This window comes from Bubalus bubalis, chromosome 12, assembly GCF_019923935.1.
Source record: "Bubalus bubalis isolate 160015118507 breed Murrah chromosome 12, NDDB_SH_1, whole genome shotgun sequence".
NCBI lineage: Eukaryota > Metazoa > Chordata > Mammalia > Artiodactyla > Bovidae > Bubalus > Bubalus bubalis.
Genome location: NC_059168.1, coordinates 38,190,376 through 38,767,091, shown reverse-complemented (window position 1 = coordinate 38,767,091; position 576,716 = coordinate 38,190,376). Strand labels below are relative to the sequence as shown.

General features: G+C 39.9%; 1 protein-coding gene and 1 long non-coding RNA gene across 13 annotated transcripts; both read right to left on the bottom strand.

The window, feature by feature from the left end:
* Nucleotides 1-186,696: 186,696 nt before the first annotated feature.
* CCDC85A (coiled-coil domain containing 85A) lies at nt 186,697-413,472 on the bottom strand. 10 transcript variants are annotated; one of them, XM_006063679.4, is made up of 7 exons: nt 412,094-413,472; nt 403,331-404,291; nt 239,582-239,658; nt 199,699-199,833; nt 196,526-196,645; nt 192,924-193,022; nt 186,697-188,503 (listed from the first exon to the last, which is right to left on the bottom strand). In XM_006063679.4, exons 1-7 carry the CDS (start codon nt 412,349-412,351, stop codon nt 188,414-188,416), a joined length of 1,740 nt encoding a protein of 579 aa, XP_006063741.2. In that variant the 5' UTR covers nt 412,352-413,472; the 3' UTR covers nt 186,697-188,413. The 10 variants fall into 10 exon arrangements, 7 of the variants coding, with proteins under 7 accessions (XP_006063741.2, XP_006063742.2, XP_006063743.2 ...); XM_006063680.4 differs by lacking the exon at nt 192,924-193,022 and having other exon boundaries at nt 412,094-413,462; XM_006063681.4 differs by lacking the exon at nt 199,699-199,833 and having other exon boundaries at nt 412,094-413,461.
* A 74,165-nt stretch (nt 413,473-487,637) lies between these two features.
* LOC123328491 lies at nt 487,638-558,309 on the bottom strand. Of its 3 annotated transcripts, XR_006543351.2 has the most exons (5): nt 558,123-558,309; nt 556,156-556,415; nt 554,918-555,024; nt 520,058-520,183; nt 487,638-491,676 (listed from the first exon to the last, which is right to left on the bottom strand). It is a non-coding gene; the product is annotated as an uncharacterized LOC123328491 (long non-coding RNA). The 3 variants fall into 3 exon arrangements; XR_006543350.2 differs by lacking the exon at nt 520,058-520,183; XR_006543349.2 differs by lacking the exons at nt 487,638-491,676; nt 520,058-520,183 and adding an exon at nt 547,668-548,261.
* Nucleotides 558,310-576,716: the final 18,407 nt, after the last annotated feature.

Here is a 576,716-nt window from a genome sequence, read left to right as displayed (position 1 = left end):
GCTTACATATATGACTAGGAACATAAGGCAGATCTCCTCACCATTGCCAGGACCATAGAAGTGTTCATAGAAGGGTTCCTGGACCCAAGCGGACTGCAGGAAGTGAGACCTGGAAGTGCAGGGAGCCCATGTGGTGCTAACTTAGTTTAGGCTTAGGTGTCAATTATTAGAAAAGATTTGACAGAGAATAGTAATTTTGGACTAAGAGAAGACTGAAATGAAAGAAGACTACTCCTACACAGCACATACAGAGAACTTAATCCACTAGGACCTTCTGCATAACCTCAAAGAATGCATTTCAGAATCTTTTGCCCAAGAGACAGAAGAGCAGAGAATTTATCTGTATGGTTCAATCTATTGATCAAGTGCTGCCCCATGAGATGTTCACTCTCATGCATATCCAGGCCCTACCTTCATGAGAAGCCTGGTGGGTTTTCATGAAAACTTTAATCGTGTAGTCGAAGCAACCTCATGGCAGAAAGTAAGAGCTCCACAGTGTAACTGATTGGAGATGCTTCCAGGTACACCTGTGTGAAGCTAGTGCTATGGCCATGACTGGATAAAATGCTGGCCCAGAAGACAATGAGGTGATCTACAAGAGGAATCTGAATTCACTCTTACTCCTGATTCAGGTCTTACCATCATGAGAAGTTAGTCCTTTTGTTTCACTCTTTCGCTCCTCTTTCTCTTCCATATATAAGAGGAAAATATCCTCAAATTTTCTTTTGAAGAAAATTTGTGTGAACTTTGTATACTCCCTGTCTACAAATGGAGCTCAGGACCATGTTTGCACATCTAAGGCCCAGGCAGAACTTGGAAATAAACCCCACTAAATTCAGCTTTAAGCAAGATAACTCACTTCTTGGTTATTATTTGAGATGTGCAGCACAGATGTGTGAATAAATAGGGGTGATGGGTTTTTTTTTTATTTCTATGAAAATGAAATAAGAATACTGGCTATTATAAATAGTAATTATTTTTAAAATAATAAAATAAAATAAATATGAATACTGGAGGTTGGTAGAAGAATAGATCTGGGTGGGCACTTCTAGATATCTTGAAAGAAAGTATATCTTATTAGAAACATCAGATCAGATCAGATTAGATCAGTCATTCAGTCATGTCCGACTCTTTGCGACCCCATGAATCGCAGCATGCCAGGCCTCCCTGTCCATCACCAACCCCCGAAAACATAAGCACATTCAAAAGTTACCAGTCCTTCTGTCCTTCTGTTTTTGTTCAGTTGCTCAGTCATGTCCAGCTCTTTGCGACCCTGTGGACTGCAGCACACCAGGCTTCCCTATCCTTCATCATCTCCTGGAGCTTGCTCAAACTTATGTCCTTTGAATCAGTGATGCCATCCAACCATCTCCTCTTCTGTTGTCCCCTTCTCCTGCCTTCAATCTTTCCTAGCAACACAATCTGTTCCAATGAGTTGGCTCTTTGCATCAGGTGGCCAAAGAACTGACACTTCAGCTTCAGCATCAGTCCTTCCAATGAATATTCAGGACTGATTTCTTTCAGGATTGACTGGTATGATCACCTAGCAGTCCAAGGGAATCTCAAGAGTCTCCTCCAACAACACAGTTCAAAAGCATCAATTATTTGGTGCTTTCAGCCTTGTTTATGGTCCAACTCTCACATCCATATGTGACTACTGGAAAGACCATAGCTTTGACTATACTGAACTTTGTTGGCAAAGTAACGTCTCTGCTTTTTAGTATGTTGTCTAGGTTGGTCATAGCTTTTCTTTCAAGGAGCAAGCAGCTTTTAATTTCATGGCTGCAGTCATGATCTGCAGTGATTTTGGAGCACAAGAAAATGAAGTCTGTCACTGTTTCCATTGTTTCCCTATCTATTTGCCATGAAGTGATGGGACCAGATGCCATGATCTTGGTTTTTTGAATGTTGAGTTTTAAGCCAGCTTTTTCCACTCTCTCTTTCACCTTCATCAAGAGACTCTTTAGTTAGTCTCTCTTCATTTTTTGCCATAAGGGTGATGTCATTTGCATATTTGAGGTTACTGATATTTCTCCGGGCAATCTGAATTCCTGCTTGTGCTTCATCCAGCTTGACATTTTGCATGATGTACTATGCATGTAAGTTAAATAAACTGGTGTTGGAATGTTCTATCCCGAACTGTGACTCTTAAAAATATAAATAAACAGTATCTTCCTTTGTTTTATTTTGGTTGAAGAGAAGCTTGTGTCTTCATGGAAACTACGTGTGAATTCTGAGGGACAAAAGTGCGTATCCATTTCTCTTGCTGATATTCTATAGTTTTAAATAGTTTTCAGTAGTTAAAAAAGAAGGGAAGGAAAAACTAAATTACTGTCACTTACTACCTGCAAGGAACTTATTATTTTTTAAAAATCAACTCTATAATCTGAAATTTGCTTCATTTTTGGAAAAAATATTAAAATGACGCTAGAATTTTTTTTTATTTTAAATTTACCTTCTATGTGTCATGTTAATCATGGTTGACCTTTCGAGTCTATAAATGTATCGGTGACATTCCTGCAAACATTTTTCAAGAAAGGTCAGTACAGAATTCCTTTTTCTGCTCATTTTTGAATAGAAGGATAATAATTTCTAAGAACCACTATCAGAACTGTTATTTCTAGCAAGATGCATTAAGAATCACTCAGGTGTTTACATGAGTAAAAATGGCAACCCTCTCCAGTATTCTTGCCTGAGAAATCCCAAGGACAGGAGCCTGGCAGTCTGCAGTCCATGGGGTTGCAAAAGAGTTAGATGTGATTGAACATGCACAGTTCTTGTGTGTGTTCATTGAGCCTCATATCTGAATATTATATTAATCATAGTCTGTTATAGTCCTAGGATTAACTTTCACAATTTCAGACTATAATATTAGACATAAGACACTAGAGGGTAGGGAAAGTGGCTTATTCATTCCTCTGCCATAATATATGATAATTACCTGTTTGACATAAGTAAACTGAGGTGCCTTCGGCTATTTTTGAGGCATGAAGAATAAGCATGAAGTCATCAAACCTATTTTTAAAGCCTCCAAAAATAGAATATGGAAAAATAATAAAGCCAATTTTCACCACTGCCTGGAAGATCACTGTGTCTCAAATGAATAATGTCAGATTGATCTGTTTCCATTTTATGAAAAAGGAAAAAAGCTTTCTGTTTAATGAGGAAAAATACTTGTTGAAAGTTTATTATTATGGATGGAATTTTTTTCTAGATATTTGGGTTTTTAATGGAGGAGGGGGAGTGCAGCATATAAGGTGGGAGTAGTATTGATGGGTGTTATCTAAATGTTATTTTTAAATGGATCATTTTTTAATCGAAGGCTTTAATAATTTGATAGGGAACATACATATTCTTTATATTGATAACACCAAGTCAATAAGCCTAAGTTCTAAAGGGGAAAACATAAGGTATTTAATTGACACTAGCAGAAATATATTAAAAAGTTTATGTTTCAATAGAATAAAGCACAGGGGAGTGAGACTATTTGCCTAAGGAAAAGTAGACAAAAAAAAAAAAAAAACGAAAAATAATTTCTGCAACCTGGTACAGCAAGAATAGTTTCTATGGAAATAGAACAAAAGGTGAAATATCACAAACACAGAGCCTTGTGTGCCAAGAAAATAAAAGAGAAGGCAGAAGTCCATTCGACCTGGCATATTAAATACCTTTAAATATCCTTCTCCTCACAGCAGCCAGAGATATATTAAATCCTCTAATAAATGTCTATGGAACTTCCAACCTTCACATCACAGGCTGCCCTGCCAAGCCCTGCAGGATCTGGTCCTGCCATTGTCTCTCATCAACACCTTCACCTTCATTGCTTATACAGCTCCTGTTTCACCAGCCTCCTAGCTGTTTAGAAAACAAAATCTTTTCAACATAGGACTTTTCCTTTTTTTTTTTTAATTTGGAAAATAGGTTAATTTTAAACAGATGAAAGAGATAGTAATAAAACCCACAGATAATGTTTAAAGTCAGAAGGAAATTTTTTTCTTATTTGGTGATTGTTGTGATTTAACTTAATTTCTTAGTAGCTGATGAGGAATGGTAAATAACTGATGGCATTTTTAATTTTAGGTCAGTTCCAGGTAAAAGTCCTATCTGGAAGGGCTTGTTCTTTTGTTATTTCTTTTCCTTGGTGTGCTCTTTTTCTCCGTTTTTGCCTGTCTCTGTGTTCTGGTCTGCGTCTAAATGTTATCTTCTTAGAAGACCTTCCCTAACCACAGGAGGTGGCAAACCACTCCAGTATTCTTGCCTAGAGAATCCCATGGACAGAGGAGCCTAGTGGGCTCTGGTCCATGGGGTCACAAAGAGTCAGACACAACTGAGTGACTAATACTAACCAACAAACTAAACCTTTTTTTTAACCTCCCTATCCACTCCTATTCCAGCCCACCCCTAGCCTATTACCTGTTTCATTTTTTGCATGATGTGTATCAGTATCAAATGCTATATTAAGTGGTTTATGTGGCTGTTTATGGGATTGTTGTTTATTGGATTTCCCAATAAAATTTAAGCTCAATAAACATCAGGAACTTCACCCTCTTGTTCTCTTCTCTTTTCTATCGTTGGTGATGAGATTAGCCCCATCTTGGACAAAATATTTGTTGAAGGCATGACCATTTGTAAATTAGCTTTTTGGAGAAAAAGAAAACTCAAAACGAAGCTCCCTTCTTGCTGTGAAACTATCTGTATGGGTTCTAAAGTACTGAAATAACTTTGTGAGGGAAATTAAGGAAACATAATGAACACTGAGATAATTTAAGGTGGTTTATTAAATGTTGAAGTATAGATTAGGTGTACTCTATTTTCCCCACTCCAGCACTCTTGCCTGGAAAATCCCATGGACAGAGGAACCTGGTAGGCTGCAGTCCATGGGGTCGCTGAGTCGGACATGACTGAGCGACTTCACTTTCACTTTTCACTTTCATGCATTGAAGAAGGAAATAGCAACCCACTCCAGTGTTCTTGCCTGGAGAATCCCAGGGACGGGGGAGCCTGGTGGGCTGCCGTCTATGGGGGTCGCACAGAGTCGGACACGACTGACGTGACTTAGCAGCAGCAGCACTCTATTTTCTCCTTATGCTTATTTGTGTGTTTGTTTTCTCAGTAGCTAGCCATCCCCTCTCCTCCAAAGAAAAGCCCTCTATCTTTTTATTCTGAAAAGTGTCGAAGATTGTACATTTAAAGTGTCCAAGATTATAAAAAAAAAGAAAAAAAAAAAGAACTTGCTAAAACTTACATGGAATTATTTTGGAATAAAGCCTTAATGTTGAAGTTCTATGAGACATTTCAGTTTAATATTAGAAATTTTTATTTTAAAAGACACTCTTTAAATTTATCATGTTATGTATATTAAATGGTAAAAACACAGGAATATTATGAATGCAATTTCTGATGAAATACTGCATGAAGATCTTTTATTTTTAAGCCATTTTTCTAATGGGTTTTAAGGCACACATTGAAGAAATACAAACTTTTCAGTTAGTAAATTGGAAAGCTTCTTTTCAGTATCAGAATATCAAGAATTCTAGCTTTCTATGGATTGTACTATTTGTTGGGAAAAACGTTTCTGCGCACTGTTCTACTGTTGTGAATATGGATGTTCTTGCTACGCCAGAATTTGTTAAATCTAGTTGAGTTCAGACTGCATTCTCTTTGAGGTCAAGACTTCTATTAGTAGAATCTACATGAAACTTAGTAAATCTATTTTCTGATTTATTGATATAAGAATACATATTTCAAGATATTCGTGCTTAAAATTCTAATAAATGTTCCATCCATAAGTAGAATTTATATTCTGGGTTAAAGTAGCTATTACTTTCTGTTGCAGCCTCTACTACTAGTAAAAGTGGATATAAGTGACACACCAAGTTCATTTTAGTATGGTAGTGATTTACACTTCAGTTCTCAGTAAGCTTATACGTAACAACAACCAAGGACATTTAAAATAAGGAGAGATTCAGTGAAATCATATACTAAGAATTATTGAAGGGCCTGAAAAGCTTCCCATCCCATCAGTGATGCATAAAGGAGATGGTCGGCCTGCCTTTTACAGTTTCAAAGTGGAAGCTTTTAGCTAATGTTTCTTTCATCCTTTTAGGCCTTGCAACCTTCATGCATTTATTTTCTTAACTTTTATGTGAGCATAAACCATCTTTTCCATAATACATGGCTTTGATACCATTTGACTTCAGCTTAGTTTGTTCTTTCATTCTTCCTTTTATTTATTTATTTTTTTATTCTAATAGCAAAGGACCTTCGAAAGCAGAAAGCATCCCTTGATTATTTCCAGATAACCATGCAGATTTCTCTGGTCACACACTGAGAAAACCCCGTAATTACAGGATATTTACGACAGCAGCACCACTATTTCAGGGAACTGCATTATAGTTCATACTAAAAATAAAAGGGCAACGCGTTTTACATACTGGTAGCTGGTTTCCCTTGATAGATGCACTTGTTTTTTCTATAGACTTAAATTTATCCTTCACCATCTGCTCTTCAAGTATTCCAGAAAATACAATATTGCATCTGAATTCCCCTGAAAGCTAGTTATTCTTCCTCCCTACAGATTTCCTTTTTGGGTTCATAGTCTTACTGGTATACAAAATGCTCAGTATTTGAGAAGCTCTAGTAATTTTGTACTTCAGATTAGATAAAATTTGGGAGAGCATCCAGTCAATCACTTCTGTAATGTTTGGGTTTGATTGATGAGAAAATAGAGGAATTTTTTTTTAATTTTAATGTTTTCTTTTTTAAACAGTTATTGCTGAAGAAGCTATGAGGGTTTTGTTTGTTTTTCTTTGTTCATTTATGCATTCCTTCAACAAAATTTATTAAATAACTTTTCTTAAAACAACTTTGAAAAGAATTGTACTAATCCTATTTATACAGAATAAGCCAGAGTTGTGTGTTGCCATCATTTGTGGGAGCCTGAAAGGACACTTACACCCTCTCTACCTAATATAGTTTTCTAGTACAGCTGGTACAAACTAAAACTTCCGTTCTTTGGTATCTTCTGGAAGTATCCTGTAAGAAAAACCCAAATCTGCAAGTAGCCATGTTAATTATTTCTATGTGATTAATTTCTTAAACAATAGGGCCTTAGGGAAATCATCAGGTACTTGTCTTTGAAAAGAAGGAGAAAGGCAGAAGAATTAGGTTCTGAATACTGGGAGGACTTGGCTTTCTACGTTATTTGTAGTCAATAGGATATTTGTTGAATGAATATGAGCGAGGGCATAGAAAACTCTAAGTAAATCTTCCCTATTGTAAGATATTGCCCCGAGCCAGTCTATTATCTTGATACTAACAGCTTCCCAGAGGTCTCAAAGCATTATCATATCAATCTTGATGTGAAAACCAAGGAATTCCTTGAGTACAATTAATTAGTCCTAAAACACTCTCACTTTAAAAAACTTAACCAGAGGTGACTGAAAAGTTTGCAGCCACTTAGAAATGGTGCAATTGGTGGGTCACAAGTTGGTGAATGGCTAAGAAAGTGCAGGCATTTGTACGTGAACTGTTTATCTAGGGATCCGATGAACCTGCTAAACTTCCCTGATTGTTCATTTGTGAAACAGCAAGTTCAGGAATGATGTCGCTGGAGTCACCTTTCTCACACTGTGACTCTGATTGCAGCTCTCTTCTTCTCTGTGGGCATAGCACAGGCAAGTGTTAAGCACCAGAAGAGAGAATGGATGTAAAAGCTCCCCATGGTGACTTTCGACCTCAGCTTTTATGTGAGGGATTCCAACAAGTGACCCTGATGGTTGACCTCACTTCCTTAAAAGTACAGCACAGAGAATCTTACCTTGCCAAGGGCATTGTTTTAGTTGAGAACAATTGCCATATTTGGCGCTTAGTGTTTTTCTTTTGCTTGCGTTTTTTTCCCTAGCAAATTAGGAAAAAAGCACAATTTTATTTTCACATTATTTTTTAAAAGTATCTCTTGAGAATCATATAATTTTAAGACTGAAAGGACCTCAAAAGCAAGCTAGTCTTTTTCTAATGTGTAAATCCCTTTACATGATCCACTAAAATGATTTATCAGTTCAAGCACTTTAAATGACTTGGAACTTACTGCCTCATCAAACATCTCATTCCACTTTAGCAGCTTTGAGTGTAAGAAAGTTTTTTTCTTATATTGAGTTGAAATCTCTACCCCTCACCTTTCTGTAACCTGAACCCTAATTTTGCTTTCTAGAAGTATACAGAAAAAATAAGCTCTCATTTACTTTATAACCTCGCACATATTTTAATCTACTATTAATATATCCTCACAAGGTCCTATTAAAATAGTGAGTCACTCAAAGTTACTGCAACCAGTTTTTGAAAATTCAAAGATATGCCGGTTTTTAAGAAATGGAAGAAAGTTTAGAAATCATCTAGTCTACTTCTTTTTTCTATAAAGACATTGTCACAGAATGCTAATATTGGAGATAATAATAGTAAAACGTACACAGCAGTATCCTGAACTTTGGTCTCTTTATGTCTGCCATTCTTGAAGTTGGAACCCTTCTTCTGGAGTTATGTGAAGGAAGCCCCAGGGTAGTCTTACTTTCCCATAAAGATTTTTTTCAAAGAAGCCTCATTATTTGTATATTAGTAAGAAACATAGTAAGAATTTTAATGTCAATATGAGGTCTCAAATACTTCCAAATTTTCAAAGGGCAGCCACTATGAGCTGAATTATGTCCCCTTGAATTTATATATTGAGGCCCTAACACCCAGTGTGATAGTATTGGCATTTGAAGATGGGAACTTGGGAGGTAAGTAGGTTGAGATGAAGTCATGATAGTGGGCATCATGGTGGGATTATTTTCCTGATTGGAGGAAACAACAGAGAGCTTCCTTCCTCTCATATTCTCTTCCTCTCCCTCTCCTTGCTCTCTTTCTATCTCTCTTTCCACTATGTGAGAGCGACCAGAAACTGATCATGGTGGTGACCTGATCATCTAGGACTTCAGGCAAGCCTCCAGAACTATGAGAATATACATTTCTGTTGTCTAAGCCACCCACACTGTGGTATTTTTTATGGAAGCCTGAGAAGACTAAGATAGCAGCTTTGGTCTAGGCCAGTTGCTCTCAGTCAAAGGCAGTTTGGCAATATCTGACACGTTTTTGATTATCACAGTTTGGAAATGCAACTAGGATCTATTGGGAAGGGGCCATGGGTGCTGCTAAGTACTCTATATATAAGGCACTGGAGGAGGGGTACCCACAATAAAGAAGTATCTGGTCCAAAATGTTCGACTGGGGTTGAAAAACTCTGGACTTGATTACTGTAAGATATCATTGGGTAACTCATTGGAATCTTTGTTATGTATCACCATCTGTTATTCATCTTTTAAGTGAAGAATAGGAGACACTGTCAAAAGAGGAATGGTCTTTCTAAAGAAAGAAGGCTACATGATGTTTCTCTTTTCACCAACTCTGGACCAATCTGTAATGATCTCCAAACAGATTTCTTGTTCTTATTTCAACAGAATCTTTGTTGTCCTGTGAAGAAAGTTGATTACCTCATATCCCAAAAAACCTCAAATAACAGGGCTCTTCACATGGAGACTATTTCAGATATAGCTTGTATTAGTCAGGGTTTATCAGAAAAAGAAATAAACTTTGTGTGTGTGTTTATTTATACAAAAGAAAATAACTCACACAGTTATGGAGGCTGACAAGTCTAAAATTAATAGAGTAGGCTGGAGCTCCAGCAAGAGAAGGCATTGCAGTTCAAGTCCAAAGGCTATCAAGCTGCAGAATTCTTTCCTACAACAGGGAAGTCCAGTCTTTTATTCTCTTCAGGCCTTTAATTGGCCAACTACATTATGGAGAGCAGTCTGCTTTACTCAGAGCCTACCAATTTTAATGTACATTTTTATCCAAATCACTCTGACAGAATTATTCAGAATAATGTTCCAATAAATATCTGGGCACTGTGGCCCAGGCAAATTGACACAAAAAATTAACCTTCACCGTGCTTCTTTCCTGATCATGTTGTACTCATCCTATGCTTATTCTAGGCCTCTTTAAACGTGCATAGAATATTATTTTAAAGTTATCATATATAATAATGACAAAAAAGCAACTTTAAAACACATAAGAGAATTCTCTTGTTGTATTTATTTATGTGTTTTCCAGTTTAAGTCTACCTTATTATGAGCTTAATTTGGAGTGTTTGAAAACTGAAAACAATTCATTTGAGTAAATGTAAGAAGCACAGCCCAGAAGTAAAAATTGGACTTTCTTCTCTGCTTGGAACTGGGTGTCTTCCAAATCCAGCTTAGTAAAAACTGATTCATTCCCTGTGTAAATGGGAAAGAAAACAAAAGGTATCAAAACAGTTTCAGGAACCCACAGCACTGAAGACAGGCCATATCTAAGAGTTTAAAAATCATTTACCAGTACAAAAATTAGAAATCATATGCCAGAGTAACTTCTTTTTAAAAACTGGACTTCATCTTTTCTTAAACATCATTTTCTTAGCATCCAGTCTCAATGCTATGCAGTGTTTATTTTTCAAAGTTGCCAAAATTCTCAGGTATTTAAGTGGATTCTTGAGTTTTTAAAACAAATTTGCTTTTTCCCATATCACTTCTATATTTAAGAGAATTTCCAGCAGTTTATCTGGAGAAGTCGTAAGTTATTATTTATTACTCAGTATTAGAATTTTGTTTTTATTAATAACATTAGTGCATAAAGCACAATGGAAAACTAGAATTCTATGATATTTAATACTTATTGTATGTGTTATCAGTATTACAAAAACACTTTTTTACTACAAGACTTTTGATGTTAAGACATGACTTTTGCACTTGCACCCCCCTCCCCTTCTCCTTACCTCCCTCCCACATATTAGCCCAGAGGTCTTATTGCTCTCTACACTTCTCTGTGTTCAGGGTTTATATACATCATTTTCCTTTCATGGAATGTAATCTGCCCTGTAAATCACCACAAGACCTTCAGAATTAACAAACCTGAGAAACAAGTCTGTGCTGAAGATAGCCCTCTATGTGAAAATGATGACTCATCTGTTGATGCAATTCTCTTTTGATTGTCATAACTGGGAAAGTTCATATGACCTTTCATTCTATCTTCATGGAATAGAATAGGTTAATCAACCTGTGTTCCAGTTTCATTCAATGAGTCATGTCAGGAGACAGTTTCTGTTCTCACTAGCCATATAGAGAACTGCTTTTTCATGTTTCAAACTGAGAACCATCTCAAGGATATTTTTAAAATAGACAAAGCTGTCTTTAAGTGCTCTATAATTTGAATGAATTTTTAGAAACTAATGAATGGATTCTAATCTAGTGAAAACCAAGATAAATAATCCCTCAAATTCTCACATGGCATTTGCTATGATACTAGCTATTATGAGGAAATACAAGTGATTAAGACAAGAGGCTGGTCTCAAGAAACTTACATTCTAGATATCTAAAGGAGATAAGTTCAAAAATAATGAGAGTTTGAAGCAATATTTGAAACAGTAGGGACAAACTATATGAACAAAGAGAAGGTTGTGACCATTTTTAACTCACGTGGGTAGGTCTTGGAGGAACGATGAACATTTTAAGAAATAGTGTATGCTTGATTTAGAGGCAGTTGATAGAGACCATCTGTATTTTCAGGACCACAGCTGCCTACGGAGGCAATAACTTCCTGAAGCAGACCTTAAAAGATCTTCATTACCTTCATTGATACTGTAACTGTGAACAGTAGCAGTTTCAGAGCTACCTAACTCCCAACATTTTCTCCCCAAACTGCAAGAAAAAACAGATAGTGTTTTGATCTCATCATAAATCCTGTGTACTCAAATGTTCCTTAATTACATAGCAAATATCTGGTCGGACACACGTTGTAAACAATTGTGTTTCTTAGAACACACACACATACCACACCTGCAAAAGTACAAACTTTTTCTTTTTATGATTACTCAGATTCCTATTTCATGAGAAGAAAATGTTGGTATGTATATAAGAAGATAGTTCACTTCCTTTTAGTCCTTTGGGTTCTTGAAGTAAGACATGTATGGTGATCGGTACGCTGTTTTGACAGGCAGCACCCGTGTAACTTAAACTCTTATGAAGATAGAGCATTTCCATTGCCACAAAAAACAATCCCTAGTGCTTATGTACCATTGTACTGAATTTCACCATAGATTAGATTTGCCTGTTCTAGAATTTCATTAAAATGAAACCATACAATATATAATTTTGTCTGTCTGCTATTGCTCAGCATAAATTTGTTATTCATCTATGTTACTGCAAATAACACTAATTCTTTCCTTCATATTTTTGGATATTATTCTAAGAATGTAACTCAATTTTTCATATTCATTCTTCTTTTGATAGATTTTTGAGTTGTATCTATTCTGGGGCTATTACGAATAGTATTTAGACATTCCAATATAAGTTTTCTTGTTTGTCTTAATGGACACTTAATTTTTAATTTTCTTGGAAATGGTATTTTCAGGTCATATTGTACATGTATGTTTAAGATGACAACAAACTTCCAAACACCCTGCCCAACATGGTTTTACTTTATTTAAATTCTTGCCATCACTGTATCAGAGTTCCAATTGCTATACATTTTTCCAACATACATAATTGACAGTCGTTTTAAATTTAACTTTTCTTTCTGATGTGTAATGGTATCAAGCTGTAATTTACTTTGCGTTTCCCTGTAAACTAAAGAGATTACACATTTTTATGTGCCTTTGAATTGTCTGTTTAATTATTTGCCCATTTTTATGTTTGTTTTTAATTGTTCAGTTGTGGAGGTACTTTATATATTCTTGATTCAAGTTCTTTGTCAGATATATTTTTTCTTGATGTTTCCCCGCCCCCAGTTAGTGATTTACTCCTTTTTATTCTTTTTTTTTTTTCTCCTCTCGATTATGTTAAAAGCTCAGACTTATTTGGAATCATGTAACAGAACTCTACTTGAGCTCTCTGAAGCAAAAGAAGGTAAGTTTAGGGGATTTATTATAAGAATATAACAGTATTTCACAAGTTGAAAAAAGAGAGATACTATCAGACCTCAAGAAAGAATTAAACAATAGACTTCATGCCAAGTCGCAATTATTCTCCGTGTTTCCATCATCATGTTCTCTTTTTCTGCCTCCCTCTTCCACTTTTAAGAATCACTGTGATGACTTGGGCATATCCAGATATTATAGGATAACAAACATTTTTTACTTAAAGTTAGCTGGTTACATCTTTATTTCTATCTGCAACCTAATTCCCTTTTGCCTTTTAACATAACATATTCACGTGTTCCAAGAATTAAGATATGGACATCTTTGGAGGAAACATTAGTCTGTACACCATAAATGAATTTCTCTTCTCTAAGACCAGTGTGCTAATAATTAAATGCCTCAAAGTATGGAATTGACAGTAGTAATATTTTTATTCATTCTTAATGAATGTGTGTGTATATATATATGTTTATGAAAATAAAATAGATTCTGGAAGAATTTTGGTTGATCTTCATAACACTTTTGAAATATTATTCCCTGATAAGTTACAAGAGGCTACTAACAAGGACCTATTTCAAGTACAGTGCCTTGAGACACCTTTCACATGTGAACATGGACTTTTATCCTTTTTATATTTAACATTTTCATTGAATGAGTTGGACCACTAATGTATTTGTATGATCCAGGGTTCTTTAATTTGTGGGAAATGAGCAGAGCACAGAAGGAATATCAGGATTCATGTGGAAAAGACTGATTATGGTGATGACATTTCTAGCAGAGAAAATTCTACATGCTTCATATAAGGGTCATAAAAATAATTTTAATTGTATCCTTAAGTAAATGTGAGTCATTAAATAATTTTAAGCAAAAAATTATTTCACTAGGAAATGTATGTTAGATTGATCTATAAACTCTTTAATTGATAATATTTTTTCTCTTTTTTTCCTACACTGTGGTAGAAATTTTAAGATGTGGTTGGATAATAGGATATATCTAAGGGCTTCCCAGGTGACTCAGTGATAAAGAATCTGCTTGCCAGTACAGGAGATGCAAGATATGTGTGTTTGATCCCTGTATCAGGAAAATCCCCTGGAGTAGAAAATGGCAACCTATTCCAGTATTCTTGGAAAATTCCATAGTCAGGGGAGCATGGCAGGCTGCAGTCCTTGAGGTAAAAAAGAGTTAGACACTACTGAGCACATGCGTGTACACACACACACACACATATGCCACACACACAGGATATATCTAAGATGTAGCCAAATGCCTCTCTCAGTATCCTGAATGTGGTATGAGAGAAAAATGTCAATGATGAATCCATGGGTTTGCACCTGAGCAATTTAAATACTGGATTCAAAATTCACTAAGTCAAGATGAGAAAACATATGTGACACCTGGTATAACTAGAATATTACTTTTGGTCAGTTTATTAATGAATGCTTTTTAGGAAGAAATCTAAATGAAGATGATAAGTGAGAGCAGGATATAAGAATCTGGATTTCAAGGGAAAGGTCAAAAGTGGCATATAGAAATTCCTTAAAACCATGACACCAGACAAAGTGTTTAAGAAAATGAGTATAGATTATAAGGATGAGGCCCAGCTTTACTGTAACATTTAAGGGTTTTGTGGAGAGAATGAAGAACTAGTCAAGAAGAATGAAGAGAATACTCAGTGAAACAGGGGGAAAGCCAGGATAATATGATGCCTTGAAATCTAAATGGAAAAAGTGTTTCAAGAAGGAGAACAAGCCCCTGGAGTAGGAAATGGCAGCCCACTCCAGTATTCTTACTTGGAGAACTCCATGGATGGGGGAGCATGGCGGGCTACAGCCCATGGGGTCACAGAGAGTCAGACACGACTGAGCGACAACATCCAATTTCTCTTCAGAAACATTGCAAACAGGCAGAGAGCAGAATGAAATTAAAGCATTGTGAGAAGAAAACACCAACCTAGTATTCTGTGCCCTGTGAAACCATTCTTCAAAAGTGAAGGAGAAATAAAGACTTTCTCACAAACAAAAACTGATGGAATTTGTGGCCAGTAGATGTGCCTTACAAGAAACATTAAAGGAAGTTCTTTAGAGAGAAGAAAAATTGCATACATCAGAAAGTCAGATGTACATATAGAAATGAAAAGCATTGAAGAAGGAATTGGTGGTGGTAAATAAAAACTTACTGGTTATCTATGATCAGTGATCTTTGATATTACTATTGTAATTATTTAGGGTCACTGTGAACTATGCTTGCTTAAGATAATGACCTTAATTGATTAAAAAAAGAAGAACAAGATTAAATATGTCAAATCCTACAGGTAAGGAAAGTAAACTGAGATTTCAACTGACTGATAGAATTAGTAGGTGAATATCATTGATAACTTTTACAGGAGTCAATTTAATGGAGTAATATGGATGAAAACCTGTTTAGAGAGGGCTCAAGGCTAGGCATATTAGTGACAAACCAATTGGTATCGACCAATACTTAAAAGAATTTTATGTCAAAGGAGTGGTAGGTAGAAATGACCCTCAAAACATCTGAACGCATCACCTTCAGGGTACACGCTTTCCGTCATTTCTCCTTGAGTGCAGATGTAACTGCATATATGACGAGTTTCACCCTTGTTTAGTTTATATTATAAAGACAAGGAAACTTTTGCATTTGCAGTTAAGGCACCAAATCAGTTGACTTTTAGTTAATCAAAAAGGGAATTATTCAGGTGGCCCTAGCATAATCAAATGAAGTCTAAAAGGGACAAGGCCTCTCCTGAAATCAGAGATTCAATATGTGAGGTAAATTTGTCTCCTGGCCTTGAAGAAAAAGCAAACTACTATGTTCTCAGAGAGTCTGTGAGCTGGAGTCTTCTGGGAGATTACAGGGACCTACCTCCCACAAACAGCCAGCAAGAAAACATGGAACTCAGCCCTACAACTACACAGAAAAGAATTGTGACAGGAACTAGTGAGCTTAGAAGACAATCCCAATAAACCCCTCACTTGAAATCAGAGTCCCAGCTGACTTCTTGATTCAACCCACTGAGAGTCTGAGTACAAAACCCAACTAATTCATACTTGACTTCTGACCCACAGAAATTATGAGATTATTATGTTTTATTTATACCAATAAGTTTGTGATATTTTAATGGAAACTTTTAAAATAGACCATCATGTTTTTTAATTAATTTATTTTTTATTGAAAGATAATTATTTTATAGAATTTTGCTGTTTTCTGTCAAACCTCAACATGAATCAGTCATAGGTATACATATATTCACTCCCTTTTGAAGCTCCTTCTCATCTCCACCCCTCTAGGTTGATAGAGAGCCCCTGTTTGAGTTTCCTGAGCCATACAGCAAATTCCTATTGGCTATTTTACACATAGTAATGTAAGTTTCCATGTTACTCTTTCCATACATCTCACCCTCTCCTCCCCTCTCCCCACGTCCAAGAGTCTATTCTCCATGTCTGTTTCTCCACTGTTGCCCTGTAAGTAAATTCTTCAGTGCCATTTTTCTAGATTCCATATATATGTCTTCTGTTCAGTTCAGTTCAGTCACTCTGTCGTGTCTGACTCTTTGCGACCCCATGAATTGCAGCACGCCAGGCCTCCCTGTCCATCACCATCTCCCACTCAGACTCATGTCCATCGAGTCAGTGATGCCATCCAGCGATCTCATATATGGCTTAGAATACAGTATTTATCTTTCTCTTTCTGACTCACTTCACTGTGTATAATAGGTTCTAGGTTCATCCACCTCATTAGAACTGATCCAAATGTGTTCCTCTTTATGGCTGAGAAATATGCCATTGTGTATATACACCACAACTTCATTACCCATTCCTCTGTTGATGAACATCTAGGTTGCTTCCATGCTCTAGCCACTGTAAATAGTGCTGCAATAAACAATGGGATATATGTGTCTTTTTCAACCCTGGTTTCCTCAGGGTATATGCCTAGGACTGGGATTGCTGGGTCATATGGTGGTTTTATTCCTAGTTTTTTTAAGGAATCTCCATAACATCTTCTATAGTGGCTGCATCAATTTACCTTCCCACCAACAGTGCAAGAGCATTCCCTTTTCTCTACACCCTCTCCAGCATTTATTGTTTGTAGACTTTTTGATGAGGGCCATTCTGACCCGTGTGAGGTGATATCTCATTGTGGTTTTGATTTGCATTTCTCTAATAAGGAGCAATGCTGAGCATCTTTTCATGTGTTTGTTAGCCATCTGTATGTCTTCTTTGGAGAGAAGTCTGTTTAGGTCTTTTCCCCACTTTTTGATTGGGTTGTTTGTTTTTCTGGTGTTGAATTGTATGAGCTGCTTGTATATTTTGGAAATTAATCCTTTGTCACTTGTTTCATTGGCTTTATTTTTTTCTCCCATTCTGAGGGTTGTCTTTTCACCTTGCTTATAGTTTCCTTTGCTGTGCAAAAGCTTTTAAGTTTAATCAGATCCCACTTGTTTACTTTTGTTTTTATCTCCATTACTCTAAGAGGTGGGCCATAGAGGACCTTGATTTGATTTATGTCGAGTGTTCTGCCTATGTTTCCCTCTGAGAGTTTTATAGTTTCTGGTCTTATATTTAGGTCTTCAATCCATTTTGAGTTTATCTTTGTCTATGGTGTTAGGAAGTGTTCTAATTTCATTCTTTTACATTTAGCTGTCCAGCTTTCCCAGCACCATTTATTGAAGAGGCTGTCTTTGCCCCATTGTATATTCTTGCTTCCTTTGTCAAAAATAAGGTACCCATAGGTGCATGGGTTTATTTCTAGGCTTTCTATCTTGCTCCATTGGTCTGTATTTCTGTTTTTGTGCCAGTACCCTACTGTCTTCATGACTGTAGCTTTGTAGTATAACCTGAAGTCAGGAAGGTTGATTCCTCCAGCTCTGTTCTTTCTATAGCCTTCTTTGGCTATTCAGGATCTTTTGTGTTTCCATATGAATTGTGAAATTTTTTGTTCTAGTTCTATGAAAAATGCCATTGGTAATTTGATAGGGACTGCATTAAATCTGTAGATTGCATTTGGTAGTATAATCACTTTCACAATATTGATTCTTCCTTCCCAGGGACATGGAATGTCTCTCCATCTGTTTATGTCATCTTTGATTTCTTTCATCAGTGTCTTATAATTTTCTGTGTACAGTTCTTTTGTCTCCTTAGGTAAGTTTATTCCTAGATATTTAATTCTTTTTGTTGCAATGGTGAATGGGATTGATTCATTAATTTCACTTTCTGATTTTTCATTGTTAGTATAAAGAAATGCAAGTGATTTCTGTGTACTGATTTTGTATCCTGAAACTTTGCTAAATTCACTGATTAGCTCTAGTAATTTTCTGATACTATATTTAGGGTTTTCTATGTACAGTATCATGTCATCTGCAGTGAGAGCTTTACTTCTTTTCTGATCTGGATTCCATTTATTTCTTTTTCTTTTCTGATTGCTGTAGCTAGGACTTCTACAACTATGTTGAATAATAGTGGCAAAAGTGGACACCTTTGTCTTGTTCTTGATCTTAGGAGGAAATTCTTTCACTTTTTCACCATTGAGAATAATCTTTGCTGTAAGCTTATCATATATGGCCTTTACTATGTTGAGGTAGATTCCTTCTATGCCCGTAAAATAGACCATTATGTTTTAATAGACAAGTAACTCAAAAGGAGTTCAGAAAAATGAAGCATCAGCTAAAAGAGATGCAGAAGTCATGAGGGTTTTTCTTTTAAGATGTTTCTTTGCTGATGGGAAAAAAAATGATGGAGGAAAAAATAATCGGAAACAGTGGGGAAATGGATGGGTTGGCTCTACATAGACAACTTATACAATAGCAGAAGAGAAGGCAGGGTATATTGGAGAAGATAATTGTAAGTTAGTTGATATAATAAAATTATCTGCAGTTTTTATTATTTTCTCAGTGAAATAGGGGCTAAAATAATCAGCTGAGTATGAAAATAATGGGAATCATTGGAGGTTGGGGAGAGAGAATCAAGTGTGAAAATAAAAATATCCTTTAGGAGAATAAGTAATTAATTGGAACACAGAGAGAGGGCAAAATTGCTACTAATTGGTAAGAGAATCATAGTGCAAATTGCTAAGTGAACTTAAATTAACTAGTCAGCATAATTGTGTGTTTTCTCTCATCAGAATGAGTGGCCTTAGTGACCGGAGAGTAGAGGGAGAGTTGGGCTTTCATGGCTAAGTGCAATGGAGAGAGAGTCTGGCAAGGAACATGAAGCTGGATGAAAGGGAATTATTGTACTGATGGAACATTTTCCAGGTTGACATGTGTAGCTCAAGTTTATTTTTTAATTAGTGTATCATTCCATTTTTGAATATACCACTATTTCTCTTCAGGTAGACATTTACATTGCTATCAAATTTTTTATTATAACAAGTAATGCCACAGTAAGCATATTTGTGCATAATTTATTGTGCATATGTATAAATATACCTATAACATATGTATCTGGAAGAAAATTGTATGGGAAGTAGGTGACTTTTTGTTTCAGTAGTACTGTGACTTAGTCTCAGAAACAGAAGTAATTCACACATAATCCCACCTATGAAATAGCCTGTCCTGCCTTTGCTCATGCCCTGGTCAACTCTTGATAATGTAGGACATTTTAATCAGTATATTTGTACTTTCTGTTTAATTCACTGCTTTTACTTTAACATTTTTTCCTATTTTATTTCTATTTCTTAAAAATAATATTTTAAGGCATAGGTTTTCAATAATATAATCATATTGCACACTTAATGTGTAAGTCAAGCATCACAAATTTAAAATCTTCTACAGTGTGTCTCTTCCCAATTTTGTTCTCCAATGAGAACTGCTTACACCCCTTAGCATATAACTATCACCACTGGCTTCTTGTTTATCCTTCCAGGTAATTTTATTCATTTCAAACCAATGAAAATATATGTTTTTTTTTCTTTTCTGCATAACTGGTTACATATGCAGACTATTATTCACTGTTTTCACATAGCAATATATCATGAAATCTTTATGTCAGTTCATAAAAGACTTCTTATCTTTTACATCCACATAATATGCCATTGTCTAAATATAATTTCTTCACTGAATTCTTTTTTTCTTTCTCATTTAGATTTTTCCATTCTTTTGCTCTCTTAAGAATGTTATAGGAAATAAATTTGAACATAAATCTTTTCACATAGCATGGATATATCTGTAGAAAAATTTATTACAAGCAGAATAGCTGGATTAAAGATACATGAAAGTGTTTGCACACAAACTCTCCAATGGCCTTTAATTGTCACCAGATGTAAGAAATTTGCTCACTTGATAAACACAAAACATATAGTTTAATTGAATCTCTTATTTTATGGGTTAGATTAAAAATATTTTGTATGTTTAAAAGCCATTTCTGTTTCTCATTCATTGAAATGGGTGTTCATATTATTTGCCCATTTCTTTTTTTTTTTTTTTTTTTTGGCTGAGGATCTTTTTCTTTCAACTTAGACAAGTTAACTTTTTAAAAGATGAATTAAGGCAATTTTCTAATGTTTTAATTTATCATTATTAATTTTTTAGTTTTTTAGGTTTGAAGACATGATTTTGTTAGGATTTCTGAATTATGTGACAATTTAGAAAGATTGCCTCTGAGATTCTGAAAATACCACCCATGTTTTCATATAGGTTATTAAACAATATACTTTTTCTTTGTGTATTTTATCTATTAAAATTCTTGGCATATGGAAAAAGGTATAAATGAACAGGATTTTATTATTTTTATAATGTTTTTCCAGCTCCATTTACTGTCTAGTTTATTTTTCAACCACTGTTTAACTGTCCAACATTTTTTCCCTATTCCATTGATTTTTCATTTTTTTTCTCTATAGGCTTATAAGTTTTACAGTTTAATTCATTTTTTTTTCTCTTCTTGAGGAAAGCCCATTGTTGTGTCATACATTTTTTGCCACTTTATTTATTTTTTTAATTGAAGGATAATTGCTTTACAGAATTTTGTGATTTTCTGTCAAACATCAACAAGAATTAACCATAAGTACACCCATGTGACCTCCCTCCCAAACCTCCCTCCCATCTCCCACAGTTTAATTCTTAATATTTCTTCTTCCTCCTCTTCCTTCCTTCCCCTTTCTCTTCTTCTTTTCCTTTTTCTTCCTCCTCATCTTCTTGTTTGGGATTTCTTTAAATCGTTATTCACAAAGCGTCAACTTTTTTTTCAAACAAATACATGATGTAATTCTACCTTTATTTGGAATGAGACAAAATTTTTAGCATACTTATATTTTCCTCTGTACCATTTCATCTCTTACCTGGTATTATTGTCCCAATTTACTTATGTTATTAAACTACAATATTTAGTGTGTTCTAACCTTGTTTTATATTTTGTATATTTTGTATTTTTTAATCTCCTTACTCTGTGTTTGAGAAAGTTTTCACTGATTTTACAGCTATTATTTCATTTCTCAAGTCTCTCCAGTTGGCTCGGAAGTAAATCTATTCAAATATTTCTTATTTAATAGCCACCAACTTCTGTGTGATAACATTTTAATTCTTGTTTTGGTTGCTCTCACTTTTATTTTTCTGTAGAAAACATTAAATCAATTACTTTACAGTTCTTTTTCAGATTGCTATACTTTTCTCTATGTTCTCAGTAGTAACTATTTTTGTCAGTTGTGTTGGTTTTCCTTTAGTACTTTAAAATTCTTATTTGCAAGGTCATCTTTGGACAGATATTACTTTGTTACACATAGAAGGAATACATAACTGTCTTAAAGAGGCTTAATCTTGGCTTTCCATGACACAAGGTTCCCAAGACAGGCTTTGCATATTTCACCTATCATTGGATTCTGATCCAATGTAGTTAATTTATTTCTGGATTTATGTCATTAAATACATTAAAGAATTCTAGATTGGCTTCATGTATTAGAGATCCTGCTTCAGTTTTCAGTCAATAAAATGTATTCCTCTCCTTGCATTATATTTTCTGATTCTTTGCTATTATGCATGTTTTATGACGTGACGTGACATGAAGTCGCTCAGTCGTATCCAACTCTTTGCGACCCCATGGACTGTAGCCTACCAGTCCATGGGATTTTCCAGGCAATAGTACTGGAGTGGATTGCCACAAATAAAGCACAGATTCTGTTACATTGACCCTCCCCCTGGACCTTCAATATTTCTGACTTAGCCCAGAATGTTTAGTAACTGTATTACTTCATATCTAGTTTATGAAAAAAAATCTCATAATTATGGCAATTTTATTTGGCAATACTTGTTCTTTCGTTTATATATATCCAGATGACATTGTGGGAGGTTTGAGCAGTTGTGAACTTGCACTGTTTATCAGGAGTTCTTTTTCCTATCATTTTAGAGAGCTCTCTCCTTTCTGTATTTTAAAGTATAATCTGTTTCCTCCATTGCTCCCAGATTGTTAATTTCCTTCTGTCATCACTGTGACTAATTTTAGAGCTCCCTAATTCTGATTAATTTTAATTTGTTGATAATCATATAAGCTAGTTGGACTTTATAAAATCATTACTATAACAGAAAAACAAATAAGTGAAATGAAAGTTGCTCAGTCATGTCCAACTCTTTGTGACCCCATGGACTATACAGCCTACGGGATTCTCCAGGCCAGAATACTGGAGTGGGTAGCCTTTCCTTTCTCCAGGGGATCTTCCCAACCCAGGGATCAAACCCAGGTCTTCCACATTGCAGGCAGGAGCCACAATTATATATCAAATGCTTTCTTTGTGAATGGCCAAATCAAGTGTTTTGTTAAATCATCAAATCAAAAGATGTGCGAACATCTCTTTCTATTATCATGGGCTTTTCTTCAATATTACCAAGTTCTCATTGATATTCCAAATTTCTGAGTTGTACAGCAAGTGACCTTCAGAAAAATGACACGTTACTGCTTTATTTTCTCTTCACAGGACACTTGAGACATGATTAAGCCATGAATGAAAGGTCAGTGTATTTTCTACTGCAGAAAATAATACTAGCATCTTTCCACTTTAGTTTTATTCTATTTATATAAAATGAAGGTTATTTTCTATTCATTATACGTACTTATATTTTTACATAACGCACAGACAAAAACAGTTTATTTTATTTCAGGCACTGCATTGCAGACAAACTCATACAAAATCCAAGTTAACTGAAATTCTGAGCTAACTCAAATATTGGCTGAGATGATAATATGTCCTCATTTGTTCAGTACAAATTCAATCATAATGTGGCAACTTTGCCATTAAAAAGCTATTTGCAGAGGTATTCAATGACTGCAGGAATATTTAAGGACCAGCTCAAGCATTTTATTTTAGTCACCTTTGTACAGAATCGATCTCAAATGATGCAAAGACCTTGAGACCTGGTGATGAATGCTTAAGTGAGAACTGTTGGGTACATTTTGTCCTTAAACTGAGGAAACATTACTACTTAGTTACATGAGTTCAAATCAGTAAAGGAATAGAAATAAAGAAGGAATATTTTCTGCTTTCTTGCCATTTGTGAGCAATAATAATCAGCTATTATTGCATTATTTTGTGTTAAGTTGCTTGGGATCCTTTTATAGTCATAAGTTAATAGAAATTGGACAGTGGAAGCAAATAGCTGAACTGGAGTACAGAATGATACTCCAGTTGATATACCAGAGAAGAAGACAGGGGACTCTCCTGTGGGGAAAAGTAACTACTCAGTTGGTCTCCTTCATTCCTTTTCTCTTTGCGTAGTCTGTTAGTGTCCTAGGGCTGCGATAATAAATTACTACCAACTTGGTGGGTTATATAGCAACAGAAATCTACTCTCTCACAGTTCGTGAAGCCAGCGGTGTGAAATCAAGGATTCAACAAGGCTGCTTCCCTCTGTCATAATGTTATAATTTGGCCATTACATGCTTTTTGTCTTACCATCTCTTCGGGGAAAATTCCCCACGCCTCTCTCCTAGCTTCTGGCAGTTGCACAATATCCATAACATTCTTCAGCTTATAGACACATCATTAATCTCTGGTTCCATCTTCATATCACTTTCTTCTCTGTGTCTTTCTCCTTGTGTCTTTTTTGTTTCTTATAAAGAAGGATTCACTCATTGGGTTTTGACCTAAGCCTAATTAAGGATAATTTCTTTATCTTGTTCCTTACTATAATTACATTTACAAAGAACATATTTCCAAATAAGGTTACATTTTGAGGTTTCCAGTAGATACAGATTTTGAGTGACATCGTAAAACCCACTATACTTGAGATTCTTTTTATCATTGCTGTTATCATCAAAATCAGACTCACACTGTGTGTGTGTGTCTGTGTGTGTGTGTGTGTGTGTGAATATCACCAAGCTGTTTTAGTATAATTCTGCCTCCTTAACCACAACTGACTGACTGACTTTGAGAATCTAACTAGTTATTGAAAACTGAATATAGGAGCCCCAACTCTATTGTGAATGGAGTTATAAGTAAAACTTTGAATGATTGCTTTCTGCCATGTGGACTAAAATAGAGAAAACTTGACACACACAAAGAAGAATGAAGCCAAGAATTAGGAGAGAGTAAAACAAAGAAAAGGAAGACGTATGATTTTTTTGTGTAGTCTATTTTCTGATTCTTCCCCCATCCCTGAAGTCTCTAATATATTATTATATTTTTGATATCACCCCCTGAAGCCCACCCTCTTGTTATAGAGAGCTCAAGTGGAGTTCTCTTTTATGATCTTGAACTTTGATAACATCTTTGTATAGACATGGACAAATATTTTGCAAGGGAAACTTTTGCCTATAGCCACAGGTGGAGAAAATCAGAGTGAATGAAACTTAAAGAAAGGTGCAAACTGAGAACAGAGTCTTATTCACTCATTTAGACCTCTTCTTTGCTTGATGTGTGTATGATTCTGTCCTTTTACCACTCTTTGTAAAAAGGGAGTTCATTTTTTGAGACATATGTACAGGTAAGCCCATAGACAGCTAGTGGAACTCTGGGGAAATGAGTACTCATTGGTTTGATATAACATTTATGTTGAACATAACTTAAATACTTGTTAATATTTGTCCCCTCAAATTTGTCAAGTACCTCATATATGCCAAATGCTATACATGGTACAAAGCCTACAGGATATAGTAAAAATGAAACCAGGAATTTTAGGGAGCTTAGCAGTGACCAAGTTATAGAACACAAAAAGCTGTGATTCAAAAATAATCTTTAAGATTTAATGAACATTTAGTATGTGTCAGATACTATTGTATGAATTTGTGCTTTAATCATTAAGGCAAGCCTAAGAAAAAGGTTATAGTTTATTTGCATTTTACTGACAAGAAAACTAAGGCATAGAGAGGTTGGATGAATCATCAATATCACAAAATTGGGAAGTAGTGGGAAAGATGTTGCACCCCAGGCCGTATCTCCTCTAAACCTGAACATATAACTGCTGTAATGATCTCACGTGTCTGAGAAGTGGCACTAGAATGACTGCTAACTCTCATCATAGATGAGGGATAAGACTTCCCAGAGAAGGTAGCAGTCCAACTTAAGCTTTATTGAAGTGTAATTGATAAGCAAAACATAGTGCATGTGTAATGTATACAATTGGATGAGTTTGGACATACGCATACACCGTTCCTGAAACCATCCCAGCTTAGTCTTTAAGGAAGGAATTAATCCAGATTGAAAATTTGAGTAAGAACATTCTAAAAAGAGAAAACAGCAAATGCAAAGGTGCAGATGAGTGTAGAAAACGCTGGGATAGTTTTGAATAAGAAAAAAATGAGGAAGTATTTAAACCAGAAGTCAGGGAAGACTTTTTTTCATGTTTTTACAATTTTTTATGATTGGAATTATACACTATATATTCTTTTATGTGGTTTATTTTGTTCAAAATTATGTTTGAGAGATTAATCCATACTGTTGCTTATTGTATTGATCACTTTTAATTTATGGTTGCCCCTCATTTATCTCTTTTAGCAACTTAAACATATTTATTTTAAAATTTCTGTTAGGCTGTTACATAACATTCTTTATATCAGGAATGAGAATATAATTCTGTTATCAGTTTAGTTAAATTGCTTAACATTAGATTTCTTCATGTGTTTGAGAATTTTGTTTCATGGTTATTTTGAGAGAGAAATTTTCTAAGTTTATTCCTTTTTCCTCTTCTATTTAAAGATGAGTTGGGTGTAAGGAGTCCTTAACTTCCTCAGATCTTTAGGCCTCCAACTTGAATTTAAATGTCCAATAATGTTTTAGCATTCCTAGTCAATGGAGTGATGATGGTTTTGATTAGTTATTTTGATCTTACAAAAATAATTGGTCCCTAACTTTGCATAGGCGGCTTCATTGGTGACTCAGTGGTGGACAATCTGCCTGCCAAGCAGGAGACATGGCTTCGATCCCTGGATCAGGAAGCTCCCCTGGAGAAGGAAATGGCAACCCACTTCAGTATTCTTGCCTGGGAAATCTCATGGACATAAGAGCTTCATGGGCTATGTACAATCCATGATTTCTTAAAAGTCAGACACAACTTGGAAACTAAACAGTGACAACTTTGCAACTGAGCTTGTCGGTCACTGCGTGCTTTTGTTCTAAGACAGTGGCATTGTTTCCAAGTATGCAGTCATTTTATGAAACTAAGCAATAGTTCAGTCGCTCAGTCGTGTTCAACTCTTTGCAACCCCATGGACTGCAGCATGCCAGGCTTCCCTGTCCATCACCAACTCAATAGCCCCAAATAGATTTTGTAATCAAATAAAATTAAAACATAAATTATTTTTTTTCCAATTCTAATTCCTTGGTGCCATCTTGGTAAAGAGGATGAAGTAAATATTCCAAGTAAATAATACTTAGTGCTTCAAGTTATCTGTGTTATTTTAGTGGACAGGAAATACTTATCAGAAGAGCTAAAAAATGCAATTAGGGCAGAGTGCATCCCTGCCAAATTGATTTCTAATATAATAGAGCCAACAGTTTAAATATCAAGAGTACAGTGAACAGCTATTTGATCTATTGTCAGGTAAACCCAATCAATTTTATCCATTTCTGTGACTACAAATGATTATAACTCTAGGAATTTCTTTTTTTTCAATTTACAAAATACTCAAGGCTCTAAAGGGATAGCGTCTAGCTCAGCCCAGGGCAACTGATGCTCTTAACATTATAAGATCTGAACAAAAACACCTTAGGTGATATGCCATCTGGCTAGCAGAGCTTCTTTATTCAGTGGGCATCTGGAAGCAGATTTCTTCCAAAGGTTGAACATGAATCTTAGCAGAGTGGATCTGAAGTCAGAGGGCCCTGAATTATTATGGATCATTTGTTTGCTTGGAGCATTTTGAGGTAAGTGCTCCCCCATACCTTTCATGTCCATATTAGCAGTATTTTCATTGTTAAATGATTTTTGATGAATAGGAACCACAGTAAGATTTTCCTAAGGGTCTTGGATTTTTTAGTATTATTTACATTGTTCAGTTACTAAGTCATGTCCAACTCTTTGCAACCCCATGGACTGCAGCACAGTAGACTTCCCTGTCCTCACTATCTCCCAGAGATTTCCCAAGTTCATGTCCATTGAATTGGTTTGGTGATGCTATCCAACCATCTCATCCCCTGTCATCCCCTTCTCCTCCTGCCTTCAATTCTCCCAGAATCAGGGTCTTTTCTAATAAGTCGGCTCTTCTCATCAGGTGACCAAAGTATTGGAGCCTCAGCTTCAGCATCAATCCTTCCAGTGAATAGTCAGTGTTGATTTCCCTTTAGGAATGACTGGTTTGATCTCAGTCTTCCCCGGTGGCTCAGATGGTAAAACATCTGCCTACAACACGGGAGACCTGGGTTTGATCCCTGGGTTGGGAAGATCTCCTGGAGAAGGAAATGGCAACCCACCCATTCTTGCCTGGAAAATCCCATGGACGGAGGAACCTGGTAGGCTACAGTCCATGGGGTCGCAAAGATTCGGACACAACTGAGCAACATTTACTTTCTTGCTGTCCAAGGGACTCTCAAAAGTGTTCTCCAACATCACAGTTCAAAAGCATCCATTCTTTGGTGTTCAGCCTTCCTTTTGGTTCAACTCCAACATCCATACATGACTACTGGGAAGATCATAGCTTTGACTAAAATACATTATATAATATATATTATTTACATTATATCTCCAATAGAGAAGCTTCTTTCATAGTCAAACTTCTTATGAGAAACCAAATGATGTACTTGAAGATTTACACTTATAAAAGAGTTCTATGGGGCAGCAACTACCTCAGACATATAGGGTTCAATGCTCCAGTATTCTGAGTCCAGTGCCTAAAAGGATGCTTGTCAATGGCCATTCTGAAGGACAAATATAATTATGCAGTGGGCAATAGATGTGGAAATTAGAAAATTTTAAGACTGGACAATTTAGTGTACATTTTGAATATGATTATTTTTAGCATATGACAACATGATACCAAAACATTCTAGGCTTAAACATAAGAAGAAGTGTATAACAGAAGGAAAAATAGAAGTTAGCAAACATTCATGCAGTCATGATGTCACATGCATGCGTGCTAAGTTGTTTCAGTCATGCCCAACCCTATGACCCTATGGACCATAGCCCACCAGGTGCCTCTGTCCATGGGATTCTTTCTCCAGGCAAGAATACTGGAATGAGTTGTCATGCCCTCCTCCAGGGGATCTTCCTGACCCAGAGATCAAACCCGTGTCTCTTATGTCTCCTGCATTGGCAGGCAGGTTCTTTACCACTAGCGCCCCCTGTTTCCAGGGCAAGCCCCATTCATGTAGTCAGGTGTATCTATATAGCTATATAGCTATTCATGTAGTCAGATATATCTATATAGCTATCAGGTAAGCAATGCAGATACAACACATTAAAAATAATGATACTTTTCTTTTGTTTCAAATATGCTCCTCTCCTAGGTTTCCCATGTCCGATAAAAATCATCATAGTCAATTCACCAAGTGAAACAGGAAAGTGTTATTAGATATTTCTCTTTCTTTTACCTCATCTTAAACCAACTCCTGTCCACTATAATTTTGGAGGAGCCCTCAAACTCATTTCTTCCCCTCCATCTTCACAGCTGCTGTCTCAGATCAGAACTGAATCCTTTCAGGCAAGCAAGTGTCTCAGCCTCCACCTGGATTCCCTGTTCCTTCCTATTTGCGCCCATGCATCACCCACACGATCATCAGAAGTGTTTCTAAAGCCCACCTTGATCACATAAGCATTCAGTGGCTTTTCTTTGCCTCCAGAGTGTACAATCTTCTCAGAACATTTTTATCTTTCACAGCGAGACTGCATATTTCTCTTTCGACCACATTTCATACATTCCCCCAAAGCCTTCTATGTTGTTACACCAGATTAGTCTATAATTTCTTAAATTAGCCATAGTCTTTCATGTAAATTGATGCATCTTTTCTTTTCTTACATAGAACACCTTTTTTTAGCATCTCACAGATCAGTTCTTAATGTCCATTAAAACCTCCTACTATCTACCTTTTTTATATACCTCTATTATAATTATATACCTCTATTATATACCTCTGGTTATGTTATATTTAGTTGTATGTTTACTGTTCTCTTGCTCCCCTACTCGACTGTGAACTAGTTAAAGCAGCCTTTTTTCAAACTTTTATCTTCCCATTGTTCCCACCACCCAAGATTATAGCACAATCTCTGCTCAGTTTTATATGTTATTATATATTTAAACAAACAAAAAAATAGTGACTAAACTTAAACATAAGTTTAGTCTTATGTCTAAAAGATTAGTTTTTTTTGTTTTTGTTTTTCAAAGTAGAGGAATTTGAATATTTATTAAATCTCCAAATTGGGAAGGGTCTCATGTTTAATAGGAAAAGACAGGGGGGGAAAAAATCACACAGGAAAAGAACAATAGAAAGGGAAACAAAGCAAGGATGGGAAAAGAATTCATATTAATAGAATTTGAATGCTAATTGTGATGATTATTCAGCTGACTATTAAATAGTTAAGGAAAATAATTGTAGAATATTTGTGATTGCTTTTAATGTAAACATATTCCATATTTAAGACAACCCAAGGTAAATTAGTGCCACTCAATTGGTACCTTCATGGATATTCTTATCCTCTTTCCATATGTAGTTGGCAGATGAGTTTTTCCCATTTCCAACAGAGTGCAAAGGGACATTGAAATGTTACAGGACAGAACTGAATAAATTCAAGACACATCCATTTTTATACTTAACTCTACTTGTCTTGGTGGATAATTTCTTTTTTAAAAAAGCATTTATTTATATAATTGTTTGTTTGTGGTTGTGCTGGGTCTCCGTTGCTACATGGGCTTTTTCCTCCACAGCAGTCAGGGGCTACTCTCTGTCATGGTGTACTGGCTTCTCGTTGTAGAGGCTTCTCTTGCTGTGCAGCAGAGGCTCTAGGCAGATAATTTCCTAATTAAAACAGAGCAGGTGATAATGAAATGTAGAGGTGGCCTTGAGATAGAATGAATTCACTAAAACTTGAGGAATTCACTGAAAGCCAAAGAAAAATCTCCCCCATTATATTTTTCTAAAGTTAAAAGCAAGTTTTATGACTAAAGCAATGCTTGAGACTCAAATGATTTCAAAGTATTGCTTCTTGAATAAATTTTACAAATTTCCATTTCTAAAAGCAAGGCAATAATATTTGATAATTTAAAATTTCTAACTGTTCAGATTATATTGTGTACAACAAACTGACTTTGCTATTTCCTAACCTAATACTTAACTTTTCTTCATACTAACTTTTTTAATTTACCTTAACTTTTTCTTTTTACATTTTTATATTCCCACAATTGTTCTATCTTTTTGGAGCAGAGAAGTCTGACTAAATTTTTTTAAAACCTATTTTTTAACATTATTCTTAACGTTAACAGCTTTTAATATTATTCTTCCCTTTTCCTTTTCTCATCTGTATCTAAGCAAGCAGGCAAGAAAGCCAGGTGTATGCTGACCTCTGATACAGGCAACAAGTTCAAACAACTTGCAGCAACCTTCAGCTAGATATTATCCCCTAACCACCATAAAAACCCAAGCCATTTTCAGTTCAACTTGGGAAAGCTACACTGCTCTCCCCAGAAAAATCTCACTTGTGAGTAGTAAGTGTTTGTTACACACATTTAGTATGAGTATGACATCATCACTCCAATATCTGAACCAAATTTTGAAGGGTGTCAATTTGCTTCTTCAGGATAGCCATAAAATAATTAATCCATCACTTACTATCAGACATCTCTCATTGCTAGTTATGTAATAAATTATTACTAAATGGTAAAAGATGCTGTTTTTTTCTTATTCTGGAGCATATAATTTTGGCCTAGTGAGTTCAGAAATAAATTTACTTGTTTAATTAATTCACACTGAACACTTTAATGGAAAGAGAGATACTATACGTTTTCAGTCACACTGCCTTGATACTGAAAATTTTTTTGTAATTAAATTTATTCATTTTAATTGGATGCTAATTAATTTACAATATTGTATTGGTTTTGCCATACATCAACATGAATCCGCCACGGGTGTACACATATTCCCCATCCTGGACCCCCTTCCCACCTCCCTCCCCATACCATCCCTCTGGGTCATCCCAGTGCACCAGCCCCAAGCATCCTGTATCCTGCATCGAACCTGGACTGGTGATTCATTTCTTATATAATATTATACATGTTTCAATGCCATTCTCTCAAATCATCCCCCCCCACAGAGTCCAAAAGACTGTTCTATACATCTGTGTCTCTTTTGCTGTCTCGCAGTAGTCAACAATACTGCATTATGCACTTAAAAATGTGTTAAGAGGATATATCTCGTTAACTCTAAAATTTTTTTAAATGTTATTTATTGTAGTGAGAACACAACGAGATATATCCTCTTAACACATTTTTAAGTGCACAATGCAGTATTGTTGACTACATGTACAATATTTTACAGCAAATCACTAGAGATTATTTATTTTACTAATTCAAACTTTATGCCCACTGATTAGTAGCTCCCTGTTTCTCCCTCTTCTCATCTCCTGGCAACCAGCTTTCCACAATCTGACTCTATAAAATTTATTATTTGAATTATCTTACATAAGTGAAATCATATAGTCTGTGTCTTTCTGTTATTGACTTATTTCACTTAGGGTAATGTCTTCAAGGTTCATTGAGCTCGCTTATTTCAGAATGTTCTTCTTTTTAAAGGATGACTAGTATTCCATATGTATATACCACATTTTCTTTAACATTCCATCTCTCAGTGGATATTTAGGTTGTTTCCACATTTTGGCTGTTATATAGAGTGCTTCAGTGAACATCAGAGTTTTAATATCTCTTAGAGATCCCAATTTCAACTATTTTGGATAAGTCCCCAGAAGTGGAATTGTTGGCTCATATGGTGTTCTTTGAGAGAACAGGATACTCTTTTCTGTAGCAGCTGTACTATTTTGCATTCCCATCAGCTATGCAAGAGGGTTCTAATTTTTTCACACAGTCATTAACCTTTGTTATTTTCTGTACTTTAAATTGACCATCCTAACAGATAGGAGGTGATATCTCCTCATTTTGATTTGCATTTCCCTGATGATTAGTAGCGTTGAGAATCTCTTCCTATACCAGTTGACCATTTGTGGGTCTTCCTTATATATTTTGGGGACTAACCCCATATCAGACATATGATTTGCAAATAATTTCTTCCGTAAGTTCCCTTTTCATATGGTATTTCCTTAGGTCTACAGAAGCTTTTTCAGTTTGATGTAGTCCTACTTATTTATTTTTGGTTTTGTTGCCTGTGTTTTTTGGTGTCATATCTATGAAATCATTGCTAAGATCAATGTCATGAAGCTTTTCTCCTGTTTTCCTTTTAGAAGTTTTAGATGTTTTATCCACTCTGAGTTGATTTTTGTGTTTAGTGATTTTTGTGTATAATAAGTTTCCAATTTGTGTGTCGGTATCCACATTTCCCAGCCCCATTTTTTGAAGAGGGTATACTTTCCCCATTGTATATTCTTGGCAATGAACATGAATATTTATATACCTAGTTTTAGCTCTGGCTTTGAAAATATTTTGACTCTCAGCATTCTTGTCTGTCAAATGGAGATAATAACATCCCTCTCAAAGGTTCCTGGGAGGATTGAGTGGCCAAATGTAAGTAAGTCACCCAGAATAGAAGTTGAGCACACAGAAAACACAAATGTTGTTTTGCTACCCCACACTTTCCTTCTGGCTGCAAAGGATGTATAAAATATTGTACTTAAATTCTAGTTAAGAGACAACCTTTGCAATCATAAGATAAATATTGTAACAAGATTTAGGTATATACATATAACCAAAATGTGTTTAACCTTTATATGCACAGTGTTGGAGACAAGAACCAGACATGCATAAAATAAAGACAGAACTAACTCCTTTATCAAGTCAGCCAAACAGACCCTTCTCTTAATAGACCAAACCATTTATAGGCACATTTAATATACCAGACACTGGGTTAAGTGGTTTATATTACTTTTGTCATTTAATTATCACAGATTTGTGAAGTGAGGACAATGATCATAACGTTAATATCATTCACCAACATATGTGTGAAATGTTCAGGATACTTTCACATATTTGGTTGAATCTTCATGATTTTTCTGCAAAGTTGGTGATGTTACTCATCTTGCTTTTTGGTTGAGAAAACTGAGACAGACGCAAATTACTTTTGTAATAGCGTAGATAGTGATTGCCAAACAGGAGCGGGATTTGAGCCCAGGTTGGGTTCTCTCTTGGGCCCACAGATACAATTACTAGACGCTACTGCAGCAAGACAGTTCAGAGATTCATTTGGTTCATTTTCTGAATCACTTGAGAAATTAAAATTCCAGCAAGTGTTTAAATAAATTGAAGCTAGAAGTGAAAGACATATGTGAAAAAGAGGTGTAAATTGACCATCCTGTGACTTTGTGGGAAGAACTAGTCTTATGCAGTGGGGAAATACTGTGGCTGCTGCTGTTACATCTGCACTCTGCTAAGGTCTTCTACCCTTCAGATTTCTCCTATAAGAAGAAAAGTCCATGAGGATAAAGAAAGTTTAAAATGTAAACCCCCTCTGAAGGAGAAAATATCCATGTTCTAGAATAGAAATGCCTCTTCTAAACCTCTTCTGACAGCTATTGTGGAAAGCCTCAGGCAAGACGGGTTCTTGATTAGGAGCTGGAAGGAAATCCCTTAAGGTACCAAGGTGAGGACCTGTAAGGGCATTGAAACTCAAGGAAAACGTCACAGGTTTTACATTTTATGGTTGTTGTTGAATTTATGTATCTATTTTATCTAATGGATCATTTAAGATTTTATGCCTTTTTATAAAAATGGTAGAAGAGGAAGTGTACCTTTTCTTTAGAATGGATATAAACGATTTGATCATGTTTACTCAAAACAGTACTAAAATTCTTCAAGCTGTACCAGCCATTTCTTTTGAAACCTTTTATGGATTTCCTTCTGTGGTCCTCCTCATCCTCCCACCCTGAAAGAAACAGGATTATCTTCTACCTCAACCTTTTGCTGAAATGTACTATGTGTTTCTTTATCTTTTTCTTTCCCCTTCAATGGTATCAGGAAAAGTAGCTGTAATGTAATTTTTCTGAACTGATTATTTGGTGTGGTGGTACTAATCCACTGGAAATTGACACTTCTGCATCAAAATGATGTCACTAGTTTGAGGGGAGCCATCCTGGCCTTCTCCACCATATTCCTTGTCACTATCATTGCCACGTAAATACAACCGTTTGTCCCAAGTGCCCTTTGTCACTTCTGTGCCTACATTGGTGCCTACTTTCTTGAGTAAGGTCTCAATCTTCAGACAAAAAATGTTAAATAACAAAGGGTCCTGGTTGTTATATTGATTTTGTAAAACAGTTGTGCATATGGGTGTGCTAAGTCGCTTCAGTCGTGTCCAACTATGTGCGACCCCAGGGACTGCAGCCTGCCAGCCTCCTCTATCCATGGAATTCTCCAGGCAAAAATACTGGGGTGGGATGCCATTTCCTTCTCCAGGGGATCTTCCCAATACAGGGATCAAACCCGCATCTCTTATGTCTTCTGCATTAGAGGGTGGGTCTAACTGCAATTTTGAAAGTACCTTTGAGAGAGTCATTTCCTAGGCAGGTTGATAAGGAGTCGAGGGGTCCCCAAGGAGAGAGGGGTCTGGAATTCTCAAGGAGGAAGAAAGGACAAACTTTTTTTCCTTCTCTACATTCCTTAGGATTATATAACAATAATATATCCTGCCTGAGGACAGTCTCTGGATTAAACCTTCTGGCTAATTCTGTTATCTTAAAATGTAAATTATGGGAGTAGGTCTGATGAGGTCTTTACAACCTCCAGACATTCTTTGGATTCGTTGGAGAATATATAACTTCATTGTTAACAGTAGCAAGTGGGTATTCTTTCTGCTCCCTTCTGATGCCTATGTCAGAAGCTTTCTCTATCTCCTTTATACTTTAATAAAACTTTATTACACAAAAGCTCTGAGCGATCAAGCCTCGTCACTGGCCCCAGTTTGAATACTTCTCCTCCGGGGGCCAAGAATACCGGTGTCTTCGTGTGATTCAACAACAACCTTTCACCTTTAAAAATGATAACAAGCTGAATTATTGAAAATGTAGTTTTCATTCCAATCCCAAAGAAAGGTTATGCCAAAGAATGCTCAAACTACCACACAATTGCACTCATCTCACACGCTAGTAAAGTAATGCTCAAAATTCTCCAAGCCAGGCTTCAGCAATATGTGAATCGTGAACTTCCAGATGTTCAAGCTGGTTTTAGAAAAGGCAGAGGAACCAGAGATCAAACTGCCAACATCCGCTGGATCATCGAAAAAGCAGGAGAGTTCCAGTAAAACATCTATTTCTGCTTTATTGACTATGCCAAAGCCTTTGACTGTGGATCACAATAAACTGTGGAAAATTCTGAAAGAGATGGGAATACCAGCCCACCTGACCTGCCTCTTGAGAAACCTATATGCAGGTCAGGATGCAACAGTTAGAACTGGACATGGAACAACAGACTGGATACAAATAGGAAAAGGAGTACATCAAGGCTGTATATTGTCACCCTGATTATTTAACTTCTATGCAGAGTACATCATGAGAAATGCTGGGCTGGAAGAAACACAAGCTGGAATCAAGATTGCAGGGAGAAATATCAATAACCTCAGATATGCAGATGACACCACCCTTATGGCAGAAAGTGAAGAGGAACTCAAAAGTCTCTTGATGAAAGTGAAAGAGGAGAGTAAAAAAGTTGGCTTAAAGCTCAACATTCAGAAAGCAAAAATCATGGCATGAGGTCCCATCACTTCATGGGAAATAGATGGGGAAACAGTGGAAACAGTGTCAGACTTTATTTTTCTGGGCTCCAAAATCACTGCAGATGGTGACTGCAGCCATGAAATTAAGAGAGGCTTACTCCTTGGAAGGAAAGTTATGACCAACCTAGATAGCATATTGAAAAGTGAAAGTGAAGTTGCTCAGTCCTGTCCGACTCTTTGCAACCCCGGGGACTGTAGCCCTCCAGGCTCCTCCGTCCATGGGATTCTCCAGGCAAGAATACTGGAGTGGGTTGCCATTTCTTTCTCCAGGGTATCTTCCCGACCCAGGGATCGAACCCAGGTCTCCTGCATTGCAGGCAGACGCTTTAACCTCTGAGCCACCAGTTTTGCCAGAGCATATTGAAAAGCAGAGACATTATTTTGCCAACAAAGGTCCATCTAGTCAAGGCTATGGTTTTTCCAGTGGTCATGTACGGATGTGAGAGTTGGACTGTGAAGAAAGCTGAGTGCCAAAGAATTGATGCTTTTGAACTGTGATGTTGGAGAAGACCCAACCAATCCATTCTAAAGGAGATCAGCCCTGGGATTTCTTTGTAAAGAATGATGCTAAAGCTGAAACTCCAGTACTTTGGCCACCTCATGCGAAGAGTTGACTCATTGGAAAAGACTGATGCTGGGAGGGATTGGGGGCAAGAGGAGAAGAGGACGACAGAGGATGAGATGGCTGGCTGGTGTCACTGACTCGATGGACTTGACTCTGAGTGAACTCCGGGAGTTGGTGATGGACAGGGAGGCCTGGCATGCTGCGGTTCATGGGGTCTCAGGGAGTAGGACACGACTGAGCAACTGAACTGAACTGAAGCATTTCTACTAAATTATATTTAAATAATTTATTTTAGCCTTTTGTCTTAGAAATTGTAAATGGAGATGGCTAAGTCCTAAAATTTCATCACACAACAAATGAATGCTCCATTATGAATTTGGAAACCTTATCCTTTTGAAAAGTCTAAAGATTGAAATTCTCTAACCTAATGTGCCTAATGATATAAAAATCAAGTAATAATTCAAAATGTTATAATTTTTATTCTTATCCAAAAATTATACTCCTTGTGAAACAAGAATGTAAATGAGTTATAAAATCTAGTTTTCAGCAATCCGCTCTTTATTGAGACTTGTATTTACTATAGTTGATTTTCATACGGCAGATTTATATTAGCTCAATCTTTAAATGTGCACAACTCCAGATACAGTCTTTATAAAGAGTGACACTACAGTGTCATGTATCTTTTATTCACAGTTTCCTTATACTTAATTACAGTACATTCACTGTAATGTAAAGAAGTTTCTGCTTTTAAGCTTTTAGAAAAAATAAGACATACAGAAGGTATCTTCACTTTATTGCAGTTACTCATTACTACCATGTGTGCCTTCTGGGTCACTTTTAGTTCATGATACATTTTCCCACATGTAAGTTATTTTTATCTTTTTACATAACTGAGAAGAAAATACATAGATGTATGTGCATTCATAAAAATAATTCATAATGCACGGCTTATAAGAGCAGACATAATTGAAATTAAAATTCTTTACAAAATACAATTCTGACTTTTAGAATCCAATTTTGTGATAGATACTATTATAGTACATTTTAAATCATAAACTAGTATAAAATGCTGACTTATAGATGTAGTACTTAAGTAAATAATATTTGCAGACCATTTTCTTGTTTCAAAGACTTCTAAATGTCATGATTTACCATTAATTTTTGGCCACAATTCTTATATTTATTCTGATTACAACATATCTTTGAAGATAATAAAATAACTCCAGTTCAAAATACATAGAAGGTATTTTTGAAAATAGCAATCTTGATTAGAACAAAAAGGTATAACAGGAAAGTTCTAAGATGTGTTACTAATTTAGTTTATTTTGAATTTGGATAATTTGTCATTATTTATGGATGTTATAGACTGTCAGTGTTCAAAGGGAACCTCCAATAAATTTATTTCTTTTTAATTTAATTAATTATTTTTTTTAGTACCAAAAACATTTTGTATTGGGGTATAGCCAACTAACAATGTTGTGATAGTTTCAGATGAATAGTGAAGCGATTTGGCCATACTATCTTTGTATCTATTCTCTCCCAAACCGTCCTTCCATCCAGGCTGGCACATGGCACTGGGCAGAGTTCCATGTGCTATGCAATAGGTTTTGTTGGTTCTCCATTTTAAATATTGCAGTATGTATATGACCTTCCCAAAATCCTTAACTATCCCAAACCATGAGTTTGTTTTCTAAGTCATGAGTCTCCTTCTGTTTTGTAAGTAAGTTCATTTGTATTATTACTTTTTTAGATTCCACATATAAGGAATATCATATGATATTTCTCCTTCTCTCTCTGACTTACTATGCTCAGTATGATACTCTCTAGGTCCATTCATGTTGCTGCAAATGGCCTTAATTAAACTACATTTTTTTAATTTTATAAAATATCTTTATGTCTCAAATATATATATATATATATATATATATACACACCTGAGCTGAAACTAAGTGTAACAAAAATCATGTTAAAAGTAGCTTATTTCCAAAAAGTAAATAATGTTGCATTATAACTTTATTTGTGGACAGACAATAAAAAGGGAAAAATATGAAGCTCCAAGTAAGAAATAAATCTAAATTCAGTGAGTTCTTTTAATTATCTTGACTATATTTGACAGCTGTGTGTTTAGTCTGAGCAACTGAGCTCACACACACATTATATATGGGCTTCCCAGGAGGCACAGAGGTAAAGAATCTGCCTGCCAGTGCAAGAGACGTAAGCCACATGGGTTCGATCCCTGGGTTGGGAAGATCCCCTGGAGTAGGAAATGACAACCCACTCCAGTATTCTTGCCTGGAAAATTCCACAGATAGAGGAGCCTGGCAGGCTACAGTCCATGGGATCACAAAGAGTCAGACACGATTGAGCACAGAATAGAGATGCAGATTTCATTTTTAGGTGATGTCTAGGTATAGTAAAATATGTTAGCAAAAGTAAGATTATTCCAAGTTTCTTTTCTAGAGGCAGTTCTTTTTTTTTTTTTTTTTAATTTCATTCATTTATTTTTGGCTGTGCTGTGTCTTCATTGCTGCGCTGGCTGTCTCTACTTGTGGCAAGTGACGGCTACTCTCTTGGTATACAGGCATCGCACTGTGGTGGCTTCTCTTATCGTGGAGCACAGGCTCCATGTGGAGCACATGGACTTCAGTAGTTGCCGCACATTTGCTCACCAGTTGTGACACAGGGGCTTACTTGCTCCAAGGCATGCGATATCTTCCCAGGTCAGGGATCAAACAGTGTCTTCTGCATTGGCAGGTGGATTCTTATCTACTGAGCCACCAGGGAAGTCCCTAGAGGCAACTCTTGATAGTTTTTTTAAATTGTATTCTTGTCTTTTTTTTTTTTTTTTTAAATCTCCAAACTTTCCATTATTTAGCTGTTAAATAAGATCTCTGCTACTGAGTCAGCTCTACCATTTTCAAGATTAGATCTGATCAGTTTGCCATTTTCTATTTTGGGATCATAGTAGGAACTTCATATTTTAACCTTACTCTGATTTCTTCAGAGCTTGCTTTGAAAATTTGAGTAAAGACATTTTCACCGGATAATTCTGGGAACAGTGTTTCTGTGTGATGTTACTGTTTTAGAATATAAATTAGACTTCAGAGGACTCTCTTGGATGTTCAATAATTTGAATTTTCATTTTTTTTTCACAGAGATAGATAACCAACCACATCAATATCATAAATGATCTCAGAAACAATAACATTATTTAGCTGGCAGTGGCATTCTTTTTACATTTTACATATATTTTGCTTCTCATTAAGAGATAGGCAGGCTTTTAGTTGTAAGTGGTGGCAACCATCTTGTTTGTCTCCATGATATGTTAGGATTTAAAAAAAAATTGAGCTTTAAAGCAGACTGATAATCATTTTGATAAATGTACACAGATTAGAGACATCCATTGAGAACTATACATTTTGGATATAATGACAGGATTTGCCTTTTGCTAAGATAGATTATATTTCACAGAAAAGCCTAAACATTTTAATAAATTGATGTTTGAACCTCACTCTTAAATTTCTTGAGGAAAATTGAATTAAAATTTTAGTACCCAAGCAGGCAAATGCTGATGAGAGTCTCTCCTGCTCAAATAGGATTGTATGCTAATAAGGGTATAAGTTAACAGTTTTTGCTTCTGAGAGAATGACAGCATATTGCTGAGGGTGGCAAAAAACTCAGATGGTCACAAGCCAAACCCGTCTCCTTACTGAGAACGGGCAATGAGTACCCAGCAAAGACAGTTTGCTTTCAAAATCAAAACAGTAGTAAACAAACTTCTGGAGCAACCTTACTGGGAATCATTATCTACCAGGCATGAAGCTTTTCAAGCAGATTCCATCCTCATCTAAATCTGCCCTAGAGTCCCAGGAACAGTGACTTACAAGTTCCACAGGCTGCTAACCTAAATGTCTCTCGTGATCTTTATTGTCTTTCCAATTTCAGGCTTATATATTCATGTATATTAACTCTTTTACTTAGCAAGGAACACTTTTGGAAGAGAAGCATGAGAATCAAGTATATCTGTAAAGTACAAGACAGGCAAAAAACATTAGTACCAACTGTACAAGTGAGAAATCCAAGAATAGGGAAATTTAAAGAACTTGCTCAAAGTCACGGATTATGGAAATACGAACTATATTCAGTTGTATATATGAATATCATCAAGAAACAGATATTCCATACACACTAGCCTACCCAGAGAAACTTTATTGTGACCCTGAAAAAATCATAACCTGCTCAAATCTTCAGATTATGGCATTCAGAATGCAATTCTGTTACGTGATCAAGTCTCAGAAACATAAGGGCTAAAAGAGAAAGGCACTTTCATTTCACATTAAATCCCTATAATTTTCTATGAAGAAAAACAATGCTGTGTTACTGAGGGTAATCTAAGATTGTGAACAATAGATGATAGTAATGAAAATTGTGAATTCTTTGAAATCTCCCCTGCAACCCAATAGCAAGCCTAAATTCTACAGTGATCGAATAAAATTTTTTCAGAACATTCATATTTTAATAAAATATTATGAGGTTTTCATTGTGATTTATTCATAATATCAATTGACACAAGTGTGAAAAATAGCAAAATTTAATTAATTAAATATGTAATGAATGAGCTACTAAACTATTTCCAAAGACTCCCCCTTGAATGCATGACAACCTACAATATATATTCCCATTAGTGGTCATATTATTTCTGCTAGGTCAATCATTACTTTGTCTATGAAAATAACATTCATAAAGATTATGTTGCTGCTATGAAAGAATTCCAATATTTAAAGGGCTTTAGTAGTATTAAAATTGTCAGATTTTGTTCTCATGAACCAATGTATGTAATGCATTTTTGTTAGTGATGCTTACATTTAGTCCTGCTGAGAACTGACCTAAACTAATTGGGCAGTTTTATGTTTATCTGGAGAAGGCAATGGCACCCCACTCCAGTACTCTTGCCTGGAAAATCCCATGGACGGAGGAGACTGGTAGGCTGCAGTCCATGGGGTCGCACAGACACGACTGAGCAACTTCACTTTCAATTTTCACTTTTCACTTTCATGCATTGGAGAAGGAAATGGCAACCCACTCCAGTGTTCTTGCCTGGAGAATCCCAGGGACGGGGGAGCCTGGTGGGCTGCCGTCTTTGGGGTCGCACAGAGTCGGACATGACTGAAGCGACTTAGCAGCAGCATGTTTATCTAGTTCTTCTTTACACGTATTGGTAGCCTCTTACGATTTGAGATAGAACCCATTGTCCACAAAGTATAAATGAAATTATGTCTCAGGCTGAATTTTTTCATATATATAAATATTTACTAGCAAAAAGGAGCTAGTTTCTTGTAAGTTCTCTGAATTTTTGGAATGTCCTCTTATTTTCAACACATCTAATTTTCCAACAATAAAATGATTTTTATGAACCTCATGTAATCTGTGGTTAACTGTTTTCCCAAGGTATTAGTTGTTCTTCACAAGATAAAACACCTTTTATTTTAAAATGAGAAAAAGTTTTTGGTATCCTTTGTTTTCACATGTGAAGTTTCTGTTCTCCCAGCACGTTTTTCCAGGAGTTCTTTTGTCAATTCTTTCAGATTTTCTACAGAGACATTCATGTTTTCTACAATTGAAAGTAGTTTTATGTCTTCATTCCCAGTCTATAAACCTTTTCCTTTCTTTTCTTCTCTTTTCTTTTCATTCCTTTTCTTTTCTTTCCTATTCCACTATCAGGAACTTCTAGTACATATAGGAAAGAAGTGGTGAGAAGAGACATCCTTGTCTCATGATTGATCTTAGTGGGAAGACTTTGGGTTTCTCACCATGAAGTATGATATTAGTTGGAGGTAGTTTTATCAAGTTGAAGCAGTTCCTCTCTATTTCTAGTTTACTGAGAAGTTATATCATGAATAGGTGTTGGATTTTGTCAAATGTTTTTATCTGCATATTGATATGTTCATATGATTTTTTTTCTTTTTTGGTATTTTGATATAATGGGTTACATTAATTAATATTTGAGTATTGAATCAGCTTTGCATATCTGAGATAAATCCCACTTGGTCGTGGTGTATAATTGTCTCTTGTAATTTTTTGATTCAATTTTCTCATATTTTGTTAAGATTTTTTGCATTTATGTTCATGAGAGACTTCGGCCTATATTTTTATTGTAATGGCTGTGTCTGGTTTTAGCATTAGAGTGATGCTGTTTCATGGAATGAGTTTAAAAATATTCTCTCTCTGCTTCTATCTTTTGTAGAGATTATGGATAACTGACATTCAAACATTTGGTAGAACTCACCAAAGAACCTATCTGGGCCTGGTACTTTCTGTTTGGCAATTTCGTTCAGACTTTTAACTTTTTGTTAGAATGGAGACATCAGTTTATTTCTAGTGAATCTGGAAACTGGGAGTCATAAATTTGGTTTTAATGTCATCAGTTTTTTGAGGGGATTTGATTGACATTTGAATGACCATGAGAATAATTTACACTGGATATTATAACTTAATATTATGATTTGTCCTATTTCTGGACACAAGTCCTTTTCACTAAATTTCTAACAACTGATGCCTAGGTAGTAATTGCAAAGCGATTTACCTGTCCCTTGCTCTAAACTTATATATTTGTTAGGCTCCATAATTTGAATCAAGTTTTGTTTTTACTGAAAGAATAAATCAGCTCACTAAAGAATTAGTTTTGGACATTTTTTCTTCCCAACAGTTATAAAAATTTTGTATACTTCTATAAAACTAAGCAGCAGACATCCTTAGATAACTTCAGTTGGCTTAGATATACAGAATAATGAGAAAATATCTATATTGACCATATGATGAGAAGAACTTAAAATCACAGCATGCAAAATGACGCCCAATGAATGATTCTTCTGAACTTTATGCATGGATTTTTTTTCATTGAAAGAGATGTGGAAACATTATCTTTCACTGTCCATCCTGTTCTTTCTAACCCATTCAGCTTCTCCTTATTGTAAATCATCCATCCAGCTAGAAAACAAAAGTTCCCATGGGCTCACAACCATCCAAATCAAGGGGAATATAAAATCCCCAACTACCTTTTCACCTCTCCTGATGAAGCACTGAGAAATAAAAAGAGCCTTTAATGTATAATATCTATTTTAACTTTCATCTATCTAACAAAAGTTGTGTATGATTGAATGAAAAATATTAAATGGCCATGGAGTTCTTTGCCACAATCCTTTGTATCACTGATTAAACCCTTTGGGAATGGTGACCTTAACAGAGCTTTGTACTGCTTAATATTTAAGGCAGTAAGGTGAAAAATGACATTTGGTTTTCTAATGTTTTATAAAGTATTACCATAAGTTGCACTAGAAACAATTATTGCTTCTTCCTCACCCTAAAGGGACAAGTTACTGAATGTAATAAGTAGTTCAGTTTTCTGAGACACATTGTAAATTGGTACTTATGATTTTTTTAAATTATCATCAGTTGAAATTGTCTCAACAGCTGTCTTCAAAGATTTGGCTACTTCAAAGGCAATGATTCATGCTCAGTTATGAAACTCAAGCACAGCTCATTTACTACCTAAAATAATTCTTTGCCAAACAGAAGCTGATGTATTGAGCCAATTATCAGGGTAATAACAATCAAATTAAAAAATGAGTAAGGAATGGAAGAGTTCTGTTTGTTCGTGTGCTTTGACTCAAAAATTATTTAGCTTCTTTGTTTCTCATAGAGGAGCCCTTCTGCTGTCTTTACTTTGCGGTCATCTTTCCCAGGATTATCATAAAACAAATTCTGATATTGATTACAAGCTTCCTTTTTTGTTGGCATGCATTTGTCACAAAAATAAACCTTAATTTCATGTAGTACAGTCACTGAATTAATTAAAGCACTGATTAAGGATTCTGGGGAGGAATTCAAGTGTTATATTTTAGTAATGTATGTTACTATTCTTACTGCTCATGTTTATGTCAATGTTAGAAGCTGAAAAATACGTTAAACTTATTTTAGCAACAGACTCATATTAATTATAAATTGCTATTGCAAATAATAAATCACTTTAACTGCTTGCCTAACATAACGATATACAGCAATTTCATGGATTCACTTTATGAATGCAGACAGCCTTACAAATCAGTGTGATATGCTTTGGAACTCCATATATTCATCCAACAGGGGAGCTTACTTCTAATTCAATTACAAGCTTCTTATTTATACTCCTTGTCATCCTATAAAGTATTTTTAGATAAATTCATGGGTTAATTGATTAACACAGTGTTTATCTCATTTCTAATACACTGTTAGTTGTTTAGCTTAAGAAGCAATATTAAAGTAAACCCATAGAATTAACCATGACTTTACATCTAAACAAACTGAAGTGTGTTGTTATTCAGTCACTAAATCAAGTCTGACTCTATGCAATCCTATGGACTGTAGCATGCCAGGCTTCCCTGTCCTTCACTACCCCACAGTTTGCTTAGATTCATGTTCATTGACTCAGTGATGCTATCTAACCATCTCATCCTCTGCTACCCTCTTCTTTTGCCTTTAGTCTTTCCCAGCATCAAGATCTTTTCCAGTGAGTCATCTCTTCATATCACGTGGCCAAATATTGGAGCTACAGCCTCAGCACCAATCCCTCCAATGAATATTCAAGGTTGATTTCTTTTAGGATTGACTGGTTTGATCTCCCTGGGGTCCAAGAGAATAGTGTTAGATGAATTCAATTATGTAAATACCTACTGATGAGAACTCGGCTAAATTGTATGGGGGAAATCCAGAAAAGTGACACCTGTTCTTGGTAATTTGTTGGTTAATGAAGAGAGCAGAAATGCACCCAAATTATCTAAGAAACTGTGTGATAAGTTATAGAATATGGTGCCAAATGAGAAGAGATATTTAGCAGAACTGATCTCCAACTATTGTTGTAAAAATAACCTTTCTATAGACAAGGAAAGCACCACTTGTCATAAAGGTTTTAATTTTCAATTAACATCCCTCACCAGGCATGGCCAGAGATAACTTGGAGGTTATAAGTTTTTCACCTCTCTTCAGTCATTAAAAACCAACACACACAAATGCACACATAGCAATATATACAACACAGATAGGAAATGAACCACATGGTATAAAGAATTTGTTCACTAAGGTGATAGCTTAATAATAACTGGGCCAGCATAAGGCAGGTCAAAAGGGAATAGAAGAGAGAGAAGCTCATAAATATGGCTTTGTATCACATGCTCACTGCTAGCCAAACTTCTACTGGGGGGTGTATGCTCCCCAGACCCTCTACAGCATTTGTTTTTGTTGCCCAAAAACCTAGCAGTAACTGATTTTCACATGTCTTCAATCAAGAATTTCCTCTTCTGTTTCAGTGATTGTATCACACCTAACTTTTCACAGTATGATATTCTCTTTCCTGAGAATTCTGCTTCTAGTCCTTTAGTTAACAGATGTGCATATATCAATACTGTCTGTTGTTTGAATTGTATTATGTTATGTACATCAAACATTTGTGAAATATTTATGTATCAGGAAATACACAACAAATGGTGCTTTTATGATAGAAGGAACAAAATGAAAAATTCTAGGTTTTAGTATGTTACAATAGATATTTACTTAATGTGCTAGGTAAGCACCTAATTTCTAGCAGGGATAAGAACCAAAAGAGGAAATGTTGGAGCTGAATTCTAAAAAAATCAGTAGTTTATTAGGCAGAATTGAGGTGCTAGCCACTCTAGGTTGAGACATACAGTTCAGGATCAATGACTAAAACAGGAACTGGGGATATGGTATGAAATGAGGCTTCCTGTCATGATAAGTAGCCAGCTCTGTAACTCTTAGATAATGCAGAATCACTGAAATGTTTTATAAATGAGAGTGATGTGATAGATTTGTGTTTTGGTAAAATAGGTCTTGCCCTATTAAAATATGATTGAGAATGAGAAAATGCAGGGCATAATAAGGATCAGTGGATATTTGAGTTGAATAACAGCATCAGGTTGGAACAAGTTAACCTGATCCAGGTTGGTTGGATAAAAAAAATTTGGGTCTTTTTCATATTTTTATGTGGAGTTGAGGCATCACTGAAGAATTTAGAGCAGAAAACAGTATTAATACCTATATTAGTATTTAGAGAAAGATCTCTGGCAAATCTATATAGGCTTAATTGGAAAGTAGTTAGTTCAGTTCAGTTTCTCAGTCATGTCCAACTCTTTGCAACCCCATGAAGCACAGCATGCCAGGCCTCCCTGTCCATCACCAGCTCCCGGAGTTCACCCAAACTCATGTCCATCGAATCAATGATGCCATCCAGCCATCTCATCCTCTCTCGTCCCCTTCTCCTCCTGCCCCCAATCCCTCCCAGCATCAGAGTCTTTTCCAATGAATCAACTCTTAGTATGAGGTGGCCAAAGTATTGGAGTTTCAGCTTCAGCATCAGTCCTTCCAATGAACACCCAGGACTGGTCTCCTTTAGGATGGACTGGTTGGATCTCCATGCAATCCAAGGGATTCTCAAGAGTCTTCTCTAACACCACAGTTCAAAAGCATCAATTCTTCAGTGCTCAGCCTTCTTCACAGTCCAACTCTCACATCCATACATGACCAATGGAAAAACCATAGCCTTGACTAGACGGACCTTTGTTGGCAAAGTAATGTCTCCGCTTTTTAATATGCTATCTAGGTTGGTCATAACTATCCATCCAAGGAGTAAGCGTCTTTTAATTTCATGGCTGCAATCACCATCTGCAGTGATTTTGGAGCCCCCCAAAATAAAGTCTGAAACTGTTTCCACTGTTTCCCCATCTATTTCCCATGAAGTGATGGGACCGGATGCCATGATCTTAGTTTTCTGAATGTTGAGCTTTAAGCCAACTTTTTCACTCTCCTCTTTCACTTTCATCAAGAGGCTTTTTAGTTCCTCTTCACTTTCTGCCATAATGGGGAAGCTAATTAGGACCCATCAACAATAGATGGAATCAGGTGGCTAAAGTTGGGTAGAGTCAGTGCTTATGTAGAAAAGAAAATAACTCACAGATTTCCAACTCAAAGACTGTTTTCCTTCCTTATTTAGAATTTCCCACTTATAACTCACTTATGACTATAATATATACCATACAGATTAACTCATTTATCTTGCTTGCTGTGTCTCTCTAGAACTGGAATATTAGCAAAGACAATTTGTTTTATGCTCAGTTCTGAATCCTAAGAATAATAATGCAAATTTGTTACTTTGAGCACCTTGGCTGAAAGCCTGAGCTGGATGTCAAAACCATTCTTCCTTGATGGTCTCTGTGCTCCTACTTTAGTTTCCTCAGCTTCTGTGACATTGTCAGCATCTTTGTGTGTCAGCAATTTGGTTGAGACTACTAGTTTGGATTTGGTAAATACCTTAAGATATAATGTGGTATACAATATCAGTTTATTAATCCAAATTCCTCTTTTTTCTGAATTATTCACCCCTCAAATTCTCATTCTTTTGGTGATTTTCCAATGCCTTCATTTAGTTCATTATTAGTTTCTTTTATGTATACATTTTTTCTAATTGCTCTTTGCCAAAGTGTTCTCACAAAAGCTAAACTGCCACAACTTGAAATAGAAGTTTCTTCCAGTCCTTATTTATGATTTTGCCTGTTTATGACTCTCTTAATTCTATTTCATAGTGATCATATTCTCTGTGTTTTCAGAAAACATTAACAGGTTTAGCAAAAAGTTTTCCACTTGCTCTTGGGTAATTCATTTTTGACAAAGTATTCTTTTTTCAATTTGGGGGTCAATTCTATTTTCTTTATGCTACATTTTTATTTTGTTTAAGTGAGCTGAATTGTTTGTCATTTACAGTCTAAAACTTCATAACTCATGCATTTTTATTTTTTTACTGAACTCAGTTGTAAGACATGCTATCATCTCAAGTGACAACTGAGTGGTGAATGAAGAGTAGCTAGAGACCAGTGCATTAGGAAGGACTTTAGTAAAAAGTGTTCTTCTACTGCTGTCACTGGTAGACCAGATCTTTCTGTGAAGATATTAGGTAAGAGTTGTCCCCCCTTGCAAAGTACATATGTCTTTTCAGTTCAAATCACAAAGAAAGACAAATTACATATTTTCTTCTTATCCCACTTCAAAATTCCTGGAAAATAATCCAAACTTAGATCACATGCCTACTGCTAATTGAAGTCTTAGGAGAAGGTCTGAAAACTTACTTCACCTGGGCAAGACTGAGTATGCTTCAGACTTTCATAAATAGAATCATATTGGAAGACAACCATATCCATTTATTTAAGCATTGTCTACGGCCAGTATACACTGCCATGGCAGAGTTGAGTAGTAGCAACAGAAATTGTATGGCCCACAGAGCATAAAATATTTAGTAGCTGGCACCTTAATAAAGAGCAAGCTAAACCTTGGCTTAGGATTTCATAGAATAAACCAGGCAGCCCATCTACTGTGTGGAGTGGGGGAGGTTCTCAGAGTTAAACAATTAATCAATATCCCAAAAAGTACATCATATACCTGATCAGAGAGTTGGTTCTTTGTTGTTATAGCCAGCAGTCTGAATCAGTATCCAAAATATCATTAGAAAGTTGATGATTTCCTGAGAGGTTCAGTGAGGTAGAGGGTACTTGAGACACAGCAGAAACAATGTTTTACACCATGTTAATGTGAGAGTAATCATGGTAAAACAGTGTAGAGCCATGATTTTAGATGATCTTAAGAGTTTAGCCCTGGATTCTAGCTGATAACTGGAAATAAAAACAGAATCAAGATTTATGGGGAGTAATAATGAATTAGATTATGCCTAAATAATATTCCATTATACAGATACACCAGGGGGCTTCCCTGGTGGCTCAGATGGTATAGAATCTGCCTGCAATGCAGGAGAGCTGGGTTCAACCCCTGGGTCAGGTAGAACCCCTGGAGAAGGAAATGGCAACCCACTCCATTATTCTTGCCTGGAGAACTCCATGGACAGAGGAGCCTGGTGGGCTACAGTCTGTGGGGTCACAAAGAGTTGGACATGATTGAGCAACTAACACACACTAATGAATTAGAGTTATTCAGTAGGTCCCAGTGAAATGGTTGCAGTTCAGGACAAATGAAAGATCCTGGGACCTAAGATTAAAATAAAAAAACTAACACAAAAGCTCATCATATGGACTGGAAAAATATGTTGAAGGTTAACAAACAAAACAGCAAATCCTTGGGCACACAGACAACCAAAGGCCCATAGCAGACAGTTTGGGCAGCTGCCGTAGGGCAGCAAGATTGATTTGGGGCTGCCAGAAAATTGGGGCTATTTAAGTCTGAGTTCTTAGAAATAATTGTTCAGCTTTGAGCCAGGACTGTGCACAGCGACCCTGTAATGATTCCTCATCTCCACTGCTAAGCTTACTTTGGGAAGGAAAGGTTATATATTATGAAAAGGTAAGAACCAGTGAAAACAAAAGACAGATGATAGCGGGATTCAATGCACTGAAATAAAGTATCTGTATTTTTAGTACAGATTTTCTGAGTTGCTGAACCTAAAAATTAAATTTTTCACTTACTTGCCTGGTTAAAATCACAGATTTTGAATCCAGTGGGCAAGTCTCTGACTGGCTAAGAATTCAGAAAGATTAATAAGAGAACTGTCTGTCCATAACAAAGATGTCTATGTGGTTTCCTTAGGCAAGAAATGAGCACTTTGGGTTGGGTTCTAAAGGTTAAAGAGGCTGTTTGCAATTACTGAAGGAATATGGTATGAATGGAAACTTTCTAGGCAAATAGTTACAACTGCATAAAAAGGAGTGCTTTGAACCTATCTACAAAACAGGAACAGACTCATAGACATAGAGAACTAGCTTGTGGTTGCCAAGGAGGTGGGGAGCAGGGAGAGAGATGGACTGAGAGTTTGGGGTTGGTAGATGCAAACTGGTACATTTAGAATGGATAAACAAGATCTTAACGTATAGCGTATGGGGAACTATATTCAATATCCTATGATAAACCATGATGGAAAATATTTTTTTAAAAAACATTTGTGAAAATAAGGAGTGCTTGTGACATAAATAAATAAGAAGCCCTACAAATGCTGTAACAGTATAAAGCAAGAGAATAAAAAGGAGTGGAGGGGCTTACACAGAATCATTTTTCTAGGCATTGCTCCTTGTATGTTTGGTGTCTTCTCTATACTCCAAAATGCTGTCAAGCTGGGAAAGAAGAACTAATAGGTGAATTAGTGAAAAGACCTCATAATTTCAGCCACTCCTGTCTTTTATTTTACAGATGAAGAGACTGAAGCTACCAATATGGACTAACCTGATAAATGTCACAACCCCTACTTCCAAGTGCAGTATTGTTTTCACTGAAAAGTGTGATGCCACTGCCCCAATTACTCACAGGTTTATTCTCTAGGTTTTTTCACATTTCAAGCCATTTCTACAGGTTATGAAGAAAAAGTCATAGTGGCTGTTTGGTTTGGAAATCTCCATAACCAGTCTCACTCCTTCCTTAATCCACTGGTCTCCCTCATTATCAGTCTGTCTCTGGCTTTGTACCATGATTTTTGCTTTTCTATCCAAATCTGCTGCTGCCAGGTTTGGGGGTCATCATTAGGGACATGGTAGCTTAGTGTACTTGGCTCTTCTCTCAACTAGCCATTTAAATGTGGCAATTCAGAATTTTTTTTTTATTCCAACCCTGAGTACCCCTGTCTTTGTTACATATTTTTTGGATCATTTATGTTTAATGAGAGTCCTGTCCTCACATTGAATTTGAAAGATCCCAATGGCAAAGATCGATATTAACCAAAAATGACCTGTTCTCCTAAATTCTGTATCTAGTTTGCCTATTCTGTAAAACATTGCAGTGCTGATATGTTCTTTAAAGAGCTGTATGTGATTGATCAAAATGATCATTTAGTCTTAGTCTATGACTTTTCTTAGAGTACTTTAGAAATCTACTACATACAAATTGCTTGGTGTGAAGCAAGGTTTCCCAACCTCCACACTAGTGACATTTGGGGTCATACAATCCTCTGTTGTGGAATGATATCCTGTGTTTAGCAGCATCTCTGGCTTCTACCTGCTAGATGCCCATGGTATACCACCACGTCATGACAGAAACATGACTCCAGATGGTTTAATGACCCCTAGAGCAAAAATTGTAGCCAGTTGAGAGCCACTGGTGAAGACTGTGGCACATAGAAAGCAACTCAAGATAATTAGGTACAATTTTTATATACAGTGGTATGTAAAATACATCATGCACATTTTAAGAATATAATTTAAGAGATTTTTAATAAATTTATAACAATGTAACCAAACTCTTAAGACAAAAAGTTTCATCTCCACAGAAAGTGCCTTCATTCCCATTCCAGTCCACTTCTACCCTTCATAGGTAACCATTTTTCTTATTTCTATCACCAGAAAGATTTTTCCCTATTCTTGAGATTCATATAATTAGAAATTTTATATATAATATAATATAAATATATGTTATAAAATGCAGATTATTAGAGTCACATATATAAATATTTTCTTCCAAATCATAGCTATCATTTAAAATGTCTTAATTATTATTTGATGTAAAGACTTAAGTTTGAAGTTCATTTTATTTTTTTCTTTCATGATTAGTGCATTTTGTGTTCTCTAAGAAATATTTGTCTTCCCAAAGTCCCAGATATAGTCCCTTAAATGTTATTCTAGAAGATTTATAATTGTGACACTTAAGATTTGACCTATGAAGCATCTCTAATTAATCCTGTTATAATGTAAAGATAGAGGTTCACTTTCCCCCATATATTTGTTAAGTTTCTTCACCAACACATGATGAAAATTTATATTTACATTTACATTTATACCCCCCCCCCATTTAATTTGATGCCTTCGCAGGAAATTGACACTGTATGTCTGTCTGTCTCTAGCTGCTATTAAGCCCTTTAAATAAATTTACTTTTGCTTTCTTCTTTTTATCATTTTTAGTTCTCTGCTGACATTTTCCATCTCACCATTATGTCCATCTTCTCCTTCACATCTTTGAATATAATTACATAGGTTTTGATCACTGTCTATAATTCCAACATCTCAGTCATCTTGAGGTCTTTTTCTATTTCTGTTATCATTTTTTAAAATATGGGTTACATTTTTATCATTTCTCATATGTCTAGTACTTTCTATTGTTTGTTTGGCATTTTGGGGTGCCACATGGTAGGAATATAGGCTACACTTGTCTTCCTTTAAATGGTGCTGAGATTTATTCTGACAGACAGTTAAATTTTTGGTGATTCTGATTGGTTTTGAAAGGTTTGGTTTTAGGAGATGGTGTATTTTAGTTTTTTTCCATGGTTTTAGGGCATGGCACTTAACCTAGAGCATTATACTTAATCCTACAGGGTGTTTTTCTGGAATTTCGATCAGTTCTTCAAAGTGTTTAGTAATATTTCTCCAGTCTAAGCAGGCCAGAACTCCAAACTCTCAAAGAACTGCATCATTTCTAGTATCTTCTTTATCTCTCACAGCTATGACACTTTCTTCTTACAAAGCCTGTTGCGTAGCCCAGCCTTCCATGAAGACCTCAAGGAACCCCTATGCAGATTTTATATTAGCTAGTACAGGGATGTGCAAATTCCAGTCACTCCAGCAGCTCCCAAATCCAATCTCTGCCTCTTTAGCTTAGTGAGTTCATCCTGCTCTACTTGGGCTGAATATCCCACCTTCCAGTTTATAAAATATTCCAAAGCAGAATTCCAGAGGAAATGTGGGATTCAATTCCTATGTTCCTCTTAAGAATAGAAATCCTGTACTAGCTGTTGAACAATTCCTAAAAATATTTGCCTTATATATTTTATGGTGGTTTATGGCATAAAGATAAATAGCAGTTTATCTGTCCTGGGCAGAAATGGGAAGTTCCCTGATATTTTTTAAAAATATGTCTTACTCATTTTGAATGCAATAAAAATTTATTGTAGAATCATTAGAAGATATAAAAAATTGTTAAGTCTCTAATTTAAAAGATTTATAGAAACAGTACATAGAAAACAGCAGTTAATGTTTTGGTATCCAAAGGTTTTTCCCTTCTTCCTTCTTTTCTCTAAAAAAAGATTTTAAACTGTCTGGGTCCTTAAGGCATTTAGTCATAGAGATTGCTTCTTACTGCTTGCTGTCCAAGGTTCAAGGCAGTCCTCTTGACTTAAAGTAGAATTCATCCATTACTTTTGCCTGTACATCTTACATTCCTTCATTTTTAGTAACAGTATCTCAGTTCTTGTTTTGGCAATTATGATATCTTAATGAAAGTGTCACTTAACTAGTGTTGTATTCCCTTGATCAAGGAGTAAGCTTGTGGTCTGAGTTTCATCACTAAGCCTTATTCTCTTGGGAAGTGATAAATACAGAAAATGTTTGGCATAGATTTATCCAATTTCAGACTATAGGCTACTGATTATTGGTCCTGCCACCTGGATCCTGGAGTTGCTCCCTTTTGATGTATGTTGCAAAGTCAATGTTTTTCCTTTAATTTTTTTTAACTGCTACTTTTTAAAAATAATTTCTGGCTTATTTTGGCCCAGTTGTCATTGTCTGTATCTTGCAAATGAAGAATCCTAGATAATACAAAAATTGGTCTTACAGTGGGCCAGAAGTCTTCAAGAAAATGTTGAATTGATTCCTGGCCTGAGATGTGATAAAAGGCACCATCTCGAATTGTAAACTGTAAGAAAGATAGTAAGGTTGGATAGTAAGGAAGATAACAAGCAAGCTTTAAGTTTGCAATGGTGTAGAACAATGAGATGGAATGAGAGAACAGTAAACTAAAATCACATAAATCCTTTTGTCAAGATCTATAATGAAATTCACATGCATTTTGAGGGTTAATTTGAAAATACTGAAAGAATTACTTGGGTTTTCTAACCTTTTGCTAAGATAAGGAAACAATAATGACAACCAGAGAAACAAAATAACAAATGAAACTTTCAGAGAATTAGTTTTTGAGATGCAGAGTTGAAAATCATTTGAGTTTATCAGGGTTAACATGAAATCTAATCTGGAAAACAGCAGTGGCCACAGGACTGGAAACAGTCAGTTTGCATTACAATCCCAAAGAAGGTCTGTCAAACAATGTTCAAACTACGACACAATTGCACTTATTTCACATGCTAACAAAGTAATCCTCAAAATTCTCAAAGTTAGGCTTCAACAGTACATGAACCAAGAACTCCCAGATGTGCAAGCTGCATTTAGGAAAAGCAGAGGAACCAGAGATCAAATTGCCAACATCCATTGGATCATCGAAAAAGCAAGAGAATTCCAGAAAAACATCTACTTCTGCTTCTGACTACACTAAAACCTTGACTGTGTGCATTACAACAAACTGGAAAATTCTTCAAGAGATGAGAATACCAGACCCACCTTACCTGCCTCCTGAAAACCACTATGCAGGTCAAGAAGCAACAGTTAGAACTGGACATGGAACAATGGACTGTTTCCAAATCGGGAAAGGAGTACGTCAAGGCTGTACATTGTTTATTTAACTTTTATGCAGAGTACATCATATGAAATGCTGGGTTGGATGAAGCACAAGCTGGAATCAAGATTGCCGGGAGAAATGTCAATAACTTCAAATATGCAAATGACACCACACTTATGGCAGAAAGGGAAGAGGAACTAAGAGCCTCTTGATGAAAGTGAAAAAGGAAACTGAAAAAGCTGGCTTAAAGCTCAACATTCAGAAAACTAAGATCATAGCATCTAGTCCCATCACTTCATGGCAAGCAGATGGGGAAATAATGGAAACAGTGAGAGACTTCATTTTCTTGGGCTCCAAAATCACTGCAGATAGTGACTGCAGCCATGAAACTGAAACATGCTTGCTCCTTGGAAGAAAAGCTATGACAAACCTAGACAGCATATTAAAAGGCAGAGACATTAGTTTGCCAACAAAGGTCCATATAGTCAAAGCTGTGATTTTTCCATTAGTTATGTATGGACGTGACAGTTGGACCATGAAAAAGGCTGAATGCCAGAGAATTGATGCCTTTGACCTGTGGTGTGCCAGAAGGTTCTTGAGACACCCTTTGACTGCAAGGAGATCAAAGCATTCAATCCTAAAGGAATCAGTACTGAATATTCATTGGAAAGTTGATGCTGAAGCTCCAATACTTTGGCCACCTGATGCAAAGAGCTGACTCACTAGAAAAGACCCTGATGCTAAGAAAGATTGAAAGCAGGGGGAGAAGGAGATAACAGAGGATGAGTTGGTTGGATGGCATCACCAACTCAACGGACATGAGTTTGAGCAATCCCAGGAGATGGTGAAGGACAGGGAAGTTGGAGTGCTACAGTCCATGGGGTCACAAAGAGTCAGACATGACTAAGTGACTGAACAACAAAAATGACAACATGAAAGCTAGTATGTGTGCATGCTAAATTTCTTCTCTCATGTCCAGTTCTTTGCAACACAATAGACTGTACCCACCAGGCTCCTCTCTCCAGGAGATTCTCCAGGTAAGAATACCGGAGTGTGTTGCCATGCCCTCCTCCATCTTCCCAACCCAGGGATCAAACCCAGGTCTCCTGCATTAGCAGGCAGATTTTTTTACTGCTGTACCGCTGGGGAAGCCCTAAAGAAAGCTAGTGTATCAATCAGCAAAGAAGCAAATTCTAGCAATCAGACTGAGGGTTCTGGGAAGATGCATGCATTTGGATTATTTCAAACTTTCAGGAGAAAGCTGATGTGTTCTCTCTTACCCCTAATCTCACTATCAGATTCCAAGATCAACATGTTCTATATTTTATTTGTCATGTGAATCTGTCTCAATTATACCTTCACCACATTCCCCCAAGAGATCTCAGTTTTTCCCTTATAAAAGCTTTCAGTTCAGTTCAGTTCAGTAGCTCGGTCATATCTGACTCTTTGCGACCCCATGAATCGCAGCACGCCAGGCCTCACTGTGTATCACCAACTCCTGGAGTTCACCCAAACCCACATCCATCGAGTCAGTGATGCCATCCAGCCATCTCATCCTCTGTCGTCCCCTTCTCCTCCTGCCCCCAATCCCTCCCAGCATCAGAGTCTTTTCCAATGAGTCAACTCTTCGCATGAGGTGGCCAAAGTACTGGAGTTTCAGCTGATCTTCATCATTCCTTCAAAAGAAATCCCAGGGTTGATCTCCTTCAGAATGGACTGGTTGGATCTACTTGCAGTCCATGGGATTCTCAAGAGTCTTCTCCAACACCACAGTTCAAAAACATCAATTCTTTGGTGCTCAGCTTTCTTCACAGTCCAACTCTCACATCCATACATGACTACTGGAAAAACCATAGCCTTGGCTAGACAGACCTTTGTTGGCAAAGTATAAAGGCTTTAGGGGGCAGGTTAATTAGCAAAAGCACAGGATTATTTAAAAAGTAGGGTAAAATAATTTTTTTTTAAATGGCATTTCATTGGTTGTTATCTTTACCCTAAAAATATACTGGAGGGAGTTGAAATCTCAGTGGAGGTGGGAGGATCCCAGGTGGCTGATCTTAGGAAGTGAAAATAGTGGATGTGACTACAAGAATAGGCAACAGGACAAGAGGGATAGTAGAACTCTGTTGAACCAATAAAAATCTCTGCCCAGGTTAATGGTTCATGGGGTTCCTAAGAATGAAATCATTGTATCTCTAAGATCTTACTTAATTTACATACCCAAAACACTCCAGATGTGGCCAACTAAAGAATAGACCTGATATAGCAAACCCAAGAATTATGGACCCTCAACCATTATTAGATCTGAGGCAGTTCATCAACTGAGCCTTGTATGAGCCTTAACAATCTATTTTAGAAGATAGATCTCAATAAAGAGATGCATACAAATGCATATAGTGAATTTCTCCGTAGCCCTCCTCCAAGGAGCCCAGAGCCATTCTCCTGGGAAACTGGGCCCTTAGAAAGCTGTCCTTTGTTTTCTTCGAAAGTAAAATGAGGCAATTATTTTAACTGTCAAACAAGTTGCTTTGAGGAATAAGAAAAACATAATACCTATGAAGTACATAGAATAGTACCTGGTTCATAATAAGAGCTTGATGATGTTAATCATTATTAAAGTACAACTTTATAACCCTTGCTGTCCTCAGGAAATATTTCACATTTGTATTTCATGAAGTCTTTGCTGTTAGCTATAAAAAGAATTATTTTTTTTAGCTGAAATGTGTGTGTGCATGCTCAGTCATGTCTGATTCTTCTCCACCTCATGGACTGTAGCTCACCAGGCTCCTCTGTCCACGGAATTTTCTAGGCAAGAACACTGGAGTGGGTTGCCATTTCCTCCTCCAGGGGATTTTCATGACCTAGGAATCAAACCCACATTTCTTGCGCCTCCTGCATTGGCAGGTGGATTCTTTACCACTGTACCACCTGGGAAGCCCCAACAATGTGTACTTAAGACAATTTGAAGCACCAAACTGGGCCACAGTGAAAGTTGTTTCATGGACATTTTTAAAGTCCCTCAAATTGTCCGATGCTTTATTAGAAATCTGTTTTCCTAGAACTTGTGATTGGCCCTGTTGCTAAAGGTTTGTTTCACTCCTTGACTCCCAGAGAAGGTAATCTCCCTCCTCTAAAATCCAGTACAGTAGCACTTCTTTTATCTCTCTCCTTGCATTGTATTATTAGTTGCTTCTGTGTGTGTTTCCTCTAAAGATGAGCTCCTTAAGATCTAAGGGAAATCATTATAGTAGACTTGGTGGCAGGAAATCGAGACTAAACTCTGTACTCCTCCATTTAACAGCCTTTGTATTTTACTCCTGCAAGTACCATTTTCCTTATCTGCAAGTGCTAATAACAGTGTAAGCCTAATTCCTGTTCGTAGCCTCACATTGTTGTGTGGTGAAATGCTAAGAGCTCCTTCCCGACTTTGAATTTATCTCCACCACCATCACTAGCATTGTGACCTAGCTACACTCCTATCCATACTCCCAGTGTTTCTGCTTCCTCGATGCAGAGTTGAGATGGGGATTAAGAGGGCCGACTCATACAAAGCACTGAGAGCAATGCCTAGCAAGTAGTAATTACTCAATATATGTTAAATTACTATTGAAATAAATAATTTAATATACATGTAAATATTTCATAAACAGCTAATACAAATATTCATTACTAGGATGAATTGTTTTAAAATGTCAATAAACTGATGGGTTAATTAATGAACTTTTTAAACTATATGATATGCATTAATTTGTGAATATATTATTTTTTTAACCAGTGCAAATTGGTACATTTAAAGGTCAGATCTGTTTTCATAACTTTGGTTTTAAGACCAAAATAGTGAGCTCCAAATTCACATTTCGAAAAAATTAAAGATGATTACATCTAGCCTTAAAAACCTACTCCCTCAAGGTATCCTTGACTCAGAGAGTCAGGATCTATGTTTACAACTGGAGAGAACTGGTCCTCTCTTCACCGTATGCTCTCTTATCATAGTTCCATCTACGACTGCCCCTTCCCATAGTTCTGAGGTGGGAAACATGATCTCACTGTGTTTTTACACAGTTGAATGCAGTGGCTTTTCTTCCTTGAAAAATAACATTTGTTTAACATGCCTGATGTTTTGGAAACAAATTTAACACAATAATAAAACTGTCCTTACATGTTACTATTAATATTTTTAAAAATCACTCCTTTATAAAGCACTGCTTTTTTCTATTCTCAAAGACTGCGTGGTGTTTAAGTAATTTGCAGTATAACACTGAAGTGGTGTTTTATATGCAACTTAAATAACTTTTTATGTTTTAGTCCATGATTTTATATAGTGTCCTACTGACATTTGCTTTCCATATTTGAAATCTCATGTTTTGCTGGTTTCATAGATGGCAGCTATAAAATAGTATGCAAGATTGGACATTTACCACAAATCTCAAAAGGTGTAGGAGGAAATAGGCTCCAAAATGTAATTTTTTAAATGACAGTGAAGCAGGGATTTCAGTAAATTTCTTTTGTTCAAAAACTAGCTAAAATTGCCCACAATTTAAAATAACAAGTAGAACTAAACTTCTAATTAATAGCCAATTTTGAAATAATTCAGAGCACTGTTTTTTAATAAAGTCTTTTGAAATATAAATATATCTTATTCTAATAGAGTTTATGATTTTTTATCTAATTTAATTTTCTTGATTTTACTTATATTAAAACGTTCAGAAATATAATGAATTATCTCATCAATTAACAAGGACTTCCCTCATAGCTCAGTTGGTAAAGAATCTACCTGCAATGCAGGAGATCCAGATCTGATACCTGGGTTGGGGAGATCCCCTGGAGAAGGAAATGGCAATCCACTCAAGTATTCTTGCCTGGTAGGCTACAGTCCATGGGGTTGCAAGAGTCAAACATGACTTAGCAACTAAAGAGACAGAGAGAGAGGGAGATCAATTAACATAATGAAATCATGAGGCTGTATTATGTATCTATAATCTCTATCTCTCTTAAATGCTTTCTTAACAATACTTTTTGTCAGTCTACAGAAATATTCTTATGGGTCATACCAATAAAACCCAGAAAGATCTCTAAAAATTCCATAAAGTGCAACAAACTAAACTGAATTGACTTATTCTGAATCTTTCAGAAAGATGGTTTCCAGGTTTGCAATTGGACTTTCATTTATTGCAAACATTTATTTTTAATTTTAATGACCAAACCTTGCCTTTATATATATTTTTCTTTTTTTTTTTTTTTTTTCATTTTGGGAGACTTTAATACACTTTTTCCAGTTACTAACAGAACAAGAAGATTTTAAAAATCAATAAAGATACAGAAGACTAGCTACACAATAAAAAAAATTGACCTAATGGACATGTATAGAACACTAGCACCAAGAAGGGCAGAATTCACATTCTTTTCAAGTAAACATTGAATATTTACAAAAAGACTTCATGTTGAGCATGAAATAAGTCCCCAAAAATTTCAAAGAACTGTAATATGGAGCATGTTCTCTGACCACAGTACAATTAAGCTAGAAATCATTAACAAAAATAATAATTATATAACCACTGTATGTTTGGAAATCAGGAAATACACTTCCAAAGAACATCTGGAAAAAATCACAATGAAAATTAGAAAATATTTTGAACTAAATGATAAAGAGAACACTACATATTAAAATTTGTGGGATGGTGGCTAAAAAGCATGCTTATGGGGTCATTTATAGCCTTAAATACATGTATTAGAAAAGAAAAAAAAAAAGGCTGAAAAATCAATGAGTTAAGCTTCCAAGAAGTTAAGAATTTTCCACAGAAGTAAGGAAAATAACAGCAAAATAAGCCCAAAGAAATAATGAGAAAATAAACACAAAAGCAGAAACCAATGAAATAAAAAAAAAAATCAACATTTCATTCTCTGAAATGATTAATAATATTGATAAACCCTGGCAAGACTAAAAAGGTAAAAATAATTAGAGCAAGGAAAGGAAGGCACAAAACACCAATAATCAGGACTGAAAAAGAAAGTTATTACCCATGCAACAGACACTGCAAAAATCATAAGAGGAGACTATTAACAACTTTTTCCCAATAAATATGAAAATGTAGATGAAATGCACAAATTCACTGAAATACAATTTGTCAGAACTGACACAGTAAGAAATACTCAGAATGGTCTCATAACTGTTAAAGGAATTGAGTAGATAACTTTTCCTAAAAGAAAACTCTAAATGGCCTAACTGCAGAATTCTACCTAATATTTAAAGAAGAAATAATGTCAACCTTAAACAAACTTCTTTCAGAGAACAGAAAAAGAACGAATATTTTCCAGTTTATTTGTTGAGGGCAGAATAATCTGGATACCAAAACTTGACAAGAATGTTACTCCTACCACCCAAAAAAAGGAAAGAAAAAAAGAAATTATATAGCAGTCTCATTCATGACCACAGACGGAAAAACCTTAAACAAATTAGCAAATCAAGTCCTGCAATTCATGACCCAACCACCAAGTTGGTTTTTTTCTAGGAATACAGTTAGTTTAACATTTGAAAACCAAGCAATGTTTTTCACCAGATTAATGGAAAGAAAAAAATATCTATACAAAAAGAACATTTGATAAAATCCAATAACCACTTATAATAAAAACTCATAGAAACAGACTTACCCTGATAAAGGGTGGTTGTTGTTTAGTCACTAAGTCATGTCTGACACTTTATGAATCCATGGACTGTAGTCTGCCAGGCTCCTCTGTCCATGGAACTTCCCAGGCAAGAATATTGGAGTGGGTTGCCATTTCCTTCTCCATATATATTTTTCTTAATATACCGTTTTTTACAAAACAAATTCTCAGCCAGAATATTAACTTAAACAGAGGAATAAGACATCATCGAGCATAATAATACAAAGTTTGCTTTTTGAGATAAATATTGTGTCTGGAATTCTTTTTGGAGCAGGTAAAGTAAAAATAACTAAAGCATGCTGCATGCTAAGTTACTTCAGTTGTGTCCAACTCTATGTGATGACATGGACCATAGCCTGCCAGGCATCTCTGTCCATGGGATTCTCCAGGCAAGAATAGTGGAATGGGTTGCCATTTCCGCCTCCAGGGGATCTTCCCAACCCAAGAATCGAACCTGTGTCTCTTACACCTCCTACATTGACAGGTGGATTCTTTACCGCTAGCATCACCTGGGAAGCCCAACTAAAGCATGCTACTGCTAAGTCATGTCAGTCGTGTCCAACTGTGCAACGCCATAGATGGCAGCCCACCAGGCTCCCCCATCCCTGGGATTCTCCAGGCAAGAACACTGGAGTGAGTTGCCATTTACTTCTCCAATGCATGAAAGTGGAAAGTGAAAGGGAAGTCGCTCAGTCATGTCCGACTCCTAGCGACCCCATGGACTGCAGCCCACCAGGCTCCTCTGTCCATGGGAGTTTCCAGGCAAGAGTACTGGAGTGGGTCGCCAGTGCCTTCTCCAAACTAAAGCATGCTTTGTGTACAAAAATACACAGGTGCTATTTTAAACTAAATATGAGTCTTTATTTACTTGTTCTTACTTCCCCTCTGAATCTCATGAAAATTGATCATATTCAAAGTCCATTTCAATTTTAAAATAAGCATCACAATTAAAAGCAGCTTGCATCACAAACTATTTTAGTTAGACTACAGGGCTTGGTGGTATTAAAGATCTAATTTGACTTATATGTTAATCAGCTTCCACAATGGGCCCCAATGATTTGCACTTCTTAGTAGCCACATCTTTGTGTATCCACCTTGTATCAACTTTGGTCTGTGTGACCAACAGAGTACAGCAGACATGATGCTACATCACTTCTGAGGCTAAATTATTGAAGCATGGTGGCTTCTAGCTTGGGCAAGCTCTCTTATTTTCTCTCTTGGATCCCTCAGTCTAGAGAAAGTGAATTACCAGAGCATAAGTGATCCTTAGAAGAGGCCCATGTGGTGTAACTAAACTCTCTTGCCAAAGTCCTTGTAAGTGGATTTAGACACAAATCTTGTAGCCCTAACCAACTACAGCCCTAGCTGTTAGTTGTCTATTACTTCATGAGAGCTTTTAAGCCAGAAGCACTGACTTGAGCCATTCCTAGATTCCTGACCTTCAGAAAAATATGTGCAATGATATACTTTTTAAAGTGGCTGTGTTTGGGGTCATTTGTTATAGAGCAATAGGTAAGGAATACAACTCACAAAAGAAAAACAAGGCCCCAAATTTCACACCTTTCACAGTGAATCAGGATTAGTGAATTAGCCATAGATAATTAAATGGCTTGAGACCCACTGGCAAATCATTTTGGTCTAAAAGAATTTTCTCTTATGCATACAAAAGTAACTGAACTACACTATTAAGCTCATGCAACAACCCCCTAGGAAGGCTCTCTGAGGGGCTCCCAAGCTCTCCTGCAGTCCCTAACCCTTCTGTGTACACATTTATCTCTATTATATTAGAATTATTATTTGTTTATCTTCAGTTTTGGTGGAGATATCTTGAAGGTAGAGACTTTCTTTTTACTCATTGTAATTCCTTGTATATAGTAGTTACTTGATATACCTCAGCCAAATACATATCTAAATTACCATACTCTAGTTATCCTAAGATCCAAGCAAGTAAAAATTAATACTTTTAAAGTAAAAGGAAATTGTCATCATAAGCACAGTTTATATTAAAAGAAATCAGACAGTATTGAAGGATATTTTCCAGACTCCTGTCTGATAATAGTCTTAGCCCCCGGGTTCCATGCTGCCCTGTTCCAGACTGTCCTGAATGCATGCTGACAAAACTCACTTGTCTATTTCCTGCTTTTCTCTACCTACCACTCTTCTTCTCTTGATCGATTTCCTTAGCTCTAATCATGTGAATCAAGAATGCATTTAAAGGACTCCCCCTTATGCCAATCCACATTTTAAAAGAAAATATCTTAGAATATTGGAAATAAAAGCAAAAATAAACAAATGGGACCTAATTAAACTTAAAAGCTTCTGCACATCAAAGGAAACTATTAGCAAGGTGAAAAGACAGCCTTCAGAATGGGAGAAAATAATAGCAAGTGAAGCAACTGACAAACAACTAATCTCAAAAATATGTAAGCAACTCCTACAGCTCAACTCCAGAAAAATAAATGACCCAATCAAAAAATGGGCCAAAGAACTAAATAGACATTTCTCCAAAGAAGACATACAGATGGCTAACAAACACATGAAAAGATGCTCAACATCACTCATTATCAGAGAAATGCAAATCAAAACCACTATGAGGTACCATTTCACACCAGTCAGAATGGCTGCGATCCAAAAGTCTACAAGTAATAAATGCTGGAGAGGGTGTGGAGAAAAGGGAACCCTCTTACACTGTTGGTGGGAATGCAAACTCGTACAGCCACTATGGAGAAGAGTGTGGAGATTCCTTAAAAAACTGGAAATAGAACTGCCTTATGACCCAGCAATCCCACTGCTGGGCATACACACTGAGGAAACCAGAAGGGAAAGAGACACGTGTACCCCAATGTTCATCGCAGCACTGTTTATAATAGCCAGGACATGGAAGCAACCTAGATGTCTATCAGCAGATGAATGGATAAGAAAGCTGTGGTACATATACACAATGGAGTATTACTCAGCCATTAAAAAGAATACATTTGAGTCAGTTCTAATGAGGTGGATGAAACTGGAGCCTATTATACAGAGTGAAGTAAGCCAGAAAGAAAAACACCAATACTGTATACTAATGCATATATATGGAATTTAGAAAGATGGTAACAATAACCCTGTATACGAGACAGCAAAAGAGACACTGATGTATAGAACAGTCTTATGGACTCTGTGGGAGAGGGAGAGGGTGGGAAGATTTGGGAGAATGGCATTGAAACATGTAAAATATCATGTATGAAACGAGTTGCCAGTCCAGGTTCGATGCACGATATTGGATGCTTGGGGCTGGTGCACTGGGACGACCCAGAGGGATGGTATGGGGAGGGAGGAGGGTGGAGGGTTCAGGATGGGGAACACATGTATACCTGTGGCGGATTCATTTTGATATTTGGCAAAACTAATACAATTATGTAAAGTTTAAAAATAAAATAAAATAAAAAAGAAAATATCTTAGAAGCAGAACTACATATACACATCCCGAGCTGAGCTACCCAGCAGTGTTGGTGTGAACTTTTCACAAATCACTTTAGCTTCCCACCCTGGAACACCTGGATTGCACGTCTGTTACCGGTTACCTTGGTATATGCCACATTCAAAGCCACTGCCCCAGGAAACCGAACCATCCCAGTTACCCTCCACATCTGTCAAATAGGTAGCCAGACAAATCATCCATTTTATATTGGAAACTTCAATATAAATTGATATTTCATTTTATTTAGATAGAAATGGCATTTCCGATATTTTAAATTGGGTCATCATTGACTCTTTACAAGCCTGCGTCTTAATATCTATTTAATCTAATATCTAATTGATAAAATACTTGGGATTATAATTGTACCATCTTCTTTTCCTGAAGATTTGCAGATTTCCTAACCTAAACTGAGCAGATAGCATTTGTGTTTCAGTTAATGACCCATTTGTGTGTTAGATGCGAAGATTCTAGCAGTGACGTATTTCATTAATTCAGTCATCATTTCAGCAGCAATAACCTTCAGTCACAGGCAGCAATAATGATTTCTGAGAGAAGCTAATGTAGAGGCCTCTAGCCATGTTTGCAAATAAGTCCATGTATCATGGCATTCAAAGATTGATCCACAGAGGCACATTTGGTGATTTTTGCAGCATAGCTTGCAGACAGTTATTTTTCGGGAGCAGAATGATTGATTAAAGAGAAGAGAGACTAATCACAGTTTCCTCCAGTCTTTAAAAGACTATGAAAGATGAAGGTCTGCATACCATACAACTACAATTATCTGAAATTAGCTCATCTAAATCCAAAGTAGTAATATCAAGTATCAGGTATTATATTTATTTTATTTACCATGACATCTAAAATAAGTGTTGAAGAGTAGGTCACTCATTTGGAAAGAAAAATGGAAACCAGAACGTGACACAGAAATAATTTTCAAAATATTTCAGGCTCATTGGCCTGAAAATTCCTCTCCAATCGATTAACTGATAATGACACGGATAAGCATTTGGCTAAAGGTAAAATGGATGCCTTTTTAAAGAAAAATACAAATAAGCCTGCATTTTCCAGACTCTCCTTGCTTTAAATAATGACCAAAATGTGTTAGTACTTCTAAATTAAAAGTCACAATTTTTTTATTAATATCTCAATACTTATAAGCCTCCTTTAGTATTAATATTTTGAATGCTATGAAAATAAACACTTTTTCTCCTTAGTTTAATAACCAAGGCTTGTAGATTAAGGCAATGAAGGTCTGTTTCAATGGGGTTTTGAGATCAGCTTTGGTGTCTGAGCCCATTTTTGTGTTTGCTTATGTGTATGTTTTTATGCCCATAGTTTTTCATTTAAAAGTAGAAAACTGCTTCATATGAATACTTTTATAGCATTGAGAATAAATCTATTGAAAAAATGGTATCAAAAATGAGGTCATCTGGATGCTAATAACCTGCAAATTCATATTTGTTCTGAAACTGTTTTCTAAACTTCAAAAAGCAACTATCTATTCGACATTTCCACCTTGATGCTTAAAGTCATTTGAAACTCAACCTATCCAAAATAAAACACACATTCTCCCTGTCCACCTCATTCCTTCTCTAATCAAAGCTGCCAGACAACTATCACGACCTCTTAAGTATTCCTTCAGCATATACTCATGCTCTCTTCCAGTTCTACTCCATGCTGTTTGCATGCATGTGTGATCAACTGTGTCTGACTCTTTGTAACCAAATGGACTGTAACCCACCAGGCTCCTCTGTCCAGGCAAGAATACTGGAGTGGGTTGCCATTTCCTTCTCCAAGGGATCTTTCCTACACAGGGATATAAACTGTGTCTCTTGCTTCTCCTGCAATGGCTGGCAGATTCTTTACCTGGGAAGCCCAAAAGTGCAGGAACTACATGGGAACACTGAATTGTTCACCGCATGCATGCTGAGTTAAGTTCAGTCACTCAGTTGTGTCCAACTCTCTGAGACCCCATTGACTGCATCATGCCAGGCTTTCCTGTCCATCACCAACTCCTGGAGCTTACTCAAACTCCTGTCTGTCAAGTCGGTGATGCCATCCAACCATCTAATCCTCTGTCATCCCCTTCACCTCCCCCTTCAATCTTTCCAAGCATCAGGGTCTTTTCCAATGAGTCAGTTCTTTGCATCAGGTGGCCAAAGTATTGGAGTTTCAGCTTCATTATCAGTCCTTCGAATAAATATTCAGGGCTGATTTCTTTTGGGATTGACTGGTTGGACCTTCTTGCAGTCCAAGAGACTCTCAAGAGTCTTCTCCAGCACCACAGGTCAAAAGCATCAATTCTTTGGCACTCAGCTTTCTTTATGGCCCAACTCTCACATCCATACATGACTACTGGAAAAATTATAGCTTTCACTAGACAGACATTTGTTGGCAAAGAAATGTCTCTCCTTTGTAATATGTTATCTAGGTTGGTCATAACTTTTCTTCCCAAGGAGCAAGTGTCTTTTAATTTCAAGGCTGAAATCACCATCTGCAGTGATTTTGGAGCCCAAGAAAATAAAATCTGTCTCTGTTTGCAATGTTTCCACCTCTATTTGCAATGAAGTGATAGGACTGAATGCCATGATCTTAGTTTTCTGAATATTGAGTTTAAAGCCAACTTTTTCATTCTCCTCTTTCACTTTCATCAAGAGGCTCTTTAGTTCTTCTTCACTTTCTGCCATAAGGATGGTGTCATCTGCCTATCTGAGGTTATTGATATTTCTCCCAGCAATCTTGATTCCAGGTTGTGCCTCATCTACCCTGGAATTTCTTATATGCAAGCTCTGCAAATAAGTTAAATAAGCAGGGTGACAATATACAGCCTTGATATACTCCTCTCCCAATTTGGAACTAGTCTGTTTTTCCTTGTCCAGTTCTAACTGTTGCTTCTTAACCTGTGTACAGATTACTTAGGAGGTAGGTCAGGTGGTCTGGTGTTCCCATCTCTTTCAGAATTTTCCACAGTTTGTTGTAATCCACACAGCCAAAGGCTTTGGCATACTCAACAAAACAGAAGTAGATGTTTTTCTGGAACTCTCTTGCTTTTTCAATGATCCAACGGATGTTGACAATTTGATCTCTTGTTCCACTGCCTTTTCTCAATCCAGCTTGAACGGCTGGAAGTTCACGGTTCACAACTGTTGAAGCCTGGCTTGGAGAATTTTGAGCATCACTTTACTAGCATGTGAGATGAGTACAAGTGTGCAGTAGTTTGAACATTCTTTGGCATTGCCTTTCTTTGGGATTGGAATGAAAACTGACCTTTTCCAGTCCTGTGGCCACTGCTGAGTTTTCCAAATTTGCTAGCATATTGAGTGCAGCCCTTTCAGAATGCCATCTTTTGGATTTGAAATAGCTCTGCTTGAATTCCATCACCTCCACTAGCTTTGTTTGTAGTGAGTGACACTTCCTAAGGCCCACTTGACTTCGCATTTCAAGATATCTGGCTCTAAGTGAGTGATCACACCATTGTGGTTATCAGGGTGATGAAGATCTTTTTTTGTAAAGTTCTGTGCTCTTGCCACCTCTTCTTAATATTTTATGCCGTTAGATCCATATCATTTCTGTCCTTTATTATGTCCATCTTTGCATGAAATGTTCCCATGGTATCTCTAATTTTCTTGAAGAGATCTCTAGTCTACCCATTTTATTGTTTTCCTCTATTTCTTTGCATGATCACTGAGGAAGGCTTTCTTGTCTCTCCATGCTATTCTTTGGAACTTTGCATTCAAATGGGTATATCTTTGCTTTTCTCCTTTGCCTTTTGCTTCTCTTCTTTTCATAGCTATTTGTAAGGCCTCCTCAGACAACCATTTTGCTTTTTGCATTTCTTTTTCTTGGAGATGGTCATGATCACTGCCTCTTGTACAATGTCACGAACCCCCATCCACAGTTCTTCAGATGCTCTATCAGATCTATTCCCTTGTATCTATTTGTCACTTCCACTGTATAATCATAAGGGATTTGATTTAGGTCATACCTGAGTGGTCTAGTGGTTTTCCCTACTTTCTTCACTTTAAGTCTGAATTTGGCAATAAGGAGTTCATGATCTGAGCCACAGTCAGTTCCCAGTCTTCTTTTTGTTGACTGTTTAGAGCCTTTCCATCTCAGCATGAAAAGGCATGCATGCTCAGTCTTATCCAAATCTTTGTGATCTTTCTGACTCCCTGCTGTCTGAATCATCCTGTAAAGATGAAAATCTGATTATGCAGTTGGTTCTGAAAACTCAGTTATCTATTTCTTGATTGTTCTTAGATTTTTTTGCTTTTGATTGGTGCCTATGGATAAAAGACTCATATATGCACATTCAGAAAAGCAAGCATACTTAAAAAAATTTTTTTTTGCATTTTATTATTTTTTTATTGCACTGGGTCTTCAGTGCTGAGTGGACTTTCTCTAGTTATGGCAAGCAAGGACTACTCTTCCTTACAGTGCACAGACTTCTCACTGTGGTGTCATCTCTTGTTGTGGAGCACAGGCTCTAGGTACTCAGGCTTCAGTAGTTGCCTCACACAGGTTCAGCAGTTGCAGCACACGTGCTGAGTTGCTCCATGGCTTATGGAATCTTCCTGGACCAGGGATTGAACCTGTGTCCCCTTCATTGGCAGGTGGACTCTCAACCACTGTACTGCCAGGGAAGTCCACAAGCTTATCTTTCATTCTCTTTGTTTCTTCATTCTTTGGTTCATGAAGGAGAGTCAGTGATGGGTGGGAAGAGCATTGCTCTTAGATGAATGCAGACTGCACAGTCTCCCTCTCTAGCAGAGGCTAGTATATCTTAAGGAGGGTAAGAAAAATAAGAGCTAATCTCATAGTATGATAGTCCTCAAGACTTTGGCTCATCTTCCCTTCTCCTCCTGCCCCCAATCCCTCCCAGCATCAGAGTCTTTTCCAATGAGTCAACTCTTCGCATGAGGTGGCCAAAGGACTGGAGTTTCAGCTTTAGCATCATTCCTTCCAAAGAAATCCCAGGGCTGATCTCCTTCAGAATGGACTGGTTGGATCTCCTTGCAGTCCAAGGGACTCTCAAGAGTCTTCTCCAACACCACAGTTCAAAAGCATCAATTCTTCAGCGCTCAGCCTTCTTCACAGTCCAACTCTCACATCCATACATGACTACAGGAAAAACCATAGCCTGGACTAGATGGACCTTTGTTGGCAAAGTGATGTCTCTGCTTTTGAATATGCTATCTAGGTTGGTCATAACTTTCCTTACAAGGAGTAAGCGTCTTTTAATTTCATGGCTGCAGTCACCATCTGCAGTGATTTTGGAGCCCAGAAAAATAAAGTCTGACACTGTTTCCACTGTTTCCCCATCTATTTCCCATGAAGTGATGGGACCAGATGCCATGATCTTCGTTTTCTGAATGTTGAGCTTTAAGCCAACTTTTTCACTCTCCACTTTCACTTTCAAGAGGCTTTTGAGTTCCTCTTCACTTTCTGCCATAAGGGTGGTGTCATCTGCATATTTGAGGTTATTGATATTTCTCCCGGCAATCTTGATTCCAGCTTGTGCTTCTTCCAGCCCAGCGTTTCTCATGATGTACTCTGCATATAAGTTAAATAAACAGGGTGACAATATACAGCCTTGACGTACTCCTTTTCCTATTTGGAGTCTCCATAAATGAGGCACAGTTGTTCTCTGCATAAGAGGTAATCTGCTATAGCCAAAGTTCAAGAAATTTTTACTGAATATTCCCAACTTCTTGACTCTCATCTTCATTATGAGTAATTAGTACTAATTCTCACTTTCTCAATTTTATGCCCGAGACTCCTATTAATTAGTTAAAGCAATCTGGGTAAAAGTTTAAGAGGGTCTTTTTTCCTGATGTAAAAAACAGCCAGGCAAGCCAGTACTGGTATTTCCTCCACTAAACATTATTGTACTCAATATCTCAAATTGTCTTTAGGACAAAAAAAATCCTACCATGACTTATAATTCCCCTGTTTTTTCTTTTTCTTTTTTTTTAAGTTTCTAAACAGTTTTATGTTTCTTTTAATCTCAGATTTTGCAGATGTCACCGGCTATGCAGGAGAGAATTCCCTTTGCCTGAATCTAGTTAATACATTCTTTAGGTCTCAGGTTTAGTGTCATTTCCACCTGCAATGTGGGAGACCTGGGTTCAATCCCTGGGTTGGGAAGATCCCCTGGAAAAGGGAATGTCTATGCACTCCAGTATTCTGGCCTGAAGAATTCCATGGACTGTATAATCCATGAGGTCGCAAAGAGTCAGACACGACTGAGTGACTATCATTTTCACTTCCCTTACCAAAATGAGATCATATTTCCATATTGCCTGACAGTAAACTTTTCTGCTGCAAAACATTCACTTCTGTGTTTATACATGTGGTTATTTAATTAATGGCCATCTCTATTATTAGAAAGTTAGTTCCATGTGGCCATAGGCCACATGTACTATGTGCAGTGTCTTTTTTTTTTTTAATTTTATTTTATTTTTAGACTTTACATAACTGTATTAGTTTTGCCAAATATCAAAGTGAATCCACCACAGGTATACATGTGTTCCCCATCCTGAACCCTCCTCCCTCCTCCCTCCCCATTCCATCCCTCTGGGTCACCCCAGTGCACCAGCCCCAAGCATCCAATAGCGTGCATCAAACCTGGACTGGCAACTCATTTCATACATGATATTTTACATGTTTCAATGCCATTCTCCCAAATCTTCCCACCCTCTCCCTCTCCCACAGAGTCCATAAGACTGTTCTATACATCACTGTCTCTTTTGCTGTCTCGTACACAGGGTTATTGTTACCATCTTTCTAAATTCCATATATATGCGTTAGTATACTGTATTGGTGTTTTTCTTTCTGGCTTACTTCACTCTGTATAATAGGCTCCAGTTTCATCCACCTCATTAGAACTGATTCAAATGTATTCTTTTTAATGGCTGAATAATACTCCATTGTGTATATGTACCACAGCTTTCTTATCCATTCATCTGCTGATGGACATCTAGGTTGCTTCCATGTCCTGGCTATTATAAACAGTGCTGCGATGAACATTGGGGTACTCGTGTCTCTTTCCCTTCTGGTTTCCTCAGTGTGTATGCCCAGCAGTGGGATTGCTGGGTCATAAGGCAGTTCTATTTCCAGTTTTTTAAGGAATCTCCACACTGTTCTCCATAGTGGCTGTACTAGTTTGCATTCCCACCAACAGTGTAAGAGGGTTCCCTTTTCTCCACACCCTCTCCAGCATTTATTACTTGTAGACTTTTGGATCGCAGCCATTCTGACTGGTGTGAAATGGTACCTCATAGTGGTTTTGATTTGCATTTCTCTGATAATGAGTGATGTTGAGCATCTTTTCATGTGTTTGTTAGCCATCTGTATGTCTTCTTTGGAGAAATGTCTATTTAGTTCTTTGGCCCATTTTTTGATTGGGTCATTTATTTTTCTGGAATTGAGCTGTAGGAGTTGCTTGTATATTCTCGAGATTAGTTGTTTGTCAGTTGCTTCATTTGCTATTATCTTCTCCCATTCTGAAGGCTGTCTTTTCACCTTGCTAATAGTCTCCTTTGATGTGCAGAAGCTTTTAAGTTTAATTAGGTCCCATTTGTTTATTTTTGCTTTTATTTCCAATATTCTGGGAGGTGGGTCATAGGGGATCCTGCTGTGATGTATGTCAGAGAGTGTTTTGCCTATGTTCTCCTCTAGGAGTTTTATAGTTTCTGGTCTTACGTTGAGATCTTTAATCCATTTTGAGTTTATTTTTGTGTATGGTGTTAGAAAGTGTTCTAGTTTCATTCTTTTACAAGTGGTTGACCAGAGTTCCCAGCACCTCTTGTTAAAGAGATTGTCTTTAATCCATTGTATATTTTTGCCTCCTTTGTCAAAGATAAGGTGTCCATATGTGCGTGGATTTATCTCTGGGCTTTCTATTTTGTTCCATTGATCTATATTTCTGTCTTTGTGCCAGTACCATACTGTCTTGATAACTGTGGCTTTGTAGTAGAGCCTGAAGTCAGGTAGGTTGATTCCTCCAGTTACATTCTTCTTTCTCAAGATCGCTGTCTTATATAAAATGTATTCAATGAGCATTTGTTAAGTGGGTCAATTCATTTAAATATGAGAATAAAAAATAATTGGATCTTATAAAATCTTTAAACACATACAGCAAATGCAAGAATATAATTTCTACTCAGGTGTTGGTTTGGGCAGTTTTTGTTGTTGTTCAGTCACTCAGTCATGTCCAGCTCTTTGCGACCCCATGGACTGCAGCACACCAGGTTTCCCTGTCCTTCACCATCTCCCAGAGTTTGCTCAAACTCATGTCCGTTGAGTCTGTGATGACATCCATCTCATTCTCTGTCATCCCCTTCTTCTTCTACCTTCAGTCTTTCCCAGCATCAGGGTCTTTTCCAGTGAGTCAGCTCTTTGCACCAAGTGGCCAAAGTATTGGAGCTTCAGCATCAGTCCTTCCAATGAATATTCAGGATTGATTTCCTTTAGGATTGACTGGTTTAATCTCCTTGCAGTCCAAAGGACTCTCAACAGTCTTCTCCAACACCACAGTTTGAAAGCATCAGTTATGGAAAAATAAATGCCCTTGTTATATACCATTTAAAATATATAACAGTAGAATATGAGAGAAAGAAATATGAATTATCAGAATTGTGCAAATAATTACTCATGAACCCTAATATTAATTTTAAAATCTAGAGTTAATACTATTTTCATATCTAGAATTAAATGGAATAAAGCAAAATCACTGTTTTCAAAATATGTGTGATATCACTTTTCCATTACACAGCTTTCACCAGGAACTGGAGTGAGTGAAGGCATTTATGAAATTTCAAGTGTATTGATAGAGGACTCCAGTCAGGACTCATCTTCACATTAAAATACTGCTAAGAAAATGTTTTTTAAAGATGTATACATCCATATTAGAAGGGCCTATACTACTCACTATAAATAGTCCAGTTAAGGCACCAGTTAAAAGAAACAAAAACTAAGGGCTGCTCCCTTATGAAAGACAGTTTTGAACACTATTTCTCCTTTCCCTCCAATGAAAAACATAGTAAAGATAGAATTTTTTGGAAGCTAATCCATTTGCAACATACAATAGCTGAAGCCAAAAGAGATTTTGACAAATAGCATGGCTTTCCCTGCTTTTCTCTGCTGTGTTAAGAAGAATTTCTTTCACAACACAATTAAAGCCTATTTCACTACATAACCAGATGCTCAAATGGACTCTGAGAAAAAATTTAATGTCAGAGAAAGCCATTGTCCAGTGCAAAATCAATGACCTGGTCAAGTTAAAGACATATTTTAAAACCCGATTACATTGGATGGCAAGTCTAATGAGAACATTCAAACTGTTACTGTATTAGTCCTCAATTCAACCACTAGTGTCAAACATCATTAGTTTTGATTGCTTGGGGATTTGGAAATTCATATTTATGAAATATTTTTTTTGTGGAACACTGGGAAAGAGTTTTTCACTTCTTTCCCATAATTACCAAGAGGAAGAGGATAATACTGCTTTCATTGACTAGATTATAGAAAAAAATGTTAAAAATAGGGCACAAATATGCAAAGACATTAAACTCTAAAAGCATATAAAATGAGCTTGAAGAAATTGAGTGCTCTACTAGAGATGAATATGTTATTTGATGATCATATAATATGGAAGAAAATATTTAGATTCAAAAATACAACCTACATTAATAGATTTAAGATGACGCCTATCTTTTGTAAGGTGTTCAGTCATAAATAAATGAAATGAACATTTTAGGTGTTATACTATTTCTTTATTTTATGTTAAAATTGTATTAATTCTGCCTAGCCTATAGCAGAGTGTTTTTGTGTTTTACCAAGAAAATGATTCCTTACAATGTGATTTGTTATATCAATTTAGAATACTAACCAAAGTGCTTAAACCTGGTAATTTAGCCTGGTAATTTAAGGGTATTTAAGTTATGCTTTTTAATTTTATTATAAAGAATGAATGTTATTTATTTTGCATGTGATATACTTTGCCTATATAAAGATAGAAAACTGGATTTTTCATTTCTTACATTTTGAGTTTGCATAATATTCAGATCTATTGGTCTCTTTTCTCTCCCTCATTTCTATGTACTTTATTGGTAATAGCCTTCAATTTATTTTTAGAAAGAGCTATAAATTGTCTAACAATTCCTGCCCACCTCATTTTTGTTACTAAACTAGACCCTTTTTCACCTCAGCAGGGAAAGATATTGTGTTATGACAAAGTGGTGTATGAAACAAAATATATGGATATTGATTTCTAAACTCAAGATCCACTGTTTTAGAAAGGTAAAGAGGTTGACATCTGAGCACAATATATTCTCTCATTGCTGGTGACCATTACCTCCCATTACAAAATGAGGTTGTCCCGGGTTCTATCATAAATTTTATTTAGTGTTTGTAACTCAGCTATAAAACAATCTCTGAGACAGAAATTCAGCACATGAGGATTCAACTTGGGGTGCTTTATTTTTTAATTCAAGTTTAGTTTAAATTGGCTCAACTATTTCTAAACAATAAAATAGTAATAAAAAAAGCAAATATGGGAGTGCAGCATGTCTTTGAATTCCTGTAACATGGAAATTAATTTCTTTTCTAAAATACAGTTTGGGGATTGTTTGTTGGAGACATAATTTTATCAATTAAGAGAGAGATATTAAAAATTGTTGAATAGCAAGAAACTAACAATTCAGCACATTTAGATGAAAAATAATAATTAACATATCCATGTAGGCATTTGTTCCTTTATTTATTTTAAGATTAATAAGTCCCTCTATAGCCACTGTCAATTTCTCAGGTAGATAAATACTTTTTCTATTAAATAACTTTGCATAAAGTTGGTGACAGACCTAGAAGAAATGCAAGATGTTCATTTATATTAAGTTCCATTTAAAAAAAAATAATTTAAAGTCAATTCAGTACTGGCTAAGGTTATTCAAACTATGTGATCCTGCCTAATTTCAGTAAATAATTAACCAGAAAATGCTATATACGTAAGAATATTATATACTGATACATAATATAATGTTACATTTATAGATTTATTTCTCTCCAACTTTACATCTGTACTGGAGTTTGGAGAGAATAATTGCATAAATTATAAGAATAAAAATGCAAATTACAATAAAATTTCTCTTTAATCATGAGGTTGTATACTGACAGGTCATTAAATCTCTTCTAGACCCAAGCTTAGTAGGGGAACTACTTTATATTATTTATCCAGCAATTGGGAGCAGTTTAACTGTGCTATTCACTCTTTCTATCCTCTAGTTACTTGTGTCTAGTACTTTGTTACTAGTTACTTTGTTACTAGTTACTTTCTATCCTCTAGTTACTTGTGTCTAGTCCTGTTGGGTAAGATCATAATCACTGACTCTGGAACACAGAACAATTCAAGGACAACATGAGAATCAAACTCATAGGTTTCGACGCGAGACCCCTTAATTTGCTTGCTACGATCCCTGATAGCAACATAAAGCTCAAAATCCCTCAAGCTAGGCTTCAACAGTATGTGAACCAAGAACTTCCAGATGTTCAAGCTGGATTTAGAAAAGGCAGAGGAACCAGAGATCAAATTGCAAACATTTGTTGGATCAGAGAAAAAGCTAGAGAATTCCGGAAAAATGTCTACTTCTGCTTCGTGGACACTAAAGCCTTTCACTTTGTATATACAACAAACTGTGGAAAATTCTTAAAGAGATGGGAATATCAGACCGCCTTTCCTGCCTCCTGAGAAACCTATATGCAGGTCAAGAAGCAACAGTAAGAACAAGACATGGAACAACAGACTGCTTCAAAATTGGGAAAGGAGTATGTCAAGTGTGTATATTGTCACCCTGCTTATTTAACTTATATACAGAGTACATCATGTGAAATGCTGGGCTGGAAGAAGCACAAGCTGGAATCAAGATTTCTGGGAGAAATATCGATAACCTCAAATATGCAGATGACACCACCCTTATGGCAGAAAGCAAAGCAGAATTAAATAGACTCTTGATGAAGGTGAAAGAGGAGAGTGAAAAAGCTGGCTTAAAACTCAGCATTCAAAAAATGAAGATCATGGCATCTGTTCCCATCATCTCATGGCAAATAGATGAGGAAACAATGAAAACAGTGACAGACTTTATTTGCTTGGGCTCAAAATCACTGTGGAGGGTGTCTGAAACCGTGAAATTAAAAGATGCTTGGTCTTTGGAAAAAAAAGCAGTGACAAACCTACACAGTGTATTAAAAAGCAGAGACATTACTTTGTCTACAAAGGTCAGTCTAATCAAAGCTAGGGTTTTCCAGTAGTCATGTATGGACGTGAGAGCTGGACCATAAATAAAGAAGGCTGAGCACTGAAGAATTGATGCCTTCAAACTATGGTGCTGGAGAAGACTCTTGAGAGTCCCCTGGACAGAAAGGAGATCAAGCCAGTCAATCCTACAGGAAATCAGTCCTGAATATTCATTGGAATGACTGAAGCTGAAGCTGAAGCTCCAATACTTTGGCCACCTAATGTGAAGAGCCAACTCATTGGAAAAGACCCTGATGCTGGGAAAGATTGAAGGCAGGAAGAGAAGGGCATGACAGAGGGTGAGATGGTTGGATGTCATCACCGGCTCAATGGACATAAGTTTAAGCAATCTCTGGGAGGTGGTGAAGGACAGGGAAGCCTGGTGTGCTGCTGTCCATGGGGTCACAAATAGTCAGACATAACTGAGCAACTGAACAACAACAGCAGCAACCCCTGTAGACACCAACTTAATACCTTTTTAAATCTTTGGGTTGAAAGCCTATATGGCAGGAATGAAAGAAAATTCAGCCAAACAAAAATCCTAACACCTAGGGTTGACCTGGGTCTTTCTGGGCCCACACTTTTGCTGCCTCTGCTTTTTCTATACCAGTCTATATCTGATTTTCTGTCCCCCGCCCCTGATATTATACACAGCCTGCAATGTGTTTAATTTGACTTGGATAACCTCTGCTATTTGATCACTGCCTCTGATTCATTAGATATAATCTCTGCCCTTGGACTCTCAGTCTCTGGAGTATCTCCTCACTTTCTTTCTCCCTTTTCATTCTTTTTTTTCTTTGGTTCTGTAGAATTAGCATTCAAATATCAGTATAGCACCTGACCTAAACAGACTTCTGAAATTTCTCACCAAACATATTGTTGGGTCTACAGAGGTACTGATAGAAAGCAGAAGAAAAACACATTGGTGCTTCAGTTTTGGGGTGCAAAAGTAAAGTCCCGCACCTTTCCAAACCTTGAATAATGCTTTGTCAAGAGCCGTGTTGGGCATTACTGACAAAATGGAGGCACGGCCCCAGCCCCCTCTCCTCATTCCGCAGGCACGGACCCGGGATGAAGGAGTTAGGCCTTGTTTTTTCCTCTCCTCAGCTGAGTTGACTGAAAAGGAATATTAAGGTGCTTATTGTTCTTGAGAGGAGCATGAGAAGGCATGAAGCCTTCTACAGCTGTGCTCAGAGAATAATTCATAAAGTTAATCATTGACATTTCAAGGACTTTTACAAAAGAGTATTCCAGGATGAGCACATAGGCCATAGCTTAAGACCATGGGAGGGATTGCTATCTGAAGCCTATTTGTGAGGAAAATGTTTATGGCAAAGGTGTTTACTGAATTTAGGGCTTAGAAATAATTAAAATAGTTAGAAGTTAAAGATTTAAGAAATGTTGTAAGTTAACATATTTTACTATAGCTTATAGAGGTTAGGAATTTTAGAGATACTATAGCTAGAAGCCTTTTTAAGAGATAGTGAGCTCAGGATATTAGGGGCAAACAGGATTTAGAAAGATAAGAAATAAACAGGAATGTAGCATGAGTTACAATGTAATCACAAATTAACTATAGGACACATAAGAGGAAGTAGATAATAGATGGTAAAGCTGATTCCGAGAGAATTGCTAAAGGAGGAACTCTGTTTGAAGAACAACAATGATTTATGGAGATAATAAATCTGGGTGAGGCGGAACTGAAAATGTCAGACCTCTGGCCTAATGTTTTTGTAAAAGTATAAAAGAGAATCTTAAACTTGAAATAAGTAGGCAGTCCAAGAAAACTGAGAGGCTGTCTCATCACCGACACCGTCCATCTTTTCAGGTTGAATCCCTGGCTGCTGGAGCTGGACTCTGGCAATGCTTTATATGGCATTTTTCATCTATGCTTTTGACTGAAAATGACCTGTAATTATCCTTTTCCATAATCTCTTTGTCTTATTTTGTAAGCAAGATAAGAAAGTTGTAAGACAAGTCGTTGATTTTTCTTTCTATTCTCTTCAAAGAGTTTAAGTAAGATTGATATTTATTCAAAAACATTTGGTAAAACTTTTTTGTAAAATCATCTCCTTTGAAGTTTTCTTTGTGGAGAATTCTTTTTGTTTGTTTGATTGATTGGTTTCTTTGTTTTTATTAAGGATTTAATTTCCTTAATGGTTGGGAGAGAATTAGGATGTCCTACTTTTGTTGAATTTGTTAAATGTATTTTTGTTGGATTGATGGGAAAAAATTAACAAGGAGATTAATTAAATGGATTTTCTGTCAAGAAAATATTCCATTGTGAATCACAGTTTCAGCAGGCAAATGAGATCAGTTAAGTTGTGAGACACTATTCTCAGTGCCAACTAGAAATTTTTGTCCTAAATCAGTAATTTATGGTATTTAAAGATTTGTGTAAGCAAAAAGAAATGGTATGCATACATCTAAAACAACTATATAGAGGGAAGGCAGCTATGAAGAGGCAAGTTGGAGCTAGATTTTATGATTTTTTTACAGCCCATATATTTTTTAAGTTGTTTTTTTTTTTTTTACACCATTTTTATAAAGTCTTTGGTTGAATTTGTTACAATATTGCTCTGTTCTATATTTTGGTTTTTTAGCCCAGAGGCATGTGAGATCTTACCTCCCCTAACAGGGACTGAACCTACACCTCCCTCCATTAGAGAGCAAAGTTTTAACCACTGGACTGCCAGGGAAGTCACATAACCCATATATTTTAGGAATTATAGGTATTCTCTAAAAAATAAGATTTATAAACATTTAAAATTCTTTCAAATAAAAACTGTAAGTCAAAGGTTCTTATCCACAGATGACAGTAGGATCACCTATGGATACTTTATACAAATATTGATGCACATGCAGTCTGAATCAATTAAATGAGCAACTTACAAGTTGAGGCTTACCATCTGTGTTTTGTAGAAGTTCCAAATGATATTAAAATAAAGCCAAGTCTGAGAACTACTGATTTAGATGGATTGGTGATTGCTCTCAAGACAAAATGTGAGGGTTTGAAATATTATATTTTTCATTGGTGGGCTATGATACATTCACAGTAAAGTATGGGGCTGAAATATGATTTTCATGTTTCATTAATACTGTTCCTGAGCACTTTCTATTATTATAATTCAAGACATTCAGAACAAAGCAGTGAACGTTGTCTAGCTTCATGGTTTTATGGAGTATATTTTTGGGTTGTGCCAAAGGAGGAGTAACAAATAAAGGTCAGTTATTGATAAGTGCACTTATTTGGATGAAGGAGTAGAAATTGTAGGCGGACGATCAGGGGAGTCCTCTCTGGGAGTTATTAACTTACATTTAAGGAATGGGAAGGGGGATTCCTTGATGGCTCAGATAGTAAAGAATCTGCCTGCAATGAAGGAGACCCAGGTTTGATCCCTAGGTCAGAAAGATTCCCTGGAGAAGGGAATAGCAACCCACTCCAGTATTCTTGCCGAGAGAATCCCATGGACAGAGGAGCCTAGTGGGCTACAGTCCACGAGGTCACAAAGAGTTGGACATGACTGAGCAACTAAAGCTTTCACTTCACTTTTAAGCAACAGGAAAGAAAAGGCTGCAATGGGCTTGTAGCAAGAAGAGATGGCACAATAGTAGGTAGAAGTCACCTTATAGCAGGTTTTGTAGTTGAAACCAATGAGTTTGGTTTTCATTCAGAGCTTTTAACTCAGGGAAGTATATAGTCTGATTTACACTAAAAGAATGGGGCCATCCTGGGTATAATGTGAAGAATAAATTGAAGAAGAATCAGAGAGAAAGCAAGGATACTGAGAATAGGTTCTCATATAATGGATGAGGTTTTTTTTATTTTTTTTATTGGAGTATGGTTGATTTACAATGTTGTACCAGTCTCTGTTGCACAGCAAAGTGACTTGATTATACACAGATAGACATTCTTTTCCATTATATTTTATCACAGGACCTTGAATATAATTTCCTGCACTACACAGTAGAATCTTGCTGTTTATCCATCCTGTATATAACAGTTTGCATCTGCTAATCCTAGTATTTCCCTGTCCTCCAAGCCCCTCCCCTTTGGCGACCACAGGTTTGTTCTGTCTGTGATTCTGTTTCTCTTTTGTGAATAGGTTCATTTGTGCCCTAGTTTAGATTCCAAATATAAGTGATATCATTTGATATTTGTCTTTCTCTCTGACTCACTTAGTGTGATAATTTCTGTTTCTATCCATGTTACTGCAAATGGCATTATTTTGTTCTTTTTTATAGCTAATATTCCATTATATATATGTACCACATCATCTTTATCCATTCATTTGTCAATGGACATTTAGGTTTTTTCCATGTTTTGGCTATTGTCAATACTGCTGCTATGAATATAGGGTTGCATGTTTCTTTTTGAATTATAGTTTTGTCCAGGAATTAGGTGGTTTTGACTTGGGTTGAAGGGTGCAAGCATGAGATGAGGTGGGTGGATACAGAATATACTTTGTAGTTTGACCTGACAGGACTTGATAAGGAATGTCATACAGAAACTGAGAGAAAGAAGAGAATAAAGATGACTTCTAAATTTTTGGTTTCAGCAACACGATAGGCATTAAGATGGTAAAGACTGAAGGAGAGGAGAATTATGTGAAGAAAATGAAATCAGGAGTGGAATTTTCCAGTGTCAAGTTTGAGATTCCTAATAGAAATTCAAACAAAAATGTCCAATGGGTATTGGATATACAGTCTAGAATTCAAATCGCAGAGACAAGCCTGAAGTAGAAGTTCTGGAGTCAAATATATTATGATAATTGAGGGAAACTGCCTCTGAGTAAAACAATGAAAGTCATGGGAAAACTGAATCGCAGAGACTGTACAAGCAGGGTTTCTTCCCGGAGAATAAAAAGACAAGGGAAAACTGAGAGCGTTTGGGTTTGGCTTAGCCATCAACCAGTTCTTAGGAAGAGTTAGGGTACAAATAGAAGTCAGAAGTCAAGAAAAATTTGGAAAGAGTTGTCAAGAAGCAAAAAGATCAGGAAAAACACTGAGTCCTAACCCAGCAAACAGACTGAGGAAATCTCCATATAGTCTTAACAACGTTTATATTGGAGCTTCTTTCTTTCTGATGGAGCTGAAGTCAATTCTGGAAGTCCATGGCCCAAAACTGAAATAAGGAACCCGAACAAGTGGATTTCTGACTAAGTTAATGCAGGTGGAAATTAGGATAAAAAGATTAAAAAAGGAAATTAGGATAAAAGGATAGATAGTAACAAGATACTTAGGAACCTGAAAGATGTGTGCTAATCAGATATTCCAGTTAAATATTTAACTTTGCACTCCACAAAATTCTGTAGACTTGGTTAAATTCAGTAATATAGTTTATTTTACTGACCAGTTAAAAAAGTACTTTCTTTGCAGGAAAAGTATTCAATTTACTAAACTTGGAAATATACATATATGTATATCAGCAAATGTAGTAATCCTAGAAGTAGTAAACAATGCAATAAAAAAAACAAAAGAGCAGTTAAGTACAATTAAATTTTCTGTGCTATTTGAACTCATTGACATGTAAAGTCTACTGTATTTCCTCAAGCTGTGTTTTTTTATCATTAATGTGAACAAAAAAGATTATATTACAAAGTATGTTTGTGATAGTAAAGGGAGGAAAATGTTTTATAAAAATAAATATATAAGGGAAGTCCTTTGGATCTAAGATTTCATATTGTTTCTGGCATGATTTCTTTATATAACAAAGAAGCCATCTGTAGACATCTGTTTGGGTTCTACATTTTCCTTAACAAAATAAAATCTTAAAAACATTTTTTGCATATCTGCAGTGTTCTTATATTTCAGATTCAACTTGCAAATTGCATAGAATTTGTTGCATCACCAGAAAATATTCAAAGTAGGAAAAATCAGTGCTTTGCAAGTAGGTCATCTCTGTTTTTTTGTTTAATTTTTAGAAAAATACAATATAAATATTCAGTTGTTATTCATGTATTGCCTGTACAGATAAATAATGAAATTAATCTCTATGTCTCAGCATATGAAAGTAAAGTAAAGAATAAATGTTTATTCTGGTGTAACATAAAATTAGCTATTCAGAAGGTAAGATTGTCTATGTGGCCATAAGACTTCTCACCTCCTGCCTCCTGGTCATTAGGACTGCAATTACAGGCAAGGAAGAAGAAAATGAGATATGAAATTCATATTACTCAGTTTTCCTTCTAGCTCACAGTTACAGTAAAAGATCTAAGGGCCAAAAGAAAACTTGGTAAACAACTTCCCATCTGAAATTAGAGTTGTCTTAGACTTCTCTTTGCCTGTTTCATGACCCAGAATTTAAAACTCACATGTGATCTCTTGTATCCTATTACTATTATAATGTAAATATGACTCTATTGGCAAATGGAGAAGAAATAGCTACTTTCTCATCCTAGTCTGAGTGAGTTCCAAAGTCAAATGTAACTGTGGCAGCATCTGGTAAGAGACAGAGCTGCAAAGTAAGCAGTGTACTGAAATGAAAGATGGGTACCAGACAACCATATGCAGGTACTAGATAATCTAACTCAGGAATTGACTGAAGGCTTTGTACAAAGCTACTGGAGAACTGATCTGTGTGGGACATCCAACTTTTTTAAAAAGGAAAGAAAGAGAGAAGGGAAGAAAAAATGACTATTTCTAATGATTTCAATATTTTGGCTAGAATATCTCCAGATCTTTATGGATTGTATTGTTTCTTCAATAAGGACATTTGAGTTGTGTGTAGTAAACACTATTATTCACTTTCCCTTTAGCTGCTGTTCCATTACCTCCTTCTAACAGAACCTAATGTTAATGTGTCCCACACCAGGCAATGTAAAACAGTTGGGAAAAGACAGTCTCAGTGTTGCTGTAACCCTTGGACAGATAGTTTTCCAGACTCCCTTTCCGCTCTCACTGGCCATGTGAGCCATTCTCTCCCATGGGACGTTGCATGCTCTCCTGGGATAGGGCTTTTCTTTTCAGAAATGTTATGTTCCCAAGAAGGAGACAGGACAGATACCTTTTTTCAATTTCTTATTGTTTTGATTTTGAAAAAGATGCCTGTATATTCAGTAGCCATGCTGTACACACAAGGTAACAAATAGCAGATGAGTGGGTATGAACTAAGTCCAGTGAAACAGAAAAAAAAGAGCCATGAGAACCAAAGTAATGCTTACAGCATTTTACCTCCAGACTTTTATTGTAAGTGAAACATTGTGAGTTGAATATTCTGTTACTCTACCCAGTTGAATTCCTAACTTATATATTCTGGCCAAATTATTCTTAAGGATTATCTGTAGAGCTCTTTGACTCCAAAATTCTACCATTTCCTCTTGGGTAATGTTGAGAGAAAAAATGGTCATCCTATATCTCTATTTGATTTATTTTGATTCATAATACCCAGTGAAATCATGACATAGTCATCAGTTTCTCATCCTAGGATTATATCACGTTCAGTTTCATTAAATGTAATTGTTCTCTCTGCACTACAAACTAAAATCAAGAATTGGTCTACTTATTCACCAGTTGGCCTACTTATTTACTTTTATTTTTATCTTTTTTATTGAAAGTATAAAAAAGTATAACATTATAAAGTATAATAGTGTTTTTCTCTGAAAAATATCAAACATTACTTGTGTCATGTATTTCTTAAAAACAAAAGGCATTACTATTGTTAATACCAATATAAATATTGCTTTGAGTTTTAAAAATATATCAAAATTTTCTCAGAAGAGATAAAATCAGGAATGCACCCTGAAATTTTGACTAGCTTTATAGATAATAGAAAATTATCTGACTATCTCTGTCCTGAAACATCATAAAACAAAGAAATATACCTGTCTTTCAGCTCCATCCATTTTATCACAAATGGCAGGATTTCCCTCTTTTATAAGGTTAAATAGTATTTCATTTCATGTATATGTGTATCTATACATGCACATCTATATGTGTGTGTACCATCTACCACATTTCATCATTCATTCCTCCATGGATACTTAGATTGTTTCCACAATGTAAATATTATAAATAATGTGGCAATGAACATGTAAACACAAGAGAACAAATTTGGCTTTGAGATAATGACTTTATATCCTTTGGTTATATATCGGGAGGTGGGAGTGCTGGTTCATATGGTTCAGTTCAGTTCAGTTCAATCACTCAGTCATGTCCAACTCTTTGCGACCCCATGAATTGCAGCACGCCAGGCCTCTCTGTCCATCACCAATTCCCGGAGTTCACCCAAACTCATGTCCATCGAGTCGGTGATGGCATCCAGCCATCTCATCCTCTGTCGTCCCCTTCTCCTCCTACCCCCAATCCCTCTCAGCTTGAGTCTTTTCCAATGAGTCAACTCTTCACATGAGGTGGCCAAAGTATTGGAATTTCAGCTTTAGCATCAGTCCTTCCGAAGAACACCCAGGATTGATTTCCTTTAGGATGGACTGGTTGGATCTCCTTGCAGTCCAAGGGACTCTCAAGAGTCTTCTCCAACACCACAGTTCAAAATCATCAATTCTTCGACGCTCAGCTTTCTTTATAGTCCAACTATCACATCCATACATGACTACTGGAAAAACCATAGCCTTGACTAGATGGACCTTTGTTGGCAAAGTAATGTCTCTGCTTTTGAATATGCTATCTAGGTTGATCATAACTTTCCTTCCAAGGACTAAGTGTCTTTTAATTTTATGGCTGCAATCACCATCTGCAGTGAATTTGAGCCTCAAAAAATAAAGTCTGACACTGTTTCCCCATCTATTTCCCATGAAGTGATAGGACCAGATGCCATGATCTTAGTTTTCTGAATATAGTAGTTCTATTTTAAAATTCTTGAGGAACTCCCTGCTGCTGTTGCTAAGTCGCTTCAATCATGTCCAACTCTGTGCAACCCCATAGACGGCAGCCCACCAGGCTCCTCCATCCCTGGAATTCTGCAGGCAAGAATACTGGAGTGGGTTGCCATTTCCTTCTCCAATGCATGCATGCATGCTAAGTCACTTCAGTCGTGTCCGACTCTGTGCGACCTCACGGACAGTAACCCACCAGGCTCCCCTGTCCACAGGACTCCCCAGGCAAGAATACTGGAGTGGGTTGTCATTTCCTTCTCCCAAGGAACTCCCTACTCTTTCTTAAGGCTGCTATGCAAGTTTACACTCCCACCAACAGTGTACAAAATTCCTCTTTTCTCCAATCCTTGCCAGCATTTGACATCTCTTGTCTTTTTGATAATAGCTATTGTAACAGGTGTGGTTTTGATTTGCATTTTCCTGGTATTTAGTAAGGTTGAGCATCTTTTCATGTACCTCTTATCCATTTGTATGTCTTCTTTTGGATAATGTCTGTTTAGATCCTTTGCTCATTTTTAATCAGTGTATTTGTTGTTTTGCCAATTGAGTTTAATGCATTCTTTGTGTGTTTTGAATATTAACCCCTTTTGGATATATGGTATGCAAATATTTTCTCCCATTCAGTAGCTTGCCTTTCATTTTGTTGATGGTTTACCTTGCTAGTCACAGGTATTTTAGTTGGATATGGATTCAATTGTCTATTTTTGCTTTTGTTACCTTTGCTTTTGTCCTGGGTGTTCTTTGGAAGAAATGATGTTAAAGCTGAAACTCCAGTACTTTGGCCACCTCATGTGAAGAGTTCACTCATTGGAAAAGACTCTGATCCTAGGAGGAATTGGGGGCAGGAGAAAGGGACAACAGAGGATGAGATGGCTGGATGGCATCACCGACTCAATGGATGTGAGTTTGAGTGAACTCCGGGAGTTGGTGATGGACAGGGAGGCCTGGCGTGCTGCAATTCATGGGGTCGCAAAGAGTTGGACATGACTGAGTGACTGAACTGAACTGAACTGACTGAACTGACCTTTGCTTTTGGTGTCAAATTCAATACAATGTCAAGGATTTATATACCTATAGGGTTTTTTCTAGGAGTTTTATGGTTTCAAATCCTCATGAAGAAGCTGACACTTGGGGTTCCCTCCTAATAATTGTGGAGTGGAATTTATGACAAGAGTGTGTCTCAGCCTTTCCTATCTGTTTCAGTGTAGATATTTTTTTCACTTGCCCTGTTAAAAGATCAGCTAAAATATATATAAAATATTAAGAGTTTATTTGAGCAAACTGATTCAAATTAGCACCTAATGCGAAGTGGTTAGGAGTGCTCCACTGACAGGAGCTAGCAGCAAGAGTTTTATAGAGAAATGTGCTTAGTCGCTCAGTCGTGTCTGACTCTTTGTGACCCCATGGAATATAGTCTGCCAGGCTTCTCTGTCCATGTGGATTCTCCAGGTGAAAATACTGGAGCGGGTTGCCATGGCCTCCTCCAGGGGATCTTCCCAACCCAGGGATCAAACCCAGGTCTCCCACATTGCAGGCAGATTCTTTACCAACTGAATCACCAGGGAAGCCCAAGAATACTGGATTGGGTAGGATATCCCTTCTCCAGGACATCTTCCCAACCCAGAAATCAAACTGGGATCTCCTGCATTACAGGCAGATTCTTTACCAAACTCAGAAACAAAACAAAGCAATTGATTGGCTATATAGCTTAAGTGGTTATCTTTTTTTTGGGGTGGGGGGGCGGGTAAAGCCTAGTTGGCTGTTTGTGATTGGTTGTCAATTAAGTTTTAATTACTTAACCTGAGGCATTTATAGGCTTAGGTTGTTTCTGTGCTTAAATAGTGTGCTAAGGCATTGAGGCCACCTTGTTAATTAAACAATCTGGTGTGTAGGAGTGCCTCAGCTAGTTTCTGATCTCTTTCAGAAGATTGTGTGGCTGCATGTTCCATGTGTCTGTGGAGCAGGGGAACTCAGGAGCTTCTAGGTCACCCTTTTAGCTGAAGAATTTTGTTTCATGCAGGTTGCAGAACGTATTGGCATACAATTGTTCTTAGCACTCCTTCATCTTGTTGTTTAGTCTCTAAGTCATGTCTGACTCTTTGTGACTCCATGGACTGTAGCCCCAGGCAAGAATAATGAAGTGGGTTGCTATGCCCTGCTCCAGGATCTTCCTGACCAAGGGATCAAAAGCATATCGCCTGTCTCCTACACTGCAGGTATATTCTTTACTGCTGAGTCACCAGGGAAGCCTATTTATTTCTATAAAGTTGTTACTAACAAACCCTTCTTTATTTCTAATTCTAGTCATTGATGTCTCTTTCACTTTTTTATTGGTCAGTGTAGTAATTTGTTAAGTTTGTTGTATTTTCAAAGAGTCAGTTCTTTGTCTTGTTGATATATATTGCTTTTCTAGTCTCCATTTCCTTAATTTCTATTCTAATCTTTATTGTTTCTTTCTGCTTGCTTTATGTTTAGTTTTCTCTTCTTTTACCAATGTCTTAAGGAGATCCAACCAGTCAATCCTAAAGGAAGTTAGTCATGAATATTCATTGAAAATACTGATGCTAAAGCTGAAACTCCAGTATTTGGCTACCTAATGCAAAGAACTGATGCACTGGAAAAGACCCTGATGCTGGGAAAGATTGAAGGCAGGAGGACAAGGGGACGACAGAGGATGAGATGGTTGGATGGCATCACTGACGCAATGGACATAAGTTTGACTAGGCTCTGGGTGTTCGTGATGGACAGGGAAGCCTGGCGTGCTGCACTCCATGGGTCTCAAAGAGTTGGACACGACTGAGCGACTGATGTGGTCCACTGGAGAAGGGAATGGCAAACCACTTCAGTATTCTTTCTTGCCTTGAGAACCCCATGGACAGTATGAAAATGCAAAATGATAGGATACTGAAAGAGGAACTCCCCAGGTCAAGGTGCCCGATATGCTACTGGAGATCAGTGGAGAAATAACTCCAGAAAGAATGAAGGGATGGAGCCAAAGCAAAAAGAATACCCAGCTGTGGATGTGACTGGTGATAGAAGCAAGGTCCGATGCTGTAAAGAGCAATACTGCATAGGAACCTGGAATGTCGGGTCCATGAATCAAGGCAAATTGGAAGTGGTCAAACAAGAGATGGCAAGAGTGAATGTTGACATTCTAGGAATCAGTGAACTCAAATGGACTGGAATGGGTGAATTTAACTCAGATGACCATTATGTCTACTACTGCGGGCAGGAATCCCTCAGAAGAAACGGAGTAGCCATCATGGTCAACAAAAGAGTCTGAAATGCAGTACTTGAATGCAATCTCAAAAACGACAGAATGATATCTGTTCGTTTCCAAGGCAAACCATTCAATATCACAGTAATCCAAGTCTATGCCCCAACCAGTAACACTGAAGAAGCTGAAGTTTAACGGTTCTATGAAGACCTATAAGACCTTTTAGAACTAACACCCAAAAAAGATGTCCTTTTCATTATAGGGAATTGGAATGTAAAAGTAGGAAGTCAAGAAACACCTGGAGTAACAGGCAAATTTGGCCTTGAAATACGGAATGAAGCAGGGCAAAGACGAATAGAGTTTTGCCAAGAAAATGCACTGGTCATAGCAAACACCTTATTCCAACAACACAAGAGAAGACTCTACACAGGGACATCAACAGATGATTAGCACCAAAATCAGGTTGATTATATTCTTTGCAGCCAAAGATGGAGAAGCTCTATACAGTCAAAAAAACAAGACCAGGAGCTGACTGTAGCTCAGATCATGAACTCCTTATGGCCAAATTCAGACTGAAATTGAAGAAAGTAGGGAAAACCACTAGACCATTCAGGTATGACCTAAATCAAATGCTTATGATTATACAGTGGAAGTGAGAAATAGATGTAAGGGCCTAGATCTGATAGACAGAGTGCCTGATGAACTATGGAATGAGGTTCGTGACATTGTACAGGAGACAGGGATCAAAACCATCCCCATGGAAAAGAAATGCAAAAAAGCAGAATAGCTATCTGGGGAGGCCTTACAAATAGCTGTGAAAAGAAGAGAAGTGAAAACTAAAGGAGAAAAGGAAAGATATACCCATTTGAATGCAGAGTTCCAAAGAACTGCAGGGAGAGATAAGAAAGCCTTCCTTAGCAATCAATGCAAAGAAATAGAGGAAAACAACAGAATGGGAAACACTAGAGATATCTTCAAGAAAGTTAGAGATACGAAGGGAACATTTCATGCAAAGATGGGCTCAATAAAGGACAGAAATGGTATGACCTAACAGAAGCAGAAGACATCAAGAAGAGGTGGCAAGAATACACAGAAGAACTATACAAAAAAGATCTTCATGATCCAGATTATCAAGAAGGTGTGATCACTGACCTAGAGCCAGACATCCTGGAATGTGAAGTCAAGTGGGCCTTAGCAAGCATCACTACGAACAAAGCTAGTGGAGGTGATAGAATTCCAGTTGAGCTATTCCAAATCCTGAAAGATGATGCTGTGAAAGTACTGCACTCAATATGCCAGCAAATTTGGAAAACTCAGCAGTGGCCACAGGACTGGAAAAGGGCAGTTTTCATTCCAATCCCAAAGAAAGGCAATGCCAAAGAATGCTCAAACTACAGCACAATTGCACTCATCTCGCACGCTAGTAAAGTAATGCTCAAAATTCTCCAAGCCAGGCTTCAGCAATATGTGAACCGTGAACTTCTTGATGTTCAAGCTGGTTTTAGAAAAGGCAGAGAAACCAGAGATCAAATTGCCAACATCCACTGGGTCATCAAAAAAGCAAGAGAGTTCCAGAAAAACATCTATTTCTGCTTTATTGACTATGCCAAAGCCTTTGACTGTGTGGATCACAATCAACTGTGGAAAATTCTGAAAGAGATGGGAATACCAGACCACCTGACCTGCCTCTTGAGAAATCTGTATGCAGGTCAGGAAGCAACAGTTAGAACTTGACATGGAACAATAAACTGGTTCCAAATAGGAAAAGGAGTATGTCAAGGCTATATATTGTCACCCTGCTTATTTAACTTATATGCAGAGTACATCATGAGAAACGCTGGACTGGAAGAAACACAAGCTGGAATCAAGATTGCAGGGAGAAATATCAATAAATTCGGATGTGCGATGACACCACCCTTATGGCAGAAAGTGAAGAGGAACTAAAAAGCCTCTTGATGAAAGTGAAAGAGGAAAGTGAAAAAGTTGGCTTAAAGCGCAACATTCAGAAAACGAAGATCATGGCATCTGGTCCCATCACTTCATGGCAAATAGATGGGGAAACAGTGGAAACAGTGTCAGACTTTATTTTGGGGGCTCCAAAATCACTGCAGATGGTGATTGCAGCCATGAAATTAAAAGACGCTTACTCCTTGGAAGGAAAGTTATAACCAACCTAGATAGCATATTCAAAAGCAGAGACATCACTTTGCCAACAAAGGTCCGTCTAGTCAAGGCTATATGGTTTTTCCTGTAGTCATGTATAGATGTGAGAGTTGGACTGTGAAGAAGGCTGAGCGCCGAAGAATTGATGCTTTTGAACTGTGGTGTTGAAGAAGACTCTTGAGACTCCCTTGGACTGCAAGGAGATCCAACCAGTCCATTCTGAAGGAGATAAGCCCTGGGATTTCTTTGGAAGGAATGAATCTGAAGCTGAAACTCCAGTACTTTGGCCACCTCATGTGAAGAGTTGACTCATTGGAAAAGACTCATGCTGGGAGGGATTGGGGGCAGGAGGAAAAGGGAACGACAGAGGATGAGATGGCTGGATGGCATCACTGACTCGATGGACATGAGTCTGGGTGAACTCCAGGAGTTGGTGGACAGGGAGGCCTGGCGTGCTGCTATTCATAGGGTCGCAAAGAGTCGGACACGACTGAGCGAATGAACTGAACTGAACTGAGCGACTGAACTGAACTGAACTGAACTAAGATTAAGTTTCCCTCTAAGCACTGCCATAGCTATGTCTCATAAGTTTTTATATATTATGTTTTCATTTTCATTCCTCTCAAGGTATTTTTTATTTCTTTTTTGATTATTTTTAATAGATCATATCTTGGGTGTCAATCTTTGCCTAGATCTCAAGATTCTACTTTTAATGCTGAAATCAAGTTGATTTATTGCATATAGTTAGGCCATGTGTTTCAATTCATTCTGCCAATCTCTGTCATTTAATTGGTATATTCGACCATATACATTTTATTATATGTATTGATATCTTTGAACTTTTTCTGCTTTTTATTTTTTATGTTTGTTCTCTATATATTCCTTAATCTTTCTAATATTTCCTTGAATATTGTTTAGAATCCTATTCTTATCTTAATAATGTTTTTGAATGAATTTCTTTGTGTGGTTTTTCAGTGGGTCTAGAAATTTAACAATACACACATTATTCTTTACAGTGTACTGGTGACATAATTTTATGAGTTTGAGCAAAATACCTCCCTTTATAACTGTCTATCCTTTCTCACATATAACATAGTTATCGTTAACCATTTCCTCTACCTTTATTTAGAACCACATAAGACTGTTATATTTAAAACCCAATCTTAGATATGTGTGGGAAAAACCAAGCAAACAAGCAAATAAAACACAAAACGTAGGAAGCATACCTTTATACTGTCCTTCGGTCTTGAGGGCTTTAGCCTATTGGTCTTCTCCTCTCCACTTTGTCTTCTTAGAATTGTTTTATATATAATATCCACATTTCTTAGTTGTCTTAGCAGAGGAAATAAGGGAAAGTATCACTATTTTCACACAAGGAGAAGTCTCAGTTCATTTTTTTTTAATCATTGAGCAGTGCTCTATTATATGAACAGACTACCATTTGGTTAGTAGCTAGATGATTTTTTTTTTTGTTTCCAGTTTTTTGCATATATGAATAAGGCCATATTAAACATATAGTACAAGGGGGTTTTTTGTATGAACATAAGTTTTTATTCTATTTTGGTAAATACTGTGGAATAAAATTGCTGGGTTGGATGGTAAGTATATTTTTAACAAGAGACTACTGAACTGTTTTTATCAATACCTGTACCATTTTTTGCTTTCACCAACAATATATTTATCTCTGTATGTATATCTGTCAAACTGTTCATATTGTTTACCTTATGAATGAGTGCTAAGTGGCTTCAGTCATGTCCAACTCCTTGCAACGCTATGGACTGTAGCCTGGCAGTCTCCTCTGTCCATGGGATTCTCTAAGCAAGAATACTGGAATGAGTCAGCATGCCCTCCTCCAGTTGCTACTTACCCTTATTTTACCATTGCCTGCTTTCAATTTTATTAATAGAACTTACCATATTAGATGTGGCAAATTGTTTATCAAATATATTTTCACATACATATGCAACCTGGAAAGATTTTTGAAACTAGGTATTATTAATAATTACCCCTCCAAGATTACGATATGACTTTATATTTTTTTAGATCACATACTGTTATCTGTTTAGAGTACTACATTTTTCATTATAGGGACTCATAGTTTTTTTACACATTTATTTCTAAAAATTTTATATATTATTTATGACTGTGAGTGAAATATGTTTCCCACTTCAACTTACAGGAATTTATACTTAGAGTAGCATAGAACTATGTTTTATATCTATATCTATATCTCTTTTATTTAGCTATGTTAACTGGATTAGAATGTATATTATTAATTCTGATAGGTATATTTTATGAGATTCTCTTGAGTTTTATAAATTATATACATATTATAGCAAAAGACATCAAAAATGTTTTTGTTATGCCAATTTTTTTTCTTATTTCTTTTTCCAAAGTCTTCCAGTATATCTTTAATAATAAAGTAAGAGTAGACATCTCTATATGTCACTGATTTATATTTTAAAAATGTTGAGGATTAGAATAATACTGAATTTTGTCTATATGTACTTTATTTCTATTTTACTTGCACTTTTCAAAATCAACTTTATTAAAGTATAACTTGTGTATAATAAATTCTCCCCATATATAAGGTATTCAGGGCTTCCCTGGTGGCACTAATAATAAAGAACCCTCCTGCCAAAGCAGGAGACATAAGAGACACAATGTAAGGGAAACAGGTTGGATTCCTATATTGGGGAGAATCCCCTGGAGGAGGGCATAGCGACTATTCCAGTATTCTTGCTTGGAATCCCATGGACAGAGGAGCCTGGCAGGTTGACAGATATACAGACAGACATAAAACCACCACAGTCACTGTACAGAATTTTTCTGGGGTCCTTGAAAATGTCTTCATGCCTCTACAGGCAATCCTGCCCTTTGTGCAGCTCTCAGGCAATTATATATCTGACTTCTGCCACTTTAGATCACTCTGTATTTCCTAAAGACGTCCATTGAAATCACATATCCTCCTTTGGACCTAGCTTTTTTTCACTCCACAGGTGACCAATATGCTACTGGAAATCAGTGGAGAAATAACTCCAGAAAGAATGAAGGGATGGAACCAAAGCAAAAACAACACCCAGCTGTGGATGGGACTGATAATAGAAGCAATACTCGATGCTGTAAGAGCAATTTGCGTAGGAACCTGGAATGTTAGGTATACGAATCAAGGCAAATTGGAAGTGGTCAAACAGGAGATGGCAAGAGTGAACATCGACATTCCAGGAATCAGTAAACTAAGATGGACTGGAATGGGTGAATTTAACTCAGATGACCATTATACCTACTACTGTGGGCAGGAATCCCTTAGAAGATATGGAGTAGCCATCATAGTCAACAAAAGATTTTGAAATGCAGTACTTGGATGCATCTCAAAAACGACGGAACGATCTCTGTTCATTTCCAAGGCAAACCTTTCAATATCATGGTAATCCGAGTCTATGCCCTGACCAGCAATGCTGAAGAGGCTGAAGTTGAATGGTTCTATGAAAACATACAAGACCTTTTAGAACTAACACCCAAAAAAGATGTCCCTTTCGTTATAGGGGAATGGAATGCAAAAGTAGGAAGTCAAGAAACACCTGGAGTAACAGACAAATTTGGCCTTGGAATATGGAATGAAGCAGGGCAAAGGCTAATAGCGTTTTGACAAGAGAACACACTGTTCATAGCAAACACCCTCTTCCAACAACACAAGAGGAGACTCTACACATGGACATCACCAGATGGTCTACACTGAAATCAGATTGATTATATATTCTTTGCAGTCAAAGATGGAGAAGCTCTATAGAGTCAGCAAAAACAAGACCAGGAGCAGAATGTGGCTCAGAACATGAACTCCTTATTGCCAAATTCAGAATTAAATTGAAGAAAGTGGGGAAAACCACTAGGACCATTCAGGTATGAACTAAATCAAATCCCTTATGACTATACAATAGAAGTGAGAAATAGATTTAAGGGCCTAGATCTGATAGACAGAGTGCCTGATGAACTATGGTTGGAGGTTCACGACATTGTACAGGAGACAGGGATCAAGACCATCCCCAAGAAAAAGAAATGCAAAAAAGCAAAATGGATGTCTGAAGAGGCCTTACAAATAGCTATGAAAAGAAGAGAAGTGAAACCTAAAAGAGAAAAGGAAAGATATACCCATTTGAATGCAGAGTTCCAAAGAACAGCAGGGAGAGATAAGAAAGCCTTCCTTAGCAATCAATGCAAAGAAATAGAGGAAAACAACAGAATGGGAAACACTAGAGATATCTTCAAGAAAATTAGAGATACCAAGGGAACATTTCATGCAAAGATGGGCTCGATAAAGGACAGAAATGATATGGACCTAACAGAAGCAGAAGATATTAAGAAGAGGTGGCAAGAATACACAGAAGAACTGTACAAAAAAGATCTTCACGACCGAGATAATCAAGAAAGTGTGATCACTCCCACTTAACTAGAGCTGGATATTCTGGAATATGAAGTCAAGTGGGCCTTAGAAAATATAACTACAAACAAAGCTAGTGGAGGTGATGGAATTCCAGTTGAGCTATTTCAAATTCTAAAAGATGATGCTGTGAAAGTACTGCACTCAATATGTCAGCAAACCTGGAAAACTCAGCAGTGGCCACAGGACTGGAAAAGGTCAGTTTTCATTCCAATCCCAAAGAAAGGTAATGCCAAAGAATGCTCAAACTACCACACAGTTGCACTCATCTCACACACTAGTAAAGTAATGCTCAAAATTCTCCAAGCCAGGCTTCCACAATATGTGAACCATGAACTTCCAGATGTTCAAGCTGGTTTTGGAAAAGGTAGAGTAACCAGAGACCAAATTGCCAATATACGCTGGATCATCAAAAAAGCAAGAGAGTTCCAGAAAAACATCTATTTCTGCTTTATTGACTATGCCAAAGCCTTTGACTATGTGGATAACAATAAACTGTGGAAAATTCTGAAAGAGATGGGAATATCAGACCACCTGACCTGCCTCTTGAGAAACCTATATGCACGTCAGATTGCAACAGTTAGAACTGTACATGGAACAACAGACTGGTTCCAAATAGGAAAAGGAGTACGTCAAGGCTGTATATTGTCACCCTGCTTATTTAGCTGATATGCAGAATACATCATGAGAAAAGCTGGGCTGGAAGAAGCACAAGCTGGAATCAAGATTGCAGGGAGAAATATCAATAACCTCAGATATGCAGATGACACCACCCTTATGGCAGAAAGTGAAGGGGAACTAAAGAGCCTCTTGATGAAAGTGAAAGAGGAGAGTTTAAAAGTTGGCTTAAAGCTCAACATTCAGAAAACTAAGATCATGGCATCCGGTCCCATCACTTCATGGCAGATAGATGGGGAAACAGTGGAAACAGTGACTGACTTTATTTTTCTGGGCTCCAAAATCACTGTGGATGGTGACTGCAGCCATAAAATTAAAAGATGCTTACTCCTTTGGAGGAAAGTTATGACCAACCTAGATAGCATATTAAAAAGCAAGACATTACTTTGCCAACAAAGGTCCATCCAGTCAAGGCCATGGTTTTTCCAGTGGTCATGTATAGATGTGAGAGTTGGACTAAAAGAAAGCTGAGCGGGGAAGAATTGATGCTTTTGAACTGTGGTGTTGGAGAAAACTCTTGAGAGTCCCTTGGACTGCAAGGAGATCCAACCAGTCCATCCTAAAGATCAGTCCTGGGTGTTCATTGGAGGGACTGATGTTGAAGCTGAAACTCCAATACTTTTGTCCACCTGATGTGAAGAGCTGACTCATTTGAAAAGACCCTGATGCTGGGAAAGATTGAGGACAGGAGGAGAAGGGGATGACAGAGGATGAGATGGTTGGATGTCATTGCCGAGACAATGACATGGATTTGGGTAGATTCCGGGAGTTGGTGATGGACAGGGAGGCCTGGCATGTTGCAATTCATGGGGTTGCAAAGAGTTGGACACGACTGAGTGACTGAACTGAACTGAACTAGTATCAAGTGCATTATCCAGCAACCTGTTTATGAACCTTCATCTTGATTCCTATTTATGGCTATTACAAATAAAATCGCTGCAAATATTTGTATACAAGTCTTCTTGCACATATTTTGCTTCATGCATCCTTGAATATCAATATTTTATGTTTTTGAAGTTTTTAAAATAATGTAACTTTTTTTAAATCTTTTTTTTCTTCTTTTTAAATTGTATTGATTTTGTCTTACATTGACATGAATGTATGGTATGACATGCCATACATTGACATGAAAAAAAAAATAATGTAACTTTTATTTTGCAACTTTTTTGATAGTATGTGGAGATACATTCAGTTTTTGAAGAATAATTTTGAACATTTCTATTTTTTTCAACAAGCTTAACAATAGTTCTAGTAGTTTCTTTTTTTGTAGATTCCTTAACATTTTCAACTTAAGCAAACTTACAAACTTACTACTACAAGAAAATAAAAGAAAATTTAGTTCTTCTTTTCCAAATTGACATTTTACATATCTTTTACTTGCTCTTGTGTGTGTGTGTGTGTGTGTGCACGCCCCCGCGTGCTTTACTGCACTGTTTAGGATCCCTGCAACAATGTTGAACAGCAGTGGCAAGTGTTGACATCTTTACCTTGTTTAAGACATTGTATAGAATGCGTTCAATGTTTTACTATTAAAATGCTAATTTAGGGTTGTACTTAGATGGTCTTTTAAGTTTGAAGAAGTTTCTATTCTTGGTTTGCATAAATGAGTACTGAATTTTATAAAGTGTTTTTTGTACATAAAGGAAATAATTATCAATATATGTTCATTCACCTTGATTCAGTTTATATGGTGAAATGTTAAATAAATCTTTGATTCTCAGAATTGACCTCTCTTGGTCCAGAAGTAGTATAATTTTTATAAGATTTAATTTACTATCCAACAATATAAAAAGATACTGTATATACCAAGTGAGGTCTATCCTGAAAATCGAAGGTTTATTTAACATTTTTAAGGATACTTACATTTATGCTCTTGAGGGATATTTGTCTATACTGTTTTTTCTTATAGCTTCTAGTCTGGTGTCAGCTTGTTAGTGGTTCTAGAAAATAAATTGGGAAGTGTTTTCTCCTCTTTTAATTTATTTAGATTTTTAGTCAAGAATGGACTCTAGGTTTTACTTGTCCTTTTAACATGTTTCAATATCTTTTGTTTTTTCATTTGGCATAAATTATATGATTTTTTGGTGCCACTGTATTAATTCTTTCTTATATTACCAGAGACTATTTGCTAACAATTTATTTCAAATTGTTATCTCTGTATTTCTAATTAAGGTTATAAACGAGTGTCCTTTTGTAACCTTAATTTTTTCAGATTCTGATACTAAAGGTAATTTTGCTATGTAAGTTAACTGAAGGAATGTTTCCATTCTTTAGTAATTGAGATATTTAAACCTATAATTTTGTTATCTAAGTGTAATTTGCAACATATAGATTTAGTTACTGTATGTTCTCTCTTTTTTTTTAATCTTCTTATAGTTTTTAAGAGAAGGCAATGGCAACCCACTCCAGTGTTCTTGCCTGGCAGAGCCTGATGGGCTGCCGTCTCTGGGGTCGCACAGAGTTGGACACGACTGGAGCGACTTAGCAGCAGCAGCAGCAGCAGCAGTGACGATATATGGAGAAGGCAATGGCACCCCACTCCAGTACTCTTGCCTGTAAAATTCCATGGATAGAGGAGCCTGGTGGGCTGCAATCCATGGGGTTGCTAAGAGTCAGACACGACTTCACTTTCACTTTTCACTTTCATGCATTGGAGAAGGAAATGGCAAACCACTCCAGTGTTTTTGCCTGGAGAATCCCAGGGACAGCAGAGCCTGGTGGGCTGCCGTCTCTGGGGTCGCACAGGACTCATCTTCTTGAATTCATGTAATTATTTGATTTTCCAAAAACATTTTTAGCTTAAGAAAATCTGAAATACTGGGTCACTTAGTCATAAAGAGAATATGGTTTTTGTTTTATTCAACAATTGTAAAACAATTTTTATACATGGATGTTCTTCTAAGAGCTAAGGATAAAAATATAATAGGTAATGAAATGCATATAGATTTTGTCAGTGCCTAAAGGGAGGGGTTAACATACCACAGGACTTAAAATACTTAAATGGCAAAAAGAAACAATCCATGTAAAATCTTCAAAAATTTTGTGAAATTTGGCGTTTCATGATGAAATAACATAAAGTGCAAAAGCCCCTCGCAAATCCTCTAGGGGTCATTGGAAAGAAAAGTTTCCAGAGCATGCTCATACCACTATCTAAGGCTGTGATTACTGGAGTTTAATCTGGATATGTATTTTTTTCATATATGAATCTCCTCAGTGCTATCATTGGTCTATGTTTTTCTTCTTTAGTGCATGGGTTGGTTACTGAGAAATGTATTTATTCTGGGGAAAAAAAAAAAAACCAGCCTACAAAATTACCACTGCTTATGAAAGAGTAATTTACTTTTGCTTACTATTGGTTTTCTAAAGTCCTTTAAAAATAGTTTTATCTGCTCAATAACATGAAGAGATATTTGTTTAATTTTTCAGATATTATGATAGTTAAAACCTCACTGCACATAAACCCCTTGTCAAAGTGGTATTAAAGCACCTACTATAGGAGAAATATTATTCAAATAAACATCAAGACAAAAATAACAAAAATGACACACTGAGAACTCTATTATCACACAAATCACACCTGACATCAAAACTTTTCTTTAATTAGTTTATCTAATTCCACATGCAAAGAAGACTGAGCATTGAATTTAATATGAGTGAGTGAAAGTCGCTCAGTCATGTCCAGCTCTTTGCAATCCCATGGACTATACAATCCATGGAATTCTCCAGACCAGAATGCTGGAGTGGGTAGCCTATCCCTTCTTCAGGGGATCTTCCCAACCCAAGGATTGAACCCAGGTCTCCCGCATTGCAGGTGGATTCTTTACCAGCTGAGCTACCAGGGGAATTTAATATATATCCACTTATGTGAGCAATATGATATGACATAACAAAATCAGAGCCTCTAGTTATATAGTGGAAATCAATAATGCGGAATTAAAGATATTAAAAAATCTGATACAATTTCCCATCTCTTTAAAGAAAGACCTTCTTATTCCCCAGTGAGCCGTGAACAACACAGGCTAAGTCTACTGATACATTCTGACACACACGATAAAGAAGAGGCAAGTATCTGGAGCTCTTTTAAACAGAACAGATTGCCATCTATTCACACCATCCATTTTTACATTTTTATCACTTGGAGCTGAGTGAGCACTGTGAAGTTTTTGTCTAAAGATCTAGCTATAAAATCTTTCCTGCCCTTTCCCTGCCAACTATGTCCTGAATGTTACTGAGCACAGAAGAACTCCTGGATGATGTGTTCTTTTGATGGTTTAGGACCACCCTACATAAAACATTCAATATATATTTTAACAGACCAAATTATATAGATGATAAAATGAAATGGGAGTGTATAGCATTTGGCTTTGCTCTATTTCTGTGTGAAAATATAGAAGAATTTATCTTTACCTTTAGGCAATACATCACTTAATTTGGAAAATTTTAGAGTTAAAAGATCCTTGGGAATTATATACTCTCACCTACTCAAAATACTCAAAGTAGTCTCACCGATAAGAGAGTTCATCTATAGAGGATCTTCCAACTTATGCTTGATTACATCACAGAACAGGACATTTCTGTAAGAAGCAGCCCAAGTTTTAGATAAATCATTATTATAATCAACTGTAGTATTTGTTATTGGAACGTTTTTTAAATCACAGTTCTGTTCTCTTGATCAACAGAAAATAAATTTAGTGTAGTCCTTCTTCCTCATGGCATCCTTACAGGTCTTTGTAGATGGATATCAGTTCTTTCAAAGTTCATCTATATGATTCTTCTTCCTTCTCCTTTCAGTTAATCTCACTTGATGTTAATACTCCCTGTTCTGTTAACTTTATGTGAATGCAATCTATCACATGAAAGCCTCTCTTAAAATATTGCATCAGGAACTGAGCATATTATTATTCCATGTACAATTTAGTCAAAACAAATTATTTCCAGTTATTTGAACAATTTGCCATTTTAAATACAACTTATCATACTGTTTGCATTTTTAATATTTTTGCAATCACGGAAGACTTGGGGCTTGTAGTGACTGTGTGGTTTTTAATTCTTCCAGGTTCTTTGCACATGAAATGCTATTTAGAAAAACATCCTGACTTCTTTTTGGCTCAACTAAATAAATCCCTATTTACTATTGCCAATTTTTTTCTTGAGTCTGTTTATCATTTCAAGCCTATTGATGTTTCTTTTAATCTATGATCATATTATGTACTTTCCTTCTCTTAATTTCCATCTCCTTCCTATATCCTTCTTCCCCATTCACATTCTAAGTGGTTTGGCCGGGGCTGTCAGTCACAGGGTCCCACCTTTCTACCACAGAAGTCTTGGTCTCTTGAAATTCTGAGTCTTGAACTGAGATAAAAAGGCATGTAAAGCTGTCAGAGCTTTGTTATCTGGTGACAGCAATACATAAGCTTGTCTCAGAGCTCCATCTTCTGTGATCTCCTCTGCCTCCTGGTCGTGATTCTGCCTATTCAGCTGTTCTTGCAGTTCTGTGCGATAGCATGTATTCCCCAGTCATTTCATTCCAAGCTTAACTTACTCAATGCTGATCTACTTGCTCACAACCAAGTATTCTAATTATTTCATACAATCCTCAATTTTGCATCCACTGTAACTTTTATTATTAAAAGTAAAACTTTATTCTTAAAAAAAAAAGCAAAACTTTATTCTTAAAAAAATTAAGCTTTGCATTTATTATAGGTTAGAAGATATTTATTGATTGTTTATGTAAGCTATGTTTATCCTTTTTTCTGAGAACTGCCTAGTCATTTAGGAAAACAAAATTATTTACTTCCTGGAAATATAATTTAGAGGATAATGATTAGAAAACCTGCTTAGAAAATGTACAGACATTAAGAAATATATGCAAAGATATTTAAATAGATTTATTTTGTTGTTGTTGTTTAGTCTCCAAGTCTCGTCTGACTATGCAGCCCCACGGACTGCAGTGCACCATTCTTCCCTATTTTCACTATCTCCTGGAGTTTGCTCAAACTCATGTCCGCTGAGTCAGTGAGGTTATGCAAATATCTCATCCTCTGTCACCCCCTTCTCCTCCTGCGCTCAGTCTTTCCCAGCATTAGGACCTTTTCCAATGAGTCAGCTCTTCATATCAGGTGGCCAAAGTATTGGCACTTGAACATAGTCCTTCTAATGAATATTCAGGAGTGATTTCCTTTAAGATCTTTTTTAAGTGTAAGATTTATTATATTTACATTTTAAATTCTCAACATTTTAGAAGTACACATTTTAAAATCCAGTTGGTTCAAACACATTTGGCATGTGGGTATAGATGCACATATATGTGTATACCTGCATATATGTGTGTATACATATATTTTATTATACTATATATAAGTTACTTTGTATTCATCACTTCTTTTCTTTTAAGGACTTTTAGAAGATAATTTTCTATGCTTAATAACATGGATAAGTATTTGTTTAATGAATTGTTCAAAGATTATGACACTTAAAAGTTTTACTCAACATGAACTTCCTGTCAGAATTACATTAAAGCACATGCTATTAGAGCAAATATTATTAAAGAAAATGAAGATAAGAAATATGACAAAAATAACACATTTCAGAATGAGAATTTTCTACCAAAATTTTGGAGTGAGAGCAAATACTGTGTAAACTTTATAAAAAACATGTAGAAAATTTATTTCTATTGTGCTTATGTGTGCACCATTCATAAACGCATTTAAAAAATAATATATAATTATATCTTAAGTCTTGGGGGGAAAGTGAGCAATGAATGAATAAATGGATATGTAGAGAGCACATTTATCTTGTTCTTAAAACAGAAACTTGAAACTATCTTTCATTTTTATATGTAAAAGAGAATTTGCTCTATTCTACATCCCTATACAGAGACATTTTGAAAATATACAAGACCATGAACATTTAATTCACTTTTTAATAGTGAGTGCTAAAATTAAACAAATGGCAGCTAAGTTACAGATATTTGTAAAAATGTTAAAATAATTTCCAAACTGAAGCTACTGTGATTTGGAAGCTTAAAAATGTTGGAACAAATGCTCCAATACTACTTGTTGATATTAAGGTACATTGCAACTTAGTATCTAATGCTCTATACTGAGTCAAAATACAACATTTTTTTTTCTTTTAAAGTAATTTCTGAGTTCTTACAATATTAAAATATAAGGCATTTTAAATTATTTTTTCATAGTACTCCTGCTGCTGTTCAAGATAAAAAAGAACTTCAGTTCAGTCACTCAGTTGTGTCTGACTCTTTGCAACCCCTGAACCCCAGCACACCAGGCCTCCCTGCCCATCACCAACTGCCAGAGTCCACCCAAACCCATGTCCATTGAGTCGGTAATGCCATCCAACCATCTCATCCTCTGTCATCCCCTTCTCTTCCTGCCTTCAATCTTTCCCAGCATCAGGGTCTTTTCAAATGAGTCAGCTCTTCACATCAGGTGGCCAAAGTATTGGAGTTTCAGCTTCAGCATCAGTCCTACAAATGAAAACCCAGGACTGATCTCCTTTAGAATGGACTGGTTGGATCTCCTTGCAGTCCAAGGGACTCTCAAGAGTCTTCTCCAACATCACAGTTCAAAAGCGTCAATTTTTCGGCACTCAGCTTTCTTTATAGTCCAACTCTCACATCCATACATGACTACTGGAAAAACCATAGCCTTGACTAGACAGACCTTTGTTGGCAAAGCAATGTCTCTGCTTTTTAATATGCTGTCTAGGTTGGTCATAACTGTCCTTCCAAGGAGCAAACCTCTTTTAATTTCATGGCTGCAATCACCATCTGCAGTGATTTTGGAGCCCAAGAAAATAAAGTCAGCCACTGTTTCCACTGTTTCCCCATCTATTTGCCATGAAGTGATGGGACCAGATGCCATGATCTTCGTTTTGTGAATGTCGAGCTTTAAGCCAAACTTTTTCACTCTCTTCTTTCACTTTCATCAAGAGGCTCTTTAGCTCTTCTTCACTTTCTGCCGTAAGGGTGGTATCATCTGCATATCTGAGGTGATGGAATTTCAGTTGAGCTATTTCAAATCCTTAAAGATGATTCTGTGAAAGTGTTGCACTCAATATGCTAGCTAATTTGCAAAACTCAGTAGTGGCCATGAGACTGGAAAAGTTCAGTTTTTATAAATGTTTTTACATTTTATTATACTAAAAAATTATGTCTACTTTGGTAAGAAATTTTTATGAGTGACTATTAAGTTTTTTCAAATTATTTTCCTTTTTTGATTGAGATAGTTAAGTCGTATTTATATTGCATAAAGAGAGACCAAATATCAAGTCAAAGAAATTAGAATATATAACTGAGGTAAGGATGTAAAAATGCATTGTTTTGCAAAACCAGCATATCTATTTATAGTTTCTTTTTCATTTTTCACTTCAGTATCATGGCACTTAACATTAAATTTCATTTTTCACTATATTATAGCTCATTGGCTCCAGAATTCCTTTTTTTTTAATCATAGAGATTACATACCTATTTCCACAATGGATAATTTTATTAGGTATGGTTAATACAAATTTGAATTGTAATTTTGAGATTGCATATAAATACAAGAGGAATATTAGCTTATTAAAAGCAAATCTAATATCAATTGTTTCTTCCTTATAAGTCTAGGTATAGAATAGATTATTTTTTATGAAATTAATAAGCATTCAGTAAAATGACTGTGCATCCTGATGAAGTAGTAGTGACTTGTTCTGGTATGAAATAAGTTCAGATGAGAATTTTTACATAAGAATTTAAAATATCTTCCATCATATTAAGGTAACATATGGTTTTTTAGTTTACAACAGTTGGCGCAATTTATAGAGGAAATTGAAAGGGACAAGCAGATAGTATTAAAGTCACAAAGCATGTTATTCAATTAGAAGTAAATAACTATGCTTTAGAAAAATAGCTGCCTCAAAATTTAGAATAATGAAGTCTTATTTCAAACTGACTTATTGTAGCCTGATACACTGTGTAAATATTTAATAGATAAACAGTAGTATTTCTGAGATCTCTGAAATTATAGACTTAAGTATAAGTGTCTGTCACTATTTGATACATTTATTACTGCTATGGAATTTTTAAAGTTCATTTATCTATTCACATTATGCTTTATTTTATTTATTTTAGAGCCTTTAGTCTTAGTGAAGTTTATTTTCTGTGCATATGTATGTCAGCAACAAAATCTCTGTGATTTCTACTTAATTAAAATAGCAATCATTATTTAATTAGTGTAGTAGGCAGAATTCTAAAATGATCCCCATGATTTTTGTTTCTTCAAGTTAAGCCCCTGATTATGTTATAGTCCATGGCAAAGGGATCTTTCAGATATAATTAAAGTTTTTAATCAGTTGACTTTGAATTAATCAAAAGGGAGATAATCCAGACCAGCCTAACCTAATCACCTGAGCCCTTTATTTTTTTTTTTAATTTTATTTTATTTTTAAACTTTACATAATTGTATTAGTTTTGCCAAACATCAAAATGAATCCGCCACAGGTATACATGTGTGAGCCCTTTAAAAGTAGGATTTCTTTGGCTGTTTATAGGAATTGGACAAATAAAATGAGAGAGGTTCAGGGAAGGCTTTCCATTGTTCTGATGGAGCAGGGCCACAGGGCAAATGCAGAAAGTATCCAATTAGCTCTCTCTAGCTCTAAGCACAATTATCCATAATATGTCTCCTAAAGAGCTTTCGCTTCCTCCAAAGAAATGACCCTGATGGATTATTTTAGTTCCTGGATCCAAGCAGTGTCAGCACTGGGTTTCTGTGAAGACGAAGGAAGGAGGACAGGCTAGGGAGGGCTTCTCATCAGTACATGTTCTGACCGGTCCTGACTCTCCTCTCCTTCACCTTCTACACATACAGCAGCATTTAACTGAAGAAACTGCCTCGTCTGAAAGAATGAGAGGGAGTAGGAAGCAGCCTCTGTCAGGCCCTGAGCTGAGGTGTTCTGAGTCTAAATCTGGAATACAACCGAGGAGCTTTCAGCCCACCAGGGGCAGGACAAATGTGAGAAACAGACCATAGAAATATGCCTACAAAGTGGGTAGTTCTGGCTGAACTGTAGACTTCAGGACTTTTCTGCTAGGAGAGGCAGCCTATTCAAGGTAACTCTGAGGACAAAGTTCTATTGTCACTGCCCTGTGGAGGGCCAATTCTTGTCACACTTGTGAAATGGATTGTACTGGAACTTTCCGTGATAGAACCTCTATTCACTTTGGTTGGGCTAAAAGGGGAATTGGCTGACTCACGTTGGGAAGAACAAGGCAGGGGCAGCTACAGGCACAGAGGAATCCCCAGGTCTCTCCTTCTCTCTCTCTCTCCTCTTGAGTCCCACGTTTGTTGCCTTTTAAGGCATCCTCTCTCCCTGTGGTGACAGAGGGTTACCATCAACGTCAGGTTTTCACTGTCTTAGTATCAATCCCCAAAACGACTCTGATGGACCTTCCTTGAGTGAATTTGTACCTCCAGACCCCTCACTGCTTCACCAAGTCAGGAGCGGGGACAGGTCCACTCACACTATTCGAATTGGGAAGCCAGAAGAGGGAAAGGGCTCTGAGAAGGCAAAACAATGACATGTACTAGTCATTGGGGCAGCTTTATAGTTTCCCGCCTCCACCTGCCCTGTGAGGCATTTACTCTCCTTTCACTTCCCATCCACTGTCCATCAACCATCTCAGTGCTCTCTGTATCTGTAAGGACTGTTGTCCTAACCACTCTGTACTTTACAGCCTTCAAATTCCAGCCCCTGATAAGGATGGAATGCATAAATTTGGAGCTGCTGAAAGAAATATTCCTTCAACAGAGGAGCCTCCTCTGTTGATGGAGGAAGGTCAGAGCCCATCAGAGTACAGGGTGTAGGCAGTTGTCTTAGAAAGTCAAAAGGTGTTATTTCATTTATTTGAATTCATGTCAGAGCTTCAGGATCCTCTCTAACATACAAGAATAGCCTCCAAGTCTTAGAAAGCTTCTCGAGAAGGCTGGCATTTACCTTATCCATTCAAACAAGCCCAAGCTTAAAAATCTGTTACGAACGCAGCACTAGAGGTCTGAGCCTAGAAGCAGAGCTTGCTCCAGGTCTAGGGCTGCCAAAGTGGCCCCTCCTGGCCCTCACTTCAGAGAAATTCCTTTGAATCAGATCAACATTGCTGGGCTTGTTCTGTGCTCTAAGTTGGACCTGAGGATCAACGAACAGTGAAAAACCATACTGAACCCCCAAGGGGCCCTGACTCATCTTCCCTCACACTCAGAAAATGTCACCTTCCTTATATAACTCTCACAGCTTCCATAGATTATTTTTTGTTGTGTTGTGTGTTTTAATAGTAATTGGACCAGAAGGATTGTGAAAAATCCTCTCAAAATCAGAGATCTTAAAATTTAGAACAGTATGTTGGGCTTTACAGGCTAAAGTAGACTTTCCAACTTGTCTTGTTTTCTTGCTACCAAATAACAGCCTTGACCTCTATGGTTCCAGTCAGGGCCTAGATAAGGACTAGCACTGGAATGAGTACCAAATGCCTCTCTTCTGCATGTAGGGGGAGATCTGTATCGGCTGTGTCTAATAGTCATATGTGCATAAGAGGCCAGAAGAATCATCTCCTCTCTGATTTCTATATTATGTTGGCAAATACCAGAGATTCTCAACCATTATCACACACAGGATTGCCTGGGAAGCTTTCAAAATAGGCCTATGTCCTGACTTCATCCTCAGAAGCACTGAAATAATTAGTCTCAGGTGGAGCACAGACATTGCAACGTGTTAAAAACTTCCCAGGAGATTCTGCTGCTCAGTAAGGGTTCAGAACCTCTGGTATACACACAAAATTATATTTATTGAGGCCTTGCCATATGCTAAGGATTGCACTAAATTATTTAGAAGCATTATCTCATTCAAGTCTCAAAACAACTCTATGTGATAGTTGCCATTATTATACTCATTGTATAGAGGAAGCTACTGAATTTAGAGGGGTTATTTAAATAGCCATTAAGCATTTCTATGGTTAAAAGTCAGTTTCTTTGGGGAGGAAGAAAATTATGATGATGATAGGAACGACATGACAATAATGTAGAAATATTTAGTGCCCTCACTCTTCCTTTTAGGTACACAGAAAAGTTCATTAAAAGAAGATACACATCAACAAAGGAATGGAGAAAGAAGATGTGGTACATATGTACAATGGATATTTTTCAGCCATAAAAAGGAATGAGATTGGGTCATTTAATGAGGGGTGGATGGACCTAGGGACTGTCATACAGATGGAAGTAAGTCAGAAGGAAAAAAAAGTTGTATTTTAATGCATATATGCAGAATCTGAAAAACTGGTAGATATGGTCTGATTTGCAAAGCGGAAATGGAGACACAGAGGTAGAGAACCAACATGTGAATACCAGGAGGGAAGGGGGAGGAGTGGGAAGAATTGGAAGATATGGAATTACATACATACACTACTGTGTATAAAATAGATAATAAATAAGAACATAGCACAGGGAACTCTACTCAGTGTTCTGTGGTTACCTAAGCGGTAAGGAAATCACAAAAATCAAAGTGATTCACTTTGCTATACAGCAAACACTAATATAGCATTGTAAAGTAACTACACTCCAATAAAAATAAATTTGAAAAAACACACACGCACTTGCACATATGACAAAGGGTTTAAAAGAACCTTAAAATGATTTATACCAGCATTTAAATTTTACATATGAGAAAATTGGGAAATGAAAAGTGAAATGATTTGCTCAGTATCACACATATTTGAAAAACCTGATTGTAAGTCTCCTGACTCCTAGTTTGAGCCACTTTTCCATACTCAGTGACAGACAGCTCATCAAGAAGACAGATCAGTACCAGAAAATACACAACATACTAAAATTGCATTCCTCCAACTTATGGTCATGACGTTAAATTGCATTCCTCCAACTTATGGTCATGACGTTAAATTGCATTCCTCCAACTTACAGCCATGACATTACCAACCAAGTCACAGTCATGTGCTTATTCTGAGAATCTGAAAACAGTTTGCAGAGGGCTTCTTGGGAAAGTCTCAGGGCTGTGTCCTCCGTTATTTATACCTGAAAAACAAATGCGTTTTTTTCCAGAAAGGCTACCTAACCCATGTGAAATGAGTCCACCAAACACATATGCATTTAGGTTTTGCTTTTTCAGTGTTTTCCAAACTGGTTCTTCCCTGTCAGGTCAGAATTACTCAAGGTACTGATATCAAAATACATAATTGTGGGTCATGAAACATTAGTACCAATCAGAATTTCTGGAAATGAGGCCCATTTTGAAAAAGTACTCAGGTGATTCTTCTGCACATGAACACTTAAAAACCACTGACTTTAGGCAAGAGCCTTTCCTGCTACAGGTGTGTTCCCAGAAGAACCAGGATAAAATCAGCGACTTCATGACTAAAAATGCCTTTTGCTTTGTTAGTTCTGATTCTTATCTCATACTGAGAGCAATGATATCCCACTAGGAAATCTCTGAGAATCTCTATACAGACTCTAAGCCAGGCTGGAAGGCCTACGTAAAGAGCTGTGGTTCCTCTATCTTTTGATCTTGGGCACTGGAAACAGCAGAGCATGGCATCTTTGTTCACCAAGTCCTTGAGCCCCTCAGCTCCTTGATGCCTCGTGTGCTGCCAAGAGGACCATCAGAAGGGGCAGATGGCCAGCACTGGGACTCAGCTCCTGCCCTGCTCTGCAGTGCTTCCCTAACCAGTGGCTTTCCAGAGAGTGACACTCTGACCCTCCTCTGGTCACTTGCCATATTTATACCTTTTTATCATCTCTGGGGAATTCAGCCTTTCCATTTATGCTAGCAATGGAAGTACAAGTGGACCCCTCTGCTGATTCAAAAGTTCTTAGCTCTTCTTGTAATGTTTAACCTAAAAAAAAAAAAAATTTTATGAGGAACACTGGGTGCTTGCTCTCTGAAAGGAAGGCAACCCTCTATATAAAATATATCTATTTCTTTGTATTCTAAGACTTATTTTTCAAGGCATAGGTGTGCCTTCTGTGATATCATAGGATCATAGTATGAGACCTGTCTGATCAGAGATAGGAAGCATCCTGACAATTGGATGTTATATATCTGTGATGCAGGTAGAGGCCAAAGAACAAGGAGAGACAGAAGGGAGTTGCTTCTAACCATTTGTATGAAAAAAAAAACCCATCCAGCTATTTGAACTAAACTGAACCATGTAGTATTATCATGTTCCGTTATATGTTACCTTGTCAAAATCTTTAGTCAAACAGAATTAAACCCATATATAGTAGGTAAATTTACTAAAACAGAAGAAAACTAGAAAATCCTTATTCTCCAATCTCCTGAATAAACAAAATCTAGAGTTTAATCTGACTTACAGCCCTAGTGCAAATCCAGTCCTACATGCTCACAATGTATACAATGTAATATCAAAATATATTACAATAAACCTATTTTAGACAAAGTATTAAACTAGAATCCAATCATGAATCATGGCATTTGGTTCTAGAGGGAAACATGGTAACAAAGGTGGGAAATCTAAGCAAAAGTATGGCTCTGTGGAATAGTAACTCTGGGAGATAGTGAAGGACAGGGGAGCCTGATGTGGCCATGGGGTCTCAGAGTTGGACATGAACAACAACGGAACAGGCCCAGAGCCATACCCCTGTTCCCTGAAACTCTGCATCTGACTACTGTGGAGTCTCATGACTCAAGTGGTTAGGGCTAAGCCAAGTAGGACAGGGTTGATGTATTTCCCCTAAGTTAGGAACCAGGATTGAGCTCATTGGTGGGTTTGTCCTAAAGACAGCTAAGACAGACAAAGCCTTAGACTAGGAGAAGGCAATGGCACCCCACTCCAGTACTCTTGCCTGGAGAATCCCATGGACGGAGGAGCCTGGTAGGCTGCAGTCTATGGGGTCGCTAAGAGTCAGACACGACTAAAGCAACTTAGCAGCAGCAGCAGCAGCAGCAGAAAGAAAGAAGTTGATGGTAACAAAGAATCAACTTGGAGGGGTGCGGTCATACACAGCCTGCTGGTGGAATCAGTCAGGTGGAAAAAAGTCTCCCAGTTCGTTCCCACTGGAAAATAATTTTCCTCCTTAATTACAAGACTTGTCCTTTTACTCTGAGCCAACTATCTGCAATTAAGTTTTCCCAGAACCGAGGGTGCAGTGGAATTCTGGGGCTAGGGTGAGACACCTGCCTCTGGCACCAGCACAAGGACATTGAGTGCTTGGCCTGCAGAGCTGCCCGTTACACGGTTTTATCTGGAAGCCAGGACCACCTGGCTGGAAAGCTTCATCTCCTTCCAAGTCTCTTAAACACAGCGACACCTGGGCTCCCCGACAATGCTGACATTTAAAGAGAAGCCTGTCTTTAAAAGGCAGTGACTATTACCCACCAAAATGATCTCATTCACTTTTGTTCTAGAAATACTTTAACACATTAATATTTAATACCTGTGCTTCCCACAGCATCAACCGAGTAAGTATTGCTTCAATCTTAATATAAAACAATGTGCTTGATTGCAAAAAATAGATGAGTAAAACTCTATACTTGCCCTAAATAGGTTTGCAATCTAGTAATAGTAATGTTTTACACATGCAAAGTGGTGAAGCATCAAGAAGTGCAATCTAGGACAATCTGAATTTGTTAAAGGCAGACAAAGCCTGAATAGGTGTTTCTCAAGATTTAGTGCTAGGTTCTCAGAGTGTCTTTTTTGCTCGATGTGGGAGGACTGGAAAGCTTCGTAGGTTCATTTTTTGTATCTGGATCTAGTCTTTGGCTGTTATTTCCTCTCTGCCTTTTGAGTGTTATTGAGGATATGTAAAACACAAGGAAGAGCTAAAAGGAGTTACTCAATCAGTCTATTGACGTACTTTATATATATGTAATTTTTGTTTATTTCTTTATCTAGCTATGCTGGATTTTCATTGCTGCATACAGGCTTCTTCTCTAGCTACGGTGAGGGGGTCTGCTTTCTAGTTGCCGTGCACAGGCTTCTCATTGCAGTAGCTTCTCTTGCTGTGGAGCACGGGCTCTAGGGTGCACAGGCTTTAGCTGGTGTGGCATGTGGCCTTCGTAGTTGTGGCTCCTGGGATCTAGTGCACAGGCTCAATAGTTGTGGCACATGGGCTTAGTGACCCCGCAGCATGTCGGATCTTCCCAGACCAGGGATGGAATCCATGTCTCTTGCATTGGCAGGCGGGTTCTTTTACCAGTGAGCACCAAGGAAGCCCCAATATGTTTTTAAGTGCTTACTTTTATTCTGGAGCATGAACTCTACCCTGCATTCCAAGCATGTGCTTTTCCATATATTTTCCATATTCTTCACAAGCACCTTATATCCAGTTTATAACAGGCTTAGATGTTCTGTGGAACTTGTCAAAACTTGTTAGAAAATGATAGAGTTGGGACTTTAGTCCAGCTTTGCCTATTTTCAAGTAGTTCTCCTAAAATATTGTTAGATATTATCTTATGCTGTAACTAGCTACCTACCAAATTGTTGTCGTTCAATTGCTCAATCGTGTCCGACTCTTTGTGACCCCATGGACTGTAGCCCACCAGGCTCCTCTTCCATGAGATTTCCCAGGCAAGAATACTGGAGTGGGTTGCCATTTCCTTCTCCAGGGGATCTTCCCAGACCAGGGATCAAACCTGTGCCTCTTGCACTGGCAGACAGATTCTTTAACACTGAGCCACCAAGGAACCCCAACTACCAAGTAGTTGGTATCAATATGGTACTAGGGTTGGGGGTAGAAGTGGAAAATTGTATTGTAGTTTGAACCAAAAATTATAGAATTAAGTTATTTCTCATCATGTCAGCAAAACTCATGGGGGTGGGCAAACTAGACATATTTGCATGAGATGAAAGAAAGTTAATCTGTTATGATTATTAAGTAGCAACCCCACTTTGGGGGATTTTGAAATACCTCTAGTTAAATTCACATACCCACAAAATGTTTGTACAAATTCAGTAGGTTCATATAATTGCTGCAATCCATTCAGACCCAATTAGAGCTGGTCGACTCAGGTAAAGAACATATAATTTCTAAGGGAAAAAGGAACCAGTCACAGCAAGCCTGATGCATTAACCAAGTCTCAAGCATAGTGTGGTGTCTCCTGCTCACCTTTGGCTGGTACTCTAGCTGCCATCCACTCTATTCTTACAGTACTGAAAGCTAAGGTGACAGTAGAAGAAAGAGTAAACCCTTAGGAGGGGTTAAAATTCAATGCAAGCTGCTTTTGTGTAGTAGAAAAACTGCACACATACCAAAGAGAGTACCAAATTCCACCTAAAATGTGGGATTTAGTCCCAACCCTCATGCAGCTTTGGTACAGTGCGTGTCAGGTTTGAGTAGCAGTGCGATCTGTCAGGGGCTCCTCCAGTGGCTCAGCAGTAACAGTTGGCCTGTCAATGCAGGAGCCACAGGAAACCCAGAAGCAATCCCTGAGTCAGGAAGATCCCTTGGCAGAGGAAATGGCAACCCACTCCAGAATTCTTGCCTGGAAAATTCCATGGACACAAGAGCCTGGCAAGCTACTGTCCATAAAGTCGCTAGGAGTCAGACTGAGAGACTGAGCAGAGAAGAATGGGATCTGTCACGTAATAATTGATGTGATCTACTAGGGACTTTCAAAACAATTTTGAGAGTTGTCAGTCTAAATGAGGCTAGAGAGATGAGAGCATTAGCAAGAATAACTGCTACAAAACACACACACACATACCCCAGAAATTAACAATAACTACTACTATATATGGACTGCAAGGAGATCCAACCAGTGCATTCTGAAGGAGATCAGCCCTGGGATTTCTTTGGAAGGACTGATGCTAAAGCTGAAACTCCAGTACTTTGGTCACCTCACGCGAAGAGTTGACTCATTGGAAAAGACCCTGATGCTGGGAGGGATTGGGGGCAAGAGGAGAAGGGCACGACAGAGGATGAGATGGCTGGATGGCATCACTGACTCGATGGACATGAGTCTGAGTGAACTCCAGGAGTTGGTGATGGACAGGGTGGCCTGGCATGCTGCGATTCACGGGGTCGCAAAGAGTCGGACATGACTGAGCGACTGAACTGAACTGAACTACTATATATAATAATTATTATATTATTATAATAAGTAAATAATAATGCAATTATATAATTATTACATATAATGATAGTTATTATTGTGTGGAAAACTTTGCAGAAGTAATTGAAAACATGAAAACATTTGATGTACCAGTGAAAAAAGAAGTGGTTCATTGTGTGAGAAGACTGGAATGTGAAGAGATGGGATCCCCAAAGTCATCAGCCAGCAAAAGCATTACTTTAAAAATCAAATGATTTTTCTATCTTCTAATAATTCCCGTTTTTTTGTAGTGGCCCCATTGAATTCTACTAAAGCTATACAAAATGCATTTTTTCAACAGATTACTTCTCCAAAACCATTAATGTATTGCTTTAAGAGCCTTTTACTATCTATGGTTATTCAAATAACTGTCAAAATAACATGTCAGTTGCTTCTCCAGTCAGAAAAGTCCCTTTAGACCATGAAAGAAATGGTAATTAAACAAAATCCCTACTGGATGCCATTGATCTTTCACTCGGGATTGAAACCTTTCTGTAGAATATCAGAACTGACAATAATAAGTTAACACTTGAATATAAAGTGTCAGTGTGCTTTGGGAATCTAATTTCAAATTCTGATTACAAAATATTAGACAGCCATGTATTTTTCAAAGCATTAGTACTTAATAATTGTACTTTAAATTGCTTAATTCTAAAATGAGAATAATGTGTGGCTTCATATGAACTACTTTCTTATTTATAATAATAACATGCATCTTATGTACAAAAATTATCTCATTAATTTTTTATGTTATTCTGAGGTTTGGGGGATGTTTCTGATATTTTTATGGATTAACCAAAACTAGAAATTGGACATATTGCCATGAAATCCCTTTCTGCAGAAGAGTTTACAATGTAAATCAATAATTGTGGGAAAACAAACTTTGGCAGCACAGGGGTAGTTTTTTTGTCCCTTGTTGTTGATGGTTTTTGTTTTCATGGGGTTTTGTTTTTGTTGTTGTTTATCAGGTTAGTTTCTTTGCTTTTGGACACCAGAGAACTTTTATCTCATTTCAGCCCCATCGATTTTTTTAGACATACCTCACTCCTTTGTCTGCTACATTAAACAACTTTTAACTGTTATTTTGCAGCTGAGATTTTTAAAAATCTATTTGAAAACCCTAATAATCAATTTATTCAACTTGAAACAGTATCCATTGGGCACCTACTACATGCCAAGTACTATTCCGGGCAGCTGGAACACATCCATGAATGGAAAAAGGCCACTAACTCCGTGAGCTTGTAGTTTACAAACACCCTAATTAAAAAAAAAAAAAATTAATGCTATGGCAATATGTAAAAAGGTAGGTAGTGCTAAGGAACAAGAAAATAATACAGCACAGAAAGAGGGACCAAGAGTCGGTGCAGGGTTGCAATCTTATATAAGGTTGTAGGGGAGACCTCTGGAGAAGGCAATGGCACCCCACTCCAGTACTCTTGCCTGAAAAATCCATGGACAGAGGAGCCTGGTAGGCTACAGTCCATGGGGTCACAAAGAGTCGGACACGACTGAGCGACTTCACTTTTACTTTTCACTTTCATGCATTGGAGAAGGAAATGGCAACCCACTCCACTGTTCTTGCCTGGAGAATCCCAGGGACAGGGAAGCCTGGTGGGCTGCCGTCCATTGGGTCGCACAGAGTCGGACACGACTGAAGCGACTTAGCAGCAGCAGGGGAGACCTCACTGAGATGTCTTTGAGGAAGGATTTAAAGGAGTTGAAGAGGTTAGCTACAGACATCTGGGAAAAAAGGATGATAAAGAGAGAGGCAGTGCAACTAATATAAAGTGGAATTATATCTCATGCATTCAAGGAATAGTAGGAAGGCCAGTGTGCCTCTAATGGAGTGAGTGAAAGAAGAAAAGATAAGCAGATAATAGGGAGACTTATAATTCTCTACAAGTACTTGTGATTTTACTCTAAGTAGCAGGGAAAGCCATTGGAAGGTTTTTAAGTAGGGAGTCCCATAATCTAACTAAGTTGTAGCTGTTCTGTTGTGATTAGGCTGTAGAGTGTAAGGCCAAGGCTAGAAGAAAGATCAGATAGGAAGATATTAAAGTTATTCAGGTGAGGGAGCATGGCAGCAGAGATCAGAAAAATAGCTGTGTAGGTGACAAAAAGTGTGAGAAGTGGTTGAATAATTGTTGCTGTTGTTCAGTCACTAAGTCATGTCTCTTTACAACCCCACGGACTGCAGCATTCCAGGCTCCTCCTCCACTATATCCCAGAATTTGTTGAAATACATGTCCACTAAGTCGGTGATGCTACCTAACCATTTCATCCTCTGCTGCCCACATCTCTTTTTGCCTTCCTTCTTTCCCAGCATCAGGGTCTCTTCCAATGAGTCAGCTCTTTGCATCAGGTAGCCAAAGTATTGGAGCTTCAGCTTCAGCATCATTCATTCCAATGAATATTCAGGGTTGATTTCCTTTCAGATTGGCTGGTTTGATCTCCTTGCTGTCCAAGGAACTCTGAAGAGTCTTATCTGGCACCACAGTTCAAAAGCATCAGTTCTTCAACTCTCAGCCTCTCTTATGGTCCAACTCTCACATCCATCCATGACTACTTGAAAAACCATTGCTTTGACTCTTTGTCAACAAAGTAATGTCTCAGCTTTTTAATATGCTGTCTAGTTTTGTCATAGTTGTCCTTCCAAGGAGCAAATATCTTTTCATCTTCACTGTCTGAAGTGATTTTGGAGCCCAAGTAAAGAAAATCTGTCACTGCTTCCACTTTTCCCCCTTCTATTCGTCATGAAGTGATGGGACTGGATGCCATGATTTTAGTTTTTTGGATAATGAGTTTCAAACCAGCTTTTTCACTCTCCTCTTTCACTTTTATCAAGAGACTCTTTAGTTCCTCTTTGCTCTCAGCCATAAGAGTGGTGTCATCTGCATATCTGAGATTGTTGATATTTCTACCAGCCATCTTGATTCCAGCTTGTGATTCATCCATCCCAGCATTTCACATGATGGTTTCAGCATATAAGTTAAATAAGCAGGGTCACAATATATAGCCTTGACATACTTCTTTCCCAATTTTGAACCAGTCCACTGTTGCATGTCCTGTTCTAACTGTTGCTTCTTGACATGTATACAGGCTTCTCAGGAGACAGGTAAGGTGGTCTGTTATTCCGATCTCTTTAAGAATTTTCCACAGTTTGTTGTGATCCATATAGTCAAATACTTTAGTGTAGGCAATGAAGCAGAAGAAGATGTGGGTTTTTTTGGAATTCCCCTGCTTTTACTATGATCCAAAGGATGCTGGCAGTTTGATCTCTGGTTCTTCTACCTTTTTTAAATCCAGCTTGTACATCTGGAAGTTCTCAGTTCATGTACTGTTGAAGCCTATCTTGAAGGATTTTGAGGGTTACCTTGCTAGCATGTGAAATGAGTGCAATTGTACAGTAGTTTGAACATTCTTTGGTATTGCCTTTCTTTGGGATAGGAACAAAAACCGACCTTTTCCAGTCACGTGGCCACTGCTGCATTTTCCAAATTTGCTGGCATATTGAGTACATCACTTTAACAGCATCATCTTTTAGGATTTGAAGTAACTCAGCTGGAATTTCATCACCTCCACTAGTTTTTTTCATAGCAATGCTTCCTAAGGCTCACTTGACTTCTCAATCCAAGATGTTTGGCTTTAGGTGAGTGACCACACCATCTTGGTTATCCATGTCATTAAGACCTTTCTTGTATAGTTCTTCTGTGTATTCTAGCCACCCCTTCCTAATCTCTTCTGCTTCTGTTTTGTTCTTATCATTTTCAGTCCTTTGCCATGCCCATCCTTGCATGAAATATTCCCTTGATATCTCCAATTTTCTTGAAAAAATCACTAGTCTTTTCTATTCTGTTTTTTTCCTATGTTTCTTTACATTGTTCACTTAGGAAGACTTTCTTATCCCTCCTTGCTACTCTCTAGAAGTCTCCATTCAGTTGGGTATATCTTTCCCTTTCTCCCTTGATTTTTGGTTCTCTTCTTTCCTCAGCTTGTAAAGCCTTCTCAGACAACCACTTTGCCTTCTTGCATTTCCTTTTCTTTGGGATGGTTTTGGTCACTGCCTCCTGTACAGTGTTAAGAAACTCCATCCATAGCTCTTCAGGCATTCTGTCTACCAGATCTAATCCTTTGAATCTATTCATCACCACCACTGTATAAGGGATTTTACTTAGGTCATACTTAAATGACCTAGTGGTTTTCCCTACTTTCTTCAATTTAAGCCTGAATTTTGCTATTATGAGCTCATGATCTGAATCAGTCAATTCCAGGTCTTGTTTTTGCTGACTCTGTAGAGCTTCTACATCTTTAGCTACAAAGAATATAATCAGTCTGATTTCAGTATTGACCATCTGGTGATGTCCATGTGTAGAGTCATCTCTTGGGTTGTTGGAAAAGGGTCTTTGTTATGACCGGCATGTTCTCTTGACAAAACTCTTGTTAGCCTTTGCCCTGCTTCATTTTGCAATTCAAGGCCAAACTTGCCTGTTATTCTGGGTATCTCTTGACTTCCTACTTTCACATTCCAATACCCTATGATGAAAAGGACATCTTTTTTGGTGTTAGTTCTAGAAGGTCTTGTAGGTCTTCATAGAACCATTCAACTTTGGCATCAGTGGTTGGGGCATAGGCTTGGATTACTGTGATGTTGAATGGTTTGCCTTGGAAACAAACTGAGATCATTCTGTTGTTTTTGAGATTGTGCCCACGTACTGCATTTTGGACTCTCTTGTTGACTATGAAGGCTATTCCATTTCTTCTAAGGGATTCTTGCCCACTGTAGTAGGTATAATGATCATCTGAATTAAATTCACCCATTCCCATCCGTTTTAGTTCACTGATTCCTAAGATGTTGATGTTCACTCTTGCCATCTCCTGCTTGACCATGTCCAATTTGCCTTGATTCATGGACCTAACATTCCAGGTTTGTATGCAGTATTTTTCTATCGAGTATCAGACCTTACTTTCACCACCAGACACATCCATAACTGAGCATCGTTTCTGCTTTGGCCTAGCATTTCATTCTTTCTGGAGCTATTTGTAACTGCCTGCCATGCTTCCCCAGGTAGCTCGGCTGGTAAAGAATCTGCCTGCAATGCAGGAGACCCCAGTTCAATTCCTGGGCCAGGAAGATCCTCTGGAGAAGGAATAGGCTACCCACACCAGTTTTCTTGGGCTTCCCTCATGGCTTAGCTGGTAAAGAATCTGCCTGCAATGCAGGAGACCTGGGGTCCATCCCTGGGTTGGGAGATCCTCTGGAGAAGGGAAAGGCTACCCACTCCAGTATTCTGGTCTGCAGAACTCTGTGGACTGTACATAGTCCATGGGGTCGCAAACAGTCAGACATGACTGAGCAACTTTCACTTTCACTTCCCCAGTAGCATATTGGATGCCTTCTGACCTAGGAGGAGTGCTCATCTTCTGGTGTCATATCTTTTTGCCTTTTCATACTGTCCATAGGGTTCTTCAGGCAAGAATACTAGAGTGGGTTGCCATTTCCTCCTCCAGTTGACCATGTTTTGTCAGAACTCTTCACTATGACCTGTCCACCTTAGGTGGCCATGCACAGCATGGCTCATAGCTTCATTACATTATGTAAAGCCATTTTCCATGACAATGCTGTGATCCATGAAGGGGGCCTGGATAATAGATATGTTTTAAAGTTAATGCCATGGGATTTGCTGATGGGTTAGAGAGTGAGAGGAGTTGAAGATAGCTCTAAGTGTTTGGTTTAAGCAATCAGAAAGATGGAGATTTCATAACTTGGAGAACACAAAGCCAAAGAGTAGACTTAGAAAGATCAAGAACTCTAATTTTTTAAAAAGTGGAGTTTGGACTTCTGCTTTCCTGTCTGGGATTTAAGAAACTTAGAAGTCATCACTCCACTCTAACGTATAAAAAACTGAAAAATCAACAACTCTTCTTACCTCCATCACAGAAATGATGTCACAGCCCCACAGTTGCCCCTCAAATTGGGGAGACAGGCAAGTACATGGAGAGGCAAGTACACTGGAGAGGGAACCTGTAAGCAGTAACTTCCACAGGAACCAGTGCAGTGCAGGAAAACTTGCCCTGTAATTGATGAATTGCTGGAGGCTCAGTGTGGGAAGTTTGAGAGTTTAAAACTACAGGGGCCCCACTCATGAGGTTCCCCAACATTTATGTACGCTTTACCTGCAGAATCCATACAGATCCTCACAGTGAATACCAGAAAAAATTCTCTTCATGATTCCAGCAGAGGACAAAAAAAGAAACCCTTTGAAAATATGCTAGAGAATTCTGATTCTAAGGCCTATCCTCAGGTAAAGCTATTTCACCAGAGCCTAATTTGCTGGGGTTTTATCAGAATCCAAACTATATGAGGGAAGGGAAATACGCAACTGCAGCCCATCCTGTCTCATGTAGGGGAAGAAGAATATTGAGAAGCACTGGTGAAATTCAGAGTCCAGGGATACAGGCTTTCTATGAGACTGAGATCTAACTATAGGACTTGTTAGCATTACAGAATGCTTCCCCTCCCCACCACACCTTAAAAGTCTTTATTTAGTATCTCATATCCACATTTCAACAAAAAACTTTATAAAACATACTAGCAGAGGAAAAAAAAACAATTTAAAGAGCATTAGAACTGGAGTCAGAAATGACAGCTATGATACGGTGGGGTGTATTCAGTGTTAGATGCAAATGATCAATAAATTTCTGTCTGCCCTGCTCCCAGCTTTTTACGCAATTTTGCCTCCAATGAGCTACAGCTGTCTGTTGTGACCTATTGTCCTCAGTGTACCAGAGCCACTTGTGCAGAAAGCTGAAAGTATCTGGGTCTTTCATTCTCACCACCATGCCCACACCCTTATTCTACATCCAGTCCTTTGCAAGTGACAGATGGCACGGCAGGATGACAGCCCAGCTTACTTGCCTTGATTTGGGACTGTTTGCACCCTTGCAGCATCAGGCTAGGGTACCCATCCCCCTTCTGTTCATATTTACCCCGTTTCTCCAAAGACTGCTTCTCAAATACAAGAGTCCTTCTGAGAAAGTTGACCTGAAACATTTCTGTAGTAAGTTTTCACAGCACCTTGTACTTCTGCTTCATATTACTCAACTCATAGGCAATTGCTTGTGCAAAATCTATTTTCCCTGAAGTGTGTGAACTCTATGAGTGACTCTGTTGTCCTCACTGTTGTATCCTGAGCATCTAACCTTGTTAGTAGTACATGGATTCAAATACATGTTGGATTATAAGTGAATGAATGAACAAACCAAGAGGGTCAAGATTAATTAGTGAATTAGTGACATGTTTGTAAGGTTTTTAAAGGAAACAATGCTTTATTGCCTCTAAGTAGAATTAGTGAATTAACCTAAGATAGATAAGCCAGACTTACTGCTGGAAAAGTCCTTACAAATATGCTTGTCAGTTTTTAGCCTTCTGGACCTTCTTTATATTTTCAACTCTGATCACTTTGCTTAAAAGAGAAGACAGAAGCAAGAAAGGGGCTAAGTAGGTACCAGTTACACAGGATACATGGTTGCCTTAGTCCTTCTTCCCCTTAGGTTCCATTCTCATAGCTATGATCAATTGAACAATGTTCAGAATATCAGATTCTTTGAACAAAATCAGCAAGACACAACTCATGGTTCAAGTCCCAGTCATCACCTCTGCTGCTCAAGTTTGCTAAGTGAGGCCTCAGCAAATGGTTCAGGTCATCAGAGCAATAAATTCAGGAGAGAAAATGTGTGCATTAATCCACCTGTTCATCTGAAGGAAAAGGAACTAACTGATTCTCTCAGTGTGTGTTCTCACTCACTTAAGACACCAAATGGCAACATATAATTCCTGAATAATGTTAAGGCAAAGAATACTGAAGAGAAGTACACATGGAAAAAAAAAAAGTTGATTCTTCCTGCCCTCCTGCCTAGAATTTTAAAAGGCACACTGAACAAATGTGAATTTTTCATTTTTAAACCTTTTTTTCAGCTGTCTTCATCCTTTGTGAGTTGAATATTTCATTCATCCTATATAAATGCCAATTTTGAGTTGTAATGTGGAACAAGATGTGTTCATTATTCATAAGACCTTGACTCCAATTTGTACCATATTCCCTTGGGGAGCTAAGGAACCTTGCTCAAGATGAAAGAAAATAAGGTCCTGCTCTGAGTTGAAGAGAGTCCTGAGAAGAGAAAAGTCAATGTATATTGTCTGCAAAGATGTCTTCTTTATAAAAGCCTCATGCTAACATATGTTATATCATCTCAGAAAAGAATGAAAACTTTGTTTGACTTTGTGTGCTAAAGGAAGAGAGAATTCTTCCTCTTCTTTCTCTTGAAAGAGAGATTCCTTCTAATTCAAACTAAATCTCTGTTTCATCATGTATGCAAATTAACTGTATTGATTTTAACTCAATAACTAAATCTTTGTTTCCCCATAAATGCAAATTACTGTACTAAAATATAATGTATTTAATCCAAACTTAGATGAAATGTTTATTCACATAGTCCATGTGAAAAATAAATAAAAACCCTTAGTTCATGGCAGTGTTGTTTTATTTTTGTTTTCCATTTATGGTAGTTGATTTCAGTTCAGTTCAATTCAGTTGCTCAGTCGTGTCTGACTCTTTGCAACCCCATGAATCGCAGGACGCCAGGCCTTCCTGTCCATCACCAACTCCCGTAATTCACTCAGACTCACGTCCATTGAGTTAGGGATGCCATCCAGCCATCTCATCCTCTGTCTTCCCCTTCTCCTCTTGCCCCCAATCCCTCCCAGCATCAGAGTCTTTTCCAATGAGTCAACTCTTCGCATGAGGTGGCCAAAGTACTAGAGTTTCAGCTTTAGCATCATTCCTTCCAAAGAAATCCCAGGGCTGATCTCCTTCAGAATGGACTGGTTGGATCTCCTTTCAGTCCAAGGGACTCTCAAGAGTCTTCTCCAACACCACAGTTCAAAAGCAACAATTCTTCGGCGCTCAGCCTTCTTCACAGTCCAACTCTCTCATCCATACATGACCACTGGAAAAACCATAGCCTTGACTAGACGGACCTTTGTTGGCAAAGTAATGTCTCTGCTTTTGAATATGCTATCTAGGTTGGTCATAACTTAGTTGATTTAGAATTTCCTTAATGCTGTTCCTGTGGCTTTGGTTGACATTTGATAAAGACAGCTTGATGGTTACATTTTTAAGTTCCTGAATATATACTCTGGTTCTTTCAAAAAAGAGTTAATGAGCTTATGAAAAGATGGCACTGGAATGGTTATTGGAAATAAATAAATCAGGAATGGAAAATAAGGACTGAAGAAAAAATAGAAATTCAAAGATGCTTCTCATGGAGATTAATGCTGTGTATATGACTGAACTTCTCAACTTCAGGACCTCCTGTCAGCCTTCAGAAGGTCAAATGCAGTAAGTGTAAACACACTAAACAAAAGACAATGGGGAAAAAAAACATCAATACTTCATTATATGAGACTCAGTTCAGTACAGTTGAGTTGATCAGTCATGTCCGACTCTTTGTGACCCCATGAACTGCAGCCAGGCCTCCCTGTCCATCACCAATCCCGAAGTTTTCTCAAATTCATGTCCATTGAGTTGGTGATGCCATATAACTGTCTCATCCTCTGTCATCCCCTTCTACTGCCCTCAATCTTTCCCAGGATCAGGGGCTTTTCAAATGAGTCAGCTCTTCGCATCAGGTGGCCAAAGTATTGGAGTTTCAGCTTCAACATCAGTCCTTCCAATGAACACCCAGGACTGATCTCCTTTAGGATGGACTGATTGGACCTCCTTGCAGTCCAAGGGACTCTCAAGAGTCTTCTCCAACACCACAGTTCGAAAGCATCAATTCTTCGGCATTCAGCTTTCTTCACAGTCCAACTCTCACATCCATACATGACTACTGGAAACACCATAGCCTTGACTAGATGGATCTTTGTTGACAAAGTGATATCTCTGCTTTTCAATATGCTATCTAGGTTGGACATAACTTTCCTTCCAAGGAGTAAGCGTCTTTTAATTTCATGGCTGCAGTCACCATCTGCAGTGATTTTGGAGCCCCTAAAAACAAAGCCTGCCACTGTTCCCACTGTTTTCTCATCTATTTGCCATGAAGTGATGGGACCAGACGCCATAATCTAAGTTTTCTGAATGTTGATTTTGAGCCAACTTTTTCACTCTCCTCTTTCTCTTTCATCAAGAGGCTCTTTAGTTCTTCTCACTTTCTGCCATAAGGGTGGTGTCATCTACATATCTGAGGTTGTTGATATTTCTCCCAGCAATCTTGATTCCAGCTTGTGCTTCTTCCAGCCCAGCATTTCTTATGATGTATTCTGCATATAAGTTAAATAAGTAGGCTAACATTTTCCGATTCTAAACCTTAGACTGAAATTTTCACTTGGAATTGTGTATATGAAATATTGATTGTTCACTAGACATTACACTTGGTAACATTTTACAGCAAATGCACAATCATTTCATGAAATTGTACATGGTTAAATATTTAACACAGCTGAGTAAAGATGAAATGTTTCCTTGGTATCTCTAATTTTCTTGAAGAGATTTCTAGTATTTCCCATTCTATTGTTTTCCTCTATTTTTTTGCACTGATTACTGAGGAAGGCTTTCATATCTCTCCTTGTTATTCTTTGGAACTCTGCATTCAAATGGATATATATTTCCTTTTCTCCTTTGCTTTTCGCTTCTCTTCTTTTCACAACTATTTATAAGGCCTCCTCAGACAGCCATTTTGCTTTTTTCCATTTCTTTTTCTTGGAAATGGTCTTGATCCCTGTCTCCTATACAATGTCACAAACCCCCATCCATACAGGCACTCTATCAGATCTAGTCCTTTAAATCTATTTCTCACTTCCACTGTATAGTATAAGGGATTTGATTTAGATCATACCTGAATGGCCTAGTAGTTTCCCCTACTTTCTTCAATTTAATTCTGAATCTGGCAATACGGAGTTCATGATCTGAGCCATAGTCAGCTCTAGAGATATCTTCAAGAAAATTAGAGATACTAAGGGAACATTTCATGCAAAGATGGGCTCAATAAAGGACAGAAATGGTATAGACCTAACAGAAGCAGAAGATATTAAGAAGAGGTGGCAAGACTACACAGAAGAACTATACAAAAAAGATCTTCATGAGCCAGGTAATCACAATGGTGTGATAACTCACCTAGAGCCAAACATCCTGGAATGTGATGTCTGGGCCTTAGGAAGCATCACTATGAACAAAGCTAGTGGAGGTGATGGAATTCCAGTTGAACTATTTCAAATCCTAAAAGATGATGCTATGAAAGTGCTGCACTCAATATGCCAGCAAAAGTGAAAGTTGGAAAACTCAGTAGTGGCCACAGGACTAGAAAAGGTCGTTTTTTATTCCAATCTCAAAGAAAGGCAATGCCAAAGAATGCCCAAGCTACCACACAATTGCACTCATCTCACATGCTAGTAAAGTAATGCTCAAAAATCTCCAAGCCAGGCTTCAGCAATACGTGAACTGTGAATTTCCAGATTTTTAAGCTGGTTTTAGAAAAGGCAGAGGAAACAGAGATCAAATTGCCAACATCTGCTGGATCATGGAAAAAGCAAGAGAGTTCCAGAAAAACATCTAATTCTGCTTTATTGACTATGCCAAAGCCTTAGACTGTGAGGATCACAATAAACTGTGGAAAATTCTAAAAGAGATGAGAATACCAGACCACCTGACCTGCCTCTTGAGAAATCTGTATGCAGGTCAGGAAGCAACAGTTAGAACTGGATATGGAACAACAGACTGGTTCCAAATAGGAAAAGGAGTACATCAAGGCTGTATACTGCCACCCTGCTTATTTAACTTATATGCAGAGTACATCATGAGAAAAGCTGGGCTGGATGAAGCACAAGCTGGAATCAAGATTGCCAGGAGAAATATCAATAACCTCAGATATGCAGATGACACCACCCTTATGGCAGAAAGCAAAGAAGAACTAAAGAGCCCGTTGATGAAAGCGAAAGAGGAGAGTGAAAAAGTTGGCTTAAACGTCAACATTCAGAAAACTAATATCACAGCATCCAGTCCCATCACTTTATGGCAAATAGATGGAGAAACAGTGGAAACAGTGGCAGGCTTTGTTTTTTGGGGCTCCAAAATCACTGCAGATGGTGATTGCAGCCATGAAATTAAAAGACACTTACTCCTTGGAAGGAAAGCTATGACCAACCTAGATAGCATATTAAAAAGCAGAGACATTACTTTGCCAACAAAGGTCTGTCTAGTCAAGGCTATGGTGTTTCCAGTAGTCATGTATGGATGTGAGAGTTGGACTGTAAAGACAGCTGAGTGCCGAAAATTGATGCTTTTGAACTGTGGTGTTGGAGAAGACTCTTGAGAGTCTCTTGGATTGCAAGGAGATTCAAACAGTCCATCCTAAAGGAAATCAGTTCAGAATATCCATTGGAAGGGCTGATGTTGAAGCTGAAACTCCAATCCTTTGGCCACCTGATGCAAAGAACTGGCTCATTTGAAAAGACCAAGATGTTGGAAAAGATTGAAGGTGGGAGGAGAAGGGGATGAAAGAGGATAAGATGGTTGGACGTCATCACCAACTCAATGGACAGGAGTTTGAGAAATCTCCGGGAGTTGGTGATGGACAGGGAGGCCTGACATGCTGCAGTCCTTGGTGTCCCAAAAGGTTGGACACAAGTGAGCAACTGAACTGAACTGAACTGAGTAAAGATGATTCTGTGAGCCATGCTTACATGGCAAATTCTGGTAATCTGAGTCATGTTAATGACAATTTTAAATGACCAGAAGTAGAGGGCACTTTATTTTTCTTAAATGGGTGTTTTCTCAGCCAGGCTTTTGTTAAGATCTAGATGGTAGAAAAATTAGATTTATACTCTTCAACTGGTGTTTGAGAAGAAAATGTCTGTGCTGACTGTGCACTGAAGAAAGTTCCACATGCTTTGGAAACCGAATGAGGAGGTGCGTAGACTGATCTTTTCTCAAAACAGTTGGTGAAGAATCTGCCGTTCTCCTTTGGATAAACTAGTGATCCATTGATGCCCACAGGTGAGTGTTTCTTAGAAAGCCAATAAGTGTTATTACAAAAAAAATTTAGATATAATACAATGCTTAAATAAGTCATATAATTTATACTCTCACATGACAAGAAAAAGATTTTTACCTAACAGCACTTTTGCTTTGGGAGCAAATGCAATGATGCTGGTGATGAGAGTTCCATTGCTACACAACACAGTATGCTTTGGTCATAACAACAACAATAATAGTAATGATAATAGTATTATTTATTACAAGCTTATTTGTGTATGAAGCACTGGTACCAGTGATTTACACATAACAACAGGTAATCTTCAGTAAACTTGGCATTATTGCCCAATTTTACAAAGGAAACTACTGAAATATGAAGGTCACACAGCTACTAAGGGTTGGAGCCTAGACAGTCTGATTTCAAATACTGATCTCTTAACCGATTTGCTAAAAATGAACAACTATAAGAATTATAATGGGAGAAACAAACTTATCGGCAGATAATCACATGATTGTCTACATTGGAACCTCAGCAGGATACCACAAATTAACCATTCTCCAGGGTAACTTGATAAAAAATCAACAAAGGACAATAAGTAGAGTTTCTATATCTCTGTAATATCCAACTAGAGAGGAAAAGTAATAGAAAAAAGATCCCCTTCACAAAGTTGAAACAAACTGTAGAGCATCTCAGAATAAACGTAACAAAAGATGTTTGAGACCTTCACGAATAAAACTGCAAAGCATTATAAAAGGATATAAATAAATCTAAATGAATTTAAAGATGAATGGCTGAGAAAAAAATCAATACTCTATTCCAAAAAGATTGATATAGATTCAATTCCAATTAAATTCCCAAGCAGGACTTTTACGAAAATTGATCAATTAATCTCTAAAACTAATATGGAAGAGTGAGTCAAGACTAAAGAAAAATAAGATATCAAGATATAAAAAAGGCATAGTCATATACTTAGAGAATGAACTTATGGTTGCTGAGGGAAGGAAAGGGGAAGGGATAGTTAAGGAGTACACACTGCAATATTTAAAATGGATAAGCAACAAGGACCTACTGTATACCACATGGAACTATTTTCAATGTTATGTGGCAGCCTGGATGGGAGGGGAACTTGGGGGAGACATACATGTATAAGTACGACAGAGTCCCATCGCTGTCCACCTGAAACTATCATAACCTTGTTAGTTGGCAATCAGTTCAGTTCAGTTCAGTTGCTCAGTCGTGTCCGACTCTTTGTGACCCCATGAATCACAGCACGCCAGGCCTCCCTGTCTATTACCAACTCATGGAGTTCACTCAAACTCACATCCATCGAGTCCGTGATGCCATCCAGCCATCTCATCCTCTGTCATCCCCTTCTCCTCCTGCCCCCAATCCCTCCCAGCATCAGGGTCTTTTCCAATGAGTCACCTCTTTGCATCGGGTGGGCAAAGTATTGGAGTTTCAGCTTTAGCATCATCCCTTCCAAAGAAATCCCAGGACTCATCTCCTTCAGAATGGACTGGTTGGATCTCCTTGCAGTCCAAGGGACTCTCAAGCATCTTCTCCAACACCACAGTTCAAAAGCATCAATTCTTCGGCACTCAGCTTTCTTCACAGTCTAACTCTCACTTCCATATATGACTACTAGAAAAACCATAGCCTTGACTAGATGGACCTTTGTTGCCAAAGTAATGTCTCTGCTTTTGAATATGCTATCTAGGTTGGTTATAACTTTGCTTCCAAGGAGTAAGCATCTTTTAATTTCATGGCTGCAATCACCATATGGAGTGATGTTGGAGCCCAAAAAAATGATGTCTGACACTATTTCCACTGTTTCCACCATCTATTTCCCATGAAATGATGGGACAACATGCCATGATCTCAGTTTTCTGAATGTTGAACTTGAAGCCAACTTTTTCACTCTCCTCTTTCACTTTCATCAAGAGGCTCTTTAGTTCCTCTTCACTTTCTGCCATAAGGGTGGTGTCATCTGCATATCTGAGGTGATTGATATTTCTCCCCGCAATCGTGATTCCAGCTTGTGCTTCCTCCAGACCAGCATTTCTCATGATGTACTCTGCATATAAGTTAAATAAGCAGGGTGACAATATACAGCCTTGACGTACTCCTTTTCCTATTTGGAACCAGTCTGTTGCTTCCATGTCCAGTTCTAACTGTTGCTTCCTGACTTGCATACAGATTTCTCAAGAGGCAGGTCAGGTGGTCTGGTATTCCCATCTCTTTCAGAATTTTCCACAGTTTATTGTGATCCTCACAGTCTAAGGCTTTGGCATAGTCAATAAAGCAGAAATAGATGTTTTTCTGGAACACTCTTCCTTTTTCCATGATCCAGCAGATGTTGGCAATTTGATCTCTGGTTTCTCTGCCTTTTCTAAAACCAGCTTGAATATCTGGAAGTTCATGATTCACGTATTGCTAAAGCCTGGCTTCGAGAATTTTGAGCATTACTTTACTAGCATGTGAGATGAGTGCAATTGTGCGGTAGTTTGAGCATTCTTTGGCATTGCCTTTCTTTGGGAGTGGAATGAAAACTGACCTTTTCCAGTCCTGTGGCCACTGCTGAGTTTTCCAAATTTGCTGGCATATTGAGTGCAGCACTTTCATAGCATCATCTTTCAGGATTTGAAACAGCTCTACTGGAATTCTATCACCTCCACTAGCTTTTTTCATAGTGATGCTTCCTAAGGCCAACTTGACTTCGCATTCCAGGATGTCTGGCTCTAGGTGAGTGATCACACCATCATAATTATCTGGGTCGTGAAGATCTTTTTTGTACAGTTCTTCTGTGTATTCTTGCCACCTCTTCTTAATATCTTCTGCTTCTGTTAGGTCCATACCATTTCTGTCCTTTATTGAGCCCATCTTTGCATGAAATATTCCCTTGGTATCTCTAATTTTCTTGAAGAGATCTCTAGTCTTTCCCATTCTGTTGTTTTCCTCTACTTCTTTGCATTGATTGCTGAGTACCCCAATACAAAATAAAAAATTTTTTAAAAGAAAATAATCTTGTCCACAAAACACATTCAATCAATTTTTTATTGAAGTATAGTTGTTTTACAATTTTGTGTTAATTTCTGCTGTCCACCAAAGTGATTCAGATATATATATATATATATATATATATATATATATATATATATATAAGCTAAGTTGCTTCAGTTGTGTCTGACTCTTATGACATTATGGACTGTAGCCAGCCAGGCTCCTCTGTCCATGGAATTTTCCAGGCAAGAATACTGTAGTGGGTTGCCACTTCCTCCTCCATGGGATCTTTCTGACCCAGAAATCCAACCTGCATCTCTTATGTCTCTTGCATTGGCACGTGGGTTCCTTACCACTAGCGCTACAGTTATATATATACAAATTCTTTTCATATTCTTTCCCATTATATTTTATCACAGGATATTGAATATAATTCTCTGTATTATACAGTGAGACCTTGCTGTTTATCCAAAACACTTTTAGTCTTAGTGTTAAGATTTTTGTTTTGTATTTTGCATACTTCAGATTTCCTAAAATTAATCAAATTCTATTTTTTTAAATGGCAGAGTAATTAAGTAATTAAGACAGCCAGCATTGGTGGAGCACATGGAAAGGACATGACCAACCACTGATTCATGAGCTGTACCCAGGCAATCAGATTCCCCTTGCTCCCCTCCCCTGTCCTTTTGATACACTTTCTTCCCCAGCCATTCCAACAGCTGGAGCCATTTTCAAGGATTCAGTCTTCAAAGTGATGATTTATTAAAATCACCTGGACTGATTGGAACAAGATGGCGGAGGAGTAGGTGGACATGGAGTACATCTCTCCATGGATACATCAGGAATACACCTTCAGACATAGAAGTACATGCAGAACACCAGCTGAGAGCAGACAGGAGTACCTGACCAGTGGAAAAGAATATATAGACCCACACAAAACTTGGTAGGATGAAGGAACTAGCGGGGAAAACAGGAATGTCAGTAAGACTGGACATACCCTCGGTAGGTGGGGGAACTGAAGCAAGGGCCTGATCCCCACAGTGGGGAAATTGTTGAGTCAGAGAAATATTTAAGGCTGAGAGTGAAACAGCTGATATGCGGCAGCCTAAATGGAATGAGAATCAGACAGTCCTTGCCACAGCCATACATACTCTGGACAGGAACGCTGGTCTCCTGGAAGGGGCAGCAGCTGGGAGCTGGAATTAAGGGATTGTTGATCAATCCCAGAGCAAGGGCTGCTGTTGACTGCAGAGAGATGGATTGAGGGGATGTGAGGGAGGAGATTGTGGTGGGAAATACTGGTGGAGGAAAGCCAGGCAGCCATGGAAGCAAGACAATACTGCTGACACATGTATTGGGTGGAGCCATCACCATAGCCTCTCTCCCCACATGCCAGCATAAGAACATAGATGCAAAAATCTTCAGCAAAATTTTAGCAAACAGAATTCAGCAACACATCAAACAGCTCATACATCATGATCAATTTGGGCTTATTCCAGGTATGCAAGGATTCTTCAATATATGTAAATCAATCAATGTGATATACCATATTAACAAATTAAAAAATAAAATTCATATGATCATTTCATTAGATGCAGAAAAAGCCTTTGAAAAAATTCAGCATGCATTTGTAATTAAAACTCTTCAACAAATTGGCATAGAAGGAACCTACCTCAACATAGTAAAGGCCATATATGATAAGCATACAGCAAACATTATTCTCAATGGTGAAAAACTAAAAGCATTCCCCCTAAGATCAGGAATAAGACAAGGGTGTCCACTTTCACCACTATTATTCAACATAGTTCTGGAAGTCCTAGCTACAGCAATCAGAGAAGAACCAGAAATAAAAGGAATCCAGATCAGAAAAGAAGAAGTAAAACTTTCACTGTTTGCAGATGACATGATACTGTACATAGAAAACTCTAAAGATAATATCAGAAAATTACTAGAGCTAATCAGTGAATTTAGCAAAGTTTCAGGATACAAAATCAATACACAGAAATCATTTGAATTTCTATATACTAACAATGAAAAATCAGAAAGAGAAATTAAGGAATCAATCCCATTCACCATTTCAACAAAAAGAATGAAATATCTAGGAATGAATTTACCTAAGGAGACAAAAGAACTGTACACAAAAAATTATAAGACACTGATGAAAGAAATCAAAGACAACCTAAACAGATGGAGAGATAGTTTGTGTTCCTGGGTAGGAAGAATAATATTGTGAAGATGACTATATTACCAAACATATTCTGCAGATTTAATGTGATCCTTATCAAATTACCAGTGGCATTTTTCACAGAACCTGAACAAAAAAATTCACAACTCAAATGGAAACACAAAAGACCCTGAATACCTAACAAGTCTTGAGAAAGAACAATGGAACTGGAGGAATCAACCTTCCTGACTTCAGACTACACTACAAAACTACAGTAATTAAGACAGTATGGCACTAGCACAAAAACAGAAATATAGACCAATGGAACAAGATAGAAAGCCCAGAGATAAACTCATGCACCTGTGGGTACCTTATTTTTTACAAAGGAGGCAAGAATATAAAATGGGGCAAAGACAGCCTCTTCAATAAGTGGTGCTGGGAAAACTGGACAGCTACATGAAAAAGAATGAAATTAGAACACTTCCTAACACCATACACAAAGATAAACTCAAAATGGATTAAAGACCTAAATGTAAGACTGGAGACTATAAAACTCTTAGAGGAAAGCATAGGCAGAACACTCGATGACATAAATCAAAGCAAGGTCCTATATGACCCACCTCCTAGAGTAATGGAGATAAAAACAAAAGTAAACAAGTGGGATCTGATTAAACGTAAAAGCTTTTGCACAGCAAAGGAAACTATAAGCAAGGTGAAAAGACACCTCAGAATGGGAGAAAACAATAGCAAATGAAACAACTGACAAAGGATTAATTTCTAAAATATATAAGCAGCTCATACAACTCAACCCCAGAAAAACAAAGAACCCAATCAAAAAGTGGGGAAAAGACCTAAACAGACTTTTCTCCAAATAAGACACAAAGATGGCTAAAAAACACATGAAAAGGTGCTCAACTTCGCTCATTATTAGAGACATGCAAATCAAAACTACAATGAGAATTCACCTCACACCGGTCAGAATGGCCCTCATCAAAAAGTGTACAAACAACAAATGCTGAAGAGGGTGTGGAGAAAAGGGAACACTCTTGCACTGTTGGTGGAAATGTAAATTGATATAGCCACTATGGAAGATGGTATGGAGATTCCTTAAAAAACTAGGAATAAAACCACCATATGACCCAGCAATTCCAGTCCTAGGCATATACTCTGGGGAAAACAAAATTGAAAGAGAAACATGTATCCCATTGTTCATTGCAGGACTATTTACAAAAGCTAGAAAATGGAAATATCAATAACCTCATATATGCAGATGACACCACCATTATGGCAGAAAGTGAGAAAAACTAAAGAGCCTCTTGATGAAAGTGAAAGAAGAGAGTGAAAAAGTTGGCTTAAAGCTCAACATTCAGAAAACTAAGATCATGGCATCTGGTCCCATCACTTCATGGCAAATAGATGGGGAAACAGTGGCTGACTTTATTTTTTGGGCTCCAAAATCTGCAGATGGTGATTGCAGCCAGGAAATTAAAAGACAGTTACTCCTGCGAAGGAAAGTTATGACCAACCTAGACAGCATATTAAAAAGCAGAGACATCACTTTGCCATCAAAGGTCCATCTAGTCAAGGCTATGGTTTTTCCAGTAGTCATGTATGGATGTGAGAGTTGGACTGTGAAGAAAGCTGAGTGCCGAAGAATTGATGCCTTTGAACTGTGGTGTTGGAGAAGACTCTTGAGAGTCCCTTGGACTGCAAGGAGATCCAACCAGTCTATCCTAAAGGAGATCAGTCCTGGGTGTTCTTCAGAAGGAATGATGCTAAAGCTGAAACTCCAATACTTTGCCCACCTGATGTGAAGAGGTGACTCATTGGAAAAGACCCTGATGCTGGGAGGGATTGGGGGCAGGAGGAGAAGGGGATGACAGAGGATGAGATGGCTGGATGGCATTACCGACTCAATTGACATGAGTTTGAGTGAACTCCAGGAGTTGATGATGGGCAGGGAAGACTGGTGTCCTGTGATTCATGGGGTCACAAAGAGTCGGACACGACTGAGCAACTGAAATGAACTGGGAACATGGAAACAACCTAGATGTCCATCAAAAGATGAATGGATAAAGAAGTTGTGGTATATATACCCAATGGAATATTACTCAGCCATAAAAAGGAACACATTTGAGTCAGTTCTAATGATGTGGACGAACCTAGAACCTATTATGCAGAGTGAAGTGAGTCAGAAAGAGAAAGATAAATACTGTATTCTAATACATATATACAGAATCTAGAAAAATGATACTCAAGAATTTATTTACAGGTCAACAGTGTAGAAACAGACATAAAGAATAGACTTATAGACATGGGGATAGGGGAAGAGAGGATGAGATGTATGAAAAGAGTAATGTGGAAACTTACATTACCATATGTAAAATAGACAGCCAATGGGTATTTGCTGTATGGCTCAGGAAACTCAAAACAGGGGCTCTGTATCAACCTAAAGGGATGCGATGCGGAGGGAGATGGGAGGAAGTTTCAAAAGTTTCAAAAGGGAGTGGATACATGTATACCTATGGCTGATTCGTGTTGAGGTTTAAACAGAAAACAGCAAAATTCTGTAAAGCAATTATCTTTCAATAAAAATAAATAAATTTTAAAAAATCATTTGGTCCTAATACATGATTGAACACCAGTTAAGGCCTCTATGTAAACTTAAAATGTGGTGGTGGGCATAGAGATTGACTGGCTTGGTGGCCTCGCAAGACAAGCCTCATGAGTAAGTTCTCTTGTTTATTGAATCTACCACCTCCTAGTCTGGAGTGGTCTGCCTTTTTCTTCCATCTCTCAATGACTTTCATGTACAGGAAACAATTTGTGAACCAACAGTTGGCAAACCAGTTAGGAGATGGGAGAAATGGGCCTTGGTAAAGGGGTGTCCACAGAGAAAATCCAAAGTTGGTCTTTGGCCTCTGTGTTCTTTAGATGCTTGTGGATTGCTGTGTGTATAGGGACTCCCCTGAAAATGCTGGCTAGACTAATGTGCTTCTTCAAGGAACAGGGTGGAGTGCACTTCAGCAAAGAAAACTGCATGGCTGCACATTATGCTGGGCTCTGCTGTGGGCAGTTCTGTGGTCACTGATACCCAACTAGAGGCAGAATTTTGGGTTAGACATTTGGAAGGAGGGCTGTGATTAGAGAAGAATGTGTGGGTGTCCACTACTCTGGCAGTTCAGGGCTGGCATATAAGATGGGCAAACTGGATAAATTGGAGACATTTATGTGCTGCTTTGCAAAGCTAGAAGGGTAAAAGTTGCAATTGATCATGGTATGAGTGCTGGTGATAAAACAGGTTGGGGTGCCAAGAGGTGGAATCTTTGTGAAAATGAGTCTAGAGGAAGATGCTCTTGTGTTTGAGAGAAAGGATGATCCTTCAATAATGCAGCAGACTGGGTGCATGGAAAAAAACACCCACTGTAGCACCTGGGTGGATGGCATATTGCCAAGAATGCCAGATTTCCACTGAAGTATTGGGCCGGCCAAAAGATTCATTTGAGTTTTACTTTCACATCGTATGGAAAACCCTGCACGAACTTTTTGGCCAACCCAATGCAGTAACTTGGTTAATGCAATTATAGCTTGTTCTGTGTGCTCTAAACAACAGCCAAGGCAACTATCAAAGGAGTCTGAGGTTGCCCACCAAGGTTCTCAACATGCAAGGGATTGGCAGATTATATTAGGCAGACCAGTCCCTCTGAGTAAGGTTCTAAATGTGCCTTAGTTTGTGTGGACACCGTGTCTGGCCTATCCCAGCCTGCCATCACTAGGGACTAGAGAAGCTGAGTACCATGTACGAATACCCTCCTCTACTAGATGGTGATTGGGATCACATTTCAAAGGTCATGATGTGTTATTGTTGTTCTTTAGTCACTAAGTCGCGTCACTCTTTGCGACCCCATGCACTGAAGCATGCCAGGCTTCCCTGTCCTTCACTATCTCCCTGAGTTTTCTCAAACTCATGTCCATTGAGTCAGTGATGCCATACAACCATCTCATCCTCTGTTATCCCCTTCTCTTCCTGCCTTCAATCTTTCCCACCATCAGGGTATTTTCCAACGAGTTGGCTCTTCGCATCAGGTGGCCAAAGTATTGGAGCTTCAGTTATCACTCCTTCCAGTGAATACTCAGGGTAGACTTCCTTTAGGATTGACTGGTTTGATCTCCTTGCAGTCCAAGGGACTCTCAAGAGTATTCTCCAGCACCACAATTCAAAACCATCAGTTCTTCCACACTCAGCCTTCTTTATAAAGACTTAAGTGAACACCCAAACTGATCCAATCCCCAAAGGACTTAATAAATTAGTGGTTTGGCTCTTGGTGGGAAAAAAAAAAATGTGTTACTTCTTTTAGGTATTGGTGAAGAGGAACTATAGGGCCTCTTGATAAAAGTGAAAGAGGAGAGTTTAAAAGTTGGCTTAAAGCTCAACATTCAGAAAACTAAGATCATGAAAATAGGTCCCATCACTTCATGGCAAATAGATGGGGAAACAGTGGCTGACTTTATTTTGGGGGGCTCCAAAATCACTGCAGATGGTGATTGCAGCCATGAAATTAAAAGACAGTTACTCCTGGGAAGGAAAGTTATGACCAACCTAGACAGCATATTGAAAAGCAGAGACATCACTTTGTCAACAAAGGTCCGTCAAGTCAAGGCTATGGTTTTTCCAATGGTCATGTATGGACATGAGAGTTGGACTATAAAGAAAGGTGAGTGCCAAAGAATTGATGCTTTTGAACTGTGGTGTTGGAGAAGACTGTTGTTCATTGGAAGGACTGATGTTGAAGCTGAAACTCCAATACTTTGGCCACCTGATGAGAAGAGCTGACTCATTTGAAAAGACCCTGATGCTGGGAAAGATTGAGGGCAAGAAGAGAAGGGAACCACAGGGGATGAGATGGTTGGATGGCATCACCGACTCAATGGACATGGGTTTAGATGGACTCTTGGAGTTAGTGATGGATAGGGAGGCCTGGCGTGCTGCGGTTCATGGGGTCTCAAAGAGTTGGACACGACTGAACAACTGAACTGAACTGAACTAATCTTCATATGTGGTTTTTCTTGCATTCACTTCTGTTGCTATTGTGGTATCTGCCTCTATTGCAGCCAGATAGCCACCAAATGAGCCATTTCCATGCTAGTGGAAGTCCTTGCTGACCTCTCAGGGTGTCTATAAGTTATGAGGCACACTGGAGAAGGTCTTCCATAGGACATGACTGCTGCTTGACCCATAATTTGGACCCAGGCAAATGGAGGCTCCCCACAGCCTCGCCTGTCCTTCAAATGAATGTTCTGCTCACTTTATCCACAGTGGGAGCTATTTTCAAAGCTGTGGCCTTGAGAGAACAATATGTTGAGACCATCTGGACGGTATACTTGACTGAATCTCATTATGGCCTCTTTATGAACTTTTAAGGTTAAGGCAGGCTGGTGCAAAGATCTTTTCATCTTGCGACTGCACAAAACAAGCCTCGTTAATTTCCATAACTGTTAAATAGCACCTACCAATCTAGAGTGGCCTGCCTCTTTCTTCCATTTTTCCTTTCCCTCCTTGTGCAGGAACCAGTATTCAAACCAACAATGAAATATTGGCATTAAAAAAAATCAATGAACCAGAAGAGATCTAAAAACACAGATGCATGGGTGTGCATCCACACTTGTATATATTTATAAACTTAAACAAGTGAAAATAAAAAAAAGTGCAGAAGGATGGACTATTCACTAATTGATTCTGGAATATAATAGAGAAAAAAACTTGATTCCTATCATAAAACATAAAAATTATAACTAATTAGATACACATATAAATAATACAATTTTAAGAATGCTTAGAATAAGTAGATTATAGTAGTTTCAGGGTAAGAAGGCTTTTGGGAGGGATAGTTGATATACAATATTAAATAAGTTTCAAGTGTATAACATTTGTTGTTCATGTCTGACTCTTTGCAACCCCATGCACTGCAGTATCCAGGCTTCCCTGTTCTTCACTATCTTCTGCAGTTTACTCAAATTCATGTCCATTGAGTCAGTGATGCCATCTAACCATTTCACCCTCTTCTGCCCTCTTCTCCTTTTGCCTTCAATCTTTCCCAGCATCAGGGTCTTTTCCAATGTGCACCATAGTATATAGTGTACAACATAGATATTCACAATTAAAGGTTATATTCCATTTATAGTTGTAAAATATTGGATATACCCCCTGTATTGTACAATATTTTCTTGTAGCTTATTTTACACATGATAATTTGTACATTCATGCCCCATTGTTCTCTTGCCCCTCTCCCTTCCCTCTTCCCACTTATAGCCACTAGTTTTGTTCTCTAGATCTGTTTTCTTTGTGTTGTACTCATTAGTTACTTTTATTAGATTCCATTTCTGACTTATTTTTCTTGGCATTATAGACTTCCAAGTTCATCCACGTTGATGCAAATGGCAAAATTTTTATCTTTCTTATAACTGTGTAGTATTCCATCATCTGTGTGTATCCATTCTTTATCCACTTATCAGCCGATGAACACTTAGGATACATCCATAACTTGTCAATTGTAAATAATGCTGCTATGAACATAGGTGTGCATGTATCTTTTCAAACTAGTGTTTCTTTCAGATACATACCTAGGTTTGGAATTGCTAGACCAGATGTTAGTTACATTTTTAGATTTTTTAGAAATCTCCATACTGTTTTCAACCAGAGAAGGCAATGGCACCCCACTCCAGCACTCTTGCCTGGAAAATCCCATGGATGGAGCAGCCTGGTAGGCTGTAGTCATGGGATCGTTAAGAGTCGGACACGACTGAGCAACTTCCCTTTTACTTTTATGCATCGGAGAAGGAAATGGCAACCTACTCCAGTGTTCTTGCCTGGAGAATCCCAAGGACGGGGGAGCCTGGTGGGCTTCCATCTCTGGGGTCGCACAGAGTCGGACACGACTGAAGCAACTTAGCAGCAGCATACTGTTTTCAACAGTGGCTATGCCAGTATACATTCCCAACAACAGTGTAGGAAGGTTCCCTCTGCTCCACATCCTTGCCAACATTTATTTGTGTTCTTTTTGATGGTAGCCAATCTGATAAGTGTGATGTGATGCCTTTGTAGTTTTAATTTGTGTTTCTCTGATTAACGATGTTGGGCATCATTTCATGTGCCCGTTTGCCATCTGTAAGTCATTTTTGGAGAAATCTCTATTCACGTTTTCTGCACATTTTTTGATCTGTTTGTTTTGTTTTGTTGGTTGCTGAGTTCTATGTACACTTTGTATATCTTGGATATAAATCCATTATCAGTTATATCATTTGCAAATATTTTCTCCCATTCAATAGATTGTCTTTTCACTTTGCCAGTGGTTTGCTTTGCTGTCCATAGGTACCATATGTGTTTTTGTTTTTGTTTCCTTTGCCTTAGGAGACAGACAAAAATATTGCTATAATTTATGTGAAAGAGTATTTGGCCTATTCTTTCTTCTCAGAGTTTTGGGTCTTAAATTTAGTTCTTTAATCCATTTTGAGTTTATTTTTTGGTATAATGTTGGAATATATTTCATTCTTTTCCATGTAGCTATTGGATTTTCCCAGCACCACTTATTGAAGAGACTGCCATTTCACCATTGTATATTCTTATCACCTTTGTCATAGATTAATTGACCATAAATGAATGGGTTTATTTCTGGCTCTCTGTTCTGTTCCATTGAGCTATGTGTCCATTTTATGCCTGTATAATACTGTTTTGATTACTGTAAGCTTGTAATATAGTCTAAAGTTAAAGAGCATATTTCCTCCATCTCTGTTCTTCTTTCACAAGATTTTATTGACTACCAGAGATCTTATGTTTCCACACAAATTTTAAAATTATTCTAGTTCTGTGAAAAATGCCAATGGTATTGACAATGTAATTCTTCTAATCCATGAAAATGCTATATCCTTCCATCTGTTTGTGTCATCTTCAATTTTTTTTTCATCGATGTCTTATAGTTTTTGGAGTACAGGTCCTTTGCCTCCGTAGGCAATTCCAAGTATTTCATTGCTCTTAATGCAATTATTTCATTGCTCTTAATGCAATTACAAAGAAAATCGTTTCCTTAATTTCTCTGACAGTTCATTGCTAGTGTGCAGAAATTCAACAGGTTTCTGTATATTTTGTACTCTGTAAATATATTGATGATCTTCAGTAGTTTTCTGTTAGCATCTTTAGAATTTTCTATGTATAATATTATGTCTTCTACAAACAGAGACAGCTTTATTTCTTCTTTTCCAATTTGGAATTATTTTTATTTCTTATTGCTGTGACTAGGACAGATGGCCAGTACAACGTTGAGTAAATGTGACAAGAGTGGACATCATGGTCTTGTCCCTGATCTTATAGGAAACACTTTCAGCTTCTCACCATTGAGTATGATGTTTGCAGAGAGTTTGTCAGATAAAGTCTTTATCATGTTGAGATGTGCCCTTTATGCCCATTTCCTGGAGAATTTTTATCCAGGAAATGTTAAATTTTGTGTAAAGCTTTTTCTGCATCTATTGAAATGATCATATGGTTTTTGTTCTTCAGTTTGTTGATGTGGCGTATCACATAGATTTTTTTGTGAATATTGAAAACCCTTGCATCCCTGGTATAGATCCCACTTAATCATGGGGTATGATCAATTTAACATACTGTTGGATTTGATTTGTTAATACTTTGTTGAAGATTTTTGTATCTATCTCCATTAGCGATATCAGCTTGTAATTTTCTTCTTTGTGATATCATTATCTGGTTTTGGTATGAGGATAATACTGACCTTGGAGAATGAATTTGGATGAGTTCCTACCTCTGCAAATTTTTAGAATAGTTTGTGGAAGTTAGGTGTTAACTCTTTAAATGCTTGGTAGGAATCATCTGTGAAACCATCTAGTCCTAGACTTTTGTTTGTTGGGAGACTTTTTACTACTGATTAAATTTCATTATTGGCCATTAATCTGTTCATATTTTCTATTTCTTCCTGGTAATATTGGAAGATTGTTCATTTCTAAGAATTGGTCCATTTCTTCTAGACTGTCCATTTTATTTACATGTATTTGTTTGTAATAGTCTCTTATGAGCCTCTGTATTTCTGTGGTGTTAGTTTTGACTTCTCCTTTCTCATTTTTTATCTTATTGATTTGAGCCTTCTCTAATTTTTTCTTGATGAGTCTAGCTGAAGATTGATCAGTTTTGTTTATCTTTTCACAGAACCACGTTTTAGTTTCATTGATCTTTTTATTGGTTTTTTTTTTTTTTTTAGTCGCTGCTTCATTTATTTCTGATTTTTATGATTTCTTTCCTTCTACTAACTTTAGATTTTGTTTGTTCTTTTTCCAGCTCCTTTAGGTGTAAAGTTAGGTTGTTTGTTTGATATATCCTTGTTTTCTGAGGTAAACTCACATAACTATCAACCACCTACTTAGAACTATTTTGCTGTGTCTCATAGATTTTGGATTGTTCTGTTTTCATTGCCAGTTCTAAGTATTTTTTGTACTTCTTTCAGAGATTCATTAGTTGTTTAGGAACGTACTCTACTTTATTTTGCAGCTTTTTCTTATAGTTGATTTCTAGTTTGATAGCATTTTGGTCAGAAAAGTTGCTTGATATGATTTCAATTTTCTCAAATTGATTGTTTTCTCTTGTGACCTAGCGTGTTATCTATCCTGGGGAATAGTCCATGTGCTTTTGAATAGAATGTATATTCTGCTGGTGTTGAAAAGAATATTCTACCTATGTATATTGAAGCCCATCTGGTCTCATGTGTCATTGAAGGCCAGTTTCATATTGATTTTCTGTCTAGATGATCTGTACATGATGTAAGCAGGGTGCCTCCTACAATTACGTTACTGTCAATTTCTTCCTTTATGTCTATTAACATTTTATTAACTGGAGACATATTAATACATTTTTTGTTATCCAACTAGAAACATTTCAATATTCACTTATGTAACAAATTTCTGGCCACAGGCAGTAGCTTCTGCAAAAATCCTCCAGTCAATTATCTGTTACTATTTAATTTCTGTATTTAGGTGCTCTTATGTTGGGTGCATTATATATTTACAGTTGTTGTATCTTCTTGAGTTGATCCCTTGATCACTATGTAATGTCATTCATTGTTATTTGTGACAATATTTTAAAGTCTGTTTTGTCTGATACAAGTATTCTTCAGTTCAGTCACTCAGTCGTGTCCTCTTTGCAACCCCATGAATCACAGCACGCCAGGCCTCCCTATCCATCACCAACTCCCAGAGTTCACCCAAACTCACGTGCATCGAGTTGGTGATGCCATCCAGCCATCTCATCCTCTGTCGTCCCCTTTTCCTTCTGCCCCCAATCCCTCCCAGCATCAGGGTCTTTTCCAATGAATCAACTCTTCGCATGAGGTAGCCAAAGTTTTGGAGTTTCAGCCTCAGCATCAGTCCTTCTAATGAACACCCAGGACTGCTCTCCTTTAGGATGGACTGGTTGGATCTCCTTGCAATCCAAGGGACTCTCAAGAGTCTTCTCCAGCACCACAGTTCAAAAGCATCAAATATTCTTACCATGGCTTTATTTTGATTTCTAAAAAGAAATATCTCTTAAAATACCTCCTTCTATCTTCTCACTTTCATTCTATGTTGGTCTTTAGATCTGATGTGAGTCTGCTGTGGTTCTTGTTCAGTGCCTAAGTTGTATGCAACTCTTTGTGACCCCATGGACTGCAGCATGCCAGGCTTCCCTTTCCTTCACTATATCCCACAGTTTGCTCAAAGTTATGTCCACTGAGTTGGTGATACCATGCACTCATCTCATCCTCTGTTACCCCCTTCTACTCCTGCCTGCAATCTTTCCCAGCATCAGGGTCTTTTCCAATAAGTCAGCTCTTCAGATAAGGTGGCCAAAATATTGGAGCTTCAGCATCAGTCCTTCCAATGAACATTCAGGGTTGATCTCCTTTAGGTTTCACTGGTTTTATCTTCTTGCTATCCAAGGGACTCTCAAGAGTCTTCTACAGCACCATGATAGGAAAGCATCAATACTTCAGCACTGAGCCATCTTTATGGTCCAACTCTCACATCCATACATGACTACTGGGAAACCATAGCTTTGACTATATGGACTTCTGTCAGCAAAATGATGTCTCTGCTTTTCAATACGCTGTCTAGGTTTGTTGCAGCTTTTCTTCCAAGGAGCAAGTGTCCTTTAATTTTGTGGCTACAGTCACCATCCACAGTGATTTTGGAGCCCAAGAAAATAAAATCTGTCACTGTTTCCACTTTTACCACAACTATTCATCATGAAGTGATGGGACCAGATGCCATGATCTTAGTTTTTTGAATGTTGAGTTTTAAGCAAGATTTTCACTCTTATAAAGAATCTCCTGGTTCCTCTTCAACTTTCTGCCATTAGAGTGGTATCATTTGCATATCTGAGGTTGTTTATATTTCTCCCAGCAATCTTAATTCTAGCTTTCAGATTCATCCAGCCTGGCATTTCACATGATGTACTCTGCATATAAGTTAAATAAGCAGGGTGACAATGTACAGCCTTGACGTACTCCTTTCCCAAAGTACTGTTGTACAGACTTTCCCAAAGTCTGTTGTTCCATGTCCAGTTCTATCTGTTGCTTCCTGTCCCGCATACAGATGTCTCAGGAGACAGGTAGTGTGTTCTGCTATTCCCATCTCTTTGAGAATTTTCCAGTTTGTTGTGATCCACACAGTAAAGTCTTTAGCATAGTCATTGAAGCAGAGTAGACATTTTTCTGGAATCCCCTTGCTTTTCCACGATCCTCTGCTTTTTCTAAGTCTAGCCTGTACATCTGGAAATTCTTGGTTCACATACTGTTGAAGCCTAGCTTGAAGAATTTTGAGCATTAACTTGATAGCGTGTGAGATGAGTGCAACTGTATGGTAGTTTGAACATTCTTTAGCATTGCCTTTCTTTGGGATTGGAATGCCAACTGATCTTTTCCAGTCCTGGGACCACTGCTGAGTTTTCCAAATTTGTTGACATATTGAATGCAGCACTTTCACAGCATCATCTTTTAGGATTTGAAATATCTCAGCTGGAATTCCATCACCTCCACTAGATTTGTTCATAGAAATGCTTCCTTGGGCTTCCCTGGTGGTTCAGCTGGTAAAGAATCCACCTGCGATGTGAGAGACCCGGGTTTGATCCCTGGGTTGGGAAGATCCCCTTGAGAAGGGAAAGCCTATCCACTCTAGTATTTAGGTCTAGAGAATTCTATGAACATGGAGTACATAGGGTTGCAAAGAGTCAGACACTACTGAGCAACTTTCACACATACAAGTACAATGCTTCCTAAGGCCCACTTGACTTCACAGTCCAAGATGTCTGACTCTAGATGAGTTCCATGCCGTTGTGGTTATATGGGTCATTAAGACCTTTTTTGTATAGTTTTCTGTGTATTTTTGCCACCTCTTCTTAATATCTTCTACTTCTGTTCTGTTCTTGCCATTTCTATCCTTTATTGTGCCCATTTTTGGGTGGAGTGTTCCCTTGATATCTCTAGTTTTCTTGAAGAGATCTCTAGTCTTTCCCATACTGTTGTTTTCCTCTCTTTCTTTGCATTGTGCACTTAAGAAGGATTTATTATCTCTCCTTTCTAATCTCTTGAACTCTGCGTTCAGTTGGGTATATCTTTTCCTTTCTCCTTTGCCTTTCACTTTTCTTCTTTTCTCAACTATTTGTAAAGTTTTCTCAGACAACTGCTTTGCATTCTTGCACTTCTTTTTCTTTGAAGTGGTTTTGGTCACTGCTTCCTGTACAAAATTACGAACTTCTGTCCATAGTTCTTCAGGGACTCTGTCTACCAGATCTAATCCCTTGAATCTGTTCATCTATCCCACTGCATAATCATAACCACTGTATAATCATAAGCGATGTGATTTAGGTCAACGAAAGGCAATGCCAAAGAATGCTCAAACTACCGCACAATTGCATTCATCTCACACGCTAGTAAAGTAATGCTCAAAATTCTTCAAGCCAGGCTTCAGCAATACATGAACCATGAACTTCCAGATGTTCAAGCTGGTTTTAGAAAAGGCAGAGTAACCAGAGATCAAATTGCCAACATCCACTGGATCATCGAAAAAGCAAGAGAATTCCAGAAAAACATCTATTTCTGCTTTATTGACTATGCCAAAGCCTTTGACTGTGTGGATCACAATCAACTGTGGAAAATTCTGAAAGAGATGGGAATACCAGACTACCTGACCTGCCTCTTGAGAAACCTATATGCAGGTCAGAAAGCAAAAGTTAGAACTGGACATGGAACAACAGACTGGTTCCAAATAGGAAAAGGAGTACGTCAAGGCTGTATATTGTCACCCTGCTTATTTAACTTATATGCAGAGTACATCATGAGAATTGCTGGACTGGAGGAAGCACAAGCTGGAATCAAGATTAGCAGGAGAAATATCAATTACCTCAGGATGCAGATGACACCACCCTTATGGCAGAAAGTGAAGAACTAAAGAGCCTCTTGATGAAAGTGAAAGAGGAGAGTGAAGAAGTTGGCTTGAAGCTCAACATTCAGAAAACGAAGATCATGGCATCTGGTCCCATCACTTCATGGCAAATAGATGGGAAAACAGTGGAAACAGTGGCTGACTTTATTTTTCTGGGCTCCAAAATCACTGCAGATGGTCATTGCAGCCATGAAATTAAAAGATGCTTACTCCTTGGAAGGAAAGTTATGACCAACCTAGACAGCATATTCAAAAGCAGAGACATTACTTTGCCAACAAAGGTCCATCTAGTCAAGGCTATGGTTTTTCCAGTACTCATGTATGGATGTGAGAGTTGGACTATAAAGAAAGCTGAGTGCAGAAGAATTGATGCTTTTGAACTGCGGTGTTGGAGAAGACTCTTGAGAGTCCCTTGGACTGCAAGGAGATCCAACAAGTCCATCCTAAAGGAGATCAGTCCTGGGTGTTCATTGGAAGGACTGATGTTGAAGCTGAAACTCCAATACTTCAGCCACCTGATGTGAAGAGCTGACTCATTTGAAAAGACCCTGATGCTGGGAAAGATTGAGGGCAGGAGGAGAAGGGGACGACAGGGGATGAGATGGTTGGATGACATCGCTGACTTGATAGACATGGGTTTGGGTAGATTCCAGGAGTTGGTGATGGATAGGGAGGTCTGGTGTGCTGTAGTTCATGGGGTTGCAGAGAGTCAGACATGACTGAACAACTGAATTGAACTGAACAGAATGGTCCTGTGGTTTTCCTGACGTTCTTCAATTTAACCCTAAATTTTGCAATAAGGAGCTGATGATCTCAGCCACAGTCAGCTCCAGATCTTGTTTTTGGTGACTGTATAGAACTTCTCCATCTTTGGCATAAAAAAAATATAATCAATCTAATTTTGGTTGACCAGCCAGTGATGTCCATGTGTAGAGTGGTCTCTTCTCCCATGAGGATACCACAATCACAACTAGCTGTTGAACAGCCGTTGACAGAGGATGCTGTACCTCACCAAACCAAGATAGCCCACATCCAGGGACAAAGGAGAAGCTGCAATGAGATGGTAGGTGGGACCCAGTCACAATAAAATCAAATCCCATACCCAGTGGTTGGGCAACTCACAAACTGGAGGACAATAATACCAAGGAAATTTGCACACTGTTGTGAAGGTTTTAGGCCCCACATCAGACTTCCCAACTTGAGAATCCAGCAAAGGAACTGGGAATCTCCAGGGAATCTGACTTTGAGTCTGTTGTTGGCAACATATATATGGGTCTTGTTTTTGTATCCATTTAACCACTCTGTCTTTTGATTGGAGCCTTTAATCCATTTACAGTTAAAGTAATTATTGATATGTGCCATTTTGCTAATTGTTTCAAGTTTGTTTTTTTATATTTTTTTTAATAGGCTCCTTCTTTTGTGATTGGATGTCTATCTTTATGTTTGGATTCCTTTCAGTTTGTGTCTGTGTGGTTTATTATAGATTACTGGTTTTCAATTACCATGAGGTCTATAAATACAGCAACAGAAATGGCAACCCACTCCAGTACTCTTGCCTGGAAAATCCCATGGATGGATCCTGATAGGCTACAGCCCATGGGGTTGCAAAGAGTTGGACACGACTGAGCGACTTCACTTCACTTTGTGTTTGTGTGTATGAATATGACTTTTGAGTTATTGATCTCTTAATTTCAAATTCATTTTAACAACCCTGTATTTGCACTCTCCTCCCCTCATGATTACTGATTCTGATATCATATTTTACATCTAATTGTTTTGTGTGTTCCTTAACTGCTTATTGTGGATATAGATGATTTTACTATTTTGTCTGTTAACCTTTCTACTAGCTTTGTGCATAGGTGACTACCTAACTTTACTATATGTTTACCTTTGCCAAGGAGCTTTTTCCTTTCATAATTTTCTCATTGTTTCTCAGTGCATGCTTTACTTTCTCTCTTAAAGAAGTTTCTTCAACATTTCTTGTAAAGCTGTTTAGATGGTATTAGAACTCTTTTAGTTTTTACTTGTTTGTAAAGTGTTTAATCTCTCGGTTCAAATCTGAGAGACTTGCCAGGTAGAATATTTTTTATTGTAGGTTTCTCATTGATCTCTATCAATATATCATGCCATTTTCTTCTGGCTTGCAGTTTCTGCTGAAAAGTCAGCTGATAGGCTTATGGGAGTCCCCTTGTACACAATGTGTTGCTTTCCCCTTGTTGATTTTCATATCCTCTTTATCTCCAATTTTTGCTGTTTTAATTACAGTATGTTTTGGTGGGTTCCTCACTGGAATTTTCTGTTTCCTGGACTGGTCTATTTCCTTTGCCACGTTAGGAAATTTTTTAATCATTATGTCTTCGATTATGTTCTCAGATTTCTTCTCTCTCTCTCTTTTCCTTCTAGAGTTTCTGTAATACAAATATTAGTGTGCTTGGCATTGTCCCAAAGGTCTTCTAAACTGGATGCATTTATTTTCCCTTTTTTTTCTTCTGTTCAGTGTTGGTGATTTCCACTACTTTCTTCCAGCTCAGTGACCATTGTTCTGTATCATTTAGTCTACTATTGACTCCTCGTGTACTTTTCATTTCTATCCCTATACACCCATTTTGCTCTTGAGTTCTTTGATCATTGAACTCTCTTGGGTCGATTGCCTATCCCCACTTCACTTCATTCTTCTTCTGGAGCTTTATATTGTTCCTTCTTTTGGAACATGCTCCTCTGTCACCTCATTTTGCCTCAATTCCTCTTTTTGTTTCTATTTATCTGGTACATCGGTTTTGTCTCAACCTTGGAGAAGTGACTTTTTTAGGAGGCATCCTATGGGTCCCAAAAGCACACTACCCTCATCCCCAAAGTTATATGCTCTAGGGGTTCCCCCTATGAGTGTTGTGTGGCTCTATCTATTATGAAAAATTATATGGGCAGTCTGATAGGCCTGGTTGGCTTCCAGTCTACTTGGTTGCCAGGTCCTACCTTGTGGGAAGGCTACCAGTTGCTGGTTGGTGGGAGTCAGTCAACAGACAGCTGACTGTGGAATCCTAGTGGCCCTGGGGTTAGTGCTAGGTCCAGTCAGTGCAGTTCAGTTCAGTTGCTCAGTCGTGTCCAGCTCTTTGCGACCCCATGGACTGCAGCACGCCAGTGCTAGGTTACTTGTGGTTAAAGTCAGAGTCCAGGATACCCAGGGGCTGTTTTCATATCCTGGTGGATGAAACCAGCCCTGGGGTTACTGCCAACATACTGGCAGTTAGAACTAGGTCCTGGAGCTTGGTTGCAGAGTGCATGGGTCAAAGAGCTGGTGTCAAATCACTTGTTTGATGGGGCTGGTTCATGAAACAGTTGGAATCAGTCTTGAGGCTTATGTTGGTCTGCTGGGTTATGGGACCAGAGCCCAGTGGATCACAGGGCAGATTCTGGCCTGCTCATGAACAAGTTCAGTCCACAGACTGAAGCACTACAGTTTTCTTACAAGTGGTGTCTGCTCACTGATGGGTAAGGCTGGGCCTGAGGCTAGAGCAGGCTTCCTGGAGTACAAGGCCAGGACTCAGGCATTCTGGGGCTGGTACCTGTGCACTAGTGAGTGGAGGTGGGTCCCAAAGTGTCTAGTTGGAGCACCCTGGAAGTTTATGGTCTAGCACCTATGCAGTGGTATGTGTGGCTGTGCCCTGAGCCCTTTGAAAAACAGGAATGTTTCCAGGGGTGACTTTAGGCTCAGAGAGACTTAAGGCAGCGTGTCTGCTGGTAGATGGGGCTTTGTCCATGCCCAGTTAGGTGTTTGGCCTGAGGCATCCTGGAAGTAGTAGCAGTGGGCTGTTGGTCCAGGGCGGGGCTGAGTTCTGGGGCTAATAAGCTACAGGGAGTATTCTAAAATGGTACTCGCCAGCACCTGTGTCCACGTAGTAGAACAAGCTTCCCAAAATACTTGACACCATGGTCTATGTCCCCAGGGTGAGCTGCAGTTGCCTCCTGCCTCATCAGGAGACTCTCCAAGATAAGTAAGTAGGTCTGACCCATGTGTGTGTGCTCAGTTGCTCAATCATGTCCAACTGTCTGTGGCCCCATGGACTGTAGCCCATCAGATTCTTCTGTCCATAGAATTTTCCAGGTAAGAATGCTGGAACAGGCTGCTATTTTCTACATCAGGGGATCTTCCCGACCCAGGGATCGAATCTGCACCTCTTGGTGTCTCCTGCATTGGCAAGTGAATTCTTTACCACTAGCACCATTTACAAAGCCCAGATCTGACCTAAGTTCCTATCAAATTACTGCCTCTTCCCTGAGTCCCAGAGTATGTGAGATTCTGTCTGTACCCTTTAAGAGTGAAGATTCTATTTCTTCTGCTGCTGCTGCTGCTAAGTCGCTTCAGTCGTGTCCGATTCTGTGCGACCCCATAGACGGCAGCCCATCAGGCTCCACCATCCCTGGGATTCTCCAGGCAAGAACACTGGAGCAGGTTGCCCTTTCCTTCTCCAATGCATGAAAGTGAAAAGTGAAAGGGAAGTCGCTTAGTCATGTCCAACTCTTAGCGACCCCATGAACTGCAGCCTACCAGGTTCCTCCATCCATGGGATTTTCCAGGCAAGAGTACTGGAGTGGGGTGCCATTGCCTTCACTGTCTATTTCCTCTCGCCCTCCTAAAATTAAACCCAACTTGCCTTCAAAGTCAAATACTCTGGGGTCTTATCTTCACAGTGCAGGACCACCCGTCTGGGGAGCCTCATGTGGGAGTCAAGTCTCTCACTCCTTTGGGAGAACTTAACAATTGTAGATATTCTCCCATTTGGTGGGTGGCCCTCCAGGGGGATTTGGCACTTGACTATATCGTGATTCCACCTCTCCAATCACCTCATTGTGGTACCTTCTTTATGTATTTATGGAAGATCTTTTCTGATAGGCTCTGATCTTTTTTATTGATGGTTGTTCGGCAAATATGTGATTTTGAGGTCCCTGTGAAAGGAGGTGAGCGAAGTCTTTCTAGTCCACCATCTTGGCCAATCTCCTTAAGAAGCCTTTCTCAAACTGCAAAAAAAAGCAAATATGATAAGGGAACACTAAAATTTTTCCTATATAAATATCGTAGGTTGGGATCCCCTGGAGAATGGAATAGCTACCAACTCTAGTATTTTTGCCTCCAGAATTCCACGGACAGAAGATCCTGAGGACACAAAGAGTTGGCTGAATGAGCAACTAACACACAAGAAGTAACGAAAAAAATTGGGAAAGATATGTGCAGTACATAAAGCACTCAGGCATACTAAACAAAATGTATAAAGCCCTAAAATTTAAAAAGCAACCTAGAAGACAAATGGTTAAGTACATGGACTTCAGGAGGAAAACCATATGACAATAAATATTATTATGGTTAATCTCACTAACAGTGGGGTAAAGCAGACTAAAATCACAATGAGATACTATTTTATACTTATCAGATCAACAAAACCTGTATGAGATCATATGTACCAAATGCTAAGTACATAGGTAAATAGATCTCTTGAGTGTTCTACTGGTATGTAGACACAATCATTCCAGAGGACAGTCTGGTAATATATTATAATTGAAGACATTCATATCCTTCAAACAAATCATTCCATTTCTAAGTGTATATTCTAGAAACTCTGGCACAGAGGCACAAAGAGAAATGCACAAAGGTTTTCACTGAGCATTGTTTATTTTGCTACTATACTTGGCTATTATAATCTAAAATAATCTAACTTTGGGTCATAACAAATTGTGGCATATTCTCATGATGAAAAATTATGCAGCCATTTAAAAATATGAATTAGATCCTCATGAATTAAAATGTACATATCTCAAGTTTTGAATGAAAAATTTGCAGAAGGATGACATTTATGTAAATGCATAAAACACAAGAACAATTTTCTATACATATGAACATATTTATGTTATAAAAGTATGAGTGGAAAGGACACATAAAAACCCTGGAACAGATTTTACCTTTAGAATGGGGAGAAGGAGATGAATACTGAAGGGAATTCAAAAGAGACTCTGTAAAAAATGTTCTCTGTTAAGAGTGAATCAACGATTAGCAAAATGTCACCATTTGTTAAAACATTCTCTTTTCACTAAATCTTTGAAATATTTTATAATTTGGAAAAATAGGCAAACTCCAAGTCCAGAGTTTTATTAACATCTCTGCTGCTGCTGCTGCTGCTTAGTCGCTTCAGTCGTGTCCAACTCTGTGTAACCCCATAGACGGCAGCCCACAGGCTCCCCCATCCCTGGGTTCTCTTCTTGGAAATTCTAAAACTCCTAGGATTCCTTTATTTTCCTCCCAGTGGCCCTCTCCCACCCACCACTGATCCATTTCCTTGCCCCCTCTCTTCTTAGCTCCCAGCATAGTTGGGTCTGAAATAGTGCTTCTCACTCTTCCCGCTGCATTTCTATTTTTTTTAATAAATTTATTCATTTTTTATTTTATTTTTAATATAAATTTATTCACTTTAATTGGAAGCAAATTACTTTACACTATTGTAGTGGTTTTGCCATACATTGACATGAATCAACCACAGTCTTCCTTTACCATTGAGACTCTGCCTCAGCACTATTTTTTTTTTCCCAGATGGATTGGAGGATGGAGGAGTTGGGAGAGGTGTGACACAACAGATAAAAATAAACAAGCAAAAGGAAGCAGGAAGGCCATGAAAACCCTCAGTCATACAGCATAGTGATTTAGTATTTTTGAAGATTATACTCTATTATATGTTATTACAAGATAATGGCTATAATACCTTGTGCTATAGAGTAAATCTTTGTTGCTTATCCATTTTATACACAGCTGTTTGTTAATCCCATATCCCTAATTCCTCCCTACTTTCTCTCCTGTTTCATAGCCATAAGTTTGTTTTCTATATCTGAGTCTTTTTGTTTTTACATATACATTCATTTGTATTTTTGAGATTCCACACATAAGTGATATCATACAGAATTTTTCACTCTCTGATTTATTTCATTAAACATAATATTATCTAGGTCCATTCATGTTGTGCAAATGGCAGTATTTCATTCTTTTTTATGGTTGAGTAATATTCCATTGTGTAGGTTTATGTACATTGTGTATGTATATATACACATGTATGTATATGTATATGTATATATGGTGTTTGGGTTTCTTACATGTCTTGGCTATTGTAAATAATCCAGTTACGAACTTTAGGGTACAAGTATCTTTCCAAATTAATGTTTTCATATTTTCTGGAAGTATACTGAGGACGAGATTGCTAGATCAGATGGTGGTTCAATTTTTAGTTCCTTGAGAAACTTCCATGTTGTTTTCAATAGTGACTGAACCAATTCACATTCTTCCCAATGGTGTGCAAGAGTTCTCATTTTTCCACAGCTTCACCAACATTTGATATTTATAAACTTTTTGAAGATGGCCATTCTGACAGGTACAAGATGATAGCTCCTTGTCTTAATTTGTATTTCTCTAAAATAATTAGTGAGGTTGAGCTTCTTTTCATGTGCCTGTTAGCCATCTGTATGTATTCTTTAGAAAAATGTCTATTCAGATCTGTACTTTTTATGATTGGTATTTTTTATTTATTGAATTATTGTTGAATTAAAATATTGCACGAGTTTCATGTGTACAGTGTAGTGATTTCATTTTTTTCAGAGTATGTTCTATTATAGGTTATTACAAAATATTGGATATAATTCCCTGTGCTATATGGTAAATTCTTGGTTGCTTATATGTTGTATCTATAGAAACTTGTATCACTTCATCCCATACTTCTAATTTGTCCACCACCCTTTTGGTGACCATAAGTTTGTTTTCTTTGTCAGTGAGTCTGTTTTTGTACACAGACTCATTTATACTATATTCTCTATTCCACATATCAGTATATAACTGTTTGCCTTTCTCTGTTTCACTAATATCCTCTATGTTTATTGATACTGCTGAAAATGGAAATATTTTACTCTTTTCAATGGTTGAGTAATACTCCATTGTGTATTAATATATAATTTCTTCTTAAGCCTGTTAATGGTTACTTGCTGTGTTTTTATGGCATGGATATTGTAAATAGCACTGCTATAAATGTTAGGGTGCATGTATCTTTTTCAATTAAAGTTTTCACTTTTTCCCAGATCTATACACAGGAGTGAGATCACTGGATCATATAGTAGCTCTATTTTTAGTTTTTTTGGAAGCCTCTGCACTATTTTCCATAGTAGCTGCACTAAGTTACATCCCAACCAACAATGTATGAAGGTTTTCTTTCTTTACACCCTCCTCATTATTTATTACTTGTAGACTTTTTTTTTCCATTTATTATTTTTTTAATTAATTTATTTATTTTAATTGGAGGCTAATTACTTTACAATATTGTGGTGGTTTTTGCCATGCATTCACATGAATCAGCCATGGGTGTACATGTGTTCCCCATCCTGAACCCCTCTCCCACCTCCCTCCCCATCCCATCCCTCTGGGTCATCCCAGTGCACCAGCCCTGAGCACCCTGTCTCATGTAGACTTTAACATTTTTTATTAGAATATAGTAGATTTAGAATATCATGTTAATTTCAAGTGCACAGCAAAGTGAATCAGTAGTATATATACATAAACCTACTCTTTTTTACATTCTTTCCCCATATAGGCCATTACAGAGTATTGACTAGAATGCCTTCTGCTACACAATAGATCCTCATTAGTTACCTGTTTTATATATAGTGGTGTATACATGTCAACCCTAATCTCCAAATTTATCCCTTCCCCCACCTTACTCACTTGTATCCATAAGTTTTTTTTTCTTACATCTGCAATTATATTTTTGTTTTGTAAAGAAGTTTGTTTTTACCCCCATTTTAGATTCCACATATATGCAGTATCATATGATATTTGTCTTTCTCTGACTTGACTCTGTGTGACAGCCTCTAGGTCCATCCACATCTTTACAAATGACCTAAATAACCCATTCCTTTTCATGATTGAATAATATTCCATTGTATACATGTACCATATCTTTATGCATTCTTCTGTGGATGGACACTTAGGTTGCTTCTGTGTCTGGGCTATTGTAAATAGTGATGCAATGAGTATTGGGGTGCACATATCTGTGGAAAATTCTTCAAGAGATGGGAATACTAGACCACCTGATCTGCCTCTTGAGAAATTTGTATGCAGGTCAGGAAGCAACAGTTAGAACTGGACATGGAACAACAGACTGGTTCCAAATAGGAAAAGGAGTTCGTCAAGGCTGTATATTGTCACCCTGTTTATTTAACTTATATGCAGAGTACATCATGAGAAACGCTGGACTGGGAGAAACACAAGCTGGAATCAAGATTGAGGGGAGAAATATCAATCACCTCAGATATGCAGATGACACCACCCTTATGGCAGAAAGTGAAGAGGAACTCAAAAGCCTCTTGATGAAAGTGAAAGTGGAGAGTGAAAAAGTTGGCTTAAAGCTTAACATTCAGAAAACGAAGATCATGGCATCCAGTCCCACCACTTCATGGGAAATAGATGGGGAAACAGTGGAAACAGTGTCAGACTTTATTTTTCTGGGCTCTAAAATCACTACAGATGGTGACTGCAGCCATGAAATTAAAAGACGCTTACTCCTTGGAAGGAAAGTTATGACCAACCTAGACAGCATATTCAAAAGCAGAGACATTACTTTGCCAACAAGGTTTGTCTAGTCAAGGCTATGGTTTGGAAGATTTGGGAGAATGGCATTGAAACATGTAAAATATCATGTATGAAATGAGTTGCCAGTTCAGGTTCGATGCACGATACTGGATGCTTGGGGCTGGTGCACTGGGACGACCCAGAGGGATGGAATGGGGAGGGAGGAGGGAGGAGGGTTCAGGATGGGGAACACATGTATACCTGTGGCGGATTCATTTTGATATTTGGCAAAACTAATACAGTTATGTAAAGTTTAAAAATAAAATAAAATTAAAAAAAAAAAGGCTATGGTTTTTCCTGTGGTCATGTATGGATGTGAGAGTTGGACTGTGAAGAAGGCTGAGTGCTGAAGAATTGTTGCTTTTGAACTGTGGTGTTGGAGAAGATGCTTGAGAGTTCCTTGGACTGCAAGGAGATCCAACCAGTCCATTCTGAAGGAGATCAGCCCTGGGATTTCTTTGGAAGGAATGATGCTAAAGCTGAAACTCCAGTACTTTGGCCACCTTATGTGAAGAGTTGACTCATTGGAAAAGACTCTGATGCTGGGAGGGACTGGGGGCAGGAGGAGAAGGGGATGACAGAGGATGAGATGGCTGGATGGCATCACTGACTCAATGGACGTGAGTCTGAGTGAACTCTGGGAATTAGTGAGGGATAGGGAGGCCTGGCGTGCTGCAATTCATGGGGTCGCAAAGAGTCGGACATGACTGAGCGACTGATCTGATCTGATCTGATCTTGATATATGCTGAGAAATGGGATTGCTGGATCACATGGTTGCTCTATTCTTTAGGTTTTTAGAAAACCTCCATACCATTCTGCATAGTAGCTGCACAGTTTACATTACTACCATCAGTGTAGGAGGGTTCCCTTTTCTCCACAACCTCTCTAGCATTCATTGTTTGTAGACTTTTTGATCATGGACAGTCTGACTGGTGTGAGATGATACCTCATTGTAGGTTTTTTCTGTTTGCTTGTTTTTTACATTTCCCTAATGACTAGTGATGTTAAGCATCTTTTCATGTGCCTGTTAGGCATCTGTCTGTATTCTTTAGAAAAATGTCTATTTAGATCTTCCACCCATTTTTTTGACTGAGTTGCTTGTTATCTTGATCTTTAACTGCATAAGCTGTTTGTATATTTTGAAGATTAATCCCTTGTCAGTTGCTTCATTCCCAAATATTTTCTCCCATTCTGTAGATTGTCTTTTTGTTTTGTTTATGGTTCCCTTTGTTTTGCAAAACCTTAAGTTTAATTAGGTCTCATTTGTTTATTTTGGTTTTATTTTCATTAGCCTAGGAGGTGAGATTTATGTCTAAGAGTGTTCAGCCTGTGTTTTCCTCTAAGAGCCTTATAGTATCCGACCTTACATTTAGGTCTTTAATGCATTTTGAATTTATTTTTGTGTATGCTATTAGGGAGTGTTCTAATTTTATTCTTTTACATGTAGCTGTCCAGTTTTCTTAGCACAACCTACTGAAGAGACTGTATTTTCTCCATTGTACATTCTTGTCTCCTTTGTCATAGATTAGATAATCACAGAAGCATGGGTTTATCTCTGGGCTTCTATCCTGTTCCATTGGTCTACATTTCTATTTTTGTGCTATACCATCCTGTCTTGATTACTGTAGCTTTGTAGAATAGTCTAAAGTCAGGGAGCCTGATTTCTCCAGCTCCATTCTTCTTTCTCAAGATTGCTTTGTCTTTTGTGTTTCTGTACAAATTGTAATTTTTGTTCCAGTCTTGTGAAAAAATGTCATCGGTAATTTGATAGGGTTTACATTGAATCTGTAGATTGCTTTGCATAGTGTAATCATTTTCAAAATATTGATTCTTACAATCCAGGAACATGGTACATCTTTCCACTTGCTTTTGTCACCTTTTATTTAATTCATCAGTATCTTAGAGTTTTCTGAGTGTAATTCTTTTGTTTCCTTAGGAAGGTTTATCCCTAGGTATTTTATTCTTTTTGATGCAATGGTAAAACATGGTTTACTCTTTGATTTCTCTTTCTGATCTTTCATTGTTAGTGTATAGGAATGCAAGAAATTTCTCTGCATTAATTTTTTATCCTGCAACTTCACTAAATTCATTGATGAGCTCTAGTAATTTTTTTCTGGTAGCATCTTTAGGGTTTTCTATGCATAGTATCATGCCATCTGAGACAGTGACAGCTTTACTTCTTCTTTTTCAATTTGGATTTATTTCTTTTTCTTCTCTGATTGCCTTGGCTAGAACTTTCTGTTGACTAATAGTAGCAATAGTGGACATTTTTGTCTTGTTCCTGATTTTAGAGTAAATACTTTTTTTTTTATTTTTAAACTTTACAAATTGTACTAGTTTTGCCAAATATCAAAATGAATCTGCCACAGGTATACATGTGTTCCCCATCCTGAACCCTCATTGAGAATGATGTTTCCTGTAAGTTTGTCATATATGGACTTTACTATGTTGAAGTAGGTTCCCTCTACACCTACTTTCTGGAGAGATTTTAAAAAAAAATCATAAATAGATGTTGAATTTTGTCAAAAACTTTTTCTGCATCTATTGAAATGATCATGCATTGTTTATTATTCAGTTTGTTGATGTGGTATTGTGGTATATCACACTAATTTATCTGCAGATATTGATAAATTCTTGCATCCCTGGAATTAATCCTACTTGATCATGGTGTATGATCCTTTTAATGTGTTGTTTGATTCTGCTTGCTAGTATTTTGTTGATGATTTCTGTGTCTATGCTTGTCAGTGATAATGACCTGTAATTTGGTGGGGGGATGTGGTGGTATATCTTTGTCTGCTTTGGTATCACCACGACAGTGGCTTTGTGGAATGAGCCTTTAAAATCTTTTGGAAAAGTTTCAGGTTGACCTCCCAGATGGCTCAGTGGTAAGGAATCTACCTGCTAATGCAGGAGACACAGGAGACATGGGTATAATCCCTTGGACAGGATGATCCCCTGGAAAAGGAAATGGCAAACTGCTCCAGTATTCTTGCTGGGAAAATCCCATGACCGAGAAGCCTGGTTGGCTACATTCCATGGGGGTTGCAAAAGAGTAGGACATGAGTAAGCAATTGAGCACATCAGAAGGTTAGGTGTTAATGCTTCTCTAAATGTTTGATAGAAATGTCTGTGAAAGCATCTGGTCCTTGACATTTATTTGTTGGAAGATTTTTAATCACAGCTTCAATTTCAGTATTCATGACTGGTCTGTTCATATTTTCTGCTTCTTCCCGAGTACATAACTGAACCAAGAAGAAGTAGAAAATATGAACTGACCAATCATAAGTATTGAAATTGTTGACTTTTTCATGATATCTTTCTGACCAGTATGAAGTGATTTTTTTTTCCACAAAAAAAGCTCTTTGTGATTTTTATTTGTATTTCTATAAAAGTTAGCAATGCTGAGCATCTTTTCATGTGCCTGTTAGTCATTTTATGTCTCGTTTGGTGGGGGGGGGGGGAGTGTCTATTTAAGTCTTCTGTCCATTTCTTGTTTTTTTTAATTTTGAGTCAGAGCTATTTTTATATTTTGGACATTAATTTTGTTAGTACAACATATTTCCTCCAATTGCATAGAATGTTTTTCTCATTTTGTTGATGGTTTCCTTTGCTTTTGAAAACCTTTTAAATATTTCTTTTGCATTAGGAGACTGATCTAAGAATATATTGCTGGGATTTTTATCAAAGAATGTTTTACCTATGTTCTCTTCCAGGAGTTTTATTATGTCATGTCTGATATTTAGGACTTTAAACCATTTTGAGTTTATTTGTGTGTATGGTATAAGGGAGTGTTCATTGATTTACATGTAGCTGCTCAGCTTTCCAATCAATATTTGCTGACCAGACTGTCTTTTCTTTATTTCTTCATTGTATATTCTTGCTTCCATTGTCATAGAGCAATTTACCATGGGAACACAGGTTTATGTCTGGGCTCTGTATTCTGTTCCCTAGGTCTATATTTCTGTTTTTGTGCCAGTATCACATTATTTTGGTTATGTACCTTTGTAGTATAACATGAAGTCTGGAAGGGTTATATATCTGCTGCTGCTGCTGCTATGTTGCTTCAGTCATGTCCAACTCTGTGCGACCCCATAGATGGCAGCACATCAGGCTCCCCCATCCCTGGGATTCTCCAGGCAAGAACACTGCAGTGGGTTGCCATTTCCTTCTCCAGTGCATGAAAGCGAGAAGTAAAAGTGAAATCGCTCAGTTGTGTCCAACTCTTAGCGACCCCATGGACTGCAGCCTACCCAGCTCCTCCATCCATGACATTTTCCAGGCATGAGTACTAGAGTGAGGTGCCATTGCCTTATCCGGTTATACATCTAGCTTTCTTTTTTCCTGTAATTGCTTTGACCATTCTCAGTATTTGGTGCTTCCATATGAATATTGGAATTATTTGTTCTAGTTCTAAGTAAAAAGTGTCATTGATATTTTGATAGGTATTGCATTAAATCTGTAGATTGCTTACAGTAGGATTGCTCAGTCAGTCAGTTCAGTCGCTCATTCGTGTCCAGCTCTTTGTGACCCCATGGACTGCAGGACACCAGGATTCCCTGTCCATCACCAATGCCTGGAGCTTGCTCAAACTCATGTCCATCAAGTCGGTGATGCCATCTAACTATCTCATTCTCTGTTGTCCCCTTCTCCTCCTGTCTTCAGCCTTTCCCAGCCTCAGGGTCTTTTCCAAAGAATCAGTTCTTTGTATTACATGGCCAAAGGATTGAACTTTCAGCTTCATCAGTCCTTCCAAGGAATATTCACAGCTGATTTCCTTTAGGATTAACTGGTTGTATCTCCTTGCAGTCCAAGGGAACTCTCAAGAGTCTTCTCCAACACCGCAGGTCAAAAGCATCAATTCCTCGGCACTCTTTACAGCTTTCTTTATAGTCCAACTCTCACATTCATACATGACTCCTAGAAAAACCGTAGCTTTGACCAGACCCTTTTTGGCAAAGTAATGTCTCTGCTTTTTAGCATGCTGTCTAGGTTGGTCATAGCTTCTCTTCCAAGGAGCAAGTGTCTTTTAATTTCATAGCTGCAGTCACCATCTGCAGTGATTTTGGAGCCCAAAAAATAACGTCTGTCACTGTTTCCATTGTTTCCCCAGCTATTTGCCATGAAGTGATGGAACCAGATGCAACGATCTTAGATTTCCGAATGTTGATTTTTAAGCCAGCTTTTTCACTCTCTCCATTCACTTTCATTACGAGGCTCTGTAGTTTTTCTTCACTTTCTGCCATAAGGGTGGTGTCATCTGCATTTCCAAGGTTATTGATATTTCTCCCAGCAATCTTGATTCCAGCTTATGCTTCATCCAGCCCAGCATTTTGCATGATGTGCTCTGCATATAAGTTAAATAAGCAGGGTGACAATATACAGCCTTGACATACTCCTTTCCCGATTTGGAACCAGTCTGTTTTTCCATGTCCAGTTCTAAGCGTTGCTTCTTGACCTGCATATAGATTTCTCGGGAGGCAGGTCAGATGGTCTTGTATTCCCATCTCTTGAAGAATTTTCCACAGTTTGTTGTGATCTACACAGTCAAAGGCTTTGGCATAGGAACTCGCTTGCTTTTTCAGTGATCCAATGGATGTTGGCAATTTGATCTCTGGTTCCTCTGCCTTTTCTAAATCCAGCTTGAATGTCTGGAAGTTCACAGTTCATGTACTGTTGAAGCTTTGCTTGGAGAATTTTGAGCATTACTTTGCTAGTGTGTAAGATGAGTGCTACTTTAATAATATTAATTATTCTAATCCAAAATGTAGGATATCTTTCCATTTATTTACATTATCAATTTTCTTTATCAATGTTTTCCAGTATTTAGAGTATAGATCTTTCACATCCTTGGTTAATTTTGTTACTAGGTATTTTATTTTTATAAATGTAATTTAAAATGGGATTTTTTAAACTCTCAGTTCAGTTCAGTTCAGTTGCTCAGTCATGTCCGACCCTTTGAGACCCCATGAATTGCAGCACGCCAGGCCTCCCTATCCATCACCATCTCCCGGAGTTCACTCAAACTCATGTCCATCTAGTCCGTGATGCCATCCAGCCATCTCATCCTCTGTTGTCCCCTTCTCCTCCTGCCCCCAATCCCTCCCAGCATCAGAGTCTTTTCCAATGAGTCAACTCTTCGCATGAGGTGGCCAAAGTACTGGAGTTTCAGCTTTAGCATCATTCCTTCCAAAGAACACCCAGGGCTGATCTCCTTTAGAATGGACTAGTTGGATACCCACCTGATATTTCATTAGTGTAAAGAAACATAACAGATTTCTATATATTAAAACTGCTTTCTAATACCTTGCAGAACTTATTCTAATAGTTTTTGGGTGGTGACTTTGTGGTTCTCTGTATAGAGTATTGTGTCATCTGCAAAGAGAAAGTTTTATTTCTTCCTTATCAATCTGGATAACTTTTATTTCTTTTATTGTCTTATTGCTGTGGCAAAGACTTCCAATACTATATTAAGTGAAGTGGTGAGAATAGGCATCCTTTTCATGTTTTTTCTAAATTTAGCAGGTATTTTTTTCAGCTTTTAACCTTTAAGTATGATATTGGCTGAGTTTCTCAAAAATGGCCTGTATTATGTTGAGATTTGTTCCCTCTATACCTACACTGGTGAAACTTTTTATTTGAATAGATGTTGAATTTTGTCAAATGTTTTTTCTGCATCTAGTGAGATTATCAGGTATTTTTTTTTCTTTCCTTTTGTTAATGTGATGTATTACATTTATTTACGTATGTGGGTTCATTCTTGTGACACTGGAATGAATCCAACTTGATCATGGTTGATACTTATGTATTGTTGAATTCATTTTTCTAATATTTTCAGATGTTTGCATCTATATTAATCAAAGATACTGGACTGTCATTTTCTTTTTTGTAGTTTCTTTGTCTAGTTTTGGTATCAGGGTGATGGTAGTACCATAGGATAAATTTGGGAGTATTCTCTCTTCTTCAGTTTTTTGGAATAGTTCGAGAAAGATAGTTGCCAAGTTCTTTGTATACTTACCAGAATTCCCCAATGAAGCACTCTGGTCCTGGACTATTTATTCCTGGGTGGTGTTTTGTGTGTGTGTGTGTGTGTGTGTGTGTGTGTGTGTGTGTGTGTCTGTGATTAGAGAGTCTATTTTCCTTCTAGAGTTTCATCTGTTCAGATCATCTATTTTTTCTTTTCTTGGTCTTGGCAAGCTGTATATTTCTAGAATCCTCTCCTTTGCTTCTAGGTTGTCCAGTTTGTTGACATTTAACTGTTGAACCCACTCCAGTACTCTTGCCTGGAAAATCCCATGGACGGGGGAGCCTGGTAGGCTACAGTCCATGGGGTCGCGAAGAGTCCAATGCGACTGAACAACTTCGCTTTCACACATTGGAGAAGGAAATGGCAACCCCCTCCAGTGTTCTTGCCTGGAAAATCCTAGGGATGGGGGAGCCTGGTGTGCTGCCGTCTATGTGGTCGCACAGAGTCGGGCACGACTGAAGCGACTTAGCAGCAGCAGCAGCATTCTTATAGGACTTTGAGGATATTTCTATTGTATGGGTTGTTATTTCTCCTCTTTCAATACTTACTTTGATTTTTGGGTCCTTGCTTTTCTTCCTGGTGAGCCTTACTAGGGGTCTTGTTGATCTTTTTTTCTTAATCTCTTCAAAAAGCCAACTCTTGGTTATATTGATCATTTCTCTTGGTTTTTGACCTTTGTGTTATTTATTTTCTCTCTGATCTTAATTTCCTTCCTTCTTCTGACTTTGGGCTTGTTTTTTCTTATTTCTCTAATTCTTTTAGGTGATAGATTAGGTTGTTAAGATTTTTTTTCTTTTCTTCAAGAACACCTGTATTTCTGTGAACCTCCTACAGCTGTTTTGCTGCATCCCATAGATTTTGTGATTTGATTTCTGCTTTATTGACTAGAAAACAAGATTCTCCTTCTGCTTTATTGACTACACCTAAGTCTTTGACTGTGTGGATCACAACAGACTGTAGAAAATTCTTAAAAGATGGTAATACCAGATCACCTGACTTGCCTCCTGAGACATCTGTATGCAGGTCGAGAAGCAACACTTAGAACTGGACATGGAACAACAGACTGGTTCCAAATCAGGAAAGGAGTACATCAAGGCTGTATATTATCATCCTGCTTATTTAACTTATATTCATGGCACATTATGTGAAATGCTGGCTTGAATGAAGCACAAGCTGGAATCATTATTGCCAGGAGAAATATCAGTAACCTCAGATACATGGATGACACCACCCTTATGGCACAAAGCGAAGAACTAAAGAGCCTCTTGATGAAAGTGAAAGAGAGTGAAAAACTAGGCTTAAAACTCAACATTCAGAAAACTAAGATCATTGCATCCAGTCCCATCACTTCATGGCAAATAGCTGGGGAAACAATGGAAACAGTGACAGATGTTATTTTTTGGGCTCCAAAATCATTGTAGATGGTGACTGCAACCATGAAATTAAAAGACACTTGCTCCTTGGAAGAGAAGCTATGACCAACCTAGACAGCATGCTAAAAAGCAGAGACATTACTTTGCCAAAAAGGGTCTGGTCAAAGCTATGGTTTTTTCTACGAGTCATGTATGAATGCGAGAGTTGGACTATAAAGAAAGCTGAGTGCCAAGGAATTGATGCGTTTGACCTGTGGTGTTGGAGAAGACTCTTGAGAGTCCCTTGAACTGCAAGGAGATCCAACCAGTCAATCCTAAAGGAAATCAGCCGTGAATATTCCTTGGAAGGACTGATGCTGAAGCTGAAAGTTCAGTCCTTTGGCCATGTAATACAAAGAACTGATTCTTTGGAAAAGACCCTGAGGCTGGGAAAGGCTGAAGACAGGAGGAGAAGGGGACAACAGAGAATGAGATAGTTAGATGGCATCACCGACTTGATGGACATGAGTTTGAGCAAGCTCCAGGTGTTAGTGATGGACAGGGAATCCTGGTGTCCTGCAGTCCATGGGGTCACAAAGAGCTGGACGTTACTGAGCGACTGAACTGAACTGATCCATTTGTTAATATCCGCTTTACAATATTTGCTTTAGTTGCCCCTCTATTTGGTGCATAGAGATTAATAAGTGTAATATTCTTACTGAATTGCTACCTTCATCATTATATAATGTCCTTCTTTATCTTTCTCTATACCTGTGTTTTAAAGTTTAGTTTGTTTTATATGAATATTGCTACTCCCACATTCTCATCATTTCCCTATGCATGTAATATCCTTTTCCATCACATCACTGTATTGTGTATTTTGCCCTGAAGTGGATTTCTTACAGGCAATATATTGCAAACTGTTTTTGTTTATTTTATTTTTTTAAACTTTACAATATTGTATTGGGTTTTGCCATATATCAACATGAATCCGCCACAGGTATACACATGTTCCCCATCCTGAACCCTCCTCCCTCCTCCCTCCCCATACCATCCCTCTGGGTCGTTCCAGTGCACCAGCCCCAAGCATCCAGTATCATGCTTCGAACCTGGACTGGTGACTCATTTCATATATGATATTATACATGTTTCAATGCCATTCTCCCAAATCATCCCACCCTCTCCCTCTCCCTCAGAGTCCAAAAGACTGTTCTATACATCAGTGTTTCTTTTGCTGTCTCGTATACAGGGTTATTGTTACCATCTTTCTAAATTCCATATATATGCGTTAGTATACTGTATTGGTGTTTTTCTTTCTGGCTTACTTCACTCTGTATAATAGGCTCCAGTTTCATCCACTTCATTAGAACTGATTCAAATGTATTCTTTTTAATGGCTGAGTAATACTCCATTGTGTATATGTACCACAGCTTTCTTATCCATTCATCTGCTGATGGACATCTAGGTTGCTTCCATGTCCTGGCTATTATAAACAGTGCTGCGATGAACATTGGGGTATACGTGTCTCTTACAATTCTGGTTTCCTCAGTGTATATGCCCAGCAGTGGGATTGCTGGGTCATAAGGCAGTTCTATTTCCAGTTTTTTAAGGAATCTCCACACTCTTCTCCATAGTGGCTGTACTAGTTTGCATTCCCACCAACAGTGTAAGAGGGTTCCCTTTTCTCCACACCCTCTCCAGCATTTCTTGCTTGTAGACTTTTGGATCGCAGCCATTCTGACTGGTGTGAAATGGTACCTCATAGTGGTTTTGATTTGCATTTCTCTGATAATGAATGATGTTGAGCATCTTCTCATGTGTTTGTTAGCCATCTGTATGTCTTCTTTGGAGAAATGTCTGTTTAGTTCTTTGGCCCATTTTTTGATTGGGTCATTTATTTTTCTGGAATTGAGCTGTAGGAGTTGCTTGTATATTTTTGAGATTAGTTGTTTGTCCGTTGCTTCACTTGCTATTATTTTCTCCCATTCTGAAGGCTGTCTTTTCACCTTGCTAATAGTTTCCTTTGTTGTGCAGAATCTTTTAAGTTTAATTAGGTCCCATTTGTTTATTTTTGCTTTTATTTCCAATATTCTGGGAGGTGGGTCATAGAGGATCCTGCTGTGATTTATGTCGAAGAGTGTTTTGCCTATGTTCTCCTCTAGGAGTTTTATAGTTTCTGGTCTTATGTTTAGATCTTTAATCCATTTTGAGTTTATTTTTGTGTATGGTGTTTCTTTTAATTGAGGTATAGTTGCTTTACAGTGTTGTGTTAGTTTCTACTGTACAGTGAAGTGAATCAGCTCTAAGTATACATATATCCCTTTCCTTGCGGACCTCACTCCCACCTCCCTCCACCCCACCCATGTCCGTCATCACAGGACATTGAGCTGAGCTCCCTGCACTTTATTGCCTGTTCCCACCCTCTATTTTATACATGGTAGTGCATTGGAGAAGGCACTGGCAACCCACTCCAGTGTTCTTGCCTGGAGAATCCCAGGGACAGCGGAGCCTGGTGGGCTGCCATCTGTGGGGTCGCACAGAGCCGGACACGACTGAAGCGACTGAGCAACAGCAGCAACAGTGTATTTATAGGGCTTCCAAGGTGGCAGTAAAGAACATTCTTGCAAATGCAGGAGATATAAGAGATGCAAGTTCAATCCCTGGATTGGAAAGTGTCCCTGGAGAAGGGCATGGCAACCCATGCAAATATTCTTGCCTAGAGAATCCCATGGACAGAGGAGCTTGGCTGACTATAGTCCAATAGGGTTGCAAAGAGTCAGACATGACTGAAATGACTTAGCACACAGGCATGCACATGTATTTATGAACTGCACTGGTACCTCAGATAGTAAAGAATCTGCCTGCAATATGGGAGACTCAGGTTTGAGCCCTGGGTCAAGATCCCCTGGAGAAGAGAATGGCTACCCACTCCATTATTCTTGCCTGGGGAATTCCATAGACAGAGGAACCTGACAGCCTACAGTGTATTTATGTCAGTCTTACTCTTCCAGTTCATCCCTCCAGCCATAAACCCTATCTCTAAACATCCACTTTCTATGCCTGCATCTCTGTTCCTACAAATAGGTTTATCTGTACTGTTTTTGTATAGTCCACATATATGTGTTAATATACAATATGTGTTTTTATCTTTCTGACTTCACTCTGTGTAACAGATTCTAGGTCTTCCACAAATGACCTGATTTCTTTTCTTTTTATGGCTGAGTAACATTCCATTGTATATGTGTACCACAATTTTATTATCCATTCATTTGTCAATGGATATTTAGGTTGCTTTCATGTCATGGCTATTGTAAATAATGCTGCAATGAACAATTGGGGTGCATGTGTCTCTTTGAATTAGGATTTTTTCAGGGTATATGCCCAGTACTGGTATTGTTACATCATATGGTAGTTCTATTTTTAGTTTTTTAAAGATCCTCCATACTGTTCTCCATAATGGCTGTATCAACTTACTTACATTGCCCTAAGAGTGCAAGAGGGTTCCGTTTTTTCCACACCCTCTCCAGCATTTTTTGTTTGTAGATTTTTTGATCATGGCCATTCTGACTGGTGTGAGATAATACCACACGGTAGCTTTAATCTTCATTTCTATAATAAATAATTATGTTGAGCATCTTTTCATGTGCTTTTTAGCCATTTGTATGTCTTCTTTGGAGAAATATCTATTTCGGTCTTGCATGCATTTTTTGACTGGGTTGTTTCTTTTTGTGATATTGAGCTGAATGTGCTTTTTTATATTTTGGAGACTAATTCCTTGTGAGTTGCTTTATTTGCAAATATTTTCTCTCATTCTGAGGGTTGTCTTTTCATCTTGTTTACAGTTTCCTTTGCTGTACAAAAGCTTTTAAGTTTGAGTCCCATTGTGTTTAGTTTTGCTTTTATTTTTCTTACTCTGTTGCTGTTCAGTCACGAAGTAGTGTCTAACTCTTTGTGACTCCATGGACTGTAGCATGCCAGGTTCCTCTGTCTTCCACTATTTCCTAGAGTTTGCTCAAATTCATGTCCATCAAATCCGTGATGCTATCTAACCAGTTCACCTTTTGCCACCTCCTTCATGTTTTGCCTTCAGTCTTTCCCAGCATCAGGGTCTTTTCCAATGAGTCAGCTCTTTGCATCAGGCCAAAGTATTAGAGCTTCAACATCAATCCTTCCAATGAATATTCAGATTTGTTTGACTAGTTTGATCTCCTTCCAGTCCAAGAGACTCTCAAGGGTCTTTTCTAGCACGACAATATGAAAGCATCAATTCTTCAGTGCTCAGACTTCTTTATAATCACATCCATACATGACTGCTAGAAAAACCATAGCTTTGACTATATGGACCTTTGTCAGCAAAGTGATGTCTCTGCTTTTAATACACTGTCTAGGTTTATCATATCTTTCCTTTTAAGGAGCAAATGTCTCTCAATTTCATTGCTGCATTCACAGTCTGCAGTGATTTTAGAGCTCAGGAAAAGAAAATCTGTCACTGTTTCCACTTTTTTCCGTTCTATTTGCCATCAACTGATGGGACTGGATGCCATGATCTTAGTTTTTTGAATATTAAATTTCAAGCCAGATTTCCCATTCTCCTTTTTCACCCTCATCAAGAGGCTCTTTATTTTCTCTTCGCTTTCTGGCATTACAGTGGTATCACCTGCATATCTGAGGTTGTTATTTCTCCCAGCAATCTTGATTCCAGCTTGTGATTCATCCAGCCTGGCATTTCATATGATGTATTCTGCACATAAGTTAAATAAGCAGAATGGCAATGTATAGCCTTGTCATACTCCTTTCCCAATTTTGTACCAGTCAGTTGTTCCCTGTCTGGTTCTAACTGTTGCTTCTTGACCCACATACAGGTTTCTCTGGAGACAGGTAAGGTGTTCTGGCACTCTCACCTCTTTTCCACAGTTTGTTGTGATCCACAGTCAAAGACTTGAGCATAGTAGGATGTGGTTTAAAAAGATCTTGCTGTGATTTATGTCAAGGAGTGTTCTGCCTGTGTTCCTCCAAGTTTTATAGTATCTGGCCTTACATTAGGTTTCTAATCCATTTGGGGTTTACTTTTGTATATTGTGTTAGGGAGTGTTCTAATTTCATTCTTTTACATGTAGCTCTTCAGTTTTCCCAGCACCACTTGCTGAAGAGATTGTCTTTTCTCCATTGTATTTCTTGTCTCCATCATAGATTAATTGAGCATAGGTATGTGGATTTATCTCTGGGCTTTCTATCCTGTTCTATTGATCTATATTTCTTTTTTGTGTCAGTACCATACTGAGTTGATTACTGTAGCTTTGTAGTATAGTCTGAAGCCAGGAAGCCTGATTGTCCAGCTCTGTTCTTCTCTCTCAAGATTGCTTTATCTTTTGTGTTTTCATACAAATTGTAATTTTTTGTTTTAATTCTGTGAAAAAGCCACTGGTAATTTGATAGGGATTGTACTCAATCTGTAGATTGCTTTGGGTAGTGTAGTCATTTTCACAGTATTGATTCTTTCTATCCAAGAACATCGCACATCTCGCCATCTGTTTCTTTCATCTTTGATGTCTTTCATCAGTGTTGTATAGTTTTCTGAGTAAAGGTCTTTTGCCTCCTTAAGTAGGTTTATTCCTAGGTATTTTATTCTTTTTGTTGCAAGGATAAATGGGATTGTTTCTTTAATTTTTCTTTCAGAGCTGTGACTGTTATTGTATGGAAATGCAAGAGATTTCTGTGCATTAATTTTTTTAATATAAATTTATTTATTTTGCCACTTTACCAAATTCACTGAGCTCTAGTAGTTTTCTGGTGGCATCTTTAGGATTTTCTATGTATAGTACCTGGAGAAGGCAATGGCACCCCACTGCAGTACTCTTGCCTGGAATATCCCATGGATGGAGGAGCCTGGTAGGCTGCAGTCCATGGTGTCGCTAAGAGTCGGATACGACTGAGCGACTTCACTTTCACTTTTCACTTTCATGCATTGGAGAAGGACATGGCAACTCACTCCACTGTTCTTGCCTGGAGAATCCCAGGGATGGGGGAGCCTGGTGGGCTGCCGTCTATGGGGTCGCACAGAGTCATGACCACATCATCTGAAACAATGACACTTCTACATCTTCTTTTTAGTTTGGATTCATTTTATTTCTTTTTCTTCTCTGATTGACATGGCTAGAACTTCCATAATTATGTTGAATAATAGTGGTGAGAGCAGAAGTTCTTGTTTTGTTCCTGATCTTAGAGGAAATGTTTTCTGTTTTACACAGTGAGAATGTGAGAATGATGTTTGCTGTGGGTTTGTCATATATGGACTTTATTATATACAGGTAGTTTCTCCCTATACCCACTCATTGGAGAGTTTTTAGCCTAAATGAATTTGAATTTTGTGAAAAGCTTTTTTTTTTTCTTTTTGAAAGAAGAGAAGCTAAAGGCAAAGGAGAAAAGGAAAGATATACCCATTTGAATACAAAGTTCCAAAGAATAGCAAGGAGAGATAAGAAAGGCTTCCTCAGTAATCAGTGCAAAGAAATAGAGGAAAATAATAGAATATGAAAGACTAGAGATTTCTTCAAGAAAATTAGAGATACCAAGGGAACATTTCTTGCAAAGAAGGACACAATAAAGGACAGAAATGGTATGGACCTAACAGAAGCAGAGGTATTAAGAAGAGGTGGCAGAATACACAGAAGACCTGTACAAAAAAGATTTTCATGACCCAGATAACCACGATGGTGTGATCACTCACCTAGAGCCAGACATACTGGAGTGCAAAGTCAAGTGGGCCTTAGGAAGCATTACTATTAACAAAGCTAGTGGAGGTGATGGAATTCCAGTTGAGCTATTTTAAATCCTAAAAGATGATGCTGTGAAAATGCTGCATTCAATATGCCAGCAAATTTGGAAGACTCAGCAGTGGGCACAGGACTGGAAAAGGTCAGTTTTTATTCCAATCTCAAAGAAAGGCAATACCAAGAATATTCAAATTACTGCACAACTGCACTCATCTCACACGCTAGCAAAGTAATGCTCAAAATTCTTCAAACCAAGCTTTACCAGTACGCAATCAATAAAATTCCAAGTGTTCAAGCTGGATTTAGAAAAGGCAGAGGAACCAGAGATCAAATTGCCAACATCCGCTGGATCATTGAAAAACCAAGACAGTTTTAGACAGACTTTGTTTTCTTGGGCTCCAAAATCACTGCAGATGGTGACTGCAGCCATGAAATTAGAAGACGTTTGCTCCTTGGAAGAAAAGCTATGACCAACCTAGACAGCATATGAAAAAGCAGAGACATTACTTTGCCGAAAAAGTTCTGTGCAGTCAAAGTTATGGTTTTTCCAGTGGTCATGTACAGATGTGAGTTTTGGACTATAAAGAAAGCTGAGTGCCAAAGAATTGATGCTTTTGAACTGTGGTGCTGGAGAAGACTCTTGAGAGTCCCTTGGACTGCAAGGAGATCCAACCAGTCAATCCTAAAGGAAATCACTCCTGCATATTCATTGGAAAGACTGTACTAAAGCTGAAACTCAAATCATTTGGCCACCTGATGTGAAGAACTGACTCATTGGAAAATACCATGATGCTGGGAAAGATTGAAGGCAGGAGGAGAAAGGGGTGACAGAGGATGACATGGTTGGATGGCATCACCTACTCAATGGACATGAGTTTGAGCAAGCTCCAGTACGTGGTGATGGACAGGGAAGCTTGGCATGCTGCAGTCCATGGGGTTGCAAATCATGTTGATGTATGGCAAAACCAATATAATATTGTAAAGTAATTAATCTCCAATTAAAAAAATGACATCTTAAATAAATAAATAAATAAAATTAAAAATAAAATAAAATAAAAAGAATTTTCACTGTAAAAAAAAAAGTCGAACATGACTGAGTGGCTGAACTGACTGAATGAGATGATGATTATGTATGTTTTTTATTTTTAATTTGTTAACATGGTGTATCATATTGATTAATTTGGTATAAAGAATCCTTTCATCACTGCTATAAACCCACTTAATCATGGTGTGTTATCTTTTTAATGTGTTGTTGGATTCTGTTTGCTGGTATTTTGTTGAGGATTTTTCTGTTTATGTTCATCAATGATATTTGCCCCCAATTTTGTTTTAGGGGTTATATCTTTGTTTGTTTTTGATATCAGGATGATGGTGGCCTCATAGAATGAGCTTAGGAATGTTCCTTCCTCTGGAATATTTTGGAAGCATTTGAGAAGGATGGATGTTATCTCTTCTTTAAATGTTTGATAGAATTTACCTGTGAAGCCATCTCGTCCTGGAATTTTGTTTGTTCGATAGAATTTACCTGTGAAGCCATCTCGTCCTGGAATTTTGTTTGGAAGATTTTGCCACTTTGTCTTTTCATCAGATTATTTTGTTTTTTGTTATTTAAAGTAATTATTCTTAGGCATGTACTTATTGCCATTTCTGCCCTAGTTGTTTTTGTTGTTGTTGTTCTGTTTTTTTTCCTTTTATGGTTTCATTTTCTTTGTAGTATGTTTGAGTTCCTTTCTTTTTGTTTTTTTATAAATCTATTTTATGTTTTTGATTTGTGGTTATCATGGAATTTAAGAATTTGACACATAATTATATCTATTTGCTTTAACCTGAGTCATTCAATTTAAAGGCAATCCAAAAGATCTATACTTTATATACTCCTCACCCACATTTTGTGATTTTCGTGTTCTGTTTTATATCTTAATACATATCCTTCTACTTCTGTTGGAGTTATAATCATGTTTACCATTTTGACTGTTTTTAATCTATGTACTTGATTATTTAAATGATTTTCAATTCTTACAATATATTTGCCTTTCATTTTGGGATTTTTCTGTTTCCTTTAGATTTTTGTGTGTTTTTTTTTTTAATACCTTTCTGTTCTCCTTTTAAGGTAGGTTTAGTATGCTGAATTCTTTTAGTTTTCACTTGTTTCAGAAGTCCTTTATTTCTTCTTCTATTCTAATCCAGGTAAGAGTATCCTAGATTGTAGTTTTTTCCCTTGTAGGACTTTAACTATATCATGCCACTCCCTTCTGGCCTGTAAAGTTTTCTGTAGAGAAATAAGCTGGAGAGGCTTAAGGGAATTCCCTTGTGTATCACTTTTCCTCTTGCTGCTTTTAGAGTCCTATTTTTACCTTTAAACTTTTACCATTAATTATATTAATATGACTGTTTGGGTTCATCTTGATTGGGACACTCTGTGCTTCCTGTACCTGGATATTTATTTCCTTCTTTAGATTTGGGAAGTTTCCAGCCATAATTTCTTCAAATAACATTTTTAATGCCCTTTTCTCTCTTCTCCTCCTGAAACACTTATTATGCAGTTGGATGGCATCACTGACTCAATGGACATGAGTCTGAGTAAACTCCAGGAGTTGGTGATGGACAGGGAGGCCTAGCATGTTGCAGTCCTTGGGGTCGCAAAGAGTTGGACACGACTGAGCGACTGAACTGAACTGAACACGCTTTATATTATCCCATAGATCTTGTATGTTATATTTTTTTGGTCTCTCTGCTATTCTGATTGGGTGATTTCCATTATTCTATTTTCCAGACCACTTAAGCATTCTTTGCTGTCATTTAGTTGACTGTTCTTTGCTTCTAGATTGCCTTTTATTTCAGCAGTTGAATATTCTATTCTTGATTGTTTTATCTTTATACTTTCCATTCCTTTTTACTGTGTCTGCATTTCTATTGATAATTTTATTAATTCAGTTAGCATTTGTATTACCACCCTTTTGATCACAGAGTGTGGTAGACTGGTAAGCTCTGTTTATTATTCTTTTAGGAGATTTCTCTTGTTTCTTTGTGCTCAGTCACTTGGTCATGTCCGACTCTTGGGGACCCAGGGACTATAGCCCACCAAGCTCCTCTGTCCATGGAATTTTCCAGGCACGAGTGGGCATCCATTTCCTACTCCAGGGGATCTTCCCAACCCAGGGATTGAACCCCTATCTCTTAGGTCTCCTGCATTGGCAGGCAGATTCTTTACCACTAGTATCATCTGGGAAGCCCCAGGTATTCCTTTATTTGTTCCTTTAGTTGCGTATAATTCCTCTGCCTTTTCATTTCACTTTACTGTGGCCTTGAGGGTTTGTTTCTATGTTGGAGCAACTTTGTACAGAGTGTGTATGTCCAAAGTCTTTGGTACAAGGGCTGGTTTTGGTATAGACACCAGTCATGTCTTTCCTCAGGGTGTACTGGCCTTTATCTGATAGGAGGGTGCAGTTGGTGTTGGAGAAAGTAAAACCTGTGGGAGATGTGATGTAGAACTTGCTCTCTGCTCTATGTATGTCACTGCCCTGTTGGTAGTGGGGCAGTGCTTCCCAGTTTTTGGAGTAGAAGCCCTGAGGATAATGTTTGATCAGGCTTCATTGCCCTTGAGTGCGTGTCCTGCCCCAAAGGAGGTAATTGCTAAAGTGATTCCCATGTGGTGATTCCCACATGCACTGCCTGTATAGATTTGTCTGCAGCTCTGCTTAGAAGCAGGCCAAGATCACATCCCTTCCCATCTGTGTTCATACTACATCTAGTCCAAGGTTATGTGGTAGAATAATCTGGGACTGAGGGTATGGCATTCTCAGGTGGCTGCAATGTTGCCCAGTATCTGGGCTGCCTCTGTGGCAGTATTCTCCCAAGAACTGTCTGCCCCAGATCAAGTCCTAAGTTTTGGTGTGGAATGGGCAGGGCAGGGTGGTCTCATTGGGAGATGAACCACTGCATGCCCCTGCAACGCATAGCTGCCACTGCCTGCCTGGACCACACCTAAGTCCCCCAGGTGTCTCTGCATAGCTAGGTTCTGAGTCCTTTCCCAGAGCTTGTCTGCCAGTCTTCCAGATCTAAGCTGCAGTGCACTCCTATGATATTGCCTTTGGCACATGCTGACAATGGCCGTCACTGCTCCACTCAGATTACACACCAGACACTCCTCTGTGTCTATGTACCTAGTATAAGAGGGCTGTGACTAGAGTGAGTGGAGCCAGGGTTTTTGCCCTGTTTGGATTGGGGAGTACAGCAGCGAGGTGGCAGCCCATAGTGCAAGACTTTCTCCACTCTGATGGTTGGCAAGCCAGCACACATGCACTCCTCATGAGTAGAGTTTAGGCTTCTCTACTAATTCTTCTGTCTATGCCAGTGGTTTTCCCAGCAGCCAACAGGATTTGTCTCTTCTGCACAGGCCCCTAGGACTAGGATACCCAGATTGCAGCTTGACTGCTTGCTCCATAGGATGAGGGATCTACAGTGACCTACAGTTAGATCTTTAAACCATTTTGAATTTATTTTTGTATATGGCGTGAGGAAATGTTCTAATCTGATAGCTTTACATATGACTTTCCAGTTTTCCAAGCACCACTTTTTGAAGAAACTGTCTTTTCTCCATTGTATATTCTGGCCAGTTTGTCATAGATTAATTGACTTTATGTTTGGGGGCTTATTTCTGAAGTCTATTCTGGTCCATTGACCTATTCGTCTGTTTTTGTGCCAGTACCATGCTGTTTTGATTACTGTAGTTTTGTTGTCTGGGAGGGTTATAACTCCAGCTTTTTTTTTTCTTGTTTTTGAAGACACTGTGACAATTTGAGGTCTTCTGTGGTTCCATGTGAATTTTAAGATTATTTGTTGTTGCCTGTAAAAAATGTGATACCTTTTTGTGAGGTGTACCTCATTTGATTTGCATTTCTCTAATAATCAGTGATGGAGAAGGCAATGGCACCCCACTCCAGTACTCTTGCCTGGAAAATCCCATGGACGGAGGAGCCTGGTGGGCTGCAGTCCATGGGGTCACAAAGAGTCAGACATGACTGAGCGACTTCACTTTCACTTTTCCCTTTCATGCATTGGAGAAGGAAATGGCAACCCACTCCAGTGTTCTTGCCTGGAGAATCCCAGGGACAGGGGAGCCTGGTGGGCTCCCGTCTATGGGGTCGCACAGAGTCAGACACAACTGAAATGACTTAGCAGTAGCAATAATTAGTAATGTTGAACATCTTTTCATATATTTTTTGGCCATCTGTATGTCTTCTTTGGAAAAGTATCTATTTAGATCTTCTGTCCATTTTCTGATTATGTTGTTTGTTTTTTGATATTGAACTACATGAGCTGTTTGTATATTTTGGAGATTAATCCCTTGTCAATTGCTTTGTTTGCAAATATTTTCTCCCATTCTGAGACCTGTCATTTTGTTTATGGTTTCCTTTGCTGTGCAAAGGCTTTTAAGTTTAATTGGGTCCATTTGTTTGTTTTTATTTTTATTGCTGTTTGAGGTGGATCAAAAAAGATGTTGCTATAATTTATATCAGAGAGTGTTATGCTTATGTTTTCCTCTAAGAGTTTTATAATATCTGGCCTTATATTTAGGTCTTTAATCCATTTTGAGTTTATTTTTGTGCACAGTGTTAGGAAGTATCCTAATTTTACTCTTTTACATGTAGCTGTCCAGTTTTGCCACCATCACTTTCTGAAGAGCCTGTCTTTTCCCCATTGTATATTCTTGCCTCCTTTGTCATAGATTAGTTGGCAATAGGTGTGTGGGGTTATCTCTGGACTTCTTATTCTGTTCCATTGAAATGTATTTCTGTTTTTTTCCTAGAAACATTAGTTTTTTAGTAGCATGTTCTTTAGTGTCCACGTGTTTGTCCTTTTCTCATTTTTGCTTCTGTAGCTGAGTTCTAATTTTGTACTATTAAGCTAAGAAATAGTGCTTGATATAATTTCTATCCTATTCAATTTGTTGAGCACTCTTTTATGCCCTAGTATGTGCCTTTTCTGGAGAATGTTCCATGTGCACTTGAATGTGTATTATGCTGTGTTTGGATGTAATACCCTGTAGATATCAATTAAATCCAACTCATCTATTGTGTCATTTAATACCACTCTTGTCTTGATTTTTCCATCTGGATGAGCTGTATGTTGATGTCAGTGCCTCAGTTAAAATTTCCCACTATTATTGCTCTTCTGTCAGTTTCTCCCTTGAAGTCTGTTAGTATTTACTTTATATACTTACATGCACCAAATATAGGGACACCTAAGATCATGGCATCTGGTCCCATCACTTCATGGGAAATAGATGGGGAAACAGTGGAAACAGTGTTAGACTTCATTTTTTATGGCTCTAAAATCACTACAGATGGTGACTGCAGCCATGAAATTAAAAGACGCTTACTCCTTAGAAGGAAGATTATGACCAACCTAGATGAATTGACTTAGCAGCAGCAGTAGCAGTAGATAGCATATTAAAAAGCAGAGACATTACCAACAAAAGTCCATCTAGTCAAGGCTATGGTTTTTCCAGTGGTCATGTATGGATGTGAGAGTCGGATGGTGAAGAAAGCTGAGTGCCAAAGAACTGATACTTTTGAACTGTGGTGTTGGAGAAGACTCTTGAGAGTCCCTTGGACTGCAAGGAGATACACCAGTCCATCCTAAAGATCAGTCCTGGGTGTTCATTGGAAGGACTGATGTTGAAGCTGAAACTCCAATACTTTGGCCACCTCATGCAAAGAGTTGACACTTTGGAAAAGACCCCAATGCTGGGAAGGATTGGGATCAGGAGAAGAAGGGACGACAGAGGATGAGATGGCTGGATGGCATCACCAACTCGATGGACATGGGTTTGAGTGAACTCTGAGAGCTGGTGATGGACAGGGAGGCCTGGCATACTGTGATTCATGGGGTCATAAAGAGTCAGACACGACTGAGCAACTGAACTGAACTGATCTTAATGGATATTATAATATCCTCTTACGCATTATTCTATCAATATATAACAGCCTTATTTGTCCTTCATTATCATACTTATTTTAAAGTCTATTTTGTCTGATATGACTATTGCTATCTCTGCTGTCTTGGGAGTTTCCATAGAAACTTTCTTTTTTCCAACTTCTCATTTTGTGTGTATATGTCTTTTGCACTGAAATGTGCATATTGCAGGTTATTTTATTTTGTTTTTTAAATCTAATCTGCTACTATGTCTTTCGATTGGGTCATTTAGTTTGTTGATATTTATCATAATTATGGATAGGTATGTACTTATTGCCATTTTAATCATTGTTTTCTGGTTATTTTTGTAGACCTCTGTTCATTTCTTTTGTGGTTTGATTATATTTTGTAGCCTGATTGATTTCCTTTTTATTTTTTATGTCTGTTGGAGGCTTTTGATTTGTGATTACCATGAGGTTCTTATTGTTGACCTATAATTATATCTACTTGATTTAAAGTGATATTCATTTAAGTTCAAATACATTCCAAAAGATCTACAATTTTTACTTTCCTTCTCCATTTCTTTCTAATATTATATTTTCTAACTTAAGCTTATCCCTTAACTGTATGATTGTTATAGCTGCTTTTACAAATCTTTGTCTTTTAATCAATACACTGGCGTATCTAAATGATCTTCAATCCTTACTCTATATTTGTCTTTTGTATTGAGATTTTCCCTGTTCTGTAGACTCTTGATTCTATTCTATTTAGAGAAGATACTTCAGTATTCCTTTTAAAGGGTAGGTTTAGTATGGGCAAATTCCTTTAGATTTTGCTTGTCTCCTGCTGCAGTCCATGGGGTCACAAAGAGCTGGACACGACTGAGTGACTGAACTGACTGAGAAGTTCTTTATCTCTCTTTATATTCTAAATATTTAATAATCTTCCTGGGTAGAGTACCCCGGCTTGCAGCTTTTTCTCTTTCAGGATTTTGAATATATCATGCCACTCCCTTCTGGCCTGTAAAGTTTCCTTAGAAAAATCAGCTGTCAGCCTTATGGGAATTCCCTTGTATAACTTTTCTTCTTGCTGCTTTTATTCTCGTTTTGTCTTTCAGTTCAGTTCAGTCACTCAGTCATGTCCGACTCTTTGCGACCCCATGGACTGCAGCACGTCAGGCTTCCCTGTCCATCACCAACTCCTGGAGCTTACTCAAACTCATGTGTATCATGTTGGTGATGCAATCCAACCATCTCATCCTCTGTCTTCCCCTTTTCCTCCCACCTTCAATCTTTCTCACCATCACGGTCTTTTCCATTGAGTCGGTTCTTCTCATTAGGTGGCCAAAGGACTGGAGTTTCAGCTTCAACATCAGTCCTTCCAATGAATAATCAGGGCTGATTTTCTCTAGGATTGACTGGTTGGATCTCCTTGCAGTCCAAGAGACTCTCAAGAGTCTTCTCCAACGCCACAGTTCAAAAGCATCAATTCTTTGGCACTCAGCTTTCTTTATAGTCCAATTCTCACATCCATACATGACTGGAAAAACCATAGCTTTAACTAGACCATTTTGGGCAAAGTAATATCTCTGCTTTTTAATATGCTGTCTAGGTTGGTCATAGCTTTTCTTCCAAGGAGTAAGCATCTTTTAATTTCATGGCTGCAATCACCATCTGCAGTGATTTTAGAGCCCAAGAAAATAAAGTCTGTCACTGTTTCCACTGTTTCTCCATCTATTTGCCATGAAGTGATGGGACCAGATGCCATGATCTTCATTTTCTGAATGTTGAGCTTTAAGCCAACTTTTTCACTCTCCTCTGTCACTTTCATCAAGAGGCTCTTTAGTTCTTTTTCACTTTTTTCCATAAGGGTGGTGTCATCTGAATATCTGAGGTTATTGATATTTCTCCTAGCAATCTTGATTCCAGCTTGTGACTCATCAAGCCCAGTGTTTTGCATGATGTACTCTGCATATAAGTTAAATAAGTAGGGTGACAATATATAGCCTTGACATACTCCTTTCCCTATTTGGAACCAGTCTGTTGTTCATGTCCAGTTCTAACCATTGCTTCCTGACCTGCATACAGATTTCTCCAGAGGCAGGTCAGGTGGTCTGGTATTCCCATCTCTTTCAGAATTGTCCACAGTTTATTTTGATCCACACAGTCAAAGGCTTTGGCATAGTCAATAAAGCAGAAGCAGATGTTTTTCTGGAACTCTCCTGCTTTTTCAATGATCCAGTGGTTGTTGGCAGTTTGATCTCTGGTCCCTCTGCCTTTTCGAAATCCAGCTTGAACATCTGGAAGTTCACAGTTCACGTATTGCTGAAGCCTGGCTTGAAGAATTTTGAGCATTACTTGCTAGTGTGAGAGATGAGTGCAATTGTGCAGTAGTTTGAGCATTCTTTGGCATTGCCTTTCTTTGGGATTGGAATGAAAACTGACCTTTTCCAGTCCTGTGGCCACTGCTGCATTTTCCAGATTTGCTGGCATATTGAGTGCAGCACTTTCACAGCATCATCTTTTAGGATTTGAAATAGCTGAACTGGAATTCCATCACCTCCTCTAGCTTTGTTTTCAGTGATGCTTCCTAAGGCCCACTTGACCTGGCATTCCAGGATGTCTGGCTCTAGGTGAATGATCACGCCGTCATAGTTACCTGGGTCATGAAGATCTTTTTTGTATTGTGTGTTTTTATCTTTAACTTTTGCCATTTTAATTATGACATGCCTCAGTGTCGATCTGTTTGGGCTCATCTTTATTGGGACCCTCTGTGCTTCCTGTCTGAATATTTCTTTCCTTCTTTAGGTTTGGAAAGTTTTCACCCATAATTTCTTCAAATAGTTTCTTGAAATCCTTTTTTTTCTTTCTTCCTGTAACCCCTATGTTGGCACCTTTGATAGTATCCCAGAGACTTCATATGTTGTACTCACATGTTTTTATTTGTCTGCCATTCTGATTGGATGTTTTCCATTAGTCTATCTTCCAGATCATTTATGCATTCTTCTGTGACATTTAGTTAGCCATTTGTTGCTCTTAGTGTGCTTTTTATCTCAAATATTTAATTATCTATTTTTTTTGTGGCTACTTCTTTATAATTTCTGAGTCTTCATGAAAAATTAACTTTGTTTACATCAATTTTCTCCCCTAATTCAGTCAGCCTTATTATTACCAATATTTTGAATTATCTGTCTGGTAGATTACAGTCTGTTTCATTATTTTTTCAGAAGTTTTCTCTTGGTGTTTCAATTGAGAGTAGTTCATCTTTTCATTCTACTTAACTTTCTCTGACTCTATGAATTTAGATGAAAGTGTTACCTATTTTGGTCTTGAAGGGGTGATCTTATATGGGAATGTACCTGTGTAAACCGCATGTGTTCAACCCCTTTGATGATAGGGATCAATTTGATGTGGCTGCCAGTCATGTCTTTCGTCAGGGAGTGCTGGCAGCTATCACTTTGGCAGGAGGTGCAGCTGCTGACAGAGGAGTTCGAGCCTGATAGGGGTGTAAGGCAGGACTTGCTCTCTGCTCAGTGGCCATCACTGCCTGTTAGGTTGGGGGTCTTCTCTCAAGTTGCTGGAATAGAATACCTGAAGGTTTGGCTCAAGCTAGCTCCAGTCCCTTCAATTGTGTGTTTTTCCTTCTCCCCACACTGGGACCTTTGTACCAAAGGAGGGCACTGCTGAAGTAGAGCCGGTGTGCTCACAGAGGCCCAGTGCTCTGCCTGTGTAGGCATCTGGGGCTCTGCTCAGATGTACACATGGTACATCTTTTCCCCTGTTGCAACCACCTTAGATCTAGTGCTAGACTATGGCATGCAGTGGGCAGGGCCAGAGCATTCACTTGGCTTGGACTGGGGACCTCTCTCTTCCATGCCTGGGGGCAAACCAACACCTGTACACTCCTCAGGAGTAGAGTCCAGACTTCTCTAGTCTTTCTATCTGTCCTAATGCTTTTTTAATCAGTCAAATGGGCTTGCCTGCCATACATAGGACCCCTGGACTGGGATACCCAGTCTGCGCCTTGAGCCATTCACTCCCCAGGGTGAGTGTTCACATGTGCAGTCTCCCTTTTCCTCCTGGTCCCCTCCCAGGTGGACAGATCCTGGCTCAGTGCTTTTCTTCCCATCCTACCCAAATATGTCTGTATCTTTCTTATAGCATTGCTTTTATAGGAGACCTTCTGCCCATTTCCAGTTAGTTTTCATAAGAAATTACTCCACATGTAGATATATTTTTTGTGTGTTTGTGGGAAGAGATAAGTTCCACATCATCTTATTCCACCATGTTGACCTCCCTTCTGCTAATTTTTATTCTACTACATAAAGATAACATAGAATCTCTTCTTTGTGACAGCAGTTAGAGGAATCAGTTGTTTGAACACACTGTTCTTCCCAATACAACTAAGCCAGCATTGTAGACTATTTATCTTGCAATTTTCCACATCAGGAGAGAGGTATTCAATTTATAACATTTAAAGTGTACAATATTAGTAACAGAATCCCAAATCAAAAACAGTATGGAAACTTTTAATCTCTAAGAGTCCAGAATTAGGGGTAGACTCCAGACAAGGTATAATCCATGTTTCAGCTTCCTTCTTCATAGTTCTCTTGGCCCTACCCTCTCCTGTATGCATGCTTTCTCCTCAGGATGAGTTCTCAACGACAGTCAGTATGGTTTCATGCAACAGACAACTCTTCCTTATACATCTAAAAAAAAAACCTTCTTCCCCAGTAAAACTTAGACGAACCCTGTTGGATCATGTTGCCACAGTTGGGCCATAGGAATGCTGTGTACTAATGGGCTGATGCTGGGCTTCCTAAACCAATTACTGGCAACCAGGATGAGAGTACCAAGATGAACTCTGAGTCTAGGCTTTAGAATAACCAAGGTTCAGCAATAGAATTGGAAACAGCTTCTCCTCATTCTCTTGGGCAGTGTCTTTCTAAAGCAAAGGAGAACTGTCTTAGGAAAAAGAGAAAAATGAATCTTGGGTAGCCAGTCAGTATGGTCACTGTTGAGTGGTAGGGCTAGACTGAACCCGGTGAATGATGATGGCTAAAAAAGACAGAACAAAGCCCTCCCTAGGGACTGTTATCTGGACTGTCAGGAACTCATTCTTACCTAACCCAGATTTTTGAAAAGGGAAAACAGATTTTGTATAATGCTGTATTAAGCCCATGCAGGTTGGCCCATACACAAAAATGGCCCATACAATCAAAGGCCAATTTCAGACCCTTTGTGCTTCTTTAAACCTGCATTCCTGATTAGCATATGAATCCGGTTGCCATGGCAATTACCGTGGTGTATATTGTGTGCTGTCACTTTAGAATAGGATCTAGAAAACTAACGGTCCTAGAATAGAAAATGAAAGCCTTCTTGGTAATAGGACCAAATGGAATTATAACTTGGGCATCAAAACTGAGAAACATTTCCACAAAATGAGAGGCTCTTGTGTTTTACAGAGACATTCTGAAATTTCAGTGAAATGAAACTACGCTTCACTTATGATTGCTCCTTGCTTCCAAATGGTTTTGTGGTACCTTTAACATTTAAACTCATAAAATAGGGCAACTAAACAACTAGGAAAGAGAAGGAAGAAGGAAATGGAAGAAATTGAGAGACATGTTGGGTGGTGTTTGGTGGTATATGCATCTTAGTATTGAAATTTCCATATTAGCCTGCTATGTTTATTCTAACCACTTGCTGGAAGAAGAGGTAAGGATGCTGGGTGTGGGAGATACTTTAGCCTCTAAGTGCAAAGGAGTGGTGGGACAATCTTTTAGGCAAGATATATCATTAGCTAAGGATCTGAACACAGAAGGTCCCTTTTCTACTGGGTGTTGCCAATCCAAAAACTTTGCACTGTGTCTGATTCAATCATGTTTCTCCTCTATTCTGGCCTGGGAGTAACTATCTCTTTTGTTCTCTGCCTGAGCTAGGGAGGCAGAGGTTATATGCAGGAGTCAAAAAGCCTGACTACTGCCAATTATCCCAGGATCCCATGCCATAGGTGTATCAAATTCTTCCTTGTTTAACATCCTTGGAGCCATGACTCCTTCTTCAACAATACCCTCCATCATATATTTTGATTTTTGGATCCATTCTTCAATGAGATAATGTTTTGTTTCCCTTCTTTCAAGAATTCATCATAATTGAGGATCTACAGAGTACACTATTTTTTCATGTTCTACTGGAATTATGAGTTTATTAAGTATCTTTTCCATCATTTTTAGGGATCCAGGCAAGAGGGAGAAGTGGTAGTATGTACTCATTCTGCCATTTTGAAGTGAAAATATTCACAAACATTTCTGTGATGGCATGAAAAATAAAGAAGTAAATGGTTATGTACACTGTTTTTCAAACATACTCTTCCTTTGTGAGAATCAGACAAATGCCCCTTTTCTGCATTTCCAAAATCACAGTCTGTGATTGGTCACGACAGGGCCTGTGGTAGGTAGAATGAGATGTAAAGGACAGAACCTGGAAGTACATACATGCAGCTAGAATCTCTGTGTGGTAGACTGTCCCTTCCCCCAGCCTAATGGTATAAACTGCTCACAGGTCTAGGCTCTAGTATCTTAAAGGAATCACCATTATTTCTTGTGAACTGTCAAGATCATTGAAATTTGGAACTAGGAAGACTACTAAGAAGCTTAGAGTAACTCAGATGTTGTCTCCATGAGGCATGTCAGGACATTGAGGCTCCATGAGGTTAAGTTGTTCAAACGCACAAAGCTAATAATAGTCACATGCCGAACTCGCTGCCCCAAAGTCAGCCTCACTAAGCCAAAGGCCTTTTATTCAATGCTGCACTTAGTAAAGCATACTGCTCCAGCTCAACATGCTGACACTAACCTGTACTGCATTTAATCCCACGAAAAATCTACTAATCTTACAAAGTTGTACCATATGAAATTGCTGTTTTTATAATCCAGAGATGGTCAAATATTGGTAATCTCATATGGTTCAGTCTGATATATTGTCCTTTAATTGTATAATGAGATGGAAAATTTTTTCTTTCAGAAGTAAATATAGGAATTCCTCATAGAAGTATCTTGAGCTTGTTGGGAATTTACCTTGATAAGCCAGCTTGAAGTAGGCAGATCCTTTCCGAGAATGGGTGACAGGATTTCTAACAGAATCAGTTTGTCTTTGAGGTGAAAGAGGATGAGGCAACAGAAAGCTTGCCATAGAGTGAAAACTCTGGAAATGAGAAGTCACAAGGAAAAGTAGCACTTCCTCAAGATCACAAAAATGGATATTTGAGGGAAACTTATCTAGGTCTCAAGGATAAAGGAAGATCTTACTGGTATCCAAGATACTATGGTTCCATGTATTTCCTGAACAGTCACATCGTGAGTAGGGAACCAAAATATGTTTATTCATGTGATAGTGGTAGACATTCTTTAAAAGTTCATTGAATTAAAGAATAAGATTGTCAGTATGTTGCTGGATGCCACATATGATCTAAATATTCTTTAGTGCATTTAGCATGTGCTAGAAACTTATAAAGCATGAATATAAATAGCTTAGATTCTGATAGACTGACAGCTTCAAGGCTGGTAAAGGTAACCTACCAAGATATGTAAATTAACCTTTTTTTCCAGGGAAAACGAGATAAATAATCTGGTCACATAAAAGAAGGGTATCACTCAGTTTTACTGATAAAAATGTTGGGCAGTAGCAAGATTCAGACCCTAAGCTGTCCATCTACTATGCCATTTAAAGTAGGGACTAATGCTAAGCGTAAGAAGCCTTGTTCCACAGTGATTTCCAAGAAGTATGTCTGTCCTCTGACTTGCGCCTTAAGTCATTCTTTCCTCAAAAATGCAGAAGTCTCTTAGAGACACCAAAGTCTTCCATTTCTTTAATACTTCCCTTCTAGTTTATATCCTTCTGTCTACTAGTATTTTAATAATAAATAATGGAGGTTTAATATTAATCTATATGAATTAAAAGTAAAAGATACCTAATTTTTAAATATTCTTCAATATCATTCTAAACTTTTTAACTACATTATACTAAAAAAATAGTGAATTAAGGAATCTCTAAATATGAAATCCCTCTTTAAGAGCATATTTAAACATGCCTTTGTTTTATATTTCTATCATTATTGTCATCATACATGAGCAATATGATACTTAGCAACTATGAAAAATCTCAATTTAGGGAAAACATTTTGAAGGAAAAAAACACTGGGATTAAATAATTTATTACCATTGCTAAGATGAACACATATACTTGATACTCAATTTTAACTTTAGAACTTTAAAAAAATAGTTTTAATACAGTATCAAAATTTACACAAGTATTTTGTCAAAAGACCAGTGTTCCTTGTATTAGCTTCTGCAGGCTCTACTGCAGGCACAAAACTTTTTTTAAATGTCTTCAGAGTGTAGGAATACAACAATTTAAGGATGAAAGCTTTTCCAGAAAAGGTGTAAATATAGCAAGCAATTTTCCCTTATAGAGTAATAATATTCTCAAAATATATAACATTTTAAAAGAAAAGCTTAAATGGTAACCCAATTACAATAATTAGAAAGATAATTCTATAGCAAATTAATTCATAAATATTTTCTGAGAATAGGATTGCCTTTTCATCACAATAACATTCAAAAAAGTATAACAATTCCTTCACCAATGACAATTAATACATGTATAATGAGCCCACTTAAAAACAAGAGCAACAGAATATCTGCTATGAATCAAATCTGAGTAATTTAGAAGAAAACTGGGAATCGTTGCATTCCTACTTTTATAATTTTATATTACAATATAAAGTTAGCATTCGGTCACAGGCCTCTTGCACATTCATACAAGAAACTATCATTGCATTTGAATAAACACAAAATACCTATCATAGCATTTCCAATACACACAGTCTATTACTTTATATATATATATATATATATACCAAAAATAAGGAAAAACTAAAGCTAGCACACCTCCTTTTCAAATCTCAAGCAATCTGAACAAGAGCTTTTAGCTTCAATAATGAAGGACATGCGTCAGTTTCATAAAACGTTAAGATAGCTGCTGTAGGCTAAGAAAGCTTTTTCCATAAATGCAGTGCAATATTTTAAAGTTTACAGAAAGTTTATTAAATATAACAGCATGTCTAGAAACTAAATTGTAGAAATTGACATCTCACAGCTGGAAACACTTAGAAAAATTGTTTGCTTGTTCTTTAATTGAAATTGTTAATATTAACATTAATGAATACACTGAAGATGGAGGTTGATATGTCCCTAAGATGTGTCTTCATGAATAATACATTAAGATGAAAAGAAAAGATGTATTTACTTTGATCAATTTAAGTAAATGGCACTCTGACAATGCACTCGACAAAGTCCTGCTACCCTTCTAGCTGGTAAGGAAAACTGATGTGGTATTTTTAGTACCTCAAAAGTCAAAACAAAATCCAAGAAACCTAACCTTATCTTGCATCCAAATTAATTATGCATCAGGAACTAGCATTTTATTGACTAAAATATAATAGGTGACCAACTCTCCAACTTGGGAAGCTGGAAACCACTTGTTATCTTCAACAACATGGTAGAACACTGCCACCATGATATACAATGATTCGATTCTATCAAAACCACTGAGGCTCTACTGGGCTCTTCCAATCATGCAGGTTTCCCCATTACAATCTTAGATCTGAAGAGTCAAAAACATTTTAGTTCTAATGAAAATATTGGAACCAAAATGGTGATTTTCAAAGCTACCTTGTTTGAGATGGACTGTAGTGAACATCAAAGTGAGAGACAAAAAATACAACTTCAGCCATACTAAATTTTATCGAGGGAAAATATGTGCAATGTACAATTGCTCCAGGTCTGTGGAAATCCACTCTTTCCTCTCTTATCTCTCTGGCAGTGGTGATGTCATGTTTGAAAGAGAGTACATCTCACATGGGTCCCTTGTACTGGTTTCCAGACAAATGTTGCCTAATTCCAGGACACGAACCTGCAGCATCTCCAAGTTTCCTCCATACAACCTTAAGAAAAAGAAGAAAAAGAGTAAGCATCTTAATTGTCCTGTTCCACAAAGGAGTGTGTATGTTTTGTTTTTTTTTTTTAAGCGGGGAAATCTATGAGAAGGACAAAGAGGAATATAAGACAAGAGACAAAATATTCACACAAATGAGCTCAAAAATAAAATGAAATGTGATGCAAGTTTCTAAATCATGAGAACTGCTCAAGAGACAGGAGTGCCATGCTTCTTTAGCAATCAGGGTCAAAATTACAAAATGATATGCCAACTTACATTGGTTATGAGAGTGGTCCTCAACTCTGGCTGTCCACTAGGAATTACTCTTAAACAGGTAGGGTTGTCTATTTTTTTTAAATCTGTCAACATGATTCTAATGTGTAGTTAAGAATACATGAGCAAAATCATCCTTGTTCCTATATTATACATCTAAAATGAGGAATACCAAAATGTTAAATAACTAAGAACAAAAGCTCCTCCACTGTCTGTAGTGGTTTAAAGTCCTGAGCTAACAGCCTTAGGGTCACTAGTAGATTTCCCTTGTTTTCCCTGTAGAATGGGGGCCTTGCTGCTGCTGCTAAGTCGCTTCAGTCGTGTCTGTGCGACCCCATAGATGGCAGCCCACTAGGCTCCCCCATTCCTGGGATTCTCCAGGCAAGAACACTGGAGTGGGTTGCCATTTCCTTCTCCAATGCATGAAAGTGAAAAGTGAAAGTGAAGTCGCTCAGTCGTGTCCGACTCTTAGCAACCCCATGGACTGCAGCACACCAGGCTCCTCCATCCATGGGATTTTCCAGGCAAGAGTACTGGAGTGGGGTGCCATTCATTGCCTTCTCCAAATGGGGGCCTTAGTTATCATAAATCTTAGCTACCCAATAGTATATCTCAGATTATGACAATAGAAAGCATTCAGATGCAGGGAAAAGATAAGAATAAATTCAAGAGTCACTAAAAACAATATGTTAAAAATCAGGCTATTTTAAAGGGACAATAGCAAAGGGTGAGATTAATAACAAGTAAAACCACTGAATCCAACAATGATATACCAATATACTACATTAAGAAACCACATAGTAACAGTCTAGGATTATGATCAGATTGACTACTTCCACAGAAATTTACATTGCTCTAATGAACATAAACCAGCTGGTTCATCAATACTTCTTTGTTTTCTTTTTTAAAAGAGCAGATATTCCAGTGAAGTAGGTTTCTAGTCATAGTAACACATAAGCATGTAGGGGTCTGTCTACCCTCATTTTGAAACCTATGGAACTATTCATCTCTGTGTGTTAGCAGACACTACTATGTGGTAGAGATGTCCTGTCATATTTGAAGGGAGCTGTAGTTATGGTCCTTAAATATTTGGGAGGGAATTTCCTAGTAGCTTAGATGGTAAAAAATCCACCTGTAATTCAGGAGACCTGGATTTGATCCCTGGGTCAGGAAGATCCCCTGAAGAAGCAAATGGCTACCTATTGCAATATTTGTGCCTGGGAAATCCCATGGACAGAGAAGCCTGGCTAGCTACAGTCCATGGGGTTGCAAAGAGTCAGACACATCTGAGCATATATAGCAGTGAGTGGTTCAGGCTGTTAGGGAAGTGTCCTTTCTCAATACACTGACTGAAGAGGGACACATTCTGAATCAGGAAGCCAACAGACACTATGGACTTTCCCTTTCTAGCTCTTAAATGGTATTACATCTACCCAGAATGCTTCGATGTCTTGTTTAGAAGCAAAGGATAGATTCAAATGATCAGGAACAAAAGGCATTAGATGATTACAACTCCAAAGTGTTGTATACAACTCCCTCTCCAAGTATTCAAATGTAGAATGTAATGGGCCTTAACCCTGAAATTACATGGTGAAAGGAAACTCAGAGAAGACAGAACTTTGAAATAAGCCAAAGACACTAAGACAGACACAGAGTAGTGACTTGTTAAATAAGAGAGCTGACCAGTTGGGTATCTGAGATGGTTACTGAGATGCAGGGCCAGTCAAGTATCTCAGCTGCTCTCAGGGAACTGACAAGGGCCAAACAGAAAAACCTAAGATAAAACTATTACTACAAAAAGATAGATAATATACTGTTTCTTAGAGAACAGTATATTTTTGTGGTAGAGCTTGGAAGAGACTAGAAGCACTACATGCTTACTAATCAAAATGATGGTGCTGTGAAGAAAGGTTGTTAACATCTATAAAATGGAAGACTGTATAGATGTTAACCTATTTCCAGAAAGAATACCAGAGACAGATATAAACCTGAGTCTTTTAACTGATCTCACATTATGAGAAAGCTTTACATTTCTGTAACATTATTGTAAAAGCCCATAATTCCTCTAATAGGTTTCATAATCTTATATACATTATTGCTTAGAAATTTTGAAACTGACAAACTGTATTTTTGTTTATTCTCCAATATTTGCTATGTGTTCTTGATGTGTATATAACTTACAATGGTGACACAAATATTTTAAATCAACACTTTTTTTTATTCTTGTGGCTTTTAAATAGTTTCCAAATATAACAGTGCTAACAATCAGATTTGAACTAATTTACTTTTTTTGTTCCTCAAATTTCAGTGACCAAAGGCAAAAACAGAAAAGATGCCCTAGAGAACTTTCAAAGGTAAAAAGCTCTTGGCTTTCTGAAGGCAACAATAATTACCACTGTGTGTGTCCTTTTGAAGGATTTTTGGAAATACAGGCAAATCAAGATCAATGCAAAACTAATCAAGATCCAATTCATTAGTGGGTCCCTTCTCTAAGAAATAAATTTTCTAATATCTAAAAATATTTCATCAAAAAAAGAGACAAGAAACAGTCCTGTGTTTATTTAGACAAATTCTGGCATTGAGCACAATAGAGATGGTTTCCTCTGTAAGACACATTGATTTTCATTCTTGAGAAAGAAAATGGAAGTGCCTAGATTCACTACAATTGGGAAAGTGGAAAGAGCTGGTCCTCAGAGAAAATCTGGGTATATGCCTGACTTCCCTATTCACTAGAGGACAATTTGTGGCAAGTAACTTAATTTCAGAATCTTAGTTTCTTCAAGTATAAAATGAGTTCCTACCCCGATTGCCCAAGATCTGGTGCGAAACCCAGACTTCTGAATTATGAAGGAGCCTCAATATGACTCTGAGAACCACTGAAGATATGACCTCCTATGGTCCCTTCCAGTTTTACAATTCCTAATGTTTGAACTTTAAAGTTTATCTGAGGCAGGTGTTCAAACTGAAAAGTTTAAGAACAGACAAAAAGCTACAGAAGACAAATAGTGATACATTTAGGAAATCATGACATCTAGAACCAATGACCATTTGAAAACAGACAACAGATATGTAAGAAAGAAAAACACCACCACAAGCAAGCAAGAGACTATATGTGCTGGGGCAAGAGTGCTAAATGCCCATGGGACTTATTTAACATTTACTGGATTCTAGGAATGCCTCAGGGAGGTAGGTACAGGAGATACCTGGTCCTAATAGCCTAAAGCTGAAGGGTATTTCTAAGCAATTTTGATATCCTAATGAACAAAGGATAAAAGTATAATGAACACCAATTCAAATCAAAGCTTAAAATAACTGACCATGAATTTCTGCTTTTTAACAAATGTCTTCCCCATCATATTCTACTTAGTTTTTAAATAAATTCCACAAATTATATTCTTGATTAAATGATATATCCAAAGCATATTACTCAAAAATTAAAATTAAGATTAATCAAATCCAAACCTCAATAATGATTACATAGGCTAAGCATTGTGAAAATAGCATGTCTTCTTTTTTTTTTTTTTTCCCACTGTATTTCTGTGATTTCATAGGTAGATTTCTGTGTGTTTATCTCTTAAGTTCATATCTATCTCTTACTATTTTGAGATACTGCTGGGCATGACATGAAGCACACCTCATAAGAATGAAGAACTTAGCAAATATTACCTATTGGATTGGCTAGGAAGTTCATTCCAATTTCTATGGAAAAAAAAGAACAAACTTTATGGCCAACCCAATATTAAGATGGTGATTTTTTTCCCCAAGTATTGCTACAAATAATCTGCAGAAGGCTGTGTTTTCTTTGTTTATCATAGGTTTTTAAACACTGCTCTTTAAGGAAAACTATGAAATGGAAACTGATTTATTTTATCAAAACTAGTAACATTTTAGGAAATTTATTGTTCAGAAACTTTCACAGTTCATTCTGGAACACAGAATTGGCTGATTCTTGCTCACCTGCATATTTTACATGATTATTGTGTTAAAAAATACTACAATAACATTTACTAAAGAAAATCAAGGTCTGGTTTTACTTTTACATAAAAATATAAAGGCATTTGGCCAGCATTTTAAAAGTAGGTATTCATGAAGCAAAATCTAAGCTATGATGAGGCTTTCAACACAGAATACACAATAAAGCACATTAAACTTACATTGCACATTTCTCTGACTATAGCTTTTTCTGTCTCACTAAGGTCATGTTCATACTCTTTACCCTGTTGACGATCTATAGTTTCCTGAACATCCAAGACCTGGATTTGTTGAAAAAGAAAAGCAAATTTCACATGGAAAAAAAAAGTTTGTTAGTTATGAATAAAAATCATCAAGGAGCTCCACTTTGTAAAAAGAAAAAAAAAAAAAAAACCTTAGTTTTTTCCATGTCTGCATATCAGAGTAGGTTAGTATATGGCAAAATCTTTTAAAAGAGTTGATTGTTCTGAAAGCTATCTGGAGTCAATTCTACTTGATTTTCAAATGGCCATTAAGAGCAATCTACTGCATCACTAATAGTCAATTGAATTCATTCATGTCCAAAATAATTAGATGCATTAGTTAATTTGGTCATTAAGATAAAGCTGACTGTCAACCATTTGGAGATAGTCAATAAATCTTGCTCCATTGTAAAGACTGGCATGTAATTAATTATATTACTCAACAGTCCAAATGATATGTAGACACGGCCTACAGAAAAAATGACTAAAAAGGATAATAGTGACAGGTGAAACTTGTCAGAACCCATAAGAACTTTTAACATGAATGTTACTGACCTCAGAGTTCTTGCCTGGCTGTGTTCCTAGTGCCTAGGACAGGACTATGGAGACAGCTCTTTGACAAAATCAAAGAGAAGCAATGGCTCCCCAGTTGTGAAAATATGTGAGCAACACTAAGTATTTTTCATTTTTCATCTGAGAATGAGATGTTTTTAAACAATTTTAGATTCTACCTCTCTAAATTATTCCTAAATGAATTGAGAATAAGATTCTGTTCAAAATGTCTTTAAAAGTTTCATGTCAATACTCTATATAGGACAAAACAAGACAAAACTTTGGCCTTGAGTGCTGTTTGTTATTTTTCTCTACATCAGCTTCTAAATCAAATCACTGATGTAGTATTAAAAAAATGCTTTTCCTAAAAGCTCCTGTATAATCCAGACTGAACTATAACACTGCTAAACCCCTTGGTTCTATTGCCACGGTCAACGCTGATGGCCACACCTAAAGGCGTCACCTGAGAATCCACACTTAAAGGCCTGAAGCAGAACCCTACAGAGTCAGTTCACATTCTTTTTATACTTAGAGGAAATTATTGATGATGCCCAATGAATATTCATAGAAAACTTAAGGCAGTCCTTGGAACAAGCTCATTTGCCCACAAATTCGATTTATTATGCACCTGAGAGACGTGTACTTCAAATCAGTTAATTTCTGCTAAATGAAGTGAAGCTCCAATTAATAGTTATGAATTTTAAAGCAAGAAAAATGTGGCGTATTTCAAGTGGACTAATTCCTCACGTTGATTTACAACTCTTTCCCCCAAACTATGACCATGGAGTTTATTAAAGTTTAGAAATTTTTAAAACTTTACGAGAAGATGAGAAACTGAGCCACTGTTTCAACTACTACTTTCAGAACAGAAAAAAATGATATAAATCAGCTCTAGATTGGTAGCCTTTTAAAAACAAAACATGTCAAGGGGCTACATTTTTTTTTATGTTGAGGTATTCCAAAGATGCGTTTCCCAGAGGCTATGCTTGCACATATTTCTGTCTCAACTCATGGAAGCAAATGCATTCTATATTCAAGAGCCTCCAGTTACTCAATCAAGGTGCTTTAGTTGCTCAGCACTACCCATCAGCCAAGTGAGGACACTTAATGTGTTCTGATTATAACATAATATCTTCCTCTCAAGATAAAATTTTATATGAATTTGGAGAAAACTGAAGAGCTCTTCCTTGCCCTCCCCTTCCTTTTAGGCCATACTACCACAGCTGCGTTGAGAAACCAGGGAAAGATGGCAGTGTGACCCACTACACTGATCTGATTCCAACCGCACTTGTAATTGAATAAGGCAATGGGCTGAAACAGGCTTCAGTTTGGAAAGCAGGGCAGTGTGTCATTTCTGGAGCATGTGTAGATACCAATACTACAGGCTTGAAGCCACTCCTTCATTTTTCCATTTCTAAAGTGCTTTCAGATTGCTAGTGCCTGATTTATGCTCAAGTAACAGCTTGTTTAGCATGCTGTTCATACTAAACAGTATCCAAATGCTGTTGCTAAGAGCAAGCTAGTTGATAAACCAGCAGCTGTCAGACAAAGGGCAGGGAGGGCCCCTCATTCTGGTGTGCCTTCCCACAAATTCCCCTCAGTTGTTCATTTTGTGAGGTTTCCCAATCGAAACAGGAAACACCAAGTTCATTGCAACTGGCCCCCAGCATAGTTCTACCACCTCCCCTTATCAGCAATCTGTAAGTGCTTGGGAGAAGCACACTCATTTCATCTAAGTTACAGCAAAATGTAATGAGGGAGCTAAATCAACTGCTAAAACAATCATCCTCAAGTCAAGTAAATATTTTGAAGTTCTCATCTACTTCTTTGCTTTTCTGCATGCCAAGGACAGTGTGGCCCCCTGCATAAGAGTGCTTCATCAGCCTGTGGATAAATCATTCTGAAACCAAAACAACTTTAGAAAAGTTGTGAAATCCATGTGGCAAAAGCAGGACTGAAGCACTCTACCTACTTTATGGCTCAGAAAGGTTTAGTCAAGGCTGCTGCTGCTGCTGTTGCTAAGTCGCTTCAGTCGTGTCCGACTCTGTGCGACTCCATAAACAGCAGCCCACCAAGGCTCCTCTGTCCCTGGGATTCTCCAGGCAAGAATACTGGAGTGGGATGCCACTTCCTTCTCCAACGCATGCATGCATGCTAAATCGCTTCAGTCATGTCCGACTCTGTGTGACATGTTAGGAATTAGAGATAATTTGGAGGACAGTGTTTTATACTTTGGAGCTGATGAAATTTCAAGGAATTGTCTCAGGTTTTAATATGATTTTTATTGCCTGCAGTTTCTTCTTAGGTAAATATTCATATTGCATATTATTAATTTTACTTATTGGAAAGCTCATTACTGGTAAAGAAAAATAAACGATAAATTTAAGCCACATCTTTCTTTATTTCAGAATCTTAATTATAAGCCAAAAATAATATATCTTTATGAATAAGACCAGATGTCTATTTTCTATAGTCTATAAAGAGGCATTAACTAGACTTTGAAGACTTAATTTCTACTTAGTGATGAACAGAGTAGGCTTTTGTTTATTTGAAAACTTTTTTTTAGTAAGTTGCACAACATACTTCAGTTGCAAAAAGAAAAATATGGTATCCTTCGTTATTTTGGCTAACTATTAAGTTCTGTATTTGAAGACGTCCATGCTACAAACATTGCACAGAAAATACCTGTAACAATATTTTACACATACATGCACATCAGACTTCAACTTCAATGCAGATAGATATGAATCACATTACTCAAAACAAAATGATAAAATTAGAGATTCAATTCAACCATAAGTACTCGAACCCACTATTAGTTTATAAAATTAAAATCATTCTTCAAAACTTAATATTAAAAAAAGTATACCATAGGGGTCAAAAAATAAAGTATCTATGGTTAAAACGAGACCGTGAGGATTACCAGACTATAGTGAACAAGCCACAACACAACTGAAGTACTGAAGAAATGGTTGTACACAGTTGGTTACCTTAAGAGAGTGTACCACAGGTTCAGGCTGCTGAGAAGGTGTGGTATGTCCACTGAAGCTAGCTGGAGAGTTGGGTGAACTGTTACTCCCATCAGCCCCAGATGACAACCTAAAAGAACCCTTAGTAGAAAATCAACAACTTTGTTATTAAAACAAAAGTCGTTTATAACTGAAGAGATGTCATTAAATATTCAATTTCACTGCCAAATGAGAATTAGCTTTTTTTTTCCTAGCCTGTCATAAGATGCTATCAACCTGTTAATTGGAATACACTTGCTGCTTGACCAGCAAAAAAAAAGCTAACCAAGAGCCATCTCTATGCATTTCCAGATGTCAGCTCTGATTTACTGAAGAGAGCAATGCCCCCTAAGGAATGCCCATTAAGAACATTTTAAGAATGATTTTTGAAACTTAAAGATACTCAAGAGTAGGGAATTTGTGAGTTACTCCACATTTGGGTTAAAATGCTCACTCAGCATGACAAATGCCATATTCCATATGTCTCAGAAAATGCAGATACTTCACATTGGAGAAATGGTGTCCCTTACCTATGGTGGAACATTTCCCAAAGAGATTTAACCATATGCAACATTTTCTTCAAGAATTCTCTTATTTTATGAACTTTTAAAAAATGAAAAAAACAGATTGCAAATTATATATTTGTAGTTTAGTGACTTTTCAACTGAATTGCTGAGAAGTCAGAACCTGGGCATGATTAATTTGACCTGCAAGAGTCACAGTCGCCCATACAGGAAATGGGAAAAAGTAAAAATGTCACTTTTTCCAGGGTTCCTTAGGAAAAATATTAATGGATCAGGAAAGAAAAGGAACAGTAGTGTTCTACCCTCCTAGCAAAAACAATCTAATGGGAATTTTCCTGTTTTTAGGGTCTGAGAGATTTTAATTTCTATCCATCAACAAATCTGCAGATTTTTTCATACCTACTAGATTAATAACTGTTCCCTTTAACTTGACCCTATGAATCTAATCCCCTGAGAAGGAGCCATGGAAGGCGCAGCATATGTGGATTCTTGGTAGGAAGAAACAACAATGATCTGGGACATTAATTTTCTAGCATCCACAGAAGCGCTTCTGTGTTGTGCATTTTAGGGATGGGTGGGAGAAGCTGAGCACAGCAATAGTTACAGGTACGGGTTTTACACAAACCGTGCTAACGGCAGAGAAATTAACTCTTGCTATTGATTTTTACAGAGATTATTATTTATAATGAATTGGGAATATCTTATCCGTTCCCTCGTCACTGTCCTTTCTATCTATATGTCCCTGAAGGCTGTCCTTGCCATCTCACAAGCCAACTGAGGCCATGTTCTTTCCTATGCAATCAGGTCAGGTCCTGCCCCCACCCTCACTAGCCAACAGGGAGAGGAAGCCATGGATTATGACATTTAGGTGACCTTCCAGCTTCTGTTTGCCACTGAAATTAATGATGCAATTAATAGCAGGTGATGACATAGGACATACAATCGTCACAACCCAACCTGCTCTGGGAAAAAAATATAAGGTTTGTTTTGTTGTAATTTGAATCATATCAGACATAGAGTACCTAAAACAAATAATAGAAAGTAATCTATATGAAGTTTAAAGATGATTAATAACAGGCACATGCCCCCCATCCAACCACCAAATTTGGACATTCTCTTCCTTTGTAGAAATCAAATATTTCCAAAACAAATGAGGAACTAAAGGAAGTTCTTCCCTGAAAAGCTCTGGTTCTCTACTATTCTCCTTCCTTACCGGTACCACCCTCAGGAACTCTTGGGAAAAGTTTTCTGAGGTTATACAGAGTTCACATCCATGTCCCATTTGGGCTCCACCACTGCAGTGCTGTTTCCTCTGAATGGTAATCTAACTTGTCAGGCAAGATCCCTCCCCTTCTGGAACAAACACCCTTCAAATTCTTCCTTTTCTGCCCAGCCTGTTTCAAATCCCAGACCTGGCAAAATGTGGTAGGCATGTCCAATTCTAGCTTCTTTGCCCTTGGGCACAGGACCTCTATCTTTCAGGGTAATTTGGTTTAAGAGAATTTCTGAAATCAATGATAAGTAGCTTCCCTAAACCACATTCTTTGGGCAATTTAGCATTGTTTAGACTTAAGGACAGTCCTGCCTACTCAGAAAGACATACCCTTTTATTAAAGAAGTTTCACCACCATCATCATCACAAAAGCTACAATGGAAGCTACATAGGTGAGGGAAGGGGGAAGAGGTGGTGGCAGGCAACTTATTCAGGGATTCAAGCTCTACTTCAAATCTGCTTTGCAAGCCATGGACTTAGTCATCATTAGAAAGGTAAAGTTTCATATTTCATGTAGTTTTTGTGTAGCTGCAAAGGTTACTGAATGCAGGTTAAGTTGTACACTAATAGATGCTAAATAGTTTTCTTGATTATAACAGAAACAAGCACCTCATTCTTTCTGTCACATCTCATTTAGTTACTATAAAATAAAATTTTAGAGTTCTAGTGCTGATTGGTAGAGTTTTATCTGGGCTTTCTCTAGGCTCTGGGCTCCATCAATACATATTCTCAGTTGAAGAATATGTTTTCACTGAAGTACTTTTTAAAATATGCTACTGGGTAAAATACTAGCACAAAAAATATTTTAAAAGAGTCCCTTGGAGTTTATTTCAATAAGATTTAGCCTGCTTATTTAAATTGTATCTTGGCTGACTCAGGAGACTGGGAATTTAAAAAGAAAAAAATCTGACCGAAATTGGAAATGAGAGTCCCAGCTTTGGGGTTGCTTGTTTTCAAGCTACACGTGACCACACACAGTGCACACACCACCGCTTGGGTCAGGTGTCAGTTTGAAAGGGCAAGGAATAATTTTCCGAGCTGGTCTTGACACTTCTGGCGGTGTCTAACAGTTCATTTTCATGGTCACTGACAACCCCTTTTCAAAAAAAAGGTGTAGGTACCATTCTCCTTCTTCAATGTTTGGGGTTATTCAACTTTCACCCCCAGGTTCAGGGGGAAAAGCACTGTTCAGAAGATAAAAGACTCTATTCCCGCCTTCCCTCCCCTGATCTGGACACACAGTGACTTTCCTTCATGTGTGCAGACTTGTTCTCTCCCCCCAGCATAACTTTTCCTCTAGCAACAGAATCCATCTGGTTACGCACAGGCAAATCAGTAGCTGACCCATCTTCACTCACCGGGAGAGTGGGCAGGCATCGTCCTATTCCTCGGCACCCTTGCCACCACTGCAAGACCCGCCGGGCTCTGGGCCCCCAGCCTTTCTCCATATTTGAGCTGTTTCTAGTTGGAGGTTGCCTTCTATTCTGGGTGGCCTTATATTTGGAACAATATAGTACAATCACTCAGAAAAATGCTGTTTCCCAAGTCTCAAGAAAGCAGATAGAACAAGAAGCTTAATGAAATGAACCACAATGACCACGATGGCAAGCTGTAACATGCACCTCTAACAAGGGAGAACATTAAAAAACTCAGTGAAGTCCTGTATGTAAGAGCTAATATTGATTCTTTTTTTTAAGTTTTGGGCAGAGGTATAACTAATTCTCAAGCTATCAAAAAGAGATAGATGATAATGCCAAAATTCTACCAAAAAAATAGAAAAGGAAGCTATTTATACAACTTAATTTTGTTGGTTTTATTTGTGAGAAATAGAGAATTAACATAAGGTCTTCTAAGTATTTAAACCAGTATCTTCAGAACTTAGAAATTATTTAAATGTACTTGGGAGCACTCAGACCTTATGTTAAGAAACACAAGTTGGGTAGATATATTCATACTCATAAAAACTGACACTGCATCAAATTCTCAGCAAAATTTCTGTACACTGAAGAGTATATAATGAACTCAGAGAACTGTTGCAAAAAACTATTTTACATGGGGCATATACATAATTATCAAAATTTCTATTAATCAGTCATTTCCTAAGTTTCTGTACTGGTTGTAACTAGAGCTATCATATAACTGACATAAAAAGAAAATAAAAAGATTTTTCATCCCCAAATTCTAGTTTTTTCAATGACCAAACTAATTTTATTAAAATGATCAGAAACAAAATTAACTCATTTGTCCATAATTTCCTTTCCCTGCCAGCTTTCACTAAGACCTTCTAAGAATGCTATGTCCTAAAGAATAAACAATTTTTGAAATATAGAAAACTTACAAATGTAGTCTAAAAATTCCAGTGTACAAATATTTAAGTTAATTTTAGGAGACTTAAAATGAGAAAATAATTTTTTAGTTCTCATTAATCTGTTATTTGCTTTATGGTGAACAGCACTGGTCTAATTTTTACTTTTCTCAGACTTTTGGAGGCTGAACAATAAAGAAAATATACCATGGTCAGAAGTGAAATCAGAAAGGGAGCAATGTCGACCAGCATTTGGTACTCACAAAATTTTACTCTGAGTCTACAAAATAAGTACAAGTTACCTATTAAGTAAGAAAGTCACACATATTATTCACATATAGCAGAGAAAATTATATATTTGCAGTTGGACCACAATGATCATTTCCTCAATCAACACTAATTTAAACTTTGCTCTCTCAGTAATCATCTGTCAGTGTCTATTTCCATCATTAAGAATTATCCAACAATTTATAATATGGTGGATGGCTGAAAAGTCACCCCCTATCCCAATCTGCGCAGTTTTGTTCCTGGGATGATCATTAGCAATGAATGAAGATTTTTTTTTACAAATGAGCTCTACATTCTCTCCAAGACTTAAACATCTCACAGATTTCATGCTTTTTGTATCCAACAACCAAATAAAACATAAGAATTTATTTCATTTGTATTTAATGTGTAGTGAGATTTAATCCCAATGCCTCTCCACTGTAACAAAACTTATTACAATAACCATGAAATCTAAGGTAATATCTATGACCAGTTAGAGGCCTGCTGGAAGGAGCAGTCATTTATTTTCATTTCCAGAAAGTTGATACAACATGCAATAACAACATTTTTCAGTATCTGGTAAAAGGTTCTTTTTAAACATACTCAATACAGATTGTAGAGGATTAATCTCATAAAAGGGGGCAATATATGTATTCTTGCCTCAAGAGCCCCATGAACAGTATGAAAAGGCAAAAAGATAAGACACTGGTTGTACCCAATATGCTACTGGAGATCAGTGGAGAAATAACTCCAGAAAGAATGAAGAGATGGAGCCAAAGCAAAACTAACACACAGTTGTGGATGAAACTGGTGATAGAAACAAAGTCTGATGGTGTAAAGAGCAATATTGCATAGGAACCTGGAATGTCAGGTGCATGAATCAAGGCAAATTGGAAGTGGTCAAACAGGAGATGGCAAGACTGATCATCGACATTTCAGGAATCAGCAAACTAAAATGGACTGGAATGAGTAAATTTAACTCAGCTGACCATTATATCTATTACTGTGGCCAAGAATCCCTTAGAAGAAATGGAGTAGCCATCATGGTCAACAAAAGAGTCCAAAATGCAGTACCTGGATGCAATCTCAAAAACGACAGAATGATCTCTGTTCGTTTTCAAGGCAAACCATTCAATATCACGATAATCCAAGTCTATGCTCCAACCAGTAATACTGAAGAAGCTGAAGCTGAACGATTTTATGAAGACCTACAAGACCTTCTAGAACTAACACCCAAAAAAGATGTCCTTTTCATTATATAGGGGACTGAAATGCAAAAGTAGGAAATCAACGAATACTTGGAGTAACAGGAAAATTTGGCCTTGGAGTACAGAACGAAACAGGGCAAAGGCCAATAGAGTTTTGCCAAGAGAACACACTGGTCATAGCAAACACCTCTTCCAACACAAGAGAACACTCAACACATGGACATCACCAGATGGTCAATACCGAAATCAGATTGATTACATTCTTTGCAGCCAAAGATGGAGAAGCTCTATATAGTCAGCAAAAACAAAACCAGGAGTGGACTGTGGCGCAGATTATGAACTCTTTATTGCCAAATTCAGACTTAAATTGAAGAAGTAGGGAAAACTGCTAGACCATTCAGGTATGAGCTAAATCAAATCCCTGATTATACAGTGGAAATGACAAATAGATTCAAGGGATTACATCTGAAAGATTGCCTGAAGAACTATGGATGGAGGTTCATGACATTGTACAGGAGACAGGAATCAAGACCATCCCCAAGAAAAAGAAATGCAAAAAAGAAAAATGGCTTTGTGAGGAGGTCTTACAATAGTGGTGAAAAGAAGAGAAGTGAAAAGCGAAGGAGAAAAGGAAAGATATACCCATTTGAATTCAGAGTTCCAAAGAACAGCAAGGAGAGATAAGAAAGTCTTCCTCAGTGATCAGTGCAAAGAAATAGAGGAAAACAACAGAATGGGAAAGACTAGAATCTCTTCAAGAAAATTAGAGATACCCAAGGGAATATTTCATGCAAAAATGGGCACAATAAAGGACAGAAATGGTACGGACCTAAAAAAAAGCAGAAAATATCAAGAAGAGGTGACAAGAATACACAGAAGAACTACACAAAAAAGATCTTCATGACCCAGATAACCACGATGGTGTGATCACTCACCTACAGCCAGACATCCAGGAATGTGAAGCCAAGTGGGTCTTAGGAAGCATCACTACAAACAAAGCTAGTGGAGGTGATAGAATTCCAGCTGAGCCATTTCAAATCCTGAAAGATGATGCTGTGAAAGTGCTGCACTCAATATACCAGCAAATATGGAAAACTCAGCAGTGGTCACAGGACTGGAAAACGTCAGTATTCATACCAATCCCAAAGAAAGGAAATGCCAAAGAATGTTCAAACTACCACACAATTACATTCATCTCACACGCTAGTAAAGTAATGCTCAAAATTCTCCAAGACAGGCTTCAACAGTACATGAACCGTGAACTTCCAGATATTCAATCTGGTTTTAGAAAAGGCAGAGGAACCAGAGATAAAACTGCCAACATCCACTGGATTATCAAAAAAGCAACAGAGTTCCAGAAAAACATCTATTTCTGCATTATAGACTATGCCAAAGCCTTTGACTGTGTGGATCACAATAAACTGTGGAAAATTCTGAAAGAGATGGGAATACCAGACCACCTGACCTGTCTTCTGAGAAATTTGTATGCAGTTCAAGAAGCAACAGTTAGAACTGGACTTGGAACAACAGACTGGTTGCAGATTGGGAAAGGAGTAAATAAAGGCTGTATGTTGTCACCCTGCTTATTTAACTTCTATGCAGAGTACATCATGTGAAATGCTAGGCTGGATGAAGCACAGGCTCGGATCAAGATTGTCAGGAGAAATAGCAATAACCTCAGATATGCAGATGACACCACCCTTATGGCAGAAAGTGAAAAAGAAGTAAAGAGCCTCTTGATGAAAGTGAAAGTGGAGAGTGAAAAAGTTGGCTTAAAGCTCAACATTCAGAAAACTAAGATGATGGCATCTGGTCCCATCACTTCATGGCAAATAGATGGGGAAACAGTGGAAACAGTGACAGACTTTATTTTAGGGGGCTCCAAAATCACTGCAGATGGTGATTGCAGTCATTAAGTTAAAACATCCTTGCTTCTTGGAAGAAAAGTTATGACTAACCTAGACAGCATATTCGGAGAAGGCAATGGCAACCCACTCCAGTATTGTTGCCTGGAAAATCCCATGGACAGAGGAGCCTGGTAGGCTGCAGTCCATGGGGTCGCTACGAGTCGGACACGACTGAGTGACTTCACTTTCACTTTTCGCTTTCATGTATTGGAGAAGGAAATGGCAACCCACTCCAGTGTTCTTGCCTGGAGAATTCCAGGGATGGGGGAGCCTGGTAGGCTGCCATCTATGGGGTCACACAGAGTCGGACACGACTGAAGTGACTTAGCAGCAGCAGCAGACAGCATGTTAAAAAGCACAGACATTACTTTGCCAACAAAGGTCCATCTAGTCAAGGCTATGGTTTTTCCAGTAGTCATGTATGGATGTGAGAGTTGGACTATAAAGAAAGCTGAGTGCCAAAGAACTGATGCTTTTGACCTGTGGTATTGGAGAAGACTCTTGAGAGACTCTTGGACTGCAATGAGATCCAGCTAGTCCATCCTAAAGGAATTCAGTCCTGAATATTCATTGGAAGGACTGATGTTGAAGCTGAATCTCCAATACTTTGGTCACCTGATGCAAAGAACTGACTCATTGGAAAAGACCCTGATACTGGGAAAGATTGAAGGTGGGAGGAGAAGGGGACAACAGAGGATGACATGGTTGGATGGCATCACCGACTCAATGGACATGAGTCTGAATAAACTCTGGGAGTTGGTGATGGACAGGGAGGCCTGGCATGCTGCAGTCCATGGGGTCGCAAAGAGTGGACGTGACTGAGCAACTGAACTGAACTGAGCTGATATGAGCCAGATTTTCACAGATGAATAAACTACTTTATTGTCATTTTAAAGGAAAAGGTACTCTTTGAGAATCAGGATTATTGACTTTCTACTCATTTCAGTAACTTTCTTGTTTTAAATCAGGTCATGGAATAATGTATTCTGGACTGGCCATCATTTTTGACCTTCAAGTAAAATATAATGAAGGTTTTGTGCTAGCTCTACAGTTGTCAATCATGCTATTTTTTTGAAGACAGATTTATAGAATATAATCATCAGTAATTCTGGTTGGAGTGATTTCTGGCAAATTCAGAACCTGAAGTGGGGATACCCAAATTCTATCCAGGAATTGGTAGAACAATTCCCAACCACCTTCATAAAGTCATTTCCTGTTTTCTAAGGAATTCTATTTTGCTTTGTTTTCTGCAGTTTTCCAAAAATTCAAATCCATTTTTTTCCTAAAAAGCAGGCATGAATGACCCTGCTATGGTACTCATTAGCTATTGTTGAGCTACATTATATATAGTTAATCTGAAAATTATTTAGTATTCCATTTATTTAGTATTCTATCTATTTACTATTTATTTAGTATTTTGCATGTTATTTATCTTTCAGTTCAGTTCAGTTCAGTCGCTCAGTGTGTCCGACTCTTTGCGACCCCATGAATCGCAGCACTGCCAGGCCTCCCTGTCCATCACCAACTCCCGGAGTTCACTCAGACTCACATCCATCGAGTCAGTGATGCCATCCAGCCATCTCATCCTCTGTCTTCCCATTCTCCTCCTGCCCCCAGTCCCTCCCAGCATCAGAGTCTTTTCCAATGAGTCAACTCTTCGCATGAGGTGGCCAAAGGACTGGAGTTTCAGGTTTAGCATCATTCCTTCCAAAGAAATCCCAGGGCTGATCTCCTTCAGAATGGACTGGAGGACTGTCCATTGACTGTCAGCTATGTCATCATAGCTGACATTATAATCAATGGGTGAAAAGTAAAAGCATTTTCCCTAAGCTGAGCAACAAGACAGGGATGTCCCCTTTTGCCAGTTTTATTCAACATGGTGTTAGAAGTCCTAGTCATAGCAATCAGACAAGAAAAAGAAATAAAAATACTAATTGAAAAAAAAAAAACTGTCACTGTTTGCAGATGGCATGATACTAAACAGAGAAAATCCTACCCATTACCAAGAAACTATTAAAGCTCACCAGTAAATTAAGTGAAGCTACAGTATACAGGATTTATACACAGAAATCTGTTGCTTGTCTATGCACTAATAATTAACTATCAGAAAGAGAAAGCAAGAAAACAATCACATTTAAAACTGCACCAAAAAGAATAAACTACTCAGGGATAAAATTAACCAAGGAGGTAAAATACCTGTACTCTGAAAATTATAACACTCTGATGAAGGAAATTGAAGATGATACAAATAAATGGAAATATATCCTGTGTTCGTGAATTGGGAAAAAAATAATATTGTTAAAATGTCCATACTAGTCAAAGGAATCTGCAGTCCTAATGAAATCCCTATCAAAATATCTATGACATTTTTCTCAGAACTAGAACAAATAACCCTAAAATTTATATGGAACCACAAAAGACTTAATAGCCAAAGAAATCTTGACAAAACAGAACAACACTGGAGCTATCATGTGCCTTGAATTCAGACTATACTACAAAGCCACAGTAATCAAAACAGTAAAACGCTGGCACAAAAATAGACACTTAGATCAATGGAACAGAATAGAGGGCCCAGAAGTCAACCCACACACTTATGGTCAATCAATCTATGACAAAGGAGTTAATAATATACAACAGGGAAAAGACAGTCTCTTCAATAAATGGTGCTGGAAAAAACTGAACAGCTACATGTGAAACAGTGAAATTAGAACATTTACTTACACCATATATACAAATAAACTCAAAATGGATTAAAACCTAAATGTAAGATCAGACGCCATAACACTAGATGAAAACATGAGCAGAACAGTCTTTGACATGAATCAGCAATGTTTTTTGAATCTGTCTCCTAAGGCAAAGGAAACAAAAACAAATGAGACCTAATTAAACTTAAAAACTTTTGTACAACAAAGGAACCCACTGACAAAATGAAAAGACACATAATGGGAAAAAAATATTTGCAAATGATATGCCCAATAGGAGTTAATATTCAAAATATTTAAAACTCATATATATATCTAAAGCTCATATATATATAGATATAGATATAGATATAACTCACATATATATGAGTTTTAAAAGCTCATAAAACTCAGTATCAAAAAAAAAACCTGATTAAGAAATGGACAGAAGACCTAAATAGACATTTCTCCATAGAAGACACACAGTTGGTGAACATGCATATGAAAAGATGCTCAACATCACTAGTTATCAGAGAAACGCAAATCAAAACCACAAAGAGGTCATCCTGCTCACATCTGTTAGAAAGGTTATCATCAAAAAGACCACAACTAAACACTGGTGAGACTGCAGAAAAGGGAACCTTTGTGCACTGTTGCTAGGAATGTAAATTGATGAATCCACTACAGAAAATGTTATGGAGGTTCTTTAAAAAACTAAAAAGAGAACCACCATAGGATCCAGCAATTCCACTCCTGAATATATATCTTAAGAAAACAAAAACATTAATTCAAAAGGATATCCCCCAATGTTCATAGAAGCATTATTTACAATAGCCAGGATACAGAAACAACCTCAGTGCTGACTGACAGATGAATGTATACAAAAGATATGTAACTATGCATGCATGATCCTAGTTCCCCAACCAGGGATTGAATGCACATCCCTTACAATGGAAGCACGGAGTCCCAACTACTGGGCCATCAGGAAGTCCATACTACCAATTTTTTATGACATAATATCTGTAAATTTGGGATACTTTCTATTATTGTCCTTAAAATAACTGACCTTCAAAATTAAGCAAAAAATATGAAACCATCAAATTTTTAAAAGATCATCTAAACAAAAAGAAAATACTTATGGTCCCAGAATACTTATTACTTACAGTCCTGGAAGAAAATTATTGCAATTCACAATGTGAGATTTAAGAGAACTAGCAAGATAAAGCTTTTGTGATTATCTTCTTGCTATTTTATGGTTATATTTTACTAGTTTTAATAAAATTATATTTAACTGACACTCTAGAAGCTTCCAGTCTTTTGCCTCATAGAAGTACATTTTTAAAAAGTCTTTAACAAGAATAGGACAATATTGTGTTTTTATATTTTATCATAAATACATGCTTCCCACTTTGATATAAATCAGATGTAATGCATTTGTAACAAACATTAGAGCCCAGCCCCCTTACCTATTATAGAAAGCCAACTATGAAAGCCTGAAGATTGATCGGCTAAAGTGGTTTCCTGTTAGTTAAAGATGTTTAATTTTTTATAAATCCTGAAGCTAGGTCAAACTATCAAACTGTGTGCCTCATACCTCATGAGAATGCATACCTAGTTTAAGAGTGAGGATGAATTCTCTTTTTCCTTATTATATGGCAAGAGCAGATGCTTTGGAAAATAATATTTTGCTCAGTTTGATCAGTCTTCATTCTGACATATCGCAATACTGCCACAGCACGCCAACAAATGCTCAGATAAGAAGAGATTTCCTGAGAATAAACTTAAAAATGCTAAGAGACCCTCTGCTTTGGTCTAATAGACAATAGTTGACTGTATTCAGAGAAAAGCACTTCTTATTCAAATTAAAGAATCTATTCAATACTACTTTAAAATATTAAATAATTTCCTAGATAATTCAGATATTCATTTATTCACTTCACATATATTTACTAAGCACCTACCAAAGATCATATTCCATATGATGCCAAGTACATTTCCATTCCAATAAATTTTTGTTGCAAGAAAAGCACAGTAAGTTTGTATTGTTGACTATAGGATCACAATGCTTAGGTTCAGAGTCTTAAGCTGACACTTAGCAGTGGCATGACCTCTCTGTGCCTCGGTTTCCTAGTCTATAAAATGTGGGTAGTAATGCTACAATGGAAAGTCAGTCTACAGGTTTGGTTACTTACATGAAAAGAGCTTTACAACAATGCCTGGCCCACAGTAAGTGCTAAGTAATCGCTGTCATTATCACAAATATTTTAGCTTTGCTTGTCAACACATTTTATAACTTGTTTGTCAATCTACTTTCACATGTTTATTATTTAGTGCAGTTCTCAACCTGAGGTGATTTGGCCCCCAGCAGGAGATACTTGGCAAAGAGGCCTACAGATATTTTTAGTTGTCAAAACTGGGCAGTTTCTATGGGAATCTAGTCGGTAGAGGACAAGGATGCTGCTGAATATCTGACAATGCACAGGACAGGGACAGCCCACTACAACAGCATTATCCAGCCTCACATGTCAATAGTGCTCAGGTTGAGAAATCCTGATGTAGTGAATCTAGGGGATCTCTGCATTTTGCATATGAAGACAAGTTGCCCACAAGACTGCGATGGAGCCTGTGATGATTTTAAAGGAAATTCTCTGAGCTTAAGACCTCAGGTGATCTAAGTATAAAGACATCCTTATTTCCACCCACCCCCCATAAGCAAATTACTCTTTCTAACAAAAGGAATAGTATTAAAAACACCTGATACATTCTACTGTAATAACACTAGCAGAAACAGCACACAGAATGGGCAGGCTCAGGGCAGCAGTCCAGAGGACAAAGAACTGTCAGAGTGGAGAGAGACAGCACTCTGCAGCACCTTGAAAACAGAGACATCCATCCCACAGAGAGTAAAACTGGCAGAGGTGACCTGTGGACATTATGGGAGAAAATGAATCTTCCTTAGCAAAACAAAAGGTAAAGATTCTGCCATTAACATTAAGTAGTCATACCAAGAAAGAATAAAATTGCCCACAAATAGAAATGAGGGCTCTGACACATGAAACAACATCCCAGGGCAGATGAGAACATGCTGTGATAGGCAGAGAGCAATCAGAGAACACTGGACTAGAACACGGACCACTCTCTCCAGATGCAGCGAAGTCTGTTCACATGTTTGTCTCCTCAGTGGGAAGAAGACTCCTTGAGGGTGCATCTGAATCATAACAGCTCTCAATTACTAAGCCCCTGCTACGTGTTAGGCCTCTCCTAAGTGCTGTCAATTAAAAGATTATTAAGAGTAGCTCATATGAGCTTCTACTATATGATAATATCCATTAAGACATGAACTGTTGGCCTGGCGCTTGTTCTCAGTAATTTATACTTCGTAGTGACTTTTTTTTTTCTTTTTGGCTTGGGGCCCTGAAGTTCTTCTGTTCCAGGTACTCATCCTTTAGCTCCTGGGCTACAAGGAGATCCTGTAGATCCTAGGGAGCATCAGGACTGACCCAGGGGCTTGAGGGGGTCAGAATAGAAGCATGTTAATAACTGATGCAGAAGAACTGGTACATACCAGCTGAACATCAGCTGTGGGCCCAAGGACTTTGTCCACTCTAGACCCAGAACTGTGGCCACAACAGTTACATAAAGCTTGTAGCTGTAAAAACCCAAAGATTTTGAGATTTGAGATTTGCTGAAGTCACCTAATGAATTTGTTGAGAATTGTTAACAGCTCACTTTGGAGTACTGTGTAAGTCACGGTTTAAATGAAATACAATAGGGTTCCAGCTCAACACAGTTATCAAGAAAGTAATCTATTTCCTATTCTAGCTTTCTGCTCTCTGGGTTTGCAGTTCCAGTGATAGTTTCCTGGATCCCATGCTTTTCTTACTCTATACTGGTGTGATCCAGGATGTCACTCTCTGGATTCTGGTTCCTTCATATTTGTTCATATTCTTTCTCTTATTCTGGAACAGGTGTTGAAAAAGCTTGCTTCCATCCTGGCTCTGATGAACAAGTCATGATCATGGGGACTCTACTTTCATGCTTTGACAGAGGGTACAATTACCCTGACCACTCACTGCAAGGTGAGCTGATAAGACTCTTGTTCATAGCCCTATCCCATTTGATAGTAATATATCATGTATCTTGGAGCTCCTTAAGGTCACTGCACTTTACTTTTATTATCTCTATAATCACAATGACCAGCACCCTATCTCCACATAGAAGTTGCTCAATAAACTTAATATATTAATGGATAATAAAGATCTATGTGCAGGACAGTGGCTTTTCCTCTTTCATCTCAGAAGTAGTTATGTAAATGCTTTAATTGTGTGTCTGTGTACTCTGTAGTTAGTAGGTACTCAACTATTTATTGAGTCATTAAAGCTAGTGGAGGTGATGGAATTCCAGTTGAGCTATTTCAAATCCTGAAATTGATGTTGTGAAAGTGCTGCACTCGATATGCCAGCAAGTTGGAAAACTCAGCAGTGGCCACAGGACTGGAAAAGGTCAGTTTTCATTCCAATCCCAAAGAAAGGCAATGCCAAAGAATGCTCAAACTACCACACAATTGCACTCATCTCACATGCTAGTAAAGTAATGCTCAAAATTCTCCAAGCCAGGCTCCAGCAATACGTGAACCGTGAACTTCCTGATGTTCAAGCTGGTTTTAGAAAAGGCAGAGGAACCAGAGATCAAATTGCCAGCATCTGGTGGATCATGGAAAAAGCAAGAGAGTTCCAGAAAAACATCTATTTCTGCTTTATTGACTATGCCAAAGCCTTTGACTATGTGGATCACAATAAACTGGAAAATTCTGAAAGAGATGGGAATACCAGACCACCTGACCTGCCTCTTGAGAAACCTATATGCAGGTCAGGAAGCAATAGTTAGAAATGGACATGGAACAACAGACTGGTTCCAAGTAGGAAAAGGAGTATGTTAAGGCTGTATATTATCACCCTTATTTAACTTATATGCAGAGTACATCATGAGAAACGCTGGACTGGAAGAAACACAAGCTGGACTGGAAGAAACACAAGCTGGAATCAGGATTGCCGGGAGAAATATCAATAACCTCAGATATGCAGATGACACCACCCTTATGGCAGAAAGTGAAGAGGAACTCAAAAGCCTCTTGATGAAAGTGAAAGAGGAGAGTGAAAAAGTTGGCTTAAAGCTCAACATTCAGAAAACTAAGATCATGGCATCCAGTCCCATCACTTCATGGGAAATAGATGGGGAAACAGTGGAAACAGTGTCAGACTTTATTTTTCTGGGCTCCAAAATCACTCCAGATGGTGACTGCAGCCATGAAATTAAAAGACTGCTTACTCCTTGGAAGGAAAGTTATGACCAACCTAGATAGCATATTCAAAAGCAGAGACATTACTTTGCCAACAAAGGTCCATCTAGTCCAGGCTATGGTTTTTCCTGTGGTCATGTATGGATGTGAGAGTTGGACTGTGAAGAAGGCTGAGTGCCGAAAAATTGATGCTTTTGAACTGTGGTGTTGGAGAAGACTCTTGAGCGTCCCATGGACTGCAAGGAGATCCAACCAGTCCATTCTGAAGGAGATCAGCCCTGGGATTTCTTTGGAAGGAATGATGCTAAAGCTGAAACTCCAGTACCTTGGCCACCTCATGCGAAGGGTTGACTCATTGGAAAAGACTCTGATGCTGGGAGGGATTGGGGGCAGGAGGAGAAGGGGACGACAGAGGATGAGATGGCTCGATGGCATCACTGACTCAATGGAGGTGAGTCTGAGTGAACTCCGGGAGTTGGTGATGGACAGGGCGGCCTGGCGTGCTGCGATTCATGGGGTCGCAAAGAGTTGGATACGACTGAGTGACTGAACTGAACTGAAAGCATACTTCTAGGGTGCTAAAATGGTCTGAAACAAATAAAACTGAAATTTCTGTGATGTCTACAGAATTTAAACACAGACTAAATTTCCATTCTTTTTTTCTGATTCATCAGAATTTAAATATAGACTAAATTTCTATTATTTTTTTATTAGCCAGAGCAAAATTAATTTATTCTGAAAATCTTGGAGTCACTTTCTTCTATTTTTAAAGCTGCAGTGAGCTCAAAGTGTTAAAGAAAAAAAAAAAGTGAAAAGATTACTAGGAATGGTTAGCAAACCAAAAGTAGAAATAAGATCTTATTATGGAGGCATCCAAAGTATATGGTGATTTCCATCAAAATCATTGTATAATGCCAAACACCAAATGGTGAATATAAAAAAAGTTATTATCAAAAGAGGTATTATTCTCAGCTTCATTAAGTATAAGCCAATGAATAAGTAGTCACATGTTCCCAGCTAAGGATTCAAGAAGGTACTATTCATTCACTGACCAGGCGGCATCAGTGGTAAAGAACTCTCCTGCCAATGCAGGTTCGACATAAGAGACATGGGTTCCATCCCTGGGTCAGGGAGATCCCCTGGAGGAGGGCACAGCAACCCAATCCAGTATTCTTGCCTGGAGAATCCTATGGACAGAGGAGCCTGGCAAGCTGTGGACCATAGGGTCGCACAGAGTCAGACATGACTGAAGTGACTTAGCATGCATACATGCATGACTCCTCATTTATCATGCCAAACAATGTCTAAGATTGAGGTCTGTGAAGTCACAGTTGAGGTGGTGAGGAGCGCCAGTTCAGATAACCCGAAATTTTAAGTAGTTGTCACATTCAGGGAAACAGGAAGTTGTTCAGAAGAATGTGAGCCTAGAACATTAGGGACAGGGTAGCAAGAAATGAGGCTGACATGAACAGCAAGAGGTGAGATGATGAAGAACCTTCCATAACATATAAAGGATTTGAAATTTATTCTATGATGAGGCATGAGCTGCATGACAAGACCTGATGTGGTCTGGTTGGTTGTTATGGGAATAATGTGGAGCTTGATCAAGTGGGCCTTAGAAAGCATCACTATGAACAAAGCTAGTGGAGGTAATGGAATTCCAGTTGAGCTATTCCAAATCCTGAAGGATGATGCTGTGAAAGTGCTGCACTCAATATGCCAGCAAATTTGGAAAACTCAGCAGTGGCCACAGGACTGGAAAAGGTCCGTTTTCATTCCAATCCCAAAGAAAGGCAATGCCAAAGAATGCTCAAACTACCACACAATTGCACTCATCTCACACACTAGTAAAGTAATGCTCAAAATTCTCCAAGCCAGGCTTCAGCAATATGTGAACTGTGAACTTCCTGATGTTCAAGCTGGTTTTAGAAAAGGCAGAGGGACCAGAGATCAAATTGCCAACATCTGCTGGATCATGGAAAAAGCAAGAGAGTTTTAGAAAAACATCTACTTCTGCTTTACTGACTATGCCAAAGCCTTTGACTGTGTGGATCACAATCAACTGTGGAAAATTCTGAAAGAGATGGGAATACCAGACCACCTGATCTGCCTCTTGAGAAATTTGTATGCAGGTCAGGAAGCAACAGTTAGAACTGGACATGGAACAACAGACTGGTTCCAAATAGGAAAAGGAGTTCATCAAGGCTGTATATTGTCACCCTGCTTATTTAACTTATATGCAGAGTACATCATGAGAAACGCTGGACTGGAAGAAACACAAGCTGGAATCAAGATTGTCGGGAGAAATATGAATAACCTCAGATATGCAGATGACACCACCCTTATGGCAGAAAGTGAAGAGGAACTCAAAAGCCTCTTGATGAAGGTGAAAGAGGAGAGTGAAAAAGTTGGCTTAAAGCTCAACATTCAGAAAACGAAGATCATGGCATCTGGTCCCACCACTTCATGGGAAATAGATGGGGAAACAGTGGAAACAGTGTCAGACTTTATTTTTCTGGGCTCCAAAATCACTCCAGATGGTGACTGCAGCCATGAAATTAAAAGACGCTTACCCCTTGGAAGGAAAGTTATGACCAACCTAGATAGCATATTCAAAAGCAGAGACATTACTTTGCCAACAAAGGTTCGTCTAGTCAAGGCTATGGTTTTTCCTGTGGTCATGTATGGATGTGAGAGTTGGACTGTGAAGAAGGCTGAGCGCTTAAGAATTGATGCTTTTGAACTGTGGTGTTGGAGAAGATGCTTGAGAGTCCCTTGGACTGCAAGGAGATCCAACCAGTCCATTCTGAAGGAGATCAGCCCTGGGTGTTCATTGGAATGAATGATGCTGAAGCTGAAACTCCAGTACTTTGGCCACCTCATGTGAAGAGTTGACTCATTGGAAAAGACTCTAATGTTGGGAGGGATTGGGGGCAGGAGGAGAAGGGGACGACAGAGGATGAGATGGCCGGATGGCATCACTGACTCAATGGACGTGAGTCTGAGTGAACTCCGGGAGTTGGTGATGGACAGGGAGGCCTGGTGCTGCGATTCTTGGGGTCACAAAGAGTTGGACACGACTGAGCGAATGATCTGATCTGATCTGATCTGGGTGGGACAAGACTTGTACTTAGTCGCTCAGTCATGTCCGACTCTTTGCGACCCCATGGACTATAGCCCACCAGGCTCCTCTGTTCATGGGGTTCTCCAGGCAAGAATACTGGAGTGGGTTGCCATGCCCTCCTCCAGAGGATCTTCCCAATCTGAAGCCAGGTCTCCCGCATTGCAGGCTGACTCTTTACTCTCTGAGCCACTCAGGGAAGCCCATGAATACTAGAGCAGGTAGTGTATCCCTTTCTCCAGGGGATCTTCCTGACCTAGGAATTGAACTGGGGTCTCTTGCATTGTAGGTGTACTCTTTACCAGCTGAGCTACCAGCCTAGCTGGTATGAAGACAAGCTAGTCTGGGTTGAAGTCCAATTACGAAATTAACAAAGAAGTTCAAATGAACAATGATTACTCATCACCTACACTGGACAACAGCCAAAAGAATAAAAAGGATGATGTTGATGGATTAAAGGGAAGGAACTTATGAGCTTTCATATTTATTTGAGTCCTTGGAAGGAAAGTTATGACCAACCTAGAGAGCATATTCAAAAGCAGAGACATTACTTTGCCAACAAAGTTCTGTCTAGTCAAGGCTATGGTTTTTCCAGTAGTCATGTATGGATGTGAGAAGTGGATGTATGGATCAGTGAAGAAGGCTGAGCGCTTAAGAATTGATGCTTTTGAACTGTGGTGTTGGAGAAGACGCTTGAGAGTCCCTTGGACTGCAAGGAGATCCAACCAGTCCATTCTAAAGGAGATCAGTCCTGGGTGTTCATTGGAAGGAATGATGCTGAAGCTGAAACTGCAGTACTTTGGCCACCTCATGCGAAGACTTGACTCATTGGAAAAGACTCTGATGTTGGGAGGGATTGGGGGCAGGAGGAGAAGGGGACCACAGAGGATGAGATGGCTGGATGGCATCACTGACTCGATGGACGTGAGTCTGAGTGGACTCCGGGAGTTGGTGATGGACAGGGAGGCCTGGTGTGCTACAATTCATGGGGTTGCAAAGAGTCGGACACAACCGAGCGACTGAACTGAATTGAACTGAGGGAGGCTGAAAGAGGACTCCAGGATGGGACCAGCTAACTGGTCATGCCATTAACCAGCATAGGAAATGCCAGGAGATGTAATATATCTAACCCTTTCATCAGATTTTAAAATCAAGATCAAAGAGGGAATTAACAGTATAAAGCACAAAAGCATCTTTCTCACAAATATTCCCCAAAATGGTTTCCTTCTGACATGTAAAATAGGAGCTTGCAAAATATTTAAATTGTAAATGACTTGAACTTCATGCCATAATGAAAATATGTTCTTGGAAAAGAAAATAATTCTGAAATATCTATGATGCTAGGTGAAACCTGCAGATATTTAAATGCAGTTTCCAAAAATAATAATAATAAATGAAAGTAATTACAGAGGTTAGCAGGATGCCTTTTTACAAGAATGAGAGAGGACAAACCCCAGGAAGAAAAGAATGAATATCTTGAAAGGGCCAGCACAGCGAACACCCTCTATCTCTGCAGCCAGTGCAACAACAAAGAATAACAACAAAGGCGTAGCAAAAAAAAAGCTATTAAACAATAGGTAGGAAATGTGGACAATTAGATTTACATCATTCTGCTTCTAAGTAAAGCGTTTACGTGCTTAATTCTTGTTCTGTATTAACCATACACCTCCCTGTTGAGAAAGACTGAAATTTCTAGGGGAGGGGGGAAAAAAAAAAAAGATGATATCTAAATGGGTTTCCAATCAGGCTGACATTAAGTAGTATGGGTACAACACTGTTGTTGAGAGAAACATATCTGAATAGTTTTAGGTCTTGAGCTTATAAAAAAAAGGCGGCGGGAGTGGGGAATAAGGAGAGCATGAGGAAGAGTGAGAGTTCAAGGCCTGGAAGGCAAATGACAGTGCAGATGCAAAATCAAAAGCGTAATGCTAATTAACACTGCATTTGGCTTGCAGAGCAGAGCTCAGTAATGATTGTGTTAAATACCTCAGCACTTCAGAGCCCAATAGAAGAGATGTAGCTAGAGCCCCAGGGACTAAACAGAAACTTAAGACAAATCCTTGCGAGGTGGTGTTTGCTGGTTGGGCTTTGGCAAGCGGAAGGATCTCCAGTTTCTTCAGAGTCTTCCAGCCCACAAGGGTCCCACACAAAATGGGGTGATCAAGATACAAAAGAGGTCAACAGAGAAATGCAAAGAGTCAGCTTCATCCAAGGGCGGTTACCACCCTAGGACAGGCGTTCATAACACAAATAAGGACGCTGCCTGTCAGGCTGCAGCTCAGCTGTGCCATTTGTGGAAAACGCTACCTCGGAATGATTCACAAGGATCTGAGTGCAAAAGGTTTATAAAAACCAGAGTGGCCCAAACGAACCGAGGCCCCATAGTCTCTGCACACATGGCAGTAATATCACCAGTGGGGAGAACTGAGATCTCCCATCAGTGACAGCTCCATTAGAGCTCAAAAGGAAGCATCACAGGGACATGAGCTCAATTTTCACAAAGGGCTCTTACTAGGGAAGGAAGAAAATAAGTGATTTTACAAATATGTTTATTTCTGCATTACTTTCTAACATAAACAATTTAGGATGCACTGTACTCCTCTCTCCTTCCCTACCTCTAACTTGTGCTATGTCCCAGGGCACAGTCCACAAACCACTCCCACCCCCCCAAACATGCATTCACAAAAATTGCTTATTCAGTCCCATAGCTGTGTATTCTTTCAAATTTTTATATTCAGCACTGACCTTTCCCGAGTTCCCCATATCTGACTCTACATCTGACATCTCGTCTGTGTCCAACAGCTCACCTTTCCCACAGCCCAAAGAACTTGATTCCCCTGCAATCCCTCACCTGTTCCTTCCCTGCTTCCCCATCTCAGTAAGAAGCGCCACCAATCATACAGACAGCTGCTTAGATCATAATCCAAGGGTCATCCTTGATTTCCCCCTTGGCCACCATCTGCTGCACAGTCTCTGTAAACAGCTCCTCCTGGGGTGGTTGGTGCCCAACCCGTGCAGTTTCTTTCCTCTATAGTCCACATCCAATTTGTCATGAAGCTCCATCAGCTCTACTTAAAGATACAGCATTGTGAATCCCATGTCTCCTCACCATTTCCATCCCTACCTCAAGCTACCATCAGCCCTCAATCCTCCAAAACAGCTCCCTAATGAGTGGCCCTAAGTCCCCTCCCCCTGCCTCTACCATTTGCAATCTGGTCTCCATCCAGCATTCACAGAGACCTTTGAGAATGTGAACAGATGATACCACACCCTCACCCAATTCCTCCAGTGGTTTTTCATTAACTAAGACCCGGAATCCACCCACTTGACCTTGCTCAATAGAGCCCACAGGGTCTGTCCGCGTGTCAGACTTCACATCCTGTTACTCTCTGTTCCAAGCATTCTGTTCCAGGCCCTCTAGCCTTGTAGCTCCTGTTTCCTCACACACACCTATCTCAATCCTACCTAAGGCTCTTGCCCTTGCTGTTCTCACTTACTGCAATCCTCTTTTCCAGCCATAAGCCTTTCCTTCTTTCAGGCCTCTTCGGATGTCACATCCTAGAGAGGTTTTTGCTAACTCCACGTAAAACACCCCTTACTCCAGTCACCAGCCAATTCTTTACCCTGCTTCTGTTTTCTTTATAGTTATCATCACTTCCTGTTACTACGTATTTAAGCTTTAAAACAATAATCCACCTATTAAAATGTAAGCTGCATGAATATTTTATTCAGGGCTGTATCCCCATTGTCTGAAACAGTATCTGTATATGAGGGATGCTTAAAAAATACTTGAGGGGTAAAACACTGACTGAGTTGCCAATACAAGTCATCAGCCTCCCATGACCTACAGAAATTCCATTCCCTATTTGTTAGGGGTTGTTTTGGTTATACTAAGAAAAGCAGAGAAAGCCCAGTGATCACTCATTATTGAATGACTATCGCTGAACCAATTTAACAACAAATGTCAGCATCTCTCCTTCCAAAAATTGAGGTTAATGCTTTGTCTAGCCTATATAAGCTTCTGGGAAGAAAAGACAGACTAACTGAAATAGAAAGCAGTTTTATCTTACCCTTCCATACAGATTTTGACAATAGCTAATGCCACAAACCAAGTCTCCCTGGTTAAAAATTTTTATTTCTCCTGAAATCTCTCCTGAAGTCTCTAGGTGAAGAACTCAAGAGAAATAAAAGGGCCAGAATCATGAGATCATTACCTAAACAAAGAGGCTGGCTAAACTTTAAAATGCACAGCTAAATTTCCTCTGAAAAGGTCTGAAAAGTGACATTATAAAGCTTTAAGAAAGGCAAACTTTAAAAATTATTAAAGTTAGAATTTCTGTAGTAGTTTTTTCCTGGAAAACAATCAGGTCAATGAGTAGGTAAGTTTTCCAAGATTAGAGTTGTCTTTAAAAACAAAAGAGAGATAGTATTTTTCTAACCCAAGAGAGATGACCCAGGGATTAATGAGTTCCATATGCAACTCACTGCCTGACCCTCAGCAAGTCATTTGGACTCAATGCTAAAGCAGAGAGAGGCCTGTCAACTAGCTTCACGTGGTGACTGAGACAGGTGACTAAAAAGCTGATTGCAAGGTACTCTGAAAACAACAAGCAATACAGAGAAAGGCCTGCTAATGGCTAGGTTGCCATCAGTCACCATCTAAGCACTGCGCACGCACTCAGCTCTTTTTAAGCTCCCTTCTTCCTCTTGACTCTTCTGATATCAATCACTCCCGGTGACAAAGACAAGTGAGGATTCCCCTGTTTCTCTCACTCATTTCTCATTTCCTGATCTACTGGAGACATGAACTAGCCTTTGTATTCCTCTTTTGTTTCCAAAGCACTTTGCAGATCCCCTATGAGGGGGGGGGGAGGGGCGGGTGTGGTGGGTGTGTGTGTGTGTGTGTGTGTGTGTGTGTGTTTTGGTTGCTCAGTCATGTCTGATTCTTTATGACTCCACGAACTAACTGTAGCCGATCAGACTCCTCTGTCTGTGGAATTTTCCAAGCACAAATGGCCAACTGAAGGCCTAGCTTTCCTTTCCTTTCTAAGCACACACAGATCATAGTGAAAGCCACATATTTGACAAAGATGATGAGAGAGAAGATTAATATAAAGGACCTGAAAATACACATTTCACTTAATTCCTGTCAGCCATCTCCCTATATTTTTAGTCTTTCATGAAATGCTCTCACTAAAGGGAAACAGAGATTAACTGATTTCTGATCTCCTCCCAAGCGAGAAGTGGTTTTCCTCATTTATTGATAAACGTGGATTTAAAATTTTGCTTGTCTGTGAAGGACTTTACAGAAATTCACATTCTTTCCAAGCCACCAGCCATATGGTATCTATTAAAGACAAGCCTGCCCCACATTATCTTCCAAGCCATCTCTTGAAGATAGGCAAGAATAGCCAGGACACAAAACCAATATAATCACTCATTCACTAAGTGCAGATTCAGTCACCATATGTACGTGCTTCAGAAACATACATATTCCTGTTAGCATCGCAACTGTCCTTGTAAGGGAGGACTTGCCTTTTCAAGTCAAATGTAAGCACCTTGATCAACAAAATTCTTCCAAAGCTAAGTCGTTTGTTAGGAAACAATACCTTTACTTTTGCTCAACTACTCATTTAGTTCAATTACTTTTCAAATCCCAGATACTGATAACATGTTTGGAGATGATGAGACAAACTTAAACCAATGAAAAAATAATACTTATTGAGAAAACTATTTGCATACAATAAATTCTTTACGCACATATGAAAATTTATGTAACACTGAAAGCGTTAGTCACTCAGTCGGGTCGGACTCTTTGTGACCCCATGGACTGTAGCCTGCCAGGTCCCTCTGTCCATGGAGTTCTCTAGGCAAGAATACTGGAGTAGGTTGCTATTCCCTTCTCTAGGAGATCTTCTATGAGAGACCAATTTAAAAAAAAGGTATTAACAGATAACCCAACTGACACACAAATGTTTTTAGTGTAGGTCAGGAGTCAGCAAACTACTCCTGACTGAGTTAATTCCAGCCCCTTTTACCTGTGCTATAAACAAAGTCTTTTTAGAAAACAGCCAAACTTATTCATTTAGATATTCTGCATTTGTTGTCAGCTGTTTTGGTTCTACAATGACAGACATGTGATGCTGAAACACACCGTATGGCTTACAAATTTGAAAATGTTTACTATCTGCCCCTTTACTTAAAAAGCACCAACCCCTGGTATAGAAGATAACAAGGTCACTGCCAACTGGAATAGTCTGGGAAGCTTCTGGAGAAGGAGGCAAACAGTTAAGGAGCGACTATAACTGGACCAGAAGGTAAGTGATGTAAGTGAACCAGTATGTTTTTTCCGGAATACTCATTTATCTAGGGGCTGGAAGTGTCCTCAAGACTGATTAAAGGATGAGATCTTCCCATGCTGAGAAAATCATTATTAGAGTGATGAAAACTCTCAGTGAATAGCAAAGCAGATGGACGAGAAAATTAACTGGGTTTCTTAGTTAATTCCCAATTCACACCTCAGTGGTACCATACCAGAGGTTTGTCTTGGATGGTGGCGGAGACGTTGCTGGTCCTGGTGTTTCCGTAGCTATCTTGTTTCAAGAGAAACATAGTTGCCACAGGACAAGTTTCAGCAAAATGGGAAGAATACTATGCTAGTGGCCCCTGAAAATCTGCACACAAAGCTTGTCTCTGCCCATTAGTGAACATATGCTGCTGCTGCTAAGTCGCTTCAGTCGTGTTCGACTCTGTGCGACCCCACAGACGGCAGCCCACCAGGCTCCTCCGTCCTGGGATTCTCCAGCAAGAATACTGGAGTGGGTTGCCATTTCCTTCTCCAGTGCATAAAAGTGAAAAGTGAAAGTGAAGTCGCTCAGTCGTGCCCGACTCTTAGCGACCCCATGGACTGCAGCCCACCAGGCTCCTCTGTCCATGGGATTTACTCACCTGCAATAGGGATAATCACAGGGACCAAGGTCAGAATGGAAATCAGTCCCAAGACGGACTCAATTTCGGTCCACTCGCCAGGACCTCAGCTGTTACTCGGCTTGTGGTTTAGTGCCTATGACCTAAACGAGCCTCCTGGGTGGAATGGGAGACAACTGTTACATCCTGTAATGCACTGTCTGCACCCTGAGGGGGACCCAGCTGCAAGGGTCACAGATTCTTCTAAGTCACTCATCGTACTGTGGGCCAAGCTGTTTCTCAAAGAAAGAAAGGTTCATTTTAGTCTATTACCACATCATGTAAAAGAAGAACATATTCAAATAAAAGAATTAGACATTATCCTTTTCATAACCTACAATGGGGTATCTCAATGGGCTCTGAACACTTAAGATTCTGAACAAAAATAAAATTAAAACTAGCAGGATTGATGCCTTCAAACAGAATTACCATAAAAAAGATATAAAATAAAAAGCATAATTTAACAAAGAATAGCAAAGAGAGATAAGAAAGCCTTCCTCAGTGATCAGTGCAAAGAAATAGAGGAAAACAACAGAATGGGAAAGACTAGAGATCTCTTCAAGAAACTTAGAGATACCAAGGGAACATTTCATGCAAAGGTGGGCTCGATAAATGACAAGAAACAGTATGGACCTGAGAGAAGCAGAAGATTTTAAGAAGAGGTGGCAAGAATGCACAGAAGAACTGTACAAAAAAGATCTTCATGACCCAGATAATCACGATGGTGTGATCACTCACCTAGAGCCAGACATCCTGGAATGTGAAGTCAAGTGGGCCTTCGAAAACATCACTACAAAGCTGGGGGAGGTGATGGAATTCCAGTTGAACTATTTCAAATCCTGAAAGATGATGCTGTGAAATTACTGCATTCAATATGCCAGCAAATTTGGAAAACTCAGCAGTGGTCACAGGACTGGAAAAGGGCAGTTTTCATTCTAACACCAAAGAAAGGCAACGCCAAAGAATGCTCAAACTATCGCACAATTGCACTCATCTCACACACTAGTAAAGTAATGCTCAAAATTCTCCAAACCAGGCTTCAGCAATACCTGAACTGTGAACTTCCAGATGTTCAAGCTGGTTTTAGAAAAGGCAGAGGAACCAGAGATCAAATTGCCAACATCTGCTGGATCATGGAAAAAGCAAGAGAGTTCCAGAAAAACATCTATTTCTGCTTTATTGACTATGCCAAAGCTCTTGATGTGTGGATCACAATAAACTGTGGGAAATTCTGAAAGAATGGGAATACCAGACCACCTGATTTGCCTCTTGAGAAACCTATATGCAGGTCAGGAAGCAACAGTTAGAACTGGACATGGAACAACACACTGGTTCCAAATAGGAAAAGGGGTACATCAAGGCTGTATATTGTCACCCTGCTTATTTAACTTCTATGCAGAGTACATGAGAAACGCTGGGCTGGAGGAAGCACAACCTGGAATCAAGACTGTCTGGAGAAATATCAATAACCTCAGATATGCAGATGACACCACCCTTATGGCAGAAAGTGAATAAGAAATAAAGACCCTCTTGATGAAAATGAAAGAGGAGAGTGAAAAAGTTGGCTTAAAGCTCAACATTCAGAAAACTAAGATCATGGCATCTGCTCCCATCACTCATGGCAAATAGATGGGGAAACAGTGGAAACAGTGGCTGACTTTATTTTTTGGGGCTCCAAAATCACTGCAGATGGTGACTGCAGCCATGAAATTAAAAGACGCTTACTCCTTGGAAGGAAAGTTATGACCAACCTAGATAGCATATTAAAAAGCAGAGACATTACTTTGCTGACAAAGGTCTGTCTAGTCAAAGCTATGGTTTTTCCAGTAGTCATGTATGAATGTGAGAGTTGAACTATAAAGAAAGCTGAGCGCTGAAGAATTGATGCTTTTGAACTGTGGTGTTGGAGAAGACTCTTGAGAGTCCCTTGGACTACAAGGAGATCCAACCAGTCCATTCTGAATGAAATCAGTCCTGAATATTCATTGGAACAACTGATGCTGAAGCTGAAACTCCAATACTTTGGCCACCTGATGCAAAGAGCTGACTCATTGGAAAAGACCCCGATCCTGGGAAAGATTGAGAGCAGGAGGAGAAGGGGACGACAGAGGATGAGATGGTTGGATGGCATCACCGACTCAATGGACATGAGTTTGGGAGAACTCCGGGAGTTGGTGATGGACAGGGAAGTCTGGCGTGCTGCAGTTCATGGGGTCGTAAAGAGTCAGACACGACTGAACTGACTGAACAAGACAGTAAAATATTCTTTTAAAACAGCAATGAGATAACAAAATTAAACATATTTTCCTGGTTTAAAGACCAGTTGAAGTATGATTCACAAATTACTCTGGTATCACTTATAGCCCTGAAGCCCTGAGAAACCACCTAGAATTGAGAGATGTCTTATCACATTCTGGTGACTGACTCTGAAGGACCTTGTCAATACCCAGATCCTGAGCAGCACACTTGTTTTAAGTGAAAAACATTGGAAGGGCAGCTGTCCTTACCTGCTCTCAGGCCCACTTTGATCTTGTTCTCAAGTGTCAAAGGCTCAATATAGCTGGTCCCTCACCAAGAGAATCCTCTCTGATAAAATGAAAGCTGTGAGGCCACATGAGCCACCTTCTTGACAAGTGGCCATTTAGTAGAGGGTCCAGTCTTCAACGGACCTCTCCAACGTCCTTTTTAATTGGCAATGAACCTGAGCTGCCATCACTACCTACCATTTGCAGAAATTATCAACAAAGACATGTGAGTTTTGCTGGCTAAGGATTTGTGCATTATAACAGAAGTGGGAGAACAAGGGCTGAAAAGTGAATGGAATTTGTCCCAAACAAGATAAATTTCAGAATGCAAAGTTGTTAAACCCCACTCTGTCTAAAACTCTGTCAGAAAGCAAGCATCCAGATTCTATCTGCAGCTTCTGTTATGTTCTGGCACTCAGTACATGCCTGGCACCCAAAATGATAAAGACCCATCATTCCCAAACAATTTATTTGTGATCAAATTTACTGGAGTTGTAATTTATTTCTGAGTTTGTATTTTATGTTTTTCTTTTATGATATTTCTATAGTTAGGGTTATTTTTAATAAATTTCTTAGGACATGAAAGTGTTTAAATTTTTTTTTGACTCTTTTTGTTTTGTTTTTTTATTTTTTTTTTATTTTTAAACTTTACAAAATTGTATTAGTTTTGCCAAATATCAAAATGAATCCACCACAGGTATACATGTGTTCCCCATCCTGAACCCTCCTCCCTCCCTATACCATCCCTCTGGGTCGTCCCAGTGCACTAGCCCCAAGCATCCAGTATCATGCATTGAACCTGGACTGGCAACTCATTTCATATATGATATTTTACATGTTTCAATGCCATTCTCCCAAATCTTCCCACCCTCTCCCTCTCCCACAGAGTCCATAAGACTGTTCTATACATCAGTGTCTCTTTTGCTGTCTCGTATACAGGGTTATTGTTACCATCTTTCTAAATTCCATATATATGCGTTAGTATACAGTATTGGTGTTTTTCTTTCTGGCTTACTTCACTCTGTATAATAGGCTCCAGTTTCATCCACCTCATTAGAACTGATTTAAATGTATTCTTTTTAATGGCTGAGTAATACTCCATTGTGTATATGTACCAAAGCTTTCTTATCCATTCATCTGTTGATGGACATCTAGGTTGCTTCCATGTCCTGACTATTATAAACAGTGCTGCGATGAACAGTGGGGTACACGTGTCTCTTTCCCTTCTGGTATCCTCAGTGTGTATGTCCAGCATTGGGATTGCTGGATCATAAGGCAGTTCTATTTCCAGATTCTTAAGGAATCTCCACACTGTTCTCCATAGTGGCTGTACTAGTTTGCATTCCCACCAACAGTGTAAGAGCCCTCTTTTGAACATTAATGTTTAAATTTTTTAAAAAAATCCCTCTTTTTAACATTAAGACATACCTTCCTTGAATGTCAAAAACAGCTGAAATATTTTGATGATTAAAAAGCCTTTTTTAGAGCCAGCTTTTATGTAAGCCCAGGATGGCTCCCATCTGGTCGTGGGTTTATTAGTTATTTGCTATCTGTCAAACATTAGAACTTCTGCTTCACATGTTGTTCTGTTGCAAATGGGAGGCATTTTAGGTCAAGAAAAAGACAGTATCAAATTTCTTTATTTTTTCTACTACATTTAAGTCAGATTTACATTTCTTCTGTGATCCTTATATTTCTATGTCCAATCTTTTTCTAATAAACTTCTAAGAGCAATAGCTGGATGATAAAACTACCAAAATACTAATTAGTCCAAGAGTTTTTAAGCAAGGTTAGCTGTCTCCTGTGTTTTATTTTTCTCTGTTTTAGAAAATAATAATTCGAAACTTGCTTCTATTCCACTAAACTATGTTATGGAAGTTATAGAAATCTGAAAGAGGATTAAAAACTCATAAAGAGGACTTGATGATCTGTGTGCCATGGCTAAAGCACTCCTGAAATCACAAGTATCTGAGATGAGTGGATTTGTATGAGTTATTGAAAAGTTTGGGGACAAGATGTTCTCTCAAAGGAAAGAATTACACCAGGGAAGATACACTTAAAGAAATACTTTCAAAAGGGAGGAACAATCTTTAAATAGACTGTCCTTTCACTAATCATACCTCTTCCTTCCCACCTCCAGTGCTGGGTCTAACACTAAAATCCTGTGGTAAGAAATGGTTTTTCTATGGGCTTTGGGCCTGGAACAAGATGGATGACAGATAGGAATTGGGGAATTTTCTCAGCCCAGAGAATGCTGGGAGCCCTGATCACAGGACCCCTGGGAAAGGGCCAGGATATCACTGTAGCAGCCAGTCAACAACTCAAGTCAGGACCAGACTTAGGAGGACAGGGAAACCTGTACACTTGTGGGGGAAGCAGCTCCCAAAGGGAGGCCCCCAAGCGCTGAGCATAGACCCCATCCACCCACCCAATTTGTGCTGGCTGGGCCTCAGCAAACAGTCTACCATGACTTTCAAAGGAACACCACATTTACACGTGTGTGGGGGTTGCTTTTCAGATACTCTACTGCTTAGCAATACAGAAACTGCATTGTAGAATTTCTAGATTAAACTTTAAAATAAACCCTAAATCCAGCCCCTAAAGGCCTTTAGGTCATAAAACAATTAAGGGGAAGCCTGTAGTGTATTTCATACACTTTTTCTTCATATTGCTTCTCTGCTGCTGCTAAGAAGCTTCAGTCGTGTCCGACTCTGTGCGACCCTGCTTCTCTACACATGCTTTAATTAGCTTCATATGTCAACACGTTACCAGTTTATACAGATTCCATGGCACACAATCCGAAAGACAGTATATAAATGTTCCGTGGGAACTGTAAAAGCAACACTGATCACTGCCTCGCAGTGTATCTCCTACCGGTTCTCTTTCAATCTCTGCGTCATCTACTATATCCAAAGAAACGCCTGGTTCACTTCTTGCTGGCTGCTATTTCAGATGCTTTAGTCTGCAGCCTACAGTCATCTATGAGAAATCAGTTTCCTTTGAAAGAACATTTTCTTCCTTCTGTGGATCCCAGTATATCCGCCTTTGATGCACACGCAGGGCCTCTTGCATTATTTCCTCAGTCCAGTCACACTGCAAAAGACTGTCTGATATGTCATATCTTTGTCATCTCTTTTTCACAGTACTTTATTTTGGCTTCTCTCAGAATCGAATTCCTGAAAAGTATGTTATATTTTAGAATAAAGGATACACATTGTTTTGGCATAAATTAGAGGTAAATAATAAAAGTTGATTTTCTAACATTTCCTATATTGGTGTTCTCTTTCAACATAATTTTAAAAATTGTGTGAAATATCATTCTCCATTTCTTATATAAAATCCTTTGAAATATTTTAAATATGATTTTTTTTTAAATGTTGACATTAGTTTTTGTGCTTAAGAGGGAATATCCTAAGTTCTGGTGATCTTTAACTATTATTGGTATCAACCTGGAAAAGGCATTTCTTCTCAAATGATAAAACCTAATAGATAATACTGCATTTTCAAAATGTAATAGGGCTGTTCATACTTTGGGGGCTTCGCTGGTGGCTCAGAGGATAAAGCATCTGCCTGCAATGCAGGAGACCTGGGTTTGATCCCTGGGTTGGAAGATCCCCTAGAGAAGGAAATGGCAACCCACTCCAGTATTCTTGCCTGGAGAATCCCATGGACAGGGGAGCCTGGCAGGCTACAGTCCACGGGGTCGCAAAGAGTCGGATACGACTGAGCGACTTCACTTCACTTCACCACATCTTTCTTTGAAATGCTGTATTCACAAACTGGATGTAGAGCACAGCTCAGTGATGCTTGTGGGGTACCACAGAAAGCATGGGAGAACAAAGAGCCTGTGCTCAGTGGGTGATGAGTGATACCCATCCATATTTCACGTGGGCTCCTCGTTATCACTGGATAGAACCAACTCAGTTGTCACTGCATTCCTCTATCTGTTCTGGACTACAGACCCCTTCATTCTGGGGCTTGGTGGTTTTGCATAGTTTTAAGACATACACACACTTTTATTTGTCCTTGGGTTCAGAATGTTCAGGGCTGAAAGGAACTACACTTTCCAGTGAACAGAGGCCTTTGTATCTGACCAGAGAGATATCCATAAGCGATCATTACACTCATCTTGGTTATTTTTAAATGTGTATACTATTAGGGAAAATGAGTGCCTTTATGTTCATTACATATAATTTTATATAAAGAATAAAAATAAACATTAAGGGGACTGCGCATTATCTCTCTAAATATACATAAGCTAACATGGCCCGGACTCAAATGTGAGCCCCATTATATGCATATTTGATGCGATATGAACCTCAAAGTTTAATACACAAGACAAAATGTTAACAAATTTAATAGCTATCTGATGAAATTTCATTAACGTTAGAACACAATAAGGTAGAATAACGTACAATACACACCTGTAAATAAAAGATCCAATACAGTGTCAAGTTGTAGTTTAAGGGAACTTTCTATCAGAATTAAAAAGGGCGCACCTCTTTTGTGCATACATTACACATACACACAAACTTTCTCTGGGTAAAAAGTCATGGATTTCCAGTGTCCCATTAGGACACTATAAAACTCTTAGAGAAAACACAGGAAGACCATTCTTTGACATAAATCACAGCAAGATCTGTTTTGACCTACCTCCTAGAGTAATGAAAATAAGAACAAAAATAAACAAATGGGACTTAACGAAACTTAAAAGCTTTTGCACAGCAAAGGAAACCATAAACACAATGAAAAGACAACCTTCAGAATGGGAGAAAATATTTGCAACCAAAGCAACTGACAAGGGATTAATCTCCAAACCATGCAGATAGTTCATGAAGCTCAATATATTTTTAAAAAATCTGCAAAAAATAGGGCTTCCCTGGTGATCCACTGGTTAGGAATCTGCCTTGCAATGCAGGGACACTGGTTCAATCCCTGGCCCAGGAGGATCCCATATGCTCTGGAGCAACTAAGCCCAGTGCACCACAACTCCTGGGCCAGCTCTCTAGAGGCCAGGCGCCACAACTACGGAAGCCTGTGTGCCCCAGAGCCTGGGCTCCAACGAGAGAAGCCGCTGCAATCGGAAGCCCGCACACCACAACAAAGAGTAGCCCCTGCTCACTGCAACTAGAGAAAGCCCGCGCAAAACAACAACTCAGCGCAATAACAACAAAATAATTACAAACAATAAATGCTGGAGAGGATGTGGAGAAAAGAGAACCCTCTTGCACCGCTGGTGGGAATGTAGATTGATATACCAACTATGGAGAACAGTAATGGACAGTCCTTATACTGAAAAAATAATTCAAAAAGACAGATGCACCCCAATGTTCATTGCAGCACTATATAATAGCCAGGTCATGGAAGCAGTGTAAGTGTCCGTCAACAGATGAATGGACAAAGATGTGGTACCTATTTACAATGCTATATTAACTCAGCCAGAAAAAGGAATGAAATTGGGTCATTTGTAGAGACGTGGATGGACCTAGATATTGTCCATCTGTAATTCTTATACAGACTGATGTCAGAAAGAGAAAAACAAATACTGTATATTAACACATATATGTGGAATCTAGAAAAATGGTACAGATGAACCTATTTGCAAGGTAGGAGCAGAGATGCAGATGTACAGAATGACATGTGGACATGGGGGATAAATTGGGTAATAGGGACTGACTTACATACAATACCATGCGTAAAACAGAGCGCTAGTAAGAACCTGCTGTATAGCATAGGGAATTCAGCTCAGTGCTCTGTGGTGACCCAGAGGGGTGAGACTGGGGGGAGGGGAAGGCAGTGGGAGGGAGGGGATATATGTATATACATAGCTGATTCAATCTTCCTTTTTAATCAAGGCATTTAAGGTTCACAGAGGTTAGGGTTCCGTCCTGGTCCAACAGTTCATTAGGTCAAGTCCTAATTCTTGTAATTCCTAGTTGGTGCTTGGTCTAGCATATTCACAGTGACTCCATTAATTACTTGTTTACTAACAAGAGTCCAAAGTCATGGCTGACTATGTCTCAGCTTTTTAAAAACAACTTAGTTATGTTTTGCTTATTTATCACACAATGATAGCTTTTAAAATATAATTTAGGAAAATCTCAACTCACTTGGAAATATATTGACAAACTGTCTTCCTTTGTCAAAGAATATAATTATTTGCCTATATTACATTTATTATTTATATTGTATTTATACTTAGGAAATACAGATGTTGCCTATATTACATTTATGTTTGTCTACATTACACTCTGAAGATATAGGTAACTACCAATTATTAAGACACACCAATTTTAATTTTTATTCTAAGTTACGCATTTTCCTCAGCAACAGTACACGTGTGTGCTCAGTAGCATTCGACTCTGCAACACCATGGACTATAGCCCGCCAGGCTCCTTGGTCCGTGGGATTATCCTGGCAAGATACTGGAGGGGGTTGCCATTTCCTCCTCCAGGGGTTCTTCCAGACCTGGGGATCGAACCTGTATCTCTTGGATCTCCTGAACTGGCAGGTGGATTCTTTACCACTGTACCACCTGGGAAGCCCACACACTTCCTCAAGCTACAGCAAAGAACCAAACTGAACATTTAGATTCGTAAATGAAAAAATGCCAAAACTCCACTGTAGGAAAGGTTGGAACCAGAGATAAGAGGAGGATAGAACATGGTTCAGATGCCTCTCCTCCATCCGTCAGAGAGGTCATGACCTCCAGCAGGAAACAGAGATAAGAATGTGCTCCAATGGGGGTCTCAGCACCTTCACAAGTGTCAACTAACCATGGTGTCATAACTTACATTTTTATATCCATATTTCAGTAGTATTTAATTTACTTAATTTAATCCCCAAGTCAAATATGATACAACATTTTCCACCACATTTTTTTTAGTGTTTGTTTATTTGTCTGAGCCAGGTCTTCTTTGTGGCACACGGTATCTCAAGTTGTGGCATGCGGGATCTAGTTCCCAGACCAGGGATTGAACCTGGACCCCCTGCACTGGGAGCACTGAGTCTTAGCTACTGTACCACGAGGGCAGGCCCTCCACCACTTTCGATAAGACTGTTTTCTTACCCTTAGAAAGGAGCAAGAAAAGCGAAGACTGTTCCATCTCTACCTTATAAAAATGTTTTGACTCGACTCTGGATTTAAAAAAATGAGTAAAGACCCATTACTACAGCACAAGGCATCGTTAATTTCTCTCACAGTTCCATCTCAAATTCTCCCCCAATATTCCTCCATATTGCTTCTCATTCTTTGACTCTAGTTGATATTACTATACAGCTAAACTTTGTGCTCAGCAAGTCCCATCCTTTTTGGTGACAAATTCTGCCACAGACAGGTAACAAAACTGCTGCTATTTTTATGGTGATGACAAATCAAAAACCTTTTTAAAAACATGCCTTTGTGATTGAATTACTAACATACCAGTATAGCTATAAAAAAACACATTGTTAAATATAAATTATTGACACCACAGCCATAATAATTGAGTACCTTTTAAAATCAATAATTATATTAATAAGTTTAATAAGTAGCATAGCTGTGTTTCCTATTGCATTTCTACTTCATTAATTTTCTCTCATTAGAAATAAGATTACTCATCATGAAGCAGATTCTCAAACAAGAATTCTCAAGCATGAAGAGGGTCACTGAGGAAAGCTATAAATACACCCTTTGAGAGAGTCCATGTTGCCATAGACATTTTTCCTATGAGCTTTACTTTTTTATATTTCCTGAAAGATGTTCGCTTTTCCCTTAACCTAGTCTCCATGTATTTAGATTCTCCAGCATGACTTTCCTCCATTAATTTACTTTCCATATCTATCTGTCTCTTTTATTCCAATACACCCACACCACTTGTGTAGCACCCATCTGTCCTTTGAAAACTCTATTGAACTATACATAAAAGCTTTTTTTCCTTGTGTTTAATTATATAAATCATGGTGATTTAGAAAAAATCATATTCCACAAGCACTGTTTCTCTGGTGGAGGATGACTAGCAGCAACCAACCCTTAACGGATTTAACTAAACTCTCCTATCACTACCATCCCGATTCTACTCAGGTTATGTAACATAATTAGAGCTGCTATCCAGGAAAACAATCTTTTTGCACAAGTTACTCCCCAGGAGTGTCACATGCAAATAACAACAGGATACCACCACTCACTTGAAGCCTCCTAGAAAGCACCACTGTGTGTCTCCTTTTGTGCAATTGTTACTGAATTTTCCTTCCAGAGCAACTATAGCTCAAGAAAAGCCAAATATATTTATGACCTGATAAGACAAAAGTGATTTGCAAAACATAAAGTCAGAAAAATGTGGAAAGGAGAAAGAGTGACACAATCAGTAAATAGCTCCACAGCAAAACAGGAAGAGCACAGGAGGCAAATCTACACGTCAGAGAGAAGCACCCCCAGCCTCATCTCTGCCCTGCGCCGGGCAGTCTGCACAAGCACACAGGTGAGGGCGCCTTTCTGAGATGTGATGCTGGACCTGCGGTGTGTTGCCATGGAAGTGAGGGGCTCGATTTCCTCAGCTCCTGTGTACCCTCCTCAGCACTTCTGGGAACAGTGACAGCTTCTTTCTTTTATTCTGAAACAGTTCTAGAAACGACCCTGCCTCTTGCCCAGAACACTGAAAGACCGCACTGTTTTGAGGCCACATTGCAACCAAATTACATGAGAGGGCGATTTTGCATTTCCATTCCTAAAATTAGCCTCTTGCATGTGTGCTAACACAACAGAAATAGAAACACTTGCTGGAAGGGCCCACTCGGTGGTGAGCCAAGTTGCCAGTGCCTTTCAAACACACTGCTGAACCCACAGCACAGGGCAGGCGCAGGACACTAGGCACCAACACTGAAAAATGGCTCTAAAATGTTGGTCTCAAGAGGTGGGTGCTTTGTTCTGGAGAGGGTTTCTGGGGCACAGAGGACATACAATGCTTTCCTAGCAGATGCTGGTGCCAGAGCATTAGAAGAAAAAACAGATTTCCCAGTAAGACTTGTAATAAATGTACTTAATTGATTTTGAATTTTCAGCAAACCGCTTGTTTCTTGTCTCTAGCCCTCTCTGTGATGCAAGATTCAAACTCAACACAAGATGGGTGAAAATAGCTTTAAAAATCTTAGTTTTTACCTTATGGTTGTATCTGAAAAGTAACTGATGCCTTCAAAGGATAGCATTTATAATAAAATCATCAGATAGGTAATCATCATCCACTTTAAGATATTTTCTCCTGGTGAATAGACTGCATCTCAGACATAACACATAAACGTTATCGGTTGCTGCTGCTAAGTCACTTCAGTCGTGTCTGACTCTGTGTGACCCCATAGACAGCAGCCCACCAGGCTCCCCCATCCCTGGGATTCTCTAGGCAAGAATACTGGAGTGGGTTGCCATTTCCTTCTCCATCTCAGACATAGCACATAGCACAATAAACGTTATTGGTTAGGTCTGGATTAAAAAAATCTTTGTGACCATCAAGAAAAAGACAATGGAATGAGTAAAGAGATCCAAGTAAGGGTTTTGAATTTTGGCTAAAATATCAAATGTCACTGGGATATGCCTCAAAAACCACTATTGCATCTATTAATTTCCCTGCCCACCTGCCTCCCAATTATCTGAACAAATGACCGTCTTGGACCACATGCTGAGAAATCAATTTCTAAGTATGCAGATATGAGTCAGTGTGTTTGTATAATACAATTTTATGATTCTGAAGTATTTTGAAAATGTGTCAGGGAGGAGAAGACTCTAAAATATGTTTTTCTTTCATTTATGATGGATACTGCAGCCTGAAGAACAGTATTTCCCTTAAAGCAGGAATAAAGGCCTAATGAATCTTAGATGGCTACTCAGATCTAATGTTAATTCTTAAGATGGTGGTGGTTTAGTCGCTAAGTTGTGTCCGACTCTTGTGACCCCATGGATGGTAGCCCGCCAGGCTCCTCTGTCTGTGCGATTCTCCAGGCAAGAACACTGGAGTGGGTTGCCATTTCCTTCTCCAGGGGTTTTTCCTGACCCAGGAATCAAATGTGGGTCTCCTGCCTTGCAGGCAGATTCTTTACCGACTGAGCTATGAGGGAAGCCCTTTTTTTTTTTTTTTTTTAAAGATAAATGTTTAAAAAAAGAATTTGACAGTAGGACAAAAATAGACATAGCAACTTAATTCCAGTGAATTAAGTTAATGGTATGAAATGATTAAAGGCAGCACTGTGTGTACACTAGAAAGAATGCTGAACAGGCCCACATCTTGGCCTGAGTCAGTCTGTAATTAGCTGTCTGACCAGGACTATACTCCCAGACTCTGTGAACCTTACATACCTTTTCTAAAGGAGGGGGTTGTCCAATCTGATACAAAACTAAGGTTCCAGTCAGACTTGAAAATTTATAACTTTATCCAGAGCAAGCTTGTGTTTATGTGTAAATATACATGAAATAAGTATGTTCCTTTTAAATTTCATATAAAATTCCTGGGACTTCTCTGGTGGCCCAGTGGTTAAGAATCTGCCTTCCAATGCAGGGAATGCAAGTTTGATCCCTGTTCAGGAACTAAGATCCTACATGCTATGGAGCAATGAACACCCAGTGAAGCCAAAATAATAATAGTAATAATAAATTTTATATAACTATAACTTTATACATCTCAGGTCTTTTAGTTACAAATGGCTATGCATGACCTTGTGGGTAAATCTACCTTATTGGATTTGAAAGTTAATGTAATTTCATAGATAGCAACTACATGTATTTAAGTAACACACAATCTTCATTTAGGGTTCATACCATATTAAGTGGGCTTCCCTGATAACTCAGTTGGTAAAGACTCTGTCTGCAACACAGGAGTCCTCGGTTCAATTCCTGGGTCAGGAAGAATCCCTGGAGAAGGGATAGGCTACCCACTCCAGTATTCTGGCCTGGAGAATTCCATGGACTGTATAGGCTATGGGGTTGCAAAGAGTCAGACACGGCTAAGCAACTTTCATCATATTAAGTATATAGATAGTGGAGTTGATAGACCAGTCCGAGCAGTTTTATCATTATATGTATTATAAGAGGGTAGATACAATCGTTTGAAACATTTTCAAACATAATTTGTAAAAAATGTTGTTAGTTTATGTGTTCAAGGAAGATATCCCAGGTCCACGTTATTTTTAATGACTATTTATGCCAACTTTCAGAAATGCGTTTTCAAGGTTTACCCATGTTGTCTTGTATGGCAGGATTTCCTTCTTTTTTAAAAGGCTGAATAATGATCTATTGTATGTTTATACCACATTTTCATTATCTTTTCACCTGCTGATGGATATTTAAAGTTGCTTCCATATCTTGGCAATTGTTAATAGTGCTGCAATCGACATAAGAGTGCTAATATCTCTGTGAGGTCCTGATTTCAATTATTTTGGGTAAATTGTCTGGATGTGGGATTGCTGGATCAAATGGTAATATTACGGCAGGAGAAATAAGCCAGTCACAAAAGGACCGACATCACGTGATTTCACTTACATGATGAGGTGTCTAATACAGTCAGACTCATAGAAGCAAAAAATAGAATGGTAGTCGCCAGGAGTTGGGAGAGGGGGAGGGAGAGATGAGAAGTCACTAATCTACATGTGTAAAATTTTCAATACGCAAGGTAAGTTCTAAAGATCTAAAGTACAATGTTGTGCCAGTAGGTAACAAGACTGTATTATACACTGAAAAATCTATTAAGAGGGTAGACCTCATGTTGTCTTCCTCACAAAGTTTTAAAAACAGTATAAAAAAGCATTTCCTTTTCAAATAATACCTAGCAAATAATGCATTTTATGAAATTAATGAGACTGTTCTCACTTTAGGACACCTTTGAAATACTGTGTTTACAAAACGGACTTCCGGGGCAGCTTAGCTGTCCTCGGAGGATACTGCAAAGGCTGTGGCAGAGCAGAGAGTTCTGTGCTTACTAGTGATGACCTGCCGCAGCAGCGATAGTGGCATCTCATCCATGCCTCCCGTGAGCTCCTCGTCACCGCCAGACACAACCAAACTGAGTCTTCACTACAGTTTTCTATTTTATAAAAAATCCTTCATTCTGGGACCTGGTAACTTTGCATGGGCATAACACTGGACCCAAGCTTTAATTACACTTAGGCCTATGAAATGTAAGCGCTAGGAGAAACCTTGTTATTTACATATTAGGAAATGGAAGCGTTTGCAACTACCCAGAGAAAAATCCACAAGCATTTATGACACTCATCCTGGTTAGTTTTAAATATGTATTTCTAGGGCAAAGTTGTGACTTTCTGTTTATTATATACAATTTTATCTAAAGAATAGAAGTAGGCATTAAGGAGATTTCTTCATCCAGGAAAGGTTTTATGTAATTTAGTCTAAATACTCAACCAACAGCAAGGAACCTTGCTATAGCCACAAAAGGTATCTGATACACTTGGAATTCCAATTGTCTACTATATTTTTATTTCTGATTATCCAAACACAAGTGGACTTAAAAAAAAAAAAAAACGGGAATAAAAAAATAATATCTTCTAATCAAGGCATAGTGAGCAAGTTCTTATAATTGAAAATCAAGTGTTCAGATACTGATACTAATTTATACAGGGATGTCAGCTTGTCACATTGAACTGACCTTGCAAATCAGCTCATATCTTGCAGTCAGAAATTGTTTCTGGAGGGAAATTTCATGACTAAACATCTAAGAATAAGTTACATATGTCTTTGTGTTATTTAGTCCAAGTCTCAGACTTCTACAAGGATTCAGTTGACATGATTCCCACTGCTCTGAGGTCCATATACTATTTTCCATTCTCAGTTCTGATCTACCATCCGTGTTCATTTCAGGGTTTTTTGTTATTGTTCATTTTGTTCAGTTTTTGTTCACCAATTTCACTTCATTTCAGTATTTATATAAGTAGTCGCAAATGGTGATTCTATCATACCTATCTTAGCTATAAATGAAGGCAACACTCTCAAGTACAGAAATTTAAAATGAATAATATTTTTGAACTGAGTCAGACTATATTCATTGCATAAGTCCAAGAGAGTATTGCAAACAATAGATCTTCTCAGCATTAAAGTACTTTAGATACATAAAAAGCTGAATTCTAAAAAAATTATTTTTTCTTAACATCCATCACTGAAATCAGCAAGAATCTGACAATAATTGACAACATCTTCTTTCTTTCTGAAAAGTACATATGATAACAGTGCCTCCCACATTAATAACATCCTAGGTTCAATAAAATATGGGTTTTTTTTAGCCCTTTCTCGTAGAGAAAACCAAAACCAAAACAACAGCAATCTTCTTTGATGAAAAACAGCAATGCACTTAAAACTATATGAATTTGTAAAAAATAAGTAATATCATCTATTCTTAACTATGCAAATATTTAAATATACATGCACATATCAGGTATAGTTGAGGACTCTTCTGATCTCCTTTCAAGACCTCTAAAACTCACTTTCACAGATTAAAAAAAAATCAATTTTATAATTATTTTCCCATTTGTTGTACCTCTTTTTCAATAAGACAGCACACATGCATATACTCAATACTTGGTGTAAATTTCAATTCCCACTCAGAGGAAAAGCAAGAAACATTTCTTTTTTCCCTCTTTTTTTGTTGCTTACAATCCCAGTTGCCTCAGAGATGGTATAACATGTATAAAATAAACTAATTGCATTTCTTAGGTTTCTTGGAACAGAGAAGTTAGATGTTGTCAGTTAAGGATATTAGCACAGTCATACCCTGAATCCAATATAAAAGGGAAAATGGCAAAGAAATTTTAAAAATAAACAATACAAAAGAAAGCAAGAAAAAACTCTACCAGTAGTATTTTATTTCATAATGCAAATAAACCTTTCTGTCATCATAAGCATTGACATATGTACAGTTTGAGAAGGGTGAGAAATAGCCTCACTTCATTTAATCTCCAATGACTGACCAATAAAAGAAAGAGACATTCCTACATGCAGTACCTGACAGCCTAAACCATTGCAAAACTACTTTAAAAACAAGGTTTAAAAGACCTAAAACAGCTTTCCAAAGTCTTTGGTTAATTCTTTGTATTAATGTTTATATATCTTCTCCTGAACTATAAACACTCTTTGTCTTGACATTTAAATTGTTTATTATTAGAGGTTTAATTTTCTCTTAGTCACTAATGAAATAGAAAAAGTCACCAGAATGTAGAAAGAACACTAGTGACTAAATGTTGAGAAAATTCTTTTCTATAACATATTAAAATACGTTACTGTTTACCTGTCTGTCAAGGAAACCAAGCCAAATCAGTAGATTTGTTAAACTCTTCAACAAGACATTTCCCAAGAACCATGACCTCAACCAACATCATTTCAAGATAAACAGCCCATGGGAAAAAAGTAAAATACATTTTTAAGTAAAATATATGGCAAGGCCTTAAATCCCATAAAAAGTACCATTTTATATTGATCCAGGAAAAGAAATTAAGCCCCAAGGTAAAAACTGTCAATTACTGTCATTTTTTTTTTGTTGCACTCTAAGTGTTCAATTATATCACAAAAAATTTCAGAAAGTACTCATTTAATTAAAATATGAAATCTTCAAACTACCTGTAGCTCTCCCTAGCTTGTAAATTAGCACATTTCCACTGAAATAAAGTCCCTTCCCTATGTTCACCAACAACATGCATGACAGATGTGAGCAGTACCATCAAAGCACTTTCTACTCTTGTTTTCTCTTTCTTCTTCCTTACAAAATGATACGACATACTTATTTTAGACACATGTACCCTTTGGTATCACGCTTAAGAATCTGGACAATATGATGATTCATTATGAAAAGCAATCATGCTGCACAGTGATGAATGACTACTGACAAAATGATGTCTATCATATAAAGGAGAAAATGTAATTGAGACTTTAAATTCCAAATAAAATACTATAACTCAAACGACACTGACTAGCTGTGAGCTTCTAGAAGTCACCCACCTGGGGCAGCACGCGATTTTCTTCCTCCAGCTGTCTTACTCTTGCCTCCAGCTGCCTAACATAGGACAAGGTTGATTCTAAAATTGAAAAGAAAGAACTCACATTATACACACAGGTCTTGTTTGGTACACTGTCAGGCTACTTCTGGCTCCATTTATTTAAATCAGGTAGTGACTGATATTTAGGGAAAAAAAAAAAGATCTCTCCCCAGAAAAACTAGGTAACAGAAGCCATTAAAACTCTAAGCAGTTTTAACAATGGCACAATGTTAAGGAGAATCAGAGAAATATATAGGCGATAAGATTGTAGGCGTCTGCACACCATGCAGCCTTCAGAACATTAGACTTTATAGTTATTCCCCCTTTTCTACTTATTTTGTGCATTTTGAGCTTTCCCACACATAAGCCTTCTTGTAATATTCGTTACAACCAAGCTAAATTACAAGGTCTTTAAAAAAATTGAAAATAAAATATTTTGAATACCCAGCTCTCTTCATTTTCTCAATAAACTTTTCAAATATTAAGAGGAATGGTTTGTTCTTCTCACAAACCGATAGATACCTATGACTGTATCTAGAGAACAGCTACAAAAGGGCTAAATAATAAAGCTAGTCTGAATTTTGACTTGATTTTGGCTCAAGTTTTTCCCTATTTAGGTAAATCAGAGCAGACTTGAAATTTGTTGTTTTCATTTCTTTAACAAGCTCAGGTGTGTGCTGACAGCTCCGAGTCAGCATCATGTTAGAGTCTGTTCCATAGGGAAACACTAGATTTTATAGCTTTACATTATGAAAATGTGGTCCACATGTGGAAAAGGCGGAGTTTCATTCTGAGCAACCATTTGACAGCAATGCTTCTTCATTAAACCGAAGATAATCCAGAGCACAGCATCATACTACAACATAGCTGAAATTCATTCCTTAGCCAAGAGCAAACATACTTCAGGTATAGTGAAATGTACATGACCAAAGAATCCCTCCAGAGCACACTTCCACAGTTAATATTAGAGCAACAGATCCTCAGTGCATGCTCTTCAGCCTCAAAAATACAAGAGTAAGAGGCAAGGCCAAGTTGGTAGTGGATTTAAGAGGACAGCATTTGAAGCCCCTGATTGCACTTAGGATGACTATGTGTGCAAATGAATATCTTGACCTGAAATTAATCATGGAAACTCTATAATTTTTATATGAAAATTGGTTATATGAACCCAGTTCCATTTTGTGACCTCCAAAGCAACAAAATAACATTTTATTTTCTTAAAACACCTAAGAAACTTCAGTACTTAATTCACAATGCAAAAATTAAACTCACCCCTAACTGGTTTATAGCCTGCCTGTTTTCATAAATGTTTGCAGAAGTCCCCATCACTAACATTAATAGAATCATCCACTGATCTCACACCAATGGTGATGACTTGCCTTGAGCATTTCTCAACAAGACAGAAGAAACACAAGGTAAAGGAAACTGGTGACATTTGCTAGAAATATGTTCTCATTCTTTTTTTAGCCCAATGAAATGTTATGTGTTTGCCTTATGGACTTCAAGAGGGGAAAAAGTGTCTGGCATAAATGAATAACAAACTTACTGATTTCATGAATCTGTTTTACTCTAGCAAATGCCTACGTGATTTGCTGATCATCAAAATGTGAATGTATAACAGATTCCCTGATTTACACAGTTCTACAAGCTCCCTCTCTTAAAAAAAAAAAAAAAAAGACTTGATAAATGCCATTGAAGTGAAAAGGTGCTCAGAAACAATCTATGTAAACCATGAACAGATACAATCCTTTTATACTTTGTTCACAATTTATACCCTATCTTTATTGTACATACTGCACTATCCTTAAGGCTAGGATACTGAAAGGAGCTGAAATGACACTTATACAGAGTGATTTAGGTGACAGCTGAAAAATGCTACTGAATGAATTTTAACTCAATAACTATCCTCAGTCACTTTAATCTATTTCTCTTCTTTAAATCTTTGCAGTTTACATATTTGATGACTTCATTAACTTTCTACTTATATTACGAAAGTCATATGTCAATTCCAAAAAATGGGAAATTCTTGAATTTGGAAAACATTCCTTAACTGCAATTTTTACTGTCAAGTTACAACAGATGAAGTCCAAATATTTGTTTCAAAGCATTCACTGCAAATACGGGCAGGGACAGGAAATGATAGGGAATATTTTCAGACAGGCAACATAATGAGATGGGTTAGCTCTACAGTAAAGGCAGAGTTGAGGAAAGTTTTGAGTTTATTTGTTCCACACAAGTATTTATTGTGTCACTGATGTCTGTCAAGGCATTACTGGGGTTGGGATGAAGAGAAGGCCAGTTACTGGAAGTCTTAAGTTTCTCAGAAGGCAGACTCTGTTTTAAGATTACATGCCCATGTGCTGTGTTCCAGAAGGTCCTGTTCTTCCAGGTTCAGTTTCTGTTGTAATTATTACTTAACAATGAACAGATACAAAGAATGGAAAGACTCCTCGTGTGTGTGTGTGCATGCACATGTGTGCATGTGTGTGTGTGTGTGTTTATGTGTGTGTGTGTGTGTGTGTGTGTGTATGGAGGGAGAGGGGACAGGAAGCATAGCTGATCTGCATAAACAAATACAAGAATTCACACTGTTCACTGTTTAGTTCATAAAGAAACTGATTATATACTGGTTTTACATGGGAATAGAGCACGCACACTTTTTTTCTAGAATATACTGGAAGATCATCACTGAATCCCTGAGTCCCTATATGAAGAGCTATTGAGGAACCATTCAATCTTTCAATTGTGACATGACAGAAAAACAAACATTTGTTTTGTTAAACACTTATGACTTCAAGATTTGTTACTGCACCATAGGCTAGCCAAGCCTGACTACTAGTACATAACCAATAATGGTACACAAAATATGTAAACATTTTAATAAAACATAATACGATAAAGTGCAAGAAATTCCACTTCAAAAAATACACCACAATCCACATCCTAGCCCTAGTTGATCATTAGAAAAGAAAGATAAAATCTTGTAAGAAAGAAAAAGAGCCCTTTGTGTGCTGGAATATATTTAGCCATGTCTGCAATAGTCCCTTCCCCGGGCTGCTGCTTCCTTTCCCTTCCTTCCTCAAGGATCTTCCAGAGTGGTGTCAACTCTAAGATAAGCTGGTCTTTCATTACACCCAGGGAGTGTGGAGTACAGCTGTGCTCCCAAGAGAAGTATATGACAGAAATAAGTGTTTTTATTACAAAATGATACATACATGCATGTGCACACATGCACACACAACTGCATTAGAACATGCTATCATTTGAACTGATGGCTACATTTATACCAGTGGCTGACAGCTGTTAAAACAGATTTCAGGATGTCATTTTTGGCTTTCAGAAGTGTGAGGATGAGGTTGCAAAGGAGCAGCAAGATTCCCTGCATAAAATAGCCAAATATGAGGCTATACATAGATGTCCAACATATTAAAGAAGGATGCTATCTTCAAGGAGTGTATAAAGAGTTGAGGGGAGATAAGGAGGGAAAAAAATAAAGCAATAAGGTAACATGATATTCTGAGCTGAATCATGTGAAACAGGAGTACACCAAGATCAATACTGTCTGTAGTTCTTCTGAAGAAACCTCACTAATGGATCAACAAGAGCTTCAGAGATCAGACAGAAGCCAGTGAAGTCACAGGATGGACAAGAATGATACTGCTATAAACAAGGAAGAGAGAAGGAATTTACATGAAAGAAGAGAAGGGGATATACTGGGAGCAGACAGAGGAGAAGCCAGGTAGGTCCCACTCTCATGGATCTGAAGAACCAATGTCAAATCACAGATACGCAGATTGTGAGATTTGCTTTCTACTTCCGCCAAGGGCATTTTCTATTTCCACCCTGGGAAATCTACAGACATCTACATATTAAAAGAGCTAGGTAAAGCAAACAATCAGATCAGATCAGATCAGTGGCTCAGTCATGTCTGACTCTTTGTGACCCCATGAATCGCAGCACGCCAGGCCTCCCTGTCCATCACCAACTCCTGGAGTTCACTCAGACTCACGTCCATCGAGTCAGTGATGCCATCCAGCCATCTCATCCTCTGTCGTCCCCTTCTCCTCCTGCCCCCAATCCCTCCCAGCATCAGAGTCTTTTCCAATGAGTCAACTCTTCGCATGAGGTGGCCAAAGTACTGGAGTTTCAGCTTCAGCATCATTCCTTCCAAAGAAATCCCAGGGCTGATCTCCTTCAGAATGGACTGGTTGGAGCTCCTTGCAGTCCAAGGGACTCTCTAACACCACAGTTCAAAGCAAACAATACCACTGTGAAAATCCAATGACATTCTCAAGATATCCTGGGTAAATCTTGATCACATTTTCAAGGCAGAAACCATTCTCTCCATGTATCTCACTTTTTTTTTGAACCTATATGGAACATGAGTTCACAGTATCTCTTGCAATAAAACAAGTCTAAGAAACAGTCATAAGAATTTCACTAATATACATCTTCTAATTGATTCCACTTTTAGAACTGAAATATACCTAAGCGATTCCCTAATCTAACCCATCCCTAATCCCGACTCATTTGGCAGATGAGAGAATAAAGTCCAGGAGCTAGTGAATTTGGCCTCCGACACTGGGGATTAGCTACACACATTCAAAAGATTTTGTTTCATTCCTGGGGCATCACAGGGATTCCCACTGCGGATCTTCTAATCACTGAGATGTCAAATTTCTCACACAGATCATTAACTTCTAACTTCTTTTATTTTTTCCTGATTTTAGATATTCTGGATGGACTTTTACCTTTATTTTTTTTTTAATTTTATTTTTAAACTTTACATAATTGTATTAGTTTTGCCAAATATCAAAATGAATCCACCACAGGTATACATGTGTTCCCCATCCTGAACCCTCCTGCCTCCTCCCTCCCCATTCCATCCCTCTGGGTCATCCCAGTGCTTGATATTCTCCTTGGACAACATCCTGGACTTGATTTCACTTCAATTTACCTGAAATGCATTCAGTCATACAAAGTAGCTTGACTTTTTTATTTTCTCTGCTAGTTTGAAAATACCCTGGTCGGCATATTAAACCCTCTAATTTCCCCCTTGGTTTCTAAAGTGGTGTTTCTCTCCCTGGAGGACTCCCATCCATGAAATCAGCCATGAGTTACTCTGATAACTGTACCTAAAAGGTTTACCGTTGATATTTGCAACTGCCTAAGGTCTGTCAACAGAGAAGGCAATGGCATCCCACTCCAGTACTCTTGCCTGGAAAATCCCATGGACGGAGGAGCCTGGTGGGCTGCAGTCCAGGGGGTCACTAAGAGTTGGGCACGACTGAGCGACTTCACTTTCACTTTTCACTTTCATGCACTGGAGAAGGAAATGGCAACCTACTCCAGTGTTCTTGCCTGGAGAATCCCAGGGACAGAGGAGCCTGGTCTATGGGGTCGCACAGAGTCGGACATGACTGAAGCGACTTAGCAGCAGTAGCAGCAAGATTTGTCAAACTTCTAAGTGGTTTTGATTAGAGAAAGTGCCATCCGGTCTTTAAGATTTCAGGGCAAAAGATAAAATTTGGTAATGGTCCATTCTAAAACACATTACAGCATTTGGAAGGATGTGCAGGAGGAAAGTAATCTGGAAGACTTTTGCCACTGTGGGTTTACAGGCGTTAGCTTTTCTGAGGCCAAGTTAGTCTCCCTCAGCCAGAGAAAGTCCAACAGCCAGATGATTTCAAATCTGTAGGCAATCTCTTTAATAAACCCCAAACTCTAAAGACACTCCTTGAATTAGTTCCAAATTAATCCCACCATCCACAGGCTTTTACATATTCCTGAGGGAAAGTCTTCAGAACTATATGTTTTAAAAATTATTATGGTTCTAAAAGTGTTACTCTTTCTTCCTCAGGCAAGCAAAGTTCAGCCTCCTACTTAAGAATTAATATTAGCTCCAAAAGTATAAGTGATTACCATTTCTCACTATAATTTGATGCTTTTCTTATTAAAAAAAAAATCTTGTTGGCATCAGCATTTTAGGATTTGCCTGGATATTTAACTCAGACTGCTTTATTGGCAGAGATAGAATTTTTTATTTTTAATGGGATCTTTAATTGTCCTCAGTAGGTTAAAAAAATGATGTCAGGTCTTTGCTCTGGTTCATCATCTATGAAGCTAATTCTACTCTTGTCAGACCCTTCTCTGGATGGCAATCTGAAAGAAATATGAGATGGTTATTTTCTATTCCAATCCTCCCATGTGGAAACCTGTTCACTGTTTTTCACTGGCCCCAACTTCTCTTAGCTCTGGGTCTCTGCCCACACCTTCCCTGCCAAATAATCTTTCTCTGCCTAGTCTATACTCCTTATTCCTCTATGCATGTTATGAAAAACAGCTTTATAATGAGATTCAGCAAAGATTTCCACCTGCATATGCTGCTGGGCTAGTCTCTACCTCTGAAAATCAATAACTGTACAATTTTAAATTCTTCTCCCTTCATAAGTGCCTTTCAATTTTCCTTATCATTTGCCAAGAAATCATATATGGAGGGTCCTGGGATTTTTCTTTACTTAGTTGTTTATGTTGTTGCTGTCGTTCAGTCGCTAAGTCATGTCCGACTCTTTGAGATCCCATAGACCACAGCATGCCAGGCTCCTCTGTCCTCCACTATCTCCCAGAATTTGCTCAAATTCATGTCCATTGATTCAGTGATACCATCTAACCATCTCATCCTCTGCCGCCCCAATCACCTCCTGCCCTCAATTTTTCCCAGCATCAGGGTCTTTTCCAATGAGTTGGCTTTTTGCATCAGGTGACCAAAGTATTGGAGCTTCAGCTCAGTCCTTCCAATGAATATTCAGGGTTGATTTCCTTTAGGATTGACTGCTTTGATCTCCTTGCTGTTCAAGGGAATCTCAAGAGTCTTCTCCAGCACAACAGTTCGAAAGAAAGCATCAATTCTCTGGCACTCAGCCTTCTTCATGGTCCAACTTTCACATCTATACATGACTACTGGAAAAAACTATAGCTTTGACCATACAGACCATGGTCAGCAAAGTGATATCTCTGCTTTCTAATACACTATGTTTGTCATAGCTTTTCTTCCAAGCAGCAAGTGTCTTTTAATTTCATGGCTGCTGTCACCATTTGCAGTGATTTATATGTTATTTATTTTCACATTTTCATTTCTTGCCCAAATATGCTACATTAAAACATTCCCTTAAACCCTACACAGTAACTGCTGGTGTTCCCTGCAGGGATTTAATACACACTTGTTGATTTCCTGTAATATCAACTCTTGGTCATCACCAATAGTGAATATCTGCTATGTACCAAACACTGTTCTAGATACTGCAGATAAAGCAGCAAGCAATAGCAAGAGCGATAAGGATGTGAGTTCATGATAGCACATTCCAGAGGGGAAGACAGACAATGGAAAGCAAATACACTTTTTTGTGAAGGCAACATGAGAAATAAAGGCAGCAAAAGAGAGATCTTGGGAAGAGAGATGAGCACAAGTAGGGCTGCATTAGGGAGCCTGGCCTGGGAAGAATTCTCTGGGGAAGACAAGCTGCAAATAAGTCAACTATACACATGGCTTGGGGAAGAGAATTCTCCACATCAGGGAAGGGTGTGCACAGGCTCTGCTGCAGAGTCCCTTCTGGGGTCTAGCTGTGAAGGGGAAAGGGACAGCAGCTTGAAACTGGGACCCGTTTACCTCATCACCTTTCTCCATTACTTACATTTTTTAAAAACCTTGTGTTCTCTTTGGCTATTTACACTTAGACTTAGACTTTAATCCTTTGACTGTTAAGTTTTCTTTGTGGCAAAAGCTTTAGCATTCCACTTGGCTGCACCCTCTCACACACTCTGCTTGCCCCTCATCAGGAAATTCTGTTGACCCTGCTGCCAAAATATCCTGAAAATCCAACCTCCTACTAGTCTCCTAACAGGTGTCCTCTCTTCTATCCCTACCTCCTTTCCTGGATCTACTATCATGCAAGATCTATTTCAAACCCACAGCAGCCAGGGTTTACTTCCTAAAATGATGTCTGATCACGTCATTCTTTAAAACGCCACAGGAGCTCACCATTTTGCTCCACATAAAAGTCAAAGTCCTGTGGCTCCTTTGGTGGTCCAGTGGCTGAGAATCCGCCTGCCAGCGCAGGGGACACGGTTTCAATCCCTGGTCCAGAAAGATCCTAGACGTGCCACGGGGCAACTAAGCCTGTGCACCACAACTAACTAAGCCTGTACTCTGGAGCCCAGTAGCCACAACTGCTGAGCCCACTTGGCCCACAGCTCCTCCTTCAAAATGAGAAGCCACTGCCATGAGAAGCCCACACACCACAACTAGAGAGGAGCACCCCTGCTCTCCGTAACTGTGCACAGCAACTAAGACTCGGTGCAGCCAAAATAAATAAATGTACACTCTTAAAGTCAAAGTCCTTAAAAAGCCCAGCAGGGACCCTATGATCTGGACTCCCGGCAAGTCTCTGACTTCACGACCTCGCACCTCAGCTCCAGCCCCCAGGCTTCATTTCTATTCCCAAACATCCCAGAAACACACTTGCTTTTGTTATCCAGCTTCTGGGCTGCTCGTCCCAGGGAGATGCTTGGCTAATTTCCTCACTCCTACAAGTCTCTGTGCAGATCCCTCCCTCTCAATGACACTCACCAAGCCTACCTAATTTAATCCTGCAAACTGCCCCTATCTCCACCCCACATCTTCCTGACCTCTGGTAGCTTATTCTATTTCCTTATTTTTCTTCAAATACATTATCACCTTCTATCATATAAACTGTCTTATTCATATGCTATGTTTACTGTATAAGCCCCATCTCTCCTCATCAGAATGTCAATTCCAGGAGGCAGGGATCTTGGTGTGTTAGGTGATGCACTCCATGTGCCTAGAATGGTGTCTGGCACCATAAAAATTTACTGAACAAGTCAATAAACCAATTACACAGACAGTGCCCTGAAAGGACACAATTTCATAGGACAAGTCTGCATGTTTCAATCACACCAGGTAAGACAGTTTGTATTTGAATGGAGCCAATATCAATTCGGTTGTGCCACTGAACATGAAGAACATTCTACAGAACATTAAACTTTGGATGGAAACACTGGAGAGGTTCTCAGATTATGTCAGATCTAATCATTGATGGGCCATTTTGGTAAGAAAATCTAAAATGCGTTTTCATCGGGCTCAAAAATTTTTTTTCTGTATTGGGGAGGGTGGTGCATGGAGAATGAAAAAGGGCAAGAGGGAAAGTCAAGGTGAGGGAGAATAGAAGGAATAGACAGAGAGACAAATATAAGAAGAGTCATGGGAAATGCGCCAATATGAAGCATTTCTGCCACTAGTATCTTGGAACACAGTATTTCCAGCTGGAAATCTGCTTAAATTGATAAGGTTCCCCATTTTGGTTAGAAATGCCAGTGGAAGGAATTTAAACTTCACCTGGAATGGACATTCTCCTCCCAGCCCATCCCTGCGACGGAGGGGTGTGTGAGGGGGAAGGCAGGGAGGCAATCGCAGGGGTGTGTGAGGGGGAAGGCAGGGAGGCAGTCGCAGGGGTGTGTGAGGGGGAAGGCAGGGAGGCAATCGCAGGGGTGTGTGAGGGGGAAGGCAGGGAGGCAGTTGCAGGGGTGTGTGAGGGGGAAGGCAGGGAGGCAATCGCAGGGGTGTGTGAGGGGGAAGGCAGGGAGGCAATCGCAGGGGTGTGTGAGGGGGAAGGCAGGGAGGCAATCGCAGGGGTGTGTGAGGGGGAAGGCAGGGAGGCAATCGCAGGGGTGTTTGAGGGGGAAGGCAGGGAGGCAGTCGCAGGGGTGTGTGAGGGGGAAGGCAATCGCAGCTGTGGGGCATGGGGCAGGGGCCAGCTGGGCCCTGAGCGAGGGGCTCTGAGCTGGCAGAGAGCAGCCTGAGGAGGCCGGAGAGCAGTGATCCATGTCGACACAGGTTATGTTTCTTCATGAAGAGAAAAACCTGTCATTTCAAAGGAAAAGAGAACAGAGCAATGTGTTGTCCTGTTTATTTTAATTAGAATGAAGGCTGGAAATGAAGGCCTTTCCCGAGAATGCTTTGACAGGAAAAATCACAAAGTGCTATCTCCTGAGAGTGCCATGCAAGGGGTATGTTTTTGGAAACAACCCAGAGTTTGTTTCACTAATTATTTTCTATAAAAGAGTAAACAGTTAAATGAGTATGGAAATCCAATGATGCGCACATAAACCAATTTAGAAAACAGAAAAGAAATTCAGGGCCTATGTCTTAGCTTTGTTTTCGGTGAAAATAATCACCGAACATTTTTCAAGTTTCTCCTTTTTTCAAATGAGAGTGTTTTTAAACTGAGAGAGAATGGCATTTTGTTGTCTATTTGCCAACACCCACCTGTGCCTATTCCTTGGGAATTAGTGCCTGGTTCTTTCAGCTTCCATTTCTCTTTAGAAACTAGAGGCTCCACATGGCAAGTCCTTGGCCTTGTAGTTACGTTCTGATCGGTCCTATGACTCACACAGCGCTATGTGTGAAGGTGTCCCATAACTTTTGGTTGAAGAAATGAATGAATGTCCTTATCATTTGGTTCCCAGCTGCTCTGGTTGCTCTCTAAGTTTGGTGTTCCCAGAACAGTCTGAAGCATTTAACTCAAAATCCAGTCAAATTTCCACCAGAAGATCACCAATAACAAGCCATCTAAACTGATGTCTGGCTTAGAGGAAGTTTGTGTGCCCTCAAAATGTTTTCCCTTTGACTTTGCTCTTTGAAAGCATCAACCCTGTGAAGGAGAAACTAGATATGTAGCACTGAACTGGCCTGAAGGACTGGAAAATATTTCAAACTCTAAATAGCTGTTTAGTGTATTATTTTAACAGTTACTCTGGGTTCAATTGTGCCTTACTTTCCACTGTTATGATGCTGCTGCTGCTGCTGTTGTTATTTCCTAGGGAAAAATGACTGCCTTTTCCCAATGCTGGAGGATAAAAATTCATGTCATTTTAAGAAATGTAACAATTTCCTTCAATGTATGTGGCCCCCTTGTAAGTGCATCTTGTCAGCACTGTCAATGAATGAACAAGGAAGCAAATCTATAAGAAAATAGATTTTCAAAAGACAGTAAGCCTATAAAATTTTTTTCTTAGGATAATTACTTTGATTTTTATGTATATTTAGATGTTTTTAAAAGCCTATATACAATAGCTTTTTATTGTCATACTTTTCTGCAAAATAAAATATTTTTATGGCATTGTACAGCAAAGCATCATTAGTTTGAATTTCATCAATTGGGAATTCATAAAAATTTTGTTCATTTCAGCTTATATATAATTTCTGCATTGGCTATGAAAAGTAGTGGGCAAAACAAACTCAGAGTGTGACAATTAAGGAATAATTGCCTTACTTAAGAAAAGCAAAGTTTTCACAATGTTTTAGCATTATCTATCCACACACACAGTGATATAGATAGATAATGGATGAGTCTATTAGATAATGGCTAAATAGTTTAGATAATATTGGAAAGACCACATACTGTGGAACTTTTTTTTTTTTTTGGTTAAGTATTTTAATTGTATTAACAAGCACTGTGGACTCAGTTAACATACATTTATTAAGTAATTACTATGTGCTACACTCTGGCTTGCTATACTCACTCTACTGAAAACAAATAGGGCTCCTCTGCTCAAAGAACACTCTAGTATGGAAGACAGACAGACATGCAAACACCAACACAGAAGTAAGCACACTGCTCCCCTGTACACTCGCCACAACTTTAGCTGAGACCTAGATCATAAGAGAAGACTTCAGGCATTCAAATTGAAGCTTGAATCTAAAGATTCTGGGAACAAACTTTCCAAACAGCAAGAATAAAATCTGTAAAGTTCCCAAGAAGGGGATGAGCCAGAGGCGCTCAACAAAAAGAAAGACTGTAGTGGTCCTAGAGAAGTGAGGGGAGATGAAGTTGGAGGAGTAGAGACAAGACCCATGGTGTCAGTGAATCAACAAAAGGAGATGCGATTTGGTACTATTTGGAGCAGGGAACCATTAGGGAAGGGAGGCGGGTATGCTGCAGTGGCATCAGTTCAATGTGTTGGTCACCTGCTGTGAAGAGCCGACTCATTAGAAAAGACCCTTTTGCTGGGAAAGATTGAAGGCAGGAGGAGAAGGTGAGAGTGTCAATTCCTAGGCAGGTTGATAAGAAGTCCAGGGTCTCTGAGAAGGAGAAAGGCGTCTGCGGCTCTCAAGGAGGAGATAGGAGTCTGGCATGCTCAAGGAGGAGGAAAGGACAAACTTTTTTATTTTTTCCCCTACATTTCTTAGTAAGGATTTTATAACAAAACTACATCCTGCTTGAGGGCAATTTCTTCTTCCTGAAAACCTTCTGACTAATCCTGTTCTTTCTATTGTTAAATTCTAATCCTGTTATCTTAAAATGTAAATTGTGGGAATGGGTCTAGTAAGATCTTTACAACCTTGAGACATGCTTTTGATTTACTGTAATAACCAATTGAAAAAGTATATAACTCCTTTTTCTAAGACTAGCGAGGGGGGAACTCTTCTTCCCCCTTCTGATGTCAATGTCAGAAGCTTTCTTTGTCCCTTTTCAGTGTAATAAAACTCGGCTACACAAAAGCTCTCGAGTGATCAAGCCTGGTCCCTGGTCCCAAAGCCAAATCTTCTTCCTCAGAGATCACAAATCTGACATCGTTCACTGTAAGCTATCAAAGGGAATGACAGAGGATGAGATGGTTGGATGGCATCAGCGACTCAATGGACATAAGTTTGAGCAACCTCCAGGAGACGGTGAAGAACAGGGAAGCCTGGTGTGTTGCAGTCCATTGGGTTGCAAAGAGTCAGACTAAATGAGTGACTAAACAACAAATCTCAGAAGTCCTATTAAATACACCCAACACAGGGCACCCTGGATATGTTTGTGATGGTTTTCATGCCCTTTGATGTCAGAGACACCTGATCATAGTGCAGGAGGGAGGGCAAGTTCTAAGCTACTTTGCATCTTTCTTCATTCCCAAAGATTCAATCATCTTGTCTCAGTAAACAGTTATTAGGCAACAAACAACAGACTAATCAGTTTGGTCAAGCAAGTATATCAGATGATACCCATAATACCTAATAATTTTAATTTGACTTATCATTTATCAAGCAATTCACTAAAGGGGCAAAGGCATTTTTCACATGCAATAATGCATTTAATCCTGACTACAAGATCATGAGAAATGCTGGACTGGATGAAGCATAAGCTGGAATCAACATTGCTGGGAGAAATATCAGTAACCTCAGACACACAGATGACACCACACTTATGGAAGAAAGCAAAGAAGAACTAAAGAGCCTCTTGATGAAATTGAAAGAGGAGAGTGAAAAAGCTGGCTTAAAACTCAACATTCAGAAAACTAAGATTATGGCATCCAATCCCATCACTTCATGGCAAATAGATGGCAGTGGCAGACTTTATTTTGGGGGGCTCCAAAATCACTGCAGATGGTGATTGCAGCCATGAAATTAAAACACACTTGCTCCCTGGAAGAAAAGCTATGACCAACCTAGAAAGCATATTAAAAAGTAGAGACATTACTTTGCCAACAAAGGTCCATCTAGTCAAAGCTATGGTTTTTCCATTAGTTATGTATGGATGTGAGAGTTGGACCATAAAGAAAGTTGAGCACCAAAGAATTGATGTTTTTGAACTATAGTGTTGGAGAAGACTCTGAGAGTCCCTTGGACTGCAAGGAGATCAAACCAGTCAATCCTAAAGTAAATCAGTCCTGAATATTCATTGGAAGGACTAATGTTGATGCTGAAACTCCAGTCCTTTGGCCACCTGATGCGAAGAACTGACTCGAAAGATATGAGTTTGAGCAAGCTCTGGGAGTTGGTGATGGGCAGGGAAGTCTGGCAGGCTGCAGTCCATGGGGTTGCAAAGAGTCAGAGACAACTGAGTGACTGAACTGAAATGACCTTCAAGTAAGCCAGAGTCAGCCAAAGTAAAGCCACAAGTTTCTAGTTCAAAAACCACCAAACCACCCCTGGCTAAGTGCTTGGATTTGCCAGATCATTAGGTGCTGATGAGGTGTAAGGTGCTCAGTCATGTGCAACTCTGCGACCCCATGGACTATAGCCCACCAGGCTCCTCTCCTCTGTCCATGGGATTTCCCAGGCAAAAATACTGAAGTGGGTTGCCATTTCCTCCTCCAGGGGATCTTCCAAACCCAGGGATCAAACCCGGGTCTCCAGCATTGCAGATTCTTTACCATCAGACTTCTTCTTTACCAGAGAAAACTGCCAAGTCATTAGTGGACTTAATGAACACAAATACCTTTTACAACATGTTCTTTGAACAATTTTACAAACTTCTTACAATTCAGAAACCTACAAACCAGTCAATCCTACAGGAAATCAGCCCAAAATATTTGTTGGAAGGACTGATGCTGAGACTGAAGCTTCAATACTTTGACCACCTGATGTGAAGAACTGACTTATTAGAAAAGACCCTGATACTGGGAAAGACTGAAGGCAGGAGGAGAAGGGGACAACAAAGGACGAGATGGTTGGATGGCATCACTGACTCAATGGACATGAGTTTGAGCAAGCTCCAGGAGATGGTGAAGGACAGGGAAGCCTGGCATGCTGCAGTCCATGGGGTTCGAAAGAGTTGGACATGACTGAGCAACTGAACAACAACAGGCTTAGAAGAAAATTCTGGACAAAGACAAAGAGCAGTTTCTTCTAGCTTGCTGAGGTCTAATCTGAGTTGTTTTCACAGCAGCTGCTTTCCTGGATTCGCTTCTGAACCGCTGGGGAACTCAATGAAATGATACCCACTCTGCTTAATTTAATGTCACAGCTACCAATGCTGTTTACCATTCTTCCTGGTGAGAGCAAAAAGAAATCTGATATACATCACCTCGTAGGCATCTGAACAGAAGCTGGTTATTCCCCCAAGGCAAATATCTCAACACAGTATTTCTAAAGTAATCATCCTTGGCCACAAAATCCTATAGACACTCAAAGTATGTATCAACACTTAATGAGTCATGAGAAACAAGAGCAGGTACAATGAACTTGTACACCTAAAGTAACCGTAATCACCAAACAATGATGTCTCAAGTTCTGTACAGTATAATTTCAGACTGGAAAACAATGGAAAGCATATTTTAACTTCATTTTGGCCCTGCAATGAATTTACTAAATTCTGTTTATACTAATTTCCAGATTGATAATGTATTATCCTAGAAATGTTATGTGCTGTATTATAAAATGACATAATTGAATCAATGATTTTTATTCACCCTCACAAAATATAAGAGGGCTTCTTTAACTTTCAAAGCAGATGGAATTGAAAATCTTTAAGTTTTCACTTGTGTTAACTCTTCTCAGTGCAGTCTCCATTTAGGGAAAACCTTAAGTTATAAATAAAAGAAATGCATAAGTCAAAAAGTAAAAGAAGAAATAATATAGAGTGTGAAATCCTAAAATAAACTATGAAGTCCACATTCCTTAGGGAAGGGACTGTGCTTTTTTTTTTTTCCTTTATAACCCAAGTCTGGCACCAATATTTAACTTCAAATAGATGCTAAACTAAACTGCTAAGGTGCATGCCTCTTCAACATGAAAATGACCTTTGAGTATTTTGAGAATAAAAAATGTGTCTATAAAGTTCAAGTGTATGTGAGCTGAAAGAAAGTCCAAGCAGGTGACTTTAAGGAAGAATTGTAACAGTGAATAAAAGCAGCAGATGCGCAAATCAGATCACAATAAAAACATTTTCCTTTAAAACACATTAAGAAAAAAGGTCTACCTGGTCTCAGATGGGTTGAGTGAAGGATTCTAATTAAAACAATAATTAAATGATGTTTTTATACCCTTGGGAAAATTGCATTCTAAAGAGATATCTTAGGGTGTAGGTAGGAGACTGGTCAAAGAGGTACCCCTTGCCTGTGTATTCCTTCAATTAATAATTATTATTTTAAACATTATTCTATTCCTACTCCTCTGGGAGTACATTGCTCTGGGGGTGAGTATCATCATCGTGAAAAGAGTATTATGAGTCTAATATTTCTCCTTGAGAATAAAGCCATGCAAGAATTTACAACAATGCAAGAGGGGGGGGAGGCAGGATCCACTAATGGAACTGTTTATAAATATATCCTTCTCCCCTCTATGGAGAGCTCAGCTTTCTGCCATTAGCACCAACAAACTAACCGGGGCTCCTGTTTATGGCTATTGGCTTAGCAGATTTATTGAGAAAAGGCTTCTTAAATCATCACATTTGACCCAGGAATGGGACAAGATAAAGTATTTTTAATTTGCTGTCTGTCCATAAGAAGTACTCAGGAACATTAAGATAGAATAAAACAGTAGGTCCATGGCCCATGTAAATTCAAATCCATGGAAAATGATGAATGCCTCTTAAATCTACAAATGTATATATCTTTCCATAATATCCATTTTAATGAACTGATTTATAAAGGGATAAATTGTCTTAGTCTAAATAACAACTCACTTGAAATTTATTTTCCTGTTGCTCTCTGTGCAGCCCCCAAAGACATTCATCTGGGATCTGGTATAGACTAGTGGTGAAGAGCATGGAGCCAGACTGCCTGAGTTTGCATCCTCACTCAACCACCTCCTCTGCAGCCTTGTGTGAGTTATTAAACTCAGTTTCCTCATTTGCAAAGTGGATCAGTAACAATCATCCACTCATGACGTAGGTACTGAGTAAGTTACTAGGGAGAAGCACCCCAGACAGCACCTGGCACAGGGTAAGCCCCAGCTACTCTTCACACTTGCCTCCCTTCTAGTGCTCCGTGTGGTTCTGAGGCCACCATCAGCACCACAGGCCCTCTGCAGTGGGGCAGGCTGCTTGCTTGGCCCTCCTCCTTCCAGATACTCGATGGCAGACAGGATGCACTCCACATGTGTGCTGTCTCCTGTGCACATGCATTTCATAGGCTCTTCAGCCTTGCTCTCTGGCTACTTTGTCTCAGCCATACACATGAGCCCTGGTAAGTCAAACCTTTCACTGAGTGCAGCCTGACCACTGCATCAAACACTGAACATCAGCAAAGAGAATCTGTGAGATGGGAGTGAAAACCAGCTGAATACAAATGGATAAGAAGATTTAAAGGAAAGGGAATGCCTATGTTTGGGAGCAGCACTAACGAAATGTGCATACACCTCATTTGATTAGTCTTTATAAAGTGACTAGTGACCCTCTGGCTGTTAATGAACACTGAATGTAGACCAAAAAAGCATATTTTTTTATATAGCAAATGGTGATGAAGGAGTGGCTGGAGAGTTAGAGAAGGCCCCTTTAAAGAATGGGCATTTAAATGAAGAAATAATGACTGAGAGCCATGGTTTAGAAGATGAGCATTCTAGACAAAAGGGGCAGTTCATGCAGAGCCCCTGTGGTAGAGATGAGCAAAGTATTTATTGATTTATTTTAATTAGAAAATACAGGGACTTCCCTGATTAAGTGGTTAAGAATCTGCCTTGCAATACAGGAGACATGGGTTTGATCCCTGGTCGGGGAACTAAGATCCCACATGCTGTGCAGCAACTAAGGCCACAACTACTGAATCCTGGGCGCAGAATGAGAGTCTGTTCACCACAATGAAAGATCCCACACGATGCAACAAAGACCCCCTGTGCTGCAACTAAAACCTGATACTACCAAATAAAATAAATAAATATTAAAAATAAAATAGTTAAGTACAATTAAAAAGAAAAGTATTAGGCGCCAAGTCTGTATCTGGTGGTTAGGTTCATGTGATCCCTTCCAGCTCTAAAACTCCATACATCTCTCTAGAAGGTGATGTATTGGTAGGTACAGATAAGGCAGATTAAACTGGCTCTAGTACTCTGGACTGACTATACAAAAATGCCAGAAGAAAGCATTTTAGTAGATGATGTGCATAAGCAGCCATCTGCTTTCATCACAAGAATATAGAAGATGGATTGGATTTTATAAGTTCTGTTATTATCTGGTTGGTCAAAGAAAAAGTAAAGTGGTCAAAGACAATCCTCATCTTCACAATTTAAAGACCATGGGACTTGAGGATGAAGGAGATGAGAGAGAAAGTGGGAGTTGGAGATGAGACAACAGCCAAGCAGATCCATGAATGACCTAGAGTTTAAAAAATCATTTAAAAAAATTTTAAATTTCAAAGGCTGTTCATGAACATCAGTTACACTGCTCTGCAAGACCTCTGAAACAAACACCCTCTTCAAGTCCCTTCTGAAAAATTCTTTTCCAATTATGAAGACAACTCCAATATTTTAGGTAAAATTTCCTCTTAATGAGGGAAGAAAGAGTCTGAGGATAGATAAACGGAGTTGCCTGGCTAAGTATTTAATTTCTCACTCAGTCTGGCAAGTCAAGACAGAAAGCCTTAGTTCATACATTAATATTTATGAAAAATGGCATAATGTTCCATTTGGAAAGAAGATGTGGGGGAAATGCTACACCCAGCAAAGCTCCTCAGACTCTCTGGACTACAAACTGCTGCTGCAGGTATGCCCCTTATTAGGGAAGGTAAACTTCCAATTAATGTGGAATTTCTGTTGTAAAAATATCTTCCAGATAAATAGATCAAAGAGAGGCCTCGGAAACCACAGAAACTATATATTTTAATTAAAGTTTGCAGCCCAAAAGGAAAATCTTAAATAATTGGTGCCTCCAAGTCTTTGCTGAATTGGCTTAGCTATGGGAAATACAGGCTTTTAGTAACAAAAGAAAAATCTTCCACTTTACCATCTTCCATTTACTACACGCATCTCTTAGAATGTGAGATAGCCTGAGTTAATTCTCCAATATGTGAAGCTAAAATTTGCCCTCTGAATAGAAAGTCCACTTGAACACAAATAGAAGAAAAATTATAACTCTGGCTTAGGAATGTTTTTCCAGCCACAGGTAAGATGTACACAAAAGACATTTTAAAAACCTTTTGACAACTACCATTAGTACTCTCAATTTATTGAATGTCAATGATGTCTGTTTATCATAGAAAAGTGACATTTTGCTACTTTGTGAATAATTGCCTGAAACAATTTAACCACATACTTATTCAACAAACATTTTATGGGCAGTCAGCCATGTGTCTGTATAGAAAACAAATATCCTAATAGAATACATTTAACAGAACTTTCCGATACTATGTGCCTTCTGGACACTATGCTTTATTTTCACAATAATATCATAACTATTTGACAGACAGGGTGACAGTGACCTAGTGAAGATTAGTGACTTTTTGTAAGTACTATGTCCAAAATCACTGCAGATGGTGACTGCAGCCATGAAATTAAAAGACGCTTACTCCTTGGAAGGAAAGTTATGACCAACCTAGATAGCATATTCAAAAGCAGAGACATTACTTTGCCAACAAAGGTCCGTCTAGTCAAGGCTATGGTTTTTCCAGTGGTCATGTATGGATGTGAGAGTTAGACTGTGAAGAAGGCTGAGCACCGAAGAATTTATGCTTTTGAACTGTGGTGCTGGAGAAGACTCTTGAGAGTCCCTTGGACTTCAAGGAGATCCAACCAGTCCATTCTGAAGATCAGCCCTAAGATTTCTTTGAAGGGAATGATGCTGAAGCTGAAACTCCAGTACTTTGGCCACCTCATGCGAAGACTTGACTCATTGGAGAAGACTCTGATGCTGGGAGGGATTGGGGGCAGGAGGAGAAGGGGACGACAGAGGATGAGAAGGGGATGACAGAGTAAGGATGGCATCACTGACTCGATGGACGTGAGTCTGAGTGAACTCTGGGAGTTGGTGATGGACAGGGAGGCCTGGCGTGCTGCGATTCATGGGGTCGCAAAGAGTCGGACACGACTGAGCGACTGAACTCAACTTAACTGAACTGAAGACTGTGTCTATAACTGCAAGCCAGTTCAAAGCTTCAATAGAACTAGTCAGTTAACTTCATCAACAGCCTGTCAATTTCTGTCAATAATACCAAAAATAAAACTCATGTAAATCACTGGAGTGATCTATCTATGCACAGGAAAAAATCCAAATGGGATCAGACTGCTTTTGTCCCTAACAATGAAGAACATGTTGTAGGAGAACCATATAAGTGTCTGTATGATCATATAAGCGTCCTGGCAAAGATTAATAGTTAAATGTCATCCAAACCAAATGTAGCACTGGGGCAGTTCTTGGAATGATTCCAGAAGGAAACAGGCAACATTTTATTTGAAATTTATAATCTCCTTTGCTGTCAACTAATCCAAATATCTAAGTTTTTCAACAAATATGTCTCAGGAATATATTGTTACTATTTATTATTAACATTGTGCTCCCCTATCACCACTCTATCTGGTCCCAGGTCTGCCAACACCAAGTCCACCACTGAACTGCCTCCTTCTATCATAAATGGGTGTTCTACGTATCGCCACCAAGCTGAGAAAGTTCCAACTTACAATTAAGCAGGGCAGCTGGGATGGGATTCTTCCTGTTTGAGGTGGACACATTCATTCTCTCAGGTCCTGCAGGTCCACTTGCCACCGCAAAGGGGAACTTCCCATGATCACCCCCTGACACAAAACACTGCCTCGCACACAACAGGGCTTAAGGAGCCTTTCCTTTGAGGAGGTGTGACTTACATATACTTTTGCCCATCTAAACATTGTCCCTTTTCTTGGTGAGATCTACAATTCCCACCTGCCTTTCAGTAGCTGGCCCTCAAGTCCTTCCATCTCAGCAGAGACTCCTTTGACTAAGCCAGTCTGTCACAGTCGCTCCCGTCTCTGAATTCATACCACACTTTGCCTTAACTCAGTGTAATGCTACACGGAATAACAGTGGATTCCATTCCCATGTATCCATGAGAACAGTGGTTCTACCTCGCCAGTTGTTTCAGTCCCTTGAAGGCAGAAGCTTGGTTGATATTCCATGGTGTCAGGGACAATGACAGACACATAGTATAAGCTGCATAAATACTTTCTATGTGGTAACTATTTTCAGTCTCAAAGTCATTTCCATAGCTAGATTCAGTTACTTAAAAAATAGTCACTTTTACTTCTACCAAGTTTTTTTTATGAAATTTCCCCATTCCCAAAAGACTTCTGGGAAAAAAGTTATTTATGCAAAATGCAGCCTGATAAAACAATTAGTATTTTTCCCACTCTTGATTACAAAATGTTTAAACAGATTGCATTTAAGAAGTTACCTCAGCCAACCCAATGGGAGGTGGGGTGGGTGGGCAGAATTCCAAGAGTTTATTTGTAAACCAGTCGTTGGGAAAAAGGAAAACACGTTCCAAGTGACTGACATAATGCCCCAGGTTTGGGGGGGCGGGGGCGGTGTTGTTCGTCTTCCGGCAGCCTGTAACTGATGAACCCAAGGGGGCTGAGAGGAAGGGACACGGCCTCAGGGAGGCTGACATGACGCCCAACATCAAGGCTCTGGGAAAGGAAGGAGGAACAATTGCAGGCGCCCTCCACACCCCTTCCTCTAAATCCTGACTGGGAATCAGGGACCAGTGCTCCCATGCTGGGGGTCAGGAAATTCCAAAGAGCAGTGAGTCTCCACTATAACTTTCAAGAGGGAAGGAACACCAAGTTAAAGTAGAAAGGAAAGGACCACTTGTGGCTCCTCAACTGGATGGGTCATTTGTGTATCCATGGCCTCTTAAATGAATGATGGATGTACTGAGGTACCCTCCACTAGCAGGCATCTGGGAGATCGCTGAGCACAGTCTTTCTCAAGCTTGAAACTCCCTCACCAAGTCAACAGCTTCTCTGGGAGAAGACACACCATGGTCCATCAGTCTGGGAACCACCAGGCTAAATAAAAATCATCTCAGGTCATCACCGGCTACTGGAAGATAACAATGAATATTGTAAATCTTGTCAATGTTGAGGGAAGACAAACCATGCAACATTTCCCAAACTATATGAACACAGGATGCTTTTCCAGAAGGCAGCACTGTGCGGGTCAAAGGGTGGAAAACACATATGAACCCATCCTCTGTATTTTACAGATGAGACAACTAATTTCTGGAGACAGCAGGATTACTATATGGAAGAACAGGAATAAGACTCAGATCTGTCCTACTCTAGAGCTGTATTCTTTCTTCAGAGCACCTCCCAGTTTCTAACTGCAACTCTGATCACAGAATCCATTGTTAGGGAGCTGTGGCTCAGCCCAACCTTCACTCCTCACAATCCTAAGGCTCTGCCTTTCCCTTCCCTTCCATAGCTAAGAGCCCAAGCTCATTCAAGACCACCCTTGCCTCCTGAACTACTCAACTCTACCTAATATCAGAGCCAGTCTCAACTGCCTGCTCACCTGGATCTCTGCAGATTATTAGAATCCTCACCTCAAGGTGGTTGAGCCAAAATCTGTTGCCCTTTTCAATGCTGACTACTGCCTGCAGCAACTCCATCTCCTGACACCACACTCTGACTCCCTCCACAGGCCCAGCCCTGACTATAAGGTCCCCCATAGCTTCAGGGGTCCAAGCAAAGTCCCTGCCCTCCCTGTGAATACCTGGTACTCACATCCCATCCCTGTTCCTTCACCACCCAGCTAGTTATTTGTTGCCACAGGCAACATCATATACCAGGGCCAGGAGGACAAACTTCTGCCAGGGCAAGTATCCATGGTAACCAGATGGGGCCAGCAAATAGAATTAAATTCCATAGATAATTCCCCAAAGTTAGCTTAGCTGATAGATGATTTATCAGAGCAGTAAACATTTGGCAAAACCAAGTACATTGGGCCCCAAATCCTCTTTGTTGCATTGTGGTCTGCTGGGCAAAGACATGGCTTAAAGTGAGAGTCTGCAAAAGACAGCAGTCCTAACCTTAACAGACCTAGAGAAAAAACACTGCCTAGGAAATGAAACAAATGCAGGCAGGATGCAAATCAGGATGTTAGTTCTCCTTATTCCCACTTCAGATTCAACAACATTTATCAAGGGCCTGTGATGTACCAGGTAATATAAGGAATATCAAGAAATGTATAACACACGTGAGATTTGCACAGACTAGTTAGGAAAGTAAAACTGAAATGCATAAGAAGATAAATATGATTTAAGTGACTATTAAGATAAAAACAGAAAGCAAAGTTACCATAAAAAAGAACGTGACTAGCTGTCAACTCAATGGTACAAACAACAATAGCCATGAATGGTCAGATGACAGTATGACAATTACTCATCTCCGCTCATAACAAAAGACTCTGAGGACACAAAGGCAGTGAGACCATCTGACTCATTAATCCTTTGATCAACTGAGTATGTTAAGCCCTGACCCATGGGAGGGTTAGACAAGACGGCGTATATGAAGCAGTCTGGAAGCATGAAGAACTCTTCAAACTCAGTTATCATGCTTTCGTATTTCAGGATCAAGAACTAGACCACCAAGTCAATTCTCTTCATGTGCAACTCCAGAAACATTGCATCAGATCAGCTTCAGGGCTAGTGAATATTGTCAGATTTTCATAATTAGAGATGACTGTAATTAGCACAGAGAAGACAATAAATACCAAATACATGACGTTAAAATCAAAGTGCTGTGCAGATAGTATTTCCTTTTGCCAAGTTAAAATCCTTAAACTCACTTTATAAAGTGGACTCTCATAAAGCAGATCATGCTTCCCTCTGAGACTATACAGTAACTGGACGTTTATTTCTGACCAAGGATTCGGTATCACAGCTGTCACAAATATAGTCTACAATGTCAGAGAAGCAAAGACAGAATAATCATAAATCTTCATAATCATGGAACGCACTAAAGTTCTCCTTCAAACCCTATAATAGAGGCATCTTGCATGGTACACAATGATTACACAAAGGACCCAATGCATCATAAATTGTACGTACATCAAAATACAACCCCATTATATTATAAATTCAAACCCAAACTACTGTAGTAACTATAATAAACATTTAATTAAAAATGATTTTCTTGCTGGCTTAGCACTGTCTCCAGGTACTCACACACAGTACAAGACATTCTGATTTAGGCTTCAATTTTCTCCCAATAAATGTCTCATAATAGAGGCATTCTAAATCAATCCATCAACTGAGAGCTGCCATTTGAAGAAAAAGGTTTTAATAGATGCTTTCTAGTGATCCTGATAGTGATGCAGGCATGTCTACACCTCAAAAATTACTCTGCAGGTCACCAAGAACCCAGCGCATGTCCTCTTCTTTTGCTCCTACCTCCTGCTTTAGTCACAGAAAAGCAAATGCCCCATGTCACAGCTCAACAGTGCCACCAGGAAGCAAGTGCCCCCCATCCTCCTATCTATAACAGTCTGGTTTACCAGACTTCTGTGTATAGCAGTGCCTCTCCACCACTAATGTGCATTCAAGTCACTTATGGATCACCTTAAAGTGTAGGCTTTTGGCTCAGCAATTCTTGGCTAAGATGACACTCCTGTTGCTAGTCTTGGTACTACCCTTGAGAAATAATGTATTAGAATGCTGCAGATGCTTGAATCCCTGCTCTGCCTTCCACTAGCTGTGAGACCCTGAGCAAGTCATTCAGCCTGTAGAACTGGTCTGACATCTGCAAAAGAGAATTTCCACTGCTCCATCTTTGGAATTATTGTAAAGCTCTTAGTAAGGTACCTGACAGATAACTAGATTCTCATTAAGTGTTAGTTACCTTCACTATTGAAAAGTCATCAAAAGGAACCAAACCAAGATAATAACAGATCATTAGCTTAAGCTTCCAGAAGCAATCTGTAAACAACTCTTATCAGAATTGCTAGAAGCCAACAATGGCCAAAATCCTGTGTTTAAATATTGATGGAAAGTGTCGAATGGAAAAAGACACTGGGACGTAAGGGATGGTGTGACTGCTACAATATGATGAGAGCAGGAGGAAAACGGACAACAGTTAAAGAGGGCTATGAGATGTTAAAGCTTATATTCTCTTCCTCTGTCTCTTCCCCTGAGCCTTATCACCAGAGAGGACCAAGAATTCTGAAGAAATACTGAAACAAAATACAAATCAAAATTATTCTCTCCCTTCTGTATTTCAATCCAAATACCAACATATAAGGAAAACATATATAAGAATGACATAAGAATAACATATCCACAGAAATGTTTAAGGACACTGCTACTGAACTTACAGGAAATCTGGGTAGAAAAGGTCATATTTGACATTCACTCCTGAAATTAAAAGTTGCCAGCATTGTAAGGATCAAGAGTTCCTGGAAGGTATGAATTCAACAGACAAATGGCTCAAGCTGTGGGAGGAATAGGGATTCAATAGTCTTTGTTTTCTGTCTATGCACATCTATAAATCTGCAGTGAAAATTTTGATGGGATTAATTGTTTCTTCCTGAAAAGCACATGCAATTTTCCATACAACCTTGCTATATATAATTCTCAGATATAGCCATATATTTAATACAAACTTAAAACAAACTACTAATAATCAGTCAGAGAACCCAGGGAACATGAAATCAATTAGGAATGTGCTCAGATAATCCAATAAAGTAAGGTGAAGTTGATCAATTTTTTGTTTGTTTATTTGCTTGATCAGTCTAGTTGGACTGATTTGGTTCTTAATATAAAATCATTAAGTTAAAAAATAAAATAAAATTAAAAAAAATCATTATCGTGGTCCAACTTTGTAAGGACCTTGTTATAAATTAGAATAAAGGAAGTCCATTTTGTCTAAACAGAATTGTTCTGAGATTCCTGTTGTGTCCTCCCATGAACCCCGGGACTTCTTGTTGCTTCTGGTAGCTGCAGTTGACAGAATAGAAAGGTAGATTCCATCAAGAATATATGCTAACCTCCACAGCATCTTAAGCTGGTCCATGGTCCACTAGAAACTGCTTCATGTATTTAGGGGAAACCCTCCTCTTCAGACCTGCCCCTCTCCTTGTCCAAATAAGCAAACCTCTGCTTAACAGTCAGTTGTATCAGTGAACATGGCCGTGGCATTTCATCCAAGGCATGTTTCTGTCTTCCCTGAGACTACAAGTACATAGGTTAAACAGTACTTGGAACCAGAGACAGCAAATAACTCCAGCCCTCCCACAATTGGATGGGATCAGGAATATATCATTTCTTGAAGTCCCTGGTTCTTCATATGTCATATGGGCTAAACTGAGATTCACGATATGACCAGTATGACTCCTCCAGGGCCTTATGCAAACATACAAGAAGAAAGAAAACCCTTTTTCTCTGTTAGGCAAAGTGCATATTAAATTATAAAAACTCAAGAAGCAGGACTTCCCTGATGGTCCATTAGTTAAGACTCCATGTTTCCACTGCAGGGGGAGCCAGTTCAACCCCTGGTTAGGGAATTAAGATCCTGAATATTGCATGTGTGGACCAAAAAAAAAAAAAACAAACAAAGAAGCAAACAAACAAAAACTTAAGTAGCAGCCATACAGTTTAGGCATAGAGCTCGATTTATATTTAGCCAACTGTGCTGTGATGAATTCAGCTTCAAACCCCACTGTCAAAACCCCAGCACCTTCTCAGAAGCATTCAGTTTCCTAGTTAACATCCTTTCCTGCCCTCAGCTAGCATAATAGTCAGTGACAACTTTTCACCACAGGGTACATGATGGCTTCTTTATTTGTTCAAATTCCTTCCTAAAGCCATTGAATAAATGTGACCATCAAAAGACGAACCAATATCAAGTAGATTCATTTCCTCAGTTCAAACTGCCCCAAAATTGATTTTCAAAATCACTTTTATTATTAATCAAATGTTATAAACAATCTTGTCACCTCGCCCATCAGCATCACCATTACTTTCTGAGAACTATTTTATACAGTGCCATTAGGTAAGTTATCACTATACCATCAAACATTTTAGAAACTGAGCTTATGATCCCAAATAGGGTCTCTGAAGCTTTTACGATCATTAAGCTGATGGTCTCACTTAATGTGTTGTAAGCGGAAGCTCATAAAACATTCTTACAAAACAACTATATCTGCAGAGAGTTGCCTATCAGATTCAAGAGCTGGTTCTGATTTCAAGAAATTTAACCATTACAAGAATTCACATCATAAGTTACTTATTTTCTTTATTCTGTCTTCAGACAAGAAATAAAATCTAAAAAGTTTACTCTGTAAAGTTATCTTACAAAAAAGTTTTGCTACATAAATTCATATACTATGGTTTTTTCCTAATTTTTCCCACAGAAAGAATGCCCAGGTTCCCATTTAATCAAAATAAATCTCAACAACTCTCAATACAGCAGACTTATCTTATTAATAATAATATTTTCCCATTATTTCTATAAGAGGCAGTCTCAGGGTCACTTTTAGAGTCTGGAACTTTGGAAACTGGGGAATTCACCTCTCTTTGCCACATCCAAAAGGGAATTCTGGTTTCCAAAGAGAAGAATCCCCTCACTTCCCCCAAAGGAACAGCCTCTCTCTCTCCAGGCAACCACCTATAAGTTGTAAGGCTAGGACTCCAAAGCCAAAGAAACTTGGACTATACAGCACATGGTACACAGATTCAGTGTAACTGTAGACCTGTCAAAGGACTGGAATTAGTGGACATCTAAAATACAAGCTTTTTCCCACTCACAAATAATTGCCATTCTGGCTGAACCCCCCTTCTTTGCTTTCAATGAATAGTAGTATCAATAGTGACAGAGCTTTATAAAAAAAACTCCACAGTAGGTTATCATTAGGTTCAATTTTCCAGCTGAGGGAAAGTAAAGTTCAGGAAATTCATCTCTCCAGTACTCACTAATGTTCAAATAACTAGCAGATAGCAGTCGAGATTTGAAGCCACATCTTTCTGGGTCCAGAAGAAAGTGCAATCTGGTTAACTCCCACTTTAAGTGGATCCTCACAGTTCCAAATGCCGTAAATAAATCCCAGTCTAAAGTGACACTGGCTGAGCCCAGAACCCTTCATGGATCTATTGATGAGCGCTCCCCCAACACTGTCCTCCATTTTAGTCCAAAACAGGTTAGGCAGGAGCAAGGAGGAGTTCTTTCTGCAGAGATATAGACAGCTTGCAGTATATAGACAGCCTGCAGGTGGCACAGTGGTAAAGAATCCTCCTGCCAATCCAATAGATGGGGGTTTGATTTCTGGGTTGGAAAGAAAACGGCAACCTGATCCAGTATTCTTGCCTGGAAAATTCCATGGACAGAGGAGACAAGTGGGCTACAATCCATGGGGTCGCATGACTGTGTGACTGAACGACAACAACGTAGCTCGAAGAGTGAACTTCAGAACAGAGACATTTTAATGAACATCAATTAAATCTCTCTCTAGTGGAAGCAGCTCAGATATTCTTCTTCACTAGAATGGAAGAATAAACTGTGGTACATCCAAACAATGAAGTATTACTCAGTGTTAAGAAGAAATGAACTATCATACCATGAAAAGACATGGAAGAATCTTAAATCTATATTATTAAGTGAAGGAAGCCAATCTGAAAAGACTACATACTGTATGATTCCAACTCTATGACATTCTGGAAAAGGCAAAATGATGGAGATGGTAAAAAGATCAGTGGTTGCCAGAAGAGGGGCGGGTGGATGAATAGGCAGAGCATAGAGAATGTTTAGGGCAGTAAAAGTAACCTATATGATATTAAAATGAAGGATATCTGCTATTATACTTTTGTCCAAACCCATAGAATGTGCAACACCAAGAATGGACCCCAAGGTAAACTGTGGATTTTGAGTGATTAGGATCTATCACTGTAGGTTCATCAGTTGTATCCAATGTACCACTCTGATGAGGGATGTTGGTAGTCGGGGAGGCTATGCATGTGTGGGGTAGTGGGTATGTGGGAAAACTTTGTACCTTCCAATTTTGTTCTAAGTCTAAAACTTCCCCAAAATATAAAGTCTTGAAAAAGGGTCTCATTTGAAAAAAATGACTGAAAATGGTGAACTACACCAGCTTCTCCATGACTAGTTTGAGGAAATGTCAAGATTTGCCCATGATGGCTTAGGCTGCTGTCAAACCACCAGGTCACCTCTTTAAATATCTAGTCATGCTAAGAGTATAAAAACAGAATGCTCTCAGATTGAATCAACTTCAGAATGGGAGTGACTCACATAAAATGTACTTCCTAAAGACATTTAAGGGTTTGCTACGGACAATAATGTCATGAGGCCTGTGTTCAGAAAGGCCTTTCTGCACTGCACTGTTACTCACACCAAGCTTACCTCAACTGCCAACAGCCACTGCTCAAAAAACTCAAGAAGTCATTCCTATATATGAGTCATAGCCACCTCTCTGTACATAACAGATGTATTTGGAAAAGATTTTTTTTTAATAAATCAAAGTTTCTATATGTCAAATCATTTTATATCAGGTTTGCTTTAGTCTAAGGTATATTACATCTTCTGCAGCAAAGCCGGAAGCAGGGAGGAACATCTTGATATTGGAACTACGTAACAACCATTACAGGCTCTTCTATCAACTTTGCTTCACTGCAGGTCAGTGCTGGGATGCCCTTGGGCTCTGTGTGCGTCCTGCTATTTCCACTTAAGCCATCACTGGACTCCCCATCTTTCCTTGCTAAGTAAAACAGCACAGATATGGACAAGGCATGGGCCTTGAAGTCATGGAGACATTTGCTCTAATCGTGGTGCTGCCAATTACTAGGTACACTACTGTTAACTGACTCTCAGTTTCCTCACCTGTAAGATGAAGATAATAATATTTACAGAATTGCTCTAAGAATAAGAAATAACTGTCACAAAATAATCAACAGTAGGCTAAGTATTATCACTTTTACATGCAGACATCAATAAAGAAGAGCAGACCCAAAGTCTCCACTCATCAGTGTCACTCAGTAGAAGAAAAAGGGCTATTTGTTCAACAGATATTAGTTCATTAAGTTTCTACACTATTTCTTATCATTGGGCAAGGTACCAGGGTCACTCCTGCAAATGAGAGAGGCCAGTGTGGGACTTGACTGAAAGCTGTCCTGATTCACACTGGACTTAAACCCAGTTTTTTTAAATGCACAAATGATAATTTCTTATTATGGAATTAATACATTTCATAATGATAAATTTCATTATTTGCTATTTTTCTTGTTTTGCATACCTAAAAGCAGGCAATCACTTTAAGTGGTCATATAAGAAAAGAAAGAAAAATGAATTTTAAAATATTTACAATAAACTACTTAAAAAGACTCCAATTACAACTAGTTAAGACCCTAGAAGTAAATTATGAAGATGACCGCCTAAACATCTTTGGCTTGGGCTGAAGTTCTAGAAATTCTTTAAATGTTTAACTTTATCTCCAGCTTAAAAATCTAAATTATTAAGAAAGTCACATAAATTTTGAATCAAGTAAAATCACTCTTTCTGAATTTTCAATCGATCAACCTAAATTAGGCAAAATGCCTTTCCAAGATAATGAGGGCTGGGAAAGAGAAGAATGTAAACCACTGTGGACAATAATCATGTTGAATATGGCAGTAACCTACTAGATCATCTTGTCCAGAAGGACAGGTGCTGCATCTTGCTCACTGCTATAACTCAGCACCTAGCCCGGGCCTGGCACATAGTAGGCGTTCAATAAATATCTATTTATTGATGGGTGTGTGCTCAGTTTTGTCCAACTCTTTGTTGGACAAATGGACTTTGTTGACCCCATGGACTGTAGACCACCAGGCTCCTCTGTCAATGGGATTATACCGGCAAGAATACTGGAGTGGTTGCCATTTTCTCCACCATCTATTTATTGCCTGACCAAGTATTGAATTGTTGACTTGATACTTGGCAGATCTCCAGCTAGAAACAGTCCATGCTACGGACTAAACATGTCCTCAGACCCCTACAGTGAAGCCCTAATCATCACCCCACGGTTTTTATTTGGAGGTGGAGCTTTTGAAAGGTAATCAGGTCATAAGGGTGGAGCCCTCATGAATGGGATTAGTGCCTTTTAAAGAAAAACACAAGAGAGATGGTCTATCTTCTCTACCATGTAAGGATACAACAACCAGGAAGAGGACTCTCACCAGAACCCAATCATGCTGGGACCCTGAATCTTAGACTTCCAGTATAGAATTAGAATAGAATCTTAGACTTCCATATAGAATTGTGAGAAATAAAATTCCATACCTAGTCTGTGATATTTTTGTTATGGCAGCCCAAGTTAAGACAGGCCATGACAGTGGGTAACTACATGCAATAAAGACAGTAAGTAAAGCAATTCTAAGTTATTATTTTCACTATGGTTATGCAATGAGTTAAAATTTGAATATTTCTATAAAACATTTTCAATCCAACTCAAAAATTGCTGCTAAGAAAGACAGAAGTTCTTCTATGCTCAAGTCTCACAAAATTTGTGGTACAGAAGAAGAGGCTAAGACCGCCTTGTTTGTGTTTACCATCATAACCACATCATTGAGCACAGTCTGGCACCTAAGGTTTAATACAATTTTTGTGAAGAAAGTGAAAGAAGGAACAAAGAGCATGAGAAAGGAGGGAATCTCTTCTTGGAACAACTTTATAGTTCAACTGAAAAGAAATGTGTCAATCTTCAAATTGTCATTTTTGGTACCAAATATCATTATCCAGGAAACAAGAGTACTTGATTATTAAATCAGCAATGCTGATTACATAATCAAAAGCACTCTACACAGAATTAAATTCAGCAGTTAATCAAAAGCCAACATGCCCACTTGTAAATAACAATATCAAATTTTAAGCATATAAACCAGCCAATCAATTAAAACTGAGACCATGACTTTAATCAGTGAATGTTGAGATGCAATTTGCTGAATTCTGCAAGTAAAGAAACTTAGGTCATTGTTGAAACCTGTTAAAAGGTAAACTAAGGCACATTAAAGTTTTGAAAAGCCTATGAGAAAATGTTTATTGGCATTGGGCAGTACTAAACCAAAAGTGGCAGTACTAAACCAAAAGTTCCACCAAGAGGAACTGGGGGCAAAGTTTTCATAGTGAAAATATGAAAGCAAAGAATTTATAGCTTCCCTCAGTATATACAGGGGACTGGTTCCACTGCAGATACCAAAATCCATAGATGCCTGAGTCTCTTATATAAAATAATGTAGAGTATCTGCATATAACCTATACACATCCTCCTGCATACTTCAAATCACCTCTAGATTATATTACCTAAAACAATGTAAATGCTATGTAAACACACTTTGCTTCTTGGAACTTTCTGGATTTTTTTTTTTTTTCCTATCATGGTTGAATCTGAGGATACAAAACCCCTATATAGGAAGGATCAACTGTACTTGACTATTTATAGCATAAGTGGTTGGTGGTTGCCTTATTTGAAAAAGTCTCATTGGCTGTTTGTGACTGGGTGTCCTTAAGTTTCATTTTCTTGTACTCAAGTGTATTCACTCTGATTGAGATTTCGGTTAGCTTACCTAGGTGACCAAGGCATCACCTAATGGCCTCCTTATCATAATACTTTTAACAATCCTGATCTTCTTGCCTTTGGGGCAGATACACAAATTATAGAAATTCTCAGTGTCATTTCTACTGTCTGTTCTCTTGCCTTTTGAATAAATTTGGAAGCAGAGGTCATATACTACAAAGAGAACTCCCCTAACTGCGAACACAGGGCAGTATGTTTTAGCTTTTAAAAGTATAGGAACTAGAGACTACCCAAGTTCAAGTCCCAATTTCACTCCTTACTAGCTGTGAGTAAGTAAGTTACTAGGGTAGGTTACTTGGCCTCTCTGTGCTTTGATAAAATGGAGATGATAATATTGGGTTGGTCAAAAAGTTCAGTAAGACCTGAAGAAACTTTTTGGCCAACCCAATACCTACCTGACATACTTATTGGAAGATAAAGTTAACACCTGTATCTGCTACACAGTCAACTGTTCAGTAAATGTTAGCTATTACTAACAAATTTATGTATTTGCTGTCCATTCCTTAAAGTCGCAATGTGTCAATAGCATTACATTCTAAATATATTCATATGGTCATTAAATTTTTTTCTAATAATCCTAAGGATAATCTTCCATGGATTATTAAAACTTTTTTAAAATTTCTAAACATTTAAAATTAAACATTTTAAAGAAAATTTACTAAAGTCAGACATTTTCTTTAAAATATTTGAGATAAGGACTTCCCTGGTGGTCCAGTGGTTAAGAATCCACCTTTCAATGCAGGAGACATGGGTTCGATGCCTGGGGTTAGGGAACTAAGATGCCACATGCCATGGAGCAACTAAGTCCTCATGCCCCAACTACTGAGCCCCACACCACAACTTAGATAGAAGCCCACACGCCACAACGAAGAGCTTGTATACTGCAACCAAAAATTTTAAAAAAAGAGAATTATTTTTTTTTAATATTTGAGACACATTTCTGTCTCCCAGATTCCCCCATGAATAAAACTGAATATCAGGTGAATCATTTTTTCATACATTTGCTATCTCAACATTTCTGAGTTTCCCATTCCTCACAGTATTATTTCAAGTGGCCCAACAGTTCTCCCCATAACTTGAATTTCCTATGCTTCTACCAGCACAGATGCAAATAAAATCACAGTGTTATTTCACCTCATAATTATGTCTACTTGGCCCAGTGAATTCTCATATAAATGCACTAGTCCTAGAGGAAATTATCAATGCCACTGCATAAAAGTCAAACCTGCATGCATATCATGTTCCTTAGAATTAAAATTCTATTCAGAATCCATCTTCAGTGCAATTGTTTAGTGTGAGCATGACAGTGTTTCAAACATTATTTATTTGAAATGTCACTTCTGTGAATCTCCCCGTAAGTCCAGAAAGCCCAAATAATAGGTGCTATCTTCAATAAAAACCACAAAATGTAAGGTGAACCTTCCTGTCAGTGGCACCGGTCATGAAATGGGATGGGACCGCAGATAACATGTCGTATTTCCCAATGAGAATGCACTTACAACAGCCCAATTCACAGCAATGCAGGGAACCATCACAATTGCCACCTAATTGAAATAACTCATGTAACTGCTGCTTTCATCTGATGAAAATCAGTAGGACAAAGAGCTCTAACACCTACTTTTTCCTCTCTTTGTTCTAATCTTTATCTCTTTCACAGCTTCTCCTGGCTTTCCTTGATACGATGAACTTCCTCAACTCTTAGTGTCAGTTCCCAAAAATGCCCTTACAGACTCTTGGCTTCCAACCAGCCTGCACTAGGACATACATCACCCAACTTATTACCTGTCCATTTAATAATGCCAGAACATAAGAGTCTAAACTATACTTAATGCTTATCAAATAATTGCTCCTTGCATTCACCAAAGACAGTTCAAAACTTTATGGGTATAGTAATTTTCTTCCTGCAATCAATCAAAAACAAAAAAAAAGAAAGAAAAGAAAGAAAGAAGGGACCTGGTAGTTTCTCATCTGCACTGGAAACAGAGCAACCATGCAGAGAGAGAAAATGATCAGGCTCTCATAAAGGCAAACTCCTCTTTCTCCCTAAGCTTTTGCTCCTAGTAACTAGCAACTTTAGAATGCCTGTACTGGCTGGTACCTTTCAAGCAAAGCCTACTTATTCTTTCAGATTCAGTGTTCAAATCATGTCCTACTCATGACAGTCCTTGCTGATCTTTATCCATTTCTTCATGCAACAAATACTGATTAGGCATATACTCTGGCCCAGGTCTCCAGCCAAGAACTGAGGGTATATCAGAGCAGAAAATAACAGTTGATGTCCTCTGGGTTCTAGGTCCAGCATTCTATCTTTAGAACTATTTGAGTTTGAACCATGACAGTATGCATATTCTTTCACTTAAACATTACATAGGTGCACAGGCATGGGGACCAAAAAGTAAAGAGAGGACATAATCGTAGCAGCTTTTTCTGAGTCCAGCACAGGGGACAGACAGATAAGTAAGGAACTGCAATGCAGGGAGATCAGTTTGTAAAAGACTGGTGTAAGGGGATAAGAAAACACAGAGAAGGATTCTTTTTAGGTTGAGGAGGAAGCTGGAGATGCCTTCACAATGGTAGCACATAAACAAAGGGCAAGCACAGTGTATCCTAATGCAAAAACAAGGCAGACAGACATAAGGGGCAAAAGTACTGCCAGGGAAGTGGGAGAGAGGCCAGGGGGCAGCCAGAGGTCAGGGGATGAAGAATCTCTTCCTGTCTTCACAATGCCCTTTGACCAACGCATTGGATAGCCACTGAAAAGTGATAAATGGAAGAACAGACCAGATTTGTGTGATAAGAGATGGGTAAATAACAAGCTAAGAAACTAGTACAATTTAAGAGGACAGTATAATTTTGTAAGTAGCTAATAAGAAGAAAGATAAAATTAAAAAAAAATATTTGGAAAAATCATGGAAATTAGGACAGAGTTCATACTCTGAAGAGTGAAGGAAGGAGGTGATGGATGCAAGAGAAATCTATGTTCCTTGATGACGGGTGCTATGTTTCAAATTTCTTTTGTATCATAGAGCGTACCCACTGCAGTATATAGACATAGGAGAGGATTTCAAGAATTTTAGCCATTTGATCATTTTGGGAAAAAATCAGGGTGTGGAGAAAAGGGAACCTTCCTACACTGTCGGTGGCAGTGTACATTGGTACAGCTACTCTGGAGAACAGTATGGATATTCCTTAAAAAATACTAAAAATGGGAGTTATCATAAGACCCAGCAATTCCACTATTGAGCATCACTTCAGTTCAGTTGCTCAGTCATGCTCGACTCTTTGCGACCCCATGAATCATAGCATGCCAAGCCTCCCTGTCCATCACCAACTCCTGCAGTTCACTCAAACTCATGTGCATCGAGTTGGTGATGCCATCCAGCCATCTCATCCTCTGTCGTCCCCTTCTCCTCCTGCTCCCAATCCCTCCCAGCATCAAGGTCTTTTCCAATGAGTCAACTCTTCACATGAGGTGGCCAAAGTATTAGAGTTTCAGCCTCAACATCAGTCCTTCCAATGAACACCCAGGACTAATCTCCTTTAGGAGTTACTGCTTTGATCTCCTTGCTGTCCAAGGGACTCTCAAGAGTCTTCTCCAACACCACAGTTCAAAAGCATCAATTCTTCAGGACTCTGCTTTTTTCACAGCACAACTCTCACATCCATACATGACCACTGAAAAAACCATAGCCTTGATTAGATGGACCTTTGTTGGCAAAGTAATATCTCTGCTTTTTAATATGCTATCTAGGTTAGTCATAACTTTCCTTCCAAGGAGTAAGCGTGTTTTAATTTCATGGCTGCAATCACCATCTGCAGTGATGTGGGAACCCCCAAAAATAAAGTCTGACACTGTTTCCACTGTTTCCCCATCTCTTTCCCATGAAGTGATGGGACCAGATGCCATGATCATCATTTTCTGAGCTTTAAGCCAACTTTTACACTCTCCTCTTTCACTTTCATCAAGAGGCTCTTTAGTTCCTCTTCACTTTCTGCCATAAGGGTGGTGTCATCTGCATATCTGAGGTTACTTATATTTCTCCCGGCAATCTTGATTCCAGCTTGTGCTTCTTCCAGCCCCACATTTCTCATGATGTACTCTGCATATACGTTAAATAAGCAGGGTGACAATATACAGCCTTGATGTACTCTACCGATTTGGAACCAGTCTGTTGTTCCATGTTCTGTTCTAACTTCTGCTTCCTGACCTGCATACAGGTTTCTCAAGAGGCAGGTCAAGTGGTCTGGTATTCCCATCTCCTTCAGAATATTCCACAGTTATTGTGATCCACACAGTCAAAGGCTTTGGCAGAGTCAATAAAGCAGAAATAGATGTTTTTCTGGAACTCTCTTGCTTTTTCAATGATCCAGCGGATGTTGGCAATTTGATCTCTGGTTCCTCTGCCTTTTCTAAAACCAGCTTGAACATCAGGAAGTTCACGGTTCACGTATTGCTGAAGCCTGCTTGGAGAATTTTGAGCATTACTTTACTAGCGTGTGAGATGAGTGCAACTGTGTGGTAGTTTGAGCATTCTTTGGCATTGCCTTTCTTTGAGATTGTAATGAAAATTGACCTTTTCCAGTCCTGTGGCCACTGCTGAGTTTTCCAAATTTGCTGGCATATTGAATATAGCACTTTCACAGCATCATCTTTCAGGATTTGAAATAGCTTAACTGGAATTCCATCACCTCTACTATCTTTGTTCATAGTGATGCTTTCTAAGGCCCACTTGACTTCACATTCCAGGATGTCTGGCTCTAGGTGAGTGATCACACCATCATGATTATCTGGGTCATGAAGTTCTTTTTTGTACATTCTGACAGAATGTGGCCCGCTGGAGAAGGGAATGGCAAACCACTTCAGTATTCTTGCCTTGAGAACCCCATGAACAGTATGAAAAGGCAAAATGATAGGATACTGAAAGAGGAACTCCCCAGGTCGGTAGGTGCCCAATATGCTACAGGAGATTAGTGGAGAAATAACTCCAGAAAGAATGAAGGGATGGAGCCAAAGCAAAAACAAATACCCAGTTGTGGATGTGACTGGTGATAGAAGCAAGGTCCAATTCTATAAAGAGCAATATTGCATAGGAACCTGGAATGTTAGGTCCATGAATCAAGGCAAATTGCAAGTGGTCAAGCAGGAGATGGTAAGAGTGAATGTTGACATTCTAGGAATCAGCGAACTCAAATGGACTAGAATGGGTGAATTTAACTCAGATGACCATTATATCTACTACTGTGGGCAGGAATCCCTTAGAAGAAATGGAGTAGCCATGATGGTCAACAAAAGAGTCCAAAATGCAGTACTTGGATGCAATCTCAAAAATGACAGAATGATCTCTGTTCGTTTCCAAGGCAAACCATTCAATATCATGTCGATCCAAGTCTATGGCCCAACCATTAACGCTGAAGAAGCTGAAGTTGAATGGTTCTATGAAGACCTACAAGACCTTTTAGAACTAACACCCAAAAAAGATGTCCTTTTCCTTACAGGGGACTGGAATGCAAAAGTAGGAAATCAAGAAATACCTGGAGTAATGGGCAAATTTGGCCTTGGAATATGGAATGAAGCAGGGCAAAGGCTAATAGAGTTTTGCCAAGAGAACACATTGGTCATAGCAAACACCCTCTTCCAACAACACAAGAGAAGACTCTACACATGGATATCACCAGATGGTCAACACTGAAATCAGAATGATTATATTCTTTGCAGCCAAAGATGGAGAAGCTCTATACAGTTAGCAAAAACAAGACCAGGAGCTGACTGTGGCTCAGAACATGAACTCCTTATTGCCAAATTCAGACTTAAATTGAAGAAAGTAGGGAAAACCACTAGACCATTCAGGTATGACCTAAATCAAATTCCTTATGATATACAGTGGAAGTGAGAAATAGATTTAAGGGACTAGATATGATAGACAGAGTACTTGATGAACAATGGATGGAGGTTCTTGACATTGTACAGGAGACAGGGAGCAAGACCATCCCCATGGAAAAGAAATGCAAAAAAACAAAATGGCTGTCTGAGGAGGCCTTACAAATAGCTGTGAAAAGAAGAGAAGCAAAAAGCAAAGGAGAAAAGGAAAGACATTCCCATTTGAATGGAGAGTTCCAAAGAATAGCAAGAAGAGATAAGAAAGCCTTCTTCAGCGATCAATGCAAAGAAATAGAGGAAAACAACAGAATGGGAAAGACTAGGGATCTCTTCAAGATAATCAGAGATACATTTCATGTTGAGATACATTAAATTAAAAATACATTAAATGTTCATGAAAGGGAACATTTCATGCAAAGATGAGCTCGATAAAGGACAGAAATGGTATGAACCTAATAGAAGCAGAAGATATTAAGAAGAGGTGGCAAGAATACACAGAACTGTACAAAAAAAAAAAAAAAAAAGATCTTCACTACCTAGCATATATCCAGACAAAACTCTAATTCAAAATGATACATGCACTGCCATGTTCATAGCAGCACTATTCACCATAGCCAAGACATGGAAACAACCTGAATGTCCATTCACAGATTAATGGCTAAATAATATTTAGTGTATATATATACATATATATATATATGTATATATATACATGTATACACACACACAATGGAATATCACTCAGCCACAAAAAGCACAAAATAATGCCATTTGCAGCTTTTGGAGCAACATGGATAGACCTAGAGACTGTCATACTGAGTGAAGTCTGACAGAGAAAGACAAATATCATGATATCACTTATATGTGGGCTTCCCAGGTGGCCTGCTGCTGCTGCTAAGTCGCTTCGTTCGTGTCCAACTCTGTGCAACCCCAAAGACGGCAGCCCACCAGGCTCTGCTGTCCCTGGGATTCCCCAGGCAAGAACACTGGAATGGGTTGCCATTTCCTTCTCCAGTGCATGAACACGAAAAGTAAAAGTGAAGTCGCTCAGTCGTGTCCTACTCTTCGCACCCCCATGGACTGCAGCATACCAGGCTCCTCCGTCCATGGGATTTTCCAGGCAAGAGTACTAGAGTAGGGTACCATTGCCTTCTCCATCCCAGGTGGCCTAGTGGTAAAGAACTCATCTGCCAGTGCAGGAGACATAAGAGGTGGGTTTGATCCATGGGTCAGGAAGATCCCCTGCAGGAGGACACGGCAACCCACAGAGAACTCTACTCAATACTCTGTAATGTCCTACATGGGAAAAGAATCTAAAAAAGTATATGTGTAACTGATTCACTTTGCTGTATACCTGAAACTAACACAACATTGTAAATCAACTATACTCCAATAAAAATTTTTCAAAAAGAAAACAAATCAGCAAAACATTTATCTTAATGGGTCTAAGTTCAGATTAAAAGAACTAAGATATGGTACAATAAAAATAATGAAGAAAGTCATGTCTACTACTAAGATACTGAATAGTAATATCACTTTCAAATGGTTGAAATTTTAATTTTAAATGGGAAAGAAATTATTCCCTTGGAAGTTTCAACCTCATTCTTTATCTTCAGTCCTACAAGATACATTCAAAAATGCTACAGTACGCTTTGGGGAACCTAGGGTTTACAATCCGACGTAAGCCCCAAATGCCTTGCGTGTGGAAATGACTAAACTAAAACGTGAAGGATTTCTTTGAAATTTCAATTATCAGAAATATATTCAATCAGAACTCTCTAAATCCATTAAAGAGTGTGCAGTCTGCAACTGTCAGCATGTCCTATGAGTTAAGCACTATAATCTGCATCTCAGAGACAGAACACCACAGTCCCACAAGAAGGACGGACACTGAGTGGTCACATTAGCAACATATTGTTCCAGCTTGGAGAGCCCCGAAGAAACTTTGTTTTTCTTTTCTTTTCATCCTCCCTGTTCAATTTTAATCAAGTACTTATCAATTTTGGGTCTCTGTTTCTTTATCTCTAAAATAGCCATAGAAATAGTTCTTACTTCACAGGGTTAATATAAGGATGAAATAAGTCAATATGATGTATCAAATATTTAGAAAAAGAATATAAATGCCCAGTATTTCCTATTATGTTTTCTTTTAGATGATAAACCTAATCTTATGACAAAAGTTGAAAGTATATTAAGTCTCTGGATTTTAGAAGAAATCTGTGACTGGAAAACAAGTAATTATTTCCAGCAGTCTATAAGCTTAACTCCTGGGTCAAGGAGAGAATAGAAAAGAAACCAGCCAGTCCATTCAAAGGGGGCATGACAAGTGGACAGGAAAAGCACTGATCTGGCTCCTCTCTCCAGCTCTGCAAGACACAGAGCACAAATCTTGGTTTCTCCCCTTACTCAGGTTATCAGCTTAAATGCACCAACAAAGTCTTATCAATTTCATCTGCCTCACAGGGTTCATATGAGCATCAAATAAAAGAAAAAGAGGGAAATGCAATTTACTAAAACCCTCATTCTCAATTCTTATTATACCAGGCTGGCTGTAGAGAAGGGTACAAAAAGCTTAGAAGAGCTGACATAATGCACACTAATAAATATAACACACATGCTCACAGTGACTCTAACAGAGATATTTGTAAAAATGAGCTTTATGTTGCAATTATGACATTAGTTTAATATTAGGTTTATGGCAGAAAACAGAGGAAACAAAGATATCTTTGTATTCAGAAAACATTATCTGAACACATTCACCTCTATCTAGATCTTATTGTCCTTAGCAAATAGTACAAAAGCAAATACATTTCTTCCAAATAGTTTTCCCCCTGCAATCACGTGGTTAGTTTTTATGGTCCAAATTTCTGAATGCCATGCCCATCTGGAGGTGGGTTGCAGGAAGGAAACTTATGTGGGCCAAAGCATCACGTGTTATTCTCAGTGGTTTTACAATCAGCCTCATTTCTGTCTCTCAGTGTTTCTCAGAAGTCCTTCATTATATTTCACTTCATCATGCCTATCTAGGTATCTACTGCCCTAGGGAAAACAGTCTTCATCCAATGGTGCAGGTCTATTTATGGTCTTTTAAACTCTATCTTTTGTTTAAGCCATTCTTTGTGCAGAAAATGTCCACCTCTCGTCTCAGAACCTAAAAAAAAATTCAAATTCCACATTGCCTATAAAGTTTTTCCCAACACCCAAACACCATTTCCAATGGCTTTTCCCTTTCTTACTTGCTATTCACTCAGTGTTAATCACATCTTGTCCAAAAACTCATTCAGCTGGATATCCCATGTTTCAGAATAATGCCTCAAGAAATTCGGCTTGGAAAGTAGGGCCAAAGAAACTACATTTAATGGCACCTTAGGGGATTCTTTCTTGGGTGGTAGGAAGGCAACACTCAGAGGAAGTCCTGCCACTAATTCATCTCATGACAGAACTCTGCACACACTCACACACAAATACACACATTTAGCTACCACTGAGTAATTTGATTTGCCTCATAAATACTTTCATGACATTATATTATTTCAGTAAAAGCAGTATCCAAAGTGTAGAGGTTGACTTCTTTCACATTTTATGGTACAAAAACTTATTTTATGCAACTTGAACAGATTAAAAAATAGTCAGGGGAGGGGGTTGAATATTACTGTTTCCATTCATTGCTGCTTATAAAATAAAGCCAGGGTTTCAAAACCTGTATTACTTAGATGATAATGTAGACTAAAATTCACAGTTTGTAGGAAAAAATTAATGTGATTAAATGTGACTCAAAACATAAACTCTTAATGTAAGATTCACTGTCTTTCCAAGGCAACCAACACAAATGCAATTGCACTAGGAGAAAACATCATTCCAGATTCGAGACGACAAGAGCAGGCCAGCCCATGCACACTGACCAGAGTGCCCCATACTGCCACCTACTTTTACATCAGGTTATCTGTAACTACTTTGGAATGCTTCCCTAAATCCTCTGGGAAAAAAAAGACTGTAACTGAGTTTACAAACAGAAAGGTACTCCATCCTTGAAAATTCAGGCAGTGGTGTGCTAGAGTGACCCTTGATTTCTGCATCTACAGTCTCTTCCACCCAACTAGGACACACTGATCATGTTCTAGGGGGCTCTCTTCCCCCGACCAAGCTCAGCCTCAATCTGAGGTGACTAAATCTGCCATTACAGTAGGGGGAGGGGGAGAAGGGATTGCTGGGGAACTCTAAGTCAACTCACTAACAGATCCATCATTATATTATACTTGCTGATCAGTCAGTTCAGTCGCTCAGTAACATCCAACTCTTTGAGACCCCATGGACTGCAGCACTCCAAGCCTCCCTGTCCATCACCAACTCGTGGAGTTTACCCAAACTCATATTCAGTAAGTCGGTGATGCCATCCAACCATCTCATCCTCTGTCCCCCTTCTCCTCCCGCCTTCAATCTTTCCCAGCATCAGGGTCTTTTCAAATGAGTCTGATAGATATACCACCTGAATCTATTTTCAGCATCAAGAAAAAGTGCTTTCTATGTTTACCTATTCAACAAATATTTATTTAGAACCTACTTTGTATAACATATGGTATTTAATTTCAAGAGTCTTATGGTCTAGACACAAAAGTAAAACTCCAAACTCCACCCATCTCTTCCCCAAAGAACCATGTCCTGTCCTTCATCCCCAAATATCTCATTCTGTGTCTTGATAACTTGTACAGCAGCCAGCTCCTTCAGGTCCAGGGTCCATGGAATTCTTTCTGTGAATCTCAGTCACCTTGGAGGGGCCTGGTCAGCCTGGATCCACATGAACTATCTGTCTCTGAATGCTGGCAGCTCCCAGGGCCACCACTAACACCTCTTTATGTCACCCAGGTGCCTCTTACCTGCCATCATTCTCTCCAGATACTGTACTCCTTTATTTCCCAGAATAGGGCCTATTGAATATGCCAAAGGTCAAGTCTCCTGGCCAGCTGCTCATCTCGTTCAGTTTTTCCCAAACTGGTAAAGTTCACTCTTCAAGTCCTGATTTTGCCCTTATAGTCACTGCACCTGGGACATCTAAGAAATGGGTCCCCCTTGTACTCGGACCTGAAGTGAACCACTGTCGGTCTTTAGTTAGCAAGAACACACTTTCCAGCCCCACATCAAACACCTTAATCCAGCTGTAAAAAGCGATGGGGTGGGGATGAAAGCTGATTTCATGAGGACAACGGCAGGGATCTGCAGCTAATATTACTTCAGGGAGCTAATTCGGTCTGTCTTTTTGCTTACAACGAGCTGTTCCTCACCCTTCTCAGTTTCTTGAATCAGGACAAGTGTTCAGCAGCCATCATCCTTTCCCATCTCCACAGCAGCTGGAATCTCCTCTTCCAAGTCAGACAGACTGTAGCTGACCACCCTCCACTCCCAGCATTTTCTTTCCCGTGTTCATGCTGCTCATTCAACAACCAGCCCACTTGCCAGGAAATGTGTTTCCAGTGGCAAAGCAAGGAAAAAAAAAGGCCTCTGGGCTCCAAAATAGAGAAGAGCCTTGCGCTCCCAGGCAGACATTGAGAATCTTAATTCTAGACTGCAGCACGGATGCACCCAGGCAAGGACATTAGAAAAGACTAATCAAGGAAGAAATCAGCAGGGGGCATCCGTGCAGTGGATGGCTGACAGCACTCAGCTCAGCACAGCCAAGGCTAATAGCCTCCTTACATCCTTCCTGCCCATTAAAGATGCCCTGAAAACAAGCTGCCCCAGAATACTGCTGCAGTTATCACAGTTACCAAATTGGCAGGCCATCTTCTCTAAGTGCACTAGGCCAAGAGCTGAGGATTTCCTGTGCACCCTTCTCTCTTTCAGATGGAGTGCAGTTATAAGAGCAGTGAGAGCAGAGGTGTCGCGATAAATAATGCATGAGAGCTACAGGTGCAGGAAGCTTTATTCAGACCTGCCAGGCTAATGCATGCCTAAGCGCTGCTCCGCACCGCCTGCCCCCTCAGCATTTGCTACAATGTGACTGGATTTGCTACTCTGTGTGTCCACAATGGTAATCAGAATGACAGAGTTGAAGAAGGATCAGTACCTTTGATCTGGTCCTTACCCTCCCTCCAGCTGCTCTGTCCACTCTGCTCTGCAATCCTCTCCCATCTAGACCTTTGCAATTTGCCTAGCTAATAAAATCACAGCATTTCCAAGGCCACAAAAGTAAACAGAACTAATGTGTGCGGTTAAATACTCTTTATTAGTAAGCCCACAAATTTCTAACCTTGCAGAGCTGTATTTGCAATTAAATTAGCTGCCGCTCCTTATTTCCAGTTGTTCTCTACTCTTTAGATTGGTGATGTCACCATGAACCATTCAAGTGACTGCTTGGACTTCAGTTGTCCTAGAAAGAGTGGAAGAAAATCTAAAAATGGAAAAGGTGTAGTGGGCTCCAAAGATACCTTCAACTCATCAAATCCTTAGGATTTGATATCACATATATTAAAAGACCTGGAGGAGGGCATGGCAACCCACTCCAGTATTCTTGCCTGGAGAATTCCCATGAACAGAGGAGCCCAACAGGCAACAGTCATAGGGTCACAAAGAGTCAGACACGACCGAGCAACTAAGCACACACACTTATATATTAAAAAAATATTCCTCAAACATTTCTGAATTCAGCTGGGCAGAAACAGAAGTAAGGATCTAACTACTTACTGAAAGCATTAACATGCGCCTTTAACCAACTGTGGAACAATATCACTTTTTCTCCACAATGCAGACTATCATGTGGTTGAAATGAAGGCTCTCCTGCATTTAGGAGACTCCAAGATCTGAAATTCCATGATGTTTCCTATCTATGGCATCTGACTGGAACTTCCTCACACACCGGAACCCTCACTTCTGCAATTACCTCTGTATAGAGCACAGAGCATTGGATATTGCTTCAGTCTTGCATATTCTCTCTCCTGCTGCCACTTCTCAACCAGGACTATTAAGTCAGCTTCCAATTATCCCCAAACAGCACAGGTTGCCATTTAGCAAATGCATCCACAAATAAGGAATCATCATGTTTCAACATAACATCAACCCCAGGAAGGTTCCATGGCTGTGCAAGACAGCTCCAGGGTTTGGAGCATGACCTTGTAAATTTCTGCAGCCCTGTATGGAATGGCACAGCCTGGGAATCATAGCTAACCCTTTCCCAGAGTGACTACGTAGCTGATAGCAGATCACAGAGATTTAAACTTGGAACAGGTTGAAAGGTACCACCATTTCACAGACTTCTTTTTTTTTTTAATAAACAACCCTAAATACTGCCAATGGTTGGTGCCAAGCTCTGTCTGCCAAGTGCCACACAATTTGGCCAAATGGCCAACGGAGAATGCAGCTCTGGACCCAATTCGATGTACTAACACCCAAGGCCCCAAAAGCATTTCAGGAGCCAAGCTCTGACACTCACCTGAATTTAGTGAGAAAATATTTCCCACCATCTACACTATTGGAACTCACTGAGAATGGGGCATACCCTTGGTCCTTGGGGACCTCAGTGTAACACTGAAAACCTACCAATGAGGAACCACTTTCCTTGGCCCTGCACTGTGATTCCATTTGAAATGTATCAGCATTTAGTTGATTAACTCTCCCTCATTATGTAGCTACATCACAAATGCCATAACTCTTGGCCCTAAAACTTGAACAACCACACACGCATGCTTTGGAAACAGAAAAATGTACATATGTCACATAAAGGTCACATAATGGAAAACACAGACAAGTACAAAGACTGGGGTCCAAAAAAGCTAAGAGAAGGATGTGCTTTTCTAAACACAGAGCTAGAAGAAAGGCATTGCCTCTCTGTTGTCCTGAATATGTTTCCCAAACTCATCCATACTCCACTTAACATACTGATAAGAATTCAATTCAATGAAGCAACGTGGCTTGGCTTGCTTCTTATTCCCCCGATCATTTTAGTGCCATTGTGGGAAGCATTTGTAATGTGCTTACAGATACATGCCCCCACCTCTCAACAAATAAGTATTTCCTCAGTAAATCCCACTGAGAATGCACTCCAGAAAAAGCAGTGCTTGCAAAACATCTCATGTTCATTTTTCAGAATTCAGAATGAAGTGACTAACCCCTGATATACAATAAAAATGATTAAATGCAAACACTACTGAGCCTCCATAATAAATATTTTATATATTAATACATTTTCAAAAGTCTTATATCATTTTTACAGCTTTTGGTACAGCATTATTCTATTTTAGTACATGCAATGAAATAATCTTTCATGAAAAGAAGTTGAATTTTCCGGTCCATTTTAAATAAGCAAATGGATAATTATTGTGTTATTAATTCACTATGTAAATTGTTTAAACTGTTCTTTCCTCTTTCCATTATCAGAGATGGTTGAATCCTTCCCAAGGAAAATGGAAAATTCCTTCCCAAGGCAAACTGTTTCCTCCCTCACATTCAAGACATATAATCCAGGTGCTCTCTCCTATGATTTTTTACAAAACAAGTCATAAACTCAGTGAGAAGCACTGAGTATAATGCCTGCTTAATGCTCATTCAATGTCAAAATCCGCTAACATTCCCTTCTCTACTCCAGAAGCCACCACCTTGCTTAGGCGAAAACAGCGGGTAGGGACCACTTGGTGCCTCCACAGAGTAATAATAGATGCCTGGTGATGCTGCCTTCTCCTCCAACAGGCTTAGGTGTGCTTCAGTAGTCTCCATTCCTTGGACCTAGACATTATCCTGCTAAGCGAAGTAAGCCAGACAGAGAAAGAAAAATATCTTATGATATCGCTTATATATGGAATCTAAAAAAAAGAAAAATTCAGTGATATAAATGAACCTATATACAAAGCAGAAATAGATCCACAGACACAGAAATGATATCTGTAGTTACCAAGGGAGAAAGGTGAGAGAGGGATAAATAAGGAGTTTGGGATTAATAGATACACACTAGGACATATAAAATAGATAACCAACAAGGACCCACTGCATAGCACAAGTATACTCAATATTTATTAAAAACCCATATATCACTATATTGTACACCAAAATTAACACAACAGTGTAAATCAACTACACTTTAGTAATAAAAAGGTCTCTATTCCTTGTTTTCATGTGCTGTTTATGGAGAAGGGAAAGAAGAAAACTACCACATTCCAGGGACTCCTCAGTAGGTATGATAAACAGTTTTTATAACATCCTGGCACAGTTTAGCAATAGGTCATTTTCTAAAATAAGGGACACACCTTTTATGCAGGTGCTATGATGGTAGCCAGGGAGGCACACACATGGCCGTGAGACACATTTAGAAGCTTCTATTAAGTGGGAAATATTAAGGAAGAGAATAAAAAGAGGCAATGAGAGCTATACCCATGAGATTCTGTCAGCGTGCTAAAGTTCCTGATGTTATTTTCACATAGAAGAAAGGAAAATTGTTTCCTGTAGATTTCACATTTTAAAAACTGACTTCTTTTTTCATTTTCAGGCAGGGCTGCCTGCCTCCTGTCTCCTTATCATATATGTAAGAAAGATGTCAACACTTTACTGACTTAATTGGAAAGTAGTAGAAAACCCTGTCAGCTAAATTTGCAGAATCCTGACCCAGAAATCCTCAGGCTCACAGCACGTGGGCAGCCACCTAAGTGGCTTGGCACCTCCCCCTCTCACCAGGCCTGTGCCTGAAGCTAGAAGCTACTAGGTGTGGGCGGGAGAGGGATTCCCCCAGGCATAGCCTTCTCATTCTATCCCCCACAGATTTTCCTGACATTAGATAATGATGCTAAAGCTCCTGGGAAGAAGTCACTACACAGACCTTCTTAATTTGGACAGAGATGATCTGGAACAAGAGTGAGTAGCAGCAGAGGACCCCTCCTCAGAGAGAGGGGTCACTAGTCTTTAGTGGAGCCAGGCACCACTATCCACTCTGAATGCCACCCTCTGAGGACCCTTAGGATGGACTTCAGTAGCATCCTTGCAGAAAGAGGTCAACCTCCTTCCCACTAATCATATGTAGGCTGAGTTTCCAGATCACAAAGACAGAAGAGTGAACAGCATGCTACTAATCAGTTAGACTCACAGCACAGCCTGTAAGCAAAGTCTGGCCCTTTGTAAAGAAACCTACCCATCCTGGAAGATGACAGATTAATAAACACAAAGGAAACCTTGATTTTTGTCTTACTACACAAAAGAAAATAAAATTTAGGATAAAGTTCAGAAATAATGATCTAATGCTCTTAAAAACAAGTGCGAGGGAAAAATAAATAATAAACACATGGGCTTCCCTGGTGGCTCAGACAGTAAAGAATCTCTGCAATACAGGAGACTTGGGTTTGATCCCTGGGTCTGGAAGATGCCCTGGAGAAGGGAATGGCCAACCCACTCCAGTATTCTTGCCTGGAGAATTCTATGGACAGAGGAGCCTGGTGGTCCATGGAGTCGCAAAAGAGTCAGACACGACTGAACAAATAACATGCTTGTCAAATTAACTTCTTTATTGAAGCTGTGAGACTATTTTTAGTGGGTTAAATTTAGGTAGCTGTTTGACTTATTAAAAAAAGAAAGAAAAACACTGGTCAGTGAAAAAGATCTGGGCAGAAAAAAATGTAATATTTGGAGCATATTCCTTCAGCAATCTGGATGTTATAAATACAATGTTTGAATCTAATACTCTTATCAGGTAATGCATATAGCTAGTTCAATGACTCAAGTTTCTGCTATCACATGTTTAGTCTTCATGACTACCAAAACCACTGCTGGAATTTTTACTACTATTAACAGCACCAACCCATTCTGAGAATTTTTGGTACCTAGCAATGGGAGATCAGAGAAGGCGATGGCACCCCACTCCAGTGTTCTTGCCTGGAGAATCCCAGGGACAGGGGAGCCTGGTGGGCTGCCATCTATGTGGTTGCACAGAGTTGGACATGACTGAAGTGACTTAGCAGAGCAGCAGCAGCAGCAGCAGCGATGGGAGGTACTGGCCTTGGGAACCACCATGTACTTCCTCACAGCTAAAGCTCTCTTCAAAGCAGCAAATCTCATATTAGACTTAGGGTCTTCTTTTGTCAATAGAGATATAGTTGATTTGAAAGCGAAAGTTTTAGTCACTTAGTCGTGTCTGACTCTATGCAACGCCATGGGCTATAGCCCACCAGGCTCCTCTGTGCATTGAAATCTCCGGCAAGAATACTGGATTGTAGTTGATTTACAATGTTATGTTAGTCTCTACATATAGAAAAGTGATTCAGTTACATTATCGGTTTTCAGATTCTTTTATATTATAGGTTATCACAGGATACTGGATATAGTTCCCTGTACCATACAGTAGGGCCTTATTGTTTATTTTATCTGTTATCCCAAGCTCCTAATTTATCCCTCCCACCACCTCATCCCTCCCCCACCTTTTATTCTTTGGTAACCATAAGTTTGTTCGCTGTGTCTTTGAAGACTTAGAATCTTAAGTGTGAAGTTTCTAGAAGTCCTCCCCTCCAGCTCAGCAACCTGGAAACACTATACTCTTTTCAGTCCCCAAATTCTGATGCTGCTTAGGTAAGGATTTTATCTGTCATTGCCAGCCAGTCGCTATATGAAACAGACCAAGTGACTGAAAATGATGTGAATCCTCAATTCTGAAATTTTTCCAGTAGTCATGTACGGATGTCAGAGTTGGATCATAAAGAAGGCTGAGTGCCAAAGATCTGATGCTTCCAAATTGTGGTGCTGAAGACTCTTGAGAGTCCTTTGGACTGCAAGGAGATCAAACCAGTCAATACTAAAGGAAATCAACTCCAAATATTCATTGGAAGTACTGATGCTGAAGCTGAAGCTCCAATACTTTGGCCACCTGATATGAAGAGCCAACTCACTGGAAAAGATCCCAATGCTGGAAAGACTGAGGGCAGGAGGAGAAGGTGGTGACAGAGGATGAGATAGTTAGATGGCATCACTGACTCAATGGAACTGAGTCTGAGCAAACTCCAGGAGATAGTGAAGGACAGGGAAGCCTGGCGTGCTACAATCCATTGAGTCGCAAAGAGTCGGACACAACTTAGCAACTCAACAACGAGAACAACAATTCTGAAAAGAGTTATCTGATTAGGATGAACAAGAAGATAAACTAATTACAATATGCCACTTCCAAACTAAGAATATCACTGACTAGATAACACTACTGTAACCATTTCTACAGAATGAAAAGCCAACACCATGAGCTGGGAAACTGACTTGTAAGTCCAATCTATGGTACGCCTTTGGCTTTTCTCTTCATACAGTCCTCCAGCATAGAACATTCCAACTGGGATAGCTAGTAGGCAGCAAATAGGTCATTAATAGGCCACAGACACAGATCCCCTCACTGACTGGAGCAGCCATCCAGTGCCCAAGGGGCTGGAGTCCTGAATCTGTGCTTCTCCAGCCCGGTCCATTCACTCCACTGTGCTGTACAAGGGCTCTCATTTTCTATGTGTGACATGACAAGGCTGAGTATGTTATATTCTTTCATCTGGGCTTCACAGGATTATTTCGCTTTAAAATATCCAGAAATTTACACCTACATAGGTATGCACATTACTTCATTTTTAGCTTCTTTTTATAAACGATTTCATCAATGTTAGCCATGATGGGATGGGCTGGGATGGCACTAAGCCAGGGACCAAAATCCACAATGCCTTTGTGGTCCCTTTGGAAGATACAGGTATAAATGCCATGTCCAAAGGAACTGTGCACTCCTGTAGACCCCTGGTAACCCAGAACAGACCACGTGGAATATTTTTCATTATCTGCCTAGGTTTGAGGCAGTTACAATGGCACCCCACTCCAGTGCTCTTGCCTGGAAAATCCCATGGACGGAGGAGCCTGGTGGGCTGCAGTCCATGGGGTCACTGAGGGTCAGACATGACTGAGCAGCTTCACTTTCACTTTTCACTTTCATGCATTGGAGAAGGAAATGGCAACCCACTCCAGTGTTCTTGCCTGGAGAATCCCAGGGACGGGGGAGCCTGGTGAGCTGCCATCTATGGGGTCACACAGAGTCAGACACGACTGAAGCAACTTAGCAGCAGAGGCAGTTACAAGTGACCTACAACATTAAAAGCAGGCCAGACTAATTTCATGTCCCACGTGCATGCGTGCTCAGTTGCTTCGGTTGTGTCTGAGACTGTGCAACCCTATGGACTGTAGCCTGCTGGGCTCCTCTGTCCATGGGATTCTCCAGGCAAGAATACTGGAGTGGGTTGCCATGCCCTCCTCCAGGGATCTTCCGGACCAAGGGATCAAACTTGTGTCTCTTAAGTCTCCTGCATTGTAGGCAGGTTCTTTACCATTAGCACCACCTGGGAAGCCTCCATTATCCTGCAAAGCTCCAACCACACTGGGCTCTGATGGGCTCCTCAAATGTCCTTTCTTACTTCAGAACCTTTGTACTTACTGTCCCTCTGAACTCCCAGATTTTCACAGAAATAGCACCTTTTCATCTTTTAAGTTTCAGTTTATCACCTACCCAGGGAGGCCTTCTCTAAGCAGCCTAGCCAGGGTAGCCCCCAGCGTCATATTCTCTCAGAGCCACAGCCCATGACTTCACAGCCATCGCTACCGGCTCTCTTCATCATCTTCTGATGCGTTCCATTGTCTACTGATGTGTTCTTCCAGCCTCTCTCTCACTAATACCCTGTCACCAAGGCCCAGTTCAGTGCCTGCCTCACAGTGGAGGCTCCACCAGCACTTCAGTGACGAGTAAGTGAAGACATGAGCCACAATATGGCTGGATCCATCTATATTTTGTTTTTGAGCCTCTACGCAAAGATTAAGACATCAAGATTCTCTTAATTCTCTCACTGTTCTATTTGTATTCTTTGTTACTTGTCTCTGAAATACATTTAATTTTCCCAAGATCAGAGTCTCCCAATTTATCATCGGTTGTACTAATAAGGACTAGCATACAACCCACACAACATAGTTTCTGTAAATCATCTCCCATCCCCCAAATAGAGTTACAGGATCAAATGAATCCAGGCAACGTGCCACATTTCTTTTTTTTTTTTTTTTTTGCCTTGGAAATTCACAATGCACATTAACATATTAAAAGCTCCAGAAGAATTTCAGTAAAGAAGCCTGGTTATCCTCATTTAACCACAGCTTTAAGATTTTCCACACTTGTTTGACAACAGCACCAGTTTTTCTACCGGCACCAATGAACATCCGCAAGAACTAGCATTTCACAGGATACGCCAGGGAAACAACTTAAGTCGTGTCCGACTCTTTGCACCCCTATGGACTGTAGCCCACCAGGCTCCTCTGTTCATGGGATTCTCCAGGCCAGAATACTGCAGTGGGTTGCCATTTCCTTCTCCAATATGAATATATAGAAGATGCCAAATGTAATTTTCTTAGGAGACATTTGCCAAATTCAAGGTAGATACGTATTGGTGCTATAAACTTGAAACAATGAAAAAGACAGTTAAAAGTCAACGATCTACAGGAAGCTCAACCTGGTACTCTGGGCTGTGACAACCTAGAGGTGTGGGATGGGGTGCGAGGTGGGAGGGAGGCTCAAGAGGGATGGAACATATGTATACCTATGGCTGATTCATGCTGATGTATGGCAGAAACCAACATAACATTATAAAGCAGTTATCCTTCAATCAAAAATAAATTTTTAAAAAGTCAGTGATCTATAGACCAGAGGTTAATTATATGATTTCAGAATCATGTACACTATTTCCTTTTCCTGTTTGTCTTCTGGATAGTTAAACAATAACCATTAGTGATGTTAACTATCAAGTTCAAACTAAAGCTGAGTAAGCCTGGAAGAGTTAAAGAGCAAAATTTCACCATAAACACAAAGAGAATTCATTGTTCTCATTCGCCATTACTGAGAGGCAAAGGGTCAGGCATGTCAAATCATAAACATGGGAAATGGCAAAAAGCTATTCTCTTGCCCTGTGCTCCATAAACAATGACTCTTCTGAAGGCCCCCTTCTAGCAAAACCAGGAAAAAGGCACACTGAAAAAAGTAGAGATGTCATGTTAGTATTGGCAAAAAGTTACACCTTCAGCATTCACATAAATGATGTAGTTAATAATTCAGAACCAAAACAGCTAGAATGACAGATAATGGATTAAATTTAAGACTGATCTCTCTGAGTGACTATAGACAGAGAGACTGAGAACTCACTACAACTGAAATGTCAGCACTGATGTAAGAAAAGAGAAGGGAACTGGAGAAGGATGTGACCCACAGTAGTACAGTACGGAGAACCAGGTCACAGCAGGAAAAGATAGTTGAGTCAGAACCAGGACCATCACTACCCCAACTCTTCTGGGATAGGGTCTGACTGAGACTCCAGGGCCAGAATAAGCTCTTCAACTTGATCTGTGTGAAGAAGATGGTGGCGGGACAACTGAGAGGGCCCTTTAAGATCTGGTGTGCATCCATCTCTCCAGCTCCATCTCTCAGTGTCCCCTACTGTCACTTCTGCCTTAACTGTTTTGGACTCTACATTCTAAGCAATGAAGCAGCTTCCCAAGCATGCCACTGTCTCTCAGGCTGCTCCCTCAAAAATAAAAAATAAATAAATAAATGAAAATGTTCATTCTAAAAAAAATAATAAATAAAATAAAATGTATATGAAAAGCCAAAGTCCTAGAATGACCAAAATAAACAAGCTCAAAAAAAAAAAAAAAACCACCTTAAAAAGTCTGAGTTAACGGAGTCTCCCAGGGCTCACATAATTATATCAGAATAGCTATAATTAAGCTGTTGATGGGAGAATCCCATGGACAGAGGAGCCTGGTGGGCTACAGTCCACGGGGTTCATACAGAGTCGGACACAACTGAAGCAACTTAGCATACATGAACGCATGCTGCCGAGTCTATTTACATGACAGTTTATTGTCATGCTTATCCTCAGTGCCTGTCACAATCAGCAGTAAACAGTAATATGTACACGTAGAAAGAATACATGAAAAAAATCTATGCAAAAAGAGAGACAAGGAGTGATAATGTAAAACTGAATTCAGCCAATAATCAGAAATCATGGGTCCTGGTGCCTACTGACTTATGAATCTATATACCGTCACTGAACATGCTGATGGAGCTTAAGCAACTCTGCCTGTACTATAACCGGGAAACCTGGTCTGCCTCCCAGACTCCCCAGTCCCCTCCCATCTCTGCTAACACTGTTGAGTCACTCACTGTCATGTCAGTGAATCCATCAGAAACTAAAGGGTCACCATATATGGGGCACAAGTTTCTCTGCACACTGGCCTTTAGAAATAATCATCACTTTTTCACTAGAGAGCAAATGCCATGCCCCCCTCCTCAAGTCATGTGAACTATTAACATAGACACCGAACTACAATTTGCAAGGTTCATTGATTAGGAAAATGGTGTTAATTGTGGTGCTCTGGTTTCAGAATCTACAATTTCATCGCCATCAAATTTTTTTTTTAATATTGATTTGAATTCAGCAATGGTAGGAAGAAGCAGAAACAGGGCCCCAGGAGATGAAACATATTTCTCTAGTGGTGTGCTCCAAAATACACCACTGAACTTAGTTCTCAAAATGTCATTTTCATGCCAAATTAAAGGTAAACATAATTATGTGTAATACATCAAAAGTGCCTAATTAAAACATTCTTTGAGGCTAAAATATGCATACAGACATAACCAATTCTAACTTATTTCCTAATAATTTCATTACTTATTGAAAAGTATCAGTCAAAAAACATTAAACTGGTTTGTGTTTATAATAAGAGCTTAAAAACTGGCAGCGATTCTCATCATAATTCATTCCTGGTTTCTTGCTTCGTGAAATCTATAAGCTTCTGATTATTTTGATTTTAAAAGGGGAAGAAAACAACAAAAGGAAATTTTAGGTATGGAGAGGCGGTTAGTGAAGATTAACCCTGGTGAGTCATGTTGAGTTTGCTTCAAATAAAAATGCTAGAATTGTGACCAGATATAAAACTATTCATCACACTAATATAAAGGCCTCTGTCTTCCTCAGTCCACCCATCCCTCCACAACGAATAATGACTATAGCATCAGTGATCCCTTTCAGCAGTGGGGAGGGAATTGTCGATCAGCTCCCAAGCATCGTATTCAGAGGTGAGGCTGTCTGCCAACTCTGGAAAGCAAAGAGACAGATCCTAAGGCTTCCCCAGAGAGCCTCTTCCATGATTCATGGCAGTTCTTTGCGGAAGAGGAAAAACCTGAAGATAACAGAGAAGGAACTTAAGAGGCCTAAAGCCCTGCTCCAAATTGGGAAGAAAAGGTCACACTCCCCAGAGTAGTTCACATTTATATGCACGGAATGTTGCATGCTGGGGCTACCAGGTCCCATTTCTTAACATCAGGCAAACAGTGAAAAGGGAAAGATTCAAAAAGGGTAAAGGTGAGAAAATAAAAGAGAAATAGCAGACCTGTAGCCAAGAAAGAAGACCCACATAAATACTGGGTCTGAAAGGCTGAGCCTGACATATTAATGTATCTGGTAGACAAAGAATGCAAGACAGAGAATCAGTCATTTAACTTTAATATGTATCCAACAGACAACGTTCAGTTCAGTTCAGTCACTCAGTCGTGTCTGACTCTTTGTGACCTCATGAATCACAGCACGCCAGGCCTCCCTGTCCATCACCAACTCCCAGAGTTCACTCAAACTCATGTCCATCAAGTCAGTGATGCCATCCAGCCATCTCATCCTCTGTCATCCCCTTCTCCTCCTGCCCCCAATCCCTCCCAGCATCACGGTCTTTTCCAATGAGTCATCTCTTTGCATGAGATGGCCAAAGTATTGGAGTTTCAGCTTTCTTCTACTTTTAGTCCTGACACAGTAATTGGAACTGGCCTTGCCTTCCCGGCATAAATAACTAAAAAGTTGGATGGAATATTAACAACCATTTTCAGAAACTAGACAACAGGCAGTAGAAAATCTTTGAGAGAAGGGAAACCTAACAAAGTCTGTAGATCTCCCACAGGTCCCTGATCAAGGGCTGGGCTGTACAAGAGAAGAGAGAGACCCTGGAAGTCCAAAATAAATGAATATTCCAAGTGTTACACGAACATGAAGAAACACTGGAGTTCAGCTGTAGCCAGAGTGGAGAGACCTCATCACACAACTTAGCCTTCAGTTAAGACCACAGAATGGCTACACTTTGGAAAAGCACCACACCCTAAGGAAAGGTCATCCCATAACACTAAAAAATTAGTAAGGACTTGAGAGATCTGCTCAGAACTATCAACTCATGAACATTTAGAAATGGCTACATCCAGGAATGTCAGAATTCACATTCTTCTCAATTACAAATGGGTTACTCAAGAAAGAGCAATAAAAATCATATTATAGAATATGATATACAGAAACAAGAGAATTATATTAGAAATCAAGAATACTATATATAAATACCTAAGTATTTAAAAGGTAATGACTTATTAGTAACTTTTTTATTTAAGAACAAATCAGAAGGAAATTTGAAATTGATGAGTAACAAAAACACAATATACCAAAATATATGGGATGCAGGTAAAGAAGTGCTTAGAGGGAAATGCAGAGTTTTAAATACTTAAAAAAGATAAAAAGACTTAAGACCAGTTATCTAAGTTTCTTTTTGAAGGAGCTAGACAAAAGTGAAAGAAATGTTAGATCCAAAACAATTAGAAAGAAGAAATGATCAAGATAAAACTTAATAGACTAGACAACACAACCACCAGTAAAAATTTAACAAAGGTTAAGCTAATTAATTTAAAAATTATGACAATTAATAAACCCCTAACAATGCTAATTTAAAAAAAGAAAAACACAAATTGCAAATAATCATAAAGGAAAGATGGTATATTACTATACACCGACACATACAGCAACCAAGTAATAGAAACTTTAAAAACTTGGATGAAATAGACACATTCCTTGAAAAATACAAATTATCAATATTTATTCAATAAAACCAGCATAACTATGATACCAAAACCAACCTAAAATGATTTTAATTACAAATCAAAAACCTTCATAGATTGAAAAAATAATCATAAAAATATCCACACCCAGCAAGATAAAAAAAAGTCATGATTATGCAGAGTTTGTTCCAAACACTAATTATGTTTAACAGTCAAAAAATCAATGTAATTCACTCTAAAAGAATTAAAAAAAAAACATATTGTAATAAGAGACATAGAAAACATATTTGACAGAACACCCATGAAAACTCGGGAAACTGGAACAGAAGGGCACAACATTACAAAGGACATCTACAAAAAAGTGATAGGGACAACTGGACATTCAAATCAGAAAAAAGAAAAATGAATCTAGATCTTAGACTCTTGACAAAAATTAACTCAATATGGTGCACCTGGAAGAAAACCTCAATCATGTTAAAAAAAAAAGTGACAGACACATTCAGTTCAGGTCAGTTCAGTCGCTCAGTCGTGTCTGACTCTTTGTGACCCCATGAATTACAGCACGCCAGACCTCCCTGTCCATCACCAACTCCTGGAGTTCACTCAAACTCATGTCCATCGAGTCGGTGATGCCATCCAGCCATCTCATCCTCTGTCGTCCCCTTCTCTTCACGCACCCAATCCCTCCCAGCATTAGGGTCTTTTCCAATGAGTCAACTCTTCGCATGAGGTGGCCAAAGTATTGGAGTTTCAGCTTCAACATCAGTCCTTACAATGAACACTCAGGATTGAGCTCCTTTATTGTGGACTGGTTGGATCTCCTTGCTGTCCAAGGGATTCTCAAGAGTCTTCTCCAACACCACAGTTCAAAAGCATCAATTCTTCGGCGCTCAGCTTTCTTCACAGTCCAACTCTCACATCGATACATGACTGCTGGAAAAACCATAGCCTTGACTAGACGGACCTTTGTTGGCAAAGTAACATCTCTGCTTTTCAATATGCTATCTAGGTTGGTCATAACTTTCCTTCCAAGGAGTAAGCATCTTTTAATTTCATGGCTGCAAATCACCATCTGCAGTGATTTTGGAGCCCAAAAAAATAAAGTCACCCACTGTTTCCACTGTTTCCCCATCTATTTCCCATGAAGTGATGGGACCAGATGCCATGATCTTCGTTTTCTGAATGTTGAGCTTTAAGCCAACTTTTTCACTCTCCTCTTCCACTTTCATCAAGAGGCTTTTGAGTTCTTCTTCACTTTCTGCCATAAGGGTGGTGTCATCCGCATCTCTGAGGTTATTGATATTTCTCCCGGCAATCTTGATTCCAGCTTGTGCTTCTTCCAGACCAGCATTTCTCATGATGTACTCTGCATCTAAGTTAAATAAGCAGGGTGACAATATACAGCCTTGATGTACTCCTTTTCCTATTTGGAACCAGTCTGTTGTTCCATGTCCAGTTCTAACTGTTGCAGTCCTGACCTGCATATAGGTTTCTCAAGAGGCAGGTCAGGTGGTCTGGTATTCCCATCTCTTTCAGAATTTTCCACAGTTTATTGTGATCCACACAGTCAAAGGCTTTGGCATAGTCAATAAAGCAGAAATAGACGTTTTTCTGGAACTCTCTTGCTTTTTCTATGATCCAGCGGATGTTAACAATTTGATCTCTGGTTCCTCTGCCTTTTCTAAAACCAGCTCAAACATCTGGAAGTTCACGGTTCACGTATTGCTGAAGCCTGGCTTGGAGAATTTTGAGCATTACTTTACTAGCGTGTGAGATGAGTGCAACTGTGCGGTAGTTTGAGCATTCTTTGGCATTGTCTTTCTTTGGGATTGGAATGAAAACTGACCTTTTCCAGTCCTGTGGCCACTGCTGAGTTTTCCAAATTTGCTGGCATATTGAGTGCAGCACTTTCACAGCATCATCTTTCAGGATTTGAAATAGCTTAACTGGAATTCCATCACCTCCACTAGCTTTGTTCGTAGTGATGCATCCTAAAGCCCACTTGACTTCACATTCTAGGATGTCTGGCTCTAGGTCAGTGATCACACCATCGTGATTTATCTGGGTCATGAAGCTCTTTTTTGTACAGTACTTCTGTGTATTCTTGCCACCACTTCTTAATATCTTCTGCTTCTGTTAGGTCCATACCATTTCTGTCCTTTATCGAGCCCATCTTTGCATGAAATGTTCCCTTGGTATCTCTAATTTTCTTGAAGAGATCTCTAGTCTTTCCCATTTTTCTGTTTTCCTCTATTTCTTTGCATGATCACTGAGGAAGGCTTTCTTACCTCTTCTTGCTATTCTTTGGAACTCTGCATTCAGATGTTATATCTTTCCTTTTCTCCTTTGCTTTTCGCTTCTCTTCTTTTCACAGCTATTTGTAAGGCCTCCTCAGACAGCCATTTTGTTTTTTTGCATTTCTTTTCCATGAGGATGGTCTTGATCCCTGTCTCCTGTACAATGTCACAAACCTCCATCCATAGTTCATCAGGAACTCTGTCTATCAGATCTAGTCCCTTAAATCTATTTCTTACTTCTACTGTATAATCATAATGGATTTGATTTAGGTCATACCTGAATGGTCCAGTGGTTTTCCCTACTTTCTTCAATTTAAGTCTGAATTTGGAAATAAGGAGTTCATGATCTGAGCCACAGTCAGCTCCATTATGAAATATCAAATGCTTTCCCTTTCTAAGCTCAAAAAGGACTCTCTCATCTATTCAATTTATTATTTGAGTTCCTAGGGGCACAAAGAGTCAGACACAAATGAGCACGCTTGCACATGTCTATTAAGGCAATAAAAATAAGCAATATAGATTGCAAAGTGAAATAAAAATGTTTTTATTTGTAGATGACATGATTCTTTTCCTTTACACAGATAATCCTAAATATTTCACCAAACAACTACTACAGTAGGAGAATCTAATACTGTCACAGGACACAAAGTTAATATATAAATATCAACTGATTTCTACATACAATCAAAAAAATGGAACAATCCAATAAAAAATAAAATCTTCAGGAATAAATTTTTAAGAAGAAATGCAAGGCTGCTATTCTGAAAAAAAAAAAAAATTCTAAGAGATGAAACAACCTAAATAAACAGAAGATAAATTAAAAGACTCCAGTATTATTAAGATACATAGATTCAATACAACCCAAATTGAAATTCCACCTGGCTTTTTTTTTTTTTTGAAAGTAAAAAGTTGATTCTGAGATATATTTGATCTCAAATGATGGAAATAATCTTAAGAACAAGGACTTAGGCTATCTGATATCAAGACTTTCTAGAAAGCCACAGTTATCAAGACAGTCTTTTAGACGAATATAACAGAACAGATCCACAGAAAGTTCCATGCGTATCTGATCAAAGGATCTTTAACAAAGGTACCAGTATAAGACAGTCAATGGAGAAAGAATACTCTTTTTCAACAAACTGGGCTGGAACCAGGATATTCTTATGAAGTGGGAAGAACCTTCAATTCCTTGTATTAGTGGGGGAGAAAAAATGGCATTAAAGGAATAATAGATCTAAAAAGGTAAAACCTAAAGTGATAAAAGTTCTAGTTAAAAGAAATATAGCACAGAAGATAATGATGGAGTAGACAACACTTTCTTAGAAAGGATAACAAGTACAAACTTAAATTTTTTCAAGGATACACTGGACTTCATCAAAATTAAAGACTCCTGTTCTTCTAGAAAGTGAAATATTAAGCTTAAGACTGAAAAACTATTCACAATGTGTAGTATCAAACATGCTTTTCTGACAAATGACTTGATTGCAAATATATAGAGAGAGAACACCAACAATTTAATAAAAAAGATGAATAATCCAACTTAAACTCAGAATAATTGCACACTTCATTAAAAAGAAATACAAACAGCCAACACACACATCAAAAAGTACTTATTACTTATCAGTTCAGTTCCTCAGTCGTGTCCAACTCTTTGCAACCCCATGAACCACAGCACACCAGGCCTCCCTGTCCATCACCATATCCTGGAGTTTACCCAAACTCATGTCCATTGAGTCAGTGATGCCATCCAGCCATCTCTTCCTCTGTTGTCACTTTCTCCTCCTGCCCTCAATCTTTCCCAGCATCAGGGTCTTTTCCAATGAGTTGGGTCTTTGCATTAGGTGGCCAAAGTGTTGGAGTTTAAGCTTCAGCATCAGTCTTTCCAATGAACACTCAGGACTGATCTTTAGGATGGACTGGCTAGATTTCCTTGCAGTCCAAGGGACTCTCAAGAGTCTTCTCCAACACCACAGTTCAAAAGCATCAATACTTCAGCGCTCAGCTTTCTTCACCATCCAACTCTCACATCCATACATGACTACTGGAAAAACCATAACCTTGACTAGACGGACCTTTGTTGGCAAAGTAATGTCTCTGCTTTTTAATATGCTATCTAGGTTGGTCATAACTTTCCTTCCAAGGAGTAAGCGTCTTTTAATTTCATGGCTGCAATCACCATCTGCAGTGATTTTGGAGCCCAAAAAAATAAAGTCAGGCACTGTTTCCACATCTATTTCCCATGAAGTGATGGGACCAGATGCCATGATCTTAGTTTTCTGAATGTTGAGCTTTAAGCCAACTTTTTCACTCTCCACTTTCACTTACATCAAGAGGCTCTTTAGTTCTCCACTTTCTGCCATAAGGTTGGTGTCAATTGCATATCTGAGGTTATTGATATTTCTCCCGGCAATCTTGATTCCAGCTTGTGCTTCATCTAGCCCAGAGTTTCTCATGATGTACTCTGCATATAAGTTAAATAAGCAAGGTGACAATATACAGCCTTGATGTACTCTACCTATTTGGAACCAGTCTGTTGTTCCATGTCCATTTCTAACTGTTGCTTCCTGACCTGCATATAGGTTTCTCAAGAGGCAGGTCAGGTGGTCTGGTATTTCTATCGCTTTCAGAATTTTCCATAGTTATTGTGAGCCACATAGTCAAAGGCTTTGGTATAGCCAGTAAAGCAGAAATAGATGTTTTTACTGGAACTCTCTTGCTTTTTTGATGATCCAGCGGATGTTGGCAATTTGATCTCTGGTTCCTCTGCCTTTTCTAAAATCAGCTTGAACATCTGGGAAGTTCACGGTTCACGAATTGCTGAGGCCTGGCTTGGAAAATTTTGAGCATTACTTTACTAGCATGTGAGACGAGTGCAACTGTGCATCAGAAGAATGCAAATGAAAACCACAAGGTATCATTATATACCCCCCCCCAGAATGGCTACAGTTAGAAAGCCTGAATATTGTTTGAGTATTTGAAGCAACTAGAACTCTCATGCACTTGATGATAAGAGTGCAACGACTTTCAGAAATAATCTGGCATTTTTTTTAAAACAAAGTTCAACATATACCTATCCTATGACCTATATTTCCACTTCTAAGTTTTAACCAGAACAAATGAAAATGTATGGGTACACACACAAGGCATTATTTAAAATAGTCCCAAACTAGAAGCAACCCAAATGCCCATCAACACAATCATGTATAAACAAGTTGTGCTATATTCATACAATTGAACACATTTTTTGAAAATAATTAACTGATAATGGAGAAGGGAATGGCAATCCACTCCAGTATTCCTGCCTGGAGAATTCCATGGACAAAGGAGCTCGGCTGGCTACAGTCCATGGGGTTGCAAAGAGTCAGACAGGACTGAGCAACTAACAGAAACACACAACTAGTGATACATGTAACATGGCTCTGTCAGGCATGTCCTTCCCTGTCTGAGCTACTCCAACTCACCTTCCTAAACTCAAAGCAAGAGTCACCCCCTCTTAGAAACCCAGCAGAGATAATGCTGCTTTCTCTACATTATGGTGTTTCCTAAGAAGAAAATATTAAGTGCAGCCCCATAGGAGGCTCCAAGGCCACATCTAGAGCCTTATCTTACTCATGCTTGCATTCCTTATGCTGAGCAGTATCTTGCACACAGAAAGGGCTAAAATATTTTATCTGAGAGAATAAATGAGAGAACCACTAAAGATATGAATTCTGTCAAGGATTTCTTCCAGAAAACACTGAAATGTAGTATCTGAAGCAATCATCTTACAGCAAGTCAAAGTCTGAGTACCGCCTATGACTTTAAATGAGGCCGGTGAATTTTCTTATGCTTCCATGTCTCTGGTGTCAAATGGGGAGACTGTTAAACAATCACTAAAAATTCTTCTCAAATCCAGACGTCTGGGGTGCAAGAAGGAAATGGGCTTAATTTAAAATAGGAGAGATTCTAGCTGGACAATAAGAAAGAGCATCTTAACAAGGAAGAAAATGAGGGATATTTTGGGGTTCTGCTCCCAGAGTTTTCAGGAGAAAAACCACCATCCATCTGTTTTAAAAGGTTGAACCATGCCCTGAACATGAGGGGCCATACAAGATTATTTTTAAATTTTACCTCCTTTCCCACTTCCTAATTATTATAGGATGCAGACCTCAAAGGTGCAAGTAGAAATTCCCCACTGGGAAAGACTAGGGGAAGGTTTATCAAAGAACTGCCAGCTTGACACCAGGACCCAGCTTCCCTGTTTAAGCTGAGCTACTGTAAAGGGATCAAACTGTCACTGGAGACACCATCAGCAACCCAGGGGGAGAGCTTACCAGACACCTGGCCCTGCTGATGCATCACTGATCATGGGCTCCAGAAATGTGAGAAAGAGATTCGCGTTGTTTAAGCCAGTCTATGGCATTTTGTTAAGGCAGCCCAAACAGGCTGAGATACAGGTTACACTTAACAGATTGTGATGGTTAACTTCATGGGTCAACTTGGCTGGGCTAAGGCACCCGAATGTTCGGTCAAACACTAGTCTAGATGTTTCTGTGAAGGGATTTGTGAAGGTGACTAATATTGATAATTGATAGATCTTAAGTAAATCAGATTACCCTCCCTAATGTGGACCCAATCAGTCGAAGGCCCCAAGAACAAAAATATGGTTTCCCTAAAAAGTAAGTGAGTCTGCCTCAAGACTACAGCAAAAAAACTCTACCCGAGCTTCCAGCCTGCTGGCCTGCCCTACAGATTTTGGACTCATTAACCTTTAGCCAGATTTCTGATATGCTGCTGCTACTGCTGCTGCTGCTAAGTCACTTCAGTCGTGTCCGACTCTGTGCGACCCCATAGACGGCAGCCCACCAGGCTCCCCCGTCCATGGAATATGCTACCCAGCCCCATAAACTTCAGATTTACCACCCCTCCCCAACTGTCCCTTAAAATAAATCTGTTTTCCTATTTCTCTATTTGTGTATCACATGTATATGCTCTTTGGTTCTGTTTTTCTCTAAAACTCTGCCTAATACACAAGTTAAGCAAAATGGTACAACACACACACGGGACATATCAAACAATATACCAAATAATTATGACTAGGAGAGACAGGGACATGAAGAAAGAAAATAGCACACCTTTCCCAAGTTATCTTTAAGAGGGGCAATTTGCAGAGAAGTGTGTGTGTGCACACGCGCTTGGTCACTTCAGTCATGTCAACTGTTTGCAACCCTATAGACTGTAGCTTGCCAGGTTCCTCAGTCCATGGGAATTCTCCAGGTGAAGAATACTGGAGTGGGTTGCCATGCTTGCCTCTAGGGGAATCTTTCCACCCACAGATCAAACCCAGGTTTCCTGTGTCTCCTGCATTGCAAGTGGATTCTCTACCGTTGAGCCATCGGGGAAGCCCTTACAGACGTACACTATTTTAGACTTATCTGATTTGGTTGATAAGGCTAAGCAAAGAAGTAAAAGCTTTTAGTACTGTCTACTATGATTATGTTTAAGTAAGTGAAAGTGTTAGTCCCTCGTTTGTACCCAACTCTTTGCGACCCCACAGAGAGTAGCCTGTCAAGCTCCTCTGTCCACAGGAATTCTCCAGGAAAGAATACTGGAGTGGGTTGTCATTTCCTTCTCCAGAGGATCTTCCCGACCCAGGGATCAAACCCTGGTCTCCTACATTGCAGGGAGATTCTTTACTGACTGAGCTACCAGGGAAGCCCCATGATTATGCTTGCTTTAACTAATTTTGTGTTTTTTCCCTAGAGATAATAATGGCCTTGAAGATTTAAAAAAAAAAGGAGTTTTCCCATTTGCAGAGTTTTCAATTCATTCATCTTTAGTATTTGCCAGCAGATTGCCATATGTCTGACAAAAGATTTTTTCCCCACAGTAAACAAACATCAGATATCCTATCAACTCTTTTTCTTCTGGGGTCCTCTTCTGGAGTCACCTCCAAGTCCTCCTACTCCTCACACTCAGATCTACTCCATAGCTGTCATCCCGGGACACCCTTTTCCTTTCAGTGTTGTATTGTCTTTTTTATGGAACCCATGTCCTTCTTTCTTATTTACTCATTTTGTTGGAGTGCATCTTCCAATAACTTTTCAAGACAGGTTATATGGAAGGTACATTTTAAAAACACTTTTATCCCTGAAAATATCATTATTTTACTTCACAATTGTTTGATCATTTGCTGGGCATGAAATATTAAGTTGAAGGTAACACCCCCTCAATTTCAAAGGTGTTGTTCCTTTGCTTTCTAGAACCTAGCTGGTGTTATTATAAAGTCTGACTCTAATTCCTTTGTGTTTCTCTGCCCCCCACCTGCCCGCATCCTACGGTGTGGAATTCTACCATGGTCTAGGTTTTACTCCATGTACTAAGGCATTCAGTGAATGTACCTTTCAAAAATACATGCCTTTCTGAATTTTGATTTGTTCAAAAACATGTATTTTTTTCATTGCTTCTATGTTCATTTCCTATCCTTTTTTGTTGATCTCTGCTGAATTCATATTGATTTGAACCTCACAAGGTGATCTACTTTTCTTATCTTTCATCTCCTATTTTCCATGTTTGCTTTTTATTTACTTTTTAGGAGAATTATTTTCCAAATTTTCCTTCAAATTTATTTCGGCTATGTTTTTATTTACAAGAATGCTTGTTTGTTCCCTAATTCTTCCTTTATCATAGCATCATATTAATTCATAAATAAACTACCATCCCAAATCTCTTTAAAAATATTAACTGTGGCTATTTTGACTTTTTCTTATCTCCATTTTTATACTTTTTTTTTCCAATTTGTTCATATTAGTGTTTCTTCCTTATTGAAAGTTTCCTCTAATGCTGTGATCTTTGCTTGCATATTCATATTTACAAGTTAAAGCACTAAAAATCTCAGTGGGAGCTTGACATGTACAGGCTTGGCATGTTGCCTGGTAGCTTCACTGAGGAGGAATCAATCAGAGAAGATGTTTCTTCTTTTTTTGAAGAGACTCTCAAATGTAAGGATCTGGAAATCCATCCAGGAGTCAGGCTGTTTCTCAAGACACTAATTTTCTACTCTCCTGCCTCTGGAGTATCTACGTGCAGATTCACTGAATTTCCTTGTTTTCCCCTGTAATTTATCTTTGCCCCCTGCTACATACATGATATTCCCAAGTACAGAGCTTCCCAGCTAATTTGTCAAAAAAGAATCTCAGTTCTATGATAAAGAGAGGGGAGGTTGGTGAAGAAAGTATCACATGACCACGTCACATACAGAGGGGCCGATGATCCCCAAACTTACTGTTTCTTATGAGGCTTTTCCTAGATATTTAAGATCTCAATTTTACTTCTACACATGGCAACGAACATATCAATAAAAATTTAATAAAAACTTTAAATGAAACCACTTACAATAGAATAAAAAAATCAAATATCCAGGAGCACATCTAACAAAATATGAATACAACTTCTCCATGGAAAAACAGAAAAAGGAAAAAAATAAAACCTGAGAAAAATTAAGAAGAGCTAAATAATTGGACTGATATATCTTTGTCCATGGATTGAAAAGCTCAATATGGTAAACATATCACATTCATCCAAACTGATGTAGTTTCAATGCGATTCCCCAAGAAAGAGAGAAACATCTAGGTGCTTGCCAAGCCCATCAGCTAAACAGTTGTGTTGCGACAAGCTGGTCTAGTCATTGCCTACAGGCCTTGGTGTTCTCCTGTTAAACAGTTCCACTGAACATGAATACCGGAAAAGAACACCCAGTGCCCATGCTGGAGCAAAACAAGACTACTCTAATCACGTCTGGAAAGAGGCAGGACATGAAAATTGTCAACCCACAAACCACCAAAGAGTCCTCTATCCTGGCAAAGATGAAACTGTAGCTTCTTTACTGATTACAACTTTGGCTTCAGTCTAGTTTGCCTCTAAGGGAAGATTTGAGATAATAATAATAGAATTAGCCCTGTTTTCTGACAATGTCTGATGCAGAGCAAACACATACTTCCTTAAACTTTCCATAAAATCATGTAATACAAACCTGCTGCTGCTAAGTCACTTCAGTCGTGTCCGACTCTGTGTGACCCCATAGACGGCAGCCCACCAGGCTCTGCCATCCCTGGGATTCTCCAGGCAAGAACACTGGAGTGGGTTGCCATTTCCTTCTCCAATGCATGAAAGAGAAAAGTGAAAGTGAAGTCGCTCAGCAGTGTCCGACTCTTTGCCACCCCATGGACTGCAGCCCACCAGGCTCCTCCGTCCACGGGATTCTCCATGCAAGAGTACTGGAGTGGGTTGCCATTGCCATCTCCAGTAATACAAACCTAAATTCTACAATAAATCTTTTAAAATACCATCTAACTGAGATATCCTCTAGTTCCTCATGATGTACATTCTCTCTCGCTACAGTAAGTAATAAATTCAACATATTCAACAAGTATATTCCTGGCCTACTTTGGCTGGAGAACATTGCATCTGGTAAGCTTATTCCAAAAGCTGAAATATTATTGCCTAATGTCAAAATTATTTGGATACTTTCTAGTTACACCTTTCTTTGAATTTTTAGCATAATTCTACTCTTTCTGGCTAATATGTTGTTAAATAACAAAATTCAAATCAGTAAATTGTAAGGATATTATTGGCCTCATTCAGTGATTCATGAATCGAGCAGCATCCCCTCTAGCAGAATCAAAGGCATTCGGAAGAACTGTACAAACTGTAAGAATTTTATAGGCAGAAGGGAGTGGGGAAGGAAGTTACATTACTACAAACAGGACTGGCTGTGGCAATGTCACTGCCCTTTAGAGGATGATAAGCATCTACGAGGCAGGCTACCTCACTAGTGCTTATCAGGCAGATCCTGGTCCAAAATTCTGCTTCTGAGAGAGGCTATAAGTGTAATTAAGTTAACTCTCAGTTTGGTAACATTGGGAGTAGCATAAGTGACTTTGGGCCTGTTGTCTTGTTTCTGATAAGCATTCGGGCTTGTGGATTTCTGTGCTGTTGTTTAGTTACTAAGTTGTGCCTGACTCTGTGACCCCATAGACTGTAGCCCGCCAGGCTCCTCTGTCCATGGGATTTCCCAGGCAACAATACTGGAGTGGGTTGCCATTTCCCCTTCTAGGAGATATTCCTGAACCAGGAATTGAACCCACATCTCCTGTGTGGGCAGGAGGATTCTTTACCACTGAACAACCAGGAAAGCCCATGGATATCAATGAGTTCAATGTAATGAGGAAACTGCTTTCATTTTGGTAAACATTCCATGTTCATTTGGGGAAAATGTAATAATAAGGTATATGAAGGAATATAATAAAGACATATAGTTTTTCATTTTAATATTCTCTGTCAATGTGACTAAGTTTATTAGTAATTTTGTTCAAATTTTTCACCTCAACTGGATTTTTCAAGACATTTATATTAATGTCCCCATTCTGTTTTTTTTTTAATTTGCATAGTTTCTTTTAGTTCAACATTATGAACCTTCTAAAAAAGAGTCTTTTGACAGTTTTCAGACCTATCACATTGCCACCATCTGTAGTACCTGCTACCTCTAAGACCATTAGGTTCTATAAGATGAATCTATTTGCTTCTGGGCAGTATACCCCTCTGTAAGATGTTAAGTGGTAGCTTCCTCTGTTTTTCTAAGTTGGTTACCACTCCTCTTTCTGCATTTGGTCTTGCTAAACTTTATTCAAGTCTACTATCCACTAATGCCATCCCATTTTCTTTAGCCTTAGGGATTAATATCATTTAATAACTTTACCGGTGTTTGATAGTAGGACTTCCCTGGTGGCTTAGATGGTAAAGCATCTGCCTATAATGTGAGAGACCTGGGTTCAATCCCTGGGCTGGGAAGATCCCCTGGAGATGGAAATGGCAACCCACTCCAATATTCTTGCCTGGAAAATCCCATGGGCGGAGGAGCCTGGTAGGCTACAGTCCATGGGGTTGTGAAGAGTCGGATATGACTGAGCGACTTCACTTTCACTTTCACTTGGGTGCAGAAGGTGAGGAGAGAAAAAACAAGTGGTCTACTCATCATATTAAATTGTGTCCAAAGTCCAGGCTCACCATATTAGTCACACACACACACATAATACAGCTTGACTAACATATTTAGAAATGAAACCCCACCTCACCCACTCCTCTTAGCTTCCCACCAGGTTCAGGCAGAAGCTGGAAGAAGAGGAAGTTCACAAATCCAAGTGGTGCATAACTTGCTTAGACCTTTCCCTCCATGTCATCAATGCCATCATTTGTCAACAACAGCAGGGACCTGGCCGGGGACAGCCTGCCACTGACAGGAATAGCCTAGATCTGTTTCTGCCCCTGAGCACACTGTCTTTATGCTCTGTTTGAAGCTTCCTGATCTGGGGCTTCTCACCTTCCCCAGATGGAGGGAATGCCTCCCCTTGTCTCTGTGCCTCGTCCGCCATCAGACACAGAGAGCTGTTCAGCGGTGGAGACCAAAGTGGTCTGAAACTTTGAGGCAGAATAATGCATCAGGAGCAGCTTGACAGGGAGGGGAAAAAAAAGACTGAAGGATTTACTATCACTTGCTTGCCTCTTTATAAGGCAACCCGACCATCTCTGCCCTGAATCTCACCAGCATAACTCTGACACCTGCTGTGTAGTGTCTGTGAACCCAAAGCAAAGATGCTCCATTAAATAGGGCAGAAAGAAGCTCTGGCTCATGTAAAATGCCTCCCACTTCTAGTTAGCATTCCCGCCTTCTCGGCATCTGAGCCCTGCCAGCCTAACCAGTGATACCTGTCTGCTCCTCTCCACTAGAGTTTGCTGTTTAGCTCAATCTTGTGCTTGCCTAAGGACACACAGGTTCTACCCATCCTCCCATTGTGCTCTGTCCAGTGGTAATCCACTACTCAAATTATTCTTGTCTTTACTGAAAACCAGTTTCTGCTCAAAATCCACAGCTCCTCAAAACTGACCCACATCTGACCCAAATCTGATTCTAGCCCCAAAACTCTAGTTTAGTAAATCCTACAGAAGAGGTGATGTAGTATACTAGTAACAGATTAAACACTGGAGTCAGACAGACCTGGATTCAATTGCAGCCCTGCCACTTATTAGCTGTGGGATCTTGAGTGAATTATTATAATTCCTTAAGCCTAACTCAACTGGAAAATAGAGATAATAAATTCTAATTCATAGAGTTGTGAGGATTCAAAGAAATAATATAAAATTATCAATTAGCAGAGTATATAAAATAGAACAAACACTTGATAAGGGTTAGTCCATCCCCAAACCAATATGAACCAATAATAAATCAGTAGTTTTCCCATGGTGTACAACTTAAGACTGTTTGAGAAGCACGTGGACCCTGCCTGCCTTGCATTCCTAAAGTAATCACCTTTATCTTTAGTGCTGATTTCTGGATGCTTCTAAATCCTTCAACCTCCATCCAAATACAATGCAAAGTCAATCTTTCAGATCCATTACAATAGTCAACATATATTAAAAGAGCAACTAAAAAAAATTAAAATGGGAGGTTGCTACAATTAATTTGAACATGTAAAAATAACTACAAAAATAACACCTAGGTTTCACAGTTCTTGATTTAAGTGGAAACTCAACTATACTCCTAGGTACATAGTAATTGACATAATATTGCTGATATCCACAAAGTATAGTTCACTTTTCATCCCAAGTTTTTAAATACAAATGGTAGGATACTATTGCATTCAAAGATTTTCTTGCTCTTTGGTATTTTATTATCATACTGTCTTTGGAAATCAGAGTGGTAGCAATATTCTACTCAATTACCTGCTGCTGCTACTGCTAAATCACTTCAGTCGTGTCTGACTCTGTGCAACCCCATAGACAGCAGCCCACCAGGCTTCCCCGTCCCTGGGATTCTCCAGGCAAGAACACTGGAGTGGGTTGCCATTTCCTTCTCCAATGCATGAAAGTAAAAAGTGAAGTGAAGTCGCTCAGTCGTGTCTGACTCTTCGCAACCCCATGGACTGCAGCCCACCAGGCTCCTCTGTCCATGGGATTTTCCAGGCAAGAGACTGGAGTGGGATGCCATTGACTAGGACTCTTAAAAATCAGTCTTTATATATATCTATATCTATATATATATATACCATATACCAGACCACCTTACCTGCCTCCTGAGAAATCTGTATGATGGTCAAGAAGCAACAGTTAGAACCAATGGAACAACAGACTGGTTGCAGATTGGGAAAGGAATATGTCAAGGCTGTATGTTGTCACCCTGCTTATTTAATTTATATGCAGAGTACATCATGTGAAATGCTAGGCTGGATGAAGCACAAGCTGGGATCAAGATTGCCAGGAGAAATATCAATAACCTCAGATACGCAGATGATACCACCCTTATGGCAGAAAGTGGAGAAGACCTAAAAAGCCTCTTGAGGAAAGTGAAAAAGTTGGCTTAAAGCTCAACATTCAGAAAACTAAGATCATGACATCTGGTCCCATCACTTCATGGCAAATAGATGGGGAAACAATGGAAACAATGACAGACTTTATTTTCTTGAGCTCCAAAATCACTGCAGATGGTGACCTCAGCCATGAAATTCAAAGATGCTTGCTCCTTGGAAGAAAAGCTATGACCACACTAGACAGCATATTAAAAAGCAGAGACATTACTTTGCCAACAAAGGTCCATCTAGTCAAAGCTAAGGTTTGTCCAGTAGTCAGGTATGGATGTGAGAGTTGGACTATAAAGAAAGCTGAGCGCCAAACAATAGAAGCTTTTGAACTGTGGTGTTGGAGAAGGCTCTTGAGAGTCCCTTGGACTGCAAGGAGATCAGACCAGTCAATCTTAAAGGAAATCAGTCCTGAATATTCACTGGAAGGACTGATGCTGAAGCAGAAATTCCAATCCTTTGGCCACCTGATGCAAAGAACTGACTCATTTGAAAAGACCATGATGCTGGGAAGGATTGAAGGCAGGAGGAGAAGGGGACGACAGAGGACGAGATGGTTGGATGGTATCACCAACTTGATGAACTTGAGTTTGAGCAAGCTCTGGGAGTTGGTGATAGACAGAGAAGCCTGGCGTGCTGCAGTCCATGGGTTTGCCAAGAGTCAAACATGACTGAGTAACTGTACTGAACTGATATACCTAGTGAATTATTAATAATAGAAAAATCTATTTTAAGGTGTTGTTCTTTGCTATCAAATTATGAAATTATATGAATACTACTTACAAAAACAATGCTAATTCCTCCACAATTCTTGAAATCTTGTCAATTTCCAAGAAATCAAACCTTTCTGGATCCTACCAGTAATTACTGTAGTGGAAAGGGGCAAATTAGCCAATCCCAGCCGACACAAACACATGTATACATTTACCCACCAAGATCTTAATTCCTGCAGTAGAATGAAAACAGGTTGGGTATCCTTGACAGGCTATTTCTGCACAAAATGAATCTGACACTCACTTAGCCTGGCAATGCCATTACTGTGAGAAATCATTTAGCAGACAAGACTCCTAACAGAAGTCCAAATGACAGATATGCACACTCTAAGCTGAGTATAAAATAAAAATCACCAGCAAAGCTAATGTGGAAGGAAAAAAATCTAATAGTGCTGTTTCTGGTAATGGATCATCTGAGATAACCCAAGGGAATGAATGAGTGTTAACTCCGTCTTAGGCCCAAGAGTCAGCCTAATTTAAACAGCTGACTCAGCTTCATACATACACACACATACCCTCACTTTAAAAAGAAACAACAGCTTTCTTTCCTGGTACTTTTTTATCGAGGGGGTGGGTAGGAATGAGACACCATCAATTAAATACAAGGAGATTTTAATTCACATGCTTAAATTAGGAGGACTGAATGTGACCCTGGGAATTGGCACTGCTGGTGAGGCCAAGTGCTATAGTCTTCCCTAGGGAGCACTCTTGGTGATGGATTTGATAAACCCTCAACACATATTAGCAGAGACAAATTTACTGTGATGATAATGAAGCTTAATCTTTAGGATTCTCACTTACATGGGCCTCTTCCAAGGACTTGGGAGGAGCTCCAGCAATGTGTTCATAACAGATTTGGAACTTTGTAAATTTTGTAAAAGTGAGATCTGTTACCACTACCATTGAGATTGCTTCCTTCTACTCCAAATTTTCCTGCTTCACACACACCCTGTCAAACAAACACCCTGCCAGGCAGTGTGGTAACATCCAGGGCAGGTTGGGATCCAGCTAAGGAGAAGTTCAGTTGGGAGGACATTTAGTTGGGATTTAGGAGGATACATTTATGTGCTTCTGTGTAAGGTAAATTATTACTAGGGGTCCTGGTGGAAAATTATTTTCAGGGACGCTCCTGCCATACACAGTCCCAATTCCCCCTGCGTCATGACCCAAAGATGCAGGGCCAGGGACTGCAAAATAAATGTGGTCTGCATCGCCTAGCACCAAAAAGAAATGAGGTGTGGAAGGAGAAAACAAAGGTTGAAATACATGTTCAAAGCCAGAAAAGTCTGGAAAAGTCTTCCAAATCTTAGAGGAAGATATTTTCCATGAAAGAAACTGAAGTTTCCCAAATTTGACAATAGTGCTAAAAAACATATGACATTATTAATAAAATCTAAAATTTTTCTAAACTAATGATAAAAAACAAAGTCCAATTAATGCTGATAAAGGCAAGATAATTATCTAAGCTCTTTGTAGAAAATATCACAAAAACCATTGCTGTATGAAGTGATCAAAGACCATGCAGCCAAAAATGTTTTTCGAAAATCAAACGGTAGAAGCAAATAAAATATTACATAATTTTTCTGGATATTTATGATAATGGTGTTATTTGTCAGGCTTTTTTAAATTGTAATTTGTTAGGATTTTTCTCATTCTAAATAGTCCGTTTGTACTTAATCTATTGTTTTTCCTTTAAGCTGCTACTGCTGCTGCTAAGTCGCTTCAGTCATGTCCGACTCTGTGTGACCCCATAGACGGCAGCCCACTAGGCTCCTCTGTCCCTGGGATTCTCCAGGCAAGAATACTGGAGTGGGTTGCCATTTCCTTTTCCAATGCATGAAAGTGAAAAGTGAAAGTGAAGTCGCTCAGTCGCGACCGACTCCTAGCGACCCCATGGACTGCAGCCTACCAGGCTCCTCCATTCATGGGATTTTCCAGGCAAGAGTACTGGAGTGGGGTGCCATTGCCTTCTCCTTTTCCTTTAAGAGAGCCTCCAAAATTTTGTGCTTCAGGTCCCATAAAACCTGGGTCTGCTTCTGAATAGTAGATCCTTATTTTCAATATTCCATAGGATAATGGAAAATCATTTCTGATATATATGTGAAAGCCTCAGGGACTTCAAAAATTAACTTAATCTTAACCTGAAGAGCTCATGTAAATCTTCTAAAAAATAATGAATTAACCTGGAGCATAATTGGATCTAACATCTCCTTTAATTCGTATATAAAGCTTCAAGGGCATCATTTAACCATCATACAGAAGAGTCAACATAGACAGTCTATGAGATTTATCCTTGAAATTTACCTTTAGGAAAAACTGTTGACAGAAGCCTTCTGAGCCTACCAAACTTCACACCAAACACCAATGGCTCTAATTCCACTACCATTTAGCCTGTTTCTCTAAATTATGTTTGAGGAGAAAGTCTAGATATTTCTAAATCCTGATAGTTAGATTTTTGAGTAATTACATTTATTTTAAGTGTAATTCTGGGTGAAGTTCAAAATAGTCCTGAATTACAGTGAATCCCAGTCCCCAGTGTTTCTAGTTGAAATATGAGTCTATTGGTTGTCTTCTGAGGTTAACCATGTAAAACACACCCAGATTTATGCTCCATGAGGTCTGTGAGCACTCAATAAACCTACCCCAATAGACCCTGCCATCCCCCTGGGTTCCCTCTGGATGCCAGCACGCCGAGCCATGTCGGCATGCCACATCCTTCCCATCTGGTCCCAGTCAGAGTGAACACAAGGGTCTGTGCACTGTGATGAACACACCAATTACCTTTTTGAGAAAGAATAAAAAGCTGGGTGGATCAAAACATCGTTCAAATGATTTAGGTGTGCACCATATGTAAAAAGGCCATGAGCACTTGGAACACTATCATTTCCAACAGGTTTAATCAATCTTTTTACAAGTCTGCATCTTTTTGTTTAGGGAACAAAGATCAGAAATAGCAGTACTGGTTGTTACAGAGATCTGCTCAGGGAGCTGGCTTGACTCCTGTTCTGTAGCCTTCACTAGGGATGGTGCATACTGGCAGGAAAATGGGTCTGGGGGGTGGAGGAGGAGGAGTTCATCTCTATTTTTAGGGTCAGCAAAAACTGTTCCACTTCAGAACAGCTTCTACTTCTCAGCTGGAAATATCACAAACCAAGCCCATAAACATATTTCATTGTCCATAATTACATATTACACTATCTCTACATTGTATATATATTTTTTAAAAAAGCTAAGGCCGTCTTCATGTGTGCAAGCACAAGGAGATTCACAAATAGAAAAATCTTTAAAGACCTTGTTCTCAAATAGTCACTTTTTATTTCAAGCAAACCATATTCCACCCGTTTAATGTCAAAGGTCTTTTATCCCGTCTTCATATAACAATAGGGAAATCTTAATTAACTGCTAACGTAGCTTAAGCATCCTCATTTGGACAACTTACTAAGGGTCGGGTTATAAGCAGGTGACAACAGCAGGGACAGTGAAGTAACGGGACAAAGAAACTGAACAACAGGAATCAGGAGGCGGCTGAGGCCAAGCAAGACCCTCCGTGAAAACACAAAGTCACGAACCCTAAACTATACACTTCAAGGCTTTCTTCAACTCATCTCGTATACATTAAAGTTAACATTTGGTAGCTGTGTTAGTAGAACTGTCCTCACAGAAGGGATCAATCCAGAAAGTTGATTTAACTATAGGCAACTTTAACTGGTATTAGAAGGACAGCTGTTCCTTCTATAGCTTGTCCTTTCCTTCTGATGCCTCTTCTTTTCTCCTCTTCCCTTTTCCTACCCCTCAAGTAAGACTTAGGAGTGCCAGCAGTATCCATGAGCAATGCCTGCCCCCTCCTCCCCTTGGCATTCTGGCAGATTAAGTTCACACAGTAGTATGTACCAGGAGAAAAATAAAGGAAGGTAGAAGGGGAGGAGGTTAACACCAGAATGAGGCCATTGTGTTACAGGCAAATCCAGGAAAGCCTCCTTACAGAGGTGACATTTTACCAGAGATTTAATCCAGGGTCTAAACCATGCAAGGATATCCAACTAGTCCATGCTAAAGGAAATCAGTCCTGAATATTCACTGGAAGGACTGATGATGAAGCTGAAACTCTAATACTTTGGCCACCTGATGTGAAGAACTGACTCATTGGAAAAGACCCTGATGCTGGGAAAGATTGAAGGCGGGAGAAGAAGGGGACAACAGAGGATGAGATGGTTGGATGGCATCACTGACTCAATGGACATGAGTTTGGGTCATCTCCGGGAGATGGTGATGGACACAGAGGTCTGGCGTGCTGCAGTCCATGGGGTCGCAAAGAGTCGGACACAACTGAGCTGAGCTGAATAGAACCATACAAAGTACCTAAAGGTAAAAGGGAACAGTACACGCAGGGGTCCCAAGGCAAAAGCACACTGGGTGTGGCTGAAGAGCAGGGTTGCAAGGATGGCCTGGAGGGGAGTGAGTGAGGTGAGGTGTGTTGGGAGGTGAGATCAGAGAGAAAGGTGGGGGCAAGATCACAGAGGGGCTGCCTTCTGAGTCCTTTAAGGACTTCTGCTTTCAGACTGTAAGAAGGGAAGCTATTAGGAGGGTTGAGAATAGAAGTGTGATAGAATGACAATCTCTGGCTGCTGTGCGAAGAATAGACCATGAGGAGCAAGGGACATGTAGGGAGACCAGTTATGAAGCTACTGCAAAACTCTCAGAGAGAAACCACAGTGGCTCAGACCAGGATGACAGAGGGGTAGGTAGGGAAAGTGGATGAATTCCACTTTGAAAGCAGAGCCAGTAGGATTTGCTGGTAGTTTGGACATGAAACTTCAGAGAAAGAGAGGATGTGAGAGAGTCAAATGTGACATGTGGGTTCCTGGTCTGGGAAATAGAAAAGATGGTGTAGATGGTGTTACTCTCTATGAAAACGGGTCAGGCAACCCAAGGAGCAGGTTTTGGGGGGATGAGGATATTAGAAGTTTGGTTTTCAACAAATTTGAAAACCTACTGGATATTCAAGAAGAAATATCAAATACGAGATACAAGAATACAAGAATGTGGAATTCTGGAAGAGAGGTTCAGGCTGTAGATAAAATGTGAAAGTTAAAAGCAGAGAAATGATAATAAAGGCTGTATGAGTGACACGAAATGGGATAAAATCATTTATGGAACAAGGAGAATGGAAAAGGGAAGGGAGTTAAGGATTGAAACCTAGGGCAGTTGAATGTTTCAGTTTGTAAATTGAGGGAGATAAAATCAGGAAAAGGGGCTGAGAAGGAGTCCCTTCTAAATCATATGTGCCTCACTGTAAAAGGAAAATGAACTAGTTCACAGTCCCCAAGAGTCATGCTCCCCACTGCTCAGGTGTCTACACTGTCCCACTCTGGCTCTCGCCAACAAACATGCCTTCTATACACACAGGAACACACTTTGGGATTTTCCCAGCCAGGACTTCATGGAGCCAGGAATTAACCGCGAGCATCACTCCACTCACCTGCCGAGGCAGACAGAGAGGGAGGAAGGGAACAGGGACTCTGAGGACTTCAAGGTAGTGTATGATTCAGTTACATAGACTATTTTCCCAAAGGAAACAAAACCTCAGAAGTAAATTATTCTGCTTGTCTCCAAACATTCATTCAAGTATTAAAGAAGAATTTATTTCTTACTAAAACTCACAGAGATTAACACTATCCAGGAGCTCTCTGAGCATGCTCAGCAGTGAAGACGAAGAGCCCCAGGACGGTCAACTCCCCTTATGCACCAGGACTGGGCAATCTAAGTCTGCGGGGCTTTCTTTGGAAACTCTATGCCTCTGGATTAGGCTGCGTTTCTATGAGATGTGATAGTGCCCAGGAAAGGTCAAGTTTTACACTCTAATTAAGTACTTTCTCTTGTTTTGTTGGCTCGCAGTATTTCTAGTTCTGTTCTGCAACTAAGTATTCATTTGGTCCCTGCTGGTCTCTTTGTTAATCAAACGCTTTAAGTGGTCTTGAAAAAGAAATGTTCTCTGAGGCGCCTCTTATTTCTCAAGCATTATAATTGAAGCTGTAGTTATATTTTGCCAAAGTAGTGGAATGATCCAGTCAGGGGAGAAGTGGGCAAACCAAATGCCCTATTTAGAGACATGTGGCTGAGTCCTTAAATTTTCTATTCGTAAGCTGTTGTGCTGGCATCACATGGACATCCTCTGTACCCTGGAGCCTGCCTGTGATGACTGGACTGGAAGCAAGAGACAGCAATGCCCTGTCTCAATCCTCCTCTGAACATGAGTTCTGACCCTGCCGCAGTTTCTCATAAACACAAGCACCAGTACGTACCAGTTACCACGGAGACTTGAATGAACCCGTAACAGTGTGTGGATTGCTTACTGATGGCCGCCACTGGGAATGAGCACCTCCCAGTGAGGTGAAGACAACCTTGACTCCCTGGGGGTACCTGAGTTACACCACTTTATCCAGCAGCACCTAATTGCCCGAACTCAGCCTTCTCATTCAGAAAAACCTTTAGACACTAAGGGAATCTGAGTGAAAGTCATTTTTGTATTAGACTGAGACGTTTCCAACAATTAGTTACAGAAAAAAGTGAAACAAGTCTGTGAGCAAAGCCTATCATTCTGTTTGAGATAAAGCCCCAAAATATCTGATGTACTCCTGTTCATACCAATTTTTTTTTTAATACAAAACCATTATTAAGTTGACCCTGAAAAAACCACCCTACAGTTATCCAAACCTCAATCAATGCTTAAGTACAAGAGAATGAAATCTTGCCATCTGCAACAACATGGATAAACCTTGAGGATATTATGCTAAGGGAAATAAGTCAGACAGTGAAAGACAAAATACTGTATGATCTCATGTATGTGTGCAATCTTAAAAGTAAAAAAAAACAAACCCCAAGCTCCTAGATAGAGCGAACAAATCAATGGTTACCAGGGGCTAGGGCTAGGGGAGCAAATGAAACGCCTGAAGAGGATCAAAAGATACAAACTTTCAACTGTAATGGGGATGTAACATACAGCATAGTGACTGCCTTAATAACAGTATATTCCATATATGAAAGTTGCTAAGAAAGTGTATGTTGAAATTTCTCAACACAAGAAAAGAAATTCTGTAACTATTAAATATTATGGTGATACCAGACTTATTGTGATCAGTTAGTATATACACATGGAGAAGGAAATGGCAACCCACTCCAGTGTTCTTGCCTGGAGAATCCCAGGGACGGGGGAGCCTGGTGGGCTGCTGTCTATGGGGTCGCACAGAGTCGGACACGACTGAAGCAACTTAGCAGCAGCAGCAGCAGTATATACACAAACACCAAATCACTATGCTGTACACCTGAAACTAATTAATAATGTATATTAATTACACCTCAGTGGTAAAAAATTAAAAGTGAAAAAAATTTTTTTCAAAAATAGTAAACAAAAATAGTAAAACTAAAATTATACTGACTTTAGACATGTGTCATAACTCAGTAGATTTTCAACAATTCAGTGACATTAAAGAACAATGAAAAAAGACTAAAAAAATTCAATTTTAAGATGCGTTATTGTACAGCTAGAAGTGAAAGTCACTCAGTCGTGTCCAACTCTTTGTGACCAAATAGACTGCAGTTCATGCAGTTCTCCAGGCTAGAATACTGGAGTGGGTAGCCTGTCCCTTCTCCAAGGGATCTTCCCAACCCAGGGATCAAACCCAGGTCTCCCACATTGCAGGCAGATTCTTTACCAGCTGAACCATAAGGGAAGCCCTTATACAGCTATAGACTAGCCCATCCCTCCACTGACCCTCTCAAATTTCCTCTACATTCCCACTCCTGATCATGGAAATTTCACCACTAGAGAAAAACTGGGTTCATGAAGTTGTCTCTTCTTAGCTTCAAAATACTCTAAAATTCTCTAACACAGTATATGGCAAATGTTCATTGAGTACATATAAATGAATGTATGGTTAACTGCTTCCATTTGCTCTTTTCTAGTTTCCAGGAAAGTAGATGCCAGAGTAGCTAGGACAGTAGATGCCAAGATGGGGTTAAGGGGTGAAGAGTCAGCATGTGGCTTGGTTTGAATCTCTGAGCAACTGAGAACTACAGTACATGCGTCAAGGGCATCATTAAAGGATATGTGAAGGGTGCTCCAAAACTTCACTTCACATACAACACAAACTTGCCCCATCACTAGCACTATTTCCACCTTTCAAATAGCAAATGTACAGCTAGCTCATTCTCATTTCACCAGATGGAGAGTCTTCGAGAGCCGGGGCCAGGTTATCCTTTACAGGTCTTTGATACTCACTCAGTAAATGTCAGGTAAAGTGGACTAAGTAAAATGAGGCATTGCTTCAGTTGTATCCGACTCTTTGTGACCCCATTGACTTTAGCCCACCAGGCTCCTCTGTCCATGGGTTCTCCAGGCAAGAATACTGCCGTGGGTTGCCATGCCCTCCTCCAGGGGATCTTCCCAACTCAAGGATCAAACCCACATCTCTTATGTCTCCTGCATTGGCAGGCAGATTCTTTACCACTGAGCCACCAGGGAAGTCCTAAAATGAGGCATAGATTGTGTGAATACAACCAAAGTGATCCTACTGTGCTGTAATGAATGCAGAATTTCAGGCTGGCTTAAATGTGATAAGTCTTAGCATATGAATTTGGTTAAGTGATGTATGAACATTCGGAATGGCAGCAGAGCTATGCCTGAGTCACTTTGGATGCAGGAGGATATGCACACAGCATCCGTAAAGGAAGGAAAGAGGATGGAACACCCGGGCTTATAAATTACCAATCTCACTGCCCTATTTCCCTCTGCAAGGCTCAGTGTTTCAGTTCTAGCCCAAGAATAGCACTATATGTTTATACAGCCCTGTGGTTTTCAAAGTGCGACTGCAGGTTTCCTCACAATCTCCCTGATGAAGGAGGTTTCATTATCCTCATTTGAGAGATGAGGAAATGGCATTTCCAAGAGGCTTTGCATATTTCCCTGGATCACTCAAGGACAGGACTGATCTAAGATACAAACCCAGGGTTCTGACTCAGGACTATTCAGGGCTGTGTCAACTTCATTCCTAAAGCAGATTTGTTTTTAAGAGACGAAAACTAAAAACTAAACGAAATTGTATGAAATGATTTTCCAAAGGCAAGGTGCATTTAAATTTTTTTTGCTTTTTGCAAAGATCTATGAGAATCTAATAACCAAAGGTTAAATGCCCTGGAATAATACAGAGACTATTCAGGCTAAATAGGATGTTTAGCCAACAAATTGAACCACTAGGAATATTTTTTAAATGACACTGTTTTATACATCCAATCGATATTTTCCTTATACTAAAGTAATTACCTGCCAGGTATGCTTCCCTGATGGCTCAGCAGTAAAGAATCCACCTGCCAAAGCAGGAGACCCAGATTCAATCTCTGGGTCAGGAAAATCCCCTGGAGAAGGAAATGACAACCCACTCTAGTATTTCTGCCTGGGAAATCCCATGAACAGAGGAGCCTGCAGGGCTACGGTCCATGGGGTCGCAAAAGAGTCAGACATGACTTAGCGATTAAACAACAGCAACGGTTACTACACTTCCAGAGCAAGTGACTTTACGCTAACTCCAGGCACCCTCACACACAAAATTCCTGGCAGCAGCACCTAGTGGAGAGGTCACCCGGGTCATGAATGCGACATGATTACTAACACAGCTCCGACCTGCTCATTATGCTAAACTTCAGAACCACGGCACACGGCTACTTTTGACGGCAGGTAAGTTATCATGACGTTAGAGCAGCTCAAGAAAAACTGGACAAATATCATCATGTTTGTGAAAGCCCATGTTTGAATAAAAAGTTCCACTAACGTTTTATTTCAAGCATGACATCTCCCATTATGGGCAGAGGCAAATATCTTCTGGAAAGAGCAGTGATTAAAGGAAAGATTCTTGTGATTCTTTGTTAGAATCGACCTTTATTTTTCACCAGTGCCCCCAGGCTGATTCAAGCTGAAATCCCTAGGAAAGCCAAGCTCCAGAAAGTCTACTCTCCAGCAGGAGGCCAAATGGTGTTTTGGCAAGGGCACACATTACTGATCATCTCTTGCCTGCTGCCCTGTCCATTTTGCCCTGCTGCTGTTGTTGTTCCATACTATCTTTCCAGACATCAAGATGCAGGCTGATTTTCAAATTGGTATTTCTCTGCTCACCATCAATCTTAATGTTTTACGACTCTCTGGTTTATTTCACATTCTACTTCTCATGTCTTGAATGCTAGTTTGCTTGCTAATCCACCACCTCACATTTCCCAACTCAGTAGGAACATTTGAGTAGGTTTGGCCAGGGGAGTCCTCAGGTCTCCAAAGAACAGACTCATAAGGAAGCAGGTCCACTGGGGTCCAATGGAGATGTTCCAGCTATCAAGACTGTCCCCCAAGATGAGCTATGGGAGTTCAGCATTCAGTGTCTGAGGAGACAGGGAGAAATCAGACCTGACCTGGGCCATCAGCAGTGTATCTGAAGAGGCCTAATGTGGCAAAAAGGACAAAGGAGCTTTCAGTGGTTTTCAGTCCATTAAGGCAACAGAGGGCTGGCCATGCAGGTCGAGTTCCAGGTGATACCAAACTCAAAGAGGAGCACTAGGAGGAAATAGAAACAGTTGCCCAGACTGCAAATACCAAGAGGCTCAAGGGAGGGCTACAGCTCTGTGGACATCCAAGGGGCAGAATCCACCACATCCATATCAGACATGGGAGTACAGAGCAAAACTAAATCCACCTCCAGCCACCAACAGACTGGAAGCTCCCAGTGTGCACATTCCCTGTCCTGCTGAAGGTGCTCAGGGACTGGATGGGCCTGAACTAGAAGGGGGAGGCCTAGAAGACCAGGGCCAGGAAGTGGTGCCGAGGGGACCAGGGCCCACTGGCTCTGTGGCCATGGCTTTCCCTCTTGTCTCCTTTGTTCTTTACCATTTCGTGACATTAATTCTGATATGTCAGTCTCTAGGAGTGGGGAAGAAAAAAGAAGTCAGTGCATGTGATTCTGTCTACAAAAAATGAGCCACATTCAAAACTGCAGCACTATTCACAATAGCCAAGACATGGAAGCAACGTGCATGTCCATTGACAGATGAATGGATAAAGAAGATATGGTGTGTATATGCGCATGCATGTGTGTGTATACATACACAATGGAATATTATTCCGTCCTGAAAAAGAATGAAATAATGTTATTTGCAACATCATAGATGGACCTAAATGTTAAATTACTAAGTGACCTAACCAGAGAAAGACAAATATCAGATATTGCTTATATGTGCAATCTAAAAAAAAATAATTAAAAAAATGATGCAAATGAACTTACAGAATAGATCCACAGACATAGAAAACAAACTTGTGGTTACCAAGGGGGAAAGGTAAGGAAAGAGGGATAAATTAGGATTTGGGGATTAACATATACACACTGCTATGTATACATATTGCTATGTATAAAATAGATAATCAGCAAGGACCTACTGTATAACACAGGGAACTATACTCAATATTTTGTGAAGTGAATTGAAAGTTGCTCAGTCGTGTCTGACTCTTTGTGACAAAATTTTGTAATAACCTACAATGAAAAAGAATATATATATATATATATTCTTTTTCAGATTCTGCTTCTTCCTTATCAATGTATGAATAATTATACTTGTAAATAAATATAAATTTCCTAAAAAAAAGAAAAAAAAGGAACAAAATAGTATCAATAATATACCCCTACTACCCCTGGCTCGCAGGCCTTTATTCTTTACCAACCTTCCTGCTCTGTTCATCCTCAGTACTAGTAAGCCCTGCACAGCCCTCAGCTGAAGGAAAAAGTCATAATCTAGGTCACTATAAATACATGACATCCGACCTTACTTGGTCCTCAAGGTTGCCTAATTCTTATTTTATTCATCTCACATTGATGGGGAATCACCTGACACTCAGCAATTATCCTAGACTTTACCAAAGGGCCTCAGCTCACATCTTACCCACCTATTTAAACTGAGGACTTTATTTCACATTTTAAGGAAAAGACTACAGAAATCCAACTTAAAGTGCTCCAAATTTCTTTCCATCTGTTTCAAAATCACTCTGTGTTTACCTTCTCCCTCGTATCTCAGGAAAAAAAAGTCTCCTCTTCTTGCCAAGCCAAACCCAGACTTGATCTCTTTCCCTCTTGACTTGCACAACTTTATGAGTTCCTTTCTCTCATAATTCAACTGCATTTTTCTACTGACCCCCTCTTTGTCACAACCATATTCAGGTCTCTCCTGTCCTGTATCTCATTTTCTCTTTTAAACTACGACCTTATTCTCCCAAAATTCTAGATGGAAGAGTCTGTACCCAAATGCCAAACAGCCCCATCCCACAGCCACCTTTGTTTGGCACGATTCTCTATGAAGAAGGACACAGGTTAAGGCCAAGCCAGGCCAGGGCTGATGGCAGAGCATGACATGGGGAAGAGGCACCACACTCAACACACTGCCTTTATCTCCCCAGCACCCACTCACCCCTGAATGTCTTGCATCCTGGCTTTTAGTGAGATCCTAGGGGCTGTGTCCACAGACATTTTTCATTCTTCATTTTTCTCGTGTCCTCCCACCGCACACTTTCTTCCACTGGCTTCATTCTTCTCCCTCCCTGGCCGTTCCTCCGCATCTCCTCCCACAGTCCCGCTTCCCCCCTCACTGCTTCACTGCAGGGGTGCTCCTAGACCCAGCTGTCTACCGTCTTCTACATCCTCACATTCACTCCTCAGAAACTGGTTTACTCCTTCAATGCCATGTCCGTGGCTCCCAGGCTGACATCTCAAGGAAGAACATCTCTGATAAATTCTAATACTTCGATGATTTAAGAAGTAGAAATCCAAACCTGTTATGCTCGCTGACCCCCATAAAGAACAGTCCTGATTTATCCACTCTTGTTGATGAAAAGGATATCAACATCTTATCACCATCTTTCACCCCTGTTTCTTTCCCTCCCTCAGTGGCTAACACACAAAAATTTGACATCAAGAGCATCTTTGTTTTTTCTCCTTCATACCAATTCAAAGATAAACTATCCTTTAGATCTTTGCAATTGTTCATTTAGATCATCAAAATAACTTCCAAACTCATCTCTCTGCCTCTAACTCTTCTTATGCATACCTGAATACATACCTCATTAGCCTTCCAAAATATAGTTTCTTCCACTCAAATCAAAAAATTAACAACTCCTCATTCAGGCATCTAAGAACCTCCAAAATATGCCCAAACCTACCTTCCTCCTGGATATTTTTTACGTAACTTCTCTACCCCTGCCCCTCGCTTCTGCCTGTGAGGTTGCATACCCCTCAACTTTGCCACCGCCTGTTTCTCTTCCACTGCCTTATGCTCTTCATTGTAACTTTACCACATTTCCCCATCTTTCTCTTTCACTAAAGCTGAAACTCCAGTACTTTGGCCACCTCATGTGAAGAGCTGACTCACTGGAAAAGACCCTGATGCTGCGAGGGATTGGGGGCAGGAGGAGAAGCGGACGACAGAGGATGAGATGGCTGGATGGCATCACTGATTCCATGGACGTGAGTCTGAGTGAACTCCGGGGGTTGGTGATGGACAGGGAGGCCTGGCGTGCTGTGATTCATGGGGTCGCAAAGAGTCAGATACGACTGAGCAACTGAACTGACTGAACTGAACTGAAACCACCATAATTGGGTTTATTTTTTACTTAGGGTCCATTTTAAACACTACTTTCTTCATTAAAAACTTTCCTGATCCCCTGACTGAAAACACTGCCTTCCCTTTTTGAACTTCTATAGTACTCTGGGTCTCATTTTTGTCACCCGTTACAGTCTGGTTTGCATGATTATTTCTGCCACCTCCCCAACACATATACACATATATGATAATACAATACTATAAAGTTCTCTAAAGTCAAGGATTGAGTCTTATTTAAGTTTGTGCTTTGTGCTTCCAGAATGTAACAAGACCTTAATCAGGGAGGGTACATGTTAAATGTTTGATTAAAGCAACTTGATTAAAAGCAAACTAGAGTCTATAATTGCATTGGAGAAGGAAATGGCAACCCACTCCAGTGTTCTTGCCTGGAGAATCCCAGGGACGGCAGAGCCTGGTGGGCTGCCATCTGTGGGGTCACACAGAGTCGGACACGACTGAAGCGACTTAGCAGCAGTAGCAGAGTCTATAATATGGTAACTTCTAAGGTCATGGACCATTTGAGCTCTTTTGCATTCATGGTATTGGAAGGGTGGCACTATGTGGACTTCAGGTCAAGGTTCCCTGTGTGAGTGAACTCTCTCCTTTTCTTTCTCAATACTTTGACAGGTTGAATCTGTCTGAGGTTACTATCAGTTATTTTTAAAACTCTCAAGCACAAAATGAAAAATAAATGGCATTTAGCAACACTTTACAAACGGTACCTGTTCTTTTTTGTTTGTGTTTCCTTTTTAATATGTTTTCAGATGAGTCTGCAGGACTGTTTCCTCTTTTCACAACTTCTGAAATCACAGGGATCTTACCAGCCCCGGTGTGAGCGTACAGCTTACAGTACACAGCAGTCATTCACACAGCTTAGGCCCTGGGCAGGAGATCTGTTCATCTGGCTAGGCAAGAGACTCTAATCCAGACAATACCTGAGTCACCTGTGTGGCTCTTAAATTAGGATAAAAATTGCTTGCCCTACTTTGAATTTTTAAAGTGAACACTGAAGATGTAACCCTCTAAAAAAAAAAATCCGACTTAATGCTGCAAATGAATTCTGATGGGTATAACTCATTCCCTCCTTATGCATGAGTTATTTTAGTCAACTACTTTATAATTGAATTTTCTTTAGGCAATTCACAGCTAGTCTGACTGACAGGTTTTAAAGTGATAACACTGATCAATAGACCACCAAGGACACATTGTGCCCACTTAATAAATAGTAATAAGGTGCCTGACATCTGAAAGATAGTCTCATTAATTAATCTCAGACACAGCCCTACAAGCTACCTTGACTCTGCTTTAAAAGATCTGTAATCCCTTACAGCCAGCAGGTTGGTTCTATCTTCCCATAAAAACATAGCACAATAACATGCACAATTATTCAAAATGCAACACTTACTCTTATTTTTAATTTCACAATAATAGCCCTTTCATAGAGTCCTCAGTATTTCAGCCCGTAATCAAGATATTTTAGAATTCTGATCTTTGTAAAGAGCTAATTTGAATATTTGATCCCACCAAGCAATTTACTGTATTTTCCAGGATCATGAACAGGAAGCCTCTAAGGACCTTGAATCTACAAGGGCTATGCACATCTTCTCATCTCTTCTACCAACCCTTTCATCACCTCAAATGCTTCTCTGTATTTTCAAATGCCCCTCCCATCTACTGCTTTCAGCTCTAAGAAAGAAATGCAATCCCCCTCACCTTGTTACCAAGGCTAACTTTGTACTCTGCTCTGGTCTCCGCTAAATACTATTATTCCTGTATTTTCATTTTCTCTTTCTCCACAACATGTCTATTCTATGCTTATCATCATATCCCCTCAAAAAAAAAAAAAATCCCTGAACCCATGACTTTAGTAATGACCCAGAGTTCCATCACTTCTTTCTCCTTCCTAGCTGATCATCAACGATGTTCTCAATTCCCTGGACCTGATGACTGGCCTCGTTTTCCAAGCTCTTAAATGTCTACAGCATTTGACAGTGCTGGTTGCTTCTTCCTTCTGAAAGTTCCCTCACTGGCTACCATAACTTCATGTGCTATTCTCTGGGTATTGGCTGCAGGAAAGTGCTCTCCAAGATGACCTAGAGTCTGTCATACAGAGTGAAGTGTGTCAGAAAGAAAAATAAATATCGTACATTAATGCATATATGTGGAATCTAGAAAAATGGTGATGAGCCTATTTGCAGGGCAGGCATAAAGATGCAGACATACAGAACAGATACGCGGACACAAAGTGGAAGGAGGAAAAGCGGGATGAGTTGGGAGGTGTGGACTGACATATACACACACCCACGCGTAAAATAGAAAGCTAGTGGCAACATGCTATATAGTGCAGAGAGCTGAGATCAGTGCTCTGTGATGACCTAGAGGGGTGGGACGGGTGGGGAGGTCTGAGAGGGAGGGGATATATGCACACATATAGCTGATTCACTTCACTGCAGGCAGAAACTAACGCAACACTGTAAAGGAATTATACTCTAACAAAAAATGTAAAAAGACTAAATACACTAATCCAAAAAAAGAAATAAGATACAGTTCTCACTATCTTCATTCTCTCCAGTAGTTTCACCTATGGCTCCGTATTTGTCCTTACACTTAAAATGCCATCTCCAGCCCTCCCTTCTCTTGCAAGGTCTAGCCCTGCATTTCCAACTGTCTGTGGGCATCTCCAACCTAATACCCCAGATTAAACATGATCTCAGCCAGACTTACCCTCTTCCTCTCAAAAGCCTCTATCATTCCCTTAACCTTATGAATTATACCTTAACTCCACATCCACCCAGGTGCTAAAGGTCACCTCTTTTCTTCCTAACTCCTTCCCCTCCTTTACCACCCACCTTTTATTAACTACCAAGTCATTCTGACATATCATTTTCATGGCCACTGATATATGCTTTACTCCTCTGACATATCCATAATCATTACTCCAGTACATGCTATCTCTGTCTCCCAGTTTCTAGCAGTTAGGTGGGATCATGCAATCAGTCTGGTTAATCAGCTGTGAGGGGAAGTAGGTTACTTCTGGATGGGAATAAAGAAAAGCAAGGCATGGGGACTCCATGTGTTCTCTCCTCATTTTGAACCAGCCAGCAATGTTCTAGAAGGGGAAACCACCATCAGCTGGGGTCCCCCAGGGCCTAGAAAAAACAGGAATCTCCTCACCAAGGTATATCATTCATGTAGGGAAAGGAGGAAACAAGCCTCTTTAAAGTCAAGCCCCTAGCATCCAGTGGTTAATGTGTTATCATACAGAACCTAGCTGGCTGTCTGTCTTGCCCCTTCAAACAGCCCTATTAGATATGTTTTTCTCAGCTCCTTCTCCTACCCAAATGATACTATTCTTCTTGCACCTTAATTATCAACCTCCCTAGGCAAGCCTTTGCTGATGTCACTAGCTAGATCCAAGCCCTATTTATAAGCTCTCATAAACCATGTATTTCTCCCTTATGGGATACATCACGAGCCTGGAAGTGCCATTAAGAGCAGAGATGCCATGCTTGTTTCAGGTCACCATGGAAACCCAACAACCAGCACAGCATAAAGAAATTTATACACACTTGGGAACTGAGTCAATGTTGCTCATCTTTCTATTTACAGTGTCTAGCACAATGCTTGGTACAATATTTGGTTTTCAATATTAATTAAATTATATATGGTACTATCATGACTTAATCACCTCTATTCAATTGTTTCAGGGCAAGATTCACATTTTTATCCTTCTTTAAATTAATTTTTTATTGAAGTATGTTGTATTAGTTTCTGCTGTACAGCAAAGTAAATTAGATGGACATGTATACATATCCACTTTCTTCTAGACTCCATTCCCATATATCATTACAGAGCACTGAATAGAGTTCCCTGTGCTCTACAGTAGGTTCTTATTAGTTATCTTTTATACATATTGAGTGAAGTAAGTCAGATAAAGAAAGACAAATATATATGATATCACTTCTATGTTGGAATCTAAAAAACTGTACAAATGAACTTATTTACAAAACAGGAATTGAGTCAGAGATACAGAAAACAAGAAAGAAAGGTGAGGGAATAAATTGGGAGATCAGGATTGGCATTTACACATTTTTATTCTTGATATCACTGCTCCCACCACCACCATAGTTACAGGGACACAGCATCAATAAATCCTGTACAGCATCATCAAAGTGACAGCTGGACCCTCTGTGAACTCGCTGAAGAGTGCTTTATGAGCTGCAAAAAGAAAGTAGGATTTGTCCTTTCATATTCATCAAGTTCAACAGACCTCATCATTCCTCCATATACCTACTCTAGCTAACTCGTGCCTGCTAAAAGGGAAAATACAAACTCCACACTGACATACACATATCTATGTGCTACACTGTGCTTAGTTGCTCGGTCATGTCCGACTCTTTGCAGCCCCATGGACTGTAGCTCACCAGGCTCCTCTGTCCATGGGCATTCTCCAGGCAGTAATACTGGAATGGGTTGCCGTGCCCTCCTCTAGGGCATCTTCTCAACCCAGGGATTGAACCCGAGTCTCCCACATTGCAGGCGGACTCTTTACCATCTGAGACATCAGGGAAGCCCAAGAATTCTGGAGTGGATAGCCTATCCCTTTTCCAGGGGATCTTCCCAACCCAGGCAATGGAACCGGGGTCTTCTGCATTGCAGGCGGATTCTTTACATCTATATTCATATATATATATATATATATATATATATATATATATATTCAATATATATAGATATATAAGTATATGTCTATACATACATATATACATAGATTCAATACACATATATTTGGTACACATGGATAGATGTGTGTGGGTGTGCATGTATGCGTGTTTGTGTATCTCTTCCTCAGGAGTACAGAGGAATAAGTTAGAAGAAATGTAACACATTCTATTAATACCCACGTGTCAATCTATGACTTAGAGCCACCACAGCCAGCAACTGCTTAGATGAACACAAAATTAGTCACGCCTGTCCTTGGTTTTGCCAACCCCTTCCCAAATCTGCATTCTTCACAGCCATTTAGTTGAGGTGGCAGATGGCGTCAGTCACTGACATCACCCTTTTGCCACTTTTCCAACCAGAAACCTAGAAGTCATGCTTGACACCTTCCTCTTCCAGTCCCTATAGTTTAACATCAACAAGTCATGTCAATACTTGCTCTGAAATATCTCTCAAATCCACCCACTTCTCTGCATTGCTGCTGCTACTGCTAAGTTGCTTCAGTCGTGTCCGACTCTGTGCGACCCCATAGATGGCAGCCCACCAGGCTCCTCCATCCCTGGAAATCTCCAGGCAGGAACACTGGAGTGGGTTGCCATTTCCTTCTCCAGTGCATGAAAGTGAAAAGTCAAAGTAAAGTTGCTCAGTCACGTCTGACTCTCCACGACCCCAGGGACTGTAGCCTACCAGGCACCTCCGTCCATGGAATATCCCAGGCAAGAGTACTGGAGTGGGGTGCCATTGCCTTCTCTGCATTGCTACTGCCACCCTTAACCAAGCCACTTCCTCTTTGGATTAGAATACTGAAATAAGCTTCTAACCATCTCCCTTTATGCACCCCGGCTCTTCTCCAATCCAATCTTCAGCCGACATCCAGAGCTATCTCTTCATAAAAAGATATCTGATACCCTCCTCTCTCCAACTCTACTGCATTTAGGATGAGCACAACCTCACATGATGGTTCACAAGACCCAGAAAATTCAGTCTTACCTTCCTCTCCAGACTCACTCTGCACCCGCCTCTTTCTGTGCACCCCATGCCAGTCTTCTTTCAGCTCCTCAAATGCTTCCCACTCCCTTTTGCTACAGGAGAACTCACCTGGAAACTCTTTCCAATCATCGCCTGAATTGTTGTCATTCTCACCCTTCAGCTCTCAGTTCAAGCATACTTCCTCAAGGAGGCCTTCCCAGACTTCGTATTTGATCCATTCTCTAAACCAACCCAGAGACACCACTTTGCTAACAAGGGTCCATACAGTCAAGGCTATGGTCTTTCCAGTAGTCATGTACGAATATGAGAATTGAACCATAAAGAAGGCAGAGCACTAAAGAATTGATGCTTTCAAACTGTGGTGTTGGAGAGGATTCTTGAGAGTCCCTTGGACTACAAGGAGATCAAATCAGTCAATCCTAAAGGAAATCAACCCTGAATATTCGTTGGAAGGACTGATACTGAAGCTGAAACTCCAATACTTTGGCCACCTGATCCAAAGAGCTGACTCACTGGAAAAGACCCCAATGCTGGGAAAGATTGAGGGCAGGAGGAGAAGGGGACGACAGAGGATGAGATGGTTGGATGGCATCACTGACTCAATGGACATGAACTTGGGCAAACTCCGGGAGATGGAGAGGCACAGGGAGGCCTGGTGTGCTGCAGTTCATCAGGTTGCAAAGAGTAAGATACAACTTGGTGAGTGAATAACAACAACTAAACCAATCCACAGTTTTAGAGACTGCCATCAGAGTTCATCCTCCAACAGGGAGCAGCACTTGAAGAGGATGTGAGGGGGCACTTCTGGGTGCTGGTAAATTCTTGATCGGTCTCAAGATCTGTAAGCTGATCAGTTTCTTGATCTGGTGCTAGCAACACAGGAATTTTGAGGTCATGAGACTCCATCAAGCCATATACTTATAAATGTCCTCTCCGATATGTATATCATATTTAATAAAAAGCTTTTAAAAGTACACAGGGCACCCTGATCCTAATGTATTTCTTCATTTGTGTATCTTGCCTCTGCACAGCTGCAATTTCAAATCATTAGAATAACATCTAACATTCTCCCATTAGATGATCAGCTCCATGGAAGTCGGCTGGGTGCGCTCTTCAGTAACTCTGCACTGCCCGGCCTAGATAAATGCTCAAGAAATATGTGATTTGGCCGGTGAGACTATGGTAAAATGAATCTCACAGAAAATTTTAAAATGGGTCACAGTGAATGGCACAGACTACATGACAGGAGAAAGAATGGTCTCTTTCTCTCCTGCAGTGGACATTCCACTCTCTCAGGGTGCCCCCACCACCACCCCGTGCTCATCTGGTGTGAGGAAGCCAAGCTCCCCATCCTAGAAAGACCTGTGTCATTCAGGAAGGCAGAATGAAGAAGCCATAGAGGCACTATAGAAGGGAGGGAAGTAGCGGCATCTCGATGGCAAGGACAGGACAGCACGACGAGACCGCACAGGCAGAGGAAGCAGGGAGCTGGCACCAAGCTGGCCGTGGAGGGAGAAGCCCAGGGGCCTCCGGCAGCAACACAGCCCACGGGAGGCTAAGCCAAGAGGAAGGTGCAGCTTAGGGTAAACAATGGTAAGAACAAAGAAGGGAAAAGGAACAGTAGAACCCACTGAAAATGAGCAATTGTGAAGGAAACAGAGTCTGAGACTAAACAGCGGCCAAAACAGCAAAACCACCATACACAGAGGCAAATCCAAGGGAAATTTTCTTTTTCCACCATTTTCCCAAAGAGCAGCCTTTATCTTTCACTCTTTTGCCCACCTTTTGCAGAGAAAGCAGCCACTTTTTCTCACATCCACCAAGCACCCAATATGCAGCACGCAATGGGCTGACATGGGCTCACAAGGCCTTAGATAACCATGAGGAGGAAACAGAGCCATGTCAAGTCAAACGCACCCATGCCCTCCTTTCCCCAAAATCTACAGGACTATCAGCATATCTTGGCGTTACTTAAGGATCCAGGATATGAGCCTGGGGGAGGAACACAGCACTGATAATATCAGATGAGGGAGAGTATTGGACCAAAACCACCCAAAAAGAAAAACAAAACAAGACAACAGCAACATAAAAAGGGGGTAGGGGAGAATTACACTAGAGTGGAAAAAGAATAAACAGGAAGCAGAATAGAAAACAAAACAGAAGAGAAGGGAGGTCAGGTAGGCATAATGGAAATCTGGCAAAAAGAAAGGTGAGACATTCACAATAAGAGCACTGTGCACAAAATCCTTCAAACACACTCCTAACATTCCTCTGTTTGTTCTGGCTCAACAGATCATCTCTGGACACAACAAACAGTCAATGAGCAGAGAACTGATTGCTAAAATTAACCAAACACCTCAGTTTTTCTGGATGCATCAATATTTTTAAAAGAAGCATACAGTTTGAATCACATTATAATCCTTCTTCTAATATATTCACTTCTAAAAACCCAGGAAAGAAATCCCTACTCACTGCTTCTTAGGAGACCTGGAATTCTCCATCCTCAGCCTGAATGTCCCGGCCCTGGCCTCCATCCTGGTTTCTTCCTGGTTCAACTGCCCTGCCAGTAGGCCAAGGAGAGCTTTTCTTCACATTTATCCGAGGAAGATATCTTGATACGTTTATCATCTTATCCTTGACACACAGTGCAATATCTTTCTCAACAATGGGCCCAATAGAAAGTCTGCATGTCTTCTAACTTCAAGCTAAGAACACTTTTCAGAGTACTCATGCACAAGCCTGAGTGCATGGAAATAACTGTAAAACTCCACTGCAGTCTCTATACCAATTTCAGATAGGATCTAGGGGACATTTCTACGGCTAAAGATTAGGAGAGTATCCTAACTTAAAATCGTATTTTTTGAGCAGGCTTCCCCCAAATGAAACAAGTACCAAGCCCGTTAAAGAGTTAATATTTGTTTCTAGATGCTTCTGCTATCCCACAAGGCCCTTGCCATCCATTGTACTCCCTGATAACCCCTATGACTGTACACAGTAGGGAAGTGAACTCTGTGAACACACAGATTTCATGGACAAGGCCCCGCCTGCCCTTCATGGCTGCTGGCTGATGGCATTTACTGCCTCAAGATCCTCAAAGGCAGAGCTGATGCAAAGAATGAGGTGATGAAGCCATTTAAATAAAGCTATGGCTGGGCTTGGCAGTGTTACAGCAAATTAAATTTTAATGAGACACGGAAAATGCTGAACCTTCGGAAAGTTTATCAGAGGAAGGGGCATCTGAAGGACACAAATGCCCCAGGGCCCAGGCATAGACAGAGGGATAACTACATGCCACCGCCACTCAAGGTCAAGAATTTGCAAACAACACAGACATCCAGAGAGGGGAGACTGCTGCTGCTAAGTCATTTCAGTCGTGTCCGACTCTGTGCGACCCCATAGACGGCAGCCCACCAGGCTCCCCTGTCCCTGGGATTCTCCAGGCAAGAACACTGGAGTGGGTTGCCATTTCCTTCTCCAATGCATGAAAGAGGGGAGACTAGCCCTCTGCAAATATGCTGGGTTTTTTACTCAGAAGGCAAAGCAAATTGATGCAAGCTTCTTCCTAAGGTCTCAGAGAAAACTAATATGTAACAAGGTCGAGTGAAAGATGCCATATGTACAAAGGTAACTGACTTAAATACAGCTGCTGACCAACGACCCAGTGACCTCCAAGCTGCCACAGTGTGTCTTCTGAGGTTGGTTTCAGGGACAGACTCACAGATGGGCTATGAGCAAAGACATTTGCTGTGTCCTCATCCGGATTCACTCTCCCCTTGTCCACCCTGCTCTGTGCCCCAGAAAGCTGCCTCACCCCAGCTTCCCTGCCTTTTAGCATTGGGCTCAGATGATAAGCCTTAGCAAGAGATGGGAGTCAAAAAAGAGAAAAGCTGGAGTTCTCCCCAGCCAGGCTGTGGTTTGGCAGTGGGTACATGCTCCTACTTCAGGCAGCACTCATATCTGGGGGCCCCTCTCTCATGTTGACAGCCATGTCTTCCCCTTGTGCCCTTGTCCCTGTGGGCCTGATCCATATGGATTACAGAAGTGGCTTCTCCCAGCCTCTGGCTTCCGCCTGGGGTGTCACTGAGCAGCATTGGAGGACACTGGACAGAGGGCAGAGAGCGAGGTCCTGGTTTTCATTCTCCCAACAACTCCCTCCCATGGCACTGTGGGCTGACATCTGACACTTCACTGAAGGTCACCCCTGTCTTAACCTTTGTCAAGGAGTTCCACCTGTTTGTTCTGAGCCCTGACACAGATACCCACCTGATATGATCTTCAGGACAACTACCACAGCTGTGAGTGTGGATTTTAAGGTTCAATTCTCTGATATCAGTTTTGATTTTTGCCAGTCAATATCATGGAGCTTCCCAGATGGTTCAGTGGTAAAGAATCCACCTGCCAAAGCAGGAGACACACGTTTGATTCCTGGGTCAGGAAGATCCTCTAGAGCAGGCAACACACTCCAGTATTCTTGCCTGGAGAATCCCAGGGACAGAGGGGCCTGGTGAGATACAGTTCATGGTGTCGCAAAGAGTAGGACATGAATGAGCAACTGAGCATGCCACAGTCAGTATCTATGCTATCTTGGACCAGTGACCTGCCCTCTTCGAGCTTCCTCATCTTGGGGATCCTAACGGAACCCAGATCAGAGTGTTGTCATGACAATGAACTCAGGCATGTGGCATTGAGCTTACCCTCACCATGTAAAAGTGCTTGCTAAAGTTAGTAATTATTATTATTACAATGATTCCTCCCTAGCTTTTCCTTTGCTGAAATGTTACCTGCCTGAAACTCCCACTTTTGTGATAAGCCTCTGCATTGCCAGAAGGCACTTGTTAAAATAGAAACACCTTGAGAATATCGGGGAAATCTCTGTACTTTCTATTCAATTTTTCAGTGACCCTAAAATTTCTCTAAAAAAATAAAGTCTATTAAATTAAAAAAAAAAAAAAACAAAAAAACAGAAACACTGCAGGGAGACATGACACATCCAGCAGCTTGGACCACCTATCACTTTAAGCAATTATGCGCCCAGAAGGGACGAGTGTGGTAGGGAGGACTGAGTGCAATGCCACAAGAGTCCTGAGAAGCCAGGGCCTTCAAGCAGAAACCGAGGCCTCGAGAGAGAGGCCAGCCACAAGGCAGAGAGGCCAGCACGGGAATGGAGGTAGACGGGCACCCAGGGCCTGTGTCATCTGCTTTCCTGTCTTTCCAAGGGCAAGCCTGATATATGGGCCAAGCAGCATGGGGGTCTCCCAAGTGTACCACCACACCCCAGCACCTAATCAGGAAACTAGGGCTGTCCCCAAACCAGAAGTCACCAAGGCTGAAGACCCTAGCAAGGAAGCCCCTTCCAGACCCAGCCAGGCCCAGAATAGACTCTTCACCCTAGATCCATCGTCCTTCCTGCCAGCTGGCAGGACTTTCTCCTTCTTGAGCCAACGCTTCTGTGGAATATTTAGACAGCAAGAGCATTTATCACAGTGATATATTCTGACTTCCAGAAATGGAGACATCTAGAAACAGCCATCTGAGTAATATCACTTATATCTCCTGTCACTCTCTCAAACAATCCAGGAGAGAGAAAGATCAAGTTGCTGTAATTTTCCCCTGAGCAGGTAAAGCATGAGTATACCTGACATGTCTCCCTGCTCCCCGGGAAGCGCGGGATATTTCTGAAGCACTCTCCTCTCCCTCTCTAAGCAGCTTCAGGTACCAGCCAAACATGGGTCCCAATTCCAATATCCTCAGACTCCCCACTTGTTTGTTCCATCAATGCATTCTGTCCTTTCTTGGAAAAGATTAAACAGGGCCACACTTCACAGAACTGTATAAGAAGGGGAAAAAAAAAATCTCTTTTCTGTGTCCTTCACATCCTCTATGATGTCTTTACTTTGTTTATATTTTAAACGGTCTAGTCTTTTTCATTTAACATTTTTATCAAAGTAGAAAAGAAGACACTTATCAGTCCCCATCAAAACAAGACAGTCTGGAAATATCCAAACAAAACACTTCAAGGATATAAACAAGGTGGCTTCAAGGATCCTATTAATTCTTTCTGTGGCCTCCTACTGCATTAAAAGCCAAAATACTCTCAATGAGAAAAACCAGGACAACACTCCAACTGCTTTAAGATTGTAGAGGGACACACCAGGTATGTGATCCATGCAAGGCAGAATTGCAGAAGAAAAATGTATCTTCAAGTTTCTTTCCTCTTCCTCCCAGGAACAAAAAAAAATGTTACCTGTCACATTCCAAGTCTATAGTTCCCAGATAAATATTAAAGTTTAAACTTCTCAGCACTCACTGCCACTAGATATCAGTAGGTTACTTAGTCTCCAAGCAACGTATTTTTACTGCAGCTCCGTGTCAGAGAGTCTCAACACCAATCCAAACAAGAGATCATGACAAAATAGGAAAAGCTCTAGAATTTACTGTGTTCTGCTGCTGCTACTGCTGCTAAGTCACTTCAGTCGTGTCCAACTCTGTGCGACCCCAGAGACGGCAGCCCACCAGGCTCCCCTTCTGGTCACCTTCAAATTCCCCCACATTAGGCAGTCAGAGTCACACACCCTAGTCAGTCATGGTTCCTAGGCAGAACCTGTACCATGGCATAATCATGTTTCGAGAGGCTATCATTTAGCCTGTAGCATATCTGAATTCCCATAATAAAATTATAAAATGAGCTTCGTTGAATTTTTATAAGAACAATAGTTAAGATTATTCTAATCACAACTCCTTCAAATCCTTCACACAAGATGCAAGGATGACTGGAATGGATTGTTCTTTCTCACAATAAATATTTTCAACCATGAAGTCAGCAGAGAAAGATCCTAAAACCATCAACCTTCGAATATAAAACAGAGCTGAAACAAATACAACAAAAGATACATATTTAGCTTTAAAAAAAAAAAACTCAATGAAAGAAAACTATGCATTGAAAACTATAATGTTGAAATCAAAGTTGACTATATTCTCATGTTCCAAATCCCCTCCTCCTATGTGTTCTCCTTTATTATTTTACACTGACTCTTCTTTCTAGGAATTTCTTGTTTAAAAAGTTGTCCCTTCTTCAAAGGTCACCATTTAAGATGTCAAAGGGAGCTGCAGATTAGAAGAGGAAAACACAATGACATACTAGGGAAACATCTCTTGGCAACGGCACTATTCCCACTCTCCTCACCCTCAAGAAAGCCTGTCCTTCCAGCAACTCGCTGTGAATGTCCAAAACCAAATGAAGCGATGATCCTCTAATGGATTCCCAATGCTGACGCTGTGATCTGCCTCTAAATGCCAATTCAGGTCACACTCCTCCATCGTCTCTCAGGATATAAATTTCATTAATTTAGCTTAAAAAATATAGAAGGCATCACAACATAAAACCTTTTCCTCTCAAGACAGGAGCCTGAAAATCAAGTTGAATTTAAATTCTACCCATTACCAAGTAAGAGTTGTCTCAGGAATGCACAGTTGGTTCAACACATGGAAAAAAAAAAAAAAAAAAAACCACAACATAATAGACCATATTTATAAAGAACAAAATCACATGTGATAAATTCCAATACCTTTTCATAATAAAAAGACTCAACAAACTAGGAATAAAAGGAAATTTTCTCAAGCTGATAAAAGGTGTCTATGAAATATCCACAGCTATCATCATACTTATTAATTAAAGACTGAAATTTTCCTACTAAGGTCAGGAACAAAATAAGGATGTCCCCTTTTCACTACTTCTATTCAAGATCGTTGGAGTAGGAAATGGCAACCCACTCCAGTATACTTGCCTGGAAAATTCCACCAGACAGAGAAGTCTGGTGGGCTACAGTCCAAGGGGTCACAAACAGTAGGTTTTAGCTATGGAAATTAGGCAAGAAAGTAAAATAAAAAGCACCCAGTTTGAGGGGGAGGGAAGTAAAACTCTCTTTCTGCAGATGGCATGATCTTCTACATAGCATCCACAAATAAACTACTAGAGCTAATTAATGAGTTCGGAAAGCTTTCAAGATACAAAAATCAACTGTATTTCTATTCACCAGCAATGAACAACCCAATATGAAATTAAGAAAACAATTTACAAAGGCATCAAAAAAGTACAACACTTGGGAATAAATTTTACAAAAAAAGTGCAAAATATGTACACTGAAAACTATAAAACTGTTGAAAGAATTATGAAACTGGAGCCTATTATACAGAGTGAAGTAAGCCAGAAAAAAAAACACCAATACAGTATACTAATGCATATATATGGAATTTAGAAAGATGGTAACAATAACCCTGTGTACGAGACAGCAAAAGAGACACTGATGTATAGAACAGTCTTATGGACTCCGTGGGAGAGGGAGAGGGTGGGAAGATTTGGGAGAATGGCATTGAAACATGTAAAATATCGTGTATGAAACGAGTTGCCAGTCCAGGTTCGATGCACAATACTGGATGCTTGGGGCACTGGGACGACCCAGAGGGATGGTATGGGGAGGGAGGAGGGAGGAGGGTTCAGGATGGGGAACACATGTATACCTGTGGTGGATTCATTTTGATATTTGGCAAAACTAATACAATTATGTAAAGTTTAAAAATAAAATTAAATTAAAAACAAAAAACAAACAAACAAAAAAGAAGGCCTAAACAAATGGAAGGATATCCCAGTTCACTGATTTGAACACTTATAATTGTTAAGACGTTCAGATGATCCCCAAACAAAAGTACTCCCCAAATACAATGCCTATTAAAATCCAAGCTGGCTTCTTTGCAGAAAATGCCAAACCCAAATACACAAAGCAATTCAAGGGCCCCAGACCAAACAAAATAGTCTTGAAAAAACAAAGTTGGAAGACTTACACTTCACATGCAAGATTTACTACAAGCTACAGTAATTAAGCAGAGAAGGCAATGGGACAGTGTGGTAGTGGCATAAGAACACGTAGGTCAGTGGAATAAAATAGTCTAGAAATAAACTCACATTCACAGTCAACTGATTTTTAACTAAGATGCCAGGATATTTCAATGGAGAATAGTCTTTTCAACAAATGGTTCTGAGATTGTATATCCCTGTTCAAAAGAACAATATTAAAATTCTAGCTCATATCATATATAAAAACTAACTCGAAATGAATCAAAGACCTAAAAGTAAAAGGCAAAACTACAAATTTCTTAGAAGTAAGCATATGCATAAATCCTCATGACTATGGATTAGAAAGTTGTTTCTTAGCTATGACACCAAAAGCAGGAGCAAAAATAGGCAAACTTGATTTCATCAAAATTAAAATTTTGTTGTGCTTCAAATGACACTATCAAAAAAGTGAAAAACAGACCCTAGAATGAGAAAAAAAATTTCAAATCATGGTGATAAGCAATTTGTATCTGGATTATATAAAAAATTTGTAATCCTAATAAAAGACAACTCAATTTAAAGAATAGGCAAAGTATTTATCCAAGCAATACAAGAAAAAGGCCAGTAAAACATGAAAAGATGCTTACTAATCTATCAAAAAAGTCAAAGTGAAAGTGAAGTTGCTCAGTCGTGACCGACTCTTTGCGACCCCATGGACACTAGGCTCCTCCGTCCATGGGATTTTCTAGGCAAGAGTACTGGAGTGGGTTCCCATTTCCTTCTCCAGGGATTCTTCCCGACCCAGGGATCAAACCCAGGTCTCCCGCATTATAGACAGACGCTTTACTGTCTGAGCCACCAAGGAAGTCCAAATGTGAAAGTGAGAGTCGCTCAGTTGTGTCTGACTCTTTGCAACCCATGGACTATACAGTCCATGGAATTCTCCAGGCCGGAATACTAGAGTGGGTAGCCTTTCCCTTCTCCAGGGGATCTTCCCAACCCAGGGATCTAACCCATGTCTCCTGCATTGCAGGCGGATTCTTTACCACCTGAGCCACAAGGGCAGCCCTACTAGTCTATAGGGAAATACAAATCAAAATTTCAAGATACAGCATTTATACCTATTAGGATGGCAATGATCCAAAGACAGACAATAACAACTGGTAGCAAGGATGTGGAAGAGACAGGAACCCTCGCATATTGCCAGCGGGAATGTAAAATAGTACAGCCACTTTGAAAAATAGTTTGGCAGTTGTTCAAACAGTAACACAGAGTCACCATATGACTCTACTCTCAAGAGCCATTCTACTCTCAAGAGAATTCAAAACATATATCCACACAAACACCTGTGTACAAATAGTCATAGCAGCGTTGTTCACTAGTCAAAAAATTTTAATAATTCAAATACCTATCAATGGATGAGTGGATAAATAAAATAGTCCATCCATACAATGGACTATTATTCAGTCTTTAAAAGGACTAAAGTACTGATACATGCTACAATGTTCAGTTCAGTTCAGTTCACTCGCTCAGTCGTGTCCGACTCTTTGCGACCCCATGAATCGCAGCACGCCAGGCCTCCCTGTCCATCACCAACTCCCAGAGTTCACTCAGACTCACAACCATCGAGTCAGTGATGCCATCCAGCCATCTCATCCTCTGTTGTCCCTTTCTCCTCCTGCCCCCAATCCCTCCCAGCATCAGAGTCTTTTCCAATGAGTCAACTCTTCGCATGAGGTGGCCAAAGTACTGGAGTTTCAGCTTTAGCACCTTCCAAAGAACACCCAGGGCTGATCTCCTTTACAATGGACTAGTTGGATCTCCTTGCAGTCCAAGGGACTCTCAAGAGTCTTCTCCAACACCACAGTTCAAAAGCATCAATTCTTCGGCACTCAGCTTTCTTCACAGTCCAACTCTCACATCCATACATGACTACTGGAAAAACCATAGCTACAATATTAATGAACCCTAAAAATATTTTACTAAATATTGGGTTAGTATTCTATAATTTCTTACAGAAAAATCCAAATGAACTTTTTGACCAACCCAATGAAAGATGCAGACACAAAAGATCACCTATGGTATGACTCTATTTGTATGAAATCTCCAGAAGAGGCAAATTCATAGCAACAGAAATCATGTAAGGGGTTCCTTGAGATTAAAGGAGAAAGGAATGCAAAGAAACTGCTAATGTTTCTGTCTGGAGTGATAAGAATGAGATCTATGATTGGTGTTAATAATAGTTTCACAATTCACTATAAATTTACTTAAAACCAATGAATAGTACTCTTTAAGAGGGCAAATTGTATGGTATATGAATTATACCTTAAAACTTTGAACTTTAGTGGCATGTAGATTTTAAGAGTATGAAAATCTTGGTTTAAAAAAAAAAATCAAGCAATTCCACTAAAAACTTACCATGAAACAGATAAATATATAAAACTACAAACTAATAAAAAATATCTGAAGTTAAGACAGTCCTTAAAAGTATGATTCCAGATAATTTCCAAGGGAATTCTTCAACAAATTATCACATCATATTACCGCTGTCACTGAAGGGTCAGGATAATGTGCTTGCTGAACAAGGCCAGACAGTCCAAACCTGGAAAGTGTCTTTATCTTGGTCTGAAGATTCCAACTCAGTAACTGTTTAAGAAAACCCTTAGTCAAACAGAGTTTATCCCCCCAAAATTTCTTAACAAATCTTCATTATTAAAATGGGTACTGCCAATTTATTTCTCAAATAAGTAATTTGAGAAATAAATTACAAATAAGTGAATTTTACAAGGCTCCAGATGCCAACCTAGTTGGTGGAAAGTGTTTTCTCTCCCAGTAACAAGTAGCTTCCTACAAAGTTACTTTGAAGAGGGAGCTGTCGCACACCAGATAAAACCTACACGGAGTAATTTGTCAGCCAATACAAGCCATTAGTCAGCCTGGCTTCATAAGCCTATCACTTCATGTCATTGCTCTTTTGGACTTCATCATCCTGAATTCTCTATCCCTCTTGTCCACTTTTAAACAAAGAATAGCATGACATGTACCTCGCACATGAGGACATTTCATTATCTCTTTTCTGACCCAAACAGACTTTCTGTGCCTACTCCACAGTCTTACAGTGACCCTGACAACTAGCTCAATAAAAAGACAGTGAAATGTCTACTCAGAGAAGCTCAAAAAGCACACCCCTCTCTCTTCAGGATTTTAAATTTCAGCACACCTTAGAGAGGAAACCTGTCTCTCTCTTGAAGCTACTGTGCATTTTTTTTCAGCTGCCAAGGGGATTCTTAAGTATAAGGACCCATTTTGCTTTTAGATTAGTACCAAGTATATGGATATAACGTCCATCTCACAGGGAAACATAACATGAAAAGATATAAAGTAGTTAAATAACCTTCAGCAAACATCCGCTTCACATGTAAGGTTACATGTGTACAGGATAGTTATCAACTGAATCAATCCTCTGTGAAAATGACTGGTTTAGTGTAGACTAACCCATGATTCAAAATTCAAAATAGTACAAGTTAATCACTCTTGCCCAGAACTTAGTAAATGATCAATTCTTTGAAGCAAAAACAAGTCTCTGATTATGCAAACAAACTGCATAATTTGGTCACTCCAATTAACCAAGTACCCCTACAAAAACAAAGCCTCTAAATAATTTTCAAAGTTTTTTTCCATATTCTCGACATGTTTGTACAATGCTCAAAGATATGGGCTACACAGACTGCACCAGAAATGCCATAAATAACAAGCCCTATTTTTAAGAAAAGGCTATATTATACATTTGAATTTTAAAAAAGAAAAAGTTGAGTGCTGGGTGCTGATTTGACATCAACTACTACCTCCTGGCAGAGCGGCCCAGTGGAAGGAGCAGAAATAAACAGGACAGGCAGGCAGCCCTGTGTTCAAAGCCCAGCCTGGCCATGAATTGGCTGTGGGTGAACTTGAGAAAGTCACTTTACTTCTTCAAATGTCTGCGTTTAACTCCGGAAAATGGAAATAATTATATCTAATTTTTAAGGTTACGTGAGGATGCAACAGTCACTGTCTCACGTAACACAGCATGTGGCACAAGACCCACCGTCCGTCTCTATGCCTGGAGTAGGCCCCTAACCTATACTGTTTTCACTTACAAAAGAAACAATACTTTACTACTCATTTGTCACAGCAGATTTGTTTTATCATTATCATCCAACGCTTAGAGGCATCTCAACTGTGGCTCCAGCAAACCAACGAGACTTAACTTTTAATCCTACCTGCACTGCACCCAAATAAGTAGACTCACACAAAATTTCTTAACCTTCCAAATGCAGTCCTTTTCCCTTGTTCTTCTAGTCCCTTTGTCTTTAAAACAGGGATAAGACATTCACATAAATTGCCTAACAAGGTGTTTGATACACATTTGGGATTATTGCTATTACTTATTAAGATTCTAATATGAGGTTTTTTTTTTTCTTTCTCATGAATTACTTTATGTACCCATCTGCTTAATCTCCATCATGGCAGCAAAAACAACATCCCAGAAACACCTGCAGACACCTGCTTTCTGCCTCCTGCACCCAAGCTTCCTAGCCAAATGAGCTAGGCCTGCCTGTTATCTGAATGATCATTCTAACTGCAACGAAAATAAGCTTGAAGAGCTAATGATAGATGATGCATGCTAAGTCATGCTGGGAATCTAGAGAGGACATCCAGCTTTGCCAGGGTGCACAACAACATCTGAGCAAGTGCCTCTCCAGACTGGCAAGGTCTGGGTCAACCCACCTAGTGAGGCTATAGAGTCTAGGTCTACTCCAGGGAGAGGCTTGATAGAACAGAAATGCTGAATTAAGCACTGTGTAGAAATGGCCCTTTGTATCAAAGAGCAGTTTGCACAGATTAGCAGCCAGTTAAAATATACATTTTGATGAGCCATGTAAATAAGCTCTAGGCAAGCTGGACAAGACAGATGGAATCAACATTCCTAAGGGGAGGGGACTGCTTTGTAATTTCCATGAAAGACTCTGCATTACTCACATACTTGGGCATAAGAATGAGTAAGGGTGATGCGGACAGAAGAAGCCTGACAAATCTGCACAAACGTGAGGCTGAGTTTCTGAAGCAGCCACCTACAGAGAGCAAAGAACATACTCGGGAGACCTGGACTCTTGACCCTCTTTCACTAGGTAGCCCAGGATGCTGATTTTTATCTCATCTGCCCCAAGTCATCACCCCTCATCCTGATCCTATGCAGAGTATTTTTAGATTTTGAAATGGAATGTGCAAAATGTGGGAGGAGAGCTAAACAAATAAAATAAATTTCTCATAAAATGTCAAGAAGTGTGCAGGCTCACACCTCCTCTATCCTTCCATCCATTGCTCTTCCTCTTCCCTCCACAGAGACCCTTCTCACCTCCTCTCTCCTTACCATCTGCACCGGACTGCAACTCAAGGGAGAGGCCAGGTCTGCAAATGGATTACAGAAAACACAGCACAGGTCACACTGTGTTGACCCTCCTGGTCTCCCAGCTTTGGTCCCTCCCTCCCCGTCCCATTCCATCAGGCACACGATTGTGTCACTTCTCTGCTCAAACACAGGAAACAACTTTCAACTGCCCGCTTAATACCAGCTGGTAACTCGTAGCACATACAGGGTACCAGAACTGTACGAGGCTTTCCTTCAGTATTCCCGGTGCTCACAATGACCCTGGAAGAAAGTTATTCTGCTATTATTGTTGTTACCCCCAGTATTCTTCCACCACCATATCTGGTCACATCTGTACATTCCGTATCATTCCTTGAGCCCTCAACAAACTGAACTTGCAGCTTCTTATTCAAGCCTTTGGCTCTTCCCCTTTGGTTCTTGCCTATGGCTTTCCCTCTAACAGAAACGTCCTCCTACTTCTCAGGCACTTCTTTTCAAAGGAGGTCCAGACACACTTCCTCCACAAGAACTTCTTATACCTCTTAGCCAAAAATAATGTTTTTTCTTCATTATTAGAGATATTTTTGTAGCCTGCCAGGCTCCTCTGCCCATGGAATTCTCCAGGAAAGAATACTGGAGCGGCTTGCCATGCCCTCCCCGAGGGATCTTCTCGACCCAGGGATCAAGCCTGTGTCTCTTACGTCTCCTGCACTGGCAGCCGTGTTCTTTACCACTAGCGCCACCTGGGTGGCCCCCTCTCATCGCTAAGTTCTGTCTTTTCTCTAATTTACCTTTTTCATTTGTGTGTATAAAACAGTATCAAAACAAGCCTTCTACAGTCTTATATTTTTCAAAGTATATCTAATAATGGTTACTCAAGGCTCTGATTGACTCTGTAGTAAGTGGACTTGAAGAAATTAAGGGAAGAAGCTATGCAGAAAACTTTCTGTGCCTACTCTATCAACTAGTCTGAGTGACAAGATTATCCAGATTTTCATTTAGTTACGCTTGCAGATTAGGAGTAATAAACTAATATTTAGCTTCATACTTTTTCTCTATCACTTGGCACACTAGAGAAGATGGTATTTCAGTATTTTCAGCTTGTTCATAGGTCTCCATGGAAGTTCAGTGTAAATTAATGACCCTGAAACCTTACATCTGCTTTGTTTCTGATTTTAGTAAACTGTTTTTCACAACCTGAGATCAAGTTATTTACACTCAGGCTTATAGGTATTTGGGAACATCTACTAAGCTATTTCTATCAGCAGACATGATAGAACTGTCAACTTTCATAATATGCTAATTATTATTCAACAAATAATTAGAACATAGCATCTTCCCTAAGTCAGCAAACAGGCAGGACAAGAAAAGAATGTGTAAACACTCAGGTGAAGGAAAATGAATACATAATCGAAGGATTAAAAAGATTAGATGAATTCTGAATCTCTTTAAGAAAGGTCTAAGCTGGCTCTGGAAGAACATGCATATTTGAAAGGGAAATGGAACCCAGAGAGGAGAAAAAGATAGATGATGAATAATGAGGGACTGACAAGTAACAGGCAAATATGGGAAAAAGGCTGCTGCTGCTGCTACTAAGTCGCTTTAGTCGTGTCCGACTCTGTGCGGCCCCACAGACGGAAGCCCACCAGGCTCCCCTGTCCCTGGGATTCTCCAGGCAAGAACACTGGAGTGGGTTGCCATTTCCTTCTCCAATGCATGAAGTGAAAAGTGAAAGTGAAGTCGCTCAGTCATGTCCGACTCTTCTCGAGCCCATGGACTGCAGCCCACCAGGCTCCTCCGTCCATGGGATTTTCCTGGCAAGAGTACTGGAGTGGGGTGCCACTGCCTTCTCCGAAGGAGTTACAAAATGAATCAAGATGAGAAAAAGCTTGAAACACAAGGGAAAATCAAAATCCACGGAGGGTGAATTTTTAAAAAAATCAGAAAAATAATTGTAGCCGAGACATTCTAAAGTGGTAAGAGCAATAGTTAGGAAAGGCTAAGGAAGCCTGCGGTGTTGGGGTGGGGATGGGGGAGGCGGTGGTAAGGTGGAAGTTTAATTCCACACTGCTTACTGAAGTCCTATTCAGGACAAGCTGTCATGTCAAGAGCTGCAGAGCCCACAAGACAAAATAAGAAAGAATTCACTCTCCAGAAGCCTAATGAGATGATGAAAACAAAGCTAGCACCATACCTAAAAACCACGATAGATGGCAGATGGAGATGACTACCAGGAGAGAAGAACCCAGAGATGAGGAGGAAAAGGACTAAGCTCCATAGTAAAGGACACGACTCACCATCATTGACACACTTGACCACGAGCACAAGAGTCATTCAAGAGAAGAGAGAGTTCAATAAACACATGAAAGCCATTCTCAGACTCACAAACACAGCATAGGAGAACTCCAGTAGAGAAGGGGTCTGCAAACTGTGGCCCCTATGCTAAATCCAGGCCATTGCCCATTTGTACGTGGTCCATGAGTTATGAATGAGTTTTATATTTTTAAATGCTTAAAAAGAAAGTTTTTAGAACATATTTTGTGACATGTGAAAATTACATAAAATTCAAATTTCAGTGTCCATAATAAAGTTTTATTGGAACCCAGCCACTTTATTACAGATTGTCTATGGTTTCATTGGCACTATAATAGCAGTTGAGTAGTAATAACAGAGACCTTTTGGCCCAGAAACCCACCCTAAATATTTACTATCTGGGTGACAGTAAAAGCTGACTGACTTCTGCTTTAAGAGCCTGCCAGGCCTCTTCAACACAAATGTCAAGCATGAATTCTGTCACTTTTCAAAGTGAGACAGGAAAGCTGTGTAGTTTTGTCATTACACAACAGGCTCTGTTGTCACAAGGATGGAGTTCCAGTCCTGATCCCTCAGTCACCAGCCATGCAATCTGCCAGTTTATTTAACTTATTAGAGCCTCAGTTTCCTCACCTGCCCAGAACACTATCAATCCACACCAACCAACCAGCAGTTAGGCTTACCAGGAGCTGGCCAGGCTGCGAGTTCTTGGCCTTCACCTTTTAGCTCACATAGAAGTTCTTCTTCTTTCACATGCCCATCTGAGATGTTTATATGTACACGACACAAAGGCACTGGCCACACAGGGGCACGAAAGACTAATCCCAAATCACAAATCAATTGTTTTGCTAACATCAGTCATTTTTAATGCCTTTTTAAATCACAAATCCCTTTGAGTATAATCATGCATTCATTTACCCAAAAAATAATTGAGTTCTGTTATTGCCAACTGATATTCTGTTGGGGAAACAGACAACAAATACAAATCTATATACCCTTACACACATTCACATATATATAGTTTTATATATATATATATATATACACACACACACACACACACACACACACACACACACACCCCCATACAATTTTACTATGTATAGACATATGGAGAGAGAGTCAACAGGCTGGATATGGAGGATGAGGAAATGCAAGAAATTGAATACAAGTAAGAGATTTTTGGTGTGAGCAACTGGTGCCATTTTCTAAGATCAGCAATTCCACAGGAGAAGCAGCGATAAGGAAGAAATCCCCAGTGTGCTTTGGGGCAAGATTTAAATACCAATCAGACACCCTAGTGATAATGCTGAAGAGGGATTTAGAGAGAAGAGTCTGATGTTCTTCAGTAAAGTGATGGATACAGGCACAGATTTGAGAGTCCTCTGTACTAAGTTAGCATTTAGAGCCCTTGGAGCAGACGAAATGACTTAAATATGCAGATAGAAAATGGGGGGGGGGGGCGGTACACAGGAGAGCACCCTGGGGCCCTTCAACACTGAGAGGTCAAGCAGAGAAGTGAGGAAGGTCTAAGAGGAAGAACAGCCTGAGAAGTAGACAAAGGGAACACGAAGTCACGAAAGCCTCGAGTTAAGAGTATTATTAATACAAGGAGAAATGGCCCTCGCCCATTGCTGCTGAGCAGCTGCAGCACAGTGCCCTCTGGGATCACCAGGACGGAGGCAACTCAAACGGAGTCATCTCAGTGAAGTGGTGGGCAGTGAAGAGCTACTGGAATGGGGTAAGAAAAGAACATGAAGTGAGGAAGTGAAAAACGTAAATATCTCTGATGAAACCAAGAACTTTTATCCCAGACCAAAAAAAAAAAAAAAAAAAAGGCACACTAACATATGAAGCATCAAGTATTAGGGGACTGGGGGGATTACACAGTAAAACTCTCTAGAACTATGAACCCCCTAAGGTTCTATGTACTCCATTAAAAAAACCTTGGTCCACAGTGGAAACATGCTGCCATGGCAAACTCCACACTGCCAACCAAAACCTACAGTCATGAAAACATGGACAATTCCAGGTATTTGGAGGTCTCCTGTCTTTCCCATGAAACTTGCTTCCTTTAGAATGTGTCTCTTTTTTATAAAATGGAATCACTGAGATTCAGAAAGAACCGCTTTCATGGACTTGTTTAAGAGATCCTGTTCAACTGGGGAACGGGGGCTTGGTGGGGGGAGCATCAGAGCTCAGATGCCTTAATCCTGTTACCTGACTTGCTTTTCCTGCCACCTCAAGTTTTCGAGACTGTGGCTAGCATAAGGATTTAACCAAGAAAGCAATTGAAATATTCTTATTTTTCCAGAAAAGACTCTAGTGCCAAGTTAAGACAATGAGTAGCCAGGACATCATACTGTCAGATCCTACAGAATTTGAATTTTTAAAAGATAAAGTAGTATTCACAGAACTAATTTTTTTCCACCTCTCATTGGCTCCTAAATCTCGACTTTGGCTGGCATGTTGCCCTTTCATATAGGGGAAAGATACCAAACCATGTATGTCAGACTTACCACATTTCTTACAGCCATGCTGAGATGTAATGCACAGATAACCAGGGCTTGTGTGGATCATGCTTTACAACTCACTTAAGCACAGACACCAACTTTTAGTAGCAAAAGAATCTGAACCAGAAACAGTTCATGCTTGTTCTTCTATCTCCTCCAGCAACCCTCTACCAAGCACTGCCTATACTCTTTCAAAAGGCAAAACCAAGGTGAGGACCAAGAACCAATCACTGAGTTACAGCCGAGCTGTAATGGAGCTCACATTTTAATGATGAAAGACAATTAAATTAAATAGCCATGTCTCTCACTATACGAAATTTTCAAATGGAGATACACACACACACACACACACATACACACATATATAAAGAAACTTTCAAATTGGGATTCTTGTTTTTTTTTTAAAATATGAGAGAGCAGGGTGGTCAGGGAAAGACTCTCAGAAGAGGTCATGCATGAGCTGAGATCTTAATAACAAGGTGTCAGCCATGGGAAAAGCTGAAGAAGAGTGTTCTGTCTATGCTTTTAAAATCCTGCTTCCAATATCAGACTTGGAATCACTGGAAAATAACCTAGACTAAGCCATTTAGCAGCAGTATTGCTAACAGCAGAAAAAATAAATATGAACTCCTGGGATTGCCTATAAAAAGGAGTGAGTCATTACTTCTTTTATGAGGTTTTCAATGACTAATTAAGAGAAGAGGGAGCCCAGAAAAATTACAACTGCTTGTACTTTTACTGCCTGTGTCCACGAATTACATCATCTGCCCTTGGTATCTCTCCCTAGAGTAAGTCTATGTTGCTAAATTATCAGTCATGACTTCCGAATATCACAAGCAGGGAAGGGTTTAGTTCAATTAGTCTAAGTAATTGTACAAATTTTATGCAGACTCAAGAAAAGGACTGAAACACAGAAAATGAAACATGAGATGCAGAAAGTAGAATGTTGAATATGCTGGGCTCAACGCTGGGGCTTCCCAGGCGGCACAATATGGTAAAACATCTGCCTGCCAATGCAGGAGACTCAGGAGACATGGGTTCAATCAGGAGACATGGGTGCAATCCCTGGGTAGGGAAGAACTCCTGGAGTAGGAAATGGTGACCCAGTCCAGTATTCTTGTCAGGAGCGTTCAATAGGCAGAGGAGCCTGGTGCCCTTTGGTCCATGGGGTTGCTAAGAGATGGACACAACTGAGCATGTGTGTAATGTTGCCCAATACCTTGATAAATTTCACTCGCTGATTCTGATAATTACACTGTCTAGTATTAAAAAAAGAGTTCAGGCATAATTTTACTGACAACATCAATATCTGTATCAACTTCACCAAAATTCTCCGACAAAAAGAAAAAATTTTCCTAGCATAATATCAGAATCAAAATTCAGGTACATCCTGCTGCTAAAGCAAAGTCAGCTCAAAGTGTAAGTCACTGATTCCCTGGTGAAAACCCATTTGCTGGGACTGATTCATTTTTGCCTCAGAAAAAAACACAGACAGTGTAGGCTATTTAAGCCTAATTTGTACCATATTATCTCAAAAAATTGATCACTTTCATGTTTCATTTAGGAAAAAAAAAAAAAAAACAAGACAAAGATTTAACTGTTTGTAACTGCTTCATCATCTTCAACATGGTTCTCCTACCTTTAAGAATGAGCAATTTTATGATTACCTACAGCAAAACTCAGAATCAACCTGCCAATGCAAGAGATGCAGGTTTGATCCCTGGATTGGGAAGACCCCCTGGAGAAGGAAATGGCAACCCACTCCAGTATTCTTGCCTGGAAAATCCAATGGACAGAGGAGCCTGGTGGGCTACAGTCCATGAGGGTTGCAAGAGAGTCAGACATGACTTAGCAACCAGACAAAAACAGCAAAAATCAGAGGTCTAAGATACCAGCAGTATGCTGCTCCTTTTTCTCTAACTTCCCTCTCCTCTCCCCTATTGCTAAGTCACTTCAGTTGTGTCCAACTCTGTGCGACCCCATAGACAGCAGCCCAACCGGCTCTGCCATCCCTGGGATTCTCCAGGCAAGAACACCGGAGTGGGTTGCCGTCTCCTTATCCATTGTGTGAAAGTGAAAATGAAAGTGAAGTCGCTCAGTCGCGTCTGACATGTAGCGACCCCATACTGCAGCCCACCAGGCTCCTCCATCCATGGGACTCTCCAGGCAAGAGTACTGGAGTGGCTTGCCATTGCCTTCTCCCCTATACTCCAGTGGAATTAAAGAAATAGAAGGAGGGAGGGATAATATGTGTAGACTTCCGTGTTACTGCCACCAATACTCAAGGCTTACAGAATTTTGCAGAACTAAGGTCTAAAATGACTCAGGTCTAAAATGGCACTCACTCACTCAAAGCTCAGGCCACAATTACTAGCTACAGTGTTCACAACTGTATCTAAACAATGCTCCTTTAAGGTCCTCTATTAAAAATGAGAGAAACATCACACATGTCCAAAACAGTCAGCCAAGCAAAAAGAGGAAATGAAATGGATTAGAAATAAAATAGATATTCAGAGACAGAAGTGCCCTGATCATGCAGGATTAAGACTCATAAGCTAACACTCAGTTCAGTTCAGTTCAGTCGCTCAGTCATGTCCGACTCTTTGCGACCCCATGAATCATAGCACGCCAGGCCTCCCTGTCCATCACCAACTCCCAGAGTTCACTCAGACTCATGTCCATCGAGTCAGTGAAGCCATCCAGCCATCTCATCCTCTGTCATCCCCTTCTCCTCCTGCCCCCAATCCCTCCCAGCATCAGAGTCTTTTCCAATGAGTCAACTCCTCGAATGAGGTGGCCAAAGTACTGGAGTTTCAGCTCTAGCATCAGTCCTTCCAAAGAAATCCCAGGGCTGATCTCCTTCAGAATGGCCTGGTTGGATCTCCTTGCAGTCCAAGGGACTCTCAAGAGTCTTCTCCAACACCACAGTTCAAAAGCATCCATTCTTTGGCGCTCAGCTTTCTTCACAGTCCAGCTCTCACATCCATACATGACCCCTGGAAAAACCATAGCCTTGACTAGATGGACCTTTGTTGGCAAAGTAATGTCTCTGCTTTTCAATATGCTATCTAGGTTGGTCATAACTTTTCTTCCAAGGAGTAAGCTAACACTAGGATGGAAAAAAAACACCCTGGATATGCAATGACAAGTGAAGCTTTAGATAAATTCCTGCAAAGAAAACAAAACTTTCAAACAGAGGGTATATAGGTCCTAATTCAGCTGATAAAAGTAACTGTGTCACAGCAATCCTGGACTAGGATAAATAATATAGGAAAATCCTTCACTGGCTGAGAGAGAGAGATTCTGACCAGCAAGAAGTTCAGGGTCTTCAGAACCATCAGCAGCATCCAGGTCTCTTTTTATTTTAGTTGTGCAATGGGAGAGCCTTATCCTGAAAGCTTATTATTTAAATGTATTATCATCCAATGAATACAAAGTTTAGAAGGTTGATGAAAACATATCTTCTCTCAATTTGATTCTGAATCTTAATGAGGCCACATCGAGTGGAATTAAAGAAACAGAAGGCAGGAGAAAGAATGTGTAGACTTCTGTTACTGCCTTTAGACACGTATCAAATAAGAACGACAAACATATATACTGTCCACTTATAGTGCATAAGTGTGTTGTCTCACTTAATTCTGAGAAGCACCTTATAAAAAGGTGGGTATTATCCTCAGTTTACAGATAAGGAAACTAGGGCACAGATAAGAAACCCCATCACAGAGCTTGAAAGCAGAGTCAGAAGCAGTAACAGTCTGGCTGGCTTCCCAAAGGCAGTTCTTAGTTACATAGTTATTCCTTGATGCTCCACGGGAGACCTTTAGTCCTCAGCTCTGCTCTGTGCTATGTCCTTTAAAAAAGCACCTCTTAATCTCTCAGCAACTCAGTTACTTCTATGACTCTGAAATAGTACAGATTTACTTTACAAGTCACAGTGAAAGTTCACAACAGAATGAAAAATTCTGTGGGGAGAGCACTGGTGTCCAAATTACTGAGTCACACTTTTTGAAACTTAGGTAAGCTCCCTTTGAAAGGGCACTCAGACCATCAACAAACTTCGTAACAAGCCCACAGAGGGTTCTGAAAAAGGTCTTCAGGGGCCTTGAATTCTGACAGGAGAGAGAGGTTAAGCTAATATATAGTTATTATAAACATACAATAATTAAATACAGCAAGAAGATGGAGTACGTCTCATTGTCTCAGACAATGGATAGGGTTTGTTTCAGAAAGGCTGCCTGGAGAAAAAAGGCCTGTGGGCTGTAATTTTTTGGAAGGAAACAATAAAAAGAAACAGGAAAAAAAAAAAAAAGAATATTCCTCCATACATAATGAGTAGCCTGGGTAAATCTTCAGATCGTGAGCCTGAGTTCCGGCCAGAGTATCTATAGAGCTCAAATGGACAAAAGCTAATTTCTACTTAAAACATTTCTTAGAAGACAAATGCAAGAAAAATATTGCTGCCATGCTGTTTTCTTCTACCTCTAGGCTATTTTTCCCCAAATAATGAAATCATTTTAATAAAAAACTGAATAATAAAACCCTGAACTATTTTTAAAGTCTGAAAACATTATATCTTTCTTTCTGTTGCCAAGCAACATACGTTTGCTATGATAAAATCTGAGACCTTGATTAACATTCTCAGTCGTATAGAAAGGTTATAGAAACAGGAAATCTTGATTACAGAATGACGGGTTTTTTTTAAATAAATAAATGAAAAGAAAACAGTAAGAAATGAAATAGGACTCATATCAAACCACTGCATTTTTACACTGGAAACAGAAAGCCATGAATTCCTCAATCTCAGAAAACTCAAAGTACAGGGCTAATAATAAAGGGGGATTCTATGCAGATACTCAAATTGCTGCAGCCATATGTCAACGTAGCAATGTCACTGCTACTGTGTTAGCTATAATTAAGTGCTTTTGGTCACTGAATGTTTTTTTGCTAGCTTTCGCATCTTTCAGTGCTAGACTTCACCTAGCTGATGGTAACAGAGCTGGGTAACTGATGGTAAACAGAGCAAAATGAGTAGAGTTCTTACTCTCATGAAATCCAGAGTCTAGAGGAACTTGCTGCACTCACCATCCTCATTTTATAGATGAGGAAATTAAGTAACTTCCCCACAGAGCTAGTTTGTGGTAGGCGTGGAATTGCAACTCAAGTCTGTTTTGACTCCAGAATCTACCACAGTTCAATGCTTGTGCCCTAACTTGAGAGGTGAAAATTCCACTGTGCCTCACAATAATATCACACCTAGAAAACAGTAGTTATTAGTTCTACGTGACTCAGTTTAAAGGGAGCCTTGAATTCCTCTAGACACATTCTAGTTTGTCAATCAGGAGAGTGGAATATCTGGAAAATATATTAGGAATACTCTCCAGGTTGTCTGACCAGCAGAGAAGATTTAGGTGGATATGTGATAAACATCTATATAACAGAAAATTTTTGTGTAGAAAAAGTATGAGACTTATTCTATAAAGCCTTGAAACAAGAGTAGAACCAAAGATAAAATAATGGGTGGAGCATAAGAAGGGGCAGATTTCAATTCAACAAAAAGAGCTTTTTTGACACAAAAATTTGTCCAAAATTGATTATAGGTGGTTTCAGAACAAAATGAAGACGCTTCCCTGGTGACCCAGTGATTAAGAACCCACCTGCCACTGCAGAGGACACAGGTTCGATCCCTGCTCAGGGAAGACCCCATATGCTACAGGGCAACTAAGCCTGTGCACCACGACTACCGAGCCTGTGCTCTGGAGCCCGCAAACAGCAACTTCTGAGCTCGCCTGCCGCAACCGCTGAAGCCCTCACGCCTAGAGCCTGTGCTCCTCAACAAGAGGAGCCGTCACGATGAGAAGCCCGCACACTGCAACTAAAGTAGGCCCTGCTCGCTGCAACGAGAAAGCTGGCGCACAGCAACAAAAACGCAGCACAGCCAAAAACAAAACAAATGATTTTTTAAAATATGCTTAAAAAATGAAGTTTCAGGAACTAAAATTCTTCAAGTGGAGAACAGCCAATAAACCATGGATGGTGATATGGATGATGTATGAGAGCTCGAGGTTGGATCATAGTTTCTAAAAATCCATCAACATCAATATATTATCATTCTAGAGGAAAGTCTTATACTTTAGTTTTTGACACATACATACATACATACATATAAAATTCAGGCCACCACGCATATATTCCTACATGTAGAAGAAAAAACTCGTTTTTAATTTTCTTTTAAAATTATGTTGACTATATCAAGGAGAAAAGGTTCAATGAGGTGCCTATTTATCTTTAACAACTCTCTTTAAGGCTTGCTGAAAAAAATCAAAACAATAACAGCCAAAATATAGCAGGAGTGGGCTGAAGGAAACCCAAGAGCCAGGAATCAAAGAAGAGTTAGCAAATATAAATGAATATTCAAAACTCTAAATCCTCTACCAGTAAATCTGTAAGGTTTCCAGTTCAGAGAATATACATTGGTCCTATCACAGGACCACTGAGTATCACTGTGCATTTTATAGTCTCTGTGAATTACACTCCATGGAGCTGTTCAAGGCATAATTTGCCAGGCCATATGCCCCAACCCTGCATATCCTTCATAAACCAAGAGAACATAACCAACTCCCTTCCAGTTAGAAGAAACATGTGGAGTTCCATGTCCCCTAGTGCCCATGGCCTTGTAAGCTCAAGTTACCTTTTCACCAGCCCCTCATGACAGAGGATGGTATGTATTTACAAGACTGGCTAAGACAGTGATCAAATTAATGATCCTGATTTCACTGGCCCATTGCTCTAAGACAATAAGCTAAGCAAGCACCCTGTCTGGTTATGGCCAAAAACGAAAATCAAAATCAGCTCACTATTAATAAAAATTGTAATAATTTCTTTAAAAAAAAAAAGGTCACTACTTTTCTGACCTTGCACCTTTTTTTTTTTTTTAACAAACCAGCTATGAAGGATAGAAATTTCTTTTTTTCAGCTTGTCCCTGATTTGCAGTTAAGGACCGATAATACAGAATTGCTTGAGGTTTCCCACACATAATATACAGTATTATTTAGCTCTCTTCCTTTTTGTCATCCTAGGAGATTTTCTGCTGAGAGTGGAGGGTACAGAGCCTGAAAAGGAAAAGGAGACCTAACTATGGTGTTAAAAGGTCTGAAACAGTTACAGAGAGGAACAAGAAAAAAAGATGTTAACTGAGTCCAGTATTTTTTTAATGTCTAATTTGCAGATATGATGTTAAATACAGAAAATTCTAAGGAATCCAATAAACTATCAGAACTAATAAATGAATTCAGTAAGACTGCAGGATATAGAAATCAACTCTATTTCTATACACTAGCAATAATCAAACAAAATAAAATTAAGAAAAACCAGTTCTATTGACAAGGCCATCAAAAAGAATAAAGCACATATAAATAGATTTAATAACAGAAGTGTAAAAAGATCTAGAACAAATAATTTCACAATTTGTATGGAAATAGAAAGAAGAATGGAACTGGAAGAATCAACCTGCCTGACTTCAGGCTCTACTACAAAGCCACAGTCATCAAGACAGTATGGTACTGGCACAAAGAAATATAGATCAATGGAACAAAATAGAAAGCCCAGAGATAAATCCACACACCTATGGACACCTTATCTTTGACAAAGGAGGCAAGAATATACAATGGAGAAAAGACAATCTGTTTAACAAGTGGTGCTGGGAAAACTGGTCAACCACTTGTAAAAGAATGCAACTAGAACACTTTCTAACACCATATACAAAAATAAACTCAAAATGGATTAAAGATCTCAACGTAAGACCAGAAACTATAAAACTCCTAGAGGAGAACATAGGCAAAACACTCTCCGACATACATCACAGCAGGATCCTCTATGATCCACCTCCCAGAATACTGGAAATAAAAGCAAAAACAAACAAATGGGACCTAATTAAAATTAAAAGCTTCTGCACAACAAAGGAAACTATAAGCAAGGTGAAAAGACAGCCATCAGAATGAGAGAAAATAATAGCAAATGAAGCAACTGAAAAAGAACTAATCTCAAAAGTATACAAGCAACTCCTGTAGCTCAATTCCAGAAAAATAAATGGCCCAATCAAAAAATGGGCCAAAGAACTAAATAGACATTTCTCCAAAGAAGACATACAGATGGCTAACAAACACATGAAAAGGTGCTCAACATCACTCATTATCAGAGAAATGCAAATCAAAACCACCATGAGCTACCATTTCACGCCAGTCAGAATGGCTGCGATCCAAAAGTCTACAAGCAATAAATGCTGGAGAGGGTGTGGAGAAAAGGGAACCCTCTTACACTGTTGGTGGGAATGCAAACTAGTACAGCCACTATGGAGAACAGTGTGGAGATTCCTTAAAAAACTGGAAATAGAACTGCCATATGACCCAGCAATCCCACTGCTGGGCATACACACTGAGGAAACCAGAAGGGAAAGAGACACGTGTACCCCAATGTTCATCGAAGCACTGTTTATAATAGCCAGGACATGGAAACAACCTAGATGTCCATCAGCAGATGAATGGATAAGAAAGCTGTGGTACATATACACAATGGAGTATTACTCAGCTATTAAAAAGAATGCATTTGAATCAGTTCTAATGAGGGGGATGAAACTGGAACCTATTATACAGTTAAGTAAGCCAGAAAGAAAAACACCGATACAGTATACTAACGCTTATATATGGAATTTAGAAAGATGGTAACAATAACCCTATATGTGAGACAGCAGAAGAGACACAGATGTATAGAACAGTCTTTTGGACTCTGTGGGAGAGGGAGAGGGTGGGATGATTTGGGAGAATGGCACTGAAACATGTATAATATCATATATGAAACAAATCGCCAGTCCAGGTTCGATGCAGGATACAGAATGCTTGGGGCTGGTGCACTGGGATGTCCCAGAGGGATGATACAGGGAGGGAGGTGGGAAGGGGGTTCAGGATGGGGAACACGTATATACCCATGGCAGATTCATGTTGATATATGGCAAAACCAATACAATATTGTCATTAGCCTCCAATTAAAATAAATAAATTTATATTAAAAAAAAAACCTATACATTGAAAACTCCAAAACATGATTGAAAGACATTAAAGAAAATCTAAATAAATGGAAAGACATCCAATGTTAATGAATCAGAAGACCTGATACTGCTAAGCTGAGCATATTCCCCGAGTTGGTCTCCTGATTCACTGTAATCCCTATCTAAATCTCAGCTGCAGGACTTTTCAGTGGTTAACAATCCGAGCTCCCAAAACACGGGGCCTGGGTTCAATCCCTGGTCAGGGAACTAGACTCCACATGCTGCAAATAAGACTTCATGTTGCAACCAAAGGTCCTGCATGCGGGAACTAAGATCTGGCACAGCCAAATAAATATTTTTAAAAATCTGTGCTGCTTATTTTTGAAAAAATTAAGAAACTGATATCAAAATTCATAGAGAAATTCAAAGGACCCAGAATAGCCAAAATAATCATGAAAAAAAAAGTTGGATGATTCACATTTCCTGATTTCAAACTTACTACACAGCTGTGGTAATCAAGACAGTATGGTACTGGCATAAGGACAGACTTTTAGACCAATGAAGAGAACCTTCATAAATCTAAGGGTTTATTTTTGACAGAGGTCCCAAGTCCATTCAATGGGGAATAGTCTTTTCAAAAATGATGCTGGAGTAACTGAACATCCACACGCAAAGTAATGAATCTGTACTTCCTACCTCACCCCATGCACAAAGAAAAACACAAAATGGGTTTTAGACCTAAATTTAAGAGCTAAAACTATAAGACCCCCTAGGAAAAAGATGGGTGTAAAACTTCCATGAGCTAGGGCAAAGCACTGGTTTCTTAGACATGACCCTAGAAGCACAAGCAACAAAATAAATTGGACTTCAACAAAATTAACACCTTTTATGCTTCAAAGGTGGAGAAGGAAATGGCAACCCACTCCAGTATTCTTGCCTGGAGAATTCCATGGACAAAGGAGCCTGGTGGGCTACAGTCCATGGGGTCGCAAAGAGTCAGACACGACTGAGCGACTAACACACACACACACACACACACACACACACACACACACACATATGCTTCAAAGGACAATACCAAGGACAAAATGACTTATAGAATGGTGAAAAATATTTGTAAATCTGATATGTATACTTGATAAAGGACCTATATCTAGAACATATAAAGAAGATTTACCACTTTAAAAAAAAAAAAACAGCTTTAAAATGGGCAAAAGAATTGAACAGACATTTCTCCAAAGATGACATACAAATGGTCAAGCACATGGAAAGATGCTCAAAAAACTGTGATACTACTTCATATCAACTAGGATAATAATAATAATAAAAAAAGACAACAACCAGTGTTGGTAAGGATGGAGAGAATTGGAACCCTCATATATTGTTAGTGGGAATATAGAATAGTGCAACCCCTTTGAAAAACAGCTGGAAGTTCCCCAAAATGCTAAGCACACATCATATGGTTGCCATGTAAACTAGAATCTCACTCCTAGGTATTTATTCAAGGAATAGGAAGACATATGTCCACACAAAAAACTTTCATACAAACATCCATAGTAGGTTTAAAACAGCCAAGATAAGGAAACCTAAATGTCCATCAACGGATGGAGGGATCAAAAAATGTGGAATATGCATACAATGATGCATATTATCTGGCAATAAAAAGCAACAATATACAGATACATGCTAAAAGACAAAGTTTGAAAACATTATGTCCAATGAATGCAGTCACAAAAGAATAATTATATGATTCCTTTTATATAAAATTCATTATAGGCAAATCTATAGAAGGAAAATATATCAGTGATTTCTTTGGGGTTGTGGGGGAGGGGAGAGACGGACTACTAGTGTGCATGGTGTGTGTGTGTGTGCCTGCGTGTGTGCTCAGTCACTCAGTCGTGTCTGCCTCTTTCCGACCTCATGGACCAGCGCCCACCATGCTCCTCTGTCCACGGGGTTCTCCAAGCAAGAATACTGGAGTGGATTTCCATGCCCTCCTCCAAGGGACTCTTTCAGACCCAGGGATCGAACCCCCGTCTCCCGTGTCTCCTGCATTGGTGGGTAGATTCTTTACCACTAGCATCACCTGGGAAGCCTTGGGGTAAATACAAATTCTCTTGGGGAAAATTAAAATGTTCTCAAGTCTCAGTGGTGGTTGTACAACTGAATATACTAAACGTCATGGAAGTGTACACTTTAAACGGGTGAATTTTATGATATAGGTTATATTATCTTAAAGACATGAAAGGAGGCGAAAAGGTAAGGTGAGTAGGAGGAGAGAGGGAAGAAGTTGGGTAGGAGGGAAGGGGAGGAAAACAAAAAACACCACTAGACTGTTGAGGCGGATTCTAGAGGATTGTTTAGCACTATGGAAAGATCCATCTCAAAAAAAAAAAAAGAAAGATCCATCTCATCACAGGTCTGACAAATCGCTGATGAAGCCGCTCCAGAAGTCTGTATGGTCAGACTTTGGGGCAGCAACACTGATGGTCAGAACAATACAGTGGATGAGGTACAGAAGTAAACTCCCCTTCAGCCCTTCAGACTTCTGCCCAGGCTACTTGCTAAGAATATCAGATTTTAATTTATAGTAATTTTTTTCACCTTTGGTGTAATGAACTGTCCTTTAAAATGATAATTATTATGTCAAAGATGGGAGCAATGATTTCAATTCGTATTTTCAGGGGATGAGACCAAGATAGAACTATTGAGGTTCATCCATTTTTGGGGACACTGTGAGAGCAATGGTTGACAAACCATGGCTCAGGGTGCCAGAACCTCCTACCTGTGTTTGTAAACAAAGTTTTAGGGGAACAGAACCACGCCCATTCATTTACATGTCGTGCACGACTGCTTCTGTACAGAGTTGAATATCTGTGACAAATTCATGACCTGCAATGTCTCAACTATTTACTTTTACTCCTTACAGAAAAAGTTTGCCGATTCCCACTCTAGAGAAATACAACTAATTTGATTTTTAACAAACAATTTATACACTCAAATTAACAGTCTCCTTTTCAAAGCATTCACCTTGCTCGATGGTTTATATTTATTTCAGTGATGCCACCACTGCTCAATGCTTTTCTGAAATTCTCCTTCCGGGTTGTCTTTTAAGATCTGAAATGCATATCCTAGCAATGGAAAGCCAAGGTAAGTAGCTATTTGGAACCAAGATGGTAAATGAGGACGGGTAAAATTATCACTGGTTTAAAATCAGGTAAAGCCAGGAAGAAAAACACCAATACAGTATACTAACGCATATATATGGAATTTAGAAAGATGGTAACAATAACCCTATGTACGAGACAGCAAAAGAGACACTGATGTATAGAACAGTCTTATGGACTCCGTGGGAGAGGGAGAGGGTGGGAAGATTTGCGAGAATGGCATTGAAACATGTAGAATATCATGTATGAAACGAGTCACCAGTCCAGGCTCGATGCACGATACTGGATGCTTGGGGCTAGTGCACTGGGACGACCCAGAGGGATGGTATGGAGAGGGAGGAGGGAGGAGGGTTCAGGATGGGGAACACATGTATACCTGTGGCGGATGCATTTTGATATTTGGCAAAACTAATACAATTATGTAAAGTTTAAAAATAAAATTAAATTAAAAAAAAAATCAGCTATGACTTTACATAATCCACTCCAGTATTCTTGCCTGGAGAATCGCATGGACAGAGGAGCCGGGAGGGCTAGAGTCCATAGGCAGGCAGAGTCAGACACGGCTGAAGTGGCAGCACAGCACAGCATGCCTGGAAATAATTCAGCCAGTATCCCCATGAAGCGTGTAAACTGTCTTCAGTAGCAATTTCAAACCAGTTCCAAAGATGACTTGAGTAGAGACAGCATCTTTTGAATAATTATTGACGCTCCTACTGTCATTATTTTGAAGAAGAAAGCTCATCTGGATGTATAAATTCCAATATATTGGTTACATTCTCTCTTTACCTCCCAGTCACATACCCTCCTGGGGACTTTGGATACATTTATTATCAACGGGTGGGCAAATATGTCTGATATGCCCCTGAATATTATGTGCCAAGAAAACAGATTTACAAAGACATTAACACTCCATGGTTCAATTATCCTTGATGGGCTTTCTGATAGGCTGCACATCTTCTTCCCTGCCTAGGTCCAAAAATCCATTCCTCTATAACAGAGAAGTGTTCCAGCCCAGTGGCTCTAACAGAGAAAACCCCTCTATGCATGATGGCACATAAAAATGTGTGTGTGTGTGTTGGGGCGGGGGAGGGGGGAGCTTGCATTTCAAATAATTCCCAAGTCTTTTGCCTAAGATATGACCTGATAGGGGTTATTTCATTAATTCCAAAAGTTGGGAGTCATTTTAACAAGGATAAATATGCACAAAGACCTTTTCTCAGACTCTACTGTACTGCTCACAAAAGCCAGTTCAAAACGCATCACCTAGATGTTCTAGTTTTCCTCTCTTCTTTAAAGTGCAGTGAGAAATTCACACTTAAACATTTGAAAGTAGAGTGAGAAATATGTTATCTAGCAAAATCTTTCTCAATTTTTATGATTCTGTTTTCAAATATTTTACCACTTTCTTGCCCAATTTCAAATTTGACAGCAATTTTCATTAAACAACTTACCTTTACTGAATCTTTCCATAGCATTTGATTTACTTTTCACAGAAAAATAACTCTCCCTTTACTGTTATAGTTCATCGATCTATGCAGTATTTTAACCAAATTTCAGGATTACAACAATTGTAATGGACAATAAACAGGTTTGGGAATACATACAACTAACTTCTGGTAAGCAAACAGCTCAACTAGTGGGAGAAGTTGATGAGTGTACCAGAGCGAGTCTTCTTCTAGCCGCAGTGGCACTGGTCAGTATGCTTTATTGCAAAAATGGAAATACTCATTGTGTTAAGTAGGAAAAGTGAAAGTTAAGTGCACATCTACTACACTGTATGTGCATAGGTGGTATACAACTTCATGAGGTTGACAGTTTAAAAAGCCTTGCACACAGGCTGATTCTATCTGAGTAGCCATCTATGAGCCCAAATCTATCCAAGACATTTTGATGAAATGATTTGTGGTTCATCTCTTATTCATAAGTGAGCATTTGTTATTTGTGTACCAGGAAATAGAGTCAGAAAAGTGAATAACCACAGAAAAAAGAATTAGGATCTTAAATGTGCATGTTTTCATAAAACAGGAATCTGTTTTGAAAAGGAACAGAGACATAATCTGATCCAGTGGACCAGGGGTTGGAGGGTGGTGAAGGCAGGGATGACGAAGGCTTTGGTGGGAATGGAGAAGCTATACTAGACTCCACCAAGAGACCCTACATCCTTGGCCACCTGAGTATCTCTTTCCTGCTAGATCCATGGGAAAATTTATTATATGTTATTTTTGGTAGCCAGGAGACACAAGAGAAGAGGTTATCGATGGAGACCACCTTTACTGCTGTTTTGTTAGGTAAAGCCAGTCACACTTAGCTTTTAGACAATCCATTTGTGGTTGGGCCTATCACTAAGTGCGCTGACGTTGCTGAAGAGTGATCTTCTGGAATGCCACTTAGCTACCGAGAAGAAATGACAAAGTACAAGCTGCCTTCTCAGAAATGCCCGACCCGCTAAACTGCCTGCAATAAGTGAGTGAGTTTCTGGAAAACAAAGCACTATCCCCTCTGTGTCTTTCTTTGTGCCTAGTTTATTCTTTGAAAGTACATTTGTCTTTCTTTAGAGTCATTATTATAAAAGGTAAGCTGTTTTCAGAAGCTTAGTGATAGCTTCCTGGCTTGCTATAAATAATCACATCTTATTCTCTGATATGTCAATAGTTTAGTGTTTTGTCTTTATACTCTACAAGCTTGGTTTCATAAAAACAAAATCCCTAAAATATTTATTCAGCATGTGGAAGGTATCTGATTTAGCAACCTTTTAAGAGAAAAAAATATAATAGCGGAGCAATGGAATTTTAGATTAAATAGAAAACAACATCCAAAAGGAATTAGAGAGAATATTTGTGCCTAAAGTAACAAGCAAAGATGTTCCCAGAACACTGACATCTCAGGCTTCCCCAAGTATGTCTTGACTTCAGAATGCCATGCTTTTATACTTACTGTTTCCCATATTCCACTGGCCTTCCCTAGCAAAGGTCAGACTCTTCACATCTTTAGAAACCTCAGTGAAGCTCTACCTCTTTCGCACATAGTCAATGGCTCCTTACACCTTGCTCCCATAAACCACCACACTCATGTCTATTACAGTTGGTACAGTCTGCTGTTTCTGACACTAACGCCTACTATACTTCAGTCTTATAAAGAAAGGAACAAATTCTTATTCTCATTTGTATCTATCCCACAGTCTAGTATTAATCCTGACACATAATGAACATTAGAAAAATACTTACAGAATGGATGAAACAGAAAAAAGGAAAATGTCTGTTTGTAGGGGGCTAAACAACGATATTGTTCAAATGGAATGGAAGAAAACTAAGCTTACACTTTCTTTAGTAAATGGTGCTATACACACGGATCTCTGAGAGGACAGAGAGGGGTGAACAGCCAGGTGTGAGGCTAAAGTTGAGAAGTAAAATTTGCAAAGCAAGTCGGGGTTGGGGGGCATTCCAGACAAAGGAACAAACCAAAGGCACAAAAATACCAAAAAGCTGGAAAGGCAAGAGGAAGACGAGAAGGCAGAAGACTGAGTTGTTTTTGCAGCAGGATGAGGGAGGGAGTGGTCAGGAAAAAAGAAGCGATTTAAAATGGATACATTTTATTGTATGCAAATGATGCCTCAAGAGAGGATTTTTAAATGCAAGATCACAGAGTGTTTTAACAATAGTTGATTCATAGTATTGTGTTAGGTTTAGGGGTACAGGGTTGTAGAGTATTTTTAATGCCATCTTGTTTGTTGTTGACACACCCTCTTAACACTGCATGTAGTTATTTCTCCATATACTGGTAGAGCTTTTTTCTCCACAGTTATTCTACAGAGATCCCTGAGCAAAGAGTCTGTGCTGTTTATCTTAAGTTACTCATCTTCGCCTCCTTAAGATTAACACAAGGCATGGCACATTGTAGGTACACTATACTACTGCTTCTGGCAGGGGACCTAAGGGCCCAGAAAAAAATGGGTGTGTGTGTGTACAGGCACACATGGACACACACATACGAATAAAGTCAGTGTGAAGGCACATTACAGTCTAAACAAAATTCAACAATGGTACCCCTGCATCACTACCAACCTCCTTAGTACATTGGTGCTCATGACTATCCTACTTCAGTTCAGTTCAGCTGCTCAGTCGTGTCTGACTTTTTGGGACCCCAAGAACCGCAGCACATCAGGCCTCCCTGTCCCTCACCAACTCCCAGAGTTTACCCAAATTCACGTCCATTCAGTCGGTGATGCCATCCAACCACTTCATCCTCTGTTGTTCCCTTTTCCAGCTCTCAATCTTTCCCAGCATCAGGGTCTTTTCAAAGGAGTCAGTTCTTCGCATCAGGTGGCCAAAGTACTGGAGTTTCAGCTTCAGCATCAGTCCTTCCAGGACTGATTTCCTTTAGGATGCACTGGTTGGATCTCCTTGCAATCCAAGGGACTCTCAAGAGTCTTCTCCAACACCACAGTTCAAAAGCATCAATTCTTTGGTGCTCAGCTTTCTATATAGTCCAACTCTCACATCCATACATGGCTACTGGAAAAACCATAGCCTTGACTAGACAGACCTTTGTTGGCAAAGTACTATCCTACTTAATATACTAAAAAATGGAAAAGTCAGGCCCTCACAGTTTGGGAGGCATCTCATAAACTAAATATGTAAATAATAAGTAATTAGCACACCCTTGCAGATGAAAGTATTTTCTGAGCTCAGTAATATATTCACACGTTCCCTCCACTCCTACCTCTGATCCCCTTCTAAGAAGTGAATTTCTAATAATTCAAGAAGTTAAATGCTATCTCCAAAAATTCTAGTATTAAAAATCTATGAGAACAAGACAGCTTGCCCAGTTCCTTCTGACCCAGTCTCTTCATCAAGTCACAACACAGGAAAAAGGCGAGGACTGTGCTAGATGAAAGAACCATAAAGGGACAAAACAACTAGATGCGAAGAGTGACTTGCAAGAGAATCTAGGCTAGACTAAAGTTCTAAAGGATATTTTGGGGATGATCATTCAATTTTGAATATGGACCAGGTAATACATAAAATGCAAATTTACTGACCCGAAACAGTAGTGAGCATTAGCTGGAATAAAAGTAGATTATAAAATAGCATGTAGAATATGATTATTTTGGTTAAAAAAGCATGTGCGTGGAAATGGATATGAAGAAAATTTACAGACATTTATGGTAATCTCTGGTGTTAGGAAGATGGTGTTTACTTTCTTATATTTTCTATTTTCTACAATGTATATCTTTGCTGTTATAATAAAGGTTATTTTTAATTTTAAAAAAGCAGTTAAGTAACCTAGCTTCTTTAGCAAGCATAGTTTTGCTTTAAAATAGTTTAGATCACTATATTAAGACTATAGTTTCCATTTTTGTTTTTAAATTCTTCTTTCTCACAAAGATATTTAGCACTCTACCCAAAGTTACAACGTGCAATGTATTTCCTGAAATTACTTAAGGAGCATTTTGACTGAGAAAAATTCTACATTGAGGTTTATTCTTCTTTTTTGCTGCTTTTGTTTTGGTTCCTAAGCAAGATTTTTCACACAAGATGTTGTATCAGACACGATGCCATATGCCCTCAAAACTCAGCAGGAACAACTCAAGAGTCTGTAAAACAGATTTCATGATGCTTTTTCATAAACTAACTTCCCTATGATCCTTAAAATATGCACATATTTTGAGAAACCAATAATCAGGCAACCCCAATTAAGAAAGATAATTATAACTAACCAAAAAGGTTGGCAAATCATATTCAGAGATGTATATTCAGATGTTTGCCATGATTTTCATGTTCAATAAATATAATCCTTGGATAATTAAGATACTTTGCATTAAGTTTTTAGGAAAAAAAAATCATTATTTTGAACATTTTGCTTTTATTCCACATAGTTCTTTTTCCCTTCCATGCTAGATGTTTATGCCTTTGGGAAGAAAACATCAATACCTTACAAATGCTGGCTGTCTTTACATAGCATCAACATAGTGGATACAAAGTGAAAATTCATTATCCACTTACTTTGTATAACACCAAACATTCACGTACTTTAAAGCACCAAAAAGATATGACTGCCAGTGGAAAAAAAAAAAAAGCTAAGTAAAAGGATTCACCTCCTCCAAAACCAACTAAAAAATTAAATATAGAAGAAATCTCTTTGGAATAAGAAATGACAAATCCACAATGGGAACTATGGAGCACATCTCAACCACAGAGGTAACGTTATCACCCATACCTCCTCGTACATCAGTGGAAGTAGGTTTTCCTAAAAGTTCAAGTCAGATGAGGCCTACAGGCAGAGGAGGCCTATCCAGTGACTAAGGCAACCAGAGGCAGAGGTTTAAATCTGGGGAAAGGGGTGTGGGGAATTGGGAACTTGGGATGGTTATAGGAAATATTGATATATCTGAGGGCAGTAAAGACATAGAACAAGCCAGAGTATAATAGGAGATACAGCTAAAACAGAAACCTGTTTTTTTTTGTTGTTGTTGCTGTTTTTAAATATCTGTTACCTCTGACCTAACCTTAGAGGAGGGAGATTTTCAGAGGAAAAGCAGTCAGGCCAGGAGATCACAGAGTTTCTTACTTCGCTGGTATTGCCATGAGTCACATCACCTGTTAAAAGCTAAACTCTAAGGGAAGACTAACTCAAAGGGAATAAAATAGCCTATTTAATGAGAGGACTTCTGAAGCAAAAACCAAAATTACAACCAAAGATTGTCCCAGTTCACATTCCCCTTACCCCATAAGCAAAGATGAAGAACATAAAAAGAAAAACAATGAAACAGAGAAAAATTTCAAGCTAATAGTTTGCGACGTCTGCAGGGAAATTTTAGATAAAAAGGCTCATTTAAGGGACTTCTCTGGTGGTCCACTGGTTAAGAATCTGCCTTCCAATGCAGGGGATGGGGATTCAATCCCTGGTCGGAGAACTAAGATTCCACATGACTTAGGGCAACTAAGCCCATGTGTCACACTAGAGAAGCCTCCACTTTCCTCAAGAAAGAGCCGTGGGTCAAGAAAGACCCAGCGCAGTTCAGTTCAGTTGCCCAGTCATGTCCAACTCTTTGCAACCCCACAGACTGCAGCACGCCAGGCCTCCCTGTCCATCACCAACTCCTGGAGTTTACTCAAACTCATGTCCATTGAGTCAGTGATGCCATCCAACTATCTCATCCTCTGTCGTCCCCTTCTCCTCCCACTTTCAATCTTTCCCAGCATCAGGGCCTTTTCAAAGGAGTCAGGTCTTCGCATCAGGTGGCCAAAGGATTGAAGCTTCAGCTTCGGCATCAGTCCTTCCAATGAATATTTAGGGCTGATTTCCTTTAGGATGGACTGGTTGGATCTCCTTGCAGTCCAAGGGACTCTCAAGAGTCAGAGTCTTCTCCAACACCACAGTTCAAAAGCATCAATTCTTTGGTGCTCAGCTTTCTTTATAGTCCAACTCTCACATCCATACATGACCACTGGAAAAACCATAGCCTTGACTAGATGGACCTTTGCTGGCAAAGGAATGTCTCTGCTTTTTAATATACTGTCTAGGTTGGTCATAACTCTTCTTCCATGGAGCAAGTGTCTTTTAATTTCATGGCTGCAGTCACCATCTGCAGCGATTTTGGAGCCCCCCAAAAATAAAGTCTGTCACCGTTTCCCCATCTATTTGCCATGAAGGTGTTTGGGGAAGAGCACTGACTGAAACCTCCCACCCTGGCCAGGCACCATAGTAACCATTTGCATGAGTTGTTTTACGACAGGAGGTCCTGCTAAGGAACAGAGAACTAATAAACCACCACCAACCAGAAGAGTTCGGAAAAGGTCAAAAGGAGACACCACATGTCTGACCATCTCCCAGAATCCTTCTCTCTGGCATCCATCTTGGCTGAACAAGGCTTGCACCACCAGGAAGGACTCTGAGTCAGAATGATTGGCTAAAGATAACCCAGAGGGATGGTATGGGGAGGGAGGAGGGAGGAGGGTTCAGGATGGGGAACACATGTATACCTGTGGCAGATTCATTTTGATATTTGGCAAAACTAATACAATTATGTAAAGTTTAAAAATAAAATAAAATTTAAAAAAAAAAAACAAAAAAACAAACAAACAAAAATAAAGATAACCTGGAAACTAATCCCATCACCATAAAACCCAAGACTGCAAGCCATGTGGCAGAGCTGTTCTCCTGGGTTCCCTTACCCTACTGCTCTCCACCCAGGTGCCCTTTCCCAAGAAAATCTCTTGCTTTGTCAGCACATGCATCTCCTCAGACAATTCACTTCCGAGTATTAGATAACAGCCCAGTTTCGGGCCCTGGAAGGGGGTCCCCCTTCCTGCAACAAAGTGATAGGACCAGATGCCATGATCTTAGTTTTCTGAATGTTGAGCTTTAATCCAACTTTTTCACTCTCCTCTTTCACTTTCATCAAGAGGCTCTTCAGATTTTCTTCACTTTCTTCCATAAGGGTGGTACTATCTGCATATCTGAAGTTGATATTTCTCCCGGCAATCTTGATTCCAGCTTGTGCTTCATCCAGGCCAGCATTTCTCATGATGTACTCTGCATATAAGTTAAATAAGCAGGGTGACAACATACAGCCTTGACGTACTCCTTTCCCTATTTGGAACCACTGTGTTGTTCCATGTCCAGTTCTAACTGTTGCTTCCTGACCTGCATACAGATTTCTCAAGAGGCAGGTCGGGTGGTCTGGTATTCCTGTCTCTTGAAGAATTTTCCACAGCTTGTGGTGATCCACACAGTCAAAGGCTTTGCATAGTCAATAAAACAGAAGTAGATGTTTTTCTGGAACTCTCTTACTTTTTTGATGATTCAACAGATGTGCAACCCAAAATAAAAACATTTCAATAAAGTAAAAAGCTCAATTAAAAAAAGAAACAAGTTTCAAAGAAATAAGATGGCAAAACCCAGATTTAAAAAGGAAAGAGAGAAATGGAAATATTCCTGAGACAAAAAACATTACAAAGAAAAACAGATGGAATGAATACAACTAAAACTACAATCAAAAACAAGATGGACAGGATGGAGTAAGTCATCTTAAAAGGAGGGTGGGGGAAAACACAACACATATAACTGGTGTCTCAAAAGAAGAGAAAAGAATTAAATGCAGAAAAATACTCACCCTAATATAATGGGCCTCATTGGTGGTCAGGAAGGAACAAATGAACACCTGTATTCTAGGTTTCACCTATTAGACTGATAAATTTTAAGTTATACAAATTGCCATTATTGGTGAGCATTTCATCCACTACCGGTGAGAATCTAACTAGAAATGTCCACTCTGGAACAAGTGGTATCATCGAGGAAAGCTGAAGACAGACACACCCCATGACTCACTCCAAAGTACAATCCTAGCCATGGTACACATGCTTACATGAACCAGTAACATGTATAGAGCTGTTCATGATGACTTTTTTCATAATTGTCAAAATCCAGTAACACCCTTAAGCCCATCAGCAGGAGAACAGATTCACATTTTGTGGAATATTCATGCAGTAGACTACTACACTTTCTACTTTGAGAACCTGTGATCTCTGTTGCAATTACTCAATTCTGCCATGGAAACACAAAGGCAGCCATAGACACTACACACACAAATCAACTGCCATGTTTCAGTCAAACTTTATTTATGGACAATAAAATCTGTATGTCATAACTGTCACATCACAAGATATTATTTTTCTTTAGACCTTTTAAACTATCATTTAGAAATTTTAAAACCATCTCAGCTTGCAAGTCATAAAAACAGGCAGCTGCCTAGCCATGGCCTGCGGGTCAGAGTACAGCAATGAAAATATACAAAGCACAACCAACTGCAGAAGACTTATGAATCTACAAACATAAGACTGAGTTTTTTAAAAAGTGAGCAAATTCCACATATAAGTGAGATCATGAAAATTTTTTTCAATTTAAAAAGTTTAAAAAGAATATATGCTAAAGAGGGAAATTATGATTATATCAATATAGAAACAGCCTTTAACAAAAACCCAATACTCTTAAACCAGGAATAGAGAAGAACATCCCTAATTTGATCTCAAACATCTACAAAAATCATACAGCCAAGTTCATACTGGATCCTTTGCCCCTAAGATCTAGGACAAGGCAAGAATGTCCTATCTCACCATTCCTATTCAACATCACACTGAAAGTCCAGCAAGTACAATAAGGAAATAATATACAAATTGGAAAGGAAGAAATAACATTATCTTTGCTCACAAATGACATGATTGTCTATGCAGAAAATGCCAAGAGGTGGGGAGGTGAAGGAGGGGAATACCTCCTGGATCTAACTAATAAGCCAGTATGGTAAGGTCACAGGATAGAAGGTTAATACATAAAAGTCTACCACCTTCCTATATATCAGAAATGGATAACTGAAATTTGAAACTTAAAAAACGATACCATTTATAGCAAATCAAGAGCTAGGTTCACAGACTGGAAAACTTACTGTTGGCAAGACATCAATTTTCCCAATCTGATCTACAGATTCAATGGAATCCCAATCGAAATCCCAGAAAATATTTTGTGAATATCAACAAACTGATTCTAAAGTTAGAGGCCCCGAATAGTCACCACAATCGTGCTGGAGAACAAATTTTGAGGACATGCACAACCCAGTTTCTATAATCACAAAGCTATAGAAATCAATGGTGCAAAATTAGCAAAAGGATACACATCAATGAAACAGAAAAGAGAGCTCATAAACAGACCCACATAAATACAATCAACTGATCTTTGACACAGAAACAAAGGTAATCAAATAAAACTGGTGCTGTCCATAGACACAAAAAATTGACACAGTCCTTACATCTTTCACAAAAAGTCAAAGTGGATCACAGACCTAAATGTAAAACATAAAACACTCAAAAAATAACAAAAATCCAGGTGACCTTGGATCTGACTATGAATTTTTAGATATACCACCAAAACATAATCCATTTTAAAAAAAATTGGTAGACATCATTAAAACTAAAACATTCTGCTCTACAAAAGACACTCCACAGACTGGAAGAAAATAATTGTAAAACACATATTTGATAAAGGACTTGTATCCAAAAACACACAAAAAAACTTAAAAGTTCAGTAAAACAAACGATCCATTTTAAAATGAGTAAAAGATCTGAACAGATGTTCACCAGAGAAAACATACAAGTGGCAAAACAAAAAACACTCAATGATACTGAACATCATTTGTAATTAATAAATCCACGCAGTGCAAGTTTAAGTAAACTAAACTAGACCATTTCAGGAAATGAACACTGAGGTTAAGACTACAAGAAAAGCAAGGAAACAATGACTCTCAAAGTCAGCTTAGGGTCCCCCCAAGGGAAAGAAGGGGTGTCATGATTGGGAAGGGATAATAGGAGTTTTGCAGAGGCAGTGAAGATTTGGGTCTTCACCCAGGTGGTGGTTCCCTGAAAATTTGGTTTATAAACAATTCTTCAGTTCAGTTCAGTTCGGTCGCTCAATCGTAACAATTCTTACAACTGTACAATTTAGTTTCAATCCATTTTCTCTACGTTATGTTACAATAAAAAAGTTAAATACTTCAATGATATAATAGAATAATAATAAAATTTAAAAGCATCAATAGGGCATCCTCCACCCCAGGAAAAACAATTCTGAAGCATCAACATCAAGACATGCTCAGAGGAAGTTTACTGAAAAACCTAGGCGGAAAAAGTCACATTCATGAAAAGGAAAAAGTCAAGTTGGCCTTATATTTCTCTACGGTAATCTTCAAAACAAGGTGGGGGGATAGATTTATCTCAGTTTATAAAACAATTTCTGTCTACCTTTCATCTATAATATGCATGGGAGCTGTGTAGAAGGTTCACAAATTTGAAGGATGTTTTTAGCTGGATGATACAACTTTGGCTTTTCTTCCCTTTCTTATAATTTTTCTGGGTTGCTTAAATTTCTTTATTATATGAAATTTTACAAAAACAATGAAGTCATTATTCTTGAGGGTGGGGAGGAGGTATATCACATTTCACTTTGAGGTTAAAAGTCCAGACTCCAGATTCAAACTGCCTGAGTCTGAATTCAGGTTTGCCAGGAAGCAAAATCCACTGTTAACCATGATTTACTCATACTCTTCATTCCCATTTTTCTTTACTTGTACAATCTTTAGCTCATCTTAGATACTAGGAATTTGGCAAGTGAGATGAAAGAAAATTCACCCCCTGGGGAATTAGCCTCCAGGTAAAGTTTCCACCTGTTACCACTAACTTTCACTTACAGTCTCCAAGCAATACGGCCATCAATGGAAAATCCTAACCCGTCTTAGACATTTATGCAGCACTTACTAGGTGAAGGTTCAATCTAAATGCTTTAAATATGTTGATTTTCTTACTATTCACAACATCCCTGTAAGGTAGTTTTACCACCTTCTTCCTATGAATGAGAAAAATAGGTTCAAAAAGGTTACATCACTTAATAAAGGTCATACAAGTAGCAAGTGGAGAAGCCAAGAAATAAAATCCCTTCTGGCCTCAAAGTCCAGACATGGATAATATATTCTATATACAGTAACATCAATTTCGTCCCTAGGAAACTGTGCTTATCTGTGTAGACTTGTCTCTGGAGAACGCTCAAATCACCACCTACTATCAGTCAAGCTGAGTCCCCGACGCCTGTCCAGCTTTACTGGACACATCTGGTACCAAACCCTGCTGCTGACTGTGCACCCTCTCCCCCAAATTCCTGTTCAGTAGTAAGGCTTCCTCTACCCAGACTGTGCCACTTAAATGTGACTGGCTCACATTTATAAGAAGAGACTATTTAGGATGGTTCTATTTTCAGTTATTAGACTTTGTTCTTTCTATGCCCGAGTTGAGGCAAGGGATAAAGAAAATCACTTCAACAGCAACTTTTTTACACTTGAAATAAATACGCCTAATATCCAGTCATTAAAAGTGCATTAGTCTCCTTCCAAGGGGTTCCTAGAGTACATAATAATAAAAATTTTAAGAGGCAACTCAATCCCCGTTTGGCCTAGATCCTAGAGTCTGGGTATTCAGTCACAAGTCATCAATCTCCCCTCTTGCTTCAGCTGCCTAGAAAAAAAAGCAATTCCTAGAAGAACTCCTTTTTGGTTGAAACCTGGGTAATTTTAGCCTCGGCTCTTGGCAACACAAAGAGCCGGCTGCCAATTACAGCCAAATCTAAACTCTTCATAAGACAAGATTGTGGACCTCAGCTGCTCCTGCACTGCCTTGCCATTGGAGCCCTTCTGAGTTTCTGTCTATAAGAAGTGGGAATGAAATACAGCTCCACGTGAAATACTGACCCAAGACCATAGAAACAGTCAACAGAGGACCAGGTCTAAGCAGTTAGCTTGAAACTGAAATTCTAGACACTCAGAGCATGTCAAATGCTTCTTTCTTCTTTCATAAAACAAGAGTGACCACAGAGAATCTTTGTAAAGCTGTCAGCTAACATAATAGTATAGACCCCTGCAGAGGACTGAATGGTCAGTTGAGAGCTCTTCACCTTTCGTTCCCTTGATCCTGTGATCTTATATCCTCTATACACATCACTAGTGACAATTAACTTGCAATCTGAGGTTTACTTGCTTCTAAGTTGCTGCAATTAAAGTGACAAAATAAGGAGCTAAGAGGTGAAGGAAATGGTTCTCCGATTGTCAAACAAAATATTTAGGTGTACAATTATTTCCCTTCTGGAGGAAGGAAAGAAGGAACCTAACATTTGTTAATTTCCACTCTTACCTGCTACTTACATTTTATAAATATGGTGAGGCTCTATGAGATAAGCTGTCCTCCAGGATGTGTAGTTCAGGAAAAACTAGAACCAGAATTTGCAGAGTGCCAGGCTCCAAGTTCACATCCTGCCCACTGCACCACAATGCTTCAGAGAGAACTATTGTGAAAATCTGAGTTGCTCACTGAGGGAACTAAGAAATGAGTCACAAATGCAGGGACACACAAAGGAAGGTTCTTCTTGACATTTATCAGGAAGGACTAGATTTAATACTTTTATTTTGTAATATACACAAATATATTATCACAGGCTTCCCAGGTGCCACTAAGGGTAAAGAATCTGCCTGCCAATGCAGCAGAAGTGAGAGATGAGGGTTTGATCCCTAGGTCAGGAAGATTCCCTGGAGGAGGGCATAGCAACCCACTCTTGGTAATCAGCCACCTACCTGTATGTTCTTCTCATCTCTAATATCTCCCATTCCAAACTGTCCTCTGTTTTGCAGTGATCTTCCTAAACTATCAGATCATGTTAATTCTCTGCTACTCACGGTAGCATCTCTATGCTGGGACAGTAGCATCTCTATGCTTCCCATCTTTTAACTGGGAAGATAATCCACTGAGGTGTAATCTGTGCTTGTACTGGCCGTGTCCTGTATCTGCACTTGCAGAAATGTATTATCTTACCCATGTATTCATTTCCTTATTTCTTGCCTGGAGAATCCCATGACAGAGGAGCTGAGCAGGCTACAGTCCACAGGGTCGCACAGAGTCCGACACGACTGCACACATGCACATTATCAGAATATACAGTTTTCAGAAAAAGATCTTGCCTCCTTCCCCTCCCAAATACACAATTTGTATACATTCCCTTTCAGTGTGAAGAGCACAGAGAAAAATGCCTTCCCCCTGCCAAACAATAACTTGGAACAGGATTCTCTCCCCCATCATAAATTTGCCCTTCCACAAGAGTAATTTTGGAATGGAATCACTGGTGGGCTTCAACCAGTCAACCATTCCATCAACATTTACCAACAGCCCTACATATGCCAGGGATTGATATACAAGACAAAAGATAGTTTCTGCCTTCAAGAAATCTAAACTAGAATGTGAAAGCAGGTGGTAAACACATTATTATACTGCAAAAATACTCTGGAATGTCACAGAAACCCAAAATTGAGTTGGGACACAATGGAAACGTCAGAACACCAGCAAAGGCTTCCAGTTTAGAATATGGCCAGGTGTACCTGGCAAGTACTTGGGAGCAAGTGGCCAGTTATGACCAGAGTAACTTAGGGTGTGAATGTCCTGGAGCGGGTAAGAGCAGTTTGGATATGAGGCCTAAGAGCCACACGCAGTTCATTCTGTTAAGATATCCTGTGCCATTTTGAAAGAAGGCTGAGTTTTATCCAGAGGCATAGAGATGCTACTGTCAGAAGCAGAGAATCAACATGATCTGATAGTTTAGGAAGATCACTGTAAACCAGGATAGTTTGGAATGGGAGATATTAGAGATGAGAAGAACATATAGGTAGGTGGCCGATTACCAGAAGTACCAGTGATGAGAGGCTGAGCCAAGGGAGCAACAGTAGGTACAGGGGATCGAGAGAGGAATACACAGAAGGTTAAATAAATTAGACAGTCTAGGGTGATGGGCAAGGAAAGGACTGGATAACACCCAGTATTCCAACCAGGACAATGATGATACCTTCACTGAAAGAAGAGAAGTTGGTAAAAATGAAAAGGGAGACAACGGCACTAGTTTTAGACAGTTTTTCTTAATTCTTTAAGCCTGTGGTTGCTTTATTTCTAATATTCCTACGAGTGCAGCACCAATAAACAAGAACTTCATTATTTACAACAACAGTGGTAACACCCACAGGATATTTTAAAAATAATAAACAAGTGGCTTGGCCCATCTTCCCCAAAAGAAGGAAATGCACATGGCCAAGAACAAGAAATAAGGAAATGAATACACGGGTAAGACAACACGTTTCTGCAAGTGCAGATACAGGACACGGCCAATACAAGCACAAATTACACCTCAGTGGATTATCTTCCCAGTTAAAAATCACACAAAGCTTCTCAAAAGGACTCTGCCAGGTGACTAATCTTTGCATTTCACTCCTTTCCCCAAAGGACACACTTAGATTTATCATTGTGAATGGTGACAAAAGAAACTAACTAGAATTTAGGGTTCACCTACTTTTGGAGGTACAAAGGAAGAGCAGTAATTCCTTACCCAAAGCCCTCGGGGGCAGTCAGATGGTAGAAAAGAGACAAGGAACTAGACAAGGAACAACAGACTGGTTCCAAATAGGAAAAGGAGTACATCAAGGCTGTATAGTGTCACCCTGCTTATTTAACTTATATGCAGAGTACATCATGAGAAACACAAGGCTGGAAGAAGCACAAGCTAGATTCAAGATTGTCAGGAGAAATATCAATAACCTCAGATATGCAGATGACACCACCCTTATGGCAGAAAGTGAAGAGGAACTAAAAAGCCTCTTGATGAGAGTGAAAGAGGAGAATGAAAAAGTTGACTTAGAGCTCAACATTCAGAAAACAAAGATCATGGCATCTGGTCCCATCACTTCATGGCAAATAGATGGGGAAACAGCGTCAGACTTTATTTTTTTGGGCTCCAAAATCACTGCAGATGGTGACTGCAGCCATGAAATTAAAAGACGCTTACTCCTTGGAAGGAAAGTTATGACCAACCTAGATAGCATATTCAAAAGCAGAGACATTACTTTGCCAACAAAGGTCTGTCTAGTCAAGGCTGTGGTTTTTCCAGTGGTCATGTATGGATGACAGAGTTGGACTGTAAAGAAGACTGAGCGCCGAATAACTGATGTTTTTGAACTGTGGTGTTGGAGAAGACTCTTGAGAGTCCCTTGGACTGCAAGGAGATCCAACCAGTCCATTCTGAAGGAGATCAGCCCTGGGATTTCTTTGGAAGGAATGATGCTAAAGCTGAAACTCCAGTACTTTGGCCACCTCATGTGAAGGGTTGACTCATTGGAAAAGACTCTGATGCTGGGAGGGATTGGGGGCAGGAGGAGAAGGGGATGACAGAGGATGAGATGGCTGGATGGCATCACCGACTCGATGGATGTGAGTCTGAGTGAACTCTGGGAGTTGGTGATGGACAGGGAGGCCTGGCGTGCTGCGATTCATGGGGTCGCAAAGAGTCGGACACGACTGAGCGACTGAACTGAATTGATTGTTATTCACATGTCATATGCTTGGGTTGGGATATCTTGGGGTTGCTTGGGCACCCTCCAAATCTGTGTGCAGCTCCAGGTCTTTCCATGTGGTCTTTCTCTGTGTCTTCTGTGACTTGGCAACCTCAGGATAATCAGGCTTGCTACCTGGCAGCTCAGCCAGCCAAGAGCAAGAGTTCTAGCAGAACCAGGCAAAAGCCACCTGGCCTTTTTGGATCTATCCTTAGAGGTCATACTGTGTCACTTTCCTTGCCCTCTATTATTGATTGAGTCTCAAGCCCACCAAGTTGTAAAGAGAGATCATACCCCTCCTCTCATCAGGCTAAGTGTAGAGGAATTTGCAACTTTGTTTTAAAACTGCCCAAGGAGGCAAAACACATCTCTATTTCCATTCAGTTCAGTTCAGTTCAGTTGCTCAGAGGTGTCCGACTCTTTGCGACCCCATGAATCGCAGCACACTAGGCCTCCCTGTCCATCACCATCTCCCGGAGTTCACTCAAACTCACGTCCATCGAGTTGGTGATGCCATCCAGCCATCTCATCCTCTGTCATCCCCTTCTCCTCCTGCCCCCAATCCCTCCCAGCATCAGAGTCTTTTCCAATGAGTCAACCCTTCACATGAGGTGGCCAAAGTACTGGAGTTTCAGCTTTAGCATCATTCCTTCCAAAGAAATCCCAGGGCTGATCTCCTTCAGAATGGACTGGTTGGATCTCCTTGCAGTCCAAGGGACTCTCAAGAGTCTTCTCCAACACCACAGTTCAAAAGCATCAATTATTCGGCGCTCAGTCTTCTTTACAGTCCAACTCTGTCATCCATACATGACCACTGGAAAAACCACAGCCTTGACTAGACAGACCTTTGTTGGCAAAGTAATGTCTCTGCTTTTGAATATGCTATCTAGGTTGGTCATAACTTTCCTTCCAAGGAGTAAGCGTCTTTTAATTTCATGGCTGCAGTCACCATCTGCAGTGATTTTGGAGCCCAGAAAAATAAAGTCTGACGCTGTTTCCCCATCTATTTGCCATGAAGTGATGGGACCAGATGCCATGATCTTTGTTTTCTGAATGTTGAGCTTTAAGCCAACTTTTTCACTCTCCACTTTCACTTTCATCCCCTGAGCTGAGGACCCAGACACTGTGGAATAAAAACAAACCATCTCCACTCCAAATTGTGCAAATTTCTGACACACAGGATCCATGAGTGTGATGAAAGTGTTGCTGTTTTAGAATTCTAGGTGCTGAACGGTCTGTTACCCAGCAATGGAAAACCAGAACACTTCCATGAAAGAGGCCGCCACTACTGCGTCTGCTGACCAGTACCATGTGGGGGTGCATGACCAGTGGCAGAAGACCCTCCCACTTATCAAGAGAAGACAGAAATGCAGGTTTGTATGCAACTTTTCCAACTGCTAGAAAACTGTGTGGGCCAAATGAAATATGACTGTGACTGGATCTTGTCCTTAGATCATTCGTTTGCAAGTCCTCGTGTAGAATATAGAAGCTACAGCGGCACAAGGATATGCACGTGGTGTTGGCCTCTTTCAACAAGCACACAGTCAGTCAGTGGTTCAGACCACCTTGCCATCGCCACTCTGTGCCACACCAGCTCTCATGGCTGCTTTTCCTTAGATAACACTAGGCCACAAACAGCTCTAGATAAGTCTGAAACACTCCCCCAAATATTCCTAAAAAGCACTCTAGGATTTGCTTTAGTTTTAAACCTCCAAATGATTTTAAGGTCCACATTCCAACACCCAAAACCATGGGGTTGATGTTAAAATACAAGGACCACTAAGTTTGGAAGTCCCATATGTGAGTTCAAGCAGCAGGCCGAAGATCCATAGTCTATAAAGCAGAGCTGGAGAATAAAAGTTCAGCTGGAGAATAAAAGGGAGCACTGAGCCTAGTACCGAGTGCTGTGTTGTGTGTTGTGCTTAGTCGCTCAGTTGTGTCCAACTCTTTGCAACGCCATGGACTGCAGCCCGCCAGGCTCCTCTGCCCGTGAGGATTCTCCAGGCAAGAATACTGGAATGGGTTGCCATAGCCTCCTCCAGGGGAACTTCCCAACCCAGGTCTCCCACATTGCAGGCAGATTCTTTACCAGCTGAGCCACCAGGAAAGCCCAAGAATACTGGAGTGGGTAGCCTATCCCTTCTCCAGGAGATCTTCCCGACCTAGGTATTGAACCAGAGTCTCCTGCATTGCAGGAGGATTCTTTACCAGTTGACTTTCCAGGGAAGCCCAGTACCTAGTAGTAAGCTCAGTAAAAGATAAAAGAAGATCCCGGAGAAGGAAATGGCAAGCCACTCCAGTCTTCTTGTCTAGGAAATCCCACAGAGATCAGAGCCTGGCAGGCTACAGTCCATGGTGTCACAAAGAGTTGGACATGACTCAAAGAGCAAAAGCACTCATAAAAAGAGGAATAAATAACCATTTCAATAGGTGATGTGTCCCATCTTCCTTCAAAATGTATTTTGGCATCTCCACAAAGACAAAATCACAACCCAGTCTCAATTCACTTAGGTCTTAAACTGATGCGAATTATTAAGTCTCTAAAACAGAAATGACAAATTCTCCCAAGTTTCTATCTCTGATGGTGACCTAGCAGTACAGCTAGTTCATTACAGCCCAATACAGAATAAAACCTTTGCCAAAAATGAAAGTGTTAAATAGACAACCAAAAAAAGGCCACTTTCATTTAAACTATGAAAGAGGAAATTTTGTGTATGAATCAACATTGACTTCTGGGGGGGAGGGGGGGGGCGAACAGACTCTATTAGTACCCAGGCCTCCCACAATGCAGGCAGATTCTTTACCAGCTGAGCCACCAGGGAAGCCCATTTGTATCTCTAAGTTTTACCAAATATCACCCAGGCCTAAATTAATCTTTTTGTGACTAGGATTTTGCTTAATTTTCTTTATAAGAAGCAGAGAGAAGAAGGCACATGAGAATCCATAAGAATGTTTACTTTCAAATAGGTTGCATTCAACAAATTAGCATTCTGTTTACTTTCTTTGAAATCACTGTACCACAGCCATCTGTAGAAGGAAGCTGTGATAGAAATTATCACATCAAGACCAAATATGAAAGACAACTTGAATATGAACTCTGACAGCAAATTCAAATCTGCCACCATTCTTCCATCTGCTCAGAGAAATATGGCTCAGAATGGCCAGACACTGACACCACGGCCAAAGGATTCCTTCCTTCCTTTCCTTTCTGCCTGATTTAGACCCCAGGCATACACGCACAGGAAGTTCTTGTGATGGTGAAGAATGCCTGCTGCCTCCTCTCTGTCTATCACTAAGGATACAGTTCATTGCAGCAGAGCATTATAACCAAGGGATTTCTGAGATTCCATACAGGGTACAGAAGGAAATTCTGGTTTCTTTGGTAATTATGAAAGGATTCTGGAGACCAGAACGTGCCAAGAGTTTACAAGGAGACAGGAGGAACATCCCCACTGCCAGCTCTCCTGATAATGCTCTGTCCTCCCCTACCTCCCTTTAACCACATATACTGGGTGAGTCTGGAAGAGGAGAATGAGGTAGAAGCTGGAAATTATTATATTGAAGCCTGTCAAGTCAATGTGAAAGTTTCTCTGACTCAAGCTGGGTTCAAGGCACTTCTTGACCCCATGGCAAGTGGTTCACCATGGGCCCAATAAATTCTAAGCTTCCATTCATCAATCCAGGCTCTTTTTGATTTACCTGAACCCAGTATTCTAGAAGCCCTGACTACAGTAAAGCAGAGGCTCCTGTGTTGCTGTAATAAACACCACTGCTTCAAAATGCTCTGCTGCAATGAACTGTATCCTTAGTGAGTTTTAACACTTTGGTGGTGGTACAAAATTAGGCATGTTTGTGAGAGAGAGTATGTGTGTATAAGAGAAAGAGCAGAGATGTAGAACAAAACCTCATTTTATAGATAAAATTACCAATTTATCTTTTCTTTCTGAGCTAATATAATTTAGTATCCTGAATAAAAGCTGGCTTTTCAATAAATAAATCTTCTGGTCAGAACTCAGAATTAAGTCAATGAGGCCATTAAATGACCCTAAAACTCAAACACGACCTTTTCAAATGGCAACCTACTGATGTAACAATAAAGATCACATTTATCTAATTAAGCTAAGAAAACATAAATTCTGCCCAAGTAGTTCCACAAAACAGAGAGGAAAAGGGAAGGCTCCAACAGAAAAAAGTTATTTGTTGGTAGATTCAAGGATAAACATTAAGTTACATTTCTCTAGAAAAGTTTGTCACTACTATGAAAATCACTCAAAATGACCAGCACACACCTCAGCAGCTCCCTGCAGAGGTTAACAAAAGCTTGGTTTCCTTCAAAGAAAGTACATTTTGTTTCTTCTCCAGCCCCAGAGGGCATCACAAAATAAAGAACAGATGGTGGAGACTAAAGGAGGAGACCCTGAAGGTGAAGGTTTTTGAAGATGCACTAATTTAAACGCCTACCTCTGAAAAAGACAGTCCCCAGGCCTATAAATTAACCTGAATGTGTGTTTTCATAACATGCCTATCATCACAGCTGAGACCAAGTTCACACCCTCAACGACAAGAATAATCAAGAAATGGTGTTATCTGGGACCATCTATTCTCTGGTCCAGAAACCCAGCTCATGCATCCAAATGTGGCTTCTGTTGGCCTCTCTGGGTTAGATCATGGGTTTTCAAACTTTGTAAAAAGTCACCTTTGTTCCACAGAAGCTTAAGCAGAAGTGTGAACAAGCCAGTTAAATGCAGGGCTGCCCCAGATGAAGGGCACCTGTGGTCATCTGCAGCGGGTGGCAGAGTCTGGCTCCTCCTACCCCTGCCAGGGCTCAGTGGAACACTTTAAAAACCATCTGAGACTGAATATACAGCAACAAGGGCTAAACTGAGGTCAAAACAGCACATTTGGCCCATATATGAGAGACATCAGAATGAATGAAACATAAAGGCTAAATTAGGTTAATTTTACATTACACCAACCCAAAGGTCAAAAAGTTCCAAGAATATTTTTCTCACTTTATTGTTTTAACAGAATTAATTTACTGATTTGCACCTAGCAGTGTATGTCTGCCTTCTGGAGAATGAGGCTATATTTTCCCCAAAACCTTACCACATCTTTATTACTGACTGAAAAGATACTAGTCAGAAGATGGGTTTTCTTAGCGGATGACCCTCATTGTAAAACTTGCCCACTAAAAAAGAACTGTAACTCAGCATAGCCTTTGCTAGAAAAACTAACAGAAGAGGATTAAATGGTAGCATAAATTTGGGTACATAAAGCCCTCAGGCACTGATCACTGTAAAATTTTTTTCCTTCAGGAATCCTAAAGAAAAGAAACAAAGAAATTAAACAGAGTTATAAAAATCCTAACAAGGGATTTTTTTTAATGCTAATAAACTAGCTTTTCTGGTCCATTTCATTTAATCAAAAGGTCCCACCAATGGAAAACATTTTACCTTCCTCCTAGTATGAGAAGTTAATGTCTACTAGGAAACAATATTGGAAAGCAATACCCTCTTGTAATCTAGCCTCTACCCACTTTGCAGCATCACTTGCCACAACCTAACAAAGACCTCCAGTACAGACCTGCTCCCACCCTCGTGGTTCCTTAAAACTGTTTGCACATTTCTGATTCACATTGTCTTTTCCAGACATCCTCAACCCGCCTGCCAGTGAATCCAAATTAGACTTCTCCTAAGACCCAGCCTGACAACAGGGCTCCATAAGTGGCCAGCACTGATGTTACAGAATGTGAACAGCACTCAGGCTCACAGAGGCCCACAGCACCGAGTTCACTCTGTCCACTTGGCTCATAATCACACACCTCCTCCCATGGACAAGGTGGACAGCTAATTCCTAGTATGAAGGGCCTGTGGCTCACTCTTCTGCTCCCCCTCATAGAGGATGTATCACCAGGCTGCACCCACACAGAGCATACAAACACTTGTCGAATACATGTGTTTATACCCGTGTCCTCAGACAGTAAAGAGTCTGCCTATAGTGTGGGAGACCCAGGTTCAATCCCCGGGTAGAGAAGATCCCGTGGAGAAGGAAACAGCAACCACACCAGTATTCTTGCCTAGAAAATCCCAAGGATGGAGGAGCCTGGCAGGCTACAGTACATGGGGTTGCAAAGAGTCCAACACAACTGAGCAGCTTCACTTTCACTTTCTATGTGTGTCATTTTCAATCATCTCTCATCTACACATGAGACAGTGGAGATACTTTTACAAAGCAATGAAACATAAGCAGAGTTTGACTTTCTGCTACCACCCACAGCCTTGAGTCTTTTACCAGCTCGTGCTTCTTCCAACTGTCATTTATGTTTGTTTGGCTATGTTGTTTATCTTAGGACATGCTGTGATTAGCCTTTAATTGTTGTAATAAATCTGTTACCCCGATACTGCTTAGAACATGTGCCTGGCTGATAAACCAAGGAAAGCTTTACAATGAAACTTTGCCTTTGCCTTCAGTTCATGGTACCCACTCAGTTTCATCAAAGAGTCTCCCTCCAAAGCAGTCCAAGCTCCAGCTGTGAAGTTACAGGATTAAAGTGCTAAATAATGGAAAGAATGGCTCCTCTTTCACCCCAAGGTTCCAGGAAAAGGTGACCAACATCTGGCTGGATGGGACATAACAGAAACATAAGAACAGTATGGCAACACTGGCTTATTCTCGTTCGATCTTGAGTTGATTAAACCATCCTCTCCCATTTGGTACAAAGGTGGCAAAGAGATTTGAGAAAATCTGGTCTACAAAGGAGCAGAAAGTAAATTCCTCCACTCTGATTTTCCAGAGCACTGTCCCACTAAGCAACAGGGAAATAAGAATCTTGACCCAGAATGCATTTTTCACCCATGACCAACCCATTTGCAGCCTACCATCTGAGACCACCCAAAGAGAAGAAATCTTACATCAGACTCCAGGATGCTACAAATTCCAAGACACCTCCGCTATAGCCTCTAGAGCTCCCTGTTCACCCATGAGGTATTCAATCCTTACTGTCGCCCAAGGGCAGTGAGTCTGTTTGGACATTGCTGGGTGAATGCTACAAACCCAAGTTCCTGACAAGGCACAGAGACGCAGGGCAGGATCTAGTGCCACAGTTCTCAGGGGGTGCCATACACAGTGAACCTTCCACCTGAGCACAGAAGCCCTCAAGGGTAATAGCTTCACTGCTCTCTGAGGAGCCCAGACCCAGCTGCACAAACTCTGGAGAAGGCAGGTAGGCTCACATGCAGAGAGAGGAGCCCCCCACCCAAGCCGGTCAGGCCCTCAATGCGTCTCCAGTCTTCCCGTCCTTGTAAGAGGAGTAGCAAGAAGCTGGAAGTGGTACATGGGCTGTACTTCCTGGTTTCCATCAGTTCACCTAGACTCTGCCTAAGTGAAATCAACATTGTGGGTTCTGTGTTTATCAACATGTCAAGCTGTTGAAACTAGATTTTCTATGATGACTGAGATATAAATAAAGTCCACAATCATGCTGGGCACTTGACATGCACTTCACATTGTATCCTGGAATCTGAAAGCCACGCTATATGTTGTTACTATCCCCAAAAAAAGGTTAGTAGAGATGTAGAGATATATCAGTACAATGTGAGGGGAAAAAACTACACTTTAGTAAATAGTATCTTTTGTTTCTAAATGTTCAAACGATCTTTTGTGACAGATGGTGTTAATAGATGATTGTTTTACAGTAGACCTTACCTAACAAACATAGAAAGTTGGCAATTCTTGGTTTATTCTCAGGTTTTATACATCTATAAAATCCAAATTCTGAGACTATTGACTTAGAAAAAATGTATTCCAAGCCCCTTATCTGAGAGAGAAATTATCTTGCCCACTGAAGTGAGTGTGCTAAAGGTCATACAGCAAAGTACGACGTTGAAAGTGGCAAAGCCAGCTGTATACCCAAATCTCCTTTTATGAAGTTAGGGTATCACGCTTTAACTCCATGAAAAAATGTACTAATTTTTAACTGTTTTGAAATACGTTTTAAATAAATATCACTTAAAGGAAGTTTATAAGACTGCTTCATTGTCTTTAAGTTATAAAGGTAGTGTGCTGCTGCTAAGTCATTTCAGTCGTGTCCGACTCTGTGCAACCCCAGAGACGGCAGCCCATCAGGCTCCACCGTCCCTGGGATTTTCCAGGCAAGAACACTGGAGTGGGTTGCTATTTCCTTCTCCGATGCATGCAAGTGAAAAGTGAAAGTGTAGTCGCTCAGTTGTGTCCGACTCTTAGCGACCCCATGGACTGCAACCTACCAGGCTCCTCCATCCATGGGATTTTCCAGGCAAGAATACTGGAGTGGGGTGCCACTGCCTTCTTCTAAAGCTAGTGTGCCATATGCCAATTTAAGGATGGCTGGAGCCACATGGGCTGGAGCAACTGTGAGAAGATACCCCACATCCAAGGGTAGAGAAGCCCCAGCAAGACAGTAGGCACAGGAGCAGTGGCTACTTGGCGCTGGAGTGACTTTGAGGAGCTACCCCATGTCCAAAGGCAAGGAGAAGCCAGCAAGACAGTAGGAGGGGCAAAATCACATTTGGAATCAAACCCCATACCTGCCAGAGACAATCAGAGGTCTCAAACATACCTTGTGCACACCGGGACCCAGAGACCCCACAGAGACCGAGACAGAACTGTATTTGAGTTTCTCCTGAGAGGTATGGGTCAGCAGTGAACTGCTCCAGGGGCAGGGGCAGGGGCTCTGGGTGGAGCAAATCTGGGTATGGCATAAGCCCTCTTGGAGGAGGTCACCATTAACCCCACCATAGAGCCTCCAGAATTTACACAGGACTGGGGAAACAGACTCTGGGAGGGCACAAACAGAACCTTGTGTGCAGCAGGACCCAGGAGAAAGGAGCAGTGACCCCACAAGAGACTGACCCAGACTTGCCCAGGAGTGTCCAGGAGTCTCCAGTGGCACTGTGGGTCGGCAGTGGCCTGATGCAGGGTTGGGGACACTGAGGGTACCAAATGTGTGCATGGGACCTTTTGAAGGAGGTCACCATTATCTTCATTACCTCCACCACCATAGTTTGGCCTCAGATCAAATAACAGGGAGGGAACACAGCCCTGCCCTTCAACAGAAATTTGGATTAAAGACATACTGCGCATGGCCCCGCCCATCAGAACAAGACCCAGTCTCCCCCTCAGTCAGTCTCTCCCATCAGGAAGCTTCCGTAAGTCTCTTGTCCCTCTCCATCAGAGGGCAGACAAACTGAAAACCACAGTCACAGAAAACTAACGAATCTAATCACATGGACCACAGCCTTGTCTAACTCAAAGAAACTATGTGCCATGCTGTGTAGGGCCACCCAAGACAGATGGGTCATGGTGGAGAGTTCTGACAAAACGTGGTCCACTGGAGAGGGGAATGGCAAACCACTTCAGTATTCATGCCTTGAGAACCCCATGAACAGTATGAAAAGGCAAAAAGACAGGACACTAAAAGGTGAACCCTCCAGGTCAGTTGTGCCCAATATGCTACTGGCCAATATGTTAGGTTCATGAATCAAGGCAAATTGGACAAACAGGAGATGGCAAGAGCGAACTAAAATGGGCTGGAATGGGTGAATTCAACTCAGATGACCATTATATCTACTACTGTGGGCAAGAATCCCTTAGAAGAAATGGAGTAGACATCATAGTCAACAAGAGTCCAAAATGCAGTACTTGGAAGCAATCTAAAAAACATAATGATCTCTGTTCATTTCCAAGGCAAACCATTCAATATTACAGTAATCCAAGTCTATGCCCCAATCAGTAATCCTGAAGAAGCTGAAGCTGAAAGGTTCTATGAAGACCTACAAGACCTTCTAGAACTAATACTCAAAAAAGATGTTCTTTTCATTATAGGGGACTGGAATGCAAAAGTAGGAATTCAAGAGATATCCAGAGTGACAGGCAAATTTGGTCTAGGAGTACAGAATGAAGCAGGGCAAAGGTTAATAGAATAGAGATCTCTTCAAGAAACTTGGAGATACCAAGGGAACTTTTCATGCAAAGATGGGCACAATAAAGGACAGAAATGGTATGGACCTAACAGAAGCAGAAGATATTAAGAAGAGGTAGCAAGAATACACAGAAGACCTGTACAAAGAAGATCTTCACAACCCAGATAATCACGATGTTGTGATCACTCACCTAGAGCCAGACATCCTGGAATGTGAAGTCAAGTGAGCCTTAGGAGGCATCACTACAAACAAAGCTAGTGGACGTGATGGAATTCCAATTGAGCTATTTCAAATCCTAAAAGATGATGATGTGAAAGTGCTGCACTCTATGTCAGCAAATTTGGAAAACGCAGCATTGACCACAGGATTGGAATAGGTCAGTTTTCATTCCAATCCCAAAGAAAGGCAATGCCAAAGAATGCTCAAACTACTGCACAATTGCACTCCTCTCACACGCTGGTAAAGTAATGCTCAAAATTCTCCAAGCCAGCCTTCAACAGTACATGAACTGTGAACTTCTGGATGTTCAAGCTGGTTTTAGGAAGGCCAGAGGAACCAGAGATCAAATCGCCAACATCCGACAGATCATGGAAAAAGCACGAGAGTTCCAGAAAAACATCTGTTTCTGCTTTATTGATTATGCCAAAGCCTTTGATTGTGTGGATCACAATAAACTGTAGAAAATTCTGAAAGAGATGGGCATACCAGACCACCTGAGCTGCCTCCTGAGAAATCTGTATGCAGGCCAAGAAGCAATTTAGAACTGGACATGGAACAACAGACTGGTTCCAAATTGGGAAAGGTGTAGGTCAAGGCTATATACTGTCACCCTGCTTATTTAACTTCTATGCAGAGTACACCATGAGAAATGCTGGGCTGGATGAAATACAAGCTGGAATCAAGATTGCCAGGAGAAATATCAATAACCTCAGATATGCAGATGACACCACCCTTACGGCAGAAAGCAAAGAACTAAAGAGCCTCTTGATGAAAACGAAAGAGGAGAGTGAAAAAGTTGGCTTAAAGCTCAACATTCAGAAAACTAAGACCATGGCATCTGGTCCCATCACTTCCTGGCAAATAAATGGGGAAACAGTGGAAACAGTGACAGACTTTACTTTGGGGGGCTCCAAAAATCACTGCAGATGGTGACTGCAGCCATGAAATTAAAAGACGCTTGCTCCTTGGTAGAAGAGTTATGACTGACCTAGACAGCATTTTAAAAAGCAGAGACATTACTTTGCCAAAAAAGGTCAATCTAGTCAAAGCTATGATTTTTCCAGTAGTCATATATGGATGTGAGAGTTGGAGTATAAAGAAGCTGAGTGCCGAAGAACTGATGGTTTTGAACTGTGGTGTTGGAGAAGACTCTTGGGATTCCCTTGGACAGAAAGGAGATCCAACCAGTCCATCCTAAAGGAAATCCAGTTCTGAATATTCATTGGAAGGACTGATGCTGAAGTTGAAACTCCAATACTTTGGCCACCTGATGCGAAGAACTGACTCATTTGAAAAGACCCTGATGCTGGGAAAGATTGAAGGCGGGAGAAGGGGACAACAGAGGATGAGATGGTTGGATGGCATCACCGACTCAATGAACATGAGTCTGGGTAAACTCTGGGAGTTGGTGATGGACATGGAGGCCTGGCGTGCTGCAGTCCATGGGGTCGCAAAGAGTCTGACACAACTGTGCGACTGAACTAAACTGATCTACATATTCCTTTAAAATGTGAAATTTCACCTATACCTACAAAAGTAAAAATAACTAGCTAGGTTTTGTGAATAGGTATAATAGTAGTAGCCTAACTCTCTTTTTTAAATAAATGCCTACTGTATACATGACTAGTCAGACTCTAGCAAGAACAATGTTTCCATCACATATAGATTTATGTGCTAGGCCAATACAACCCAAAGTGGACAATTTTGAGATTGCAACAGGAAAAAGTCAAAAGTAGTTTAGGGTGAAAACCATATGGCATGTAGTGTAAGAGTAAGAAGGACTAAGTATTGCTCTCCGTTTAAGAGCTAAAGGGACACTATAAAATCAAGCAATTTTCTAGCCTGTTTCTTGATTCCTAACAGTTTTTCATGAAAATCACTACAATGAGGAAGCTATTCATGACAAACCACCTGAATGTTTATTTCTAGACCTCTAATTGATCATAATCGTAAATGTATTCTCTTCCAAAGTGCCCTTTATATACAAAAAACAGCTAAATTCAGCCAGTCCCCCTGCCCTCCCATACAGCTCCATAAGCAGGTCAATTCTGGTTGGGTCCTGTAACAATGAGGCAGCTGACCTTGCCTATCACATAAGACTGCTGCCCATTAGCAACAAGGGGCACCACCAAATAGATCTTTTAACATTCCTCAACAAGGGGCACCACCAAATAGGTAGATCTTTGGACATTCCTCAAGGCACCCCCCTCACTCAGCCTTTGTCCAGTAATTTCACTCTGTCCCCTTCTTTCCTGTAAGTTGACTTTTACATCACTTTCTTGTGAGTCACTAGGAATCCACCACCTACAGATACAACTAAGTGGCTTGTCTGTCAGGGTTATATTACACTGCGTAGGTGAACAGGTGAACTGGCACTTGCTGTTTAGGAAAAATTGAAGAGATGCTGAATTAACAAGCATAGTTCATTTGAATTCTCAAGAGTAGTTCAACAGACCAGGCTGCTTGGAACAGAAATTTGCAACTCAGATATTCTGACCTTTTAAATGACATCAAAAGTGTAATGAAAGTGTACTTTACTTCTGCCCACAGTAGCATAAATCAGAAAAACGGGCTTAATTAGTTTTGTTTGCAGTAAGCAGTTATTAAAAACACAATTCCTTGAGAGCAGTTGGTGTTGCCATCTGGTCTAACCCCTTGCTCCTGGTCTTTCCTTCTGTTTCTTGTGGTCCATAAGCTGACACTTCTCCAGACAAAGCCCTTTGGCTGTGAAGACAATCAGATGTGTGAGGAGAGGACTAACGTCAGCCCATCTTCACAAGACTATTGATCTGGAGGAATGTGGTCCTGGGATGGGATAAGTCCATGTGTGAGGAAGAAGAGCAAGAAGGCTGTTGGTCTCTCAAGCAAAAAGCAGGACTATTCCTTCTACTAGGGATGCATTTCAAGACTTGTTCACCCAGCTGTGAACAGTTCACCCCATTTAACTGAATCAAAGGCAGGAAATCCCAGCTCCCCTCCTGCATCTCCAGGTCTCCTCTGTAACTTCTCTAGGCCCAAGTCTACTGACATCCACCCTGTCTCACTCATCATTGCAATTCGCTGGTTTTCTGGAATTTCCAGCAGGAATACAGGAAGACTGGTTTCCTATTCTATTTAGCATCTTTGTTAACACTACCCCTACATCAAGCACCTTCCAAGTCTGGAGGATTAAATATCTTTATAAAAGTGATGCTTTGCCCTGGAGTCAACAGGATTCTAGTTCTCTACTAACTGGCAATTGGCCTTGAACAACTCACTGAACATCTCTGAAAGTCAATTTTCTCAATCAGAAGTGCATAAAATGGAGAGGACTTTACAGCTCCATCAAGTGGGAGCTCAATGGACTTGATGGACATGAGTTTGAGCAAGCTCCAGGAGTTGGTGATGGACAGGGAAGCCTGGTAGTGTGCCGCAGTCCATGGGGTTGCAAAGAGTCGGACATGACTGAGCGACTGAACTGAACTTACAGCTCCAAGTGTTATCAGATAGTGTCCTAATTGTTTAGCAGTGAAATAGACATTCTCAATTAACCAAATAAAATAAATACATATGAACACATATATCTATGCTCCCAAATGCAATTGACACTTAACATTTCTAAAACAAGAGGCAATTATGGACACTCAGGAAGCTGCAGCTGCGCATCAGCCAGATCGGGGTCACCCTTAAAAGCCAAAAGATGCCCCCCTCAATAATTGGAAGAAAGATGAGAGGGCCTTTCAGTTTCCTTTATAATCAAGACTAGAAGACAAAATTCTGAGTTTAACATAGCAATGAACATGTCTGACTAGAGAAACCAACTCAGGAATCAGAAACCATCTTCAAAATTTTGGTCATCAAAAGGTAACCAAAGCATTCTATCCCTCAACTACTGCTACTGCTAAGTTGCTTCAGTTGTGTCCGACTCTGTGCGACCCCATAGACAGCAGCCCACCACGCTTCCCCGTCCCTGGGATTCTCCAGGCAAGAATACTGGAGTGGGTTGCCATTTCCTTCTCCAATGCAGGAAAGTGAAAAGTGAAAGTGAAGTCGCTCAGTCGTGTCCAACTCTGGCGACCCCATGGACTGCAGCCCACCAGGCTCCTCCGTCCATGGGATTTTCCAGGCAAGAGTACTGGAGTGGGGTGCCATTGCCTTCTCTGATCCCTCAACTACAGCAGCAAGCAAAAATGGTTATATAATTATCTTGTCTGTGAGATTTTTAAATGTAAGTAGTCACTTTCCTTTACATAGCTGACAATGGAAGGAGTCATTCAGTATTTTCAAATTCAAAGCATTTAATGTTTGATGAAAAATGCATATAAGAACACTCAATGTAGTGTGCACATGAGAGAGAGAAAAGCAAATAACTGAAACAGAAACTTCGAGCAATCATCAAACTCAACCTTTCTCCTTTACATATTCCGTCTCATAGAAAAGCCCACGGGAGGCCTAAAAACTAAGGATCTGAAGAAGGAAAAACTAAAAAATATCACTCCCCATACTTTCATCTATTTATAATTGAATGTGTGCCTAATTTCAAACCAGGGCCAAGATGAACTCCCAAGACTTTGTGCACCCTTCCATAATGATTCAAGTATGTTAGCGCTGTAATACATTTAACTCTTTGCCATGTGAAAACTGTAAACCACTCAATGGTGTGAATAACTTAGCCATTGTCTTTCCTTAAGGAGGACAAACCAGCGTTGCCTTTATAAGGACAATGAAACAAGCTGCTATTCTTCTGCTCTTTTCTCCTCTCTAAACACCTCTTCTGCCACTCTGCTGCTCAAGGATCTCCACTCTCTGAAAGAGCAGCCACTCTTTCTATTGGAAACTCTCAAATGGCACTCTAAAAGAGAAAGCAATTTATGTCAGGAGCAGCAGTAACTTGAACCTCACTCTCTTGCAGATTAGAGACATAGAAATTAGAGCTGAGATTTCACACATCTGATTTCTCAAGTGTCCCATGGTCTACTCTTGATGTTGAATCACAAATTTCCTAGATCTCTTGAAGAATCAGCCCATTTCATAAAATGAAACTTTTAATATTTCCCAGGATTGAGTTCAAAATAAGTGTTTTTCTTCAAATGTTCACAAAGCTTGTCATAAACACTATGCATTAAAGTAGTATTAAGAGCAACCTGGTTGTTCTGTAGTACCCAAGGAGCAAAAATTGCTGAGTTGCTAACAGGTTCTCCGGCTATCAGAAAAAAATGAGAGTTCCTATGAAACTGTTTGTAAGCTAAAATGCTGTAAAGTGAAGCAGCAATTACCTCAGACACATCTTGCTAACAGATGCACAAAGCAAATTGAGATAAAGCACAGATGCTCACAGACACAGTGCAAAGCTATGGAGGCCTGATGCTGAGTGTGCTTCCTGGGGAAGGAGCTTGGGGGTGCTGCCCTCACCGCTGGTGTGTCCACTGGGTCTCCAGAGGCTCACTGCCAAACCAACCCTGAAAGCCATTTTTGCTTTTCACTTTTCCATAAAATTGAATATCCTCTTTAGATTTCTTTAGGTTAGCAAAAACAGGTACTAAGGTAGGTCTTCAGTAGAGCAAATTTTTGAAAGGTAGGGGGACCCCTGTATTACAGAAACACTTCAATTATCTGAAACACAGTCAAGACCCAGAAAACAAGCAAAAACTTACTTTTTCAGCCCAAATAACTGACAAATGCATGACACATGGATCATGCACTAAAGCCCATGCACTTTACTCATAGAAGGATACTTCAAGGTCACTTATTCTTGTTTTCAACACAGTTCTTTCTAATCAGTGTGGTTATCCATTTTCCCAAGGTATGACAACCATTAGAGCAGAGCAGAATTTAGAAACAGCGAGGCCATGAGTTAAAATCAGGCCAGGTAAGGGCAGCAAGGAATACTGCTGACACCATGCTGGTACTAGAGTGACTGAAAATCTATTAAAAGTAGATATTGGGAAAAAAAATAAAGATGAGCCATCTAACATAGGGACTCACAGCTCTATCTAGCTTCAGAGTTTCTAAATATCAGAAGTGGCTAAAACGAGTAATTTCAGAGTCTAGGGCCATAGACTTCAGCACGTAGGTACATGCTAAGTCGCTTTAGTCATGCCCAACTCTTCGACCCTATGGACCGTGGCCACCTCTGGAGACACACAGGCTCCTCAGTCCATGAGACTCTCCAGGCAAGAATACTGGAGTGGGTTCTCACGCCCTCCTCCAGGAGACTTGAGCACACACTAGCCCAGTGGTACTACACAAGCAAAACTTTTTTTTTTTTCAGTTATTGCAAGGTTTGCCTTCACATTCTTACTTTTGAGCAGTGGAGCTTAACTAATATGATCCCCACACTGACATCCCCAGAATAATCTATCAATTACTATGAGTAAATGTAGAGCCTTACAGCAATCACTCTGTCTTATTCATTTGACACTTGTGAAAATGACTTCTCAGATGAAATGGAATAGTCACCGTAATTTTGTTGTAAGTTAGGCTTTTTCTGAATCATTTCATTCAAAAAGATAAAAGCATTACTAACTCAAGGGTATTTTCCTACTGTGCATATCTTCTGAAAAGTTGCAATGGACCCCAAACTACAAATGTTTAATTGATTTCAACTAGGTCTAAAGAGCACAACCATGATCAGCTGAAAGTAATTTGTCTTCAGCTTCACAGCTTATGTGACTGAACCCAAATGCATTTGAAGATGTATGCTAAACAGAATCAATCAGCTGAATGGCTGGCATTATTTAGACATAATATTAAAGTTACTGAAATATATATATATATATATACACACACACATACATATAGAGCATATAGATGATATAGATAATCTCTTTAGAAGATTAAAATGGTCCCCAAGATTTCAAGAATGTTTATAGCTTTGTGCTATTGCCAGTGCAGCTGAAAACCTTACATTCTACTAGAAATTACCTCTGTAAGCCATCTAGGCTTTCCAATAATAGCTTGCCCTGCAGATATTTTGCAGTATCTTAAACTATATTTTCAATATTAAGCATTCTATGTCATTAAATAGAACTAACACCCAAAAAAGATGTCCTTTTCATTATAGGAGACTGGAATGCAAAAGTAGGAAGTCAAGAAACACCTGGAGTAATAGGCAAATTTGGCCTTGGAATACGGAATGAAGCAGGGCAAAGACTAATAAGAGTTTTGCCAAGAGAATGCACTGGTCATAGCAAACACCTTCTTCCAACCACACAAGAGAAGACTCTACACATGGACATCACCAGATGGTCAACAAAGAAATCAGATTGATTTATTCTTTGCAGCCAAAGATGGAGAAGCTCTATACATTCAGCAAAAACAAGACCAGGAGCTGACTGTGGCTCAGATCATGAACTCCTTATTGCCAAGTTCAGACTTAAATTGAAGAAAATGGAGAAAACCACTAGACCATTCATGTATGACCGAAATCAAATCCCTTATGACTATACCGTAGAAGTGAGAAACAGATTTAAGGGACTAGATCTGATAGAGTGCCTGATGAACTATGAATGGAGGTTTGTGACATTATACAGGAGACAGAAATCAAGACCATCCCCAAGAAAAAGAAATACTAAAAAGCAAAATGGCTGTCTGAGGAGGCCTTACAAATAGCTGTGAAAAGACAGGGAAGTGAAAAGCAAAGGAGAAAAGGAAAGATATAAGCATCTGAATGCAGGGTTCCAAAGAATAGCAAGGAGAGATAAGAAAGCCTTCCTCAGCGATCAATACAAAAATGCACACAAGACCACCAGTCCAAGTTCAATTCATGAGACAGGGCACTCAAAGCCACTGCGCTGGGACAACCCTGAGGGATGGGATGGGGAGGGAGGTGGGAGGGAGGTTCAGGATGGGGACGCATGTACACCTATGGCTGATTCATGTCAGTGTTTGGCAAAAACCACTAAAATATTGTAAAGTAATTAGCCTCCAATTAAAATAAATAAATTAATTTTAAAACTGTTCAAAAAAAAAAAAAGAAATAAAGGAACACAATAGAATGGGAAAGACTAGAGATCTCTTCAAGAAAATTAGAGATACCAAAGGAACATTTCATGCAAAGATGGGCTCGATAAAAGACAGAAATGGTATGGACCTAACAGAAGCAGAAGATATTAAGAAGAGGTGGCAAGAATACACAGAAGACCTGTACAAAAAAAGATCTTCACAACCCAGATAATCACGATGGTGTGATCACTCACCTAGAGCCAGACATCCTGGAATGTGAAGTCAAGTGGGCCATAGGAAGCATCGCTACAAACAAAGCTAGTGGAGGTGATGGAATTCCAGTTGAACTATTCCAAATCCTGAAAGACGACACCGTGAAAGTGCTGCACTCAATATGCCAGCAAATATGGAAAACTCAGCAGTGGCCACAGGACTGGAAAAGGTCAGTTTTCATTCCAATCCCAAAGAAAGTTACCTTTGCCAAAGAATGCTCAAACTACCACACAATTGCACTCATTTCACACGCTAGTAAAGTAATGCTCAAAATTCTCCAAGTCAGGCTTCAGCAATATGTGAACCGTGAACTTCCAGATGTTCAAGCTGGTTTTAGAAAAGGCAGAGGAACCAGAGATCAAATTGCCAACATCCACTGGATCATCGAGAAAGCAAGAGAGTTCCAGAAAAACATCTATTTCTGCTTTATTGACTATGCCAAAGCCTTTGACTGTGTGGATCACAATAAACTGTGGAAAATTCTGAAAGAGATGGGCATACCAGACCACCTGACCTGCCTCTTGAGAAACCTGTATGCAGGTCAGGAAGCAACGGTTAGAACTGGACATGGAACAACAGACTGGTTCCAAATAGGAAAAGGAGTACGTCAAGGCTACATACTGTTACCCTGTTTATTTAACTTATATGCAGAATACATCATGAGAAATGCTGGGCTGGATGAAGCACAAGCTGGAATCAAGATTGCCGGGAGAAATATCAATAACCTCAGATATGCAGATGACACCACCCTTATGGCAGAAAGTGAAGAAGAACTAAAGAGCCTCTTGATGAAAGTGAAAGAGGAGAGTGAAAAAGTTGGCTTAAAGCTCAACATTCAGAAAACGAAGATCATGGCGTCTGGTCCCATCACTTCATGGGAAATAGATGGGGGAAACAGTGGAAACAGTGGCTGACTTTATTTTTCTGGGCTCCAAAATCACTGCAGATGGTGACTGCAGCCATGAAATTAAAAGACACTTACTCCTTGGAAGGAAAGTTATGACCAACATAGCATATTAAAAAGCAGAGACATTACTTTGCCAACAAAGGTCTGTCTAGTCAAAGCTATGGTTTTTCCGGTAGTCATGTATCGATGTGAGAGCTGGACTATAAAGAAAGCTAAGTGCCAAAGAATTGATGCTTTTCAACTGTGGTGCTGGAGAAGACTCTTGAGAATCCCTTGGACTACAAGGAGGTCCAACCAGTCCATCCTAAAGGAGATCAGTCCTGGGTGTTCATTGGAAGGACTGATGCTGAAGCTGAAACTCCAATACTTTAGCCACCTGATGCAAAGAGCTGACTCATTGGAAAAGACCCTGATGCTGGGAAAGATTGAGGGCAGGAGGAGAAGGGGACAACAGAGGATGAGATGGTTGGATGGCATCACCGACTCGATGGACATGGGTTTGGGTGGACTCTGGGATTTGGTGATGGGCAGGGAGGCCTGGCGTGCTATGGTCCATGGGGTCACAAAGAGTCTGACATGACTGAGTGACTGAACTGAACTGACTGATGTCATTAAATCAAATTTATTTTTATGATAAATGCAACATGCTTTGAATAAACAGGTAGAGTATAATTGATTATATTTTTCAAAATGTCTTAAAATTGATAACCTATCAAAGTGTATATAAGGCCACCAAATTACCATACTGAAGCTTGAAGATTAAAAACTATTATCCATGTCTTTAACCATCTCTGTGTCAGCTCACACAATAGAAATTATACTCAGAGAACCTCAGTTAAAAATCAGTTCTGTAGTATTTCTGTAACTGTAACTGCTGACATTTTTCTCCCAAGAGACAGTCAATTTCTATTGTCCAATGCATTCATAAGTGATGGTCTGACTTTTTCTAAGCAAAAATAAAAGATGGATGAGAGCAATCAGTCATGCTGTAATGTACCACTATTGAACTCACAGTCAACCTTGCTTCAGAGAAACCCTGCTGTGCTCTTCCACACACAGGTTATCTCATTCCTAACAGACAAAGCCATTTTTGTGTTATCAGCATCTTTCGTCTACTCATTAGTAATCTCAACAGAGAATTAGAAGCAATCTTAAAACTCAAGGTAAAACCTATAAACTGAGAGATCTGAAATGCGGGGTTCTCTTGTGGGAAAAAGCCATTAGGATGGCAGATGCCATGTGATCTACATGCACCGTAAGCATCCACTGGAAATAAGTTAGAAACCCCCATGCTTCTTTATCTTGATTTGAAGGCTTTAAAAAGTAGCCTTAAATGATTCATATGTCAGAGCTTCCCCAAACTAACGTAATAATCCCACCCTCCAAAAACTCAAATTTTCAACCCACACCCCCAAAGATAGCCTTGGGCTGGGGTTGTGAGGGGTGCAGGTTTTCGGTAGCTGCTATGATCAGTCCTCTCAGTTCTGGAGTTCAGCAAAGACAGAACTTCCATCTTCCCAGGCTGCCTAGGTGTTTAAGAGCTTCACTCACACCAACTTACCTTATCCAACAACCACGCACCTTGGCTAGGGGCTTCCACCTGGTCTGCTTATTAGAATCACCTGAAGGGCTCTTTTTAACAATGTGCCCACAGGACAGTGCCAGAACAAATCAATGTTCATCAGAACGTGGGGTCCGTGCGCCAGTGTTTTTACAAAGTCAGCCCAGTGATTTTAACCTGCAGCCAAACTGAAAAACACTGCTCGGAAGCAGTGATTTTGAACCAGGGGCAATTTTGCCGTCTCGCTACCCCAGGAACCTTTGACAGCCGTCTGGAGATATAATCGTCACAACTGGGGATGGCTTACCGGTAGACCCGTGGGTCGGGAATGCTGCTACACCTGCCAAATCACACACGACGACTCCCTCACAACTTTCACCCGCTTTGTGTTCAAGCAAAAACATTTAAGTACTCACCCAAAACACCCATCACGTCAACCCCACTCTGAAGGACTCTGTAAATGACTCAGCAAATTTGCAATTTGGGATTTACCTCGCTCTTGATTCCTATCTGTTTATAAATCAGTAATTCAACCAAAGTGTGTGGGGATTTAAAAATTTGAAAAGTCATGTCTCACCATCCATATAAAAAATTAATTTGCAACAGCAGGATAAACACAAGCTACCAGTGCCCAAGTTTCCAGGCTGATGATCCATAAACATCTCATCGTGCCTCTTCATTTTCCAATTAATTATTGAAATAAAAATGCAATGCAAATGGACCACAAATACACTTTGGTGAGGATATCAACTGTCAGAAGATTTGTCACTTTTGAAAGAGAAAACCTGAAGTAAACGAGAAGCTATGGTTTCATTCTAAAGAATACATCTATGTTACATCAAATTTTTAACTAAATTAAAAAAAATTTGTTTTAATAATTTTCCTGTGACATTTGTCTGAACTCAGGCAATAAGATTCCATGATGTAATGTCCTCTCAATCTAGAGACAGACCTTAGCACAAATTGCTTAAAAACTGCACCTAAAATCTCTTCTGGTAAGTTAAATCATACATTAATTAGAGAAGTTCTTTCTTTAAATAACTTCTTTTGCAAGAAGAATTGTTTTGTAAGTGAACCACCTGCCCTTAAGTAATCTTTATTTGGATTCAAGATACAAAATTTCCTCAAAATAGTGTGCACATTTACTTGTCATGCTAGTTAAAAAATAATCAAGAAATGGAAGTCATCAACTTTACCTTCCCATTAACCCGTTACCCCCAAAGTCAGGTTTCATGGCTGGTGATATATACATCCTGTGATAGCAACACAACCAAAATATCTTTTTAAAAGAATTGCATCTCTTGTGAGAACTACACAGCTGAGGCTGCCCTGCAATCAGGCTGCTCCTGCACCTCCCCGAGAAACAGCAAGTGCAAGGGAGGGCCCATCAGCAAAGTAAAAGCCCCCGCCAGCCAGGCAGTGGCCTCAACGCAGCAGTGAATTGGCTTCTCCTGGCTTCCACTTCCCAGCACACACAACTGAGAAAGCAACAGCATCCGCCCTTTCCTGCTCTTTCCAGTTCCAAATCTGTGCTTAAAATATTGAATGTATTAGAAGCCAAGCTTCAGGAGTCAATTTTCAGCACTATGAGATTAGGATGAAATGAAATCCAACAGGTAAATCCCCAAGTATAATATTGAAAATTTACCCCTTTGTGTCATTGCTAAAATTAGTGGCCTCGACCACTGCTCAGAGCTGACTGCACACAGACTCTGGGGCAGCTTTCAAATAAAGTGAAAAACCTCAGATACTGAAATTTTTTGGATGCAAAAACTCCACTTGACAAAATCTGTCATTTTAGTTCTAACTCAGCCACATGTAACATAAAAGAACTGTGAGGATTTTTTTTTTTTTAAACAGAAAACTATTTTCTCTAGAGTTCAAAGTGGTTTCAGAACCAAGGTGCAGAAAATTAAACCTCTTCCAAAAGGTTTGGAGTCAGGTTTAGGGGAGCTTCAGCAAATGTAGTGGCTGTTATGCTTTGGAAAGCAAAAGAATGTCCAAACACATCTGTACATTTTAAAGGGAACATTTAAATAACCAGAAAGACGACTCACAATGTAAAAGAGCATGCTACTCAGAATACGTTTGAGGGACTTTGGTGAGAGGATTGGGTGGGTTTTGACTGAACTGGGAAGGAAATCATTTGATGCACTCCAGATGGAAAGAGAAGTCACAGATTCCTGTCAAAGTCCCCAACACAATGCAAAACATTCTCAAGGTAAAGTAAGGCATGTTTACAGGCGCCTGGCAACCCAGTTTCAAGCCATTTAAGGATGCCCTAGTTCTTTTTTAGTGTTATTGTTTTTCATAATAAATACTTATTTCTTCCTGCACATAAAAGCTGTTAACTGGATTCAAAAAGCTTTGGTCACCTGTTTCAGCAGAGCCCGGTAGGAAACTATACACAACTAGGAAAATGTTCAAGATACAGAAATCTTCAATGACCTAAATCTCACCCTAACTACTCAGGGTCCCACAGAATTATTGTTTTCCTCTCCTTCCCCTGCCCCCTCCTCCCCAGCATTCTCCAGGCTACCTGATAAATGCATAAAACTAGGACAAATGGAGGGGGAGTAACACACATCATAATTTGGGGGCAAATGTATGCTGCCCTTCCCCACACACCTCCAGGCCAGCGCCTGCTGGCACCTGCACTTTCTTACGTGGCTGGCAAGCCTTTCATCATCTTAACTGTCTACAGAGTTGCCCCAGCTCCGCAGCACGTACTGACCCACCGTTCATGCCACTGTAGACATTCCGGTGATGGGCTGACGCATCCTCTTGCGCCTGCCGTCGGAGGGTGCCCTCCCTGCTGCTGCTGCCGCTGCCGCTGCCGCTGCCTCCTCCACCCACGTGTTTGTGATCAGGGCTCCCTCCGAAATGCTGTTTGAGGTGCTCGGGGCTAGTGCCCCTGACCCTGGGGAGGTGCTCCAGGCTCCCACCGAGGGCGTGTTTCTGCAGATGCTCGGGGCTCCCTCCGCTGTGCCTGGTGTGCTCCGGGCTGCCGCCGGGCCTGTGCTTCTGGAAGTGTTCGGGACTCCCGCTCAGCACGTGCTTGGGCAGCGTTTCCGGGCTGTTCCCTGCGTGTGGGTGCCTCTGCTGTTCTGGACTACCCTTGCACAAGGGTTTGTGGTGCTCAGGGCTGGGGCCTTTGAGAGCTTTGGGGTGATCTGGGGTCCCGGAGGCCCTAGCTTTCTGCAGATGCTCGGGGCTGGCACTCCCGTGCTTGGAGTGTTCCGGGCTGCCCTCCGCCCTGGGTTTCTGCAGGTGCTCGGGGCTGCCGCCGCTCGCGTGATGCTTATGGTCGGGGCTGTCGGTGCTGCCCGTGCTCGAAGTGCTGCTGCCGTCGCCCACGTCCCGCACGTAGGGGGCTGTGGTGGCGGAAAGCTGGCACAGGCTGGCCTGGCTGTCGATGGAGCAACGGCTGCCCGCGCAGCCCGGGCCCTTCTCCTCGTCCAGCAGCACACACAGCTCCTTGAGCTCCATGTTCTCCTTCACCACCTCCTCCTGCTTCACCTCCAGCTCCTTCAGCTTCTGCAGGTATAAGGCCACTTCCTTGTGCATCACCCCCGCCGTATATCGGCCCAGTCTCTGCCACTCCCGGGACACCCTCTTGCCCTTCTGCCGGTCATCATCCAGGAAACAGCAGAGGTCCCTCAGCTCCTGGTTGTCCTCCTGGAGTTTCTGGTTAATATCCTGAAAAGAGACACACAGCCATTCAAGGGAGGAATAATCGTGTATGGGCCGGGGCACTAGGCTCAGACTTCCTGGGAACTGGGAGTCTGGAATGGGTGAATTCTCTGTGATGTTAGGGGAGGAAGTGAGAAGGTTAGAGCAAGCTAAAGATGCCTGCTGCTGCTGCCGCTAAGTCACTTCAGTCGTGTCCGACTCTGTGCGACCCCATAGACAGCAGCCCACCAGGCTCCCCCATCCCTGGGATTCTCTAGGCTAGAACACTGGAGTGGGCTGCCATTTCCTTCTCCAATGCCTGAAAGTGAGACGTGAAAGTAAAGTCGCTCAGTTGTGTCCTACTCCTAGCGACCCCATGGACTGCAGCCTACCAGGCCCCTCCGTCCATGGGATTTTCCAGGCAAGAGTACTGGAGTAGGTTGCCATTGCCTTCTCCAAAAGATGCCTAGCTATCCATAAAGATAAAAACAATGGGTATCGATTATGCTCCCTGCCCTATGTTTTACTTGCATTATCTCATCTACTTCTCACCAAACCCTCAGGGGATAATGGTTATCATGGGTCTTTTACAGAATGGGAAACTGGACCTCGAAAAGCTTCACCTGTCCAAGGTCAACCAGTCAGTCTTGAGGGAGTAGCCAGTTCATTAACAGGAAATCGGTAAAAAAGAAAAAGAAAAAAAAAAAGACAAGGGTCCCTGCTTCACCTTCAAGAAAGAAAGATGGCTACCTGTGACCTGTGAAAGACTTAAAAGCTCTGAAGCGACCGACTTTTCATCACCACAAACAAGAAACAGAGCCTTGGTGTTCAGCCCATGACATGGGATGCGCAGCCCCGATCCCTCGCTAGGGAGCAGCATAATTGCCCTCTGGTGGCGCTTCAATCCTGCACATCCAGCCCCTTATTGCCACCCCCAACCGCCACAGGTCTCCCAGGCATCTCATGGAAACTCAAGCTCTTGTGTTATATCCAGACTCCCCTCCCCAAATCACACCTCTCAGCACATGCCACCTCCACCCATCCTGTTTCTCTTCATAAGAATTTGTAGTTGTGCCTGACACCTCCTTCTCCCTCACCTCCCATTTGCAAGCCAAACACATTTCCTGAACTCTACCTCTGAAACTTACCTTGTCACTCCCATGCTTCAAACCCTTAAAAGGGTCTCACTGCCCTTAGGATAAAGTACAAAATCCTGTAAGTCTCAAAAGGCTCCCAGTCCTCTTAACTGGCCTACTTCTCCAGCATGAATGGTGATTCCTTCATGAATATTTAGTAAACATCTATTATGTGCAAGGTATTAGTCCAGGTGCTAGGGAGAGATCAGTGGACACAGCAAGGACATTGACTGTGGACCTTGACCTTGAAGGACCTTGACCTTCCTATGGCTTTCATTTTGGTGGGAAAGACTAGCAAAAAGTATAGAATGTAATGTCATATAGTAACAAGTGCTGGGAAAAAGACTAAAGCAGGTGAAAAAATACTATCTATAAAGAGAAAGCACCTCTGCAGAGAAGGAAAACATTTGAGCAAAGACCTGGGAGAAATCAAGGAGCAAACATTTGTTGAAAGTGAGAAAGGCCAGTGTAAAAGCCCTGAGACAAGTGTGGCTCAAGCTGCAGCAAGGCCAGTGGACCTAAAGCGGAAGGAGCAAGGGGGGCAGAGTAAGGAAGGAGGTCTGGGAGGCGAGGTCCAAGTGGGTGAGTGCCAGGGCTAGGTAATGTGGACCACAGCAGCCACAGGAAAATTCTGGACTGTTGATGAGCTGAGGCTCAAGGATTGACATGATGTGATTCATTCTATAAAGAATCACCAGTGTTCTGTGCAGGAAAGAGTTTGCTGGGGGATGGAAGGAGGGAGTGACTTGAAGTGAGGGAGACAGGATAAGGTGAAAGCTGGAAGACCAGCTAGGAGGCTACAAAGTCTAGGTAGAGGGAGATAATAGCGGCTGAAACCCATGGAGGCAGTGGACAAAGTGAGACCATTCCTCCCCATCACGCACTGAGCCCCACCCATGCTGGCTGGTCTCAGGCCCAAGGGATGAGCCCTTCCCCCTTTCACTCAGTCTAAAGAAGTCCTCTTCTATGCTGGACCCCTTCAACGTCCCCTCTGTTGGGCTTTTTACAACTTCTAATCACACATGGTTGAGTGTGACTATTGGTCAAGTCTCCTTCTCCACAGGACCAGAGGCATGAGAATGGAGACCCATCTATTCCTTTCATCTCTGTGTATCCCACACACAGCACCCCCACTGTGGATACCTGAAATCAAGGAATTCAGAATTAATTGTGAAATCCCCATTTAAATCTCCATTCACACAGAGTAAAAGGGGTAGCTGTTTCTTGCAGCACCATCATTTGGAGGGGGTGAAAGGGGGCAGCTACCTAAGATTTCCCTTGCTTCACAAAGCTTGAAAACCTCTGGTCTTGTGACTGTCAGACGACCCAGAACTAGAGGCACTCAGAGAGGGGACCTGATTCTCTCAAACTCAGACTGATTCCAACACTTTCCTTGATATTGACTAGAAAGTAAACCATAAAACATCTGCCAACCATGCCTGGTACCTCCTGGCAGTCATGAGGCCTAAGGCAGGAGTGATTCTCAAGGCCTGAGGAGAAAGAGGATCAGTGCAGCTTAGTTTCCAACTTGATTCTAACTCCTAGCATCACCAATGGCTCTGTTTCCTTGTGTCTAATGCCCATCCAGTTCTTCCGCTTCTCAGTGCCACCTCTGACCTCAGGCCTGCTGTCTCCAAAAGCATCCCCAGGCCTCCCAGCCTTGATCTGCCCAGCCCCTAACTTCCCTTCAGTCATTCCATTTCAAGCTCTCCCTGGCCAGACTGATCTTCAAACACCCTCCCTGCAGGTGACATCTCTCCTGCCTCCATCACCTCCCCTTTGCCAGGGAAAATGAAGAAACCCTTGGACCAGGCCTGAAAGGCTTTCTCCTGCCTTTCTACCTTTAGACCCCTCTAATTAAGAACCAGCCAACCAGGAACCCTGATTAGGTCTAAATTTCCAACTAGAAAAAACTACCTTGTCCTGTCTGTGAATTTGCCTAAGAGGAGAGCTTGCACTTCTAAGACTCCACCAGCCCTACAAGAGCACCAGGTCTGAAAGAACGAATGAATGAATTTCTACTCACTCCTCACTGCCTGTAGGAAACTCTCCCTAGAGCACTCACTGGGCATCATATTTTTTTTCTTTTCTAATGTAGATGGCTTCTGGAGGGCAAGAATCCATTTCAGTGTCTTTCCTTGCATATTTGATTCATCTGACTTGGTGCACTGCACACAGTGAATGCTTAATAGGTGTTGATGGAGCGACCAACCCTTTAAAGCCCTAGGCAAGTGATCCAAACAAGACACAGCTCTAGCTGCTGACAAAAGGCTTCTTATTGTTTTCTGCTGGCTCCTGCTGTGTTGGAGCCTATTGTAATAAGAGAATAAATTATCCCTTGACACGGGTGCTTTATGGAAAATCAGAAGCTGTGGATATTCTAAGAAAATAATGCTAAACAAAATCAATCTTTCACAGCTTCAAAAATTCTTGCACATTTAGCTTAATTCTGATATTTCACAGAAATTTTAAGTCATGTTCTTCATCTGAATCCCCATGTGAAAATATTACCTTTTGACTATCCTACAACTATTCCTGTTTTCTCTAGAACTGGGAAGTAAACAGGACTTGTGCCACCATGGGTTGCTTCCCAAATGGAGTGAAATATATACATGTGACCCCTGAACAAGCTGGGGGCTAGGGGTGCTGACATCTGGCCAAGTTGAAAAGCCATGCAACTTATAGTCGGCCCTATACACACCAGATCCGCAATCGCGGATTCAACCAATGGCAGATCATCACCCTGCAGTCTTTACTAGTGAAAATATCCCTATAAAAGTGGACCTGAGCAATTCAAACCTGTGTTGCTCAAGTGTCAGAATTCTAGTTGAGGTTGAAGGGATAGGTATTGCCTCATTCAGTTTTTTCAGTATCCCCTTTTTTTATTTATTTCATTTATTCACTATTCCTTTTTTTCATTGCATGCGTGCTAACTCACTTCAGTCATGTCTGACTCTTTGCGACCCCATGGACTGCAGCCCACCAGGCTCCTCTGTCCGTGGTGTTTTCCAGGCAAGAATACTGCAGTGGTTTGCCATACCCTCCTCCAGGGGGTCTGCCCAACCCAGGGATCAAACCTGCATCTCTTATGTCTCCTGCATTGGCAGGTGGGTTCTTTACCACTAGCGCCACCTGGGTTCTTGCAAATATTATGTCCTCTCCAATTTTTAGCTATTTCCTTTGCCTTCTAATGAATAGCTCAGCAACCAGCTTGATAATAACCGTGTGAGCTAGTTTTTTCAAATCTGTCTCTTTAAGACTTGGGTTGTCTTTTTCAAAACAGTATTTTTTTTAACATTGCAACAGGCCACTAGATGTTACCCATTTGTCTAAAGTGGGCTTTTTAAAAGACTAAATGTATAATCACTTGAAATTCACATCATCCCAAATTTCATACCTAGGGCTCTCGAGTGCTACGTGTGTATGTGCGTGCGCTCAGTCACTGAGTCGTGTCTGACTTTCTCGTGACCCCATGAACTGTAGCCCGCCAGACTCCTCTGTCCATGGGATTTTCCAGGCAAGAACACTGGAGTGGGTTGCCAGGGGATCTTCCCAACTCAGCGACTGAACCCGCATCTTCTACACTGGCAGGTAGATTCTTTACCACTGCACCATCAGGGAAACCCCTCAAGTGCTATAACTGAGGTTAAAGAATTAGTTTGTTGTTTTTCCATCATTGCAGAATGGGGAATTAGTGTGTTGGAGAGCAAGGAGGAAAATTAATGTGTTGCAGATAAATCCATAGAGATTCAGTTGCCCCCAACCTCCCCTGCCAAAATTCTAGGCCAGAGCCGTGTGAGTGCTGGTACATGTTCAGAGAGCAGGAACGTGGTTCTTAGGAATTCATCCCTTTCAACATCAGCACCCTAACCAGAATCTCCTTTCTCGAACCCCTTTTAGGAAGACGCATCCCAACCAGAGAATGTCAACCAGCCAAAAGAAAGAAAAATCAGCTTACTTGGATCATTTCATATCTGTGTGACCTTAAGAAAGCTATTGAACCTCATTGGGTTTCTTCATCTGTGTATCATTTAATCTTCATCAAACTTCATGCAGAAATAATATACCCATTTAGCAGATGAAAAAAACAAAAGCTCAAGAAGGTGAGTTATTTGCCCATGCTACCCAAATTACCAGGGCCCAAAACCTTTCACTTTCCACTGCTCCACCCTGCACTACCAAGCCAATGCTAGGACTTAGTCATAGGCCCCTCAAAGGACGAGAATGTTGCTTCCATCTCCCCGTGTCCACAGCCAGAGTACCACCTAGTAGCCTTCAAAATATTGAAATGCAATTTCAAAGGCAGCTCACAGAAAGAGACATTAAAAAAAAAAAAAAAAAAGGCAAAGTGTTGTGGCCTTAATTACTCCAAACTTATAGTCTTCAGCTAAGAGTCCCAAACCAACAGAGGGCACAAAATAAATTCCCTTCCTTCCAAGTAAATGAAAATAAATATACTATTACTTATTCAGTCAATGACATTTATGGATCATGATGGTGTCTACAGAAGCTCTGAGCCGAGATGAGGAAGGGAAGGAAGATGGCTGGCCCCTTGACAGGGCTTTACCATAGCCCTGGGGGGATGAGGGAGGCCTGGGCGGGGGCGGATGATGGGGATGAAGAGTAGAGGCTGTGTCAGATAGCAGTAACCTGCCCCGTCATTTCTGAACTTGGTGGACTGGTCACAAATTCCAGCCACAAGGGAGACTACTTGAGGTGTAACAGTTACTCTTAACTGGCCGTATAGGTATTCCTCTAAATGAGGTTACTGGAATCAAGACCAGGTCCCCCATTCCCCACACCACTTACACATAGACTTACACACACAGTCCACACAAACGAAAAGAACTTTCAAGTATTTCTAAGCACTTATATCAATGCTCCATACTATCAAAATCTCTAGGAAATTAATTACAAACTCTCCCAAGTCATATTATAGTTCAAGCCATAGAAGAGGATGAAATTGGACAATCATGAACTATACCTGGGTCCAGCTTTGCCTAGGAAACTGAGACTGATCCGGAAGATTCACAGCTATACATACACTTATGCATCGTCACCTGATGACAATAACCACCATTTTTGTAGACAAGTCCAGAATTAAACCTTTGCCTACATTATCATAATTGTCACAACCCCCAAGGTGATGGTTACTATGATTTGCATTTTATTAATGAGTAAAATGAAGCTCTGAGAAATTAATTACCCAGGCTCACCCTCCTGGCCAAATGAGGATTCTACTGTAGATGCAAACCCACCTGAGATGATCTCCCCACTACCCTGGCCTGCCTCTCATCCCCCAAGAGTCTAGTACTTAATAAATAGTCCATTAGTAATGAATTAAACCAAAAGAGAGATTAAGCCTTGGGGTTTTTCTAACTGAGATTCTCCCAACTGCACCCACTCTAGGGACCATATGACAGTCAGCTGGAGCCTCAGGGCAGAGCCATCTCCACCTGGAGTGGGCCCAGCACCCAGGTGAGCTTCTTGCCTTCTGCTCCTCCCATTCCCCTTTGTCCCAGAATCCTAGAGCTGGACCGCTGAGGAAATCCCGAAAGCGTCTAGGGCCTGAGGAGTTGGGTGGGAGTGGAAGAGAGACAAGAACAGCATGTGCCTGTGGGTATTTGCTCCCCAGGTTCCTTCAGAGATTTCGTTTGTGTCTGGCTTCCTATAAACAAAAGAAGAACAATGAGAGGAAGGAATACCAGGAGGCACCAGCGCAAGCAGTGAGGAAAGGAAGTTTGTGATACACAGGGGCAGGGCGGTTCCCCACCACTCATCTGCGGCAGCCACTGGGGCGGGCACACTGCAGGCACACTCAGAGGCTGCCAGGAGAAAAGAAACTTAGTGGGGGTTTGGGGCTTTACTGTTTTGCTTTTCTTTCGTTCTTTTCTTTCCCCTAATAGCAAAGAAAGGAAAAGCATCATTGGCTGATACTTGAGGTACATTTTCAAATCCCTGTGCTTCCCGCACTGAGTCCCTCTGCCCTTCACCCCAGGCTAGATGAACTTATAATCAAATCGGGGGCAAATGGTACGGTCGGGCAACCCCAGATGATGCCAGTCTAACTCGAGGAGAAGGAAAGCATCGGAACAGGTAGAAAACAGAACGGGAAGGCAGAGGTAAGCTTCTCTGCAAGATGAGACATAGCCCAGCTCCAGGGATGGCGCCGGGCTTCACCCTGGGCGCCCCGTCAACCCCTCTCCCCCGCCCCTTTCTTCACTTTATGCCCCATGGAGAAGTCGTGGCGCCAGAGCAACGCTATCGTGTCCCTGATCCCCAAGGGCGAAGACGCTCTGGACTCAACCCTTCGCTCGTTTTTGTTTTTTTCCTGCCTGGCTGTAACCCGGCTCCCCAAAGCACCGATTTTCCAGGTTTCCTGGGAAATTAAAGATTGCGCGGGCCCATCGCTGACCTCCCAGCCTTTCTACATCCTTGGAGCACGCTCCTGGGGCCACAAAGGACCACCGAGCTCGACGCTAGCGCGCCCCATATGGAGAAGAAGAGAGAACCGAATGTCTCCGAAGTTTGGAAAAGTTTCCAAAGGGCTGGGGAAGGGGAGCGGGGGGGTGGGGGGGGGCGCTGCAGACAGGGAGAAAGGGGAGCACTACCTGTTGACGGAAGGAGGGAAAGTCGTCTGGCCCCACCTCCCCGGGGCGCCCAGCTCCCCGCCCTGCCGAGCTCAGCGCTCACCTTGAGCCCGCGTATCTCGCCGAGGTGCAGCTGCAGGCGGCGGTTGACCTCCCGGATGAGGTTGCTGTGGTCCAGCATCGCGCTCACCTTCTCGGCCTCCGCTCGCCGCAGGCAACGGATCAGCTCCTCCTTGCTCCACTGCAGCAGCTCCTCGTCCGACACTTTGGACAGGTCCTCCACGGCAGCGGCCGCAGACGGGCCGGCAGAGGTTGGAGGACAACTTTCCGCCGCCGATGCGCCTCCAGCCGCTTTCGACATGGTATCCGCGCGGTGGCAGGTGCGAGTGGGTGGAAAACGCAAAGCGACTCCGGAAGACGCGGGCGCTGCGGGGCCGCCTCCGCCCACACCCCTGTGCGCTCCAGCGAGTCAGCTGCACCGCCCAGGGGCCGCTGGGTTGGGGCGGCAGGGGTCGCACTGGACGGCCATCCTACCTCGCCATCTCCGAGCGCGCGCCCGCGCACCCCCAGGGCCGGGCAGCCACCCGCGCGCTGCGGCCAAGGCACATCCCGACTCCGCGCAGGTCCATGGTGAGGGGCGCCGGGAAGCGGGTGCCACTCGGGGAGACACTGGGGAGCCGCACCCCGGATCCCCTGCCCTCTCTGCCGCCCTAATTTGAGCCTGTCGCCCCCTACACTCTCTCACGCACACAACGCACACACGCTCACTTTCTTCTCCCTTGGCCAGCTGCAGCCCCGCCTCTCTGCTAGCCTCGCTGGGGCGCGCTGGGCCCCACGGCACCTCCGGGGCTAAACTAGGGCCGCCGCCGCTGCTGCCCGGGTGATCCGTGCGGACGGCCGGCTGCGTTCCTCCGACCGCCTTCGCTACTCCCGCCGCCGCTCCCAGGGAAGCCTAGGATTTGCAGCGCCGAGCCGAGGAGGGGTGGAGGCTGGGTGGGAAAAGGCTAGATCGGCAGGAGGAGGAGCCTGGAGCCAGGGCCGCCCGCAGCCGGCCGCACCTCCCGCGCGGGCCGGACGCAGCTGCAGCCGTTCGCTTGCCGCTGGGATGCCGAAGCACGCTCTCAGCTGTCCCGCCGGGGAAGGCCGGGGGTGCGGCTCGTTCTGCGCCCCGGCGCGGGTGGGGCGGGAGAAGTATGAGAAGACGTGATGCTAGGGCTTTGGGAGGCTCGCGGGCGCCACCGTGTGACCGAAGTTACTGCTTCCTCCGCCCCTTGCCTGCCAGGCTCGTTACCGGGCAGGCGAAACAGCTGTGAGCAAAATGAGAGCTACTTGAAGAAATTGGGGTTCAGGAAAGATGAGTAGGACGACATGAGGGTAACCTTCTGAGTATACTTTGGAGGACGGAAGAAAAGGTCGGCGGCAAAGACATCAGAGGGCTGTGGGGAAGAAACGTGTAAGAAAACCCTCTAAGAAGGGGAAAAAGAGGCTTCTGGGCAATACTCTAGGGACCACACACCCTTACACTCACCACAGCAGGCCTCTGTCTTGTCTAAAAACCCACTACTTAGTGAAGAAGCTTAAGGGGAGGTTCTGGATCTTTTATATTTTTGTTTAAAAAACATCAAAGCCTTAAGGGAAAAATAAAAACTCCTGCTCAGGGAGGGATTTGATTTAGGTCATATCTGAATGGTCTAGTGGTTTTCCCTACTTTCTTCAATTTAAGTCTGAATTTGCAATAAGGAGTTCATGATCTGAGCCACAGTCAGCTCCTGGTCTTGTTTTTGCTGACTGTATAGAGCTTTTCCATCTTTGACTGCAAAGTATATAATCAATCTGATTTCAGTGTTGACCATCTGGTGATGTCCATGTGTAGAGTCTTCTCATAATGAAATCCCTTATGATATACAGTGAAAGTGGGAAATAGATTAAAGGGACTAGATCTGATAGACAGAGTGCCTGATGAACTATGGATGTAGGTTCGTGACACTGTACAGGAGACAGAGATCAAGACCATCTCCAAGAAGAAGAAATGCAAAACAGCAAAGTGGCTCTCTGAGGAGGGCTTAAAAATAGCTGTGAAAACAAGAGAAGCCAAAAGCAAAGAAGAAAAGGAAAGATATACCCATTTGAATGCTGAGTTCCAAAGAATAGCAAAGAGAGATAAGAAAGCCTTCCTCAATGATCATTGCAAAGAAATAGAGGAAAACAATAGAATGGAAAAGACTAGAGATCTCTTCAAGAAAATTAAAGATACCAAGGGAACATTTCATGCAAAGATGGGCTCAAAAAAGGACAGAAATGGTATGGACCTAACAGAAGCAGAAGATATTAAGAAGAGTTGGAAAGAATGCACAGAAGAACTATACAAAAAAGATCTTCATGACCCAGATAATCATGATGGTGTGATCACTCACCTAGAGCCAGACATCCTAGAATGTGAAGTCAAGTGGGCCTTAGGAAGCATCACTACAAACAAAGCTAGTGTAAGTAATAGAATTCCAGTTGAGCTATTTCAAATCCTAAAAGATGAGGCTGTGAAAGTGCTGCACTCAATATGCCAGCAAATTTGGAAAACTCAGCAGTGGCCACAGGACTGGAAAAGGTCAGTTTTCATTCCAATCCCAAAGAAAGGCAATGCCAAAGAATGCTCAAACTACCGCACAGTTGCACTCATCTCACACGCTAGTAAAGTAATGCTCAAAATTCTCCAAGCCAGGCTTCAACAACAAGTGAACCATGAATTTCCAGATGTTCAAGCTGGTTTTAGAAAAGGCAGAAAAACTAGATATCAAATGATCAACCTGTGCTGGATCATCAAAAAAGCAAGAGAGTTCCAGAAAAACATCTGTTTCTGCTTTGTTGATTATGCCAAAGCCTTTTACTGTGTGGATCACAATAAACTGTGGAAAATTCTGAAAGAGATGGGCTGGATGAAGCACAAGCTGGAATCAAGATTTCAAGGAGAAATATCAATAACCTCAGATATGCAGATGAAACCACCCTTATGGCAGAAAGCGAAGAAGAACTAAAGAGACTCTTGAGGAAAGTGAAAGAGGAAAGTGAAAAAGTTGGCTTAAAACTCAACATTCAGAAAACTAAGATCATGGCATCTGGTCCCATCACTTCATGGCAAATAGATGGGGAAACAGTGGAAACAGTGGCAGACTTTATTTTTCTGGGCTCCAAAATCACTGCAGATGGTGATTGCAGCCATGAAATTAAAAGATGCTTGCTCCTTGGAAGAAAAGCTATGACCAACCAAACTATACAGCGTATTAAAAAGCAGGGACATTACTTTGCCAACAAAGATCCGTCTAGTCAAAGCTATGGTTTTTCCAGTAGTCATGTATGGATGTGAGAGTTGGACTATAAAGAAAGCTGAGCGCCGAAGAACTGATGCTTTTGAACTGTGGTGTTGGAGAAGACTGTTGAGAGTCCCTTGGATTGCAAGGGGATCTAACCAGTCCATCCTAAAGGAAATCAGTCCTGAGTGTTCATTGGAAGAACTTATGTTGAAGCTGAAACTCCAATACTTTGGCCACCTAATGCGAAGAGTTGACTCATTGGAAAAGACCCTGATGATGGGAAAGATTGAAGGTGGGAGGAGAAGGGGACAACAGAGGATGAATGGTTGGATAGCATCACCAACTTAATGGACATGAGTTTGGGTAAACTCCGGGAGTTGGTGATAGACATGGAGGCCTGGCCTGCTGCGGTCCACAGGGTCACAAAGGGTCAGACATGACTGAGCGACCGAACTGAATGAACTGCTCAGGGAGGCCTCGATTTTAAGGTCAGCAGTCACCTCCTGAATACACCCCTTAGGCAAGCTGTAATGCCAGTCAAGGCTGCCCTGTATTACTGCTTGGCCTTTTATGGTGGTAATTTCTGGAAGGGGTACCCTGTGCCCCTGTGTACTGTCCTTGGGCTACAAGAGTCTCTTCGCCTATCCTCAGTTCTGCTCTCACATATGATTCACATGGAATCATCTGAGAGGAAAACGCTTGTTTTTGCCTGAAGAAGTGGATGCATTTGGTCCGGGGCATGTCACTTCAGTGTATACTTGCTAAAGTGACATGCACAGGACCAAGGGTGGGGCATGTCATGGGGAATAGGATGGAGACAGTGTCAGAAAACCACAGAGATTTGCCCCCAAGGGACTTCAGAAAACCAGGGTGCAGAGGCAATCTCTCTGTCCAGTAGGATAAGGATCTAAATCAGAGGACCACCCCCCACCAGCTGCTCAGTGTATGTCCCCTGATAAAGCTGCTGCCTATTAAGAGATGATCGCTCAGGGACTTCTGAGACCTGACTTCCTGGAGAGCCTGAATGGTGGTGTCTCCCTTTGACCTTGATGCCCTTAAATTTCCCCTCCACTTAACTACACTTCAGACAAGTTTCTTCCTGACCATCCTGAAGGTCCATGACTTCCCTTTCCATAGAACACTTACTTTAGAAGACTTTCCATCATAAATTCTTTCTCTGCTCTCTTGAACTGTAGATCACCTCCCAGCCTATCACCAGTATTACCACCCAGAAATTCTTTCTCAAGGACCTGAGAGCCATCCCTTTGAAATGTGATCATCAAGGAAGATAGTGCCCTAGCTCTCTGGGAGGTAGAAGCCTAACTTCAATGAGTGCCAGTTAGCAAACACAGATGGCTCATCACATCAGCTAACATCCCCCAACACCCAGACTCCTCTAGTGCTGTTGACCCTTGAACAACAAGAGTTTGAACTGTGGGGTTCTGTTTATACCTGGAGCTCTGGCCATCCATCTACATTTGAGGCAGGAAGGAGTTAGAGGCAGATGGCAAAAGTTCTCTTGGTAACATGACCCAGTGAATCTCATTTATATCCTAATAGGGCTTACGATCTGACCACCTCCCAGCTTCACGGGAAGCTAGGTAGTTTTTTTAAGATAAGCACAATAATGTCACAAGTAAAATCAAAGTTGTGTTAATAAGAAATAAGGAAACTGATATTATAAAGCCAACTAACAGTTTCATATGCAAACCTTAGCAGGGGATTCTGTATACAGTAAATGGAGGTATCTAAAACCAGCCATTACGTGACTCTACGTCATTAGGTCCTGATGGTTTTACCTCATCTGTCCTTTTGAATTAACTATTCCATAATAGCTCACTATTGCCCAACCCAGAGTCTCATTAGGTCTCACCTGAGTGTCCGCACTGGTTCTTCTGACTCCAGCATCACTTCTCTAGAGTTCACACAAATAAACTTCCTTCAACAGTCAAGTCAAGCTGTTTCACCCCTCAGGTGGGGTGAATCATGGCTCCTCTCAACCTCCAGGTATAATTCATACCATCTCTGCCCAGCGACTTTGCAGTAATTCCCACCAAGGCAGCAGGGTTTATCCTCTGCCTTGATGATTTTGTGCTTGGCCACAGGACTTGCTTTGCTAATGGAAAGTGGGTGCCCCTGAGAGTGTATCGTTTCTCCGGTGAGCACGCACCCACCTGTACTGTCACAGTTTATGTGGAAAGAGCTAACCTTGGGTGGCTGCCGTTGCTTCAGTCTGGGCCCCACACAGAGTCACCCTGAAGCCAGGCCACCCTCCCCTTGTAGACTCAGATCTGTGTGTGAGAATGTGTGATTGTTAGTAAGCCACTGAGTTTGGGGCATCTTTATCGTGCATCATGAATGCAATAGATAGGAGATACAACTCCCTTGCTGAAATCCCTTCAGTGGCATCTCGGTATCTCTCCATCAGGCAAAGCCACATTCCTTAACAGAGCACAGAGGGCTGGCACAGTCTGGCCTTTGCCTACCTTGCCTTGTATTTCATACTTATCCAGTGCCAAACTGCCCATCGCTCCCTATGGGTGCTCTCCATACCTCTGTGCCCCACTGATGCTCTTCTCTCAATGCCTCTGCTGCCTTTTCCCCTGAACAATTCACACTGATTTTTCCCATGGGTACCAGCTTCTCCAGGTCCCTGGCATCAACCCACACTCTTCAGTGGAAGTAGGAGTGCATATCCCATCTCATCTCCAGTGCATACCATAGCTCAGCACTTGAAACAGAGTATCAACTACAGAATAGTATAGGTAGAGACTCAGACTAACCCAGCTCAATCCTAGTGGAAAGTTTAGCTCCAGCCAGAGTTTAATATTCTATCTTTCGTATTGTCTCCAAACCCTACAGACTCCCATCATCCCCTACAGAGCCCCTTAGGACCACGGGAGATGCTTGCTATTGAGGACACTACTGAGTGTATTCCACAGTGCATTGCATGACACTTCATCCTCATCCTTGCCTGGAAAAGCCCATGGACGGAGGAGCCTGGTGGGCTGCAGTCCATGGGGTCGCGAAGAGTCGGACACAACTGAGCGACTTCACTTTCACTTTTCACTTTGACGCATTGGAGAAGGAAATGGCAACCCACTCCAGTGTTCTTGCCTGGAGAATCCCAGGGATGGGGGACCCTGGTGGGCTGCCATCTATGGGGTCGCACAGAGTTGGACACGACTGAAGCGACTTAGCAGCAGCATCCTCATCCATAAGACTTCTTGGCAACTCATTAGTTTTAATCTTATGGAGACTGAATTATGCATCTGGTAAGCACTCTTCTTTGCACTGCCTGCTGGGAAGTCAGATCCAGATTTGCAGCCCACATTCAGCTACTTCAACAAGACTTAAGGAATATAGTCTGTTGACTAACTCTGACTTCTGTCACTTTTTTTTTTTACTTTCAAATTCCCTTCTCCAAATTTCCAAATTTATTTTTTACCTTGTTCTGTATGTATATTTGTACATTGTCAGATACATACATCTGTAAACATACACACAATAAAAAAGGAACAAAAGGGAAAGAGAGGACTTTTCTTCAGTCATAGACCCTATATGTTTTGTCTCCCATTTACTTTGATGTCTTTTCCCTCTATCAGCCCTAAATTCTGTCAACAAGGCCTGCTTCCTACTCAAAGTCAGCACTTAATAAAGGAGGGAAGCAAGGAGAGAACAAGCTTCCTAGAAGCTTTTGTTCAGAATTTTTTATCCCCCTGGTTTGGAATGCCTCTTCCTTTTGAAAATATTAATTACTGTTTGGCATTTGCTATTATAGAAGTCAAAGGAGTGTTTTGCAGTTTAGAAGACTTTTCAGATTTTTCAAAATTGTTTAAGGTAGGGTATTATGGTGCTCAAATGCTACAAAATGCTCTCAGGTGACAGATTTATTCGCTGATGATGCCAGAGTAAGTAATGGTACTGCATCAACAAGGCCGAGGCTTATCTCGTTGTATGTGTGTTGTGTCAAGTAACACAAGCAGCCATTGAAACATCCTATCTTGCTCCCCCAAGGGCCGGTTTCCCAGGCAACATTTCAAAGCTCGATGGAAGTACATCAGACTCTAGCTTTGGTGTCTAATTCTGTATCCAGATCCAGAGAACATGGCCCTTGTGTGGAGCTGGGCAACAGCTGAGATTCCCAGCTCTGGTGAGAAACCTCTGGGGGTGGTGGGTATTATTGATGGTTGACTCCAAAACATGTTTCTGCCTCAAGCCAATGCGGAAGTGCTTTGCCTTGATCCAGCCGCACAAACAGGACATTTAGGAGCTTGCTGGTTTTTATTGTACTTTGTTCTGCCAAGTACTAAGGCAGAAACTTCCAGGCAAGTGTTAATGTCACTGCCAGAAGCACCCAAGGGGGAGAGGTTCAGTCGGCCTGATCGTCAGTGTTGGGATCCCCAGTGTCTCCCGGCTCATGGAAACAGCAGCTCTGCCCCGCTCACACACACAGTCTCACAGCTGCACCGTGGGTGGGATGAGGCAGGTATCTCAGGGAAGAAAGTGAAAGCAGAGGGTACTTCAGGAGCCCCTATTTTCTGTCGTTTGTAAAGGAAACAGTCATACCTGTTCATGGTCATCCCTGGACCTTTAATGCTGTTGCCACTGTTAACCCTCCTCCGGTCTTTACTCCACAGATTCTCAGTCTTGATTGCATATTGCAATAACCAGGGCTTCTCCCTAGAGATTTTTGATTTGATAAGTCTGGGGTACAGCATACACATTGGGTTTTTTTTTTAACTCCTCACGTGATTCTGTTGTGTAGCCATTTGAAAATTACTGTTAGATGGTGTAGATGGAATAGAAATACAGTACAAACCACAAATACAAGTCACAAATGAAACTTTAAAGTTCCTAGTTGTTTAGTCCCTAAGTCATGTCTGCCTCTTTGTGACCCCACGGACTGTAGCCCACCAGGCTCCTTTGTCCATGGGATTCTCAAGCCAAGAATATTGGAGTGGGTTGCCATTTCCTTCTCCAGGGAATCTTCCTGACCCAGGGATCGAACCTGTGTCTCCTGCATTGGCAGGCAGGTTCTTTACTACTAAACCACTGGGGAAACCTGCAAAGTTTCTAGTAGTTTCTTTTTAAAGTAAAAATAAATGGGTGATACTCATGTTAATAATAGATTTCATTTACCCTAATGTATCCAAAATGTTAGTTCAATGTGCTACTGCTATTGCTAAGGCTGCTAAGCCGCTTCAGTCGTGTCCAACTCGGCGCGACCCCATAGACAGCAGCCCACCAGGCTCCCCGGTCCCTGGGATTCTCCAGGCAAGAACACTGGAGTAGGTTGCCATTTCCTTCTCCAATGCAGGAAAAGTGAAAAGTGAAAGTGAAGTCGCTCAGTCGTGTCCGACTCTCAGTGACCCCATGGACCGCAGCCCACCAGGCTCCTCCGTCCATGGGATTTTCCAGGCAAGAGTACTGGAGTGGGGTGCCATTGCCTTCTCCGAGTTCAATGTGAAATCAACATAAAAATTATGAATGAGATACTTTGCATTTTTGTAGTAAGTTTTCAAGATCTAACATGAGCTTTATGCTTATAGCACATCTCAATTCAGACAAGCCACATTTCAAGTGCTCAATATCCACATGTGACTAGTGGCTTCCAAATTGGACAGCACAGATGTATTATTCCATTTGGTGGCAGGGGGGGAGGAGTGGAAGAAAGAGAGTGGCACCTGTGGTGGACTGAATAATAATGCCCTCAAAGATAACCTGTGCTAATCCCTGGAACCTATGAATGTGACCTTACATGGTAGTAACAGACTTTGTAGATAGGATTGCATTAAGAATCTTGAGATAGGGCAGTAGCTTATCCTAGCAGGTCCTGCAGGCAACCACATGTATCCTTATAGAAGGGACACTGAGGTAGAATTCCCCAACAGGAGAGGAGAGGGCTATGTAACCACAGTGACTGGGATTGGAATGATGAGGCTGCAAATAAAGGAATGCTGGCTTCCACTAGAAACTGGAGGAGTCAAGGAACAGACTCTCCCGAGAGCCTCTGGAGGAAACACAGCCCTTCCGACACTTTGATTTCAGCCGCTTAAGACTCATTTCAGATTCCTGGGCTTCTGTGAGAAAATACACTTCTATTATTTAAAGATGTTAAATCTGTGGCCACAGTAGGAACTAATGCGACATGACACCACTTATAACAGAGCACTTCCTTTTCATCTGTAGTATTGGAGTCGTCACAGCCTGTCTTCTTTTACAGCTAGTTGAATACCTATTGATATATTCTTTTTTTTAGTAAGAATTTATTTTAATTGGAGGCTAATTACTTTACAATATTGTATTGGTTTTGCCATACATTGACATGAATCTGCCATGGGTGTACACGTGTTCCCCATCCTGAACCCCCCTCCCACCTTGCATCCCCATACCATCCCTCTGGGTCATCCCAGTGCACCAGCCCCGAGCATCCTGTATCATGCATCGAACCTAGACTGGTGATTCATTTCACATATGATATTATACATGTTTCAATGCCATTCTCCCATATCATCCCACTCTCGCCCTCTCCCACAGAGTCCAAAAGACTGTTCTATACATCTGTGTCTCTTTTGAGGCAGGGATATGCATATTCATTGATGTACCCTCACCACACCCAGCCAGTAAGGTGGTTGCTGTAGGCATTACCAAAGCTTGTTCAGATGCACCTGAAGTGCTGTCTCCAAGGTGCCCAGATTGTGTGTGCTCTGAAAAAGCATGAAAGGAAAGCTGCCTCCAAGGGAGATCTCTATCTGATGGAGTGACAACAGATCACAAACATCTAGACATTCATTTGATCCATTTTAACACCTGCCTGCCCTAGTCTCTTGAAGTATCTTTGAGAAGCAGTAACCCCCCCAGGAGTCCCCACTCCAGTACTCTTGCCTGGAAAATCCCATGGACGGAGAAGCCTGGTAGGCTGCAGTCCATGGGGTTGCTAAGAGTCGGGCATGACTGAGCGACTTCACTTTCACTTTTCACTTTCATGCATCGGAGAAGGAAATAGCAACCCACTCCAGTGTTCTTGCCTGGAAAATCCCAGGGACGGAGCCTGATGGGCTGCCGTCTATAGGGTCGCACAGAGTTGAAAACGACTGAAGCGACTTAGCAGCAGCAGCAGCAGCAACCCCAGAAGTAGAGAAAAGGAAGAAAGTGCTAGAAGCAGGAACTGGCTACGAGGTCTGACCTGCGACACAAACTCCAGCAGAACTAGCCCACCCCCGCCTGTCCCAGGGCAGACCCACCCCGACGGGAATTTTTTGTCTGTTTGCTCAGCTGCCTGAAATAGACATAGTTAAGAGTCTCACAGGTGAAAATACCTTTTCACATGTCTGCTCAATAAGATAGCTTTCCTCCTAATGTGGAGATCAGCTGCTCTGAGGGTGTGTAAGTTTGATTGGGAAGTCTGCTCTTAGGCAGAAGGACAGTCTCCTGGAAGCATTGGTACCACCTGGGATGTTGCTTATCATGCCCCCAGATAATTTAAAATGATAAATGACAGAGCAAAAATTAAAGTATACACTGTCCTTCAGAACAGAAGCTTCCAAAATGCTGTGGGCACACAGAACTGGAGAACTCTCATGGGCAAGGTACACGATCTTACTGGATCAACTATGGGACCAGGCATTTGATTCCCTTTTATATATGAGTAGTCCAAGGCTCAGTCCAGACTCTCACAGTTAACATAGAATGTCATCCGGATGATAGTCTTCATCCAAAGAAAACAGGAGGCGTTTGAAGATTCTGCAGGAGACTCTCTGGGCCCCAACTTCCATACAGCCTTCAAAGAATGGCATGGGGTCTTTGGTGGTGCACTGATTCCTAGGTTTTTGGAAATAGCAGTAGAGCAAACATAGAATGAGAACAGCCTCTGAAAGGGGACATATAAAGGGTTCTTATGCCTTTGCCACTGGGAAAGAAAACCTAATTGCAGAATATTTTGCAAGGAAGGGAGTTGTAACATTTTTTTGTCTTTTGGTTTGTCTGGTAGCATCTACAGAAGTTGCTAAAGCAGGCTGTTTCCCACAGGGATATTTGCAAATGATGCTGTCTGCCTCAGCACCATTGTGCTGCTGCTAATTCCTGCCCCTTCATGTTGCAGCCTTAATGTCACTGCCTCAGAGATACCATCACTAATCAGGTCATCAGAAGGACCTACTCCTTCATCGTGGGTTCATCACCTTATTAGTTTCCTTTATAACACTTTTCATTTGAAATTGTTTCTATTTTGTTTGTTTACTTTCCATTTTCAGCTCGGAAAGGCACATAGGGAAGAAGTGTGTTTGTGTTGTGCCTGACTCATGGTATCTATTTGGAAACTCTTTTTTAATAACTAGATAAATTGCAGATGTTTAATATTTGCTTATCAGCACAGCAAGCCCCTAATCACTCTATGCTTTGTAACAGTACAAATCCCCCAATACTAGAAGGCTGATATAGTTGGTCGGGGGTGAGGTCCTGGAAATGTGTATTCTAAAAGGCTGCTTCTTGCTAACCCTGATGTGATCAGTCAATAGAACAGCACACAGGACCCCATGGCTGCCTCCTCACACAATTTGTATTTGTTCTCTTTGCAGTGAGAGACATGGCAACAACCTAATTCACACACCCATTTTTGGATCTTGGGGATGTCTGAGTGTATCTTGTGACTCCTATTTGCATATGTACCCTTGTCTAGCCACAAGAAGGCATAAATAAAATTCAGAGCTAATGTTACCTTCTATACACCATGAGTTAATGCTCCCCAGTAAGAAGGAGAGACAAAGACCACCAACATGGTGGGAATTGGGGGCAATATTCAGGGTAGCTAAAGAATTCCACTTTCTGGAAAATGTATTCCAAGTTCCTTGGAACCTCAAAGTGACTTACATCTTTTGGGGGTTTGCAAAAGAACCAAAAGGTAGACCACCTAAGGATGGCCATGTGAACCCTATGCAGATTTGAGTGACTGGAGATAATACTAAATACTCTTTTAGCAATAGATGGGGAATGAGGCTGGAAATGGCAGTGACAGGGAGCAGAGTCCACAGCCACACAGTAGTAACATCAAAAGGAAAAAAAAAAAAAAAGGAATTGAGTACCTGAGAAATTAACATCACTCTGGGCCTTTACTCTTCATGGTGTGGTCCGAGGACCAGCAGCATGGTCTTCACCAAAGACCTTACTAGAATATCAGAATTCCTGCCCCCACTCTGGAAGTACTGAATGGGAATCTGCCTTTAGACAAGCTCTCCAGGGAATTTAAAAGAACTTTAGAGTTTGAGAAGGGCTGGATTCTTGGCCTATAACTTTAGCCTCCTGGAATGCTGTGTGACTATGAAGATCACAAAACTTTAGAAGATAGTGTAGGAATCTGTTATTAATGCTCCTAAATAAACTGTGTCATTCTTCATAGGGGTCTTTCTGGAGTTGGAGGTGTGGCTGTGTTGCTTTCCTCTGCATTAAATGACCCAGAGGGAAGGTTACATAAAAGTACAAGAAATCATGAAACCAATTTAGACAGCATCTGAAAACAAAGCAAAAGCAAAACATGGTTCTCTGGTTCACTGACTTCCATCTTCTCCCTGGGGCACAAGAAACTCTTAACAGCATGGTAATATCATTGCCACTCTTTCTCTGCCCGCTGGGGATGGGCATCAACAATAATTCTTACTCTGAGGCCAATATGTCAGATTCTGCAAACATGACCTCACATCCACTCTCTCTCTTTTGTGGTGACCTGTGTGACACCCCAGTGCCCTGAGTGCTTAGGTATTGAGGGCTTTTTTAAAGAAATTGTTAAGCAAACAGACCTGAGATGTATGTGTGTATGTGTGTGCACATTTGTGCACACATGTGAGCATGTATTTGTGTATGTGTGGATTCTTGCTTTACAGCAACTAGAAGAGACTATGGACCGTGGGAATAGAAAACTCGATTAAAATATACAATTATAATCCAAATAAGCATGACTATTTTCTCAAAAACTTAAAATCTGCACCAGCCAGGATCTATTTGTTCTTTGATGAAACCATGCTCCTACTTATCATATTCTACTTTTCCTAAGAAGTAAATGTTTCTACAGGCATATATTTTTTAAAATTTAGTGTGACTCTTAGCATAGATGTAAGGTGTTCAATAAACACTAGCTGTTAGTTTAATTACTGTAGTATCCAAGAATGATAATTGCACATACTGTGAATGTTTAAATCTCCACTGATTATCTGAACATTAACTTTGAATATTTTAGAATCCAAATCTCATCACCTTTGCTATGAGACAAAGTTCCAATTCTACAATAAAATTTTCAAAGTGTAATTTCCTTCCTGAGATACAAGTTTAATAATCTTATATTGTGGTGTATATTAGAATTCATAATCTCTCTGAACCCTCAAAAATTATACAAAAGTTTTTGAAACCAAGGAGAGAAAAGAAGTGAAATGCTTTGAAAGAGCATTCTGTCAGGCCTGTGAGGAAGCCTGGAAAGAATCCAGGAGTCCAGACAGCAATTCAACTAGAGAAAAAGCCTGACCCCTAAAAGCCACCTTGCCACAGGGACATCCCTTTGCAGCTCTGTTACCCCACATTTAAAATGAGAATAAAACAAGCATTCAGCATCCTTCCCTGTATTAAAGCAGAGAAGGGAACATGTTTTGAAAAGTGCACACTGCTACACCTAAATGCAGCTTGACTATTTTGTGCCGATAGCTCTTATCCCCAGTTTGCTGTATCTCTTTCCAATGAGCAAAGGTGTTCTCAGGGTTTACTGCTAATGTAGCAGAGGAACTAAAACCTTTAATTGCTTCCATCCCTCTGGAATTAGAAGAATCACCTAGAATATAAACTCATGCTGTGACTAGGAGCTTTAAACCACAGTCAAACTGTAGGCTACACAGCAGTGGAGGGGAACATGGTTATTCAAATTATACTTATCAGCCCCCTTCCCACTTCTCCACACCCAGTGCCAGAACCTTTGTTAGTCCATATGGAAAGACTCTCAAGAGTCTTCTCCAACACCACAGTTCAAAAGCATCAATTCTTCGGCGCTCGGCCTTCTTCCCAGTCCAACTCTCACATCCATACATGACCACAGGAAAAACCATAGCCTTGACTAGATGAACCTTTGTTGGCAAAGTAATGTCTCTGCTTTTGAATATGCTATCTAGGTTTGTCATAACTTTCCTTCCAAGGAGTAAGTGTCTTTTAATTTCATGGCTGCAGTCACCATCTGCAGTGATTTTGGAGCCCCCCAAAATAAAGTCTGACACTGTTTCCACTGTTTCCCCATCTATTTCCCATGAAGTGATGGGACCGGATGCCATGATTTTCGTTTTCTGAATGTTGAGCTTTAAGCCAACTTTTTCACTCTCCACTTTCACTTTCATCAAGAGGCTTTTGAGTTCCTCTTCACTTTCTGCCATAAGGGTGGTGTCATCTGCATATCTGAGGTTATTCATATTTCTCCCAGCAATCTTGATTTCAGCTTGTGTTTCTTCCAGTCCAGCATTTCTCATGATATACTCTGAATATAAGTTAAATAAACAGGGTGACAATATACAGCCTTGACGTACTCCTTTTCCTATTTGGAACCAGTCTGTTGTTCCATGTCCAGTTCTAACTGTTGCTTCCTGACCTGCATACAAATTTCTCAAGAGGCAGATCAGGTGGTCTGGTATTCCCATCTCTTGAAGAATTTTCCACAGCTTATTGTGATCCACACACTCAAAGGCTTTGGCATAGTCAATAAAGCAGAAATAGATGTTTTTCTGGAACTCTCTTGCTTTTTCCATGATCCAGTGGATGTTGGCAATTTGATCTCTGGTTCCTCTTCCTTTTCTAAAACCAGCTTGAACATCTGGAAGTTCACAGTTCACATATTGCTGAAGCCTGGCTTGGAGAATTTTGAGCATTACTTTACTAGCGTGTGAAATGAGTGCAATTGTGCTGTAGTTTGAGCATTCTTTGGCATTGCCTTTCTTTGGGATTGGAATGAAAACGGACCTTTTCCAGTCCTGTGGCCACTGCTGAGTTTTCCAAATTTGCTGGCATATTGAGTGCAGCACTTTCACAGCATCATCTTTCAGGATTTGGAATAGCTCAACTGGAATTCTATCACCTCCACTAGCTTTGTTCATAGTGATGCTTTCTAAGGCCCATTTGACTTCACATTCCAGGATGTCTGGCTCTAGGTCAGTGATCACACCATCATGATTATCTGGGTCGTGAAGATCTTTTTTGTACAGTTCTTCTGTGTATTCTTGCCATCTCTTCTTAATATCTTCTGCTTCTGTTAGGTCCATACCATTTCTGTCCTTTATCGAGCCCATCTTTGCATGAAACGTTCCCTCAGTATCTCTGATTTTCTTGAAGAGATCTCTAGTCTTTCCCATTCTGTTGTCTTCCTCTATTTCTTTGCATTGATCATTGAAGAAGACTTTCTTATCTCTTCTTGCTATTTTTTGGAACTCTGCATTCAGATGTTTATATCTTTCCTTTTCTCCTTTGCTTTTCCCCTCTCTTCTTTTCACAGCTATTTGTAAGGCCTCCCCAGACAGCCATTTTGCTTTTTTGCATTTCTTTTCCATGAAGATGGTCTTGATCCCTGTCTCCTGTACAATGTCACAAACCTCATTCCATAGTTCATCAGGCACTCTATCTATCAGATCTAGGCCCTTAAATCTATTTCTCACTTCCACTGTATAATCATAAGAGATTTGATTTAGGTCATACCTGAATGGTCTAGTGGTTTTCCCTACTTTCTTCAATTTAAGTCTGAATTTGGCGATAAGGAGTTGATGGTCTGAGCCACAGTCAGCTCCTGGTCTTGTTTTTGCTATATATAAATATATATATATATATAGTGTGAAATAAAGAAGTTATAGACACTGATAAGTCCCAAGATTTGCAGCTGCAAGCCTGAGACTCAGGAGAGCTGATGCTCTCATTCCAATCTAAATTCAAGGTCTGAGAATCAGGAAAGCCAATGGTATAGGTTTCAATCTGAGTCAAGTCCAAAAGGCAGGAGAAGACAGATGTCCCAGCTCAGAAGCAGACAGAGAGGAAAATTTCCCTTATTCCACCTTTTGTTCTATTCGGGTGTCCAGTGGATTGGATGAGAGCCACTCATGTTGGCAAGGGCCATCTGCTCGACTGAATCTACCTATTCAGATGTTAATTTCATCCAGAGGCACTCTCACAGACACAGGTAGAATCATGTGTGACCAAATATCTGGGCACACTGTGGCCAAGTCAGGTTGACACATAAAATTAAGTAAGGTGCATGGTGGACTACAGGCCTATCTGCCCCTCGGCTGGGCACAGCAGCATAGAACACAGTCTACACAACGGTGGGAACTGCCCACCGTTTTAACAACTGCTCCAAGAAATGGCCTCCTCTTCTCCAAGTTCAGGGACTTTATAGTGGCTTCCTCAATCCCACCATGTTTCTGGACTGATCATGGTTTAGACTCAGTACCCTAAGAAGGTACCTCATTTTAGGAGTTGTTCTGATGAAGCCTCCTTTTATGTTAATTTGTATTCTTTTATTTAAATTTTTACTTATTTATTTGGCCGCACCTGGTCTTGGTTGTGGCACACAGAATCTTCAGTCTTTAGTTGTGGCATCCGAATTCTTAGTTGCAATATGTGGGCTCTAGTTCCCTAACCAGGGATCAAACCCAGGCCCCCTGCACTGGGAGCACAGTCTTAGCCACTGGACCAACAGGAAAGTCCCAAAGCCTCCTTTTAATTTTTACTAGGGCTACCCAGACAAGCATCTGAGTTACGTGACTTGTGTAGGTCAAGGGTATGATGCTGAACCCCCCCTTTCAGTGGGAGAAGCACAGCTTTTCCCTGGACTGGCAGGTCTATGTGATACACTCAATCTCCCCTCAGAAATCGAAGAAAAGAGAAAATAAAAACAGAAAACAACAGGAAGAGGATGAAAACCAAAATGAGTCTACAAAGTAAGGGCTCATGTAATTGAACAGGGAAATAAACAGAAAAAACAGCTGCCAAAGTGTTCAATGAGTACTGAGTCCCAGAAATGGCATTTGTGCAGAATGGTAGCATACGGAATGACTCACTATTTACCAGTCACAGACAAGGTGCTGTCAAGTTCAACACTCTGAGACAATTAGGAATGGAAAGTGTGATGCCTGGAGAGTAGTGGTGTAGGGCCGGCATCAGAAAACACACAAAACTTACCTTTATCACGACCCTATCAGATAGGAGTGTGGTGTGTAAAATTCCCCCACATAAGAGAATTTTTTCACACATTCAGAATATAAATGTTTCATAAGCAAAGGTTGCAATAAATGGCAGTTCCAAGTGAGTTAGAAAAAAAAAGGTTTAGATGTTGTTAGCTAAGAAATATAAACAATGCAACTAGGGAAAACTGGGGAAAATAGTTCTTGCTGTGGTGATAGGTTTAGAAACCAAACATGACTCTGATGTGAAAATACAATTTTTTATGCTGGAAGAATAAGCATAAATTAGTTTGCCTTAAAATACAATTTCACGGTTCATCCCTGAGATCTGAAAACCTGGAAAGGGGTCTCAAACCCAAGGAGGCAGAAGCTTTGAGGGTGGGGTTTTTAGGTGATTTTTCTCCCACAGAGTATGAAACTCTGGCCTTCTGCCTGCCGTGTGGAGATGCATTTATAGCCTATTCTTGTAAAAACTCAAATTAGTCATCATGAGTGAACCTCAGTCCCAGGTCAGCCTGCCCTCTAGATACCAAGGACTAGGCTTCCCAATGCCCTTCACAATTGAATGTCCACTCAGAGAACCTGGACCTCAACCTCCTAGGGAAGAAGCGTCATCATCTATGTCCGTCTGTCCACCTCCTTGCCAGCGTAGCCTGGTATACTCTCCTTCCAGCAACAGTTGCATGTTCAGTGGTTATCAGCCTAATTCATCCAAACCTGACCTCCTGAGAGTCTTCCAAAATTGATCTACCTGCAGCCCTCCCCTTCTCAGCAAATGACCACTGCATCCTCCCAGTTACAGACCAAAACCATGAAGTCATCCTTGACTTTCTCTCTCATACACTCAATCTAATCATCTGTAATTCTGTTGCTCTACCTTCAAACTACAGAATTTGACTGTTTCACACCTCTTCTGTTGTTGTCACCCTAACCCAAGCCACTACCATCCTTTGCCTGGATTATTGCTGTAGACTCCTAGTTAGTTTTGCCTCTTCCTTTGTCACCCTGGTTCTGTTCTCAACTGAGGTTAATGTAAGTCAGATCATGTCACTCCAATATGCAAAACTTTACAGTGTCCCCTACCATGAGAGCTGAAGTCCTTAAAAGGACCTAGAAGGCCTTGCACATCTGTTCTCTTCTCCCTCCATTTGGTATGTCTGTGACTTTGCCCCTTGTTCTCTCTGCTTCAGCCACATTGACTTTGTCTGCTTCCTTTAACACACCAAAGCCAACCTCACATTAGGACCTTTGCATGTGCTTGTCCTTCTGCTCACAATACTCCTGTCTCAACTGCCTCTCATCCCCTCACTGCCTTGAAGCTTTTGGGTCTCAACTGAAACATCTCCATTAGAGCTTTCCTGGCCTCATTATTTAAAATGTAACCCCCTCCTTCACCACTTCCAAACTCCCCCCAGTGAGGGTTGGCAGAAGAGGAGGAGGGTGGTCTGTCTCTATATAGCACCAGGGTCCAAGGCTGTTTAATATTGCTGTCCTGTAAGCTGCACAGTCTGGAACATGCGACCTCCTAGGTTGCCAGAGATGGGAAGAGAGAGCTCAGAGGTGGCACACTGGCCATTATGTGCCTGAACATAGAAATGGCATATGTCACTTTCATGTGTATTTCATTGGGTTCAATTAGTAAAACAGTTTCACCCAGTTGCCAAAGGGCTAGGAAGTGTAGTAGTACTACACAGGAAGGAAAGGAGGGAAAGACACAGGCGGATTCTATGTGGATTCTACACCATGAACTACAAGCTGCTTCCCTGGAAGTCCCTCATAGCCTGAGCAGTAGGGATCCTTGCCTCTCTATCTTATTGCTCTAAGATTCAGCATAGACTGATTTCTTTTCACTCATCCATTCAACAAACAGTGTTTGAGTGTCTCCTATGTGCCAGACATTGTGAGTGATGCTGAAGATACAAGACAAGGGGTAGTGTTGTATTCCTGGCTGTGGTACCCGTGGGAGAGTGTGATAGGCACAGCACAATACATGACACCAACTGCCCGCACCCAAAGTCAATGATGTGATGCACATGCTCCCTGGATAGATGTGCAGGATGGATACAACAGTCTTAACCAGGAGTGTTGATGTTCCAAAGGGGTGCTATCAATGTAAGCTTTCCTGAAAATTCTTGCAGTCTTCCCAGAAACTAATAAACCTACCTTAGACATATGCAGCCACATAACTAACTATGATCTCCTTTATTCAAGAAATAACATGGAAATGTTCATATGATCTTCCCAGAATGATGAATTAATCACAAACATTTATTCTTCTTTAGACTTCACGTCTTCACCATAGAATTTTTTGCAGCAAACTAGAAACAGAAATCCGAACATGCTCACAAGGGTAGAATTTTTTTAATGTGCTAATAGTGGAAACCGTAAGGTATACAATATTTATGAATATAATTTATGTAAATTAAAAATGCATATACTCAAAACCACAAAACACTATATATTCTTCAAGGAAATGTGTATATCAAATATATGTGTGTGTTAAACACACTAGAATGGCTGCTTATGGAAGAGAAGAGAAATGAAGTGGGGATAAGGATGAAAGAAGAGGAAATAAACAAGGGGGCTTCCAGGCATGGATCATGGTAATAACATGCCATCAGCTGAGGAATATGATTAACTTGCCAAATATAAAAATTTACATTCCAAATTCTGTTTATTTTCTGAAGAGACACTCTGAGAATATTTGTTGAATTGATTAATGAAAAGGTATCAATCTAAAATTAGTATTTAGAGCAATGAGACAGACTGACAATGCTTCCTTCTGTACTTCTATATTCTGATCTAAGCTCAGAGTTAGGCCTATAAGTAGATAAAAATAATATATCATACTAGCACACTTTTTTCTTTTGAATTGACAAGCATAAAAAGTTGTAACAGACTTTGTTAGCCAGGGTGTAGAGAAAACAGCACTTTCAAATTACTGTTAAGAATATAAAATGGGGGCTTCCCTGGTGGCTCAGCAGTAAAGAATCCACCTGCCAATGCAGGAAACATGGATTTGATCTCTGATCTGGGAAGATCCCACATGCTGTGGGGCAACTACGCCCATGCTCCACAACTATCTAGCCTGTGCTCTAGAGCCCAGGAGCTGCAACTACAGCTCTGCAACGAGAGAAGCCATCACAACGAGAAACCCACAACCACAACAGAGAGTACCCCTTGCTCGCTGCAACTAGAGAAAAGCCCATGCAGCAATGCAGACCCAGTTTAGCCAAAAAAATATGTAAACTGATATATCTTTCTGAGAAACAATATTTACTAAAATCCAAAAAAATATTTGTAGTTAAAGACTTCCACTTTTAGGACTCTAACATAATAAAAATAATTTAGGTACAATCATATTTATATAAAATTTCTTTGAGGCAATATAACTTGAAACAACAAAACTGCAAATAATGTAAATATTCAGAAACCAATTCAGTTCAGTTCAGTCGCTCAGTCGTGTCCAATTCTTTGCGACCCCAAGGACCACAGCACACCAGGCCTCCCTGTCTATCACCAACTCCTGGAGTCCACCCAAACCCATGTCCATTGAGTCAGTGATGCCATCCAACTATCTCATCCTCTGTTGTCCCCTTCTCCTCCTCCCTTCAATCTTTCCCAGAATCAGGGTCTTTTCAAATGAGTCAGTTCTTCACTTCAGGTGGCTAAAGTATTGGAGTTTCAGCTTTAACGTCAGTCCTTCCAGTGAACACCCAGGACTGATCTCCTTTAGGATGGACTGGTTGGATCTCCGTGCAGTCCAAGGGACTCTCAAGAGTCTTCTCCAACACCACAGTTCAAAAGCATCAATTCTTCGGCGCTCAGCTTTCTTCACAGTCCAACTCTCACATCCATACATGACCACTGGAAAAACCATGGCTTTGACTAGACTGACCTTTGTTGGCAAAGTAATGTCTCTGCTTTTCAATATGCTATCTAGGTTGGTCATAACTTTTCTTCCAAGGAGTAAGCGTCTTTTAATTTCATGGCTGCAGTCACCATCTGCAGTGATTTTGGAGCCCCAAAAAATAAAGTCTTACACTGTTTCCACTGTTTCTCCATCTATTTGCCATGAAGTGATGGGACCAGATGCCATGAGTTTAGTTTTCTGAATGGTGAGCTTTAAGCCAACATTTTCACTCTCCTCTTTCACTTTCATCAAGAGGCTCTTTAGTTCCTCTTCACAAAATTCTGCCATAAGGGTGGTGTCATCTGCATATCTGAGGTTATTCATATTTCTCCTGGCAATCTTGATTCCAGCTTGCACTTCTTCCAGCCCAGCGTTTCTCATGATGTACTCTGCATAGAAGTTAAGTAATCAGGGTGACAATATACAGCCTTGACGTACTCCTTTTCCTATTTGGAACCAGTCTGTGTTCCATGTCCAGTTCTAACTGGTGCTTCCTGACCTGCATACAGGTTTCTCAGGAGGCAGGTCAGGTGGCCTGGTATTCCCATCTCTTTCAGAATTTTCCACAGTTGATTGTGATCCACACAGTGAAAGGCTTTGACATAGTCAATAAAGCAGAAATAGATGTTTTTCTGGAACTCTCTTGCTCTTTCAATTCAGAAACAGAGGACTGTTTAAATAAATTTTGATATAGCTACATGATAGAATTATATTTAATATGCAGTGATATAAGAATATGTTTATAATATATTAATAAGTAAATGTAGCAGTCTAAAATATGTCACATAGTTCCAATTTTAAAAACAAGAAGTGAAAGTGAAGTGAAGTCGCTCAGTTGTGTCCGACTCTTAGCAACCTCATGGACTGCAGCCTACCGGGCTCCTCCGTCCATGGGATTTTCCAGGCAAGAGTACTGGAGTGGGTTGCCATTGCCTTCTGTTAGATATCTCTGCATTAATAATATATTAATTCAATGAGTACTGAGTGGTGGAATTATGTAAGATTTTTATATTCTTTGTTCTCATCTATAGAGGATATTGTTTTAGTTGGAAAAATACTATAATAATAAACATCACTGTATGTATCAGATTATAATTTCTCCTGTTATACTGTCTCAAATGCATGAAAAAAGATGATCATTTACATGCTAAGTTCTTAAAATGAAACACTTCCCTGTGTACAGAATTTTCAAATCTTAGTCACATTTCAAACATTATTCAGTCATACTCAGATGTGCCACCTTGAGCCACTACATCATTCCCATGTTAATAATTAAAGAGAGTCATTTTGAGATAAGAATATGGATTAAAAAATATCCCCTGGAATTTTCTAGGCCTTAACCAATAATTCATTGAAACATTTTATGAAGCTTTTGTTTGTGATTAAAATCAAGGGAATCCATTTTATCATCAACATGAGTGTTCTTACAGTTAAATCATGTCAAGACAAAAGATAAATGACAAAGCATATGACCCATTTGAAGCTAAGAGTTCTATTAAAACCCAGGTCAGCTTTTCTTTAATACTAAAGAATAAATGTTATTTAATATTTTTACTCTGAAATATAAAATCATGGAAGGGTGGAGAGATAAGCATGGGCTGGATGGAGTCGAAATTCAAACACTGATATATTTTCTTTCTTCTATGTGTAATCACTAGCTGTAGTATCTTATCACTTTAATAAATAAATCTTCTTGGGGGGGCGGTTAATTAAAAAACAGACACATGAAAACAAAACTAACCTGGATCAAGATTTAAATTTCACAGAGACCAAATGTTGTCACATTTTTTAATTCCACTGTAATGAGTATACCCATAAAAACAAACATGGTATTTTTAGTCTATTAAGCACAAAAACTAAAGAAAACTGAGGGGAAAATAGGCCAGCCAGGTATGACTTAAATCCTGTATAAATTCACAGTAAAGGTAACAAATAGATTTGAGGGCCTAGATCTAGTACACAGCGTGCCTGAAGAACCATGGACAGAGGTCTGTAATATTGTGCAGGAGGTGGCGAACAAAATCATCCCAAAGAAAAATAAGAGCAAGAAGGCAAAGTGGTTATCTGATGAGGCTTTACAAATAGTGGAAGAACAGAAAGAAGTGAAAAGCAAGGGAGAGAGGGAAAGTTATGCCCAGTTAAATGAAGGGTTCCAAAAAATAGCTAGAAGAGACAAGAAGGCCTTCTTCAATGACAGTGCTTAATAATAGAAGAAAACAACAAACGGGGAAAGACTAGAGATCCCTTCAGGAAAACTGGAAACATCAAGGGAGAATTTTGCCCAAAGATGAGCACAATAAAAAATAAAAATGGCAGAGACCTAGTAGACAACGAAGAGATCAAGAAGAGATGGAAGCATACACAGAATTGTTTAAAAAGGTCTTAATGAACTGAATTACTACAGTGGTGTAATTAGTCCCCCAGAGCCAGACATTATGGATTGTGAAGTCAAGTGGGGCTTAAGAAGCACTGCTGTTAATAAAGCTAGTGGATACAATGAAATTCCAGCAGAACTATTCATATCCTTAAAGGAAAATGCCATCAAAGTTTTGCATTCATTATTTCAGCAAATCTGGATGACCCAGCAGTGGCCACAGGACTGGAAAAGGTCAACTCTCACCCCAGTTCCCAAGAAGGGTGATACCAAAGAATGTGCAATCGGACAATTGCACTCATCTCCCATGCTAGTAAGGTCATGCTTAAACCTGCATGCTAGCCTTCAGCATTATGCCAACCAAGAACTTCCAGATGTCCAAGCTGGGTTTAGAAAAGGAAGGAGAACTAGAGATCAAATTGCCAACATTCACTGGATTATAGAGAAAGCAAGAGAATCAGAAAAACATCTACCTCTGTTTCATTAGCTACATTAAAGCCTTTGACTGTGGGGATCATGACAAACTGTGAAAAGCTCTTAGAGAGATGGGAATACCAGACCATCTTACCAGTCTCCTGAGAAACCTGTATGCGGGTCAAGAAGTAACAGTTAGAACCCTGTATGGAACAAATGATTGACTCAAGATTGAGAAAGGAATATGACAGGGTTGTCTGCTGTCACCCTGTTTGTTTAATCTATCTGCTGAGCACATCATGAGAAATGCCGGGCTGGATGAGTTACAAGCTGGAATCAAGATAGGCAGGAGAAACATCAACAACCTCAGATATGCAGATGATACCACTCTAATGGCAGAAGGCGAGGAGGAACTAAAGAGCCTCTTAATGAGGGTAAAGGAGGAGAGTGAAAGAGCCGGCTTAAGATTAAACATTAAAAAATCTAAAATCATGGCATCCAGCCCCATTACTGCATGGCAAATAGAGGGGGAAAAGGTGGAAGTAGTGACAGATTTCCTCTTCTCGGGCTCTAAAATCACTGCAGGTGGTGACTGCAGCCATGAAACCAGAAGACAACTGCTTCTTGGCAGGAAAGTGATGACAAACCTAGACAGTGTGCTGAAAAGCAGAGGCATTACTCTGCAGACAGAGTTCCGTATAGTCAAGGCCATGGTCCTCCCAGTGGTCATTTATGGATGTGAGAGCTGGACCGTAAAGAAGGCAAAACACCAGAGAATTGATGACTTCGAATTGTGGTGCTGGAGAAGACTTCTGAAAGTCTCTTGGACAGCAAGGAGATCAAACCAGTCAATCTTAAAGGAAATCAACCCTGAATATTCACTGGAAGGACTCTTGCTGAAGCTGAAGCTCCAGTATTTTGGTCATCTGATGCGAACAGACGACTCACTGGAAAAGTCCCTGATGCTGGGAAAGATTGAGGGCAGATGGAGAAGAGGGCATCAGAGGATGAGATATCTGGATGGCATCACCGATGCAATGAACATGAACTTGGGCAAACTTCAGGAGATGGTGAGGAACAGGGAGGCCTGATGCACTGCAGTCCACGGGGTCTCAGAGAGCCACTGAAGAACAAAACAGCACACACCAATACAAAAATTGAGTCTTGGTAATTACAGGAAGGGCCACATTCCAAGACAAAATGTTACAGTTAGCATCATCTGATGGATAGTACTTTTTTTTAGTGGTTAGTTACTAGTTTAGGATGTCACTAAGATTTAGAAAAGTGTATGAGTTTTTGTTAAGTGTACATTTGTAAACCTGTCTACCACCTGTTACTTTGAACTACTGGCTTCTTTGATATAATTTTTAAATTGCATTATGTAAATGACTTAAGTTATTATGAACAACCCATAAGATCAGATGTGTTTAAAACTCATAAATGTGGCTAACATGAAAAACGTTAATTAAGAAATCAATTTTGATGTCTTGCTTTTTAAAAAATGATAACCCTGGCTAGATAGCTAACTCCTATAATATACCATCCTCCAAACAGGAGATATAAATCTACCCTATACTGCTAAGGACTGAATGTATTCTCCCAAAATTCATATGGCGAAGCCCTAGACACCCCATTCCATGTGGCTGTATTGGGAAATGAGGCCTTTAAGGAAGTAATTAAGGCTAAATGAGGTTATAAAGCCAGGGCCCTGATCCCACAGAGCCTTATCACTCTTTCCTAGAGAACACAGAAAAGAGATCATGTAGAAAGAGACTCATAGACTTAGAAAACAAACTTATTTCAGGAGTTTAGAATTGAAATATACTGCTATATTTAAAATGGGTAACCAACAAGGACCTACTATATAGCCCAGGGAACTCTGATCAATGTTATGCAACAACCTAATTGGGAAAAGAATTTGAAAAAGAATAGATACATGCATCTGTAAACTGAATCACTTTGCTGTGTACCTGAAACTAACACAACATTTTTAATCAACTATATGCGCGTGCATGTGTGCTAAGTCGCTTCAGGCATATCCAACTCCTTGCGACCCTAGGGACTGTAGGCCACTGGGATCCTCTGTCCATGGAATTCTGCAGGCAAGAATACTGGAGTGGGTTGCCATGCCCTCCTCCAGGAGATCTTCCTGACCCAAGGATCGAACCTGTATCTCTTTTGTCTCCTGCATTGGCAGGCAGGTTCTTTACCACTGGCACTACCTAATACCGTGGACTAGGTGACTCACACAACAGAAATTTATTTTCTCACAGTCTTGGAAGCTTAGAAGTCCAAGATGAAGTTTTGGGCCAGTTCAGTTCCTGTGAGAGCTCTTTCTTATGAATGACTGCCTTTTATACACCCATGACCTCTTTTTTTAAAAATATCTTCTAGCCTCCAGGACTGTGAGAAATAAATTTCTGTTGTGTTAGCCACCCAGTGCCAGGAGCCAGCGTGAGGAGCTCCGCTCGTGGCAAAGGTCATGAGGAAGGAGGCTTGACATACGCAAAGGCGGGATTGAGCCTCAGGAGTCCCCCTGGAAATACTCGAGCATCTACCCCCAAAACCAGAGCCTGCCTATTTTACTGCTTTGTGCTCTCAGAACCTACACCTCTGACTTTATGGGGGGCTGTCCCCCACCACCTCTTTTGGAGAAGGAGTTAACTTAGAGCTCCAGTTAATAATAATTTCTGGGCATGATAGGAGTGTTTCAACCTACAAACTCCTCTGAAGTTTCTCTAGCCTGCCTGACAGGCTTGTCCAGCCACATGTGATTGTTCACAGCCTCTCAACTGTGAGAGGCATGAGATGCTTTAAACCTTCTAAAAACAGGTTCTTTAGAGAAGTTAGAAAACTATTAGTACAGTATAGTAGGCTGATTAGAAATTGTATTGGTGAAGGGTTTTTCATTTGTTGAGCCAATGTTTGCTGCTAAGTCTCCACATCCCCTGCCCTTATAAATATTAATGAATATATAGAAGAAATAAGTATTAACCTTTGATATTAATCACGTTAGACCTTAGGCTAAGTAAATTCTTTTCTTAATTAAAACCCACTACACCCTCACCCAATAGGAATGTAACTGTATCTGGTACTTTCGGAAGGTGGCGTCTGTTTTAAGAATAATCACCCCTGGAGAAATAAGTGTTGACTGACCGCTGTCACAAGGAGAGGGTCATAAATTGTCAGCAGGGCCCCTGGCCAGAAGATGATGTAACACCCCTAAGACCTCTGTATACATCTGTATGAAGCACCTGACTTTAATAAAAGTCAGGACTGCTGACCCCGTGTGACTTTTGTATAACATCTCAGTGTATAAAAACAGACCCTGGAAAACAAAGAATTGGGATCAGTTCCTCGAAAGACTGGTCTCCCCATGTCGTTCTTTTTCTCACCTTCTGGCTGAATCCCCATCTAGAATGTCAAGCCTACTAATCATGCCTAGGCTTCTAAGATCTGACCAGGGAGGCCTTAGTGTCTCCTCTCCTTTGGGAGAACGGGAGGATGCCTGCGGCCTACGTAGGTGACGTAAATTCCTTATTTTGGAATTTTATTAGCTTTCCACGTAAACCAAGTTATTCAGCCTCTTTTCTCCACTGAATTTTCCTACTGAGCTATCCTTATTCTATTACTTTTTATATCTCTAATTGATATTTAATTAACGCTACCGTATCCTGATCGCCAAAGCCGTTTCTCCTTCAAATGTCCCTGGATCCACCCAGGACTGGACCCCGGCAACCCAGTCTATGGTATTTTGTGATGGAAAGCCCAACCAGATTAATACATAATTATTTCAGGTAATTTATGTATTTGTTTGGTACTTAAATATAAGTTATTGACTGACTGGATTCTACTAAATACAAGCTTCTTTTACTATCTGGACTTCAATTCATTCTGAAAATTGGGGATTATGGATGTGTGGCATCTGTGCCACCATTTTCTGAAAGAGAAAGTCATTCAGTCCTGTCTGACTCTTTGTGACCCCTTGGACCATAGCCTGCCAGGCTCCTCTGTCCAAGGAATTCTCCAGGCCAGAATATTGGAGTGGCTAGTCATTCCCTTCTCAAGGGGATTGTCCCAACCCAGGGATCAAATTCAGGTTCTCTTGCATTGCAGGCAGTTTCTTTACCGTCTGAGCCACCAGGGAAGCCCATTCTCTACTCCTAAATAAAATGGTAGATATTGCTAATTAATCACGGCATTATTTCCTCCTGAATCTAAAACAGATTTTATAATCCTTGTCAGCGATCCAAGCAGCCTTCATCAGTTAATGAACTAGACATTTAAGGTGAAATCTAGCCATCATTCATGGGGTAGACATAAGCACATTGAGTACTTTGATATTATCTTATTTCTTTCTTATAACTTATAACCTTTCATGTAAATATTTATTGAATTAAATAAATTGTATTCTGAGTATAAACCTTCTATAAAGAAAGATCCCTATACAAGACCTCTGGGCCTTGAGTCAAGATAAGTTCTACACGAATGCATGAGAAAGAGAGCATCATGTGTACTTTTAACTTTGACTGAATTTTCATCAAGTATGAATAATGAGTCATAATGAGGATCATAAGAATAATTCATAACAATAATACATAATTCATACTAATGAATGGCGCATTATGCATCATTATATGCAAAGTTCAAAGCTGGAAGATACAAGGACATGAAGGAGTAGAAAGCTCAGCTTTGTGCCTTGCAGAACTTCCCATCAAGTTGAGATCTTAGACTCTTACACATGAACATCTAACTCACAATATGGACAGAATGTGACAAAGGCAACTGCCAAGTGAATGGTTTTGACAGAAGCACCAGTGTTCGGAGGGAGGGAAAGATGGTTTCGGGTTCCCCAAACAGGTGCATACTCTCTCCAATGCTCCACCCTATCATATGCAAAGCAGATGGAGAGGAATGACTTTCTTCTTTCTTGAGTAGCCTGGGAGATGCTCTGTATCCTCCCTTTGATGACTCAGTAACCCATGCTCAAAGTCTTGTCATCCTGATTTACGATGTTCAAACTTTCAATAGCAAATCACAGCAACAAATAAGATGTGAGGCTTCAAACCCACCTTTGGGGCCAAAATTCTAACAAATTGCTTGATTTCTTACTCTTAGGCATTTATTTCTTAAGGCTACATGTAACTTACTGAGTTAAGTAAAGTGAAAGAGAAAGTGGCTCAGTCATGTTGGACTCTTTGCGACCCCATGGACGAAACAGTCCATGGGATTCTCTGGGCCAGAATTCTGGAATGGGTAGCTAGCTGTTCCCTTCTCCAGGGAATCTTCCAGGTCTCCAGCATTGCAGGCGGATTCTTTACCAGCTGAGCCACAAGGGAAGACCAAGTTAAGTAAGGAGAGCAGCATTTAAATTTTCAACCAAGAACAAATTTGGCGTTCCTGGACTAGTAGTAGTGAAACACCATTATTCTCAAAATTAGCAAGAGAATAGCCTCTCACCCAACTCATGGTGAGCAATAAGCAAGTATGTATTAAAACTATTAGCATTTGATTACAGAGAAACTCTATATCATTCTGAGTCTGATGATTTTCTTTTTAAGTGGAAACTAGATGAAGAAGGGAGCGCATCGTTTCCCATGCATGAGCACTCAAAATACTCTTTAAAGACCCTGAAACTTGTACCAAGTGGCAGCCAGAATTTTTAGAGCTGTTTACTCTAGTAGAAACTAAGAATCATGTCCCAGATTACATTTTCCCTGGCAGCCATCCAGTTTATTTATAGAATGAGATAAAAGAAATAGCCCCAGGCTCCATGCTGGGTGCCATAAACAGGCATCCCCTGTTCTCCTCTAAATTAAAAAAAGAAAACAAAAACAAAACAAAAAACCGGGAGAATCTTGTTTTCAAGATGTAGAACTACATCCTCCCACCAACAACCCTTCACCTTTAACCCCACTTCCCTAGGGCATCTGGATCTCAGGATAAGAGGAACATGGAATCTGGTTGATAGAGCTACATATTTTTAAGATTAAAGGTTAAAATGACCTCATGTTTAAGAGCTGGCAAGTGGTAGAGTTTTCTGTGCTTAACAGAGAAAAGTTTTGTGTCACCAAGTGAATCATTTTCTCCAGCTGTAAACAAATAACTGAAATAGCACAAAAGACAGAAATATTGAGAAAGGGGACAAGGAGGGGTGAAGGCTGCCACCCTTATTCTTGTTTTTGAGATGGTAAATGGGCACAGAACTCTTTCTGGTCTTACCTCTCCCAGACCAACTGTGAAAGAGGGGGAGAAGCGGGGCTGGCAAGAGCATGCCTCTCCACCTGCTCTCCCTCTCATCACCTGCTCAATTGCAGAAATCATCATGTAAGTGGTTTCCTGGCTCTTCTCAAAAGAGAGATCCCCAAAGGAATCCCCAATAAGTGATGAGTTATTTGGCTGGAATCCCAGGATAAGAGGGAAGAAGGAAAAGAAGAGGAAGAAAATCAACATTGTTGAGCTCCTAGTTAATGATAGGCATGTTTAATCTACTTAATTCTAGCAATCAAATATGAGACACTGGATTCAGATGAGACCTAGATTTGAATCCCAACACTGTCACTTACTAGCCATGTAACTAAACCTATCTGAAAGTCAGTAGTCTTGTCTGTAAAGTGGGGTTGCTAATAATACTCTTCTAGGCTTATGGAGATGATTAGGTGGGGTCAAGCAGGTATACTACTTATTGTAATAAATGATAGCAACAACTTATCAAAAATGAGCTCTGCTGTACACATGAAATATATGACTCCGAGGTTTAGGTAACTTTCATTCCAAGTGACACCCAAAAGACAGCACATTTAGTCCTGAAATGATGCCTGACTAGTTCTAAACGTTTTACAAGTATTTGCATGTCTTTAAAAGGCACGCCCATTCTATACATTCAGGAGTTACTTGGTAAAATCCCTTCATAATAATGTGAAACAAAGACCTTTGAAAGTGACCATGAGACTGTGCACATCAGTGCCTGCCGCAGGCCATCCTAGTGGCCAGAGTGAGAACCCAGCTAGTTGAGGGCTCCATGGAGCTCCTTCCAGACAGACCAGGCTCTTTTGTTACCCTCCTCTACCTCTCTTTTGAGTGGGTTCCAGCACTTCCCTCCTCAAACTTCAGCCATAGCACCCCTGCCCCACTCCTTCTGATGAGGTTTTTACTCATGTATATTGTGATAGAAACAGAATTCTCACCAAATATTACTTTCTCTTATACATTTCCTGACCTCCTTAGAGCTACAGGGCCATCTGACTAGTTCTAACCAACAAAACGTGTTCGGAAGTGACATATATCACTGTTGCACTGTGGAAGTGAAAAGCCCATGTCAGATTCTCCAGTCTTATTTCTCCTGCTGTGGGGCATAAAGTCTACATGACACAAATGATGCAGAGAATAAAACAGCAGAAACTTGGATAGCTTGGGTCCCTGAGTAACTGAGTGGGACAGATCATCACACTATACCACACTGGATACCTTGTATGAGATATCAACTTTCATTTTGTTAAAACAATGATTTGGGACTGTGTGTAATTATAGCACAATCTATCATACTCTAATTTATACAAAATGCAATTCCTGCCTATAAGTTAGACATTAATCTCTTACTTTTGGCCACCTCTCCATGATTCCCACGTTGGTTCTCATTTTGCCTTTTTGATCCTAATATGCTTTGCAGCAAGTGTAGAACCTGAAGTTCTACTCACCTCCCAGGATAAATTATCTGAATTCCTTCTTCCCCTTTTTACCCTAAATCCTACCTCAACCCAAGTTGGTCAGGAGCTGACCCAGCTGGAGATTAAGTTATCACAGGGAGTTTCCAGCTGAAGCAGAGTCACTAGAGCAAGGGAGGTAAAAGAACTGAAATTGAGAGATTAGATGGGGGCGCTCAGAAGTCAGAGTCTTGAACCAAATGGTTCAGGATGGGAAGATGAGGCCAAGGGAAAAGTGAGTCATGATCAGAGTTTGGATGGTCCTGGACACTTCCCTCTAGCTCTGGTTGGTGTACCTCTACCGGATAGGCAGGTGAGTCTGCTGGGGTCAAGAATCCAGTCCAATCCTGGCTGGCTTCAAGGATCAGGTGCCTACCAGCACAGAAGCACCTACCAATCAACTGTGCTAGGTGGTCTGTTAAATTCTATTATCCATGCTAATACACTGGGGAGCATGGTTTATTCCATGCACCTTGGTGCAGGGTCCCTCTTTCTCTCTTAATGCAGCAATTCACATATCTCTTACCAGTGGGCTCCAACCTAACATGCTTAGTAACTTGCTTCCTATTCTAAAAGCTTATAATCTTATTCACTTGCGTAATGCAATTTCCCCAGAATAAGCACAGAGCAAACTGAAGAACTTAATGACTAATTTCTCAAGCCAAACAAGATGTTCACATTACCTTTTGACATTCAAGTTTGTGACCAGATCATCTGATTTGGCTATGAAAGCAATAATCACAACTTACACCCCAAATAACATTAAAAACCAATGTGCAATGGAAAAGTTAATTAAGATTATGAAATATTAATTATCCTTTTTGATCTTTTCATTTAAAAAATCCATTCTTCCTTCATTTGCTCTATATTCAAAGCTGAACTATAGATGATGTATCTCTGAATTTACAAGGTTATACTCAGTGATATTTACAAGATAAATCTTCGTATCACACACTGAATATTTGATGAGAAGCAGCACACTGCGCAGTATCTCCTCTATTATTGATACTCCTCGTATCTGGAGAAACTGTAAATCTTTACATATAGACCAAATTAAGTTTGCGATTAAATGAAAAGTCAAAAAAAAAAAAATCCATCTACTTCAGGCCTCCAGATATAGTGAGAGGAAATGTTGCTATCAATGAAATTTCTAACATGATCCAGTCTAAACCAAGCCAAATGCTTTTACCATGAAGGAACACTGAGTTCATCTGTAGAATGGCTCCCTGGTGGCTCAGACTGTAAAGAATCTGCCTGCATTGCAGGATACTTGGGTTCAATCCCTAGGTTGGGAAGATCCCCTGGAGAAGGGAACGGCTACCCGCTCCAGTATTCTGGCCTGGAGAACTCTATGGACAGAGGAGCCTGGCAGGCTACAGTCCATGGGGTTACAAAGAGTCAGACACATCTGAGTGACTTTCATTCACTCACTTCCACATTAAATGGAATGAAAAGCTCAGGCCTTCATTTGCACAAGCTACATTTCAAGTGTTCAATTATCACATGTGAGAAGCATGGCAGAAAGGTCTATTGAACAGTTCAGAATTAGGGAAATCTCAAGGAAGAAAGACATACTAAACTCTTGACAATAGGGATCTAATATATAACATGGCGCCTATAGCTAATAACACTCTGCTATATACTTGAAGTTTGGTAAAAGAGTAAATCTTAAATTTTCTCACCCCCCCAAAAAAAACACAGTAATTATGTGAGGTGATGGAGGTGTCAGTTAACACTACTATGTTTTTTTCAACATATAAGTGTATCAAATCAACATATTCTGCACCTTAAACTTATACAATATTATATATCAATTATATCTTAATAAATCTAGGGAAAAAACCCAGGATAAGAGGTAGTGAAATAGCCGTTCTAAAAATAAAAAGATGTGCACCCTAAGTTTGTGAACAGTTGATATTAGTTACAAAATTACAGATGTTACAAAATAGAGAATTGCTACAAGAAAATTTAGAAATTATATAAGCCAACCTCTTGACCTAATGCATGAAAATAAGATGGTTTACCAATAAGTTTTGGAAGAAGTAATGCATAAATGCTAAGGGAACTATAAAATCTCTATTGTATTAATAGTTAAAGAGACAAGGGTTAATTTTAGCTGGGGTCAATAAAGGTATGCTTCAAGGGGAGATGGCATCTTCAATAAGTCTTAAAGTACATGCAAGATTTCAGTAGGTAGAAAACTCAGGAGAGGAGGGGCACTTAGTCTGAAGACAGAGGCAAAAAAGCAGAAGCCAAGTTCAGTGAAGTTTTATTTTTCAGATTGTCCTTGTGGTGGACGATAAAGATGGACCAATGAGCTGGGGCCACTTGAAGGAGAACCAAGCAAATGAAGTCTCCCTCCTAGCAAAAAAGCCAGACTCACAGACTATTTCTGTGGAGACAGACTCAGACCCTTTTTACCCATTTGTCCCTCTTTAGCTTGCTATTGTTAGGGCAATGAAAAGTGATTTCTCATCACAAGATCACTCCAAGTGTTCAAATGATCTATACCCTCAGGGTCAGCCCCTGTCTAAAATTTGGCAGGACTTGAGGTTAATTCTTCAGAGAAGGCAATGGCACCCCACTCCAGTACTCTTGCCTGGAAAATCCCATGGATGGAGGAGCCTGGTAGGCTGCAGTCCATGGGGTCGCTAAGAGTCAGACACGACTGAGTGACTTCACTTTCACTTTTCACTTTCATGCGTTGGAGAAGGAAATGGCAACCCACTCCAGAGTTCATGCCTGGAGAATCCTAGGGACAGGGGAGCCTGGTGGGCTGCCGTCTCTGGGGTCGCACAGAGTCAGACACGACTGAAGCAACTTAGCAGAGGTTAATTCTTAGATACTAAAGGACAATGGTGACTTCACTCAAACAAAATGGACTAATATTTCTATGGTGTGATTTCAGGACATTGTTATAATTCTGTGTCCCATTCCCTACCCTAAAACTTTGTAAATTGGTCAGTGAAACTAGCTTAAGCAAATAGGAAATGTGTTGGCAGGACTCTAGGGTAGCTCAGAGAATCAAAGAGAGCTTGCCTCCCAGGCTCTTAGCAGGACAACAAGGGCAGTGCTGAATATCTTAGAGGAGAACAGATTGCTTGTCACCTGGGCTTTCCCTACCCCAAATGCTCCTCGTCCTCTGTCTGCAGACAGTCTGGGTCACCAGCTGTGAACACGGAACCGCAGCTGTGTTAGGGGAAGCACACTGATTGAAACTGCCCACCCTGGCCAGGCACCATAGTAACTATTTGCATGAATTGTTTTATGACAGGAGGTTCTGCTAAGGAACACGGAACTAATAAGCCTCCATCAACCAGAAGAGTTTGGGAAAGGTCAAAAGGAGACACCACATGTCCAACCACCTCCCAGCATCCTTCTCTCTGGCATCCATCTTGGCTGAACAAGGCATGCACCACTAGGAAGGGCTCTGAGTCAGAATGATTGGTTAAAGAACCTGGAAACTAATCCCATCACCATAAAACCCGAGATTGCAAGCCATATGGCAGAGCTGTTCCCCTGGGTTCCCTAACCCTGCTGCTCTCCACCCAGGTGCCCTTTCCCAATAAAATCTCTTGCTTTGTCAGCAGATGTGTCTCCTCGAACAATTCATTTCCGAGTGTTAGACAAGAGCCCAGTTTCGGGCCCTGGAAGGGGTCCCCCTTCCTGCAACAGTTCTGTCATCAGAGAGGGCAGCTGCCATTTAAGAATTCACAAGGAAGATCTCAGAGGGCATGTCTGGATCCATCACCGTGGTCTGGGAACCAGGGACATGTAAAATGATGGCAGTCCTCTTTTAGACTACATGACCAGGGGCTAAGGCGAGAGGAGGAGCTTTCCTCAAAAGAAGGGGGCAAGACATGACCACTGGAAAAATTTTTGTCGTCAGCTACCTCACTATGAGTATCGGGCACAGGGAGCACCAAGAACAGTTCTTTGAGGAAAACAGGGGCGAGAGTTTGCAAAAGGATCACCACAGCAAGTCCCACTGTGCCAGGCTACCATCATAACATGTACAGGAGGCCTGATGTTAGCCAAGCCATGGCCTTCTCCTACTCAACTCCAGTCTTGTAATCCTAAGGCTACACTAAAGAGCATGGGGTAACTGCCTCCAGTTTGCCAAACTCTCCCATAAAATCCCTCAGTATGGAACTTTTCTGTAAGAAGCATGCTGCCATCCGAAGCAGAGCTAAGCCTGATTCCCATTCTCTCCTCTGTCTTCAGGGTATTTCTCAGGCACACTATGATTTTTTCATTAAACAAATACATTGATTGTCTAGGATTTGAATAATAATAAAAGTAACATGTATCAATGATGGATGACAATATATTTTAAGACACAAATATGCTAAAACTAAAGATGATCCCAAAATGGGAAATCTACTCTAGGGGACAGTCATCTTGGCTGGAAAAATCACACTCCAATTCACAGTATTCACTGAATAGAGCCCAAGGCATTCCTGACCTTTGTGGCCCCTACAGTGGTTTACCACATCCACTCAAATGCAAATGTGTGCCTGCAGAAAGAATAAAACTTTCAAAGTCCTTTGGAGAAAAGAGCCTTTGCAGCTGGATCTGCACCTTCCAGAAGCTGCTTATTTAAGGAAAAGGGGCAGTCCTCTTGTGGGCCAGATTAGATAAATCACCCCAGCCTTCAAACAAAGCAATCCCATACACAGACCGCTCACAGCCTGTATGAGCATTGAATATCATTGCCGACTGCCAGTCTTATGGATGTTTCCAGACTGCATGCATGCTAAATAGCTTCGGTCCGACTCTTTGCAACCCTATGGACCATAGCCCACCAGTCTTCTCTGTCCATGGGATTCTCCAGGCAAGAATACTGGAGTGAGTTGCCATGCCCTCCTCCAGGGGATCTTCCCAACCCAGGAATCGAACTCGAATCTCATGTCTCCCACTCTGGCAGGCGGAGTTTTTAGCCACTAGTGCCGCCTGGGAAGCCCAGACTGGCCAAATCCATTTTAAAAATGTGGTATAAACTGTGTAAAAATGAAAAGCAAATGCATCATCTGTCTCCAAAATCAGCTTCTCTTCCTGACTTCCAAGTAGTTGTCAATGAAAATATTATTCTCTCTATATCCCAGGCTTTGGACCCCACCTCCTGATACCTTCTTTCTCAGTCCCTGCATGTAGTCACAAAGCCTAGCAGTTTTTCATCCATGGTTTTTCCTAGCCCATCCTTTGTGTTCCTGCCCCCTGGCACAGCTCTAGTACCATTTGGGCTGAGAGCCAAATCTGGCCCACCACCTGTTTTGGGGAAATAAAACTTTACTGGAACTCAGTCTTCCTTACATTTCCATATTATCTGGCTGCTTTCACACTATAATAGCAAAACTGAAGGATTGAGACACAGACTGTTGCCTCTCAAAGCCTGAAATATTTACTATGAGGCCCTTAACAGGAAATATTTGCCAACTGCTTGCTCCTCTATATATATTATTGCAACAGGTCTGCCCCATTCTAATTTTTTTCTTGTTCTTTCTACTTTTTCAAGTGTCCCCTAACCAATACCCTGTAGTCAATTACTAATGGATTTTATCACTCTCTCTCACACACACACTCTGTTTAAAACTTATAAAAAAAAAAAAGCTTCTCATTGCCCTTAGAACAATTCCCAATGCTATGTTCTACTCGAGTGGGTGTGGCTTACCTCTCCACCTTGCCTCCCCACTCCATACTCCAGCTCCACTGGCTGTTCTTGTTGTCTTCCAGTATCAAGTTCTTCCTGCTCCAGGGCCTTTGCACCTACCATTCCCCTTGAGTGGAACCATCTTCCCCATCCACTTTTATCTGGACAACAGCTCTCATCCTTCATCCCTGCATCAATGTCAACTCCTAGGAAATGAGTTCACTCTTCCTGATGAAGCTTTCTCTCACTCTGATCTCTCCTACTTTTCTAGTACCCTCTCGTTTTCATCCATGGAAAGAAATTAAGCATTTATTTGTTTGCTTATTGTATTAATGTCAATCTCACTGATCATAATAGCTCCATAAGGCCAATGATTATGTACATTTTAATTATCATTCCACATCCAGCAGTGGTCAAATCATATTTTTTTAATGAATGGATGACCTTCTGTTCATTCTCAAATACAGGAGCAACCCCAAGTCCAAGGAGTGGTGGCTGCATGGGCATAGGAGGCCGAGAGGAACTACTCCACGTTCAAGGTCAGGTGGGGCGGTGGAGATATCCCTCGTCCAAGGTAAGGAGCAGCAGCTGTGCTTTGCTGGAGCAGCCGTGAAGAGATACCCCACGTCCAAGGTAAGACAAACCCAAGTAAGACGTAGGTGTTGCAAGACAGCATCAAAGGGCAGACACACTGAAACCATAATCAGAAAACTAGTCAATCTAATCACACAGACCACAGCCTTGTCTAACTCAATGAAACTAAGCCATGCCATGTGGGGCCACCCAAGATGGGCAGGTCATGGTGGAGAGGTCTGACAGAATGTGGTCCACTGGAGAAGGGAATGGCAAACGACTTCAGTATTCTTGCCTTGAAAACCCCATGAACAGTATGAAAAGGCAAAATGATAGGATACTGAAAGAGGAACTCCCCAGGTCAGTAGGTGCCCAATATGCTACTGGAGATCAGTGGAGAAATAACTCCAGAAAGAATGAAGGGATGGAGCCAAAGCAAAAACAATACTCAGTTGTGGATGTGACTGGTGGTAGAAGCAAGGTCTGATGCTGTAAAGAGCAATATTGTATAGGAACCTGGAATGTTAGGTCCATGGATCAAGACAAATTGGAAGTGGTCAAACAGGAGATGGCAAGAGTGAACGTCGACATTCTAGGAATCAGCGAACTAAAATGGACTGGAATGGGTGAATTTAACTCAGATGACCATTATATCTACTACTGTGGGCAGGAATCCCTTAGAAGAAATGGAGAGGCCATCATGGACAACAAAAGAGTTCAAAATGCAGTACTTAGATGGAATCTCAAAAATGACAGAATGATCTCTGTTCATTTCCAAAGCAAACCATTCAATATCACAGTAATCCAAGCCTATGCTCCAACCATTAACGCTGAAGAAGCTGAAGTTGAATGGTGCTATTCAACAAGACCTTTTAGAACTAACACCTTTTAGAACTAACACCCAAAAAGATGTCCTTTTCACTATAGGGGACTGGAATGCAAAAGTAGGAAGCCAAGAAATACCTAGAGTAACAGACAAATTTGGCCTTAGAATATGGAATGAAGCAGGGCAAAGACTAATAGAGTTTTGCCAAGAGAACACACTGGTCGTAGGAAACACCCTCTTCCAACAACACAAGAGAAGACTCTACACATGAACATCACCAGATGGTCAACACCGAAATCAGATTGATTATATTCTTTGCAGTCAAAGATGGAAAAGCTCTATACAGTCAGCAAAAACAAGACCAGGAGCTGACTGTGGCTCAGACCATGAACTCCTTATCGCCAAATTCAGACTTAAATTGAAGAAAGTAGGGAAAACCACTAGACCATTCAGGTATGACCTAAATCAAATCACTTATGATTATACAGTGGAAGTGAGAAATAGATTTAAGGGCCTAGATCTGATATAGATAGAGTGCCTGATGAACTATGGACTGAGGTTCATGACATTGTACAGGAGACAGGAATCAAGACTATCCCCATGGAAAAGAAATGCAAAAAGGCAAAATGGCTGTCTGGGGACACCTTACAAATAGCTGTGAAAAGAAGAGAAGCGAAAAGCAAAGGAGAAAAGGAAAGATATAAGCATCTGAATGCAGAGTTCCAAAGAATAGCAAGGAGAGATAAGAAAACCTTCCTCGGTGATCAATGCAAAGAAATAGAGGAAGACAACAGAATGGGAAAGACTAGAGATCTCTTCAAGAAAATTAGAGATACCAAGGGAACATTTCTTGCAAAGATGGGCTCAATAAAGGACAGAAATGGTATGGACCTAACAGAAGCAGAAGATATTAAGAAGAGTTGGAAAGAATACACAGAGGAACTATACAAAAAAGATCTTCATGACCAAGATAATCACAATGGTGTGATCACTCAACTAGAGCCAGACATCCTGGAATGTGAAGTCAAGTGAGCCTTAGAAAGCATCACTATGAACAAAGCTAGTGGAGGTGATGGAATTCCAGTTGAGCTATTCCAAATCCTGAAAGATGATGCTGTGAAAGTGCTGCACTCAATATGCCAGCAAATTTGGAAAACTCAGCAGTGGCCACAGGACTGGAAAAGGGCAGTTTTTATTCCAATCCCAAAGAAAGGCAATGCCAAAGAATGCTCAAACTACCACACAATTGCACTCATCTCACACGCTAGCAAAGTAATGCTCAAAATTCTCCAAGCCAGGCTTCAGCAATACGTGAACCATGAACTCCCAGATGTTCAAGCTGGTTTTAGAAAAGGCAGGGGAACCAGAGATCAAATTGCCAACATCCGCTGGATCATGGAAAAAGCAAGAGAGTTCCAGAAAAACATCTAATTCTGCTTTATTGACTATGCCAAAGCCTTTGAGTGTGTGGATCACAATAAACTGTGGAAAATTCTGAAAGAGATGGGAATACCAGACCACCTGACCTGCCTCTTGAGAAACCTATATACAGGTCAGGAAGCAACAGTCAGAACTGGACCTGGAACAGACTGGTTCCAAATAGGAAAAGGAGTACGTCAAGGCTGTATATTCTCACCCTGCTTATTTAACTTCTATGCAGAGTACATTATGAGAAATGCTGGGCTGGAAGAAGCACAAGCTGGAATCAAGATTGCCGGGAGAAATATGAATAACCTCAGATGTGCAGATGACACCACCCTTATGGCAGAAAGTGAAGAGGATCTAAAGAGCCTCTTGATGAAAGTGAAAGAGGAGAGTGAAAAAGTTGGCTTAAAGCTCAACATTCAGAAAACAAAGATCATGGCATCTGGTCCCATCACTTCATGGGAAATAGTTGGGGAAACAGTGGAAACAGTGGCAGACTTTATGTTTTGGGCTCCAGAATCATTCCAGACAGTGACTGCAGCCATGCAATTAAATGATGCTTACTCCTTGGAAGGAAAGTTATGACCAACCTACATAGCATATTCAAAAGCAGAGACGTTACTTTGCCAACAAAGGTCCATCTAGTCAAGGCTATTGTTTTTCCAGTGATCACGTATGGATGTAAGAGTTGGACTATGAAGAAGGCTGAGTGCCGAAGAATTGATGCTTTTGAACTGTGGTGTTGGAGAAGACTCTTGAGAGTCCCTTGGACTGCAAGGAGATCCAACCAGTCCATTCTAAAGGAGATCAGTTCTGGGATTTCTTTGGAAGGACTGATGCTAAAGCTGAAACTCCAGTACTTTGGCCACCTCATGTGAAGAGTTGACTCATTGGAAAAGACTCTGATGCTGGTAGGGATTGGGGGCAGGAGGACAAGGGGATGACAGAGGATGAGATGGCTGGATGGCATCACCAACTCGATGGATGTGAGTTTGAGTGAACTCCAGGAGTTGGTGATGGACAGGGAGGCCTGGCGTGCTGGGATTCATGGGGTTGCAAAGAGTCAGACATGACTGAGCGGCTGAACTGAACTGAACTGAATCTCTCTTTGGCCTGGTACACTGTGGTTCTATTCCATTTTCCAGTCCTAGTTGGATGCCTCACTCCAGATAAACTGAGATAACCAGCATTTCCCACATATACCCTTTTTCACTTTGCTCATTCCTCTCCTTCACTGGCTTCTCTATCATTTTTGCTTGGGAAAATCTTTCTCTTCCAGGCTTAATTCAAGCAATTATCCTAGGATGCTGTGTAATAATTAAAATAGTTTGAATAATATAAAATAAAGGCATATTTCATAAGGATGCTTCCTGAAACAATCTTTAATATAGTTTCATACTCTCATGCCAAAGTATACAATTCAACAAAAGAAACTTTCTGCAGGAAGGCTATGATGCATTCCTGATTCTCTAATAGGCTTCACTTAGGGACAAATTTTAGAGTGTAGATGGATGACTCACATAACCTTCAGGTTGTTTTCCATTAATATTTTTTCTCTCAGCTTCAGTTTGGAAAGTAATTGAGTACTAATGAGTACTGACAGGTACCTTTACTCTGTTTCAGTTAAACTGAGCTGGGGAATAGAATTGATAGCTTTGTGTGAAATCTGAGGATCCTGACTGAGACTCATGCCAAAGAACAAAGAAGGCGAACTCACATTCAGTGATAATTCGGTGATAAGAAAGTGCATCCTTATGTCAACCTCAATGAGGTGCTATACCAAGGATATGGCAACCTGTCTACTGAACACTTTTAACTCGTCATCGTAAAACTTTACCATCTGCATAAAAGAGAATGCTCAGGGTCTATTGCCTATTGTCTACATTCAGTTTTTTAGAAGAGATAGCAAATTATCCCCCCAAAAGTTAAAGAGGAGTGAGGCTACAACACATTTCTGTTGTGCGTGTACTTGTCCCCTCCCTTGTTTCACATAAAGAGTATAGCTTTCTATTGCTATTGTTTCTGAGTTGTTTACCTATAATGACCTTGTTTTTGGCAAGAATCCAAAGCATTTCTTTTGTGTTGCTGCTCATCGACAGCTTCCTGTTACATATGCAGTTGTAATTGTAGGATTCAAGTATAGGGATGTATACACAAATATACGCATACCCAAATTCTGTTCTCCCTCATAGTTTCTTTATGTCAAGTGGCTTTATTCAAGCCATTTATGACTCTGTTGAACCCGACAAGAGCCACAATAGCTTCAGCATGCCTCCAGTCTCTTCCAGTGACATTCACTATGAATCAGTACCCTAATCGGTGCCTCAACAAGCTCTTTGCCCTCACATCCAGTACTTTGACATGAAAACATTAGACAAATAATATTGAGCTCCTACTGTGTAGCAGGCATCTTGCTAGGGATTATTAAAAAGAGAACATTTCTGACATCAGTTACTAATGGAAGCTTATAGGTGGGCCATAAGTTTTTTCCTTTGGGATGATTTTGTTTGCTTCCTCCTGTACAATATTATGGACCTCTGTCCACAGTTCTTCAGGCACTCTGTTTACTAGATCTAATCCCTTGAATCTATTTGTCACGTCCACTGTATGTTCAGCTAGAAAAGACTCTTGAGAGTTCCTTGGAAAGCAAGGAGATCAAACCAGTCAATGCTAAAGGAAATCAACCCTGAATACTCTTTGGAAGTACTGATGTTGAAACAAGCTCCAATACTTTGGCCACCTGATGTGAACAGCTGACTCACTGGGAAAAAACCCTGATGATGGGAAAGATTGAAGGCAGGAGAAGAGGATGACAGAGGATGAGATGTTTGGATGGCATCACTGATTCAATGGATAAGAACTTGGGCAAACTCCAGGAGATGGTGACGGACAGGGAAGGCTGGCATGCTACCGTCCATAGGGTCTGGAAGAGTTGGACATGACTTAGCTACTGAACAATAACAAAAGTCACACTTATAAACATAAGTAAATAACATTTGTATACATAAGTAACATTCTTATTGAATCAGCCACTATTTTAAGCACTTTAACTGTACTGTGTCATTTGGTCTTTTAAAAAACAAAAATCCCTAAGGAAGGTGATATTATCTATTATTTATACAGAAGGAAACTGACATTTAGGGAGATTAAGTAATATGCCCAAAGGCACTCCTCTAGAAAGTGGTAGAGGCAGGATTCAAACCCACATGCTTCAAAGCTGGCACATTTAACCCTCTTGCTATTTAAGACACCATGTCTGGCCACGCAGTTTGCACACACTCAACTCAGAGGAGCAAGTTCAAATGAACTACAGCCTGTACAATCCCATACAGCAGCATAAAGCACACCACCGTGTTTCCTTGAACTATCCTTTTCTAGTGTCCAAGACAAAAATAAACATAAAGATGAAGGGAAATGAAATGGGCAAATTCCTAGGAAGACATAAAATACTGAAACCAACAAAAAGAAACAGAAAACCTGAATAGACATAATAAATAAGGAGATAGAGTCAGTAATTTTTAAATTGTCTACAAAAAAATTCTAAGCCCAATTTTCCTTAATGATAAATTCTACAAAACCTTTGTAGAAGAAAACTAACATGTCATAAAATTTCCAAAGAAGAGAGAACACTTCCAACGCATTCTTTGACACCAAAAGCACAAGCTATAAAAGTGAAAAATAAAATGGCTGCAAAGGGTACCACCAAGAAAGTAAAAACATAACCACAGAATGGGAAAAATATTTGGAAATTAAATAACTGGTAAGGGAACTAGTGAGCATAATATAAAAAATCCCTTACAACTCAATAATAAAAAGACAACCCAATTTTAAAATGGTCAAAGGATTTAAAAAGACATTTCTCCAAAGAAGACATGCCTGAACAGGCAACAGGCATATAAAAAGATGTTCAACATCATTATTCATAGAGAAATGCAAATCAAAACCACAAAGAGATTTCACCTCACACCCACTAGGATGGCTATAATAAAAAAGACAATAACAACTGCTGATGAGGATGTGGGGTATTTGGGACCCTCATACATTGTGGGAATATAAAATAGTGCAGCCAATTTGGAAAACTGTCTGGCAGTTTTTCAAAGATTAAATATAGAGTTAACTCAGCAATTCCAGTCCTAATTATACCTGCAAGAAAAATGAAAGCATACATCTACACAGAAACATAGTATTATCCATAATGGCCAGAAAGTAGAAACAACCCAAAGTCCACCAAGTGATAAATGTATAGATACAATATGGTATATCCTGATGTTGGAATGTTATTTGTTAATACAAAGAAATAAAGTATTGATACATGCTACAACATGGATGAACATTTTAAACATTATGCTAAAGGGGTCAAACCCAGGTCTCCCAGATTGCAGGCAGATTCTTTACAATCTGAGCCACAAGGGAAGCCCAAGAATACTGGAGTGGGTAGCCTATCCCTTCTCCAGGGGATCTTCCCGACCCACGAGTTGAACCTGGAGGAGGTGAGCTACCAGGGAAACCCTAAGTTAATTAAGCCAGCCACAAAGGGCCATATATTGTATGATTTCACTACATGAAATGCCCAGATTGTAGCTCAGATGGTAAAGAATCTGCCTGCAATGCAGAAGACCCGGGTTCAATCCCTGGCTCAGAATGATCCCCTGGAGAAGGGAATGGCTGCCTACTCCAGTATTCTTATCTGGAGAATCCCATGGACAGCGGAACCTGGCGGGCTACAGTCCATGGGATCACAAAGAGTCAGACACGACTGAGCGACTAAAACTTTCATAGCGACAGAAAGTAGACTTGTGATTTCCTAAGGCTGGTGGGATTGAGGGAAATAGGCAGTGATTGCCAACAGGTACATGTTTATTTTGGGTTTGAAATATTCTAAAATATTCTACATACTTGGACAAAAATATACTAAAATTGACGGTGGCGATGACTGCTCTGAATATACTAAAAAAAAATATTGAATTGTATACTTTAAATGGGTGAATTGTAAGATCTATGAATTATAATTGAATGGAGTTTTTACTAAAAATTGATGTAGAAAGGGTGGGATGGAGGGAGAAAAGAATGGAGGGGGGGCAAAGTTCTCTTTAAATATGGAACATTAAGTAACATTCATTTCAGTCAGTTCAGTTCAGTCGGTCAGTTGTGTCCAACTCTTTGTGACCCCATGAATTGCAGCGTGCCAGGCATTAATCTCACCCCAAATGCCAACAAAATACTGAGAAAAAAAAATTTTTAAGGCATAATCTCTTTTTTAAAAGAGATGACAAATAACATGGGAGAAAAGACTACAGCCAAGGGGAGATGTCAACACAATTTTGAATGCTGGAAAAGTAGATGCATGAGTGTCATCCCGACATAGCAGACTCAAAAAAGCTGAAAACCAAGCTTATATGGGAAGACAAGATGGAATATTTGCATGCCAGAAAGGACCAGAAAGTCTCAGAAATGGAATGCATTGGTTACTTCTGAAGACCGTGCTATGGGATGAGGCTGAAAATAGGAGTGTTGGTTGAAAGTTTATGTAAGGAGGCATTAAGTTCCCTTCCTACACCCATGGAATTAGGCAACACACCCCATCACCACCTCTATGCCTTCCCTGACTCTGCTGCTGCAATGGGAGAAAGACAGGTGGTTTTCCTTCTGCATAGGAAGTGGGTTTCAGACTCTAGGTTCAGGACATAGGCTCTGGACTCAGAGACCCAAGACATGGATGCAGGAAGATTGAGATGATCAACTGAAAATAGGGGAATGTAATCAAATCCATGGAAAAATAAAGTATAAGAATCTCACATAATGTAAAACAAAGTGACAAAAAGATGGTAAATAAGAGAGAAAAGAACATTGGAGGATTAATTCAGATGGTCAAACATTAAAATTATAAGAGTTCTAAGCATGGGTGGGTGAAAAATGAGATCAGGAAAATAATGGAAGGAAGATTATAAAAAGAAATAATGCAAGAAATTTTTCTACAACTTGAATGTGCTTCTAAATGGAAAGGATGTGTCAGGTATCCTGCAGAATGCCCATCATTGCAAAATTTCATAATACTAGAATTCTGGAAGAGTACTTACTTCAAATTTCTAAGGGAAATTCTGCCCAAGACAGATTTCTATACTTAACAAAATGACTGGTCAAGTGTGAGGGTAGAATGTAGACCAAGGAAGAGGAATCATGTAAACCACGAGGTCAGGATTCAACACAGGAGAGAAACAAACAAAATTCCCAGAATGATGGTGAAGGGGAGCCTCTGGGTGACAGCTGGGCTGCAGACCTAGAGAACAGTTGGAGCAGATGGAAACAGAGGGTAGGAGAATTCTGAAAGGCTTATCTCCAAGGCAAATGGGCAGGGGTAGGGAGAGCAAGACATTACTTGAAGTGATGACCTTATAGAAAGAAGGGCTCAGCCTTCAGGAGTTTAGGGGTGAGCTAAATAGATAAGAAAAACAGAGCAACTTAATAGCTCTAGAGCAAATAAAAGGTACTATAAGAAAAGAAGAGTAAATTTAGAGGTTGTTGTTGTTCAGTCACTAAGTCGTGTCTGACTCTCTGCGACCCCATGGATTGCAGCACACCAAGCTTCCCTGTCCTTCACTATCTGGTGGTGTCTGCTCAAACTCACATCCATTGAGTCAAGGATGCCATCCAACCATCTCATCCTCTGTCACCCTCTTCTCCTCCTGCCCTCCAACTTTCCCAGCATCAGGGTCTTTTCTAATGAGTCAGTTCTTTGCATCAGGTGGACAAAGTATTGGAGCTTCAGCATCAGTCCTTCCAATGAATATTCAGGACTGATTTCCTTTAGGATTGACTGGTCTGATCTTGCAGATTTAGAGGTATATAATCGTAATTTTTGGGTCCTTCCAAGATACTTGGTAAATCATTTTTTCTCTTCCCCACCTAAGTTTTGAATAATTTGATAAATAAAACTAAAATTCAGGGGAAAGATAAAATACCACTTTTATTCTTTATGATAAAGGTTGATTTGGCTAAAGTAGTTTAGTTGGGAGAGCCAAATGGACTGAACCCCAGATTGGGCACATTTTCTCACCCAGCAAGGGCAGTGCTCCACGGAGTGCTTGTTCCTTGGTAATGAACAGTTTCCAGTGGGGCAGAAGGAAAAATAACTGATCCGAATTTACCAACCAAATCAAGCTACTCCCTCTCCCTTGAGAGAAGGAAATGACTAACTGAGTTGGGCAGAGAGAACAGAGAAATCCCACCTCAAGGAAGAAAACTTCAGGAGTGGGGAACAGGCTTCCCTCCTGACATTAACGATGCCAACGTGAAGAGTGATTTCACCAGAAACTATAACCAGGCCATGTAAGAAGGGTAAGGGAGTGCGGACATTTACAACAGAGGTAGCGTTAGAGAGCTAAATCCCCATTCTCAAAAGAGAACTGCAATAGCTGGTATGAAAATGAAAAGCCAAGAAATGGTAGAACATATTCAGAGGCAGTAAGTAGCCAAAGAAATAGCTGAAAACAGCTCTAAGAGTAGAATGTGGCAGCTTTGGAGAAAGGGCTGGGTGGGGAAATGCAGAGCAGAGAACTCCTACTCTTTCATTGTGGACTTGTCTGTCATGCTGTTGAACTTTAAGATTTTGGGTTAGGTTGAATCAACGAAATTGCCAATATGTGACTATGTATGACCTTAAAATGGCCATCCCATGTACACGAACATACATTTGCATAATTCAACCTAAAATGTTAAGAGAAATTCAATTTTAGAAACTTTTCTAATGGGAGGCAAAGGAATGTGATCCTTGGAGAACTGTCTCTGCCCCTCTTTCTCTGGTTTGTGTGCCTCTCCCTGGAACCCCCTCGCCCCCATTGATGTACCTATGTGTGTGGTTCACAGCACTGTCATCCTCTGACCGGTCTCCTCTACACTGGTTGTGACTATTTTGAGAGGATGACTCTTTTTATAAGGGAACCCACACAGCAGCAAGCCCAAAGCAGCCGCAGTATTTTCTAAATGACATAACCTGTGTTAACAACCTTTGTTGAGTCTTGGACCCAAAGCTCCCTTTCCCAGGCATTCATAGTAACTCCTTATGGCTTCTTGACCTTCTGGCTAAGATCAAGCGTAGTATCTTCTTAACAGTTTAATATAATAACCCCTTAGTAGACTATCATAGGATTTTTCACAGAATCTATATCAAGCTCACTACTTGCAATTTGTAGAATCTATTATAGTCTCCTTTCTTTTAAGGGAAAAAAACATTTTTTAACAGAAACCAGTTTTCCCATCGAGGCTTCCCAGGTGGCTCACTGGTAAAGAACCCACCTTGCCAATGCAGGAGACCCGGAGGAGGAAATGGCAACCCACTCCAATATTCTTTCCTGGACAATCCCAAGGACAGAGGAACCTGGTGGGCTATAGTCCATGGGGTCGCAAAGAATCAGACATGACTGAGCAAGCACACACACATTTTTCCATTCAGCTTCTCACCACAGTCCACGTTACATATTTGGAAGTTCTCTCAACAGTTGGAGTGATGTGTGTGCACCAGGAGACCTGATCTCTCTTAGGTGCTCTGGAGGCCAAATAATGGAGTGATTTAGCTCTCAGACTCAGATGGCCAGGGTATAAATTATGTTCCTTCCCTTCCCCTAATTACATGAAACATAAATAGTTTCACCTTCATAAGTTTGTGGTTCCTAATATCTAAATAAGATAGTGCCTAAAACCACAGAGTTATTGTACAAATTCAATGAGATGATGCAGGAAGCATTCAGATATGTCACTGTTACTCTCTGACACGGGTTTCCTCCAGTCTGGACTTCTATTTCCCTTTCATTGATGGATGTTCTATGATTTTCAATCCAAAGATCATTCTTTGTTGCCAAAATAATGGTGAAAGAAGGAGAAAAAGCTCTGCTTTTTTTTTTTTTTTGAATTATTGGTATGCACAAAACTCCAGGTAACAGGCCCATTTCCCACCTCTGCCTTGTGGAGTTACTCTTAACCTAATTTTATTGGGTTTGTTGCCCTGAACATTTCTTACTAGCTCATGGGAATTGAAGTCTCCACAACATTGTTCCCACAGGGTTTGCCTATCACCCCTGGCTCCAAGTGCTCACTTCCCTCTCCAAGTATACTTCTGAAATGACAACTCATCAGAGAGTCCAGTGTAGCCACCCTGGTTTTTCTAAGCACCCATTTTTACCTCTCACTGGGTGTCTGCATTTGTGCAGATGAATACCATGGCTTTGAAAGCTCCTCATCCCTCCAGGTACCTGCTTTTCTCTGAATTCCAGGCCCCAGGGTCTCAGCCTCATCAGGTCCAACTTTCCTCCCTGGCTCTCACTGCCTCAGCGAGTCTCACAAGACTCTTCTCACTCACCACTACCCTCTCTTGGCTAGAATTAGATCTCAAGCAGTGATTTTACTACTTACTTAATTTCTAAATAAGCTGGGAAATAATAGATAATCAGAAAAACCCTATTTGTGTGAAGGTGTTTGGGGAAATTTACAGTACAAATGCGTAAGTACCAGTTTTCACTCAAAGAAGGAACTCTAATTCTGAGACTTTCTGACAGCCTATTTAGCCAGCAAAGGAGAGAATGTTTGGTGCCCTGAATAACTTCTTGGCATCCTTTAAATCATGATCTTTACCCAAATGGCCACTTCATCTAAATGAGAACCATTTTGGTGATGAGATGAGAAGATGTAGTTCCTCTGCCATCATCCCTTTCCTCGGAGCCTCTGTTTCTCAACTGTAAATGAAGGTGCTGAAATGGGTGATCCCAAAGGTCTTATCACTATGAAAGTTTGGGGATTTTAAGTAGACTGAGGGTTTAATAGACTGAGGATTTTTCCTGATAGCTAATGTTTGACCTAATCAGACAGTAAAAACTCTGCTTGCAATGCAGGAAACCTGGGTTTGGTCCCTGGCTTGGGAAGATCCCCTGGAGAAAGAAATGGCAATCCACTCTAGTATTCTTGCCTGAAAAATCCCATGAACAGAGGAGCCTGGTGGGCCACAGTCCATGGGGTTGCAAAGAGTTGGACATGACTGAGCGCCTAACACTTTCACTTTAAAGAAAATATTATGTCAAAGAAGCATATTAGGCCTGGCGTGCCGCGATTCATGGGGTTGCAAATAGTCGGACACGACTGAGCGACTGATCTGATCTGATCTGATCAAGGAATACGTAAACATCCCATCTCTTTCCATGTTTCCTTTTATATATTCATGAAGTTCTCTTTTTCTAAGTATTCATTCTTTTGCAATGAGGCCCTCGCCAAGCCTGTTTTTCATCTATTGTTCTATTTCCCCAGTAGATGGCAGCCGGTCACAACTTTCAATTACCTTCTGCCTACAAACAGACAATCCAGAAAATGAACGCAGAGTGAAGAGAATGGGATGGGGGGAAGGCATTTATCAAACACAGATAAATAAAAATAAATTTATATTAAGCATGCACCCAAAATATTTATTGAGTTTTCTAAAATTTAAACAACAAATTAGGTTCTACATATTAATATAAATTATGTCATAAACTAGTGTTTGATAGACATTTCAGAATGTTGTATGTTAGAATTGAGTGCAACCCTTCAGAATTATGAAGCTATGGGATAATGGTTGATCCAAATGATGCTGTCACATTGCTATTTTTAAAACATTTAGAAACCCATTTTCTGGAGGACATTCCCAGGATCAGTTTCTAGCCTACATGAGAAAAACAGCCTCAATGCCCCCTTTTTGACAATCCTTCCCCAATAGCATCACCTTCCTTGATAATCCTTAAATTTAAGAGATGTTTTTAATCCCCTTGGAAAGTTATTTCCAAATATTCCACACTCAATGAAGTTTGACCATTGACTTTTAATTATTTTGGAAAGAACAGAACTCAGCATCTTACTACCAAATTTTCAGCCCATGTGCTCTCTCTCCCAGCTGGCTGCTTTGGCCTTGGTGGGTAGAGCATGGTCCATATTGTAGGAGGGTTTATTCTGGAACTCTGGCAACCAAAGAAGCCAGATGGAAAAGGCCTCTAGAATTGTGAAACATGAACCCTTACAAATTCAGATTTACCTTCTGAGAAATTTAAGATGGTGAGCAAAGATCTCACCAGCCTCAGGTCATAAAGAACCAGTTCCTGCTTCAAGCCTGGCAATGGATTAGGAACCCCAGTGCCATCAGCATAGGCCTTACCAGGACTGGTCTTGCTGCCCTTAGCCTACATGCAGAGCTCCTAAAAAGGCCCAGCTACTTGATACCCTTGGAGCCAGAACCATCCGGAGTCATCTGAAAGTGAAGTGAAAGTGAAAGTTGCTCAGTCTTTGCAAGCCCATAGACTATAGCCCGCCGGGATCCTCTGTCCATGGAATTCTCCAGGCCAGAATACTGCAGTGGGTAGCTGTTCCCTTCTCCAGGGGATCTTCCCAACCCAGGGATCAAACCCAGGTATCCCTCACTGCAGGAGGATTCTTTACCATCTGAGTCCTTATCTGAAGGCTTTCCTATTTCCCTACTGGAAGAAAAGCCCTGCCCTGAACTATTTCTCTGTAAATCCATCCCTGGCTCTTTCAACATGGCCAGCCCATGCTGAAAATGCACAGGCATGCGTGCATGCCAAGTCACCTTGAATTGTGTTTATTTGCAACCCTATGGAACACAGCCCTCCAGGCTCCTCTGTCTATGGAATTCTCCAGGCAAGAATACTGGAGTGGGTTGCCTTGCCCTTCTCCAGGGAATCTTCCCAACCCAGGGATCAAAGCCGAGTCTCTTATGTCTCCTGCATTGGCAGGTGGGTTCTTTACCACTAGTGCCACCCGGGAAGCTGGAAAGTACACAAGAAAGATGCACAAACACTATCATCCAGCCCAACCAATAGACCCCACCTCAGATATTACTGACCTGTCCTATTCTCCTCGTATCTCCTCAAGTATTGTGTTCCCTGACCTTTACACTCCAACTCTCAAAGACTACCTTGGGCTCTGCTTACCACGGGGCCCTTCTTTCCCCACCACTGTCAGCTTCTGTAACTCTCTGGGTTTGGGTTCCTCCAGGTATGAGATGGGCTCCTCTTGGCCCATCCTCAACCTATGAACTCCCTGTTCTCTGAGAGGAGAAAGGATCAATACCTGGCTCTGATGCCCTCATTTCTCACCACTGAGATCTTAGAGGATAGGGAACATCAACATTTCAATGGATTATACTCTGAAACCACTGGGTTGAGTTAACATAAAGGTTGGTTGCATGATCTTCTAGACCTCTAGTGACATGAGCAATTATGTTTCCTAGTTGCTAAATCTAGTTTGATTCAAGTTTTCACTAATTGGCTCCTTCAACTTCCTCTGGTGGTTGCAGCCTCACCCACAGGCCATCACGAAGTTCACAGCTCTGAAGCTCTGCAGGTTTATAGGCGCGGTTTCGTGGCTTCCTACAGATGTGAGGATACTCACTGCAGTTAAATGGTGGGAGAACTAGGCCATCTGACTCCCAGGTTAGGTTTCCTTGGGCAAACCTTTACTGACCCTGAATTGCTCTCATTTTAACCTTCAGTGTGTTTTTTCCACAGCCTGAAAATTCTCTGCTATAGGAACTTACAAGTTAGTATAACAATGACAATTCTATCCACATCCTATAACTCTATAGTAATAATCCTAATATTTATTATTTACTATGTGTTCGCCCCTATTCTTAGCACTCTTTTTTATTATTTAATATTGTAAACAACTCTAGGGATTGGTATGATTATTATCCCCATTTTTAAGAAGAAAAGATTGTGAGATAAGCCACAAACCAGAGAGAAAAACAAATATTCCTATTTCAGATTCATCCACACAAGTTTGTGACTCAAATGAGCTGTTTAGTCCATAAAGAGGCCTCGGGTTTATGGCAGTGGTCCAGGCAGGTCTTTTGGCAGGAGCTCCAGAGCCCAAATGAAGAGAAACTAAACCCTTGAATGTGAAAGAAGAGAGTGAAAAAGCTGGTTTAAAACTCAACATTCAAAAAACTAAAATAATGGCATCAGGTTCCACCACTTCATAGCAAAGAGATGGGGAAAAAGTGGCAACAGTGGCAGATTTCATTTTCTTGGGCTCCAAAATCACTACGGATGGTGACTGCAGCCACAATATTAAAAGACGCTTGTTCCTTGGAAGAAAAGCCATGACAAATTTAGAGAGCATATTAAAAAGCAGGGACATCACTTTGCCAACAAAGGTCTGCATAGTCATAGCTATGGTTTTTTCAGTAGTCATGTATGGATGTGAGAGTTGGACCATAAAGAAGCCTGAGCACCGAAGAATTGATGCCTTCGAACTGTGATGCTATAGAAGACTCTTGAGAGTCCCTTGGAAAGCAAGGAGATCAGATCAATCAATCCTAAGGGAAATCAACCCTGAATATTCACTGGAAGGACTAATGCTGAAGCTGAAGCTCCAATACTTTGTCCAAGCTGTTGCGAAGAGCCAACTCATTGGAGAAGACCCTGATGCTGGGAAAGGTTGAGGGCAGGAGAAGGAGCCACAGAGGATGGATGCAATGGTTAGATGGCATCACCAACTCAATGGACATGAGCTTAAGCAAACTCCAAGAGATAGTAAACGACAAGGAAGCCTAGCATGCTTCAGTTCATGCAGATGCAGAGTCGGACAGGGCTTAGTGACTGAACAACAACAGAGCCCAAGGGGAGATGCTTGGTCCATGGGGGACACTATCACCAAACTTCTCTCAGAGATTTCAAACCAGGACTTTTAGGAGTAACCTTACATGGGTAAGGTTAGCTTCCAAACAGGCTTTGGAACACAGAAGAGAAAGGATCTAAGAATCATATGATATCTGAAATGGGCCTTGTACTGAGGGGTTCCCAGCATGTGGACTTTTCAGTGCAGATACCAGGAAGATTCCAGGAAAACCAGGATGAACCATTCTATCTTTCAAAGAAATCCAGCTCTACTTTAATACTACCAGAGACTCCAGGGGTCTCCTATCTTCCCTCAAAGTTCATAAGACTCCTAATTTCATTGGCTTCCATCTCCCTCCAACACTCAAACAGGGATGAGATCTATATATCAAATTCCACGAGACCTGTTGATGGGTTTCCTAGCTGGTCTTAGTACAAAGGATGAAAATCTCTTGCTTCTTGCCAACAGTAAACTTGTGGAACTTATTACCACCACCACCGCCCCCTCCACCAACCCAAATAGAATTGGAATAACTTTTTTTTTTTTAAGTTTGGATGCAAAGGAGTTCAGAACATGCTACTACAAAATACGGCACTTTGGCATATTGATTATTCTGAGTTAAAGATTTTGAAAAAGTGTACATGGAAGAAAGACTTTCTGATCTTTCTTTTTCTTCCTGAAAGCAGGAAATAAAATTCCCACGTGAAAATTGCCCTCCGTACATTCTAGGGAGTCAGGAATAACTCTCATTTTCCTTTATATTTTGGTTACTTTTCCACAATAGCCACATTTTGTTCAACTTGGAATAGAAGCACTTAGGCCTAGTCACCACTTTGGATCTTCTTTGTTCTTGTAAGGGCTATGTACATATTCAATATAAATAAAACTTGTATGCTTTTCCCCTGTTAATCTATCTTATATCAGTCTCAGCTGGAGACCCTAGAAGGGTGGAGGAAAATTTTCCCTTCCCCACAAATGAACTAATGAAATTCAGATCTCTAAAGGATTAGAACTGGAGAAGGTGATGGCACCGTACTCCAGTACTCTTGCCTAGAAAATCCCATGGACGGAGGAGCCTGGTGGGCTGCAGTCCATGGGGTCATGAAGAGTCGGACACAACTGAGTGACTTCACTTTTACTTTTCACTTTCATGCATTGGAGAAGGAAATGGCAACCCACTCCAGTGTTCTTGCCTGGAGAATCCCAGGGACAGGGGAGCCTGGTGGGCTGCCATCTATGGGGTCGCTCAGAGTTGGACACAACTGAAGTGACTTAGCAGCAGCAGCAGCAACAAAGGATTAGAAACATAAAGATGGGTGAAGGAAGGAAGTGATGTCACCCTATGAAAGTCCCACAGGCCTCTATTAGCATAAAATTGTAGCCCTGTGGACCATACTGAGTCAGTAAAACAATTCTTGTATTCAGCAATTATTATGGGTGTTTGGGGAGAAAACAATGAACAAATAATCCTGACTAACATAAATATATAACTGAAACACTTCAAAAAAAGAAAACCAATTAGTTATAGCCAAGTGATTTTTTAAATCCTTTCTTCCATTTTTGCCAAATTTAAAATACAAGAACCAAGAAGAAAGATAATTCCAGTTTATGATTTTCTTATCTTCTTCTTATTCCTTGTCAGACTTCAAATGGCATGTCTTCCTGAGGTTAGGCAGGCACAAAAAGTTCTGTTGAATAAGGGACTCACCGAGGATTTGCCTCCTGGTGAGCCAGGACTGGTCATTTAGTAAAGCCTACCACCCAAGTCTCACCCAGCTGCAGTTTCAGACAATTGCCCTGACCATACTCAAATCCATTTTCCAGCTGCTGAGTTCTGGCTTTGAACTCTGTTTTTAGTCCCTGCCTTTAGCCCCTACAGACATGATATTTAAACCTCTTCCATCATCAATATTTTAGCTACAAGACTTTGGCTTGTTCTTTGGGCTCCTGGGATCCTCCACGGGCTTTGATAGGAAATCACAGCCCTAGCCTTGACCCCTCAAAACCTAATCCACTCTCCAGTTACTTAGCTGGGCAACACTGCTGCTGCTGCTGCTAAGTCGCTTCAGTCGTGTCCGACTCTGTGCGACCGCACAGACGGCAGCCCACCAGGCTCCCCAATCCCTGGGATTCTCCAGGCAAGAACACTGGAATGGGTGGCGACACTGGCCTCTCCTGTATGGAGTCAGGCCTGAGATTCAGACAATCTAGAATCTGGTACTAACTCTTTAACCCCACGGGCCTCTGTATTTCCAGATTAAAATAAAGGCAATCCCTGCCCTTTCCCTTAGACAACTGGGGACTTCTTAGAACAACTTGATAAACCCATGAGGAAGACTGCTAGGATTCTAAGAACATCATTCTACCCAACATTGCCCTTGACCACATTTAAAAATAGGCCCAGTGCTTTCCAACTTAAAAAAAAAAAAAAAAGACAAGGAAAGCAATTAGAAGGATTTAGGTAAATACTTTGAACAGTTAAAGAAAGGTACTGTCTAAAACTAATTCCTAATCTTTATTTGTATTCACATTTCCAGCCTAGAACCAATAAGTAGTATAACATTAGGAAACCACCAATAAACCTCATTTAGTATAATAAAATGATAGTCATCATCTTTACTCCAAAAGAGAAGACATAGGTACTGGAGACATTACTGCCTAGCAGATTGCTAAATAGGATCAGTAGAAATCATCCAGGCAATTCCAATTTTCTAATATCAGTGAAACCATGTCCTTACTCAGTAGTTTCTCCAGAAGCGTCTGAGTCAGACTTTTGGTATCGTAGAGGTCTGGTTTTGTACTATTGCTCGAGTTCCCGGGTTCAGAAATATGCTACCTGGTGGAAAGGGTCCTCATCCAAGCAATGAGGCAAGCTTTCGGATGAAATACCCTTTGTGTCCTCCGGTGCCTCTTTCATTTGCTCTGTCTCCCTTACATCTCTCTGGGATAAAATTCATTCCACCTTTTAAATAAAATACGTCTGCTGAATCCTGCCCCAAAGAAACTTGCACTGTCCTATTTATTTTAATAGTCCTGGGATCTACTAATGAACATTGACCAGCAGAGATTAAACAGGAACCCTCTTTCTAGAAAAGCTGTGCTTTATCCACTAAATACATGTGAATTTATGATGATCTTGCCTCTCCTTGTGCCCAATGACTAATCAAGTTTGAGACAGTGGCTGTCAAATGCTAGGAAAAGAATGATTTATGTGAAGGGTATTTTTGGTCTCTGATATACCCAGCTTCAGAGAGAATAAAAGAAGTCATTACTGTATCAGGATTGTGATGACCAGCAGTTTCTAACAATGGAATTGCCCTCCTACAATGAGCTAGTCTAGTAACTGAAAGCATTACTTCCATTTTTGCTTTCACATCCTGCTCCTGTACAGGTTTGTATTTACATTTTGTATTTGTAGATTTGTGTTTACATTTGTAAATACAAATTTGTGTTTACATTTGTTTCAGCTGCAACATTTATTCCATTGTCAGTTATCCTTCCCTGAGATCTTATTGAAGCTGGGAACCATGGAAATAAGTGATAATCTCAGTAAAGAACCAGCTACTGGGCCCAGCAGATGATGTGTGATGTACCAGCTTGCCCCCCTCTCAGAAACAGCAACTCAGGAACATTCTGGTCATCCATGGAGGAAACCCATCCCCTGTCTATAACCCTATCCCATTCTTCTCACTTGGTACTGTAAATGGTAGTAGGTGAATAGAAATTTCAGGCTGATATATATGAACCAGGTTTACAATACTGCCTTTTTAGAAAGAAAAAGGCAGGAGGGAGGGTGGGGGAGAGTTGAGTAGGGGAGGCGGGACTGATTTTTATTTTTATTATTTTTTTTGTATTGGTTTTGCCATACATCAACATGCATCTGCCACGGGTGTACACATGTTCCCCATCCTGAAGCCCCCTCCCACCTTCCTCTCCATACCATCCCTCTGGGTCATCCCAGTGCACCAGCCCCAAGCTTCCTGTATCCTGCATCAAACCAGGACTGGTGATTGATTTCTTATATGATATTGTACATACCCAGGATGTGTAATTCAGAACTACAATTATGTCAACCTATAAGCTTTAGAAACCCCAATAACTTGTTTAATGTTGGTGACTATATATTGGCTTATTTTATCACAGAGATAATTTGACCAACTAGCCAGATCTGAAAGACTGGCATGGATCACAGTGCAAAAAGACTTCTGACTTTTTGTGACCTTGCTTCATTGGATCTTCTGCTACCCCTGAGAGTTGTTTCACATGGATCTAAGAGTAGTATCACCATTTTCCATCTCCTCCAAGTTCTGATGCTCTTATGGTATCAATTCTGCCCAGGTAACTGATAGAGTACCCTCTAGCCATCCACTCTCCAGTTCCTCAGATGGGCCCTGGGCACACACTTCTCTCCATTTCCTACCCTATCCCACTTGTAGACCCAAACGTTGACTCCTATAAGTAGATTTTTCTGAGAACTTGTTAAATGGATCTTCAGTGATGTACTTGGAAATGGAGGCAAAATTCTTCCAAGCGTTTAGATTCCCGAGGAGTGAGGAATTCAAAGAGTAGATATTCAGATCTCAAGGTAACAGACGGAAATTGTTTTCATTTTACCCCCTTCCTCTCATGTTCTACTCCTCCTATCTCCCATCAGGTATCCAGGGCCTTCAAGCTGCCTCCACAGCTCTGCTGCTGCTGCTACTGCTAAGTCGCTTCAGTCGTGTCCGACTCTGTGCAATCCCATAGACGGCAGCCCACCAGGCTTCCCTGTCCCTGGGATTCTCCAGGCAAGAACACAGGAGTGGGGTTGCCATTTCCTTCTCCAATGCATGAAAGTGAAAAGTGAAAGTGAAGTCGCTCAGTCATGTCTGACTCTTAGCAACCCCATGGACTGCAGCCTACCAGGCTCCTCCATCCATAGGATTTTCCAGGCAAGAGTACTGGAGTGGGGTGCCATTGCCTTCTCCGCCACAGCTCTGCAGCCTCTCTCAATACTGTTTGCTTCCCCATGAAAAGCCCCATTCTTTTCTCTTACCCCAACAACCCTGCTCAAAACATCCACCAGCGAGAATCACGGTGATTAGGCTGTGACATTCAACTATAACAGATGCATTTAACACAAAGGGAATTCACATAGATGGGAAGCTCCAGGGCAAATGAACTCCAGGAATAGCTGGGTCCAGGGGTTTAGACACTGTTTTCAGAAATCTATCTCCATTGCTCAGCAGTTCCTTTTTGGTCTTAACTTCATTTTAAGGGGCTACCTCGCTGTGTTATAACAAACAGCACTGCCAGCTCTCTGTTGTTTACACAGCTAGTGTTCTCAGTAATTCCAATAAAAATCCCAAGCTGGACTCTGCTTGGCCGAGCTTAATTACGTATTATCCCTGAACTATTTACCAAGGTCAAGTGGATTGTATTCTAATTAGTCAACCTGGGGTCATATACCCACCTGAAAGAACTTGTAGTGGGCTCCCCACTGGAAATAGGGGCTTTGTTACCATAAGCAGATAGGTCAAGAGGCAAATTTGGAAAAATACAACTATAGCTATGCTAACAGTCCACTGATGAAATGGATTCATTAAATTAGATTAAGTTAATACTAATTAAAATGCCTCAGCCCAGATAAACAGGCCTACAATGGAGAAATCTCCTCCATTAATAACAGGCTAGTACGAATCAGGGTCTTCTAGAACCATTCTAATCATTTTTCCTGCAATAGGCTATTTGCTGCAGCCATATCTAACTCCCTCAAAAGGGAATTAGAAGTGCAATATGTAGAGTATTCATACTGAAATTGGTCCTACTTCGCATCATTGTCTAAAGCAACAATATTCAAATTGTTTTTAAGCACCAGGATTTCTTCAAATTAAATATATGTAAAATTCCAAATATAAAATAGATGAACATGAGCTGCTCCATTTATAGCTAAGAGTTGCAGGTGATGAAGAGGTAGAGGGGCAGACACTTTCCCTGGGATGTGACATGGGGGCCCAGCCCTTTACCACTTGTTGTCCCAGGGAGGTACATCCTTGGAACCCCTGGGGTTCCTGAGAGAGCAATTTGAAAATGATATCCAGATCTGGACACCAGTCTTTTGATTATGAATGGGCTCAGGGGGTAAAGAATTTGCCTGCAATGCAGGAGACCTGGGTTTCCTGGGTCAGGAAGATCCCCTGGAGAAGGGAAAGGCTACCTACTCTAGTATTCTGACCTGGAGAATTCCATGGGCTGTATAGTCCATGGGGTCACAAAGAGTCAGACATGACTGAGTGACTTTCACACACTAAGCTAGTAAAGAATTTACCTGCCAATGCAGGAGACCTGGGTTTAATACCTGAATCAGAAAGATCACCTAGAGAAGGAAATGGCAACCCACTCCAATATTCTTGCCTGGTAATTCCCAGGGACAGAGGAACCTGGAGTCATAAACTGTTGGACATGACTTAGCAACTAAACAACAATTTAGTTTTCTTATTGTAACTAACTGTAAAGGAGATCATTTAAGATAAGTAAATAATAAAATAATAATATATTAAGACACTTATATTGAAATAACGGTAACCCAAAAGAAAATATCTTACATCACAATCTGAAATTCAATTAATATTTCAATTTATCTGTGTCAATGTGCTAGGTACCGTCTATATAAATGTTCAATCTTCAGTTATTTATAATATTATTCAACTTTATATTAGCATTATGCTACATATATTTTTCCTTCTCCTTTCTCTTCTCCATCACTAAGTAATCACCATTGACAGCCTGCTTTTCTATATTTGCATATCTTTCTTTAAGCTTGCACAATCATACATAGACATAATATGCACATCTATGGGGAAGAGTAGTTTTTCTTTGGTTTACAAATAAGAAATTAGAATATGTTAGAAACTTTGTTACACCTTACATTTCTCCTTACAGAATTCTTTGTAGAAATCCCTCTTGCCCAACTAGTGTAGACCTAAATCATTCTTTCAGTTCAGTTCAGTTCAGTTGCTCAGTCGTGTCTGATTCTTTGCAACACCATGAACCACAGCACGCCAGGCCTCCCTGTCCATCACCAACTCCCGAAGTTTACTCAAACTCATGTCCATTGAGTTGGTGATGCCATCTAACCATCCTGTCCTCTGTCGTCCCCTTCTCCTCCTGCCTTCAATCTTTCCTAACATCAGGGTCTTTTCAAATGAGTCAGCTTTTCGCATCAGGTGGCCAAAATATTGGAGTTTCAACTTCAACATCAGTCCTTCCAGTGAACACCCAGGACTGATTTCCTTTAGGATGGACTGGTTGGATCTCCTTGCAGTCCAAGGGACTCTCAAGAATCTTCTCCAACACCACAGTTCAAAAGCATCCATTCTTCAGTGCTCAGCCTTCTTTATAGTCCAACTCTCACATCCATACATGACTACTGGAAAAACCATAGCCTTGACTAGATGGACCTTTGTTGACAAAGTAATGTCTCTGCTTTTCAATATGCTGTCTAGGTTGGTCATAACTTTCCTTCCAAGGAATAACCATCTTTTAATTTCATGGCTGCAGTCACCATCTGCAGTGATTTTGGAGCCCAAAAAAATAAAGTCAGCCACTGTTTCTGCCTTTTAAATTTTCTTTTGTCAACACTTCATAATCTTTAGTCTACAAGCCTTTCACCTTTTTCATTAAGTTTATTCCTAAGTATTTTATTATTTTTGATGCTATTGAAATTAGAACTGCTTTCTTAATTTCCTTTTCAGAGAGATCATTATTATAGAAATGGAACTTGATTTTTATATGTTGATTTTGTATCCTAAGACTTTACCAGATTCACTTACTAGTTATAACATTTGTGTGTGTGTGTGTGTAGTTTTTAGAGTTTTCAAATATAATATCAAGTCATCTGCAAACAGAGATAGTTTTACATCTTCCTTTACAATTTGGGATGCCCTTGGTTTTGCCTGATTGCTCTAGCTAGAAATGCTAATACTATGCTGAGAGATGAGAGTGGGCATTCCTGCTTTGTTGTGGTAAAGGGAAAGCTTTCAGCTTTTTACCATTGAGTGTGATGTTAGCCATTTTAAACTAGCCTTTAATGTGTGTTGAAGTAAATTCCTTCTATAATTCCTAATTTGTTAACAGTTTTTATCATGAAATGGTATGTAATTTTGTCAAATCCTTTTTCTGCATCTGTTGAGATGTAGTTTTTATCCTTCATTTGTTAATGTAGTGTATCATATTGATATGTTGAACCATATCCATATTCCAGGGATAAGTCCTATTTGGTTATGGCATATGATTCCTTAATGTGTTGTTGTTTCAGTTTACTAGTAATTTGTTGAGGATTTTTACATCTATATTCATTAGGACTATGGTATTTTTGGAGGTGTCTTTGTCTGGCTTTGGTATCAGGATGATGTTGACCTGACAGAATGAGTTTGGAAGTATTCCCTCTCCTATTTTTTTTTTTTTTTGAAAGAGTTTAAGAAAGATTCTTCTTTAAATGTTTGGCAGAATTCACCCATGAAATCATCTAATCCTAGACTTTTCTATGTTGTGAGCTTTGTTTTCATTACTCTTTCAATCTCATTTTTAAATTTTGTTTGTGTTTTCTATTTCTTTTTGATTCTGTTTTGATAGATTGTAAGTTTCTAGGAATTTCTCCATTTATTCTGGGTTGTCTAATTATTTTGTACATAATGGTTTATATTGTTCCTAAATATCTGTGGAATCAATGTCTTTTATTTCACTTTTTATTTGAGTCTTCTTTTTTCTTAGTTAACAAAAGGCTTTTCCATTTAGTTTATTTTTTCAAAGAAACATTCTTTGTTTTGTCATTTTAAAATTCTTTTCTATTATCTATATCACTTATTTCTGCTCTGATCTTTATTATTTCTTTAGATAATTTTAGGTTTAATTTTTTCTAGTTCTTTGAGATGCAAATTTAGATAGTTTATTTGAGATGAACCTTCTATTTTAATGTAGGCCTTTGTTGTTATAATCTTCCCTCTTAGCATTGCTTTTCTTGCATTCCATAAGTTGTTTGCTTTTTTCCTATTGAAGTATAGTTGATTTATAATATTGCATTCGTTTCAGGTGCACAGCATAGTGATTCAGTATTTTTATGGTTTATACTCCATTTTAAGTTATTATATGATAATGGCTGTATTTCCTGTGCTATACAATATATCTTTGCTGCTCATCTATTTCACACATAGAAGTTTGTATAACTTAAGGCTTTACCCCTGACTTGTCCCTTCCTCCCTTTCCTCTCCCCACTCGTAACCACTAGTTTGTGTTCTATACTTGTGAGTCTGTTTCTGTTTTGCTACACCCAGTCATTTCGAAATATATACAGTTGGTTTTTTTTAAAATATTTCTGTCATTATTGATCTGTATTCTCTTGTAGTTCATTGAATTTCTTTAAAGTGATTATTTTTTAATTCTTTGCCAAGCAGTTTTTGGGTTTCTATTTCTTTCCAGTCCATTACTGTAGCTTTACCAATTTCTTTTTATGATGTCATGTTTATCTGATTCTTTGTGATCCTTATATTTATTTCTTCATTGCTGTCTGTATATTTGAAGAAACAGTCACATCTTCTAGTCTTGAAAGACGGGTTTCAGATTAAGACTTTCACTTGTCAGCCTAGCCAGAGATTCTAGGCTGGTTAGCTGGCAGGGTTTTGGACTATCTGGTGGTGTCTGTAGGTAACCTTACTTTTGGCACCCATGAGTGAGGCCGTCAAGTCCCTGGTCAGGTGGGAATAGAGCCAGATCATGGGGCTGCCTCCATATCTGCAGTCAGGTCCGTAGTTGGTGAGCCTGCTCCTGGGACCATTAGCCCACCTTCTCCAGTTAGGTTTCCTCAATATTGGACTCCACTAGGGTGTCACAGCCTCCTACCTGGATCCTTAAGCTCCTGACAGAGGCTCTTTGGTCCATGAATGGTTGCCAAGTTGGTGTTTCTATGGGGAACAAGGACTGGAGATGAGGCCTCCTATTCTGCCATCTTGCTAACATTTCCTTTTCTTTCCAGTCTATTACTCTAGCTTTACTAATTTCCTATTATGATGTCATGTTCTCCAGGCAAGAATACTGGAGTCGGTTGCCATATCCTTTTCCAGGGGATCTTCCTGACCCAGGGATCAAACCCAAGTCACCTGCTTGGCAGGTGGACTCTACCACTGAACCATCTTTCTGACTTTTATTAAGATATAATTATCATACTGCACCAGATGGCTCAGTGGTAAAGAATCTGCCTGCCAAGCAGGAAACATGGCATGATCCTTGGTTTGGGAAGATCCCCTGGAGAAGGAAATAGCAGCACACTCCAGTATTTTTGCCTGGGAAATCCCATGGACAAAGGAGCCTGGAGGGGAGAAATACCCAGTGCAGCTGGAAAAAAAAAAAATAACTCTAGTATTTATTTATGTTATAGCTGAAAGTTCCTATCTTTTGACTGCCTTCATGCAACATCTCCTTCCCTCTCTCTTCACCTCTGGTAATCACAAATCTGATCTTTTTTTTTTTTTTTCCTAAGAGTTGTTTTGTATGTTTATTTTTGAAGTATAATTGACAGACCATACTATGTTAGTTCCTATAATGTTAGTTCATTACAGGTTTCTCTACATTTCAAATTGACCATGACAAGTCTAATTATGATATGTCACCATACAAAAACTTTACTTATTGACATATCCCCCCTGCCATACATTTCATACCCATAACTCATTTATTTTGCAACTAGAAGTTTGTACCTCTTAATCTCTCTCATCTATTTCTTTCCTCCCCAAGTCTCCTTTCCTCTGTCAACCACCTCTTTGTCCTCTGCTTCTGTAACTGTTTCTCTTTTGTTACATATGCTCATTAGTTTTGATTTTGCTGCTGCTAAGTCACTTCAGTCGTGTCCAACTCTGTGCGGCCCCATAGACGGCAGCCCACCAGGCTCCCCCGTCCCTGGGATTCTCCAGGCAAGAACACTGGAGTGGATTGTCATTTCCTTCTCCAATGCATGAAAGTGAAAAGTGAAAGTGAAGTCGCTCAATCGTTTCCGACTCTTAGCGACCCCATGGACTGTAGCCTACCAGGCTCCTCCGTCCATGGGATTTTCCAGGCAAGAGTACCGGAGTGGATTGCCATTGCCTTCTCCGACTTTTGATTTTAGATTCCACCCTGCCCACTGTTGTTGGAAATATAAACTGGTGCAGCCTCTATGGCAAACAGTATAGAGGTTCCTCAAAAAATTAAAATTAGCTCTACTATGATATTCAGCATTTCCACCTCTGAGTATTCATCTGAAGAAAATGAAGTCAGTATCTCAAAAAGATATCTGTACCTCTCATTTATTGCAGTTCATCTACAACAGCTGAGACATGGAAACAACCCAAGTGTCCTTTGACAGATGAATGGATAAAGAAAACATGATAAAAAAAAAGAAAAATTTTCATAGATTTACAACAACATGAATGAATCTTGAGGGCACAATACTAAGTGAAATAAATCAGGCAGACAAAGTCAAAAAAAAAAAAAAAAGATTCCACATATAAGTAAAATCACACAGCATTTGTCTTTCTCCGACTAACTTCACTTAGCATAATACCCTCTAGGTCCATTCATGTTGTCTTTTTAAAGTCCATTTTGTAGGGTTGCTTTTATATTACATATATATATATATATTTTTTTTTTTTCCCTGTACGGGTTTATTTGACTCAAGACTTTATTTGCACATCGAAAAGGATGGATGAGATCAGACACAGTATAAAATGAACTATATGACCTGTATATTGCTTATTAAATAATTAAAAACTCAAACATAAAATTAGTAAACTAAAGATGATATTTAGATGTCACTATAGTGTGGTTCCTCTATTTCCTTGCATTGATCGCTAAGGAAGGCTTTCTTATCTATCCTTGCTATTCTTTGGAACTCTGCATTCAGATGCTTATATCTTTCCTTTTCTCCTTTGCTTTTCATGTTTCTTCTTTTCACAGCTATTGATAAGGCCACCCAGACAGCCATTTTGCTTTTTTGCATTTCTTTTCCATGGGGATGTTCTTGATCCTGTCTCCTGTACCACGAACCTCCGTCCATAGTTCATCAGGCACTCTATCTATCAGATCTAGGCCCTTAAATCTATTTCTCACATTCACTGTATAATCATAAGGGATTTGATTTAGGTCATACCTGAATGGTCTAGTGGTTTTCCCCACTTTCTTCAATTTAAGTCTGAATTTGGCAATAAGGAGTTCATAATCTGAGCCACAGTCAGCTCCTGGTCTTGTTTTTGCTGACTGTATAGAGCTTCTCCACATTTGGCTGCAAAGAATATAATCAATCTGATTTTGGTGTTGACCATGTGGTGATGTCCATGTGTAGAGTCTTCTCTTGTGTTGTTGGACAAAGGTGTTTGCTATGACCAGTGAGTTCTCTTGGCCAAACTCTATTAGCCTTTGCCCTGCTTCATTCTGTACTCCAAGGCCAAATTTGCCTGTTACTCCAGGTATTTGTTGGCTTCCTACTTTTGCATTCCAGTCCCCTATAATTAAAAGGACAGCTTTTTTGGGGTGTTAGTTCTAAAAGGTCTTTTGGTCTTCATAGAGCCGTTCAACTTCAGCTTCTTCAGCGTTACAGGTTGGGGCATAGGCTTGGATTACTGTGATATTGAATGGTTTGCCTTGGAAATGAACAGAGATCATTCTGTCATTTTTGAGATTGTATCCAAGTACTGCATTTCAGACTCTTTTGTTGACCATGATGGCTACTCCATTTCTTCTGAGGGATTCCTGCCCACAGTAGTAGATATAATGGTCATCTGAGTTAAATTCACCCATGCCAGTCCATTTTAGTTCACTGATTCCTAGAATGTCGACATTCACTCTTGCCATCTCCTGTTTGACCACTTCCAATTTGCCTTGATTCATGGACGTAACATTCCAGGTTCCTATGCAATATTGCTCTTTACAGCATCGGACCTTGCTTCTATCACCAGTCACATCCACAACTGGGTATTATTTTTGCTTTGGCTCCATCCCTTCATTCTTTCTGGAGTTATTTCTCCACTGATCTCCAGTAGCATATTGGGCACCTACCGACCTGGGGAGTTCCTCTTTCAGTATCCTATCATTTTGCCTTTTTATACTGTTCAGGGGTTCTCAAGGCAAGAATACCAAAGTGGTTTGCCATTCCCTTTTCCAGTGGACCACATTCTGTCAGACCTTTCCACTATGACCCTACTGTCTTGGGTGGCCCCACAGGGCATGGCTTAGTTTCATTGAGTTAGACAAGGCTGTGGTCCATGTGATTAGATTGACTAGTTTTCTGTGAGTATGGTTTCAGTGTGTCTGCCCTCTGATGCCCTCTCGCAACACCTACCGTCTTACTTGGGTTTGTCTTACCTTGGATGTGGGGTATCTCTTCACAGCTGTTCCAGCAAAGTGCAGCTGCTGCTCCTTACCTTGGACGAGGGGTATCTCCTCACGGCTGCCCCTCCTGACCCTGAATGTGGAGTAGCTCCTCTCGGCCCTCCCATGCAGCGGCTGCTGATTGGACATGGGGTTGCTCCTCTAGGCTGCCGCCCCTGACCTCAGGCAAGGGGTCTCTCCTTTCAGCCACATTTTTGCGTGGTCCAAATGGGAAAGACTAGAAATCTCTTCAAGAAAATTAGAGATACCAAGGGAACATTTCATGCAAAGATGGGCTCAATAAAGGACAGAAATATATGGACCTAACAGAAGCAGAAGATATTAAGAAGAGGTGGCAAGAATACACAGAAGAACTGTACAAAAAAGATCTTCATGACCAAGATAATCACGATGGTGTGATCACTCACCTAGAGCCAGATATCCTGGAATGTGAAGTCAACTGGGCCTTAGAAAGCATCAGTACGAACAAAGCTGGTGGAGATGATGGAATTCCAGTTGAGCTATTTCAAATCCTGAAAGATGAGTGCTGCACTCAATATGCCAGCAAATTTGGAAAACTCAGCATTTGGCCACGAGACTGGAAAAGGTCAGTTTTCATTCCAATCCCAAAGAAAGGCAATGCCAAAGAATGCTCAAACTACCGCACAATTGCACTCATCTCACACGCTAGTAAAGTAATGCTCAAAATTCTCCAAGCCAGGCTTCAGCAATACGTGAACAGTGAACTTCCAGATGTTCAAGCTGGTTTTAGAAAAGGCAGAGGAACCAGAGATCAAATTGCCAACATCCGCTGGATCATCAAAAAGCAAGAGAGTTCCAGAAAAAACATCTATTTCTGCTTTATTGACTATGCCAAAGCCTTTGACTGTGTGGATCACAATAAACTGTGGAAAGTTCTGAAAGAGATGGGAATACAAGACCACCTGACCTGCCTCTTGAGAAACCTATAAGCAGGTAAGGAAACAACAGTTAGAACTGGACATGGAACAACAGACTGGTTCCGAATAGGAAAAGGAGTATGTCAAGGCTGTATATTGTCACCCTGCTTATTTAACTTATATGCAGAGTACATCATGAGAAACGCTGGGCTGGAAGAAGCACAAGCTGGAATCAAGATTGCGGGAGAAATATCAATAACCTCAGATATGCAGATGACACCACCCCTATGGCAGAAAGTGAAGAGGAACTAAAAAGCCTCTTGATGAAAGTGAAAGAGGAGAGTGAAAAAGTTGGCTTAAAGCTCAACATTCAGAAAACGAAGATCATGGCATCCGGTCCCATCACTTTATGGGAAATAGATGGGGAAACAGTGTAAACAGTGTCGGACTTGATTTTTTGGGGGCTTCAAAATCACTGCAGATGGTGATCACAGCCATGAAATTAAAAGACACTTACTCCTTGGAAGGAAAGTTATACCAACCTAGACAGCATATTCAAAAGCAGAGACATTACTTTGCCAACAAAGGTCTGTCTAATCAAGGCTATGGCTTTTCCAGTGGTCATCTATGGATGTGAATGTTGGACTGTGAAGAAATCTGAGCACCGAAGAACTGATGCTTTTGAACTGTGGTGTTGGAGAAGACTCTTGTGAGTCCTTTGGACTGCAAGGACATCCAATCAGTCCATTCTAAAGGAGATCAGTCCTGGATGTTCTTTGGAAGGAATGATGCTGAAGCTGAAACTCCAGTACTTTGGCCACCTCATGCAAAGAATTGACTCATTGGAAAAGAATCTGATGCTGGGAGGGATTGGGTGCAGGAGGAGAAGGGGACGACAGAGGATGAGGTGGTTGGATGGTATCACCGACTCAATGGACATGAGTTTGCGTGAACTCCAGGAGTGGTGATGGACAGGGAGGCCTGGCGTGGTGCGTGTGATTCATGGGGTCACAAAGAGTTGGACACGACTGAGAAACTGAACTGAACTGACTGATAGTATGGTTCAGGACTATTGACTATTGACTCTTAATGGGAATGGTGCTGATCCATTCTTAAGCACTGCTGAGCCGTAGATAAGTCATTTTCCCAGCACCAATTTTTGGATACCTGTGCTCATATCATGCTTCTGCCTCAGGCAAGTACTTTCATCTTTTTCTCAGGAATCAGAGAAAACATGTGAGGAAAAGCTCAAAGAATCTTTATGACCCAAGGTCCTGCGTCAGTAAACTTAGAGGCAATTTGGCTGAGGGCTGGGGCACAGAAAAAGAGAACACTGAACAATCTTGTTCATCATACAGAAAATGAATGTTCCAGCAAATCATCAATCTTTCCACAGACATTTTAAGAGACTTTCCAGTAAGTGGAGACATATAGTTGAAACATTCCCTGGAAGCTCAGAAAAATTATTGTCCTTTTTGTCCCTATAATATTGTTAAATAATTACTATGTACCAGGTCTCAACCTCAGCCTTTAATTTTTCACCTTACTAATTCTCCTAATAGCCTTGTAAGTTAACAATTATCATATCAACTCAGCTGAGAAACTGAGTCTTGGAAATTTCAAGTCGCTTTCCCAGAGTCACACAGTTGGAAATATAAGTGGTAAAGCTAAATTCTAACCCAGGTCTGCTTATTCCCAAGCCAGTCTTCTTACATTTATACCATATAAACTCAGAACCTAGGATAGAATAGTAATTGAAAAGAGCTGGCAAAAAGTTACATGTGTCTAATATGAGCCTACCTATTTAAAAACATAAACACATGATTAAAAGAGTGAAAGGGAATATATGAAAGCATTAATAGACCATCCATCTAGGTTGATGAGACTATCATAAATATGCTAATAAATAACCTCAGATATGCAGATGACACCACCCTTATGGCAGAAAGTGAAGAGAAGCTAAAAAGCCTCTTGATGAAAGTGAAAAAGGAGAGTGAAAAAGTTGGCTTAAGCTCAACATTCAGAAAACGAAGATCATGGCATCCGGTCCCATCACTTCATGGGAAATAGATGGGGAAACAGTGTCAGACTTTATTTTGGGGGGCTCCAAAATCACTGCAGATGGTGACTGCAGTCATGAAATTAAAAGACACTTACTCCTTGAAAGGAAAGTTATGACCAACCTAGATAGCATATTAAAAAGCAGAGACATTACTCTGCCAACAAAGGTCCGTCTACTCAAGGCTATAGCTTTTCCAGTGGTCATCTTTGAATGTGAGAGTTGGACTGTGAAGAAGGCTGAGCGCTGAAGAATTGATGTTTTTGAACTGTGGTGTTGGAGAAGACTCTTGAGAGTCCCTTGGACTGCAAGGAGGTCCAACCAGTCCATTCTAAAGGAGATCAGTCCTGGGAGTTCTTTGGAAGGACTGATGCTAAAGCTGAAACTCCAGTACTTTGGCCACCTCCTGCAAAGAGTTGACTCATTGGAAAAGACTCTGATGCTGGGAGGGATTGGGGGCAGGAGGAGAAGGGGATGACCAGAGGATGAGATGGCTGGATGGCATCACTGACTTGTTGGACGTGAGTTTGAATGAACTCTGGGAGTTGGTGATGGACAAGGAGGTCTGGCGTGCTGCAATTCATGGGGTCACAAAGAGTCGGACACAACTGAGTGACTGAACTGAACTGAGGTGCTTACTATATGCCAGGCACCTTGCTATGGTTATTATATCATTAATTCATTATCTTATTAAATCCTCACGACAACCACTTGAGGCTGATATGATTATTTTTCTCATTTTACGGAAAAGAAAATGGTAAGCGACTTGCCCAAAGTCACATAGCTTGTGAGTTCTGGGCTCAAACTCAATCTCCTAAGACATTGTTCTTAAAAATATACTGACACCTGTCACTAATAGTGGACATATATTTATTTTTTAATCAGACCGAAAAAAACCACTAAAGATTAAAATGAAATCAGATCTGGAACCAACTTTTTTTCAATGCAAGGTTATTCAGCAAGACATGGGAGCTTCCTAGGCTTGGCCGTTGTTAACCCTAAAGGTTAGTCTGAGCTGCAAGGCCATTCAGCCTTGCCCTGGTCGACTGGCTACAGGACATGCAACCCCACAGTCACTTTCTCCAGCTGGCATAAACCCTCCTTCATGGTGGCTCAGCTCATGCCCTCTCCGGGGAGGGACACTTGCTGGGTGATCTGCTTCAGAACCAGATTACAGAGATCTAACAGCTGTTGGTTTGGCCTGCGCTTTCTGTGTTTCCAGACTGATGCCTGCCTCACTTCCATGCCATATCTCTTCCATACTTTTGCTACCAAGTCTCTGGGTCACCTAAAGACAGAACCTACACAGACCGCTTGTAGGTAGCCTTAGAAGGATGGACTACAAAGTCCACAAATCACAGACACAGCTTCCAAAATGATCAGAAAGAAAGCAAAGTTGCCATCATAATTTCTCCTTGACCAGCTAGTCAGCTCCTACCCTCTGAACTGGGGACTGGACTCTGATGCTTCAGCACCGACTGGCTCTGTTGATTTCCCTGGTAATGTGTCTGCTCCAATGGCAGGCAGCTGGGGAGTACTCCCCAGTACTGCCTCCCTCGTGGCTTGAGCCTTGACCATAGCAGTCCTCGTGTCTTTAGTTGAACACTGAGCTAGTGTTGCCTCCCTGACACATTCAATGCTGTCCTTCAAGCTAAGCAACTCAGAGGCCTGGACTTCTGCATCTAAAGTTGGGTGAGGCTGACACCCATGCCGCCAGCCACTCTGTCAACCAGCTCACAACTGCTCCTGACCTGTGGCTTCCTTCTCATGAGAACTGGTCTCACTGATCCACCTGAGCCCAGGTGTGGAGTTCAGGTGTCAGAGTTGGTTGGTCCAGAGGAAGTCGGTGTGAGTTCACAGCCTCCTGAGACTCTGATCTTTAGTGACTACGGACTCTCTGTAGCTTTTCTCAGGGCAACACAGAGTATTACAGCAACTTGCCATTTTCTTTAGAGTAGTGTCCTTTAGAGGCTGATAATATGTTACAAGGGGTGGGGGCAGTGTCTGTTATTAAACGAGTTTGGAAAACTGTACCTCCATTACCTTTATTGGAGATAGTTCACAGTTCGCATTAGAATATCCAAGGGTCTGTGCCATCCTACCATAAAGAAACCTGCTTACATAGGCTGTACCCAGTGTTCCCAGACTTATTTATAAAGCCACAGTTCACCCTTTTGTCCCCCAGAATACCTAAGGAACCCACATTGGACACCGATGTTTTAATGAACACAGTTTGGAAATCTCAGTGGCTTGAAAATGAGCACATGAGGGTAATCACCTAGTTACACCTCAGTCAGGTTACACAAGCCTCTTCACCTCTCTAGGCCTCAATTTCTTCATCTTTAAAATGGGTTTTTGTTGTTGTTGTGTTAGTTGCTCAGTCATGCCCAACTCTTTGTGACTCCATGGACTATAGCTCGCCAGGCTCTTCTGTCCACGGAGTTTTCCAGGCCTCCAGGAGATCTTTCTGACCCAGGGATTGAGCCCGGGTCTCCTGCATTGCAGGTGGATTCTTTACTGTCTGAGCCACCAGGGTGCCCATAAAATGGGGTTTAGATTAAAACTATTTTAAAACTAATCTCGAGGGAAATTTAAAGAATCTATGAACATACCTTAGGAGCTCCTACCTCAAGGAATGAAGTGGAAGAGAGTTTGGCCTGGAGAGAGCCCTCCAGATCCCCTCCTCCCCACTCTTGGCATAGCTCTGTTGGAAATTGTTTTGTGTATAATGAAGTGGCCTTATCAGAGAATCTTTAGAAATGCCTTTTGGGAGAGAAGGCAGTGGGAAAGGGACAGACGAAGGGAGGTAGAGTGGGAGGATATAGATTACTGTCTTGTTCCCCTGGTTCCCATACTTGTGCCTCACTCTCCCAGTTTGGTCATTGGTTTACCACCCCCCTCAATCTCTCTGCCATTCAAAGGCTGGATATGACATGGTCAGACACCCCTGTTACCACCAGCAAACCTCTATTTCTCAAGGTGAGGCATACAGAATGGTCATATGCTTATTAAAATGCAGATTCCTGAGCTCCACCTCAGACCTATTGAATCAGAATAAGAGGAGAGCAGAACCTAAGAATCTGCATTTTAACTCCAGCTGATTGGTAGAGATTCTGAAGTTTCAGATCCACTGCCAAGATCTTGGGAGCTGGAAAGTTTCCATCACGCTAGGCATTTGACCCCCTCCCTCCTGACGAGGGTTACTCCCGTGGCAGGTGCTAGAACTCAGCAATGCTCCCACTACAAATGCACTGCGTGGGCCGCAGGTGCAGCCCCGTAAGCCTGACCAGAGAACACTGAACATGCGGCCAGGGAATAAAGGTCGAAAATTGGTTGTTAGAAAAAGAAAGTCTGATAAATACATTACTATATATAAAAGAACTAATAAGAACTTGCTGCTCAGCACAGGTATCTCTACTCAATACTCTATAGTGGCCTATATGGGAAAATAATCTAAAAGAGAGTGGATATATGTGTATGGATAGCAGATTCACTTTGCTGTACACCTGAAACTAACACAACATTGTAAATCAATTATACTCCAATAAAGATTTTTTAAAAAAGAAAAAGTCTTTAATGCATATAGGACGTTAAACAATTGTCAAAAACAGGGTTGGCACTGGAGAAGCGAAAAGCAAGCCATGGAAGGTCTGCATGGCCAAAATGAGAGAGAACACCAAGCTGAATTCCAGAGACACAGATCAATGCCCAGATGGGATTTGTTCTGTCTTTTTAAATTTTTTGTTCTGACTACACATTTGTGTATTACCAGCTTATGTTTGCAAGAGTGGACAAATCTGTTGAAGAGATGGCAGGAAAGCAGCAGACACAGGTGGAATCAGGAAGACTTTCCTCCCTCTTTCCATTGAATGCTGGCTCTGCGGCTCACACGCTCCGTAGGTTAGGTACTTGCAAAACTAAGGGTCCGTAGCCTAGGTAAAGGGCGTGTAAGTGTCCTCGTCTGCGCTGGAAATAATAATGACAGTGCCTGCAACATTAAGGCCACTATGACGAGTCAATAAAGAAATACCGGGCAGGCCTTAGCACTGGACTCCATACACATTTAGATTTTTATTATATGCCTCAGATTTCCAACAAGGCCTTTACAAATTCTTACAGCAGATAAAGTTCAAAACCTTCCTAGATGGTCAGAAGTTATTGAATTGGTCAGCAGCTACTGAATTGAATTTTGCAAGTAATGAAAATACAGAAACTCGGGTTTCTGGTATAAATTGAGGAGAGCATGGATTTGAAAGAGATGTAGGTGCCTTTCATACTAGTTCACATACAATTGAGACAGACAAGCAGTTTCTTATTTGTTCTAGTGGAATTGTAACAGAGTAAAACAACCAATAGCACAAATCAACCAATTTTCCTCATAAGCAGGGGGAAAAACACCGAATTCCAAGATGAATACTGGAAGGTACAAATAGGCATCAAAGTTCTGAAATGGCACTCACCCTTCCTTAATAGGAATACGCTTCTTTAACTGCTATCCTCGCTCCTGACTTCTTGTCCTGGCAATGCTCCCTTGCTTTCTGGATTGTTGTTCTAAAAGTTTGATGTACCTCAGAATCACCTGGAGGGTTTGTTAAAACACAGATTTATAGGCCCATCCACAGCATTTCTGATCCAGGGAGTCCTGGGCAGGACCTGAGAATTCGCATCTTCAGAAGTTCCAGGGAGGCTCCTGACTGAGTCCTCATTTTAAACAGCACATACTTAATTCCATCCCTTAGGAGTCACTCAACCTCTTTATGCCTCAAGTGCTGCATCTATAAACTGGGGATAAGAACATTTACCTCGCTGGGTTATTGTGAGGATTAAATTAGTTACTCCTCAAAAAGTGCTTAGAACACTTTCTGTAACTGTTAAGCCCTCCATAAATGTGGGCCTTGGTTCAGAGAGAGAGCTACAGTAAGGAAGTACTCTACTAATACAATCCTCCATGCTTGCTCTATGCAACTCAAATGGTCCCACAAAACAAGTCTCTTTCTCCTTGTGCTCATTACATCAAGCTAAATTAAAAACAACAACACCTAAAATTTATTGAGTACTCACTATGTGCTGGAGAAGGCAATGGCACCCCACTCCAGTACTCTTGCCTGGAAAATCCCATGGATGGAGGAGCCTGGTAGGCTGCAGTCCATGGGATCGCTAGGAGTCGGACACAACTGAGCGACTTCACTTTCACTTTTCCCTTTCATGCATTGGAGAAGGAAATGGCAACCCACTCCAGTGTTCTTGCCTGGAGAATCCCAGGGACGGGGGAGCCTGGTGGGCTGCCGTCTATGGGGTCGCACAGAGTCGGACACAACTGAAGTGACTTAGCAGCAGCACTATGTACTAGGCATGCTAAGCAATTTACAAACATCCTTTCTGTCACTTTCACAACAATCCTGGGAGGTGCAACTATAATCCCACTTGTGCAAATGAGGAGAATGAGGCTGCAAAAGTACCTAAATATCTTGAGTATCTTGTGTTGTCTCACAACCTCTAAGTGTCAAGACTGGGATCTGACCCCCCAAACCCATGAATGCAAAGCCCATGCCCTTCATCAGCCCAGATGAAACAAGTAGGTTTCATTGTCCATCATCTCATTTGCTGAGAGCTGCCTGGGGCACAGTATTCTGAGGCATAAATATCCTGGCTTAAGAGGAAGGATTGCTAGAATTGATTAGACATGTCTAGCTGCCATGCAAGCTCGTGGGGGTGGGGAGGAAGTAAAAACATAGACCAGATATCTGCTGTCCCTGCACTTTGCTATGGCAACACGGATGGTGGTAAGGGTTTCCTAATTTTATTGAAGATTATATTTAAATACACACAAATCAAGTGAATGCTCTCAGGAGTTGCTAATGATTTCAGATCTGTAGTCCAGCTCCCCTGCCCACTGTAATTTAATTCACATGGTATTTCAGTGCATCTCGACAAAGGCAAATAGTTGTGTGACTAAGAGTCATCTGTAGACGATACAGAACCATTGTTCTTTGGTTTTATCCAGTGGGGATATGGTGGTTGAAAATTGTCATTAGACTATCTGACATGATTAATAAATATTCTAGCAAGCTTTTGGATAGTATTCAAGGATTTAAAGGGGAAAGCAATATTCTGTTTTCAGGTAAAACACACACACACACACACACACAAAACACCAAAGCTTTAGCCTCCTGAAGCTGACTCCTGTTGGTGTTAAGATATTTTCCAACTCCCTTAAACCCAGGGTTCTCAAATTTCAATACATGGGAAAACTGGCATCAGGAAGTTTGTTACAAAGATTTCTAGTTCCCTGCCTAGGAGATTCTAATCCAGAGGGTCAGGGATGGAGCAGGGTAGTTGCACGGCAAATAGGTACCACAGGTCCTAGGACAAGACCTGGGAAGCCTTGCCTTAGAGGACAAGGACAATCCTGCCTGCCTACAGAGGACCATGGGCCAAGGGGGGGAACCTCTGACTTCAGTTTTGATTTCTGACCATTCTAGCACATGCTGTAGAATAGGCGTTCCTTCTGTTTTTCAACAGGAAGAAAGCTTTTCTATTCAAAACATATCTTAGACATCACTGGATAGCAGTTGAGAAGATGAAGGATGGCAAAAACTACAATTCATTTTGTAGTTATTATAGATAAATATGGATATATTTGCCACAATACTGTACAAATAGATATTTGAGAAAGAGGAGAAACGCTGTGTAAGAGACAGTGTTTAATTCATCTGTATGACATGTTCTGTGCACATACAAATTTTAAATCTTTTACGGCAACTCTGCAAACCTTTCCTCACTCCTCCCAATCCTGCCTGCCTACAGAGGACCATGGGCCAAGAGGGGAAACCCCTGACTCCAGTTTTGATTTCTGACCATTCTAGCACAGCTGTCCCTTGGTTTGTAGATGAGCCATTACTCACTGGAGAAGGAGAGAAGAAAAATCACCCTCATGGAGCCCTTATATGACAAGTGTGGATCCACATTAGCTGTTTCACATACAATTCCTTCTTCCACCATCAGCACTAACACAGTCCAAACCCAAATTTGATTAATAAATTCTCATTTTACTGTAAAGTCAGATATCTCCATCCCTTATATCTCAGTTCCAGTTTCTATGTTTTTTAAGGCTAAAGCTCACATTTATAAGCAGTATTGAGTCGGAGAAAGGTGTTGGGTATCTACTGTGAGCAAAGCACTATGTTGAGCATGATAAAGAACTTATTAAAAATCAGCTTGGGTTGAATACTAGGGTTCTTGTCATTAAAGAAATATTCATTTGGATATTTTTGGATGGTTTCTATTCTGTTGTCAGATTTAAAACTCTTCTTGTCTTTAGAAATGGAAAGGTAGGAAAACAGGATTGTCTTTTCTTTATTAAGAGTTACTCAGTTCCAACAGACGTGGTTTAAATAAGATTATGATCCCAATTTCCATTTGTTTATATGCACATTCATTTTGGCTGGGTTTCCCTGAGAAATCCCTGCCTAGACAGTGGAAGGTGTTGGTCTAAAATTCAAAATTTCCAGAGAAAATCTATAAAGCACGCGTGAGCAGAAAGAAACAAGGAATATATGTAAAAGACAAAGACAGCACAATGATCAGTAACCAGGAAGTGCTTGCCCGTGTCTGTCGTTCCTGGACTGTGTCATGGCTGGACATGGCATGTTTGTTTGATATTGTTGTAATTGGTAACAATGAGGACTTGGACTGTGCTGAAAGTCCAAACTTAATAATACAAGGAAAAAGCACTCAGAAAGCTATCTTAATTGACTCAGTTCTGATGGTTTCTGGGAGGCTGTGCTCAGATGTAAAACCACCATGCTCATAGATGATTGAGCTGTAGTTCATTAAGAAATGCTTGAAGGGTGATGAGAAAGGAGAAAATGAGAACTGCTTCATTGCGGGAAATTTTTTTTAATGCTATTTGTCTTCATGACACCAAGGAGAATCACAAGGAGAGTCAGCAGCTGCATTTAGTTTGTGATGACCTTTCACCTCTGTTGATCTCTGACCTGGCTGTTTCAATCACACAGATGCAGCAGCTCGACAAGGAGATGTTTAAGGAGACAGTTTTCCTTTGTAGTGCAGTGGGAGGAAAAGAAGTTGAGAAGACAATCTCTCCAGCAAAACAAATTGCTTCTGTGCTTCAGCTGACAAAGGGTTAACAGACCATCAGGCCCAGTTTCTGCTCAGCAGTTTAATTGCTGCAGGCCAGGAAATATTGGAGGGAGAGAGGGCTGTTACTGGGGACCTCATTTTTCAAAGACCTGTCAGAAAGCTAGGCCACTGCACAAGTTTGATATGCAAACCAGAAACTGGGTCTCTCTCCCAAATTCAAATGAGTCAGGTCCTATGGACCTGCCCCTCAGCAGGAATTCTCTAGGTGTTGGCCTCCAGGATCCTTTTAATCTGTTAATAGATGGTTTCCCCAAAGAGGCACACCAGACAGAGAGTGTGAGGGTGTGTGTGTTTGTGTGTATGTGCCTTTAAAGCAGGGTTCCTAAGCTTTAGGATGCTTCAGAACCACCTGGAGGACTTGTTAGATAGTATTCAGCGCACACTTCTATATCTGTTTCAGCAGATCTGGGGTGTGGGGCAGAAATCTGTATCTCTAGTAATTCTGAGGTATGCTGTTGCTGCTGGTCTTGAGACCTCTTTGTGAGAAACAGTGTTCTAAAATACACTTTCCGCTATCTTCTTTCTGCCGTAATAACTACACTTATACACACACACCAAGATAATAAATGTTACATATTATGCTATAAAAATGCCAACATTATCATTATTAATAATAGCCACTTGGAGTATGCACTGTGTGCCAGGGCTACTAATTCTCCAAGGCAGATAGTATTGCCCATTTTTACCAATTAAGGCCTGACCCAGCCCAAATCCAACTCCTAAACCCACGATTTTAACTTCTTTAACATATATCTAGCAAGTAATAAAGCAATGAGTTAAAATTAACCAACATGCACATGTTTTTAATCAATGTATTTTCTATATGCTAATAACAAGCATGGGCTTCCCTGGTGAGTCAGCGCCTGCCGTGCAGGAGATGCAGTTTCAGTCCGTAGGTGAGAAAGATGCCCTGGAAGAGGAAATGGCAACCCACTGCAGCATTCTTACCTAGAGAACCCCATGGACACAGGAACCTAGAGGACTAAACAACAGCAATAACAACATACCTGTACTAACTCTCAGTGAAAGAGTATAAACGTCCATATATCACCTAGAGCTAAAAAAAAGGAATATGCAAGGAATATTGCAAAATCAACCAGCCAAGAAATGCGTACTGAGTTCTTCCTGAACTTGAGGACCACAGGACAAGCCAGCTTCCTGATCCAACGCACCTGAAACAAGCAGGGAGTAGTCTAAGATTAGTGCAAATGTCGAACGTAAGTGTCATGAGATTTTCTTTCCTGCCTTGACAAACAGTAGTAAGTGCAAAAGATAATATGGCACCCTAGCAACGTCTTAGAGCCGTGGTTCTCAAGGTTTACCCAGTCTCCCGGAGGGCTTGCTGAAACTCATACAACTGCCTTCCACTTTCAGATTTAACAGGACTTGTGGGAGGCCCAAGAATTTGCACTGCTAACAATTTCTCAAGAGATGCTGAAACTGCAGGTCCAGGGACCACACTGTAAAAATACTGTTTTAAATGAGGCTTCCTGGATTCTGATCCAACTTTTAGGCATGGATTCAGCAGACCACTGCTGGAGTGACTCCCATGTGTAAAGCTTCTTTCTAGCTCTGAGAATAAAGCTGTAAGCCAAACAGACAAAATCTTTGCCCTCACTGGGCTTCCTAGGAAGGACACTGACAGGAAATAATAAATTCATAATGTAACAGGTGATTTGAAAAATGGGCAGATAGAGGACTCTCTTAGTGCATTCACCTCTCTGAGGAGATAATATCCATCAGAACAAGCCAGTGTAAGCATCTTGGTGACGAGAGTTCCAAAGAGGAAGTACAAAGGCCCTGAGACAGAAATGTGCTCAAAGAAAAAGTGAATTCAAAGAAAAGCAAGGAGACTAGTGGCAGAGGGGTTTGTGCAAAAGGAGAATGGTAGATGAAATTCAGATTTAACAGGAGTCAACTTTCTAATAAACACCAAGGCTCAGAAATGACTTCTGAGGTGCAATTACTTCTAAAGCTCATCCAACTTTTTCAGTTTCTCATCAACACTATTTTGGTGTGAGATTTGAGAATAGACATGTTCCCTGAAGCAGAAAACAAAGAATACATCCTCATAGGAAAGGTTTCGAAGAAGGCAATGGGCACCCCACTCCAGTACTCTTGCCTGGAAAATCCCTTGGACAGAGAAGCCTGGTAGGCTGCAGTTCATGGGGTTGCTAAGAGTCGGACACGACTGAGCGAATTCCCTTTCACTTTTCACTTTCATGCATTGGGGAAGGAAATGGCAACCCACTCCAGTGTTCTTGCCTGGAGAATCCCAGGGATGGGGGAGCCTGGTGGGCTGCCATCTATGGGGTCGCACAGAGTTGGACACGACAGAAGCAACTTAGCAGCAGCAGCAGGAACAGCAGGAAAGGTTTATTAGGCATGCCTGGAGACAGAGCTTTGCATGATTTTTATTGAAAAAAATCATGTCTCCCTCCTAAACAAGACCCTGAGTCAAGCTTACATATTGAATATGCAAATGGAGGAAAGAATTGAATCCAAAGAGGAAAGGGAAGCTCTTGATGACAGACAAGATATGGAGGGCAAAGGAGGGAAAGAATGGATATGCATAGCTATGAATGAGGATTTAGAGAAGGAAAGGAATTTACACGAGGATGACAGCGAGTCTGGCTTTATGCCTAAGTCTCTGTGAATCTAGTGGAAGTGTGTGTTTGTGTGTGTATGTGTGTGTGTGTGCACATACGCACACTGAGAAGTAGGAGAGATAATAAGACTTGGAGAAAAGTCATGGCTGAACACAAACAGATGACAAATGAAACCCCCTAATTAAATATGTTACCTGAAGAAGTGAGCATGGAGGGTGGAGAACAGAAGGTAGGGACTCAGCCCTGGTGCAGAGAGATGACCATGGGAGGAAGAAGAGATACAGAATCAACAGCAGGGTACCAATAGCTCACAACAGCCCACCGCCTATTACCCTAAATTACTGTTTCTGACAGAACTGCAGCAAACACAAATCAGGAAAAGGCTAGTTCTTCTGTCCTTCAAGCATCTGGCTTTGCAAAAGGGAGCTCACATTACAGAAAACACTTCATCCCATAAATAAGTCAGACTCAATTATTTTATATCAAAACAATATCTTAGCTTTTAACAAGCACAACTGCCAATACACAGAGTCAAGCGTTATGCTCACAAGATTTGCTCCTTCCTACACTTTCTAATTTCCTGCTAAGGAGACAGGGCTGAATGGGGTCATTAATCTGAATTAGAAATACTGTGACCTGCTCTGCACTTTGCTTGCTAACACTGTGATGGAGCTGGACCTGTGGGGGGTTTACTTCCCATTCAGTTCTGAGGAAGAGATGGAACAGAGAGATGGACGGAGATTCTGAGTGAGTTTTAACTTTTAAGCCCTTTTTAAATTCCAGATACAATTTGGGCGTCTCACTATGGGGCTTTGAAATCATTGCTGTTATCTCAATGCTTTTACTGGAAATGGCATCAAATGACAAACTTCACTCAGCTTCTGTCTGGGTTCTAGAAGGCTCACCTACGCAGCCTAAAATGATATGCTGGCTTTATTAGAAAAGGGGAAATGTATGTATCTTGCTCAAACTACCGCACAATTGCACTCATCTCACACGCTAGTAAAGTAATGCTCAAAATTCTCCAAGCCAGGCTTCAGCAATATGTGAACCATGAACTTCCCTGATGTTCAAGCTGGTTTTAGAAAAGGCAGAGGAACCAGAGATCAAATTGCCAACATCCGCTGCATCATCAAAAAAGCAAGAGAGTTCCAGAAAAACATCTATTTCTGCTTTATTGACTATGCCAAAGCCTTTGACTGTGTGGATCACAATAAACTGTGGAAAGTTCTGAAAGAGATGGGAATACCAGACCACCTGACCTGCCTCTTGAGAAACCCGTATACACGTCAGGAAGCAACAGTTAGAACTGGACATGGAACAACAGACTGGTTCCAAATAGGAAAAGGAGTACGTCAAGGCTGTATATTGTCACCCTGTTTATTTAACCTATATGCAGAGTACATCATGAGAAACGCTGGGCTGGAAGAAACACAAGCTGGAATCAAGATTGCCGGGAGAAATATCAATCACCTCAGATATGCAGATGACACCACCCTTATGGCATAAAGTGAAGAGGAACTCAAAAGCCTCTTGATGAAAGTGAAAGAGGAGAGTGAAAAAGTTGGCTTAAAGCTCAACATTCAGAAAACGAAGATCATGGCATCCGGTCCCATCACTTCAGGGGAAATAGATGAGGAAACAGTGGAAACAGTGTCAGACTTTATTTTGGGGGGCTCCAAAATCACTGCAGATGGTGACTGTAGCCATGAAATTAAAAGACACTTACTCCTTGGAAGGAAAGTTATGACCAAACTAGATAGCATATTCAAAAGCAGAGACATTACTTTGCCAACAGAGGTTCGTCTAGTCAAGGCTATGGTTTTTCCTGTGGTCATGTATGGATGTGAGAGTTGGACTGTGAAGAAGGCTGAGCGCCGAAGAGTTGATGCTTTTGAACTGTGGTGTTGGAGAAGACTCTTGAGAGTCCCTTGGACTGCAAGGAGATCCAACCAGTCCATTCTGAAGGAGATCAGCCCTGGGATTTCTTTGGAAGGAATGAATCTGAAGCTGAAACTCCAGTACTTTGGCCACCTCATGCGAAGAGTTGACTCATTGGAAAAGACTCTGATTCTGGGAGGGATTGGGAGCAAGAGGAGAAGGGGAGGACAGAGGATGAGATGGCTGGATGGCATCACTGACTCGATGGACGTGAGTCTGAGTGAACTCCGGGAGTTGGTGATGGACAGGGAGGCCTGGCATGCTGCGATTCATGGGGTCACAAAAAGTTGAACATGACTGAGAGACTGATCTGATCTGATCTGATGTATCTTGCTGGCTTAACTGATGTAACGTAATGGATGATTCACTGGCACTGCCATAGAGGGAAGGATCTAAATGAGTTAGGGGCACCTGCAAGACCTTTGGTTCTGTAAGTGTCTCCCACAACTGCCTGCTTACTTCAGAGTAAATATAGTGAATGGCCCTTCAAAAAACATAATGGCAAAACCATCATTGACAGCTTTCAGATAGTTATTTCACTTGTAATAACTACTTGCTGGGTGGGCTGGGAAAAGACACTGAGAGAAGTTTATTAGTTTATCTTCTTGTTTAAGTCTGGTAAGAATTTTGATGGAATTACTGGGGCTGATGGGAGTTAGGAATTCTCTTCAGAGCTATACCCACCTTGTTCTCTTGAGGCACCTGGAAGAGAGTCACAGGTTACAGCAGACACATAGTGTAGCAACCTGTGGTTGAAAGATGCCTTTCTTGACCTACCCAACCTAGCTCTACCCCCTGACTGCTCACAGCCCTTGCTGTTAACAGTACTACGAAGGGAAATTCATTAGAAATAGAGTGGGTCTGCAAAGGGTTGGATGAATTCCCAGTAGGTAGGTCTGTTGGGCTTCCCTGGTGGTTCAGATGGTAAAGAATCTGTCTACAATGCAGGAGACCTGGGTTTGATCCCTGGGTTGGGAAGATCCTCTGGAGAAGGGAATGGCAACCCACTCCAGTATTCTTGCCTGAAAAATTCCATGGACAGAGGAGCCTGGTGGGCTACAGTCCATGGGGTCACAGAGAGTTGGACATGATTGAGCGACTAACACACACACACACACAGGTATGTTAGGGTGTGTCTGGAGGTGTAGGCCCAGCCTTCTGAGGTCAACAAGAATGGCTGCATCCCCTCAAGCCACTGCTGGATGTCTCTCCCAGGCTCCAAATACAGAACTGAAGGGACTGCGGCTTGAGCTAAGAGTCATTCATTTGTCTGTCTTAATCACTGGGTCCCACCACCCCACTCCTCCTTGGAAGCCAGGAGGGTGGGAGCCTCACATTTTCTTTATAGCTTGTGCGTGAAAAACGTTCCCTTTCTGACTCATCCCCTGGCCCCACATGGCCTCCCGTGGTCCTGGGTGGTAGGTCCCTGAAATAGGCCCATCAGCAGCTTCACCCTGACCCTCTTGAGCTGGCCAGCATTCTACTGCCCACTCCACGTACCCCATCCCCTCCTGAGAGACCAGAGGTGACTGCAGCCAACGTGCTTTGGAGCCTTGGGCTTTGGGGGTTTTGTTGTGGTTATTGTTGTTTAGTCGCTCAGTTGTGTCTAACTCTTGGATCCCATGGACTGTAGCCTGCCAGGCTTCTCTGTTCATGGGATTTTCTAGGCAAGAATACTGGAATGGGTTGCCATTTCCTTCTCCACAGGATCTTCCTGACCCAGGGATGGAACCCACATCTCCTACCAGTCTCTTACATTGCAGGCAGATTCTTTACCACTAAGCTGCCTTGCTCTAGGGCTATGGAAAACTCAAGTAATCTTCTGTGGTCACAACCCCAGGGTCCCCAGGCAGTGTAACTATGTCAATCACTTCCCTTCCAATTCTGGTTTCTCTTCCCTTTTGGCAGGTAAAATCACTTCCATGGCTCCCTTCTCCTCTCAGTAGGACATTTGTACAGGCCATTTACGTCACATCACATGAATCTTCTCAACTGAATGCTATTTGGGGTTTTGCACTTATTTATTGAACTCAGAGAGTGGAAGGCCTGTCATCCACCTCACCTCCCTCTACAGCCTAGGGCAGTCTTTTCTTTCCCTAAGTGTGAGTGCCAGGCAGACAATCCGTGGATGAAGAAACCACCCTAACACAACCTGCAGCCCTCAGTCCCCTACAGCCTGACTTGGAGATGCCCCCAGCATGTACTGAGGCCAGAGGTAGCAACATGCTTTCCACATGGAGCCATGGAGGGTGGACAGGGCAAGAGGAGGCTTTATGTGCACTGGGAAATGTGAGGGAGAACCCCTTCCAAGCAGGTCCAGGCCTCCCTTACTACATTAACTAGGAGGAAGAAAGAAAAAGAGAGTGGGAGAAAGGGAGGGAGAGAGAGAAAAGAAAGGAAGGAAGGAAGGAAAGAAGGAGAGACAGAGAGAAAGAAAGAAAAGAAATGCCTTCTTGAGTCAAGTAAAGCAGTTTCCAGGTAGTTCGATGGTAAAGAATCGGCCTGCTGATTCAAGAGATTCAGGAGACTCGGTTTCAATCCCTGTATCAGGAAGATCTCCTGGAGGAGGAAATGACAACCCGCTCCAGTATTCTTGCCTGAAAGTACTAAGGACAGAGGAGCCTGGTGGGCTACACCTCTCCATGAGTCCATGGCATCATAAAGAGTCGGACACGACTAAGCATGCACATATTTATGAGTCAGTTGTGTGGAGCCAGAATCCAGGGGGCTTGGGCAAGTGTCCCTAGAACAGCTCCTAACTGCCCTTCCCCTCTCTGCTCATCAACAATCCCACCAAACAACCCCACAGAAGGTGTCTGTGTTAAAGCTTTTCATGAGGTAGGAGTTCTGCTTTGGTCTAAACCAACCCACAGAGCCCAGACCCCGGGAAGTTCTATGCCTGACATGCCTCATCATCTTTGAAACCTTAAAATTCCCTGAGTGATATGCATTTCCACGGTTCCAGGTTTGCAGTTTCCTTTTTCTGAGAGCATGGATTTTGCAGTCAAACTTGGAGCCAGATTCACTGTCCATTCTTGCCCCAGCAGCACATACTTCAGAGGCCTTGCTGCATTTTTAATTATGTCATTCAGCCACTGTCAGCATTTCCACAATCATTTCTTGTGCTCCTTCCCCCAGCATTTTCAACATAGCAGCAATTTCCCACAGAGGATGTCAATATAGTAGCATAAAGTGGAAAGAGAGTGTGGTCATAGAGTTGGGGGGACCTGAGTTCAGATCTCAAGTCAGCAACTTGGTAGCTTCGTGGCCTTGGGCAAGTTACCAACCTTTAATTCCAGTGTCTTCATGAATAAAACAGGGGTGATAATGGCATCTACCTCCTGGAATAGTTGTGAGGATTAAATAAAATAATGAACAAAAATATCCTGGGTCAAGAGCAGGACTGCCCAGTAAGTGCATATCATGAGCTATGCATTCCATTTTAAATTTTGTAGTAGCTTCATTTTTAAAAAGGGAAGACAGTTGAACTTTATCTTATCTATTATAAAGAGCATCAATATAAAATATATAAATGAGGTATCTTTAAATCCTTCTTATCATACTAAATCTTTGAAATCTTATGTGTATTTTATACATCTCAGTGCAGACTAGCCACATGCCAAGGGCTTGTGTGTAGTGGCTATAATATGTTTCTCTGCCACCGATTAGTTTCACACCAGATTCCCACTAAGGCCCAGTTGAAAAGAATGGGGTGGGCTATGCATGAGGATGTTGGGCGGGGCTAACACACTTCTCCAGAGATGTGGAAGGAAAGGAGCAGCTGCAAGGGGAGATTAAGCTCAGCTGCGCTCCCATCGATCAATAAATCAGTCCATCTTTATCGAGCTCCTCTGCCTGTACATGCTCATTAGCCAGCATGGACCCAAGAGTTGCAGCTCTGAGTCTGGGATTGGAGGGGGAGGAGAAGGCCTCTGGTCAAACTATTTGCACCTCACAAAGTTCACTGGCATCCCCATAGGGTCATTAGCTAGTTCATGCTAAGGTGTTAATGACTTATCAGCTTTCATTCTTTCTAAAGGGACTCTAGCCCAGGGAGTGATCCTGGGTAGGGACTACCGAAAAGGGTAAATGATAGAGAAGTAAATACTAAAGGCAAGTTTTGCCATTTTCCCTAAGGTTTGGGATGTGAATATTAATTGGGGTCAGGACAGAAGGTAGGAGCAAGGCTCTGGTGACAGTATACTGCTTTCATTCCCCTCCCCGAACGTGACCTTCAGCTGGTCAATTAGACTCCCGAGCCTCTGCTCCCTGACCAGTACAATGGGAAGGTCCACCAAGTAGAGTTGGGAGGATAAAGCACTTAGTGAAGCTCTCAGTTTAAAACAGAACAAAAACATGGCAGTTACTTCTATTCATATTGAATTAAACCCAGATTGACAAGAGCTACAACCTTGGAAAAAGGGGCTGGCTAGTGGATCTTCCTTGGCCTTCCCCTTCTTGTCATCCAGGCTTCATTCGGTGGTCTTTTATAACACTGTCACCTGCAAAATTGTCCAAATTTTTTGATATTCATCTCCTTTCATTTATATATCCTCTTTGGCTTACTTCTTAATTGCTGAGTCTTGTAAGTAAGTTTATTGCTCTAAAATCTGAAATATCAAAGTGAGCCTCCCAGCCCAGTATTTTGGGACAAGGTGACCAAATGGCATTTTATTTTTCCCTTTGGTTCATAATTTTATAGATTCGGCCTGTGTTTTGTCTCAGGCTTTTCCCTCTTCAGAGCCTGCAGTGTGTCTTTATGCCATAGTCTTGCCTGCTCCCCATTCTCCATTCATTCTTTTAACAGACATTTATTGGATTCCCTCTAAGTGCTGCTAAGAAGGGCAGGGCCACAAAATGGTCCCTTTCCTCATAATCATTACCTACTAATAGGTGAAGACAGATAAGAAATAAATAAGCAAATGAATAAAATAATTTCAGTGTACTAAAGTATAAATAAGTGTGATAGAGAAAAGAAACAAGAGGTGGAGATGAAGACTACTAGATAAAAGGTTGTCCATGTGAGGGAAGAGGTCCTCAGGCGGGGAAGAGGCTAGAGTGAGACCCTGAGACATTGACTAGGATGAACTAGAATTAGGCTGGCTACAACCTCATGAGCTTGGGGGACTCGGACAATCGGTGAGGGTGAAGGCATTGGCTGGAGCCAGATCACCCAGAGCTTTGTAGTCCATCATAAGGAGCCTAAACTTTACTTTAAATTTGGTGAGTTGTTGAAAGTTTTAACTATGGAAGTAACATAATCTGATCTGTGTTTTGCAAGATTAGCTTTGCCATCAAGTGAAACATGGATTAAATTTGAGAAGAAAACAGATTGTAAATTTGGAGAGTGCTGCCTTAATCTCAAGGAGAGATGGTGGTCAGGACCAGTGGAAAAGGGTAGATTGATTCAGAGCACATTTACAAACTAGAGAAGAGAATTAGAAGGGCTTGGTGATGGATTGGATGTGCAGAGTAGGGTGAGGAAAAGTATTATAAAGAATGATTCTCTGTGGAGTAACTGGATCAAGGTACAAAGGTATCATTAATGAGATACGGAAGATATAAAGCAACACATAGAGAATTAAGTGCCCTGTTTCAGACACGCATTAATTTTTCGATGTCTGCATGTGTGATGTGTTAAAAATGTGGATGGATTTGTGAGCCCGGAGCTCATCAACATGACCAGATGTGAATTTAGATGTCATAGCATAAAGATGACCTGTAATCCTCAGCACTCAATCCATTCATCTCCCTCCCACCAAGCCTTTCAGGTTCTCTCCCAGGATCACAGTCCAGTGCTATTTTATTTGTTGAGCAGCCAGTAAGCCTGGGCCCACAGATTTCCAGGACTGACCAGAGTCCCAGGAGACAAAAACCCAGAGATGAGGTTCAGTTCAGTTCAGTTCAGTCACTCACTCGTGTCCAACTCTTTGCAATCACATGGACTACAGCACACCAGGCCTCCCTCTCCATCACCAACTCCCAGAGTTTACTCAAACTCATGTCCATTGAGTCGATGATGCCATCCAACCACCTCATCCTCTGTCATCCCCTTCTCCTCCTGCCATCAATCTTTCCCAGAATCAGGGTCTTTTCAAATGAGTCAGTTCTTCACATCAGGGGGCCAAAGTACTGGAGTTTCAGCTTCAGCATGAGTCCTTCCAATGAATATTCAGGACTGATGTGCTTTAGGATGGACTGGTTGGATCTCCTTGCAGTCCAAGGGACTCTCAAGAGTCTTCTCCAACACCACAGTTCAAAAGCATCGATTCTTCAGTGCTCAGCTTTCTTTACATTCGAACTCTCACATCCATACATGACTACTGGAAAAACCATAGCTTTGACTAGATGGACCTTTGTTGGCAAAGTAATGTCTCTGCTTTTTAATATGCTGTCTAGGTTGGTCATTACTTTTCTTCCAAGGAGTAAGTATCTTTTAATTTCATGGCTGCAGTCACCATCTGCAGTGATTTTGGAGCCCCAAAAATAAAGTCTGCCACTGTTTCCACTGTTTCCCCATCTATTTGCCATGAAGTGATGGGAATGGATGCCATGATCTTCATTTTCTGAATGTTGAGCTTTAAGCCAACTTTCTTACTCACTCTCATCTTTCACTTACATCAAGAGGCTCCTTAGTTCTTCTTCACTTTCTACCATAAGGGTGGTGTCATCTGTATATATGAGGTTACTCATATTTTTCCCGGAAATCTTGATTCCAGCTTGTGCTTCCTCCAGCCCAGCATTTCTCATGATGTACTCTGCATATAAGTTAAATATGCAGGGTGACAATATACAGCCTTGACATACTCCTTTTCCTATTTGGAACCAGTCTGTTGTTCCATGTCCAGTTCTAACTGTTGCTTCCTAACCTGCATACAAATTTCTCAAGAGGTAGGTCATGTGGTCTGGTATTCCCATCTCTTTCAGAATTTTCCACAGTTTGTGGTGATCCACAGTCAAAGGCTTTGGCATAGTCAATAAAGCAGAAATAGATGTTTTTCTGGATCTCTCTTGCTTTTTCCATGATCCAGCAGATGTTGGCAATTTGATCTCTGGTTCCTCTGCCTTTTCTAAATCAAACTTGAACATCTGGAAGTTCACAGTTCATCTACTGTTGAAGCCTGACTTGGAAAATTTTGAGCATTACTTTGCTAGCGTGTGAGATGAGTGCAATTGTGCGGTAGTTTGAGCATTCTTTGGCATTGCCTTTCTTTGGGATTGGAATGAAAACTGCCCTTTTCCAGTCCTGTGGCCACTGCTGAGTTTTCCAAATTTGCTGACATATTGAGCACAGCACTTTCACAGCATTATATTTTAGGATTTGAAATACCTCAGCTGGAATACCATTACCTCCACTAGCTTTGTTCATAATGACGCATCCTAAGGCCCACTTGACTTCACATTCCAGGATGTCTGGCTCTAGGTTAGTGATCACACCATCGTGATTATCTGGGTCATGAAGATCTTTTTTGTATAGTTCTGTGTATTCTTGCCACCTCTTCTTAATATCTTCTGCTTCTGTTAGGTCCATACCATTTCTGTCCTTTAGTGAGCCCATCTCTGCATGAAATGTCCCCTTGGTATCTCTAATTTTCTTGAAGAGATCTCTAGTCTTTCCCATTCTGTTGTTTTCCTCTATTTCTTTGTACTGATCACTGAAGAAGGCTTTCTTAACTCTCCTTGCTATTTTTTGGAACTCTGCATTCAAATGGGTATATCTTTCCTTTTCTCCTTTGATTTTTGGTTCTCTTCATAGCTATTTGTAAGGCCTCCTCAGACAGCCATTTTGCTTTTTTGCACTTGTTTTTCTTGGGGATGGTCTTGATCCCTGTCTCCTGTACAATGTCACAAACCTCCATCCATAGCCCATCAGGCACTCTGTCTATCAGATCTAGCCCCTTAAATCTGTTTCTCACTTCCACGGTATAGTCATAAGGGATTTGATTTCGGTCATACATGAATGGTCTAGTGGTTTTCTCCACTTTCTTCAGTTTAAGTCTGAATTTGGCAATAAGGAGTTCATGATCTGAGCCACAGTCAGCTCCTGGTCTTGTTTTTGCTGACTGTATAGAGCTTCTCCACCTTTTGCTGCAAAGAATATAATCAATCTGATTTTGGTATTGACCATCTGGTGATGTCCATGTGTAGAGTCTTCTCTTGTGTTGTTGGAAGAGGTTGTTTGCCAAGACTAGTGCGTTCTCTTGGCAAAACTCGATTAGCCTTTGCCCTTCTTCATTCTGTACCCTAAGGCCAAATTTGCCTGTTACTCCAGGTGTTTAGAGACCCAGTAGTCACTGCTGTTTCTGTGGAGCCACACCCTCTCAATCAATTCTTAGGAGCACTGCTCAGTGCCCATATAGTTTTCTCCCAAGGCTCACTGCAAGTTTACTATAAGCACCTTTTGGAAAAATGGCCATCTCAGTAGGTACTCAAGCAAAAACTTGTTCTGGTTTTGAAAGTGGACACAAATGACCATTCCTATCTGTAAAAGCCTCTTTGATTGATACCACATCCTTTGGGTGGCTAAATTTACTATTATTTCAGGCTTTTTAAAGCAAATATACTTTAGGCATTACATATAACCATGGTTATGACATCAAATGAAAGGAAATATAAACTTTGATAAACACGAGACAGGGCAAGAGAAGAGACTGGGGCATCTTTTATCCTGTGGTTACATCCCTAGGGAGCCCAGATTTCCACAATGATTTTTCTCAATGAGTCGATTCAGGAAGCATGAGCTATCAGAGAAGAGAACCATTGCTTATGATATCCAGTTTTTTTCTGGCTTTTATATTTCTCCCATTTTAACTGAAAGGATGCTGCACGGTTTTCCCCTTCTTGTGTGTATAGAATTTACTTCTAGACAAGGTTTAACAAAACTTAAATTTTGAGTTTGTAAAATATTTCCAGAGGGTAGTCATTTATAAAGGAGATGCTGGTGAACAAGTACTTCAAGCAAAAATCACTACACTATTAAACATTTTGCATACTATTGTAATGTTTTCCATATAAAATTACAAAAATTTGCTAGCTATTTACCTGCTCTCAGCCTAAGGAGAATCAAAGCCATCAGCATATGCCACGCCAGCAACTTTTTTTCTGTTTTAAACTGCACTAGGGAGCTTGAATTTGCATGCTAAAGTAAATGAAACAATTTGATTATATTTGCTGAAACAGCCCATTACTGTGTATCATTTCAGAAGACCACAAAATTTAGCACATGTAATCGAAATGGATTGCCTCCTTCTAACTGTGAGAGCATTGAGGAGAAACCATAAAAACACTGGGTATTGTGATAAATTGAGTTCTCAAAAATAAGGCTGGTTAATTTTCTTACCAATTATCTTGCCATTACTTGAATACAGTTTAAATACAAGTGTTAAGTCTTTGAATTTTCCCTATGAATATTTCAGTGTTTCCATTAGAAGGATTTAACTCTGCATTTATTTGTTCATATCTAATCTTCTAAGCCAATTAGATATCTTTTAGCTTTTGATGCCAAAAGAAGTATTGTATGTGGTATGTTGCTTACTCCATAAGGAAGATTTCCAGCATGTAACAATTTAAGTTTTAATATAGAAGTTTCTAATGTATCCATTTTCTAGTCAACATACTAACAAAAAAATGTGTTTTAAAGGAAAGTTTCTTAATCTATCTCTATGGGAGTACTTTTGCTTAAGCAAGCCAGCAAGCTAAAATTAGAAATGTTCTCTGACAACAAAAAGCACACAAACTCTACAAGAGGCCTGGGAATTGAACAGAGTGGAAACACAAAATGAGTCATGATATGGAAACACTTGGCCTCGTGTCACCTTTCTGTGCAGATGCTCATGTTCACCTTTCTGGGGCACAAATCCCTTCTGTTCTCCTGGCTTCTATCTGAGGTTTTGGCTGAAAGTGAAAGTCGCTCAGTCCTGTCTGTCTCTTTGTGATCCCATGGACTATACTCCATGGAATTCTCCAGGCCAGAACTCTGGAGTGGGTAGCATTTCCCTTCTCCAGGGGATCTTCCCAACCCAAGGATCAAACTCAGGTCTCCCACATTGCAGGTGGATTCTTTACCAGCTGAGCCACCAGGGAAGCCCAAGAATATTGGAGTGGGTAGCCTATCCCTTCTCCAGCAGATCTGCCCGACCCAGGAATCGAACCCAGGGGTCTCCTGCATTGCAGGCAGATTCTATACCAACTGAGCTATCAGGAGGTTTTGGTTAGGAGCTCATAATGTAAATGTGCAGGTGTCTCCACATAATTCTGGGCTTTTTGTTTCAATTTAATTGGGAGTTTTTTTTCACCATCAGAAAAGTAAGATGCATACTGTTCACAAAACAAACACACACACAGACACAAACCTTAGAGAAATATGTCTCAAAAAACTTTTCTCACAAATGCTCATTGACACAGAACATCTTAACAAGAATACCAATCCAATATCTGGCCAAAGATAAAATGATAAAGCAAGGATGTTATGAGAAAGAAAATTGAAGACCTCTGGAAACAAATTGAAAAACCGAAGTAGTATCATTAAAGAGATAAATAAATTAGAAAAGCAAGTAGCAGAATAAGTGCCACCAATAATTAAATTCCTAGCATAGAATAAAGACTTAAGATAATTAGGATACATGCATGCATACAAAGATTAATTAAAGCCGTGGGGGAAAAGACAATTTATATAAAAGACATGGGATAACTGATATTCTTGAGAAAGCTTCATATATGGAGTAGTTACTTATTAAAACATATTAAAAAAAATATATATATATATAACATATTATACTATAGGAAAATTTATCTGAACCAATGGAAATTTTAAAAAATTATCTATAGTTGGGCATTTCCCTAGTGGTTCAGTGGCTAAGACTCTGTGCACCCAGTGTAGATGGCCCGAGTTTAATCCTGATCAGGGAACTAGATCCCAACATGCTGCAACTAAGAGTCCACATGCTGCAATTTAAGATTATGCATGCCACAACCAAGACCCAGCTCAGCCAAATAAATAAATAAATATTTTTTAAAAATTATCTATAGTTGGAAAGAACATGTGATCTGAGAAAATTAATACAGGTGTCTACACCAAGGCAGATTCTAGTTAATTTCCTAAATTTCGGGAATAAAACAATTTCAGGCATCTGGACAGAAAGAGCAAATAACATGCAAGGAATTAAAATCAGACTGCTTTAGAGCAATCAATGCTGTAAGACAATGAAACCACCATCCTGAGGTGAAAATAGCATGATTCTAAAATGTTGTATCCAAAATGGCAGTCAAGTATAAAAACATTATGAGCCATAAAAGGACTAAGAAAAGCAGTCTACCCATGAGCCCATCTGAGAAAAACTCAATAATGAAAAACCTGCCAATTTACTTTTAGTCAAAATTTAAAACTTAGAGAAAAAGAGGTTTTTTAAAACAGACTAATCACTTCATGGGAAATAGATGGGGAAACAGTGGAAACAGTGGCAGACTTTATTTTGGGGGGCTCCAAAATCACTGCAGATGGTGACTGCAGCCATGAAATTAAAAGATGCTTACTCCTTGGAAGGAAAGTTATGACCAACCTAGATAGCATATTCAAAAGCAGAGATATTACTTTGCCAGCAAAGGTCCGTCTAGTCAAGGCTATGGTTTTTCCAGTGGTCATGTATTGATGTGAGATTTGGACTGTGAAGAAGGCTGAGTGCCAAAGAGTTGATGCTTTTGAAGTGTGGTGTTGGAGAAGACTCTTGAGAGTCCCTTGGACTGCAAGGAGATCCAACCAGTCCATTCTAAAGGAGATCAGCCCTGGGTGTTCTTTGAAAGGGATGATGCTAAAGCTGAAACTCCAGTACTTTGGCCACCTCATGTGAAGAGTTGACTCATTGGAAAAGACTCTGATGCTGGGAGGGATTGGGGGCAGGAGGAAAAGGGGATGACAAAGGATGAGATGGCTGGATGGCATCACCGACTTGATGGACTTGAGATTGAGTGAACTCTGGGAGATGGTGATGGACAGGGAGGCCTGACGTGCTGCGATTCATGGAGTCGCAAAGAGTCAGACATAACTGAGCAACTAAACTGAACTGAACTGAATGATGAGCAGTCAGTTCATTTAAATATTAAACATATGTAAATTGAAGTTACAGAATAAACCCAAACTAGGTGACAGTAATAATAAAATATACAAAAGTTGAAGGCAAGGAACTGGAGGAATCAACCTACCTGACTTCAGGCTCTACTACAAAGCCACAGTCATCAAGACAGTATGGCACTGGCACAAATACAGAAATATAGATCAATGGAACAAAATAGAAAGCCCAGAGATACATCCACGCACATATGGACACCTTATCTTTGACAAAGGAGGCAAGAATATACAATGGATTAAAGACAATCTCTTTAACAAGTGGTGCTGGGAAATCTGGTCAACCACTTGTAAAAGAATGAAACTAGAACACTTTCTAACACCATACACAAAAATAAACTCAAAATGGATTAAAGATCTCAATGTAAGACCAGAAACTATAAAACTCCTAGAGGAGAACATAGGCAAAACACTCTCCGACATACATCACAGCAGGATCCTCTATGACCCACCTCCCAGAATATTGGAAATAAAAGCAAAAATAAACAAATGGGACCTAATTAACCTTAAAGCTTCTGCACATCAAAGGAAACTATTAGCAAGGTGAAAAGACAGCCTTCAGAATGGGAGAAGATAATAGCAAATGAAGCAACTGACAAACAACTAATCTCGAGAATATACAAGCAACTCCTACAGCTCAACTCCAGAAAAATAAATGACTCAATCAAAAAATGGGCCAAAGAACTAAATAGACATTTCTCCAAAGAAGACATACAGATGGCTAACAAACACATGAAAAGATGCTCAACATCACTCATTATCAGAGAAATGCAAATCAAAACCACTATGAGGTACCATTTGACACCAGTCAGAATGGCTGCGATCCAAAAGTCTACAAGTAATAAATGCTGGAGAGGGTGTGGAGAAAAGGGAACCCTGTTACACTGTTGGTGGGAATGCAAACTAGTACAGCCACTATGGAGAACAGTGTGGAGATTCCTTAAAAAACTGGAAATAGAACTGCCTTATGATCCAGCAATCCCACTGCTGGGCATACACACTGAGGAAACCAGAAGGGAAAGAGACACGTGTACCCCAATGTTCATCGCAGCACTGTTTATAATAGGCCATGGAAGCAACCTAGATGTCTATCAGCAGATGAATGGATAAGAAAGCGGTGGTACATATACACAATGGAGTATTACTCAGCCATTAAAAAGAATACATTTGAATCAGTTCTAATGAGGTGGATGAAACTGGAGCCTATTATACAGAGTGAAGTAAGCCAGAAAGAAAAACACCAATACAGTATACTAACACATATATATGGAATTTAGAAAGATGGTAACAATAACCCTGTGTACGAGACAGCAAAAGAGACATTGATGTATAGAACAGTCTTATGGACTCTGTGGGAGAGGGAGAGGGTGGGAAGATTTGGGAGAATGGCATTGAAACATGTAAAATATCATGTATGAAACAAGTTGCCAGTCCAGGTTCGATGCATGATACTGGATGCTTGGGGCTGGTGCACTGGGACGACCCAGAGGGATGGAATGGGGAGGGAGGAGGGAGGAGGGTTCAGGATGGGGAACACATGTATACCTGTGGCAGATTCATTTTGATATTTGGCAAAACTAATACAATTATGTAAAGTTTAAAAATAAAATAAAATTAAGTAAAAATAAATAAATAAATCCACCAAAAAAAAAAAAAGTTGAAGGCAAGAGCAGAGAGATGTGAAGATAAATGATAGTATTATGGCCTTATTCTATCACAGCAGAGAATAAATTTAAAATGTTGAAAATTTAAACATGTAACTTTAAAAACCTTGATTCCAATATTAATATTTTTCATGTTTTCTTAACTTTAGACAAACTTTTTATGAAATAAAAGAGGAAACATGAGATGAGATTAAGAAATAGACATGTGAAATTCAGTAGTTCCTCTAGTCTTACTTCTGAGTTCAACTAACATTAAATGTAATGCTTTTTATTTCAAAATAACATTTATAATTTTATAAACATGATGAAAAACTACTTATTTTTAAAAAGACTGAAAGTAGATAGGTCAGATGTTGCCAATGGCTCATTTTGAGTGATAGAAAGATTATTATAATTTCATCTTTGCTCTTTTCTGTAATTTTTTAAATTAAAAAAATTAAAGCACAAATTAGAGCTGGACCAGCAATATATGATAAGAGTTTTTCTCAGATTCTCCCCATTCTATATAGATTTTTGAAGAATTTTTATCTTAGACTTTCCCTGGTGGTCCAGTGGTTAAGAACCCATGATTCCACTGCAAGGGGCACAGGTTTGATTCCTGGTCAGAGAAGTAAGATCCCACATGCCCCACAATGTGGGGAAAAATAAAAAGAATTTTTATCTTAAGCTACTGGGAAACTTATGTAGCTGTTTGTCTACTACCTATACATATATTGGGGGCTTCCCCCATGGCTCAGTGGTAAAGAATCTGCCTGCCAATGGAGGAGACTTGCAGGAGACAAGGGTTCTATCTCTGGGCCAGGAAGATCTCCTGGAGGAAACGGCAACCCACTCCAGTATTCTTGACTAGAAAATTCCATGGACAGAGGAACTTGGCGGGCTACAGTCCATGGGGTCACAAAGACTCAGACATGACTGAGTGCCTGAGCAGACACCTGGTGGTGGCGCTTAAGTCGCTAAGTCATGTCCGGCTCTTGAGACCCCATGGACGGCAGCCCGCCAGGCTCCTCTGTCCATGGGGTCTCCAGGCAAGAATACTGGAGTGGGTTGCCATTTCCTTCTCCAGGGGATCTTCCCAACCTGGGAATCAAACCTGGGTCTCCTGCATTGCAGGCAGATTCCTTACCAACTGAATTACAAGGCAAGCCCCGAGTATACACATATTTATCCATCTATTATAGTATATATGCATGTATGTATAAATGAAATAAGTAGCCCTTCCATTTTTTTCATTCTATGTATACCCCTCTAACTCTCCCCTCACCAAACCCTGGCTCTCTTTCTTTGCTTGTTCACTAGACTGAAGGTAGCACAGCATGGTGTCATGAAAAGGTGTGTTTTCTGCCTCCTCACTTAGCCGCAAGAGAGGGGCTTCTCTTTCCAGGCCTCACTGTTTCATCTATAACACATTATCTCCTACCTGACGATAGGACTTCAATAAATAACTGAGCAGATACTTGGGTTGGAGCTGAGGAACATGGAAGAGGCCTGAGCCCTAAACAACTAGAGTAGTGTTCCCAACGGGGCTACCTTTCCATCCAGCCTTCAGGAGGACTGTGGGCAGGGAAAGGTAACTGGTTTATGGCTGGACCAAGTTGTTCACCCTTGTCAGATGAATGTCAATGACATAAACATACTGGTTAGTTGTTTTAATCTTTAAACTTTCCTGTTCTTTTTCACAGACTTTAGGAGGGGTAAGGTTGGGAGGAAATCATACAGGAAGCAAGAGAACATACCCCATAAGTTCATTAGTATGCAAGGAAAAGAGAATTGAAGGAGGGACAAAGGTACAAAGCAGCTATATGACAGCCCTTTCTATAAAATATTTGTGTAGCTTGAGACCTCACACCTGTACCTTCCTTGACCCTCATGAATGGAATACTTTCATGCAAAGTTAAGGAAAAGTAGCATGACCATGGTCCCTACTTTATACACCACATCAAGGATTTCCCCAAAGTCATTAGACTAGTGAATGGGAATATCATTTTCCCCAAAAGAGGATGCTCTTTCTAGTACCACAGTCTTTCAGATATAAAACTATCACAGTCCTAAGTTCTTCTATGAAACAAACAAAGCAGAGAACCTGAAGAAAAACAGAAAAGGGTCAAAATAAAAAAAAAAAAATGCTCTCCAACTTTCCCAGTTCTATGAAAGGAAATCTCTTACTCCCAATTTGCCCTGGACCTTCTCTGACAACAGCATTCCACCCAAATGCCTGAGTTCTGCCCATGCCAAGCACAAGGCTCAGCTAGAGCCATGCAGAGAGGAAGTAGAGTATTGTGTGTGGGAGGCTGTGTGTGTCACACAGAAACTTGCTCATGAGGACCTTAGTCCCCAAATGCTTCCATGACTTCATTGATCTGCTTACAGCCTTGTGGGTGCTGCACAATTACTCTTATATTTAAAGAAAAGAATAGATTTTAGAAAATATTGATATGCTATATATTTCTAAGCCCCTGGGAGACTGCAGTTCTGTCCTTTCAAGCATCCCTTTTGCACAGATTCCAGTGGCTTATTTCCTCACTTACCTTCACTAATGTAATTTTTGGTAGTTTGAATGGAGATCGTAATTAAGAGTTCACATTTCTTGAGCACTTACAGGCCCTGGGGTAAGAATGTTGCTGGCATTGTCTCAGTTAACAGAATTACAATTTTGATATTTTAGATGATGGAACTGAGGATCAGAAAGGTTAACTCTTTCTGACCACATAGCTTCTATGTAACAAGCATTAGATTCAAGCTCTGGTCCAGCTGATTCCAGAGCGATATTCTCCACCACTAGTCTAGCAACTGACATACTCCATCGGGTTAGCACCACAGCTGACAAGCACAAAGAATATCTGCTGAGTGCCTGAATAACCCCTTTGGAATGAACATGGGAAAGCTTTATGGTAGCATGGCATTATGGCTAAAAGTTTGGGCTCTGGTGTCAAGAAGCCTCAAGTGCAAACCCCAGCTCTGACATCTAGAACCTGACATCTAGAACATCTAGAACCTGACATCTAGAACATATTGGAGACTCCGCTTCTCTAGTGAAACAAGATAATGACAGCAGCAGCATCACAGCGTTTTAATGATTAAATGCAGTACCTAAAGTAAGCTTAGCTTGACTGTCATGTTGCAGAAACTCAAGAATGTTACTACTATTCATATTAAGCTGAAATAGAAGCGACTAGTCCTTCCTGTCAGCTTCCATTAGCAACTTAATTGGAGTACAACTAATAAGAGTTTACAAATTTTAAAACTATTGGCTAAACAAATCAACCACCTGGAGATCCCATCTTTTTTAACATTTTAATATTCAAAAGATCGCATCTATTTTAAACATTTTAATATTTACCTGAAAACAACAATGCAAAGACTGCCCAAGGTAAATTGACCAACTATTATTTATGAAACATATTATTTATGAAGCATCTAATATTTGCAAAGCATTTCAAGATACACCAGCGAGTATAAATTTCAGAGGCTTCCCTCAAAGAGTTTTCAGACCTTGTTATGTAAACAGAATGATATGTACATGTTAAGTCACTTCAGTCATGTCAGACTCTTTGGATGCTATGCACTAAAGCCCACCAGGTTCCTCTGTCCATGGGATTCTCCAGGCAAGAATACTGGAGTTAGTTGCCATGCCCTCCTCCAGGGGATCTTCCAACCCAGGGATCGATCCTGCATATCCTGCAACTACTACATCGCAGGTGGATTCTTTACCACTGACCCAGCAGGGAAGCCCAAAATAGAATGATCAGATCAGATCAGATCAGTCACTCAGTCGTGTCCGACTCTTTGCCACCCCATGAATCGCAGCACGCCAGGCCTCCCTGTCCATCACCAACTCCCTGAGTTCACTCAAACTCACGTCCATCGAGTCAGTGATGCCATCCAGCCATCTCATCCTCTGTCGTCCCATTCTCCTCCTGTCCCCAATCCCTCCCAGCATCAGAGTCTTTTCCAATGAGTCAACTCTTCGCATGAGGTGGCCAAAGTACTGGAGTTTCAGCTTTAGCATCAGTCCTTCCAAAGAAATCCCAGGGCTGATCTCCTTCAGAATGGACTGGTTGGATCTCCTTGCAGTCCAAGGGACTCTCAAGAGTCCTCTCCAACACCACAGTTCAAAAGCATCAATTCTTTGGTGCTCAGCCCTCTTCACAGTCCAACTCTCACATCCATATGTGACCACTGGAAAAACCATAGCCTTGACTAGACGAACCTTTGTTGGCAAAGTAATGTCTCTGCTTTTGAATATGCTATCTAGGTTGGTCATAACTTTCCTTTCAAGGAGTAAGCATCTTTTAATTTCATGGCTGCAGTCACCATCTGCAGTGATTTTGGAGCCCCCCAAAATAAAGTCTGCCACTGTTTCCACTGTTTCCCCATCTATTTCCCATGAAGTGATGGGACCGGATGCCATGATCTTCGTTTTCTGAATGTTGAGCTTTAAGCCAACTTTTTCACTCTCCACTTTCACTTTCATCAAGAGGCTTTTGAGTTCCTCTTCACTTTCTGCCATAAAGGTGGTGTCATCTGCATATCTGAGGTGATTGATATTTCTCCCGGCAATCTTGATTCCAGCTTGTGTTTCTTCAAGCAGTCCAGCATTTCTCATGATGTACTCTGCATATAAATTAAATAAACAGGGTGACAATATACAGCCTTGACGTACTCCTTTTCCTATTTGGAACAAGTCTGTTGTCCCATGTCCAGTTCTAACTGTTGCTTCCTGACCTGCATACAAATTTCTCAAGAGGCAGATCGGGTGGTCTGGTATTCCCATCTCTTTCAGAATTTTCCACAGTTTATTGTGATCCACACAGTCAAAGGCTTTGGCATAGTCAATAAAGCAGAAATAGATGTTTTTCTGGAACTCTCTTGCTTTTTCTATGATCCAGTGGATGTTGGCAATTTGATCTCTGGTTTCTCTGCCTTTTCTAAAACCAGCTTGAACATCAGGAAGTTCATGGTTCACATATTGCTGAAGCCTGGCTTGGAGAATTTTGAGCATTACTTTACTAGCGTGTGAGATGAGTGCAATTGTGCTGTAGTTTGAGCAGTCTTTGGCATTGCCTTTCTTTGGGATTGGAATGAAAACTGACTCAAATAGAATGATACCTAATCACAAAAACAACACAAGAGATAATCCAATATAGATGACTTTACAATGCATCCCTCAGCTAGTAAAGAATCCACCTGCAATGCAGGAGACCCCGGTTCAATTCCTGGGTCAGGAAGATCCGCTGGAGAAGGGATAGGCTACCTACTCCAGTATTCTGGGGCTTCTCTGGTGACTCAGTAGCTAAAGAATCCGCATGCAATATGGGAGCCCTGGGTTCAATACCTGGGTTGGAAAGATCCCCGGAGAAGGGAATGGCTACCCACTCCAGTATTCTGGCCTGGAGAATTCCATGGACTATTCCATGGGGCGGCAAGGAGTTGGACATGATTGAGCAACTTTCACTTTCAGTTTCACTTGAGGGGTGAAGTAGTGACACTCTTAGCACAAAGTAAAGCCTTACAAGCCAGAGAAGTTGTGTAGGGTAAGACAGAAAGAAAGAATTTAAGAAAAGGGCAAAGACAGTGAAAAAGAAAGCACAGTACCTGGTGGTGCAGAGTTGGGGAGGGAAGACAGAGGGGGAAAGACAGTTGGCATGTAAGTGACTGTAAGGGGGTATGTGCGGTCATGGTGGAGTAGGACAAAAGTAAATAACACAAGTTCTCCCACCCCTTCAGCTCTTTGCTCATGGACCAAGCTAAAGAATAGGGAAAACATTAAAGCTTTATCAGAAAGGGAAATTCCTAAAATAACCTTCTTTAGGTAATCTCTGCAGCACTATCTCTTGGAGAAGTTATAGGGTGATGATTGTTCACCATCTTAAATCTGTCTGAATTTGAACCCATCAAAAGAACTAAGATACAAAACTCAAGTAGTCAAAATACTGTATCAGCTCATGTATGTGTGTGTATATATATATATATATATATATATATATACACACACACACTCACACATATATATGTCTCAACAGTTTTAGAGTACAGTAAATAACAACTATAAAAACACTTTACCTTCTGCATTTTCCCTAGGAATTTATTATTGAGATTTTTGAGACAGGCTGGGATGTGGGACCCTTTGCTGCAGTGCTTGTACTTGGACAAATGTCTCCTTGAACAACAAAATACAAAGAAATCACAAGGGACTAAAAATAACTGTGCATGTGCAGTTGAAGCAAATTATGGACAACAAGATACAAAAAGACCAAAAACCCACCTGTCACTTCTGAAGAGCTGAGAGCAAAAGAGGTTACTGCTCATGGCCCCTGAACAGACCACCAAAGGGGAGGACAAACCACCTAAGCCACTTCTCCAGCCTGACCCCGGAACCCACCCCTACCCTCACCCCATGTAAGCAATCAGCTCATCCCTGCCTTGAGTAAGCAAGCAAGGGAACCTGTTATGTATTCTTGCTCCCTCATGCTATAACAGGGACCCCAATAAAGCCTTGCCTGAATTTCTTATCTGGCCTTTTATCAATTTCTATTGATTCAGGAGGCCAAGAACCCTGGTCAGTAACAATTTTCTTTGTATCTATTAGTAACTTTAAAAATACCCTTCTGTGTTTTGAGGGCATTGGATCTATTTCTGCTGTTTTGAAAGAGCGTCATAATATCACTTTCTGGGAAAACCAAAGTAAGCAGTATTTCAAGGGCTGTTTTTTATGCCTCGGATTTTGCAGACTTCAACATTTTGAATTTACAGGGATAAAATATAATTTTTGTACTTTATAAAGATTGATTCAGGCTTCCCAGGTGGCGCTAGTTGTAAAGAACCCACCGGCCAACACACGAAACATAAGAAACACAGGTTCAATCCCTGGGTCGGGAAGATCCCCTGGAGGAGGACATGGCAATCCACTTGAGTATTCTTGCCTGGAGAATCCCATGGACCTAGGAGCCTTGCCAGCTACAGTCCATAGGGTTACACAGAGTCAGACACAGCAGAAGCAGGTTAGCACACATGCATGCAAAAATTGATTGGAAAATAAAACATGGTGTATTTGAATATTGATAGTATTTGAAGTGGAGAAGGCAGTGGCAATCCACTCCAGTACTCTTGCCTGGAAAATCCCATAGATGGAGGAGCCTGATAGGCTGCAGTCCATGGGGTTGCTAAGAGTTGGACAGGACTTCACTTTCACTTTTCACTTTCATGCATTGGAGAAGGAAATGGCAACAACCCACTCCAGTGTTCTTGCCTGGAGAATCCCAGGGACGGGGGAGCCTGGTGGGCTGCCATCTATGGGGTCGCACAGAGTCGGACACGACTGAAGCGACTTAGCAGCAGCAGCAGCAGTAGTATTTGAAGATTAGTCTCTAAACTTGAACCAGAAGTTCAAATGTCCCTCCCAAAGAACTATAAGAAATGAAATTTATCAGTGGAAGCAAGTATATTAATTGTTTTGTTTTTGTTTAGATTTTGTGATGGAAGGCCTGAGAATGTGACTAATTTCAAAAGCTTATGCATCTCTCTTTTCTTTTTCCTTCCTTCTCCCAATCCAATTTGAAACTCCAATGTCTTAATTACCTTAGCTAAGTGTGGATCTGATTAAAGCAAACAGTATTAAAATAATGCTCACAGCCCCAAATACTTCAACATGCATTTATATTAGAAAGATGCACTTGTTCACTCAGATGACTTTGATGTATGGAACGTGCGTCGCTGGGCTTAAAGCAAAGTTCCCTTGCAATCTAGACTGTAGTAGATTCTTCTAGTCACAGATCCTCTAGGAACAATGACTCGTTCTTCATAATGTTCCAGTTGCTCAGGTCAGTGCCAGGGTTGGCTAAGGGAGAAGGGACAACAGTGCCCCTTTGGGTACAGGGAGTACAACCTGAAGCCTGGGAGGCAGTGGGAATTTCACATGGTCTGACTCAGGAGAGCTTGAAGCCTCCAAACACAACCCGAGGTTTTCAAACATTTCAGGTGACTGGGGAGCTATCAAATAAACCACCCATCTTGGAAAGAGGGTAATGCTCTGGTATCCAATATCCAGGTGACTTGGATCTCTAGGAATCCTCAAGAATTCACAGAAAAATCATATCCCTGAGTTGGTGAACTCAACATTAGTACTGACATTCCAACTGTGATATTACAGTAAGAACGTTCAGGCTCTACACACACATGCACACACACACACAGCAAAATTTCAGACTTGCTCCTTTTTCCTCAAATAGCCTTTTTCGGCTGTGTAGACCCAATTTCTCTGATGTTACAAACACCCTAAATCAAACTCCTCCAGCCACAGGCATTATCTTCTCTCAAGTAGAACACGCAGTCCTCATCTTCCCTAAGTTTTCTCAAACTAAACTCTCTTTTTTCTTTCCTATATTACCAGATTTTTTTTTTTTTACAAATTATCCCCCACATAAATTATCCTACCAACTGATTCTGAGCTCCAAAGTTGAGGACTACAATTAGACAAAATTTTAAACAAAGCACATGCCTTTGCTAATGGCATGGGAACACTAAAATATGGACTGTTCATCTTCCTAAGCCCTTGTTGGGCACAGATATCCTCAGTCCTGCAGGGTCCAAGTTACTAGTGAAGACCCCCTGATGGGATCTTGTGGACCTAAGGGCACAAGCAGCCTAAAAGCAAATAAACCCAACTTTTCCCAGAAAAGGAACATCAAGGAAGTACAATGTACCTGATACTCAAAGGAAACCATCTGAATCTTGAGACAAAGCACTAAAAAAATATAAAAATGGGGACTTTTTTGGGTATTAAATTGATGGTATGCTAAACTAATCAACCTCACTCATTGAGATGTTAACAGACTGCACCACTCCTCTCTTTCTCCTTTCAAGTGCCCCTGGACTTAGAGCAATTCTCCAGGCCAGCAGCTCAGTCTCTCCTGGGAACTTGTTGAAACACAAATTCCTGGTCTCATCGCAGACCCACTGGATAAGAACCTCTGAGACACGGCCCCAACAATATAAGTCTTAAGGAGCCCTCCAGGGGGTTCTGAGGCACACTTACATTTGAAAAGCACTGCTTTAAGGCACTTTTCAAGCTTTCTCCCTCTTTTCTTCATGCTACAGCTAACTCCACCTGTTGACAGTCCTCTTCCCTAACCAAAACTAGGTACTGTCTACTCTTTGGGGAACTCTGGGACCTTCAGGTGAGAAATAATATAAAGGTTTATAGTTGCTCAGTCATGTCTGACTCTGCAATCCCATGGACTGCAGCATGCCAGGCTTCCCTGTCCTTCAGTATCTCCCGGAGCTTGCTCAAACTCATGTCCATTGAATTGGTGATGCCATCCAACCATCTTATCCTCTGTCATCCCCTTCTCCTCCTGCTTCAATCTATCCCAGCATCGGGGCCTTTTCCAATGAGTCAGCTCTTCACATCAGGTGGCCAAAGGATTGGAGCTTCAGCTTCAGCATCAGTCCTTCCAGTAAACATTCAGGGTTGATTTCTTTCAAGGCACTGGGAACAGGTTTTTATTCCCTGTTTATGGATTTATATATATATACACACACATACACACACACAAAAGAATAGGCCATAAGACTATAATAACAAGTCTCACACTGTAGCTTTTGAAGACAAAATATAGATTAGCTTAGACTGATCACAAATATATTATTTTAATAAATTAAATAATCATTATTTAACTTCTGTTTGGATCCCAGGTGAACAAGTGACCCTTGACTTTGACTTTAGCATATCTACCACACCATGACACAACTAATTAAAATTGCACAATTTTAGAAATTCATTTATTCTTCCAAATATTATTTGAGTAGTTAAGAATCTGATCAGTAAAGTCTGTTTCAGGCATGCATGTGTGCTAAGTCGCTTCAGTTGTGTCCGACTCTTTGAGACTCTATGGACTGTAGCCCACCAGGCTCCTTTGTCAGTGGGATTCTCCATGCAAGAATTCTGGAGTGGGTTGCCATGCCCTCCTCCTCCCGACCCAGGGATCGGACCCATGTTTCTTTTGTCTCCTACATTGGCAGGCAGATTCTTTACCACTAGCGCCACCTGGGAAGCCCAAAGTCTGTTTTACTTACTGTCATTTCCTTCCCTCTACCTTTCCATACCTTGTTTCTGACTTGTGACCAAATCTCTCAGCCAGCAAACTGTCTGATGTCCACAAACACCAGCAAACACTGAAAGTCCACAATGTTGTCCAATAGCAAAGAAAAGCCAAGTAGAAAAGATGATGAAAACAGAACTAAAGAGGAAATGAGGAAAACAAAACTAATGAGGATGAGGAAAATTCAAATTCTGGAAGGTGAGGAAGAATAAGACAGAGTTCAAAGAAAATCATGAGCCTTCTGCAAGGAAATCTGGGTCCAGATGTAGCCCTTAAGCTCAATGAACTGAATTAGCATCATCGCTTGATTGAGCTGAAGATGAGCCTACCTTCCAAAAACTCTGTTCCAATGCAACTTATTTTCTTTCTCCAGATAATCATGAGCAGATTGAGACTCCAGAAGCTAACAGGTTTTCTTCCCTCTATTTCTCACCTTCCAGGTAACTGTTATCATTTTCCCAATATATTTTTGAGAATTCTTTTGACCATTTTCAGATAGAGATATTGTTCTATGGGGTCCTAACCAAATTTTCTATGAGTGCTTTGAAAGAAAAAGGGCTTGTCCAAAAGGAGGAGTTTGGACTGATTTGGAGAACTTGGACATGTAACTGTAATGTTTTGGTCTGGGTGATGACTGAAGAAATCATTTTCTCTGACACAACAAATGGAGCGTTTCTATCTTTACTGGTTGTGATTTTCAAATGCCAATTGTACATTTAGTTCAGTTCAGTTCAGACGCTCAGTTGTGTCCGACTCTTTGCGACCCCATGGACTGCAGTACGCCAGGCTTCCCTGTCCATCACCAACTCCCGGAGCCTACTCAAACTCATGTCCATCGCATCAGTGATGTCATTGTACATTAGGTAGCTAAAAACTTGGCTGATGAACTCTATTCTCTTGTGACAAAAAAGTAGAGTATTCATAATAAAAACTGCAAGTTTTCAAATGTCATGTACTGGGAATACTACATCTTAATAACAAAAGATTATGAAACAAACAATGCATCAAAGTTGCTTAGTTCTTTCTTTGTCCTTTCCCAATCTTCCAAATATATATGTTTTTAAAAACATTCATATTTGTTTTTGCCCCAGTATAGCCCTGAAATGATTCAAGTATACCTGGTCCATACTCTCCTCTAGCCCTCCAAAAGCATAAATGTTGAGTAGAGTGTCCGTTAACTTTAGGATGTCAACTTTTGGTCTTCAGTGCTGCAGTATTTCATAGGTGATCCCAAATACGTGTGTCTGATACAAGAGAAAAGTGGTAGAGAAAACTGCTAGAAGAGTACCCAGTATAAACACAAAGCCAAACAAATCTTTTAATTTCCTCTTTTACTTGCCAAGTAAACATTTTACAAAGACAAAAATTATTGTTCCCTTGGATGACATTGGTAAGCTACATATTTAGGGAAGCATGCATTTGTATGACATGTGGTTAGAGATTAATCAATATTTCATTCCGTTTATGGCAACCAAATGCTCACATAGGCCATTTGGTTTTTCTTTGGCATTTTATTAATTATATTATAATAATTTATTCCACAGATATTTAAGTGCTTACTACAGTCCCTGTTACATAGTAGGTACTTGATAGCTCTTTATTGATGCAGAGAGTATTTCTTGAGAACTTGCTATAAGCAGACTCAATACTAAGTTCCCTGGCTGAGATGATTCACAGGCAGACATGGGAATACTTTGCTATCAGAGCTCTGATATCTTTGCTATCAGACTCATAGCTCTGAGTCTATGAATATGAAATCATTTGCATACCAAGCAAATCTGGCCTCTTCCTTCTTCTCCCCTTAGTCATTCCCACTACTGCTAATGAGACAAGTAATCTAAAAGCTTAAGTAACATCCCTGTAAATCCATCTCTAAGGCTCTGCTCAACAATATGTCCTCCCTTAGGCCTATTGCAGGAAAACATGCACCATTTGAAACCTGAACCATTCACTGACATAGAAAAGCACATGAATCAAATGCCCACATTAAAGTCTGATGCTCACTGGCTCACTATTTGTAGTAACTCCAATCAGTGGTATCTCATTACTTTGCCAAATAGAAGATACTCATCAAATGCTACCACCCAGACAGCTCTCACACTACTGGGGAGCTTAGAGAGTAAAGTAATCTTACTGCTCCCCTCAGGGTTCTCCTCATGTGGGGGCCTTCCTAACACTCCCACTCCTTTTCTTCAGCAAGGAATCCCTTTGTTCTTTGAGACTACCTCTGCAATTTGAAGAACTCTCAGTGATACAAAGTGATACAAATTTTCTAATAAAATTGTTTGTGTGCATGCTTTTTAAGAACAGGTACTCTGGCTGCTTCACCTTTAAAACCTTAATACCTACCATGGGTGGTTTTCAAGTAGATTTTCTTTGCTCTTAATGAGTCAGTAAACAAATATCATTCAGCCAGATCCTGCAAGCCATATAAACATTAGAAATATGTATTTAATCTGCTGTGTGTGCACCTAACAGACCTAAAAGTTTCTTGCCATAGTTCATCACTATATGCAAAACCGAGAAAATACTTTGATTAATGTATTAATGTAAAACTACATAAGTTTTGAACAATTGTGACGTTGATGTCATTCAGCTAAAAATGAATGGCGGAGAGAGACTAGAATCCTGTATCCCTGCTTCCTTCCTGGTACTTGGTTTACCAGTTCATGATCTGGATTCTGCTTTATTAAAGTTCCATTTCTTGAGCAATTCATGGAAAAGTCTGTGGAAGGCTCTGGCAGTTGAGTTGCATTCAGAAAGAGGGAGAAACTAAGAACTCTTAGCGATCCCATGGACTGTAGCCCTCCAGACTCTTCTGTCCATGGAATTTCCAGTCAAGAATACTGGGGTAGGTTGTCATTTCTTTTTCCAGGGTATCTTTCTGAATCCAACTTAGACTTAGTGACTGTCAACATTAGAACTGTGCAACAGTTTTATATTCATGCTGTGCTGTGCTTAGTCGCTTTCAGTCATGTCTGACTCTTTGCAACGCTATGGACTGTAGCCTGCCCAGCTCCTCTGTCCATGGGATTCTCCAGGTAAGAATACAGGAATAGGTTGCCAGGCCCTCCTCCAGGGGATCGTCCCAAACCAGGGACTGAATATGCATCTCTTACATCTCCTGCATTGGCAGGCAAGTTCTTTACCACTAGCACCACCTGGGAAGCCATTTACATTCATGAAAATAGTCTAATTTTAAGAATAAATTTTAAATACTGGCTTTATTTTAAAATTATTTGTTGTTGTTGTTTTTCAGTTGCTAACTCATGTCCAACTGTTTGCAACCTCATGGACAGTAGCACACCAGGCTCCTCCATCCAGGCATTTTTCCAGACAAGAATACTGGAGTGGGTTGCCATTTCCTTCTCCAGGGGATTTTCAGGATCAGGGATTGAACCCATGTCTCCTGCATTGGCAGGAGGATTCTTTACCACTGAGCCACCAGGGAAGCCCTTAAAAATTATTAGACTCATTAATTATAATTTGTATTTTATCCCTTAATTTTGATAAATCTTGAATATTTTTGGATAAATGTAACTTAAAGCTTATATGATAAACAATTTTAATTTAAAAAATGTTCCCATTTATTCTATATTTTTTCCAAAATATAATTAAATGTATGCTTTTGATTGTATATGTACAAATGCTCTTTATTTTTATTGCCAGTTTTCTGTTTTATAAATACATGGCATCACTCACATTAGTTTTATTTTGTCATTATGGAGGTATAATTGTCAAAGAAAAAAAAAAAAAGAATATATTTCATTTAGCAGTCTGTTAGCTTGATTTGGAACTTTTATATCAGTAGACATATGGTTTGTGAGCCTCCATTTGTCCTCTCATCTCAGGTGCTGAAATGTTAGGGGTGGCCAGTGTACGAGTTACTAAAAATTAACGTAAAATGAATGAAGTCCAAAGTTAAGACAACAGTAGAAAAATAAACCTCTTCCCTTTTCTTAAAGTGAGACTTTTTTTTTCCCTTGAACCATCTCAGTCTAAGATGGAACCCCACAGGTACATAAGGCCATGGACGCTCCCAGTGCCTCTGACCATGGAACCAGTATCAGAGAAAGACCAATTTGGTTTTGCCAAATGTTCCTGGGATGACTGCTCTGTTTGGATGGATGTAGTATGCACCTGTGTCTAAGGGCTCCATAATGTACAAAGAATACAAAAGTAACAAAGGGATTTTCAGGTTTGGGGGCCTGCCAGTAACTGCCATGTCCTGATTAGAATGGGACTGGAAAGTGATCAGCCCCGCAAATTCCCTGCTTGGCCACAACTGAATGATCTCTATGGGTCTGGATCATTGCAGTGTGTTCACAATGGCCTAAGAAAGGCTACAGTAAAATAGGATTATTCTAGCTTTAGTTTTCATTGGTGGCTCAGATAGTAAAGACTCTGCCCACAATGTAGTAGACCTGGGTTCAGTCCCTGGATCAGGAAGATCCCCTGGAGAAGGAAATGGCAACCCACTCCAGTATTCTTGCCTGGAGAATCCCATAGACAGAGGAGCCTGGCGGGCTGGGACAGTCCATGGGGTGGCAAAGAGTCGGACACAACTGAGCAACTAACGTTTACACAATGAGCATCCTTGGAGAGGCATGCACTGATCTGTCATTTATACATTAATGTCTTACCCTTTCTTTACCCTTTGTGAAATTTTTTATATGTTTTTTGACTTCAGTCAATCTCCCAAAACAAGCTTACTGTTGAATTTTTACCTTATTCCTCATAAAAGTCTGATAGATTTTCTCTCTGGCAATTTTTACACAGTTATTTGAAGCTGGCTAAAATTTCTCTCATTTGATAATGGAGTTGCCCATGTCTTCACACTTTAAACACCTTTCACATTCTAGAATAGAGTTTTGTATTATCAAGTACCCATTGATCTTAAGAAAATTTAAATAAACAAAATTTGAAGAGAGTGACAGCATGAGCAAGAAGGGAATCCTATTTAAATAGTTCAGGCCCTCCCTCCCCAATAGTTTCGCGAACTTAACCCCACACAAAGACAGCATGCTTAAGTGAGCCAGGGCTGGAAGCTTTGAGTCTGCCATGTCCTGTGCACTGAATATGATTTCAGTATTTTAAAGACATATCTTTTTCAAACATTATCCCTTAATGCAAGCCAATTACACGTGAGACTCAACTGCAGGTAGAGCATTCTGTCCCAAAGTTTGAGGAAAAAACTTTTGAAGACAGTGTGTTTGTCTTCAAAGCGTTGACCTTCTTAGCAGTTTGACTAATTACCATTCTCACCTTATACACCAACTTTAGAAGTGAAGCTTTAGGTAAGCTATGAATTACAGTTTTACGTTTAGCCTCAGGTGGCACTAATGGCAAAGAACCCACCTGCCAATGCAGGAGATAAAAGAGACTCGGATTGGATCCCCAGGTCGGGAAGATCCCCTGGAGAAGGGCATGGCAATCCACTCCAGTATTCTTGCCTGGAGAAGTCCATGGACAGAGAAGCCTGGAGGGCTACAGTCCACGGGGTCGCACAGAGTCAGACACGACTGACGCAACTTAGCACACACGCACACACCTGCCTATAGGTTCTTAGTGAATAACATCTATGCTTGATTCATCCTTTGAATCCCCTGCAGCCCCAAAACAATGCCTTAAACTGAGAGGTGTTGGACAAACTGCTTTGAATGAATGAACAAAAGATAAATATCCATGTATTGAAAAGTGTGCCTCTCGGGTGGCCTCTGTAATCCATGTAATGAAGGGGTCCCCAAGTGGCTAATACCATACTGATACTAGATGCGTCTAAGACACAGAGTTTCTTAAAGAGTGGTCACCAGATCACCTGCTTCAGAATTAGATGTATTAATATTTGAAAGCAAATGCACAGGCCCTACCCCACACCTCTCGATTCAGCATCTCTAGGAGTGAAGCCCCCGAGCCTGCATCTCCTCAGACTCTCCAGGTGAGCATGCACTTCAAAATTAGAGCATACTGGTGGTTCTCAGTGGTCATCTATGGCTTAGAATTGCGTGGGGAGATTTTGTTAACTGAAAAATACCTGACTCAGCCCAGACTGAAAAATCAGAATCTCTGGGATGGGTGTGGCCATCAGCATGTCTTTAAAGCTCCTCAGTCAGAAGGAGAACCTGAGCAGTGAGGGCTGAGAACCACTGCATTAGCCAGATGTCTTTTTAGCTCACTCACAATCTGCTATATCAGCTACATTCAGTGGGCACCAGGAAAGAACTGAAGAAACCCAAGCAAAAAAAAAAAAAAAAAGACAAATGTCAGGGTCTGTGGGAAAGCTAAAATCTGGGCAAACTGCTTCACAGTATGTTTTCCAAGACAGACTGCATCACAGTCAGAATGATTGGCTCTAACCAAGCCAGCAAAAGAGCAACACTGGACGGAAGCATCAAAGGGAAGATCTTTGCTACTTTACATGTTGCCTATTATTAATTAAATGGAATTCATGTCACTATTCCTAGGACTGACTCATGGCATCCCTCCTTGGAATTAAAGGAGGATAAGTTACTCCCTTGTTTTAAAGAACTAATACCTGACTATCTTTCCCATTCTATTGTTTTCCTCTGTTTCAGTAGAAATAGACATCTTTTAAGAAAATTAGAAATACCAAGGGAACTTTTCATGCAAAGATGGGCTCAATAAAGGACAGAAATGTATGGACCTAACAGAAGCAGAAGATATTAAGAAGAGGTGGCAAGAATACACTGAAGAACTATACAAAAAAGAGATCTACATGACCCAGATAATCATGATGGTGTGATCACTCACCTAGAGCCAGACATCCTGGAATGTGAAGTCAAGTGGGCCTCAGGAAGCATCACTATAAACAAAGCTAGTGGAGGTGATAGAATTCCAGTTGAGCTATTTCAAATCCTAAAAGATGATGCTGTGAAAGTGCTGCACTCAATATGCCAGCAAATTTGGAAAACTCAGCAGTGGCCACAGGACTGGAAAAGGTCAGTTTTCATTCCAATCCCAGAGAAAGGCAATGCCAAAGAATGTTCAAACTACCGCACAATTGCACTCATCTCACACACTAGCAAATTAATGCTCAAAATTCTCCAAGCCAGGCTAAAACAGTACATGAACCGTGAACTTCCAGATGTTCAAGCTGGATTTTAAAAAGGTAGAGGAACCAGAGATCAAATTGCCAATGTCTGCTGGATCATCGAAAAAGCAAGAGAGTTCCAGAAAAACATCTATTTCTGCTTTATTGACTATGCCAAAGCCTTTGACTGTGTGGATCACCACAAACCACGGAAAATTCTTCAAAAGATGGGAATACCAGACCACCTCGCCTGCCTCCTGAGAAATCTGTATGCAGGTCAAGAAGCAACAGTTAGAAATGGACATGGAACAACAGACTGGTCCCAAATTGGGAAAGGAATATGTCAAGGTTGTATATTGTCATCCTGCTTATTTAACTTATATGCAGAGTACATCATGAGAAATGCTGGGCTGGAGGAAGCACAAGCTGTAATCAAGATTGCCGGGAGAAATATCAATAACCTCAGATATGCAGATGACACCACCCTTACCCTTATGGCAGAAGGTGAAAAAGAACTAAAGAGCTTCTTGATGAATGTAAAAGAAAAGAGTGAAAAAATTGGCTTAAAACTCAACATTCAGGAAACTAAGATCATGGCATCCAGTCCCATCACTTCATGGCAAATAGATGGGGAAACATTGGAAACAGTGACAGACTTTATTTTGGGAGGCTTCAAAATCACTGCAGATAGTGACATGAAATTAAAAGACACTTGCTCCTAGGAAGAGAAGTTATGACCAACCTGGGCAGCATATTAAAAAGCAGAGACATTACTTTGCCAACAAATGTCCATCTAGTCAAAGCTATGGTTTTTCTAGTAGTCATGTATGGATGTGAGAGTTGGACTATAAAGAAAGCTGAGCGGCAAAGAATTGATGATTTTGAACTGTGGTGTTGGAGAAGATGCTTGAGAGTCCCTTGGACTGCAAGGAGATCCAACCAGTCCATCCTAAAGCACATCAGTCCTGAAGGAAGGACTGATGCTGAAGCTGAAACTCTAATACTTTGGCCACCTGATGTAAAGAACTGACTTATTGGAAAAGACTCTGATGCTGGAGAAGATTGAAGGCAGGAGGAAAAGCAGATGACAGAGGATGAGGTGGCTGGATGGCATCACTGACTCAATGGACATGAGTTTGAGTAAACTCCAAGAGTTGGTGATGGACAGGGAGGCCTGGCATGCTGCAGTTCATGGGATGGCAAAGAGTCGGACATTACTGAGCAACTGAAGTGAACTGATTTGCCTGTCTCTGAAAGAAATCATGTCTATTTTGCATAAATTCTTTATAAAAATATTGTATGTATCATCTCTTATAAACTTCCCAATAGTTATGTATTATAATCAGCAAAAGTACTATTGTCTCCACTTGAGAAACAGTAAACCTGGGTAGAAAAAGCTACAAAGTAGCTTGTCCAAGGTCATATATTTAGTAAGAACCAGGACATAACCCAAGTCTTCTGAGCTGAAGCCATTTTTTTTCTCACTCCATTCAAGTTCATCAATACTATCTTTCCTCTAACAAGAAGAAAAGCATTCACATTATATGGATTACCTGTCTGCTTCTCTCTTGTGATACTTATTACTTTTTGCTTTATATTGTGTAATTATTTACAGAGGTAGCTCTCTTATTATTCTAGTTAAAGAGGAATGGTGTATGTTTGATTCATCTTTACATTGCCCACAATGTCTATCTCTGAAAAATGGTGATAGTCAATAAAAATGTCTTGGATACTTAGATTAAAATAATATATGCTTAAATTTTCAAACTTTAAACCTTCAACCTGAGAGCAAGCATAATTCTGCTAATCACCATCTTAAAGATGAATGGTATATGAGATTACACTAATGGATAAAACAGAAAAGAGACAAAGGCACTACACAGAGTAGAAGAGGAGGCACAAGAGAAGCCCTAATAAAGATAGGAGCTGTTATACTATGAAAAGACCCCTAGAACTAGGGACCTGGAAGGGAGCAGACAATAATGCAGCTGACTGAAGAATCTGTGGTCTGGCTTTTGAATGGTGCATAATGAAGAAGGCTTATGTTTCTGATGTCAACAACAACAAAAAATTAAATGAATGTAGTAATTCCAGGAAAATAAAATGCTGTACAAAAACCATGGCAAAATTAGAAAGTATGATAATAAGAAATTTATTGAGTCTAAAAAAAAGAATCTTGAAATTGGAACTTGAAGTATTCTACTTCAAGCAGACTTGATGTAAGAACATAAATTACATCTCCTCTACATTTACACTCTGGGTCTACAATGAATAAAACTGAGCAATTATTGTAACTAATTTTTATTTATACTTGGTTTTCAGGATCAATATAAAGATAAAGCATGAAAGACAATTAATACGTTATCATTCAGGATGAAAATGCTTTAAATCTTTGAAATGTAAAAATAAGGGTAAAATTGACCAACAGTAGGTTTTAGAGGTGAGGAGGAGAGAGAGATAGGAGAATTAGAAGTGACCACCTCCACCACACCTTATACCATGGGAAGTTATCCAATATGTCTGATGCTGACAGAACAAGAAATAAAAGCCAAACATACTATTTGAAGTATAACTAATAGGAGGACCAAAAGGAAAAAAAAAAAATGGGGAAGAAAGCTGAGTACTGAAGAATTGATGCTTTTGAACTGTGGTGTTGGAGAAGACTCCTGAGAGTCCCTTGGACTGCAAGGAGATCCAACCAGTCCATTCTGAAGGAGATCAGCCCTGGGATTTCTTTGAAAGGACTGATGCTAAAGCTGAAACTCCAGTACTTTGGCCATCTCATGCGAAGAGTTGACTCATTGGAAAAGACTCTGATGCTGGGAGGGGTTGGGGGCAGGAGGAAAAGGGGACGACAGAGGACAAGATGGGTGGATGGCATCAATGACTCGATGGACGCGAGTCTGGGTGAACTCTGGGAGTTGGTGATGGACAGTGAGGCCTGGCATGCTGCGATTCATGGGGTCACAAAGAGTTGGACATGACTGAGTGACTGAACTGAACTGAACTGATAAGGCAAAAGGAAGAGGGGTGGTAGATGTGAAATGAAGTTAGTTATTTTCCACAATAAGACAACAAGAAGTTAAAAGAGAAGCTTGAACTTATAAGCCAAGAAGTAGATATTTAAAGTTCTTTAGAAAATAGATATTTAGAGCTATAGTGATAACCACTAGAAGAGTTTTAAAAGCAGAAAATATCATGAGTGGTAGCCTTTTGGGAATAGGGCTTTAGATAATGAAAGGAAATACACTTTTCATCTGGCACTCTTACCATTTTATCAAAATTTTATTTCCATGAGGATATACTTTTAAAGTTCTCATTAGTACACTGAAATATAACATCCCAAGTTCTCCACCTTTCAATGTTCTAACCATTAACAAGGCAATGACTCCATACAATGATCAAAATTTGACAATAGGTTAAATTTCCATGGTCTTCAAGTCTAAAGTCAGTAACCAACTCACTGAAACTCTCTGTCTGAAATATATTAATTCTGGACTGTAGAAGCAGATACTTCTGAACTATCTCCAATTGTCTGCTTGTTTTTCCTGCCAGGAACACCAGTTTTCTATGAATGTCATCTTATCTTACAACCAAACATCATAAATCTCTCAAAACATCTCTTCAGTAAGGTGTGTTGGTTAAGTCCAGGGATTCCTTACTTCTGAACTTCCGGAAAAAAGAAGGTTGCCAGAACTGAAATCCTAACAGTAAGACATTTCAACTTTGAGCTCTGTCCTGTGCTGTGCTTAGTCGCTCAGCTGTGTCTGACTCTTTGCAACCCCATGGACCGTAGCCCACCAAGTTCCACTGTCCACAGGGATTCTCTAGGCAAGAATACTGGAGTGGGTTGCCATGCCCTCCTCCAGGGGATCTTCCCAACCTGGGGATCGAACCCCGGTCTCCCACATTGCAGGCAGATTCTTTACTGTCTGAGCCACCAGGGAAGCCTATTCAAACCTATTGTAGGTTTCAAGTTAAAAAGTTTAAGTAAGTTGTGTAAGGTCACACAGCTTGCAAATAGTAGACTCTAGCCCAGAACTTTTTTTTTTTTAAACCAAATAATGATTAAGCATAAGGGGAGAAGATAATCCTCAAACCTCTAAGTCTACAACGAACAATGAATATCACCTGATCTGAAAATTGATGATAGTACAAACTTTTTTTTACCACATATTGGCAAATTTCTACTATGGTTTAGTCTAAGACTTGAGGGGATACTTAAATTCAGGGAAATAAAAATTTGAATTTTTTAGTTCAGATAAATCACAGAGTCCAGGACAAAAATCATTCCATCTGATTATATCGGTCTCTGAGAATATTAAACACTAAAGTGTTTTATTTTTAAATAATACGGATTTTTTAAAAGGCTAACCTATATTCATTCCAATATTGAAGAATTAGCATAAAATATCTTTTTTTTCTAAAATGCACCTTTTTGTCCAATGTAATCCTCCGAATATGGTTAAATGTGAAATATCAGATCAGATCAGTCGCTCAGTCATGTCTGACTCTTTGCCACCCCATGAATCACAGCACGCCAGGCCTCCCTGTCCATCACCAACTCTCGGAGTTCACTGAGACTCATGTCCATCGAGTCAGTGATGACATCCAGCCATCTCACCCTCTGTCGTCCCCTCCCAGCATCAGAGTCTTTTCCAATGAGTCAACTCTTCGCATGTGGCCAAAGTACTGGAGTTTCAGCTTTAGCATCATTCCTTCCAAAGAAATCCCAGGGCCGATCTTCAGAATGGACTGGTTGGATCTCCTTGCAGTCCAAGGGACTCTCAAGAGTCTTCTCCAACACCACAGTTCAAATGTCTTAATTATTATTGATTTAAGTCAAAATTTTTAAGAATACTGCCTAAATCTATACCATTTCCATAATACAACTCCTCTAGTTTACCTTTAATCTAGGCATTTATATTTCTTTCTAGAATTAGTCTGAAAAAAAGAAAAGTGAAAGTATTAGTCCCTTTGTTGTGTCCAGCTCTTTGTGACCCCATGGACCATAGCCCACCAGGTTCCTTAGCCCATGGAATTCTCCAGGCAAGAATACTGGAGTGGGTAGCCATTCCCTTCTCCAGGGGATCTTCTTGACCCAGGGATCAAATCGTGGTCTGCACTGGAGCAGATTCTTTACTGTCTGAGCCACTGGGGAAGCTAGCGCTTGAAGCACTGTGTCAAGAAGGATTCTGATGTATCCGAGTTCAGTGGTAAGAAAGACTCTAATCAATTAACATGTTTACGATGGAAACAAAAGAAGAACATGACTATATGTGCTAGTCACCTCTGTCAGGTGCTCAAACCTGACATTGTACATTGCACATTGCACATTGTAAAACACTGAATAGTTTTGTGTTTTTTTTAATAAAACACAATTTCTTAAGTTGAAATTCTATCATACAAAACCTATACTGAGCCTTCAGAAATTACCAAAATTGTCAGTTACTCAAGCTACCCCAGAAAGAAGATGAAAGTGCTTCAATATAAATATCAACTTGTCATTCAGAGTTCTGGAGAGTAAAATCATGGGAATCAAATGACTTGGTAACCTAAGTCCTCTAACTTAACACTGCTGCTGCTGCTAAGTTGCTTCAGTCGTGTCCGACTCTGTACGACCCCATAGATGGCAGCCAACCAGGCTCCCCCGTCCCTGGGATTCTCCAGGCAAGAACGCTGGAGTGGGTTGCCATTTCCTTCTCCAATGTGTGAAAGTGAAAAGTGAAAGTGAAGTCGCTCAGTCGTTTCTGACTCCCTGCGACCCCATGGACTGCAGCCCACCAGGCTCCTCTGTCCATGGGATTTTCCAGGCAAGAATACCTCTTTAAATCAGTTTCTCCAGGGATCATTACTGTCCATAGACTACAAATACTTTCTTTTAAAAGGATAGCCTAGTAAGAGACCTATGTGTAATTTGTATAAACTTAACATATGATTTAGGAGATAGGCGGAAAAGGGAGGCTGAATCTGGGGCAAATAACTATTTGCATTTTTTAAAATGTTTCAATTATATCCTCATCTCACCAAAAATACATACACCAAGTTTATACAAATTTTGATTTAAATGTGAAGAGTTACATTGTTTGTTTCAAACCTACAGAAAAAAGTAAAGGTAAATTTTTACCTTATCTCCGATTAGGGAAAGATTATTTAAGTTTAAATGCAATGAAAGTAATGACAGAGAAAAAGATCAAAGATATAATTATCAAAATTTTTAAAGCATGCATATATTTTAAAGAATCAAAAGCAAAAATTGGGGGAAAAAAACTTTAGATTTAAAAAGAAGTTAAATAAATTGCTTAGGTAGGAATGTTTTGGTTGAGGGATTGAATATCCATTCAATGACTTCCTGTGAAAAATGCACAGATTCCTGTGGGGAATCTAATTGGAATGAAGTACAAGGAGTAGAGCTGGACTCAGAGGAACAGAAAAATGGTTGGGGAGTTCCTCTCTCCTCTCTCTGTCTCCATCTCTCCAACCACATAGTCTTCCTCGGGCCCTCCACATGTCCCCTCTACTCTCTTCTGAAAGGAACTATGCCTATTCCTCCTTTTTAACTTTAGTTTGCATGTGGTTTTAACTGACCTTGAAGCCAAATTTGGCTTCAGAACCCAGTACCATTGTACTGACTCAGTCTTTCAGTGCATTTGTCCCAAACTTCTGGGAAGAAGATATAATAAACCCAACTTGGCCAGGCATCTATACATAGTTTTGCCAGCTATGGCTAATGGACAAAAGCGTGTCCCATTGACAAGGAACTTGTGAAGCCTACATGTTTCTCAGCAGCTCTGGGTGCAAGGTAATTGTTTAAAGACAGGGACATGGAATGGGCAGGCACCACACACATCTACTACACAGGTGCTGCTATTGTGACGGAGGTAATAAGAAGTTAAGCAAGAAAAGCCTAGTGAAAAGTTTTATAGTCAAAATTCTCTTCAGTATGTGAATAACAAAAACATGGCTATGTGAGCAGTACACGACAAGGATCACTTTTAGTTTTTCTGATTTGTTATACTAGTTTGTACTTCCCAAAGTTTCCATTACAAATATGCATAATTCTAATAATCAGGAGAGAGAGAAAAGACGAAAAGCTGAAAGTTTTGGAAACTAAGTGCCATGTATTCAATTTAGGTTGAATTCTCAGGCCACTTTTGCTGACTGACATGTCCCAACTTTCAATCCCACCACTGCCCTCCACATTCACTACTACACTCCAGCCACAGTAAGTGACAGACACTTCCCTGAAGACTGACCCACATTCACCAACTGTGCCATTCTTGTGGTCATGTCAACTAGAAAATTCTTCCAAGTTTTCTCTGCCCAGCAAAAGCTCCTCCTCCCTCAAGGTATGGATGAAATAGTGAACCTTCTGCAACTGACATTGTCCCACCAAAATTCCTTCTAACCTGTGTCTTTTAGCCCTGAGTTTGTAGCTCTACTAGAAACCTCATCCCAACTGTGTTTTCATCAGCTGTACACGTCTCTACTCTCCTGGATACACTTTCAATTTCTCTTAGAGAAGTGTTATGAATGCTACTTCAGCAGCACTAACACAGGACATAAGCAAGAGTAATTTCTTAATGAATAAACATTTATTGCTGAATAAATGTTGAAAGTTTAAGGAATTATTTCTGTATTTGGGTCAGAGACTGCAGATTGTTCTCATTCCAAAAAATTTTTTACTAAGAAAAAGTATAAGATGTTTGTAACATACCAGGAAAAAACAAACAAACAAACAAACAAACATTTATTTTAGAGCCTAGAAGACAAGTTTTGAATCCTATGTCTGTTACTCACTAGTTGAGTAAACTATTAAACTTTTCTGAGCTTCAGTTTCCTCATCTTTAAAGTTAGATTGACAACACTTTTCATGCAGAATTTATTCAAGGATTAAAGGTAAAATGCATAAAATGGCTGGTATATAGAAAGTGAAAGTGAAGTCGCTCAGCGACCCCATGGACTGTAGCCTATCAGGCTCCTCAGTTCATGGAATTTTCCAGGTAAGAGTACTGGAGTGGGTTGCCATTTCCTTCTCCACGGGATCTTCCCAACCCAGGGATCGAACCCAGGCCTCCCGCATTGCAGGCAGACACCTTACCGTCTGAGCCATAGTAGGGGTTTAATAATGGTAGCCATTATTTACACAGGATTTATTAACTTGGTTGACGAAATAGGTAGAAAATACTCCGAAAGTTGTGTACTCATGGAAAATGCATGATATTTTAATTATATTTCAAAACATTAGGAAAGATTTCATTTCCAGAAATAATCAGTGTATTTATAAATGTCCAGAAAAACCAGTACTTATGGAATGTACAGGCTGGAAAATTTTATGTGAAATTATAAAAATATTAAGATTTACCAGGGCTGTCTGATTTTAGCATTCAACCCTCCATTTCAGCTGATGGTAATCTTTTTCAGCTGAAAGGCCATTAATCCATTAAAGCACGTTATTTTAAACAAACCTCAGGTTGTCAAACTGCTATTGCAGTGTTCTGGTAAGTGGGGTCAGATTTTTTCTTCATTATTAGCTATGACAAATGTAAAACACAATGGGCTACTTATCCATAAAAACATTCTAAGGTGAAAGAACAAGCCAGGCCATAGAAGGCAGAGAAATCGTCTCCTGGTCCAGTGTATGATGTGCTGAGGCGAGTCACAAAATAAGAAACTCTGGTTCTGGCTCAAATGGAATCCTCCCAAAAGCATGGTTGTGAGGGGCCAGCACTTGCTGTGGGTACATGTGAGTGGGAATAAGAGTGGGCCATAGAGTCAGCTTGGTTGTGTGCTAAACTTTGTGTTTTATTATATTTATGTACATTTAAAATACATATTTATTGAGCACCCACCGTATGGAAGACTCCACATGTAGGGATGGGGGTGGGCAGGTAAAGACAAAGGTGTATCAGGCCCCTAGTGGATACATGCCCCTAGGGAGTATCCACTCTACCAGGGAAGCATGGACAAACCCACAAACAACTCCAACACCAGGTCATGCAGGATACGTGCCACAATATGTGTATCTTAATTGTCCTGCAAATATTATATGGTTTCAAAGGACTCTTGGCATCTTAAAGATTATCGTATTAAAAAAAGGGTTCAGAACACTTGAAAGTGAGTCCCTCAGTCATGTCCGACTCTTTGTGACCCCATGGACTCTACAGTTCATTGAATTCTCCAGGCCAGAATACTGGAGTGGGTGGCCTATCTCTTCTCCAACAGATCTTCCCAACCCAGGAATCAAACTGGGGTCTCCTGCATTGCAGGCAGATTCTTTACCAACTGGGCTATCAGGGAAGCCCTTCAGGATACTTACTAAAAAGCTATTCAGTAACAGGCACAGCAGTCTTAGGGTTAGATTAATAAGATTTTTACAGCAAATGCTTCCTGAAACTTATACATGCAGTAAATATTTTCCTCCTACAAAGTAGGTGCATTTAAGGGGCTCTGCAGTACTCTTGCCTGGGAAATCCCATGGACGGAGGCGCCTGGTGGGCTGCAGTCCATGAGGTCGCGAAGAGTCAGACACGACTGAAAGACTTCACTTTCACTTTTCACTTTCATGCACTGGAGAAGAAAATGGCAACCCACTCCAGTATTCTTGCCTGGAGAATCCCAGGGACGAGAGCCTGGTGGGCTGCCGTCTATGGGGTCACACAGAGTTGGACACGACTGATGTGACTTAGCAGCAGCAGCAGCAATTACCTCAAATATGCTACTCATTATTTTGCCTATATTAGTGATTTTTTATTATAATAGTTACATAACTCCCTCACTGGGGTCTTTACTCTTGCCATGTGCTGTGCTTACTCAGTTGTGTCTGACTCTTTGTGAAAACATGGACTGTAGCTCACCAGGCTCCTCTGTCCATGGGGATTCTCCAGGCAAGAATACTGGAGTGGGTTGCCATGTCCTTCTCCAAGGGATCTTCCCAACCCAGGGATCAAATCCAAATCTCCTGCATTGCAGGCAGATTCTTTACCATCTGAGCCACCAGGGAAGCCCCTTACTCTTGCCATTTCTTCCCCTTAAAGATCTCCCCTAGATTTCCCATGTCCTGCTCCCTCATCCATTCAGGTCTCTGCTCAAATGCCATCTTCTTCAGTTCAGTCAGTCAATTCAGTCGCTCAGTCATGTCTGACCCCATGTGTGACCATTTGTGACCCCATGGACTGTAGCATGCCAGGCTTCCCTATCCGTCACCAACTCCTGGAGTTTACTCAAACTCATGCCCATTGAGTTGGTGATACGATCCAAGTATCTCATCCTCTATCGTCCCCTTCTCTTCCTGCCTTCAATTTTTCCCAGCATCAGGGTCTTTTCAAATGAGTCAGTTCTTGGCATCAAGTGGCCAAAGTATTGGAGTTTCAGCTTCAGCATCAGTCCTTCCAATGAATATTCAGGACTGATTTCCTTTAGGACTGATTAGAGACACTTATTCTCCCATCCCATCAATCCCCTCCTCTTTGCTTTATATATTTTTCTGTGGTATATATTATCACTTGACATTTTATTATATATTTGCTTATTTTCTGTCTCCCATTGCTGAAAGTCGAGTACTTCTGCCTCAGTTCATCATTATATCCTAATACATAGAATATTACCTGCACCTTATAAACATTTATAACATTATAACTTTTCTTCAGTGAGTAAAAAAAAAAAGAAAGAATGGACACTAGATTCCTTCGAATATTTTTAAAGTGACTGAATTATCATCTAGTGGATATGAATTCAAATTTTTGAATTGGCCAAATTCACTTAGCACTTTCTAGTTAATAAGACGAGTGGATGAAGCTGAAGTCATTCACTCATTCACAAATAAGGATCAAGGGCAATTGTGTGCCAGACAATGTTCTAGGTACTAAATTATCCAGTTGGTCCCAAATGAAATGTGACTACTGAGTAATGTGATGGACTTTAGTATGTAATGGTAAACTAAATTCTGAAGATTCCAAAGATATCTCTCACAATAGCATGACAACTGAAACAGAAGCAAAGCTTTTAAAAATGACCACTCGTGACTTGGATGTAGAAGTTCTTGCACATTTGTTTTTAAAAGACAAGTTTCATTCATGATTTCACTTCCTAAAAATAGGTTCTCTTGGATGCCCACAGTGGGTCTTGTGGAAGTAGGAGGGGTTGTAGTGAGGTTTTCTCTAAATTATTCAGGACACTCCAATATATAACAGACTCACCTTCCACAGCTATTTGTGGGTAGAAAATGCATAAGCTGGCAATCTGAAGCATAGGTGTTTGTGGGGAGTGTTCACTGGTATAGGGAAAATTATTTTTAGATGTAAGTAAAACTCCTAAAGACATGCGTTCAAATACTGCAAACAAATATATCTTGAGATTTTTTTTCCCTCCTCAGAGTCCAGAATAGAAATTACTTGGTATGTAATCTAAGTTTATAATAGGGTCCTTTAGAACCAGGATATCTAAATCCAACTTTTCTGGTGTTAAAATGGTGATATTTACTTCAAGGTAAATAGATTGGGAAGGAAAGGAAACAGTGGCAGATTTTATTTTCTTGGGTTCCAGAATCACTGTGGATGGTAACTGCAGCCATGAAATTTAGACGCTTGCTCCTTGGAAGAAAAGCTATCACAAATCCAGACAGCGTATTAAAAAGCAGAGACATCACTTTGCCGACAAAGGTCTGCATAGTCAAAGCTATGGTTTTTCCAGTAGTCATGTATAGATGTGAGAATTGGACCATAAAGAAGGCTGAGCGTCCAAGAACTGATGATTTCAAACTGTGGTGCTGGAGAACACTCTTGAGAGTCCCTTGGACTGCAAGGAGATCACACCAGTCAATTCAGCCTAGCCAATTCAGCATTTATCAATAAAATATTGTAAGTCAGAAAGAGAAAAACATATATTAATTATGTGGAATCTAGAAAAATGGTATGGATGAACCTATTTGCAAAGCAGAAATAGAGACAGAGACGTGGAGAACAAGCATATGGACACCAAGGGGGGAAAGGGTAGGTGGGATAAAGTGGGAGATTGAGATTGACATATGTATATATACTATTGATACTACATATAAAACAGATAATGAGAACCTACTGTAGAGTTCAGAAAACTCAGAGCTCTGTGGTGACCTAAATGGGAAGGAAATCCAAAAAAAGAGGGGATATTTGTATACATATGACAGATTCACATTACTATACAGCAGAAAATAACACAACATTGTAAAGCAACTATGCTCCTATAAAAGTTTAAAAAAGAAAGAAAGAAATTGTGATGTGCCAGATTTTGTTTTGCCTTTCTCCAAACAACTTCGAGAGGCCTTCCTTCTCAGCAAAAATTTGTGTTTAGGAAAAATTTTCTCCCAAAGCTCTGCAGGTAGCCTTCTGGTAGAACTGTTTCTGGTGTCTCCCCTGCTTCAATAACCCTTTGAGCACAACAGATCTAGAGTTGGATGTCCAAATTAGAATAGTTAAATCCATGTGGCAATACAGCTGTGGCTTCTGTCAACTCTTCAATAAAATATTAGATGTGCGTCTATTGTTCGGGAGCTGTCCGCAGTCCCTTGTTCAGCTGGCAGGGGTTAGAGGGTATGTAGATTACTCGGCCAGCTGTTTGGTAATTGTCACAGTCAGTTACTTGGTAACCATAGAATAGCATTCTCTCGAGGTAGAGCTTTGTTGCTAAGCAATAAATTCAGGTAAAATAACTGTTTCCTGGTTCTTATCCATCCAGTTTATAACAGGTTACAGGTTGGGTTGTCTCCCTCACACCTCTTTTGTTTATCCATCCAAGCCATGAAATACATGCTGATAACTTGGACAGCTCTTGATTTGGGGGACTTGTCTGCTGCTGACACAGGCTGGAGACCAAATAAGTGACTGGGGAGCAGGCTTTATTGGGGCATAATCTTACATTTCCACTATCATAATGTACCTTCTGGATCTCTGTTTTGGGACTGGTCAATCTATCAGTCAGATGGACACAAAGAAGACCAAAAACAATGACAGGGATTTAATGGAAAGGAAGGAGAATGTATGCCTGATGATGGTTTGTCTACATTAGTATCAACTCTATAATTATTATCAATGTTATTATTTGTTACATCTTGAAATATCTCCTTGCCTTCACTACTTGCATAAATGCTTTTTAAGTAAATAACACTGTGTTATAAAGACCAAGAACACTGGAAACGAAGGGACTCAAGCAGGAAAATATGAATTCAGTTCCTGTGCATGTGTCCTAAGTCACTGAGTCATGTTCCACTCTTTGCAACCCTATGAAGTGTAGCCCACCAGGCTCCTCTGTCCATGGGATTCTCCAGGCAAGGATACTAGAGTGGGTTGCCATTTCCTTCTCCAGGGGAATTTTCTGAACTAGGGATCGAACCCGTGACTCCTGTGTCTCCTGCATTTCAGGTGGATCTTTTACCACTGAGTCACCGGGGAAGCAGTCAGTTCCTGTGACAGGTTTAAATCAGCTTCCTCCTTTAAGGGGCTGACTGCAAACAAGCTAGTCAACCCACTTCACAACTATACTTTTTCCTACTTCATAATTTTTGAAAAGATCAGGAAATGATGTTACAAACGAATATTCACTCACTATTTTTTTAGTCTCACCTGGCAGTGTTTGATTAGAAGAGAATTAAGAAAGAGTCATGTTTTGGTTCTCTTCAAAAAGTCTATAAATAACAAATGTTGGCAAGGATGTAGAGAAAAGAGTTTCCTTGTACACTATTGGTAGGAATCTAAATTGGTGCAACCACTATGGAAAACAGTATGAGGATTCTTCAAAAACTAAAAATAGAACTACCATCTGACCCAGCAATTCCATTCCTAGTTCTATCTCCAAAAAAACTAAAAGTACTACTTTGAAAAGATATACACACCTCAATCTTCATAGCAGCATTATTTATAATTGCCAAAACAAAGAAATAACCTAAGTGTCTATAAGAGATGAATGGGTAAAGAAGATGTGCCCCTCCATACACTCACATTGGAATACTGCTGCTGCCGCTACGTCACTTCAGTCTTGTCGGACTCTGTGCGACCCCCATAGATGGCAGGCCCACTAGGCTCCTCTGTCCCTGGGATTCTCCAGGCAAGAATACTGGAGTGGGTTTCCATTTCCTTCTCCAATGCATGAAAGTGAAAAGTGAAAATGAAGTCTCTCAGTTGTCCCCGACTCTTAGCGACACCAAGGACTGCAGCCTACCAGGCTCCTCCGTCCATGGGATTTTCCAGGCAAGAGTACTGGAGTGGGGTGCCATTGCCTACTCAGCCATAAAAAAGAAAGTCTGCCATTTGAAACAACATGAATGGGCTTGGAGGACATCACGCTAAGTGAAATAAGTCAGATGGAGAAAGATAAATACTTTATGATATCTCTTACATGTGGAATCTAAAAATACAACTAGTGAATATAACCAAAAGAAGCAGACAGATATAGAGAACAAGCTAGTGGTAACCCGTGGGGTGGGAAGAGGCTATATAGAGGTTGGGAGGTGGGAAGCACAAACTATTGGTGTAAAATAGGCTCAGAGATGCATTCCACAGTATGGGAAATATACCCAATATTTTATAATAACTTTAAATGGAATATAATCTATAAAAATATTGCATCACTATGTTGTACACCTGAGACTAAGGTGTACAACATATGGTTTACAATGTAATATTGTAAATAAACTATAATTTTAAAAAAGGATAGTACAAAATAAACTTTTTAATAATAATAAATTTTTTTAAAAAAGAAAACCTATGAATTCAACTGAGCATGCCTGCCATTTGTCATGGAGAATCACTATTGCTCAGAGGCAGTGTTTGAATTCTGCCTGGGATTCCCATTTGCTGGGGCCTGCCTCTGTCACTTCTCTGGGTGAGCCTCATCTGGGTGAACCCCATCCAGGAATGTCCAGATCTATCCTCACAGGTAATTTAATAGGTAAACACTTTCATATTAAAAGTTAAATTCATGTTCAAAAGGGTTCGCACACACACACACAAATTCCTTCTAATGGTAATAATCTCCACTAGCAGATTTAAATGCTTCCTTTTTTTTTTTTTTTTTTTTTTTCCATGGTGACTCAAAGTATACCCATAAGGTACAAAAACTGTGGAATGTAACATGCTTCAGGGCCAGCACAGAAGCCATTTCCTGGTCATAACCTCTCTCAAAAGACTTCCAGCTGTAATTAATGGGCCTCAGCCAGCCAGCCTGGCCGTCTCTGCTCCCCTACAGGAGCAGTGGTTAAGAGCAGCAGGAGTCTGAAACCTGATTCCCCAGTTTAGTAACTGGTCAGCCTCAGGCAATTCACTTGACCTCTCTCCACCACAGTTTCCTCATCTTTAAAATGGGCATAAAATAAGGTTATTTAGAAACAGGGTTGTTGTGAAAATTATATGACAATGCATTTAAATCCCTCACTACCTGATAATCATTAGTTTTGATGAGTTATCTCTTCATTTGGGTCCATAGGGTCTCAAATTATCATAAAGTGCATAGGCAAGGCTCTGTGCTGGTCACTTAAATCTTGTTACAGCTAATGAGGATAAAAGGGTATTAATGACTTAATGTAATTATATGACTTTTCTAGAGAAGCAACCTATAGAGAATATAAAAGAGAGACATAGCCAAAGCCTCATCAAGGGAGAGGCAGAAGGGACCTACCTCTGCTGGGCAGCAGCCTGGACACTGGGTGTTACTGAGCGAGGTCCCTGTGCTGGGTTACAGCACCAGCATACATCTTGGAAGCCTCCCCTTGCTCCAGCAAATTCTGGTCCCCAAGAAGTGTTCAATAAACATGTGTTCAAGTTGTTGGATTGGAAGTCAGGTTCAAAGCATTTCCTATCATTTTTGTTATCTTCTTGTCTGTTTCCCTTTTAAATCTAAAATACTCTTTTAAATCTAAAAGTCCTTTATGGACTCTTTCACCGCGTAGGTAGTTAGAGAGGCATCTTACTCTCCTCAGAGAGACTGCTGAGAGAACACACATCCAAATTGGAGCTCAAAATAATAACAGCCACATAAACAAAACAATACAACAAAACATTAATTTGGACAAAATTCCACGCAGGCCTCCCTCCTTCCACATTTTCATTCAAAGAGATTCTCTTGAAATGGCAAGTTAGATAAACTAGTTCAGTTCAGTTCAGTCGCTCAGTCGTATCCGACTCTTTGAGACCCCATGAATTGCAGCACGCCAGGCCTCCCTATCCGTCACCAACTCCTGGAGTTCACTCAGACTCACGTCCATCGAGTCGGTGATGCCATCCAGCCATCTCATCCTCTGTTGTCCCCTTCTCCTCCTGCCCCCAATCCCTCCCAGCATCAGAGTCTTTTCCAATGTGTCAACTCTTCACATGAGGTGGCCAAAGTATTGGAGTTTCAACTTTAGCATCATTCCTTCCAATGAACACCCAGGGCTGATCTCCTTTAGAATGGACTGGTTGGATCTCCTTGCAGTCCAAGGGACTCTCAAGAGTCTTCTCCAACACCACAGTTCAAAAGCATCAGTACTTCTATGCAAAAAGAGATGTTCACAGTCCTTCAATAAAAGGAACTTAACAATAAGAAGAAAGAGATATATTATTCTGTGCACCTCGATGGGCTGGCCCCAACTCCCATGGACATGTCCCTTGCAGCTTTGCTCCCCAGAATCTTCTACTGGGCAGACCCTATCATAAATATGAACCAAGCAGCAAGGGCCGCAAAGTAAACTGACAAACACAAAGAACAAAAAGAACCCCCCAGCACAGCTTTTGTGAGGGCAAGGAGGAGAAATCATTAGTTAACTTCTGAGCTTACTGACAGCTTAACTTAATAGACTCTTTTTATTGTGCAGAGTAAATATTTTGGGTTAGGAGGAATTCTTTTAAACCTTAAAATAAGTTAAAGAAGCCCTTACTACTTCACATCTGAAATTTGTGCATGATATGTTTGTTAGTTGATGGCTCTAAGTGAAATCCAAAAGAAAATTTCCTGTCACCTGTGGAGCATGCTGAATTGTGTGTTCCTAAGCTTCACTCTTTGTTAGCTTGATAATCAATGGTCGTATAAGTTTAAACACTGAAATTGGGCTTTTTACAGTCTTTTCACACCTTATACTTTCTCTGTAACCTTCTGATAATGATTTCCTCGTTGCAACAACCTCCTGTTTGTTGGAATGATCCTTTGGATCAAATAACCTCATAAAGAAGTCATTTTGATATTTCAGAAATAAAAGCCCTTTGGACTGAGTCCAAGAGTCACTATCACTTTAAAACAAATTGGTTTTTGTGACAAGTCACATATTAAAACTCTTGAGTGTTTTAACTTAGGTTCTGAAGAACACTCTATCTCTGTTACTCAAATGTCAGAATCCTAAACTAAGACCAATTCACATTTTTGGCTCTGTCCTGTCTCTGAGTATGAAAAGACACAATATTTTGACAGCTGAGGCACATTCTATATTTATACTTCACACAAACAAGGCACCCTTACACATTTTATTACCACACAAAATAAACCTAGAAAAACATCTTTCTTCCTGTCCCATACATGTCACTTGGTCATGAGGCATTATTCTTGTCTCCTTATTCTTGTTGTTAGAACAAGTTGTGTTTTAACTAAACTTTCTTTTTTTCCTGTTTTAACAGTGATCCATTAGATGTCTTCTTGCCCTGCACAATGAGAGAGCATCTCCCTTTCTGCATGCTGCTCCTAATTCCTGCACCCAGAGCTCTTCACAACCGGGAACAATTTTTTTCTTTTATTTTGAGACAGAGTATACTGGAAGAACATGCAAACAGATAGGAAAGAGCCTTCCCCAAAGTATGCTCTTTTTGGAACACAGTTATTGTGAGGATGGTTCAAACCTGTCTGATAATTTTTTATCTAGACTGAACTCTGATGAGGATTTTGTTTTATTTGGTTTAGTCTGTCTTTTTTTTTTTTTCTTTTTCTTTTTCTGTCTCACAAAAACCAAGTGTTCTCCAGCAATGAGGCAACGGAAAAAATCAATACTTGCCATGTACCATGTAACCAATAGAATAAGGGGAATGATTTATGTATGGATGGATGCAGCCTGAATCAGCTGGGGCCTCGCACAGAGAGCCAGAGAGAGAGGGAGAGACAGAAAGAGAGAGAGAGAGAGAAAGAACAGAGGGAGGTGGGGGGAGATCTGAACTGCGATGATTATTTCTACAGTGTGGCCAGATTTTTTTTTTTTTTCCTGCAGCAATAATCCCCTTCTCCAGCACTGCAGGACAGAGGGAAAGCCTGCTATCTGTGGACTATAGGATAGCTCAGCTCTCCCTCCTTTCCTCATAGTCCCGATGCCTTGTTCATACTAAGGTACATTGAGAAGGGGAAGATGATGTATGGCCTTCAGCCCTTCAACCTTCCAGTCAACTCCACCCTAAGAAAGGCTAGTGATGGGTCGACAAGCACTAGTTGACAGAGAGTCAGATTATCAACAGGGTTAAAAAAAAAAAACGTTCCAGCACCGCTTTCTAAGAAGACCAGCAAGAAGGGCTTACAGAGGAGAACTACTCTACACTCCAGGAGTTTCTGCTGGAAATATAGTTTGGTTAACTGGAAATCCAGGGTGCCGCAGCATTTAAAGGTATTTAATCTTGAAGGTAACTTTTAGGGTAACTAATACTTTGCTCAAGGTTTAGCTATTAACTGTACTTATATGCTTGTGGTGTGAAGGTGCAAATAGCACTGAATCCAGCGACTTCCCAGATGGATACATGGTACTATTGTATATGGAATTCTGCTGGTTGGGACTTTTCGCTGAGTTAATAATTTGCTTTAGAATGATATAATATATAGTTTTAAATGACATGCTTTATTAAAGCCCTACTCCCTGCTTTAAACTCAGGATGAACCATGTAAGACTTTGTTAAAGGCATATATGACCATTTCTTGGGAATATCTTTGTTTTTTGAGATGCATTTAAATAGATCTAAATTTGTTTTTGTAAGTTATTTTCCTTCTACATTGTGCTTGAAACTATGGAGAGCTTAACAGCATTATATTTCTATCGGTCTGTTGAAAAAGGCTGAATTTTGTCCTTTTATAAGGAAGATTCATGCCATATAATTTTTAACAATGTTTTTTGCATCCTTTAATCCAAATCCAGTGTTAAAGTCACAGTTAGGCAACCCCCTATATTCATATACAATCCATTACACTACACATAATACTTGGAAAGATATTTTAAATCCTGAACGGAGCAGAATAATGTCATGCCATTCATGTATGCTTAATTTGGAGCTGGTAGTATTAACACCCATATACTGTTAAAATTGTTTTTTCCCCCTTTCAGTTGAAAGTATCCATTCAACCCCAAATTATTGTAAACTCTGCTGACAAAATGTCATGTTGTTCTTTTAAAATTTGTATGTTCTCTAAAAATTATCTTAAACTCTCATAACAAAACTCCATGTTGTTTTTTAAATGTGTATATTCAAAGTGCATTGAATGGCAATTTTTAGAATTTTTCCATATATATTTGATATCTAATTTTTTCTTTCATTTATTGCATATTTAACTTTTTGTTTCTGGAATATTGAAATTAGTCCCTCATTTACACTGCATAGCCTGTACATTTATTTAGTAGTTGTGTGCAGACATAGGATTAAGAATTGGAAGCAAAGAGTCAATAACTAGAAAAATATAAAGGACTATTCTCTGTAGTCCTCATCTTTTAAATGACTCTTCATACTTGAATATCATTTTTATGGCTGATATTGAAGAGCAGTTAAGTTGAAGCACTATTAGTTATAAACCAGAAAATACTCTCATGTCTTCATTTAACTACCTAGTCATTGAGAAATTTGATTTACCCTGATCTTTGCAAAATTATTCTGGGAAGATCTTCATGTAAATTAAATACATATGATGTCTTTCCTTTAAACAAAATTAGAGCAATAAAAATGTACTCTACAAGTAAACGTTATATAGTAAAATAGCTTTCAGTAATTTTAATATAGAAGTGATTACCCAAATCAGCAGAAACTACACATAATCCTTCTGAATGGAGGAGACAGACTGAGCGAATATCTGCTGCTTTCCCATAAGGACAGATGAGCCTTAATTTTTACATTTAGATCTGTATCATCATTTTCTATCTCACTCTTCTATTGGCCCAAACAGGTAAAACAACAGAAACTCCTTACCATCTTCACATTTGGTTCCACTGCCTCAGTCAAGCCGTCCAGCTGCGGGTTAATAAACAGAAAATCTGGAGATGGTCCAAATGTAGTAAGGACCTTGAAGACCAAGCTCAATGCTGCAGGTACCACAGCCAGAAGAAACGTACTTATCACCCTACAAGCAGGTATGGGCTACCCCCAAAACTAAAGGAGCTGGGAATGAAGAAGCATGATCACAAGAAAGGTGCTGCTGAAGCATAAGGTAAGCACAAGCAAGACTGTGTTGCAGGTTTATTTTTAGAGATGTGTTGCTGCCACTTAAGAAAAACTGTTATCTATAGCAAAGAAAAAGATTAAAAGTCTGCCAAAGGCCACAGTTTGTTTAACCAGTCTAGCCACGTCTACTATATTATTTGAGATGGGCCTTACGGCCCCGGGTACCTGGAGTGTCAGCAAACAGAGAATCCTGGCCCTAACAATAGGAGGAACACACAGAATGAGTGATGAACTAACTGCAGGCAGGAGATAAGTAAACAGGAAGCTCAAGAATTGAATTTCATTGTCAGTTAACAGAGTGCCAACAGCAAGCACTCTTTTGTTTTAAAAGTTTATGTGTATTAAACATAACTTTCCAAGTTCTAATGAAAACCGAATAAGCCTTCTTTCCAATATGAGATTAATCTGGAGTTAAAATGCATAAATGAAACTCATGTTGCCATCTCATGCCATGACCAAAAAAAGGCAGATCTTCTCATTGTGAAAGGGGTCTTCAGTAAACACCTGCTACAGTTTTCTCTCCTTTATTGGTGGTTACAATTTCACTGATGAAATACCCATTAAAAAGAAAATCAATATCTGAGCTTAACCGCCTGCTTTGTTTTAGTATCTCAAATTATTTTTAAAACTGATTAACATAAATAACTCACTAGTTAGGAAATACAACAAATGAGTGTTTCACATTGCTATTCTAGCATCTACAAAGAAAAAGGAAAATAAAAAAGGTAATATCCAATTCTTATCTACTTAACAATGCACCAATCTACTTAATAAAAATAAATGAAAGAACTAATAAAAATCCACATTTTTGCTTTCTAAAAGTCTAATTTAATCCTTGTATTAACATAAAATAAAAACTAAAAATTAATGAAAATATTTTAATGTTAAAAATCAATATTATTGCTTCTAAATAAGACTGATAATACCTAAGCGATAACTCGCAGGCTCTCCTTAAAAGAACTGTCTCTGACTCACTTGGCTTCTTTTTCCTTCAATTAGCCCATATCAGCCAGAGTGTCTTGGGCTCATCTAGTTTAATCTGAACATAATTGGGTGGCAAGTTTCTATTTTCTAATCTAAATGAATTCACCTTAAAAATACATAGAATTTAGAGTCTATTTAGCACAAAGTTTAAGTAAGGATGACAAAATGAGACATTGCAATTCTGTTCACCGATAGAGTATTAAATATGATCTCCTATATCTTCCAGACCTTGTCCAGGCATAGAAGTACAGGCAACATCTGCTGAACATGTTCAAAGACCGATGCCCAAATCTACACCTCAACCGATTTGTCTGGTAGTGTGAGGTTTTGAGGCCCTCATTCTGACTGTTTGCATTTGCATCTGTGTAAATTATATGAACATGTAGATCCTCTCAGAAAACTGTCTAGTTCTACCCACAACTTATGGTTTTACTGTATGGGCTGCTTCATTCATTCGAGCAGAATTTTCCTCTTGTAAGATCTAAATGAGAGCACATCCTCCCCACTCTCCAGGGAATAATCCAAAAGATGGGAGGTTCTTAATAAAACAATTAATTGTGATAAATTTCTGATTTTTGCTCCTTCGTCCAGGGCTATTTCCATGGCAACATCCTCTCATCCAATTGTTGGGCTGTTCTTCATTCACACAGCAGGTTAAGCCCAGGGCAGTGAGGGCAGGCTGATGGTCAGCCTTTATTTTCTCTGGCCCTTCAACAAAGGTTAGTTGAGGTCACCAGAAGTCAAAGGGTAATTACTTTTCCTCCGCAGGGTTAAAGGTACATAGATTGCTATTGGGACCACTGTATGGATGACCTTCAGCTTTTAATGCTCAATCTTCTTTTCTTTCATCAGAGTGAGTAAGAGTGATGGAACAGTGGTGATGCACCCCCATGCCTGAAATTCAGAATAGAAAGCCAAGTGTCTTTTTATTTTGTAAAGCTACTATCTATTAGCATAATATACTCTTGGAATCAATTGGAAAACCCAATGTATAAAATGTTTCCTATCTCTTAAATAGGAAAACAAAACAAAACAAAAAAACCTCTGGCAGAAAATAGCAGCTGTTCACTGGTTTCCTTATTTACTTAATTTGATATTCATAATTTCCCAGGCTTCAGTCATTTTCCTGAAGGTGTGTTCTTTAAGGCTGAGAAGTAAATGGAAGCTTTCCTTGTTCCATGAAGCATCTGGGGCTCAATTTTTTCCCCCTCAAACACCAATTGTGACTTTGTCTCTCGAAACTAAGAGTAAGTCAGACTGAAATGAATTTCCTCTCTTTACTTCTCTATTCTCAAATAAAGACAGTCTCTAAATCAATTTGCAGGGCTAGGGGGGAAGATCTTTTGAAAATGAGTAATTAACACAGTTTGCCCACTTATTTGAAGAGCCACTTTGAGACTTTGGCTTGTTGTTTCAATCTGGAATTTTTTTTTTTAATGATTATTATCATTTTGGGGGCTCCAAAAACAGAGCCAGCCACCAGCCTGCTGGATGCATTTGCCCTGGTTCCACCACGAGGCAAAGGGACTTTTGGCTCCCTGGACAAGATGGCTCTGCTAATGGTTCATCTCAACCGACCACAGGAGGGAGCCTGAGCCCATTCATAGGGTCAGGCTAAGATCACCTGAAAGAGTCACTTGGCCCATCTGTAGCCTTAACCAGAGGCAACCATCCCCCTGGTCTCACCACCTGTGTCCAAAGACTAGCCTTGATAAAAGAGCACAAAGGGATCTGAGAGTAGACACCCCCATTCCCACCTTAAGAGGGAAGTAGAAATACTGTTTCTGCTTCTCAGATTCACCCTCCTGTGATCTGAGAGTAACCAGCCACTTCATACCCTGTAGTCCTCTGTCTCTTCTGTCAGCACTGGTCTAACTGCCTCTCCAGCCCCTCCCTCACATCCTTCATATCCAGTCATCCTATGACTGAGGAGCTCCCTAGGAACCTCCAGACCCATCTCCCACGCGTGCCACCTTGGTTGCTTCATCAGCTGAGCCCTCCGTTTGGCCTCCTCCCCTTGGCCACTCCACCTTAGTCAAGGAGCCTGTAGCCTCTGGTGGGTGACTCTACCCTCCCTGGGCTTATGCCATCCTTTTACGCTTTTCCCCTTTCTCTCTTCAGTTCCTGCTTCTTTGAAACACTGGCTTAAAATTTAGTTCCTTCAGAAATTCCTCCATATTTTATCCCCTGCTACAACTAAATAAATACATTAAAAATATTATATATATATATATAACATATAACATATCATACACATAATTATATAATAAAGCCATAGAAAATGCATCTAAATATCAAATCTTATTAAATAGTAACTTTTAAAAACCAAAAGTCTTAAATCACCATCATTTACAAATACTTGAGTCTCTTACAACACTACTGTTTTACATGAGACAATTTATCATCATAGTTGCCGTATTTATCTTGGCAAGTTCTATTTTTTTCACTTTATTTTCTATTGTCCTTTCTACGTTTATACAAAGTCCCGTCATTCTGGAGAGTGAAACACTTTGGTATTATATCACAATCTCCCCAAATAATCTCCTTATTGTTAAAGAGCATAACTGAAATCTGCTATTATTAATTGATGATCATGCATTGGAGAAGGAAATGGCAACCCACTCCAGTGTTCTTGCCTGGAGAATCCCAGGGACGTGGGAGCCTGGTGGGCTGCCGTCTCTGGGGTTGCACAGAGTTGGACACGACTGAAGCGACTTAGCAGCAGCAGCAGCAAGGGATAACAGAAAGTAAAACAAAGTGTAACCACACCCAAGGATATTTTATTTTAGAAGGGACTCCTGAAGACCTCAAGACCCATAGAACATAGTGCTGCATGTGGAATGGTCAGCAGTAGAGATAATATTTGGTAAAGGAGATAGAAAACCTAAGGAAGCATGCATCAGGACCTGGCATGTGACCTGCATGCCTGTAACCAGATGAAAGAAGGGAGGGGAATATCCAGCACTGCCCACACTGACAGCACTGCCTGGGCGTACAGCAGTGCCCCTCACTGGTAAAGAAACTGCCCTTTCCTCAGTTACAGACCAAAGTCAAAAGGGCCAGCTATATTCTCTGGTCAGGGCTCCCTAACCAGGAACATTTAATGCAGCCTAAACTGGGAACTCCTAAAGCTGGCTCTAGGCAGGTTAGCAGGTTAGCTCAAAGAAGTGTCAGGGAATGTGATGACTTCACACAAGGTAAACTTTAGGAAAGTTACTCTTTCCCTTTCTGCGTCATTTCTCTCCTTTCTCATTCCTTCCAGATCATCTCCAGATGCCCCAGATCCCCGGAGTCCCAACTCACATGGGGGTTTTAACATCAGTAGGCCACATTTTCCCCAGATCTGTTAAGAAAGATACCTGGGTGGAATATTTAGCCATAAACAAGGCATCTCTAATGATGAAATGTCAGGCATTTTGAATTTTGATGAGGGAGATATGTAGCAGTATCACCTTCTGAGATGCTACCAGGTAACCCTTTGAGTGTTCTCTGGGCCAGTGACAAATTGAAAGAACCTGGGACACATTAGATCAAATCTTCCAGTAACACAAGTCACTCATTTTCACCCATTCCAAAATAGATGTGAACATTCTCCCTCTTTAGGCAATATTTTTAAAAGGTCTTTTATTTTTTTCTTGAAATACAGAGCCACTGGGTTCTCTGTCTTATAGTGGGCATCTCTCTTTCCCACTTTGTAGAGAAAGTGTTACTAAAAGGTTAAACATAGAGGATTGTTCAGTCACAATCAGTTCGTCCTCATGTGCCAGAAATAGATGTGACTTGTCGTCTCCTCTTATTGGTATCTTCAGATGTGGGAGGTAAGGATGTCTTCTACAGAACCTTCTGCAGAAATGTCTCTAGCAGTTGTTGAGTAGTAACAGAGAGTGATAGGAAAGTGCCATGGTCCAGAGCATCACCCTCAGTGCCAAATGAGTGATGAGTGCTCTGAGGTCCAGCAGGGACTGCCTGGCATCTCAGGGTGATGTGCTCTCCTAAAGCTGGGAGCACTACCAGGGCTGACATGAGATGGGATCTGGGGAAAAGACTGTAACACAGTGCTACTCAAATTGTAATATGCATAAGAAGCACAGATTTCTGGATCTCACTTCTTGAGAAACTTATTCAGTAGGCCCCCAGATCTGCATTTCTAATAGGACACCAGGTGATAAAGATGCTCTCAGCTATGGTCCCACCTGGAGGAGTACTAAGGTAGATTTCCCTTCTCAGGATGTCACTCCTTGTACCTCTAAAATGTACCACCACCTTTCCACTAGGCAAAGGGTTTCTTACTTGTTCATAAATGCTTATGATTTCTAGACACACTTTTATCTTTCTGTTCTCTGCTCTGGTTCTCACTTCATTTTGACAAAAGCTTCTAGTTTGTATGGATTCTATGGGCCCTTAAGAATAGCACTTTTCCTATTTTATTCAATTACAAGTCAACTCCAGTTTCCTGCTATTAAGAAGGAAAATATCTTGCCCTTCACTATCATCCTCTATAACCAGAGAAGCTCTATCCACAAATTCCAAATCCTCAGCTCTCTGCCAGAACTTAGGTGGTCTTTCACCTCTCTGATCTTAGATAAGCTAAGAGGTTGCCAAGACATACAAGTAGACATAATCCCTTTCTCAGGAAGCTTGCACCATGGGGTGACTACTTAGTCTAGTGGTGAAGTGCATGGGCCCAAGTGCCAGAGAGACAGGTTGGTTCAGGCCCCAACTATGCCTTTTATAAGCTGTGACCTCAGACAAATAATTTAACCTTTCTAAGCCTCAATTTGGGTTCCCCGGTGGCTCAGACAGTAAATAATCCACCTGCAATAAGATCCCTGGAAGAGGGCGTGGCAACCCACTCCAGTATTCTTGCCTAGGGAATCCCCACGGACAGAGGAGCCTGGCGGGCTACAGTCTATGGGGTCTCAAAGAGTCAGACATGACTGACTAAGCACAGCAAGCTTCAATTTACTTTTCTGCAAAGTGGGAATAATATAATAATACAAACATATAGAGTTTTGATAATATTTGAATAATATAATGCATATAAAGAACTTAGACACAGTGCCTGGAACACAAGTGCCTGGAACAGAATGCTAAGTGGTCCACAAATGTGAGTGGGATGCTGATTGTCTAGGAGCTGGCCTCACCTACATACTAGAGTGCCACCATAGTGTTCCTTGGCACAGACAAGCAGGAGAGGGATTCACCTCTCCCAGGTCCTGGAGCCCTGGGCCACCTGTCTTTCCTGAGCCTCCAAGGAACAGAAGAAGATGGAAGGCACCACTGGGCCCCTTTCTAGGTGTGCACTGTTATCACACCCTCTCTGAGGCTGACCTCCTTGTCCAACCAGGCTCCCGTGTGCAGGCTGCCAGGGGCTGCTTCCCTGCCCTTTCATTATTTCCTAGCATCCCCCAGCCTCCTAACATCTCTCCTCTCAGCTGGTTAAGCATGTTGCAGATCGATGCTCATTCATCTGCAAGACGTTTTCCTGGTTATGATTCCTCTTTCATGGATTCATGGGTACATAAACTGAGGCCCTGAGAGGTCTGGAGGCTCCCTCCCAAGTACCAGGAAGGAGCCTCTCATTGCTTCCTGTGTGAGTCCCTGAACTGGGTAGAAACAACAGAAAACGAATCTCTCTAGTAGACAACAATGAGGCTGCATAAGCAGAACTTATCTCCACTGTCAAAAGCTGAACAATATTTTGTTCCATGTCAATTTAGTGGATGGCTACTGAGTACCCTAGATGCTGTGCTGGAATACAAGTATGGAGAAATGTAAACTCTACTCTCAAGGCAAAAGGTTACAATTTATTTCTTTCTATAGCCAAGGGAGAAATTTGCATGATTTTCATCCAATGTGCCAAAAGACCCAGTCCAGCAAGTGTGATGTAAATGCCTCAGGAGAATGAGAAAAGGCAGCCGTGGGGGTAGATTTGGTGTGAATAGCTCTCAGAGAATTTACCCAGTTTAATCTACATGTAAGGACACATTTTCCACAGTTCTTTCTGAGAGGCTCTTCCTTCTCCCTGAAGATACCTGACTTTCTCCCACCTGCTACCTGAGAGATTTTGAAGATTTTTCTTCATTTTAAAATGTTCATCAGAAGCAAACCCTGCTGACTGAATAAACAGAGGACAGTAAACATGTTCTAGTCCTGGCTCAGCTGTGGAGCAAATGAATGCCTGGAGCAAGTCACTTCACCTCTCCAGACCTCAGTATCCTTATCTGCAAAAGTGAGCCCATTGAACTAACTGTACCAGTGCACACAGCATCGACTGTGTGCACATCCTCAGGGCACTTCACACATGCACCAACTCCTCACAACAACTCTGTGAGATAGGGAACGTTTTTTTATCACCACTTTACAGATGAGGAAACTGAGGCATGGGGTGGTTAAAATAATCTTGTTCAAAATCAGGTAACTGAGAAGCAGAGATGAGATTTGGACATGTTCAGTCTATTTCCAGCATCTGTACTCTTAATCTATATGATGGGCTGCGTTTCAGCAGATGAGGAGAACTAGATAGTACTAAAGTCCCTTCTAATATTTACATTCAATTGATCTATGAGTTTAAAATGACTCCTAAAAGCTCAGATTCTGTATTTTAGGCCAATGGAGCAAATAGCTCATGAAAAAAATGTTAATTTATTAATCAAAACTACCAGTTCACACTACACTAGAAATAAAAATTTTCAAAGTGCATCATACATATGAAAATGTATGAAAATATGTATGATCCTCTTAGATCCGAACTGGATCTTGACATAGACAAGGCAATAGCACCATCCATGAGGCCAGGAAAAGGAAGTCCAGAGAGGTCAGGACTTGATTATGGTACCCAAGAAAACCAGGGGAGGAGTCATACTGCCTTAGCACGACCAGGGGCCTCCATTCAACCTGCATCACATATTTCCTCTAGGACTTCATCTTGGATTCAGAGAGACCCACTGGATTCTGAGTAGTACGGAGAAAAGAGCCTGTCTCTCTGAAACTCTCCTCCACGGCCCTTCAGTGTTGGGTCTCTCACACAGATACCAAGATGTCTGGGCCTGCAATCAAGGGGGTGAACTCACACAACCCTGCAAAGTTGAGACGCATGTAGTGTTGCTGCAGAGGAAGCTGTTCTGACATTGAATTCCACGCCAGGCCTTCCAAAGAGCCGTCTAAGCTTGACGCCTCTGCTAGCTCTGCTCCTCCTTCCTCCACATTTACAAGGTAGCTCTGCCCTCCACAGAGGACACTGTGCTCTCAAATATCACATCTAACTTCCTAGTCCAAGAAGCAGCTGCTTGTTCCCTTAACTCACCTGGTGCTTTCCCAGTGACAAGCTTCTGCTCACCTCCACCCTCCCCCTGGAACATGGTTCCCACCGTCTTGTCTTCAAATACTTTCCTTGTTTGCAGCCTTCCTCACATGTCCCTTCTGCAGGAAGCTTCTCCTAGCCCTTCCAGTCAGGTGTAATCTATTCTTCTTTGATCATCCATTCTTGTGTGCTCTATGACATGCTCAAATTCTGCTTTTTTATTGCAGCTGGGTGTATACTTTCTTACCTTCGTCATACTCAGACTGCTTTTTACTTCCTGGCAATGTTGGCAGCAGTGTCTGGCGCTTGATAAATATCTGCTTGACCACTCTCTCATTCTGTAGAATATTCACTCTGCAAAAATGTATGGCAAAGAAGAACGATCATTAGATTCTAATGTCATTTCCAAATTTTACTGACTGCTTTTTTTGTTGTTGTTATTTCCTGACTGACAGAGCTCAGCCTCAGAGGTGAGAGCTTTCAAAAAACTTCCATGTAGGCTGTATCCAAGAGGTTTCTGTATGTGAACATGTCAGCCCAAGACTCTATTAACTGGACCTTCAGCTGCTCAAGGTCTACACTACACAGCTGCAGTTTTACCCCAGCAACAGAGAACCAGAAATGATGTAACCAAAGGAGCCAGATTAGGAAAATGTCCTCGGTCTTCCAGGGCACTTAGTTTTCACTGAGACTCTTTGTACTTACAGGCGGAGAGGGTGGGACCAAGGAAAGAGCAGCTAGTGTGTTTCTTTCACAATTTCCCACCTCTCCATCCCCAACCATAGTAACAGAGAAGAGGGATGGTTATTTAGAACGCTGACGTTTACAAAAAGTTAAGTTTAAATTGTTCTGGTGAAAAAGAAAAACCTTAGTCCTCTCCTCTAAACACAGTAAAACCAGTCAGCATAAAAATGCTCCCAAGATTTTCAAGTCTTTCGGAGTTGCTCATCACAATTAACTCTACATATGCCATTCTACATAGCGCATAACTGTGCAACTAGTATTTGACTGGTTTTTCAGCCCCATCTCATGGAGCTGGAGAACTAGAAGCAGAGAATAATATGTTAGGACCAATGCTTTGGGGATTAGGCCTCTCCCTCTGCCCACATCGAGGCAAACTTGGGGCACCTGTGGGACTTAGACACCATCCACAAGCAGATGGGTATCCAGAGTCCGCTTGATCAAATCAAGTGCTTTGGAAAGTTTGAGAAAAAAGGCAAAAGGACCCACTTTCTTCCCCACAAAGCCATGTGTCTTAATCTTTTTTTTTTTTTTTCATTATATCCCCTCTAATCGATCTTCTTAGTTTTTTTTCCTAACTGCATCTCCTTGACATTTTAATGCCACTGATATACTGCTGATCTGTGTACCGTGGCCCTTAGGAGGCAACAAGCCACTGTAATGCCTCAGATTTCTGTATCCTTCAAACACTGATCCCTCCCACTGGATGGGATACCCATCCCCTTAGGAATGCAAGTCACAAACCTGCCCCTGAGAGTAGAGATGCAACTGGAAACTTGCCAGGCACCACTCCTGGCATTTCTTTTTCATCTTTTCTCTCACTTTCCTTCAGACTCAGTATGAGCCTTGCATGCACAGAGCTAGAAGGTGACTCAAGGTGACTGGGTAACCGTCATGGCAACAGGAAAGCATCAGAGCAGAGAGACTGACAACAAATCTGAGGCAATGGTGTGTTTCACTCAGTGCAATCGTAGGTTCCGCAGTAACAAGCGTTGTACTAATAACTACAAGACATAAATGAATGGGAAAACTTTTTGCAACCAACTTATCCAAAGAATAGCGTTACAGAGTTTAGAAATTGGTTATTCTACCCCCTCCCCCACCCTTTTACCAGCAAAAGGGTGTGAAATTGGATTTTTCCTTCTGGCTAATTCATTTTTCCAATATTATAATTAACTTGAAAAATAGACTTCAACTTCTGCAGCTTCCCTTTTGCCTACACACTTTACAGGCACAACATAATGATTCTAGTTATTAGCTCACGTTAGGCCAAAAATAAGAAGCCTAACAATACATTAACATTTCCATTATCAATCAGAAAACTGCAGGTCAGCTCCTTGAATGATATGTTGCTCAGCATATTAAAATCCCTGATCTCAGCAAAAATGTATAAATACTTTTACTCCTGAAATTATGGTTTAAGAGAGACATGTAGCAGAGTAAATGGAAGATGAGGAAGATAATCAATTTAGATTGGTCTAAATGGAAGAGCAATGGATTGCTATTTTTTTCCTTTATCTAATACAGAAATTGAGTGCCTATGGTACCCATTTTCATATTCATTTGATACTCATTTTAGTATCAAAGAGGTGGCAATGAGCAATTTATCAAAAATAAACTTCTCAGCCTTTGGTTTTGTGCTTGCACTTAACCATCTGGTCGATACATATCACCCTGGGAGAGTGCCAATGGATGTTTACCAACTGATATCACTAAACAAGGTTACTCTCCTTTCACCTGGGCACCAAAGCACCTGACTATTCTGTTTGAAGCCAGTGCCAACTCTGTGTGTCAGTAACTGCAGATTCCACAGTTTATTACTAACTTTCTCCTAAACATTTGTTACTGCCAATGTTTTGAGAGCCCAGTAGTGTTTCCAGGTGAATCTCCTCTGTAACATTATCTTTCTCCACTGCTGCTGCCATTTAGTTGCTTAGTTGTGTCCAGGTGTTTGTGACCCCATGGACTGTAGCCCACCAGGCCCCTCTGTCCATGGGATTTCCCAGGCTGGAGTACTGCAGTGGGTTACCATTTCCTTCTCCAGAAGATCTTCTCGACCCAGAGATTGAACCTAGGTCTCTTGCTTGGCAGGTGGATTCTTTACCACTGAGCCAGCTGGGAAGCCCCTTAAAAAAGGGTCTACATTTAAAAAATAGATATCTTTAAAAAAATAAGTGATTGTCCTCACCTGTGCATGAGTGTATTTGCATCTAAACTTTTGATGATATCAATATACTCATTAAACACACTCATCTTTATTAAATATCTACTATTAAATATATTAAGTAATTAAATATCTACTAAATAGATCTAAGACACAAAGCTATAAAAGACATGGCCTTGCTATCAAAGAACTTAAAATCTGGTAGAGATGCCAAGATCTACAGATTCCCCAAATTCTATTTGACTTCAAAAAATTTCAATAAGTTGAACATACAGTGGTAAGGAAACCTTCACACTTGAGCTGAATGATAACTTAATTGTCATAACGTGAACAGTATAAAAAAACCAACTTGCATGTATCCCTTGAAAGTTTCTTTCCTTCCCAGGTGCCATAGTGACTAAAATTATACTACAGTTTAGAAATTCATTCCTTTAGGTTAATTTCCTTCCAGTACCAGTAAGCTATTATTTAGATTTTTCCTAGGTATTTTTAAGTACTGGTGTTTTAGATATAAGAACTGCTTAAATAAATTACCACAATAGATTACCTTTATTTTTTCTGGAGATCTCACTTAAGATGAAAATGCCCTTAGATGACTTAACATGTTGTCATGTTGCTTATCAGATCACTTTCCACTATAAGAAACAGGAACTCAGCCCTATGAAGGTGCTGGGAACTTTGTGCAAATGATAATTAAAAGGGAGACAGTATACGCAAAAGAAGGGATCCTACAAAATAAGCTCCTTACGACCTATCAAGACTAATAGTCTATAAGGAGTTAATGTTTCCAAGAAAATCAAGACTCAGAAACTAAGAGAAAGGTGGTCATGTTACCCCCACACTTCTGAAATTAGAGTCAATAGTCATATTGAATGGGATGATGGTGATAAAGGGAAAAGAGAAAAAAGTGATTTCCCATAAATTCTGCGTTATTGATGACTGACCACACAGAAGCTAAAGTCCACAACAATAATGAGCACTTATAAACTCATGCATTAAAGCTCTGTCCTGTTCTAATGCAAAAAAATAACCCTCTGTTAACTTAAGATTTTTAATGCCTTGATCATAGAAAGAACCACATGAAATTATTGACAAAGCCTGAAGCAAAATGCAAGGTACTAGAATCATAACATAGTTGTAGGGAATTCAAAAGCATTATTATTCATTAATAAAAACTAAACACCATATCAAAGCAGAAGACTTCAATAAACCTTTTTCAACTGACATTGCATGTAAATAGGACTTGATTAAATGACAATAATAATTTGCCAATCCAGCGACAGCTATTACTAATAAGTCTACCCCAAATCTTAGCAATACAAATTTTGTTTTCTATTTTATTTTATTTATTTACTTATATTTGACTTCCTACATGTTATAATACATAATCATCTTTCTGGGATTATTTTTCATTTTTTTCTTGGTGTGTGTGTGTTTAGTTCTATGAATCTTTGTCACATGTAAAAATTTATTTCCCCAGGTGGCTCAGTGGTAAAGAATCAACCTGCAATGCAGGAGACTCAGGAGACAAGGGTTCGATCCCTGGGTTGGGAAGATCCCCTGGAGACGGAAACGGCAACCCACTCCAGTATTCCTGCCTGGAGAATCCCATGGACAGAGGAGCCTGGTGGGGTTAGAGTCCATGGTGTCACAAAGAGTCAGACATGACTTAGCAACTAAACAACAACAAAAAATTTCGATAACTAGCACCACAATCAAGATCTGGAAATGATCCATCACCACAAAGTGTTGTTTATAGTCACCCTGTCCCTTATACCTGGCAACCGATGATCTTGTCTCTATTTCTATAGTGTTGTCAGTTTGAGAGTGTTGTATAAATCTTTGTTTGAAGATTCGTCTATTTTTAAAGTACATATATGGCTCATATATATATACATATATATACACACACACACACACATACACACATACACATACACAATCACATACCTATGTTTACTTTGTATAGTCTTGCTTCAATTTTGTAAGAGTGTTTTTTAAATTCGACATGATACAATCTATAACAAAACATTAGAGACAGCCCTTCAGGGTGGACTGAAGGGTAAATCATCCCAGGACAAAGAATAGAGCCTTCTGCTTACAATGGCTCAATCGCTCTGAAAGCTGGATTCTATGATGAAGTGCCAAAGCACGTAATACAGGAGTTTTTGGAGCAAATCTCCATAGCCTAGAGCTCTGTCTTTGGAATGTATCACTGGAGAGAATGCGCTAGAGGAAAAAGGCAGCTTTGCTTTCCAAGTGCAGTGTCCATCCTGCCTTCACTCAGATTTTCTGGCAACACAGAAGCCCCATGAGTGATTTTGCTGAACAAGGTGAAGATAAAGAGTTAATGATTTCTAACCAGGCCATAAATTAACCTGTTTTTTACCAATCTGAAGGAAGAGGTGCTCAGAAGGACTAAATGAACACACACATCTAAAAATAACTCCCATTTACTTAACTGCACACTACACAGTTGCTCTAATTAAAACTGCTGGCTGGGCTGAGAACTATCAGTTCCCCTATCTTTCCATGCTTCTCACCTTAAGCTCCCTGAAACACTGAAATTACTTGAACTTTATGGCGAAATAGCAGGCAGGTAGCCCAGGAGAATGATGCCACAGGGAGAAATTAATTTCATTTTAAGCAAGGAAGCCATCAACAGACTGGAAGTCAAGCTATGCAGAAGGTCAGGATGAGAAAGGAGGGACCAGAGATGGAACCAGAGTGGCAAAATCTCCAGTTCCAAGCAATTTCCTCAGATGGTCTGTGCAGCAGGGAGGAGGTCACCTGACGCAGGAAGTATCCTCCTCTGCCTTTAAGAGGCCAAGCACAGCCCACCTGGGGAAAGAATAGAGTCGGAAACATTTACTGAGGGCTTATTTTGTGCCAGGAATTGCACCAACTGCACTAACACACATTACCTCATATATACAACAAAGCAGTTTATAGATATAAAACTGAGACTTAGAAGAGTTATTTTGCTTGCCCAAAGTCCAGAGCAAGTCAGTGGAGGAGCTGGGAAATAGACCCTGGCAGACTGAGACCCCCCAGTACTTCCTTACTCAACAGGGACCGTTCCTACTTCCAGGACTTCTGTGACAACTCAAGAGGGCCTGGCATTTCTTAGGTGCTTAAGTGTTTCCCCTCAGATCTCTTCTAAAGGCCTATGTCAGACCCTAAAGAAACCGACCAATACATTTTGTTCCCTTTGAGTAAGACTTGGCATCTGTAACAGTACTCAAAAACAAACAAACAAATACAGGTAGCATATATTACATGCATACTATGTCCCAGAAAACTTCTACCAGGTTTGAAAAAGGAAACGTTAAACAATAAACTTAAACGCTCTAAGGATAATTCCTTTCTCAGAAAGCTAAAATATTAAAAGATACACCTCTTCTTTTAGACCTGGTAATTGATATCTTTTCTACATTTGACACATGATCTTGAAGTTTACAGCCTAAACATCAATGAGTGGCGGAATCAACCTAACAAGTATTACAATGAGTAACTTCAAACCTTAAATATCAGCATTAGCATTTTCATTATCTCCATAACACTCTAAATAGAAAAAGTCGAAGTTAGACAAAGATTTATATATCACTCAAATACTGATAAAAGAAAATACAGTGATAAAGTTTAAACTGGCAGTATATTGGCTTGAAATATTTATCATTTTAATTCACCACAAAAAATGCAGTTCATGTATACTGACTTTTAATACATAGGGAACATGGGAAAGTTGTATATTTCATTAATTCACTCTACCAATTACTACCTTTGAGTAAGGCAGTAAATGACTATAGGAATCAGGCAGGAATGCAAATAATAAGGCAGGCTAGGTATAAGACTCCAGGGATGAGTAGAGACTGTGGCAAACTTGGGTAGCACCTACCTATCTGAAGAGAACAGTTGGTTGCTGCCATTTGGAAGGGTAGGCCCAAAGACACATACTATTTCTAGCTTGTATGTGAAATTTCCTAATTGTTAAAACTCAGTAACTGCAGTAACTAACAATTTTTTTCCAAAAAATTAAACACTGTACCAGCTAAAGAAAGTACTTCTTAGGCTGGATCCAACCTGTAGATCAGAATCCTACTTCTTCTAAGTGACAGGCAAGTAAGGACAAATTTTGATTGGTTGAAAAGGAAGAAAAGAGTCTAGGAAGTAAGAGCCTGGATTGGGCAGAGAGGTTGGTGCAAGAGACCCAGGAGTGTGATCCCCCCATAACTTCGAAACTCTCTAAAAAAGAGCAGAGAAGGCAGAAGTAGAAGGTAAAAAAAAAAAAAAAACAAAGGCCAATGACAACCACAGCAGACAATGTTTCTGGGCATCACTATGTCCCGCTCCATGCTATGTGCTTTACAGGGATTATCACATACTTAATCCTGACAACAAAATCAAGTAGTTATTATTATTTCCCCCACTTTTCAGATAAGGAAACTGAGGGTTAGAGACATTAAGTAACTTGCCCAAGGTCATAAAATTGGTAAAAGGCAGAGCTCACACTGAAAAGCCAGGACTGTCTAATTCCAGGGGCTGAGTTCTCAACCACTATCCAGTGTTGTCTCTCTTGCTAGGCTTGAAATGAGGGCAGAAGATAGAAGAATAAGTCCTGCTGAAATGTTGCACATACTCAACCTTCCAGGAGCTGAAAAATCTACAGAGAGAGCTAAGGAAGCCCATGTTCCCTGTTCCAGACCATGGTATTTTATGGGTGGCAGAGTGAGATGGTGATGAGAGCAGTGTACCAATATATCCACATCCGTTTGCTCTCCACTGCCATTTCTGAGCTGTGTGACACAGGCTGGGTCACTGGAGCTCTCTGAAGCTCTCTAGGATTTCATTCATCTGTATAATGAGAACAATACCATTCTAGCTGCTGAAGAAGAGAGGTCCCAAGTTCTCAAAGACTATCCTAAGACTAATGCCAGCATTGCCCACTTTTGCATCGTCCTTCTCTTACTCTTTAATGCCCCCAGAGAGTTCACTGCAATGTGCTGTTTCTCAGGTTACTACAGATCACAACACATTCAAGAGCCCATATCCCAATCAGTAATCACCTCTGATCTGTAAGTTTCAGATTTGCCTGTATTTAACCAGAGGAATGGTAGACAATTCTCAGAGAATATAAAATCCCCCCAAAGCTATGACCCCTAATTTTAAAGATAAAGGTGAAGGTGGTTCAGATGGTTAAGAATCTGCCTGCAGTGTGGGAGACCAGGGTTTGATCTCTGGGTTGGGAAGATCCCCTGGAGAAGGGAGTGGTTACCCACTCTAGAATTCTTGCCTGGACAATTCTTTGGACAGAGGAGCCTCGCAGGCTATAGTCCGTGAAGTTGCAAAATTTTGGACACAACTGAGCAACTAACACTTTTTCATTTTTTTTCAACCAGAGGAATGGTTAGAAAATTCTACAGAGAACATAAAATTCTAAGGTCCATGACCCCTAACCAAAAGATAAAGTGAAAGTGAAAGTCACTCAGTCGTGTCCGACTCTTTGCAACCCCATGGACTATACAGTCCATGGAATTTTCCAGGCCAGAATACTAGTGTGGGTAGCCATTCCCTTCTCCAGTGGATCTTCCCAACCCAGAGATCAATCCCAGGTCTCATGTATTGCAGGCGGATTCTTTACCAGCAGAGCCACTGGAGAAGCCCAACCTAAAAATAAAGGTGAATGATAAAGACATGAGCATAAAATTGATTTTAAAAAATTATTAACATTTTTTTGTTAACACACCAACCCACACCAAAATATATACTTACTCAGTCTTTCTTGAGGTAAGGAAACGAGATTTTCAGAGAAATCATTCAAAATTTCACAACTAAAAACCTCTATGGTAACCAAGTATAGTGACTAACCTGAGTATCCAAAAGTAGTAGAATCTTAATAAGTATATGCTGATGGTGCTTAAGATAACTAGCTCTAAAGTTTAATTAATATTAATATACGTGCATGCATGTTCAGTCACTAAGTCGGGTCTGACTCTTTGCGACTCCATGGACTATAGCCCGCCAGGCTCCTTTGTCCATGCAATTCTCCAGGCAAGAATACTGGCTGCTGCTAAATCGCTTCAGTCATGTCTGACTCTGTGTGACCCCATAGACGGCAGCCCACCAGGCTCCCTCCTCCCTGGGATTCTCCAGGCAAGAACACTGGAGTGGGTTGCCATTTCCTTCTCCAATGCATGAAAGTGAAAGTGAAGCCGCTCAGTCGTGTCCAACTCTTAGTGACATGGGTTGCCATTTCCTCCTCCAGGGGGTCTTCAGACTCAGACATGGAACCAATGTCTCCTGCATCTCTTGCATTGCATGCAGATTCTTTACCACTGAGGCATCTCACCTGGGAAGCCCCAATATTAACATGCTGCTGCTGCTAAGTCGCTTCAGGTGTGTCCGACCCACCAGGCTCCACCGTCCCTGGGATTCTCCAGACAAAAACTCTGGAGTGGGTTGCCATTTCCTTCTCCAGTGCATGAAAGTGAAAAGTGAAAGGGAAGTCGCTCAGTCGTGTCCGACTCTTTGTGACTCCATGGACTGCAGCCTACCAGGCTCCTCCTTCCATGGGATTTTCCAGGCAAGAGTACTGGAGTGGGTTGCCATTGGCTTCTCCAAAATATTAACATAGCAGGTTGTATTTAACCTTGATTTGAGTGAAAGCTGTTGAGGGAAATTAGAGAAGCTGCTATGGAAGGACCTACCGTGGTCCATCTATACTGTTTTGCATTTGGAAACTCCCCCATGCTGCTGGCACCTCCCTCTAGCCACAAGATTATAAAGTGAGATTGTGCTGCTGAGTTTAGGAATGGATTTCTTTGACTTCCACTCTTTGAAATTCTGGCTTATTCAACAGCACCAGTAGTTTTTGATAACCAAATGTATTCAGTGCTGAAATTTAAAATCTGACTTTGTCTTGGATTCTTCAACAAACATATTGAGAGGAAAAAAAAGAGAAAGGGGAAGGGAAACCTATATCTTAAGAAAAAAAACTTTATTAAACGTATCAGGTTACAACGTAGAAGCCTTATTTCCATACTAATCTCAATAAATTATCATCTTGAAAAATTATGAGATAAGGAAATTTAAATATTGCCTGGATGTTTAATATTATTAAGGAATTATTGTTAATTTTTAAATGAGATAATCATGTTGTGCTTATGTTTTAAAAATAATGTTTTATCTTTTAGAGATACATGCCACAATGTTTATTGATTTAGCAATATAATATCTGAGATTTGCTTCAGAATAGTCCCCCAGAAGAGACGAAATGGGTGGGACTGGTTTAAGTGTAGCAAATTTGGACATGAGTTAAAAATTGGTAAAGTGAGGCAGTAGTAAGTGGTAGTTCTTCACATTATTCTCTCTCTTTTGTATATGTTTGAAATTTTCCATAGTAAAAAGGAAAAAAAAAAAGAAACAGTGCAGGTATCAAACATCTGGGAGTCAGGAAATTCTTATAAAAGGGATGCCCACACATTCCAGGTAACCCATGGCTGATTTCACGTAATTGAAGAATATGTTCATTTTTTTCCTAAAAGTGACTTGAAGGTCCAAATCGTCCCTTTGAGCAGCCAACCTCCTACTTATCTGAGCTACAGATATTCTTTCCAGGGGCCTCTGTGCTTCTCCACCTGAAGGCTGATCTGAAGGCAGAGCAAGTTCACATCTAAAACCAATCGACCTTATTATTAATATTTTTTCAACCAAACCTATTTCCTTATTCCTTATCATAGTACTACAAGCACTATTTCCATCAGTAGCTCTAAACCATAAACCTAATAGTTAATTTCAGTTTTTCCTTCTCCCTCCTGCTCACATCCACTTGTCATGTCCAGTCAACTCTACATCAGAAAAGGCCCATCAGCAATGAACTGGCCTGTGCTCTGAGAGTTGCAGAACTGAAGGAGAGGACAAAGGGCCTGCTGGTCAGCTGCTTGCATCTAAACAGCTCAGGGACGTGTATTCAGCTGTAAAGACAGGTAACCACAGGGAAAAGCAGTAGCAATGAGAAACCTGCCAGTTCGAGTGAGAGTCCTGCTAACCTCTCTGAGAGCCCTGATACTCTAAGAGCAGGCTGGGTGTAACTCCCCATCTACAGGGAACCCAAAGCACATGATGATAGTTTGAATCTCTCAGAGAGAACCAAAAAAGAAAAACCTATCCCAGGACCCAACCACAACCTGCAGATTACAAACAGAAGAAGGAGAAATGCTGAGTTGTTCTAATGGCAAAAGGAGACACTGATAAAAACTAAAATAGCAAGAATAGTAGTCAGAACTTAACTGCTGTCTACAAACAGCACCTGAATCTATGTGCCAATGATACTCACAATTCATCTCCAGAAGTCACCCTTGGAGCCAAGTGAGCAAAAGAAAACAAATGGCATTTGACAGGAAAGATGCTTGCAACACATTTAATTTTGCATAAGGAATGTAAATTTCCCAAGGATATGACCCAAAGCATTAAGCCAGTCCATATATTGTTCTAATCAATTAAGGCTTCCTGCATCAGCACTTTTGGACTACAAACAACTAAAGTCATCATGTTGTCTAATCAGGAGAAAAATATTCACACAGATTGGTATATTTCCCCTATTTTTTAAGTTATATTTCTTGAAAAAGCAGAGAATAACCTGAGAATCTCTGCAAGTGAAAAGGATAAGTTATCATTAAATTATACCCATTTGAGAGGAAGAAATACCTAGATACTACTCAGTGCTTATCTTGGGGCTTTTTAACATTTTGAGATTTTAAAATGTGGGTTTTCATATGTGAGAGATGTCATTTAGAATTTTCCAAGCTCAAAAAAAAAAAGGAGCCTTTAAAAATTTCCTGGTATCTATTGCCTTAGATTTATCAAAATTACAAAAATGTATATTGTATGGGCTTCCCAGTGGCTCAATGGTAAAGAATCCATCTGCCAATGCAGGAGACACAGGTGTGGGTTCGATCCTTGAGTTGAAAAGATCCCCTGAAAGAGGAAATGGCAACCCACTCCAGTATTCTTGCCTGAAAAATCCCATGGACAGAGGAGCCAGGTGGGCTACGGTCCATGAGGTCACAAGGAGTCAGACATGACTGAGCAGGCATGCATGTACATTTTATAGCTGGAATGAGGTTAGAGGAAATCTGTTCCATCCTTTTCAACCTCCCTTTGAAAATGTAGCAACCTCTGTGGTAGGATCTTTATTAGTACAGAAAATAATAGTAATCAAACATTTATTGAACACTTACTATGTGCCAGGTGGTATGCAAAGCTCTTTATATACTTTATCTCATTATATTCTCAATAAATTCTATTAGATTGTCACAATTACTAACTCCATTTCACAGATGATAAGACTGAGACTTCTAATCAGTGAACACTCAGTGGACTCCTTAGATAGACATGAGATTTTAAGAGCAATAAATAAATGCCCCTACACAAAATCTTCAGAAAATTACTTTATTCCTTAATGGAACAATAACTTTCAAGCTTCCTCCTCTGATGTCCTCAGAAAGTATCATCATAAGGAACAAAGTTTACATTCAAATATTTCCCCAGAAAACTTCAATTATATTACCCTCAGACTTATTCAGTATCTTCTTCAGTGTTTAGGTGATTTAACCATTCTTAGACATCCCAGAATATAAAGATAGAAATCCAGGTAATGTTTAAAGGGTCTACTGTGTGCTATGGGAAACCGTGAAAGAGTATCTTTCATATTCTGCAGATGTAAACCTGGAGCAAAGATATAAATAGCTGGTAAGCTTGTGACTGGGATTTAGATCTGGATCTTCTACTTCCTAAAGGAGGGTAAGCGACTGGACTCAGGCTTGCAACTGTGGGGCAGAAGAATTATTTCACAACAAAAATAAATTGAAACAAAGAGCCAAACTAAAGAAAGCTTATTGAAGGGTTTTAATTATTTATCCAATTCCTGGATCTGGATAGCAATACACAGAGTGTTGTCCTGCTCCCAAGCTTCTTTTGACAATTTCAACACGGATCACATGTGAAGTAAATTTTAAGTTGATAGCCCCAAGTTCTCGCTTTCCACAACATGCCCTCGTCATCAGTTCAGTTCAGTTCAGTTTAGTCGCTCAGTCGTGTCCGACTCTTTGCCACCCCATGAATTGCAGCACGCCAGGCCTCCCTGTCCATCACCAACTCCCGGAGTTCACTCAGACTCACGTCCTTCGAGTCGGTGATGCCATCCAGTCATCTCATCCTCTGTCGTCCTCTTCTCCTCCTGCCTCCAATCCCTCCCAGCATCAGAGTCTTTTCCAATGAGTCAACTCTTCGCATGAGGTGGCCAAAGTACTGGAGTTTCAGCTGTAGCATCATTCCTTCCAAAGAAATCCCAGGGCTGATCTCCTTCAGAATGGACTGGTTGGATCTCCTTGCAGTCCAAGGGACTCTCAAGAGTCTTCCTCAACACCACAGTTCAAAAGCATCAATTCTTCGGTGCTCAGCTTTCTTTATAGTCCAACTCTCACATCCATACATGACTACTGGAAAAAACCATAGCCTTGACTAGACTGACCTTTGTTGGCAAAGTAACGTCTCTGCTTTTGAAAATGCTATCTAGGTTGGTCATAATTTTCCTTCCAAGGAGTAAGCATCTTTTAATTTCATGGCTGCAATCACCATCTGCAGTGATTTTGAAGCCCCAAAAAATAAAGTCTGACACTGTTTCTACTGTTTCCCCATCTATTTGCCATGAAGTGATGGGACCAGATGCCATGATCTTTGTTTTCTGAATGTTGAGCTTTAAGCCAACTTTTTCACTCTCCTTTTTCACATTCATCAAGAGGCTTTTCAGGAGACATTAAAAATAGGGCCTCAAATTTACGCAAAGATAAAAGGGAAATGGGAAAGCATACTTACCGGGAACAATCACAAATACAGTGATTATTTTTCATCTATGACTGTGCCCAATACTATCATCATGAACTTGCAACTCAACCAATGAAGTCAATAATGCTAGGTGACCTACATTGTTGACATTTTGCAGCAAATGAATTCAGAATTCTGCTAATAGGAGGAGCAACAAACACTTGAAAATGTATAGCATGACTGTATTCATTACCATCTTCTCATTCTGAATCCCCTGAATTGATCTTCCATTTTCAGAAAGTATCCCTGAACCCCAAATACCAGCTGAACCACACAATGTAGATCAATAGATTTTTCAAGTGCAATAATTGTTTCTCTCTGGGAGATTCCCATCAGTCCCAGAAGGAAGGACACTCTGATTGACCTCAAGGAACACAGCAGATGTAGATAAGCTGTGTGTGCTTCCAACCTTATCAGAAGAAAACCAGGCCTTGAAAATCACAGGGGAACACCATGGGTATGTGTATATTGGCTATGGGAAACCAAACAGCTGGTCAAGCATGTACTGTCTTTAAAAGCCAACCAAACCAAAGGCAGACTACAGGAAGGGAAATTGGAAAAAAAGAAATGTGTGCCTTAATGATATTTCTTTATGTTTAAAAACATTGCTGGGAAATAATAAAATGAATGGAAACAGATGAGGTATCCTGTAAGCATTCAGATTTCTTAATGTACTAGTTAGCAGAAAAGATTTTCTACATAATATCCTGATGGCCCTCTTGCTTAAGTTCCTGGGGACAGAGGAGAAGTTTGCTCTGTTACTTTGAATGCTACATTTCTTATTCATCTCTACAGCCAAATAAGATGGCAGGAAGAGGGTGGACAACCAGCAAAATTGACTTTTCATTTCTAAGCTAATAGATTAAAATTAAGAGACAGAGTAAGAGAGGAAGAAAGAAAAGAAGGAAAGAAAGAGGGAGGGAGGAAGGGGAACCTAGGGGACACTCAGGGAAGTCTTGACTTTGAAGTGGGAGGAGTTTTTAGCTCCACTAAATCACTACCCAATGCTAATGAGGCCAGAATGGGGCAAAGGCAATCCCTGGTTCCCTGCCAGGAACCAGAACAAGAAATGGAGCTTATTGTTAGTACAGAGAATTACAAGCAGCTACACCCTGACATCTCTGAGGAAGCAGCATGTGATCCTGAGCAAAGCACAGTGGTGAGAGTTCATGAAGCAGGTTTTTACAATTTCAGGTTAAAATTATTCCAACTCTGCAGCAAAACCAATGCATTAGTGAACAAACAGAATGGGTGCAGAGACATGAAAGTAAGCCCTGCTCTATGTGCCAGGAGAGAACCTAAAGGAAACCCAGAGGTGCCTTCTAAGGACTCACAGCAGATGTTGCCTAACGGAAAATTTAAAACTTCAACATCCCTCTTATAAACCCCTCAGAAATCAGTTAAAGATCTATAATAATTTTCATTCATTCATTCATTCAGCTGGTGTTTAAGACAGGCCTACTATGTGTCAAGTACTGTCCTAGGTACTAGAGATACAAGAACAAAATAAGACAAGGATCCTTGCCTTTGGAGCTCACAGCTCAACAGAGCAGAAAACCATGGCAGTAATTCAGTACATTACAGTGTACTGGGTAGATGGTGGTTAAAGAAAGTTAAGGTGATGGAATTAAAGAGTGGGTAGATGAAAAAGCAAAGGTCAGGAGATGGAAAGGGGTGATCCTTACACCTTCAGGTAGCTACAAAGAGTTAATTTAAACTCTATTAAACTTTGATTTTGAATACCTCTAGGTACACGATGCACATTCCCCAGCAAGCCCAGAACATACCACTCCCTATTGCCTAACACTGGGCCAGAGGATCACATTTATGTTACCTGGCTAGCCTCTGGCACCACTGGCATTTGAGTGTATGATTCCTGAGTTAGGTCAAGACCAGGGACATACTACCTACTCCTACAGGTCGATTGCTAACATGTGAGGAGTTTTTGACTGTCAAAATAATTGGGAGGTGCTACTAGAAGTTGTGACCTGGAATGTTCCTCATCCTGCAATGCCTGGGACTTTGCTCACAAGGAAGACACGCCTATCCCAGAAGACACGCCTATCCCAAACGCCCATCTTTGAGAGACCTTGGGCCAGATCGTGTCATGCTATAACATTTGCACTCCAATAATTATTGCCAGGCTCTACTTGAATTATTAACTTTTCTAAGTGACTGACAACAAGAGAACACACACACACACACACACACACGTACACACACAAACACACAAAGAAAAGAATTCCACAAAGAATCTTTGTTTATAATTGATGTGGAGAAAGAGACAACATTTGAAAGGAAGGCAATATTTCTTCCCTGAACTAGTAGCAGTATCTGGCTTCATAACAAAGAGAGTCTTTGCAAAACCAAGATGTTCCTTCCTGCTGCGACTTCATACCAGCACCCTCATTAGAGAAGCCAGAAAGAAAGCTAACCAAAACCATTTTAGAGAGGTTAGCTTTCACATGTGAGATTTCTGGCATCACCCTCCTTTTGATGGTAGCAAATGTTGTACTGGGGATGAGGGGTTACCTACTGGACACATACATCAGAATGATGTCATGGAAACACTTCTGGTTAACCACACAGGACACAGACCACAATGGGGACAGTTCAGAGCCACTAAAGTTGACTCTCACTATTTCTATGGTCTCTCTCCCAGTGCAAATTCCAAGAAAAGTGTTAGTTGCTCAGTTGTGTCCAACTGTTTGAGACCCATGGAGCATAGCCTGCCAGGCTCCTCTGTCCATGGAATTCTCCAGGCAAGAACACTGGAGTGGGTAGCCATTCCCTTATCCAGGGGATCTCCCTGACTCAGGGATCAAACCCAGGTCTTTTGCATTGCAGGCAGATTCTCTACTGTCTGAGCCACCAGGGAGGCCCAAATTCCAGAGAAATTATGATTGTAATACTGTATGCAACTTCCAAGAGTGTGTAGAAAAGGACTGATGATCTGTATCCTGAAATTCCAAAGCAAGTTGTGAATACTTTATACAGACTTTCCAACTCCAGAAAGTGATGAGGGAAGGTCTGCTCCCCCAGGGATGATCCTAGGCAGTGACTGCGAAAGAGTATAGTCTTTGTGAAATGCATGAAGCCAGACAACAATTCTGTGGCCATTGTTTTGCTTTTTCAGCAGGTTAAATAGGCAGGGAAATGAGACAGAAATGAGTCTTCACATACCTGTAATCATTAAAGAGCTACAAGGGGGAATTTTTAAGTTGCAAGGGTAAAAGTTTTCCACTAGGATTTCTGACTAAAGCATAAAATCACAACTGCTATGTATCATCCCCTGCTCCCTTTACTATCAATCTTTTGAAAATTTGTTGTTGTTATTCAGTTACTTTGCAACTCCATGGACTATAGCCCACCAGTCTCCTCTGTCCATGGAATTTCCCACACAAAAATACTGGAGTGGGTTGCCATTTCCTCCTCCAGGGCATCTTCCCAGACCAGGGACTGAACCTGCATCTCCCACAGGTAGATTCTTTACTTACCACTGAGCCACCAGGGAAGCTCTCTCAAAATCTAGCCCATTCTTAATGCCTCCCCCCTTCACCCTGCTCTTATTCCCACTCTCATTAGTCTTGCCTCTGCTACTGGGAGGCTTCTCATACTACATTCACTAAGGAGTCAACTCGCAGCCCAGTGGCCCCTTTCATTCTCACTGTACCTGACGCTTTTTTTTTTTTTTTTTTCAAATTCATTCATCCATGCAGGATTTATTGAGATACCATCAGATGCAGACATTATTCTATACCTGGGTGAAAACAGCAATGGACAAGACAGGCAAGGTTCCAGCTCTCATGGAACTTAGAATCTAGTGGGGTGGAAGGGAAATAAAGAACAGGATCTAATCAGCTAGCAAAAAATCTACAAAGACAATCAAACAGGGAACTAGGCTAGAGAGTGACAAAGGAGGGGGCTATGAAAGATAAAGGAGCTTCTGGGTACTGGGGCCAGATCACCTGAATTCATATCTTGGCTCTGCCACTAATTAGCTATGTGATCTTAGAGCTGCGTCACTTCTTTGCCTCAATTTCCTGGCCTATGAAATGAAAATAATAACACTACATGTCTTATGGGGTTTTCTTGATGGTTAATGAATTGGTAAGTGCTTTCTAAAGTGCATAGAATGGTGCCTGCCATTAACTGAGAACTCAGTAAGTGTTAACTGCTGATTCATTACTTATATTACCATTCTAATTATTATATTGGGTGGCGATAAAAGGCCTATCTGAGGAGGTGGCATCTGAGCTAAAACCTAAATTATGGGTAGAAACTAGCAGGAATGATTCGGGGGAAGATTGTTCTGGGCTGAAGGAAAACTAAGCTGGGGAATAGCTTGAGAAGATCCCAGGAAAAGTAGAAAAGGTAATGTGATGGGAAAAGTGAGGAGAAATGAAGTCAAAAGTGGTAAGCAGGGCTAAGTCTAGTGGGGCCTTATAAGTCAGAGAATGCCTCTTTGTTTTGTCAGTAGCTGAAAAATCTGCCCATCCACATGGACCGTGGTCCCCAGAGAGGCACCCACAACAGAACACAATCAGCAGCATTCAAGTAGAGCTTGTGTCTTACTGACCATCAAAAAATGTTAAATAGGCGGTCGAAGGACTTGATGTGATCCTTACTGGTTAAGTAACAAAAGTGACTTAACTTGTATACATTTGTTTCATAATCTGCAAAATAAAATAGATTAAATTAGACGATCTCTAAATTTCTGTCTAATCTGTGATTTTACATCTCCATTCTTGACTTTCCACTAGATATGAAAACAGATCTACGCTCGTAGAGGTATTGCAAACTTGGTAGAAAGTCTTGTTCTGTCTCTACTTATCCTACTAATGGGTCTATTAATTAGGAAATATCAACCTTCTCAAGCTATATTATTATATGAAAGTAAAAATAACAACCAAACTCTGCCTCCTCCAAAACTGTGATTTTGCGAGGAAATCTTATCTTCTGACGAGAGATCCCAACCCAGAGGCGTCTTACTCCTTCTTGCGTGGGATTAATAGCAAACACCTTGTCATAAACATTTTTGAAAGGCCAGAGATGGCAACAATTTGGCTAAGGAGATAAATAGTCAAATAAAGCACTGCCTTAGTAATTCCAGGGCTTCAAAAAACTGCATAAATCTAATCAATAATGAAGCACACAAAAGGTATTGTGGGATAAAGGGCGGTTCTTTTGAGGTGTTAAAAACTTGCCTAAGTCATTTTTTTCCCCAACACATTTTGCATCACCGCCAACACTGGAAACTTAACAGTAGATTCACACCTACAATGTTAGAAAAGTAATATTCTGACTATGAAGCAAAAGATTATTCTAGGTTAAAGAAGTAAATAATAGTAGGAATAAGGAGTTTTGCAAAAGTCAAGGTAAGAACATTTTCCCTCTGCAATAAATCAACTATGGTTATTGAGCTCAAATTTTGAATGGTATTTTAGGTTGTTTGTATTATTGACATTTAATCTTTATCCTAGCACAAACTACAGGAGTTCAAAGGAAACTTATTTATTCCTAAAATGTATATGCTTGTATTTTAGATGTACCTTAGAAATAGCATGTTTTATTCATATGTTCTTATCTATTGCTCTTAAGAGTAAATTTAACATTTTGTCCTTTGAAGAAATAGGTTTTTCTTTCTGAAATTTTCATTGTAAATATTAATTTTTTAATGAAAGCATTTTCAGTCCTTATGGCAGAATTTACATTTCTGGTAAAAGTATTTTATTATTTAAACTGCACTGGGACAACCCAGAGGGATGGTATGGGGAGGGAGGAGGGAGGAAGGTTCAGGATGGGGAGCACATGTATACCTGTGGTGGATTCATTTTGATATTTGGCAAAACTAATACAGTTATGTAAAGTTTAAAAATAAAATAAAATTAAAAAAAAAACTGCATTATACATTATCTATTATCTGCTCATATTAAGAAAACTCTATTGTTTATTGTGGACAGTCACTTAGTCCTGTCTGACTCTTTGCGACCCCATGGACTGTAGCCTGCCAGGCTCTTCTGTCCATGGAATTTTCCAGGCAAGAATACTGGAGTGGGTTGCCATTTCCTTCCCCACTATTGTCTAAACTATAGTGTTGACTAAACAATCGATAGAATCTAAATGAAATCAGAATAAACTGAAACAAATAAGCAGGTTGAAATTCAGAGAAAATTGAGACCACGTTCACTTTCAAAGTGTTGCCTTTGTAAGAACTTGTTTCTGCCTAAAAGATCTAATTTATCTTTTTTAAGGCCATCAAAGTTAATAATGGATGACATGTCTTATAGCTTCAGTGATGCAGAAACTTGTCGATAACACAAGAGAATTTAGAAACCAATTTATCAATTCATAATTTTTAATTGGACCATGGATGTTTAATTTTAAGTCATTAGACTCTGCAATAACAAAACCCTACAAAGAGAGAGCTAATTAATACAGAAATGGATAACTGTCCCCTGTCTCTTCAATGGACAACTCAGAATTTCTGTTCTGCCTCATAACAGGTGGTGGTACTTTTCACTTTGAGTCCTTTTGGGGGCAGTGGGGCTAAGATGTGTGGAATGGGAGAAAGTAAAGTAAAAAAAAAGAAGAAGAAGAAGAAGAGGGTCTATATATAATACATATTATTATATGTATAGTTATATAATTATAGGCCTACATGAAGATCCCCTGGATAAAGGCATGGCAACCTACTCCAGTATTCTTGCCTGGAGAGTCCCTTGAACAGAGAAGCCTGGCAGGCTACAGTCCATGGGGTCACAAAGAGTCCGACACGCCTGAGCAACTAAGCACAGCACAGCACATATAAGTTTATATAATTGTACATGTATATTTATGAAGTATTTATACTTGTATTTCTATATTTAACATTTTTATATATCTCTTTATATTTTGTTATACATGTGTGTATGTCACAGATACCTCTCTCCCAATACCTACAATGAATCCAATATGTTCTGGGCAAACAGGAAGGAATGCAGCTTTCCTTTCTTTCCTTATTCAGAGGGGAGGTAGGGTGATTAAAGGATTTCTCCACATCTCAGTTTTGCAGTTACTGGTAATGTTGCACCACTACCCACATATTTGCATATAGATATTCTATTATTTATTGGATGTCCACACTGGAAGGGATCTTAGTGATTATCTGGTGCACCTCACCCACTTCATAACTGGGATACCAGAGGCTCTGGGACATTGAGAGACCTGTCCAAAGTCACACAGCCCATTCGAGACAGTCTGTCAGCCTCCTGACTCCCACACCCAGCAATCACTCCACTCCAGCAAGCTTCTCTAGTCTCCCCTGCCCAAGAGAACACATCTTCTGACATTCACAATAGAGAAATTAATGAGTCTGCAAGTTAAAGATTCTTTTTAAACAAATTGGTTCATTATTATTTAATTGAGAAGGCTTCAGAGCAATAAAGGGCTTGCTTACCAAAACTAGATAAGCAGCTCATGAAACACTGAGCTCGAGAAATGCAGAAACTGTCACAAGTCAATAAGGGCTGCCTTTCTGTTTGATAAATGCCACCCAATAGCTTCAGAAGTATCAGAAACTAATGGTGTCCCAGCACTCTGTAGGCATACATTAATGGGATCAGGAGCATAAAATATAAACAATAATGTACATATTGATTGTTCCAGACACTTGAAGCCCAACAAACATTTGAAAGGTCAGTCATTTTACTTGCATCATATTACAGATAAGTCATTTGCTTAAAGCTGGAAACTTGGCTCTCCATGTAAATTTCGCTTATGACTATAAACTAAGTCAGCCATACCTCTTTTTGCTTCCTTAGGTTGTCTAGTATGAAAAATAGTCCATAAGTGCCTAACCCCATAAAGCATATACAAGTAAGTGACAATATACACATTGCCAGGAAGGCTATTGTGTGGGAGAAATTTATTCAGTAAGCTGAATAAATAGCAAGAAACAGCATTTTATTCGAACAGAATGTATTGAAAGTTTTCTGTAAGTCAATTGCTATATGAGCTTACAAATGAGTATGTATGCTTTCGGGATTTTCCAAGAATGTACAACATGAGGAAGTACAATGTCATAATTACTTTTACCTAAAAATTAAAATTTGGTTTGACCAGTTCACCTAGAGTTCATCCCCCCCGCCCCCCCCCCCACTTTTGGGGGCAATGAAGGATTTATTCCAGAACAGAATTTTAAAATTTGAAGATTATGTGGCTATCCATGTAGCAGAGATGTCCCTTTACTGGCACTTTCTCACCCACTTACTCCAGA

What these genes read in the sequence shown, in the direction of transcription:
- CCDC85A (XM_006063679.4), bottom strand. Translation starts at nt 412,351, where the DNA reads ATGTCGAAAGCGGCTGGAGGCGCATCGGCGGCGGAAAGTTGTCCTCCA. An exon ending in AAAATCGCGTGCTGCCCCAG is followed by an intron (nt 199,834 to 239,581) that starts GTGGGTGACTTC and finishes TCCAAATATAAG; the next exon opens with GCCACCCAGAATAGAAGGCA. An exon ending in GATGCCTGCCCACTCTCCCG is followed by an intron (nt 196,646 to 199,698) that starts GTGAGTGAAGAT and finishes TTTTCTACTAAG; the next exon opens with GGTTCTTTTAGGTTGTCATC.